The sequence below is a fragment of the Panthera pardus genome, unplaced genomic scaffold, assembly GCF_024362965.1.
Source record: "Panthera pardus isolate Hobbes unplaced genomic scaffold, ASM2436296v1 HiC_scaffold_27, whole genome shotgun sequence".
Lineage (NCBI taxonomy): Eukaryota > Metazoa > Chordata > Mammalia > Carnivora > Felidae > Panthera > Panthera pardus.
In genome coordinates, this window is record NW_026526843.1 from 33,381,926 (window position 1) to 33,909,178 (window position 527,253).

Here is a 527,253-nt window from a genome sequence, read left to right on the forward strand (position 1 = left end):
AATATCTCAAGTTGTTAGTTTTTATTGTACAAATCTGACAATGTTACAAATCAAGTGACCATAAAGAGCTACAGCAATCATTCATACTGCTTTCATAGTTCCCATGCGGTAGGATTCCTCTTCTCAATCAGTCTAGATGTTAATTATTTTACAGGTATTTTCCTGTTTCTCATTGAAATTATAGGCCATTTCCTTATTGCATTTCACTTACTTGTCAGTTATTGCTTTAAAGGGAAAATACACCAGAACCTCACTTACAGCATTCTTCGCCGCAAAGCAAAATTCCATTTAAGATGGGTCCATCTGAGGTTCACATCATGTCAGTCTATTTACTCTAGTGCCAAAAGGCAACACCACCTCTAAGTCAGTTTCTCAGCATAGTCCCCAAGGACACATTTTATCAAGGCTCTGATGTATTTCTTTTAGTAGTTTTTAAAATAAGTGTAAATTTTATTCTAAATGGTTTTCATGGTTATTTTATATTTACTTCATCACTTATTGAATTAAGAACGATTATAATTATTTGAATTGGATTTGTGATTTGAAGGGGTTAAATAAGTCAAGCAAATATTTTATTAGGCCCTAAAAAATGTAGTAGATAGCTACTTCTGCTAAATTTTATTACTGTATGGCACAAGAAAGAAGTGATGTTGGATATGTTAGAATTGAAATAAGGAGTAAAAATGCATTACCATTTGTTTAATAATTATCTTTACAGAATGCTAGTTTATCGACTTTTCTAAGTGAATTTTTTGAAGAATTCAGAAATCTTTGTATTGGTCACAGATCTATCATAATTGATTTTCTGATGCATTTAAAAATAAATGGAACACTAAATGTATATTACCGATGCAAACTGTGGATAAAGTTGAATGAAAAAATTAAAGTCTGAGATTTCTTTTCTCTCTCTTTACTTCTTCTCCCAACATCACAGCATCCATCTTTCCTAGGTATTTGATAGCTTGTGTCTATATTCTCTACTATGGAAAAATAGACTTCAAGAGGATATTTCATGTAAGTTGCTTAAGAGTTCAGATTCTCTTTACAGTTCCTAAGATACCGTCACAAAATAAATCACCTTTATATAAGTTAGACTCTTTAGATACATAAATGTCAGATAAACTTTTACGCAAAATAAAAGATAGGATATGTGGTTATTTATATTGTAGAATTTAGTGTGAGGTATATGATTGAATTACCCTTAAGCAATTTGATAAAAAAAAAATCTTTCATTTTCAAGTAATTCCAGTTTTTAAAAACTCCACCTGTTTCATTAAAATGACTGTCATTTATTCATAATTATTATTCATCCTACTAGTGGAAGCTTATTCAGGTAAATATTATTATTAAAGGTGATATTGCCCCTGTTTTATAGTTACCCTAAAGTCTGAGATTTAAAGATGTGCTTAAGAAGTAAGTAAACAGTGGGGTGCCTGAGTGGCTCAGTCGGTTAAGCGTCCGACTTCGGCTCGGGTCATGATCTCACAGTTTGTGAGTTCGAGCCCCTCGTCGGGCTCTGTGCTGACAGCTCAGAGCCTGAAGCCTGCTTTGGATTCTGTGTCTCCTCCTCTCTCTGCCCCTCCCCAACTTGTGCTTTGTCTCTCTCTATCAAAAACAAATAAGTGTAAAAAAAATTTTTTTTGAAAAGAAGTAAACATTTAGCAAAGGTTGTTAAAAAAGTATCCTAACTTTATCACAGAATTTTGAATTGTCTTTATTTGCTTTAATAAATATTGATGTTATACATAGAGTGCTTCTAAGGTTCTCAGGAGCCTGTCTCAGCATCCAGAGTGCTCTAACAGACTGGGTGCCCATTGATACATTAATGTATATTAAGTTAATTTGGAAATGCCTAGATGTCTTCTCTTCCTTAAGGCATAGTCTTTTTTATTTCTGCATTTTAAAACATGAAAAAAATCCCTGTGCTTATGGTGTTAAAATAGCTTAGATTTTCCACAGAAAGAGGTAGAGAGTGTGTGTGTGTGAGTGTGTGTGTGTGTGTGTGTGCACGCACGCACGCACGCACGCACGTGTTAAGCAAGGCTTCGTCTATTGTAGCCAAGGAGAGTCTTACTGCATTGGAAAATCAGAGTTTTTACAAGCTGTGAGAATTCTGACATCAGTAGTTTAGGATGGGAAGTTGCTGACTGAATCATTTGAAAGTTACCACAATTTGTAAAAGAAGATTCTTTAAAATTCTTTAAATTTTTTCTTTTAAAAAATTTTGAAGAAGCTATTGCAGCCTATTTTCTTTGATTCTTAAATACATAATATTATCCTGCCACTTGAAGATTAAGGAAAGTTAATCATTTTTACTGTATGCCATTAATATTCATCAAGGGTCTACCTAAATAAGCAAAAAATATATTAGGTATGTACATATGTAAATATATAAATAGAAATAGATTTTTCAGATAGCAAATTGAATTTTCTAGAACTTTGTTCAGCTACCTCAGTCACTTCTAATGCAAAGAAATAACAAGTAATGCTGTATAATTTATGAAGTAATAATATTATTCTATAGGACAGTGATTCTGAAACTTTAATATGCATGTGGAGCACCTAGTGACCTTATTAACCAAATACCAATTGATTCAACAGTTCAGGGGTGGGCTTTCAGATTCTCCATTTCTAACAAGCTCCCAAGTGATGCAGATCTTGCTGGTTGAGTGACCAGTTTTAGTAATAAGGCTTTGTGGTTGTTCAAGCTTTATGTCAGTATCAGTTTATTATACAATAGTTCGATATTTTAAGTGATGATTCAAGGTCTTGGTAACAGGTACTTAGCATTTTTTAATAGGTATCTATTCTGAAATGTGTTCTACTTTATTAAGAACTTTTGGATTTTCTTTTATAGTTTTATTTAATTATTTTCTTAAGTTTTTATATTAATTTCAGTTAGTTAACATACAGTGTTGTATTAGTTTCCGGTGAACAATATAGTGTTTGAACACTTCCATACATCACCTGGTACTCATCACGACAGGTGCGTTCCTTAGTCCCCATTGCCTATTTAACCCATTCCCCACCAACGCTTTCCCCTTCTTTTATGGTTTTAAAAGGTGTGCTTAGGGCGCCTTGGTGGCTCAGTGGATTAAGCCTCCAACTCTTGATCTCGGCTCAGGTCATGATCTCTCAGTTCATGAGACTGAGCTCTGTGCTGACAGTGCAGAGCCTCCTTGGGATTCTCTGTCTCCCTCTGTCTCTGTCTCTCTCAAAATAAATTTAAAAAACTTAAAAAAAAAAAAAAGAGATGTGCTTGATGCTCTGATTAATACTATTTTTTTAATTTTCTTTTAAAATCTATTTTAAGCACACATGACCATGTGATTTTAGTCACATGAAGAATAATATAAGTATTTATAAAACTCAAGTTCATACAATGTTAAATTAGCAAATATTAACACAAAGCATGTTCCTCTTTTGGAATGCTTAGGAAGAAAACTACACTTACTTTTCATGGTGTTCATGTTAGTCCATTCTCCTCTTGCTAGGCAGAAATTCTTGGTTTCAAGTTCAAAGCATACTTACTCTTTCAGGCTACCATGATGAATACAAAATTTGGGCCCCATACAAATACATACTTAATTTTAAATATTTATAATTTTTTAATGCTTATTTATTTTTGAGAGAGAGAGAGAGAGAGAGAGAGCGCGCGCTCAAGTTGGGGAGGGGGCAGAGAGAGAGGAAGACGCAGAATCTGAAGCAGGCTCCAGGCTCTGAGCTGTCAGCACAGAGCCCCATGCGGGGCTCAAACTCACAAACTGTGAACTCATGACCTGAGCTGAAATCAGACGCTTAACCGACTGAGCCACCCAGGCGCCCCAATTTACGGTTTTTTAATTAGAGTTCACACTTTCAGTTACAGATTACATCCCTTGTGAACAAATGGAAAAAGGTATTTATTTATTTCATTCCTTTTTTAAAGATGTTTATTTATTTATTTTTAGAGACAGAGAATGAGAGCATGAGCAGGAGAGGGGCAGAGAGAGGGAGGGAGAAATAATCCCAAGCAGGCTCCATGCTGTCAGTGTGGAGCCCATCGTGGTGCTTGATCTCACAACTGTGAGATCATGACCTGAGCTGAGATCAAGAGTTGGTGGCTTAACCGACTGAGCCATGCAGGTGCCTCTATTTCATTCCTTTTTTTTATGGTAAAGTAAGTTATATTGACTTAAAACATTTGGAATCATTTCACTTATTTTAGTGCCTCCCAAAGCATGTGGTAAATTGTCCATTAAAAATCAAATTAAAATACAAGTTAGCCTGAATTACCAAGGGCAGCTGAATGTCTTCTGGGGCAAGATGACTCATTTACTCTGATGAAAATATGGGAAGGTTAATAATTAAATATAAAAAGGGAGAGCAGAATCATGTGAAACATTGTACTAGATGCTTTTTTATTAATTGAATTACAAAAAATGAAATCTATATACTTTTACTGAAGTTTGTCTCTTATTCATAATCTTTAAAATTAAGATTGAGGGGCACCTGGGTGGCTCAGTCGGTTAAGCGGCCGACTTCAGCTCAGGTCATGATTTCGCGGTCCGTGAGTTCGAGCCCCGCGTCGGGCTCTGTGCTGACCGCTCGGAGCCTGGAGCCTGTTTCGGGTTCTGTGTCTCTCTCTCTCTCTGACCCTCCCCCATTCATGCTCTGTCTCTCTCTGTCTCAAAAATAAATAAACGTTAAAGAAAAAATTTTTTTGAATAATAAAATTAAGATTGATTTAGTGTTAGAAATTAGTGTTATGGTGTAACCTAAATTATAAAATCGTACTTAATTGCATATAATCATGCTTATTAGTGAAGAAACAACATCTATGCCGTATACATTTTTTTAAATAAGATGTACAAATATACCAAATGTACAAATGTACCGATATACAAAGTACTGGTATAATTTCTTGTTATTGTGTGCCACCAAAATTTCCAGGTGTTTTATGTAATAAGATAAGAAATAGTTCATGATACACTCCTAGGTATAATCATAAAAAATTTAATTCCATAAAGGCTTTTACAATTTGTGTACTGCTGCTGTTTCATTCTTTATACTAGGAAGCTGAGGCCCAGAATTATAAGACAGAGAGCCCCAAATAAACTCATACCTATATGGTTAATTAATCTATGATAAAAAAGGGAAGAAAGTACAATGGATGAAGGACAGTCTGTCTTCAACAAATGGTTTTGGGAAAAGTGGGCAGCAACATGTAGAAGAATGAAACTGGACCACTTTCTTACACCAAACACAAAAGGAAACTCCAAATGCATTAAAGACCTAAATGTGTTAGACATAAAACTATAAAACTACGAAATGAAGAAATAGACAATAGCTTCTTGGACACCGGCCTTAGCAACATATTTATGGATAGGTCTCTTCAGGCAAGGAAAACAAAAGCAAAACTAAACTATTGTGACAACACCAAAATAAAAGACTTTTCTACAGTGAAGGAAACCATAAAAATGTAACCTACTGACAAGAGAAGACACTTACAAATGTCCAATAAGGGGTTAATACCCGAAATCTGTGAAGAACTTACACAACACTAAAAAAAGCCCTGATAATCCAATTAAAAAATGAGTAGAGATTGATAAATTTTTTATAGATTATGATACTAACACTTTATCAGATATGTTATTTGCAAATATCCTCCCATTCCAATGTTTGCCTTCTAGTTTGTTGATGGTTTCCTTCGCTGTGCAGAAGCTTTTTATCTTGATGAGGTCCCAATAGTTCATTTTTGCTTTTGTTTCCCTTGCCTCAGGAGATGTGTCTAGTAAGAAGTTGCTATGACCAATGTCAAAGAGATTAGTCCCTGTGTTCTCCTCTAGGACTTTGGTGGTGTCCTGCCTCACATTTAGGTCTTTCATCCATTTTGAATTTATTTTTGTGTTTGGCATAAGAAAGCGGTCCAGTTTCATTCTTCTGCATGTTGCTGTCCAGTTTTCCCAACACCATTTGTTGAAGAGACTGTCTTTTTTCCATTGGATATTCTTTCCTCCTGCAAAATCTGTAAAGAACTTATCAAAGTTAGGATGCCTGGGTGGCTCAGTCAGTTAAGCATCCAACTTCGGCTCAGGTCATGATCTCGTGGTCCATGAGTGTGGGCCCCATGTCGGGCTCTATGCTGACAACTCGGAGCCTGGATCCTGCTTCAGATTCTGTGTCTCCCTCCCTCCCTCCCTCCCTCCCTCCCTCCCTCTCTCTCTCTCTCTCTCACTGCCCTTCCCCACTTGTGCTCTGTCTCTCTCTCTCGAAAATAAATAAACATTAAGAAAATTGTAAGAACTTATCAAAGTCAACACCCAAAATACAAATAATCCAGTTAAGAAGTGGGCAGAAGACGTGCATAGACATTTTTCCAAAGAAAACATACAGATGGCTAACAGATACATGAAAAGATGCTCAACAAGGGAAATACAAATCAAAACTACAATGAGGGACATCTGGGTGGCTCAGTCAGATAAGTGTCTGACTCTTGGTATCCGTTTGTGAGATAGAGCCCCGTGTTGGGCTGCACGCTGACAGCACAGAGCATGCTTGGGATTCTCTCTCTCCCTTTCTCTCTGCCCCTCCCCCATGCTCGCTCTCTCTTTCTCTCAAAATAAATAAATAAACTAAAAAAAAAAAACTGCAATGAGATATCCCCTCACACCTGTCAGAATGGCTAAAATTAACACAGGAAACAACAGATGTTGGCAAGGATGCAGTTAAAGGGGAATCTTCTTGCACTGCTGGTGGGAATGCAAACTGGTGCAGCCACTCTGGAAAATAGTATGGAGATTCCTCAAAAAGTTAAAACTAGAACTACCCTATGGCCCAGTAATTGCACTCCTAGGGATTTATCCAAAGGATATAAAAATGTTGATTTAAAGGGTCACATGCCCCCCAATGTTTATAGCAGCATTATCAACAGTAGCCAAATTATGGAAAGAGCCCAAAGGCTCATTGACTGATGAATGGATAAAGAAGTGGTATATAATATACAATGGAATTCGTACAAGAGGATCACTGTTTCCCTAGGTTTTGGAGATCATTCAGTGCTGCGTTCAGTGAATCTTAAGTGTAATAATTTGTTATGTATTGTGCACAGAGCATAAGGCAGACCCTTTAATCCAAAATTCCTTTACTAGCTATGGAACTTTGTGCTAACTTAACCTGTCTATATGGCTAGTACATGGAGTAGATGAAATGGGAATTGTGTAGATTGCCCAGCATAGCTCTTACGTGACGTAGGTTTCCTCCATTTGGATATTAAATGTGCAGATGGCCAAAGATATTTTGTTGAGAAAATTATATCATAATTCAGATGTAAGCTTTATATTGGTTGGCCACAGGATTGCCTGTAGGTAGGTACCAAACTTCCTTTATGGGTATCGTCTATTTAAAAGTCTAACAGGGGACGCCTGGGTGGCTCAGTCGGTTGAGTGTCTGACTTCGGCTCAAGTCATGATCTCACAGCTCGTGAGTTTGAGCCCCGTGTCGGGCTCTGTGCTGACAGCTCGGAGCCTGGAGCCTGCTTCAGATTCTGTGCCTCCCTCTCTCTTTGCCCCAACCCACTCGCATTCTGTCTCTGTCTCTCTCAAAAATATGTAAGCATTAAAAAAATTTTTGAAAAAGAAAAAAAAAAGTCTAACAGTTGCTCAGTTGAAATTCCAGGTTTGCACTATAATGCAGAAGAGATTGCTTTAAACCAGAAGGTCTGATTATCTCCTTAGCAACAAAGTAACTTTAATATGATTCCTGCCATATTAAATACTTCATTTTGGGGTGGAATGCTTTCTCAGTGGTCCAACTAGAGGTAATGTATACAAATTATAAGTTTTTCAGGAATTTAAGTTCATCCCCACATTTTCTTGGTTAATTTGCTTCACACTTCATTTCATAAGTAGAAATGATCAACTGAGAACTCCCTAATCTTTCCACTTGCAGATTGAACTACCCTTAAAACTATTGGATTATTCAGGACTCTTACAATGGAAGATGTGTCTTTCCACTTAATCAAAGGCCACGTATTATCTGAAGGAAAAAAAAAACTGTACTTTGCTTTTTTTGTTAGTTAATTTTCTTGCCTCCACCTTGATTGTTACTATCAAGATAAAAACACATGCTATTTGAAAACAATCACAAAATCTCCCACAGTACTCCCAGCAATTGGCTGCTGTTTCTGCTTGCCTACAAACCCAAATCTCTTAGAAGACTCCTTAAGCTGTCTCCACTTCCTCGCCTCCCATTCATCCTTCAGTCCCCTCTATTCTTCCCTACCTCCCCACCTCACTGACAAGGATTGCTCTTGCCAAAATCGCCATGATCTCAGTGTTTCCAGATATGGTCAGTTCTTTATTCTCATCATCTCTTTCGACCTCTCACCAGCTTTCCTCATTGTTGGCCTCTCCCTCCTTTCAACATTGCCTTCTCATATCTTCAGGACGCTGTATTCTCCCAGTTTGCCTCCGCATTCCCCTGGCTACTCCTACCCTACTTCTAAATGAGTGGTTCTCAAACTTTAGTATACACTACGATCACCCTGGAAGCTTGTTAAAATGCAGATTCTTGGGCATTCTCAGAAATTCTGATTTAAGAGCTCTGAATGAAGCCTAAGAACCTATCTTTGACCAGTACCCCCAAAGATTATGATACAGATGGGTCGTAAATCTCGATTTTGAAAACCTTTGCTCCTTAGGTCACATTCCTGTGCCTTCTTTCTGTCTACTCTTTCTCTTTTGGAGAACTCCTCCATTTCTAACTATATCAATGCTTCTCAGCCATAGCTACAATATAGAATCACCTAGGGAGCATTTAAAAACTTTCAGTGCCAATTACAGACCACATAGACAAATGCTGGGAATGTAGCTTAGACTGTAGTATTATTAAAAGCTTCCCAGGTTATACTCCTTTGCAGCCAGAGTTGAGAACCGCACTATTCTGTAGACTTAGAACTTTTATCTTTGGCTTAACTGTTTCCTGAGTTTCAAACGAATGTATCCAGTTGCCTACTTAACATCATATTGTAGTATCTCAGACATCTCAATCCTAAAATAGCCAATAACGAACTATTGATTTTGAGGGTTTCTGCGTGGCTCAGTTGGTTACGCGTTCAACTTTAGCCCAGGGTCATGATCTCACGGTGCATTAGTTCGAGCCCCGTGTTGGGCTCTGCACTGACCATGCAAAGCCTGCTTGAGATTCTCTCTCTCTGTCCCTTCCACACTCACTCTGTCTCAAAATAAATAAACATAAAAAAAGAACTTTTGATTCTGCACCCTGGCCTCAAACACATTCATACCCATAGGAATAAATATTAATATCATCCACTCAGGTGCTCATGATAGGAAACTGGGTGTCATCTTTTTTAACTTTATTTTTCATATTCAAATCATTTGTAAGACTTGTCACTTTTTTTGATAAACCAAATTGAAATTTCATTTGTTTATGGGGCACCTGGGTGGCTTAGTCGCTTAAGCCTCCGATTTCGGTTCAGGTCATGATCTCACAGTTCTTGGGTTCGAGCCCCACGCCGGGCTCTGTACTGACAGTTCAGAGCCTGGAGCCTCCTTCGGATTCTGTGTCTCCCTCTCTCTCTCTGCCCCTCCCCTGCTCACACTCTGTCTCTCTCAAAAATAAATAAAACACTTTTAAAATTTCATTTATTTATTAAAAATTATCTTAGGGGTGCCTGGGTAGCTCAGTCGGTTAAGCATCCGACTTCAGCTCAGGCCATGACTTCATAGGTTGTGGGTTTGAGCCCTGCATCGGGCTCTGTGCTGACAGCTCAGAGCCTGGAACCTGCTTCGGATTCTGTGTCCCCCTTTATCTCTGACCCTCCCCCGATCATGCTCTCTCTCTTTCTCTCTCTCTCAAAAATAAATAAACATTAAAAAATTTAAAAAATATATTTTAATTTGAATAATTGACACAATTGTGCAATAGTTGCAGATGTATGACATAGTGAGTAACGTTTTCCTATTTATTTATTTATTTATTTATTTATTTATTTATTTATTTTTTGGAATTGCTGTGGCCGAGGTCAAAGAGGTTGTGGCCTGTGCTCTCCTCTAGGATTCTGATGGTTTCCTGCCTCACATTTAGGTCTTTCATCCATTTTGAGTTTATTTTTGTGTGTGGTGTAAGAGGGTGGTCTAGTTTCATTCTTCTGCATTTTGCTGTCCAGTTCTCCCAGCACCATTTGTTGAAGAGACCGTCTTTTTTCCATTGGATACTCTTTCCTGCTTTGTCAAAGATTAGTTAGCCTATAATTATGTTTTTATAAGGACAGATTACTCAGAAAAGGAAGGATTATTTGTCAAGATGGAGTTTTCAGACCTGCTTGCTTTGGATCACAGGGACAAACTTGGGAGGCAGAGACTTTCTTATTGTAACACAGTGGCAATATTCATTTATATTCCTTCATACAGAGAGAGGGTTTTTTTCAACACCATGGACTAAGTAATCCATTATTTTTCCTTTGATTTGTGGTGCCATCTTTGTTATTTAAAAAAAATTTTTTTTAATGTTTATTTTTGAGACAGAGAGAGACAGCATGAACGGGGGAGGGTCAAAGAGAGAGGGAGACACAATCTGAAGCAGGCTCCAGGCTCTGAGCTGTCAGCACAGAGCCCGACGTGGGGCTCGAACCCACGGACCGTGAGATCATGACCTGAGCCGAAGTCGGACGCTCAACTGACTGAGCCACCCAGGCGCCCCATCTTTGTTATTTTAAATTGTCACATAAACACGTGTCTATCTCTGTGCTTCCTATTTTGTTATATAGGTGTATTTGACTGTTGCAATAGTATTACGGTTTTCTAAAAAGTAAAAAAAAAAAAAAATGTTATTATGGCACTTTCTTCACCCTTCTTAAGGTTGACATAACAATGCGTGGACCTTTATTATACTGTGTACATTTTTAGGACATTTATTTACTTTCTTAAAAAAATGAACTAGAATTTTAGTTGAGATTACATAGGATTTAAATATTAATTGGGGATAATTGATACATTTGTAACAAGTCATTCCAGCCAGGAGTATGGAATGTATGTCTATTTGGCTTTTCTGTGTCTGCTATTAGAATTTGTCATTTTCTCCATAGAGACCTTTGGCCTTCCTGATTAAGTTAATGCCTGGATATTTTATGATTTTGATGCAATTGCGAGTGGTACTTTTGAAATTATATTTTTACTTAGTTATTGCGGACATGGTAAAATGCTCTTTAGTTTGTGTTTGGAAATCTTGCTTAAGTCTTCTTAGTTTCAATGACTTGTTTATGATACTGGTTCTTTAATGTAAATGATCATATCATCTTCAAATAATGATAGCTTTCAGGTCTCCCTCTAAATCCTTAAACCTCTTATTTCTTTGTCACCTTGGCCAGGACCTGCAATGTATGTTTTATACTATGGTGATAGCTGGCTGTTTTGTCCTCATTTTAGTCTTGACAGAAATGAATTCATCTTCTTCCATTAAGGATAATGTTTTCTGTACGTTTTTGAACATGCTATCAAGTATTCTAGTTTTCTAGACTTTAAAAAATAACCATAAGTAGATGTTAGACTGTATTAAATATTGTTTGCATCAATTGTAATTTAGTCCCATAGTCTGTTTTATGGCAATTGACATTAATAGGTTTTCTGACGTTGACTCAACCTTGTGTTGATGGGATAAATCCTCCTTGATAATGATTGCTTTAATACCTCATATTTCATTTGGCCTGCCCTGATATTACCCCTGTGGTCGCATATACCTGCTCTCATTACTGTAGTACAATAATTGTTTCAAGGAGATGCAGAGTAGAGGCAAAACCAAAACATAAGCCTCTTTTTTTTTTTTTTTTTTTTTTTTTTACCAACTATTCCTTTCACTGCAGCATCTAGGTAACATTGGTACTCGACTTCAACTAGTTCAATTAGTTTTTTGGGTCTGTATTTTCCTCTCAAGTTTCTCTAGAGTTCATTTCATGGAAGAAGTTAGTAACTGTGCTAGTTTTCCATCATTGACAGAATTTTTAGAAGTCTTGCTTACTGGCTGAGCCACCCAGGTGCGGTGACCCTTAGGTATTTAAAAAAATGTCTTTTGTTTAATGTTTTATTTTTGAGAGAGAGAGAGAGAGAGACAGAGAGAGAGAGTGGGCAGGAGAGAGGCAGAGAGAGAGGGAAGCACAGAATCCGAAGCAGGCTTCAGGCTCCAAGCTGTCAGCCCAAAGCCCGACGCGGGGCTCGAACTCACAACCCGTGAGATCGTGACCTGAGCCGAAGTCAGGTTGGACCCTCAAACGGCTGAGCCACCCAGGTGCCCCAACCCCTTAGGTATTTTATATATAAACTGCTATTGAGCCAGATTCCCTTCTTCTGTATTTGTACAGTTTAGTTTTTGAACTTTTATAGTTTTTCTCCATTCATTTTATCTTGTTAGTTGTCAGACATTTCCAAATTGTTTTGGAGTCTTGATTCTGCATTCTAACATATTAGCGGTTACCCCTTCCCAGTTTGATAAGCATACATTTATATCTCCATCTAAATCTGTATAGATTGTGTTTTTCAGTGTTTTATTAATGTATTCTGGTTGAGACCTTCTTCACAATTGATAATAATCGACGCTATCAAAGTACTTTATCAACTAGATATAAAGCATTCCAAAATCATCTAGGCCAGTGCTTCCCAAAACTTTAATGTGCACACAAATTGCCTAGGAATCTTGTTAAAATGCAGATTTTTGGCTCAGTAGTTCTGGGGAAGAGCATGAGGTTTTGTATTTCTAACAAGCCTTTGTGTCAGGTTGATGCTGGTGGTCCGTGGAACACAGTGTAAATAGTGAGGACTCTAAGCACATCTATGAATAACTTTTTCAGGCATAAGATACATTATGAACAGGTTTTTCCCCCCCTGATTTCCTTACCTGTCAAGACCAGGGAAAATAAATTCTCCATAAACTGTCGCAAGAAGCTGCGTGCTAATCTCTACATGTTGCCGAGGCTCCTGAGGACACTGCTTTGAAGATGCCATTTTTGGTGACGATATTAGTAATGAGTCTTATTTTGGACCAGCAAGGTTTTTGCCAGGTTTTCAACCTAGCGACAAATGAGACCAGAATACTGTGAAACTCTCATTCACTTCTTTCCATCTACTCACCTGCATGTTTCTAGGCTCCTGGCTACGATTGAAATGTGGAGGAATGCTTGATATACAGAGAAGATTGATTAAAAATCATCTAGGTATGGAAACCAATTTGACAATACATTTCATATTAAAATAATAAACATTACAAATTTTTAAACAAATAAAGAATTTTAATAATTAATTAATGTGAAAAATGATCTGATAAGAGGATGAAAATATTTCACTGAGGAAAGTGTCTGACATGGTTAAATGCACTACCCACAAATACAGTTCTTCTTAATTTAAATGGTTACCATAAAAAAAATCATCTAGATAATGGTAAGTAGGTGCTTCTGAATTGTTTCAGGGTACTTATAAACAGTTTCCATTCAGGGCTACTTTTAGTTAGCTTAATTTATTTCAAGTATTTATGAAAAAATATTTGCCAAGAAAAAAATAGAACAAGCAAAATTTTGTCTGGCATGTTAGTAACAGTGCCATCCAAATATCTTACTGAGATGTAAATGTTTAGAATAGTACTTCAAGATAACTGTTTCCTGTGTTCTTATAAATGAAATGCCATGAGAACCACCCACCTCCTGAAAGTTCATTAAGAGTGCTGGGTTAAAATATTTATATATTGCTGAGCTGATAATTAGGAATCTATAGGTACTAACCAGTCTGAGGGTTTCTGACAAAATTTGTTTTGACAGTTGCATAGGACTTGGGGACAGGAGATGAAATATGAGATTTCTCAAAGTTGGTGTTCTAAAAGGATAGTGTAACACGAGGCCAGGACTTCAAAAAGTTTTGTGATGTACAAACAAGGACAAGGAAACATGCCTAGCTTGACTTTGACACTGAGTGAGAAGCCAAAAAAAGTAAAAAATACAAAGATCTCCCATAAGTATAACCTCAAATTAACCATCTCCAGCATGGGCTCAGGATTTATTACATGTTTTTGGGCATGTTTTACAAACCTCATGCATAGAATTTAATGAACGTGTACCCAGATTGGTAGTGTTTCCAGCTGACTGAACGGAGCAAAAGCATGTCTCCTGGAGGAGTACATCTTCGACCTCAAATTTCCACACGTAGTGTTCTGTAGAATATGAGCTCACAATAAAATTTCAAAACATCCCACAAAAAAAAAAACAAAAGCTCAGCAGAGATAACAGAAAACAGACTTAAGACACGAAAAGAGTTTAGACATAGGGTAAAAGACTTATGAAAATGTTTAAAAAATTAAAAATGGAAATGGACAGATTGGGTAAAGGGCAGAAGGCTATAAAAAGGATGAAGCATATTTTTTAAAATAAAATTACCTAGAAATTAAAGTTACAGTAACTAAATTAAAATTTTCTTTTAGCATTTATTCATTTTTGAAAGACAGAGGGAGACAGGGTGCAAACGGGGGAAGGCTAGACAGAGAGGGAGGCACAGAATCTGAAGCAGGCTCCAAGCTGTCAGCACAGAGCCCCACGTGGGGCTTGAACCCACGGACCATGAGATCATGGCCTGAGCCGAAGTGGGCTGCTCAACAGACAGAGCCACCCAGGTGCCCCTATTGTAACTAAATTTAAAGACTTAGTGATCAGATTTTGTAGCATATTGGAAGCAGCTGAAGAGAGAATTAATGAAGAAATTACCTGAAATTCATCCTAATGAGACAAAAGAGAAATTAAGACATGGAAGATAAAAGGGAGAAGGTCTGGGGCGCCTGGGTGGCGCAGTCGGTTGAGCGTCCGACTTCAGCCAGGTCACGATCTCGCGGTCCGTGAGTTCGAGCCCCGCGTCGGGCTCTGGGCTGATGGCTCGGAGCCTGGAGCCTGTTTCCGATTCTGTGTCTCCCTCTCTCTCTGCCCCTCCCCCGTTCGTGCTCTGTCTCTCTCTGTCCCAAAAATAAATAAAAAACGTTGAAAAAAAAAAAAAAGGGAGAAGGTCTGATCTTAGTGCAATGGTGTTTCCAGAAGGTGAGGTGAAAGAAAGTGGGTGAGAAGAAGAAACATTTGAATACATGAAATCTGAGATTTTGCAAAATGGAAGAAAGACAACAATTCTTAAAGAACACCCATCTCAATTAAAATAAAAAAGAGATCCACACTTACAAACCTTGTGGTAATACATAGAACACCAGAGGAAAAGCAAAAGACAAAACACCTAGAGTGAAAAGAGCTACAAAGCATCAGTGATTAGCTTAATTGCTTATTTCTCTAATACAGCAATGAAAGGTAGAAGGCAGTAGAATACTATCTTCAGTATCTGATAGAAAGTCATTATCAACTAAGAACTATATACTCAAATAAGACCATTTTTTAAAAATTCTTATTTTTGAGGGGTGCCTGGATGGCTCAGTCGGTTAAGTGTCCAAGTCTGTTTCGGCTCAGGTCGTTATCTCATGGTTTGTGAGTTCAAGCCCCACATCGGGTTCCATGCTGACAGTGTGGAGCCTGCTTGAGATTCTCTCTCCCCCTCTCTGCCTCTTTCTCTCTCTCTCTCTCTCTCTCTCTCTCTCTCTCTCTCTCTCTCTCTCAAAAATAAATAAACAAACTTAAAAGAAATTATAAAAATATTTATTTTTGAGACAGTGCAAGTGGGGGAGGGGCAGAGAGAGAGGGAAAGAGGATCTGAAGCAGGATCTGTGCTGACAGCAGCGAGCCAGATGATGGGGCTCAAACCCACGAACTGCGAGATCATGACCTGAGCTGAAGTCAGATGCTCAACCCACTGAGCCACCCAGGTGCCCCTGTGAGACCATTTTTTTAAAGGCTAGGACAAAATGATATTTATAGACACGTGACAAGATTATTTACCACCCATTGAGTCGTATTGATGAAAATTTTAAAGTAAGTACTTTTTTTTTTTGGAGAAGGAAAATGATCTGAGATCATCCGAGATTTGAGGATAAATGACTTTGACTGTATTAAGTGATAAGAACAATGGCTAATTTAAAGAAAATATAATAAAATTAAAATACGAGACTATATTCAAGTAACTTATGAGGAAGGTGTGATTTGAGTTAATGTTCTGTGTTGCTGGTCTTTTCAGGAGGAGGTAAGATGTTGTTTAACTTGAGACTTTAAACATGCATAATAAGATGTCTTAGGAAACCACTAAAAAAGAGTAAAGAAAAATATTCTAAAAAATGTTTTTAATGGTTATTTTTGAGAGGAAGAGAGACAGAGAGAGAGAGAGAATGAACAGGGGAGGGGCAGAGAGAGAGGGAGACACAGGATTCGAAGCAGGCTCCAGGCTCTGAGCTGTCAGCACAGAGCTTGACGCGGGGCTCAAACCCACGAATCGTGAGATCATGACTGAGCTGATGTTGGATGCTTAACCGATTGAGCCACCCAGGCGCCCCTAAAGAAAAATATTCTAAAATAAAAGGAGGAGATGGCATGAGAAAAAAAAGTCAATCAAAATGGAAGGATGATGAGGGAAGCATTTTCACATTGGTGGAGCAGGGACCTCTGAAAATCCATTCCTTCATACAGGAAATGAGAACACTAGCAAAAAAATGTCAGAATTAACTTTTTCACAACCTTCACTGTGCAGAAGCTTTTTATCCTGATGAAGTATCAATGGTTTATTTTTGCTTTTGTTTACCTTGCCCCAGAAGACATATCTAGTAAGAAGTTGCTATGGCCGATGTCAAAGAGGTTACTGCCAGTGTTCTCCTCTAGGATTTTGATGGTCTTCTATCTCACATTGAGATCTTTCATCCATTTTGAATTTATTTTTGTGTGTGGTGTAAGAAAGTGGTCCAGTTTTGTTCTTTTGCATGTTGCTCTCCAGTTTTCCCAACACCGCTTGTTGAAGAAACTGTCTTTTTTCCATTGTCCTGCTTTTTCAAAGATGAGTTGACCATATAGTTGTGCGTCTATTTCTGGGTTTTCTATTCTGTTCCATTGCTCTATCTGTCTGCTTTTGTGCCAGTACCATACTGTCTTGATGATTACAGCTTTGTAATATAGCTTGAAGTCCAGAATTATGGTGCCTCCAGCTTTCCTTTTCTTTTTCAAGATTGTTTTGGTTATTCAGGGTCTTTTGTGGTTCCATACGAATGTTAGGATTGTTTGTTCTAGCTCTGTGAAAATGCTGCTGGTATTTTGATAAGGATTGCATTAAATGTGTAGATTGTTTTGGGTAGTATAGACATTTTAATAATATTTGTTCTTCCAATCTATGAGCATGGAATATTTTTCCATTTCTTTGTGTGATCTTCAGTTTCTTGCATCAGTGTTTTATAGTTTTCAGAATACATATGTTTTGGCTCTTTGGTTAGGTTTATTCCTTAGGTATCTTATGGTTTTGGGTGCAGTAGTAAATGGGATCAATTCCTTGATTTCTCTTTCTGCTGCTTCGTTATTGGTGTATAGAAATGCAACAAATTTCTGTATGTTGATTCTGTATCCTGTGACCTTACTGAATTTGTGTATCAGTTCTAGCAATCTTTTTTTGGTTGAGACTTTTGAGTTTTCCCCATAGAGTATCACATCATCTGCAAATAGTGAAAATTGGACTTCTTCTTTGCCAATTTGGATGCCTTTTATTTCTGTTATCTGATTGCTGAGGCTAGGACTTCCAGTGCTGTGTAAAAAACAATGGTGAGAGTAGACATCCCTGTCTTGCCCCTGACCTTAAAGGAAAAGTTCTCAGTTATTACCCATTGAGGATAATCTTGGCTGTGGGTTTTTCATACATGGCCTTTTTGATGCTGAGGTATGTTCCACGTATCCTTAATTTATTGAGGGTTTTTACCATGAATGGATGTTGTACTTTGTTAAATGCTTTTCCTGCATCAGAATCGGCAAATCTATAGAGAGAGAACATAGATTAATAGTTTCTACGTTTGACAGGGTCGGGGCAGGGTTGTGGGTGGGTGGGCATGCTAGTGAATCTGAGATTTCTTTTTGGGCTGATAAAAATATTCTAAAATTGACAGTATTAATGTTTGCACAATTCTTTGTCTATACTAAAATCTGTTCAATGGTTCACTTTAAAAAGGTGGGTTGTACGATATGTGAATCATATCCCAAAGCCGTTATTTAAAAAAGATAATAAAATACAGAGAAACACAAGACAAAAAATATAAAATAACTTCAGGCAATAAATGTAAATAGAGCGAAATTTCCTGTTAAACACACAGATTGTCAGACTGAATCAATATATTAAAAAGAAAAATACATAAATATATGCTGTTAACAAGGTATGTTGAAAGGTTGAATGTAAAATCATGGTGAAGTTAGCAGCCAAATTATGACAATAAAGAGCTTATATATTATACTGAGACATAATGGGCAATAAGTATGATACATTGACATATTGTATTGACAGTTAACCTCAAAATAAAAGTTTCAACTCATTATGAAGATGTCATAATTCCAAACTTGCATGTACCCAGTATCTTAGCCTTAAAACACATAGAGCAAAATCTATAGATAGAATATGAACAGATAACAAATGTACCATCATAGATATTTTAACATGTCTTTCTCAGTGTTTGATTCATCAAGAAACCAAAAAATGAGTAAGGATAAAAATTATAACAGCACCATGAACATATTTGATTGAATACACTTTTTAGTAAAATCTAACTACATTGCCCCCAGCAAACCTTGGGCCACAAAACATGGGAGCTGATACTGACAACAGAGGGCTGAAGTGATAGAACATGAAATCTAAATTTGATAGGGAATAAAAGAAAAGATGATGGAGAGTTTATATGGATAAAGCAGATGAGTTTGTGAAATAGTGGTGCAAGAACTGACATCCTGAGATCGGGAGAGTGAGAATCACGAAAGCATTGTCAAATGGCATGGTGACCAAATTTAGTTCAGAGGTGATTAGTGCTGTGTGACTACAAGGTCCAGAGGGTTACCATGGAAATGTCTGCCCCAAATGGGGTGGAAGTCATGGGAGATGAAGATTAAGGTACTCCTGGTCCAGAATGATGGATAGATCATTAACGTAGATTTGAAACACCTTAGGATGTCCAGACATGAGTGGAAAAGAATACTGAACTGACCATGAGTCAAATCTAATGAATGGAGGAACATGAGCAGCGATTGGTAGTTCCACAACCAAAGAAGGTGTGTTTAGATGCCATAAAGCAACGTTTTCCCAGGCAATAAACCAAGGTTTTTACAGATGTGTCCAGCTCTAAAAGAAGTATGAAATGAAGCGGACACTGATCCCATTACTTGATCCAAGGGTCAATTTAATGTTAGAGAAATAGCAGCCTCCACTTGATGGTGTGGGAAGAGAAGTGTTATCAAGAGATTAACCTGTTTAAATTGAGGTTAGAGAAAGTTAAAGTTGGTGAAAGGAGCTTAAATTGTAATACAGTTTGTTGAAATGTAATGGAGGTTTAAAAGATAAAATGGAGAGGTAAGAGATAAAGAGATCAGTGGTAGATTTAGTCAGGGGAAAAGGAACAATAGTTAGAAGGAGAACAGACAGCCGAATGACCTTACATTCTGGGAGCTGATCAAGGATGTGTGGATTAAGCTGCTTGACAGTGATTAGAAATCCTGATGTTTCTCCAGTGGATGGCAGTGAACGGGTGTAGGTCCCTTACACTTCTGAGAGGATTTGAGTCTTTGCTGGATTCAAGGGAGGGAGTTATTATCTGGTTTGAATTCTTGGGGATCTGGCTTATAGCTCTAAAGATTCACAGAGTAGATATGAGATTCCCATTACCAACCTATTTTTCATTGCATTGAGTCTTTTGAAGAGTCCAGGCTCGAGGTTCTACAGGATGTCCCACATTCTGGATTTATTAGAATGTTTCCCTATGATTAGCTTCAGGTAAAACATCTAGGAAGAAGATCACATGAGTGGCGTGTATAATTCCCACAGTATCCAATGAGGAGTCACATCATATCAAGCCATTCCGTCGTTGTCCTCAAGCTTGACCACTTGGTTACCGTGGCAGCCACCAGATCTGTCCGTTGCAAAATAGTATTTCATCTTTGGTCCAATCAGCCATAGCTCGAGGGTGGACAGGGTCATACGGTATCGACCTTGGTGATACATACTCAGCAGAGATGTGAGACACAGATAATAAGTGAGGACTAGTATACACATATGATCCATGTATGGTATAAATCGATAAGAGCTGGAAGAGAAGGGCTTATAGGAACATAAATGAGGGAGCACTCCTTTCTGTGTTTCTAGAGTGGCAGTGGTGGTTGTGGAGGAAATGAAGGGAAAGCTGTGGAGCAAAGGTGATATTTCAGAGTTGGATCTTTGTTTATTGTTTTTTAATGTTTGTTTATTTATTTATTTATTTATTTATGAGAAAGAGAGAGCACGCAAGCGGGGGAGGGACAGAGAGAGAGGGAGAGAGAGAATCCCAAGCGGGCTCTGCATTGTCAGCGTAGACGCTTAGTCACATTGCAGGGTTCAAACCCATGAACTGTGAGATCACAACCTGAGCCGAAATCAAGAGTCAGATGCATAACTGACCGAGCCACCCAGGTGCCCAAGAACGTTGGATCTTTAAAGATGATTTAGAAGTTAGAGACGGAGGGAGGCAAACCATAAGAGACTCTTAAAAACTGAGAATAGACTGAAGGTTGATGGGGGGGTGGGAGGGAGGGGAAAGTGGGTGATGGGCATTGAGGAAGGCACCTGTTGGGATGAGCACTGGGTGTTGTATGGAAACCAATTTGACAATACATTTCATATTAAAAAAATAATAATTAAAGATGAGTTAGAGTTTTATTAGTGACTGAAGGGGGTGAGGGCATCCCAGGCAGTGAGAATAAGCACGAGAAAAACAAGCTGAAAATAGGGGCCTGAAATTCCATGGTTCATCTGGGAGAAAAGTAAACAAAATAAAAATATAAATACATACATTAAATAAATTACTTAAAAAATAAATATAAAAGTTCATAGTCACTAAAAGAAAAAATACACACATACATACACAAAATAAATCCATCCATCCATCCATCCAGAGTGTTAGCATGTAAGACATATGGAAATGAGTGGCTGGAGATGACGTTAGAAAGGTAGATTAGGGTTAGTTATGAAAGACCCTGAGCTCCATGGTAAGGAATTTAGCCATAGTTCTTTAAGTGGTGAATGTTAATGAAGGAAAGGAATATTCGGATTGACCTTTTAGAGGTATGTGTGGATGACTGTGGCAGATAAGAGGGAAGATTGGCAAGAAGTGTGAGAAAGGTTTTTGTGAGAAATGAGGACACAGACTAGGTCAGTGGTAGTGGAGTTAGAAGACGGAACTGATATGAAGGAGTTTCTAAGGGATGAAATCAACTGTACTTGATGAGTGCCTACATGTGGGCACTGGAGAAGCAAAGACTGTTCTAGGCTTTCCGACTTGAATCGTATTGATGGTGATGCCATTACCAACAGTATAAAGAAGGTAGTAGGAGAAACAGATTTAGAAGAGGAAAGAAATTCTACATGTATTGAATTTCAGTGACCTAAAATAAGTTACAATTTCTTATTGCAATTTCATTTTTCCTCTTTTTTATGAAGCTATTTTTTTTCCATTTTAATTCCGTATTCCTACCTGGATCATAGAGAGTAAACTGGTGTGATATGAACAACATACATTCCAGGTAGGCATGATAGAGAGCAAAGATAGAGACCTAAAGGTAACCAGGAAGGAATCGATCAGTTGTTCCCTGGGCTAGACATTGGCCGTCTGTCTTTGTGATATCTGAACCAATTCGGATTGAAAGTTAAGGGAAGAGCCGTTCTCAGAGGATTTGTGTACCTGCTCATTGATACGCTTTATGAAGTAACTTGAGCCATTTAATTTTCCAGTCGTGTGAGAAAAATCAACCCACAGAATGATGCTCAACTTTTGAAGATTTGCAAGGATTAATTAAAATATTTCTCTTTCCTTAGAAGCCAGGCATTTGTCGTACTGATCTTAAGTAAGATACATCAAGTATTTTCTTTTTCTTGAATTCCTTTGTTTTTCCGACAAAGCTGTTTTTATTTATGATAACCGATTCCACTGAACTCTTTAATTTCAATCGATGCTAAAAATAAACCCCCTAGAGGAGGGACAATACTGAACAAAGAGAGAAAATAGGCCAACGCTATGACACGGAGCTGCATGCACAGCTGGCTGTGTACTAATAAACAACATCCAAGAAGACTGGGTTCTTAAGAATTTTTCCCAAATGATGGTCATGATCTGTGCCTTCCAAGAATAATACGTGCAGTATTTTAATAAGGGTAGAGAAGGCGTGGGTAACAAGATCTCTATTTTCATCAGCGTTTTCAGGTCATGACACGTAAACAAAGATGTCTGCCTTATACATTCCTGGGAACGTGGAAGAAACCTTTAAGTCCTTTATCAAAAGGTTGATAATTTTGAAAATATTTTTAAACAAGAATAATCCATTTATGACACTTTAAATAAAACTCCAAGATTTCTAGGGTGCACAGGGGCTTCAAGGCGTGGGTGGTGTTGTCCCCTCTGATCCAAAGCAAGTTCTTTCTTTTGGAAATACCACTGCCAATTTCCTCTCTGTGTAATTTAGGTTATATTGTGTAATGGTCAGGGTTTAGAACTCAGTCTTTCCAGATGTATTTTGTTTCAGTGTTCTCTTCCTGAACTGTCTCATTTTTTTCTAGGGTAAAGAGTGTCTGATAGAATTTTGATTCTGAACATCAACTTGGGGTTGAGAAAACAGAGACTGAGGCACTGCGATGGGAAAAAGAGAAAACCATATACCTGTTTGCCTGTACGTCATGTTTTCTTGCTTTTTACTTGGCTTTCTACTCTTGAGTACTTCCTCTATTTTGTGTGAAATTCAAAAATTTCACACTGATTCTTTCTCTTCCAATCTGCTAGATCAACTCTGTCTGGATTAGGAATTAAAGAACAGAGAGTAAGAAATGAAGTATAAAACAGAATGAGGAATCTGCAGGAAAGGAAAAAATAGAGGGAACCAGATCTGGAAAGGGACGTCATACAATTTATGAAGCAAAAAAAAAAAAAAAAACAAAAAAAACCCACCACTTCCCTTCTATTACCCTTGTTCAGCCTTTCTCCCCACCTCCATCATCCTTCTTTTTGTTCTTCATCGTCTTCCTGCCTAGCCTGATTTTCCTTTCTTTCAGGCTTTGCCCTTTGCTACCTTGTTAGCTACTTCCTTGAAGATTAACGGACATACCTAAAAGTATTATTCTCACAGGCATTTGCCTTTTACGAAAAGGCTGTTACAAATGAGAATTAATTCTAGGCCTAAGAATGAATTCCTAATGGTTTGATGGAATTGGCTTCACCATTTGTAGAAGTGTGTTCTTCGTGCCCTACTTCCATACTTCTCCCTCTTTGCATCTGCTTCCCTCTCTAACCTCATTCTTCCAGCCACCCCAGGCTCCACCAGGCTTTCTACATGTTCAGTTCCCAGAAAATATTAGTACTTTCACCAGGATAGCGTGATGTATGTATGTATGAGGAGGAAAGTGGACAACACCTAAATGTACACACACGTACAAATGTATGTGGGGACAGGGTTGCAAACTTGACTGAGAGCTATAATTCCAGACTGTGAGGAATGAAGACTGTCAATCCAAGCAACAACATAAGAACTTCTCTCACAGGGGTCGCCTGCTTGTCCACTGCATTCAGGCAAAGAGGATTTTATCTATTTCAAGAAACTCTTCTATCTGTGATTTCTTACTTGCTAGCTGATTGGATTGTCTTCCAGTGAAATATGATTATTAGATCTGTGATACAGGCTTGAACATAAGCTTTGGTCTTTTTAGTTATTCAGAAACTATAGTAAATCTCTCTCTCTCTCTCTCCCTTCCTCTCTCTCTCTCTCTCTCTCTCTCTGTCTCTGTATTCCCTTTGAATTGGCTTTTTTCCTCTTTCAGGGTAGCAGTATGTGCAGGGGCAGATGCTTGACCCTTTATTGCTCTAGGGAACTGTAAGAGGCAACCAAGATGATCTTAGGGAATATGGGAGGAAAAAGGGAACACACAGAGGCTTAATTCTTTTCAAGACCACCCTGAACTTAGATATGGACTGGAAATAAAAGAGAAAAATAAAATATAAACCTTGCCAGTTCATGAGGAAATCATCTGTTTTGGATGATACTCTACGATCCTTTGGGAAAAGAACAGTTTGTATGAAAAGAAGATACAGATGGGACTATAATAAGTTGGAAGATGTGTAAACACAGTGATCTGGTTGTGAACTGTTTCTCCAAGAGCACACGTGTGGAGATGTTTCCCCAGCCTTCCTTAGTCTTGATTCCCTGTGCATTTGGATATTGTCGTCTTTCTTACGTCTCTTTAAAAATCAACGGCAGACTGATGGCTGTTTACCAATCTGTGTTCTCCCCTCCTTCCTGTGCACACAGCTAGACTCCATTTCCTAGCTTGTCTTGCAGTTAGGTTAGGCCTTCTAAGTTCTCTTCAATGCAATGGGAGCAGAAATTACAGATGTCAATTCCAGGACTTTTCCACAGAACCTCCACACATGTACTTGCGAGCTTTATTTGCCTCCCCGTAAGAAGGAATGATGGTGACCACAGCAACATTGGAATCCGTGTGTCTATGTGTTGAAAACAGAGAGGCCATCTGATGACCTGAATACCCGCTCTGGATTGTGACATGAATACGAATTAAGCCTTCGTTGCATTTGAACCATTACGTGTATGTGTTTACAGTTTAATCAACCCCATAACATTGTAGGAGGAGCACACTGTATCTCCCACAAAATCTGGCACAATGCTGCATAGGTACTCAAAGAAAAATGGTTGACTGCAAGAGCCCCTACACTAGCCCATTCATGAGAGAGCTCCCTGAGGGTATAATTACCATAGAACGCTACCTTGCAAAATTCCCACATCCGTACATAATTTCGTTATCTTTTTAAAATTTTATTTTAGACAGAAAGAGAGAGAGCACAAGTGGGGGAGAGGGGCAGAGGGAGAGAGAATCTTAAGCAGGCCCCATGCTCAGTGAAGGAGCCGGACGCGGGGCTCGATCCCACAACCCTGGGGTCATGACCTAAGCCGAAATCAAGAGTTGGATGCTCAACCAACTGAGCCACCCAGGCGCCCCGATAATTTCGTTTATTTTAAGTGATAATTGATATCCGGGTATTAAGCACGTACTGAATGCTGTGTTTTAACTCACAAAACATCCTGGTGAGGAGATGATATTACTTCCATTTAACATATGAGGAAACAAGTTCAGAGAATTAAGCCACTTTCCCAAGACCATTCAGCTTCTAAGTGGCTGAACTGGGATTCAAATTCAAGCCTCTCGGACTTCAAAACTCTTTCCATTATACCATGCTTCCTTAAATATGTGTTAGGTTTAATATACCATGTCGGTTGTTTAGATTTATAATCTTGAGAACATAATATGATTCAGAGCCAAGTATCATCACTTGGAATTTAGTAAGTCTCTCAATAAAATAATGACACATGAGCTATATAATCTTAGCCAATTAACAGAACCACTTAATTAGTCCGGTAATCAGCTTATGACCACCTTTTACACTCTTTCTCCCTCAGTGATCTTTAAAATTACAGAGTAAATATAGTAAAAGCTCAGCTAGAAGAAATGAAGAGCTGAAAGAGATTGAATCTGAGACAGTATGGCTAAATTATTTTCTGGTTAGGGATCAGAAAGCAACGGAACACATTTTTCTTTGTAGTCTTTTTTGAAAAAAATCTTTTAAAATTCAGAAATTGAGTCTGTTCAACAGACTGGTGGAGTGGTATCCCAAACTAGAGTTGTGCTCTAGGGATTGTTTCAGATGGATATCAGAGTTGAGTATACATATAAGAATGTTTACGCTTTAGGGGCGCCTGGGTGGCTCAGTCGGTTAAGCGTCTGACTTCAACTCAGGTCACTATCTCGCGGTCCGTGAGTTCGAGCCCCGTGTTGGGTTCTGGGCTGACGGCTCGGAGCCTGGAGCCCGCTTCCGATTCTGTGTCTCCCTCTCTCTCTCTGCCCCTCCCCCGTTCATGCTCTTTCTCTCTCTGTCTCAAAAACAAATAAACGTTAAAAAAATAAAATAAAATAAAAGAATGTTTACGCTTTATTAATCAAGAATGACGAGTCTGGTTTGTTATACAAAATAATTGTAAAATAATTAATTTATCAAATATGAAATGTATATAATTACACGCAAACACACACATATAAAAACAATGTTATCACTTGGTGTGTTTGACAACAGAGGGTCATATGTGATGTCATATTTATGAGTTGTCTGCAGCAAAAGTATGGAGGAGTGGACAGAAACTTCATTTATTAGTTTGACTTCACCACCTTGCAAGATGTCACAGTTTGCACGTTCCCAATTAAATTTCTCAATCACATTACCAAGTTTATTTTTAGTAAACTAACCATCATTTTGTGAGACTCCTGCAAAGATCATGGATGATATTACTAATAACGTATGCATAGATGAACAAGAAATTGACAGTATTCTTAGTCAGCCATGCTATTAGTTAATATATGAGACACAAAAATAAATACATACAAAACAGATTGAAAAACCATGATGATCTAATTATTTCTGCTAATTAGATCTGGCTTACAGGGGCATCTGGGTGGCTCAGTAGGTTAAGCATCCAACTCCAGCTCAGGTCATGATCTCACGGTTCACGAGTTTGAGCCCCACGTCGGGCCCTGTGCTGACGGCTCAGAGCCTGGAGCCTGCTTCGGATTCTGTGTCTCCCTCTCTCTCTGCCCCTCCCCCACTCGTGCTCTGTCTTTGTCTCTCTCAAAAGTAAACATTAAAAAAACCCTAAAATGTTGGCCTACACAGTTCAAAGTTAACAGGAAGACTTTGATATATCAATTTATATCCTGTATAGTAGCAGTAAGCGTCACCCTAAATATGTTCCATGCCTTACGACATTAGCTAATTATGACACTACACATGTATAATTTATAAACAAACACTTCTACTGAGAGGCTATGTTCAAAATAAGAAAATACCATAGAGTTTATTATCTACAAAGTTGGAATCGCTTCTTGGCCTTTTGGCTAAGATCAAGTGTACAAAGTTGGGAAACCAACATCTTCACACAATATCTTATCTTACTGTATTGGCAATATTTATTTACATATCTGTTTTCTATACTAAATATTAATTTCCTTGAGGGGAGAAGGGCTGTGTGTTATGTTTGTATCTAGAATATGTAGCTCTTGGTTTTAGAGTGGTAGGTACCTACTAAATGGAAATAGAAATTTGTCGCCAACATTAAATGACAGCAAGAACTAAAACAGCCTGAATTCTTTTACCACATATAGATAGGTTTTGGTCATCTGATGTTGAAATATGCACTTTTGTGTTTCTCCCCTAGAAAATGGGGGTGAATATTTCCTATTCTACCCCTGATACTTCCTATTCTACCTATTTCAGTGGTTTTTTTATGAAACTGCATGCAAAAATGAAGATAAATGTTAAAACCACGTACAGCTCCGGGCTGCCTGGGTGGCTCAGTCGGTTAAGCATCCAACTCTAGGTTCAGCTCAGGTCATGGTCTCACGGTTTGTGAGTTTGAGCCCTTGGACTCAGCACTGATGGTGCAGAGCCTGCTCGGGGTTCTCTCTCTCTCTCCCTCTCTCTCTCTGCCCCTCCTCTGCGTTCCCTCTCTCTCAAAAATAAGTAAAATGAGGGGCGCCTGGGTGGCGCAGTCGGTTAAGCGTCCGACTTCAGCCAGGTCACGATCTCGCGGTCCGTGAGTTTGAGCCCCGCGTCAGGCTCTGGGCTGATGGCTCGGAGCCTGGAGCCTGTTTCCGATTCTGTGTCTCCCTCTCTCTCTGCCCCTCCCCCGTTCATGCTCTGTCTCTCTCTCTGTCCCAAAAATAAATAAAAAATGTTGAAAAAAAAATTTAAAAAAAAAATAAGTAAAATGAACTTAGAAAACACAAAACATGTACAGCTCTGATGTGTTCACATTAGCTTTCAAATATAAATTACTTGGGAAGCTTAGTATTATGAAAAACTAAGAAAAGAAAATGGCAGAGGAGAAAAATGTTAACTATGTGTGGAAAATGAAAGCAAATGCCTTTAATGTGTTCGTGGTTCATAGGTTTGAGCCCCGGGTCGAGTTCTGCACTGACAGTGTGGAGCCTGCTTGGAATTCTCTCTCTCTCCTGCTCTCTCTCTCTCTCTCTTTCTCTGCCCCTCCCTGACTTGTGCTTTCTCTCTCAAAATAAATAAACTCAGAAAGACAGAGAGAGAGAGAGAGAGAGAGAGCGAGCAAAGAAATGGAAGTGGAGAGCCCAAAAGAGAAATCAGTGGAGCAGCCTCCCTGTTCTAAGAACTCATTTTCTGAGAATGTGAAGGTTTGCAGTCACGTGAGAAGGCAAGTCTAATACTTCACTTCCGTTTTGTTAGTTAAGGTAACCAAATACCTTTTTGTGCATGTGTGAGAAAAGGTTTGCTAAAGCAAGTTCATGAAACCAGGGCAGATGTAGCACCTTGGAAGAAAGGAGTTTGCTGTTAAAATCTCAGGTTTTTAATAGGTGGGGATCCCAGAAACAGGAATAAAAGGAGTGAGGCTTATTTATGTGGAGTGAGGCTGACTTACCCTATCTGATCAAAGTTAAGGTTCATGAGAGATCCAGCTGAGATATTTCCTGATTATGCTCTGATACCACCTTTCGGGTTTTTTTGTGAACGTTTTTATAGTGTCTTCAGTTCTGCACAGACCTCTTGTCCTACCAGCTCACAAATCAGTCCGTGGGGGTCTCTTGTATTTTCACGTTCATTCCGCTGTTCTCCTCACTCCTTTTGTTTCTTGAGTGTGTGCCCTTGTCTAAGTGTTTATAAACAACACACGTGATTGTGTATATGAATATATATATATATATATATATATATATATATATATATATATAAATGAGGAAAAAGTATACCTTCTAAGTGCTGAGTAAATGTTTTGAGATAAGTAAACCAAAACAACATCTAATAATAATTTGCAGTTGGATGAATTATACTGGCTGTTTTCAACTCAGTGATTTAGCTGATGATTGATGCCTTCATTATTTCATCAAAATAGCATGTCAGACTCCCAGTCTGTATACTAGCTATCCCTCCTATGGCTTGTTCAACACATTCATTCATTTACAATAATATATTTATTAAGCGCTTAATCTACATCAGGTACTGCTGCAGTTGCTTGGGAGTCATCAGGGAACAGAATAGGGGAAAAAATATCTGCTGCATAGAGCTTACAGTCTAGAGGAGAGAGACAAGCAATAAATGACAAAATGACCAACGATGTAACTAAACAAGTACGTAGTATTGTCTATTAGAAGGAAATTCACGGGGCGCCTGGGTGGCTCAGTCGGTTGAGCGTCCAGCTTTGGCTCAGGTCATGATCTCACGGCTCATGAGTTCGAGCCCCGCGTCAGGCTCTGTGCTGACAGCTCGGAGCCTGGAGCCTGCGTCAGATTCTGGGTCTCCCTCTCTCTCTGCCCCTCCCCCGCTCATGCTCTGTCTCTCTCTCTCTCTCTCTCTCTCTCTCAAAAATAAATAAACATTAAAAAATTTTTTTTTAAAAAGAAGGAAATTCGTGCTTTGTAAAATGCAGAAATAGTAGGTGTACTAAGGGGGGCTGTGGATTGGTACAGGTTCAAATTCTATATAGAGTGGCTACAGTGTAGGTCTTATTGAGGAGACATTTAAGAACCCAAAGGAGCAAGTCAGGTACTGAACCAGACTGATTTTTTAGGGCCCCTCAAATCTTATTACAAAGGGGATACGTATTCTGCCTCTGTGCAGGGTTGGTCCCAATCATCAGCCACCTCAGGGTTAAATTCAGAGGGCACCATTTCCTTCTCTTGTCGAGAGTCTGACTCAGTAAGAGAAGACAGAAACCTTAGAGAGGCATTAGTTCTCATGCTCTTGTGTAATATATGGGAAGACGACTTTTTATGTTGGCAATACCTTCCTACAGTCCAGGAGTTTTCACATATAAATCATATGGCAATCAGATCGTAAAAATGCACCTTGTGATGCACTGTGCAATTCTCCAAAGAATCTAACTTCACAAAATGAAGTGGTCTGGAAATGAGGATGAGTCTGTAGTGTCAGCCAAAATATTTTTCCAGTGACATAAGAATTGGGGAGCCAAGAACCGCATCACCCACTCCAGATTTCTGGCTTCCTCCCAGGAGTCTAAACATTTGTTTCCTGAGAAATACCACTTGAATAATTTCTTGGCTTCTGGACAGGAATACCAACAAAGCTAGAACTGCATTGCCCTTATTTCGTTTTGTGAGCTAGAGTCAGAACTTTTACATTTTTAAAAATGTGTCTTTGCTTGCACTGTGGTAATACAGCTATAATTTGGATAATCTGGGCAATATTGCTTAATATTATCCTGGGAGATAAAAATTTCAGGGAAGGAGTAGAGTCCATTGACCCCATGGGAATTCTGAATCCATTCTAAAGAGTTTCGGAGTACAAAACATAAAAAGAGAAACTCAAACCCAGGCAGACCTTACCAGAATCCTGAAGAAACAACTAGGTCACATGATATAAGAGATGTGCTCTGAGGGGATTGTTGAAGTAATAGTATTCATTAACCCAGCAGAAGAGGAGCCTTGTAGATAATTTAATAATTGTTTTAAAATGTCAGTGACTCAGACACAGAGGAAAGTCAATAAATATTCTCTTTATTCTTAGATGACTAAATAGACTTAAGTAAAGCCATTGGAGATTTGGGGTAGATTTAAGGAGGAATCTTGATTGTGAAACACTGGAAATGGTTCCTAAAGAAAGTGGTGGAATCATCGCTCTAGAGAAGTTTATAAATAGGAAAAAGTCTCATCTGTCTGTGATGGTTTTGACTGTAGCAGCAGACCTAGCCATCCTGAGGTTTCTTCTGTAATATTGCATTTGGTACATCAGCTTTGTTGGAATCATGTTGTCTTTATATAATGTGGGAGTACTGGCACGATTTGCATTTAAACTATTGGTTAAGTAATATTAAAAAAAAAATACGGATCTTCTGTAAACAAATTATAACCTTTGGTAGTTGCCTCTCGTTTCCAAACGTTATGTCATGACAGTCTGAGCACTATCTCAGTACGTTTCTTTCCTCTGTCAGTAATAATTATTTCATGGGTGATGGTTAGTATTAACATTAGCCATTCTTCTTGAAAAGAGGGAAAATAATGGGAACGATGCCAGTCCCCATACGTTCTGTTACCTTAAGCATTTTGTAAAAGAATACAGGATGTATTTGAATAGTTTCCTTTCCACAGATATCATCAGGAGGTTACCACATTGAATGTTCTTTTCCTATAACTTCATTTGCTTTTAACCCATATCACTCTCCTTACATAGGCCTTGTAGAGACAATTCACAAGAAGTGGCCGGATCTCCCGCACATTTGGAAGGGTAAGTTTTCATTTTCTTAAAACTTGCTTTAAAAAAGTGTGTAAGACAAATGGCTTTGTAATAAAACAACATTTGTTTTAAATGCTCTTTCGGACAAGTTAGAGTTGGATAGAACTTTGAAGGTCATCAAGCTTATTCTGTTGAGGAAACAGATCCTGAGAAAAGGAAGTTTGTAGCCAGTGGTAACAGTCATAGTCTCAGGACCCAAACTCAGGCCCCCTAACTCAAAGCTTAGTGCTTTTTACAATACACCTCCCTAAATCTTTCTCTGGGTAGTTATTTGTCTGCTGGTTATTTGGTGGAATGTGTATGTGCATGTCTGTTAGGGCTAACAATCTGTCGGTCCCTGGACGCGTGACAGCCATATGAAAGTGTAGGAGCAGAAGAATTTCCTCTTCTTCCCTTCTAGGTTCATTGGCTGGTCTAACAATCAAATTGACATAAGGCAGGTTAACAGGAGAATAATACATTTCATGTGTACGGGAGCCCCATAAAAATATGAAGCCCAGAAGGTAGTGAGGTTCTTGAGGCTTCTATAACACGCTGAGCTCAGGAAAGGGCCTGGGGTCCGCAGATCCAAAGGAAAGGCACGCTATTCACAGGAAGGCAGATGAGATATTTGCAAAATAAAGGTTGCCCTGTTATGCAGATTAAGTTTCTTGGTAGAAAGTTCTCTCTCTTAATAGCTTTCCTCTTGGTGTAGGCCCCCTTTCCAGTGTAAATTAAGACAGTTGATACGTGAAGTCAGTCAGGCAGAGAAAGACAGATACCATATGTTTTCACTCATAGGTGGATCCTGAGAAACTTAACAGAAGACCATGGGGGAGAGGAAGGGGAAAAAAAAAAGTAACAGGGAGGGAGGGAGGCAAACCATAAGAGACTCTTAAGGACTGAGAACAAGCTGAGGGTTGATGGGAGGTGGGGGAGAGGGGAAAGTGGGTGATGGGCATTGAGGAGGGCACCTGTTGGGATGAGCACCGAGTGTTGTATGGAAGCCAATTTGACAATAAATATATATATATATGACAGTTGAGTGAGGAGGTAAAGAGCTTCACCTGAACCTTCTGGGTTTTGATTGCCTTTTTTTTTCAAGTTTATGTATTTATTTTGAGAGAGAAAGAGAGAGCATGAGCAGGGGAGGGGCAGAGAGAGAGAGAGAGAGAATCCCAAACAGGCTCCGCACTGTCAGCGCAGAGCCCGATGCGGGGTTCAGTCCTACAAACCCTGAGATCAAGACCTGAGCCAAAATCAAGAGTCCGATGTTTAACCGACTGAGCCACCCAGGCACCCCTGCCTTTAGCTCAAAATGATCCTCATGCCAAAGTGACATATTTTGGGATGGTCAATTCTGCTCCCCTTCAGTCCAGTCTTTGAAACTTCAAGCAGGAAATTTCATAGTCCGGAAGTCAAGCTGATAGATTGTTATTTTATCTCATTATACAAATCTCAGTGTTGAGAATAGGTCAGTTCAGCTCAACAGTTTTGTCTCACTTCGGGAGGCAGTCTTGCACCTGGGCTCTCAAAGTTAGGCTTATATTGTGTCAGGTAATTAACAAGAGGAATTTCTATGGAAAGAAAAGATAAACAAAGGTAAATGGCTGGAGCAAATTATAAACCCAGTGTTTGAGTCCTGAAAGCTGCCAGTTAAGATTTCTAGATGTTAGGCTCAAAGCATCTTCCGAATGAGTGAGGGCAGGCAGTGGCAATCTGACAGATTTTCCTGGTTTGCAGTTTGAATGTCTTTGATGATGTCTTCGGGTGAGCTTTCTGAATGGTGCGCACAGCCACAGGTGCAAGGAAGACGGTGTAAACATGAGCTTTTGTGGCGATTTCTCTGAAGTTTATGTCCAGTCATCTAGCTTCTGTCTGAGGGCTTCGGGAAAAGGGGCAGTTTTAGTTCTCAATGATTCCAAGTCAAAAGGATGAATATAAATTGGAAATGTTGGGGCGCCTGGGTGGCTCAGTCGGTGAAGCGGCCGACTTCGGCTCAGGTCATGATCTCGCGGTCCGTGAGTTCGAGCCCCGCGTCAGGCTCTGTGCTGACAGCTCAGAGCCTGGAGCCTGTTTCAGGTTCTGTGTCTCCCTCTCTCTGACCCTCCCCCGTTCATGCTCTGTCTCTCTCTGTCTCAAAAATAAATAAACGTTAAAAAAAAAAAATTAAAAAAAAAATTGGAAATGTTAGTTTGGAGATTTGTAGCCAGATACTTAAAGAAACTAGAATTCGGGACCCAGTCCAGTTTAAAGGCAAATAATAAAACTTCAAAGAAAATGAACAGAACTAGAATCTTATTCACATGTGTGTATTATAGTTTCTACTGAAAGAAAACTTTTCTGTCTACAATCGCCTCCATTTCTACCCCAATATAATTATAGTATAACTAATTTGTTAAAATAAGTCTAGTCTTATTAAATTTGGCCTGATTATTTGTAGAAGTACAGCAAGAATAGTGATTTATCATTATAGGCTCTTTTAAATCTGCTTTGCTGGAACTTTCCATAAGGAATCTCAGATTGAACTTTTAGGAGCCTCTTGAGGCTAGAAAGCCAAGCCGAGAACTTGCCATCATACTCCACCTGCAAAACCTATAGACTTGGGTGAATTCCTCTCTTCTGAGGTCCCCAAAATACCCCGAGGTTCCTGCAGCTGCCAGGAAGTTGACTTTCTTTACTTACCTGGTCAGGCTGTGGGGAACCCTGTAAGCAAGTACCAGGCTGTTTTTCAAAGGGGTTTATTGGCTCCGTAAAGTCAACCTTGGTTCCTTCAAACTGTCTGGAATATCTGATTCTATGTATATTCTCAAATCTGGCATTCTGGGGCACCAAGGTGGCTTAGTCAGTTGAGCTACCGACTCTTGGTTTAGGTCGTGATCACACAAGTCTTGGATTGGAGCCCAGCATCTAGCTCTGGGAGCTAGGGAGAGCTAGCTCCCAGGAATGCTAGGGAGAGCACTCTCTCTCTCTCTCTCTCTCTCTCTCTCTGCCCCCGCCTCTCAAAATAAATAAACAAACTTAAAAAAAAATCTGACATTCCACTCATGGTATTGGTAATATAACCAATGTTTCCAGTTGTGTCCTGTTACAAAGCGAACAGATTCTTATTGAACTTTTGCAAATAAATATATTACGATGAAAAGTAAGGCTACTCACTGAGAGTTTGCGAATTCTGGAGGGATCAAGTAGGGAGAAAATCTGTTTTATTTTTGTTTATAAAGGTACACCTTACCAAGTTGCTCTAAGGCTTAGGTACCTTAGGAGAAAAAACATCCTTAAGTCTGGAAAAACAAAACACTAAAGAGCCAGCAGTGTTTCATATAAAAAGTCATAAAAATTATAATTATCATCAGTTCATTCAGATAATGTAATTAATTCTTGTTCTGCTTGAATCCAGTGTTTTCCATTAGTTTTGGAAAATGCTTACCCAGTTCAGTGTTATGATCTAAAAATGATCAGAAATACGTGCTTGCCAAAGACCTTTCCATTAGTTTCCTTGAAGATGAAGCACTTTTGCAGGAACACTTTTGCAAAACCATCAGAGTAAAACAATAACTGTAAATGACAAAAGACTTAAAAATGACCATGGCTAAACAGCCAATGAGAGTTCATTATAATGCAATTGACAAGGTAATTTGGTTATTTCTGTGACACACATTTTAAGATAATAGCTAGAATTATGACTGATTAACATTATACAGGGACATATCAGAATTTTAGAAATTTCATACAATTTCTGGAACATTTATATTAGTAACATCTATCCATACAAATAAAAGTTTAACATTACTTTTTAATTGACAGTGCTTCCCATGTAACTTAGCATATCAAATAAACCTAATTAGTTTAACACTTTCCATGTTTGTTTTTTATTTTTTATTTTTTTAATAAGGAGAGAGAATATATCTTTAGAGATATTCCAGAGACTGTCTGGAAAATTCCAAAATTACTTCCAGGTCCAAAGGACTTCATTTAGGATTTGATTTTGGAAACGTATCAAAAATATCAAAGGGTTTTAGACACTTGGCTAAATGAGATCACAGATTATCATGAAACAATACTTAGTTATCTATTTAACCAAAGTGACAATAAACGATTTCAAAGGCAAATATAGAAGGTCACATAGTTGCGAGCAAAGCCTAGTTCTTTTCATATAAAGAAGATTTTGTTTCCCTACGTATTCAAAGACCCAATGATACAGATAACATGAAGCACAAGAAATTATTTTGATAAAACACAGAATTTTGCTTTCTAGACAGATTACTTAAAAGGTAAAGAAAACCTTTCGCAATCGCTTATCAGGAGCAGACCAATAGTCCAAGAAAACTTTGTCCTTATAAACAGATCAAAGAAAATTAAGTTTTCCTTTTACGTACGTACACTACTGATGTTAAAGCGTAATTTTATAGCATTTATAATAAATTCATTCAAATTTAGACAATGTGACCACACAAGAGTTGTTTCCCTTATGGTTTCTAGTAGCTTTAATTACACATATTAATTAGAATTCTTAACACCTGGAAACCTTAATTTCTAGTGAAACAAAGAAGTAAACAGTTATGAACTGTCTGTTATACCAGCATTCCTTAGATTGGAAAATTTATGAATGCATTTCATGATTTCTAGAAATATGTACTTCCTTGTAGTACAGGCTTTCATTGTGGTGCAACTTATGTTTACTAAGAAACTCAAATTTATCTTTAGTTTCCCTGCAATAGGAAGCCAAATTAGGTAAAGTGTTCAGTAATTAGTGTTTCACTTTTTTTTTAATTTTTAAAATTAACTAGTTTGTTTGTTTGTTTGTTTATTTATTTATTTATTTATTTATTTATTTATTTATTCTTAAGTAAGCTCTAGACCCAACATGGGGCTTGAACTCATGACCCTGAGATTCAAGAGTCACATGCTCCACCAAGTTAGCCAGCCAGACACTCCAATGTTTCACTTTTTTATGTTCTTTGGAAATGATCTAGATATTCGATCAATTTCCATCATTTAACTTTGCAAAACTCTAAAGTTCCAAGTTACCAAAAAAGATTTTGGAAGCTTTCTTAAGCACATATTTCATAAAACATAATTATTAATAAAAAAAATCACCTAAAATCTCTTATCCCATTTACATCTATTTAAATTACTTGTTCTTTTCTTTCTTTTCTTTTCTTTTAATTAATTAATTTTTTTAATGTTTATTTTATTTATTTATTTATTTTTGTTTTTTGAGAGAGAGACAGAGCACGCGCTGGGGAGGGGCAGAGACAGAGAGGGAGACATAGAATCTGAAACAGGCTCCAGGCTCTGAATGTCAGCACAGAGCCCGATGTGGGGCTTGAACTCGGGAACTGTGAGATCATGACCTGAGCCAAAGTCGGATGCATAACCGACTGAGCTACCCAGGCACCCCTTGTTCTTTTATTTTTAAGAAGAGAGAGAGAGAGAGTGTGTGAGCAGGGGAGAGGGGTAGAGGGGGAGAGAGAGAGAGAGAGAGTGTCAGAGAGGGAGAGAGAGAGAGAAAGAGAATCTTAAGCAGGCTCCACATTCAGCAGGGAGCCTGAAGAGGGGCTTGATCTCTGGACCCTGAAATCACCACCTGAGCTGAAATCAAGAGTCACTCAACTGACTGAGCCACCCCGGTGCCCCTAAACCTCTTGTTCCTTTTAAGTTTACTTATTTATTTTGAGAGCGGGAGAGAGTGAGTGTGAGCACGCAAGTGAGGGAGGGGTAGAGAGAGAGGGGAGAGAGAATCCGAAGCATGCTCTGTGCTGTCAGCACAGATCCTGATAAGGGGCTCAATCTCACAAAGAGTGAGCTGAGATCAAGAGTGGGAGGCTTAACCAACTGAGTCACCCAGTTGCCCCTAAATCACTTGTTCTTTTTTTTTAAGTTTATTTATTTATTCTGAGAGAGAGAGAAAGAGAGCACAAACAGAAGAGGGGCAGAGAGAAGGAGAGACAGAATCCCAAGCAGGCTCCACGCCATCAATACAGAGTCCGATGCGGGGCTTGAACTTACAAATTGTGACATCATGACCTGAGCCGAGATCAGGAGTCAAGACACATAACCGACTGAGCCACCCCGGCACCCCAAATCACTTGTTCTTAATAATTATGTTTAGACTACTCATGAAAACTTCATGAGACATTAGATAGTCAGCCATCATCCCAAGCTAGTTTTCTTGCTGACAAATTTTGCAGCAGAGATAACATGAACTTATTTGACTTTTAGTAAACCTAGGTAGAATGCAGTATTATATTTAACACTGATAACTCTAAAGACATGCCTGTTTTAATCAAACCAAAAAACATAAACTCGCTTTTAATTACCAAAAATCACCCTAGATCACATGAACTTGAAAAACATTTGGGTTAGTTTCTGTTATATTTCTGAGAGTTTTGGGAATCCTTAATTCATATAAGTACTTGCTTTTTTTTTAATGTTTATTTATTTTTGAGAGAGAGAGAGAGAGAGAGAACGGAGGAGGGGCAGAGAGAGAAGGAGACACAGATTCCGAAACAGGCTCCAGGTTCTGAGCTGTCAACACAGAGCACGACCCGGGGCTCGAACTCACTAACCTTGATATCATGATCTGAGTTAAAGTTGGACGCTTAACTGACTGAGCCACCCAGGCTCCCTAGTACTTGTTTGTTTTTAAGTCAGTTGAATAGAGCTCTTTTACAAAGTAATTTTAGTAATACTATCCAGAAGTAGAAAAAAATCACACATCTACAATGTACATATATAGACACAAACATACAGATATATGCTAATGAAAGCTTATAGCATTTGTTTTAAAATTCTAGCCTTGGGACAGGTATGATAATGCAAAGCTCACTAGTTTGTAAAAGAGAAGTTGGATCCAAATTTTGTTTTTGCAATTGGAATAAGTTAAGTTCACCTGCTCAGACGGCTGAAGTTTTTTACTAATATTTGTGAAGAAGACATTTACGATTTTTTATTAGCCCAATTTCCAAATAGTTCCTTTTTTCTCCTTCTCTTGAGAAACTTCTCCCTCCCATTTGTATTTTAAAGGATGGCTTTTAGATCCTAGAGATTAGGGGGGGGCGGGGAGAAAATCTACATCACAAAGGTACAGGGAAAGTATCCAAGTTTTCTCCAAGAGTTTTGGGGGCATATTTGCCTATTATCAGGGGTATAGGGTAATTATTATTAAAGTTTTTCCTTCTTTCCTTAAGTGCAGGATACTTCTGTTTCTAGTGTCCTGATCCTTTACGATACCTGTAAATATTTCGAGAGGAATAGGTGAGGTTTTGGGACTGGTAAGGATGGATGGACTTTAAATTTTTCCTAGAGCTGCATTTCTGGTTTGTTGAGATTTACAAGACAAGGACAGTTGTTCTCAATTCCTTAGAGAATTGAGTTGTGTCCTGAATGGTACCCCAAACACTGATTTACCCTCCCAACGACAGTTTCCTTAATTTGCTTCTTTATATCAGGGATATTTCGAGCTACTATTATAAATCAAAAGATTTCTATGTTCTAGACTTTCAGGATTTGATGTAGCCTTTTAAAAAATCTGTGTAAAGCATTCAGCAAAGGCCTTTGTACGTTCTTCTTTCCAACTGCACATCCGACCCTTAGATCAACTCACCTTAGTTGGGGAGCCTCTACCATTGTTCCTATCAGCCCCCTGAATATCCGCCTTCAGCTGAACCAGTTCCTGGACATTTGAAGGAGGGTCTGGGAGAAATCCTGGCCATCTGTTTTCTCTTGGGGGAGGGGTTTCCCTAGGGGGCCACCTTGCTTGTCTCATAACTATACTATAATCCTAGGTAAGAAGAATAGCCCTTTACAGGCAATCTAGGTGTGAATCTATGTCCGTGGGGTTGTGAAAGGCCACTAGCCTTTCCAATCTCTCTCTAAATTTGGTATGATCTTCTGAAGGTGGAGGTAAAAGGGCTTTATAACTTACGGGATCTGCTGATGTCCGGGGAATGTGAATTCTTTGTGGTGGGTGTCTAGGATGCACTCATAAAGGACGTTGCATCGGAAGACCCGAAGCTGGCAGCACCTGATTACAGAGCCCCGGCAAGGAGGAGGAATTGTAAGGAGCAGCAAAGCCATGCCTTCCTCCTGCCTCCGGTGCTTCTCCACTCATTTCCTGGCTTTTAGTCTGTACGTGAGTAATCTGTATACTCTGGGCCTGGAGATCAGGCTGGAGTGCCCTCTGTAAATCTTACAGAGAGGGAAGTCAAACAGGCAGCTGGGAGTTTAAGGGATTTTCGGGGAGAAGCTGGAGGAATTTTGGGATTTCAGGGAATTTGCTGAGGCAATGGAGCTGGATTTTGAGAGGGGGGATTTTAGACCAGGGGCCCAGAGATCCCAAAGCGTCAGGGACAGGGAGTCGGGGATTTTAAAAGTGTAGCTAAGAGGGCAGAGAAGGAATTTACATTAGATGTGGACTTTAAGTTTTGTTCTAAGTCCAATTTCTATTCTTTCATCCTATTAAAGGAGTCTCTAAGGCTAGCTACTCCTTTGAATCCGCTTTTCAAATAGGTCTCTCCACAGGTCCCAATATGACAATTGTTTAGGATGAGAAGTCTCTATTTTTTCTTTTCTTTGCAATCTGGCCACTTCAAAGGATCCATCATCTGACAAGTATGATCTATTAATCTCAGTAGCAGGTCAAAACAATAAGTCTTTTTATGGTTGAACCGTGGGTGGAAGAGACATTTCCAAAGGAGAGTGAAAAAGATGCAGTCCTCACAATTCAAAAATTTTATTTCCCCCCCCCCGAAAAAGAAAGAAAGAAAGAAAGAAAGAAAGAAAGAAAGAAAGAAAAGAAAAGAGAGACAAAGACACACATTTAGCCATAAACAGGGTGCAACCCACATTTCTGTCCAGCCATATCTTTTTTTTTTTAATTTTTTTTTTTTTAATGTTTATTTATTTTTGAGACAGAGAGAGACAGAGCATGAACGGGGGAGGGTCAGAGAGCGGGAGACACAGAATCCGAAACAGGCTCCAGGCTCTGAGCTGTCAGCACAGAGCCCGACGCGGGGCTCGAACCCACGGACCGCGAGATCATGACCTGAGCCGAAGTCGGCCGCCTAACTGACTGAGCCACCCAGGCGCCCCCAGCCATATCTTTTTTAAAAAATTTTTTAATGTTTATTTACTTTTGAGAGACAGAGTGTGAGTGGGGGAGAAGCAGAGAGAAAGAGGGAAACACAGAATCTGAAACAGGCTCTAGGCTCTGAGCTGTCAGCACAGAGCCCGACGCGGGCCTCGAACTCAGGACCAGTGAGATCATGACCTAGGCTGAAACTGGATGCTTAAACCAACTGAGCCACCCAGGCGCCCCTATCCAGCCATATCTAATTGCAAGTGGGATATAACCCACATTTTCGTCCGGCCAAATTCTACAACAGAGAAAAAAGAAAACAGTGACTATCTCTGGGAAGAAAGGCATTAATAGAAAACAAATGTTCTCATAACAGACTTTTACAAAAGTTGCTATACTCAAGGAACTGGTTCACCCAGCTTTTTTCTTCTGCTAATCTAAATTTACAAAAAGAAAAGAACTCTCATTACTCTCACTTCCATCAGACATTGCAGTCAGAGATCTGGGCGACTGACATGATAATTCTTTTTTTTTTAAGTTAATATTTTTGGTTTTTTTTGTTTTTTGTTTTTAATTAATTTATGAGAGAGAGAGAGAGAGAGAGAGAGAGAGAGAGAGAGAGAGAGAAGCAGAGGAGGGTAGAGAGAGGGAGAGAGAGAATCCCAAACAGGCTCCACACATTCAGTGCAGAGCCCGACTTGGGGCTTGAACTCACAAACCGTGAGATCATGACCTGACCCAAAATCAAGAGTGGGTGGCTTAACGGCTGGAGCCACCTAGGCGCCCCTGACATGGTAAGAGTTCTTCCCTTCTGCTGACTTTTGTCACAGGTCCCAGGATCTCACAACTACAGGGGCCCTGGAAAGATTAAGTGTCCAGCCACTAAGGATTCCTTTGTGGTCACCAACTATAGGGGTGGAATAATTTTGCTTTCATCCCCTCTAGGTTCTTTGACTGGTCTAATAGTCAAATTGACAAAAGGTAGATTAACAGGAGAAAAACAAATTTCATATGTACGGGAGCCCCATAAAAATATAAGACCTAATGGGCAGCCTGGTAATTGAGGCTTATAAGACATCCTGAGCTGAGGAAAGAAATAGGGGTCCCAGAATACTAAATAAGGAAGGCCATTCACAAGGAAGTGAGAGAGTTTTGGAAAACAAAGGTTGCCATGTTATGCAGATAAGTCTCTTAGGTAAAAAGATATCTCTGTTAATAATTCTTTTCCTGGTTCAGGCTCCCTTTCAAGTGTAAATTTAGGCATCTGATGGGGAGATAAAAAAGGCTTTTCCTAAATCTGCTGTTTTGAAAAAAAAAAAAACAACTTAAAATAAATCCTTATACCAAAGAAGCCTATTTCAAAAATAAAATAAACATTAAAAAAATTTTTAAACCATTCCCCCAACCCCTCCCTTCTGGTAACCATCACTTGGTTCTCTACAGTTAAGAGTCTGTTTCCTGGTTTGCTTCTCTCTCCACTTTTTTTTCCCATTGCTCATTTGTTTTGTTTTAAATTCCACATAATACGTGACAGACATCATATGGTATTTGTCTTTCTTTGATTGACTTACTTTACCTAGCCTAATACCCTCTAGCTCCATCCATGTCATTGCAAATGGCAAAATTTCATTCTTTTTTTTTTTTTTAATGTTTATTTATTTTTTTTGAGAGAGAGACAGAGTACAAGCGGGAGAGGGGCAGAGAGAGAGGGAGACACAGAATCCAAAACAGGCTCCAGGCTCTGAGCTGTCAGCACAGAGCCCGACGCGGGGCTCCAACCCATGAATGGCGAGATCATGACCTGAGCTGAGGTTGGACACCCAACCGACTGAGCCACCCAGGTGCCCCAAAGATTTCATTCTTTTTGATGTCTGAGTAATATTCTGATATATATATATATATTATATATATATATAATATATATATATAATATATATATAATGGATATATATTATATATATATAATATATATATAATGGATATATAATATATATATATATAATGGATATATAATATATATATTTTGTGTATATATATATATATGTATATATATATCCATTCTTTATCCATTCATCAGTTGATGACACTTGGGCTGTTTCCATAATTTGTCTATTGTTGATGATACTGCTATAAACATTGGGATGCATGTATCCCTTTGAATTATTATTTTTGGATTCTCGGGGTAGATACCTAGTAGTGCAATTGCTGGATCCTGGGGTAGTTCTATTTTTAACTTTTTGAGGAACCTTTGTACCGTTTTCCAGAATGGCGTCTCCGGTTTGCATTCACACCAACAATGCAAGAGAGTTCCCCTTTCTCTACATCCTTACCGACACCTGTTGTTTCTTGTTCATTTTTAGCCATTCTGACAAGTGTGAGGTGATATCTCATTGTAGTTTTGATTTGCATTTCCCTGCTGATCAGTGATGTTGAGCATCTTTCCATGTCTGTTGGCCATCTGCATGTCTTCTTTGGAAAAATGTCTATTTGTGTCTTCTGCCCATTTTTAACTTGGATTATTTATTTTTTGAGTGTTGAGTTTGATAAGTTCTTTATGTATTTGGGATCCTAACCCTTTATCAGATATGTCATTTGCAAATATCTTCTCCCATTCTGTAGGTTGCCTTTTAGTTTTGTTTATTGTTTTGTTCACTGTGGCTGACCCATTTTTCCAACACCATTTGTTGAAGATACAGTCTTTTTCCCACTGGGTATTCCTTCCTGCTTGGTTAAAGATCAATAGGCCACATAATTTGGGGGTCATTTCTGGGTTTTCTGTTCTGTTCCCTTGATCAATGTGTCTATTTTTGTACCAGTACCATACTGTTTTAATTACTACAGCTTTGTAATATAACTTGAAGTCCAAAATTGTGATGCCTCCAACATTGCTTTTCTTTTTCAAGATTGCTTTGGCTATTTGGGGTCTTTAGTGGTTCCATACAAATTTTAGAATTGTTCTATCTCTGAAGAATGTCAGTGGTATTTTGGTGGGTATTGCATTAAATGTGTACTTTGCTTTGGGTAGCATAGACATGTTAACAATATTTGTTCTTCGAATCCATGAGCATGGAATATCTTTCCATTTCTTTGAGTCATCTTCATTTTTATAGTTTTCTGTGTATAGGTTTTTCACCTCTTTGATTAGGTTTATTCCTAGGTACCTTATTCTTTTTGGCGCAGTTGTAAACAGGATTGATTCCTTAATTTCTCCTTCTGCTGCTTCATTATTGGTATATAGAAATGCAACTGATTTCTGTATGTTGATTTTGTATCCTGTGACTTTACTGAATTTGTATATCAGTTCTAGTAGTTCCTTTTTGTTTTTTTTAACGTTTATTTATTTTTGAGAGAGAGAGAGGAGAGAGTGTGAGTGGGAGAGGGACAGAGAGGGAGGGAGACACAGAATCCAAAGCAGACTCCCGGCTCTGAGCTGTCAGCACAGAGTCCGATGCAGGGCTCGAACTCACAGACTGCAAGATTGTGACCTGGGCCAAAGTCAGATGCTCAACTGACTGAGCCACCCAGGCACCTCTGTTCTAATAGTTTTTGTGTTTTCTATATAGAGTATCGTGGCATCTGCAAATAAAGTTTTATTTCTTCCTTCCCAATTTGGATGCCTTTTATTTCTTTTTGTTGTCTGATTGCTGTGGCCAGACCTTCCAGTACTATGTTCAATAAATGTGGTGAAAGTGGACATCCCTGTCTTGTTCCTGACTGTAGAGGAAAAGCTCTTAGTTTTCCCCCATTGAGAATGATATTACCTGTGAGTTTTTCCTAGATGGCCTTTATTACGTTAAAGTATGTTCCCTCTAAACTTTGTTGAGGGTTTTTATCATGAATGGATGTTCTACTTTGTCAAATGCTTTTTCTGCATCTACTGAGATGATCATATGGTTCTTATCCTTTTTTTATTAATGTGATGCATGACACTGACTGATTTATGAGTATCAAACCATCCTTGTAAACCCGGAATTAATCGTACTTGAGCTTGGTGAATGATTTTTTAATGTATTATTAGATTTAGTTTGATAGTATTTTGTTGAAGATGTTTGCATCTAGATTCATCAGAGATATTGGCCTGTACTCTTTTTTTGTGTTGTTTTTATCTGGTTTTGGTATTAGGGTCATGCTGACCTCATAGAATGGACTTGGAGGTTTTCCTTCCATTTCTATTTTTTGGAATAGTTTGGGAAGTATTAACTCTTCTTTAAAAGTTTGGTAGAATTTACCCATGAAGCCATCTCCTCTGGTCTTCCGTTTGTTGAGAGTTTTTTGATTACTGATTCAATTTCTTTGCTGGTTATCAGTCTGTTCATGTTTTCTATTTTTCCCTGTTTCAGTTTTGGTAATTTATAGGTGTTTAGGAATTTATCCATTTCTTCCAGGTTGTCTAGTCTGTTGGCATATATTTTTTTCATAATATTCTCTTATAGCAGTTTGTATTTCTGTGGTGTTGGTTGTTATTTCTCCTCTCTCATTTGTGATTTTATTTATTTGGGTATTTTCCCTTTTTGATAAGTCTGGCTAGAGGTTTCTCAATTTTATTAATTCTTTCAAAGGACCAGCTCCTGGTTTCATTGATCTATTCTATTGTTTGTTCTTACTGTTTTTGTTTGTTTGTTTTGTTTTAGTTTCTATACCATTTGTTTCTGCTCTAATGTTTATTATTTCCCTCCTTTTGCTGGCTTTGGGCTCTGTTGGTTGTTCTTTTTTCTAGCTCCTGTAGGTGTAAGGTTAGGGTGTTTATTTGTGATTTCTCTTGCTTCTTGAGGTAGGCCTGTATTGCCTAATTGTGACCTACATACTTCCCTCTTGTGACCGTTTCGGCTGCATCCCAAAGGTTTTGGATGGTTGTGTTTTCATCTTCATTTGTTTCCATGTATTTTATAAATTTCTTCTTTGATTTCCTGGTTGACCCTTCATTGTGTAGTAGCATGTTATTTAACCTGCATGCATCTGTGGTCTTTCCAGATTTTTTTCTTGTGGTTGATTTCTAGTTTCATAGCTTTGTGGTTAGAAAAGTTGCATGATATGACTTCAATATTCTTGTATTTTTTTTTTTAAAGTAAGCTCTGCACCCTACCTGGGGCTTGAAGTCATGATATCAAGGTGACAAGTCACATGCTCTACTGATTGAGTCAATTAAGGTCTCCTTCTTGTATTTGTTGAGGCCTGCTTTGTGGCCTAATGTGTGATCTGTCCTGAAGAATGTTCCATGTGCACTTGAAAAGAATGTATATTCTCCTGTTTTTGGATGGAATGTTCTGAATGTATCTGTTAAGTCCATCTGGTCCAGTGTGTCATTTCAAGCCATTGTTTCCTTGTTGATTTTCTGTTTAGATGATCTGTCCTTTGATGTAAGTGGGGATGTTAAAGTCCAATACTATTATTGCATTATTATTAATTAATTCCTTTATGTTTGGTATTGCTTTAGTATTTGAGTGCCTTCATGTTGGGTGCATAAATATTTACAATTGTTATATCTTCTTGGTGGATTGTCCCCTTTTTTTATTATACAGTGCCCTTCTTTGTGTCTTGTTACAGTGTTTGTTTTAACATCTAGTTTGTCTGATGTAGGTATTGCTACTCCTGCTTTCTTTTGATATCCATTTGCATGATAAATGTTTTTCCATCCCCTCACTTTCAATCTGCAGATATCTGTAGTTCTAAAATGATTCTTTTTAGGCAGCATATAGATGGGTCTTGTTTTTTTTTTTTTTTTTTCCTAATCCATTCGGATGCCCTCTGTCTTTTGATTGGAGCATTTAGTCCATTTACATTCATAGTAGTTATTGATATGCATGTACTTATTGCCATTTTATTACTGGTCTTTTGGTTGTTTCTGGAACTTTAATCTTTTCTTGTCTTTCATGTTTTGCTGATATTCTTTAGTGATATATTTGGATTTCTTTCTCTTTATTCTTTGCATGTTTATTAGTGGTTTTTGATACATGGTTACCATTAGGTTTGTATGTAACCTGTTCTGCATATAGCAGTCTATATTAAGTTGATGGTCTTTACACTTGAACCATTCTTTACTCCTCTCCTCCCCACATTTTAGATATATGTTCTTATATTTTGTATCCTTTTCTGTGAGTTCCTTGACTGAAGTTTTTACAGAAACATTAATTTTTACTGCTTTTTTTGTTTCCTGCCTTTATACTTTTACTTTTGTTCTCTCTTTTCCACTCAGTGAGTCCCCTTGAATATTTCTTTCAGGGCTGGTTTAGTGGTGGAGAACTCCTTTAGTTTTTGTTTGTCCAGGAAACTATCTCTCCTTCTGAATGATAGCTTTGCTGGATAGAGTATTCTTGGCTGTAGATTTTTCCATTCAGCACTTTGAATATATCCTGCCACTCCCTTCTTGCTTGGAAAGTTTCTGGTAAGAAATGTGCTGCTAGCCTTATGGGTTTTGTCCTCCTGCCTTTTCTCTCTTTTCTTCTTCTGGGACTCCTATATATGAATGTTTTTATGTTTGATGGAGTCACTGAATTCCCTAAGTCTATTCTCATTTTGCACAATTCTTTTATTTTTCTCTTTTGTTCATCTTCATTGCTTTCCATTACTTTGTCATCTAGGTCATTAATTCATTCCTTTTCTTCTTCCAGCCTGCTCTTCATTGCATCAAGCCTGTTCTCATTTATTGTTCTCATTTATTGCACTCTTCGTCTCTGATTCTTTCTTTCTTTCTTTATTTGAGAGAGAGACAGAGAGAGAGAGAGAGAGAGAGAGCAAATGCAAGTGAGTGAGAGGCAGAGAGAGAAGAAGAGAGAGAGAATCCCACGAGGGGTATAGAGACAGAGAGACAGAATCCCACACAGGCTCTGCACTATCAGCACAGAGCCTGAAGCAGAGCCCCTGAAGTGGGGCTCGAACTTACCCAATGCAGGGCTCAAACTCACAAACCATGAGTTCATGACCTGAGCTGAAGTAATATGCTTAACTGAATGAGCCACCCAGGCACCCCTGATACATTTTTTAAAACTCTTTTATCTGTTGTGGTAAGGGTCTCACTGATGTCTTCTGTCCTCAAGTCCGGTGAGTATCCTTATGACCGTTGCTTTAAATTCTCCATCAGTCATGTTACTTATGTCTATTTCACTTAGGTCTGTGGCTGTGACCTTATTTTGTTCTTTTATTTGGGATAAATTTCTTGGTCTTCTCTTTTTGTCTAAGTCTCTGCCTGTTTCTCGGTGTTAGAAAATCCCTTTATGTCTCCTCTTCCTGAAAGCAATGGCCTTATGAAGAACAGGTCATGTAGTGCCCAGGGCCTGGTGCTTCAGGGATTGTCTCCCGTGTGTCTGTGTGAACTCTGCTGTTGTGTTCTGGCTGCTATACCCTTTAGGTCAGTTGTCTGAAGAGACTCTCCTTGCCTGGGTGGGCGGTGTTTGCTCCCTGGCCTGCATGTGATGAGTTTAACCTAGATATGATCTGGTCTGCTTTGGAAGAGACCTGTCACCACCTCCACTGGAACTGAGGCCCTGCAAATCTCTCTGGTGGGGAAATGCAGCGTGGGCTGGGGTTTGTGCTGGTCTTCTCAGTGAGGGGTCTGCCCTGCTGGGACTGAGGCAAGTGTGACTGAAAAAGGCAGTTCCCCCAGAGTGCAAGGGGGTGGGGCTTAGTGTAGGCAAGTTAGGCAGCGAGTGTCTGTGCTGTGCTCCTTCCCACAGGTGGTTCTGTGTTTATGTTTAGGGGTGGAGGAGGGAAACGGCACCGGCCAACTCCTCTGTTCCTGAAGTAGTGTCGTTGTGAATGCTGTCTGTCAGGGGTATGCTCAGAGAAGAGCAAATAATCTCCCCACTGTGTGCCCCAGACATTCCTCAGATCACTGTTTCCACACCGTATGCTTCCAGGTTGTTTGCCTGCCTTCTCTCCAAGAGCAGCCCAGTGCCTTCCGGGCTCTATCCTAGCCCACCCTGCTGACCTTTAAAACTGTAGGCTTGGGGCACCTGGGTGGCTCAGTCGGTTGAGCGTCCGACTTCGGCTCAGGTCATGATCTCATGGTCTGTGAGTTCGAGCCCCGCGTCGGGCTCTGGGCTGACGGCTCAGAGCCTGGAGCCTGCTTTGGTTTCTGTGTCTCCCTCTCTCCCTCTGCCCCTCCCCTGTTCATGCTCTGTCTCTGTCTCAAAAATAAATAAACATTACAAAAAAAATTTAAAAAAACAACCGTAGGCTTTATGCCTCACTGGTTGCAAGAACTCATGAAATTTAACCCCTCTCGTTTTTCAAGCCAATAGCTATGCAGAAACATTCTTCTTGAGCATCCCCTGTGTGCTCCTCTCTCTCTGTCTTTCTCTGTCTCTCACTCTTCTCTGCAACCAGGTTGATTTCTAGGGTATTTGGAATTATTTGATAGTTATCTAGCTGTATTCATGGGATGAGGTAAGCCCAGGGTCCTCCTGCTCCACTGTCATTTTCCTCCTCCCAAAAGAGTATGTTCTTTAAAGAGAAGGGACACAGGAAGCATACTCTGGTAGAGGGAGGCTCATACAGAAGAGACATGTTGTGATTTTAGAGATGATGTTTTTCTTTTGGGACTCTTCCAGAATAAAGGATGAGGAGAATGCAGAGGTACTAATTTACCATGTATGGAAATACAAATGGTTGTTATTATGGGAGTTTCCCTCATATTAAATATCAGAGACGATAGTTAAGAAATTAAACGTGGCTTGTTAAGAAATTAAGTGTGGCACGTATTGGTCACAACAAGTCCCACTAAACCTTATGTGATAATAGCATTTTCATAGCTATTGGATTTTTTTTTCTAAGGTGTCCACATTAAGTAGTATCTATGTAGCTTGGAATTAGAGTCTGTCTGTGTCATTAAGTATTTGCATGACACAGCCAGTATGAATTGTCAAGCAAGGTGGCAGCATAAAAAACTCATGGCAATGTGGGATCCCAATATCGTGATCCATTAAATGAAGGAAAAAGCAGCCCAAATGTGTACATAAGCCACTTTGTCCTAAAGGAAAGCCACGTTTGCTGGACCCATGTCAAGTTTTGCTTTCCCAGACAACTCAAGTCCTCCCTCATAGTTTTCCTCCCCCTGACCCATCTCTGGCCCCACCAGATAGGCACTGTGTGTTAGACTCCAAGGACTCAGAGGTAAAGAGTAGATTTCATTTCCTCAAGAAGCTAACTCTCTAGCTCAGGGAAGTAGAGAGATAAAGAGACAATCGTGATGCTTTCTACTTAATTCTATGATAGCAGCAAGAATTTTTCCATATGCGTCTGTGGAAACTCAGGCTATGTGTTTCAGTCACGGGATGATGTCTGAATGCAGTTTGGAATGATACATGGGAAGATCTCGTTATCTTCTCTTTGGATTATTGAAAGCATTCCCTAGCTGAATTTCTTGCCAACACGCTTGCCTTACTACATTTTGAGGGAGCTCCCAGTTCAAAGGCAACGAAGCATAAGAAATTAATGGTGTCATTGTGGAAATGCCAAATGCGTGGTATGGTTTTCCCGAGAGGTGAAAGGATCCAAGTTGAGAAGATAAGCAGAGGTTAAACCGTGAGGTGCCTTGCGTTGGATTGATTTGGCGTTGGATGAAATGAAGGGAGAGGACTAGGATTACCTTATCTGGCTTGAGCAACTGGATGGCAGTGCCGTTCTCTGAAGTCTGGAACAGAGGAAGAAGACCAGTTCTGGGTGGGCGAGGAAGATGATGAATTCAGACTTGGACATGTTGAGCTTGACTCACCTGTGAAATATCCAGGTGAACATTTCTAATATGAATTTGATATAATGGTATGGAGCTCAGGAGAGTAGTTTGTACTCAGCCTTTCTCTGCCTCTTCTGGATGCCCTTAGAATCCATCCTCAGTAATTTAGCCCTTGATTCCATACTGTGCCGGAGCTGTCCTTTATTTTCTCTCGTTTTCTTGTACTTCCCAGAGGCAGGTGTTATATACCCACCTGTACCCTTTGCAGTGCTTACCTGCCTCTTGGGCTTGAGTGAGGACTGTGTAAAGGCTTCTGAAGATTTGCATGGCTACCTCACCACTGAAGTTATTCAGGAAAAAAAAATGACACTTTAGTAAGTATTAAAAGGTGCAATGGCTATTGAAGTCTTTATAAATACCTACAGATATCACAAATGAAATTTACATATGTGACCAATTTTACTTGAAAGACTTGTTAGATATTTCCATGACCCCTTTCCCCTAATTTAAGTCTTCCAACCCTTAGGAAGAAGAGAAAAGAACAGCTTTTCTACGTTGGCTTCCTTACAACCCTTTATTCTATCATCTGAGTCCCTGAGATTTTATAACCCATTCTGGCGTACGGAATTGATAAAAAACGGGGAAGGGATCTGGTCATTGTTATTTCATGGTTGGGGATTTGCAATTATTTGTGGATATTGTATCCTGAGATGCTCTGTGCTTCATGCTTTCCGGGGGGGGTGGGGGGTGCTCTTTTGTATCAACAGTAGAACCTAAGGGATTTCTGTTAAGCTATACAGATAATGAATGGTTCCTCTTAAAAAAAAAAAAAACAAACAAACGCAGGAGACTTAGGAACAGTTGCCAGGTAGTGAATGAGATCTTTGGTGGTTTAGCAATTTTTCTTTCCCATTTCCTTCCTGTTTGAAACTTTTTCATTATGTTTACCCTCCCTCTTCTAGAATTTTTTGCTTCATTTATGCATGCATCCACATATTCACGTACTCATTCCTTATACATCATTAAAGTTTATCAGTCCTACTCTTTGTACTTTGCAAAATACTCAAGATAAGAATTAGTCATGCAGTACAATTGTGAAAGACTAACACTGCTTCTTTCCCACACAGACCTGTTGAATACTTTATGTAAATACCAATGGGTTTTTTACAGAAAACAATTCCTGCTTGGGGAGCTTGTCACAAAGGAGCGATGCTAATATTGGGACTTAATAAACCCAGTAGGTGGCAAGGGGAAATATTGGCAAGTAAATGGACAGGCGGAGCTTTAGTCTTCTGATCAACACTTGCCGTCACCTAATTCGTACATTGGCCTACTGTGTGCCAGGCACATAGTAAGTGCTTTATACCTATAAATTCGTTTAATTCTCTCACTACAATCCTATGATGTAATAAGCCCTATTACTATCCCCATTTTGAAGATGAGGAAACTAAGGCATAAAGATGTTTAGTACATTTTCCAGGGTCACACAGCTAGTAAATGATGCTGAGATTCAAACCCAGGCAATCTGACTCCAGATTTAATGCTCTTAGACACGATATCGAGATATGGAACTAGTATGATCAATTTAGTATGTATATGTGCATTTCTCATAGCTCCTCTTTATCTTCTAAATACGTGTCATATGTGTATGCTGGAAAGCAGCTCAGAACCAAGGAAAATGGTATGTAACTTGACTCTCCACATTTAAACACCGCACACAACAAGTAATGGGGAATGTACCAAAAAGATCAGCCAAAACTAGCAGTAACAGGAAATCAGTGCAACAATTTGGTGATACAAGAAAGAGGAAGGATTTAAAAAAATATTTAGTTATTCAAATTTCTTTTTTCTTTTCTTTTTTTTTTTTTTTCAAGTAATCTCTCTGTCCGACTCGGGGCTCGAACTCACAACTCTGAGAGCAAGAGGGGCATGCTCTACCAACTGAACCAGCCAGGTGTTCCAAATTTCTTTTTTATTTCAATACTGTCGACACACAATGTCACGTTAGTTTCGGGTGTACAACATAGTGACTCAACAACTTCATACTTTATGCTACGCTCACCACAAGTGTAGCTATCATCTGTCCCCGTACAACGCTATTGCAATGTCATTGACTATATTCCCTATGCTGTACCTTTTATTCCCATGACTTATTCATTCCATAACTGGAAGACAGTATCCCCCCTCTCCTTCAGCCACTTTGACCATTCTCTATTCCCCTTCCCTCTGGCAACCATCAGTTTCTTCTCTGTATTTAGAAGTCTGAGTCTACTTTTTGTTTGTTTATTCATTTGTTTTGTTTTTTAGATTCCACATATGAGTGACATCATATGGTATTTGTCTTTCTTAGTCTGACTTATTTTACTTAGCGGACTACCCTTAAGATCCATCCATGTTGCCGCAAATGGCAAGATCTCGCGTCTTCTTTATCCATTCATCTATCGAAAGACGCTTAGGTTGCTTCCGTATCTTGACTGTTGTAAATAATGTTGCAATGAACATAGGAGTGCATATATCTTTTTGAATTAATGTTTTTTTTTTCCTTTGGGTAAATACCAAGTAACAGAATTATTGGATGATAAGGTATTTCTATTTCTAATTTTGTGAAGAACCTCCGTACTGTTTTCCACAGTGGCACGAATTCACATTCCAACCAACAGTGCATGAGCATTCCTTTTCCTCCACATCCTTGCCAATTCTTGATATTTCCTGTCTTTTTGGTTTTGAGCATTCTTTCAAGTATGAGGTGATATCTCATTTGTGGTTTTGATTTGTGTTTCCTTAACGATGAGTGGTGTTGAGCATTTTTTCATGTGTGTGTCAGACCTCTGTATGTCCCCTTTGGAAAAGTGTCTATTCAGGTATTCTGCCCATTTTAATTGAATTATTTGTTTGGGGGTGGGTGTTGAGTTGTATAAGTTCTTTATATATTTTGGATATTAGCCCCTTGTCAGATATAAACGGTTGGGACTACAGCAAAATAAAAACCTTTTGCACAGCAAGGGAAACCATCGACAAAACAAAGAGCCTACTGAACAACAAACAAATATTTTCAATAGCTCAATGAGGTACCATTGATATACAAAGAACTGCGCACATGAAATGTGTACACTTTGCTGAGTTTGGGGGATTTTTTAAAGGTGTCATTTGAGTACTGAAATTATGCGTCTTTAAACAGCTTCGTCTTCAGAGAAGTATTCAGTTATTGTCTTCTAGTTGTCACGTGAGCACATTTTTAAATTGGTCTTCAAATGCCTTTGAAAAGGAATGAAGTGTGTTGTCTAGAAGTAAGAAAGTTTCATATTTTAACGTAGAGCCAGGCAATGAAACGTTCTAGAAAAGTAGAAGAGCTTTGGTAAGGATGAATTTTACAAAGTGAATAAAAGACTATGTGCTTTTCAGAATGTAGCGTTAGCCTTGCTGAAACTTTGACTATTGAAAACAGCCTAGAATTGGTTAAAAGAATGAGCCTCAATTAGTCCTGACAGGTTACCATGTAAGATAATGCGCTTTTGCAATTGAGGATGAAGGACAAAAAGGCGAAAACCAACAAACATGTGATTTAGTGATATTTGCTAATTGTCTCCATCAATGCATGTTCATTTTTCTTTAGTGGCGTGGTAATTCTCTAGAATTCCTAATTTTTGAGTGTGAGAACTACCTATGCCTTAACCCGTTACACAACTCAAACAACTGATCACCAGGCAATCTCATTCAGTCTCAGGGATTTAAATACCATGTGTATACCATTAACTCTCCAATTTTGTCTTTAGTACTAAACTCTCCCCTAAGTTCCAGACTCGGGTATCCAACTGTCTGTTCTGTGTCTCGATTTGGAAGTTGAATGAGCAGCTCAAGCTCGTCATGTCCAAAACTGAATTCTTTATTCCCATGCCATTCCTCCTTTCACAATATATTTAGAATATGGCACTTCTCACCGTCATAGCACATGCTGCCACCATCTCTTGGCTAATTAATTGCAAGAGCTTCCCAAGTCAGCTCCCTGCTACCTTTTTGTACTCATGCATTTGATTATTTACCCAGCCAGAGTTATCTTTAAAACATAACGAATTGCATACATTTCCCTGGTCAAAACCTTCCAGGGGCTCCCTGTCCCACTCAGATCAAAAGCCATAGTCTCAAGTGGCCTTCGAGGCACACAAACTGTCCCCTTTACCTCTCTGACCTCTCCTCCAACTTTCTTCCTTGCACACTGTGCTCCAGCAACACAGGGCTCCTAGCAACAACCCACCAGTCACAGCCCCTCTTCAGGGCCATTGCACGAGCTGTTCTGTCTGCCTGAAACGCTCTCAGTTGTGTTCATGACCCCCCCATCCTTTTCTTCAGGTTCTTCCTGTAGAGGACGTCCTAATCTTCCTGTCTAAAAGGGTGTCTTTCCCTCACTTTACCCATCACTATCTAGCATCCTACCCTGCTTGTTTAAACGGCTTCTATCATTATCTAACATATTTTGGCTTGTTTATTTGTCTGTGATCTCTCTCCATTACCGGGATGGCAGTTCAATGAGGGCAGGGATTTGTTCACTCATTGCTGTGTCCCCATTACTTAGCACAAACTCAATAACCATTTGTTGGATAAATAACTGGCTGACTGACTCCATGAGTAACCTAGGGAAAAAGTAGGTCATCGTCTGAGGAAAGAAAGAAAACGTTTTTTCGAAGATATCCTCCCAATCTATAAAATCACTCACAAAATCATCTCAGTATTAGTGTAGAAGATCCAGCTGTTCTGTTTTTAGGCAAGATGGCCCCTTTAAAGTCACATGTTAATATGCGGTGAATACGACCCATAAAATCTGTGGTTTTCTTCTTCATTAAATGTAAAGAATAATAGATGAGATGGCTTGGAAACCCTGTTTACTACTCTGCTTAAGCATTTTAAAACCCATCTGCCTGCCACTAACAGAGTGACAACTTGAGAAAATTAATACATGTTGTTGATCTTTATTTTTCCTGAAAGTATGATGTGCCCTGGCTGTTAGGAATTTTCTGCTGGTTGTCTGGTCTCCAGCTGGGACTTAACTTCCTAATTTTATTAAGCCTCAATCTGAGGACACACATGTGTACACCCTGGTTTCCTGCTAAAAGTTCATTAACAAGTTTATTATGTGTTTGTTCCCGTCTCAGCATTGTCAGGAGACAAGTTGGGAAAGATCATGATGTTACGGTAAAATTCTATATGATTGTTTCTCTGGATTCTTTTGATTGAAGAACTGTTTATTTTATTATACATTTGCATGTTAAAGGGGATAAATGGGGAGAGTTGTTTTGTAACTTGTATTCTTGGGAAAAAATTTAGGTAGAAAAGACTCCTATTTGGAGAATAGCCTAGTCTGTTCTAAGGGATTTATAGAAGAAAGGCTTTTATCATATTTCATTAATTGTTTTCAAAGGATTCAAGTAAATTGAAGAGTGTTTAACACTAAAGAACAATGTAGATGAGAAAACTGACTCTTATATAGGCTTATAAATGACCTTGATTAGATCATCTCTTCATTCAGGTCCTTGGTTTTCTTGGCTATAACAAGAGGGTGTTAGACTAGAGGTTTGTTTTTTTTTTTTTAATTTTTAATGATTATTTATTTATTAACACTTATTTATTTTGAGAGACACAGAGCACAAGCAGGTGAGGGGCAGAGAGAGAGAGAGAGAGAGACATACAGAATCCAAAGCAGGCTCCAAGCTCTGAACACAGAGCCCGATGCGGAGCTCGAACCCACGAACCGTGAGATCATGGCCTGAGCCGAAGTCGGACGTTTACCCGACTGAGCCACCCAGGTGCCCCTAATGATTATTTATTTTTGAGAGAGAAAGTGTGTGCACACTCGCGCATGAGCAGGGGAGGGGCAGAGAGAGAGAGGGGCAGAGGATCCAAAGCAGTTTCCTCTGTTGGATCCAAATTGGGCTCCGTGCTGACAACAGAGAGCCCGATGCGGGGCTCGAACTCACAAACCCTGAGATCATGACCTGAGCTAAAGTTGGTCATTTAACCAACTGAGTCACCCAGCTGCCTCTAGACTAGAGTTTTTAGATTTATTTCAGCATTACTAGTTTCAATTTCTGTGAACATATGGATCTCAGAGAACAGGAATATCCACTGTCATGATATGATCAATAAATATGTTAGTTTGATAGTTGTTGAATCTGCATAATGGGTACATTTTTATTTCATTTAACTATTTCTACTTTTATATAGGGTTTTTTTTTTAATGTTTACTTATTTATTTTGAGAGAAAGGGAGCGCAGGGGAGGGGCAGAGAGAGGATTGAAGAGACAGAGAGAATCCTAAGCAGGCTCTGCTCTGTCAGCACAGAGCCCCATGTGAGGCTCAAAACCACAAACCGTGGGATCATGACCTGAGCCTAAACCAAGCGTTGGACGCTTAACCGACTGAGCCGCCCAGGCGTCCCTATGTGGTTTTGCATATTCTTACACAATAGTAAACTTAGAGATATGATTGATTAACAAAATGTTTGATAACAGTTACTACATTCAAACGGGCCTTGTGAAGTCTATTTTCTGGCAGTGCCGTTTTCTTCCATTGTTCTCTGAAATATTTACACAAAATAGCAGACCCTCCTGTGATCATTCCAAGGCAGCTTTTTCAGTTTTTAGATAACTGTGCCAAGGTTCAGACCAGATCAAAAAATTTCCCCAGGAGCATATTTTCAAGGTAAGCGTTTTTTACAAGCATGATATAATTTATATTGATTTGGCTCTCATAACATGTAATTTAGATTAGCTTAATTATCTGTAACTCATTCTTGAAAAAACCCACGCTGATTTTTTCCCCTTGCCGCCCTACACATTACCAGGCCATTTCTGGAGGATCTGGTAGATCACTTTGTAGCTAAGAAAGTGTCTTTTTTTTTTTTTTTAATGTTTATTTATTTTTGAGACAGAGAGAGACAGAGCATGAACGGGGGAGGGTCAGAGAGAGAGGGAGACACAGAATCTGAAACGGGCTCCAGGCTCTGAGCTGTCAGCACAGAGCTCTACGCGGGGCTCGAACTCACAGACCGTGAGATCATGACCTGAGCCAAAGTCGGACACTTAACCAACTGAGCCACCCAGGCGCCCCGAAAGTGTCTTTTAATGTTAAGCGATCCTGGGTTAAAATCCCTATTTCAGCTGTTTCCTAAACGGGAGATCTTAAGAAAGGTTTTGTTTCTTTGTTTGTTTGTTTTTACTTTTTTGAACCTCAGCTATCATTTCTATAAAATGAGAATATCAGTGGTAGCATATACATAATGGGGTCATCGTGCTGACTAAAAAACATGGGTCATCATGAAACATACAGCCTGACAAATGTAAACCAACGGTATCAGCTTGTTCTGTCATTATCAGTTTGGTCATTTAGTTCTCTGCGTTATTAGAATAAAAGTTATATGTGGAGGAATTAAAAAAAAAACAAGGGAGGAAATATGGCTGTTTTGGTTACCTTTGCTAGTAGCATTCAATACGTGTTTATTGAATATATGCTGTATTCTAGGAACTAGCTTTATAGAGGCAAGTAAAGCACACTTCCTACTCTGAAGGAAATTACATCCTAAGGAGAGAAACAGACATGTGAGAGCTTAGAGTCAGGGCCAAACTTAAAGGCGTGACAGAGTGGACAAATACTAAGTATGCTGTGCTTAGATTCAGAGGGAAGTAAAAATAAACCAAAACCCAAACCCAAAACCTCTGGCCTGTCACGGGGTCTGAAACACCATTAGGATATTTTCCCTTTGGACTTTACACATTCTTGGGTTTTTGGATTCCATGTGCAAATGGCTTTGGGAAGAATAACACATTGATATCACTTGCACTTTTGTTTTTAAAATTTTTAAGTTTATTTATTTATTTCAAGAGAGATAGAGATAATGAGCAGGGGAGGGGCACACTGTCAGTGCGGAACCCGATGCTGGCCTTGAACTCACGAACCTTGAGATCATGACCTGAGCGGAAACCAAGAGTGGGAGGCTCGGCCGACCGGGCCACCCAGGCGCCCCTCACTTGCACTTTAATGAAGATTTATTTCTATATTATTTCAGATACAAGGTAAGTTGCTACAGGCAAGAGACCTCAAAATATTATGGCTCAAGCGACAGACCAAAGGAGGTCAGGCAGCACCGCTGCGGGTAATCGAAGGCTCAGGATCCTTCTACCTTGTTGCTTTGCCGTCTCCTAGTATGTTGACTTTGTGTGGTGACATACGGTTGAATGAAGGGAGAGAAGGAAGAGGGCAAGAGGTTTTCTTGTCAAACCATGAGCCACAGGTTGCACATATGACCGCTGCTTGCATATCATCGTCCACATTTCTGTCAGATCTTCCTACAAAACCGCAAAGGAGTCTGGGACATACAGTCTTTGATGGGGAGGCTGTGTCCACAGCTAAAACTCAGGAGTGTCAGTTACTAAAAGGAAGGGTAGGAGAATGGATAGTGAGAAAAATTTGCAATCTCGGCCACAGTGTATGACACGATTTTATCTTGATAAAGTTTCCTGAAATGCCCAGGCCTTTCCAAATAGGTGGGCTATTTGGTGCATAAAGAAACAGTTATAAAGAAGGTTGACTTGTCTGGGGTGTTTTCTGATATCAAGCAATTATCCAGTCTCAGATTCTCTGACACCAGCTGGTATCCTACCATTCAATTCACTTCTGACATTATACATGTAATTAGATTACACAACTATACTACATTATACACGGAGTTAGCAAAGACCCCATAGGATAAGGGCCCAGTCCCACAAGACTGTCCCCACCTCAGATGCCAATGGAAAGTCTTAGTGCTTCTGACTAAGCAGTTATAAGTTCAGGGGTTCTCGTGACCCCTCTCCCGTTTGATAATTCACGAGAGCAATTCACAGAACTCAGGAAAATACTCTACTTACTATTACAGGTTTATTATAAGGAATACAACTCAGGTGCAACCAAAAGGAAAAGATGCTTAGGGCAAGTGGTGTGTGTGTGTGTGTGTATGTGTGTGTGTGTGTGTGTGTGTGTGTAGGGGTGATGCATCTTGAGTAGCTTCCATTCTCTCTCCAGGCATGTCCCCTTCCTGGGACCTCCCTGTGTTGTTCAACCTGGAAGGCCTGTGCACCTGGTCGTTTAAGGGTTTTTACGGAAGCTTCGTAACTAAGGCATGGACTTGGGTGCCCGGTCTACCTAGATTTTATTTCTCTCGAAGTTTTGACTTCTGGAAAGTAACGTAAGCAATTGAAACTTGAATGATAGCCATTTGCAAAGCTGAAATGGTATCTTCTTAGCTACCTCAGGGGGATAAATGGATAAAATTAAATAATACGTATGTTGCTGCTCGAGAGGCAAGGGATAGCGCTTGCCTACCTTAGGTCCATCCTAGCTGATTACATTCATTTGCCATTGGTGATTGAACTCAACTTCCAGCTCCTCTCCCCTTCCAGAACGTTGGGAGGGGGGTGGGACTGAGAGTTCCAACCCTGTAGTCACATGGTTGATGCCTCTGGCAACTGACCCTCAAGCTGAAGCTATCTGGGGACTCAGCATAAACTCAGGTAGAGTGGAAAGGGGCTCATTATGAATCCAAAAGACACTTCTGTCACTCAGGAATTTCTAAGGGTTTTAGGAGCTCGGTGCCAGGAACTGGAGACAAAGACCAAATATTTTTTTTGTTATACCACAATTTGACATCAGGAGCAAGAGTGACCCCCCCCTCCCAAACCATTTCCACCTGACGATACCCTTTTCATCACAAAGCGGGTAGAATGAGTTGTTCTCTGAGCTCCGTTAGATGCCAGTGATTGTCGATTCTGTCATAGTATAGTGTTCTTATCACACTGTACTGTAATTATCCAGTAGTTTCTAGCTTCTCTAGCTCCAACTAGCGTTGAGCTACCTGTGACAGTGTCTGACTCACCTTTGTACCCCGAGCATCTAACACAGTGCTTGGCACATTGCTGTGCTGTGAACTGTAGCATGAATGTGAGTGAAGGGAAGGCAGTCTAACGCTGCTGACCTCTGTGTTGAAGCCTGTTTGGAGTTAATCCGGGGACTGGACCATGATGTTGTTAACTGTATTTCTCAGCTCACGTGGATTTCCTGAGAATCTTGGCTCTGGTATTCTGCCGTTCAATCTATTGTAGTCTGGAGGGGAATTCAGAATTCATCAATTAGTTGGTTTCAGAATAAAGAGCCTGGAATGCAGGGAAAGCAGGCCGTCTAGATTCCTTCTGTCTCACAGAAGGTGTTCTTTATAAGACACTGCTTTTCTGTATAATATGCCAAGTCTAACAAATAACTTTTCAGGTCAGTCTTCTGGGGGTGTTACGAGGAAAAAGAAAGCTCTCAGAACATTGTGAGTTTGACATTTGCCTGAACGTTTAAAAACTATTCTCAAATCCAGTAATTTTGTTAAGAACCCTGTGTGTGTGTGTGTGTGTGTGTGTGTGTGTACGTGTCCATACACACACAATAGTCAGTGGTTACTTTATTTTTATTGTGTGATATTTATTTTATTTGTTTTTGCTTATTTAATGTATTCTAAACTTCCAAAGGAAATAACACTTTGGGGCATTAAATACTGACTCTGCTGATTGCTTCGTTTGAACGGCAGGTCAGGAATACCCGTTTTCCTGTTTTGATGGCCAACAGAATAGGAGTTATTATAGCTTTGCACGGTGAAAGAGATATGATGATCCCGGCCAGCCAACTAGTTCGGCTACTGAGGAACCAGAGAGAATCCTAGCAGCCATATGACTGTGTGTATTTCTCTTGAATTTTTGACTTCTAGAAAGTAGCAACCTATTGCAACTTGGGTGGTGTTTGTAAAACTGAAATAGTATCTACTTGGCCATCTCAGAGGGACAATGGAGAAAATAAAGTAATACTCATGTTCTTGCTGGGAAGGCCGGGGAGAGCACTTTCGTACCCTAGGCCTGTCCTAGCTTCACTTCATGGTATCAGCCTAGGAAGCCTCAGTTCGGACACTAGCCTTGGCCCAGTGAAAACCATTCTTTTTTAGCAGGTAGAAGTCGGAAAATAGCCTAGTGGGTGCTATGCATCTGGAATTGATTTGGGCCCTTGGGAAACTGTAAGCATCAGGCTTTAGCTTTTGTTCCTTACCCCACCATCTGCTGTGGGCTGTTTAATTGGACTTTGGCTCCCATCTGGAAGCTTAATGCTCTGTGTCTCTGCTGAAATTCGAGCCCAGGCCTAAATCTTTTTGCCTGGTTTCTGTTGGCCCCCTTCCAGAACTGACTGGCCTGCATCACATGTTGGTTTATACTCTCTCTTGATTTTGGACTAACTTCCAGCTAGGGAGGGACTGCTCCAGTTAGACTTATCCAGCCTCCTTTCTCTGCACCGATGAGGTTTATTCCCCAGTTCTCTTGTTTAGCAGTTGCAACATGCCTTGCATCTGGGGTAGAGTAATGAGTGCTAAGATACAAGCACACAATCATCATTGGCAACTTCTATTGATGTCACTAGAGAGCCATCAAATAGGACTTTTAGTATATTAAAATAAATTGTCTTTGTAATGTCTTTCTCTTCACACCAAGAAGCAAAGTTTAGCCTAGGCTTTCACTGATTAAGCTATAAAATCAGAGTAGAAGTTCATATCTAATGAAATGTAACGGCTGAGGCATGGTGCATGATTGTTTCCGACTGTAGTTTATTTTATTTATTTATTTTTTAAATGTCCAACTGGGGCACCTGGGTGGCTCAATCGGTTGAGCGTCCGACTCTTGGGTTCAGCCCAGGTCATAATCTTGCGGCTCCTGGGTTCGAGCCCCCCAGCTCTATGCTGACAATGCAAAACCTGTTTGGCATTTTCTCTCTGCCTCTCTCTCTCTGCCCTCCCCAACTGGTGCTGTCTCTGTGTCTTTCAGAGTAAATAAACCTAAAAAAATTTTTTCCAACTGTATTTTGTTAACTATATTTAGCTTATGGTTTGCATGTCTATAAATAAATATACCGTATCATTCCAAGATATGATTATACTTGTATTTCTTGGAATTGTACCTCTCCATTAAAACTATATAGTATAATGAAATGTTTGCAAGGACCAGAAGATTTGGGGAAAACAGGAAGCTTGAGGAAAACTTCATGGAGAGTTTTTTGAATAGAAGATGATAAATAAGTTAATTGGAATTGCAATCACAGGAAAAGGAAAGAAGATTTTGAATCATGGTCTTTTTCCTACCATCGTGTCAGCAAATTCTGATTATAAGTTTCCTCATGTAGGCCTAATAAATAATTTCTAAAAATATGATTGTGAAAGAGACAAACTAGCTGTATTCTGAAACAAGGCTCAATTTCTTCCCACCTTCCAATTTCAATTTAGGGTGAAGCATTAACTATGCAGTGAAGAATAATTAAAAAAAAAAATCTTCGAGTAAAACATAAAGTTAGTAATGGAAGGAAGGCTGTATCCATGGTCTTAATTCAGACCCCTTGACTTTTATTTGTTTGTTCGCATATTTAGGGTAAAGTATATCTTTGGTAACAGAGAGACTGTATCAGGTCTGAACCTGTGTTCCAAACCAAGGAAGACACTTTTTTTTTTTTTTTTAACCAGTGTAATATCAGGTGATATATGAACTGGATTCAGTCTCAATTTACTTGTATTTTGGAATAAATGCCTGGTATCCTGTCATATGGTTTAGAAAAGAATCAAAACTGTTCCAGCTTCTTATGGCTTTGCATGGTTCCCGGACATGGAAATTACTCCGTGGAGACTTGAAGGTCGAGGGGCAATTTGGTGGCGATCTGAGTTTTTTTACTTAATTTTATCTGGGCTGAAAGAAAATCCTGTTTGGTTATGTAAGGAAATGTTTGATAAGCTTTCAATGGGAAACACCCATATACATGAGGATGACTGAATTTTAATGCCAGCACCAAGGATGTCAGACCTCATTTGCTCTAACTGCTGATTTTACATTTAAGGCAGTTTTTGCTTGCATTTGAAGGTTAGACTAGATGACTTCTGAGGTCCCATTTAATAAATTGTTTGAAATTGAGACCTAAGGAATTTAAGGAAGTTGCCCAGGGTCACCTAGCTGATTGTGGGAGGGAGAGAGCCTAGAGTAGGAAACAGGTTTCCAGATTCTTTGTCCGTTTATGACTCTTTTCATGCTTGAGGTATTTGAAACTCAAAACGGTGAAGTACTTTGGATAGTATACGCTGAGGAAACAGCATAGACCTGGCAGTCGCATAATTACCTTTGCATTATCTTTCAATTCCCAATGTGGTGAGTCACATAGTAAAATAACATTGGCATCCTGAAATGCCATAGCAGGAACTAATTAAAAAGGGGGAAAAATCACTCTGATGAATTTCGTGATTTCCTCTGAATCTTTTGACACATGTAACCTTGAATGCTGATCTGCTTTGAATGCAAATTTTCTCATGACAGTACGTTTGGTAGATAAACCAGAGCTCCTCCTACATAAAGACTTCAGTTCTAAGGTCATTTAAAATCCATTAAGCTAAGAAGCTATTCATTGAGACAGATTTCAGTGGTATTTCAGAAGAATGTGATTGTAACCGGACACATTATTCATTCACAGTAAGTCTGGAACTTAAGTTTGGGAGAGGGTGTGTGGGGATGAGAGGTAACTTATTTTAGCTAATTAGTTCTTTTTAAATAAATAAATAATTTTTAAATAAAAAAACTGGGCTCATAAATCTTTTCATGGCAAAAATAATTTGACTTGATATATATTAATTTGAGGAAATGCTGCATTTCTTCGCATGAAGCAAATAGGTGCCGGATAATCAGTATGAATAACATTTTTGCTTTTAATTAATTTGTAGTTATTTTCTTATTGTTCTTTATCTCCTATAAAAATCATATTGCCTGTAAGCAAACCTGGTCCTTTGGAAATGGTAAGGGTAATTGCATGTAGAGTTAAGAGGTTTTCTGAAATTATTATTTATGTGTTTTTTTTCCTTATAGATGAGAATTCACTACTTTGCAGCAACTTTTCTCTCTTGAGCTCAGAAATAACCACAGAGCTCCTCTAAAAGGAACGACTTAGTATATTTTTATGTGATGTTTTGATTTAATTTATGGAACATGTGTATCCTCTATATGTGATGTTTTCATTTATTTGGATATTATGGTTGCATACATACAGTTATGAAAATATAAATTCCAATTTTCACTGCTTTTGTTCTGAAATGAACTAACATCTTATACATTTGATCCTTGTTTTCTTCTGAAAAAATAGTTAACAAGTAAATCTGACCATCACTTTTGCACACTGCACTCTCTTTGGATATCTCCAGATTCGTGTTCTTTGTTTAATATGTAAGAAGGTATATCAAACCAGGACATGAATACAGGAAATTTACCAGTTGTTTTTGATACAAATTTTATTAAAATATGAAATGTTTTAGAGAGTTTAAGACTTAAGCAAGCTGCATAGAATTATTATTGTTATTATTATTATTATTATGAACAGAGAATAATAAACTAAGGACTAAGAGCTTTTCATCTTAGTTTCTTTATCTGTGAAATGAGCCAAGTGCTTTGACTATGGCTAATGTAATGAAAGGGAATAGAAATGTTAAAAATGATCATTTAAACAATAGGGTTCAACAAAAGGAGCGGGGGTGGGGTGGGTTTGCTTGTTCCTTTTTCATGTGTTTTTCAGGGTGTCTTCAAGGAATTGCTGGGAGGTGGCTCCTGGATGTGGAAGAAGGGGAAGGCAACTAGTAACAATTGAGTCATTATGCCCACTATGATGCAGACATTTGCATGTACTATCTCATTTAATCATTTCCTAAACCTTATGGTGGCAAGTATCATTGCCTTCATTTGATAAGATAAGAAAATTGGGGCATAGAGAGCTCTGAAGTGTCTTGCCCAGATCTGTGTGGCTGCAGTCCCTGCTGTTCCCATTATTCCATGCTGTTTCTAGCGTCACTGCTGAAGCAATGCCGAGAAGATACGCTCTTTGGAATTATGTCTTCCATTCTCGCTGTGTAATCAAGCCTTATGCTGGTGAGATGGATAGTGAACAGGGCTGTAGAATAGGTCAGCAAACGCCCATGGGGTATGATTTAGGAAACTGTCAACAGGTGCCAGCTCACAAATATTTTCCTCGTTGGCCTGTCTCCGTCCCTTCGCCTGAGATTTTACCGCCAAAGTCATTACTTTGGATGTGGAAGCGTTTTGTTTACTTGTTTTGGTTTTCTTTGCCAGTGGGGACGCTGGGGAGACTTTCAAATGCACATATCCCTAGGCAGGTTCACAGATTGAATCTTTTATCACTTAATACCTTAGCAGGCAGCATGGAATAGGAGAAAGAACTCAGATTTTGGAGCCAGGAAGACCTGCACCTGAATTCTGTTTCTGGCACATCCTCGCTGTTTAACTGGCACGTGATATTGCATCTTTCAGAGCCTCCCTTTCTTCTTGAGGAAAACAGAGATAATAATGCGTATGCATAGGCCTTTATTCCGGTAACCGTAACATATGGAACATCGGGGATGGGCTGCCGCAATAGAGTGGGAAGAGCACTGGAACGGAAGTCAGGAGCCTTGGTGTTCTGCCATATCCGTTTCGTTTATTCAGGTAGATATTTACTGAGCATCTACTATGTGCCATGCACTGTGCTAGGCACTGAGGATACAGCATAAACCGTTTGAAGTCCCTGCCTCCTTAGAGCTTAAGTTCTAGTTCGTTGCTCACCCAACTGTACCCGCATCCCGGTCACGTAGCGCAAAATACATGTGACCCCCGACCTCTCACTGAGTTTACGGTCTAACGGAGTAGAAGTGAATCCACTTATCCCACAAATTAGTCCAAGGTTAAGACCATTATAAATCTTTAAAGGAAATGCAGTGCCTGTAAAGCACGTCACAGGGGCTTCATTTCAACGCCTCTGAGCAAGTGACATCTGAGCTGAAACGCGAAGAAGGAAGAGGTACTAAGCAGGTCATCCTTCTACGTGGTTTTACTCAGAGCCTTCGGGATTTCCCTCAGTTCTCTTACACCCTCTTTGGTGGCTACTGCAAACTTTATCCTCTGTCATTGAGCCTCCTACTCAGCTACGACATATTTATCCTCAGCAGGTAGGCTTGGCTCCCATTTCACGCAGAAAATAAACGCCATCAAGTGTGCCTGAACCTCTGATGCACCCACCCCACTGCCTTTTATAAACACAATCGATTTTTGTCTTCATCCCTGCTTTTGTCCTGTCTCAGAGCCCTCCGTCGGTCCAAATTCTGTCCTTCCACTTTTGTTTTATTTCTTTACTTTTTAATGCTTATTTATTTTTGACAGAGAGAGAGAGAGAGAGAGAGAGAGAGAGAGAGAGCATGAACGGGGGAGGGTCAGAGAGAGAGAGAGAGAGGGAGCCACAGAAGCCGAAACAGGCTCCAGGCTCCGAGCTGACACCACACAGCCCGACGCGGGGCTCGAACTCACGGACCGCGAGATTGTGACCTGAGCCGAAGTCGAACGCTCAACCGACTTCGGGCCCCTCCGCTTTTGTTTTAGATTACATGCTGGCCTCTTGCTTTTTTCAAGGATTTCTTTATATAAGTATTCCCTTTCTCTTCTGTCTTTTAGTCTCTTCCTCTGTATGGGTTCTTTATTCAGTGAAGAAAGCAAGCTATCTTTTCTTAACCCTTCCCTGTATAACCAAGACCTATAGAACCTATACAACTAGGCTCCAATAAAAAGGGATTTACTAACCGCCCCCTCCCCCCCCCCCCACGCCATCCCTTTTGGCTTCGGAGCACTTGGCTTTTGAATACTTTTTTCCTTGAGATCTCCTACTTTACTGGTCTTCCTCGATGCCACTTGCTGTCAGTCCCCTTTATTACCACCAGTATTAACTCCAGACTCTTTTAACATGGCTCAGAAAACATGCCTGTGTACCTCTTACGCTGCAGCCCAAACAAACCGCTGGTACAGGTCTGGATTCCTTAGCTTTCTCACTTCCCTCCTTTGGCTTAATCAATTTCCGTTGAGGAGGAGTTCCTCCCTCATATTCCCTGCGCCGGCCAACACCTACTCCTTATCTATGAGATAGTTGAGGTACTACTTGCTGTAAGGACTCTTACTTGACCGCTACGGAGCAGATTAGGCACCTGTCTTCGGTGCTTCTAGGTGCTTGCCTCTCAGAATGTACCACACCTTATTATAATCGAAGTTACTGCGAAATTCGTCTGCAATTTCAGTATGGAAGAAATTTCACATTTCTTTTTTTTTTCAATATATGAAATTTATTGTCAATTTGGTTTCCATACAACACCCAGTGCTCATCCCAACAGGTGCCTTTCTCAATGCCCATCACCCACTTTCCCCTCCCTCCCACCCCCCATCAACCCTCAGTTTGTTCTCAGTTTTTAACAGTCTCTTATGCTTTGGCTCTCTTCCACTCTAACCTCTTTTTTTTTTTCTTTCCCCTCCCCCATGGGTTTCTGTTAAGTTTCTCAGGATCCACCTAAGAGTGAAACCATATGGTATCTGTCTTTCTCTGTATGGCTTATTTCACTTAGCATCGCACTCTCCAGTTCCATCCACGTTGCTACAAAGGGCCATATTTCATTCTTTCTCATTGCCACGTAGTACTCCATTGTGTACATAAACCACAATGTCTTTATCCATTCATCAGTTGATGGACATTTAGGTTCTTTCCAGAATTTGGCTATTGTTGAGAGTACTGCTATAAACATTGGGGTACAAGTGCCCCTATGCATCAGCACTCCTGTATCCCTTGAGTAAATTCCTAGCAGTGCTACTGCTGGGTCATAGGGTAGGTCTATTTTTAATTTTTTGAGGAAGCTCCACACTGTTTTCCAGAGCGGCTGCACCAGTTTGCATTCCCACCAACAGTGCAAGAGGGTTCCCGTTGCTCCACATCCTCGCCAGCATCTATAGTCTCCTGATTTGTTCATTTTAGCCACTCTGACCGGCATAAGGTGGCTATTGTTGAGAGTGCTGCTATTTCAAAGTGTTCTTTAGGCTGCCTTGTATTCAGCATTCTGCTGGGAAAGTAAGATATGCAATTTCAGTTAATATTTGAACATCCTACTGGGTGACACAAATATTCTGAGATCTTAGGCCACACTGAAGAGTAGGGAGGCCCTTTTGGTCGTTGATCTTTACTGCTCTGTCAACTCTCTGATATACCATTTTGTCTCCACCAGGGATGGCCCTTTTACGTTTGCTGCTGCTACTGCTTCTAGACAAAGCTTGGGGGACTGGGTCATTGCTGAGATTAGGTCCCCTGGGTCTAGGGCCCAGCCCACTCATTAAAATACCTCTGAACTTTTGCCCCTTCCTAGGCTGCTACCATCCAATGTTGAGCTGTTCCCCCTGCTACTTCTAACCCCTGCCACACCCCTGACTTACTTTTGTCTAAAGTATATGTCCCTTTCCCTCCTGAATGCCCTAAAAGGAAGTTCATCTGTCTTCTTGAGACCTGCATCCGTGCTCCTAAGCATAACCTCTCCCTTGAGCTTGGGTTTTGGCAATACAAAAGCTAGGAAGGTAAGTCTGTGCACAACTTCTGCTTTTAGTCTTGGCAATAGGGGAGGAGGGATCCCCTTAAGCAAGGGAAGAAGAGTAAAAAAGCCTGGTTATCTCCTTGAAATGGGAGGGAGAAGCAAAAAAAAAAAAAAAAACTTTGAGCAAAACACAGACAGTTACACTTGTCTGTTTCTTTTTCTTTTTCTTTTCTGTCTTTCCTTTTTTTAAAAAATATTTTTAAATATTTATTTATTTTTGAGAGAGAAAGACAGAGCACGAGCAGGGAGAGGCAGAGAGAGGGAGACAGGATCTGAAGCAGGCCCCAGGCTCAGAGCTGTCAGCACAGAGCCTGATGCGGGGCTTGAACTCACAGACCACAAGGTTATGACCTGAGCTGAAGTCAGACACTCAACCGGCTGAGCCACCCAGGCGCCCCTATTTTTATTTTTTAATTCTTTTAATGTTTACTTATTTATATTGGAGACAGAGAGAGTGCAAGAGAGCAAGAGAGCATGCACAAGCAGGGGAAGAGCAGAGAGACAGGGAGACACAGAATCCAAAGTAGGCTCCAGGCTCTGAGCCGTCAGCACAGAGCCCAACGCGGGGATTGAACTCATGAACCGTGAGATCCTGACCCGAGACCAAGTCAGACGCTTAAGCGGCTGAGCCACCCAGGCGTCCTTCTACTTGTCTGTTTATGAGTCTCTTCCCGTCATTAAATTGCAAGTGCCTTTGCAGAATTTCATTTCCTAATATTTCAGTAAAGAGTGTAGATGTAACTCACAGTCTAGTCTAGGAGAAGGAGTACTCAGAAAGCATACGGAGGGAAGTGCTGCTATCTGAGCTAAATCTCAGTGACGAGGAGGAATCCGTGAGTAGGCTGCATAAAGCAGTATTGGTATCAGGGGACCTACATGGACGAAAGTTTAGAGATAAGACAAGACCCTACTTTTTAAGATCTACATGCAGGAAATGACAAAGTGCTGGTAAGGTCCAGATAATGGAAAATGTTGATTGCCATGCTAAAGAATTGATACTTCGTTTTATGACAGGCAGTACAACATAGAGGTTGGGGCACAAATTCTGGAATGACTCTTGCCTGGCTTTGAATCTGGCTCCATCACTTATCAGCTATGAGATCCTGTGATCATCATTTACCTTCTCTGGACCTCGGTTGCCTTATTGTTTATTGATAAAAAGGGATGACATCAGGACCTATTTCATATTGCTGTGGTGAGGACTAAGTGAATTAATACAGTGAAAAGCTTTCAAAAGCACTGGCACACTGTGAGTCCGTTGAATTGTGAGCTATTATTATAAATTATTCTCTAGGACAACGGGAAGCTAGTGAAGGAGTATAAATGGACATATTTGTGTTCTGAAAAGGTCACACTGACTACTGCATGGAAAATGACACGAATCTGTCTTGTTAGAAGATGGAAATACATCAGGAGATGTTAAGGGCTAGGATGAGTCGTGGGAATGAAGATGAAGTGATACGGATGGACCCCCAAGGTATTTAGGGAATGGAATCTTTAGGATATTGTGTGTGTGCGTGTACGAAATGGTGGTTGACGATAAATGAGAAAAAGGAATCTGGAATGACTCCTATGTTTCTATTTAGGACACTGCTCGGGAAGTCATGCTACCATTTGGTACTAGAAATAGAGGAAAGGAAAGAGATGATAAGTTACATTAATGCTTTGAGTATTCCTAGTCCCCATGTGTATTCATGTTCTTTGAAACAGAGAAAAGTGAATTACGTTGTCCATCAGTGTTTTGAAATCATCTATGGAAGGATTATCTGGATATTTTAAGATAATCTGCATAAGTGGGATTCATCACTGTTCCAGGGAAGATATACTTTCTTCTGCTGTTCTTTGATAAGTGCTAGTTTGTTACTTACATAGCTCAAAAACATTATTTCTTTATTTTTTTTTTTTTAGAGAGAGGCGCGCATGTGCAAGTTGGGGAGGGGCAGAGGGGGGTAGAGAATGTTAAGTAGGCTTCACGCTCGGGGTGGAGCCCGACGTGGGGCCCGATCTCACAACCGTGAGATCATGACCTGAGCCGAAATCAAGAGTTGGACACTTAACCAACTGCCCCTCAAGAATATTATTGAGAAGAATCCTTTGGTGACCGAAGATGCTAAAGTATCAAGGTCCCATGATAGAGCACTGGTAAGTGTATTTTGGATCAGGAGTCTGTCAGCTTTCCCAAACAAAAGTCTTAAAGCCATAGCGGTCCATTCATTCATTCATTCACCAAACACTTGTTGCCTGCTCTGTGATAGGCCTTGTGTTAATATAAAAGCAGAAGCAGTTCCTCCCGTCATGGGCCTCACAGTTGACCATGAGTGATAGAGAGATGAATATTCCAGGCAGATATGGTGAGAGTGGTGAGAAGTAGTCAGATGCCACAGTATTTAGGACCTTGAGGACGAAGTAAACAATTTTTATCTTTATCCCAAGATAACGAGGAAGCCCTGAAGAATTTTTAGCAGGAGAGTTGCATAGTCAGATTTGCACTTAGAAAACAGAAGAAAGGGAGTGTGGAAATAGAGCAGGGCCTGAGTAAATTCGAGGAGATGTATTAAGAAGCCATTGTAGGGGCTCCTGGCTGACTTAGTCTGTAAAAGCATGAGACTCTTGGTCTTGGGGTCATGAGTTCAAGCCCCATGTTGGGCCTAGAAATTACTTTAAGAAATGTTTGTTAGTGTCCATAGGTGATAGTTAAAAGTTGAATATAGATTTTTTTTTAAGAAGCTATTGTAACAGTCCAGGCAAATTATGATGGTGATTTGGACTAGCCTGGGAGGGATATGGATGGGTATGAGGAGTTTCAAGGGAGGTTTGAAAAATGGATTGAATCCGATTGCAGATTGGACATAGGAGATACAGTATCAGGTGTTTAGGGGGACTGTTTCTTTGGTTTCTGGCTTGTACTGTTGAATGGACGTCACTGCCAACTAGCTAGTTCGGATGAGAGATAAAGGTCTGAAAGCCATTGTCGTATTGATGGTAATGGGAGATGTGGAAATAGATAGTAGATAAAATCACCCAGAGAGAACGCATTGTCAGAAGAAATGAGGGCCTCAAAGAACTCTGACGTGAAATATTAGGATAAGTGAAGGATAAGCCTAAAAAAGAACTGAAAAGTGTAGTCCGAGAGATGGAAGGGACACTAGAACGCTCTTGTCAGAAAAGCCAAGGGAGTAGTGTTTCAGGGATGGTGATAAACAGGTGAATGCCACCAAGAGAGAAAGAAGATTGGAATAAAAAGTATTGATTGGATTCAGTAACCAGGAAGTCATTAGTTATTCTAGCGGGACCTGTTTTAAGAGAGTCATGGATTGGTGGTGGGACGGAGGAAGAAACTAGAAGGAAACGGAAGGATAAAGAGTGAGTGGGGGTGTGGAGAAAGTACCAAGTATAGACGACTCTTTCTAGAAATTTGGCTGTGAGGAAGGATTGGAGCAGTAGTAGCTGGAGGCAAATATGTGGGCAAGGTAGTTTATGTTTTTTAAGTTTAGGGAGTAAAGAGCATGTTTGAATGCGAGTGGGATGTATGTGACTGAGATGTATATCTGTACCTACATCTTATGTACGTTGACGATATTAAAGAGAGAAGGAAAGCATTGAATTATAAGGTTCTGATAACGTGGGCAGGGTATGTGTTTTACCTTAGATGGGTAGGACATATACTTCGTTTATTATAGCAGGAGGGAAGGAAGAAAGGATGCGGGAAATGTGTGGAATCATGAAGATGACCGAGTTTGTGTCTGACAGCTTAATTTTGTTTTTAAAGAGACCAGGTCATATGCTGAGGTTGGAGGAGAAGGGATAAAAGAATGAAAGACAGGGGCGCCTGGGTGGCTCAGTCGGTTAAGCGTCCGACTTCGGCTCAGGTCATGATCTCGCGTTCCGTGAGTTTGAGCCCCGCGTCGGGCTCTGGGCTGATGGCTCGGAGCCTGGAGCCTGCTTCCGATTCTGTGTCTCCCTCTCCCTCTGACCCTCCCCCCTTTCATGCTGTCTCCCCCGTCTCAAAAATAAAAATAAACGTTAAAAAAAATTAAAAAAAAAAAAAAAAGAATGAAAGACATCAGAGGAAGGTTTTCATTGTTGTCAGTACTGGAGTAAAGTTGAACAGACACCCATAATGGTGTTTTTGAGCGGTACTGTGGATTTATTTAAAATGGAATGTTAGGAATTTATCATGAAACTAATCTACTGTGGGACTTTTTCCATCAGCACCCACCTGCGCAGTGACAGGCACAGAGGAAACCTGAGAGTTGAATTCATTCGGATTTGGGATTTTGTTAGGAAGTTACGATAAAAAAGGAGAGAGGCAAGTTTAGTTTTGGGTGTGGAAGCTAATCTAGATCGCATAAAGAAAGGGAAAAAAGGGGGCGCCTGGGTGGCTCGGTCCGTTGAGGGCTCAGGTCATGATCTCACGGTCCATGAGTTCGAGCCCCGTGTCGGGCTGTGTGTGGACAGCTCAGAGCCTGGAGCTGCTTCGGATTCTGTGTCTCCCTCTCTCTCTGCCCCTCCCCCGCTCGCACTCTGTCTGTCTGTCTGTCTCTCTCTCTCTCAAAGATAGAGAAATAAACATTAAAAAAATTTAAAAAAAAGAAAGGAGAAGAGGGAAAATCTGACGGATGAATTTGGAAAAAAGCAGTCAAGTCTTTGCAAAGCAGAAAAATGATCAGAGTGGCAGTACTTAAAAACATAAGCTCAAAAGAAATGGAATTATGGGAAAATCATTTTATTTCTCTGGCCTCTATTTTCTCATTTATATATAAGCCATGGTAGAAGCCAAGTGTGTGTGTGTGTGTGTGTGTGTGTATGCGTGTGTGTAAATTTGTACACATATCTCATTGCCTTTTGGTAGTAAGTGTCGATAGAATCAAGTGGGCGTCGTTGCTCCCAAAGAGCATCCCACCCACTTCTAAGGAATGAAGTGGAATTGGGGGGTCGGAGGTATTAGTCATTCTAACTTTCCCTTGGATGCTCAGGCAAAGGAAGACAAAGCCACGTTTTAAAAGGTGTGATTCTATTACAGGTACTTTTTCTTTTCCCTAGGCACGTTTGGCTTTGCTCACCCAGCAGTGATTAATCTCTGATTGTGGAATCAGCCTTGTGCTTCGTCTAGCACTTTTGCAGGAAGAACAGCGCACGCTGTTGATAGAGCTGGTACTGATTTCTCGACAGGCCGCTTGAACTCCAGGGCATCTTGATAACAACCAAAGCGTGTGGGATGAACTGTCAATATCTGGAAAAGGGGAAGTTACATGTGATTAAAACTATGTGAGTGCATCAGCAGAACCTCCAGAGGGCCTTGGAGAGTCCTCGACGACTTAGATCCTCTTGTGGATGACTGTGTGTGTGTGTGTGTGTGTGTGTGTGTGTGTGTGTGTGTTTTGGTGAAAAGTTTCTGCTGTGGCGTTTTGTGGCTGTAATATTTGCAAGTGGGGTGGTTCAGTATGTTCTCCCCTCCCCTGCCCAGAGTATCTGTTTGGAGGCTTCAAAGGAAGTGCGGCATAAGCTTAATTGTGACCCTTTACAGGAACGAGCTTCTGACTCAGGCTACGTAGAAAACGAGGGGTTGGACTGTAATAATGCAAACTTCTTTTATTTCTTGGAAATTTGTGCTTGAAGGGTTATGAACTTTTAAAGTATTTTAATACACAATGCTAAATACTTCTCTAGTTAGGTTATGGGTTTTGCTTAAATAAGAAAGTGGTTTATTTTGCTCTCACATGACTGTCTTGAGGTAGCTAATCCAAGGCTGCAGAAAGAATATGCAGCTTTACTGCATGAGGTCAAGAGCCCTGGGCTACTCTGAACTTGTTGTTCTGCCACACCTAGGGTGTTTCCCTCATCTACTTGTTCAAAGGTGGCTCACTGCCAAGACCATATTCTAAGCAGCAGAATGGGGAAAGGAGAAAAGGTCCGTTCTCGGGGCGGGGGGGGGGGGTGGTGCGGGGCGCCGGGTGGCTCAGTCGGTTGAGCGTCCGACTTCAGCTCGGGTCATGATCTCACTGTTTGTGAGTTCGAGCCCCGTATGGGGCTCTGTGCTGTCAGCTCAGAGCCTGGAGCCTGCTTTGGATTCTGTGTCTCCCTCTCTCTGTCCCTCCCCCACTCACGCTCTGTCTCTCAAAAAATGAATAAACGTTAAAAAAAATGTAATGAAAAGGTCCATTCTTTTTATTTTATTTTATTTTTTTATTTTATTTGTTTGCTATTTATTTGTTTGTTTGAGACAGAGAACGAGAGAGAGAGAGAGAGAGAGAGAACCTTAAGCAGGCTCCACACTCCACGCAGAGCCCGACACAGGGCTTGATCTCCCAACTATGACCTCAGATCCTGACCTAAACCAAAATCAAGAGTTAGACACTTAGCAGACTGAACCACCCAGGCGCTCCAAGGACCATCCTTTCTAAAGGCATGACCCAGAGATTGGAGATAACACTTCCGTTTATATCTTTTGGGTCAGAACTTAAGCACATGTCATGTAGCTGAAAAGATGTTCAGAAATGTTGGTCTTTGTTTTGTGTAGACACAAACTGCGTTAAAAATTCTCTGTGCTCTGCCTGTTCATCCCTCTCCCTCACTCCAACCCCTGGCAACCTTTGGTCATTTTATTATCTTCATGCTTTTGTCTTTTCCAGAATGTCATATAGCTGGAAGCATATAGTATGTAGCCTTTTCAGACTGGCTTCTTTCACTAGGTAATAGGTGTTTAAAGCTCCTCCATGTCTTTTTAAAAAAATTTTTTTTAATGTTTATTCATTTTTGAGAGAGAGAGAGAGACAGAGTGTTAGTGGGGGAGGGGCAGAAAGAGGAGGCAGGCTCCAGGTTCCTAGCTGTCAGCACAGAGCACGATGCGGGACTCGAACCCACGAACCACGAGATCATGACCCGAACTGAACTCAAGAGTCAGATACTTAACCAACTGAGCCACCCAAGAGCCCCCCCTCCATGTCTTTTCATGGCTTGATAACTCATTTCTTTTTAGCACTGAATAATATTCCATTGTCTGTCTGGATGTACTATAATTTATGTATCTATTCACCTCCTGAAAGACATCTTGGGTTGCTTCCAAGTGTTGGCAATCATGAGTGAAACTGCTAAACACATCCACGCTCGGATTTTTGTGTAGACGTAGCTTTTGACTTCTTTGGGTAAATACCAACAAGCACGATTGCTAGGTGGTATAGTAAGAATATATTTAGCTTTGAAGAATTCACCACACTGTCTTCCAAAGTGGCTGTACTCTTTCGCATTCCCACCAGCGATGAATGATCGTTCCTGTCGCTTCACATCCCCTTTATCATTTGTTGGTGGTGGTGTTCCAGATTTTGGCCACTCTACTCGGTGTGTAGTGAGTAACTGTGTTTCTGACTGCTCCTTGAGTAGGCTCGAGTGTAGGGAACAGTGCGTTTTGTTTGTTTTCGTATCTGTAGCCTTGAGTGCAAAATGGATGCTCAGGAAATGTCTGGGAAATGAAGATCTGGATGGATGCCTATGACCGTGTCAGCATCCATACAGCCATCAGACAGATTAGAAAAATAGAGACTCGGAGATTCCGTTTTGATGAGAAGACTCTAAAGTCACTTAGGAAACATGGTCTAACCCAGGTTCAAAAGCAGCTATCGAAAACAGTGAGAGGGGCGCCTGAGTGGGTCCGTCAGGTAAGCGTCTGACTCTTGATTTCGGCTCAAGTCATGATCTCATGGTTTGTGAGTTTGAGCCCCGTGTCCGGCTCGGCACTGACAGCGTGGAGCCTGCTTGAGATTCTCTCTCTCTGCCCCTCCTCCACTCACGCTCTCTCTATCTCAAAATGAAGAGCAAAGCAAAACAAAACAAAAAAACAGTGAGAAAGTGGGTAGGTAGGTAGATCTATCACTTAGGATTATGAAGTGGATTTAGTTAGAGCTTTTAAGCAGATGATTATAAAGAACCAGTTGTCTTAAAATAGGAAATTCATTTTTAGGAAGGGCAATAACTCCACTTGAAAACAATCTCTGCCTGCATACAAGTACAAAAATAACTCTTTTTGTCACATATGCAGTTAAAAAAATTTTTTAACGTTTTTTCATTTTTGAGAGAGAGAGAGAGAGAGAGAGAGAGAGGGAGACATGGAGCATGAGTGGGAGAGGGGCAGAGAGAGAGGGAAAAACAGAATCTGAAGCAGGCTCGAGGCTCTGAGCTGTCAGCACAGAGTCTGACCCGGGGCTCAAACTCACAGACCAAGAGATCATGACCTGAGCCACAGTCTGAAGCTTAACCAACTGAGCCACCCAGTTGCCCCTGTCATAAGCACTTTTAAAAAGTAAGCTTACAAGGTTCCAAAACTGGTTTAATCTTCAAGTGACCAGGGGAAGTATTATTCTGAAGCTGAAGAGCTAATGAAAGTGTATTAAGAAGAGAGAATGTTCCGGCGTTTTAAAAATGAAAGGCAGGAAAAATAAAAGAAGATAAAAACAGAGAGGGAGGCAAACCATAAGAGACTCTTAACTATAGAGAACAAACTGAGGGTTGATGGAGGGGAGGTGGGTGGGGGGATGGGCTAGATGGGGGATGGGCATTAAGGAGGGTACTTGTTGGGATGAGCACTGGGTGTCCTAGGTAAGTGACGAATCACTACAGTCTCCTGAAACCCAATATTACATTATATGTTAGCTACCTTGAATTTAAGTAAAAATTTGGGGAAAAAAATGGAGCACCTGTGTCCCTTTATAGCCAACTCCTCAGCAGAGTTATCTATACTCATGGTTTCCATTTGCCCATCTATCCTTTTGTGAACCCACTTTAATCTGAGATTTGCTCCAGATACTCCAATTTTTCCTTTATCCGGGTCCCCAGTTATTTCCCATTTTCCCAATCGATTAGACCATTCTCAGGCCTCCTCTTATTTGTCCTGTCAGCAGCTTTTGACATTGTCTATCACTCTCTCCTTGAACCCTTTTCTTTACATGGTTTCTGGGGCACCAAAAACTCTAGAGGTTTTCCTCTTACCTCCCTGGCCTCGCCTTAGTCTCCCTTGTTGGTATATCCTCATTGTTTGACCTCTGTGGATTAGAGTGTCCCAGATCTCAGGCCTTGGTTCTCTTTTCTTTATTTCATCTACTTTATAGTATACCCTAGAGGACTTCAATTGTTCATGTGGCTTTAATACTATCTATATACTGGTGACTGTCAAATATATATCTGTAGCTCTGGTCTTTCCCTGAGTTTCCAGAGTCAAATGTCCAACCGCCTATTCATCTTCTCCCCTTGGGTGTTGAGTTAGGCAGCTTAAACTGAACCATCCAAAGCTGAACTCTTGTCCATCATCCCCAGGCCCCATCAACGATGATCCCGTTGCCCATGACAAAAATAGAGGCATCGTCCTCCGATACTCTACACTCAGTCCATCGGTAGATCCCATCAGGGTCCCCACTGCTTTCAGCTTGATCCATGTCACCGTCAGCTCTAACCTGCATTATTGCTCCTACCTCTTCCTTCCGTACAGAGCAGCCTGTGAAAATGTAAGTTACATCACGTCACCATGCTCACGACTGTGCAACTGCCTCCCCCTTTCCTAAAATAAATGGGAAATGCGGTACCATGGTCTGCCTATCTTTATGAGATCATGTAACCTTTTCTCTTTTCTGTCCTACTGGGCTTGCTATTTCTAGAACTGCGAAGCTGATTCCCACCTCAGGGCTTTCGATTGTGCTATTCCTTCCGCCTGGAAGATTCTTCTCCTGTGTCTTTACCTGATTCATTTCCTCACTTCATGGAAGTCCTTCATGCCACTTTTTCAGAGAGGCATTCCCTGACCATCCTATTTAAAAGGAGTCCTCATTGGGGCGCCTGGGTGGCTCAGTCGGTTAAGCGTCCGACTTCAGCTCAGGTCATGACCTCACAGTCTGTGAGTTCGAGCCCCGCGTCGGGCTCCGCGCTGACAGCTCGGAGCCTGGAGCCTGCTTCCGATTCTGTGTCTCCCTCTCTCTCTGCCCCTCCCCTGCTCACATTCTGTCTCTCTCTCTCAAAAATAAATAAACATTAAAAAAAATAAAAGGAGTCCTCATTACTCTCTTTCAAATTATCCTGCTTTATTTTTCTTGATAGAAATTATAACGATCTGTTTATCGTCTGTCTCCCACACCAGAAAGTTAGTTCCAAAAGGGCAGGTGTTTTTGTCTTATTCCCTGTTGTATCCCTCATGCCTGGAAGATTGCCTGGCATGTGGTAGGCTTCCAAAACTAATTGGTAAATAATGAATACACAATAGAAATATTTATATGTTTTCGTTAACATTCTTTTCTATAATTAATATCGTATAATATCGTATTTTCATGTATTTACAATTGAAGCCTCATGAACATGAAGGAACATACTGGTAGAATAATCTTGAAGTCATATAAAACCTGCTATGGTTGTACAATTGTACATTTTGTATTCTGTTTTTACTTAATTCGAGGGGGTGGGGCACCCTCTATTATTTACTTTTGAAATTGTTACGCGAAGTGAGTGTTTTGAGTACACAGTGTTTGCTTGCTGACACGTATTTGGGAGCATCTGGGAACGAGAAGGGTGTTGAACAAAAGAGATTGTTTTCCTAGTTCCAGAGAAGTGGTGCCTTTCAAGATAACTGCATTGCTCTACAGTGTGACTTCACTTGAATAGCATGTAAGGTATATTTCATAATAGCAATTTGTCCAGTTCTAAAAAGTGGATGAAGTGGGGGGGGGGGGGGGTTTAAAGGGTTGCAAAAGCCTATTGGCGGTTTGTTGGGTGGGATTATGAACTAATAAAGCTCTGATCAGCTCAGATGAGGGACTAATTCTGAAATATGTAAACTGCTTCATGAATTAACACTGTGAACCTGGCAGTTGCCGTTGTAGCTCAAAACCGAATTCACTGGTTTTGAGAGTGCTTTAGGAAACTTGTTAGCTGGATGAACTCAGGACGTCTTATAGGAAACCATCCAAAAAAAGAACGGGGTGGGGGGGATCCCTGGGTGGCTCCGTTGATTAAGTGTCTGACTTTGGCTCGGGTCATGATCTCAAGGTCCGTGGGTTCGAGCCCCGCGTCGGGCTCTGTGCTGACAGCTCAGCCTGGAGCCTGCTTCCGATTCTGCGTCTCCCTCTGTCTCTGCCCCTCCCCCAACTCACGCTCAGTCTCTTTCTCTCTCTCTCTCTCTCTCTCTCTCTCTCTCAAAAATAAATAAACATTGAAAAAAATGTAAAAGAAAAATGAGGGAGTAAGATGACTGACCTATGTTTTACAAGATTCATTGAACATATTTCATAAATATCAATATGCAATGTCATGTTATACAGAACCAGTTGTTAAAGTGATATTTGTTGAAGAGAGATCCTACCTCTCCTTCCTTGGTCTACAGTGATTGTTGTCATTCAGCATGTGTCTAACGTTTCTGTGTGTTTCTGTGGGAAATGAATCACACTTGACGAGTGGCAAGAACGATGAGTCTGTCTGAAGAACAGATTATTTGCTAGTTATTATCTAAATCAGATTTGACTCACCACTCGTTCCTATGTGACTGTACTGTTACCGAGCCGTGTATTTGTATTGATCTCAGCGTGTTGTCAGGCCTCGGGGTCTGGCGGGTTCCAGAGGTGCTGATTATGATGCTGAGTCATGGCCATATGCCAGAAGCTATGAATAGACCTTTGTACATGTTGGATAGTCTCCTTGACACAAGATTCGTTATTCAGGAAGCTAGTGCTTTTGAGTCACATCCTGAAACCATGGATGGATACACAGCGGATTAACTGATATGAGAGGAAATTGGTCCCTCCACGTTTCCATTTTTCTCTCCTCAAGCTCTACTTCTCTAGAGATGTTGCCATTTTCTTTTTTCTCCCAGCCCTATTCTTACTGCCCTGGCTGTTTCTCTAGACACTTTAAATAACGTGAATGGAAGGTTTCAAGTTTTATAACGCTGATTTTTTTCAGTCTGACGGCAACATAAATAACACGGCCATACTTTTTTGTACGTGTTTTTTTTTTTTTAAAAAGTCATCTTAGGGACATTGTCAAACTCCATTCATTATTTTCTAATCAATAGGTATTTGTCTCTGTAACGTGGTTGCTGCCTTGACAAACAAAACGACCACCTGCGGTCATTTCATATGCTTTGGAATAATCTTTCTGTATTTCTTTGCCAAGGTAGGAAAGGAACTTTTCTACAAAGCCATATTATGCGAGTGACTACCTTCTCAGCCTTGCCACATTTTTCTGTCCCTTACTTCTTTTCCCTTGCCTTTCAACACAGACCCGTACCAGCCGGTGAGACCTTGTGCCCGTCACATCGCTTCTCTAAGCCCCAGTTTTACTGATTGTAAATATTTAATACCAACCTTATACACCTGCAGGGGTGTTGAAATAATTCAGTACATTCTTTGTAAGCTGTAAAAAGAGAGGCGAATGCCTGAAATTAATTATTATGAAGACACATATCAGTAAACGCAACTGACGTATGAACAAGGGTGGGGGAAGTTGGAGGTTAATAATAAGTGTCTACTTACCAACGGTGGACGGGTCAATTTTGCTGAATTAGTAGGGGCAAATGTGTAGGGTTGCAACAAGTTATTTTCAAATTTTTGACTAGTAGCCAGGTGCTCAGAAGCATACAGAGCATGCTCAGAGCATACCGTCACATACATTGTCTCATTTAATCTTCAGCCCAAGTCTTCCAGGCTGGCATCCTCACCTCCACTTTATAGATGGAAACTGAATTATAATTTCCCTCCAAGAACATCAGTGGTCGAGGCAGGGCTGAAACCCAGTTTGATACACCATTGTGCCTTTTAATATAACGAGTTCCTCAGCTATGTATGTATTTGTTTATCCAAAGATCAATTAGTCCTGCCAGCTTTTACATACAATGCTGTGATTCTGAATTTGCTTTAGTTGCTTTTTGCCCCGCCCCTAACCTCCCCCATCTTGTGACTTGTAGAATCTGTGTTCTGGCCTGCTGGCTATTTCAGGAGCACCTATCTATTTTTTTTTTTTTTTTCCAGTGTGCTTGATTATAAGACAGGAAGGGAAGTATTAGAGATTCTAATTAATGTCTCCAAAGTGGAGAAGAGAAAAAAAAGAAGACCTGTGATAATTGCCTCTGATAACTCATTTCTTGAGAAACCAGATAATTGGTAAGTACCTGGAGTTTCTCCAGTTATGCCAGGATTATCCCAGCCGGCTCCTAGAACAAGGGGAGTATGAAGCACGGCTTTGAAGAGATGGGAAGTGAGGCTGAAAACAGGAAATCGTTTAGGCGTGCCATTCCAAAGGAGATTCTCAGTGGGAAATAGTTTAGGCAGTAATGTGTGAAACTGAGTGGGTAGAAACAGGAAGCTGCCATCCACACTGATCTTAGGAACAGAAAATGCCTAGCATACTGGTTATCATCAAGGGCTTTTGGTACTAGACTGGATTCAGATCCAAGCTTCACCATGTACGGTCTCTGTGACTTGCAGGGAATTGTTTAATTTCTCTGTGTCTCAGCGTCTAGTCTTTAAAATGGGAAAGAGGGGCGCCTGGGTGGCGCAGTCGGTTAAGCGTCCGACTTCAGCCAGGTCACGATCTCGCGGTCCGTGAGTTCGAGCCCCGCGTCAGGCTCTGGGCTGATGGCTCGGAGCCTGGAGCCTGTTTCCGATTCTGTGTCTCCCTCTCTCTCTGCCCCTCCCCCGTTCATGCTCTGTCTTTCTCTGTCCCAAAAATAAATAAAAAAAAAAAAAATAAAAAAAATAAAATGGGAAAGAAAAGAGTACATCCATCCAATGCTGACTATGAGTATTATATGATATAATGTATGTAGAATGCTTAGCACAAGGCGGTGCCCGGGCTGCTCTGAATGCTGAATAAGTCGTAGCAGGATTGTTGCTCTCATAGATACTGCGACATGTCACTTGCGCCTTGTATCTTCGACAAGGTTTACCTGGAATAGTATGTGGCAGAACAAAGGTGCTCAGTGACAGCTTGTTGGATTATTACTCTGCCCAAAATGGTGTAATGGTAAAACTGTGTGGTGGGTTGATGGTTTGGGTGGTGAGAGTACATTGACCAAGGTTCAGGGGAGGCTTCCGGTAAGATGGGTAGGTGTAGGACAGCCTCCTTATAAAAAGAAAATTTATTTTCGAGTCAGTGAGAAGGGCTCATGAGAGCTGGTTTTCAGTCCTAGCTCTGCCACCAATAAGGTGTGTGAGTTTGGACAATTCACCTTTCTCCCGTGGTATTTCCTCCTTTTTAAAAAACAACGAGTTGAGACGAGATGCTTGGTTGCTAACTGTGGGCTGGGAGTGGAGAGTATATCAGAAACGATTTTTAAACTTTGTGTGTCTGCATTTTCATCCCCCATCTTCCCTTTGTCTTCAGGTCCCTTCCTCGCTTGTGAAAAATTCTGTCTTTCCTGGTAACCACATAGTATATAAAGTACCTCACTACACAAGCGGCCATCTTGTAACCCAGAAGCCAAGCAAAGAGTTGTCTTCATGTTCATTTGTGTGAGAAAGTCTGAGTGGGACCGTAACTGTAAATGCATTGGGCTGATCTAGGAAGTGCTATTTAATAGCCCGAGTCAAATTTCGGCAGCCTATAAAAAGGGTAGAAGCAAGGGATTTTTTAAAAAAAACGTTTATTTATTTATTTATGTATGTATGTATTTATTTATTTATTTATGGGGGGGGAGGGGCAAAGAGAGAAGGGACAGAGGATCTGAAGCCAGCTCTGCACTGACAGCAGAGAGCCTGATGCGAGGCTTGAACTCACGAACCATGAGATCGTGAGCCCAAATCAAGAGTCGTACACTTAACTGACTGAGCCACCCAGGCTCCCCCAAACGAGGGATTTTTAACTCTTGCCGTTTGTACTTCACATGACACGGGGCTATGAAATACGTAAGGACAGACTGATTCGGGGGAGAGAACTTTAAGACGTCTCTGGGAGCAGTTTAAGGGGGGGTCTGATCGTCGTAGTCCTTATTGGTAATATGAAAGGATTTCCCTTCGTCAGACCGATTGCTGCCTTGGATGCAAAAGTAACCAGTGTGTTCACCTCGATCCATGAGAGCAGCTCTGTGGAAGGTCTGTTGACCAGACCTACCTACTACGTACAGGTGCTTCAGAGGACAGCAGAGGGTTTGCACGTGGGGAAGGAGGAGTTGAAGAGAGAAGTTTATTGGACCCCAGGAAGAGAAATGCTGTTCTGTTATGCTTTTATGAGACCTAGAAAAAAATAGCATGGTATTGTGGTTCAGCCCCGCTAGCTAATTGAAGGAAGACTTAAATACTGGAGTCCCAGAGGAAAAGCGTTCATGATCGTCAAACTTGTGGGATCCAGCATAAGAGGGGTGGAAATACACTGGATTAGGAATCATAGTTCTGTCCTACTTCAGCCCTGCTAGTAACTTGCTCTGTAATCTTGAGCAAGTCTGAGTTTTACTTCCCAATATGTAAACATGACTGGGCTAATGTCTCCAATATACATGCTGGCTTTAATAGTTTGGTCCCAAGATTCTATGATGTAATAATGGAAACTTACCAACATTAGAACATTACAGATCGGCCAGGTAGGTTGAAGAGGGTGGTACAGGAGAGAGGGTCTCTCCTACTTGGTGAATTTATACCAGAGAAAAAAAAGGTAATCCCGGAATGTTGGAATAGTGATCTTTACTCCTTAACTTCCTGTGAAACTGTTGGTTCCAGGAATATAGACGCAAGGACAGGTACAGAGCTGGGAGTAGCGATTTTTCTTTGAAAGGAGAGTGGTTTTTGATCAAGTAGGTACGTGGAGACACAAATCCTTTAAATTCTGATCAATCAATATCCTTCAAGAAAGTAAAGATTGTTAGGTTGTATTCTATGACAGTGAAGTGTTGTTTTAAGAAAGGGGTGAAAAGTGAGATTTGCCTTTTAGAGAGGTCATTCTTGCTGTGCGTGGTATGGAGAATGGTTTGGAGGCAGGAAAGACTGGATGATGAGATCCTGACGATAAGATCCTCATCGAGGAAGGGGCAGTGATAATGGAGAGGCTATATGGGAGAGGGAGGAGTTGAGAAAAATGCCCAGGTTTCTGGTCGGGGCAACTGTGAAGATGTTTCCAGGAAAGAGTAGAGGACAGTGATTTAATATTTATGAAGAAATGGAGCAAAGAGGTATCCGAGGCTTTGGTGTAGTCTCTATGCTTTCTTAGCTGTCAGATAACTTTCAAATACTTTTTAAATCTCAAAAAAGAGTACATGTATCAGTGTATTTTCTTGTTGCTAGGAGAGAGGATTGCTATGGAGATCGATGATCTCATAATTCCCACTGTGAGCCAGTGACACTCTGGTGGGTCTGGCTCAGTCAGTCTTCAGGCTGAAGGCTGTTTGAAGTTACCTTATCCTGGCTCTAGCATGCCATGTACGGGAAGGTCTCCTTAGGTGGGGTGGGTATGAAGGGATATGGGGGGTTTGGGGTACATTTGTTTCGCTTTTTCATGCTCTTGTAGAAAAACGAGACTGGAATCCTCCCTTTCCAGTTTTTCGGTTCCAAACTTGATTTTTTTTTTTGGTTTCCACGTTCAAAGGGGCAGTTTTTCCAAATCCTGGAAGAAAGCGCACAGGAGTTTCCGAATGCATTTTTAATTACATTGAGTCATTTGGTTGTTTGAAGTAAGACAAAGTTAAAATGTTGTATTTTTCCTTCTCAGAGTGGCTATTTCAAGGTATTGAATCTTGGAGAAATGGCTTTCGTTCACTTGGATGTCCTATGCTTCTATAGCCTACTCATTTGCACAGCATTTAGTTCTGTGTCTTCAAATGCTGAGATAAAAGGTAAAGCAACAACGGAGTAGTTTTAAAATTTGGGGTATTAACTGTCTTTTCTTTTTTTTTTTTTCTTTTAAAAAAAAATTTTTTTTTTAATGTTTATTTTTGAGACACAGAGAGACAGAGTACGAACGGGGGAGGGGCAGAGAGAGAGGGAGACACAGAATCAGAAGCAGGCTCCAGGCTCAGCTGTCAGCCCAGAGCCCGACGCGGGGCTCGAACTCACGGACCGCGAGATCGTGACCTGAGCTGAAGTCGGACGCTTAACCGACTGAGCCACCCAGGCGCCCCTTAACCGTCTTTTCAACCTACCCTGTTAAAATGCGTAATAAGTAGATGGATTGTTACTGGAAATATTTCAGGAAGTCCATACACAAAAGATGTACCCGCTAGCCAGCCTCACATATGAGGTAACTAATGATAAGGAACACTTTGCAGAGTGAAAGCCAAGCTAAAACACACTTTCCATACCTTTTTGTATAGTCTTCTAAGAAATAAGTTGCTTATGTGACGCCTCATTGCCTGTTACTCAGCTAACTGGAAAACTTTCTTTGCTATCCTTAACTTTTAAGGCAATTAGATACATACAAAGAATATACAGAGATTCAAGTAAGAGTTAAAAATGACCACAGAATTGCTAAATCATGTCTACTGAATTTTTCTTATTGCAGAAGGTAATCAGAACAATGTATTTCACAAAGATTTCTACCCGTAAGAGTTGAAGCAGTGGGGTTGTCATTTCAACCTCAGTAGAAGACCTTCTTTATTGGTACACGGGCGTCCCAATATCAAAGTATAATTTGTGCCACAGTTTTTTTTTTTGTGGGTTCTTCACCTCAATAAGTATTAAGAAATCCAGCATTAAAATAAATGGGCCGAAATGAATTTATTAGCAGAAAGGCAACATGAGGGTGGTACTATTGTTTGTTTGCTTTTTATCTTTTAAATTAAAAAAAATTTTTTTTTACATTTATTCATCTTTGAGAGACAGAGAGAGACAGAGCGTGAGTGGGGGAGGAGCAGAGAGAGAGGGAGACACCGAATCCGAAAAAGTCTCCGGGCTCCGAGATGTCAGCACAGAGCCCGATGTGGGACCCGAACTCACTGACCGTGAGATCGTGACCTGAGCCGAACGGACTGAGCCACCCAGGAGCCCCTTAAAATTTTTTTTAATGTTTATTTTATTTTGAGAGAGAGAGAGAGAGAGCATGAGCGGGGGAGGAGGCGACAGAGAGAGGGAAACGCAGAATCCAGGCGCCTCTGTTTGTTTGCTTTTTAAGTCACCAGATGGCCTGGGTGGCTCAGTCAGTTAAGCGTCAGACTTCGCCTCAGGTCATGATCTGACGGTTTGTGAGTTCGAGCCCCATGTCTGGCTCTGTGCTGACAGCTTGGAACTTGGAACCTGGAGCCTGCTTCGGATTCTGTCTCCCTCTCTCTCTGCCCCTTCCCCACCGGCGCTCTGTCTCTGTCTCTCAAAAATGAATAAACACTAAAAAGCTTTTTTTTTTAAATCACTAGATGGAGGAGCTATTGCCTTGCACTGTTCCTTACCTCCCCCACCCCCAAATAAAACGGGCTTTTTCCTAATGCCACTCTGCTCAGCTGCCTGACAGTTTTTCTTAAGTCTGTCCAGAGAATGGCCCTGGTTGGCCATACTCTAGGAATAGCTCTGAACTTTAGTTAGCGAGAGGGTTCAGTTAACCAGAATTGAACAACAAGATCTGCTTGTTAATAATTCTTCAGGCATTTAGCCATAGTAGTCATATTTTACATTTTCTATCCCTTTTGCCAGGATGTTATATGTATATAATAAACACTGAATTAATACTGATTGGCTCTTGCTATTAGGTTTACATAATCAAGTGCTCCCATCCTAGGGCAAATTCTGGTCTACATAACCACAGAGATAACTCCACGTGGAATTTCTTGTATCTATGAAAACTTAGTACCGCGCTAGGCAAAGTCATGTTTGCATATAGCAGTAATCTAGACTTTTTAACAGCTTTATCGATATGATTTACATAACATAAAACCCAGCCTTTTAAAGAGTACTGTTCAGGGGCGCCTGGGTGCCTCAGTCGGTTGAGCATCCGACTTCCGCTCGGGTCGTGAACTCGCTGCTTCATGAGTTCGAGCCCCGCGTCGGGCTCTGCACTGACAGCTCAGAGCCTGGAGCCTGCTTCTGATTCTGTGTCTCCCTCTCTCTCTGTCTCTCCCCCGCTCATGCTCTGTCTCTCTCTGTCTCAAAAATAAAGATAAACATTAAAAAAAAAATTTAAAGTGTACCATTCAGCGGTCTGTAGCATATCCACAGAGTTGTGTAACAGCCCCAACTCCTCAGTTCCAGAATATTTCTATTTCTCCAAAAAAAAAAAATCAAATCTTTAATCAGCAGTCATCTGTTATTCTTCCCTTCCTCCAGCCCCTGGCAACCACGAATTGACTTTTGTCTCAATGGATTTGCCTATTCTGGGTATTTCATGTAAATTGGTCTCATGTGATCTTTTGTGACTGGCGTCTTTCATTTAGCTTAATGTTTTTGAGGTTCTTGCATGCTGTAGCTTGTATCACTACCTCACTCTTCCTTACGGCTGATGATGATGATATTGTATCGATGTACTACAGTTTAGTTCTCCATTCACCAGCTGATGGACATAGGGAAGTAATCTAGACTTAGCAATTGTTGCCGTAAGAGACAGGACAAAAAAGTAAAAATGTTTTATGGATTTTCTTTCAGTTAATCCTCCTCAGGATTTTGAGATAGTAGACCCAGGATACTTAGGTTATCTCTGTTTGCAATGGCAACCTCCACTGTTTCTGGATAAGTTTGAGGAATGCACAATAGAATATGAATTAAAATACCGAAACATCGATAGTGAAGACTGGAAGGTAAGTAAAGCACACGCTTGCGATATCTTGCAATAGCAGTGCGATTATTAGGAGCTTTCTTGTGATTTTTAATGTCCCTGTCCATTCTAATTCCTGTCTCTCCGTAGCTATTATTAGGAAATAAGAAGGTGCCGTGCCCGCTGCTATCTCCTGAGTCCTGCCACATCTATTTGCATCCTCTCCAGTATTAAGACTACCATTAGAAGTCCGGGGGAAACAAAATACGTGGTCCCACCCATGGAATATGGACTTGAATAATACACATTTTATTGTACTTTCCAGTTACTTATATGCTTCTATACGGGTCTTACGTATGCTACTGGACTGTGAGCTTTCTCTTTGTAAAAATTAAGCCTCATTTATCTTTGTACTGGCCCCATAGAACACAGCACAGTCCTTTGCATATATTATAGTAAGTGTTCAGTGAACATTTATTGACTTATTAACTACATAGTCAAGCATGCTCAAAGAGTTTTGTTTTGCGAAGCATACTGTTACCTTCCTAATTCAGCTAGGCAGTTTCAAGAGACCATTCAAATCAAACATTTATGGAGGATCTTTTTGTACCACGCACTTGGCTACGTATCGGGAACACAAGGATAAATGACATGATTGTAGTCCAGTTGCCTCCCAGGTTTCACTGTATATGATTCCCGAAGTGTTCATGTGATATTTGAAATGTGATAAGTCATCTGTCATGTAATATGCTTATGGTATCTGAAAATTCTCTTGATTTCAACTTCATCATAGGTCAGGTTCCTGCCATAGAGTCTCTTTTTCAGAATTTTTGGGGGTTATTTTGAATAATATATTAAGATTCAAATGATCTCACCGCATGATATAATATGCACAAATGAGCTCTGCCAGGATTGTATCTAGGGCTTTGTATCAGATAATCATGAGGAATTTCTTAGACACTCAGAACCCCCCCCCCCCCCCCGTGACTTCTTAGCCGTAATGATGTGGCTCACGATGCTGTCTCTGCTTATAAGCTTGACTTTGTCTCATCTTCTTATCAAACAGACCATCATTACCAAGAATCTACATTACAACGACGGGTTTGATCTTAACAAAGGCGTTGAAGCAAAGATACACACGCTTCTGCCCCCGCACTGCACAAATGGATCAGAAGTTCAAAGTTTATGGTCAGAAGCTACTTACTGGAAATCACCACAAGGTTAAAACAAAGCTCTCCTTTCGTATTGAATACTGCCAGAACAATCCATATGGGAACTAGGGCCCCTTAACTCTTATATATCAGACTCTATGTAGAACTGAATATGTGGCAACAAATAGAATTCTTTTTAGGAGTGGGTGACTGGCCTTTTTGAATCCTTTAAATCAGCAAACCCATCTTGTTAGGTTAATATAGTTCCCCGTTTGGGAGTCATATTAGTAAATATGCATGTGAGTGTTTACTCAACTGCTCAGAGCATCATAGAAATATTCATTTAGTGCTTTTGCATATGCTTACACTAGTATCATTAAATGAGCCCTCAAAGGGTTTTGATTTTGCATGCCCCACTTACAATGAAGTGATTTCTAACAACTTCCTTTTGGTATAGTTCTGATTATGTTGACTGCTAAATGAAAAGGAGGGGTCAAAAGAAATGAATTAAAATTGCATAGTGACTTCCCAAATGAGTCATCACGGTGCCTTTCAAGCATTGACAGTTCATTCATTCCTTAGGAAGTCAGGAAACCAAGATTCAGGAAATGGATTGTGTGTATTACAACTGGCAATATTTACTCTGCTCCTGGAAACCTGGTATGGGTGTCCATTTTCATATCAGTTATCAATTGTTTTACTGGTAAGTATTTTTATAATAAGAATCCCATATTAAGAAAATATCTATAAAAACGAATCTGCTGTATGAGTAGTATTTTCACTAAATGAAATACAGTATCCTTCAGAGTTGCATTTACGATGAAGGTTGTTTACAACTATTTGGAGTTTTCGACAGGAAGAAGTAGGTTTAGGCTGTAGCTACTGGAAAGGCACTCTCTGGGTGATAGAAAGATTCCAACGTTGTTCCCGTGCCGGATTAAATTTTGTGTTCTTCAGATACATACGATTATAGCCTCAAAACTTTCGGCATATTCTATACTCGCGCCTTTTAAAAAGCAGGCACCTGTTACAACTGGATCCTTTTTCTGACTTCTCTTTTTTAATGACCACTGAGGCTTGGAAACTTACAGCCATCTTGAATCTCCCATCTCCACCATTGCTTCATTGTTTCACGGTAACATTGAACCCTGTGTTCTGACACTCCTTTTTAAGGTCGCACATCTCTTCCTGTCCTATTCGTTCTGCACGCTGTAGCCAGATTTATCTTCCTATCTTCCTATTTTCATATGCCACTCTTTTGCTCCAAAACTTCGAGTGGCTACTCATTACCGCCCGGATAAAAATCTAAGGTGGCGTTCAAATTTCTGCCTCTCTGTATCACTGCTTTTCCAACATGACCTTTTCCTGTCACCAGTGTGAATGGTCCACCCCATTTAGACTCATCTCTACATTTTTTTTTCTCACCCGTGTTATGATCTTTTATGCCTCTGTGTGCATTGCTATCTGGAATGCCCTCTGGCTTTCTCACCAACTCTCATCTGTCTTTCAAAGCCCATCTGGTATTCAATTTCATTAACCCTTTATTGATCATATCAACTTCTGTTCAGTTTTTCTCTGAACTATTACATATTATAGCTCTCAATTACTTGTCTGGATGGCATTTAAATTTTTGTCACGTATTGTGCGCTTTGTCTCCTCCCTTAAATGAAAAAATACTTTTTTAATGTTTTATTTATGTTTGAGAGAGAGAGAGAGAGCACGAGCAGGGGAGGGGTGAGTGAGAGAGGGACACAGAATTGGAAGCAGGCTCCAGGCTCTGAGCTGTCAGCACAGAGCCTGATGCAGGGCTTGATCTCACAAACCATGAGACCGTGACCTGAGCTGAAGTCAGGTGCTTTACCGACAGAGCCATCCAGGCGCCCCTGCTCCCTTAAATTTTTAAGAGATTGGTGGGCAGGAACTGTTTCTTACATTTCTCTTAACTGTCTCAGCGGTGCTATGGCCCATAGTAGATTATCACAAAATATTCATTAAATGAATGAAACAAATGATGAGAGTATTCGTACACTGATAAGTATGTATTGGAATTTATGCATTTATTAAATAACAGTAAAAAGCAAGAGAAGACAAAGTGTAACTCTTTGTGAGTTTCAGGCCCAAGTTATATTGGCTTTTTTCTTTAGAAAAATGATAATGTATAAGTGATAGGTAGAAGCTATTAAGCATCCTGAGAACTGGGTTCTAATCCCTGCTCTGGCATCATTTAACTTAGTGGTCTTGGGCAAGCAGTCTTCCTTTTTTGGGGGTCTCAGTTTTTTCATCTGGAATCAGAGGGGTCAATTTCTATGTTCTAATTTATTTTTTCATTAATTCACAAATATAAAGAAGTTATTAAATGCCCGCATTGTTCTAGATAAAAAGGCTGAAAGTGTGAATAAGCAAAGTCCCTACCCTCTTCCACATTATCCTCATTTTACTAGTGAGGGAGAAATACTGACATCTTAGAAACTGGAAAATAAGGGTACCAGCAGGCTTCCCACTGGCACAACATAAATCTGGGTCAAGTCAAGCCTAGAACTCAAGTCTCCCAAACTCTAATCAGGTGAACTAATCAAGTAGTTCTGTGCAAAGTAAATACTTGGCTACTTGAAAAGGCAAGTTTTTAAGCTTATTATAGAATGCTCGTATTTTCTTTTCTTTCTCTACAGCCAGTATATCGCTGTCAGCTATTGTATTAAAAAATAAAGTATATTTTCACTATCATAAAACGTTCTCCCCCACCATGAAAATAAGTAACAACTTGGGGTAACAAACAAACAATAGCAACATACTAAATACTTGGCATAAAGTGAATTCAGTAGAGTCTGGATATTTGAAATCAGCACCTTATCAACTGCTAGATTGACTTAATTTCAAAAGGGATTTTGACTGCCTTTACAGATGTCACATTTTGCGTTGCAAGCTGTTCTTTAGGAAAATAAACCAGGCATTTGTTGCTTTGAAAATCAGTAGGGAAATCCTCCCTAATTCCTGTTAGCCTTATTACTGGAAAGAGGTTAACTTTCAATGATACGGCAACATTTCTTGGCTGAGAGGATGGGAAATTAGATATTTACTTGCCAGACAGCTCTTCTTTCTCTTTTTGTGATTAAAAACATTTGTAAACATATTTATTTATTTATTTTCGAGAGAAGGCTTAAGTAGAGGAGGGGCAGAGAGAGAGAGACACAATGTGAAGCAGGCCCCAGGCTCTGCACTTTCAGGGCAGAGCCCGACGCGGGGCTCAAACTCACGAACCATGAGATCATGACCTGAACTGAAGTCGGACGCTTAACCGACTGAGCCACCCAGGCGCCCCTCTTCTTTTTCATTTTGACCCCTCTGTTGACTTCTCTGAGGTTTATCTCTTGATGTGCATTGTCTCCTCAAGGGAATTTCATTCATTTTATTAAATATGACAGTATTTTGTAAGTCTGCTTTTAAATCTGCTTTCTTCTAATATAAGTTCTCCGGTACAATATAAAAAAGGCAGTATCGTCCAGGATTATGTATGTAAACTCCAGGTTTTTAAAATAGAAATCTTACTCTTTGATTCACAAATCCCATGGGCAAGTCAGCATAACCTAAGTGCATGAGTCAGAATCCCCGCCTTATCTTTGAGATTTTGTTCAAACCCCCACCAGATTGTAATCTCTGCGAAATTATGGACTATGCCTGCTTTCCTTACTATTGCATCCCTAGCATATGACATAGGATTTGTCATAGAGTTGGTGCTCGATCAATAGGCATGTCATTACATGACTTTTTTATTCGCTTGGTATCTTAAGATAATTGAAAATTGAATACCACAATACGGCAAGATACTGGAAAACACAGTTCTCAGCAATACTTCTTTTACAGGTATGACGGCTTGGACCATGCCACACAGTGTCCTGATTACATCAAGGTTGATGGACAAAATATTGGATGCAGGTTTCCCCATTTGGAGGCATCAGACTATAAAGATTTCTACATCTGTGTTAATGGATCATCAGACTCTCATTCTATCAGACCCAGCTATTTTATTTTTCAGCTTCAAAATATAGGTGAGCTAAACAACTTTAAAATGTTTCTAGCTTGGTCCATTTACAACCACATGGCAGAGAAAAGATGGAGACAGAGATATAGAGAAACTTAAGGAAATGCAAAGCCAGAAAAAGGAGGGCCAATCGAGCCTATGAAGAACCTCTTATGAAACACAGAAGTACAGGGATAAGGAATTGAATGAAGAATAATTTTTTTTAGAATTTTTATTTCAAATTTAGTGTATTCCCCGGCTTCCAAAAGTCGGTCTCCTGTACAGTATTTTTGTCTAGTGTTAATGATGGAGGATTTCACACGTCAGTAGGCGAATAGTTGTATATTCTGAGTCTGAATTCCTAGTTCTGACAGTTACGAGAATGACAGGTTCTAGAGTTAGTCATGCCTGGCTATGAATCTTGGATTTACCACTTTCTAGCTGTATGACTTTGGGCAAGTTACTTTTAGCATCTGTTTCAATCTCCTTATCAGTAAAATGAGGATAATAGAGGACACTTCATAGGTTTATTGTGAGACATGAGTGAGTTTACCCCTGGTTCGGTGACTGACACATCATACGCTCTAAATAAGAGCTAGCAATTAATGAAAACGGTAGCAGTAATGGTTGCGGTTGTTGTTTCTAATGCTACCAAATGGAAAAAATGACTGTGATGCTTTGGATCATCTAACTTTTCTCTTGGGCTTTAATATTTGGCAATATGCGACTTATCAAAAAATTAGTTTCCAAAATAGCCACGTTTCTCAATAAATTGGTCTTGGTTGGCAAGCAGGTTTGATATGAATTCACATTATAGAGATTAGTCTTGAGCCACTTGATTTATCTTAGAGGCTTCCGTCACTAGGTGTCCCTAGCTTTTGATAAGAGCGACCGCTCAACTTAGTAACCTCCGTGTTGAAACGGTTTCCTTTTGCTTTTCAGTTAAACCTTTGCCACCAGACTACCTTAGTCTTACTGTGAAGAACTCAGAGGAAGTGAACCTGAAATGGAGCATGCCTCAAGGGCCCATTCCGGCAAAATGCTTTATTTATGAAATTGAATTCACCGAAGATGATACAACTTGGGTGGTATGAACATTGCGTTTATTTACTTATTTACTTATTTATTTATTTAGAGGGAGCGAGAGCACGAGTTGGGGAGGGGCAGAAAGAGAAGGAGAGAGAGAATCCTAAGCAGGCTCCACCCCCCCCAGTGCAGAGCCCATCTCAGGGCTCATTCACAACTGTGAGATCATGACCTGAGCTGAAAGCAAGAGTCGGACGCTTAACTGACTGCGCCACGCGGTCACCCTGCCCTTTATTTTTTGGATTTTATTTTTATCAGCGTAGCCCTTTGCACAAAACAGCAAACATGTGAACCCATAGGAGGTTCACATAGGAGGTTGCTAGGCACACGAGGAATAGAGTATGACATGTGTCTTGATTTTCAGAAAACCGTATAATTTGGCGGACAAAAGAAAGATGCTTGCTTGCAGTCTGAAAGCATGATCGGTCATACCAATTTTATTTTATTTATTTATTTTTTTTCAATATATGAAATTTATTGTCAAATTGGTTTCCATACAACACCCAGGGCTCATCCCAACAGGTGCCCTCCTCAGTACCCATCACCCACCCTCCCCTCCCTCCCACCCCCCATCAACCCTCAGTTTGTTCTCAGTTTTTAAGAGTCTCTGATGCTTTGGCTCTCTCCCACTCTAACCTCTCTCTTTTTTTTTTTTTCCTTCCCCTCCCCCATGGGTTTCTGTTAAGTTTCTCAGGATCCACCTAAGAGTGAAAACATGGTATCTCTGTTTCTCTATAAGTCATACCAATTTTAAAGCTCTATTAGGGTTTCAGAGATAATCGAGTCACTTGTTTGCAATATCATGCCAATAAATCAAAATTGCCGAAGGCAGTTGTGGGGTGGGTTATGAGAAGGCCTTAGGTGAAATGAAAACAAAACAAAAAAACACGCACATAAAAACCACTTCTTGAGGAACAAGCATCAGGTCAGAAGTAGACCCCGGCAGGGCTGTCTGAATTGCTTGCTGTGCAGAAGAGGGGCTAACTGGGAAAACAGGCGATGGTTGCAAGACCAATTACCCCCGGCACCAACGAGGTGATGCTGCCTTCAGCCCCACGTGGTCATGTTAATTTTATTCATTGGTTTCCAACTCAGAGAGTGGTGGAGACCGAAAGGGAGTCATTAGTTCTAATCAGTTCGTTGCATATACAGATGAATTGATTTACGTGTCCCAAGGAAGCGGACTGACTTACAATCAAATCACGCAGCTCTTCCCGGTCGACTACATGATGCCGGGTTCCCAAGAAAAGTTACAACAAAAGACAAGCTCTTATGTTGGATGAGGAACACTGTTCAGCCCTTTGAAATGCCGAAACGGAAGTAATTTCCTCAGCGATTTGTTTCTTCCTTTGAGATCGTCCAGCCATGTGTATTCTCATATCGGAAGAAGTAATTTCACGCGAAGCCCTGAGCTCTGTCACACACGTTGTATGGCAGTTAACCAAAATAAGAGTAAGGAGGGGGAAAGAAAACTTGATGTGTATGAACTCTGCAGTTTCCATAGAGATAACATTCACATGATGGACTCTCTTTTTGCTAACTCAGTGTGTGTAGCATTTTCCAGTTGATGGAACCTGAGAAACTTGACACGAATCTGAATACTGGCTCTCAGAAACACCAATGCTATCTAGGCATTTTGCCCTGTCACACATGCCCTTCACTACAGGTGATTCATTATTCCTGTAGAAAAAATTTAAATTAGAGGTAAGGAAGGGGGGAAAATGAAAAAAGAAAAAAAAAACACCATAGGGAGAGGTAATCACTGTTAAGATTTTGGTATATACCCTTCCAGTCATTTGACGCGTATGTTTTACGTAACAAAATCCACGATGAAAGAGACAGATCGAACGGGATCTATCTAGCGGCAATCAGATCCAATGATGGCATCTTATTTTTACTTGGCTTTCAGACTACCACCGTCGAAAATGAGATACGCATCGCAAGAATATCAAATGAAAGCCAACAATTATGCTTTTTGGTAAGAAGCAAAGTGAACATCTATTGTTCGGATGATGGAATCTGGAGTGAGTGGAGTGACCAACAGTGCTGGAAAGGTAGGAGAATAAGAGCAGTGACTACATGACTGTAGCTCTTTGCTAGCGAGTTGATTTGCTTATGGTCTATTTTGTAATCGTGGAAATCAAAATGCTCTTGCATATAGCCCATAAACAGAGAAGATAAACGAGCAAGCACCTCAAACACAGGCTTACGGAAAAATCTCATATTCAGTTTTAACTAGGAGTAAACTAGTTTAAGAATCTTGTCATAGCTCTCTCAGCAATATTCTTGTGTTTCTGACTGTCACTAAAGAAAATATGCTAGTTCCTTCTGGGGGAAGCCTATTTTTAAAAAAAAAAAATTAATATTTATTTATTTTTGAGAGAGAGACAAAGTGTGAGCAGGGGAGGGGCAGAGAGAGAGAGGGAGACACAGAATCCGAAGCAGGCTCCAGGCTCCGAGCTGTCAGCGCAGAGCCCGACGAGGGGCTCGAACTCACGAACTGTGAGATCGTGACCTGAGTGGAAATCAAGAGTACACTTGTTTTTGAGTGTCTAGTGCCTGATGAGTATTTTTCCAATTAATATGTCATCATTAGTAAAAGCATATGTCATTCGCTTCCACTTCTGACTTAAAGTGACTTATGATAAAAAAGACATATTCAAATTAAATAACAATATAAGCTAAAAAGCCTTGAGAGTGGCGCAAGATGTTATTGTGTTTTACAGTATACTAGCTTTATCAACAGAAGTTACTAATAATTGTCGAAAGGTGAAGGAAATTAACTCAGCATTGCTCTTTCAGATATATAGATATGTAAATACATGTATAGATGTAGATACTGGCATCTATCAATCATTCATCTTTTTATATTGTGCCATTATAATAGAGTCCCTGTTAGACTATTATCTTCCCTATCATATTGATATCATTGTTCTCTTTCATTCATCACATCTTTATAAAGCACCTAATATGTGTCAGACTTTTTCAGGCTTTTGACATATAGCAGTCAAAATCCCTGTCCTTACAGAATTGATATTTTGTTCTCATATTGACTAGAGATAAGCAATGAAGCCAACTGTATCATATAATTACTAAGGGCTATGAAGAAAAAACAGGTAGAAAGGGAGAACTCAATTAACCGAGAGATGTGTGGAATCAGAAAGAACACATACGGGTTCCGTTACTCATTTTTGTCACTGGCATAAGAAATCTGGAGACCGTGGAACTGACATTGAGAAGATCATGTCCTGAATTATATCTTATCCTTAGTCAATGCATAGTTTAAAGTGGGTATGGTGAGTTTTTAGTCGCATCCTCAAAATAATACATCCTTTAATGTATATTCCATACAATCTTAACTGCAATATTGATGGCTCATCAACTCTGGGAGGGGTCCATACGGGAACCCTTCTTCAAGGATAGATGTAAGGGCATTTGAGTTGATGTTGAAGAAGTTGCACAGGGCCTTTGTAAAGTCTGTATAAAACTTTTAAGCAAAGGCCTTCTTTCTGAGTGTACAGTTTAACCTTGGACCGATTCACCTTTGTTGCCAGGGTGGCGGGGGGAGAAGCCTCTCCTGTGGCTTCTGTCAGCCCCTGAACATTGGCCTTCAGCTGATCATTTGTGGGAAGGCCTAAGAGAAATTCTGGCCATCTATTTCCTCTGGGGTGAGGGGTGTGGTTTTCTCAGGGAGCCATGTGATTTGTCTTTTAACTGCAAGATACCTATGGGTAGGAAGAACACCCCTTGGGATCTAATAAGGTCCTCGTGAGTGGGAGGGTGAATGGCCACGAATCTTTCCAGCTCCTCTCTAAAATGGTATGATCCTCATAAAGTGGAGGTGAAGAGGCTTTATAATTTCAAAGATGTGCTTCTGTTCATGGGACATGAATTCTTTGTGGCGGGGGTCCGGGATATACCTGAAAAGGACACCGTATAGGAATACCTGAAGCCCTGGAAAGTAGGAGGAGTTATAAGGGATAGCCACGTGAGCCCCACCACCCTTCTTGGGTGCTTCTGCTAAAATCACTTCCTAGCTTTCAGCATTTATACAGGTAACCTGTATACCCTGGGACTGGAGATCAGGCCAGAGTGCTCTCTGTAAATGTTATAGGAAAAGCGAAGCTAAGATAGGCAGACGGAGCTGGATTTTGCGAAGGGGAATTTACACTGGATGTTGATTTTAATGTTTGTTTTGATTTATGTTCCTTCATCTCGTTAAGGGAGTCTCTAAGGCTAGCCATTATATTCCTTTGTGTCCCATTTTTAGTTTAGTTTTTCCACAGGTATCAATAGGACGACTGGTCTCTTAAAAAAAAAAATTGTCAATCTAGGAGTCCGATTCAAAAGATCCATTGTCTGGCCATTGATAAGTAGGACCTATTAATCTGAATAGTGACTCAAACCAGTACGTTTCTCTAGGCTTAACCACAGACACAAGAGATATCCCAGAGGAGAGTGCAAAAGATGCAGCCCTCACAAGATCCAGCATAAGAAAACAAAGCTTTATCATCATAGTGAGACAATGAAGGTTGAGGTGACAAACGGCCCCTTATGGACTGGGACCCCTTCTGACAAAATTCCCCTGAGAGCTGGCAGGGTCAGACAAAGAAACCTCACTGTAGACCTAGTTGAGCCCAAGTTTTGGTTTGTAAGTTGGACCCAGTGCTGACTACCGTCAGCTCAGAGCCACAGCCTGCTTGTCTGTCTGCCGAATGCACACTGGTACATGCCCCCTTTGGTTAGCAGAACATTCTCACTGGTCATAAAGCCAAACTCTCGAGGCCTGGAAAATGACAAAGGGGAACAGGAAAAGGATCAACAAAAAACACAAGCACTAATACCAAATCTTTACCAAAGGTACCATACCCAAGGAGCTAGTTCCATAAATATTTTCTCCTGCCAATCTAAATTTAGAAAAAGAAAAGGACTCTCCCCACTCTTGCTCTCATCAGATCCTGCAGGCAGAGATCCAGGAGACTGACATGCTAAGTACTCTTACCGGCCAGTTAAAGATTAGCCTGCTGAATAAGCTAACTGTTGTGGAGGAAAAATGTTGCTTCTACTCTTCTAGGTTCTTTGGCCGCTCTAGTAATTAAATCGACATAAAACAGATTAACAATAAAACAAATCAATTTTTTTCTTTTTTTTTAAAGGTTTATTTATTTGGAGAGAGAGAGAAAGAGCATGAGCGGCGGCGGGGGAGGGGGGGTGGTGCAGAGAAAGATGGAGAGAGAGAATCCCAAGCAGGCTCCTTGCTGTCAGTGCAGAGCCTGACGTGAGGCTCGAACTCACAAACTGTGAGATCGTGACCTGAGCCGAAATCAAGAGTTGGACACTGAACCAACTGAGCTACCCAGGTGTCCCCCAAAAAACAAATTTACTTTCATAGGTATAGGAGCCCCATAGAAATGTGAGACCCAAGGGCAAGTAGAGCAGTTGAGGCTTATATGCCATCATGAGCTAAGCAATGGGATCAGGGCCTGGGACTTGAAAGGCAGAGGAGAGTAATTCACAGCATAACAAGAAGAGATGTTTGGTACAGTAGTACCCCCCTTACCCATAAGAGATACATTCTAAGACCCCCTGTGGATGCCTAAAACCGTGGAGCATACTGAACCCTATATGAACTGTTTTTTCCTATATAATCTATGATAAAGTTTATGAATTAGCCACAGTAAGAGATTAACAGCAATAACAAAATAGGACAGTTGTAACAATACACATACTATAATAATGGGGTATTTCAAAATACCTTATACTGTACTCACTCTTCTTCTTGGGATGGTGTGAAATGAATGCAAAAATGCCTAAGTGATGAGATGAACTGAGATAAATGATGTAGGCGTTATGGCATAGCATTAGGCTACTGTTGACCCGATGACACATCAGAAGGAGGATCATTTGTTTCTGGACTGCAGTTAACCACGGGTAAAAGCAAAACCATGGACAAGGACAGGGGGTTGAGGCACTACTGTAATTAGATGTTTTGCCCTTTCACAGAGATAGGTTATTCAAATAGAGGTTGTCTCTCGTAATAGCTCTCTCTCAGAGCCAGCCCCCCCCATCTAAATTCGTTTATGTAGTTAAGGGAGAGGTAAATGTTTTTCTTGAGTCTGGTGGGTCTTGATTGCCTTCAGCTCAAAATAATCCCAAATCCCAAAGTGGCATATTTTCTGGTGATGTAGTCCGCTTTCCGTCACCAGCTCTTGCTTGCTACGGCATTATATGATACAATATAAACCTTTGACGTAGTAAGAGTTAAGGGATAGGGGCGCCTGGGTGGCTCAGTCGGTTGGGCGTCCGACTTCGGCTCAGGTCATGATCTCGCGGTCCGTGAGTTCGAGCCCCGCGTCGGGCTCTGTGCTGAAAGCTCAGAGCCTGGAGCCTGTTTCAGATTCTGTGTCTCCCTCCCTCTCTGACCTGCCCCCATTCATGCTCTGTCTCTGTCTCAAAAATGAATAAACGCTAAAAAAAAAAAATTAAAAAAAAAAAGTGTTAAGGGATACACAAGACCTGTTTCTGTAATCACTTAGCTAATATGTTATCCTTTTTTGATGAAATTTTCTCAGGTCAAATTTTAAACAAAATCCTCTCAGAAAAGAATTGAGCTTTGGGGAGTTTTGCTGAGTGAAATGAAGGGATGTTACAGTATAGTGAAGTGATTGTTCTGTATAAAAAGTGCACAAATGAAAGGAATGCTATACGCAGATATAACCGTGGTATCTATCCGCCAGGAAATAAGGCAGAAGTTGCCAACTTTAAGGCATTTCTTCACTAGTTACTGGTTTATAAAATAATTAACCTTGAAAAATAACTGTAAACTCTAACTGAGCCTCTTTTCTTGTGATTTTTAATCCCAGATGACATATGGAAGGAAACCTTGGTATTTTTCTTGACACCATTTGCTTTTGTCTCATTGTTTGTTTTGTTAGTAACTTGTCTGCTTTTGTACAAGCAAAAAGCTGTACTGAAAACGGTAAGTTGTGTAACATAACGTTCAGCCTGAGATAGTAGATAGCCTTTCAGACTGATTGACAGTTGACTTCTGGGAGAGAATGTGGCAACCTAAGTGTAGACAGTGGCTTTAAAACTCAGGGAAGAGTGACCTGTAGCTGACAAGCAAGAGTCAAGCTTTTAGTTTGGACCCATTGCTATTTAATATCATTCAGCGTTTCTTCTCTGTGGTCCACAGACCGCATGGACATTTAGTCTGCATTTAGAACTGATGGACCTATATTTTATAATGTTTCCTGTACACCGTGGGTGTACAATTGATGTAGTATGGATTATGATGATTGTCTGCAGAAAATACAATAATTTAAAAACTCAACGCTATTAAGCTAAATTTGGCGGTAGGTTTCCTTTTGTTGAAATATAGCAACAATGGCTCAGAACATGAAACACTGTTTACTTCTAGATTAGGGAACAATACGAGGAAAGAGTTACAGGAGAAAAGCAGGATTGGGAGGAAGAAAAGAGTTACTTAAACTGGATGGAGACTGAAATAGATTACTAGTCTGTCACAGGCCGATTTCACAAAAATTGAAAAAAAGTTGCCCGCCCTCAAGGAGTTCATACTCTAGTTGGGGGAGAATAGACTCCATAAAAAATATAACCTGCACTGTGAGTTGTTTTTAGATGATTCCTGTTTGAGTTGTACAGAGACTGTTATAGAATTTCAGAAGATGAAGGTCACTATGGGTTGGTGGGCTTTAAGGAGAAATTGTGACTTGGAGATAATGCCAAGTCTTTTAAAAATAAAGGGAAATTTGAATGTGTATGAAATATTTCACTTTATTTCTCTGCTGAATGCTTTTTTTTAAATCTGTTTCTCTGAGGTACTAGTCTGAATTAAAATAGTTTATGTTATTAATGACTATTTGTTAGTAACGGAGTTCTTCCTTAATTTCAGATCTTTCAGAGGAAAAAAGAAGTCTTTTCTCATCAAGACACATTCTGTTGACTGAATAACTTTCAGTCTTATGGCCAAATGTTCAACGAGTCTTATTAAATGGAATGTTTTCTCCAAAAAATTTAATAAATCTACCTTAAAAGCATTGTTGTATTTAAGTAACTTTAGAATACTCAAATCCTGCAGTACATTTCCTGGATCCTATTAATAGGTTTTTTCCTTATTAATCCCTGGTCAGAGCAATACACATAGATAAGTCAAGGGTTGGGTCAGATCTACTCACTGATATATTAATAAAACAATGTGATTTTATAACTTGTACTAAGCCAGAGATATTATTAAATCTTGGAAGATGAGATTCTAATTTTAAAAAAAATTTAATTTTTTGATGTTTATTTATTTTTGAGAGATAGAGAGAGATAGCGCAAGCAGGGGAGGGGCAGAGAGAGGGAGACAAAGAATCTAAAGCAGGTTCCAGGCTCCGAACTGTTAGCACAGAGCCTGACGTGGGGCTCGAGCTCACAAAGCGTGAGACTATGACCTGAGCTGAAGTCAGACACTTAACCAACTGAGCCACCAGCACTCTTCTAATTTTTTTTTTAATTGTACTTGTGATGAATGTATTCACCATAAATAAGATTGTTTGGCTTTAAGAGTAGCCTGTGGAGGGGCACCTGGGTAGCTCAGCCGATTAAGCGTCCGACTTCGGCTCAGGTCATGATCTCGCGGTCCGTGAGTTCGAGCCCCGCGTCGGGCTCTGTGCTGAAAGCTCAGAGCCTGGAGCCTGTTTCAGATTCTGTGTCTCCCTCTCTCTCTGACCCTCCCTTGTTCATGCTCTGTCTCTCTCTGTCTCAAAAATAAATAAATGTTAAAAAAAGAAAGAGTAACCTGTGGAGTGGATTAATAAGAAGCAAGAAGTTTTCAACACATTCATAGTCTAAATGTGTGCTTTACATTTTGCGAAAAAGGTAGAAGGAATGCAATGCATAAAAGGCTGAAAATAATGAAACAAACAGAAAGATCAGATCTGAAAAGTTCAGATGTCACAAATATGCAGTAAAAGCTTCAGAGTTTCCTGTGCCAGTTGGCAGACAGCATTTCCTACTTTCTGACGGTGTGATTCTTTTCTTTTCTTTTTTTTTAAAGTTCAGGCACTGAAAGGCAGAAGCCTTTGAAATTCCTCAGAGGTTTTTTAAAAGTACATCCACCTTTCAGACTAATTGACAGTTGACTTCTGCGAGAGAATGTGGCAACCTAAGTGCAGACAGTGGCTTTAACACTTAGGGAATAATGACCTATAGTTGACGAGCAAGAGTCAAGCTTTTAGTATCATTCAGCGTTTCTTCTCTGTGGTCCACAGACCAATAGAGTGGGCATCTCCCGGGAGCTTACTAGAAATGCAGAATCTCAGACCTTAACCCAAATCTGCTCAACTGGCAATCTGCATTTTAAGAACATCTCCAGGTGGTTCATTTGCACATTCAATTTGAAAAGCACTGATATATAGGAGCATTTTAGAATGAAAGAGATTACAATAATGTAACGGAGAGGTAGGCCCATGAGCAGGGTAACCACACCTTGACTCTTATTGGTAGTGACCATTTCTCTCTAACTGCCTCTTGTCATCTCATGATAGGATACATCACCACTTCCCTAAGTAGACCTATCCTTGCTAAACATTAAAACCCCCATGGTAATAGGAATTCAGATGTAATATGATTAGCAAATTATTAAATTCTCAATGAGTTTTGAAGAGGGAGTCCCATATTTTATGTTTCACTGTGCCCTGTTAATTATATATCCACTCCTGATAGCCAGCATCAGTTCTGATTAGTCTGCTCGGGCTGTACCATAAACACATCCATATCCCAGTTCATGACTATGATTTCTCTCCAAGAGGGTTTGGCCACCAGCATTACTTATCCTTCCCAGTTCTGCGTTGCAGAAGCTCTGTTCCTGGCAAGGGACGTTTGAGGCTCCCTCCCTCCACCTAGCTCCCACTCCCAGGCACAGCAAGCTGAGATTACTGAAGATTCCAGTAATCTTCACCCCAGCTTCCATGTAAGGCAGAGGTCCTATGCTCGGAGGGACAAACCAAGAAGACAAGGGATACCCCTCCCCTTCCTACCCCCAAGTCTGGAGTTTTGCATGCAAGGGGTCGTACTGCAAGAGTAAAGGTTCCTGCCCCCATCTCTGGAGCAGTAGCAAAGAGGTTCACATAGGGGGAGGGTCAGGCCATAAGAACAGGGAGCTCAGTAGCTCTCCCTAAAGGGGCCGACTTTATTTGGAACAGAGACTGGAAAAGTCTGTTTAAGGATAGAGCTACATAGGAGTAGCATTTCTATCTCTCACTGTCATTAAGTTGGTATAAATTTGAAGTAGATCTGACCGGTTAAGATGTATACTGAAAGGTCTAGTGTAACCAGGAGAATAAATTTTAAAAATAGTGAACAGTCATTAAAGTCACTGAAATACTACACTGAAAATACTCACTTACGAATGAAGGCAATAAAGAAAAAATGAGTGGGGCGCCTGGGTGGCTCAGTCGGTTGACCGTCTGACTTCGGCTCAGGTCATGAGCTCGCGGTCCGTGAGTTCCAGCCCCGCGTCGGGCTCTGTGCTGACAGCTCGGAGCCTGGAGCCTGCTTCGGATTCCATGTCTCCCTCTCTCTCTGCCCCTCCCCTGCTCATGCGCTGTCTCTCTCTGTCAAAAATAAACATTAAAAAAAAAATTAAAAAAAAAAGAAAAAATGAGAAAATAACATGAGTCACAGGAAAAGCAAAAAGTAAAATGGCAGTGATAACAACTGTTGTAGCAACAACGTTGTGAATTAATTAATCAAAAAGCAGACATTTTGAGACTGGGTTTTAAAAAAAAGATCCAACAAGGGGCACCTGGGTGGCTCAGTCGGTTAAGCGTCCGACTTCGGCTCAGGTCATGATCTCGAGGTCTGTGAGTTCCAGCCCCGCGTCGGGCTCTGTGCTGACAGCTCAGAGCCTGGAGCCTGCTTCGGATTCTGTGTCTCCTTCTCTCTCTGCCCCTCCCCCTGCTCCTGCTCTGTCTCTCTGTCTCTCAAAAGTAAATAAACGTTAAAAAATGTTTTAAAAAAGATCCAACGATATGCTATTAACGGGAGACAGATTTTAGATTTAAAGATACGGACAGGGTTTTAAGTGAAATGACTGAAAAAGATATACCACAGAATTGGCTATACCAATATCAAACAGAAGGAATTTTCATTTTAAAATGTGACTAAGGGACAAAGACCTTTTATAATGATAAAAGAGTGACTCCATGAGGAATCCATAACAATTATATATGCACCTAAGAAGACTGTCCAAAATTACATGGAGAAAAACATGGATAGAATTGGAGAAATAAACAATTCAATAATAATAGTTAGACTTCAATAACTCACTTTCAGTAATAGAACAAGTGGGCAGCAGATCAACTAGGACACATAGAACTTGAACATCATATAGACGAGCTAGACCTAACGGATATCTAAAGAACAACTTATGCAACATTATCCAGGATATGACATAAACCAAAACTGAACAAAAGGAAGGAGGTGCTTGAGCTTCATTGGTGGATATTGCCAATCAAAGATAAAGGGAATTTCAGGTAGGGAACTTCTATGTGAATTATGGGGTATAGAGAAATAATTTACAAGTTGATAGTTTTTTCCCAGGAAGTTACCCAATAATTGCATCACAATTTATTGAACCAACTATTTTCTCCCAATGTGAAGTGACCCTTTCCACCTTTGCCATATATTTAATTTGTGTGTGTGTGTGTGTGTGTGTGTGTGTGTATCTTAGTCTGTTCAGGCTGCTCTAACTGTAGCAGGATTCTCACACAGAGTCGTGACACCGAGGCTTTTCTTTCCAGGAAGCAACTTTATTCGTGTCGGCACCGCTCAGTTGGGTTGGTACCTGAAGAACTGAGCCCCGACCGCCACGTGGCATAGTTTTCTTAAATACATTTCCTATTTCTTTGTCTCCCATATACGGTGACACACAAACGTGCAGTCTGATTCAGTGGTCTCATCTTACAAGGTCGCGAGGGATGTTGTCACATCCACACATAGCCAGGTTGCCTTGGCGTTTTGTTTTGTTTTATTTTGTTTTCTCTTCTTAGGGAAGGGGACCCTCCCACATAACAAAATACCACACAGTGGGTAGCTGGTAAATAACAGAAATGCATTTCTCATAGTTCTGCAAGCTAGAGGTCCAGGATTATGGCCACGTGAGGGCTCTCTTCCTGGTTGCAGACTTCACTTACGTGCTTACATGGTGAAAGGGACTAGCGACTTCCTTTGGATCTCTTTTACAAGGGCATTAATCCCAATCATGAGGGCTCCGCTCTTCTGACCTAAGCATCTCCCAAAGGTCCCACCTCATAGCATCGCACTGAGCATTAGGATTTCAACGTTAATTGGGGGGAGGGGAAAAAATATTCCCACAAAACTACTGTGTATGTGTGTGAATGTGTAGTTGAGTTTATTTTTGGACTTTCTTTTCTTTCCCAGTGAACTGAGTCTACTCATGTATACCAGTACTAATCATGCCCAGTACTTCTATTTAATTATGTAGCCTAATATTATGCGTTAATATCCACTAAGGACAATCGTCCTGTCTCATCAGTCTTCTTTTTCAGAAATTTCCTGACTCTCCTTACGTCTTTGTGTTTCACTATATATTTTGGAATTAGCTTGCTTTATTGTCCTCAATCATATTGGTGTTTTTATTGAGATCACATAATTACAAACTAATTAGGGGAGAATTGTTAACTTTACAAGATGGAATTTTCCTGTCCAAGAAAATGGATACCTTTCCGTTTTGTCAGTTAATATATTGTATTTTTCAGTAGCATTACAAAATTATCTTCTTTTTTTTTAAGTTTATTTATTTTGAGAGAGAGAGAGAGAGAGAGAGAGAGAGGGAGAGAACCAGTGGGGGAGGGGCAGAGAGGGGGGTTAAGAGATCTGAAGCAGGCTCTGTGCTGACAGCAAAGAGCCCGATGTGGGACTTGAAGTCATGAACCATGACGTCATGACCTGAGCCAAAGTTGGATGCTTAACCTACTGAGCCACCCGGGTGCCCCATCTTCTTTCTTTTTAAAATGTATTTATTTTGAGAGAGAGAGGAGAGAGACCAAGAGCAGGGGAGGAACAGAGAGAGAGGAAGAGAGAGAATCCCCAGTAGGTTTCACACTGTCAGCGCAGAGCCCGACGTGGGGCTCAAACTCACGAACCATGAAATCATCACCTGAGCCAAAATAGAGTCAGAGGCTTAACCGACTGAGCCACCCAGGTGCCCCCCAAATTGTCTTCAAATAGATGTTGCATGTTATTATTTTAATTCCAGTTAACGTACAGTTTTGTATTAGTTTTAGGTGTACAATATAGTGTTTCAACAGTTCCATACATCACTCTATGCACATCACAAGTGCACTCCTTAATCCCCGTCACCTATTTACCCATCTTCCCTCTGGTAATCATCAATTTGTTCTCTATAATTAAGAGTCTATTTCTTCATTTGTCTCTCTCTCTCTCTCTCTCTCTCTCTCTCTCTCTCTCTTTCTCTTTCTCATTGACCATTTGTTTTGTTTCTTATATTCCACATATGAGTGCAATCATATAGTATTTGTATTTCTCTGACTTACTTATTTCACTTAGCATTAATATTCTCTCGCTCCATCCACATCATTGCAAGTGGCAGGTGTCTTTCTTTTTCATGGCTGGATAATATTCCATCGTATATAAAGACCACCTTTTCTTTACCATTCATCTATTGATGGACACATGGGCTGCTTCCATATCCTGGCTCTTATAAATAATGTTGCTACAAATATAGAGGTGCTTGTATCCCTTTGAATTAGTGTTTTTTTATTATTTGGGTAAATACCTAGTCGTGCAATTGCTGGATTGTAGGGTAGTTCTCTTTTTAACTTTTTGAAGAACCTCCATACTGTTTTCCTGAGTGGCTGCACCAGTTTTCATTCCCACCAACAGTGCAAGAGGATTCTCCTTTGTCCACATCGTCACCAACATCTATTGTTTCTTGTGTTGTTGATTTTAGCCATTAAGGTAGGTGTGAGGTAATATGCCATTGTAGTTTTGATTTGTATTTCACTGATGATAAGTGAGGTTAAACATCTTTCCGTGTGTCTGTTGGCCATCTGGATGTCTTCCTGGGAGAAATGTCTGTTCATGTCTTCTGCCCATTTTTAACTGGATTATTTGCTTTGCGGGTGTTCAGTTGTATAATTCTTTATATATTTTGGATATGAACCTTTTATTAGATATGTCATTTGTAAATATCTTCTCCCACTCCGTAGGTTGCCTTTAGTTTTGTTGATTGTTTCCCTTGCTGTGCAGATGCTTTTCATTTTGATAAGGTCCCAATAGTTTATTTCCCAGCACCATTTGTTGAAGAGACTGTCCTTTTCCCATTGGATATTCCTTCCTACTTTGTTGGAGACTAATTGACCATATAATTTTGGGGTCATTTCTGGGTTTCTTGTTCTGTCCCGTTGATCCATGTGTCTATTTTTGTGCCAGTACCATACTGTTTTAATTACTACAGCTTTGTGATTTAACTTGAAGTCCAGACTTGGGATGCTTCCAGCTTTGCTATTCTTTTTCAAGATTGCTTTGGCTATTTGGGGTCTTTGTGGTTCCATACAAATTTTAGGATTTTTTCTTCCAGCTGTGTGAAGAATGCTGTTGGTAGTTTGAAAGGGATTGCATTCAATGAGTAGATTGCCTTGGGTGGTATAGACATGTTAGCAATATTTGTTCTTCGAATCCATGAGCATGGAATGTCTTTCAATTTCTTTGTGTCATCTTCAACTTCTTTCATCTTGTTTTATTGTCTTAAGAGTACAGGTCTTGGGGCGCCTGGGTGGCGCAGTCGGTTAAGCGTCCGACTTCAGCCAGGTCACGATCTCGCGGTCCGTGAGTTCGAGCCCCGCGTCAGGCTCTGGGCTGATGGCTCGGAGCCTGGAGCCTGTTTCCGATTCTGTGTCTCCCTCTCTCTCTGCCCCTCCCCCGTTCATGCTCTGTCTCTCTCTGTCCCAAAAATAAATAAAAAACGTTGAAAAAAAAAAAAAAAAAAAAAGAGTACAGGTCTTTCACCTTTTTGGTTAGGTTTTTCCTAGTTATCTTATTTTTAATGCAATTGCAAATGGGATTGTTTTATTAATTTCTCATTCTGCTGCTTCTTATTGGTGCATAGAAATGCAACAGATTTCTGTACATTGTTTTTGTATCCTGTGACTTTACTGAATTTGTTTCTCAGTTATAGCAGTTTTTTGGGGAAGTCTTTCAGGTTTTCTATATAGAGTATCATGTCTTCTGCCTTCCTTGCTAATTTGGATGCCTTTCATTTCTTTTTGTTGTCTCATTACTATGGCTAGGGGACTTCCAGTACTATGTTGAATAAAAGTGGTGAAAATGGATAGCCTTGTCCTTTTCTGGACCTTAGGAGAAATGTTCTCAGTGTTCCCCATTAAGGATCATGGTAGCTGTGGGTTTTTCACATATGGCCTTTATTATGTTGACGTGTGTTCCCTCTAAACCTGCTTTATTGAGGGTTTTTATCATGAATGGATGTTGCCCTTTGGCAAATGCTTTTTTTAAGTGTATTTTATTTATTTTGAGAGAGAGAGAGAGACAGGGAAAGAAAGAGAGAGAAAGAGAGAAAGTGGGGGAGGGAGAGAGAGAAGGAGACAGAGAATCACAAATACTCTGCGCTGACAGTGCGGAGCCTGATATGGGGCTTGGACTCATGAACCACAAGATCATGACCTGAGCCAAAATCAAGAGTTGAACACTTAACCGACTGAGCCACCCAGGCGCCCCCTGTCAAATGCTTTTTATGCATCTATTGAAATGATCATATGGTTTCTCTTATTGATGTGATGATCAGTTGATTGATTTGTGAATATTGAACCACCCTTGCGATGCAGGAATAAACCCTTGTTGATCGTGGTGGATTATTTTTTTTAATGTATCGTTGGATTAGGTTTGCTAGTATTTTGCTGAGGATGTTTTCATCTATGTTCATCAGGGATATTGGCCTGTAGTTCACTTTTTTAGTGAGATCTTTATCTGGTTTTGGTACCTGGGTCGTGCTGGCCCCCTAGAATGAATTTGGAAGTTTTCCTTCCTTTTCTATATTTTTGGAATAGTTTGAGAATGACAGGTATTAACTCTTCTTTAAATGCTTGGTAGAATTCGCCTGTGAAGCCATCCAGCCCTGGACTTTTGTTTTTGTGAGTTTTTTGATTGCTAATTCAATTTCTTTGCTGGTTATCAGTCTGTTCACATTTTCTATTTCTTCTTGTTTCAGTTTTGTCAGTTGATATGTTTCTAGGAATGTATCTGTTTCTTCCAGGCTCTCCAATTTGTTGCCATATAGTTTTTCATAATATTCTCTTATAATTGTTTATATCTCTGTGGTGTTGGTTGTTATTTCTCCTCTCTCATTTGTGATTTTATTTATATGCGTCAAATTTCTCTTTTCTTTTTGCTAAGTCTGACTAGAGGATTATCAATTTTATTATTTTTTTTCAGAGAATGAGCTTCTGGTTTCATCGATCTGTTCTATTGATTTTTGTTTTGTTTGTTAGTTTCTACATACTTTATTTCTGCTCTAATCTTTATTATTTCCTTCCTTCTGCTGGTTTGGGGTTTTGTTTGTTCTTTTTTCTAGCTCCTTTAGGTGTTAGTTTAGGTTGTTTATTTGAGATTATTCTCCCTTCATGAGGTAGGCCTGTGTTACTATAAACTTCTCTCTTAGAACCATTTTTGCCACTTCCCAAATGTTTTTGGACTGTTGTGTTTTCATTTTCATTTGTTTCCGTGTATTTTTTGTTTCTTCTTTGATTTCATGGTTGACCCATTTATTTTTTAGTAGCATGTTATTTAACCTCCATGTATTTGTGATCTTTCCAAAGTTTTTCTTGTGGTTGATTTAGTTTCATTGCATTGTCATCAGAAAAGATGAATGGCATCCATCTTCTTGAATTTGTTGAGACTTGTTTTGTGGGCTAATATGTGATCTATTCTGGACAATGTTCTGGGTGTACTTGAAAATAATGTGTGTTCTGCTGTTTTAGAATGGAATGTTCTGAATATATCTATTAAATCCATCTGTTCCAGTGTGTCATTCAAAGCCATTGTTTCCTTGTTGATTTTCTATTTAGATGATCTATCCGTTGATGTAAACGGGGTGTTAAAGTCCCCTACTATTATTTTGTTATTATCAATTATTTCCTTTATGTTTGTTATTAACTGTTTTGTGTATTGGGGTGCTTCGATGTTAGGTACATAAATATTTACAATGGTTGTATCTTCTTGTTGTGTTGTGTCCTTTGTTATCATATAGTGTCCTTTGTCTCTTGTTACAGTTTTGTTTAAAAGTCTATTTTTTCTGATATAAGCATTGGTACTCTGGCTTTCTTTTGACATCCATTGCATGATGGATGTTTCTCTATCCCCTCACTTTCAATCTGCAGGTGTCTTTAGGTCTTAAATGAGTCTCTTGTAGGCATCATATAAATGGGTCTTTTTTTTTTAATTTTTTTTTTTAACGTTTTTATTTATTTTTGAGACAGAGAGAGACAGAGCATGAACAGGGGAGGAGCAGAGAGAGAGGGAGACACAGAATCAGAAGCAGGCTCCAGGCTCCGAGCCATCAGCCCAGAGCCCGACGCGGGGCTCGAACTCACGGACTGTGAGATCGTGACCTGAGCTGAAGTCGGACGCTTAACCGACTGAGCCACCCAGGCGCCCCATGGGTCTTTTTTTTTTTTTTTTTCAATCCATTCTGACACCCTATGTCTTTTGATTGGAGAGTTTAGTCCATTTACATTCAAAGTAATTACTGATAGATATATATTTATTGCCATCTTATTATTTGTTTTGTAGTTGTTTCTGAAGATTCTGATCCTTTCTTGTCTTTCATGGTTTGCTGATTTTCTTTAGTGATGTATTTGGATTTCTTTCTCTTTATTCTTTGCATATTTATTAGTGGGTTTTGATATATGGTTACCATTAGGTTTGTGTATAACCTCTTCTGCATATAGCAGTCTATATTAAGTTGATGGTCATTTATGTTTGAACCCATTCTTTGCTCCTGTCCTCCCAACATTTTAGGTATGTGTTTTTACATTTTATATCCTTTTATTTTGTGAGTTCCTTGACTTATTTTTTTACAGAAATATTCATTTTAACTGCTTTTGTGTTTTCTGCCTTTATACTGTCACTTTCGGTGTCTCCTTTTGACTCAGAGTCCCCTTTAATATTCCTTGCCAAGTTTGTTTAGTGGTCACAAACTCCTTTAGTTTTTGTTTGTCTGGAAACTCTTTATCTCTCCTTTTATTCTGAAGGATAGCCTTGCTTTAGAGAGTATTCTTGGCTGCAGATTTTTCCCATTTATCACTTGGAATGTGTATAATGCCACTCCCTTCTGGCTTGGAAAGTTTTTGCTGAAAATCCTTTGCTGGCCTTATGAAATTTCCCCTGTAAGTTACCATCTTCTTTTGTCTTGCTGCTTTTAAATGTTTTTGTTTGGCACTGTATTTTCCCAATTTGATTACAATATCTTTGTGCGGATCTGTGTTTGTCAATTTTGATGGGAGTTCTCTGTGCCACCTGGATCTGGATATTTGTTTCCTTCCTCATATGAGGGAAATTTTCAGCTATGATTTCTTCAAAATAACTTTCTGCCCCCTTTTCTCTTGTTCCGGGACTCCTATAATACAAAAGTTATTACATTTGATGGAGTCATTGATTTTCCTAAACCAATTCTTGTTTTTTGCATCATTATTTTTTTAATGTTTATTTGAGAGAGATAGAGAGAGAGAGAGAGAGAGAGAGAGAGAGAGAGAAAGTGCATGTGCTCAAGTGGGGGAGGGGTAGAGGGGGGAGGATAGAGGATCTGAAGCAGGCTGTGCACTGACAGCAGAGAGCCAGATGTGGAGCTCGAAATCACAAACTGTGAGATCATGACCTAAGCCAAAGTCAGATGCTTAACTGACTGAGCCATCCAGGTGCCCCTGTATAATTCTTTTTGATCTCTTTTGTTCAGCTTGGTGACTTTCCATTACTCTGTCTTCTAGGTCATTAATTCATTCCTGCTGTTCATTCCATCAAGTATGTTTCTCATTTCATTTATTGGACCCTTTATCTCTGCTATGTTATTCCTTATTTCTGTGTTAAGAGTCTCATTCTTGTGTTCTACTCTTTTTTTCAAGTCCAGTGAGTACCTTTATGATCATTGCTTTAAATTCTTTATCAGGCATGTTATTTATCTGTTTCACTTAAATCTCTGGCCATGGCCTTTTCCTGTTCTTTCATTTGGAATAAATTTCTCTGTCTTCCCATTTTTTTGTGTCTCTGTGCCTGTGTCTGTGTGTCAGGAAAGTCAGCTATACATCCTGTTCTTGAAGGCAATGGCCTTATGAAGAAGTCTTGTAGTGCCCTGCCGTGTAGTATCCCTTATTCCCCAGGGCCTGGTGCTTCTAGAAAGTGTCTCTAATGTGCGTTGCATGTGCTCTGTTGTTGTTTTGGCTGCTTTATCCTTCAGGCCAGTTGTCTGCAGGGGTTCTCTTTGCTTATTTTGGGCAGTGTTTGGTCCCTGGGTTGAATGTGGTGGGATTTAACTAGGTGTGCTCTGGTCTGTGAAATAAGACCCGTCACCACTGCCACTAGAACCAAGGCTCTGCAGAACTCCCACACGGTATGACACGGTGTGAGCAGCGGTATGGGTAGTCTTCTAGGGGAGGGGGCCTGCTTCACTGGTACTGAGGGAAGCATGGCTGAGTGGGGTTGTTGCCCTGGAGCGTGAGTAGGTGGGGTTTGGTATAAGCAAATTAGGTAGTGAGTTTTGGTGCTGTGCTGCTTTCCCGCGGTGGCCCTGTGCTTACCCTGAAGGGCCGGGGAAGGAAATGGTGCTGGCCAGTTCTTTTTTTCCTGGAAGGGTCTCTCTGTGAATGCTGTCTCTCTGGGGCACGCTCTGAGATGAGCAAATAACCTCCCTACTGCGTACCTCAGGCACTCTTCAGTTCATTGTTTCCATGCTGTATGTCCCCGGGTTGTTTGCCTGCCTTCTCTCTAAGAGCAGCACAGTGCCCCCCCGCCCCAGCCTTGATTGTAACCAAGCCCACCGACCTTTAACATCCCAGTCTCTAAGCCCTGCTGATTGCAAGAACTCTCAAAATTTGGCCCATCTCGCTTTCCATGCCAATTGATATGGGGATTTGCTTTCCTGCGTGGTCCCCTCTGTGCTTGTCTGTCTCTGGCCGTTCTCTGCAACGGTGACTCGCCACTGCAGTGACCACAATCATTTGTCTCACAAACCTCATCTCCACACTTCTTGCCTTCTCCCATGTGTCTTCATCTCTAGCTTCTGCTGTGGAGTTCTGCCAGTTTTCAGGTCAATTTCTGGGGTACTTAAGATGATCCGATAGCTATCTAGTTATATTCATGGAACAAGGGAAGCCTAGGGTGTTCCCAACCCACCATCATCTTCTAACCCGTCCAGTGCAAAATGCACCAGGGCATCGTAGCAGAGCCGGGGGAGCACGGTGGGGTCTGCTGCTCGCTGCCCACCGCCCACATGTAGGCCCAACGTGCAGCCCATGACCAGCGGTGCTATGCTCAGCAGCAACCCTGGTAAATTTCTTTTCTTTTTTTTTTTAATTTTTGAAGTTTATTTATTAACCTTTTAATGTTTTATGTTTATTTTTGAGAGAGAGAGAGAGAGTGAGAGCATGAGAGGGGGAGGGGCAGAGAAAGAGGGAGACCCAGAATCCGAAGCAGGCTCCGGGCTCCGAGCTGTCGGCACAGAGCCCGACGCGGGGCTCGAACCTGCCGACCGGGAGATCATGAACGGAACCGAAGTCCGACTCCCAACTGATTGAGCCACCCAGGCACCCCTTAAGTGTGTTTATTAATTTTGAGAGAGAGAGAGAGACAACACAAGCAGGGGAGGGGAAGAGAGAAGGAGAGACAGAATACCAAGCAGGCCCCACACCATCAGCACAGAGCCCCGTGTGGGCCCCGAACACATGAACCGTGAGAGCCACCTAGGCCCCTGCTGTTTCATTTATTTCTAAGTAATTATTTTTATAACTATTGTAAATGGTGTCTTTATTTCATTACAAATGTAACTGGTTTTTAGTATATAGGAACGCTGTTTCCTTTATGTATTATTTTTCTCTAGCCATCTTTCTCGTATCTCGTAAAGTAGAATTTTCTCTGTGAGTCTCCAGATACATGACAATATCATCAACAAATAATGCTTATAGTACCTCCATCACTCTACTTTAAAAAAATAAACTTTTAGAATATTTGAAATAGTTTGATATTCACAAAACATGCAAAGATACTACGGAGAGTCCCCATTATTGTTAACTAAAGTCCATACTTCATTCAGATTTCCTTCGTTTTTACCTAGTGCCCTGTTTCTGTTCCAGGAACCCAACCAGGATACCACATGGCATTTAACAATCGTGTCTCCTCAGACTCCTCTTGGCTATGACAATTTACTTATTTGTGATGACCTTGGCAGTTTTGAGGAATACTAGTCAGGTATTTATAGACTTTCCCTCAACTAGGGATCGTTTTCTCATGATTAGATCGAGGCTATGTATGTTTGATGAAGACCACAGGAGTGAAGTGCCATTTTCATCACACTATGTTAAGGATGTGTCTTATCAACATAACTTGCGCCTGTTGTTCTTGACCTTGCCCCCTCGGCTGAGGTAGCGTTTCTCAAGTTTTTCTACTGTAAAATTACTCTTTTTCTCTCTTTCCATATTTTATTCTCTGGAAGGAAGGCACTATTTATAGCCCACACTTAAGGAATAGAGAGTTATACTCCACCTCCTTAAGAGCAGAGTCACCTACATAAATTATTTAGAGGTTCTTCTGCATGGGAGATTGATCTATTTTTTTCGTATTTATTGATTTATTTAATCACTTATTTATGTCTGTATGGACTTACGGGTACTTCTTTTATACTTTGGATTTCAATCCAATATCGTCATATTTATTTTGTTGCTCGTATTGTTACTGCTTTGGCGATTGGGAGCTCTTTCCTGCCTCCCTTTGACATACCCCCACATTGCGGGGTTTTATTTTTTAGCACTTCCTTACTTTTGGCATTGTAAGACCTTCTACGCCCTTGTTCTGTGTTTCTTCTCTGAGCCCTAGAACGAGTCATTTCTCCAAAGAGCCTGTTTTTTTTTTTTTTTTTATTGGAAATTGATATTAGAAACCAAGATCCAGGCACAAGATGTGCTTATTGCTAACCAAGTAGTTTCTTTTCGACTTCTGAGTTGTCATGTCTTTTGGGTCTTTTCAGCTAATAGAGCAAAGAAATATATGTGTGTATACTCATATCTTATCATCATATCATATACCCGTATTATATTAGCGTATATACACACATATATAAGTATTTCTATATGTAACCATCTGTATCTGTGAAAGTTAAATGCCAATTTATACCAACATATCCAGCAGTAATCCATTGCCACATAAAGGAATCGTTCTAGTCTTCTCCCCTTGCTTATCTGTAACCTCCCACTCCATCAGTGAGAAACCTGTCTTCTGCCATCTGCCATCGATTTAATTGTTGAATTTAAGTATACATGTATAGTGGTATCAGGGTTGGTAGCCTGTATCCCCATTGCAAAGAACATCATCGATGAGAGTAGAGTGCTTTTTTCCTTTTGCCTTTAGTCTTAGAGACTCTACTTGGTCCCACAGTTACTTAGGTCAGTGCTACTTTTCCCCCACCCCTTTCTTGCCATGTGATCCGGCAATCATGCGCCTACGTATTTAACCAACTGATTTAAAAGCTTATGCCTACATAAAAACCTGCACATAATTTTTTATAGCAGCCTTATTCGTAATCATACACACACACACCTGGAAGCAACTGAGGTGTTTTTCAATAGCTGACTAGAAAACAATTAAAATCAAATTAAAAAAAGATTTCGGGTTTATTTATCTTTGAGAGAGAGACAGAGTGCCACCGAGGGAGGGGCAGAGAGAGAGGGAGACACAGGATCCGAAGCAGGCTCCAGGCCCTGAGCTGTCAGCACAGAGCCCGACATGGGGCTTGAACTCACGAACCGAGAGATCATTGACCCGAGCTGAAGTCGGACGTTTAACCGACTGAGCCACCCAGGCGCCCCTAAAATCAAATTTTAAAAAAGCATACTGGAGTTAATTTATCTTAAAAAAAAAGGCCACAGAAGACTGTCGTATATCAACATAATGGAATATTATTCTGCAGGATAAAGAAATGAGCTATCAAACCATGAGAAGAGATGGATATGTAACTTGAGTGCATATCACTAAGTGAGATAAGCTCATCTGCAAAAAGCTATACCTGATGTCGTTATATGACATTCCGGAAAAGGTAAAACTATGCAGCAAAAATACCAGTGGTTGCTAGGGGTCCCGAGGGAAGGGGTAAGAGTTGAATAGCTGCCGCCTAGACGATATTTTAGGGCAGTGAACTGTTCCGTATGGTGTTGTTATGGTGTATACGTGGCACCGTGCATTTGTCAAAACCCACGGAGCTTCACAGCGCAAAGAGTGAACGTCGATGTACGCAACTGAAAGAAAATCATTGAGACATCAGGGATGGAATGCAGAATTTGACTAAGCAATCCAACGATATCACAAACGTGTGCAACAGCATGACTGAAGGAGGTTATACTCTGTAGTGATGCCCACGAAAATGAGAACGCTTTTAAGCGCAGATCGATTTCCCCAGTTGTAAATTGTATTTTGTGGTTAGTGTTAAAAAGGATTCTTTGGGGGACACCCGGGTGGCTCCGTCGGTTAAGCATCCGACTTGGGCTCAGGTCATGACGTCACAGTTCATGAGTTGGAGCCCCGCAGAGCCCGCTTCAGACCCTCTGTCTCCTCTTCTCTCTGCCCCTCCTCCATCTCAAAAATAAATAAGCATTAAAAAAAAAAAAAGGATCATTTGGATTAATAAAACACCTCCATGTGCTCTGTGGAACTTTCGCCCACTGGATGTTAGTAAGTGTTCCATGGAAAAAGGATTATGGGGTCAAACAGTGGGGGAAATTCTGGGTTAAGACTTGGCAGAGCCTCTATTTTACTATGTGTTGTGACTCTTAGATCATAGCATTCAGCAGTTTTCAGACTTGTTTGGTTGGGAAACCACTTTTTTTGATATCACAGCTATTTTTTCTAGCTTTATTAAGATATCATTGGCATGTGTGAGTTTGAGGCATACAACGTTGTTGATGTGATACAGTTATGCATTGCAAAATGATTACCACCATAACGTTACCATTCGCTTATCACCACCTCCGTCACGTCATATAGTCACCCCTCCTTTTTTTGTCGTTAATTATAACCACCATATCGTACATTAGGTTCCCAGAACCTACTCATCTTACAACGAAGTTTGCACCGTTGACCAGCATTCCCCCATTTCCCCCAGCTTCCAATCCCCAGCCCCTGGCAACCAGCATTCTACTCTGCATCCGTGAGTTGTGCTTTTTTAGATTCCGCGTATAAGTAGACAACTATTTACATCTCCCAGGAGAGTATCTCAGAGACAAAACAGTTTGGGCCATGTTGAAAATATCAGCGGTATCTTCTGCCTGCCTGAAGGGGGAGGTGATGCTAACTCCGAGGACTGGAATATCACTCAGGAGGAGGTGGGCGTTAAAGGAGGGCATCTGTGTATCTTGGGCTCACGGAGGTTTAGATTTGTTTACTGCTTACTGAACCAAAATCTGTGACTCAGTCTTATGCTGAATGAGTAACAAGTTGTCCTTCAGAGTCTTTAAAGATGGGAAAAAGATGTTTAGAAGATGACAGCTGGTACTTAAGACAATACTGATAGTGGAGTTCTTACACCTGCTTCAAGAGCTGCCCGGCCAATAACTGATGGGACTGTGGACCGAGTAAAGGGGATGTTCCCAGACAGAAGATGGGGTGGGTCAGTGCTAAGGACATGATCTGAGGGGGAGTGTGAAAGCAACCATCTCCAGTCCCCTTCTACATTCTGGTTTACACTTGATCGTAGCCAAAAGGCCGAGAAGCGATTACATTCTGGTTTAAAACCACAGGGGCGCCTGGGTGGCTCAGTCTGTTAAGCGTCTGACTTCTGCTCAGGTCATGATCTCACGGTTTGTGGGTTCGAGCTCCGCGTCGAACTCTGTGCTGACAGCTCAGAACCTGGAGCCTGCTTGGGATTCTGTGTCTCCCTCTTGCTCCCCCCTCGCCCACCCCCCCACTCGTGCTCTGTCTCTCTCTGGCTCTCAAAAATAAATAAATGTTAAAAAAAAAAAATGTAAAAAGAAGTGGAGAATTAGAAGTCCCTGAGCAGGGACAGCTCAGGATCAGAGATCCTGTGACTTCGTGTTGGAGAGAAAAAGGGGTGCAGGGTGAGAAATGTGGCCAAGATAAGGTGTAGTTTTTGGTAATAGATCTACAATCCTGGTAGGAAGGAACTCAGGCACTCAGCCCTTCTATTCTCTCTGGATGTAAAGAAACAAGGATTATGGGAGGCAAAGAGAAAAAACAAGAATGCTCTTTTATTTGCTTTTGAGAATCCAGTAGTTGTGACAGAGTGACTATGACAAAGTTATTGGCAAAGGAAAAAATCACTTTATAAAGTCTTTAGAGTTCAGAATATTTTGAAACACTGAGCACATACTGTAGAAAAGGTGTTTTGTTTTTTTTTTCCCTATAGATTACGAGATTTGGTTGTGATGGGGGAATTGTGCCTGAGATGGGTTTCTGGTATTCCATCCAAATCAAGGGCTAAAGTGAGGATTAATTAACATCTCGGACGCCCAAATTCCAAATGGGAATCTTTTACTTGTCTCAAAAGATGTAAAATTACATTCTTCCCCCCCGCCACCCCCAACACAGGTTGTAGATGGTGTCTGAGCCAATTTACTGCTTGAGGACTGTTGCTTTACGGATATTCAAAGAGAAAGGGGAACACATAGCTCTGTCTAGCGACAGAGATAACCTAACCTCCTAAGAATACAATAGAACGAGAAGAATGACGCTAGGAGGGAGAAACCAAAACTGGGAAGGTTAAGGGTAACCGAAGAGGGCGTAGAAGAGGAGCCCCACTGGCTGTGAGAAGTAAGACTTGGAAAGATTGAACAAGGGAGGATTTTTGAAGAAAACTATTTTGTTTGGTGAATCTACTCCTACTTGCCTCTGAAATCTTCAGTGTGATAGACATTTGATAACAAGGGCTTCTTTATGTAGGAGGCAAAGAATTTCTGAGCCCTGTTTCACAGTTGGCACAGGGCCAAAAATAGATGGTCTATGTGGATCCTGCCAGCACGTGGATTATACTGTTCCACAAATAAAGGTACCGATACCGAGGTTCAGAGAGGTTACGAAACTTGTTCAAGGTCAATAGCTAGGAAGTGAAGGAGCCAAGATTTGACCTCTGTTCCATAATGTCCCAATACCTATGATCTTAATCTTTAAAATAGACTCCCTCTCTTTTTATTTTAAGTGCTTTTATCACTTTATGATCTCAGACCCTAACCTTTATTTTTACTTTTTGTTTTAATTTTTTAATGTTTATTTATTTTTGAAAGAGAGGCGGAGTGCAAATGGGGAGGGGGCAGGGGGGGGACACAGAATTTGAAGTGGGCTCCAGGCTCTGAGCTGTCAGCACAGAGCCCGACGTGGGGCTCAGACCCACGAACCATGAGATCATGACCTGAGCGGAAGTCAGACGCTTAACTGATGAGCCACCCAGGCGCCCCTCAGACCCTACCCTCTTCAGACCCTCTGTCTCCTCTTCTCTCTGCCCTCCTTGGCCAGAGTGTAGGGGATTCCTTTGTTCTTTCTCCTTTCACAGCAGCTTTGCGGAAGGGAAACAGAGTGTGACCTTCTCTGGAATAAACTTCGGAGAGCTGCCTGTCAAATGTATGGCTTCTGACTTTCAACTGAAGAGCCGAACAGGGTAAAATGCTCACCGCGGATTGAATATCACAATTTAAAAGCATCTGGCAGGAGACTAACCTTCAAACACCGTTTCCTTGCTCAAAACACTTTTTAAATGGTTTCTTTTCCCTCCTGAACAGAATATGTGAAAACACTTCCTACATTTTCCTCTCAAGCTCCCCTCTTTGCCTTTGTCGCTCCCGCCTTTGCCTCCCTCTTCTTCCCTGAAATTTTCAAAGCAACGTTACGAGCCTTTGGTGCTTCAAAGACCCATTGAAACCGGGTGCCTTTCTGAGGATGTTTTCTGCGGAGTTAGTGAGCTAAGTTTAAACGCACAATTATCAAGAGCTACCTGAGAGCCCAGTCCTCAATTCAGTGGCAAGGGTCTCTGGTAGGGATTACCTGCTGGAGCTGGTAGTAAATAGTGTACCTGAAAATGCAGAATCTTCTGCCTTCCACAAGCTTCCACAACTGAGTGACTGGAATCATCTGTCGCTGGTCAATTAGCCAGGAAACTGTGAAGAGACCAAGTCTCCACCTTCTTTTAGAATTCCAGAACCAGCATCACTGTGCCCCTTTGACGTGCCAGAATCATTTGGGCACTGCCCCTCCTCAGAAATCTGAGGCCCCAACTGGGCATCGTGTTGCCTTAGTGCTCCATTTTTGTTTTTCCAATCTTCTACTTCCTGTTTACCCAATTCCTTGCATTAGACTCAGTGTTGAAATACCTAATACAGTTTCTATTTTTCTATGGAAGTATTTTTTTTTTTTTCTTCTCAGTGTTTGATGGATAGATTGAGTCAGTCAGGAGCTTTGTTGCATTTCCCATAATTTGCAAGAGTTTTGACATGGACCCAAATCCGAAGCAACAAAATAGGCCAAGGGGCCAAAAGGGCAAAAATTTTTTTGTAAGTCCTTCATTGCCTTCATGTAATGTAATCATCTGCAACTGGTCTTCAAGGAAGAGAAACACATGGAGGTCGGTTGCGGGTATGTTTTAGTCCATTCACAGCTTCATGACCTATATGCCAGATTTCTATATGTGTCAGGGGATTACAGGCATGCTGAGATAGTAATCCATTCAAATATCCCACTCCCCTGGCCAGTCTTTTCTGGCTACAAGGAACCTCATTCATTTCCTTTCCTTTTTTTCCTTAAGGTTATTTATTTATTTTGAGAGAGAGGATGAGAGAGAGCACGCGTGTGTGCTCAAGCAGGGGAGGGGCAGAGAGAGGGGGAGAGAGAGAGAATCCCAAGCGGGCTCTATGCCGTCAGCACAGAGCCCATCACGGGGCTCGAACCTACAAACCATGAGATGGTGACCTGAGCCAAGATCAAGAGTCAGATGCTCAACTGACTGAGCCACCCAGGTGCCCCCATTTACCTTTTTTTTTAATACTGCAAATATATTAACACTTCCTTCCTAGGTGAGCATGGACCAGAAATGATTGGGAAGAATCATGGTCTATTCTATTGGTCTATTGGTCTATTGCATTTCATGCAGACTTTCTTAAAACCTCTAAGTTTAGTGTTCCCCAAAGTACATGCTGTGGAATAATGGTTCCTTGTGAGGTTTGCAGGTGTCGCAAGGGGGGAAAGATGTTCTACGGCCAAACTAATTTGGAAAGTTCTGGGTTAAACTGCAGACTAACCATGGGTCTCAATTTACCCGGGATATACTTGCTGTCTTAGTGTAATTATTAACAACATCCCCTTGGGCACTCAGAAGTGGCCTGGTTTGGGTGATTAATTGCAGGTCTCCCTATCTTTGAGAGACAGAGCTTATGAAGCATTTCCAACATTTAATTGTCCATGGAACTTTTTTTTTTTTTTTTTTTTTTTTTAAGGAGTGTCTTACACGCTCCGTGGAATATATTTAGGACACATTGTATTTGGGTCTATTTGATCTTCATGACTAAGTATCTTGCAGCAGAGTAAAGGGTATTGAGTTTCATGAGGCCCATCCCCCGGCTTCTGAGCAGAACAGAGGAAATGTGACCTTGTAATCCACAAGCTTAGTCCCGGATGGGCTTCCATGGCTTGGTCTGAAGTCAACTGAGATGTTAGCAGGTAGGGAACTTGATGTTACGGCTGTTTTGTTTAGGGTAATTCCTCATTCTTTCTATGTTCTTGCAATTAAAGAATGGAACCGCCTCAGGAGGACGGAGGAAAAAAGATCCCCGTACTTCCCATATGATCTCTATTCCCTAGATTTCCCTCCTTCACCGTGGGGCTGACCCCAGTGTCATTCTGAAATTCCATTGCCTCAGCTCCCAGATGACCATCAACCCATCTCTGTGAAGGTGTTAGTGCATAAAAACTTGAAGCAATGAGCCTCATAGATATCATGAACAACTGTCTTCTTTTGAAGTCTCAGACCCATGGAGCTCCATGGGGAATGGGGAACTACGCGCTGGTTTACGTTATCACGTTCTAATGGCATAGACTGTGGTTAAACACACAGATTTAGAATCAAATCTAGATCCGTATCCTCTGCTTCATTTTACCTGCATAGCCATTGGCAATTAAATATTTTGAGCTTTAATTTCTTCATCTGTAAAACATGGGTAATGTTACCTTTTGGTAGATTTGTTTGAAGGTTAAATGATGTTATCATATACACTGTTGGGCACAGTTCCAAGTATATTTATAGTAAGTGCTATTTCACAGGTAACTAAAAGTATGAGAAAATACATAGGAAAGAGATTTTGCATTCATATAGACCTGGATTTGAAATCTGGTTTTGATCACAAACTGCCTCACCATGGGCAGTTTACTTAATCTCTATAAGGATTACTCATCTGTCAAAATGGGATATTAACAGTATCTTATGGGATTTTGTATTGTAGGAGGTAATGCATGTAGTTTATTTTTTTTTGAAGTTTTTAAATTTTTTTAAATCTTTATTTATTTTTGAGAGAGAGAGGGAAAGAGAGAGCAAGGGAGAGGCAGAGAAACAGGGAGACAAGGAATCCGAACCGGGCTCCGGGCTCTGAGCAGTTAGCACACAGCCCAAAGTGGGGCTCGAACTCACGAGCCATGAGATCATGACCTGAGCCGAAGTCAGACGCTTAACCGACTGAGCCACCCAGGCACCCCAATGGATGTGGTTTCTAGCACAGTGCCTGGGATATAGAAAGTACTACCTTATTAGTATCATTTTTGTTTCTATGACTATTTATGCTTCTAGTATGATTATAATTTTTTAAAATATTTTTTAATGTTTATTTATTTTTGAGAGAGAGAGACGAGAGAGAGAGACAGAGTGCAAGTGGGGGAGGGGCAGAGAAAGAAGGAGACACAGAATCTGAAGCAGGCTCCAGGCTCTGAGCTGTTAGCACAGAGCCCGATGCGGGGCTCGAACTCACAAGCCGTGAGATCATGACCTAGCCGAAGTCAGACACCTAACTGACTGAGCCACCCAAGCACCCCTATAATTTGTGCTTCTTTAGGAACTTCAAGATGACAAGGAATTTAAGGTACCAGAGAATAGTTGTATGACCCTGGAGTTATGTAGGTCCGATGGCAGTTAAATAGGACAAGGGCTCTAATACAGTGGGCCACTGTCCTTGAAATAATTCCTTGTAAAATGAACGCTGTTCAGGTAGACTGGTCATGAAAATCACTGCATTGCAGCCATTTCAGGATCTTCAAAGTTATAGCAAAGAGCTGCTTCTTTTTTTTTTTAATTTTTTTTTAATGTTTATTTATTTTTGAGACAGAGAGAGACAGAGCATGAACGGGGGAGGGGCAGAGAGAGAGGGAGACACAGAATCCGAAACGGGCTCCAGGCTCTGAGCTATCAGCACAGAGCCCAACTCGGGGCTCGAACCCACGGACCGTGAGATCATGACCCGAGCCAAAGTCGGACGCCCAACCGACTGAGCCACCCAGGCGCCCGCAAAGAGCTTCTTCAATATAAGTCCCGAGGTAAGGGTAATTGAGCCAATTTCTTGGTGGATAATTGATTCTAAAGCAATGGGTTAGAATAAATTACGAAGCAAAACTCAAACTTTTCATTTTGTCAATTAGAACACTATGAACTTAAACACAACTTAAAAATAAAGTGTTCTCATTGAATCTGCTCTCTTATGGAAATAGCAAGTGTGAATTTCCTCATCAGCTCTATTCTTGGTGGCCTCAACTGCAATACTCACTGACTTTGACAAGTTACATTACTGCGTCTGAGTCAATTGTACCCTTTTGGTGAGTGAATTGTTTCACCTCAATCTCTGGATGATTTCGTTGTCAGAATCTCTCTTTAGACCCTGGAGATTAACCACTCGACCCTCAGAACAAAGGCCACGCTGGTGAAGAAAGTGGAAATTAAACACCAGAACAATTTGAGCACAATATAAACTTCCTTCTGTGAGAAAGTGTGGACTTCTCCTCTGCATGATTTTCCTGCAATACGAATCTGATTCTACGGTTCTCCTGCTTGAACCTGTCAATGAGCTGCGATTGCTGTCATGATAAAGATGAATCCCGGAGCAGGGGATACAAGGCCCTTATCCCTTGCCCCTCATTCGTTCTTCAGTGTGTTGCTTATCTCTGAGCGCACACTCTCCCTCACCGCCCTTCTCCCTTGTTCCTCCTCCCCCCCCAAGTGCCTGTTCTCTCTTTCAGCCACGCTCAACCATGGCTGGTCCCTTAGCCACGGCCCCATCTCTCGTACCTCTAGTCCTTACAGTCTATTACCATCTCTGCCTGGAATACACTTCAATTACTCCTGCTTTGGCTCACCTGGCTGACCGCTATTTGTTCGTTGTTCTAAATGTGATTTCCCCCAAAAGCCTTATGTAAAAGGAGGCTGTGTTCCCTTTATGTATATTCTTATTGTCAGTGTTTTGCAAACTTTTAATTTTTTTTTTAACGTTTATTTATTTTTGGGACAGAGAGAGAGCATGAATGTGGGAGGGGCAGAGAGAGAGGGAGACCCAGAATCCGAAGCAGGCTCCAGGCTCCGAGCCGTCAGCCCAGAGCCCGACGCGGGGCTCGAACTCACGGACCGCGAGATGGTGACCTGAGCGGAAGTCGGACGCTTAACCGACGGAGCCACCCAGGCGCCCCGCAAACTTTTAAAATCCATATGTACTTTAGGTGAACAATCATGTCATATTCTCTTTGTGATTTAAAATATGAAACATTGTTAGGGATCTTTTCTTTCTAAATCAAAAAGTATACTTTAACATTTAATATGCTTTAAAAATATGCCTTTAGGGGCGCCCGGGTGGCTCCGTCCGTTAAGCGTCCGACTTCAGCTCAGGCCATGATCTCATGGTTCACGAGTTCGAGCCCCGCGTTGGGCTCTGTGCTGACAGCGGGGAACCTGGAGCCTGCTGCGGATTCTGTGTTTCCCTCTCTTTCTCTACCTCTCCCCCACTCACACTCTGTGTGTGTCTCTCTTTCAAAAATAAATAAACATTAAATAAATGTATAAAAATATGCCTTCCTGATCCCCTTCAACACCCTGCCAATCTGGTTAAAAATCTCTTCCATAAGTAGTGAAATCTGGTTAAAAATCACTTCTATAGGTAGTAAAATCTTCCTTAAAGAGTGTGTGAAGGAGAATGTCAAGAAATCAATTTGCGGTTATGTGTGCAACGTTATCCTTCCCCAGGGATTTGGAGACACTGAATGCAGAACAGAAGAATGGTCCAGACTTGTGAGCCGCTGTGATACCTGAGTTGTAGTCCTGAATCTGCAACTAAGTAGTTTCGTTGACTCGAGCATTTTGCAAACTTTTCTGGGTCTTTCTGTCCTTGTCTTCAAAATGGAAAGAATTAACTAGGTTAGTATCTCTTGTAGTATATTTGAGATGCACTCTTATTTTGCTAGGTGTTACTAAAAAGTTTAGTTGCTGTTAGATATATTTGAGACATAGTTAAGCAACGTTAAATAGGTATTTTTCAGTCCAGATCCTGTAACATGCTAATGCCTTCTAGAGTCCTCTAGAAGGGACTTTTGACTGAAGTTTTTATTTTGTGTTTGATTTTTACATACATTACCCATGAAATCCTCCTGATTCAGAATCTTTTGTAGAACTCGTATTCTGTGTAATGCAGCTGGAAAAATGATCTCTTGTGGCCTTTCCTATTCTGGACATATTTTGATCCTTTAATGAAACTGACATCCATGTCTGACTCATTGATAATATGAATTCTGACACATCCTATTGAGCAGCTGGTGTATAATTTTCATGGTTCAATTTTCTTCTGCTTTTTCAAATGACTCAACATTTCTGGAATGCAAAATATAGAAGAGGGTGACTAGCTTCAACTCGTTGCTTTTCTATATACAAGAGGCTTTGGGGCATTCTGTGTTTGTCTTTAGTTATGCAATCTCAGGGATCATGATGAGAAACATTCTGGAGAAAATATCTTGGGAAACCACCTACGAAATATGGAAACTTTGACAATGCACACAAGCTCTTATTGCCTAAGAAACACCGTGTGTTCCCTTTTCTAGACCAGCTAGGACAGAACAAAATGGAACAGACTTTCCTCTGAAACAGGGAGCTTCTTGTCACCAGAAGTGTACTGTTTGAAGGATTACAGCTGAGTTAGTTCATGAAATGCCAGCAACATGAAAGAAGAACCTCTCGCATTGGAGGCGGAATCAGACCAGATTACCCTTGGGAGGATCTCTTCCAGATCTAAGACTGGTCTGCCGTGGCACAGTCCTCTTGGTCAGAATTGTGGTTGCACCCTTAAAATCTCTTTTCTGATGGTTAGCCTCCAGAGATCCAATTTAGAAGCGAACAAACAGTATTCAGGAAAGGTGTCCCATGGATTTTTTTCTTTCAGTTATTAATAGGGCTTTATTCTTCCCTTAATCGTTCCCTTTGAAAGCCTAGACATTCAGAGCCTGAAGGAATGGATAGTGGACCAAAAATACACACATGGGTTGATGGTCAAGACTGGATAGTGGAAAACATGACTTGGATGAGGGGGCTGGTGTTATAGATAGATGTGTATCACTTCATGGACCTGACAGAGACAAAAAACAAAAACAAAAACAAAAAACCCTGGGCAATGGTTAGGGAAGGAAAACTACTGGTGTGCCAAATCGAGGGAAAAATAAAACATCTGCCCTGAAACTCTCTCCTCTCTTGTGTCCTAGAGATACAAGTAACACATACCAAGGTAAGGGGGGGAAGATAAAGTTAATAGGATATAGTCCCTGTCCTCAAGTAGTTATCTGCTCGGTGGAGTAGACAATAAAATAAGCAGTTATGATCCTATGTAAAATTAGACAATAGAATTTTGGAAATAAGGAATAGGTGCTATGGGAACGCTTCCCTTAAGAAATTAAGAAATTACTTAATCTCTTTTCTTTCTTTCTTTTTTTTTTTTAATGTTTATTTATCTTTGAGAGACAGAGAGAGGCAGAGCACGAGTCGGGGAGGGACAGGGAGAGAGGGAGACACAGAATCTGAAACGGGCTCCAGGCTCCGAGCTGTCAGCCCAGAGCCCTATGCGGGACTCGAACCCACGGACTGTGAGATCACGACCTGAGCCGAAGCCGGACGCTTAACCGACTGAGCCACCCGGGTGCCCCTACATGGCAAGTAATTTCCCAAGAAATTACTTCTTATTTCTTAAATTAAGAAATTACTTAATTTCTTAATTTAAGAAGTTAATAATTTCTTAATTTAAGAAATTATTTCCCATTCTAAGGTCCTGTAAATATTTTTTAATATTCCCTTTTCGAAGGGTTAATGTTTTCTCTTTCACATTTAAGGCTTTAATCCATCTTAAATTAAACGTGTATAATGTATAAATGTAATAAAGGCCCTCCATTTCATTTTTTCTAACTGGGTAGCCAATTTATCTTGGTACATCTTATTGAGGCATCTTTCCCTTCCCCACTGATTTACATTGAGCCGTGACAAGTATTATTTCCATAGGTGAATAAGTGTTTCTGATCTCCCTATTTTGTTCCATTTGATTGTTGTCTATTTCCGGGTCAAAACCACACCGCCTTTATTTCGATAGTGTTTGTAATCAGTCTTGAGATCTGCTAGGGCAAATTTTCATACCTTATCTCCCAGCCCCCTCCTCCTCTCCTTCCTCCTTTTTTCTCCTCCTCCTCCTTCTCCTCCTTCACTTCCTCTTTGCTGCTCTTTAGGAGTATCTTAGTTCTTCTTGTCTCTTTTCTGTTACATATACATTTTAGAATCAGTGTGCCAAGTTCCTTGAAAAATTCTCTTGGGATCTTTCGTAGAATATCATTGAATCTATATATGAATTTTGGCAGAACTAATATAGGTATAACGTCAAGACTTATATCCACAGATGTATTTCTTCATTTACTTGGATCTTCTTGATTATTTTTCAAAAACTTGTCTAGATAGATAGATAGATCTTTCACAACTTTATTAGCTTTATTCCTGTGTGCCTTAATATTTTGCTGTTGAAAGGAGTTTTAAAATTTAAATTTTCTGTTTGCTACTGGTATATAAAATTGATTTTTGTGTGTTGATTTTTACATTCACGGACTTTGCTAAATGATTGTTATTTCTATTAAGGTGTAGATTCTTTGCATTTTCTCTATAAATAATCATATCTTCTATGAATGTACTTGTTAAGGTAAAAGTTGATCTTCTGACAAATACAACCATAAATCTCAGTGTCTTAACTCAAGAGTAGTTTGTTGTTTACATAGAGTTCAACGTGCATTTTGGGGTCTTAGTCTTTCATTTGGTGACTCAAGGACACAAACATCTTTCCTGTTGATGCTTTACACAGTAGTTACCAGGACTATTATTTTTCCTTTCTTAACCTTTATGTTTCTTTCTCTTGCCTTTATGTTCCAACTAGTTAACTACAGCACACAGTTAAATGGAAACAATAAAAATGCCTATCATTGAAGTTGAATTACATTTATGGCTTTGGTAATGTTAAACAAGCCTTCTCTTCTTGGGATCAACCTAACATTAATAAAGTATTATTATTTTTACATGCTACTGGTTTCTGTTTGCTTTTTTTAAGGATCTTTGCATCTATGATTTATGGGTAAGACTTGTCTATAAATTCCCTTATTCATACTGCTATTTTAAAATAAAAAATAAAGGAAACCTGTGTGGTTTACCTTCTGGTCTCTGGAAGGTTTTAGATAATATTTGAATAATTGGTTCCTTGAAAAGGTGGTATAAGACACCTGTAAATCATCTAACTAGAGTTTACTTGTGAGAAGAATTTAAACTACTATTGTAAGTCTTTGGAAATTATGAATTATTCAGTCTTTCTGTATCATCATTAGTCAGTTTTAGTAGGTTATATTTTTCTAGGTAATACACCATTCAATCTACAATGTCAAGATTTTGGCATAAAGTTGTTCACACTCTTATGTTTTACGTCACTGCTGTTTGTATAGATATGCGCATCTTCAATTATTTTATTTTTTTTATTTTATTTTTTTTCATCTTCAATTATTTTAAAACAATTTTTAAATATCTCAAACCCTTAAGTTGTATTAAGATACATATTTTTTTAGGATTTACGCACACCCATTCAAAGTGTACAATTCAATGTTTCTTAGTATATTTACACAGTGTGTAACCATCATATAATCTAATTTTAGAACATTTTCATCACTCCAAAAATAACCTTGTACCTATTAGCAGTCACTCCCCATTCTCTCTCCAACTTTTCTTTCAGCCCCAGGCAACCATTAATCTATGTTCTGTCTCTATAGGTGTACCTATCACAGACATTTCATAGAAATGGAATCATCTAATAAGTGGCCTTCTGTATCTGGCTTCCTTCTCTTTGTATAATGTTTTCAAGGTTCATTTGTGTCACGGCATGAATCAGTATTTCAGTCCTGCAGGTTGGCAAGGTTTGGCAAGGATTGGCAAGGTTGGCAAGGATTCCATTGTATGAATATACCAGATTTTGTTTATTCATTCATCAGTAAATGGACATTTGCATTGTTTCCACTGTTTCTTTAGTATGAATAATGATGCTATGAACATTTATCAACGTTTTCATTTAAAAGTTTTTTAATGTTTATTTATTTTTGAGGGAGAGAGAGAGCAAGCACGGGAGGAGCTGCGAGAGAGGGAGACACAGAATCCGAAGCAGGCTCCAGGCCCTGAGCTGTCAGCACAGAGCCCCATGCGGGTCTCGAACCCACGAACCGTGAGATCATGACCTGAGCTGAAGTCACACGCTCAACCCGCTGAGCCACCCAGGCACCTCCGTCCTTTTGATTCTAGCCATCCTAGTGGTTGTGGAGAGCTATTTCATTGTAGTTTTGATTTGTTTTTCCCTAACAGCTAATGATTTTGAACATCTCTTCCAGCGCTTGCTGGCCATTTGTATTATCTTCTTTAGAGAAATGTCTATTTGAGTCTTTTGCTTATTTTAAAACTGAGATATTTATCATTTTATGATGGAGTTGTAAGTGCTCTTTACATATTCCAGTATACACACAGGAGAATTAAAAATAGGTGTTCAAACAAAAACTTACAAGGTGCATGATTTGTAAATTTTGGCCCATTATATGGGGTGTCTTTTCACTTTCTTGATAGTCTTTTGAAATGCAATTTTTATGTTGATGAAGTCAAAGCATCAATCACTTACCACTTGTAATTTCGGTGTCATATCTAAGGTCATGAAGATTCACTCCAGTGTTTTCTATTGCGATTTTTATAATTTTAGCTCTTACATTTAGATCCATGATTGATTCTGAGTTAATTTTTATACATGCTGGTTGAACTTCATCCTTTAAAAGAATTTTTTTTAACATTTATTTATTTTTTGAGAGACAGAAAGAGAATGTGAGTGAGGGAGGGGCAGAGAGAGAGGGAGAGCTAGCATCCAAAGCAGTCTCCAGGCTCCGAGCTGCCGGCACAGGGCCCTATGCGGGGCTTGAACTCACGAACCATGAGATCATGACCTGAGCCCAAGTCAGATGCTTAACTGATTGAGCCACCCAGGCGCCCCTGAACTTCATCCTTTTGTATGTTGACATCCATTTGTTCCGGCATCATTTGTTGACAAGAGTATTCTTTCCCCCATTGAATTATTTTGACTCCTATGTTGAAATTCAGTTGACCGGAAATATAAGGTTTATTTCTGTACTCCCAGTTCTGTTCCATGGATCTGTATGTCTATCCCTATGCCAGGACCACATTATTTGGATTTGTGCAGTCTTATCGCTAATTTCAAAATCAGGAAGTGTGAGTCCTCCTACTTTCTTTTTGAAGTTTGCCAATTCTTGCTTTGCCAGCTCAAATCTGCTGTTGAGCCCCTTTAAATAATTTGTCATTTAAGTTATTGTACTTTTCAACCCCTAAATTTCTTTCGATGCTTTTTTTTTTTAATAATCCCTATCTCATTATCGATAGTCTTTATTTGGTGAGACAATAGTCTCATACTTTTTTCTTTAGTTTTTCATTTTTTTTTAATGTTTATTTACCTTTGAGAGAGATAGAGAGACACAGTGCAAGCAAGGGAGGGGCAGAGAGAGAGGGAGACACAGAATCCGAAGCAGGCTCCAGGCTCTGAGTCATCAGCCCAGAGCCCGACGCGGGGTTTGAACCCACGAACCGAGGGATCATGATCTGAGCTGAAGTCGGATGCTTAACTGATGGAGCCACCCAGGCACCCCTCTTTAGTTTTTAAAACATGGTTTTCCTTAGTTCTTTGGTCACACTTAAAATAACTGAGTCAAAGTTTTTGTCTGGTAAGTTCAATGTTTAGCTTCCTCAGGGATAGTGTCTATGATTTCTTTTCTTCCTATGTATGTGGTATACTTTCCTGTTTCTTGATATGTCTCATAATTTTTTTTCAAAATTTGACATTTTAATTAATATAATGCATCGACTCTGGAAATCATATTCTTGCCGCTGCCTAGTGTTTGTTTTTGTCGTTACTTTATGTTATTGCTGATTGTTTCCCAGATATTTTACTGAATTACTTCTGTCAAGCCTTTGTTTTTTTGTTGCGCTTAGCCACCGGAAGGTCGGTGTGCTTAGCTAACTTGAAAGCTGATGAATCAATAGAAATTTCCTCAAACACCTAGAACCAAGCAGTCTCCTAATATTTGCTGAAGAGTTTGTGCGTGTGTGTGTGTGCGTGTGTGTGTGCGTGTGTGCGTGTGTGTGTGTGTGTGTGTGTGTGTGTGTGTGTTGGGGTATATCTCCAACGCTCAGCCTGGTAATTGACACCTCAGCCTGAGCCTTTACTTCTTGCTTGTGCAGAGCTTCCAGGTCAACCAGACAGAAGTTTAGGTCTCTGGATATGTGCATAGTCAGTCCTACACATGCTCGTGACATTCCGGATTCCCATGGTTGTGTCCGCTTTTCAAATCCCCTATGGTTACCTCATTCCCCAGCTTTTCATATTCAGGTTTTTGGTTAGACGATCATTTGCCCCACCTCTTAACCAACCTCTTCAGGAAGCTTCAAACAACTACCTCCAAATGATTTCAGCAAAATTCTCCTGGGGGAAAAGGTTTTTTTTTTTTTTTTTGCGTTAGGTAAGCTCTGAGTCAAGTCAAATGAAAATTGCCTGATATTGTGGTGTTCTGGGGAACTACCAGTTATGTAAAGCGATAACACATCTGTGAGAATGAGGTCATGAGGAACCTCCAATCCTGTTCTGCCCCTGTCTTGGCCGGAAAGCTGTAGATTTCCACCGATGATAGCTAGCTGTTAGTTTCCAAGGGTCTCACAGAGGTTGAGGAGGGGACTGGAACAGTGCCGGTCAACACACCCTAAAACTCATCGTTCTTATCAGGATTTCTTGAATAAATTCTCCCTGGATTGCTGCAAGCCTTTAGTTAATTTGCAGAGTTCTAAAAATATTGACTCTGACCATCTGTTGCCAGTTTTCTAACTGCTTTCACAGAGGGGAGAATTTTTTGTTAGGTCATCCCGCCGCTTTTTTTTTTTTTTTTTTTGCAACTATTTCCTCCCACATTGTGTCTCTGTCTTTTTCATGTTTAATTATGTCTTTGATGAACAGGTATGATTACACTTTTTCTCTTTCAAGACCCATTTTTATTCACTCAGAGGGAATACTTCATTGCTGATTAAATCGCATGTGATATCAGAATTTTATTATTTAGTTTTATGGTCTTTAGTACTTTTTGTTTGCTTAAAAATAAACTTGAAACATAAACTGGTTTTCACTGTTGGTGGGGATGCAAACTGGTGCAGCCACTGTGGAAAACAGTATGGAAGTTTCTCAAAAAGTTAAAAATAGAACTACCCTACGAACCAGTAATCACACCACTGGGTATTTACCCCCAAAATACAAAAACACTAATTCGGAGGAACACATGTACCCCTATGCTTATTGCAGCATTGTTTACAAGAGGCAAATTATGGAAGCAGCTTGTGTCCATCGATAGATGAATGGATAAAGAAGATATGGTATAATATATATATATAGCATGCATATTATGATATATATCGGCATAATATATGTATATACCATGTATATTATAATATATATAGAGATTACCATGCACATTATGGTATTTATATATGCATATATATATATACACACACATGGTATATTATATATATATATGTATATATATATGTATATATATGTATATATATATGTATATATATATATGACTATTATTCAGCCATAAAAAAGAATGAAATCTTGCCATCTGCAACAAAGTGGATGAAACCAGAGAGTATAATGATAAGTAAAATAAGTCAATTGGAGAAAGACAAATACCATATGATTTTATTCATATGTGGAATCTGAGAAACAAAACAATAAGCAAAGAAAGAGAAAGAGAGAGAGAGAGAGCGAAACCAAGATTCTTAACTATAGACGACAAACTCATGGTTACCAGAGGGGAGGTGGGTAGGGGGATGGGCAAAATAGGTGAAGAGTCACTTATCGTGATGAGCACTGAGTAATATATAGACTTGTTGAATTACTCTATTGTACACTTGAAACTTACATAATACTGTATGTTCACTACTGGAATTACAATGAAAAAACTTAATACAAAATAAAAATAAAAATAAACCAGCTTTATCTTCTTTAGCAATTTTTGTTTGTTTAAGAATAAACCTCATTGAAGTTTAATTCACATAAAATACAATGCATCCATTTACAACGTACATTTAGATAAGGCTTGAAAATATTTCCACCCATGTAAATACGATCACAATTATAGTATGGAATATTTTCATTATCCCAAGAATTTCCCTCATGACCATTTGTACTCCAACTCTTTTCTCCACCACTCGCCCTCGGCATCCACTCATTTTTTCCTGTCCCTCTAGTTTTACCTTTTCCTTAATGGCATTTTAATGGAGTCATTGAACAAGTTGTCTTCTAAGTCTGATCCATTTCACTTAACTTAATGGTTTTGAGATTCATCCATGTAGTTGCATGTATAAGTAGTTTGTCCCTTTTTATTTTTAAGTACTCTTCCATTGTCTCGATGTACAATATTTTCTGTATCCATTCATTGATTAATAGACATTTGTTTCCTGCATCAGGCTATTAGGGATAAAGTTGCAACGAACGTAAATTCATATGCAATTATTTGTGTGAAGGTAGGTTTTCTTTTCTCCTAAATAATTATCTGGGAGTAGATTTTTGGATCACATGGTAAATGTATGTTTAACTTTATGAAAACATGAAGTCTTTTTTCCAGTGTTTGTAACATTTAACATTCCCACCAGCAATATATGAATTCCAGTGAATCTGCATACACACCCAGGCTTGTAATTGTTAGTCTTTATCATTTTTCGTATTCTGATGTTTGTGTAATGGTAAGTCATTTTTTTTTTATTCTGTACTTCCATTATTAGTAATGAGGTTGAGGAGATTTTAATATTTTTTTCGTCTATAATTGTTTTGTAAAAAACTTCTTGAAGTCTCTGCCTAATATTATAATGGGTTGTCTGTCGTTTCTTCTTGATTTTTTTTGAATTCTTTATACCTTATGGATATGAATTGTTTCCAAGTTACGTGCTGCAAATTATCTTTTACCGCACTGTGACTTGCTTTTTTAGTCAGTTGTGATGCCAATGAATGGATGTCCTTAATTTTAATGTGGTTTATCAATCACTTCCTTTATGGGTAATCTTTATGTGTCCTTGTTTTAAAAAAAATTTTACTTTGATGTTTATTTGTTTTTGAGAGACAGAGAGACAGAGTGAGAGCGGGGGAGGGGCAAAGACAGAGGGAGACAGAATCTGAAGCTGGCTCTAGGCTCTGAGTTGTCAGCAGAGAGCCCGACATGGGGCTCCAACCCACAAACCATGAAATCATGACCTGAGCTGAAGTCTGACGCTTAACCGACTGAGTCACCCAGGCGCCCCTTTAAGTGTCCTTTTTAAGAAAGCTTTTCTTACCCAAACGTGACCAAGATATTTTCAATGTTAGCCCCTCTATAAACTTTATTTTTTTAATGTTTATATTTACATCTGCAGTCTACCCAGAATTGATTTGAGTGTCTAATGAAGCCAATTTTCTCTCTTTCTCATGTGGATATTCAATTTATCTAATGTCATTTGTTGAAAAACACAGTATTTTCCTCACTTTTCAGTAGTATCGTTGTTATAATCAAGTGTTTGAATTATCGTGAATCTATTTTGGACTCTTCTGTTCTGCTGGTCTAATTTGCGACCCTTGTGCAATAACACATTATCTTAATTACTGCAGTTTTGGGGCACCTGGGTGGCTCAGTCGGTTAAGCGGCCGACTTCGGCTCAGGTCATGATCTCGCCGTCCGTGAGTTCGAGCCCCGCGTCAGGCTCTGTGCAGACAGCTCAGAGCTTGGAGCCTGTTTCGGATTCTGTGTCTCCCTCTCTCTCTGCCCCTCCCCTGCTCATGCTCTGTCTCTGTCTCAGAAATAAATAAACGTTAAAAAAAATTAAAAAAAAATACTGTAGTTTTTTGAGTTTTGATATCTTGTTGTCTAAGTCCTCTGGCTTTGTACTGTTTCTTCCACAAAATTTTCCGTATAACATCCGACTTCGGTTCAGGTCATGATCTCGCCCTTCGTGGGTTCGAGCCCCGTGTCAGGCTCCGTGCTGACAGCTCAGAGCCTGGAGCCCGCTTTGGATTCTGTGTCTCCCTCTCTCTCTGCTCCTTCCTCACTCACACTCTGTCTCTCTCTCTCTCTCTCTCTCTCTTTCTCTCTCAAAAATAAATAAACATTAAAAAATATTTAAAACATTGATTTTTTTGGTATACATCTGTGATATAAGACCTCAAATTCAGCCCAAATATCATGTGCTGCCTTGACTTCTGGTAAAACTGGAAAGGTCTCTAACGGACTAACTGCCAAGTTCTCCTCCCCATTCTGCCTCTGCAGGTAAGTTCCTCTAGCTAAAATATCCTCCTCATCAAGGGGACCAGGCGTAGTTTCTGCTTATCCTGAAGGAATGAGCTTCAGTCCTCTGACAGCTCACAGAATTATTCAAACAAGCCAAATACATTCTCCCCGGACACCAAGGTCACCCCATCCTCTTAATACTACAAAGCCTCCCACAGATCTTGGTCGTTCACTCTGTTCCTGCGTGGTATGTAGTCCCTCCTCCCTTGGGATGTGAGTATATATGACTAATAAACTCTACTGATCTCTTCTGTGCACTGTCTTCGTGTGTCGCCGGCCCCATAAGCCTAGAGCAGGATTCCCTCCTCATCAACACGGTGAATAGGAGATGATTAAAACACCTCCATTTCTGTTAAACTCACTTGTATTTTACTTGAATATTCTTTGAATTTTCCGAAAACAAAATCATACGTTTGAAAGTAATGTCGGTTTTTATTTCTCCCTTTTAAGTTCTTGTACTTATTATTTATTTTTTCCTGCTTTATTGAACTGGCTAGGACTTCCAGTACAATGTTGAGTATAAGTAGAGATTGTGCACTTTTTTGGTCTTTCCCAAACTGAGAAGGAAAGTTTCTACATTTCATTCCTACATTTTTCATTTATGGTAGTTATTTTGCTTTGCTTTGTTTTGTTTTGTAGACACCATTTATCAGAATAAGAATGTTTTCTTCTATTTCTAGTTTTCTAAGAGTTTTCACCATAAATGTTAAGTGAATCTTCTCAGGTACTTTTTCTGCATCTATTGAGATGTTTTTTGTTTTTTTTTCTCCTTTGCTCTTTTAATATAGTGGATTACATTGATTTCTCATGTTCAACCAATCTTGTATTCCTGGATCAAACTTAACTTGGTTATTTATTTATTTTTCTAATTTAGAATTTTTGTTACTGTGTCAATGAGTGAGTTAAACTTTCTCATTATGAAATACAACTTTTATAACTAATGATGACTTTTACCTTAAAATCTACTTTTTGTGATATTAATTTATTTAATGGCAGCTTTCTTTTGATTAATATTTGCCTGCTATATCTTATTCCAACTTTTTACTTTTACCTTTACATTTATTTATTATTTTTAAATTTGTTTTAATGTTTATTTTTGAGAGGGGGGGAGAGACAGAACGTGACTGGGGGAGGGGCAGAGAGAGAGGGAGACACAGAATTGGAAGCAGGCTCCAGGCTCTGAGCTGTCTGCACAGAGCCCGACGCTGGGCTCGAACTCACGGACCGCAAGATCATGACCTGAGCCGAAGTCGGACGCTTAACTGACTGAGCCACCCAGGAGCTCCTTACCTTTATATTTAAAATGGGTTTTCAAAAAGCAACATGTAGTTGTTGGAAATAATTATATTTTAATTGTAGCATTTGGTCCATTTTTGTGAGATGTATTTACCAATATATTTTAGCTTAAGTTTAATACCTTGCTGTTTGCTTTCTCTTTGTGCCACTATTTTACGTCCTCCTTTCTCTTTTGCTGTCTTCTGTATTAATTATTTTTATTGTACGTCTTTATATTAGCTTTTTACTTAAAAATATTTTTTTTAGTCCTCCACATTCTCCTCTTTAATATCTTTAATTTTATATTTTGCACTATGTACAATAATGAAAATTTGTAACAAACAAAAAGAACTTTAGCCAAATTCCCCTTCCTCCTCCAGCTTTATTGGATAGTTTAAAATTACATTTCTATTTTCTAGGATATCAGTTGCTTTTTCCACATGACTTTTAATAACTGATTACAGCAAAGGAAACAGTTGTTTAAGTGATATAGTACATAAAAATAACATCTTGGTTTCTGTGAAAATGCATTTTTCTGCAATTCTTGAATAACTCCAAATTATGCTAGCTCTGAGAGTAGATGTGTTCTAAACCTTGGCCATCATGGGGTGCCTGGGTAGTTCAGTCGGTTAAGCATCTGACTTAGACTCAAGTCATGATCTCTGGGTTCGTGGGTTCGAGCCCCGCATCGGGCTCTGTGCTGACAGCTCAGAGCTTGGAGCCTGCTTCGGATCCTGTGTCTCCCTCTCTCTCTCTCTCTCTCTCTCTCTCTCTCTGCCCCTCCCCAGCTCACACTCTGTCTCTCTTTCTCTCTCAAAAATAAACATTAAAAAAAAGAATCTAAACCTTTGCCATCACCTTATGTATATCCAGCATCAACACTGTGATGAAGTTATTACTGTTTAGGAGTTCACCTCAATTTTTCTCGCACAGCCATTAACACACATTTGTCTTTTTCGTTGTTGTTCATTTCCCTTCAACTGTATGTTCTATGTAGGGCTTGATACAGATAGTGCTTGATTGTTATTTAATAGCTACTGAGGTCAGACAATCCAAGGCCATTATTAGGCTAAAATTTACGTTGGTTATGGAAACTTAAAGATACTTCCAGAATTGGTTTTATTTCCTACGTGGGAACATATCCAAGAGACCCAGGGCAGACTTACTGGTCTGATTCAACTCCTCCTATTCACCAACCCCTATTCACCAGTGTTCACTTACATCTCTACCAAACTAGACATGAACTTTATTATTATCATTGTTTTTTTTTAGTTACACGCAGAAAATCTATTTTTTTCCCACTCCTTTCCTCCTTTTACACAGCAAGGAAAGGTCACTGACCTGGGAGTAACCTCTATCTGCCAATCTTTGGCCAGGGAAGAGGTCTCAGAGAAAATAATGCAGCCGTTAATCAGAACAAGGAGGGGCAACAAAAGAAAAGAATTAAGCCAGGGCTTCAATTGCGCATTTCTCTACGAGATGTCTTGACTCACCCCAGCAGTAACAATTGACTTCACTTGCCTTGCGGCGATTGACAGTTACGTGACCGGTTTCACCAAAGGTGTAGTATTTCACTTCGGTGCCGTCTTTCTGACTGTGTTCCAATTCTCCACAAGAGTGGCACTTCTGCTCATCCGCATGGTCACAGTCATGAGCCAGATGGGCTGGTTGGCCACAGTTGTAGCAGCACTGTTCTCACTCTCTCTTGGGCTCTCTGCTATCCTTGGCCATGTGGCCACCTCTGCTTCAGTTAGGCAGATCAATGGCCAGATCTTCCACACTTTGAGTAGTTATTGCCTCTCAAGGCTGCAGTTAGATCTTTGGCCCATCTGAGTGGGCCTTCATTGGAAGCGACTCGGACGCAGGCCCAGGGAAAGTGGTTCACGAGGTAGTGGCTGTTTATTTTTAGGGTCCTTGCGGGTCTGCGCCTATACTTAAATATTCTTGTAATATTCATGGTAGCTACCATAAATATCTTCATGTGTATTCCGGATATCAAAGTCCTATAAATTAGTACTTTTCCCTCTTCCTGGAAAATTTAATGACCATCGAAATTTTATTTATTTAAAAAAAAAATTTTTTTTTAACATTTATTTATTTTTGAGACAGAGAGAGACAGAGCATGAGCAGGGGAAGGTCAGAGAGAGAGGGAGACACAGAATCCGAAGCAGGCTCCAGGCTCTGGGCTGTCAGCACAGAGCCCGATATGGGGCTCAAACTCACGGACCGCGAGGTCATGACCTGAGCCGAAGTTGGACGCCCAACCGACTGAGCCACCCAGGCGCCCCAAGACCATAGAAATTTTAAACTTCATTTGCTTTCTTTTTATTTTATATATTACCTTTGTCTCTGCGTTTTTAAACCACTCAATACATTATTATTAAGAATAATCAGTACTGGGGCGCCTGGGTGGCTCAGTCGGTTAAGCGTCTGACTTTGGCTCAGGTCATGATCTCCCAATTGGTGAGTTCAAGCCCCGCGTTGGATTCTGTTCTGACAGTGTGGAGCCTGCATGGGATTCTCTCTCCCTGTCTCTGCTTTTACCCCACTCATGCTCTCTGTCTCAAAAAAAATAAACTTAAGAAAATAACAATCAGTACTAGTTTTTGTGAAGTCACATATTTACCGTTTTGTTGCTCTTTGTTTTTTCCTCTATCTTCAAATCTGTTCTCATTTTCTTTCTCCTTGAATATCATCCTTTAGTAATTTTTCAACTGTGTGACTGCTGTTGGCAAATTTTCTCAGGTTTGTTTTTGTTTGTTTTTTTTTTTTTGGTCTAAAAATGTTTTTCCTGGGGCACCTGAGTGGCTCAGTAGGTTAAGCGTCTGACTCTTAATTTTAGCTCAGGTCATGAGCTCAGTGTTTGTGACATTGAGCCCCAGGTTGGACTCCACACTGAGAGTGGGGAGCCTGCTTGGGATTCTCTCTCTCTTCTCTGCCCCTCCTCCTGCTTGCACTTACTCTCTCTCTTTTCTCTCAAGATGAATAGATCAACCTTTTTTTAAAAAAATGTCTTTCCTTCTCAACTGGTATTTTGTTATGTAGAGAGCTATAGTCTGGTCATTTTCTTTCTTTTAGTAACTTAAAATTATGCCAGTGTTTTCTGGCTTCCATTTTTCATTTAAGAAATCAATTTTCATATAGCAATACAGGCTTACCCCAAGAAGCAAGAAAAATCTCAAGCAAGCAACCTAATCTTTCACTTGTTTGTTGTCGAATATTTCTTTCAGTCTGCGCCAGCTGTGTGACCTCAGGAATGTTACTTAAACTTTCTGTGCCTTGGTTTTCTCAGCTACAATATGGGGGTAGTATTAGTACCTATTCCATACGATTGTTGTGAGAATTTAATGAGATAATCAATGTAAATCACTTAAACAATTCTTGACAAAAGGTACTAAATATTTCTTTATTTGTATATCTCCTTGTAACTAGTGAAAAATTTTGTACATACATATATCAGAATCCCCATGGAATTCTAATCCTTTTCCCTAAAGTATACGCTTTTGTAGATAAAACAACGTCTTACATGGAAGCTGCATTTTCCAAACAGTGACAAAGAGCAAGACTTAATGTGTTCTCGAGGGTGGGTTTCTAATTACTGGCACTTGATCATTTCTTAACCACCAAATGTCATTTCGTAAGAAGGATTGCCCTTTAGATACAGATTTATTTCATTCCTACTTTTCTTCGGTGCAGTCTTTCTGACTGTGTTCCAATTCTCCACAAGAATGGCACTTCTGCTCATCCGCATGGTCACAGTCATGAGCCAGATGGGCTGGTTTGCACAGTTGCAGCAGCACTGGTACAAAGCCCCGTGTCGGGCTCTGCGCCGACAGCTCGGAGCCTGGAGTCTGTTTCCGATTCTGTGTCTCCCTCTCTCTCTGCCCCTCCCCTGCTTACTCTCTCCCTCTCTGTCTCTCTCAAGAATAATAAACATTAAAAAAAATTAAAATACCCTGTTCGAGGGAATAACATACCATGCCTTATGGTATTCTTTTTAATTCCCATACTCAAAAAAATTTTAATAACAAATTTATGTCAAAGCATGATACTAAGGCCTATGATCATATGAGATCAACTTAAAGCTAAAACATCAAAGTATAAGTTCTCCCTTCCTTTGGCCATCTACTAGTGCAAATACCCATTTCTTCCAGATGTTTTTCATTTATTAAAAAAAGATTTTTTAATGTTTATTTATTTGCGTGTGTATGTGAGAGAGAGAGAGACAGAGAGAGAGAGACAGAGTGTGAGTGGGGGAGGGGCAGAGAGAGAGGGAGACACGGAATTGGAAGCAGGCTCCAGGCTGTCAACACAGAGCCCGACGAAGGGCTCTAACCCATGAACCGTGAGATCGTGACCTGAGCTGAACCTGGACATTTAACCAACTGAGCCACCCAGGCACCCCTCTTTCAGATATTTGTGAATGTGGTTTTGTTTTTCAGTTGACAATTTCCAAGAACAGGTGCCATCTTGACATTAAACACAGCAATAGATTTTGTTCAAACCTTGGAAAAGAGGCAAGATGCATGATGATGGCGGCAGTGTGCTTTTATCATGAAGCAATTAAGACATGAGAATATTAGAGGGGACTATTAATTCTGCTAGTTAATGCTTTCACATTAGCTTTTTCAAAACAGAGGTAACTTCTTATCTTGCACTGAGATATTATACAGGGCATTTCAAATGCTTTGCAAAGATTAAAGCACTTAGAGAAATGCCAAACATTATTAGATGTCACCCTCTTGGAAACTACTTCCCTTGCTTTTTTATGTGCCTCCCTCATAGTTTTAATATTTCATGGATATGAGTTTTCATGCGATAGAGAAAAGACCCAGGCTGTGCCTTGTAAAACACTGGTGTTAAGCCTGCAATTTGGTTCAAAATTGCATTCAAAGGATAGAATTGTTGCCTTTTGATACGCTCATAGACAATATTCTTTGGAATTGCTTTACTTGTCAAATTTTCTTCAAATAAATATCATGTGCATAAAAAATAAAAGGTAAATGTAAAATAAAGATAGTAAAGTCATTCAGTGTAGTTGGAAATGAAAATCCTATAAACCGAGCTTGTTTTATATCTGACTACCACTGGGTGTCAGCAATGTATGATTTTCAATTGATGATCTCTAAATAAAGTATAATTGAGGTTTCTTTTTGTCTTAGTATTTGACTTCATCTTTGTTTTCATTTGAAGTTGTGTTAATTTATTTTTTTTTATTAGTGTTTTTAAAATTTGCACCCAAGTGAGTTAGCATAGAGTGCAATAATGATTTCAGGAGTAGAATCCTGTGATTCATCCCCTACATATAACCCTCAGTGCTCATCCCAACAAGTGTCCTCCTTAATGCCCCTTGCCCGTTTAGCCCACCCCCCCACCCAGTTTGTTCCAGCAACTCTCAGTTTGTTCTCTATATTTAAAAGTCTCTTATGCTTTGCCCCCCTCCCAGTTTTTCTATTATTTTTGCTTCCCTGCCCTTATGTTCATCTGTTTTCTATCTTAAAGTCCTCATATGAGTGAAGTCATGTGATATTTGTCTTTCTCTGGCTAATTTCGCTTAGCATAATATATTCCAGTTCCATCCACTTTGCAAATGGCAAGATTTCATTCTTTTTGACTGCCGAGTAATACTCCATTGTATGTATACACCACATCTTCTTTATCCGCTCATCCATCGATGGACATTTGGGCTCTTTCCATACTTTGGCTCTTGTTGATAGCGCTGCTATAAACACGGGGGTGCACGTGTCCCTATGTATCAGTATTCCTGTATCCTCCGGATAAATACCTAGTAGTGCAATTGCTGGGTTGTAGGGTAATTCTACTTTGAATTTTTTGAGGAACTTCCATACTGTTTTCCAGCATTCCTACTTCACCAGTTAGCTTTCCCACCAACAGTGAGAGTTCCCCTTTCTCTACATAGTCACCAACACCTGTTGTGTCTTGTGTTGATTATAGCCATTCTGACAGGTGTGGGGTGATATGTCATTGTAGTTTTGATTTGCATTTCCCTGCCGATCAGTGATGTTGAGCATCCTCTCATGTGTCTGTTGGCCATCTGGATGTCTTCTTTGGAGAAATGCCTCTTCATGCCTTCTGCCATAACCATTACTTAATTGGATTATTAAGTGTTTTTGGCGTTTAGTTTTATAAGTTCTTTTTATATTTTGGATACTGCCGGAGTCCAGCTCCAGCAGGTCCGGGGGTTCCCGAAGGATGAACGGCATCGGCAAAAAAGTGAAAAAAAAATGAAACAAAAATAAAAACGGACACAGACAACAGCAGTGTGTTGAACTGACCGCTTTATTGCGGCAAACGTGGCATTATATTTGTTAGCAATTTCCTTGTAGCATGCGACATCTATGTTTTCTAGCATTATCTAATTCTAAAAATGTTCCTATGTGTAATCACCCTTTAAGGAATAACATGGTTATTTTCTCATAACGTTCCCTCCTGCCCTTTGCTTATTGATTAATTTCTTACATTATTTTCATTATGGATCTACATTTATCTATAATCTATAAAGCATTTGCTTTGTTGTTTTCATGAAAAGGCATCTATCTCTCAACACCTCAAGTGGAACAGTTACAGGGACATGACTTCTTAGTTGTTTCCCTGAACCATTTGTGGTTTGAGGAACAAAAGTGTTCACCTCGGTCCGAGGTGCCAGGAGGGGGCCAAGAGGGCCTTAGGAACCCACGCCTTTTGCATTCTCAGAGAGACAATGCACCTAGGAACTAATGAACCATTCTGTGCCTTAACCAACTAGGTTCAATCATCATCTGGAATGCCTCCTGGGGGCCAAGTGGGTCTAGGGGTTGGAGTAACTTGTGCCCATAGATACACTCCTTTGTTGCCGGAGTGGGGCTTTCAAATCCATTTATTTCTCCTTTGCTGGCAAACGTATGAGGCTATCCTTCCTTTAGGTAGAGGGGTCTTTATAGGGGGTGGCAAGGGCTAGATGTAGGGCTGCACAATTTCCTTGTGGAACCTTATTTCCTTCTCCAATGGTTCTTTTCCCAGGGGACCTGTCGAGGGCAATTCCCCAACAGACAATTCCCCAGTTACTTTTATTAAGGCCAAATTACATAAAAGAGGGAGTATGAGAAGCTTCACTGTTGATGGGCTTCCCTGCAGTCCTGATCCATCCACCGCCCGGGCCCTGCCCTCAGGCTGGTTGGATTGCTTGGCTTCCTGCAGGATACTAACGCTTTATCAGATATGTCATTTGTAAGCATCTTCTCCCATTCCTTTGGTTGCCTTTTCATTTTGTGAACTGTTTCTTTTGCTTTTCATTTCATTATCAAGCTTTTCATTTTGATAAGGTCCCAATAGTTTACTTTTACTTTTGTTTCCATTGCCTCAGAGAGACGTTGCTATGACCAATGTCAAAGACATTACTGCCTGTGTTCTCGTCTAGGATTTAGATCGCTTCAGGTCTCCCATTTAGCTATTTCATCCATTTTGAATTTATTTCTGTGTATGGTGCAAGAAAGTGGTCCAGTTTCTTTCTTTTGCCTGTTGCTGTCTAGTTTTCCCAACCGCATTTGTTGAAAAGACTGTCTTTTTTTCCATTGGATAGTCTTTCCTGCTTTATCAAAGATTACTTGATCGTATAGTTGTGGGCTCATATCTGGGTTTTCTATTCTGTTCCATTGATCTCTGTGTCTATGTCTGTGCCAGTACGATACTGTTTTGATCACTATAGCTTTGTAATATCACTTGAAGTCTGGAATTGTGATGCCTCCTGCTTTGGTTTTATTTTTCAAGGTTCTTTGGTTATTTGGGATCTTTTGTGGTTCCACACAAATTTTAGGATTGTCTTTGTAGCTCTGTGAAAAGGGCTGTTGGTGTTTTGCTAAGGATTGCATTAAATGTGTAGATTGCTTTGAGTCGTATAGACATGTTAACAATATTTATTCTTCCAATCCATGAACATGGAATGTCTTTCCATTTCTTTGTGTCGTCTTTAATTTCTTTCATCAGTATTTTATAGTTTTCAAAGTACAAATCTTTTGCCTCTTTGGTTAGGCTTATTCCTAGGAATCTTAGCATTGAGAACTCCCCAGATTTGACTGAAATGCATTTATCTCACATCCAAGAGGCTCAATGAACTCAAAGAGAATAAAGTCAAAAAGTCATACCTCAACACATCATAATTAAATTGCTGAAAATCAAAGACAGTGAAACTTGAAAGTGGTAAGAGAAAACTGACTTATCACATGCAAGGGATCTTCAGTAAGATTAACAGTGGATTTCTCTTCAGAAACCATGGAGGCTTCGCTGGAAGTCAGATGACATAATCAGAGTGCTGAAAGAAGAAATTGTTGATTAAGAATCATAAATATGGCAAAACTGTGCTTCAAAAATGAAAGAGAAATTAAGGCATTCTTACATAAAAACTGAGAGGGTCCCTTGGACACCTTCCCTACAGGAAATAATAAATAGGTCCAGTATAGATAGGTTTGGCATCTTCTGAGGCCTTTCTTCTTGGCTTACAGATGGGCATCTTCAAACCATGTTCTCACATGGTTTCACATGGTCTCTCTGTGTGTGAGCAGGTTTGATGTTTCTCTGTGTGTCCAAATCTCCGCTACTTATAAGGACACCAGTCAGACTGAAATAGGGGCCACCCTAATGGCCTCATTTTAACTTCATCACCTCTTTAGAGGCCCTATTTTCAAATACTGCTCACATTCAGAGGAATGGGGGGATCAGAGCATCCACATATGAATTTTGGAGGGACCCGATTCGGTCCCTAACAGACAGGATTAACTAAAAGGTCATGTGCTATTTTAGATGGGATCCTGGAAAAGAACATTAGGTAAAAAAATAAGGAAATATGAACAAAGTATGCACTTTAGTTAATAACGATGTGTCAGTACTGATTCATTAATTGTAACAAAAGCACCATCCTGACTTAAGATGTTAATTGTAGCGGAAACTGGGTGGGAGTTTGGGAAATGCTGTAGTTTTTCGAATCCTTTGTTTTCTCGTTTGTAAAATGGGAATACTAACCGTGCCGTCTATGTTATAAGTTCTGTTGAATTGAAAACGGATAATGCAGGTTTAGGTGCTTCGTAGTGTGTACATCATGATACATGCAGATGTATTTTTTTAAGTGAACGTTTCATTTTACAACAGCTATAGATTTACAGAAAAATTGCAAAATAAAATCCGTAATTTATTTAGATCTCCCTGGTTTTTACCTAATAACCTTTTTTCTGTTCCAGGATCCCATCTAGAATGCCGCATTACATTTTGTTATCGTGTCTGCTTAAGCTCCTCTTGGCTGTGGTCATTTAAAAATAATTGTTTTTAAGGTTTATTCATTTCTCAGAGACACAGAAACAGAGCGTGAGTGGGGGAGGGACAGAGAGAAAGAGGGAGACACAGAATCTGAAACAGGCTCCAGGCTCCGAACTGTCAGCACAAAGCCCGATGCGGGGCTTGAACTCATGGACCAAGAGATCATGACCTGAGACCGAGTCGGATGCTTGACCAACTGAGCCAGCCAGGTACCCCGGCTGTGGTCTTTTTAATGTGGTGGTAAGAAATTTTCGGCCTATGTGCAGATATACCTTTCTTTTGACACTGATCACACCTTGGAACTAAAACAGCATATTCTGAGTACTTTTACAGACTGTCCGAGATACTCTGGAGCCTTATTTCTCAAGTCAGAAACCTGAGGAGACGTTTCTGAGTCATAAATCCCTGGACCTCAAATAGCCCTAGTAAATGAGTATCTCCTGTGCTGAGTGATTTGGGTGGGGCCCAGAAGGCCAGGTTTATTATCTACTCACTTCCTTACTTACACAAATTCCCCAAGGGATTATGAGACCATTGATCCAGCGCAAGTTTGTAAACAGACATTGGATAGTCACTGCTCTGGACCATTTCGTTTGTTTCTCTCTTTGTTAATACCTGAATGGCCCAGAGAGATCTGTTTGAGCATGTGGTTTGCCTCTATTGACATTAAGATTCTTGTGGGGTGGGCGGCTGGTGGGGCTCAGTTGGTTAAGCTTCTGACTCTTGATTTCGGCTCAGGTCGTGATCTCGGCTCAGGTCGTGATCTCGCGGTTCAAGAGATTGAGCCCTGCATAGGGCTCTGTGCTGACAGTGTGGAGTGAGCTTGGGATTCTCTCTCTCCTCTCTCTGGGCACCTCCCTTCACTCTTTCTCTCTCTCAAAATAAATAAACTTTGAAAAAAGACTCTTGTTAGATAAAAGATGAAACTAGGTAATTCATTCAGCATCTCTGAACTAAACCTCCATCAATGCTTACATAAGGGGGTATCTGTCCACATAACAAAGAAATAATTCAGTCTTCCAAATAACATCAAAAAGACACACGGGGGCGCTTGGGTGGCTCAGTCCATTAAGCGTCTGACTTCGGCTCAGGTCATGATCTCAGGGTTCGTGAGTTCAAGCCCCGCGTCGGGCTCTGTGCTGACAGCTCAGAGCCTGGAGCCTACTTCAGATTCTGTGTCTCCCTCTCTCTCTGTCCCTCCCATGTTTGCTCTCTCTCTCTCAGAAAGAATACACATTAAAAAAATTTTAAAGAAAGCACATGGGATTCAAATCCTGAATTTTGACCAGTGTTATCAGACAGAAAGGCTTTTTCATCATTCAACACTAGTAGATAAGGCTACAGGAAAGAACCGTCTTCTGTAGTGAGCAAGATGTTGTAGCATAGAGCCAAGAAAATAAAATAATGTTCAGGCAAGTTCCTAACCCACTGAATGCCAGACGATAAACACTGATGAGCTGTCTATCCAAATTATTCTCCAGACAAAATGAGATGTGTGTCAAATAGGCTTTGGCAAGTACAAACACATAAGACAAGCCTTTCTAAACCACAGGCCTCAGGGAACTTCATCCTCAGGTCCGTCACAATCATTTCTTTTTGGGAAGTCATGGGAGTTTGTATTTGGGATTATAGTAATTTGAGCACCAGTGTAATTCCCCCAAAGGATCTAGCCAAGAAAATAAGTTCTCCGACACATTATATTGCAATTCTTTCTTTTCTTTCTTTCTCTCTCTCCTCTCACATTCTGTTTTCACATTAAACATTCTAGTGGCAATTTATTAATACACAATTGTGAAGAGAACTTGTCAATGTTGGAATAATCTGAGAATGCTCCCGAGGCCACTGTCTTCCCCCTATCAAGCATCCTAGAAATCAAATCAATAAGTAGAATACCTTTAAGGGTGCCTGGGTGCCACAGTCGGTGAAGCGTCCGACTCTGGCTCAGGTCATGGTCTCACTGTTCACGGGTTCAAACCCCACGTCGGGCTCCGTGCTGACAACTGGGAGCCTGGAGCCTGCTCCGGATTCTGTGTCTCCCTCTCTCCTCTGCCCCTCCCTGTTTGCGCTCTGTCTCCCTCTCCCTCTCAAAAATAAACATTAAAAAAATTTTTTCTTTAAAGTAGACCACTGATCCGTAAACATGAACTGAGAACTAGCCAGGTTATGGAAAAGTTCGATGACTTCTCCACTTGCCATGTGGGAGTACAAGTACCCATTAATTGGAGTGTTTGCCTTGGTCTGTGTACTGATCTATTACTTATTTGCCCTGGAATCCATTTCCTTCCTCTCTTCTGTATCAGAACAGCCCTTCTTAGGCATCTTTGCCCTTTCCTTTCTTAGCAGGTTGGGCAAACGTGAGGCACTGGGATATTGGAGGGTGTGAGGAGGCAGGAAGGACAAGGTTATTTTCCCTCTTCTCGCTACTTCCCTTGGCATCTCTAACAATGGCTGATTCTCCTGCCTGGCTTCGATCCTTGTCTATGATCCCAGCTCTAGTCTTGTTTCTAGGTACTACAGTACTCACCCAGCTTCTGGGCTCTGTTAATAATTCCTATTCTTTGTCACCCCTCCATGGGGAGGCGTGACTTTCTGTCGTCTCTACTCCCTGAGTGGTCTCGCCTTTTTCTGTTTGGTTTCTCAGTGTGTCCATCTTCTAACAAAGGCCAGTATTAGATTCTCTCTTTTGGAAAGATCCAGAATGGTTTCTTTTTCCTGGTTGAACTGTACATGATATAGTCAGCCTGTGTCCTGGATGATGCTAGAAAGACAATAAAAAAGTATTTCTCCGCAGACAATTATTAATAATAATGAAAAGTTTGACTCAATAGTTGAAGAAGTCGTACGGAAATACCCACAAAAGTTAGGATAGATGCAGAAGTACGTACACTGAAGAATAATATTAGAAAATTTTAGTAAACAGCCTAACCATTTATCAATTGGGAAATGCTTAAATAAATTATGGCTTGTTCATACTCTGGAATACCATGAAGACGTTTAAAAAAATGCGATTGGGGCACCAGGGTGGTCAGGTGGTTGAGCATCCGACTCTTAGTTTCAGCTCAGGTCGTGATCTCACATTTCATGAGTTCAAGCCCCACAGCAGGCTCTAAGCTGACAGCATAGAGCCTGCTTGGGTTTCTCTCTCCCTCTCTCTTTGCCTCTCCTCCACTTGGGCTGTCTCTGTCTCTCTCAAAATAAGTAAATAAATTTTTTTTAAAAAATTGAAAAAAAAAGAATGGGATTTATTTATAGGTCCTGATGTGTAGAGCTCTCTAGAATTTTGTGAACAACAAAAGCAAGAGCAGAAATCTACCTATTTTTAAAAACGGGTGTATGCGTTTGTATATAAATATATGTGTATTTGCATATGTATATTTCATATATGCATATGTGTGTATATAGGTGTAACCATATGTATATGAAAAACATTCAAATAAAGTGCTTGATTCCCTCACCTCTAACCTGCTTCCCCTTAGTGTTCCTCACCTCAGTAAAATGCACCACTATTCAGTCAACAAATCAAACTTGGATTTCTTCTCCTCTCTTCTCTCTCTTACACCTGATATTCAATCTGGGGAAAAATCCTGTCGAAATTGCCTTTATTTAAAGCCTTTTAAAACTGTTTACTTATTTTGAGGGACAGAGAGAACAGGGGAGGGGCAGAGAGAGGATCCCATGCAGGCTCCATGCTGTCAGCACAGACCCTGATGCGGGGCTTGAACTCACAAACCATGAGATCATGACCTGAGCCGAAATCGAGTCAGATGCTTAACTGACTGAGCCACCCAGGGGCCCTTATTGCTGTGCTGACACAAACTGTGAGATCGTGACCTGAGCTGAAATCAAGAGTCAGAAGTTTAACCGACTGAGCCACCCAGGCACCCCAAAAGTAGTTATCCTCTTTTTAAATGTTTATTTATTTATTTTGAGAGAGAGAGAGAGAGAGAGAGCAAGCAGGGGAGAGGCAGAGGGAGAGGGAGAGAGAGAATCCCAAACAGGTTCCATGCTCAGTGCAGAGTCCTATGTGGGGCTTGATCTCAGGACCATGAGATGATGACCTGAGCTGAAATCAAGAGTTGGACACTCAACTGATTGATCCACCCATGTGTCCTGGATTTGTCTCTTCTTTTTTTATTGTATATTTATTTTTGAGAGAGAGATAGCAAGAGAGAGAGAGAGAGAGAGAGAGCGCACTTACAAGTGGGGGAGGGGCAGAGAGATAAGGGGACAGAGCCAGAGACAACTGGAAGCACTGAGCTGTCAGCACAGAGCCCAATGTAAAGCTCGAACCCATGAACCATGAGATCATGACCTGAGTTGAGGTTGGACACTCAACCAAGTGAGCCACCCAGGTGCCCCCTGGCTTTGCCTTTTAGAAGATATCCGGAATCCAACCACTTCTCACCATCATTGGACTATTATAAACCAGTTAACTGGCATCCCTGCTTCTACCTTTGCCCAGAAACCTTTGCCCCTTCACACCGAAACCAGAGTCATCCTTTAAAAACAAACAGTTCTGGTCATTTCCATGTTCAAAGACTTCAAATTCAAGTCCCTCCGTGGTCTTAAGAATGGCTACTTGTCCAAATTTTTCTTCTAACATGTCTCCTTATCCAATCTGCTCTAAGCACACTGACCTCTTGGTGGTCACCCAAATAAACCCCACATGCTCCCGCCTCAGGGCTTCTGTACTTCTTGTCCCCACTGGCCGAAATATGAATAGGATGCACTCCTTCACTTTGTTTTGGTCTCTGCTAAAATACTATCGTGCCAGAGAAAACATTCCTGACCCTTCCGTCTAAAATACATATCAGGACAGTCATTTGTTTTGTTCCTCTGCCTTCTCCACTAGAACGAAAGGTCTATGCAGGCAGGGGCTCTTTTGCTTTTCCATGTATAGCTTATGTATTTAATATAGTCATGGATCAGTACGAATGGATACCTAGACGTGCTTTGTATTCACACGCGTAACGTCCTGAAAGAAGACCTGCCATATTGTTATCCGTTTATCCTTAGAAAGTGGAGGTGGGGTAGGGATGGCTTGAGAATGATCATTTTAATTAATTAATGTATTTATTTCTTCATTCATTCATTTAAGTGTTTATTTATTCATTTTGAGAGGGAGAGAGAAAGAGGGGGAGGAAGGGAGCGGGAAACAGAGAGAGGAAGAGAGAGAATCCCAAGCAGGCTTCATGTTGTCATCACAGAGCCTGCCTCCAGGCTCGATCTCTGGACCACTGGACCATAAGATCACGACCTGAGCCAAAATCAACCTACTGAGCCGCCCAGGTGCCCTGACAATAAGTTTTACGCTTTAGTGATTAAGAGTGAGGGGACTAGACCACTTCAGTCAGAAGTTTATTTATCATCCTTTCTACGTTTTCTAGTAGCTTCTACCCTTCCTCTTTAATAAAGAGTAGTAGAATAACTAAATTCCATTTTTAGCCATGATACATGAAATATTTTTAAAGAAATATGAAGTTGGTTAACTCCCGTTAGTAATATTACCCTTATTGTGCCTAAAGATGTATCTGTCAGAGTAATGTTTCCATAATGAACATATAATACGCTATCTACTTGTTTTCTCTGTCTTTGTTTTATTTTCTGTTTTTTTTTAATTGTTGTTGCTGTTGTTTAATGCTTATTTATTTTGAGAGACAGAGCACACAAACAGGGGAAAGGCGGAGAGAGAGAGAGAGAGATCATGACCTGAGCCAAAATCAAGAGTCGGATGCTTAACCGACTGACCTACCCAGGTGCCCCGTCTTTGTTTTGCAAATACCTCTATTCAATATAGTTGACATACAATAAACTACACATAATTAAAGCGTACAATTTGATATATTTAGACATACGTCCACACCAGTGAAATCTCTACCCCAATCGAGATGGTGAACATGTCCATCACCCCCAAATTTTCTTTGTTTCCCCCACCACCACCCTCCTCCATATGCCAGGCAATCACTGATCTGTTTTCTGTCACTTTATCTTGGTCTTGTTTTCTGGAATTTTACATAAATGGAATCATACAGAATGGATGATTATTTTTCTGCCAGACTTTCACACAGCATAATTATTTTGAAACTCATTCATATCATGGCATGTATAAATAGTTCATTTTTGTTGTTGCCAGCTTTCATTCCACTGTATGGTTATACCATAATTTTTTTATCCACCCACCTGTTGATACACTTTAGGGTTGTTTTCAGGCTTTTGCTATTACAAATGAAGCTGCTATAAGAATTTGGGTACAAGGCTTTGTACGGACATATGCTTTCATTCCTTTTAGAGTAGAATCATATGGTTTTAACTTCTTGAGAAACTGTCAAATTGTCTTCCACAGTAGTCGTATCATTTTACATCCCCACCACGGATGTATGAGAGCTCCAAGTGTTCCACGGTTTTGTCAAAACTTGGTATGATTGGGGTGCCTGGATGGCTCAGCTGGTTGCGTGTCCAACTCTTGATTTCAGTTCAGGTCATGATTCCAGGGTTGTGGGATCGAACCCCACATCAGGCTCTGTGCTGAGTGGGGAGCCTGTTTAAGACTTTACACTCTCTCCGTCTGCCCCTCTCCCACTGCTCATGTGCACGCTCTCTTTCTAAAAAAACAAACCAAACAAAAAAACAACAACAAAAACTTGGTATGATTAGTTTTACCCTAAGAAGTGTCTGGGGTATATCCCGTTGTGGTTTTAATTTGCATTATACTAATGCCTATGTGTTATCTGTAGATCTTCTTTTAAATTAATTAATAATTTTTTAACATTATTTTTTTAGAATTAAAAAATGTTTATTTTGAGAGAAAGAGAAAGAGAGAGAGAGAGAGAGAGCAACAGCCTGCATGAGTGGGGGAGGGGCAGAGAGCGAGAGGAAGAGAGAGAATCCCAAGCCGATAGAGTGGAGCTCAATGCAGGGTTTGATGTCATGAACTGTGACATCGTGATCAAGAGTCAGACACTTAACCGACTGAGCCACCCAGGTGCCCCAAAACTTTATTTTTTTGAAGACCAGTTCTAGGGGCGCCTGGGTGGCTCAGTCGGTTAAGCGTCTGACTTCAGCTCAGGTCACGATCTCACGGTCCGTGAGTTCGAGCCCCGCGTCGCGCTCTGGGCTGATGGCTCAGAGCCTGGAGCCTGCTTCCGATCCTGTGTCTCCCTCTCTCTCTGCCCCTGCCCCATTCATGCTCTGTCTCTCTCTGTCTCAAAAATAAATAAACGTTAAAAAAAAAAAAAGACCTGTTCTAGATTCACTGCAAAACTAGGGGAAAGATACAGAGATTACCCATCGGTACCTGCTTCCCTCACACATTCACCAGAGTGGTACGTTTGTTACAATGATGAACTTACATTGATACATCCTTATCGCTCAAAGTCCGTAGTTAATATTGGGGTTCAATCTTGGTGTTGTACATTCTATAGGTTTGGACAAATGTAAACGACATACATACATTATTTGGTTTTGTACAGTATATCTTCACTGGCCTAAAAATCCTCTATGCTTAGCCTACTCGTCTCTCCACCGAAAACCCCTGACCTCCACTGATCTTTTGACTATCTCCATAGTTTTGCCTTTTCCAGAATGTCATATACTTGGAATCATACAGTATGTAGTCTTTGCAGACTGACTTCTTTCGGTTAGTAATATGCATATAAGTTTCCTCCATGTTATTTCCTTTTAGTGTTGAATAGTATTCCATTATCCGAATGTATCACAGTTTATCCATTCACCTGTTGGAGGACATCTGGTCGCTTACACGTTTTGGCAATCATGAATAAAACTGCTATAAAAATCCAGAGGCAGGTTTTTAGTGTAGACATGTTTTCATCTCCTTTGGGTAAATACCAGCAAGCATGATTGATGGATTGTATGGTAAGAGTATATTTAGTTTCGTAAGAAACCACGAAACCGTCTTCCAAAGTGGCTGTACTGTTTCGCATTCCCACCAGCGATGAATGATCGTTCCTGTTGCTTCACCAGCATTTGGTGTCGTCATTGTTCCACGTGTAGTATGTAGTGATATCACATTGTTGTCTTTTTTTCTTTAGGATTCTTTTTTTTTTTTGTGGAAACTTTATTTATTTATGGGGGGGGGGGAGGGGCAGAGAGAGACAGGGAGAGAGAGAATCCCAAGTGGGTTTCGTGCTGTCAGCGAGGAGCCTGATACAGGGCTCAATCTCAGGAACCATGAGTCGTGACCTGAGCCCACATCAAGAGTCAGATGCTTAACTGATCCACCTCCTGTTGTTGTCTTCATTTGCATTTACCTGACAACATGTGATATGGAGCATTTTTTCATATGCTTATTTTCCATCTGCATACCTTTTTTCTTTTTAATTTTTTTTAACGTTTTAATTTTATTTTTGAGACAGAGAGAGACAGAGCATGAACGGGGGAGGGTCAGAGAGAGGGAGACACAGAATCTGAAACAGGCTCCAGGCTCCGAGCTGTCAGCACAGAGCCCGACGCGGGGCTCGAACTCACGGACCGCGAGATCTTGACTTGAGCCGAAGTCGGCCGCTCAACCGACTGAGCCACCCAGGCGCCCCCATCTGCATACCTTTTGGGCGAGGCATCTCTTAAAATCTTCGGTCCATTTTTAAATTAGCTTGTTAGTTTTCTCAGTGTTGAGTTTTAAGCATTCTTTGTATATGTTGGGTTAACCATTCTTTATGAGATGTACCTTTTGCAAATATTTTCTCCGGGTCAGTGGCTTGTCTTCTTATTCTCTTGACATTGTATTTCTCAGAGCAGAAGTTTTTCATTGAAATGATGTCAAGCTTACCAATTACTTTTTTTTTTTCATGGATCATGCCTATGGTGTTGTGTCTACAGAATAAGTAATGGTGATAAAAGGTACAGCATAGCGAATGTAGCCGACGGCATTATATTGCATTATATGGTGATAGATGGTAGCTATACTTGAGGTGGGCATAGCAGAACATTGTCAAATCACTGTGTTACACACCTGAAACTAATGTAACACGGTGTGCCAACTCTATTTCAAAAGGTCATTGCCACACCCAAGGTCCCCTAGGTTTTCTCCTATGTTATCTTCTAGAAATTTTAAAGTTTTGCACTTTACCTTTCGATCCGTGATCCATTTTGAATTAATTTTTGCAAAGGATGTCTGTGTCTAGATTAATTTCTTTGCATGTCGATGTCCAGGTCTTCTAGCACCGTTGGTTGAAATGCCTACGTTTGCTCCATTGTATTGCCTTGGCTCCTTTGTCGAAGATCAGTTGGTTGTATTTATGTGGGACTATTTCTGGGCTCTCTATTTTGTTCCGTTGATCTATTTGTCTATCCTTCTGCCAATACCACATTATCTTGGTTACAGTAGCTTCATAATAAATCCGAACGTCAGGCAGCATGAGTCCTCTAACTTTGTCCATCTCCTTCAATATTGTGTTGGTGATTCTGGGCCTTTTGCTTTTCCATATAAACTTGAGAATTAGTTCGTCAATACCAAAAAAATAACTTGCTGGAATTTTGTTCAAGGTTGCATTGACTCCATAGAAAAAGTTGGGAAGAAAAGACATCTTGACAATATTGAGTCTTCTTATCCATAAACATGGATTATCTCCCCATTCCTTTTGTTTTTCTTTGAATTCTTTCATCAGAGTTTTGTAGTTTTCCTCATATAGGTCTTTTTTTAAAAGAGATCTTTATTTATTTGTTTTGAGAGAGCAGAGACAGCATGAGTGGGGAAGAGGCAGAAAGAACGGGAGAGAGAATCTTAAGCAGGCTCCGTGCTGCCAGCGCAGACCCCAATATGGGGCTTGAACTCACGAACTGTGAGCTCATGGCCTGAGCTGAAATCAAGAGTCAGATGCTTAACTGACTGAGCCACCCAGGCACCCCTCCTCATATAGATGTTATACATATTTTCTTAGATTTATACCTAAGTATTTCATTTTGGGGGATGCTAATGTAAATGGTATCGCTTTTTTAATTTCAAATTCCACTTGTTCATAGCTGATATATAGAAAAGCAGTTGATATCTCTATATTAACCTTGTGTTCTGTACCTTTCCTATACTTCCATTAGTTCCAGGAGATTTTTGTCAACTCTTAGGTTTTCTACATACACGGTCATGTCATCTGTGAACAGTATGTATCTTCTTTGGTTAAGGATCTGTTCAAACCTTTTGTCTTTTTAAAAATTGGGTTGTTTTTTGGATCGCCTGGGTTGCTCACTTGGTTAAGGTCCAACTTCGGTTCAGGTCATGATCTCGTGGCCCGTGGGTTCAAACCCCACGTCCGTCTCTTTGCTGACAGCTCAGAGCCTGGAGCCTGCTTCGGATTCTGTGTCTCCCTCTCTCTCTGCCCCTCTCCCACTCATGCTCCTCTCTATCTGTCACTCAACAATAAAATAAAATGTTAAAAAAAAAAAGAGTTGAATGCTCAACCGACTGAGCCACCCAGGAGCCCCTATATTTTTAGGTTTTACACTTTGGTTAATGATTTAACGTTTCTAGGCGGTGTACATTATGAATTGAGGTTAATTTTTTTCTATGTGAATATGCAATCGTTCCAGCACAATTTCTTGGAAAGACTGTAATTTCTTCACTAAATTGTGTTTGAGTCTGTGCCACAAATCAGTTGTCCACATGGATGTGTGTGTACTTCTATACTCTTAATTTTGTTCATTGATCTATTTGTTTATTTTCCCGACAGGACCACTGTCTTGATTACTGTAGGTTTATAATAAAGCCTTAAAAACTGGCAGTGTTAGCCTTCCAAATTTGTTATTTTTCAAAGTTGTTTTGGCAATTCTAGGTCTTTTTCATTTCCGTGTAAATTCTAGGGTCAGATTGTGACATTCCACAGAAAGGCTTTTGGGGTTTCATTTGGCATTGTATTGAATTTATAGATCAATTTGGAGAGAAATTACATCTTTACCATATTGTGTCTTCCTCAACCGTAAAGATAGTATCTCTTGGGGCATCTGGGCGGCTCGGTCTGTTAAGCATCCGACTCTTGATTTTAGCTCAGGTCATGATTTCACGATCATGAGATCAGCATTGAGCCTGCTTGGGATTCTCTCTCTGACTCTCTCTCTGCCCCTCCCTGGCTCGTGAGTGCATGTGCACACTTTCTCTCTCTCTCAAAATAAAAAAATAAACATTACAAAACATGTAATACATCTTTCCATCTTATTTAAGCCTTCTTTAATTCTTTCAGCACTGTTTTAATACAAGCGAAAACATACATACATTTGTATTTCCCCTTTCTTAGATAAAAGGTGACATATGATATACATTGTTTGGCAGTTTGTTGTTTTTACTTAAAAACGTGTCCTTGAGATGACCCCATTGAAATATATAGAGCTCTTCTTCTCTGCCCATTGTTTCGCTGCTGACTACTTTATTATGCGAATGTACCATACGTTATTCGAAAGGTCTTTTATTGATGGATTCTTGGGTTCTTTACTGGTTTCACCAGTTCATCTTTGGGATAGTTCGTTGGGACTAGTCGTTCCTGGGTTAAACAGTCAATGTATGTGGAATTTTCCTAAATACTGCCAATTCTTCTCCAGATGAATTGCATCGTTTTCCTTCCTCACTAGCAACATAGAAATGCCTTACCCTTACAGCCTTGCCAACAGAGTATGTTGTCAAATTCTTAGATTTTTGGCCAATCCAATAGGTGAGAAATGACTTCTCAATGTGTTTTGATTCAAATTTGTTACAGGTCAGGTCTCCAGGAAACAGACTCTGATTTGATCGAAGTGGTGTTGGGCAAAGGGAGAAGTTAAAATTTGATGTGCATGAACAAGGGCCCTCAGCAGATCCCAGAGAGAATTCCAGAGCTGAGGTTAACTAGAAGAGATGTCCCGATTTGAAGCAAAGGGTCAGGCCTTTGTATTTTCTCACTGACCACGATCGGATGCAGGCTGCCCTCAGAAAGGGGACATAATATTGAACACGGCTGCTTTCTTAAGCTGAGAACTGTTCCTGGAGAGGGACTCAGCTCACCGTTTTCAATCATCAACATTCCTGGAGAAATGTTTGTTTCAGTCCCCTGGAATTGGAGATGTGGTTTGATCTGGATGGCTTATTTACAGAATACACCGCTGCATTTCTATAACTTAGGAGGCTGAGCGATAGGTACATGGGGTTCACTGTATAATTCTATTTTAGTATGTTTGAAATTTTCCATACTCAAAATATAATTTGAATTTCTAATTTTTTTAAAGTTTATTTATTTTTGAGAGAGAAAGAGACAGAGCGTGAGCATGGGAAGGGCAGAGAGAGAGGGGGAGACACAGAATCTGAAGCAGGCTCCAGGCTCTGAGCTGTCAGCCCAGAGCCCGATATGGGGCTTGAACTCACAGACCGAGAGATCATGGCCTGAGCCGAAGTCTGATGCTTAACTGACTGAACCACCCAGGCGCCCCAGTATTTAAAAAAAAAATTTTTAATGCTTATTTATCTTTGAGAGAGAGAGGGACAGACCATGAGCAGGGAAGGGGCAGAGAGAGGGAGACACAGAATGTGAAAATTTGAATTTCTATATGAACAAATTTGAAGTTCTTTTCATATGGTTAAGGATCGTTTGTATTCTCTTTCTGTCAACTCTCTGTTCATATATCTTTTGCCCGTTTTTCTACAGAATTGTGTTTTTTCCCTCAATATTGGGAAGCTCTTTAGATAGGAGAGCTCGTCTTTCTTCATCATACAGATTGAAAATATTATTTTCAAGTTTACATTAGTCTTTTTAATTTGCTTAGGGTGTTTCTTTTCATGTAAATTTAAAAAATAATCAGAATTACTTATTGTCTATCATATAGCGTTTGGATTATGAGCCAGGATTGAAAATTTTTTCCTCATTCCAGGTGATAGTAAAATGCCTCCATGTTTTCTTATATACTTGCATGTATGTTGTGATAAATGGAAACAATTTTGTTTTCATTACGGAAATTGAGCTATTCCTCCTGCCACTTATTAAGAAATTCCATCTTTATCTTATACTGAATTTCCATGCGCAGTTGAGTCTATTTCTGAATTTTCTAAATTCCATTGTTTGTTTTTTTCTATGCCAGTTTACCACTCTCTTTTTTTTTTTTAATTTTTTTTAATGTTAATTTATTATTGAGAGACAGAGAGGCACAGAATGTGAGCAGGGGAGGGGACAGAGAGAGGGAGAGACACAGAATCCAAAGCAGGCTCCAGGCTCTGAGCTATCAGCACAGAACCTGATGCGGGGCTCGAACTCACAAACTGTGAGATCATGACCTGAGCCGAAGTCGGTCGCCTAACCAACTGAACCACCTTACCACTCTCTTAATTATAGAGACTATACATTTTATTATTTGGGAAGGCTACAATCTCCTACGGCTCTTTTGTCCCCATTGTGTTCCTGAATGATTTTCCTCATTTATTCCTCCAAATACATATTTTTTTCTCTTCTGAAAATGCACTTATCTTGATTGTTATTTTACAATATACGCCATCTTGATTGGGGTGGTGGTTGTTATTTGGTCCAAACCTGATTTTTCTCTCTCTCTTTTTTTAAGTTTACTTATTTATTTTGAGAGAGAGAGAAGGGGAGGAGCAGAGAGAGGGAGAGACAGAATCCCAAGAAGGCTCAGCGCTGTCAGCGAGGAGCCTGACGTCGGGCTTGAACTCACAAACTGTGAGATCGGGACGTGAGCCAAGATCAAGAGTCAGATGCTTAACCAGCTGAACGACCCAGGTGCCCCACCGGATTTGTCTTCTTATTGAGCCAACAAGTGTTAGATTTCTAGTAGTGTTTCTCCTTTCTAAGACCAATATTGACCCTAGGTCAATATTGGGTATTTTTTTGTCAATGTTTCCAAAATGTATCATTTGGGAGACCATCCCTTTGGACCATGACAAAGGTTTACCTGTTGGTTGCCTTCATAGCAGCACTTTTGGTGGAAATAGCAAGGTGGATTACTTTGGCCTCTGGGGAGTCAAGTCTGGCATGCCCAGGAATCTTAATAACCAGAGCAGCTGACAGAGTATGGGATCTAATAAATTTTGGACACAGGAGCCATGTTTAATTTCATTCCCATTGGAGGCTGTCTTCCTCTAAAGAGGTTTGAGAAGGGGAGCAGAGAAGCAGATCATCTATGTATTATAACAATGTAGAGCGTGTAGCGATGTTTATATTGTGCAAATCAGCTTCTAAGTTTTGTGAAAAGTAGGAAGGACTCTGTGAAACCCTGGGGAATTACTGTCCAGGTGTATTTCTGTTCTTCCCAAGTGAAAGCAAAAAGCTACTGGCTACCCTTCTCAACTGAAATACTCAAAAACGCACTGCATAGATAGATTTCAGTGAACAACTTGCTTTCAGTGCAAATGGATGTCAGGAGTGAATGGAGGTTGGGAACAACAGGGGGCTCAGGGACAACAGTGTCATTTATTGCTTGAAGTTTCTGGACAAACCTCTATCCTTCTTCTGCAAATCTATGTGTGTGTGTGGGGGGGGGGGGGGGACGGTCCTCAGTCACTTTAGAAAACCTTGTAACTATGGCTTACAATTTGGCCTCAGTCCAGGGAACGTAAGAGACTTGAGGTTAATTTAGATCCTCAAAAAGTTTAACTTTAAAGAGGTTTTTTTTTTTTTTTTTTTTTTTTTGGTGCCAAAAAGTGATTTTATTAAAGCACAGTGACAGGACCAGTGGGCAGAAAGGGCTGCACTGGGGTTGTGAAGAGTAACTTGTTATACACTATGGAGTTGGGGGAGATGGAGTTAAGAGGAAGTTTCTTAAAGGGATCTTCCCATGCTAAAGACTCACAGATTACCGGAGGCCAAGCTATTGTTAAACTAAGGTTGTTTTTCCCTCTAGCGAAGTATTAACATCAAGACAGTAGGGCTTCCTGGAGAAATGTTATACTCGGTATTTGCCTCAAATATTTGTCAATGGGCTGCAGGTTATAAGAAAATTTAATTTTATCTGCCATTTCTTTCTGCCTTTGTTCTCCACATCACTACCACTACGGAGGGGGGAGGGGGCGGGTGATATTATGGGATCCAGGAAACTGAGTCTATAGGTTTCTGGAGATTAGGCTATTGATAAGATTGCCTTTTTCTTATAATTTACTAAGATACTTGTCAACTGATGGGGGCTCATGTCTTGCATGAACTGATCTCTAGCAGTTAACCATTTTGTTTCCTTTCCTTTGTTCTTGGGCAGCCAGGAATGCCTGAGGAATGCCACACATATCCCACCTGGGGGGAGGGGCAGTGTGGCAGCTTGCACTTTTGCCCTCAGTTTGTCTTATGCTCCCTCATCATATCCCCCCTGAATAATTTTGACCCTTAAATCTTTAAAGTTGTTGAAGGAAGAAGTTCTCATCTTCAGTAGGGGCTGGGTAGGTGTATAGAGATGCTCCTACCTATGGGTCAATATTGGTCAGTCAGGGAAGGTACTGTTATGCCCAGAATTTGTGATCCCCAAAGACCACTAGAGAGCTGAGTCCGATGCAAAAGCAAAAGAGCCTTTATTCGAGCTAGCTCGACCTCAATCCCCTACCTGCACCGACGCAGCGGTGAGATACCAGGGAGAGAGACCGAGTTTCAAAAGGACAAAGGTTTTATTGGGGTCTAGGGGTAGTTGGTGAGGTAATGGCTGTGGCCTCAGCCGATTGGCAGGGGAAGGGTCGTGGCCTCTGCCGATTGGCTGGGGAGGGGTCGGAGTCGCTGGGCGTGTTTTGATCAAGAAGTTTGAACGGGTGAGCGGGAGGTTACTCAAGGGGAGGAGGCGTGGTCTAGGTGAAGGACACAGAACAAGATGGAGTCCGCCGGCGTAGGCCCGCCCTTTCAGTACAGGAGAGTTACAAAAGGCAGAGGGACCTGAATCCAACATGGACGACATATATGAACCTCCTTGAGTAGAAAGGATCATTTGTTGGCTTGAAGTTATTATAGAGATGGAGTCTTGGTACCAGGCAGACATGGGAGAAGATAGCAAAACATAATTAGAATAACAAGAAAGCGAAGTCTTTTGGTAGTTGACAAAAATCCTCCAGGGGTTTAACCAATCACTAAAGGAAAGACAGGGATTGTTTAAAGGGCCAATTTGAGTATTAATGTCAGTTAGAAATCCAGAAATGTTTCTGTGGCAATCTGGAATGTATACACAGCATTTTGTTTTTATGAGAGCACAAGTTCCACCTTGTGCAGCAGTTAAAACATCTAATGAAGAAGCAGTTTTTAATAGGTTCAGGAGAGGAGGAACAGAGGAGAGATTTGGAGAAAAAAGTAAGTTCTTCAGAAAGGATGTCCCAGAGGTGGGCCCTGAGCACAAGATGGCAGTCACGTATCAGCAAAGAAGACAGGGGAGAGGAAAAAGAGGCCTCTGAAGCCATTTTGACTTTTTTCAATTGTTTGCTTGCTTCACTTAATTTAGAAATAGTATTTTGTGGGGCGCCTGGGTGGCTCAGTCGGTTAAGCGGCCGACTTCAGCTCAGGTCACGATCTCGCGGTCCGTGAGTTCGAGCCCCGCGTCGGGCTCTGGGCTGATGGCCCGGACCCTGGAGCCTGCTTCCGATTCTGTGTCTCCCTCTCTCTCTGCTCCTCCCCCGTTCATGCTCTGTCTCTCTTTGTCTCAAAAATAAACAAAAAACGTTAAAAAAAATTAAAAAAAAAAAAAAGAAAGAAATAGTATTTTGCAAGGAAGTAAATTTAGAATCCTGAAAACATCTGGAATCCTCAAGGTACCATTTAAAATAAGCATCCTGTTTGGGTTTTTTTTTTTTCTTTTTTTTTTTAAGGAGGCATGGCCTTCAAATTTAATTTTGAGTGAAACAATTTTGAAGAGATGGAAAGTTCCCCACAATGGCCACTGAAGTTCTAAATAACTTCTGCTTAAGGCAGTCTATTTAGTTATAAGTGTGCATATGGAGAGACCATAATTTTTAAACCTAAAACCTGGCAGAGTCCCAGTAGGGAGGGGCACCCTGAATGCATTCTGATGACTGGGATCCCATTTGTTAGAGGTCTTACTTTAGAATAACTAGAAAATTCCTAAACATCCCAGTTTAGGTATTATTAAAATAGTCTGGTTCCAAAGGGATCAGACCACAGGCCAGCAGAATTTCAATAGAACAGTCCTGTTCCGAAAGGAGTCAGTCCTCAGGCTAGCACAATTCCAGTAAGGAGAATCTGGTCCCAAACAGGAGTCTAACTGAAGGCTGGACTAGTTCCAAAAGGCACAGTTCCAACTGGAACGGTCCAATCCCAAAAGGGAGTCAGAGCAAAGGCCTGTGTATTTCCAACCGGCACGCTTCCAATAGGAACCATCTGCTTCTGAAAAGGAGTCAAATCGAAGGCTTAATGAGCACTTTCTGCGATAAAACAAAACAAAAAAAAGGACAAAAAACATAAACAAGGCCTTAAAACAAGTCCCAAATCAAGCCTGGAGACCTCAAACACGAAGTATGTGGCTCAAAACCGAGGCAAAAACTCACCCTCAAACCCCAGGGTCAGCAAGAAAGCAGTGAGCCCAATTGGCTTTGTGGGTACCGTCCCCTGTTTGCCCACCAGTCTCAGAGCTGTTAGGAGTCTTCTGTGGATCCCACTTCTGATCACCAAGTAATGTTAACCTCAAAAAAAAAAAAAAATTGTCAGTTATTTACCAGCAAACAATGAGTTTAGTTGAGAATAGCAAAGAATTGTGATCTGGGACAAGCAAAGTCGTGCAAACCCAAAGGCAAGTAGACAACAAGGAAGGGGCGTGCTCTTTTGTAAAGGAAAGGGGGACATTAGGAAGGGCTGTTATAGACACAAAGTCCATTGGAGTAAACTGAGATTTTGAAGCATGGTAGCTTCTAGTCGGCTGAGTTGTGATGGTCTCTCATTGGCTGGGCTGTTGCTGGGCAAGGAGAAAAGCTTTCTTCCACCTGCTTGGGTGGTCAAATAGTATCCACATGCAAAGGTCTGTCTCCGATTGGATTTACACTTGATGATGAGTGACGGGGCACGAGAACCCTCCGTGCTGCATTTCGGTGAGGTTTCCCTTCATGAATTTTCACACTATTAATTTTTCCTACAAGTCACGTGGAAGGTGTTTGAACAACGCCAGAGGTTATTGTAGTTGACTCTTACCTACCAGTGAAAGCCTCGAAGTAGTTTGACGATAATTCAGACAAACGCTTCCAGGAATTCCAATGGTTGGTTTAATCAATAAGAGGAATAGCAAAGGTACGTGGTTAATCACGTCACATGTGTTTCAGCGATCCTATTTTGAATGGCCAGCTTTCTCTAAGAGATTAAGAAAAGATGAATTCATGACGGCCAACAAATTTATGACTGGGTAGGGGCCAAGGGCAGGCCACCCCAAGATGGACCACTTTGGCATAAATGTTGTTTTGAGTTAAAACCAATCAAAACCCGGCAGATTCAGGAAAAACTCTTTATCCCCCACCCAGCTGCCTGCCTGTACAAGGAAGAGAGCTATTAACAGGCTTCCTCTTAACCTAAGAAACTTATCTGGTTAACAGGGCAACCTTGGTTTTCCAAACATCTCTCCTCATCTTCCTCCTGATGGTCTCCCTCCCCTTTGGATCCCTAGATCCTTACCCCTCGCCTTAGCTCAGGAGGTTTTATAAGCCTCATGGTGCCTGTCCTTGGAAGTTCACACGTGTGCGGATTCCCAGTATGTACAAAACTAAATTTGATTTTCTCCCGTTAATCTGTCTCCTGTCAATTTGGTTCTTAGTCCAGCTAGAAGGACTTTCAAGGGCAGAAGAAATTCTTTCTCCCCAACAACTGTATAATTCTGTGCACATCTCTTTTTTTAGTTCATTTTTACAACACTCAATGTGGTTTATATTTACTATGCTTATCTAAAAAGGTATTAATACATTTCTTGTAACTTCTCTAATTATTTTCCTTATAATAATACAAAATATGATCAAATACATAATGTCTTGTGGTGAATTTTTTTTCTTAAAAAATGTTTTTTAACTTTTATCCGTTTTTGAGAGACACAGAGAGACAGAGCATGAATGGGCAAAGGGCAAAGAGAGAGGGAGACACAGAATCCGAAGCAGGATCCAGGCTCTGAGCTGTCAGTGCAGAGCCTGATGTGGGGCTCGAACTCACAAAGTGTGAGATCATGACCTGAGCTGAAGTTGGACGCTTAACCGACTGAGCCACCCAGGCGCCCCTACCCTTTTTCATCTGTCTGTGAACTACATTCCTTCTCTCTGACTCCAGGCCCCTACCCCCTTCTCCTTAGTTCAAAATGACATATTTACCTCATTTTGCCTGACTGGCTTTGGAGTTTCCATGTCTGTGTGGATTTCTATCTGTATGAAATTAAATTTGGTTTTCTCTTGTTAATCTGTCTCATGTCATTTTGATTCTTAGTACAGCAATAAGAACCTTGAAGGACAGAGGAACTTCTTCCTCCCTGATGGTAGAGAAGGTTGCCAACAAGAAGCTCAAATCTGTAAAAAGACACAGAAAAAATACACGGGTACCGCCACTACCTTCATATCCAAAGCCTGCAAAGGGAAAGTCTAAAAAGGAGGCAATTCTAGAAGGAAGGAAAAGAACAATAAAAGCTAATTTCTTGGGGAGGGTGGATAGCAAACCTATCAACATCAGCACACTGAGGAGTTGGCCACACCTTTCATCATAAGACATAACCTTTCAGAAGACCCTTAACTAATCCTACTTGCAGGCTAAATGGTTTCGGGAAGTTGGCCATGTAAAAGTCATTCCTTCTCTTAAGAAGATATGGGACTGATGAACTGTCATTAGTGTTCTAGAGTAGAATACTAAAAGTATCTGTCCATTCAATCTCAAGAGATGATTTATAGAGGTGCCTGGGTGGTTCAATCAGCTAATGTCCGACTCTTGATTTTGGCTCAGGTCATGATCTTACGGTTCATAAGTTCGAGCCCCACATTGGGTTCTGAGCTGACAGTGCATAGCCTGCTTGGGATTCTCTCTTTCCCTCTCACTCTGTGCTCCCCTGTCTCAAAAAAGCAAATAAACTAAAAGAGAGAGAGAGAGAGATGATTGTTGTAAATACCAGCAGTGAATGGATACATATATTAATCTGCAACATGTTTATATATCTCATTGCTCAGAAACTATGTATGCATGCAACTTTTTTTGGTACATACAACTTAAGAAGTTTTTTTTAGTGTTTATTTATTTTTGAGAGTGAGAGACGGAGCGTGAGCAGGGGACAGGCAGAAAGAGGGGGACACAGACTCTGAAATAGGCTCCAGGCTCTGAGCTGTCAGCACAGAGCCCGACATGGAGCTCGAACCCATGAACTAAGATTATGACCTGAGCCGGAGTTGGACGCTTAGCCGACTGAGCCACCCAAGTGCCCCGGTGCATACAACTTTTTAATGTTTGTATTATAGAATAGGAAAAGAAAATCTTTTAATGCCTTGAATGGAGATGAATTTCATTACTGTCAATTAGTATTGCCTCAGGAAAGGTAACAAAGGTAGAGGTTAGGACAATTTTCCCTTCCAAAGCAGTTACCATTATATGTCTGTGAAGCTTGACTTTGGGTTTGCCTTTTTTTTTTTTCCCTTCCATTTGGAAGAGATATAAAACTATTTTGACTTCCGGGAAAAAAAAAAAAAAAAACAACCTCACAAAGAAAGAGACTTCACTAACAGATATCTGAAAATCATTGCAAGTAATATTTGACCATTAATATTATATTAGGTAAAAAATAAAGGGAGCTATATAGAAACTCTTTGACAGCTGTTTCTTGGTGGTTTGAAATTTTTATCTCCTTCATTTTATAAATAGTGAATTAGATGGAGGGGAACATAGAGAAGAGAGGTATTTCAGATTTTGATGAGATATTCAACGATGGGAATGCATAATAACTAAAATGGGATCCAGAAGGGTTCCCAATGAGAACAAGCTTGACAATGAAACAGAAAGCATTGTGCCCGGGGGCTTGGGTGGTTCAGTCGGTTAAGTCCCCAACTCTTGATTTCAGCTCAGGTCGTAATCTCGCAATCTCACAGTTCGTGGGTTCAAGCCCCAGGTCGAAGCCTGCTTGGTATTCTCTCTCTCTCTCCCTCTTTCTCTGCCCCTCCTCCTGCTCATAATCTCTCTGTCTCAAAATAAATAAAGAAACATTCGGGGCGCCTGGGTGGCTCGGTCGGTTAAGCGTCCGACTTCGGCTCAGGTCATGATCTCACGGTCCCTGAGTTCGAGCCCCGCGTCGGGCTCTGTGCTGACCGCTCAGAGCCCGGAGGCTGTTTCGGATTCTGTGTCTCCCTCTCTCTCTGCCCCTCCCCTGTTCATGCTCTGTCTCTCTCTGTCTCAAAAATAAATAAACGTTAAAAAAATTAAAAAGAAAATAAAAAATAAAAAAAATGAACATTAACAAAAAAAGGAAGCATAGTGCCATGGCCATCATATATGACTGGCCAAATTTTGTAAGGTACTATATACACTTATACCACCAGAATTCTACAACTCAGTGGCTCTGGGTGATGTCCTAGCTACTTTAGGACCACCCCAGAAAAAGCAATAGAAAAACCATTGAGCACACTGGTGACTGTCACTGCGGGGTGAATTTTTAGGCTGACAGGTCTCTCTTTAATCCAAATTAAATGACAGGATACATACAGGTATGCATTCCAGAAAAAGAAATCTCAAATATCACAATATTTCACTAAAAATAACAAGGCTTATCAGAAAATAAAGGAGAAGCAGATGATTTGAAATGTATGCAACTTTGTAACCATTGCACTGACAAAAGCGATAACAATTCTGACCAAAACGGTAGCATAGTTAGAGCAGACAGGAGGACATCGCATCCGTCAAAGAAGAAAATGATTTGAGATCATAAACGACATTCAGGTAAACATTCGAATTAAAAAATATACTCAGTTAATAATATGTCGGGTATTTCAGAACATGAAATTCAGTTCACAAGCGTCCGTTTTTTTTTTAATGTTTTTATTGATTTATCTTAAGAGAGACAGTGCAAGTGGAGGAGGGCCAGAGAGAGGGAGAGAGAGAATTCCAAGCAGGCTCCATGTTGTTAGGTCGGAGCCTGAGAGGAGGCTCAATCTCTCGACCACGAGATCATGACCTGAGCTGATACTGAGTTGGGCCACTTGACTGACAGCATCCCTAGTGCCCCAATCAGAGTCCAGTTTAAGAAATTATGCCGGCACTTAGAAATAATTTACGAATAAAATAATAATTTACGAATAATAATTTACGAATAAGGCATAAAAAAATGATACGGCCCGTCTAACATGCATATCACAGGTTCCCCTAAAAGCATAAAACAGAGTACATGGCTCAAAAGAAACAAGAAATCATAGGAAAAAAAAAAATTCCCTTATCTACACAAAGGGTTTTCAGACTAGACCAAGTGGATGGATTTTAAAAATGAAGTAAAATTCTGCAAGCATTCATACAACCACGTCAGAAAATAACATCACTCACAAAAGAAAATATCAAAATAGTATCAGAATACCAAAAAGCCTGAGGACATTTGGGTAGCAGAACATAAGTTTGAGGGGGAAATAATCTGACTCAAGAATTCTGTGTCCGACTAAGCTATCCTTTATGTGCAAGAGTAACACAAGGGTATTCTTAGATTTGCAATAAATGTCAAAAACACCTCCTCGTAGAGCCCGAAGAATAGGCAAAATAAATAAATAATATGGATAAGAAAGTCCCTGCGATTGTTAGTGAAAACTGGTTAGAGGGAACATATAAACAAGAGCCTAAAAGTAAAATTCATATCTCATGCTACATTTGGGAAGGGAATAAATATTCTTACATTTGTGCTGGTAAGGAAATACAGACTCAAATGGTTTTTACAGAGTTAAAATAACTACTAGGAGATTAAGCCAATTCTTGTAAATACTGAAAAAGAGCAGGTGAAATGTAATCAGTACATCAAAGAAATGCAATTTGTAAAATATAAGAGTTGCAAGCTTGGGGCTCCTGGGTGGTTCAGTCGGTTAAGCGTCCGACTTCAGCTCAGGTCGTGATCTCTGATCTCTGTTCCGTGAGTTCGAGCCCCCCATCGGGCTCTGTGCTGACAGCTCAGAGCCTGGAGCCCTCTTTGGATTCTGTGTCTCCCTCTCTCTCTGCCCCTCCCCTGCTCATGCTCTGTCTCTCTCTGTCTCAAAAGTAAATAAAAACATTAAAAAAAATTTAAAAAAAAGAGTTGCAAGCTGTCTGAAATAATCGGGAAATTTATTTAGAAAGAATTAATACATTGAATTAGGACTAAGAATGGGGAAACAACCATAGGTAAAAATGAAAAGAAATAGAAGTATTTTACCACATTTATGCAAATATATTTACAAGTGAAAAGAAATTAGTAATTTGAAATCAAAACTGCTTCTAGAAGAGATAGAACATAAGAAGGGATAAATTACCATGGGAAGAAATTAAGAAGGTTGGCAATGAGATTTCCTTCTAACCCCAAAGAAAATCCCCGGGGCAAGATTTTATAACCCTTCGACCTTGTTTTCCAAGTGCAGACTTTCCAAGCTTCAAGGAAAGATCTACCTTTGTTATTCAAACTGTTCTGGAGATATGGTTCAGGAAGATGATTTCTAAACACATTTTATGAAACACTTAATCAAAAATTGAGAAATCAAATCAAATTTGATAATACTATCAAAAGCTGATTATATCATTTCTTTGTCTCTGACTTCTCTGACATGGCTGAAACACCCACTCTGTTATAGTCTCATAATAATACACATGTCATACATACATGTATACGTGTATATATATGTGTTATATAAAGATAAATTTTAAATTATTTATTTATATATATTATAAATTTTATTTATTTTATATATATATATATATATATAAAATTAGTTTATTTTATTTGTGTGTGAGAGAGAACCAGCAGGGGAAGGGCAGAGAGAGAGGGAATGAGAGAAAATCCCAAGCAGGTTCCGTGTCAGTGTGGAGCCCCATCTGGGGCTCCATCCCATGAAATGTGAGTTTACGACCTGGGCCCCATCAGAATCAAATTCTATTGTCTGCTTTTTGCGTGTGTGAACATGGGTCACACCATCTTGTGTCTTTGCATGTCTTATATTTTTCTATGGATAGCTGGATAGTTTAGATAATGTATGATGATATATTAGCAACTCTGGATTCTGATTACCCATTAGGGCTTGTTTTATTTATTTATTTATTTTTTATCTGTTTCGTAATGGCCTGTCTGGCCCAATTCTGAGAAACCTATTTCCTCCACAGTGTGCAGCCTCTGATGACACAATTTTGTTTCTTCCCCTTGTCTTTATGTTTAAGTCTGCCTTCCTAGGAGTTATCCGTGGGTTCGTGTAGCTTAGTGTTCTGCCGGTGATTCGTTATAGCTCGTGCTTAAGTCCGTTGAGGCAGTGGAACTTAACACCCTTCCCAGATAGATCTGTGTGTGGCTCGGGGGAAAGCTTTCAGTCCTGTCCCATGTGGAGCCACAGACTAGCAGCTCTTGAGTGGATGCAGCCAGCCGACAATCAACACACAGACTTCCAGACCTCCAGCAATGAGTATAATCTTACCAGAGCCCCTTTGGGTTGTTTGTTTCTGGTTCTCTCTCTGGTCTACCCTTTCTCTTGTTGCTACTCGTTTCATTGAGCTATCAAGCTTCTCTTAACTGCTGGTTAGTGAACAGAGGGAACACTTAGGCATAAACCCAGTGACTTCAGCTGGTAAGCCATCTGTAAGAAATATGTGATTTTCGAATCATTCTTTAGTTGCTTCCGGGAAAATGGTGTACATTCGGGGGTAGGAGGGCCATGGATTGCCTTGTAGCAGGGTAATGAGCAAACGTTTCCCCACATTGAACCACAGAGTGCTTTCTACAACAAAGTAAAGGAGCCGGTGCCTTTCTCTTGAAGCCACAGCTCCTTGAGACACCTTCTAGCCTGTGGGATCATCTTGGAACACCAGGAAGAGGGACTGAGAAGTCGCACAGATATGCGAGCGTGTGCTTCGCCGCTGCTTTCAGGAGAGGCATTTCCAGGGCACTTGGCCTCTACTCCCATTGCTAAAGAGGCCATATTCTGAACTGTCATTTCTGAATTGGGGCATCAGGACAAGGAGGCAGCTGAGTGATTTAGTTTATTCCAAAGCCCAGCAATGATAGGGTGAAAAACTCAAAGTGTCTTGGAAAAACCAATAGGATTGCCCAAACCCTTAGTTTCCATCTAGATACGAGGTCCAGTCTCTCATGAAGCTTCAGGGGCAACGTGGGTTGTAGTTTGCCCAGAGGTGGCCAAACTCAGTGTGGTGTCCTTGTTTTTGTTACCTGCTTGGATGCACTGTTCACAGAGCATCCATTCAAAATAATACGGGTACTTATTATAAGGGTATAACGCGATAATTTTTAGTGGATTGATAGAGATGTGTTATCATCACCACAATTCCGTTTTAGAACATTTCTCTCACCCCCAGACTTCCCTCCTGTCTGTTTGCAGTGAATCCGCACGCCTACTCCCAGCCCCAGATGTACAGATTATAGCGCTACAAAATGGCCGAAACATAATCCCAAGAAAATTTTACCATGTATTGCTTTCCGCAATACCGATTGCATGGTGGGGGCGGAGAAAAATTTTCCCTTCTTGCCTTCTGGGTTCTTTGGCTAGTCTAACAGTCCAATTGACATGGGACAGACTAAGAAATTCTGCACATACAGGAGCTCCATAAAAATGTGAGACCCAAGGACAAGCTGGACAGTTGTGCTTTCTATGCCATTCTGAGCTAAGGATTGGGATAGGGGTCTGTCGCTTCACAGGTGAGGAGAATAGTTCACAGGAAGATGAGCAAAGCAGATGTTTGGTAATCAGATACTTGCCCTGCCATGCAGGTAAGTCTTGCTCATTTAAAAAAATAAATAAATAAAAAATAAAGTGATCTCTGGGAACAGCACTCTTTCCAGTACAGGCCCCCTATCTAAATCCTTTTAGGTAGTGAAGGGACTGGTAAAGTTTGTCCTGAGTCTGCTGGGCCTTGGTTGCCTTCAGCTCAAAACGGTCCACGTGCCAAAGTGACACATTTGGAGGTGGCATATTCTGCTCCCCTTGAGTATTTATTGTTAAATAATAGTTGTAAAGCTAAAAAAAAAAAAAAAAGCCTCAGATCAGAAAGAGGAAGAAAGCGAGCAGGAGAGAGCAAGGATGGGGTCAGGAGACCGATCACTGGAGAAACTCCACATTCCAATGCTTGACCGAGAACACATATCCTTGACACTTAAAGCCCTGCAGAATTCTCCCCGGAAGCATCCAGGAGAGATGTTGAAATGTCGTAGCATTCAGGAGCAGATTCCATGTAAGTTCTTGCCAGTTCTGTAAGCAAGTGTCCTGGTAGGTCGTGGACTTGAATGTCTCTAGGCACCAAGGTCTAGTCCAAGCTAGGAGGGCACGAGATACCTCAAGTTAAGATCTGAATGCTTGTGGCAAAGCCTGATGGGGTGTTACGAGGTGGAGTCCCTGGGAAAACAAAGAGAGAGAAGAGGAAGACGTTGTGATTTGACAGTGAAACAGACAAAAAGCCTGGAGCCGTCCAACCTCTAATACAAAGGAAAGCAAAGTACCGGAACAGCAACTCCAGCCAGTGGGGCAGCCCCTGTTTCAGGAAATGTTCATGATGAGTGAAGGTGCTTCAGCTGAACGTATTGATGTCAAGTTCCAGCAAGAGGCCAGGGGAAGTATCTAGGTGTGGTTAGTACTATGGGGGCGATGGCATTTCTCTGACCAAGCAGGAGGCAGAGAGGATAAGCAACAACACATGCCCTGCCCTCCAGCTGGGGGTTCAAGGTACTCATTCTCTTATAGATTGGATCATTCTATCTTTCAGGGAGGCTTGGCCCAAAGAGGGGGATCTCCCTGGGAATGTGGGACCCTGAGCATCTATACAGAAGGTAAAGCAAATTCTTAGAGAGGTGGGAATGAGACAGGCATTCTATGCCCCTTTCTCCAAAGACCCTGATAGGGCCACATTCACTGCAGGAATGGAAGTCAAGGTTCTCCAGTCTACCCCCAGCGCGTGATACGGACTGCTGATAATCCATGCTGAGCTCAGTTGTGGGACAGGATATTTATGATGTTGGGCAATCCACTGCCGATCTGGGGGAAACTGACAGATTCTAGGAACAGATACGGGCTGTGGGAAAGGCCCCAAATAGAAGGAAAGCTCACAAAGTCAAGATGCTACCCTAGGTGGCTGGGAAGGTTTAGTAAGAATAACCAGGAAGCAAATGTGTTGTGATCTTATCGCTGCAGGTACCCCACCTGAACAGATTTACCAACAACCTAACAGTGTGTTGGTTGGTCGGTAGAAAGCCTTAAAATCTGAACAGCAGTTTAGACTTGCCCCAGCTGCCCTTACAATCAACAGCCTTCAGAGATACAGTCGTATTTGGGGCAAATGCCTTCCGCTCTCTGGGTATAGGACGCAGGCCAAAACTGCCTTTAGGTGAGGGTCATTGGAGGCGATCAGAGGCCTCATGTTGAGCTCACTGTTCATGGATCCTCCAGAAATAAACAAAACGTGATGGCTCTGGTGTATAACAGAGTTGAATGTACCCTAATACACAGTCGCCCCCGGAAGTTTTCTGGCCCCCTTAAGTGCCATGATGGTTATGGATGGCAAACAGTTATGGTCAGGAAGGTCTTTCTGACACTGTAGATTGGGCATTCTCCTGCCCAGGCCCAAGAATGCGAGGTTTTTATTTCCAATACCAGAGAACATGCTGGGTATTGTTACCCTACAAGGTCAAACCCTGCAAATGTCTGTTGGTGAATTCTGCCTCCAGGTTAGAGTAATCAAACCAGCGGGAAACACCAACTGGGAGCTGGTAAGCCTGCCACCCACACGAAGAATAGTAACTTTCCAACAACATAAACAGCTTGAGAAGCCTAAGGAAATAAGAGAAACTTTCTAAGAAGTACATCGAGCATTGTACACCCTGTCCACGGGGCTTTCCACTGTAATGCCTGAAGTTCCAAAACTTCCCACAAAAGACCACCAGAGTCGTAAGTCAAAGCCAAGCGGCAAGGGTGGTTTATTGCAGGTTCGAACCTGGTCCTCTGCGCACTCGTCGCCGGTGACGCAAGAGGCCACGATCAGCGTTGGTATAGTGTTTTTATAGACAGAGACAAATAGCACAGGGGAGGTTTTTACTTGTGGCGGGAGGAAGAAAGGGGGAAGGGGGTAGGTGAGGAATGTGCTAAGCAAGCAGGTTTACAGAAGCGAGAAATGCCGGTTAGTTTGTATACAATCACTCATTCCATTACATATCAGACTACATTTAGGAAGTTTTACAGCCCATTCTACTCCACAGCGGTTACAATCAGGAAAGGTCTCACAATGCTCATAGCAAACAGCAAGCAAAACAGACTTCTCAGCAATTATATTTCTTATCAAAGATCCATAATAAGCAGAAAAGAGAACTTAGCTTTAAACTAAGGCAGGGCTGTCATTTGGATTCAAAGCTGTTCCTTTCACCACAACCTGTTATGGCTCAGACGTGGGGCGCCTGGGTGGCTCAGTCGGTTGAGCGTCCGACTTTGGCTCAGGTCATGATCTCACAGTTTGTGGATTTGAGCCTCCTGTCAGGCTTTGCACTGCCCGTGCGGAGCCTGCTTCGGATTCTCTGTCTCCCTCTCTATCTGCCCCTCCCCTGCTCGTGCTCTCTCTTTCAAAAATAAGTAAACTTCAAAAAATTGTTTTAATTAAAAAAAGTAAAAAGCCAGATGGCTCATGGAAGATGGTGGTGGACTACCAAGAACTGAACAAGGTCGTGCCCGCCCCGCCCCAGGGCTGTGCCCAGTGTTGCCACTATCTTGGATACCTTGGCCATGGTCCTAGGAACGTCCCATGCTGTGCTGAATTTAACAAATGCTTTTTTTTTTTCCAGTATATCCCTGGCCAATGAGACAAAAGATCAACTTGCCTTCACATGAAAGGGGCAATAATGGATCTTTCAAAGTGCTTCCCCACAGTTATCTGCATCGCCCCACCACAGGTCATAGGATGTTGGCCCAAGACCTGTTCCTGTTCTCCTTCGTCACATCAGTAAAACGGGGCCCATTACGTTGTTGATAATCATGTTAACATGTACAGACAATCCAAGGCCCGGCCACTGTCACAAAGTTTTTGGGAGCCATCTGGTTGGGTGAGAAGCTGTGATTTATAAGGTGTAAGCCTATCCAACCCCCAAGGATGTGAATGAAAGAGGTGCAAGGCTTTGTAAGGATATGGGGGTTGGGGAGGACTTTTCTTCCCCACCCGACTCAGTGCCTCTGTCCCTCACACCACTTGTTGAAGAAAGGGCGTGTATGGGGCTGTAGATTATGGTCGGGAGCCATGTTTGCAAAGGCAAATACACTTGTAAAGCGGGTTAAAGTTCTGGCATCTCCCAAGCAGGCTGCCGTTTGAGAGAGGCGTGTCTGTGACTCCAGAAGGTATGAGTTGGGCACTGTGGCAGAAACAGCAGAAAAAGACAGCTTCCCCAGGATGTTGGTCTCAGCTCTGGAAGGGGGAAGGAGTTTGTTATCCCCCCACAGAGCAAGAGTTCGTAGCGGTGTCTACAACGCTCCTCTGGGTAGAGCCTCTCGCTAATAAACAGCACATTGTGGTGGGAACTTCCCTGCCCATCAAGGGGTGGGGTGGGAATGCGTTCCAGCAACCCACTTCTGTTGCGGTTCAAAACCCCACTCTGACTAGGTGGCATGCCTATTTGTAGCAGAGGACCATCTTGTCAACCACCCCACCGTCTCCAGACATGTAGGCACTCCTCGGTCCTGCGGAGGATGTAGGTCCTCCAGATACCCCTGCCCCTATTACTGTAGAGGCCCCTGCCGCCCGTAAAGAGGGGGCAAGGGAAATTCCCAAAGATAGACTCCATCCAGATGGGTTTAGCCGAAGCAATCCATCCACAAGGACTTGTGGTCGCTATTCAGTCCAACACTGACACCATCTGGACGGAAATAGGAACAAACCACAGCAACCAGCAGGCTGAACTCGGAGCTGTCTGGCTTTTCTGATCACTCATGACCGCTGGCTCTGAACCCTTTCTACGGACAGTTGGGCTGTTTTAAGGAGATTAACCCTATGGCTCAGACAATGAGAGGTAGATGATTACGAATGAGCCTTCGTGGGGTTAGGATATACGAAAAGACGTTTGGGTCCATCTGCTAGAGCCAAAGCAGTTCTCACTGTTTTCCATGTCCCCGATCAGAAGGCACTGACACCCCCTGGCAATCAGGAAGCTGGTGCCCTCGCTCCGGTACAAGTCCTGACAATGGATCCTTCAGCAGATACAACGGATTGGGTTCATAGAAGGAGTGGCCACAGTAGTACCTGAATGCGATGACATATTGCCAAAAATGCCAGATGGCTCTCAAAGTACAGTGACTGTTAATGCAGTGACAGCATGTCCCGTGTGTTCTCAAGAAAGCCAAGAAGTCTGGGGTCAGCCATCAGAGTTCCCAGCTAGTGAGGGACCGGCAAATTGATTATATTGGTCCCCTCCCTGTGAGTCGGGGTTCTAAATGTGCCTGGGTTTGTGTGGACTCTGCTTCCGGCCTAACCCAAGCTTTCCCCTGTCACCGTGCAAACCAGCCTGCCACCATTAGGGGATCAGAGAAGCTGAGTACCATGTACGGAAAGCTTCATTGAATAGACAGTGAACAGAGGTCACATTTCAAAGGTCATCACGTAGAAGATTGGGTGAAAGAATGTGACATTAGACGGAGGTTCTCTGTCCCCTCGAATCTGTAAGCCGCAGCGTGGCTAGAAAGGGGAGATGGAATATTACAACAGCAGATTCCATTCCTAGTAGGTAACACCACCTTGGCCAGGTAGACTAAAGGACTGCTCAGGCTTTAATACATTTGAGTGACCAATCAGTAGAGCCCATATGCCAGACGGAGGACCACTGCCCCGGCACCCGGTTCTGCAAAGGTATGGAACTGCAGGAGACAGCTATTGCCCTGACTCTCATCATAGATCAATGAGCCACGCTGTTGAGAACGCCAAGCGCCATCACGCCTGGGAGATGACGTTGGCAATGGGCCGTCTTGATGGCACGGGTGAGCTACTTGACGCCCGGGGTGAGCGGCAACTCCTCTGTGTCCACGGGGATCCTGTTACCCTGCTGTAAGCCGGACCCGTTGAAATGCACTTTACTTGGACTCCCCTACACAGAGGGGAGAAGACAGAGGTCCTGGTCGGGCACAACCCACCCCCGGTCCATGCTCCTCATGGGTGAGAGCAGTGCCTCGCAGGTACGGTACACACAACCTGGTCAGCTTCCTAAAGCTGCAGCCACATTAACTTCTCACGATCAGGCCGCAGGCGTAATTCTTATAGAAGAGGAAGACCTCCCCATACAATTTCCTATGCAATATCTGTCTTTTTGACCTCAGACTTCTGCTGTTCCTGTGGTGCCCAGCCACGGGATGGGTGCCTGATGGACATACATTTATACGGTAGCAAACTGGTAGGCCCGACAAAGAAATCAATTCAGTTGTCGGGTATGTGGACAGCAGCCCCTCTCTAGCTTGTCAGGATTGCCGTGATGGGTATCACCCCTCCAGGAAAGGGATTAAAAGGCCCCAAAGTGTTACGCTAAAGAACAAGCTAGGGCTAGCGCCCTTAGTTCACCTGATGTTACCAATACTGATCCAGAAACCGGGCCTAGGGCACACGTTGCCAATGATACTGGGCACGGGTATTCTTTTTCTGTCAAACAAGCTAAGGGGAGCCCATAAGGTTGCTGGGCGGGAAAGCCCTAGAAATACCACCGTCAGAACTGTGGATGGCCACGCTCAGACTTGGGATAGGTTTATGTGGCTTAATCTGGGTTATAGACATTTGAGCACCTGGGCACCCCTATGTTGGGAACAAAAAAATGACTCTAAGCAGAATCAAGCCAATTGTACTAGAAATATGGAATGGATACCACAAGAACAGCGTAGTCATTCTGTCATATTAAGGGATAGTGACTGGGTCGGCACTGATTGGTTGTGCTGCCTGGGTATTTATTGGATGGCACCAAATCAAACCCAGTGGTTGTGTGTCACACATCTTTGGCCACGGCTTCCACCTGGCTGGTTGGGCCATTGCACCCTGGGCTTTCCCTGAGGAAAGGGGACAATCTGCTTCATAGTAACAATAGCTGCTAACCTCTCTCCTTTTAAGGTGAGATGGGTACGTTCTTTCACTGGTATGTTCATTTGGCTGCCATTTTTGTTCCCTCCATTGGCTGGAGGATGCTGTAGCACACATAGAAAGAAGCCCTTAGTAAATTCGCTCAGCAAGCCCTGAATGACAGCCAACAAAGCCTATCCTTACTGAACACTGAAATGACTCTAATGAAAGAAAAAAAAAAAAAGCTGGGGGCCGCTGGGTGGCTCAATCGTTTAAGCATCGGACTTGGCTCAGATCATGGTCTGATCATGAGTTTGAGCCCCGCATTGGGCTCTCTGCTGTCAGCCCAGAGAACGCTTCAGGTCCTCTGCCCCCCTCTCTCGCTGCCCCTCCCCTGCACTCTCTCTCAAACAAAGAGCTGTCCTCCAAGATAGGATGGTCTTGGACATTATTACCGCCTCGCAAGAAGGTACCTGTGCCATCATCCAAACAAAATGTTGTGTGTTTATACCTGATGCGTCTGCTAGAGTATCATCTTTATTAAATCATGTGAAAACACAAGTAAACACCCTGAGTGAGGAAATCCTGAGCCTAGGGGATTTCATACATCAATGGTCTGGATCATGGGGCCCTTAGGAAACAAGTTGTCACTGATATTGGTGATCGGTGTGCTAATCTGTGCGTTCTCCTGCATGTGCCTGTATTGTTGCTGTGGCATCTGCCTCCAGTGCATTCAGATAGCCCCAAAGGAGCCACCTCCGTGCTGGTGAAATCCCTTGCTGACCGCTGAGGGCTCTTTGCAAAAGAGGGGGGAGCAAATGAGATTTATAAGCTGGTCATGACAGATGTAACCATTGGGGACGTCATTGAGAAGACACAGGCTCTGGTCGACCCGTGAGCAGGACCCCAGCAATAAGAGGCTCCCAGCTCCCTCCCATGTCCCTGGCATGAGTGTTCTCCTTTCTTTCCCTGCTCCCAGAGGCTGCTCCAAGGACACAGCCTTGAGATGGTGATGTGTTGAAAACACCTGCAGGGTATAGGTGACTGAATCCAGTTAAGGTGGCTATCTAAACGTTTAACCTGTGGCAGAAGGGTGTGGACATCTACTTGTCTTGTCGCCGCCCAAGACCAGCCTTGGGTGTAAGTTCCCTTTACTGACTAATTCCACCACTTAGCGACCTGAAGGGGCCTGCCTCTTTCTTTGGTCTCTCCCGCCTTCCAAGTACAGGGAGGGGCTGATTTCCTATTACACCTGGGAAGGTTCTGGGGAGATTACAAACCAACACTATGGGGCACTAACAAGGAGCCTTAGGGCATATTGGGGACAGCACAGGCTTAGAAACCAGACAGTGCACTCGGCTTTTTCCAGCAGTGTGACTTAGGTGAAGTCCCTTTACCCCTCTGATTTCTTGGTTTCGACAACAGCAAAGGAGAGATTGTAAATATACCAATGCATCCACATAAAAGAAAGCACGTTCGTGTTTGGCACATCGTTGGTGCTCCATACATGATCCTCATAATACAATGAATAATGTTAACCTTAAAAAAATAAAACTGCCAGTTACTTTGCGAGGAAAAATGGGTTTATTCAGAAATAGAGAATGGTAATTTGGGACAAGCAAGCTCTGGCAAAACCGCAGGCAAATCTGGAGAACAAAGGAGAGGAACGTTCTCTTGTAGAGGAAAGGGGGAAGTTGAGAGGGGCTGTTATACACCAAAAGTCCGCTGGAGTAAACTGAGAGTTGGAAGTGTGGTGGCTTTTCATCGGCAGAGTTGTGACTGTCTCCCCTTGGCTGGGCTGTTGCTGGGCTAAAAACAAACAAACAAACAAACAAACAACCTTTCTTCTTCCCACTGGGGTAGTGAAGTAGTATAAAGGCTTCTTCCTATTGGGGATACAAAGAGCTGAAGGTGGTGGTAGCGTGGGAGAGCGCCCCCTTCTGGCCACTCAACTCCATTTTAAATGAGGTTTCCTTTTTTAAAATTAAAAAAAAAAATTTTAATGTTTGTTTTTGAGAGAGAACGAGAGCGAGCGAGAGAGAGAGAGAGCGCGTGCATGAGCAGGGGAGGAGCAGAGAGAGAGGGAGACACAATATCTGAAGCAGGTTCCGGGCTCTGAGCTGTCAGCATGGAGCCTGACACAGGGCTCGAACCCACGGAGTGTGAGATCATGACCTGGACTGAAGTCGGATGCCGGACCAACCGAGCCACCCAGGCGCCCCATAAGGTTTCCTTTTATTAATTTTCACAGTCATATCAAATAGAAATAATTAGTGCTAAAGCTTGAGCTTGGGTGTAAGGTTAGAAGTTTAGAAGTTAGAGTTTAATCCTAAGGGAGGGTTAAAACCAGGGGAAGCACGGGAGTTAATAAGGGTAGGGTTAGAGATTTGAGCAATGTTAGGGTTTACAGAAAAGCAGGATCATAATTAGAGGTAATGTTCGGATTTAGAGTTAGGGTTAGGGTTAGTGTTAGAATTAATTATAATGTTAAGGGGAGGGATAGGATTACATATAGACATATTTAAAGTTAAGGATAGAAATAATGTTATAGGTAAAGTGTGAGAATATGGGTAGAGTCAGGATTAAATTGAAAATTAAATGTAAGGTTAACTTTTTTTAACGTTTATTGATTTTTGTCAGAGAGAGAGAGAGAGAGAGAGAGCATGAGCGGGGAAGGGGCAGAGAGAGAGAGAGGGAGACAGAATCTGAAGCAGGCTCCAGGCTCTGAGCTGTCAGCAGAGAGCCCGACACGGGGCTCGAACCCACAGACCGTGAGATCGTGACCTGAGCTGAAGTCGGATGCTCAACCCACTGAGCCACCCAGGCATCCCGGTAGGGTTAGCTTTAATGGAAGAAAGCGGTCCCCTAATTTCCCTTCCCTCTGCCACATGGAAGCACATGTAAAGATGTCGCATCTAACACAATTTTTTTCTTTTTTTCTGGAGTAACGATGATGAAAAGAGGTTTCCTGGCAACCCATATTGAACACGGAGTGTGAGCACAAAATGAGCATTTGCGTTGTTAAGCCGCTGAGACTTTGGGGTTGTTTCTTATTGCACCTTGGTTGAGGCTGTCCAGATGGAATCAGAAATCTAAGAATCTTAGTGAGCTGTTGATTGAGAATACCTTCAGTAAGAAGAGAAATCACATACAAAAACATTTACTGGCACGCCTTGTTTTATTGCATTTTACTGACTTGTGCAGACAGTGCATTTTTTTCCAAATTGGAAGCTCTGTGGTAACCCCGTGTCACGTAAGTCTATCAGTGCCTTTTTTTTTTTTTTTTTTTTTATTAACACCATTTTTCCAACAGCGTTTGCTCACTTCGTGTCTCGGTGTCACATTTTGGCAATTCTTGCAATATTTCAAGGTTTGCATAATGACTTTATTTGTTATGGCAATCTTTGATCGGTGATTATGACTCACTGAAAGCTCAGGTGATAGCATTTTTTTTTAGCAATAAAAATATTATTTATTTATTTATATTTTAAAAGATTTTTAAAAAATGTTTCTTTATTTTTGAGAGATAGAGAGAGACAGAATGGGAGTGGGGGAGGGGCAGAGAGAGAGGGAGACGCAGAACTCCAAGCAGGCTCCAGGCTCTGAGCTGTCAGCACAGAGCCCGATGCTGGGCTCCAGCCCACGAATGGTGAGATCATGACCTGAACGGAAGTCAGACGCTCAACCGACTGAGCCACCCAGGTGCCCCCCCCTCTTTATTTATTTTTGAGAGAGAGAGAGAGAGAGAGAGAGAGAGAGAGAAACAGAATGCAAGTGGGGGAGGGGCAGAGCGAGAGGGAGACCCAGAATCCGAAGCAGCCTCCAGGTTCTGAGTTGTCAGCACGGACGTGACGTATGGCTCGAACTCACAAACTGTGAGATCATGACTTGAGCCGAAGTCGGACGCTTAACTGACTGAGCCACCCAGGCGCTCCAGCAATAAAATATTTTTGAAATGAAGACATGTGCATTGTTTCTTTAGACATTATGTTATTGCACCTTAATAGACTACATTATCATGGAAACATAACTTTTATTGCACTAGGAAACTATACAATTCATTTGACTCACTTCATTGCAATATTCCCTTTATTGTGATGGTCTGGAAATGTACCCGCAATATCCCCAAGGTATGCTTGTGTTTCTTTTCACCTTCATTTGCCTGCATTTTGGCTCAAGTGAAAGCCAGGTCCTTTCGTGTTATTTGTATAGGTACTGAACCAGGTGACGAATCTTTTTCATCCCGTAAATATACTATTTGTGACGGATACTATGCTACCCTGCCAAGATCCCACTTGCGGGGCTGAAGGGTTCATTCCCCCAGTGTTAGGATGATTGTGGACTGACAGCTTTTAGCTATAGGCCTTCCTTGAGAGTTGCCTCTGTTGAAAAGAATGGCCTGGCATGTGTGTGGATCCCAAGATCATTTCCCAGCAAGCGTCTCACACACTCCTCTCCATTTCAGGGTGTGCATCCCAGGGGGCCCAACCTATCTCTTAGAGCTATTTATGTTCATAAGTATGCTATGGGTCACATAACATTTGAGAGCCACCCACTTCTGCTGACATTGCCTATAAAAATACCTCTTTTTAGCATATTCCGTTGTCTAGGTGATATGGTGGCCTATGTCTAGCAAGAATATACAGGGAGAAATGGGCCTCAACCTTGGAGAAGGCACTGGCCCAGTTGCGAGCTGAGAAACTGTGGAAACTGTGCGTTTCCTCAGCAAGGAGAAACATACTGGTAATTGATGGCAAGAGGCGTCTTTCTCTTCTCAGACCGTGAAACCTTCCAGTGCTATGGGACCAGGTGCTTCAGTCTTCCCCTGCCCACCCTCCATTCCACACAGTAGTAACAACTCCCGTTCTGTGCCATCAGAAATTCTAGCCTCTCCCCGTTGCCTCACTTTTGGGGAAGGGTAGTCCCCTAGCTTCCGGGTTAAAATGTATTTCTGGCCGTGGGCAGCAGTGACCCTGTTGTTTCAAGTGACGGTCCAACTTTTAGGTCTGGACGCACTCTTGGGCATCAACCTAGTCTTTGTTGCAAAGGAATGAGGTGTTCCTGCTTTTTTTCTCTGGGAACTGAAGTCAGGCCAGGATCATCTAGGCTCACTCATCATCAGGAAGGTATAAATGTTGAACGAAAAGGCCAATGTATGCTGTCATCCCTGGTTCCGAGTGTGAGGGAACAGAGTGGCTTAGCACAGTGACCCTGATTCGAGAGGCATCCAAAGCCACGTGGAATAGAGGGAAATTCAGGTGCTACATGACTAGAGACCCAAGAGTTGTGAGGCCCCTTTTGGCAACCGGAATAAATAACGCAGTGCCCACAAGTACTGATCATGCTCAAAAGTTAGCTGTTGAACGTAGAGTAGCTGGTAAGTATTGGGGATAAAACCATCAATGAGCTAGACATGGTCCTAAGGTGCCTGGGTGGCTCCGTCGGTTAAGCATCCGACTCTTGGTTTCGGCTCAGGCCATGATCCCACAGTTCATGGGGCTGGAGCCCCGTGTCGGGCTCTGTGCTGACGTGTGGCCTGCTTGGGATTCCCTCTCTCCCTCTCTGTTTCTCTGTCTCTGTCTCTCTCTCTCTCTCTCTGCCCCTCCCCCACTCATGCTCTCTCTCTTTCGCAAAATAAATACATAAACTTTACAAGAAAAGACAGACATGGTTCTTTCTGTTCTTGGGGAGCTTAGAGTCTGGTGGCAATAAGATAGTAATGAAACTTATTGCAAAGAGTATATGAGCCATCCCAGGCCACTCCTCGGGTCGAGGAAGGGAGGATAACTTGGGAGCACGGTTATTCCGCTCACGAAGCATCAGTGGTGTTTGTTAATATCGTTTTGTTGTTTGCACCTCTTTTTTAAAAAATGCTTTTTTAATGTTCATTTTTGAGAGAGAGACAGAGTGGGAGCAGAGGAAGGGCAGAGAGACAGAAGGAGACACAGAATCTGAAGCAGGTTCCAGGCTCTGAGCCCGACAGGGGGCTCAAAACCCACAAACTGCGAGATCGTGACCTGAGCCAAAGTCGGGCGCTTAACCGACTGAGCCACCCAGGCGCCCCTGTTGTTTACGCCGCTTAATTGTCTTTCCTCTGGTTTTGTCGTCTTTGGGTACATGCAGAATTAATCAGAAGAGTGATGTTTTCTGGTTCTGTTTGTCTTTTTGAACTTATTTTTATAGGACATGATTTAATTGTCAAACGACATGAAGCGTCGTTTCAGGTCTTCCTACCTTCCCCTTCAAAAGGCGCAGGGGGGGGAAAAAGACACGTGGCAAGCTAGCCAACATTTAATAAATTTAATAAATTAATAGGAAGTATCACAAAAACTTGGAATGGATAACATACAGGAGCCACGAGTAAGACAACACTTGGCAACCACTCACAAAAAGTACCATTTGACAAAGGAGGAGATTTACAGGAAATAATATAAGGCAGTCTGTTGCACGTGTCTTAAACAGATATACATATAGAATATAGTACATCAAAATGATTTGTTTGACAGCAAATTCACCACGTTTACATTTATCACATGGAGTGTTGGTTTTTTTTTTTTAAAACATTTACAAAAGTTTGTAGATTTAACACTGAACTGTAAGATTTATATCCAAATGAGCATATTTGTTTCATACCAAACTGCACAGAACTTACGAATAGCACACGATTTGAGAATAATGACTGTGTTGGGTACTATGAAGTACTACTACTCGATGACATAAGGATTACTAACAAATGTGCTATCAGCTATTATCTTTCAACTTATTGCTAGTGCTTTTGAAAATCTGTGGTTCGTATTTTTTTTTTCTTTGTAAAACATGTGCTACGAGCTTGCCCTGCTAGTTAAGAAATCAGATGTTTCCAATTTTCTCCAGTAGTCACAATACTTCAGATCTGAATGCGCAGTCATGTTAAGGACTGCTGAAGGATTTTCTCCAGTCCTGTTAAGATCGCCTACTCTGTCCCGCCTCAACACAAATCGATGGAATCATGCAACATACACAGCATACATGAGGGACACCATGTGTATGTGCAGAACTCGTGCTTCATGCATGCTGGGTGTCTTCAGACATTTTCGTGTCAGTAAGAATTAGATCGTCTCGTTCAGTGTCTTATAATTGTTTTAACATGCGGTTCGACAGAGCTAGAACAGGCAGGTAGACTTGACTTTCATGTCAGATTTGGGCATGCTCAAGCGATTGACGGATATTCGGCAGTGTTGCGCATCGAGTAGAGACTGTATGAGTTTCCTCGAATACAGCAGCTCGCCCACTGCCCTGGTGGCAGACGGTTGGATTTATCTATGCTGTGTGTTGAGAACATCGACCAGGGGTTTTTGAAATTCGGATTTTGCCTTCACCAACCGAGAAGCGCACGCTAAGGCGCGTAAGTAACTGTCAGGCGTCAGAGATGGCATCATGCATTCTTCGGGAAATTGATCCACGGTTGTGTGAAATGGACACACATGGAAAGATAGCCACTGGAAACGCTTGTATGCTCAGAACACAGCATAGACTTAATGGTCTGACTTTAGCAGTGCTTGAAAACCTCTCACGGTTAGCAAACAAGTTAAATGGCGCTGAATTCTTAGAGCAGCAGGCCCACGAATGGAAACGATGGCCGACGCTTATTGTGACACAACGCTATATTTTAACAAAGATTTAAACCTCTGCTACACAACTGCAGGACAATGAAGAGCTTTCCACTTTCACAAATTAGCTGCAGCCTCTTCCTGCACGAGAGCTTGGAAGGATCTGAAAATGAGATACATTTTGTTTAAAATCCGAATGGAAACTCTGTATTTCTGTTTTTCCCAGAGTTCAGTACAAGCTTGTTTTTTAATTACTTTTTTTTTTTTTTTTTTCACATTCTAAGGGCCTAATTCTGTAGTCCTTAATCAAGTAAAACTTCCAAGGTTTTGGTCACCTATGCTCTTCCTGCGCAAGTTTTACTCAAAAATGGACTGCTAAATTGGGTCCTATAGACAGAGGTACCATAATTATGAAAATACTTTAATAAGGCTCAAAATGCAAATTTCACTTTGTGTGTAGCACACGAATTTCCAGGATTCGGAGATCAAAACCCAATCGACGTTGAATCCTGGATTGGGAAATAACTCTGGGATCTCATTCCCCAGTTTCATCACAGAATTAGGTATTTACTAGGGACCAGAATGAAGACGCTAATTCCAGTTTGCTTGGCATTGTAATCAGAATTTGAACATTGTCCTTGAGAAGTGAAAAGCTATTGGTGTATATATCTCGTATCAGCCTTCCACTTCCGTAGTCCTGGTCATCCAGCTGCTATGTTAAAAGACCACTATGGGGACGGACATTGCAGTAAAATACCAACACGACATTCTGACAATGTCAAATTTTGCCCCTGTATGTGACAACGAGGCTAAGTTCTACCTTTGACGTCGCGAATAGGTGTGATAAGGTCATCAGAAGGCAGAACCTATCTTACTACGTTGATGTGTGTAGATGAGCAGAGCAAGAGTTTAAAGCGTATATTTACTGTTAACCCGGGAAAAGAGTCCAGCGAATTGTCAATTTTGGTGTGGCTGAAGTGTAACCACTGTCCCCGGTACATCATTCTGGTCTCACGCAAACGCCACCTGAGATGAACATCGACATTTCCTTATGCACAAAAGTAAGTGGGCGAGAGAGAGACAGAGAGAGGGGGGCGGGGGAAGGAGGGAAGGAAAGAGGGAGGGAAAGAAGAAACATCAACGTTTTACGCATCGAATAATCAAAATAAGTTATTCTCCATCTGTTATAAGCAGTAAATATAGAACCCTAAATCTCACTATTGTACGCATGATTGTAAAGTTGCAAAGCTATATACAAAAACGCTTTTTTTTTTTTTTTTTAAATCGGACGACGATATTTACATTAGGTATGACCGACAGAAGAATTAGAGAACCTTTTCCTACGTTGGCAGCTTTCCCGCAGGAAAGGCCTCTGCCGCTTCCGCACTGCTAATCACACACTGCTGATCCTTTCACTAATCACATTGGAGGAGTTAACCGGCAGCTCCAAGTTCTCTACCTGCATCTCTATACCGGGCTCCCGATCATCCGCTTTCTTAACCACCGGTTCGTTGGTGTGCCGGTAAATGTTAACGTTAAGCTCCCTCCCAGACAAAGCAGTGGCCGCGACCCTCGGGATCTGTCTGACCGGAGGCTTCTTCTCTGCCTTATAATTGCAGCGCAAATAGTTAGAGAAAGCCCTTCGGTAAATTTTGTTGAAAAGCGTGTACACCAGAGGATTAATGCCCGAACACACATAGCCAATCCAGACAAACACATTCAGAAGCTTCTCCATGAGCTTCTGATTACAGGCCTTCCCACACAGAACCGACAGAATATTGGTGATGAAGAACGGGCACCACATGACCAGAAACACAAAGAAAACAATGCCAAGGACTTTCGACGCTTTCCGTTCGTTGTTGATGGCTTGCATGGTGCCCCGGGGACGGCGCTCTTTCTTCTTCCTGCGGCGCGGGTTCGGGTCCTGGTTGGGGTTGGGAGCGCTCTCTTCCTCGGGGGGGTTCCTCTTGCAGCACTTGAGACAGTCCAGGCTTATTCCGGGCGGTTCCTCGACGTGGCCGTGCAGTAACATCAGGGCTTGGCGGCGGAGGACGTGGATCGTCAGGCAATACGTAATCACCATGATCGTCAACGGGATGAAGAAGGCGACGAAGGACCCGATAAGGACGAAGTTTGGGTCGTTCAGCACGCAGGTCGTGTTGTTGACGAACACTTTCTCTTCGTCTCTCAGTCCGATCACTGGGATAGGAACTGATACCCCTGGAGGAACAGAAGAAGAAGGGAAGGTCTTGTTACAGGGCACTGAAGAGCTGCGCGGGTTTGTACAGCCGCAGACATCCATCCAATCGCACTTTGCCGGAGAAAATTCCGAGCTGATTCTTTGTTGAAAGCTATTCATGGTCTGAGTTGATAGGCACGTGAAAGAGAAGCAGGCGGGCCTCAGGAAATGGCAGCTTCTCTCCTGTGGGGAATGCCTTCCCCCCACATTTCTGTGCGGGAGGCAAGGAATTACCATTGTTGCTTGTGTGTAAGAGTGCATCGTGTCTGCTTCCTTTCATTTCCAGCTCCCAGAACTGCGCTGGCGCACAGAGGGCACTCAACAATCGTTGAGTGGATGGATGCGTTACTTCTATACTCAATGTCATTGATAAATTCAGAGGTTCGTGTTGTTGGCATGTCATCTTCCGCATGCAATAAAAATGATGGGCATACCGCCTACGACACTCATCACAGCCTATCAGGGTTGGCCGGGCTGAGTTTGAGATGAGCTCTTTTTAAAAATGTTTACTTAGTTAGTTTTGAGAGAGAAAGCAGGGGAGGGGCCGAGGCAGAAAGACAGAGAGAATCTCAAGCAGGCTCCGTGCTGCCAGCGCAGAGCCCGATGAGGGGCTTGAACCCACCAACGGTGAGACCATGGCTTGAGCCAAAATGGAGAGTTGGATGCTTAACCGACGGAGCCAGCGAGGCCCCCCCTGTGTTTGAGATGAATTTTTAGCTCACTCCCGCCTTTCCTGAGGAAAGAGGGTAAGAAGAGGAAATTTTAGGTGTGAGTCCTGTGGAGCCAGAGCCTGGGGAGCTCTGGTTCATAGAGATGCAGAGAACAGGATAGCACTCAGCCGTGCTGCCGGGACGAGATCGGACCGCTATGCACGAATGATCTATATGCAGAAACTGAGAGGGCTCTCTTTTCAGCAAGAGTTTCTGTGAGTCGCTGGGCATAAGCAGCATCATTTCAAGGGCCAGAGGCAGAGTAAAATGCAGAATTGGGAGAGACGCAGTAGTCTCATTTCTGTCTAGAATTTCGAGCATTTTTTTTTGTTTGTTTTTTAAGAATACTGAGAGGTAGCCCTTGTAGGTAAGCAGCTCCATGAATAAACAGGCTCAGGGGTAGGAAACATCAACAAGGAGGTGGGAGTGGAAGGGGATCTTGTGCCTCCGTCTAAGGGAAAAGCTTGGAAATTTTCAGAAATCTCTCTGGTAGATCTTGAAGAGATCCTGCATCGATAAGTAGGGATAACTTGCACATGAAGTTCAAGGGTTTTTTGTTTTTTTAAATATTTATTTATTTCTGAGAAAGAGAGAGAGAGAGAGAGAGAGCAAGCAGGGTAGGGGCACAGGGAGACGGAGACACAGAATTCGAAGCAGGCTCCAGGCTCTGAGCTGTCAGCACAGAGCCCGATGCGGGGCTTGAACTCACCGACTGTGACATCATGACCTGAGCCTAAGTCGGAGGCTTAATCGACTGAGCCACCCAGGTGCCCCTGAAGTTCAAGTTTTAATGTTAATTTATTCTCTCTCGTGTCCCCCCAGGACATTGAAGCCTGGGAAAAGTCAGATTGCACTTTTAGGAACCTATCTGAGATTATTATTAGGCATCCCAGGCTGGTAGATATTCACATTATGAGCTGTGAGGGGAGACAGAAGTGCACTCCCGGAGATTGTTGCTGGCTTTACGGAACACATACAGAACTGTGACCGATCTGAAAACCGAAAATCCCTTGGTACAAGCTGTCCTAACAGCCTGCACCGGGTGGAGACTTTTGGCTGGATGACCAAAAGTGAAAAATGGTCAGCGGCTCTATGCTAGAGCCCCCCGAGGACGTTGACTGGTGTTCACTCTCTGGGAAGACACGAAGAAGAGAGAGCACTTGGAAAGTGATCTGTCTGCCCTCTTCCTGAGATGCAGAATTTCTGAAATGACTGGCCTTTTGTTTCCCCAGAGAAAGAGACCAAGTGATGGTGTGAGAAGCAGTAATAGATGTGACGAGGCTCTTTGTCACCAAGTTTGATGAAATGCATGGAGGAATTTCAACAGGCATTTGGGACTACAGACTCCACGAGAGAACCACACAGGTTACATTTCTGGAGTTACGGAAAGGCAGGTACGCAGGTTGCCAGCTCTTAACGTTGGAACCTTTATTCGGACACTCATAACTAAGAAGGGAGTCTTTAGAAAGAGGGTAGATCAAGTGTGCCCGAAGGAAGTCAGTAGTGGCTTATCTTCGATGAAATGTTTTAGCGAAGGGTTAGGTCGCAGGAAGTTTTCTGGAGTTAGAGAAGTGAATAGGGAAGTAAGAAAAAAAAGGGAAAGACTTCTTCAAAACATAATTTACAAGAGAAAAAACTAGAGGTTGAACCTGCAGATTAAGACAGTCTTAGAATACCTATCAAGCAATTACGATATGTGGCCCTTCTTGGAATCTCGATGCCAACAAACTTTGAAAAGCGTTCATGGCCCAGCTGGAAATTTTGAACCATGACTGGCCTTTCCATGATATGAAATCATTACTGTTCATTAATCTTTCAGAGAGATGTTGGTACGGTGGCTATGTCGAAAAAAAAGTTCTTGTATTTTTAGACATGCATACTGAAATATTTATGAAGTATTGGGATGTCTGGAGTTTATTTCAAAATAATATGGAAGGGAAATGGAGACAGGAGTGAAACCAGACAGTCCATAAATTGATAAATTTGGGAGCTGGATGATGAACACATGAGTCTTTCTTATATAATTCTACCTACTTTTGCAATCTTGAAAGCCTCCATGACAAAAGTTTAGTAATATTTTAAAAGTTAAGAAGAGAAAAAGAAGACATAAAGGCCCTTTCTGAAGCAGGCAGTGAAGTCGCCATTAGATCCCAGATCATAAAGTTCTCCAAGACTTACTGGCCACCGCTAGGCTTGGAAGTGATTACTTCTAGAGCAAAAGACTCGGGGTCCCGAGTACAAACACTCACCACTTTGATATAACTGTAAGAAAGAAGGCCCTTTTCTGACCAAGTGCTGGGAGGGGAAAACTCATATTTTCTTAGGATCCTATAGCAAGACCAGAGGGGGTTTGGGGAACTGCTCCCCTTCCAACCTCTCCCCTCTCACACCCCTTTCCCCCAGCATCTTGGGAACTACAGCTTGAGGCTAGAGACTTGATCTAGGGAATTCACATTCACTCTGGAGGAATCCTGATAAGGGCTGAGAAACCTACACTCAGGAAACAAATGCTGGAGTGGTGATTCAACTCCCTACAGGAAAGGCTGCACAATCTTCTAGAGACACGTGAAGTCTCTGGGGGAGGGCCTTACACACTGACCATGGGATCAGAGCCCAGCTCTGCAGCGGGATTAGTGTGGTTGTTAAAAGATTTATTCACTTTCACAAGGGACTCTGGGCTCTCAAAATAGGCCTGTGTCAAAGGATAGCAAAAGACGGATTCCAGATGAGCTGAAGCTGTGATTGGATATGTAAGTCCAGTTTTTTCCGTGGCATCTATTTGTGTAATGTCATGTACATGGAGTAAAGAATGATTCTAAAGCTGCCTTTTCTTGAGTCTGTCTTATGTTCCAGGCCCTGAGCCATGCAGATCACTGATATTATACATGTAAACTGTATTATCTCAATTTGGTGAAAGACTCTGTAATACAGATACTTTTTTGGTAAAGTAGCTTAACCGCTTTACCAAATTTATGCCATTATTAATTTTCTTTTTCTTTCTTTCTTTTTTTAAAGCAACCATGAATGCAGTCAACAAAACAAGAAGAAACTCAAGGTTTTTTTGATGATATCTGGAAATCATAAATAATAGCAACAAACGAAGCAGCATTAATAACAATACATATTGCACAGATTATCTTATTCCATACTTAAAAAAAAACCTAAAGATACGTGTCAGCGGTTCTCAAAGTGTGGTTCAAGGACCTTGGGGGCCTCTGAGATTCTTTAAGAGGGTTTGCTAGGTTTCCTTTTTCCAGCTCTTTGTCTTTAAAACTGCGTTTTCTTCATAAACTTTAATCCAAGCAAAGCATCACAAGTTGAATGCAGCTACGTGTATGAGAATTCAACTGTCTTTCCATAAAACTAAACACGGGAGAGATGTTCAAAACTGCAAAAGATAGTTTTCATCAAAATGTTACTTAACGTTAACATTACCAGGGTTCATTCTTGTTATTTAAAGGGAAATCGTTCATAAATAGTTTAAACATCTCTCAGGTTTAATTGCAAATACAGCAAGTATCAGTAGATATAATCCATATAAACAAAAGCTTTTTGGGATCTTCAATTATTCTAAAGAGTACAAAGTGGTCCTGATACCACTGAGTTGGAGAACTGCTGTTCTGTGTTAATAGCTGAAGTTACTTAAACCCTGGAGAGTTAAGTTCAGCAAATGTGTAAAGTCTTTCTCATACTTTAAATTTGTCCATCAGTAGAAATTCAGGGGATCGTATAATGTCAGGTAAATATAAACAATATCGATAATAGCAATGAACTTCATGCACTATCTTATTCATTCTTGCAAAAATTCTGAAAGGCACATGTTATTTGGTGAAGTTAACTTCAGAAAAATTAAGTGATTTTAGTAAGTATAATTGGAGCAGTCTCTGATATTTTTATTTCTAAAACCTTTCAGTTGGCCAAGGAGAGAGACTGCTTCCGATTTGTCACACACCAAGTCAAGTATTTTATGAGTATTGTATACTTTCATGTGTTACCTTACTCTGTGCAGGCAAAAACATAGAAAGAAGGAATTATTAACGAGAGGCAAGGAATCTTTCTGAAATTAACTTCAATGAATCTTTATCAATCTTCTTTAGAATTCTAGAAACAACAAAGATAAATTATCACGCATGTTCTGCTGAAAATGTCAAGTACTACTCCAACCAATCAGCTGGCAAATATTTTGCATGCATTATCTCATTTAGCTCTCAAGACACTCTGAAAAAATGATTATTATTTATTAAGCTTACTGAATCTCAGAGAGACAAGAATACTTTCCGTAAACATATAGGGTCTTAGCACTTTAAAAACGTTGAATTCGGAAACAGTTATAGTTCAAGTCTTTATTAAAAATATCATTACTGCTACTAACTACTCTTATCATTTACTGAGTACTCACTGACTCTCGTGTTTTAGCTGCATCACATACTTTTCATGCATTATCTCATTCCAACCTCATAAAAGCCATAAAATAACTTGGTAAGATCATTTACTTCAAATAAGGCAAGTAAATTCAGAAAATGTGTAAACATGTTCACACTGTTTTGCAAAGCCTCGAATTCAAGCAACACAGATCAATTCTCTTCGAACTATCAGGTAATAATACCATATGCCAATGATTCTTAGATGCACAATTTCTTTCAGATTTTAACGTGTTTGAAAGCATGATGCGTCTTACAACTGATAGTCTCTTACAATTACCGTCAGCCGGTCAGTCATCGCTATGTAGTCGTCAATGCAAGTACGTTCACATGTGTGAATCTGGTCTGAAAAACTTCTTTTAAGCTCTTCTGGTAAGATCAAAATTATCAGGAGCACAATTTGCAAAATGGGTATCAGCAGCATGGTGGTAATTTAGTGTGACTGAAGAATTATGTCAAAGCAGGCAAAGGGATGGAATGTTCTGAAGAAGGTATCAGCAGAGTCAAATGCCCCAGAGAAGTCTAGAACTTAAAACATTGCCTCTGTCTTTGAAAATGATTGTCAAACCTAAAAAGAGGGGCGCCCGAGTGGCTCAGTCCATGAAGCATTCGATTCTTGATTTCGGCTCAGGTGACGATCTCACAGTTCATGAGATCAAGCCCTGTGTCCCTGCGTCCGGCTCTGCACTGACAGCATGGAGCCTGCTTGGGAATCTCTCTCTCTGTCCCTCCCCTGCTCCCTTGCTCTCTCTCAAAATAGACATACATTTAAAAACAAAAACATGGGAATGCAAGCTGGTGCAGCCACTCTGGAAAACAGTATGGAGGTTCTTCAAAAAAACTAAAACTAGAACTACCCTACGACCCAGCAATTGCACTACTAGGCATTTATCCAAGGGATTCAGGTGTGCTGTTTCAAAGGGACACATGCACCCCCATGTTTATAGCAGCACTATCGACAACAGCCAAAGTATGGAAAGAGCCCAAATGCCCATCAATGGATGAATGGATAAAGAAGAGGTGGTGTATATACACAACAGAGTATTACTCGGCAATCAAAAAGAATGAAATCTTGCCATTTGCAACTACGTGGATGGAACTGGAGGGTATTATGCTAAGTGAAATTAGTCAGAGAAAGACAAAAATCATATGACTTCACTCATATGAGGACTTTAAGAGACAAAACAAATGAACATAAATAAGGGAAACAAAAATAATATAAAAACAGGGAGGGGGACAAAACAGAAGAGATTCTTAAATATGGAGAACATAGGGTTACTGGAAGGGTTGTGGGTGGGGGGGATGAGCTAAATGGGTAAGGGGCATTGAGGAATCTGCTCCTGAAATCACTGTTGCACTATATGCTAACTAACTTGGATGTAAATTGAAAAAAAATAAATTAAAGAAAAAAAAAAGAAAATGAGGAGGTCCCTGATGATTATAGAGACAACAATTATAGTGGAATAGTGAAAACAGATAAATAATGAATGGTGATACAAAAGAGGGGAGAGAGTTTATAGAATGAATTTCCTGGAACAAATTAGCCAACACCAAAATGAAAACATTCTTATAAACTGGAGGGCTATGGTCAGTAATTCAACTTCTTATTAAACTCAAAGGCAATCTCAGAGGCATCTATTTTCATGAGCTGTTCTTCATGGAAAGGAATTTTTTCGAGGACACTTGGGAGGATCACACAACGTCATGCTGACATGAGTGGTCCCTTGCCTTGTGGAGTAATGAGTCTCATGCACATGGGAGTTGATAGCGTGCTGTGGTACGTACATCACTATGAGGTCCGTGCAGTGAGAATGGTAAGAAATTCAGAGTCAGGTTCGGAGTCGATGTTGAACTTCAAGGGTTTTTTAGCTTTGAGAAGAGTAGGGACAGGGGCACGTGTGAATAAAGGTTAAGGATCGCAAAAGTAGGGGCAAGGAGAACGGGAATGACTTTGAGGGAAGTTTAACTAAAGGAGGAAGACTGTAGCAGGAAAGCAAGAGAAGACAGGCCAGGAGCCTGAGGAACGAGAGGAATGTTCAGGGCTTGTGAGATACACGTGGATGAGAACGTGTGGAGAGGTGGGTGAGGAAGGTCTTAGGATTTAACTGCAACATGGCTGAGGGCATGAGGAAGTGAAATCGAAGATAGCACTGAAATAGGACCGCATTACTACCAAGAGATAGCAGAATGTGCCATCACAAAATATGCCTCTTTGGCGTACGGATCATTTCGAGTTGATTATTTTGAGACGTCACAAACACAGAAGAAGCTCTGAAAAAGTAGAAGTTATCCGTGCTCATGGATTGGAAGAATAAATATTGTCAAAATGTCAATACTACCCAAAGCTATCTACACATTCAGTGCAATCCCAATCAAAATTGCACCAGCATTCTTCTCGAAACTAGAACAAGCAATTCTAAAATTCATATGGAACGACAAAAGGCTCCGAATAGCCAAAGTCATTTTGAAGAAGACCAAAGCAGGAGGCATCACAATCCCAGACTTTAGCCTCTACTACAAAGCTGTCATCATCAAGACAGCATGGTATTGGCACAAGAACAGACACATAGACCAATGGAATAGAATAGAAACGCCAGAACTAGACCCACAAACGTATGGCCAACTAATCTTTGACAAAGCAGGAAAGAACATCCAATGGAAAAAAGACAGTCTCTTTAACAAATGGTGCTGGGAGAACTGGACAGCAACATGCAGAAGGTTGAAACTAGACCACTTTCTCACACCATTCACAAAAATAAACTCAAAATGGATAAAGGACCTGAATGTGAGACAGGAAACCATCAAAACCCTAGCGGAGAAAGCAGGAAAAGATCTCTCTGACCTCAGCCATAGCAATCTCTTACTTGACACATCCCCAAAGGCAAGGGAATTAAAAGCAAAAGTGAACTACTGGGACCTTATGAAGATAAGCTTCTGTGCAGCAAAGGAAACAACCAACAAAACTAAAAGGCAGCCAACGGAATGGGAAAAGATATTTGCAAATGACATATCGGACAAAGGGCTAGTATCCAAAATCTGTAACGAGCTCACCAAACTCCACACCCCAAAAACAAATAACCCAGTGAAGAAATGGGCAGAAAACATGAATAGACACTTCTCTAAAGAAGACATCCAGATGGCCAACAGGCACATGAAAAGATGCTCAATGTCGCTCCTCATCAGGGAAATACAAATCAAAACCACACTCAGATATCACCTCACGCCAGTCAGAGTGGCCAAAATGAACAAATCAGGAGACTATAGATGCTGGCGAGGATGTGGAGAAACGGGAACCCTCTTGCACTGTTGGTGGGAATGCAAATTGGTGCAGCCACTCTGGAAAACAGTGTGGAGGTTCCTCAAAAAATTAAAAATAGACCTACCCTATGACCCAGCAATAGCACTGCTGGGAATTTACCCAAGGGATACAGGAGTACTGATGCATAGGGGCACTTGTACCCCAATGTTTCTAGCAGCACTCTCAACAATAGCTAAATAATGGAAAGAGCCTAAATGTCCATCAACTGATGAATGGATAAAGAAATTGTGGTTTATGTACACAATGGAGTACTACATGGCAATGAGAAAGAACGAAATATGGCCCTTTGTAGCAACATGGATGGAACTGGAGAGTGTGATGCTAAGTGAAATAAGCCATACAGAGAAAGACAGATACCATATGTTTTCACTCTTATGTGGGTGAAAGTCTCACTCTTATGTGGGACTTAACAGAAGTCCATGGGGGAGGGGAAGGAAAAAAAAAGGAGGTTAGAGTGGGAGAGAGCCAAAGCATAAGAGACTCTTAAAAACTGAGAACAAACTGAGGGTTGATGGGGGGTGAGAGGGAGGGGAGGGTGGGGGATGGGTATTGAGGAGGGCACCTTTTGGGATGAGCACTGGGTGTTGTATGGAAACCAATTTGACAATAAATTTCATATATTGAAAAAAAAAAAGAAAAATTAGAAGTTACCCTTTTGTTAGAGAAACTTGCATTCGTAAAGGAAATCTGCCCATCTAAGCTCCTTCCTCTGTGCACCAGGAAGAGCAGGATGACTAAATCATTTGAAAACACTAAGCCTATATTTCAAGTCCAATAATGTGCTTACATTGTTAGGGGTGAAAGCCAGCAAAGTGGAAGAACTTACGGATACGAAAAAGAAAAGTAACAGGTGATGGAGTAAGGTCCTTGAGGAGGCAGAGTCAGAAACAACTGGAAGAGTTACACTAGGAATTAAAAATGCCTGTTACTTTCTATTGGAAGAGATGATAGTATGAGTGGGTGGTAGAAACGATCAAGGCCTACCTGAAAAGGGGAAAGAGGAATAACTAGAAAGAAGAAATAACTGATCGATGGCAAAAGAGCCGAGTTGTTAACTTGATGTACAAAATGATTTAAGTGGATATTTGTTGATTCTGTGAAGCCATAAGACATAAGGAGCGTGAATGTAGTTAGATGAATGGAGATAGTAAGGTTTTCTTAACAAGACAATAAGTAAAACACTCTTCTGTGTTGCCGGGAAAATATTTAGGAGGGAGAGTTTGGAGACTCAGGAGAAAAAGACAATGGGCAATGGAACAAGGGTCTGAGAACCTGAGAATAAACGGACTGCCGGGTCCCGAGGCTGAAAGTGAACGCTTGGGTAGAAGGGGGCCTCAGGTCTCTTGTAACGGGTAAGAAAGTTATTATTATGCAAAGGAAAGAAGAGAGTCTAAACTAAGGGAGAAGTAGGAAGGATTAAGCGAAATAAACCAATTTTGTGATATTTAGGAAGTTCCATCAATAAGACATGGTGATTGATCGGATAGGGTATGTGAGGGAGAGGAAAGAGTCAACAAACAATGGCAGGTTTCTGGTTTGTGTCCTCAGGTGGGTGGGGTTGCCACTAAGCATAGGACCATAGGTGAAGGAGCAAGATTGTGGCAGGGAAGGTAGTGGACTCTGGATTGTGTCAGGTTCAAAGCCCGCATTGAGGATCAGTATGAAATTCTATGTGAATATAGGTGTTTAGAACTCAGGAGACAGGTGTGAGCTGGGGACAGGACTTTTCTTATACGGGGAAATTATAAGGTCGTGATCTTTTAAGAACTGTTGTGGAAAGAGAAGGAGGGTCAGAAAAGAATCTAGGGCAAGGGTTCTAAACCTTTTTGTAACTATAGACCTCCTCTCAGAATAATGTGTTTTTCAAAATATGACTTATTGTCAGAGTAATGTTTTTGAATGGATAAAACAACACAGGGGATTGCAAAGGAAACAAAATTCGTTGGACGTTCTGCTATCAAACATTAAAGCTAAACTTCAGAGACGGCAATATATGTGCTTTCTGATTAACACGTTAAATATCAAGGTGTAGTTATGGATCAAAGAGCTACTGAAATTTTGAGATAGGGACCAGTGTTTACCATATGTTCAGATATTTGCCAGAGGTGAATGTGATTTTCAATTATCTGTGAGTCCTATTGATGATAATAATATAGATACTGCAAATTACCCCTTCTGGTTTGTTGCCTACATTTGTAATTGGAGTAAGTCCCCAATTTCCGTTATAGGTTAGTCAAAATAAAGATGTTAACCTTTTGCGACATCAAAATTTACACATTCCCAGTCACAGTCATGATGTAGTAGCTGGTATCAGAATCAGATTTAACTTCTTGCTATAAGAAACTATAAAAAATGCTAGGAAAAAGACTCTCATTTTCTAATAATGGTGGGGTAGTTTATAGAAGACCAGCACTCGTGGTAATAACAATCATAAAGTGCGAACAAAATTTACAAAAACCCCAACATTTGAAGGTACATGAGAGTGAGCAAAACGCATGTAGAAATTACAGGGGAAGCAGCTATTGAATGAGGGAGACATATTGTTTGAGCTCCAAATTTGTATGTTTCTCCCCCTGAGGGCATTCTCCAGCCTGGAGGTTAGATCTCAGAGGGAAACTTGCAGTGGAATTGAACTGGGGAGTCAGAGAACAGGCCAAGATCTGCCAGAACAGCTGGGGTTTGAAAAGGGCAGTCAGAGAAAAGGACAAAGCCACGGGGAAGAGGGGGCTTACGATTTCAATACAATGTTCCCTCCCGTTGCTTTATGACACTTGAATCCTTTGTGTGTGAGATTCCAAGGAGCCTATGGAGCAAGCAACATTTGAAAGCATGAAAGTATTTAATAAGGATTTCTACGGTTGTCTATGGCAGAGAAAACAAAGTTGGGAGTTGGCATCACACCATTAGAAAAGCTTAGTAAAGACCTCGCCCTTTCTCTTATACTCAGGAGGAACATGCCTTAGGGGAAAAAGCATTTCATAGGACTAAAGGATTTGCCCGAGGAATAAAAATTAGAGCTTTTAAAACCCTGAGCCTACCATAAAAAACCAAAAACAGTGCTTCTGTAAGAGTATATTTATAACATGACTAGATATACAAAAGAGACAGAAAAATGGGACCCATAATAAAGAGGAATAAACAGAAAAATGCGACCCACTATATTGAGGAAACTGGGTACATAGAAACAGATCCCCACAGGATCCAGATATTGGAATTGACAGACAAAATCTTTCACAGATAAATATGGTAATAATTTATCAGAAAAGATAGACATGTGGTGGTAGAGATGGGAATTTCAGGATAGATGTGGAAACTAAAGAAAAGAAATCCTGCATTAAAAAAAAATCACTATTTAAAATTAAGAAAATTTGATGGATGGGATTTGTAGTAGAAACAAGGGTCAATGAACCTCAAGAAGGTCAATACGTATCATCTAAATTTAACCACGATGAAAAAAGATTTTTAATTTTTTTTAACGTTTATTTCTTTTCGAGACAGAGAGAGACAGAGCATGAACGGGGGAGGGTCAGAGAGAGGGAGACACAGAATCTGAAACAGGCTCCAGGCTCTGAGCTGTCAGCACAGAGCCTGACGCGGGGCTCGAACTCACGGACCGCGAGATCACGACCTGAGCAGAAGTCGGCCGCTTCACCGACTGAGCCACCCAGGCACCCCTGAAAAAAGATTTTTTTTAAAAATTGGACTTAGGTTTCCAGCCATGGCAGAGTTCTTGGTAGTACACAAACAACCATAAAACTGGACAGAAAATATATATGAGACTATTGTTTTTAGGCATTTAGAAATAATGTGTGTAGGACTGTGTTTTTTAAGATAAGAGAAACACATGAGGTAAGTCCTATATTCACCTTCTTTGTCTGGAGATAATTTCTTGACTGTGTCACAGGGAAGGGAACCCCAAGTAGGGATTGGCTGTCTTGTTTAACTAAGGAAGCAGAGATCAGAGTTCAGGACTGTCAAAACACCTGGAATTTCTCAGGCGAGGTATAAGAGAAGAGACATCTATGCAGAAGGGGAGACCAAGAAGTATTTGTAAGCATACGCTCCAGGTACACGGTTGAGAGCTAGGTCACACACACACAGGTGAAATTCCATGAGGCCCAGCAGTGAGTGGCAATGATGAGGACAAATATACTCGAGGTCACACAGTCTTAGAAATTGGAGTCCGGCCCAACTGCCGGAAGCCAAGCTATCCAACCAGCCTGATGACAGGGCCTGGGCGGTGGACAGATCGGGACTGCATGGGAGGCCCACCGAAAGTGAAGCTTCTTGTACTCCTGCTTTTATGTAATTTGGCCTTAGCGTTGGTCAGGGCAGCGCCCCCTACCAATGAAAGTACCTGGGGAATTTGTCGATTGGGGAGTTGCCCACGACAGCCCCCCCGGGGAAAGAACCACTGGGGAAAGAAATAAGATTCAGCAGGGAAATCATGCAGCCCTACATCCAGCCCTTGCCACCCCCTATAAAGACTCCTCTACCTAAGGGAAGGATAGCCCCATATATTTCCCAGCCAAGGAGGGGGATAAATGGGTTCGAAATCCCCACTCCGGCAACAAAAGAGTGTATCTATGGATACAAGTTACTCCAACCCCTAGGCCCACTTGGCCCCCAGGAGGCATTCCAGATGATAACTGGACCTCGTGGGTTAAGGTACAGAATGGTTCATTAGTTCCTGGGTATACATTGTCTCTCTGGGAACAAGTAAGGCGTGGGTTCCCAGGGCCCTCTTGGCTCCCTCCCGGGACGCCAGACCAAAGCGAATACTTTTGTTCCTTGTACCGCAAATGGTTCAAAGGAACAATTAAGAAGTCACGTCCCTGTAAACATTCCACTTGAGGTGTTGAGAGCTAGATGACCTTGAAAGGGCAGGAGGGAACGTTACAAGAAAATAACTATGTTGTCCCTTAATGGGTGACTACACAAAGGAACATTTTTAGAATTAGGTAATGCCCGAAAACATAGATGACGCACGCTATAAGGAATTTGCTAACAAATATAATGCCACGCCTGCCACAATAAAGCGGCCAGTCTAACACGCTGCTGTTGTCTGGGTCCATTTGTCATTTTTGCCGACGCCGTTCATCCTTCGGGAGCCCCTGGACCCACTGGGGCTGGACCCCGGCACCCAACCAGAATGAACAGACCCCATTACCTCATCACTAACATCTTGAGGATTCAACAGAAACAAAACAAAGAACATACTTAGGAGTAAGGGTCATGTCCTTAAAAGATGCCCCATAATAAAACCTAAAACCAAACCTCAGTAGGATCAGGAAGAACAGAAGGAAATTTATAGCATGCCAGCCTGACATTCAATACTCTTTTAGAAGAAAACAATGCCTTCTAGACTCTTTGTAATGCATCATCTACAGTGCCCTTCATAAAGTGAAATATAGATAAGAAGAAGTAGGAAATTACATTAATCACAAAAAAGGCAATCAATAAAAACAGACTTCCTATACCACCTACTGTTGGAATGATCAGATAAGAATTTGCAGCTACTGTTATGAAAAGAAGATGTTGAAGGACTTAAAGCCAAATATGGCCCTCATTAGTAAAGAGATGCTGAGTCTTGGCAGAGACGTGTCAATTATAAAAAAGAATGGAATGGCAGTTTGGGAACTATGAGGTAAAATATATGAATGAAAATTAAACTGGACAATTTTATAGATGATTGGAGATGGCAGAAGAAAGGAACTACAAACTTAAAGACACTCAAAAAAAATTAATTGGAAGAAGTCGGGTGGGGGGGCTAAGTAGTAGGAGAACCCTAGGCTGCCTCATCCCTCTAACACAGCTACATAACTACTAAGTCATTCTGAATACCCAAGAAACTGACAGAACAAACTGCACAACCACAAGGAGAGAAGAGACCACATCAAGGAAGGTAGGAAGTGTGGAGACGTGGTTTGGGGGAGAAACGGATCATGGATGCTGTGGAGGGGAGGGAGCCATGGTCGCAGAGAAAGGCAAGAGAGAGAGAAGTACATAGGGATATGCACAAAGAGAACACTTCCCAAAGCCATTGGCTGGGAAAATGGAGGGGCTGATTTTCATAAATTTTTACAGCCAATAGGATTCAGAGACTGGAGTTTTAGAGGTGATGGGGTTGGCCAGGATAGAGTGCTGAGGGCACTGCCCTGCTCCCGGAGAGAAGGCAGGCCGGCAACCCTGGGGTAGATGGTGTGATCTGAGGATTGCCTAAGGGGCACGGAGAGAGGCTGTTCACTCTTCTTGGAGAGCATCTGTGAGAGGTGGTGTTTGCAGAGATACCGCTCCAGGAATAAAGGAGCTGGTGGGAGCCATTTCCATCCTCTGCCCCTCAGCATAGGTGCGGGCACACTGGCTGAGGGCAGCTAGCCCGGATGCTGGTTGTTTAGCCAGCTTCCTCCAAACCCCATGCCCCTTGCACTCTGGTGTGACTACTCTTTTTAGTCACACCCGCATCCATCCCAGTGTGGCAAGACCCTCCCCTAGAAGACCAGCACATCCCTAAAGTTTGGAGTTTTAAAAGTCAGTCGGTTTGGCTGGGAGAGAGCCTAAAGAGCACAGTGCTGTTCCAGGCAGGCAAGCAACTCAGAGGCAGACCGCTTGAAAAAAGCCATCTGAAAAACACCTAGGATACATGGGGGGCAATTATTTGCTCTTCCGGGAGTAGTTTCCTAAGAGCAGCAGGCACAGAGACCCCTCTCTGGGGAGAAAGAAGCTGGCTGGTACCACCTCCCTCCCCTGCCTGTCAGCATAAACCAACTTCAGTAAATAGCACAGTGTCAACGCTGGCTGCCTAATCTGCTTGTGCCGAGTCCGCCCCACCCCCCATGCTCTGCATATACTCAGGCAAGTGTGCCTAAGGACCATCTAAGCAGGCCCCTTCCCCAGAAGATCAGCAGAAAGCCCCATACGCACCATGTCTTCTGACCATAGAGTTCTGCAAGGCTTCAGTTCTAGTGGAAGTAGCATCGGGTCTCATTTAACAAACAGATCAGATCACACCTGGTAAAAACTTGCCACACTCTGGCCAAGGTCCAAATACTGCCCACTGCAAGCAAGGAAAGCCTCTGCAGATGACTGACATGAGAGATAGAGCAGCCAAAACATAGCAGCAGAGTGCATGCAGTACACATCAGAGAACGTTCCTGAAGTGCCAGGCCCTGGACACTATATGATCTCTTCTTCATAAAACCATTACTCTCAGAAGCAGGAAACACGAGAGGCTTTTCTAACACAGAGAAGACAGAGACTTAGACAAAATACCAAGACTGAAGAATTCATTCCAAAAGAAAGAACAAAAAAACAGGTCATGGCTAGAGATCTAATCAAAACAGATATAAATAATATGCCTGATGGAGAATTTAAAGCAACAATCATAAGGATACTAGCTGGGCTTGAGAAAACCGTGGAAGACATCAGGGAGACTCTTGCCACAAAGATAAAAGAGTTAAAAAACAATCAGTCAGGAATGAAAAATACCATAACTGAGATTCAAAACCAACTGAATGTAATGACCACAAGGATGGAAGAACCAGAGGAACAAATAAGTGATATAAAAGATAGAATAATGGGAAATAACAAAGCTGAACAAAAGTGAGAAAGAAAAATTATGGATCATGAGAATACACTTAAGGAACTCATAGACTCCATTGAGCATAATAACATTCGTATCATGGGAGTCCCAGAAGAAGAAGAGAGAAAAGAGGGCAACAGGTTAATTTGAGGGAATAATAGCTGAACACTTTCTTAGTCTGCGGAAGGCAACAGATATCCAAACCCAAAAGGAACAGAGAACTCATATCAAGCTCAACAAAAATAGGCCAATACCAAGACATATTGTAGTTAAATTTGCAAAATATAGTGATGAAGAAAAAATCCTAAAGGCAGCAAGACAAAAGATGTCCCTAACTTACAAGGGAAGACCCATAAGGCTAGCTGAGGATCTCTCCACAGAAACTTGGCAATGCAGAAGGAAGTGGCATGATATATTCAGTGTGCAGAATGGGAAAAATTTACAGCCAAGAATACTCTATCCAGCAAGTCTATCAATCAGAATAGGAGAGATAAAAGGTTTCTCAGACAAACAAAAGCTAAAGGAGGTTGTGACCTCTAAACCACACTTGCAAGAAATATTAAAAAGGACTCTTTGAGTGGGAAAGAAAGACCAAAAGTGACAAAGACTAGAAAGGAACAGAGAAAATCTCCAGAAATAACCATGAAACAAGCAATAAAATGGCACTAAATACATATCTATCAATAATCACTCTGAATGTAAATGGACTAAACAATCCAATCAAAAGACATAGGGTGTCAGAACATATATAAACATAAGACCCATCTATGTGCTGCCTATGGGAGACTCATTTTGATGTAAAGGCATTTGAAGATAGAAAGTGGGGGGATGGAGAGACTTTTACGATGCAAATGGATGCCAAAAGAAAGTCAATACTTATATCAGAAAACCTGGATTTTAAACCAAAGACTGTAACAAGAGATAAAGAAGGGCACTATATCACAATAAAGTTGTCTATCCAACAACAAGATCTAACAATTGTAAATATTTATGCCTCCAACAGGAAAGCACCCAAATACATAAAGCAATAACAAACATAAAGAAGCGAATCGATAATAATACAATAATAGTAGGGAGCCACCTGAGTGGCTCAGTCAGTTGAGCCTCTGACTCTTAATTTTGACTCAGGTCATGATTTCATGGTTCATGAGATTGAGCCCAGTGTTGGGCTCTGCACTGACAGCATGGGGCCTATTTTGGAATTCTACCTCTCCCTCTCTCTCTGCCCTTCCCCAGCTCTTTCTCTGTTTCTCAAAATAAATAAATAGACACTTAAAAATAATAGTAGGGAACTTTAACACCCTACTTACAACAATGAACAGATCATCTAAGCAGAAAACCAATGAGGAAACAATGGCTTTCAATGACCCACTGGACCAGATGGATTTAACATATATATTCAGAGCATTTCATCCTAAAGCAGCATAATACACATTCTTTGCAAGTGCACAAGGAACATTCTTCAGAGTAGATCACATACTAGGTCAGAAATCAGACCTCAACAAGTACAAAAGATTGAGATCATACCATACATCTTTTCTGACCACAACACTATGAAACTTGAAGTCAATCACAAGAAAAAACTTGGAAAGACTGCAATACATGGAAGTTAAACAACATACTATTAAAGAATGAATAGGTTAACCAGGAAATCAAGGAAGAAATAAAAACATACATGGAAACAAATGAAAATAAAAATGTGACTGTCCAAACACCTTTGAGATGAGGCAAAAGTGGTCACAAGAGGAAAGTATATAGTAGTACAGGCCTACGTCAAGAAGTAAGAAAAATCTCAAATGAACAACCTAACTTTATACCTAAAGGAGGTAGAAAAAGAACAACAAATGAAGGCTAAAGCCAGCAGAAGGGAAATAATAAAGATTAGAGCAGAAATACATGATACAGAAACTAAAAGATACAGTAGAACGGATCCATGAAACCAGGAATGAGATTTTTAAAAAAAATTAATACAATTGATAAACCGCTTGATACACTTATCAAAAAGAAAAAAGAAAGGACTCAAATAAATAAAACCACAAAATAAAGAGAGATCACAACCAACATCACAGAAATACAGACAATTATGAGAGTATTTTAAAAAATTATATGCCAACAAATTGGACAATTTGCATAAATTCCTAAAAACATGAGAGAGTGAGTGCACACCGCCCCCCACCCGGTTGTCAGCAGGCTGGATCCCACTGTGAGATCATGACCTGAGCCAAAATCAAGAATTGGATGCTTAACTGACTGAGCCACCCAGGCACCCCAGCTGTAGCAACTTCTTACTAGATATGTCTCCTGAGGCAAGGGGAACTAAAGCAAAAATAAACTATTGGGACTTCATCAAAATAAGAAGCTTATCAACAAAACTAAAAGGCAACCTATGGAATGGGATAAGATATTTGCATATGACATATGTGATAAAAGGTTAGTATCCAAAATATATAAAAATTCATAAAACTCAACACCCAAAAATCAAATAATCCGGTTCAAAAATGGGCGGAAGACTTGAATATACAGTTTTCCAAGGAAGACATAGAGATGGCTAGCAGATACACGAAAAGATGCTACACATCACTCATCATCAGGGAAATACAAATCAAAACCACAGTTGAGATACCACGTCTCACCAGTCAGAATGGCTAAAATTAACAACACAGAAAACAACAGATGTTGGTCAAGATTGAGAGAAAGGGGAACCCTCTTACATTGTTGGTGAGCATGCAAATTGGTGCGTTCACTCTGGAAAACAGTATGGAGGTTCCTCAAAAGTTAAAAACAGAACGACCCTACTATCCAACAATTGCACTACTAGGTATTTACCCAAAGGATACAAAAATAATGATTCAAAGAGATACATGCACCTGATGCTTGTAGCAACATTATCGACAAAAGCCAAGTTATGGAAAGAGCACAAATGTCCATTGACTGATGAGTGGATAAAGAAGTTTTATATATATATATATATATATATATATATATATATATGGAATGGAATATTACTCAGCCATAAAAAATAAATAAAATCTTGTCTTTTTCAATGATGTGTATGGAGCCAGAGAGGAGGAGTATGCTAAGTGAAATAAGTCAGTCAGAGAAACACAAACACCATATGATTTCATTCATATGTGGAATTCAAGAAACAAAACAGAGAACATAGGGGGAAGAAAAGAGAGGCAAACCAGGAAACAGACTTAACTATAGAGAACAAACTGAGGGAGGTGGGCGGGGGAAGGGTTAAATAGATGATGGGTATTTAAGAGGGCACTTGTGATGAGCACTGGGTGTTGTATGTAAGTGATGAATTACTAAATCCTACATCTGAAATTGATATTACGGTATACGTTAACTAACTGGAATTTAAAAAGTTGAAAAATTAATTGGAAGAACAAAGAAAAAAGATTTTTAAAAAATTAAGAGTTTCAGGGATCTATGAAACAATATAAAGCGTCTTAACACATGTAATTAGAGTCTCAGAAGAAGAGGGGAAATAATGGGGCAGGAAAATATTTGAAAAGATAATGGTAAAAATTTTCCTAATTTGGTGACAAGTCTTAATCTATAGATCTGTGCAACTCAACAAGCTCTTAAGAGAATAAATTCAAAGGAAACAAATCATAACAATATTATAAACAAACTCATTATAAACAATATAAATAATTAAAGGCAAGAGAAAAATGACACATTTCATAAAGAGGATTAATACGGAAATGTCCAAGGACTTCACATCAGATATGATAGAGGACAGACGATAATAAAACTGTCCTTAAATAGAACAAAGTAAAAGCAAAATAAATCCACACGTGTCAACCCAGAATTTTATGAGGGTAAAATTAAGACGTCTTCAGATAAACTAAAGCTGAGAGAATTTAACAGTAGATCTTCACTAAAAGAAATGCTAAAGAAATGTCTTTAGGCTGATGGAAATGATACCAGGTGGAAATTCAGATGTACTAGAGCATAAACTAAATCTCAATAATTTCCAAAGACTGAAATATCCTATAATACGTTTTCCGACAACATCAGAATTAAATTAGAAATCAGTAACAATAAGATATTGAGAAAACACCTCAGCTAATTGGAAACCACACTATAAATGCCTAAATTGTTCAGAGGCCAAGAAAGAAATCACAAGGAAATATGGTAAAACATTTGGATGAATATGTTGCAAACACAGCATATAAAATCTGTGGATATTGCAAAAGCAATGTCAGAGGGAATTTTAGCCACAGTGTCTATATTAGAAAAAAATAAAGGGTTAAAATCAGTGATCTCAGTTTCCACAATAAGAAATTTTAAAAAAGAAGAAAGTACATCCTACATAGAAGGAAAGAAATCATAAAGACAAGAGCAAAAATCAATGAAAGAAAACACAAAAAGTAGAGAAAACTGGCAAAGTAAAAGTTGATTCTTTGCAAAGTTTCATAAAATTGATAAATCTCTAACAAGACGCATCAAGAAAAGGCAGATAGAAAGGAGAGAACACCAATTTCCAATATCAAGAATGAAAGAGAGGGTATCACTACATAACTTACAGACATTAAAAAATAGATACTATGACCAGTTATGATCGGCTTTATGATCTACTGTTTTATGTACAACGTAAGAATCAATAGTACAAGTCTATACTCACCAATATATGTGTAATTGTTTCCATATGGTTTATTTCTAAATATGGTATAACCCCACCACATATTGTGATCATTTTTCTTTTGAGTTATTACTTAAAATAATAAGACAATAAGAGAATGTATTTCCAGAGCCCCATAGGCTGTTGATGCTCTGTTGATTTTTTTTAATTTTAGATGGAGAGAGTGGGGGGAGAGAGGGGCAGAGAGAGAGAGAGAGAGAGAGAGAGAGAGAGAGAATATCTCAAGCAGGCTCCATGCTTAGCATGGAGCCCAACTCGGGGCTTGATCCCACCGCCCTGGGATCATGACCTGAGCCAAAATCAAAAGTTGAACGCTCAACTGACTGAGACTTCCAGGTGCCCTGATGCTTTGTTGATTTTTAACATAAATTTATGTATTGAGTATAATTTACTGGTGCACAAAAATAGACTTCAATTATACATTTACATGAGGTCTTACAAATGTTTGCATCAGTGTAATTATCACCCAATTAAAAAAATAGAACATTTTCAACATTGCAGATAGTTTTCTCATGTCCCTTTCTTTTAAAAAAAATTTTTTTTAACGTTTATTTGTTTCTGAGACAGAGAGAGACAGAGCATGAACGGGGGAGGGTCAGAGAGAGGGAGACACAGAATCTGAAACAGGCTCCAGGCTCTGAGCTGTCAGCACAGAGCCCGACGCGGGGCTCGAACTCACGGACCGTGAGATCATGACCTGAGCTAAAGTCGGCCGCTTAACTGACTGAGCCACCCAGGCACCCCTCTCATGTCCCTTTCTAGTCAATGTCTTTGAGCTCAGAAAATGACTCTTTGGTATCTATCAATATAGATGAGTTTTACTGTTCTAGAACTTCACAGAAAAGGAATTATATAAGATCTATGCTTGCATATTTGGCTGCTTTTTGGTCATTCTAGTGGCTATCAAGTCACCCTTATTTTTGGTTGTATCATTAGTTCTTATTGTAAATATCATTCCTTTGCAAGGATTTTTGCTTATACTTTCACATGATGATGGACATTTGGGTTATTTCCAGTATTGGACTATTATGAATGAAGTAGCTCTGATTATTTGAGCATAAATTTTTTGTGTGTGCATGGGCATATATTTTCATATCACATATAAATATAAACAACGGAATGATAAGGCAGATGTACGTTTCACTTTTAAAAGAAATTGCCAAAATACCATTTTACACTCCCATCAGCAAATTATGAAGTCTCAGTTGCTACTAATTCTGTTAGTATTTTCAATTTTGGTCATTCTAGTGGGTGAGAAGCTATTTCTCATTGTGGTTTTATTTATTTATTTATTTATTTTTTTAACGTTTTATTTATTTTTGAGACAGAGAGAGACAGAGCATGAACGGGGGAGGGGCAGAGAGAGAGGGAGACACAGAATCGGAAGCAGGCTCCAGGCTCTGAGCCATCATCCCAGAGCCCGACGCGGGGCTTGAACTCACAGACCGCGAGATCGTGACCTGAGCTGAAGTCGGACGCTTACCCAACTGAGCCACCCAGGTGCCCCTCATTGTGGTTTTAAAGTTGCATAGCCCTTATGGTACTGAGTATTGTTTCATGGACTTATTGCCACTTGGATACATTCTTATTCTTTTGTAAGTTTATTTATTTATTTTTGAGAGAGAGAGAGAATGGGAGAGAGAGAGAGAGTGCAAGCAGGGCAGAGAGAGAGAGAGAGAGAGAGAGAGAGAGAGAGAATCGCAAGCAGGCTCCACGCTGTTAGCATGGAGCCCCGTGTGTGGCTCGATCTCATGAACTGCGAGATCATGACCTGAGCCAAAATCAAGAGTTCAAACGGTTAACTGAATGTGCCACTCAGGTGCCCCTGGATACATTTTTCTATAAAATGTCCACGATTTTACCTAGTTTTAATTGAGTTGTTTGTCTTAGCACTAGTTAATGGCAAGAGCTCTTTATATATTTATGGTAAAAGTTTTTGTTTTTTGTTTTTTTGTTTTTTTTGTCAGAAATGTCTTGTCAATATTTGCTCTGAGACTGTGGCTTATTTCTTTTATTTCCTTAACAGTGTCATTCAAAGAGCAGTTTTTATTTATGAGCAACTTCACCTTGTCAACTTTTAAATTTCATTGTTAATGTAATTTGTTTTCTATTTTTAAAATATTGGCCTAGGTTGCCTGAGTGGCTCAGTCGGTGAAGCAACTGACTTCGACTCAGGTCATGATCTCACGGCTCGTGAGTTCGAGCCCCGCATCGGGCTCTGTGCTGGCAGCTCAGAGCCTGGAGCCTGCTTCGGATTCTGGGTCTCCCTCTCTCTGTGCCCTTCCTCTGCTCATGCTCTGACTCTCTCTTTCTGAAAAATAAACATCATTTAAAAATAAAAATAAAATAAATTAAAAATTAAATTACATTAAATTAAATATAGGCCGATGCCAAGGTTATGAAGATATTTTCCTACAATTTATCTGTAATAATTTTAACCTTAGATTTTACATTTAGGTCTATAATCCAATTTAAAGTAATTTTGTATATCATGTGAGGTAGATATCAAGGTTAGTATCTTTTCATATCAATATGCACATGACTCTCAGGACATTTGTTTGAAAAACTATTTTCCCTATTTAATTATCTTGACACATTTTTTGAAAATCATTTGATAGTATATGTGTGAGTATATGTATAAATTATTTTGTAATTGCATTGATTCATTTCCTATTTTTTTGCCAGTAACCACTCTCTTGATTACTTTAGCTTTATAGTAAGCCTTCAAATCAGATAGTGTAAGTGCTCCTACTTTACTTGTCTTTTTTGAAGTTATTTTGATTAGCCTAAGTGGTTTGCATTTCTATTTAAATTTTGGAATCAGCTTGCTGTTTGTGTAAATAATAGATGTGGTTATTTTGGGGGTTGCTATGAGTCCATAGATTAATCTGGGTTATATTTTAAGTTTCAAGAACATGCAATATTTCTCCATTTAATTAGCCAACTTTAATTTATCTATGCAATATTTTGAAGGTTGTAGTACAGAGGGTTTTCACATCTTTTAAGGGTACCATATTTTTGACAATATTATAGATGTAAACTATTAAATGTTTCAATTGTTTGTTTTTAGCATATGGAAATATAATTTATTTTTGTATGTTATATTGATCTGATATCCTGCTTCCTTGCTAAGTTACTTATTGATATTAGTAAAGTTTTCTTTTATAGATTCTTTGAGCGTTTCCACATAAATCGTTATCTTCAAGTAAAAGTGTTCACTATTTTTCATTCTTTTTACCTTTATTTATTTAAATTTGCCTTATTTAACTGGCTATGAACGAAAGTGAATCAAAATGGTAAGAAATAAAAAAATTGAAATTGCTCTTTATCTACCAAAGTAATTAAATTAATATTTTAAAACTTTTCCACAACTATATTGAGATCCAAATGGCTTCATCAGTGAATTCTGTCAAACAATTAAGAGGGAAACATCATGAAATTTACATGAATGGTTTCAGAAAATGGAAAAGGAAGGAATGCCCCTGACTGAGTTTTGGGGGCCAGCATAACCCCGATATGAAAATCTGATTAGGACTTTAGCAGATAGGACATTCAGTATATACATAGATGCGGAATTTCTCAAAAATATCTCAATCTGCATATAAACTCTGCCCTAATTCCTGACTGATTTTTAAACTACACAGGAACAGAAGAAATATTGGAGAAACACACTAAAAAGAAGTTGCTGGAAGCCAAGAAAACAGCAGAGACACGAGATGCTGCACAATGTGGGGGACACAGGTTTTGTAGTTTAAGTCCAGGAAGGTAACTGCTTACTAAAAGACAAAAAACACTGATCTTCACAAGAGAAAACAAACTCCAGAGTAACACAATGTATAACAATGTCCAGTTTTAAATTAAAAGTTATTAGCTATCCAAAGAAACAGACAAGATAGGAACCACGAACAGGAAAAAGAGAAGTAAATAGAAGTAGGTGTATTGGTCACGGATGTTGGATCTAAAAGACCAGATCTCAGATTTTAGGAGCCAATAGTGGCACACTACTGGCACACTAATTACTTTATTTAAAACAAAAGAAATATGCACAAAATAACAGAGTAAGAACTCCCAATAATTGTGCATTCATAAACTCTGCAGAAAATCTGTAACAATTAAAATTAACTAAAGGCTTGCAGCAACATAGGAAGCACTCATTTAATAAATACATTACAACATCAGTAAAAACTGATCTTATTTTCACTGCCTGATCTCCAGATCAGTGGTAGCCTTGAAAAATAATAGCTGATGTTTTAAGAAGGAAGATTATAGCACACAGGTCTATCTCAAGAAGCAAGAAAACCCCCAAGTAAACAACCTAACCTTATACGCATAGGAGGTAGAAAAAGAAGGACAAACAAAACCCCAAACCAGTAGAAGGAAGGAAATAAAAGAAATTAAAGCAGAAATAAGTGAAATAGAAACTCAAACATAATAGAACACATCAGTGAAACCAGGATTTAGTTATTTGAAAAGATCAACAAGACTGATAAGCCTTTAGCCAGACTCATAAAAAAAGACAGAGGACTCAAATAAATGAAGTCAGAAATGGAAGAAGAAATAACAACCAACATTACAGAAATAAAAAGCATTATAAGAGAATATTATAGCAATTGTATGCTAACAAATTGGACAACTTAGAAGAAATGGATAAATTCCTAGAAACATATAAACTACCAAAACTTAGTCAGAAAGAAATAGAAAATTTGAACAGACCAGTTGCTGGCAAGGAAATTTAATCAGTAATCAAAAAACTCCCAACAAACAAAAGACCAGGAACAGATGCCTTCACAGGTAAATTGTATCAAACATTTATTTTTTAGTTTTTTCTTAAAATTTTTAATGTTTTTATTTATTCTTGAGAGGGAGAGAGAGACAGAGCACGAGTGGGGGAAGGGCAGAGCAAGAGAGGTGTATCCAACATTGAAAGAAGAGTTAATACCTATCTTCTCAAACTATTCCAAAAAAAGAAAAACCGAAAAGGAAGGAAAGCTTCCAAATTCATTCTATGAGGCCAGCATTGCCCTGATACCAAACCAGATAAAGTCTACTGAAAAAGAAAACTATTGGTCAATATTATTGATGAACATAGATGCAAAAATCATCAGCAAAATATTAGCAAAGCAAATCCAAAAGTATGTTAAAAAAATCATTTACCATGATCAAGTGGTTCAAGGTGGTAATATTTGTATGCCGATCAGTGTGATATATCACATTAACAAGAGAAAGAATAAAAGCCATGTGACCATCTCAATAGATGCAGAAAAAGCATTTGACAAACTACAGCTCCTACTCACGATATCGTCACCTGAAACTAATGTAACACTGTAGGTTAGCCACACTGGAATTAAAAAAAAAAAACAACTTAAAATAACTAGAAAATAAAAAATAAATAAAAGTGTAAAAAATAAAAATAATTATAGCTGCTGTAATGTGTTAACAAATACACAATGTGAGAAAAGGTAAATAATGTCATCAAATTATAAGAAGGGGGAAATAAAAGGATGAAGCTTTTGTAGATCAAAATGATGATGCTATCAGTTTAAAATGTACTGTTTTAGGGGCGCCTGGATGGCTCGGTCGGTTAAGTGTCCGACTTCGGCTCAGGTCATGATCTCACGGTCCGTGAGTTCGAGCCCCGCGTCGGGCTCTGTGCTGACCGCTCAGAGCCTGGAGCCTGTTTCAGATTCTGTGTCTCCCTCTCTCTCTGCCCCTCCCCGGTTCATGCTCTGTCTCTCTCAGTCTCAAAAATAAATAAACGTTAAAAATTTTTTTTTAATGTACTGTTTTACTTACGAGATGTATTATGTAAGCCTCATGGTAACCACAAAGCAAAAATCTAGAGACAATGCACAAAACATAAAGAAAGGGGAAACAGACCCTACCACCATGGTGAATTACCAACTTACAAAGACAAGTAGAAATAGAGAGGAAAAGAAACAATAGAAATAGAAAACTACCAGAACACAGTTAATAAGATGGCATTAGTAAGTCCTCATATATCAACAATTACTCTGAATATAAATGAATTTGAGTTCACTAATTATAAGGCACAGAGTGGCTGAATGGAAAAGAAAAAACAAGACTCAACTATGTGTTGTCTACAAAGTCTCACTTCAGCTTTAAGAACACTCAAAGGTTCAAAGTGAAGGGATGGTAAAAAGATATTCCATGCGAGTGGAAACCAAAAGAAAGCCAGGATAGCTCTACTAATATCAGAAAAAAAAAAAAAAGACTTTAAGCCAAAGATGGTAACAAGAGACAAAGAAGGTCATTTTGTAATGATAGAGGGTTTAATTCATCAAGAAGATATAAACATTGTAAATGTGTATGCACCCGACATCGGATCACCTAAATATATTAAGCAAATACTAACATATGTGAAGGGAGAAATAGACAAGACTACAATAATGGTAAGGGACATTGATACTCTACAATGGATAGATCATCCAGACAGAAAATCAACACGGAAATGATGGACTCCAACTATACCTTAGACCAAATGAACTTAACAGATATTTATAGAACTTTCCATCCAACAGCAGCAGAATACATATTCTTTTCAATCACACATGGAACATTCTCCAGGATGTATAATAGGTCACAAAATAAGTCTTAGCAAATTTAAGAAGACTGAAGTCATGCCAAGCATTCTTTCTGACCACAATAATATGAAATGAGAAATCAACAAAGAAAAGGAAAGTTGGAAAATCTACAAATATGTGGAAATTGAACAACACACTCCAGAACAGCAGATAAGTCAAAGAACAAATCAAAAGGAAAATGGAAAAAATCTTAAATGAAAATGGAAAAAATAAACCAAAAACTATGAGATGCTGCAACAGGAGTTGAGAAGGAATTTTATAGTGACAAATGCATATTTTAAGAAAATGGAACGATCTCAAATAAACAACCTAAATTTACACCTCAAGAAACTAGAAAAAGAATACACTAAACCCAAAGTCAGTAGAGGAAAGGAAATAACAAAGATCACGCTGCAAATAAGTAAAACAGAGACCAGAAAAGCGATAGAAAAGATCAACCAAACTTAGAGCTGTTTTTTTGAAAGATAAACAAAATTGACAAACTGCTACCTAGACAAAGAAAAAAAAGGAAAGAAGACTCAAGTAAATAAAATCAGAAATGAAAGAGGAGACATTATAACTGATACCATAGAAATGCATAGGGTCATAAGAGACCACTGTGACAGTTATATGCCACCAAATTGGCTAATCCAGAAAAAATTGATAAATTCTTAGACACATACAACATGCCAAGACACAATCAGTAAGGTATGGAAAATCTGAACAGATCTAACAAGCAAAGAGATTGGATCATTAATAAAAAAAAAAAAAAAAAAAAAAACAAAAACCTGCCAACACAGAAAAGTGCAGAACCAGATGGAATCACAGTGAATTCTACCAAACATTTAAAGAAAAATTAATGCCAATCATTTTCACTCTCCTCCAAAAAATCAAAGAGGAAGGAACACTTCAAATGCATGTTACAAGGACAGCATTACCCTGATACCGAAGCCAGTTAATGAGACCACAAGAAAAGAAAATTATAGACCAATATTTCTGATAAATATAGACATAAAAATTCTCACTAAAACATTAGCAAGATGAATGAAAAACACATCAATAGGATTATATGCCATGATCAAGTGGGACATATTCCTGGGATGCAAAGATGACTCAACATATGCAACTCAATAAATGTGATATGTCATATTAATAAAATGAAAGATAAAAAAATCATATGATCATCTCAATAGATGCAAAAATAGCATTTGACAAAATACAACCTGTTTTCATAATGCAAACCCTCAACAAATTGGGTAAAAAAGAAACATACTTCAACATAATAAAGGCCATATATGACAACTCCACAACTGGCATTATACGCACTGGTGAAAAATTGAAAGCTCTTCCTTCTAAGAAATACAATGAAAGTCAATGCACATGGAAGCATAGGAATGAGACAATGTTGCCTGCTCTCACCACTCGTATTCACCGTAGTAGTGGAAGACCTATCAAGAGCACTTAGGCAATACAAAAAAATAAGTTATTTATTCCAGAAAGGAAGAAGTAAAGTTGTCATTATGTGCAAAGAATATGAGATACGATCTTCTATATAAAATGTCATAAATATTCCACCAAAAAACTGTTGGAACTAATCAATAGAATAAAGTTTCAGGACACAAAATCGACATACGGAAATCAGTTGCATTTCTATATGCAAACCACTAAAACATCTGAAAAAGGAATAAAATATTATTATCCAATTCATGATAGCTTCACAAACAATGAAATACTTAAGAATATACTTAAACAAGTAAGTGAATGATCTGTACAACATAAACTACAAGACCTTTGATGAAGGAAATTTAAGAAGACACAAGCAAATGGAAAGATATCTTGTTTTCATGAGCTGGACGAATTACTATTGTTAAAATGCCCATGCTACCCAAAGCCATCTATAGATTCAATGCATTCCCTGTCAAAACTCCAATGACATTTTTCACAATGATAGAAAACAACCCTAAAATTTATATGGGGCCACAAAAGACCTTAAAGAGCCAAAGAAATCATGAGAAGGAAGAACAGAGCTGGGGATATCACACTTTAAACTATACTACAAAACTATAGTAATTAAAACAGTAGGATACTGGCTTAAAAATAGACACATAGACAAATAGAAAGAACAGTTAATCCCAGATTTAACTCCCACAACTAACCAACTAATCTTTGACATGAAACCAAGAACACTCAGTGGGGAAAGTATAGTTTCTTCAACAGATGGTGCTGGGAAAGCTGGATGGTCACATGCAGAAAAATGAAACCTCATGCCTATCTTACTGATGTCACAAACTTAACTTAAAAATGGACTTAAGATCTAATACCATAAAAAAAAAACTTATAGAAGAAAAAATAGGGAATAAACTCCTTGACATTTGACTGGCCACTTTTTGGATATGACACCAAAAGCACAAGCAACAAAAACAAAAATCAACAAATTGGACCACATCAAAATAAAAAGAGCTTCTGAACAACAAAAGGAACAATAAAAATGTAAAGCCAACCTGTGGAAAGGGAGAAAATATTTACAAACCATATATCAGATAAAGGGTTAATATCCAAAGTATATAAAGAACTCATACAACTCAATAACATAAAAAGAAACAATCCAATTAAAAAATGGGCAGAAGGAAGACTTCTGGGGAATATGGTAGAATAGGTGGATCCTAGACTCACCTCATCCCACGGATACACCTAGATAACACCCACATCCGTGTAAATAATCCAAAAAACAACCCAAATACTGGCAGAACAGACTGTCTATGGCTAAACGTAGAGAAGAGGCCACATCAAAGAGGGTAGGAAGGGTGTAGATGCAGTCAGAAGCCAAGCAGATCTACAGAACTATCCACAAAAGGGAAGGATGGGCATGAAAAGGGGTGAAGAGCATACCCCTCACCAGGAACCTCAGGCACAGGGGACAAATGCCCATAACATTTGGCTGAAGACCAGAAAGGTTTAACTTCATGAGTTCTTACAATAGGTGGGTCTTAACACCTGGAACTTTAAAAATCAATGGGCTCAGCTCTGGGAGACCTGGAAGGCAATAGGAAACTGAGTGCCCACCCTTAAAGAGACAGGATAACAAACAGCTATATATAAGATATAGCATAGGGGCGCCTGAGTGGCTCAGTCGGTTGAGCGACCGACTTCAGCTCAGGTCATGATCTCACAGTTTGTGAGTTCGAGCCCCGCGTTGGGCTCTGTGCTGACAGCTCAGGGCCTGGAGCCTGCTTCTGATTCTGTGTCTCCCTTTCTCTCTGCCCCTCCCCCACTTATGCTCTGTCTCTCTCTGTCTCAGAAATAAATAAACATTAAAAAAAAAAAAAGATATATCATAGAAGCAGCAGTTGGAAAAAGGCCTGGGGTATACAGGAAGGAGATTTGTTTGCTAGTCTCAGAGCATGTGCTGCAGGAGCAAGGGTCTTTGGGAGACTTATCCAAGAACAAAAGAGCTACAGGGAACGAATAGTAGACTAGAGGAAGCAAAAGAATGGATCAGTGACTGGGGGACAGAGTAATGGAAAACAGTCAAGCTGAAGAGAGAGAAAAAAAATAATAAAAAAATAAAAATAGACGAAGGAAACTCAGCAACACCATCAAATGTATAACATTTACACTATAGGGATCCCACAAGAAAAAAAAAAAAGAAAAAAGGTGGCAGAAAATTTATTTGAAGAAAAAAATAGCTGAAAACTTCCCAAATGTGGGGAAAGAAACAGAAATCCAGATCCAGGAGGTATAGAAAGCCCCCAACAAAATCAACCCAAAGAGGTTCACACCATGACACATAGTAATTACAATGGCAAAAAGTTATGACAAATAGAGAATTTAAAAACAACAAGAAAAAGAAAAGTTATATACATACAAAGGAAACCCCATAAGGCTATTTGCTGTTCTTTCAAAGGAAACTTTGCATGCCCGGAGGAAGTGGCATGATATATTCAAAGTGCTGAAAGAAAAAAAACTCTGCAGCCAAGAATACTCTATCCAGCAAGACTGTCATTCAGAATAGAAGGAGGGATATAAAGAGTTTCCCAGACAAACAAAAGTTAAAGGAATTCATCACCGCTAAACCAGCCTTACAAGAAATTTTAAATGGGACTTTTTGACTGGAAAGGAGTGAGAAAAGTAGAAAGCACAAAAGCAGTAAAATTGAATAGATCTATAAAAATCAGTCAAGGGATTCACAAAATAAAAGGATGTAAAGTATGATACCATACACCTAAAACACGGTGGGAGAGGACTATAAATGTATTGCCTTGAGAGTAGGCTTAAACTTAAGGGACCATCAACCTAATATAGACTGCTCTATGCATAAGGTACCGGTAACCACAAATCAAAAAACAGTAGTAGTCATGCCAAAAATAAGGAGAAAGAATCCAAGTATATCACTACAGAAAGTCAGAAACTTGTGAGAGAAGAGAGCCAGAGAAGAAAGGGGCAACAAAACAACCATAAACATTTACCAGAATGGCAATAAGTAAGCATCTATCAGTAATCACTTTGAATGTGAAAGGACTAAATGCTCCAGTGAAAAGTCAAAGTGTGATGAAATGGATGAAAAAGCAAGACTCATCTATGTGATGCCTACAAGAGACATGTCGCAGACCTCAAGACACATGCAGGTCGAAAATGAAGGGATGGAAAAGCATTTGTCATGCAAATAGAAGTGAAAAGAAAGCTGGGGTAGCAATATTTATATTGGAAAAAAAATAGACATTAAATCAAATACTGTAACAAGAGACAAAGGATAGTACATATTCATAAAGGGAACAATCCAACAAGAAGATGTGACAATTGTAAATATTTATGCACCCAACATAGGAGAATACAAATACATAGAGCAGCTAATAATAAACATATAGGAAGTAATCAATGGTAATACAATAATTGTAGGAGAAGGAAGTAATTGATAGTAATACAATAATATTAGGGACTTTATCACCCACTTACATGAATAGGTAGATCATCCAAACAGAAAATTAACAAGGAAATAGTGGTTTTGGATGACACATTGGACGAAATTAACCCAACAGATATTTTTAGAGCATTCTAATCTACAACACCAAATGCACATTCTTTTCAAGTGCACATGGAACATTCTTCAGAATAGATCACATGTTAGGCCACAAAACAAGTCTCAACAAACTCTAAAAGACTGAAGTCATACTGTGCTTCTTTTCTGACTACAATGCTATGAAACTAGAAATCAACCACAAGAAAAAATCGGGAAAGAGCGCAAATACATGAGGCTTAAATAACATGTTATTAAACAATGAATGGGTCATCCAAGAAATGGAAGAGATAAAAAAATAGAGAGAGAAACAAATGAAAATGAAAACACAATGGTCCAAAATCTTTGGGATGCAGCAAAAGCAGTTCTAAGTGGGAAATTTATAGTAATACAGGTGTACCTTAAGAAGCAAGAAAAATCTCAAACCACCCCCCCTCTAACTTTACACCTAAAGAGGCTAGAAAAAGGAGAATAAACAAAACCCAAAACCAGTAGCAGAAAGGAAATAATAAAGATTGGAGCAGAAATAAGTGAAATAGAAACTAAAATAGAACTGATCAATGAAACCAAGAGGTGGTTCTTTGAATGTATCAACAAAAGTGACAAAATTTTAGTCACACTCTACAAAAAAAAAAAAAAAAAAAAAAAGAGGGAGGACTCATATAAACAAAATCTGAAATGAAAAAGGAGAAAAAACAACCAACACCACAGAAATCCAAACATTATATGAAAATATTATGACAAATTATATGCCAACAAATTGGGCAAACTAGAAGAAATGGATAAGTTCCTAGAAACATAAAGCCTCCCAAAATTGAATCAGGAAGAAATAGAAAATTTGATAGCCTGTTACTAGCAAGGAAATTGAATCAGTAATCAAAAAATTCCCAACACACGTAAGTCTGGGACGAGATGATTTCACAGGTGAATTCTACCAACCATTTAAAAAAGAGTAAATACTCAAACTATTCCAAAAAATAGAAGAGAAAGTAAAACTTCCAAATTTATTCTATGAGGCCAGCATTACCCTGATACCAAAACCAGATAAAGATGCTATAAAAAAAAGAAAACTAGAGGTCTGTATCACTGATGAATATAGATGCAAAAATCCTCAACAAAGTATTAACAAACCAAGTCCAACAACACATTAAAAAATCATTCATCACAATCAAATGGGATTTATTCCTGGGATGCAAGTTGTTTCAATATTTGCAAATCAATCAGTGTGATATATCACATTAGCAAGAGAAAAAAATATGATAATTTCAATAGATGCAGGAAAAGCATTTGACAAGGTACAATATCTAATTATGATAAGAAACCCTCAACAAAGTAGGTTTGGAGGGAATATACCTCAACATAATAAAGGCCATATATGAAAATCTATGGACAACATCATACTCAATGGGGAAAGACTCTTCCTCTAAGATCAGGAACAAGACAAAGAGGTACACTTTCACCATTTTTATTTAACATAGTACTTGAAATCCTAGCTACAGTAATCACACAAGAAAAAGAGATAGGATGCTTCCAAATTTATAAGAAATATAACTTTCACTATTTGCAGGTAGCATACTATATAGAGAAAACCCTAAAGACTCCACACCCACAAAGAAAATACCAGAGCTTATAAATGAATTTAGTGAGGTCGCAGGATACAAAATCAATATACAGAAATCCTTTGTATTTCTATACACTAATAATTAAGTAGCAGAAAGACAAATTAAAAAAACAATACTATTTAAAGTTGTACTAAAAATAATAAAATACCAAGGAATAAACTTAACCATGGAGTTGGAAGACCTGTATTCTGAAAAGTATAAAACATTGATGAATGAAATTGAATATGACACAAACCAATGAAAAGATATTCCATGCTTATGGATTCGGAGAACCCATATTGTTAAAACATCCATACTACCCAAAGAAATCTACAGATTTAATGCAATCCTTATCAAAATATCAACAGCATTTTTTTTACATAATTAGAACAAATACTCATAAGATTTTTATGGAAACACAAACTCCGAATAGCCAAAGCAATCTTGAAAAAGAAGAACAAAACTAAAGATATCACAATTCCAGATTTCATGATGTACTACCACGGTGTAGTCATCAAAACAGTATGGTACTGGCACAAAAACAGACACAGATGAATGGAATAGAAGAAAGAACCCCAAAATAAAACCACGATTATATGGTCAATGAATCTATGACAAAGGAGGCAAGAATATGTAATGGGCAAAAGACAGTCTCTTCAACAAATGGTGTCGGGAAAACTGGAAAGCTGCATGCAAAAGAATGAAACTGGACCACTTTCTTACATCGTACAGAAAAGTAACCTCAAAATGGATTAAGGACCTAAATGTGAGACCTGAAACCATAAAAATCCTAGAAGAGACCACAGACAGTAATTTCTAGGACATTGACCGTAGCAACAGTATTCTAGATATGTCTCCTGAGGCAAGGGAAACAAGAGCAAAAATAAACTATTGAGACTACATCAAAATAAAAAGCTTCTGCACAGCGAAGGACATAATCAACAAAACGAAAAGTCAACCTACCGAACGGAAGAAGATATTTCCATATGACATATCCGATAAAAGGTTAGTATCCAAAATATATAAAGGATTTATACAACTCGACTCCAAAACCACAAGTAACCCAGTGAAAAAATGGGCGGGAGACATAAAGAGACATTTCTTCAAAGAAGACATCCAGATGAGCAATAGACACGTGAAAGGATGCTCAACATCACTCATCATCAGGGAAATGCCAAATCAAAACCACAGTGAAATGTTACCCCACACCTATCAGAATGACTAAAAAGAAGCCACATGAGACAACTGTGTTGGTGAGGGGATGTAGAAAAAGGAAGCCTAGTGTGTTGCTGGTGGGTGCAGCCACTATGGGAAACAGTATGGAGTTTACTCAAAAAATTAAAAAGAAAACTACCAAATGATCCAGCAATTCCACTTTTGTGTACAGGCACACTTCATTTTTATTTATTTATTTATTTGTATTTTAGAGAGAGAGAGAGGCAGAGAGAGAGAGAGAGAGAGATAAAGAGAGAGAGACTCCCAAGCAAGCTCCACACTCAGCACAGAGTCTGATGTGATGTGGGGGCTTGATCCCACGACCCCCGGATCACGACCTGAGCTGAAATCGAGGGTCAGATGTTCGACCGGCTGGGCCACCCAGGCATCCCAAGCATACTTCATTGTATTGTGCTTCACAGATGATGCAGTTTTTACAAATTGAAGAATTGTGGCAGCCCCATGTCAAGCAAGTCTGTCGGCACCATTTTTTCCAACAGCATCTGTCCAGTTCATGTCTCTGGGTCACATTTTGTTAATTCACACAATATTTCAAGCTTTTTCACTTTCATTATATGCGTTATGGTGGTCAGTGATGAATAATCTTTTTCACCTCTTTTTTAAATTGAGTGTAGTTGATTTGATTAGTGATATTTGATGTTACTATTGTAATTGTTTTAGATGCCACAAACTGCATCCATATAAAATGGCAAACTCTTAATTGATAAATGTCCTGTGTGTCCTGTGTTCTCCACCAACTGGACATCCCCCCCATATCTCTCCCTCACCTCAAGCCTCCTATTCCTTGAGACAAAAAAAATATGGAAATTGGGCCAATGAATAACCCTACACTAGCCTCTAAGTGTTCAAGTGAAGAGGAGACTCTCATGCTTCTCACTTTAAATCAAAAACTAACAATAATTAAGGCTAGTGAGGAAATCGTGTCAAAAGCTGAGATAGGCTGAAAGCTAGGTCTCCTGTGCCCAACAGTGAGCCAAGTTGTGAATGCAAAGGAAAAGCTCTTGCGGAAAATTGAAAATGCTACTTGAAGGACGACACAAATGAGAAGAAAGAAAAACATCCTTCTTACTGGTACAGAGAAAGTTTGAGTGGTCTGGAGAGAAGACCACACCAGTTACAACATTCCCCGAGGCCAAAGCCTAATCCAGAGCAAGGCCCAAACTCTCTTTAGTTCTATTAGATTTGAGACAGATGAGGAAGCTAGAGAAGAAAAATTGGAAGCTAGCTGAGGTCAGTTCATGAGGTTTAAGGAAAGAAGCGATCTCCATCACATAAAAGTACAAGGTAAAACAGCAAGGGCTGATGTAGAAGCTGCAGCAGGTTACCCAGAAGATCTAGCTAAGATAATTTGTAAAGTTGGCTACACTAAATCTCGAATTTTCAAAGTAGAGAAAACAGACTTCTATTGGAAGAAGATGCCCTCTAGGACGTTCACGGCTAGATGAGAGAAGTCAGTGCCTCGTTTCAAAACTTCAAAGGATGGACTATCTTGTTAGGGGCTAATGTAGCTGGTGACTTTAAGATGAAGCCAGGGTGGATGGACAGTTTGCAAATCCCAGAGCCTTCAAGAGTGATGCTAAATCCAGTCTACGAATAGAACAACAAAGCCTGGATGACAGCACATCTGTTTGCGACATGGTTTACTGCATGTTTTAAGCCCATTGTTGAGACCTTCTGCTTAGAGAAAAGATTCCTTTCGAAATATCCCTCCTCAATGGCAATGCATCTGGTCACCCAAGTGCTCTGATGGAGATAGACAATGAGATTAATGTTGTTTTCACACCTGCTAACGCAATATCCATTCTGCAGCCCATGGATCAGGAAGTAATCTCAACTTTATTATTCAGGAAATAAATGTTGTAAGAATAGAGCTGCCATAGATAGTGATTCCTCTGAGGGATCTGAGCAATGTACATTTAAAACTTTCTGGAAAGGAGTCCCTCTTCTAGATGCCGTTAAGAGCATTTGTGATTCATGGGAAAAGGTCAAAATATCAACATTAACAGGAATTTGGGAGAAGTTGATTCCAACCCTCATGGACTTTGAGAAGATGAATTTAACAAAAGAAGTGCAAGACCAGGACACTGAAAACTGCAAAAAAAAATGTTAAAGAAATTAAAGAATATGAAGAATGCTAAATACATGAAAATGTATCTGGTGTTCATGGACCAGAAGACTTAATCTTGTCAAGATGACAATAGTCTACAAAATGATCTACAGATTCAACACAGTTCTTCTAAAAATCCTGGATGCCTTATTTTTCAGAAACTGGCAAAATGCTTATAAAATTCATATAAAGATGCAAGGGACCTAGAATATCCAAAACAATATTGAAAAAGAAGAATAAAACTGACATCCAGATCGAGGAGGCACAGAGAACTCCCGTCAAAATCAACAAAAGCAGGCCAACAGCAAGACATATTGTAATTATGTTTGCAAAATATAGTGATAAAGAAAACCTTAAAATCAGCAAGACACAAGGAGTCCTTAACTTACAAGGGAAAACTGATAAGGCTGGCTAGAGATTTATCAAAGAAACTTGGCAAGCCAGAAGAGAGTGGCATGATATATTCAAAGTGCTGAATGGGAAAAGTCTGCAGCCAAGAATCGTCGATCCAGCAAGGCTATCGTTTGGAATAGCAGGAGAGATAAAAAGTTTCCCAGACAAACAAAAACTAAAGGAGTTTGTGACCACTAAGCCGGCTCTGCAAGAAATATGAAAGGGGACTCTTTGAATGGAAAGGAGACACCAAAAGTGACAAAGACGAGAAAGGATCAGAAAAAATATCCAGAAACAATGACAAAACAAGAACTAAAATGGAAATAAACCTGTATCAATAATTACTCTGAATGGACTAAATGCTCCAATCAAAAGACATACGGCGTCAGAATGGGTAAAAATACCAGGACCCATCTATATGCTGCTTACAAGAGACTCATTTTAGACCTAAAGACACCTGCAGATTTAAAGTGAGTGGTAGAGAAACATTTATCACACAAATGGATGTTAAAAGAAAGTCAGAGCAGCAATACTTTGAACTAGACTTTTTTGTTCTTGTTTTTATCCTGCTTTGGTATCAGGGTAATACTGGCCTCATGGAATGATTTTGAATGTGTTCCCTCTCTTCCATTATTTGTAAAATTTTCATAAAGATTGTCATTAATTATTTTTTTTATTGTAAATATTTGGTAGAATTCACCAATGAAACCATGTGGTTTTGGGCTTTTCTCTGCTGGGAGATTTTTGATTCTTAATTCAACTTTCATTCTTATTATTGGTCTAAGATGGTTTCTTATTTCTTGGATTTAAGACTCATGATTCAAGCATGGTGACTTGTGCATTTTTAAGAATTATCTGTTTTTTCCCCCTAAGTTATCTGATTTGTTAGTATATAATTGTTTATAGTAATCTATTTTCACACTATGTATTTCTGTGGTTATTTGTTATATTGTCTTCTCTTCTATTTCTCAATTTGGCTTTTGAGTTTTGTTTTCCTAGTTAATGCAGTTAAAGCATTGCAAATTTTGTTTATTGTTTTGTAAAAATCGGTCATTACTTTCAATGTTATTGTTTATTCTGGTCTTTATTTTACTTTTTTTTTTCTGATTTTTCTTTGTTATTTCCTTCCTCTACTAAATTTCAACTAAGTTTCTTCTTTTTCTAATTTCTTGTGGCATAATGTGAAGTTGTTTATTTGAATTTTTTTAATACAAGCATTTCTAGCATAAATTTCGCTCTAACATCTGCTTTTGTTTCATCCTATAGGTTTTAGAATGTTGTGTTTTCTTTTTCTTTTGTTTTGAGATACGTTTTGATTTGCCATTTGATTTCTTATTTGGCCCATTGCTTGTGTAGGAGTATGTTGTTTGGTATTTACATATTAAATATTTAATATTTACATTGTAGATTTTCCAGCTTTATTTTATTATTGATCTTTAGTTTTGTACCGATTGTGGTTGGAAACTATACTTGATATGATTTCAGTCTACTTAAATTTGATAAATATTTGTTAAAAATTTGTTAAATAATTTCTTAAATATTTGTTCTCTTTTTATGCGATTTAACCAGGGGATTCTTCTGTGTGCACTTGATGAAAATGTGAAGTCTATTTTTTTTTTTGATGGAATGTTCTACATATATCTTTTAGAACCATGTATCCTGAAGTATACTTCAAGTAAAAAAAATATTCTTATTGAAAAAAATAACATTAACTGAGAGTACTCATTGAAAATAAAGCATATCAGGGGCACCTGGGTGGCTCAGTCAGTTGGGCGTCAGAGTTTGGCTCAGGTCATGATCTCGCGGTCAGTGAGTTCGAGCCCCGGGGTCGGGCTCTGTGCTGACAGCTCAGAGCCTGGAGCCTGCTTCGGGTTCTGTGTCTCTCTCTCTCTCTCCCTCTCTGCCCCTCCCCTGCTCGCTCTCTGTCTCAAAAATAAATAAACCTTAAAAAAATTTTTAAATAAAGCATATCAGAGAGGAGGTGGGTGAGGGGAGATGGGTGAAATAGATGAAGAAGATTAAGAGCACACTTATGATGAGCAGTGATTCATGATGTATAGAATTATTAAATCACTGTAATGTACACCAAAAGTAATATAACACTATATGTTAACTATACTAGAATTAAAATTAAAAAAACTTGGGGCTCCTGGGTGGCTCAGTTGGTTAAGTGACTGACTTCAGCTCAGGTCACGATCTCACAGTTTGTGAGTTCGAGCCCCACGTCAGGCTCTGTGCTGACAGCTCAGAGCCTGGAGCCTGCTTCAGGTTCTGTGTCTCCCTCTCTCTCTGCCCCTCCCCTGCTCACGCTTTGTGTCTCTCTGGCTCTCAATAATAAATAAATGCTAAAGAAAAAAAATTATGTTTTTAATTTTAAAAACTTAATAAAAAATAAAATAATAATGAAAAAGAATAGAGTTGGAGCACTCACATTTCCACATTTCAAAACATGCTGCAAAGCTACAGTCATTAAGACTGTGTGGTACTAAAATAAGGAGAGTTTTGTAGATCAATGGAATAGAATTGAGAGTCCAACAACAACCTGTTATGTTTTGCTAATTATTTTTTGACAAGGTGACTAGGTGGTTCAACGGGAAAGACGTAGTCTTTTTAGCAAAGGGTGCTGGGACAATTGTATATCTACTCACAGAGAATGCAACTAGACTCTTACCCCACAATATTTATAAAAATGAACTTAAAATGAATAAAAGATCTAAATGTAAGGGCTAAAACTATAAAAGCCTTAGATGAAAATATAGCAGTAAATCTTTATGGCTCCAGGCAAGAAAAAAACTCTTTAAATGTGATACTAAAGGCATAAATCATAAAGAAAGTGTCTTTTATTTAGGATATATAAAGAACTTCTGCAACTGCATAGTTAAAATAAAGCCCAATTAAAATTTAGTAAAATATCGAAATATACATTTGGCCAAAGGAAACATACATTTGGCCAATATAAATAGTAAAGTACATTCAATATCATTAGCCATTAGGAAGATACAAATTGAAACCACAATAAGATACCACTTAACATACACTAGGATGAGAATAATTACACATATAGACGATAACAAATGTTGGCGAGGATGCGAAGAAATTGAAAGTCTTCTACGCAGTTGGTGGGGATTTAAAATGATGCATTGGGAAATAGCTTGAGGGTTCCTAAATAAATTAAACGTAGAGTTACCATGTAATGTAGGAATTCTATTCCTAGTATATAGCTGTGAGAATTGGAAATATATGTATATACAAAAACTTTCATATGAGTGTTCAGAGGATGATCCATAATAATAAAAGGACTGGAAGCAGTCAAAATGCCCATCACCAGAAGAATGGATAAATTGTGGTAATTCCATACAATGGAAAATTACTCAGCCGTAAAAATAAAGGAAGTGCTATTACGTGCTAAAACATGGGTAATCTCTGACAATATGATGCTATTCGGAAGAAGTCATGCACAAAAGATCATAGTGTATGGTTTTCTTTATATGAAATGTTCAGAATATGCAAAATCATACAGACACAAAGTAAATTATTGTTTGCTTGGGGTCAAGGGGAGAAGGATTGAATTGTAACTTCAAATCAGTAAGTGGCTTATCCTTGGGTAACGAAAATATTCTGGAACAGGGCAGTGGTGATGCTTACACAACGTTGTGAATATATTAAAAACCTTCAACAAAATTATAAATGAAAGCAGAGAAATTACAACTAATACCGAGGAAATACAAAGGATCATTAAGAGACTACTATACGCAACTATGTGCCAACAAATTAGATAATCTAGAAGATATGGATAAATTCTTAGACACATACAACCTCCCAAGATGAATCATGAAGGAACAGAAAATTTTGAACAGTCCAATAATGAGTAAGGAGATTGAAGCAGGAAAGAAAGGAACAAACAAACAAATGAAAACCCAAACTTCCCAAAAAGGGGAAACCCAGGACCAGATGGTTTCACTGGTGAATTCTACAAAATGTTTAAAGAATTAAGGCCAATCTTTTTCAAATACTTCCAAAAACTTGAAAAAGAAGGAACATTCTCAAACTTACGTTATGAGGCTAGCATTACCCTGATACCAAAGCCAGATAAAGGCACTATAGAAAAAGAAAACTATAAGCCAATAGCCTTGATGAATATAGATGCAAAAATCTTCAATAAAATACCAGCAAACTAAATTCAACAGCACAATAAAAGGAACATGCACCTGATCATATGGGCTTTATCCTTAGGATGCAAAAATAGTTTGGCATATGCAAATTAGTATATTACACCACGTTAATAGGACGAAAGATAAAAATTATACAATTATCTCAAGAGATGCAGAAAAAGCCTTTCACAAAATTCAACATTCTTTCATGATAAAAACTCTCAACAACTTGTGCATAGAAGGAATGTGTCTTAACATAATAAAGACCGTACACAACAAGCCCACAACTAACATACTCAATGGTGAAAGACTGAAAGCTTTTCCTCTAAGAACAGAAACATGACACACTTTCACTACTCTTACTCAATATACTACGGAATGCCCTAGCCAGAGCATTTAGGCAGGAAAAATAAATAAAAGGAATCCAAATCTAAAAGGAAGAAGTAAAACTGACTCTGTTATAGCTGACGTGATTATATATACCAAAAATTCTAAAGATTACACCAAAAAACTATTAGAACTAATTAAACTGATGAAGTTTCAGGATACAAAAATCAACATACAGAAATCAATTGCATCTTTATACGTTACAAATTATTTGAAGAAGAAATAAAGAGAAAAAATCTCATTTACAGTAGTATCAAAAATGATAAAATACGAATAAATTTAACTAAGTTGGTGAAAGATTATGCACTGAAATCTATAAGACTCTGGTGAAAGAAATTGAAGAAGGCAGAAGCAAATGGAAAAAATATCTATGTTCATGGATTAGGAAGAATTAATACTGTTAAAATGCCCATGCGACCCCAAACCATCTTTAGATTCTATGCAAGTCTTATCAAAATCTGAATGGCACCTTTCACAAGAATAGAAAAGACAACCCTAAAATCTTTATGGCATCAGAAAAGACCCCAAATAGCCAAAGTAATCTTGAGAAAGAACAAAGCGGAAGGCATCATGCTTCCTGATTTTAAACCATACTACAAAGCTATTGTATTCAAACTATTATGGCACTGGCATAAAAACAGACAGATAGACCAATAGAACATAATCAAAAGCCCAGAAATAAACCCATGCCTATATGGCCAACTTATATTTGACATGGGAGTCAAGAATACTCAATGGGGGAAAGGATAGTCTCTTCAAGAAGTGGTACTGGGGCGCCTGGGTGGCGCAGTCGGTTAAGCGTCCGACTTCAGCCAGGTCACGATCTCGCGGTCCGTGAGTTCGAGCCCCGCGTCAGGCTCTGGGCTGATGGCTCGGAGCCTGGAGCCTGTTTCCAATTCTGTGTCTCCCTCTCTCTCTGTCCCTCCCCCGTTCATGCTCTGTCTCTCTCTGTCCCAAAAATAAATAAAAAACGTTGAAAAAAAAATTAAAAAAAAAAAAAAGAAGTGGTACTGAGAAAACTAGATATTCACATGCAGAAGAGTGAAATTGTACCCTAATCTTACACCATTCACAAAAATTAACTTGACATTTAATTTAAACTTAAATTTAAACTTAACATTTAAAGACTTAAATGTAAGACCTAAAAGCACCAGAGTCTTACAGAAAAAAGAAACTAACAAACAAGGAAATAGCCCCCTTGACTTCAGTCTTGGCCAAGATTTTTTTGGATGTGACACCAAAAGCATAAACGATAAAAGCAATAACAAGTAGGACAACGTCAAACTGAAAAGCTCTTTCACAGCAAAAGAAACAATCAAAGAGTGAAAGGGCAACCAAAGGAGTGGGAGGAAATATTTGTAAACCATGTATCTGCTATGGGGTTTAATGTCTCAAATATGTAAGGAATTCATATAGTTCAATAGCAAGGAAACAAGTAACCCAATTAAAAACTGGGTAAAGGAAGATGTTGCCATGCGGAAAATTTGAAAAAAAAAAAAAGTATACGGAAGAATCTGTCTTATTTCTTAGAACTGCATGTGAATCTACAATGATCTTAAAATAAAAAGTTTATTTAAAAAAATTTTCAAATGGCCAAAAAGCCTGAATAGGTATTTTCCCAAAGAAGACCTATAAATGGCCAACAAGTACATAAAAAGGTGATCGACATCACTAACCATCAGGGAAATGCACATCAAAACCGCAATGAGATATCACCTCGTACCTGTTAGAATGACTATTATAAAAAATAAAAAAGACAAGTGTTGCTGAAGATGTGGAGAAAAGGGGATCCTTGGTGCACTGTTGGTGATGAGGGAGCATAAGGCAGGCTGACGGGTTGCAAACACTCCCCCCACCCCCCAGGTGGCACTCCTGGCAGCCGAAGAACAAAGGGAAAGGGGAAAAACAAAGGGTTAACTGATAGGGATCATAGTCCTGCGGGACCTAAGTTTCCATCACCCCTCCATAGTGATGTGAGAAACAAAGGCAGAAGGAAATGGCAGATGAAACTAAATTTCCTTATAACCTGCAGCCTATTGACAAATACTTGAGGCTGGCAGAGTGAAACGTTTCTTCAGGAACTCCTTACAGTCTTAATGCTAATTAATGCTTTGCTAGAGGGAAAAACAACCTTAGCCTGACAATAGCTAGGCCTCCTGGATCCTGGGAGCCTTCTTTAGCATATGAAAATCTCACTGGAAACTTCCCCTGGACTTTACCTCCCTCCAACTCCATAGTATATAATCAGTCTTCCTGCCCTTGGGTCCTGTCCTCCTGCTTCAATAAAATCACCTTTTTGCACCAAAGACGTCTTCAAGACTTCTTTTTTGGTCCTTGCCTCCGGACCCCATGAACCCCACTCCCCACTGTCACCCAAAAAAAAACTTCATCATTGGTAGGAATGTAAATTGGTAAAGCCCTTATAGAAAACAGCATGGAGTTTTTAACAATGAAAAAAAAAAATAGAACCAACGTATGATTCAGCAATCCCACTTCTGGGTATATATTCAAAAGAATTAAGATCCTCTCTGGAAACACACACACACACACACACACACACACACGTGCGCAAGTACTATTCAACCACTAAAAGGACGGAAATCCTGCCATTCGCAATAACGTGTATGAATCTTGAGGGCATCATGCTAAGTAAAATAAGCCATACAGAGAAAGACAAATACTGTAGGATCTCACTTATATGCGGTATCTGAAACAGCCAAACACATAGAAACAAAAAGTACACTGGTGGTTGCCAGGGACCGGGGAGTGGAGGAAATGGGGAGATGCTGGTCAAAGGGTACAAACTTCCCGTTGTAAAATGAGTAAGTTCTGGGGATCTACTGTATACCGTGATGACTATAGTTCACAATATTTACTGTATACCTGAAAGCTACTAAGAAAGTAGATCTTAAATATTCTCAACACACACACGCGCACACACACAAGGTAATTGTGAGGTGATGGATGTGTTGACTAACTTCTTATGGTGATCATTTCAATATACATACATATATCAAATCATCACGTTGTACACATTAAACTTACACAATGGTATAAGGAAATTATATGCCAATAAACCTGGAAAAAATGATAACTTCTGAATTTTACACTTTGGAGGTGTAAATATATGTGCATTATATCTCAAGTACGGGAAAGTAAGGCATGGAAAAAGTTTTATCACGCTAACACTAAGAAAAGAAAGCTGATGAATTTATGTGAATGTTATACTATTTCAATTTGTCAAAAGTTCACATGCATTCTAACTGTGCACCTAAATGATATAGGGTAAAAATGAATTGAGTGAAACTGATAGAGCTGAAAGTAGAAATAGAAAAATCTACCAATATAGTCAGAGAATTCAACATCCCTCAATCAGTAACTCATGGAACAAACAGAAAAAAAAATAAAGAACACTTGAACACTTTCAACCAACATATGCTGTTGATACGTAGGTAATAATCCATCCCCAAATAGCAGAATACATTTTTTTTCCCAAGGGCACTTAAGACATTTAGCAATGTGGACCATATTCTTCACCTTAATAATGATCAATTATTTTTATGAATTAAATAGTATAAAATACATTTTGTGGTGATTTCATTAAATTAAAATTGATAAGAGGAGTATATAAAGAAAGTCCTCAAATATTTGGAAACTAAAGAGTACATTTCTGGGGCACCTGGGTGGCTCAGTCGGTTGAGCGTCCGACTCCGGCTCAGGTCATGATCTTGCAGTTAGTGAGTTCGAGCCCCGCATCGGGCTCTGTGGAGACAGCTCAGTGCCTGGAGCCTGCTTCAGATTCTGTGTCTCCCTCTCTCTCTGTCCCTTCCCCGCTCATGCTCTGTCTCTCTCTGTCTCTCAAAAATGAATAAACGTTATAAAAATCTTTTAAAAAAGAGTACATTTCTGAGAAACTCATGGTTTAAAAGAGAAAAGACATGCCATCTCAAATTGTATGGAATGAAGCTAAAGTGGTGCCTACAGGGAAATTCACTGCTTTAAATATTTATATCAGTAAAGAAAAGTCTTGGGGCACCTGTGTGGCTTAGTCGGTTGGGTGTCCAACTAAGGCTCAGGTCATGATCTCGTGGTCCCTGAGTTGGAGCCCTGCGTTGAGCTCTGTGCTGACAGCTCAGAGCCTGGAGCCTGTTTCAGATTCTGTGTCTTGCTCTCTCTTTGCCCCTCCCCTGCTCATGCTGTGTCTCTTTTGCTCTCAAAAATAAACAAAACTAGAAAACCTTAAAAACAAAAAAGAAGAAAAGTCTTGGGGCGCCTGGGTGGCTCAGTCGGTTAAGCGTCTGACTTCAGCTCAGGTCACGATCTCACGGTCCGTGAGTTCGAGCCCCGCGTCGGGCTCTGGGCTGATGGCTCAGAGCCTGGAGCCTGCTTCCGATTCTGTGTCTCCCTCTCTCTCTGCCCCTCCCCTGTTCATGCTCTGTCTCTCTCTGTCTCAAAAATAAATAAAAAAACGTTAAAAAAAAATTTAAAAAAAAAAGAAAAAGAAGAAGAAAAGTTTTAAATCAATGACCGGTGCTTTGGCCTCAAAAAACTAGACAGTGAATAGCAAATTAAACCCAAAGTAAAGCAAAAGAATGTAAATACTAAAGATGAAATACAAATCACTGAAATATATAGAAATAAATCGATGGCATAAAAAAATTTCTAGAGTAGATAAAAAAAAATCCGGTCTGTTTGATCAGGAAAAGCAGAGAAGATATAAACTACAAATATCAGAAATGAAATAGGGGAATGCACTGGAGATTCCATACATCTTAAGAGAGAATAATATGTGAAAAACTTACAGCCAACATATTTGACAACTTGGATGAAATGGACAAGATCTTTAAATGACAACCAACTTGCCAAGCTCACACTAGAAGTTATAGAAAACGTAAATAGCTATGTATCTTTTAAAGAAATTGATATCCCAATTCAAAGTCTCCCCTTAGTTAAAACTCCAGACCTAAATGATTTCAGTGTGAGTATTAGCATTCTACCTACCATTCTAATTCTAAATTCTTCCAAAAAATGAAAGAAGAAACAGTGCTTCCTAACCCATTTCAGGAGGCCAGCATTCCCTTGATTCTAAAATTTGATAAATACATAACACAAAAATTGTAGACCAAAGTCCTTCATGAACGTAGATGCATAAGTTTTAAACAGAAACCACCAATAAACAGTTAAGGAATCGTGATCAAATAGCACTATTCTAGGAATAAAAGATTCGTTTGCATTCAAAATGCAGATGATATAATTTTTCATGTCAAGAGCTTAAAGAAGAAAAATCATATGATCACCTCGTAAATAGAAAAGAAAATTTTAAAATTCACCATCTATTTATGATAACAACTCTCAACAAACTAGGAATGGATGGGAACTTCCTCAACCTGATAAAGTTCATCCACCCAAATAAACAAACAGCAAGCAAATAAACTAAAAACTATAGCTACCATTGTACTTAATTGTGAATAACTGAAGATCTTTTCCCCAGTAAAAGAAAGAAGCAAGTTTGTCTGCCTTTATCATTCATTCTATTTAACATCGTACTGGAAGTGCCAGTTCATGCAAAAATTCAACAAATAAATATACAAAAAACTGCTAGAAATATTAAACGAGTCATTTTGTAGTGTAAAATCAATTGTAGTTCTGTGTAATAAGAACAAAAAATTAGATACTGAAATTTTGAAAATAAGAGGGATAAGAATTTAAAGAAAATTAAAGATATGTGCAAGAATGTGAGCCACAAAACAATGTTAAGTGACATGAAATATGCCATGTTCAGGGATCAGATTACTCAACATTGATGACATGTCAATTGTCCTCAAATTGATTCGTAGATTTAACACAATCTCAACCCAAATTCCATTTGGACATTTTTGTAAAAATTTGCCAGGCAGTTCTATGGTTTATATGGAAATTCAAAGGACCCAGAATAGCCTGAACAGTTTTGAAAAAGAGCAAAATGAGAGAACTCAAACTATATAGTTTCAATATTTACTATAGCTGCATTACTAACACCCTGTGAAACTGACATAAATATAGACATATTGATCACTTGAGCAGAATAGCAATAGACCAAAACATATATGGCCAGTTGACTTTTGACATAGGTGATACAAGTGAAATGTTATAAAGATGATCTTTTCAATAAATTGTACCGGAAGTATTAATAATCGTGTGCATAAAAATGATCTTATCTCTTACTTCACACTGTATACAATTTTATTTATTTATTTTTTAAAAATATAATTTATCATCAAATTGGTTTCCTTACAATTTTAAATTTGAAATGAGAATAGATGCAAAAACCCTGACTAAAGTATTATCAAAAAGAATTCAATGATAATAGAAAAAAGAAAGACCCCATTACCAAGCAGGATTTATTCTAGAAATGCAAGATCAACTACAATTCAAAAGTTTATATAATTTACCATGCTAACAAGAGAAAGGAAGAATTTGTATAATGAAGCCAATAGGTACAGAAAAAGGAGTTCATGAAATTCACACCTGTTTAAGACGAAAGTCTCAGCAAATATAGAATAAAAGGGAATTTCCTTAACCTGATGAGAGGTGTTTCGCAAAATCTACAACTAACAAACATCATTCTTAATGTTGAAATATTGAACACTTTTCCACTATTCCACTAAAGAAAAAGGAAAAGGTGTCCATGGCCTCCTTTTCTGCTAGAAAACATTATTTTCTAAGTTTTATCAGTGCAATGAAGCAAGAACAATAAAAGAATATATTAAGAGAAGAAACGAATAAATATGTCATCATAAAATTACTGGATATGTACAAAATTCCAATGAATCTGTTAATAAACTCTTAGAAATGCTAAATAATTTGGGTAGCTATCTTGATGCAGAGTAAATACACGAAAAGTCAAAGGTATTGCTATATATGTACATACAGGGATAGGAAGCCAGAATATTTTTAAAACTTCCATTCTTGTCTGGTTAATAGATTCAATGTAATACTGACTTAACCAACAGTATGTTTTCTTTGGAAGATTGACAAAGTAATTTAAATTTTATATGAAAATGAAAAAGCCTTAGAATAGCCTGGACAGTTAGGACAAAGAGCACAGTTGAAGGACTTATCCACTAGATATCAAGGCTTATTATGAAGCTACAGTAATGAAGACATTATAATATTGGTACAAGGACAGACTACTGGACCAATAGAACAGAACAGATAGTCCAGTAGTGGATAAAGATGATGTAGTATATATATACATACAATAGAAGATTACTCAGTGATCAAAGAGAATGAAATCTTGCCATTTACAACAACATGGATGGAACCAGAGTGTATTAATGCTAAGCAAAATAAGTCAATTGGAGAAAGGCAAATATCATATGATTTCACTCATATGTGGAATTTACGAAACAAAACGGATGAACATGGAGAAAGGAAGGAAAACTAAAATAAGATAAAAACAGAGAGGGAGGCAAACCATAAGAGACTCTTAAATACAGAGAACAAACAGAGTTGACGGAGGGAGGGGATGGGCTAAATGAGTGATGGACATTAAAGAGGGCACTTGTTGGGATGGACACTGGGTATCATACGTAAGTGATGAATCACTAAATTCTACTCCTGAAACCAGTACTACACTGTATGTTAAGTAACTTGAAGCGAAATTAATAAAAAAAAAAAGAATTAAGTTGAGATGGCTATTGAATATTAATGTGAAAACTAATATCACCAAACTGTTAAAAAACAAAGATGGATCGTGTTGGGTATTATATGTAAATGATGAATCAGTGAATTCTACTACTCCTGAAATCAATATGGCACTGTATATTGACTAATTAAAATTTAAATTAAAAAAAAGAAAAAACAAAGGAAAACCAAAAACAGAGAGGTTTATCTTCTTGAACTTTGGATAGAAAGTTTTCTTAGCCTGGACATAAAAATCTCTGACCATTAAAGTAAACACTAACAAAGCAAACATCATTAAAAGAGTAAAAGGCTAGGGACAGATTGGGAGAAAATATTCTAAATATATATATTTGGCAAAAGACTCATCTAGAATGTAAAAAATACCTCTAGAAGTCAATTTTTAAAAGACAATTATATTGAAAATAGGCAAATGGGTAGAAAAGAGACATCACAAAGGATGTAAAGGAAGATATCCAAATGCATTAAGAAAGATAAGAAAACATATTCAACATTATAAGTCATTAGAGATATAAAAATAAATACTAAAACGAGATTATCACTACATACTTACCAGAACACATTTAATTATTAGGACCTGAGTTTGGCAAACTTTGACGCATGGGCCATTCTGGCCTACAGCTTATATTTATGTTGACCAAGAATTATTTTACATTTTTAAAAGGTTTTTAAATTTTTATGCAACAGAGATCATATATGGCCCACAAATTCTAAAATATTTACTACCTGGCCTAAATAGGAAATGTGTTTTGGCCCCCCAGTTAAGACTGACAATACTAATTTTTGACAAAAAAAAAAGTTATTCTTTTTCTTGCATTTCTTACATTACGTTTCTCTTGTCTCTTAGGTTATGGATGGTTTTGTGAATGGATACAACCAGTCTGGAAAAATCTTTGATTTCTCTTTTGGGTAAAAGAACAACAGAAAAGAATGTTTTTATCCACAAAAAAACACGGGCACTCAGGTGTTTTGCAACTTTATTTATAATAGCCGAACACTAGAAACACACCAAGTGTTCATCAACATTAACAAGGTAAATCCATTTTTTAAACATTTGTACAATGGAACACTGTGACAATGAAAAAGAACCAACTACTGATAAATGCACTAACATGGATGGATCATACAGACCCAATATGGATTGAAAGAAATCAGACTCAAAAGAGTACGTGATAGATTGCATATTATGTGTTTCCATTTATATGATGTTCCAAACAGGCAAAGCCAGTGTGTGGTTATAGAAGTCAGAATATTGGTTACCCACTGGAGATTACAAAAAGGGGGCAATAGGCAGTCCTCTGGATATTTGGAATTTTCTATATCTTTTCCTGTGTGTTCATTATAGTAGTGTATAGATCTGTAAAAATTCATCAAACTCTATACTGGAGATTTGTGTACTTCCCTGTATATGTCCCACTTAAAATTTTTAAAAAGGTTTAAAGTTTATAGATACCATGAATTTTATTCACAGACATAGGTTAATACCACTGCCCTAAGGTGAAAATGATATCTAAGCTGTTGAAAGATGAGATAGAGGAGATAGTCTGAGGGCATGGGCTGATTTGTGAACCATGGCTACTAAGTAGTCACGAAGATGGACAAAAATCATGAATGTGGTACTTTACTAGGTATCAAAGTAACCAAACCACTAATATGGTAGAGAATTTTGCGTAGCAATGGAAAATGGCCCTGGCCAAAGACGTCAACATGCAAGAACCAAGACGGTTTAAAACAAATCAAGGCAGCAAGGAAAGAAGGCACAGAGAAAAAGATTAAAAAGCAATGTTTGAAGGAATTCTCTGAGAAATTGAACATGGAGATTTGGAGAAGAATTTTGGTTCTTGTTGTCACGGGTGTACCTGGCTCACTTAAAGAAGTGAAGATGTGTCGTGGGTATGGTGAGAACCATTCCTTTCCCAGAGATAGGAGAGAAGGAGGTGTGGATGTGTAAATGATTAACAATGAAGGCTTAAATTAAGAAAGCAAATGAGGAAACGGAGAGACTGGAATGTGAAAATATTAAGGTGAAATATTTATTAAGGACAGGTTGTGTTGATTTGCTATGGGGAGAAAGAGAAGAATTCTAAAACGATTCCCAGGTTCCTTTTTGGGTAAATGGGAGATGCCGTTGGTGTTCACTCGAGAAACAACAATGTAGGAGGAAGACAAAACAGAAATGTGGGACGGTGATGAGTGCAACGTGGTGAAATGGCACGTGAGATATACGTACGACATTCATTTCTATATCCCTATACATCTTAAGCTAGAAAGCTGGATATAATCTGGATAGAATTAGAAATGTTTACTTGAGACTCATCAGTAGATAGATTTTAGCGTTTTTTTCTTGTGGATGAAGTAAACCAGGAAAACTGTATAAGCAACCAGAAAAAATAGAATCTTGGGGAAGACTGTAGTTTGTAAAGCAGAAAATGAAAAAAATAAATAAGAATAGACAGAAAGATAAGAGTGAAGAGAACCCAAGAAAAATGATATCATAGCACGCAGAAGAAGAGAGAATTATGAGGAAAGCATCCTCAACAGTTTCAAATGCCACAGAGGGAGCTAAAGTGGGAAACACAGTTCTTTTTAGATTTTTTTAAGTTTTATTTCTTTGGAAAGAGAGATCATGAGTCGGGGCTGGGCATGGAGAAGGAAAGTAAGAGAGGGAGAGAGAGAGAGAATTCCAAGCGGGCTCTGCATTGTCAGTGCAGAGTCTGATGTGGGGCTCAAACTCATGAACCATGAGATCATGACCTGAGCCCAAATCAGGAGTCAGATGCTTAATCAACTGAGCCACCCAGGCACCCCAAAAAACACAGCTTTAAATTGTGATCCATGGGTCCCTGGGTATCTCTAAGAGTCTTTCAATGGTATGGTGAAATCAAAACTATTTTTATAATCATCTTAACGTGTTATTTGCAGTTTTTATTGTGTTCACATTTTTTAAGTTGTTTTTTTTTTTTTTTTTTTTTTTTTTTTGAGAGAGAGAAAATCCCAAACAGGCACTGTGTTGTCAGTGCAGAGCCCCACATGGGGCTCGAACCCACGAATCATGATGTCATGACCTGAGCTGAAACCTGAGAGCTGGATGCTTAGCCGATTGAGCCACCCAGGCGCCCCTACTGTGTTTACATTTTTAATGATGGTTCAAAACAATAGTGGGTAAACTTGCTGGTGCCTTAGCATGACTCAGGCTAGTGACACCAAATTGCCCAAGTAGTCATTGTATTGTGCACCACCACGCACTTTCAAGGAAAAAAGGGCCAGTTTTACTTAAGAATGTCCTTCCTCGAGCTGTAAAAACAATATTAATTTTAGTAAATTTGGGCTCTTAATACTCTATGTGATGAAATGGAAGTATACATAGAACATTTGGTTTTTTTCCTAATGTTTATTTTTGAGAGAGAGAGATAGACAAAGTGTGAGCAGGGGAGGGGCAGAGAGAGGGGGAGACCAGAATCCGAAGCAGGCTCCAGGCTCCGAGCTGTCAGCACAGAGCCCGACACGGGGCTCGAACTCACGGACCAGGAGATCATGACCTGAACTGAAGTCGGATGCTTAACCAACTGAGCCACCCGGGTGCCCCTACATGGAGCATTTCTGCTGCATGCTGATACCAGGTGGTGACTTTGAGGAAAAGCATTCATTCAGTCGATAGACTTGGAGGATGAACTAGACACTTGTCTCATGAAAGAACATTTTTACTGGAAAAAATGAGTGCCAGACACACTAGCATTATTGATATTGGGTATTTGGCAGATATTTTCTCAAAAATGGAGGAGTCGAACTCCTCATGTCAAGGAAGAAGACAGATGGTGTTTACTGCTGATGATAAAATTTGAGCTTTCAAGTGAATATTGGAACTTTGGAAAACTTGTATCCACCCTGGGAGTTTGACATCTTTCCAATATTTAGAGACTTTGCTGATAGGATTGGTAAGGATTATTAACGCACGTGATTTTTTGATACTATAGTAACATTTGGGAAATCTGCATGCGTCAGGGAGCCAATATTTTCCAAATGACCTATGCTTGATATCACAGAAGAAAGCCAAAGCCGGACACCCAACAGACTGAGCCACCCAAGAACCCCATGATAAAGAGATTTTTAAATGTATAAGACAATAGGGGTGCCTGGGTGGCTCAGTCAGTTAAGCATCTGACTCGATTTCGGCTTAGGTCATGATCTCACAGTTTGTGAGTTCGAGCCCCGCATCAGGATCTGTGCTGACCGTGTGGAGCCTGCTTGGGATCCTCTCTCTCCCTTCCTCTCTGCCCTCCCCCTGCTTGCTCTCTATCTCTTTTTCAAAATAAATAAAAATAAGCTTCAATAAAAAATTAAAAAATAAAAGTATAAGACAATGTCACTCTTCACTAACTTCATTTTTTTAAACTAAAGCTATTTTTCATAGAGCTAGCTATGTTATTTGTGTGAGCATACAATACATTTGTGGCTTTTATTTATTTATTTATTTATTTATTATGAAATTTATTGTCAAATTGGTTTCCATACCATTTGTGGCTTTTAAACAAATAAATGCAATGATCTCAATTTAAATTCTAGGACAGTAAATATTGATATATATATATATAACTCATCTAAACCAAATGCTCATTGGGGTCGTCCATAATGTTTAAGTGTGTAAAGAGACCTTGAGAGCAGAATGTTGGAGAATTGATGGGTTAGTTCGCAAGTCACTAATGAACTTACAGAGAAGAGCTTCAGTAGAGTGACAGAGCTACAGAAGTAACTCTGACATGATGAACTATTAATGGTGACAGGGAAGACATGAAACTGACAATACCATAAGCTTGGCGGTAAAGTCTAAGGGACAGGACAGAACAGCCATAATTGAAATTCGTATATAGATGAGCGAAAGTATGTTTTTCCAATTCCTTTAATTTCCTCCTCCGTTAGTTTATGCAGTTAAAGAGACCCCTCTCAAAATACAAACAGGATTTTAAAATGGAACTAAGAAAGCTAATGTTAAAGCTCACATGGAAAATTAAACATTCCAGAATGTCTAGGCAAGCTCTAAAAGGTGAAGAGTCATGAGTGAAGATGAACCATTTCAGATGACAAAATGTATTATGAGATTTTCATAATTAAAACAGTGGGGAATTGGTACACGAATGGACACACTACTGGGGGCCAATGTAAAGTTCAGAAATAGGGCCAGATATGGAAGAAAATTTAATATACTATAAAGATGGAATTGCAAATTACAGACTACATAAGCTTTTTCAATAAACAGCATGAGACAACGGGATGATGATTGGGAAAAAAGATCAAATTGAATGCATATCTCAACATGTACAAAAATAAACCCCAAAAGGGTCAGAGATCTGAATGTTAAAAATGAGGAAAATAAGCGTGATTTACTATCTAACCTGAGCGAGGGGCAAGAATTTCTAACAATGACTCATAGAAATGTAGAAATAAAGTCTGACTAGCAAAATGAACTGGAAAAAAATCATTCTGCATTGCAGAAGCACCATACACTATAGCAAATAGTAAACACAGAAAAAACTTTTCATTTATAACATGCAAAATGTTTATCTGTGATGTCTAAAGAGCTATTGAAATTAAGAGATAAAAAGATCAAAAAAAAAGCAGGAAAATGAGCAAAAGATACACTTGGCAAAAAAATAATTTAGCAATGGCACTCAAACATATAACAAGCTCAATTTCATTCACCATAGAGTAGATACAAATTAAAACTACAAGGAGTTGGGGCACCTGGGTGGCTCAGTCGGTTAAGCATCTGACTTCAGCTCAGGTCATGATCTCACGGTTCATGAATTCGAGCCCAGTGTCGGGCTCTCTGCTGAAAGCTCGGAGCCTCTTTCAGATTCTGTGTCTCCCTCTCTCTCTCAACCCCTCCCCACTCACATTGCCTCTCTCTCAAAAATAAATAAACATTAAAATTTTTTTTAAAAATAAAACTACAAGGAGTTAACATGTCTCACCTATTGGATTGGCAAAATTTTTAAAGTTTGAAAATATAGTTTGTTAGCAAGGCTTTGGGGAAACGGGGTCTCTTACATGGCTGGTAAGGATGAAAAATGGTTCAATCCCTTACTAATTGTTATGTATACTTTTACCTTTTGATAGATCAACTCCCCTTCTAGGAATTTTTGTTGAAGTTAAATTTCCAAAAACATGAAACACATACAGGGTGAGAGGGAGTGAGTGGTATGCACATGATTGTTTTTGGCGGAATTATCGGTAATTACAAAACAGTAGAAACAACCTTAAATGCTCATACTACACAGGGCATTGGATAAATAAATTATGGCATATCTACCAGTGCAGTATTAAAAAAGAGAAGAAATGTGGCTTTTAAATGGAGTGTGTTGGCCATTTTCATATTTGGTTTTACATTTACCATCTTGCTATGAGTTGATATAGAGTGGTTCCGGGACCTACTACTGAGTGAAGGACATCGACGCGTTAACATGTATGTAGCATTTTGTCTTTTATATAAGAAAAGAGGGACAACAATATATGTGGGCTGGTTTCTGGAAAAAATAAACTCCAGAAATATACTCGACAAATGAGTGAATGGGTTAGCCAAGAGATAGAGGAGAGAGTGACATGTCTCTAAGTCACTATACTATTTGTGTAGTTTTGACTTTTGGAACATGATATATTTTTAAAATTTTTATTTTAATTCTAGTTAGGTAACATTCAACGTTATATGAGTTTCAGGTATACAATCTAGGAATTAAACAGTTCGATATGTCACCCTGTGCTCATCACACAACAAGTGCACTCCTTAATTTCTGTCCCCTATTCAACCTATACTTCCTACCCACGTACCCTTTGGTAACCATCAGATTGTTCTCTATAACTAGACATATATTTCTTGCTTTGACTCTCTCTCTCTCTTTAATTTTCTTCCTTCGCTTGTTTGTTTTGCTTCTTAAATTCCACATATGAGTGAAAGCATATGGTATGGAACCTGATATTAAGATTTTACCTGTTGAAAAACAAAGTCAAGGTAAATCAATATTGAGTGTATACAGAAACCGAAAACTCCCGAACTGTAAACAATTGGTAACAAAAGAACCACACAAAAGAAAAAAATTCAAATGAATCCAAGCATTCTGAACACAATGCTTTGACTACATACCCTTGGTGGGAAACATTCTGAAGAGAAAAAAAATAATTGTAGCAAAATTTTTTAATTTTGTTTTATTTATTGTACTGGTATGAGGCTAGAAATTCTGAAATGAATTTGTTGTATTGTAGGATTTAAAAAATATAAATAAATATGGGGTGCCTGGGTGGCTCAGTCGGTTAAGCATCTGACTTCAGCTCAGGTCATGATCTTGTGGTTCGTGAGTTCGGGCCCTGTGTTGGGCTCTGTGCTGACAGCTCAGAGCCTGGAGCCTGCTTCGGATTCTATGTCTCCCTCTCTCTCTGTCCCTTCCCCATTTGTGCTCTGTCTCACTCTCTCTCTCAAAAATAAGTAAACCTTAAAAATTTTTAAAAATATAATAAATAAATAAATAAATTGATGCTTTTGGGGACCACGTAGCCCACAGTGAGAAATATGCGGACTGATAAGTAATTAGGAAAGTACCAGAAGAATCCTGTGTTACTGGACGGGGATGAAAGGCATAGACATCTAAGAGCAATAATGTCCTCATAGTCATGACCATACCTGGGTTCCATATCTTGTTTTATAAAACAATTGACCACTAAAAAGACCAAGGGTTCCTTGTCTGAGAGGACTGATTTCAGAACTTGGGCATGGAAGGTAAAAGGTGAATCTGACATAATTCATGTCAGAAAGTAAGAACTGATGGTACATGTTAAAAGGAGTTCTCAAAAAAGAGTCCAGGACAATTTGAGGACCAAAAAAATTTAGTAATGACTTAAGCTATACTGGCTATAAAAGAAATCAAAAGTGTTTACCAGTATGAATAAATAAATACAAAGAGTGAGACGGAATCATAAGGAAAATTATCATTTTATAACCATATAATGACAAATGACTTAGGGAAGAATTATCAATGGATTCTAAGTCTATTGGGTCAACGTTTGTTGGAAAAGAATTTCTTAATTTCCAAATATATGGAGATTTTTCTGGTTATCTTTTGTTAAACATTTCTATCTCGTTTGAATTTCTGCCAAAGAATATACACTTTATGGTTCCAATACTTTGAACGTTATTGAGGGGCATCTGGGTGACTTAATTGGTTAAGTGTCCAACTCTCGGTTTTGGCTCAGGTCATGATCTCACGGTTTGTGCGTTCAAGCCCTGCGTCGGGCTCTGTGCTGAGAGCATGGAGCCTGCTTGGGATTTCTCTCTCCCTCTCTCTCTGCCCCTCCCCAGCTCGCTCTTTCTCTCTCTCTCTCTAAAAAAAAATAAATAAACCTTGAAAAAATTAAAAAAATATTTAGAATTGATTGACAGCAAAGTATACAGTCAAGTTTGATAAATATTTCTTGTTTAAATGATGGGAATACGTATTTTTCACTTTTCAATGAATTCAGCTTTGTTCATTGCTCTCATACAATTATTGAAAAGGGTTTGTTAAAATTTCACACCATGATGGTAGATGTGTCTACTGTTCTTATAGTTCTGTCCCTTTTTGATTTAGTAATATCGAGGCCATATTATTATACACATACAAGTTCATCATGCTATGTCTTTCAGATGAATTAAATCTTTTATCATTATGAAATAAACTTCTTTATTTAAAATATTTTATCTTAGTGAAAAGTGTATTCTGTCAGATTATTAATATAGCTCCACAGTCTTTCTGTTGGTGAGTGTTTGTGTGGAATACATTTTTCTATTTCTTACTTTCCTTATGATTTATATATGCCTCTTATAAACACATAGGTGGATTCTTTTTTCAAACCCTGTCTGACAATCTTAGCATATTTGGTTCCATTTACAATTAATATAATTACTGATATATTTGGTTTCAATCCTGCCATCTTGGTACGTGTTTTATATTTTTCCACCTGATGTGTGTTACTTTTTCTATCTTTTATTGCCCTGTATTGGATTTGCTTTATTACTCTATAATATTCCTCTGTAAATTTGGAAAACACTCCTTTTCTGTTAGTGAATACCCTTGAATGTACAAGTTATACTTTATTCATCAAAGCTTAATATTAAAAACCCTTTTTTTCCTTTCTCCTGGACAATGCAAACAGTTTACTTTCAACCTTTCTTACTTATGTGCTATTGTTTTGTGCATTTTAGTTCCATACATATTCTAAGCCTCAGAAGTCACAATTATTATTGTTTCATACAGTTAATGTTCCTCATATTTAACCACACATTTACCATTTGCTCTTTTCTTCAGGGATTCATTAAAAAAATTTTTTTTGAGGGGCGCCTGGGTGGCTCAGTCGGTTGAGCGGCCAACTTCGGCTCAGGTCATGATCTCGAGGTCCGTGAGTTCGAGCCCCGCGTCGGGCTCTGTGCTGACGGCTCAGAGCCTGGAGCCTGTTTCAGATTCTGTGTCTCCCTCTCTCTGACCCTCCCCTGTTCATGCTCTGTCGCTCTCTGTCTCAAAAATAAATAAACGTTAAAATTTAAAAAAAAATTTTTTTTTGAGTATAGTTGACACACAATGTAACATTCGTTTCAGGTGTATAACACAGTGATTCGACAGTTACCATTTTCATTGTCCTTGTTTCCTGATTCACTTTTTGTCAGCTCATCGACGTTGTCATTTTGACACCTAGCTTTCATTGTTGCTGTTGCCAAAGCATTCATCCATCTTCTCAGGGCTCCGTTGAAGTTGATCTCTTGATTTTTCTGTCTTTAAAATTGATTTTTTTCTTCTTTTTTTTCCTGCAATGGTGTTATGGTGGGTCTAAAGGTTGGTTTCTTTTTATTCATTCTTCTTGAGACCTGTTGAGCTCTTTCAGCGTGAGAATCAGTTTCTTTCTTCAATTCCAAGAGCCATTATTTCTCCAAATCTTGCTTTTCTGCCTTGCAAAATTCTTTTCTCGCCTTGTAAAACTCTTCTCACTGTGTACTGTATGTCTATTCTTAGTCTTTCTTCTCTCTTTTGTATCCTTCCAATTCTTTTTGCTTCATTTATCACAATTTCTTCCAATCAACCTTCAGTAATGCTCTTTTTTTTTAGTGTCTAAACTGCCTTTGAGTTGTTAGGTTTTTGTGTTATGCCTGGGCTCCAGATTTTCCGGTTGTTTCTCCAATCTTCAGTGTTCCTGTTTATGGTTTGTAGTTTCTTGCTGAACTATTTCATTTCAGCGTGTAATTTTCATATGCATAATACAAATAGTTCTTTAAAATCTATGTGTGGTAATTACCTTGAGTGTCTGTGAGTTCGTTTGTATCATCTTTTATTATGTTGTAGCTGATTCATGTTGCCTTCTCTCTTCATGTGTCTGTTTATCATTGTATTCCAGTCACTGGAACCGAAAAGTATTAAAAGAAATCATGTGAAGGGTAGAATGTTTTTTTTTTTTTTTTTTTTTTTTTGCTATACCAAAAAAATTTAGAAACATGAAAAAATATGAAAACATCTTAACCCCCTTTTCAGGATTCAGATTTCTATTGGTTACCCATGTCAAGGGTGATTTAAGCCTGGCCCATCCTTATTTCTAGAGTAGAGACCTTTGGCATCCTAAAAATAAGCTCCGGTGGGTTGACCTTGCCTGCTCTGTATTCCTGCTTTGGATGTTCTTTGCTTGTGAGACGGTGAAATTCGCTTCTCAACACATCTTCAGGTTTGGAAATACATCACTGGCAATGGTGACTCAAAAGCCATAGTTGTTCTTCTTGGATTTCTGTCTTTTTCTGGATCTCTCACTATCTTATTAGCTTCTCAATGCTAAGAGTATTTTTCCCATATTTTTTGTTCTCTTTAACACAACTATTATTGCAGATTATGCACGTGTCAGTAGACGCTGATGCCCCTAATCCTCTCAGTTAATTTAGCTGTACATTTCCTTTGTAAGCACCAGAAGAGTCGGCATCTTTTTAGATGAGCCCTTTGGAGTAGAGGAAGTAAAAATCTGCTAGCCTTTGAATATGTAGGTCAAATTGTGTAAACGGATTCACTTTTTATCTGGGAGAAGTTTTCTTGCTTTTTATCCAAGGGTATGCATGTGTGTGTTCACCTGCAATAGAACGATCTTAAAACTGAAATTTATTTTATCAATAAACCCAGAGTCAAAATCTTTAGAGGATATCCGTGAAGACCGTATGGATGTCTTGATCGTGTTATGAACTTTACCAGAATCTTTCATAGAAACATAACTTTGAGGAGGAATTATTTAATGAGACACTAAATGTAAGTTCCAGCTGGAAGAGGAGGGAAACAAAAGGGAAAAGTAAAAAAAGAAGATTGCAAAAGCCCTTACATTCTAATTGGTTAAGTTTTGTGACTTGAACATTAGCGTTGTTAAGGCATCTGTGAATATCTCAATCATAAGCCATAAGATGATCATTTCTCTCACTTCAACCTCCCCCAAATCCTTAGAAAAAAACAATGGATTTTTTTTTTTTGTATTGTATAACCAGAATCTAAGAAGATATTTAAAAACAGCGACATAGTGTATTTTAGGTCAATTAATGGCATAAATTTAGACATGTTTCCTTCATGAAGATTCATGGGACACTATTGATTTTGCCACTTAAGAAGATAGGAAAGAATAAAAATATTAAGGTTAATGTTCTGTGATAGACTGATCTTTTCCAAGATTTAAATGCTACATTTTAAAAATTTAGATGACCAAATATCTCTGTCATCTTCAAATCGTTTTAAATGTCTCAAAAGATTTTGCATCTGTGTTGCGGAATTCATTGGCATACGGGTGCATAAAATACTTGAGCGGCATAAATAGAAAGTTCACATTTACATAGTAGCATACATGACATTTCTTTCATTATTGTTAACCTAAATATCAGATAAATAGGTTAAGAATAATTCTTAAATAGAATCCCGATTAAACGCAAATGTTACCAGTCGACGTCTGTTCGTTGTTCACAGTACATAATCCGAAAGTATTGAGCATAGCCGCTGCAATTCTAATGGCCAAGAACGTTATTTACCTATAGAAATTGCCCAAACAATAGCAATCTTCATGATGGCCTTAGTCCGCGAATTGAAACGGCTATGCTCAATAGGATTACGTATTGCTACATACCGATCCAGCGAGATAGCACAGAGGTGCATGATGGACGCTGTTGAAAATAAAACATCCAAAGAAATCCAGACGGGGCACAAATACCTAGGTAGTGGCCAGACATAATCTGAAAGAGAAAAGAGAGAAGACAAGAACATATTATCCAAATCGAAATGTCTACAGTCTTACATTTTAGTCTATTTCTTTCCTCTCATAAGCTACGCTTTTTAAAGTAAAGTGGAATTTGGCTAACATTATTTTCCATAGGAATGATGATGATGACAGTGATTATGTCAATGCCTTCAGTGTTACATACATTATTACTTTTTAAATGTTGTTAATGCGTAGTTATTTTTGAGAGAGAGAGAGAGAGAGAGAGAGAGAGAGAGAGAGAGACAGACAGCATGAGTCGGGGAGGGGCAGAGAGAGAGACACCGAATCCGAAACAGGCTCCAGGCTCTGAGCTGTCAGCACAGAGCGCGACGCGGGGCTCGAACTCACGGACCGCGAGATCATGACCTGAGCTGAAGTTGGGCGCTTAACCGACTGAGCCACCCAGGCGCCCCCATACATTATTTTTTATTGTGATAAAATTTATAAAGTCTAAAGTTAATCATTTTAAAGTATACGTTCCCGTGGCATTGAGTATGTTTACAGTATTATACAAGCATCGCTTCTTTCTAGTTCCAAAACATTTCATCCCTCCAAAAGGAGACCATTATTCACTAAGCAGTCACTCTCCACTCTCCCCTCCCCCCACCCGTAACAATCTAATCTGCTTTCTGTCTCTATGGATTTGGCTAATCAGGATATTTTATATAAATGGAATCCTACAACAGGTGCCTGGGCTTCCTTCACTAACATACTGTTTTTGAGGTTCATCCATTTTGTAGCATGGATCAATACTTTATTCCTTTTCATGGCTAATGTTCTTGGTTGAGATGTTTTTGATGCTGTTGTAAATAGAATCGGTTTTTAATTTCCTTCATGCACGTTCATTGCTAGTATGTAGAACTATAACTGCTTTTCATGGGTTAAACTTGTATCCTGCAACTTTGCTGAATTTATTTATTAGATCTAGTTTTGTGCGTGAGGGTTCATTAGGATTTTCCATTTATAAGACTGTGTCATCTGTGAATGGAGATAATGTTAGATATGCTTTTCGAATTTTCCATTGCATTTTATTTTCTCTCTTGCTCAATTACTCTATATAGAATTTCCAGTACAGCGTTGAATGGAAGCAGTAAAAGCAGCCGTCTTGTCTTTTCTCTGCTCTTAAAAAAAAAAAAAAAATCTTTCATTCTTTCACTATTAAGTAGGATGTTAGCTGTGGGTTTTCATAAATGCCTTTGTTATGTTAAGGAAGTTTCCTTGTGTTTCTAGTTTATTGACTGTTTTTATCATAAAAGAGTGATGGATTTTGTCAAATGCTTTTTTTTTTTTTGCATCAATTGAGATGATCGTGTGGTTGTCTGACCTTAATTCTATACGTGATGCATGATTTTTATATGTTGAACTATCTTTGCATTCCCGTGATAAATCTCACTTCAGCATGGTGTATACTATGATGTTATATTTAGTTTGCTAGTATTTTGTTGAGGAGTTTTGCATCTATATTTATAAGTAATATGGGACTATGCTTGTCTTTTCTTATAATGTCATAATCTGGCTTTGATATCTGGATATTGCTGGTCTCATAGAATGAGTTACAAAGTGTTCCCTCAATGTTCTATTTTGTAGGAGCTTGATAAGAATTGGTGTTAATTCTTTAAATGTTCAGTAAACTTTGTCAGTGAAGCCATGTCGTCCTGGATTTCTTGTTCTTGTTTTTTTCTCTTCTCTATTTTGTTTATCTCCATTTTAATATTTACCATTTTCTTTCTTTTGATAGTTTGGGTTAAGTTTGTTATTCTTTTCTAGTTCCTTATAATCCAATTTCATTTGTAATTTCTTCTTTGATACATTGGATATTTAATAGTGACTGTGGTGTTTAATTTCCACATATTTATGAATTTGTCAGTTTTCTTCTGTTATTGATTTCAAGTTTCATTTCATTTTGGAGAAGATACTTCAAATAGTAATATTAAAAAATGTTTTAAATGTTTATTTTTGAGAGAGAGTGAGCAGGGCAGGGGCAGAGAGAGAAGGGGACAGAGGATCTGAAGCAGGCTCTGTGCTGATAACAGAGAGCCCAGTGCGGAACTTGAACTCATGAACCATGAGATCATGACCTGAGCTGAAGTCAGATGCTTAACGAACTGAGCCAGCCAGGTGCCCCAGTAATATTTAAAAATGTCAATGTTTGTTTTGAGACCTGATACATGATCTATCCCAGAGAATGTTCCTTGTGCACTTGAGAAAATTGCTGTTTCTGCTGTTGTTGGATGGGGTGTTCTATATATGCCTGTTGGGATTAGTTGCTTCATAGCATTGTTCAAGTCCTTTGTTTCCTTATTGATCCTCTGTCTAGTTCTTCTATTTATTCATTATTGAAAATGGGGTATTCACGTCTCCAAGTGTTATTTTAGATCTATCTTTATTTCCCTTAATTTTTGTCAGTTTTGCTTCCTATATTTTTTTGCATCTGTTGTTAGGTGCATATATATTTGTAATTATTATATCTTCTGGATGGTTTGAACTTTTTATCAATATATTATGTCCTTCTTTGTCTCTCAGAACAATTTTTGTCTTAAGTTCTATTTTGTTGGATACTAATATAGCCACCTTGCCTTTTTTTTTTTTTTAACGTTTATTTATTTTTGAGACAGAGAGAGACAGAGCATGAACAGGGGAGGGGCAGAGAGAGAGGGAGACACAGAATCTGAAACAGGCTCCAGGCTCTGAGCTGTCAGCACAGAGCCGGTCGCGGGGCTCGAACTCATGGACCATGAGATCATGACCTGAGCTGAAGTCAGACGCTTAACTGACCGAGCCACCCAGGCACCTCACCACCTTGCCTTTTTTTGGTTACTGTTTACATGGAATATCTTTTCCATCCTTTTACTTTAACCTATTTGTGATTTTGAGTCTAAAATGAGTCTCTTATTGACAGCATATAAAGAAAGGTTCTTTTTTTTAAATCCATTCTAGCATCATATGTTTTTAACAATTCTGCTAATCTTTGTCTTTTAACTAGACAGTTTCGTTCATTTACATTTAAAATAATTACAGCTACAGAAGGATTTATTTCCATTATTTGTTATTTGTTTTTATATGATACATACCGTTTCCCCATAAATTTTTCTGTTATTCACTTTATTTGTGATTAATTGATTTTTATAGGGTAACTTTTGATTTTTTCTTATTTCTTTTTCTGTATATTAGTTTAGTTTTTTTTTAACTTGGGAATTAAAATGAAAACCTTAACATTCTAACAACCAAGTTTTAATTAATACTAACTTAGTTTCAGTAGTATGCATTTTGCTCTTTTGTATCTCTTTCTGTCTTTGTTATTGTCACAGATTACATCTTTACACATTGTGTGGCCGTTAACGTACATTTATAACTATTTTTTTTACGTATTTGCTTTTTATAAAAAGACAATAAACCAAAGGAGTAATCCCAAAGCCAGAAAAGAAATAAGAAGGTAAGTGGTCTCATTAAATTAACATATATGAAAAGATGAAGGACCGTAGAAAAGTTTAAAAGTTACCACAGTTCACTTCATAAAACAATATAGTGTCAATATCAAAACCTACAAAACACTGAAAAAAATGAGACTAGAGACAAATAGCATTCGTTGATACAGATTCAAAGTTACAAATAAAAATTAACAAATAGAATACAGCAGAGTGTCAAAGCAATAATACATCATGGAAAGACAAAAATTATTTCAGGAATGCAAGAGCAATTCAATATCACAAATATCTGCCAATATAATACTTTATATTATTATTGTATAACATTTTATGATATTTTAATAGATATTGAAGAATAGTTTGATAAAATAAGGAAGCTATTCCTAATTAAAATTTTCATTATATTGTGATAAAAGCAATCCCCTTAAATTGTATAATTTACTCAAAACCAATAACAAATATTACAGATAATAATTCAGCAAATACATTTCAAGTACATTAAGTTCAGAAATCGGACAGGACAAAAATTTACAGATAAAGACCTTAAAGTAGCTATCATAACCATACTCAGTGACAGAAGCGTGGATGCTCTTGAAATAAACAGAAAGAGGACATCTCAAAAAAAAAAAAATAGAATTTATAAAAAGCACCAAATGAAAGGTTTAGAGTTGAAACAACATATAATACCTAAAAGAAGAAAATCACTGAATGGTCTTAACAGATGAAGGGAGATGATGGATGAAGAGTCATTAAAACTGAATATAGATCAACAGAAATTATCCAAACTTTAGAAGAGTGAGAAAAAATGGAAAATAAATGCATATAATAGGGACCTTTGGGACAATATGTATAGTGTAACGTTTGTGCCATTGGACTCTGAGGAAAGGAAAAAAATGATATGGAAAAATATTTGAAGAAATAATGGTCTAAAACATCCCATATTTATGAAAAAAACATTTACAGATTTAAGAGGTTCTACCAAACCTAAATGATTAAACTCAGATAATCATGCCTAGAAACATCATAATCTGGCGAAAATAAAGATAAAGCAAAACAGCTGAGGTAGCTGAGGAAAATGACTCTTTTCCATGTAGGGAGCAATGGCTTGAACAACTTCAGATTTTTCATCAGAAATCATGGAGGCCAGAAGGCAATGTAATCATAATCCAGAATTCCATAGCTGGTGAAAATATCTTCAAAAAAAATGAATGTGAAATAAAGACATTTTCATATGAGAGGAAACAAGGAACTGATTGCCAGGAGACTTGCTTTGAAAAGTGCTAAAAGTCATTCTTCAGAAAGAAAAAATTAGATGACAAGAAAATTTGTAAACTTCAATAATGAACGAAGAACAACAGAACTGGTAAATAATCTGGAAAATATAATAGAGTATTTTTCTTATTTTAGGTCTTTCGAATATATGTGACTGTTAAAAGCAAAAATTATAACATTGTCTGAGGAGGTTCTCAATGGATACAGACGTATCCCATATTACAATAAAAAAAGGGGGGGGGAAGATAAAGGGATTTATATAGCTATAAGGTTTTTATATTCACTTGAAATGATAAAATAGTAACTGTAGGGGAATTGTGAAACAGTAGGTATGTATATTTTAATCTGGAGAGTAATCACTAAAAAAAACTGTACAAAGAAATATAGTACAAAATCCAATAGATCAATAAAAATGGAATACTAATGTAAAATGCATAAATGCCAAAAATAATTCAGATATATGAAAAAAGGAATAAAAAAGAGATAAATAGAAAACAACAAAATAGTAGACATAATTTCCAACTAACCAGTAGTGACACTAAATGTAAATGGTATAAAGTATAAATTGTATCAATTTAAGGCACCAGCCACGTTGGATTAAAAAGAACAAAAATAAATAGGACCCAATTATATGATGTCTATAAGAAACCCTACAAGTTTGAATATGATGATATAAATAAATACACAGTAAAAGGATGGAAAAAGATACACAATGAAACAGTAATCAAAGGACTACTGGAGTTATTATATCAATATCAGAGTAAATTTCAGATCAAATAATATTACTAGGAATAACAGAAACCATTTTATAATGATAAAGTTGTCAACGCATTAATGGTATGTAACAATCCTAAACATTTATATACCTAATAAAAGAACTTCAAATTTCATGAAGCAAAAAAATGATAAAAAAGAAAAAACAAATCAAAAGTATAATCACATTTATACTTTGAGATTTCACCATCCTTTCTTCAGTAATTGACAAAAATAGGCAGAAAATTTAATGACGTAAAAAAACTGAATAGCACTAACAATGAACTTGACTAAATTGACAGTTATAAAACACTATACAACAATAGGAGAATACACATTCTTTTCAAGAGCTCATAACAAATTGACCAGAAAAGACCATATGATGGGCCATAAAATAAATCTTAACAAGTTAAAATGATCAATATGATGCAATGTAGATTCTCTGACCTTAACACAATTAACCTAAAAACCAATAACAAAAAGTTATCTTGAAAAAGTCCAAGTATTTGGAAATTAAACAACACAGTTCTGCAAAACTCATGTTTCAAAGAGGAAGACTCAAAGTCAATGAAAAAATAATTTGAAATAAATGAAAATTAAAAAAAAATAGGTCACAATTTGTGTGATGGTGCTAAAGCAGTTCTCAGAGGGAAATTTCTAACATTAATGGTTTATTTTAGAAAAGAAGAAAATCTGAAAACCATGATCTAAATTTCCATTTTGAAGTCCTAGACAAAGAAGGGCAAATTAAAGTCAAAGTATCAGAAGAAAGGAAGTCATAAACATAAAAGCAGATGTCATTGAAATTGTGGAAGGACAATAATAGAAAAAAATTCGATGAAACGAAATCTTGGTGTTTTGAAAAGATCAATACAATTGGTAAACTTCTAGACAGATTGAGGGAGAAATAAAATTAGGAGGCAGAAAGAGAATATTTCTGCAGCCTCCACACACAACATAAGGGAATTTTATAAACAGTAGTTTACCCATCGATTTGCACGGGCATTTTGGGTCCTCAGACATAAAGCCACAAATTTCTGAACCATGCCCTGAGTTCAGAATCCCAGCAGAGAATCTGTGCTGCTGAGGGAAAAAAAAAGGATGCAAATGTTTTGGATCTTCAGTCAGCCTTTTCCTTAGCCTAAGATTGGCCGATTTGCCACTGACTAAAGAGTGCCAAAGCCGGGAATGGTTGACGGGAGACTTAACCCAGATTTGAATGCATAGCAAATAACCCCTTTTTGGAACTTCAGAGTCTTTGGCGATGGCCTGGTTAACATGGCCTCTAACTTAAAGTCTGAAAAACTCAACAGCTTCCAGGCTGTCACTCAAGTTGGTACATGACAGAACCGTCTGCCAGCAAAGGCTCCTATAGATCAGTATTTCCCATCTACAGGTCCATAGTGAAATTTTCTGCAGCCTATAGTGAAAATTGGGGAAATAAGTATGACAGTAGGTTTTAAAAATAAAGCTGTATTTATTCCATTTAAATGACTTATTTTTATTCTGAGATTATATCCTCCCTATAGAATCCAGAAGTAGAAGACCCCAGCCCGTAGGATTGGTTGGATTTTGCTTTACCATTTTATTCCTGACCCCTTATTTTTGAGAACTCAGGTCTGCTCTTGGTTATTTCCTATCACCTTGCCTTTGACAGAGTTCCCTGGATATGACCGGATACTGCATCCGACATCAATTATATCTTATAAATGCTTTCGGAAACATGCCACTACCTTTCTCCCTTAGAATCACACCCGCCTCCTTGGAACTTGATCCTTCTGCTGGTTAGACTGTTTCCACCTACTTGAACTTGATTCAGAATTGCTGAATCTTCTCTGTACTACAGCTCCAAAATCTTTTGCCTGTGACGTTGAGACACTTCTTAAATTTACTGTGAACTTGACCTTGAGCTTACACGTCCACTTGACCTTGACCTCGAGCTTACAGATCCATTCCCATAACTCCTGCCTTTTATGAGCCCAGGCGATAGCACTCAGCGCCCTACCCTCTACTAAATACATTTGTCACAGAGCTTTTCTAGTGAGACAGCTCAGCACCTGTATCTCCTTGACACGTCGATTTTATGGTTCTTCGGTGAGGCAGCGGGGTTTCTGGCGCGTGTCTCGATGAAGTGGGCGGGGAGATGGGACATCCTACATATGCAACCAGCCCCCTTAGTATGAAATAGGGATTTCCTGGCAGCACTATGCAGGATGTTCAACCTCCCCGCCCATGTGAAGGTTAACTGCTGCTCCGTGAAGTTCCACTTTCTGTCAAAGAGCTTGTTGTTGTTGATGCTTCTCTGTGCAGACAATTTCATGAAGGCCTCTTCCAACCTGATCTTCGGTTCCTGACGAACTGGCTGTGGTTACTAACAGCCTAAATGATCTAGAAGCCTGGTAACTAATACACCACGTCTTATTCGAACTTAAACACCCTATTCTGACAATATAATTTTCCATCAACTTAAATAAAAAGGGAAAATTCTCCTGGCACCTGAAAAGTTCAGTATGATGTATACAATCTTTTGAAAAACACCCCGGGTTTGTTCCCCTGAGACAGTCCCACACTCCAGAGACCCTGGAGTTTTCCATATAATTTACAATTTTGTTCCTTGCAAGCTGACCTCAAGTCATAGGGTAAAGATTTCCATTTCTCTGCTGATATTTAAAAAAAAAATTTTTTTAACATTAAAAAGAGAGAGAGAGAGCGCACGTGCACAAGTGGGGGAGGGGCAGAGAGAGAGAGAGAGAGAGACACAGAATCCAAAGCAGGTTCCAGGCTCTGAGCTGTCAGCACAGAGCCCGACATGGTGCTTGAGCCCATGAACCGTGAGATCATGACCTGAGCTGAAGTCAGACACTTAGCCGACTGAGCCACCTGGGCGCCCCTGCTGATATTTTCTTTCAGTAGAAGACTCAACAATTGTATGGAGCGTGGGTGGTGGGAAAGAAAGAAGGACATGGAAGAAATCATGAATATTTTCTTGGTGGTCTTTGCCTAACCAAGTGTACATTAATGAGGACTTCTGCTATTTGTACTACCCGGCTCTGCCTTCTCAGTAGCAGGAGGAAGAGAAAGATATAATTGTGGCTTTTCCTCTATGCCTCTAGATTTTTTGGCTTGGGTTTTGGCTTCACTTTATTAAACACACCGTTAATCTGGTCCTTTATTTTCAAAAGAAAAAATATAGAAGCCAATTTGACCATGTCCTTTGATGTAAGGTGATTTATACTAGGAGAAAACAATATTTTTTTAAAGTAGATCTAGTCTTCATAATTTTCAAATCTGGACCACGCTCACAGGATTAGAATGAGCTAACTCTCCTAGGTACGTGGATGATAAGTGACACGACCCCTCCATCATTTTAATGTTCATTAAAGATCAAAGTAAAATGTAAAATGTTCTTTTGAATAATATTTCTACATTAATCCTTTAAATTTCTAATAACATAGTCAAACACTAAAAGCCACATTTTGTTAAAGATTAGTATTATAAATAATGAGAAACTTATTCCTGATGAACTAATTCATCGTTAGAAATTTTTTTAAGCTCTACACCCCACGTGGGGCTTGTATTCACGACCCCAAGGTCAAGGGTCGCATACTTTACTTAGTGAGCCAGACAGGTGCCCTGAACAGTAGCAATTTTTAGGTTAATGTTTCTAACTTCTTCGGTTGTTATTGATTCATTTACCATGGGATTTGGTGGGATACCTTTTTTTCTACATACATTTTAAGCTAAGATCCAGGATACAACCTATAAAATCAAGTTACTTTTATCTTAAATTTATATATTAATATTTGCCAACCAATCTACTCAAGTCCAAATTAATAGCTACGGACACTAGGGTCAACAATATGCATCAAATACCAGCATCAAGTAGCAATCACGCTTTTTTATAACTCAGAGTAGAGCTAGGTCAAAGAGTTACCAGCTATAACCAGTCAGATCACCTTAGTAACTGCTGTTAGTGAACTTGTAAACTGAACCTATACTTGCATTTGCCTTCCCTAATTATTGATCCTTTTGACTCCTTGCAGCAATCACCCAAGGCTCGGAAATACATCTCCACGCGAACTCCAGGTATCTGACCTTGAATGCCCTCATCATCTCTTTTCTTTTACATTGTCAGCTGAAACTAATATCTACTCACTACTTTCCATATACTCAATTTTCAAACATCCTCACATCCTAAGTTTTTCTAATGCTTTATGCTTTTTATTTATTCTCTATTTAAGCAGTTCAGTCTGGAGAATAATGAGTGGATTAAAAGCGACTGTGAAATTTTAATTACCAAAACAGAAACTCTAAACTTCTAAAGCTTCTACCGGGGACCGGAAAGTAATATTGACATATAATTTCATAGATAAAAACAAATTATACTATATATATTTTAATACATACATTGTGGTTTATAATTATTGCCATTTAAAAAGTATTTTCCTAGGGGCACCTGGTTGGCTTAGTTAAGTGACTGCCTCTTGATTTTGGCTCAGGTCATGATCTCAAGTTTTGCAAGATAGAGCCCCACGCTGGGCTCTGGGCTGACAGCGTGGAGCCTGCTTGGGATTCTCTCTCTCCTTCTCTCTCTGTCCCTCCCTGCTCTCTCTCTTTCTCTCTCAAAATAAATAAATAAACATTTACAAAAAATTTAAAAAATATTTTCCTAAAACTTCCACAAATTTGCTTTAAAAACCATGAAACCAGTGATGATGTGTTTTAGGAGCCAAGTATTGAAGTAACTACTAAATTGTATAACAGAACTGTCCTTTTCAGGACCTTGAAATTGAAAAACTTTCCAGTACATTATTCACCTTGTCAGTATGAACTCTTAGTGTGGTAGAAATGGTAGAAAAATATTGAAATGGGTTTTAGGAGAACTGGTGTCTTTTATTAATTTATGAAATTGTTCTTTTCCTTGTTCCAAAGACACTTAGAACATTTTAATTATGTGTTGTTAATTTATGTATTTGATAAATATTCAGTCTTCATACATCCTAGGCAGATAGAGATAATGACTCAGAAGGCAAACGTCATACTTGTTCTCATGATTTATTTTATTTTATTTTAATTTAATTTATTTTTGAGAGAGAGAGAGAGCACGATCAGGGGAGGGGCAGAGAAAGAGGGAGACACAGAATCCGAAGCAGGCTCCAGGCTCTGAGCTGTCAGCACAACAGCCCGACGTGGGGCTTGAACCCACAAACCATGAGATCACGACCTGAGCCGGAGTCGGACACTCAACCAACTGAGCCACCCAGGAGCCCCTCATGGTTTTATACAGAGTGAGAAGTATTATGTGGTAGAAAACCAATTAAATAAGTACTTTGGGCAAAAGAAAAGCACACACAGCGTAGAGGGGCATTTTTTTTTTTTTTCATGTGCAGCAGATAAAAGAGAGGAAAGCCAAAGGCAAAACAAAACAAAACCAAAAAAAGCCAAGGGACAAAAACTTGGGATTTTTGAACTGCATCTTACACCAGAGAATGGCAAACATTTTCGGCAGAAGGCCAAATACTATATATTTTAGTCTTCACAACTACTCAACTCTACTGTTGTAGGGTAAAAGCAGTCATAGGCAATCCTTTAAAGAATGAATGTGACTGTATTCCAATAAAACTTTACTTATCAAAATCGGTAGCCAGCAGGATCTGGCACATGAACTGTAGTTAGCCGACACTTGACTTCTGAGGGCTAGGCAGGGTGAAACCGAGATGTCGTTAAGGATTGATGGAGATGATTCAGTATTATCTCCAAGGCTTTTGCTTGGATGGAGCAAGTTCTATATATATTAGGGTGAGGTTGGGAACTGAAAAAAGAATCAAGGCACCCAAAAAGATTTCTGCTTTAGCTGTGTAAGATGAGCATATCGATTAGGTAGGGAAAGTCATTAGATTTCTTGGGGAACTTTATTATCCAAAAATGAAAGGAACTTAAGCATCATTTCACCCAAGCCACAAAGAAAATTTCATGCTTAACTTGAGCATTTAAAGATTAATTTCATTAGGTAATGAGATCTTCTGTTTTCAATAGGGATCAAAGGTCTCTCATTCAAATAAACACAACAAGCTCGTATATGTGTGTCCTTCCCAACACACAAAGCTTCGCTTTACACAAAGTTCTCAATTAGGTCGAGCAAGTTATTTTCTATTTCAGTTTGTTGCTTGTTTTTTTTTTTTTTTTTTTTAATCACGAAAGGGGTTTGGATTTTTCAAAGGCTTATTGGTGTCTATTGAGGTAATCAGGTAGTTTTTCCCCTTTATTCTATTAATAAGGGGTATTATATTGATTGAGTTTCAAATGTGGACCCAACTTTGCTTTTCTTGGACAGTATCCATTTTCGTGGTGTTCCACCCTTTTAATATATTGCTAGATTCAGTTTGCTGGATCTTGTTAAGGATGTTTACATCTATATTCAGAAGGGATACTGATCTGTAGTTTTAATTTTTCTCGTGTTGTCTTTGTCTGGTTTCAGCATCAGGATAAGATCAGGCTCATTAAAAAGACATGGGAAGAAGTCCTCTCGTTTTATCTTTTGGAAGAGTTTTTGAAGGATTGGATTTCATTCTTCCAGGGAACTACCAGAGAAGTCAAATAATGACAGTTCTCTGGAAACGAGGGTCTGGAGGAGCGCCAACCCTGTTCTGTTCCCCTTTGGTAGCTGTCAGGTGGCTGTTTTGTACCATGATTTGCACCATGATTGTAGACTGTTGGTGTTCAAGGTTCCCCTGAATCGTGAGAGAGGGAATGAGACCGGGACAAGTTAACATGACAAAGAGATTACTGTTCTTACCAAGATTCAGTCATTTTTCTGGAATTAACACTCTCCAATTGCTGCAAGCTTTTAGTTAATGTCCAGAGTCCTGATTCTGACTATTTTTGTAATTTTTCTTGTTGCTTTTAACTAAAAGAGCATTTTGGAAGTCCCCAGGCCACCATTTTTGTGGATGTCCACAGTGCAATTCTTGTGTTAAAAAAATACATATTCAAATTTTATAATATCACAGAATTTAGGAATTGTAGAAAATTCCTACAATTCTACAAATTTGTTAAAATTCTACAAATTCTAAATTGTAGGATTTAGGAATTTTGCACACTGAGACCATATTATTAGTACAGGGAATGGACATGGGGGTTTTGAATAGAAGTATGAATGAGAATATGGAAATATCATGTTCGGATTTATTTCCCAGTACCTAAAGGGTGCATTATATACATTGTTCTAAATAAACCTATAGGCGCATCATATAATGTAGTATTTTAACATTAATAATTGTCTCAAATATTTTATGCCAGTCATTTAGTTCTCTTGGAAGTTTTTATGTTTAGATTTCACTGCAATTATGTTATCCCAGTTTATTTTACATTATTTAAAAAAAATTTTTTTAAAGTTTTATTTATTTTTGAGACAGGGAGAGACAGAGCAAGAACAGGGGAGGGTCAGAGAGAGGGAGACACAGAATTTGAAACAGGCTCCAGGCTCTGAGCTGTCAGCACAGAGCCCGACGCGGGGCTCGAACTCACGGAGCGCGAGATCATGACCTGAGCCGAAGTCGGCCGCTTAACCGACTGAGCCACCCAGGCGCCCTGTTTTACATTATTTAAAAATGTTGCCACGGTCAAGTTATATATTTCTATGTAGCCAAACCTGTCAGTGTTCTTGTTGGAGTCAATCTATGGCTTTCTCATCTCAGATGTTAGGTAAATAGCCAATGGTTGAATAAATAATCCTATTCGTTTCTTCTTGTTTTTCTTTGGCTGGGTTTTAAAGAGTCGACTTTTAATCTTCCTGGCATTTCCTTTTGAGTGTGAAGAGAGTTGAGTTTCCAAATTGAACATGTTTTCTTTTATCTTTGATTTTGACCCCTCATTTCTCATAAATAGTAAGGTCCATTGCTGTACTTTTTTTCTCTTTTGTTTCTATCTGTTCACTCCTACAACCACACATTATCATTGTACTGACTGTTGGCTTAGAATATGTTAAAAAAAATAGTTGTTCTACTGCTGTCTTTGGAAGTGTTTATTAGGGATATGCGCTGAAGTTTATTTAAATGATTTTCAGCCTTGGGGCGCCTGGGTGGCTCAGTCGGTTAAGCGTCCGACTTCGGCTCAGGTCATGATCTCACGGTCCGTGAGTTCGAGCCCCGCGTCAGGCTCTGTGCTGACAGCCCAGAGCCTGGAGCCTGTTTCCGATTCTGTGTCTCCCTCTCTCTCTGCCCCTCCCCTGTTCACACTCTATCTCTCTCTGTCTCAAAAATAAATAAACGTTAAAAAAAAAAAATTTAAAAATAAATAAATAAATAAATAAATGATTTTCAGCCTCTTCCTGGATGACCTATAGTGTATTGTGTTTACCCTACTGTAATACCATATTATACATTTTATAATACAGTGAAAACCCTTGCATTCATTAGAAAAAAAAGAAACTAGCATTAGTTAAGTATACTTTTTTCTAGGAAACTTTACATGGATTATAATCATTGATGCCTCAAAATAGCATTATAGGGGCTCCTGGGTGGCTCAGTCTGTTAAACGTCGAACTCTTGATTTCCTCTCCGGTCATGATCTCATGGTTGTGAGATCAGCCCTGCGTCACACTTCACGATGGGCATGGAGTCTGCTTGAGATTCTGTCTCTTTCTTTCTCTCTCTCTCTCCCTCTGTTCCTCCCTCGATCTCTCTCTCTCTCACACACACAAAAACAAAAACACCAAAAAACCTCCACATTATAATGTAGTTACAGATTGAAACTAAAACCCCTAAGGTTTGGTGATATTAATGCTCAAGGTGATACTTTTGATAATTTGGACTTAATGTACACCTCAAAACCATGATTCCACCCTGCTTATTCAATTTATATTGTATTTCATTTAAAATTTTTATTTTATTTTTTATTAAAAATTTTTTTAATGTTTATTCATTTTTGAGAGACAGAGAGAGAGCGTGAGCAGAGGAGGGGCAGAGAGAGGGGGAGACACAAAATGTGAATCGGGCTCCAGGCTCTGAGTTGTCAGTACAGAGCCCGGTGTGGGGCTCCAACTCGTGAACCGCGTGATCATGACCTGAGCCGAAGTTGGACCCTTAATTGACCGAGCCACCCAGGTGCCCCTAAAATTTTTCTATATTAGTAACTAGGAGTTCACTGCATCATGAAGAGAATAACATGTAAACACAAATTTAAGTGCAATGAGTTAAGTACTATCACAGGTTAGTGCACATGATGTTCTGGAAATACTGAGTGTCATATACTTAACTCTCCCCAGGTTTATGAGATAAGGCTTCTCAGAAAAGGCTGGGGAGGGAGGAAAGTGAAGTTTGGAAGCAGTAAGTGATTTGGGCAACACATCAAGGAGGTCAGAACGATAATGATGTCGCAGAACATGATATTTGTGTATGAGGGAGTTAAAGAGCTGGAAGGAAGAACTTTATACAATGAGCCCCACTTACCCACAGGCGATACATTCTAAGACCACCAGTGGATTCCTGAAGCTGTGGATAGCACTGAACCCTGTATCTACTATGTTTTTCCTGTACTTACATACCCATCATAAAGTCTAACTTACAAATTGGGCGTTTTAAGAGATGCTCCACCATAACTGATAATAAAATAGAACAATAGAACAACATACCATAATAAAAGGTTTGTAAATGTGGTCTCTGTCTCTCAAAATATCTTATTGTACTGCACTCACCCTTCTTGTGATGATGTGTGATGATAAAATGCCTGGGTGAGGAGATGAAGGGAGGGGAATGACGTTAGGCTTGTGATGCAGCGTCAGAAGGAAGGACCATCTGCTTCCGGCCTGTGATTGATGGTGGGGAAGGAGGGGTAACTGAAAACAAAACCACAGACGAGGAGGACTACTGAATTGAGAAGTAGGACGTTGACTATAGAGGTAGAGCAGTTCTTCACTCTTGACAAATTAAAAGAATAGCAATAGCAATACAAAGCATGTGGCGCTTGGATTTCCAGAAAGGTTGCGCTTAAAAAAAAATCGTGTGCTGCTACATTTTTTGGCAATAACTCCCAACTATACAGTGTCCTACACTGCCAATTTTTAAAGTTGATACAGATTTTCTCATCCTCCAATTTCCCTTGTCCTCCTAATGAGTTAGAAACCATGACCGGGGATGAGTCAAGATTTCCTTTTCCCATTTCCCCGTTCTAACTGAGGAGAGGAAACCTTGGTTGAATTTTAGTATTGCTTTGAATTCTAGTCCCACCATTGTAGTTTGTATAAGCATTTTAAAATTCTGCCATGCGTCCAGCACTCCTTATTAATTTCCGGGAGGGTCTTACATTTCTTTTTGTTTGCTATTGCGGGACTGATACGAAACTTGAAAACTGGTCTCTAGCAAACCAAAAGGTATTCTTCTAGCTTTCGCACGGAGTTGAGGGAAAATATCAAGGAGAGAGCTGTGCCTTCTGGCCTGAAGTAGCATTACATTTTTCAAGACATCATCCAAACATCCCTTTGGTCCTTCTAAATATAATACATCGATTTTGAAAGGAAGTAGGATGACTTTATGGCCAAATTGATCAAACTAAAGCAGTGTCGAGTAGAAGCGGACAGAACTAAAAGTCTCACAGAGAAGGCCCTCTTCCAGTTAACATTTTCTGGAAAACCTGCCAAGGAGGAGTAAAGCTTTATTTTAGGGAGGGACAGAATTGCTAACAACGCAGAATGCCATTTATTGTGTAATTTGCTCTGTGGAACTTGATAGACGAACCCAGATTTTCTTTCAGCCAGGGGGAACAATGCAGGGCTCTAGTTTGGATCAGGAGAATTTATGTTTTGTTATGATCTGTCATTCTATTAATAACTGCATAACATTACAGATGTTGCTTACTTAATATTACTATATATTCTTACTGGTACTCAAGTCACATTTTCACTTTCTACTAATTAATTATATACGATGTCTGTTGTCCTGCCAATTCTGAACGCTGGTTAGGTGCACATGAGGTACAGTTTGGGGTTATACAATTTCACAGGAAAATCCCTAAGATGATTACAAGCATTAAGAACGTAAGTCTGTAGGAATTCGGTAAACAGCTAATGTTGCTTAACTTCCATGATGTATTATTGCTTTGACACTCTGCTGTATTCTATTTGTTAATTTTTATTTGTAACTTTGAATCTGTATCAACGAATGCTATTTGTCTCTAGTCTCATTTTTTCCAGTGGTTTGTAGGTTTTGATATTGACACTATATTGTTTTATGAAATGAACTGTGGTAACTTTTAAACTTTTCTACGTCCTTCATCTTTTCATATATGTTAATTTAATGAGACCACTTACCTTCTTATTTCTTTTCTAGCTTTGGGATTACTCCTTTGGTTTATTATCTTTTTATAAAAAGCAAATACGTAAAAAAATAGTTATAAATGTACGTTAATGGCCACACAATGTGTAAAGATGTAATCTGTGACAATAACAAAGACAGAAAGAGATACAAAAGAGCAAAATGCATACTACTGAAACTAAGTTGGTATTAATTAAAACTTGGTTGTTAGAATGTTAAGGTTATCATTTTAACTCCCAAGTTAAAAAAAAAAAACTAAACTAATGTACAGAAAAAGAAATAAGAAAAAATCAAAAGTTACCCTATAAAAATCAATTAATCACAAATAAAGTGAATAACAGAAAAATGTATGGGGGAAATGGTATGTATCATATAAAAACAAATAACAAATAATGGAAATAAATCCTTCTGTAGCTGTAATTATTATTTTAAATGTAAATGAACTTGAGTAATGAGATCATAACCATGTCATGAGGGATTGGGTTACTCTGTGATCTGATATCTGCTTTTTAAAAAAAAAATTAATAATGAATTATTTTTTGAGAGTCAGAGACAGAATGCAAGCAGGGGAGGGTCAGAGAGAGTGGGAGACCCAGAATCTAAAGCAGACACAGCTGTCAGCACGGAGCCTGATGCAGGGCTCGAACCCACGAACCGTGAGATCATCACCTGTAAAATATCCCTTCTTTAGACTCCTGAGACAGTACTTCATTCATCTGGGAAGCCCTTCCTAAAACTGCACATATGGAGTTAATTATTCCTTATATCTTCCTGTAGTGCCCTCAGTATATGTATCTCTATCCTGGCATATACATTTTACCATAATTTTCTCTTTATCTCTCTTTATCTTTCTCTTATAAACTTCTCGATATGACAGCCGGCCTCAGTGCTCTGTAATGTTTCACATAACCTGGTTAGTAACAGAGATGTGAGTCTGTACGTGTTCTGTGATGTCACAATTCCCCAGGTTACTGACTTACTCGGCCCCACTCAGACCCTGGAGCAGTGAGAAATAGACCCATTCGTGCCTTCGGAGCACCTCCCAGCCACCTCTTGCCCTCTGTGCCAGGCTGCTGACCAGCTACTCTCACTGCATACGTTCCTGGAACCTCGATTTTCCGGCATCCTTGCGGCAGAAGGAAAATATGTGATTGACTAGAGACATAATTTGTCATTCTGTTTGGAAGCAGGATATCTGCTTTTGGTCTTCCGTATCTCATTGCAGTTCTAGACTCCTCTGCATCAAAATCTTCTCCTGTGTTGTATCTCCTATAGAGAGCGAGTCTCGAGCCTATCGAAAGCACCTAACGTGACATCACCAACAGTTGCCTCAAACTGTCCGGATACTCTGTTTGAACTGTTGTTTGGTATCTTAGACTTGGAATTTTGGGTCAATCTGCCGCACCAGGCTCTAAGATGGGGATAGCGTTTTTCGCTCGTCTAGAGATTTTCATCTGTGGGGCGGGATGCCATTTTGTGAATGCAACTAATGTAACGAAATGAAGCTCTGAAGTCTTTTTTCATTTCATAAATCTGTAGTATATTTCAAAAGATGCATCACAAACTTAAATATTAAAGTACGTTGTGTCTGGTAAAAATATCCAAATACTTTTCATGCTAGTTGGTACTTTTACGTATATTTAACCAAATATCCACTATCTGCCATAATAATTAATTTATAAAATGGTATCACTTGGGAAGATTGGAAGTTAGTATCAGCTACTTCAATTCACTAAGCAGTTATTTGAGCCTAACAAGATGGTATTTTCCTCATTCTCTTTAAACATATTCTGGATTTGTCCATGTTACTAGAGAATGTCTTCATAGAATATAGCCTTGTTTTCATAATGTAGTTTTGTTAACTGTATAAACCATGTATGGGATGGGGGGAAATTGGGGTAACCAAGGAAGGAGTCACAGACCCTTGGGGGTAGCTACCACTCTAGATAATGTTTCCTTACTATAGAAATCAATTTAAGCGAGTAAATAACCATTCCCGGAATAGTAAGAGACGGAGAGAAGATAGTAGGACTAAAATTCATGGTTGCACGAAGTAGATGGTAAAAGTCATTAACACTAGGAAGAAATGAGTGTTTGACCACAAAGAACCTTGAATGTTTGGATCATGAACTGGTATTGTTAATGGATGACTAATGAAGGCGCATGCTGGAAACAACTTGCCAGGAAGCAAAAACTTTTCCATGAAGAAGCTTCCTGTAATAACTCCTCTCCTACCTTCTACTCAGACTATGCATTTAGAAATATACTGAAACAAAACATTTAGCCTTGATAAGTGAACTGCAGATTTAATATGCTAATATATTTCTCAGTGAATTAAATCTCCGTCATGAGTGCTTGCGAATGAGAACATATTACCAGGGCCCTTGACTTTTCCTTAAGGCAGATACTGCCATGATTAAAGGGAGGAGAAATGCCACATGACGGTAAAGAAGTGTGTAAGGGTTTCCCGGATATTATGAGTGCTCTATATGTTTTGTGATATGAGTGTTCCATTATGTTCTTTTTTTTAATGTTTATTTTTGAGAGAGAGAGAGAGAGAGAGAGAGAGAGAGAGAGTGGGGGAGGGGGAGAGAGAGAGGGAGACACAAAATCCAAAGCAGGCTCCAGGCTCTGAGCTGTCAGCCCAGAGCCCGACACGGGGCTCGAACCCACGAGCCATGAGATCATGACCCGAGCCAAAGTCGGATGCTTAACGGAGCCACCCATGGGCCCCTCTATATGTCCTCAGAACAGTTCATTATATTACCCTTGTCATTGTCCTGTTTACATCTCTTTTGTTACCCGAAGACTTTAAAGCATTCTAGAAACATCAGCATGTTAAACTTTCAAAAAACATGAAGAGGGTGTCTGGGGGAAATTACAAAAAGGCAAAATTGGTGTTTGGGCACTTTCTTTACTTTTAAACTGTTTCATTCATAACATCTATATTTTATTTTATTATTATTTTGAAAAGTGTATTTACTTTTGAAAGAGAGAAAGAGCTGGGAAGGGCAGAAAGAGGGAGGGAGAGAGAGAGAGAGAGAGAGAGAGAGAGAGAGAATATCCCAAGCAGGCTCCATGCTGCCAGCCCAGAGCCCAATGCAGGGCTTGAACTCATGAACTGTGAGATGGTGACCTGAGCCGAAATCTAGAGTCAGATGCTTAACCGACTGAGCCACCCAGGCGCCCCAGCATCTATATTCTAATTAGGCATTTTGAATTAAAATTAAACTCTTATTATTTGAATTGTGGGGAATGGCAAGCGATGGGGAAATATTTTGAGTGGTGGGGGAGGGCAAAACAACTTTCGCGGGGTCCCTCAACTCACACCGAGTCAGAGACCTACTCAGACTTTCAGGAATTCCAAGGCTTCCAGGAACACACATAGCCATTCTCTCCACATAAGCAGCTTTTTCGGCCCACTATGCCACATGTGGTCTATTTCACGACTTAGTATTCTCTATAATACACTGTAAAATATTTCTATAAGTAAGTTTTAAAATCAGAAACTAGAAATTTTAGCTGGACCACCATCATATAATCCTTTTGGGGCGAGGTCTAGAAACTTTTCTAGGGTTTTTTTTTTTTTTTTTTTTTTTTTTTTTTTTAATGTGATGAAAGGCTTGCCGTGGGCAGGGAGGCAACAAAGGCTAACCTGGGAATGAGGCTGTATGTCTACAGTTTGAAGACCACATGAATCACATGCCAAAAGTCTGAGAACCAGGCAGGCAGAGGACAAAAGAATAAAAGGCAAGAAGAAGTGACTAGGACGTAAAATGGAGCATTGTGGCACCCCTTGGGACACAGCAGGAGAAACACAACAGGGTGAAGCCTCATTTAACCCACGGGTACCTCTGATGAATCCAATTCTTATCTGCCTCTCTCCTTTAGATGAAATGAACTATTTGACCATATTCCTACTTTGTCCCCTGGATGCTGATTGACTTCTCTTTTCTTTGGCATAGCTTTTTCACAAACAGAAAAGCATGCCTCCTGGGATGAAAGCATTCATAAAATCTGAAGATCAAGGGTTTAAAGTGTAGGAAAAGCTTGCAGCCTGGATTTTAGAGTTGGATGTCATTAGTAGATGGCAGTTGAAAATATGAAAGTGGACGGATGTGTTTGCCTGGGGTAAAAATGTAGGGGGAGCAGACATGAGACAAAGGACTTTGATAGCTTTTTGAATTACTTTCTGCGAGAAATTTACGTTACTGCAGCAAATCCCTGGAAATACCAGTTGCAGGCTTTGAACACTGTTGGACAAAAGCCTAGACTACTTGTCATTTGAGACCACTTAAAATGGATCAGCATCCTATAGGCTTTTGGGGTAAGCAAGTGTTTAAAAAATCCAAAACTTTCAGCTTTCCTCCTACTAAAAAGGAGATTACGGAAGCTTATGCATCTCCTAAAGCCAAAGTGTTCTAAATTTTTATTTCATTTTTTGGGATCGCTTTAATGTCTTTTGGCTACTGCAAAAGTTTATAAAAACAGAGTAATTATCTACAATTTGAACATTATGTCATTTTAGAAGGGACTATTTCTTAATGATTTTCATTCTTTTTCATCTCTACGTTATATGAAACAGAACCATAATATTCTCAGATTGAGAGCCCACTTTTCTTTTTTTTTCTTTAGAGAGAGCTAGCAGGGGGGAGAGAGCTAGCTAGTGGGGGAGAGAGAATCTTAAGCAGGCTCGACACTCAGCGTGGAGCCCGAGTAGAGGCTTGATCTCACGACCTGGGCCAAAATCAAGAGTCAGAGATTTCAGTGGTGGAACAGCAACATGTATTTAATTGCTAGTTTAGCCTTGCACCTTCCTGGAGCCATTCCTAGAATGCTTCCTCCTCCATTAACTCCATTCCCTTTGTGTTCATAAGAAACCCTGGCCTAGATCTAACTTTGCAATTATGCCACGTTGGATTAAAATGATCAACGACTGTGTCACTTTCCTCCATTACAGTTCCTACAGGCAAAAGAGTATGTTTACTAAACAGAGAACCCGGCACACTTTAGGTGCTCCATTTAAGATTTTTTCCGATTCTGTGTCTCCCTCTCTCTCTGCCCCTCCCCCGTTCATGCTCTGTCTCTCTCTGTCTCAAAAATAAAAAAAATTTAAATAAAAAAATTTAAATTAAAAAAAAAATTAAAAAAAAAAAAAGGCGCCTGGGTGGCTCAGTCGGTTGAGCCTCCGACTTCAGCTCAGGTCACGATCTCACGGTCTGTGAGTTCGAGCCCCGCGTCGGGCTCTGGGCTGACGGCTCAGAGCCTGGAGCCTGCTTCAGATTCTGTGTCTCCCTTTCTCTCTGCCCCTCCCCTGTTCATGCTCTGTCTCTCTCTGTCTCAAAAATAAATAAACGTTAAAAAAAAAAATTAAAAAAAAAAAAGATTTTTAAACTGCTTTTTATTTCTTTTGAGAAAGAGAGAGAGTGCGGGGCGGGGGGTGGTGCAGAGAGAGGGAGAGAGAGAGGATCCTAAGCAGGCTCCATGCCTTCAGCACAGAGCCTGATGCGGGGGCCCGATCCCACCAACTGGGAGATCACGAACTGAGCCGAAATCCAGAGTTGGAGGCTCAACCGACCGAGCCCCTCGGGTGCCCCCAGGTGCTCCATTTAATGTTTGGAAAGACGAACGAACGCACAAGATTTAAGTGGTTTGATTGATCTTTTTCTTGAGGAATGAAAAAGAGGGATGATAACATTTTTTTTTTCAAATTTGTGGATGAAAAGAACCTAAGCCTAGTGGGCAGTAAAATAAGACCAGAAAGTGTGAGGCTAAAGGCCTCATCCTGAGCAAAACTTGAAGCGAGTAGACACCTTCACGGTGAAATGCTCTGATTTTCGTCATGTGCTGCATAACAGCTTGGGTTTCTCACAATTAGTTTGGCTCTTGGGAAATACTCAAATGTGTTTCTGAGGGGAAAAAAGTGGAGTTGTGAAGCTTTAGGCCACATTCTAAGATAACTGCCATTGTCTTTTTTTTTTTTTTTAATTTTTTGCCATTGTTTTTTATATTTAATTGGCTCGTATTTCTAATGGCAGGTGTCAAGGAAATAGCACAGAAGCTCCGTGTAAAAGCTCCTGATCTCACTCCGTGGTTTCCCATCACTGTATCCAATAGTATCATTAAATCGGACTTTGAAGTCAGCTTTCATAGAGATCCCTATTTGCTCAAATAAAAGGTGGATCAAAAAGCTCATTATCCTGTATGTGGAACTTCATGCAGCTAAAATCGCATGTGAATATATCCTAGTCAGTGCTAAGTATTCAGTAGAGAGCTCCCAAAATTCTATTGCAAAATCCCCATGGTTAATTCCAAAATTTGAATGCCTCAACTTAAAATAACTTAGTAGGCAGGTCTTTTAAGAACATAGTGCAAAAAGTTTCTTTTTAAATGGCCCTCTCTGGAATAGAGGGAGTTCTTTGTTACTCTTTTACCTCATTTACTTCTTCCATCAAAGACTTTGTGGCTTGGATGGGGCGCCTGGGTGGCGCAGTCGGTTAAGCGTCCGACTTCAGCCAGGTCACGATCTCGCGGTCCGTGAGTTCGAGCCCCGCGTCAGGCTCTGGGCTGATGGCTCGGAGCCTGGAGCCTGTTTCCGATTCTGTGTCTCCCTCTCTCTCTGCCCCTCCCCCGTTCATGCTCTGTCTCTCTCTGTCCCAAAAATAAATAAAAAAACATTGAAAAAAAAATTAAAAAAAAAAAAAAAAAAAGACTTTGTGGCTTGGAAAATGTCTCCTAATTTAAGGAAAACTGCGGTAGTCTTTTAAAATTATGATAATTAATTTGAATAAATATATATTACATACACACACACATTCAATCAGAGTTCCTGACAAAGTTCTTCATACAGCTAGAACTTGTCAAAGTGGGGGCGCCTGGGCAGCTCAGTCGCTTAAGCGTCCGACTTCGGCTCAGGCCGTGATCTCACGGTCCTCGAGTTCGAGCCCCGCGTCGGGCTCTGTGCCGACAGCTCGGAGCCCGGGGCCTGCTTCGGATTCCGTGTCTCCCTCTCTCTCTGTTCCTCCCCTGCTTGCACTCTGTCTCTCTCTGTCTCTCAAACATAAGTAAAGATTTTTTTTTTTTAATGAAAAAAAAAAACCTTTGTCTTTAAGAAAAAAGAACTTGTCGGAGTGGTTATAGTTGTCCTCAAACTTGAATAATTCCATCAGTGAGTCAATGCTTAGCTTGGTAGGAACTAACCCATAAAATCAGACAAATCTAAGTGAAGTATGCCTTGCTAGCCAGGAGCCAGATACATCACCCGAATTGTCAAAGGCAGTGTAGCAATCAATTCTCCTCCTGATTGGAACCCATTGTACTCCCTCTGGATATAACACCTTGCATTCTTTTCTATTCTTTGATTCCATGCAAACGAAAGCTTCCTTTTTCTTGGGTGCACTGATGATGAAAACTGGGGAAAAGGCAGATGATTCCGAGGGACATCTCGACTATGATCTAGACAGGTATCCTCAGAGGCTTGTTGGTTAATGCTGAATAGCCAGGCAACATCGAAAAGTCAGAGAAAAAAATATACCAGAAGTAACTCACTCGAGGAGAGGAAATGGGAAACTAGGCCTTGGTAGTTGTGTTAATATGCAGGTCTGCACTTCTCCGTTGCCTAATGAAGACTGCTGAATGCTCTCCGTTACCTAATATGGGCTTTCTCAGTCCTTCCACTGCTGCCTCACGTTTTCCACCGCTTGCCAGATCGCCTTGAGTCCCTCTGTGACTAATATGGGCTGCCACACACACACACACACACACACACACACACACACAGAAGGGACTATGGGGTCATATCGAACTATGAGATGTGAGTTAATTAGGTGATGAGAGCTAGATAAACTGCTATCAAAACTCGCTCCTGTGGGATGGGCCAATATGTAGTATATAATTGACAATATTCTGGATTAATTTCTAGCCAGGTTGGCCTCTGTCTATCACCAAGGCCATGACTGTACTGGAAAGTTCTGCTAGGAGCATCTAGTTTTATGTAAAGGTTGCACTAACACATAGAGTATCTTCACCTTCTTACCAGCTACCGATGTCCGGGATGCCTATTTGCCCTTTGGCATAATGCATCGGAAAAATAAGGAAATGTTAGGGGAAATTAGAAATGTAATTAGCCAAAAACACCAAAGAAGTCAATGCTAATGCTTATATTCCTCCATCAGTGTGAAGAGTGTTCAGGGGCACACAAAGTCCACCAGTTATGACGACTTGAGAAATCTTGAGAAAATGTGTAAAGAATGAGTGTATTTACAGTCATGAGAATAAAAGGCACAGCATGGGGGATGCAGTCAACAATGTCGTCAGAGTGTTGCAAGGTGGGCACGGTGTAAGGTTCAGAGATGCCGACTCACTAGGTTGTACACCTGAAATTAATGTAACATGGTAGATCAACTATACTCAGATGAAAAATTGTTGACAAAAGATTGGGTAGGTGTAGAAGATGGCTGCCAACAAAATCTTACTCTACTCGAATCCAGTAATCCTGCAAAACTTAATGTTTCTAACATCAAAATCAAAATCAGGATCTTTCACGGACTGCTTCAAAAGGTTTTTTTTTTTTTTCCTTTTTTAACATTTATTTATCATTCAGAGACAGAGAGAGGCAGAGCATGAGCATGGGAGGGGCAGAGAGAGAGAGGAAGACAGAAACCGTAGCAGGCTCCAGGCTCTAAGCTATCAGCACAGAGCCCGACGCGGGGCTCGAACTCACAAACTGCGAGATCGTGACCTGAGCCGAAGCCGGACGCTTAACTGATTGAGCCACCCAGGCGCCCCCAAAAGGTTTTAATGGGAAAAATATGGTATTCCATTGTCCAAACAATAAACTCCAAATTCACTTGGATTTTTAAATTCCAGGCGCGTTGTTGTCTGACATCTTCCTACCTGTTCTAACTTCCCCTAACACTGACCCACTCAATATTCTTTCCACTCAGGACGAGTTTCCCTGATCATAGCATGTATTCTTAAATTTCCGTTCGTTTTTATGTCATTCCCACTGCCTGGAATGTCAAACCCCACTCCTTCTCTGCCTGTCGAAATCCCAGTCATACTTTAAGAGCCCTCTTGAATGTCAACTCTCTTGGCAAGCATCTAGAATAGTGCTTTCACACAGTAGATCCAAAGTGAATATTATTCAAATGAATACATAAATGAATGAGTGAACGAGGCTTCTGAGCTGATATATTCCTCTCAGAATTTTGTGTATACTTCTCATTTAGCAACTCTCAAATATTATCATGGTGGAATGTATATAAGCATATAAATATATCTATAAATATAAATATTTATATATAAATAGAGCATATATGTATATATACTATACTATATTATACTCTACTATAATATATGTTTTATCATACAAAGTAAGTGTCCCACCTGATACTAGTTAGTATTAGGAATGAATGTACCTACTGCTGAAGTCAAGTCTATAATACTTACTTCTTTTCATTTAATGAGTTATTTGTAGTCTCTTTTAGATATTGAAAAGAGTTTATTTTTCCATCCATTAAGGTAGGAAAGATATGTACCTCCAAATTTCAAATATCCCTTAAGAAAAGAAGAATCTTTGTAATTAAAAGAATTATTTTTATTTTTCGAGGGAGGGGAGGGATTCTGAAAGACTACTGAACCTATGGCTCATGCCAACCATTTCTTTTTTTTTTTTTTTTTTTTTAATGTTTATTTATTTTTGAGACAGGGAGAGACAGAGCATGAATGGGGGAGGGTCAGAGAGAGAGGGAGACACAGAATCTGAAACAGGCTCCAGGCTCTGAGCGGTCAGCCCAGAGCCCGATGCGGGGCTCGAACTCACGGACCGCGAGATCATGACCTGAGCCGAAGTCGGACGCTCAACCGACTGAGCCACCCAGGCGCCCCCATGCCAACCATTTCTAACTCATGAGCGGTGATATAAACCATGCTAGTAAATGCCAAAAGGTTCATAAGGTGGTGATTTACCTCACTGTTTATCTAAAGAATGTCGTATTGATGGAGAACTTAGCACATTAAAACCAAAGTTTTGTGCCCTTGAAATTCATTAATAGCAACTTTGAGCTTCAAGAGAATGCCATTTGAGTTTGATATTGTCTCAATGAGTCCCTCCTTGACCATGAATCCTTAGTCACCCCTCTGTTTTGCCTCACTTGACATTTATTGTATATTTTTCACCTGGTCTAAACTGCTCTGCATTGTTTTTTGTTTTTGTTTTTATCTCTTTCTGTAAATATTGAGGGTAGGGTTTGCATCATATCTCTTTGTCACTTGTGCCTAGGCATCAGAACATTTGAAGGGGAGAAGAATAAGGATAGTACAACGCTTATGCTCCCTCTCTCATTCTGTTGTGTTTTTCATACGAACGTAATAGCGAGAAGCTGGCATGGTCAAAGTTTAAGTGTAATTTGGGGCACCTGGGTGGCTCAGTCGGTTGAGCATCCAACTTCAGCTCAGGTCATGATCTCGCAGCTTGTGACTTCGAGTCCCACGTCAGGCTCTGTGCTGACAGCTCAGAGCCTGGAGCCTGCTTCGGATTCTGTGTCTCCCTCTCTCTCTAACCCTCCCCTGCTCATGCTATCCCTCTCAAAAATACATAAACGTTAAAAAAAATTTTTTTAAGTTTAAGTACAATTTATGCTGTATACATAATACTATAACTTAGAACGGAGAGATAATTTTAAATATAATTGATTCAATGCTACACAGTACTAGGGATTTGAACAATGCTCTCCTCTTGTGGAGAGGAAATCTATATTATTTTGCTTGTTTCTTTTTAAAATTTTTTTGACATTTGTTTATTTTTGAGAGAGACAGAGCATGAATGGGGGAGGAGCAGAGAGACAGGGAGACACAGGATCCAAAGCAGGCTCCAGGCTCTGAGCTGTCAGCCCAGAGCCCGACGCGGGGCTCGAACCCATGAGCCTTGAGATCATGACCTGAGCCGAAGGGGGATGCCCAACCGACTGAGCCACCCAGGCGCCCCAAGGAAATTTACATTATTATAATAATACATGCTATGCATTGTTTAACTTTATAGAAATAACTATCAAAGTATTTGATTCAATCATTAACTACTTCACTTACAGCAGATGTTTCTTAATATTTTAGAAGTCAAGGGCTTAGAAATACAAGGTAGATTTGTGCAGAGTGAGAAAGTTGTTTTCAGTGCTGAGATAATATCACCTTTACTATGACCAACAACAGCATATTATACAAGCACCGTTCAAAATTTCTCTTTGGGTAGGCAACATACTACTGGCCTGACACGTCCATCAAAACCTTTATGTATCCTGTGTTCACATTCCAGTTTACAAATTATGAAATGGGGGCACCTGAATGGCTCGGTCTTGATTTCCACCCAGGTCATGATGTCACTGTTCATGAGATTGAGCCCCGCATGGGGCTCTGTGCTGCCAGCGTGAGCCTGCTTGGGATTCTCTCTCTCCCTCTGTCTCTGCCACTGCCTGGCTCTTTCTCTAAACAAACAAACAAATAAATACATAAATAAATAAATTTTTAAAAATTACTTAAATGGAACTGAAGACTCTAGTCAGCGAAGGTCCATGTTGAAATACACGCATCTTAGGAAAAGGAAAGAATTAGATCATTTCCTGACACTAAAACCCCCAACGCTGTGAATTTGTCAGATTAATCAGCTCCTGGCAACATCAGGACTTTGTTGTTGTTGTTTTTTAACATTTATTTATTTATTTGGAGAGACAGAGAGAAAGAGCACGAGCAGGGGAGGGTCAGAGAGACAGAGAGAGAGAGGGAATCCCAAGAAGGCTCTGTGTTGTCAACACAGAGCCTGACACGGAACTTGATCTCACGGTCCCTGAGATCATGGCCTGAGCTAAAATCAAGTGTCAGATGCTTGACCGATTGAACTACCTGCGCACCCCCCAGGGCCGTGGTTTTGAAAGAATGCAGTCTGGATCAATGGTCACACCCTGGATGTAGACTCCACTCCTGGCTCTCATACTGCTTACCTTTGTGTTTTGAAAGTAGTCAGTCAAGCTCACTGAGCCTTAGTTTCCAAGTCTGTAAAATGAGGGAGCTGAGCGATTTGAATTTTAAGGCCGTTTTTTTGATTCTCAGACCCTGGATGTACTCTGGATGTAGGCCTCCTAATTATCTGAGGAATCTAGAATTGTCCAAACCATTCTGTCAATCTCACTGAAATCGTATTCACAGGACAAAGCTAATACTAACATTATTAATCTGCAGCTAAAATAACTCTCAGACCCGCTCAAAATCGTATGAAGGAAACAAACGATCTGACCAAAATTTGGTTAACCGTTACAAATATGTGCTTTGCTAAGACTGCTATTTTAGTGGATGCATACCATAACGTTCGGTAGAGGCGACAAGAGCAAAGTTCATTTTACTATCGTGTCCCGATGGGACATTGCTTGCCCCTTCTCCCTAACGGTGGTTCAGTCCCCATATCCCAGGAATTATCCTTTTTCATATATACGGTTCGGTGTTGCTGCCAGGTGCACTATTCATGAGAACAACCTCATTCCGGTCTGACTGGGAGTATTTAGCTTGATGAATACGTATTGCCAACTTCTCAAGTGAGAACATTTAGGGAACAATGTGCTCTTCTGAAGCCACTAACCTCTATTTAATCCCAATAGCATGACAAGTAATTTATTCTTTAATTCACTTAAGGGCAAGAAGTAAAAATCTAGGGGCGCTTTTCACCCTTGGATGTTTAATTTATATACATGGTAACTTAGCTTAGAAACTCAGGGAAACTGAAGTCTTTATAATTAGGAAACTATATTAAAATTATAAGAACATTATATATATTTTTAAACACTTTTTTAAAATGTTTATTTTTGAGAGAGAGAGAGAAAGAGCACGAGTGGGGGAGAAACAGAGAGAGGGGAAGACACAGAATCCGAAGCAGGCTCCAGGCTCTGAGCTGTCAGCACGGAGCCCGATGTGGGGCTCGAATTCATAAACTGCAAGATCATGACCTGAGCCGAAGTCAGACGTTCAACTGACTGAGCCAGCCAGGCGCCCCTATAAGAACATTATATTAAATGGTCTTCACCAGAATTTACCTGAGGCCAACTACAGGTGCATTGGAGCAAAGAGGGTCACAATTCGACAAGAAAGATGGGATAGTGGAAAGAGAACAGGGTCAAGGGTGACACAGGATTTCTGGCTCCTGTGCTAACAATGATTAGTTTGACCATCCTAAGCGTATCACCCTCTCTGGTTGTCAACGGAAGGGAAAGAAAAAAGGAACACTTGCTTGCAGGAGTCGCACTCACGTTATCACCACTAGTTACTCGATCTACCTCTTTGTGTCACTGTGCGTATTTAATGGTATAAAGGGCTCAAGCTCTGGAGTCAGACAGAGCTAGGCTGTAATCTAAACTCTACCACTCTGCAGCTAGGACAGTTTTTCAATCTCTTCGGGCCTCATTTTCTTTATTTTAAAAATGAAGCTAGGGGGCGCTTGGGTGGCTCAGCCGGTTACACGTCTGACTTCAGCTCAGGTCATGATCTTGCAGTTCATGAGTTCAAGCCCCGCATCAGGTTGGCTGCTGTCAGTGCAGAGCCTGCTTTGGATCCTCTGTTCCACCACTCCCGCCGCCCCACGCCGCCCCCCTCCCAGCCCCCGGCCCTCCCCTGCTTGTGTTCTTTTTCTCAAAAATAAATAAACATTAAAAGAAAAAATAAAAGATAGGGCACCTGGGTGGCTCTGTTGGCTAAGCTTCCAGCTTTGGGTCAGGTCATGATCTCGTGGTTCATGGGTTCGAGCCCCGCATCGGGCTCTGTGCTGACAGCTCGGAGCCTGGAGCCTGCTTTGGATTCTGTCTCCCTCTCTCTGCCCCTCCCCCGTTCGTGCTCTGTTTCTCTCAAAAATAAACAATAAACATTAAAATAATATTTAAAAAATGAAGCTAATTATACTCAACTTGTCACAGCATTGGGTCACTGGTACAAATAATAATAATTAAGTGAGATGCCATATGCGAAAGTGCTTTTAAAATTTAAAGGTGTATTAATTTAAATTTATAATTTATATTATGGAATTTCCAGTTTTTTATCTGTGCTATTGTCACTGTCTTTAGAATTGTCAACGATTGGTTTTGCTGCTTTCCTATTTTTATTATCTTTTAAAATATTTGCTTCATATCTTCTTCTGAAACATTTAACAAAGAATGAAAAGACACGTAGAGGTAAGAGGAGTGTGTGTATTTGGATGCAGGGAAGAGGTGAGCAGCTAAGGCCTTCAGAATTCTTGGCCATAAGTGAAATAATACTATTCTTTTTTTTTTGAGTAAGACAGTTTTTTTTTTAAATTTTTTTTAACGTTTTATTTATTTTTGAGACAGAGAGAGACAGAGCATGAACAGGGGAGGGTGAGAGAGAGAGAGGGAGACACAGAATCTGAAACAGGTTCCAGGCTCTGAGCTGTCAGCACAGAGCCCGACGCGGGGCTCGAACTCACAGAGTGAGAGATCATGACCTGAGCCGAAGTGGGACGCTTAACCGACTGAGCCACCCAGGCGCCCCAATACTTTTCTATTTTTAATAAATCTGTGTAAGTAGTCCTTTGAGGCATCAAAGTTCAAGATATGGGGAGACAAACAAATTTATCAGTTGGATTTAAAGTGACGACATATTGGTCTGACCAAAACGGGATAGTTTTTTAAATAACTTATCTGATTGAAGTCTTATAAATTACAATAAGTCATACTCAGGAATAAGATAATAATGAAAGTAAGCTAAAGGAAACCAACTAATTTTGGCTTTTGCATCAATAATCTAGTCTTCCTTGGGGCACCTGGGTGGCTTAGTTGGTGAAGCGTCCGACCTCAGCTCAGGTCACGATCTCGAGGCTTGTGAGTTCGAGCCCCACTTCGGGCTCTGTGCTGACAGCTCAGAGCCTGGAGCCTGCTTCGGATTCTGTGTCTCTGTCTCTCTCTGCTCCGCTGCCCTGCCCTTTGCTGTCAGTTTACAGATCTACAAAGAAGTGAAGTTTAAGCCTCTCTGAAAGTAACATAATGACTCTGAAGCAGCAGGAATTAGCACTTGAATCTGGGGATGTCTGTCTGCAAGGGTCGTTTGTAAATAAGCTTTTTCAGCTACCTATGCTTGTCTAACAGTCTTAACTATTCAACAATGAACTTGCACCTGCCAGGTCTGTTGCACAGAGGATATACATGTACAATATCCAGTCCTGAATTGCTAGGTATTTATTTTTAGTGTTTCTTTGTTCTAAGTTGTTTGAGTCAGACTTCACGAATATATTTCTTCGACAAATCCAGGAAGTTTCCTGTGGCCTTTGTCTCTCTGACACTTAAGCTTTATGCAGATGAGAGTTTTTATAGTTGCAAAAATGAGCGAATCAGACCTCTAGCATTTATCGTGTATCTCCCAGGCGTTTATAGCTGCTTACTACTAGCCAAAATTCTCTTACGGTAAATAAACTTCTTAAGACCCTCGTGCGGAGGTAGCCAAATTGATCTTTATAAGCCAGAGAGTATTTTCATCATAGGAGGAAAATTCGAGGGTTCTTAACTGGGAAATGAGAGCTCTCGGTCAGCACCACAGAGAAGAAAGATCCCTCCAGTCTGGAGCATGGAGTGTTGATCCTTGGTGAGTTGGTCCGTTTGATATGAGGCCAGAATAGCCTCTTAACCTTTCAAAGAGGTGTGGCTAACCTAGACAATAAATTGAAAAAGGGCACGTCTTTAGAATATCACCCGATTAGATTCTGCTGCCTAAAAGAGACAGCCATAAACTAGTGCAAACGTGGCAGGGGTTTATTATTTGCGTCTCGCATAAGCAACAAAACACATATCTAGGAATAAGGGGTAGGCATCTTAGTTATGTAACTTTGGTGTTTGATACATTAGTGAGAATGCCTTAAGGTTTTGCTATTTTCATGTTGTTTTCTCATTTAAGGAGTAAAGCATAGAATGAAATTGTCACGAACAGAAACCAAATGCTAGGGGCACCTGGGTGGCTCAGTGGGTTAAGCGTCTGACTCTTGGTTTCGGCTCAGGTCACAATCTCACGGTTCATGAGTTCGAGCCCCACATCGGGCTCCGTGTTGACAGTGTGGAGCCTTCTTGGGATTTTCTCTCTCACTCTTTCTCTGCCCTTCCCCTGCTCACTCTCTATGTCTCTCAAAATAAATAAAGAACTTAAAAAAAAAAAGAAAGCAAATACTAAAATCGATCAATTGCCATCAAGTAATCTTGTACAGGCATCATTAACAAAGTACCATACGTGTGTATACACACACACACACACGCACACACGGATACTCTCAATTCCCTCTCACCATTTTATTTCACTTCACAGCACTTATTACCATCTCACTTTATATTTTACCCTTTTATTCATTATCTATCTCCTCCCATGAATATAAGCTTCATGCCTGTTATTTGAACTTTTCGAGCCACAGTGATTGGGAAAGCGCCTGATGCAAAGCAGGTACTTACTATGTATTGGTTGAATGAGTTCAAGCCCCACATCAGGCTCTGTGCTGACAGCACAGAGCCTAGAGCCTGCTTCTAATTCTGTGTCTCTCTCTCTCTCTTCTCCTCCCCGGCTTGTGTGCTCTCTCTCTTTCCCTCTCTCAAAAATAAACATTAAAACAATTTATCTATCAATTATCTATGTATCTATCTAATCTATCCATCTATTTTGTATCCTATTACACAATGAATTCTCATAAAATAGAAAATTAGTTTATCTATAATGAACTGGCTCAACTCAAATGTTGCCAAACCTAACTGGTTCATTGGCTGGAATTCGGAGAATTTTTTTCTATTTGTAAAACATCTCAATGTAATGCTACTTTTGGACTTTGTCTCCTTCACACATTTAATTCAGTACTTATGGAGATCCATATCACTAAACATATTCATATGGTATAAAAGCAACTCTGTTTCAAACCCACTATTAAGACAATAGAATGGGTTGAAGGAATAAGGCCTTGGAAAGACACAGAGGTAGATATTTACATTTAGAACTATTCTGAAATTTTTTTGAATACCCCAAGGTCTTTGATTACCCTGAAACAGGACAATGGGATCTTTGTTCCTAGATAATCTTGAAGAATGGGACAGACTAACTACATGTACTATATAGACTCCATAGATTATTTCTTAGGCTCTAACACAACTAAAGAACAAAAAAGTGTAGTAATGTCCCTCACAAACTTATAGTCACTCAATCCCTTGACTATCACTTATAGTCTATCAAGAATACTTCATCACTGATAGTATATTAAGAATAAACTTGGGGTGCCTGGATGGGCCAGCTGGTTAAGTGTCCAACTCTGGATTCTGGATCGGGTCACGATCTCACAGTTTGTGAGTTCAAGCCCCATGTCTGGCCCTGCGCTGACAGAGCCTCTCTCTCTGCCCCTCTCCTGCTCGTGCTCACTCTCTCTTTCAAAATAAATAAATAAACTTAGAACAAAGAATAAACTAAGCAACTTAATTTATGCAAAATGTAGCCAAAATATAAGTGCTTGGAGGGACAGACATAATTCAGCATTGTTCAAAAGACACTTTGGGGTGCCCAGGGGGCTCGGTCGGTTAAGTGTCCAACTCTTGGTTTCGGCCCAGATCGCAGTCTCACTGTTTTGTGAGTTCAAGCCCTGCGTTGGGCTCTGGGCCGCTAACATGGAACCTGCTTGGGATTCTCTGTCTCCCTCTCTCTCTCTACCCCCCCCCCCATTTGCCCTGTCTCTGTCTCTCTCAAAATAAATAAATAAACTTAAACAAGAAACCAGCAAAAGACACTTTAAGGGCCTGCAGATAAATGTAAAAACTTGATAGAAAGCAAAATCCCTAGAACATAAACATATTATTTTATAATAGCGGTAGGTAATACGTCTACCCGGCTTGCTGTGTGCCAGGCACTATTGTAGGTGGTTTATTTACTGTACTCTTTAGTTTTTAAATTATGTGAAGTACATACTATATCAACCATATCCTCATCCTCCAAACTCTTACCTACACACAAGAGAAGAGGCTCCTACTACTTTCTGTCTTATTAATATTGTCCTTGGTTGTGGGTGTGCCTAGCAATACTTATTTTTGTGGCCTCCATGTTCTATAATTTTTGTTGCAGTTTATTTGTTTTGAGAGACAGAACGAGAGAGTGCAAGGAGGGGAGAGGCAGAGGGGGGGGGGGGACAGATAACCCCAAGCAGGCTCCGCGCTGTCAGCACAGAGCCCCACGTGGAGCTCGATCCCGCGAACCGTGAGATCACGACCTCGGCCAAAATCAAGAGTCCAGCGCTTAATGGACTGAGCCACCCCGGCGCCCCCACGCTCTGTAATTTCTAAGCTAGAAGCTCACTGTTTAAATTCTGAGAGGTTCTTGGCATTTTTTAAATCTCATCGCTTGAGATAACTTCTAATTAAGATCACTAGTAATTATAATTACTGATCGTTATTTTCTTGCTGAGAAAAGCCTGCAACAGGTTGGCCTCTTTTTCAGTTGATTCCTGAAAAAGAATTAATGACATTTTTAAAGCCGTTAGTTTCCAATAAGAAGCTGCATTACGGGCAGGATCCGAGTTAATGCTGTGTGGGGTTAATGCAACACGGGGTGATGTTCGGTGCCTTGTAATTGTGAAAAACATGATGAAGCATGAATCATAAGTCTCTTGTTAGGTAACAAAATAACAACTACCCTAAAATATTTGGCATCCTGTGGCACAGTTAGAATCTTAAGTAGTTCTCCATTTTAATTACCACAAAAAGGATAATTAAGCGGTTTCAAAATCTTTCTTACCCAACTCTCCCTGGGCCAAAAGTCTGAAGAAAAGAATTTTCTTCTTGAGAACATGTCACTGAAGGGGAAGTCACAGTTTTCTTAAGAACTGTAATTTTTCTAATGTTCTTCTAAGAATAAACCATGGCAAATGTACTTGGAAAAGACTGACATTAATAAAGTCATTTCCTCCCCAGATGTAAGTTAAAGTAGCCACATGAAAACTTGAATTTAAGATACAACCACAACCTCCCCCCAAATGACCCTGATTTTGTCCTGTCTCTACCTCAGTTCATGTGAATTAGGAAGTATTTATATTGACAAAGCATAAGATGTCGTTAGAATCTAAAAACTAATAAAGATTTACAGGGCCCCTGGGCAGCTCAGTCGGTTAACCACCTGACTTCTGGTTTCAGCTCAGGTCTTCATTTCACAGTTCATGGGATCGAGCCCCGTGTCCAACTCTGCGTTGACAATGCAGAGCCTGCTTGGGATTCTCTCTTTTCCTCTCTCTCTGCCCATCTTGCGTGTGCACACTCTTGCTCTCTCTCTCTCTCTCTCTCTCTCTCTCTCAAAATAAATCAATAAGCATTTAAAAATAAATAAATGAAGATTTACAATTAGCCTGAAGGTGGGGACGAGGGAATGGAGGGTCAGGGATGGGGAGTTACTTGGTTTTCTCCTCCTTTTATTAATACTATTGGGCGAAAACTGCAAAACTGATCCCTGAACTGCAACGGAATTCTTTCATCCTCTAAACTCTCATTTAAACGCAAAACATGTAGAAGAATTAGTTTCCGCATTATGCCAGGGCATATTTGGCGTATTTAAAATTTGCTTTAAGAGGCAGTTTAAGATGGTGACACAAGAAGAGCCCGAATCCACCTTCTCCCGCGGATACAACGAATCTATAGCTACATATGGACAAATTCCCTCTGGAAAGGACCTGAAAACTACCGGAGCAAGCTGCTCCACAGCGAAGGATAAAGAGGTCACAACAAGATGGGTAAGAGAGGCAGAGACGCAGTCTCACCAAAGGCCCTACCCATGGCACTGCAGCCCAGAGCTGGGAGGGATCTCCCAAATATGGAACTTCTCCCCAAAGAGTGAGGGGTTTGTGCCCCACATCAGGCCCCCCCCCCACCAGCTCCAGCCATGTCTGGTTTTAAAAGCCATGGGGGGCGCCTGGGTGGCTCAGTCGGTTAAGCATCCGACTTCATCTGAGGTCATGATCTCGCGGTCCGTGAGTTCGAGCCCCGCGTTGGGCTCTGTGCTGACAGCTCAGAGCCTGGAGCCTGTTTCAGATTCTGTGTCTCCCTCTCTCTGACCCTCCCCCGTTCATGCTCTGTCTCTCTCTGTCTCAAAATTAAATAAACGTTAAAAAAAATTAAAAAAAAAATAAAAAAATAAAATAAAAGCCATAGGGCTATGGAAAACAGACGCTCCGCTCTTAAAGGACTCACACGCGAATGCGCTCGCCTTGGGGCCCAGCGCAGAAGCCCCAGTCGGAAAAGCACCGGAACCATATGTGAAGAAGATTCGTTTGCTGGTCTTAAAACGTCTGGTAGAAGGGCAGGAGCCTGTTGGAACTCTCTCCAGGAACAGAGATACTGGCAGAGCCCATTTTGTCACTCTTTTTTTTTGTTTGTTTGTTTTTTCACTGCTGGCCCCCGGTGGTGTTCCCTTCTACCTTGCCTCAGCCAGCCAGCAAGATACCCTCCCTCATGCATCACTCGAACAGCCTCCCCTCAAAAAAAAAAAAAAAAAAAAAAAAAAAAAAACGGCCAGGGGAGTGCCCCACCCGTGTACCACTCCACGTGGGACCTAGCGGATGCCCCTTGAATGACTAACTCCAGTGGCTAAGGGGAGTTGCACTTCTGGACCTTACGGTTCTGAAACAACTGGAGAGACAATTCTTTGCACACTACCACCCCAAGGGCACGGCACAGACTGCTGACGGAAGCACACCCCCCCCCGCCCCCCCCAGTCTTCGTGTGAAAAAACGCCTATCTAGTTGATCTGGAGCTCCAGCGTAAGGGGCAGGCTCCAGGCTTCCCACGCATCTGAAGGCTACAGAAGTGCTCCTAAGGAAGATAGGCTGGGGGTATGATGCCGTCTTCGAGCTTTCACCTGGCCTCGTGAAAACGCACTGGTACCCCTAAGAAAGGAGCTCATAGACTCACCTGGAGCCCCGAATTTTGCACCTGTCATGAAGGATCGCTCAGTCTGGGGGCCAGCAGGGTCTATGATTGCGGACCCCCAAGACCATATATATTTGCATACCTTAAAAGCTGCTGGAAGAGTCTAGCTTCCAGTCAGCCTGAAACGAGGTACTAACTGAGGTCCCTCCCTCTGGAGCACCCACAAGATTTGGCACACCCTCAACAGTTGGGAACTCGTGACAAAATCAGGCTACTCAGATAATTACAAAGGCTTCAAGACACAGCCAAGAACCAGGGCAAGGTTAAATGATAAGGCGCGTCTCCACGGGGCCACTCTTGCGAGACTGGGGGAGATTTTGCCTAATACATAGGAAAAAAAAAAACCTCAAGGAAACAAAGATAAGTAATTTACCTGATAAAAAGTTCAAAGTAACAGTCGTAAAGATGCTCACTGAACTCTGGAGAATGGATGGGCACCAAGAGAATTCCACCAAAGAGAAAACACAAGAAAGCACCACATGGAAGTCACAGAACAAAGAATACCATCAGCGAAATGAAAAATACAGAAGAGAGGTTCAACAGCAGACTAGAGGGAGGAGAAGGTAGAATCAGCAAGCTAAAACGCAGGGCAGTGGCAGTCAACACAGAAGAGAGGCAAAAAAAAAAAAGAATTTTACGAAGAGAAGATAGCTTAAGGGATCTATTTGCAGTGCCAAACAGAATAACATTCACATTATGGGGGTCCCAGGAGGAGGAGAGAGAAAGGGGCAGAAAACGTATCTGAAGAAATAATGGCTGAAAATTCTCTAACCTGAGGAAGGAAACAGACATCTAGGTTCAGGAAGCTCAGAGAGTTCCAAACAAGATGAACACAAAGAGACCCACACCAAGCCATGTCATAAGTAAAGTATTGAAAGTTAAGGATAAAGAGAGAATCTTTTTTTAGAAATCTGTAATGTTAATTAATTAATTACCTTATTTATTTATTTATGTAGAGTACAAGTGCACAAGTGGGGCGGGGGCAGAGAAAGAGGGAGAGAGAGAATCACGAGCGGGCTCCACCCTGTCAGCACAGATGCTCGATCGAGCCGTGAGATCATGACCTGACCTGAGATCGAGGGTTGAACGCCTAACCGACTGAGCCACCCAGGCACCCCAGAATAAAGAGAATCTTACAAGCAGCAAAAGAAAAACAAGGCCAGAAGGGAGCAGTGTGATATATTCAAAGTGCTGAAAGAAAAAAAAAACTTAGCACCAAGAATATTCTACCCGGTATGGTTATTATTCAGAACTGAAAAAGAAATAAAGAACTTTCCAGACAAACAGAATCTAAAGGAATTCATCAACACTCAACTGGCCTTACCAGAAATGTTCAAGGGGCTTCTTTAAGCTGAAAGGCAAGGGCACTTATTAGTAACAAGAAAATAGATGAAAGTGTAAATCTTTCCGAAAAAAAAAGGTAAATACACAGTTAAGGGCAGTGAATTAATGACTTATAAAGCTAGCAAATAGTTTAAAAGGCATAAGTAATAACAATAACTGTAGCTACAGTAATTCGTTAAGGGATACACATAAAGATGGAAAATGTGACTTTCAAAACAAAACACGTGGACAGAGTAAAAATGTGGAGTTCTGAGATGCATTCGTACTTAACCTGCTATCAACCAAAATAGATTGTTCAACACCTAGACGGTTATGTATGAGCCTTATGGTAACCACAAAGCAAAAACCCATAGTGGAGACACAAAAGAAAATGAGAAGGAATCTCAGCATAACACTACAGAAAGTCATCAAACCACAAGAAAAGAGAGCAAGAGAAGAAGAAAGGGGCAGAGAGGAACTACGGAAATGGCCAGAGAAGAACAGGATTACAATAAGTACATACCTATCGATAATTACTTGAAATATCAATGGATACAGTTCTCCAATCCGAAGACAGAGGGAGCGGATGAGTTGACCAAAAAACCCAGAAAACACAAGACTCATCTATATGCTGCCTGTAAGAGACTCACTTCAGATGTTAAGGACACACAGAGACTGAAAGTGAAGGGATGGAAAAAGAGGTTTCATGCAAATAGAACCCAAAGTAAATTAGGGGTGCCTATAACTGATATCAGACCAAATAGGCTTTAAAACAAAGACAACAAAAGACAAAGTTGGACACTATACATGATGATAGAGGGGTCAATCCACTAACAAGTTATGATATTTTAAAATATTTATACACCCAATGTGGAAGGACTTAAATACACAAAGCCGATACTAACAGACATTCGGGGAGAAATTGACAGTGATACAATAATGGTAGGGGACTTTAAAACCCCATTTATATCAATGGATAGATCAAGCAGACAGAAAATTAATGTGGAAACATAGACCTTAAATTATACATTAGACCAAACAAATAGATATATAGAGAACATTCCATTCAAAAGCAGTGGGATACATTCTTCTCAAGTGCACGTGGAACGTTCTTCAGGACGGATCACATGCTAGGCCACAAAACGAGCCTCAATGAATTTAAGAGTAAGATCATATCGAGCATCTTTTCTAACCACAATGGTATGAAACTAGAAGTCAATTACAAGAGAACTCGAAAAACTGCAAATACAACACGGACGAATCTGGAGACCATTATAACTGAAGGAAGCCAGACATAGAAAGCCAATGCCATATGGTATCACGGATAAAGATGTAATACATATATATTATGCATATTATATATTATACCCTGCACTGGAATATTACTAAGCCATAAAAAAAGAATAAAAATGTTCTGTTTGCACCAACACGGATGAGCCTAGAGGGTATTATGCTAAGTGAAATAAGTCAGACAGAGGAAGACAACTGTCATCTGATTTCCCTTATATGTGGAGTTAAAAAAAATAAATAAATGAGCAAACAAAACAAAAATACTGTGCGATTCCATTTACATGAAGCTCAAGAACAGATAATTTAGCGATTGTGAGAGAAGGCAAAACAGTGATTATCTCTTGGGGCATGGTGCTGGTTATTGATGGGGTTGTGGCATAAGAAACTTAGGTTGCTAGTAACGGTACATTTCAATCTGGACTGATGGGGGAAACAAAGGCAAGAAAAATGTTGAAATTAAATTTCCCTACAGCTTGCAGCCCACGGACAGACACCTGAAGCACGCAGAGTGTGACCTTCCTCAAGAAACTCATGACTGCCTTAGCGCCTGAACGTTTACGTTTTGTTAAAAACTAAAGGTAACCTTATCTTGACAGCAGCAGGCTAAGATCCTGAAAGCCTTGCTTTCAAATTCCTTAGAAACTTACTTTATCTCTACCCCCCACTCCCTCAACAAATCTAAAATAAATGATCAGCCCCCCTCACACGTGCCGGTGTAGCTCTTTCTGCCCACGGGCCCTGTCCCCGTGCTGCAACAAAATCCCCTTTTTGCACCAAAAAACTCAAGAATTCTTAGCCGTTTGCTCACAAACCCCACTTCACATTTCATCGTGGATGGTGGTTACAGTTGTGTGCATGTAAATGTGTGTTAAAAAGATTACTGATCGGGGCACCTGGGTGGCTCAGTTGGTTAAGTTTCTGACTCTTGTTCACAGCTCAGGTCACCGTCTCGGGGTTCGTGAATTCCAGCCCCCCATTGGGCTCTGTGCTGACAGTGCGGAGCCTGCTTGGGATTCTCTCTCTCTCTCCCTCTCTCTGCCTCTCCCCCGCTGGCGCAGTCTCCGTCTCAAAATAAATAAATAAACTTAAAACAAAAAGGTAACAGGGTGCCAGCGTGGCTCAGTCGGTTGAGAGTCTGACTTCAGCTCGGCTCATGATCTCAAGGTTCCTGGGTTTGAGCCCTGTGTCAGGCTCTGGGCTGACAGCTCAGAACCTGGAGCCTGCTTTGGATTCTGTGTCTCCCTCTCTCTGTGCTCCTCATTAGCTCATGCTCTCTCTCTGTCTCTCAAAAATAAATATATGTTAAGCATTTATTAAAAAGTAAAATATTAAAAAAATTACTGCTCTATACAATTAAGATTTTTGCACTCACTGTAGAAGTGTTATACCTCAAAAGAAAATAGTACTCCCCTAGAAATACAAATTATCTAGTGGAATATGATAAGAAGACATAGAAAAAAAGAATACACACCTAAAAAGATTTTAAAGAACTTTATTTTTGGAATAATTTCATATACGGAAAAGTTGCAACGATAATAGAGATTTCATATATTCCCATCCAGTTTTTCGCATTGTTCATATCATATCTTACCATAATACATTTGTCAAGTCCAGTAAACAAATATTTGCACATTAAAACAAATGGGGGAAAAATGAACTCAAAATGGATGAAAAATTTGAATGTAAGACCAGAAATCATAAAACTAGAAGAAAATATAGGTGAGAAGTTCCTTGACAATATCATTTTGTCATTTCCGACTATAGAAGTAATGGCAACAAAAGCAAAAATAAACAAATGGGACCACATTAAACCAAAAAGCTTGTGCACAGTTAGATAAGAAACCATCGAGCAAAATAAAAAAGGAAGCTACTGAATGGGAAAAGATACTTGCAAATCATATATCTATGAAGGGGTTATTATCAAAATAGTTAAAGAACTCCTATTACGCAACAACAACAACAAAAACCCAAGCAATGTGGTTCAAAAGCAAGCAGAACAGAATATTCTATTCTGTGGGAATAGATAGACCTTTTCCCACCGAAGCATACAGATGGCCAACAGGTGCGTGGAAAGATGCTCAGCATCACATATCATTAAGGACATATGCCTCAAAACTACAGTGAGCTGTCACCTCCCAATTGTCAAAATGGCTATTATCAAAAAGACAAAAATTAACAAGTGTTGGTTGGTAAGGATGTGAGATCATCATGTCATACGCACAAAACTAACGTTGTACCTCACGTTACACTGCAATTAAAAAAAATGAGCTTTGATGTGTTCATTTCTGCATGGAAAGAAAAAACTCTGGCTCTGAAACATTAGACAAAGGTAGCACCTTTTGGACCAAAATTGCACAGCCATTTTGTAACTTTCTTTTTCCAGATTTTGTAACTCAGTTCAATCGCTTATACTTGAGATGATTTCTCTCAGGCATTTGTAAATTTTGTATTCATTTTTTTTTTACCCCATACCAACAAGTAGATCTTTCTGACCTGGGAGATCACACAGAGATTTTTGTTCCCCGGTTTTTCATGACTTGCTTGTCATCCTTCCCTATTTTCTACTTTCTTAAAATCCGAAGATACAATTCTGAAGGAAATTTCTCTGCGCGTAGAAATTGATGCATTGTGTCTACGTATTTGTTTCCATGAACTTTTGGAAGGCTCTTTCAAAACGGATGGGTTTGTGTTGTATGGAATCCTCTGGGTGATCGGGCCTAGGATATATGGTTTACTCTCATTTGGGGTATAGGCCTGCTCAGCAAAAGATTTTTTTTTTTAAGATACCAAATAAATAATACTTTAATTTTGGAATACTCTCATTTTCCCCTGGAATATAACACTTGATCAAATAATTCAGTTATTATATCTTTTACAGTATACTGACATATTGCACTTAAAAACAAAACCAAACCAAACCTAACTGTAAACTCGAAGATACCGAATGAATCATGTTACCTATAAGTGCCAACAGTGTTATTCTGTCATGCTGATTTCAACTACATTTCTTTAAAAAAAGGGGGGGATGATATCAGCATTTATAACATAAAGGATTTCCGAATACACAAATGTAGGATTTCCATAACAATTCAAGAACTAAATGGGGCTCAACTCAAAGTACAAACGTTCACTTTCTATTCAAAACGACAGCATGCGTCTTGGACACATTTGTTGCCGCCAATAAATCCTACAGTCCATCCTCTAAAGTGTTTTTAAAAATCTAGGTTTGTCATAGTGTCTTTTGAGGGAAGAGGCAGGGTTAAGGGAAGCTAAGTGTTGTATGTGATTCCTCCAGTTCTCAAATTAGAGTGCTCGATTTCATCTAACGTTTTTGGATACCACTTGTGTGTTTCCATCATCTTGGAATTGCCTTTTAAAGTTTTATGTCTTCCTGTGATATTTTCATGGACTCAGTTTTAATTCTTGCAGAACATACATTTTAAGGATACACAGCATTTTAAGAAACCAAGATTATATCAAAACGTATTATAGAGCCACAGAATAAAGTGGTTTGGAACTAGAACAGTACAAGAAGAGAACAGCTCGAGGTACATAGATAAAACACAGTTAATAATTTGGGGGAAAAAGGCTTACTTTCTCTCCATTCTGCACATTTTCTCCCAATCTCCTTAAAGGCGCTTTGGGCAATATTTTTCACAAGTTTACCAAAACAAGAGCAAGACTAATTTCCTTTTTATACAAAAATAAGTAGCAGGCTGTTCTGACATAAGAATTTTTCAGTTTTTTTGTTTTTGTGTGTGTGTGTGTGGGGGGGGTGTTTTATTTTTGTTTGTTTTTTGGTGTTTTGTGGGGTTTTTTTGGAATTCTGTAAAAGTTCATTTGACAGTCTCTCTTTTTTTTTTTCAAACTCACAGTCCATTAAATTCTTTCCCTCCCTTCTTCTGGCAAACTTGTAACATCCCTTTTATATCCTTTAACGGTATTAAGCAAAGAAACCAGTCTACCTCTTTGCTCTCTCCGTTTCAGCCCCCTGCCCCATTCTTATTTTGACATTTTTTGAAGTGCCACGTACGGCTAGTTATTACTGCTGTAACTGTTACCTGACAGTAACATACCCCGGATGAGGGTTTTGATGGGGGTTTTACCTACCAGGTGGATGAAAAATAACTGCTCTATGACTGCGGAGGACACGGTGCGGAAGGAAGGGAGGCGAAGCAAAAGCTTTCCGAATCGCGTTGGTTGGTCCTTGTACTGGTTCCTAACGTATTGCTCCAGGGCGCACTGGGACTTCTCCTGCAAGCTTTCCACTTGCGCCGCATCGGAGAGACCGCTGGCATCTGAAGTGAACAGGACGATGGCCTTGAGGCAGCTGTACTCGGTGGGGTCGACTTGCAGAGCTTTGAGCTTCTCGGTTTGCTCTTGGAAGATCCGGACGTTGTCCATAAAGACGGCAACTTGGTCCGAAGACATGGGCGTGTTGTGTAAGCAGGTCGAGGCCAGGAACGAGACCACATGGAGTGGCATGGAGCACCGCGCCCAGTTCAGCGTGAACAGCTCGCACCAGGTAAGGCGAAGCATGGCCACCTGGTCGCTGAGCGGCAGGGCCAGGAAGAAGGGTATGTTCCGGGCCCATTCCACGGCGCCGAAGAGCATCCGCGCAGCCTGTTCGCAAATGTCCTCGAGGCTGAGGATGGTGTTGGGCGGTATGAACTGGCAGCTTGACCAAGGCAAGGGGTTGGGCTCCGCGCTGAGGAGCAGAGAAACATACCCAGACAGGTTCGGATAGCAGTCGGAGGGTTGCCGGGTGGTCAGCGCAGATGGCCCGTGGGCTGGCTGGGTGGGCGGTCTCCTGTTGCTTTGCACTGCTTCTGGTTTCATACCGACGTCGAGGCACTTTCTGAAGCGGCAGTACTGGCACCGGTTGCGACGGTGCTGATCGACGCGACAGTCTTGGTTGGCTTGGCATCTGAAGCTCAGGTTCTTCTTCACGCTGCGCTTGAAGAAGCTCTTGCAGCCCTCGCACGTGAACTGGCCGTAGTGCTTGCCGCTTGCCTTGTCCCCGCACACCATGCACTGGATTTGCTGTTGCGGCGGCTGCAGTGGCGGCGGCGGCTGCAGTGGCGGCGGCGGCTGCAGTGGCGGCGGCGGCTGCAGTGGCGGCGGCAACGGCGGCAGCAACGGCTGCAGTGGCGGCGGCGGTGGTGGCGGTGGCGGCGGCGGCGGCAGCGGCTGCAGTGGCGGCAGCAGCGGCTGCTGCTGGTTACCGCCGTAGCCGTCAAAGCCACCCTGGTCGTCAGCCGCCATTTCGGTCAGCATGCTGGCTGGGCTCCCTTGTCTGGGCATCTGCGGCATATACACGGCCCAGGGCAGTGGGTTTGGCAGAGGTGGTACCTGTAAGACTAGGCTGTCCTGAAAGCCAGACATCTCATCCTGGGGTTCGAACTTCACGGGGACTCCTGTCTCCATATCTGTGAGGGCCGCGTCCGTATTTCCCGCTCCCCCGTCTGTGGACGATGGCGGCTCCGGGTCTCTGGCACCGGCGCACTGCCTTTTGTGTGTATGATTGTGCGACAGGACGTAGGACGGCGCCCCCAGCAGGCAGGGCGCTGGTTGGTTGAGGTTGGTTAGTTTTTCCTTTTTTGTTTCTAGTTTTGCAAAGTTTTATCAGCCTCGCTGGGCCCGTGTATTTGTTTTATCTGTTTCCCTCGACGAAGTTCTACCGGTTTGGAGGGCTTCCCGCCAGAAAGGGCTGGGTAGGTACCGCGCGAGAGTGAGGGGAAGCCAAATATGGCGAGACAGAGGGAGGCTTAGGGAGAACCGCAAGTGGACTGTCTGGATTCAAGACAGAAATAGGAGCCGCTCCCCCCCGCCAAAAAAAATCTGTCCAAAGATCTCACTTGCGTTCACTCTCCCCCGCCCTCTCTGGTTCACTCCCAGAAAAAGATTATTACGGGTTTTTTCATTTGGGAAGCCTCTGTTGCCTGGGAAGTGGGTCACTAGTACAAATGCACGCAGAAGACTATCATTCTTGGTCTGTGTTAACATTTGTAATTGCTTTCATCATTTCCATTCCCTATGGCTCGTAAGACTTTTTTTTTTTTTTTTTTTTTTTTTTTTTTTTTTACCACAGTCACTTAATAAAATAAAAACCAGAATAAAGAAGCAACCCAGAGTCTTCAGCAATGATGGCATTCAGAGGAAACTTTTGTCACCAATAAAAGACCGTATAAAAACTCATTTTGAGGGCGAAGGCTAGGGAGAAATAAGCTGATACACTGTGCAAGGTGATCTCAGACCAACTAGGTGATTTCAGAACTTAAGAGAACTGTTGGGTTGAACCGTATGAATTTGCTAGTATTCAACTCTTTTGACTCACAAAACATGCCAATTTCATATAGCTTATCCTAATATCAATCACTTCTTAGGGAACAAATTTATGAGAAGCAGCACCATATAATACCTAAGGACTTTAGAATGTGATTGCTTGCAGGTAAATCCTACCTCTGTCGCTTAAAATATGTGTGATTTTGGGTGAACAATCGTATCACTCTGTGCCTCAGCTTTTTTATCTGCATGATATTTGGTTGTATTACTAAAGGCAGCAATTTAAGTATATGCTTTACTGTTTGTTGTATAATTTTATTTCTTCCAGTTTGGGGTATTTACAAGCAATAATGCTGCAAATAATTCTTCTACACGTATGTTGGTGCTCAGTTGTAAGGCATTCTCTAGACTGTATACTCAACAGTGGAAGTTCTGGATTAGAGGGCACAAACTTAAAAAAAAAAAAAAAAAGCTTACTTATTTTGAAAGAGAGGAGGGGGGAAGGGGCAGAAGGAGAGAGAAAGATCCCAAGCCGGCTCCACACTGTCAGTGCAGAGCCTGACACAGGGCTGGAACTCACAAACTGAGAGATCGTCAGCTGAGCGGAAATCGAGAGTCTGACATTTAACTGACTGAGCCGCCCAGGCGCCCCCCTATACTTTTCTAAGATTGCTATTAATGCTGTGCCATTTTTCAAGATAGTTTTATCAATTTACATTCATTCCCATCACAACTGTGTGAGTTCCTATTGCTCCACGTGTTTGCCAACACAAGTATACTCACAGTTTCAATTTTGCTCATCCAGTGACTATTTACTGGTGCTTAATTTTGGTTTTAATTTCCCTGATCACTACTAAGTTTGAGCAGCACATACAGAAAGGTACTCCGACTCATTTGGACTTCTTCTGTGAAGTACCTCTTCAACTTTAGTTGCTTTTTGTCAACTGCACTGTTTGCTGTTTTTTAACTGATGCATGGCGCACTATGTTCCAAGACTGTGATCCACTAAATGTATAGCTTGGGTTTGTTTGACCATTGCAAATCACTGTGTGCCCTGGCTTGTGGTTAGAATTGATCAAAAACAGGTTCCCTTCACCCCTCCGCTCCAAGGCACTTTTCCTTACAAACTGCAGGGGTGAGAGTGTGGTTCAGGTTTGGGTCTGGTTTACCCTTCTATCAGGGTATAGTTCTTTAGGAAGCCGACTTAAAATGAGGATGATCTGTTTGCATTCCTGTCCGCATACTTTCAAACTCCCTTGTTTAGCAAATTATCTGTAGGGCAAAAGGTGCTTCAATCCTATATCGGGGTTCCGCCCCCAACTAAAATTTTGCCCTCGTTATTCCTTACTATCTTGTCAGTTCTTTGATATGTGTACACACACACACACACACACACACACACACACATCCATATATCCAATATACTTATTTGGTAGTGTTGTTCCAAAAAGCCCACTTTGCCATATTTCAGAAAACAGAACTCATTGCTGAATAAACCCATAAAATCTTGTCCTGTGCCTAATGCCTCCAGTTCTCTTACGAATTAGTTGACATCTAACAAGGGGCAACCAGGCTCAGAACTGGAGAGATTTTCATTAAAGTGTAGAGTTATTTGAAATACTTGCTAGCCTTGGACTAAAACCATTCCCCAGTGGCCTTTCAGAGTAGCGGGAATGTGAGTCTGAACGAGCCCAGGGCCCCACTGTTCACGAGAAGCAGTTGTCGCCTTGAGTTTCGAGGATTATTACTTAGACTATGAGGCCGTTTTAGAGATTTTATGCGTAAAACATCGATACCGTTCACAGGTGCCTAACTCTGCTTCCGATATGCAGGGCACAGAAGAATCCATATTCTGTGGTTCTAATGAGTGTAGGGAAGGGAGGAGAAAGATTTGTTCTAGTATCTGCTCTGCCACATACCGTCTGTATGTGTGCACCCACCTTGGGATTTCGTTTCCCTTCCGAAAGCTTGAGAAAATTGCCTGTTTTATCTGCTTTACAAGGTTCTTCAGTGATAAATGGAAAGATTATGCACAAATGAGTTAAATATTTAGGATATCAACTACAGTCTCCCACCCAAGATAACACATCTCTACAATTTTGCTTCCACTGTTCTTACTAGTTATCCACTGATACGAACCAGATTCAGGTCTAGGCACCCTTTATTACCTTAAAGACCTGTGCAGACAACTGGAAAATGAGGCTGCAACCAGAGGCAATTTGTTCTTTTGCCAAAAGCCTTCTGAAATGGAGTCCCGGGGAGGTGGGTCAGTCCATGATTAAGGTTCAGGTGTAGGATTTATACACAAAACTTCTCATATTCTCTTTCGTCATTTGGCCCTATATATATTTTACTTTCCATTTCTTTTGTTTGTGCAGACTCCCAAGAGATAGTAACAGAAAGAGAATCAGGATGAGCACTGGAGTCTTTAGCCTGGAGCTTAAGGTTTTTTCCACCTCTGACCTGGGACAGCAAAGATTCCTTACTACACAGCACAACCCCCCATCTAATCCCTAGAGGGTCAGTCACTGCCTCTTACATAGGATGCTTAATGGTAGCTCATAGGTAGCTTTGTTTTCAAAATGACAGACACAAACTTTTTTCTTTTTTTTTCTTAATTTTTTTTTTTTTAATTTTGAGACAGAGGGAGACAGAGCGCGAGTGGGGGAGGGGCAGAGAGAGAGGGAGACACAGAACCTGAAACAGGCTCCAGGCTCCGAGCTGTCAGCACAGAGCCCGATGCGGGGCTCGAATCCATGAACCGTGAGATCATGACCTGAGCTGAAGTCGGACGCTTAACCAACTGAGCCACCCAGGCGCCCCAAACTTTTTTTCTTTAACATGGAAATGGCAACAAAAGCATATATGAATGGGAAAATGAAATATGTATGATTATTTCCCTCTCCATCTATATATATATATATATATATATGAAATATGCATGATTATTTCCCTCTCCATCTGTCTATCTATCTATACACACACACACAAAGACGCTAATCAAATACTATTCACAAGGGTAGACAGTCATCGCATTTGTAAGCTGGCTTACGAGATGTTGCATTCTTTTTTCTTGTTCTGTGATCTCATTCTACTATCCTATCTTTTTTGGGGACAGATGGTCAGAAGTTGGTGGCATGTGAAGTTAAACAGAATTTTCCTGGTCACTTCTTTTCAGGGCTTCCAAAATAACATTCTACTGCAATAAATTCCTCAGAGTAATTTCATTAATAATATTACAATATCACGCGCATACTAAATGCCAGGTGTTCCATACACGTGACCGCAGACCTTCAGTGCCATCTGTTAGATGCTCGTTTCTGTTTTATAGATGAAGAAATTGTGATTCAGAAGTAAAAAGTCATTTGTCCCAGGTGAGAAGAAGGTAACATAAGGATTTAAATCCATGTTCGTCCGATACCAAAACCCATTTCCTACAGCACTATGACACCTCGAGGAATACCACCGAGATTTAGTGGCATTTCATGCTTATTGACATCTGCATTGACAGATGGGCTGACGAAGCACCTCCGATACATTTCACTTGCAATGTTAAAAAGCCGCTTCGAAAAAGGAATGCGACTAATCCTTTCATCGACAGTACCACCCACAAATGGTGCAAACCTTTGTCGTCATGTAGACATAGGCATCCTCCCCTTCTGCATTTCATCTTATTTCCTGAAGAAGGATGTTACAAAACCACTATTTGCCTCAAGGATTTTAATTAGAAATGGGTATCTCAGGGGCACCTGGGTGGCTCAGTCAGTTGAGTGTCTGACTCTTGATTTAGGCTCTGGTCATGATCCCAGGGTCGTGGGGTTGAGCCCCACATCGGACTCCACTCTGAGCGTGGAGCCTGCTTAAGGTTCTCTCTCCCTCCCTCTGCCCCTCTCCCTGGCTTGCGCGCACGTGCTCTCTCTCTCTCTCTAAAATAAAATAAAAAGGAAACAACAAAAAAGAAATAGATATCTCAGATCTCCATGAGTTACCTTTAGTCAGAGTCACTGAATTTAGCCGCTGCTGATTTTGAAATTTCTCTAGGAACTGGACAATAATTTTTTTTTTTTTTAAAAATGAGAAAAAAGAAAAAACGCAGTAGCTTCAGATTCTGACTCTGACACTTTTGGTATGGTGTTGAATAATTATACTCCAAAGCCATTGCTTCCTTATCTGTAAAACAAGATCATACGATACACCCTGTAATGTTGTTATTGTGAGGCTCAGACGCCGTAATGTGTAAAGTGATTAGCAGAGTTCCTGGTACTATAGTAACAGTAAAGAAACCTGAAGCTGCTATTTAAAAAAAAAAAAAAAAAAAAAATTCCCTAGGAATTGTTCAAGGCTGATGCTGAAAATTAGAAGTTTTACCTAGTGACACTACAATAGAAAATGCTAGCCTATGTAACATTTATTTATTTGTTTGTTTGTGGGTTTTTTTTTGTTTTTTTAGACTATGTAACATTTAAGTTATTCGAGTATTTTGTAAAAAGTGAGTAGGTTCCTTTGGGGCTAGGGCCCTGTTTATTCACCTCTGTATTCGTAATGCCAAGCACAAGGCCTAATACAGGGTGAACTTTCTTTCCTTTTAAAAATTTTTTTTTAGAAGTTTATTTATTAATTTTGAAAGAGCGCGAGCACGAGCGGGGGAGGGGCAGAGAGAGACTCACAAGTAATGGTCATTTTATTTATGTATTAGTGCCGTTTTTTAACACAGCAGATGGTAATTGAGGTAAAATTTTTATTTATCTATCTAGACATCAATATATTAGTGTAATTATCAATATATATTTTGTCAATCTATTAGTAAAAATGTTATCAATATATTAGCTTTATCCGGATGTTTTTGCCATCATGTTTCTGTTCCATAGTATTTTGTCATGACATTTTACACTATATCTATTTTTCTTTCACAAGAACTAGCAAGAATTTAGATATCTCTGAAAGCTACAAAATATAAGCAGTTGTATTTTTAATAAACTATTAGTGAAAAGATGCGATCCTGAATGTGTGCGTGTAATTAAGTTGCATTTCTCTGTTTTTCCTCAATGTTGAGTTGGCTTTGAGTATATTTAGCAAGTATGAAGAAGACCATTTATGAAGCAGTTTGATAGCTGGGAAAATGTCACCTACTTTATCATAGTCATTTAAATATTGCTGCTGTAAGTTCTTTTTGCACTGGTTGACCATGCAGACATGTCCCTCCACTGTATTTCTGAACTATATATTATGTGTTCAATACATTGCATCATTAGCATGTAACCCCACGTTGTTCATTATCTTTATTTAAAATTTTCTTTTACTTTCTTTTATTTACTTTGAGAGAGAGAGAGAGAGAGAGAGAGAGAGAGAGAGAGAATCCCAAGCAGGCTCTGCACTGTCAGCTCAGAACCCGATGCAGGGCTCGAACTCACAAACCGTGAGATCACGACCTGAGCCAAAATCGGATGCTCAATTGATTGAGCCACCCAGGCGCCCCTGTTCATTATCTCTTTTTCCAAATTGTGCTTCCCACAGACACATACAAACACACACATGTATAAGTATATTATAAACTCCCTTGTCGGTAGGGATTGGGGTTAACACATTTGTATTTCCTGTGTTTTGTTTGTTCAGTGCTAAAAAACAGATATTGAATGTGTTTTATATTCACTGTGATTTAGCACTTGAGTTATAATAGTTTAATTATGACCTTTATTTTCTTTGATCATTGTTAGATCAAAGATTGTTGGAACATCTCCATCCTGGTGGCTAACTGGTTGTTTCTGGACCCACAAGAGTTTCTTAGAGTGTTAAAGATAGTAGAGTTTGGTCACAGGGTTGAATGGGATGGAGTGGCTTCTGGGTAAAATAAGGTTTTAATTTCATTTAGATAGATATTTTAGGAAGGATGCAGAAAGATATTTTAGAAAGGATGCAGAAACCAAATCTGATAGCTATAAAATTAAATGTACAAAGTGAAAGACATTTTGAGAATTATTTGATTTATTTAATTAGTTAATAAAGGAAAATGTTTAATTTCAATCCCTGGATGAATTCTGTGGTTTCAGTTATCTGACTTGGCTGACTAAAAAATGTAGTGAATATGTAATCGCAATTTTTGGAATGCACCTGCTGCTCAGCAGAAGTGATCTCTGACAGATCAGATCAATATCCCAAGATTGCATTGACAAACATAACCTTTATTGTTGAAAAAGAATATAATTCTGTTTGTTTCCATTTTGAGATGATTTAAGAACGTATGCTCCAATTTGACAAAGATTACTCCAGGATTTAACCTTTAGAAATTATATATGGCTATTTTCTTTTTAAAAAATGTTTATTTATTTTGAGAGAGAGAGAGACAGCACGAGCACAAGCAGGGGAGGGGCAGAGAGAGAGAGAGAGAGAGAAAGAGAATCCCAAGCAGGCTCCATGCTGCCAGCACAGAGCTGGATGCTGGGCTCGAACTCACGAACCGTGAGATCGCAACCCGAGCTGAAGTTGGACACTTAACTGACTGAGCCACCCAGGTGCCCAAGCATATTTTTTTCAAGTCAACACATATGCATTGTTTTTTTCCTGCCAGATTTGTTAGGTATGGATAATAATACCTATAATGAAGGCCTGCTCTGAGGTTGTTGGTTTTTTTTTAATTTTTTTTTAACGTTTATTTATTTTTGAGACAGAGAGAGAGACAGAGCATGAACGGGGGAGGAGCAGACAGACAGGGAGACACAGAATCGGAAGCAGGCTCCAGGCTCTGAGCCATCAGCCCAGAGCCCGACGCGGGGCTCGAACTCACGGACCGCGAGATCGTGACCTGAGCCGAAGTCGGACACTTAACCGACTGAGCCACCCAGGTGCCCCTGCTCTGAGGTTTTGATGAACGATTTAAGTAAAAATATTAAATTTGAGGAACTGCTATTATTTATATGACATAGCAAAGCAAACTGGAAAGAGTATAGACTTTGAGGTTAGATCCATACTTCCTTATTGTACAACCTGGACTTAGGTTTCCTTATCTATAAAAGGTAAATAATAGTACCTACCTCATGTAGTTTTATTAGGTTAAGTCATAAGTTTTGAGTAAAGTGTTTGGCATATAGCTGGGCCCCAATATATATCATAGCTATCACTATTAATCTTATTTTTGTTATTGTTATTGTGTTACAGCATAGAGGCATATAGTAATTTCCTTAAGCCATAAGTGAGTTGAGGTTTTCCTTTTGTGGTCCTACTATTTTTCCTTTCTATACTTTTATTTTTATTTTTTATTTTTTCTTCATTTTTAATGTTTATTTATTTTTGAGAGACAGAGACAGAGCACGAGTGGGGGAGGGGCAGAGAGACTGAGACACAGAATCCCAAGCAGGCTCCAGGCTCTGAGCTGTCAGCACAGAGTCCCCCGCGGGGCTGGAACTCGCATACAGGGAGATCTTGACCTGATCATGACCCAGTTCATGATCCGTGGAAGTCTGTCGCTTAACGGACTGAGCCACCCAGGCGCCCCCTCCCCCTTCTGTACTTTTATTTTTCCTATTAACTATCACCTGTGTGCTGTTAAATTGTCATTTTTTTTTTCAAGTAATCCTAACACGTCTGGAAAAAATGCAAGAGAACATGAGAGTTACAAGTGTCATATAATGGCATGAGCAATATCTTTTAAGATTCTTTGTTTATTTCACAGTAAAAACTAGACAGTTCTTAATCACACTGGCACAATAGTCTACATCAGAATTAAATACAGTCTTAGATTTCCTTACTGCCTCTTCCCTCTTTTATGTGGTTATTTACATAACTAATTAAAATGAAACTTAGGTGAATGAGTCACAGTAAAAATTCAGTAATTTATAATTATTTATGAAATGGTGGTCTTCAACAATTGCCTTTACGTTTTTAAATGAAATAACTTTTGGGGCGCCTGGGTGGCGCAGTCGGTTAAGCGTCCGACTTCAGCCAGGTCACGATCTCGCGGTCTGTGAGTTCGAGCCCCGCGTCAGGCTCTGGGCTGATGGCTCGGAGCCTGGGGCCTGTTTCCGATTCTGTGTCTCCCTCTCTCTCTGCCCCTCCCCTGTTCATGCTCTGTCTCTCTCTGTCCCAAAAATAAAAAAATAAAAAAAAAAAAAGTTGAAAAAAAAAGAAATAACTTTTGGAGAAGTATTCATTTAAGTTTCCTACTCTACTTAAACTATAAGACATTTACCTTACTTCATTATAATTAAACCGAACCAAAAAATATATATATATATTTATATGTAAACTATAAGACATTTACCTTACTTCATTATAATTAAACCGAGCCCATATATATGCACATATATATGTATAGGTATGTACATATATGTATGTATATATACATATATGTGCATACCTATACATATACATGTATAGGTATATACCTATACATGTATATGTACGTGTATACATGTATATGTATACATATATGTATATGTATAGCTATACACATATATGTATATATACATATACATATATGTACATACATACACATGTGCATGTATATATATGTATACATATGTATATATGTGTATATATAATACTAAAACCAAGAAAATACCTCCAGAATATTTGCTTTGGTAGAGGTAGAAATACACAGTGTACATTTTCATATGCATATCTTTAAAAAAATGTTTATGTATTTATTCTTTTGAAAGAGAGACAGAGTGCAAGTGGGGGAGGGGCAGAGAGAGAGAGAGACATAAAATCTGAGGCAGGCTCTCAGCTCCGAGCTGTCAGCACAGACCCGGATGTGGGGCTCGAACTCATGAACTGTGAGATCATGACCTGAGTCAAAGTAGGACACTCAACCGCCTTAGCACCCAGGCACCCCTTTATGCATATTTTTTTAATTATAGCTAGAGACTTGGTTCAATGTAATATAAAAAATAATATCTTAAAGTTGTGTCAAGATTTGCTTACTAAATTTTTTCAATTTCAGTCTTTAATATTTACAAATACCTATCAAGTAGATGCTAGGTGAGATCATGTAGATTAAAATACTTACCACGATAAGTACACAGTAAAAGCTAGTCATTAGTGAAGGAGAATCTAATTCTTAGATACATCCATTGATTTGCCCAAAGTCACAATATTAATACGGCATTATTTAAGAGTCATTTGATCAAAACAGATCTAGTTAAAAGACAGTAGTTTTTAGTTAGAATTGGAGCAAAGAATAGGAAACTACAAAATTCAAACATGTATATGATTAACGTTAATATTTAGCTTTAATATAACTTTTCTATTCAAAAATTTTCATTTTATTGGTAATTAAGCAAAATGTATTATAATGTTTAGTAGAAATCGCTTGCTGTCTTTATTCTTTACCCCTATATCCCTTTTAGAGAACATAAGGGTTGATTACGATGGTTTTTATGTCTCACCCACGGGTGACATTCATGCATATACAGAGATTGTAATCAAGTTTTTGAGGAATTGAAAATCAGACGTCAGTTTCTCCCATCACAAGAAAGACTTCAAAGAACGTAAGGAATTGGGGCGCCTGGGTGGCTCAGTCTGTTAAGGCTCCAGCTCTTGGTTTTGGCTCAGGTCATGATCTCACAGCTCGTGAGTTCGAGCCCCCGGTCAGGCTCTGTGCTAACAGCACAGAACCTGCTTGGGATTTCTCTCTCCCTCTCTTTTTGACCCTCCCCAGCTTGCTTTCTCTCTCTCAAAAAAATTAATAACTAAAAAAATTTTTTAAAAAGAACACAAGGAATTTACTTTTCATTATTTTTCTACACTCTATTTTGAATATGTTTTCCATTTCAAATGAAATATATGAAACTTAGCTTGGGCTATCAGTTCATTACCACATATTTAGCTTTTCTCCTCTGTACTTGTTACTAAAATAGGGAGCCCAGAAAAGTTCTTTCTCCCTATAAATACAAATATGGAGACGATATTAAGCCAAGAATATATGAGATGGAGTTAAAGCAAAATAGAAAAATAAATAAGTGCTTGGGAAATATTAAATGTCTTTCTTTTAGTTCTCCCTCAAGGTTTTTTCCTACATAATCGTGAGGCGAAAATACTGTATGGTTTTCATTAGCTAGTGTAATTCTTTGGCATTCTAAAAACTGAACTCTATCTAGAATAAGGAAAGCTTTTGCTCTGCAGAACATGGTCTGACCTAACTATCCTATGTGTACTGTAAGTACTGATTCAGAATACTTTCTTCCCTGCTGCTTTCTGAATCGGGTTAAAATCCACAGAGGCCGCGATCCTACAATTGCGTAGAAAATAGAAATAAGGATCTGCCATGGCTCGGGCTGCTTTGTGATTGTATATACACTTCCATAAAGACCCTCACATGTCTCTTAACATGTAATTAAATAATGAAGATAGAGATAAACCGGGGCATCTGGGCGGCTCAGTCAGTCAAGCGTCTAACTCTTGATTTTGATCCGATCATGATCTCACAGTTTGTGAGTTCGAGGCCCACTTTTGGGCTCTGCGTGGACAGCTTGGAGCCTGCTTGGGGTTCTTTCTCTCCTTCTCTCTCTCTACCCTTCCCCCACTTGTGTACGCGCTCTCTCTCTCAGAATAAACATTTTTTTAAAAAAGAAAAGAAAATAGAGATAAATAAACAGGTAGCTCAAATTCCATCTCTGCTACCTATTTTATTAACCATTTCTCAGTGAGAAAAATCCACAGTGTAGAAAAAAATCTCACTCAACCTGTTTGTCATGTTGATATTCTTATTTAAAAAAGAAACACTGTCCTGTCATTAAGTCATGGAAAAAACTCACAAAGCTTATTTTGGGGACTTAGTTTTATGAGAACAATGTGCAGAGCACCTGTCTTTGGTATATTTGGAATGCAAAGCAATTAGAGTGCAAAGATTTTAGATTTCTTTTTTTTCTCATTTTACTTTATCTTTTCTCTATATACTTTATTGTCCAATTGGTTTCCATACAACACCCAGGGCTCATCCCAACAGGTGCCGTCCTCAATGCCCATCACCCACCCTCCCCTCCCTCCCACCCCCATCATTCCTCAGTTTATTCTGTTTTTAAGAGTCTCTTATGGTTGGCCTCCTTCCCTCTCTGTAACTTCCCCCCCCTTCACCTCCCCCCTTGTCTTCTGTTAAGTTTCTCAGGATCCACATAGGAGTGAAAACATGTGGTAAGATTTTAGATTTCTGATCCTTTATTTAACACAAAACAAATTTCGGGACTCACAGAATATAGAAATTTGACTAAGGGGGAAGAGAAAGAAGTGAAAGGCAGTTTTCAAGATTGAATGACTGCCCTTTGAAATAGAGGCTAAGGAGGCTATCCTTAATCGTCTCATAATGTGTAAGAGTGAAGGTTATGGATACCCAGTCCATTCATTTCTAAGTAGATTTTCTTATATGTTCACTTGGATGGCAATAAGAGATAAAAATGTCTTCTGAGTTATTAAAATAATATCTAATTAGTGAGTAGTGTTTTCATCTAGGAACAGAAAGAATTTACTTTTTTTCCTTGGACTAATGACTGATTAGCTCCAGCAAATTGACTCTCACAACTATAGGCACATAACCCTGTTGTACGAAATAGTAATTCTTTTCATCTCCCTATCATACACAAAAGCTGTATACTTCGACCTCCATAATGATAATTTCAGGCTCCGAGTAGGTAACTTGTTCAAAGTGACAGCAGTAGGAAGTTTAATTACAGAATCTCAAAACATAGAAAAACACCTAGAAAATACCTAGTTCAAACTCGTACTCGAAGGAGAAATTCTTTGTACAAACTCCAGCAACGGAGTTTCCTTGAAAAGTAGAGCTTTTCATCAATAAAGACCATTTAATCGAACCCTAATGTGCTTCTTTATCTTCTCCCATTTATCTGGCTCTTATGTTTTGGAGCCATAGGAGCATGAAAATCCTTCAACTAATTGAAGACATATTCTGACCCTTCCCCACTTCTTCATTCTGTCTTGGAATCACATGATAATAAAGGCTTTGAAACCTGGGCTTTCAAACTTTGTGTCTAAGAGGGTGTTAAGAGTCTGAGATGCACTGAAATGCATTACAGATGCATTATAAATGCAAAATAATGAAATTATTGTGAAGAAAGCTATGGTTCTAAAAGAGTGTCTAGCAGCTAGGGCCATGTATAGCTCTAGTGAACGTACGATAAGCGTTAACTGTTATTATCACTCTAGGGTCCGGAGAAATGACTCCTGGACCTACCGGAGGTTATTTTTTCAGTTACGCTACTCTGTGTCTCTAGAGCCATATCGAGTCAGGAAGCAAGAACCAGCATTTGGCTTGAGTCTTCACATTTCCAGGGCTCAGTGGCAGAAATACAAGTCTGAACAGCTGGGGAATTGGGGCCCTTAATATCGGCCATCGAAAGGAGAATGGAGGTTAGCCTTTTACGGCCCTAAAATCCGGTAAAATTGTATGCTTCAGCTTTCCTTACCTTTATTGACTGTGAGCAGTAAATGAGGTAGTGGACACAGAGTTAAGTGCTGAAGGATGGGAGTATGCCACCCCAAAGTAGGCCATTTGGGCATACGAATTCTTTTGAGCTAAAGGCAACGGAGAAGTGATAGATGGAGAAAAAACGCTCTACTCCCCCTTTCAGTCCAACAGTGTAGTATAAATTTCCCTCTTTTAAAGTTTCTCTCTCCCATGCCAAGAAGAGAATTACTCTTTATATCTATATCTATCTATCTATCTCTCTATATAAAGATTTCTTTTCTTCTTTTCTTTTTTTATAGCTAATGATATTCTTTGAATTAATTATTTACTTATTATAATTTATTGTCACATTGGCTCACATACAGCATATACAGTGTGCTCTTGGTTTCGGGGGTAGGTTCCCGGGATTCATCGCTTCCATGCAATGCCCAGGGCTCATCCCATCAAGTGCCCTCCTCGATGCCCATCACCCACTACCCCCCCCCACCTCAACCTTCAGTTTGTTCTGCGTATTTAAGAGTCTCTTATGGTTTGCCTCCCTCTCTGAAACTATGTTTCATTTTATTCTTATTTATTTATTTATTTATTTCATTTCTGAGGGAGAGAGAGAGAGAGAGAGCGGAAGAGGGGCAGAAAAAGAGAAAGAGAGAGAATCCCAAGCAGACTCTGTACTGTTAGCACGGAGCCTGCCTGACGTGGGGCTGGATTCCCCCAAAATCATGAGATCGTGACTTCAGCCAAAATCAAGAGTTGGAGGCTTAACTGACTGAACCACCCAGGCACCTCTTTTTTATATATTTTTAAGTTTGTTTCTTTATCTCGAGAAACAGAGAGAGAGAAAGAAAGAGGGACCGAAAGAGAGAGAGAGAGAGAGAGAGAGAGAGAGAGAGAGAATCCTAAGCAGGCTCCCCAGGGTCAGCATGGAGCCTGAGGCAGGCCTCGAACTCACGAACCGTGAGATCATGACCTGAGCCGAAATCAAGAGTCGAAAGCTTAACCAACCGAGCCAGCCAAGCACCCTGAAGAGAATTGCTCTTAATCTCTGGAAACACACTTATCCTCCCCAGGATCGCAAGAAATTGAATCTGTATAGCAAACCTTAGTAAAATAACCTTTACCTTCTATTAGTTTTCTCCACATATTTACCTTCCACGATATACCACCCCTAGAAGCTCAAAGCCCTTTTCTTTTTTTTTTAATATGAAATTGTCAAATTGGTTTCCAAAAGCCTTTTTCTTTTGTCTTATCACTTCTCCCAATATATTGCTCTTTGTTACGATGGTCCATAAGCCCCAGATCCAGCTGCTTCTTTGGGTCTTGTTTTCTATGAAGGCGTTCATATGTATCATAATAAACTCTCTTGTTAATCTGCCTTTTGCCAATTTAATTTGCAGGGTCCCAGGAACGTTTTTCCTCCCATATAGTGCTCGGTTAAAGCCAGCTATTATAATTATCATCATCACCTTCCTTACCATCAGGGGGTGACACGAAGCAAGCATTCAGTTAGGTGCTAGATGCTATTACTTAGCTTAGACATTGCTGGCTATGTGCCTGTGGTCATACGACCCTTACAAGTAGCACTGGAATGTTCATTAAAATTACCTTTTGAATTTATTTTGTGAATTTATTGGAGGATGAAAGCCGTAATTAATCGGCCAAAGCTGCATACCTCTAAGGAAAAAAGAAGAGAAATAAAGTGCAAAGAATAACTAGAGAAAGCAGACTCTAGAGATACAAACCAGAACTTCTGTTCTAGAGAAACAAACCAGAACTTCTGGATTGTATTCTTTAATATAGGTCACCGCAATTTTTCATAAGTATATTGATTTTACACTTAAAATTGAAACTTACCTGGTAAAAATTTTTTTTTGCCATAGGATAAAGAGCTTGCAGCAAAATGATTATGTGTATCTGAAGAGGGAAGGGAGATATTAGAAGACGTTTGAACCAACAAGTTTGGTTGACCTGTGAAAGATTCATAGGTCTAGATGGGTGGGGGCAGGAAATCCCCAGTACCTAACCTCATGAGTCATTCATTTATTCATTTAAAAGATGCCAGATACAGGGATAAAGTCTAGGTATGTACAAGCACACAAGACTGGCAAGGTCACCGCTTAGTCTTTCAGAGGGCGGAGGACCGGATTGAAGGCATCTGTAAATAAACTCTAAATTAGCCCTACAGAATGTGTCAACCCTGGGGAGACGACAATAAGGAGAAAACGAAAAAGAAAACAAAAAGCCGTTTTGCGCAGGGATTCTGTGAAGGGGGCAGGGACGAGCATTGGTCTTTCAATGTTTGGGTAACAGAACATTCCACAAAGTATGGAGGGACATAGTCCTAACCTCTGCAAGGAACACTGAGTACAATAGAGACTGAAGCAAATGCGGTACCATGTGATATCTTGAGGGCAGCACCAGGTAACAGCACCCAAGCCAGGGAAGCAGCATTCTCATGGAAGGCGCTGGTGGTGAAATGGCAGAGCATCAACAGAGACCACAATGCCTGGTGGGAGATTGTGGATGCCCAACAGACATGGCGGTACTCAGTGGATGCCCAGCAAATGATGATGGATGCCCAGTGGCAGATGATGAATGACCAGCGGATACAGTAAATGGTGGCAGGTGATGGCAGATACATACGTGCTTGACGAAAGCCCAGAGCAGCTGCAGCAGCGCGTGATACGGATTGATTCATTCGTGATTACATGTGAGACAGCTCGTAGGGACTTGTAGAAATACTTGGACGGAACGTGTGTGTTTTTCTAGGGGACTGGAGTAACTTGTTAGGCTAATGGGGATGAACAAGCCAGTGGCTGTAGGGTATTGACATCGAGGTTGTCTCTCTTGTGCTCACACGCTGTGAGGCCTGTCTCCAACTTGAGTGCCTTTAGGGACAAGGTAGGCAATATGAGGAAGACACCTAGGTGTGAGAAAATGGGGACTAACAGAAAACACAGCAAAGATGAATCTACACGTTGTTGAAAGGTATCCAGTTTACAACGTTTTAAAATCGTTGGCTAGGCCCAAACAAAACTCACCTGCAGGCAGAAGTCAGATAAAGGGCTTGCCAGCTCGTGACCTCTGGTTTAGGTGAACACTGAGTATCGGTGTCATAGAACTTAATATATCATTTATCTAAGAATGTGTATCACCTTTACACAAATAAGAAAATGAGCTCTGGGTATACAAATTTTGGAGCTATTTTATGCACATGAGAAGACTGTCTTACTACTTGTTAACCAATTCAAAGAATTCGGAGAGATTCTGCTTATCACCTGTGTAATTGTATACACCATCGCTTTTCCAAAATATTGAGGACAACTTGGGCTCCACTGAAAGGGTTTTGATGGAATCCCTGAAAACCCCTGGGATGACGGTGAAAAATAAGAGGGTGGATCTATAATTCCTAGATAGATTTCCCAAGTCTCTTTTCTAAGTGTATTTCTGGAGTCTGGGTTGGACAATATCTATCCTTTACTAAAAGGTATAAATATCTAGAAAGAGAGAGTTAGACTTTAAGGAATTCTTCAAAAGAAATGAAGATAAAATTATCTAATGGAGCAACACTTAGCTTATAAGCATATGTCCCATTTTAATGGAATAAATCCCAAAGAACATTTACCATCTTTATGTGTGTGTGTGTGTGTGTGTGTGTGTATACATACATATATATATTTGTATATATACATGTATATATACATATATATATTTGTATATATACATGTATATATACAAATATATATATGTATATATACATGTATATATACAAATATATATATTTGTATATATACATGTATATATGCATATATATGTATATATACATATATATGCATATATACACATATATTTGTATATATACATATATATATTTGTATATTATACACACATATAGTAAATTTGTAGGAACATAGCTAAATATAAGTTTGGTTAAACATTAGTTTCTTCATGTTTAACCCGTGAAAAAAACAAATCATGGATATTATTTTGTGAGGATTAAATGAGCTGATATGTGCAAACTTTTTTTGTAGAATGCCTAGGAAATAGCATGTTCTCAATTAATGACATTTATTATAAAATGTGAAGATGAAATGTGATTGTAGTCTTGTGCTTTATGGGGTTACTAGTCAACGATTTTTTAAATTTTTTTAAATGTTTATTTATTTTTGAGAGAGAGAGAGACAGAGCATGAGCAGGGGAGGGGCAGAGAGAGAGAGGGAGACACATAATACAAAGCAGGCTCTAGGCTCTGAGCCGTCAGCGCAGAGCCTGACGTGGGGCTCAACCCCATGAACCCTAAGATTATGACCTGAGCCAAAGTCAAACACCCGACTGAGCCACCCAGGCGCCCCACTAGTCAACAGTTTTTGTTCTCTCTTCTTCTAGTCTTCAAATCTTTTCAAATTCCCATAACATACTTAAATAGTTCATTAATTTTCTTTGTATACAGACAATCCTCTGGTATATTTTGTTAACAACTAACCCTCTTAAAACTGACACAGGAATTTTAGCTACTAGACTTATTTCTGATCAACAGATTTCTTCACTCAAGTGAAGAGAGGACCAAATCCAATACACTTAGCCTTCTCAAATGGATACAAATGGAGTATTTAGGTAATTCTTACAACTGGCCCTACTTTGGAAAGATATTATAAGGAATTCTTTAAATCTTTAAAAAAAAAAACATAGAGAGGTTTCCTTGCTTTAGTCCATTAAAATGGTGCGTTTGTATTGTGGTGTTTTCAATTTCTAAAAGTATTATTCTCTGAATAAAAAGAAAAGCTAGTGAAATAGATCACGCGTTTCCTTAACAAATGGCCTGGAAGCTACTTTTGCGCACAGAGAGGTTTGACTGAATGAATTGCATGCCAGTGGTGAAGGGGTGAACCTCTGTCCCCCAAATCCTCTGGGTGATTAGTTTGGTTGAGGACTTGTAAATGAATGATAGATATGTTGTTGTCTGAAAAAAAATCACGGCTGTCACAAAGAGGTTTTGGGTTAGTATTGTTCCACCGTGGCAAATTAAATAATGGATGTCAAAGCATCATGAGCAGTAAGTGGTAGCTATTAGGTGATAATGTCTGGATAGAGAATCAGAAATTCAAGAATGGACTGCCTATATTTGCATAAATTAATCCAAAGGCTTTGCAAGAGAAATCGCTCTCATCTGGCATCCCCATACATTGGTGGGAGAAAATTACCTGAGAGAAAAGCTGTAAAAACTTGGCAGGAAGACTCTTGGAGGATGCCCATTACAAAACTATGTAGAATTTGTCATGATTAATAATGACGATAATACATTAAAGTTTAATCCTGCAAAGTTAATCAGACTGGCAAGTGTGTGGTATAAACAGTTACAGTTTTCTTTTTTGCCTATTCCTTTTTGCTTGTTACGGGGTCATTCGCCTCTGCTTCCTCCAAAAGTATCTGTGTTTTATGAATGACAATCAGTTTCTGAAATGAAGATGCTGTCTGCTACTCTTCTGTTTCTGCCTCACCAACTAGACTGTAAATTCCATAAACCTACATCTCTTTTCTTTTCCTCCTGTATCACTATACGTATAGCGAGTGGTCAAAACTAATGAATGAATGATGTTGAATGATTCCCACTGAATCTGAGTAAATGGTAATGGGGTGGGAGAACCCCACCGAGAAGAACTATGGGTGGGGAATAAGATGGCAATTTCCAAGGTGCAGTAGTGTGTGCTGAGAAGTTATTACTCCATGAGGCGTGAGAAAGACGGATCAGACCCTAGAGCAGGCAAGATGTCTGAGGGCATGGCTTTGTTTCACTTTGCAATGAGTTTTGTACAAACCACTCAAAGTCCAGAAACCATCCAAGGAGTCGCGATTGATAAATCGGGGACCTTTCGTCTGATGGGCCCTGTGTAAACTTAAATATGACTTAGATATTTGGGTAAACAAAAATCAAAAAGGAAATTTGAAACAGAAGACCGAGGGAAAGGATCAGTTCAAACTTGTAAGATCTATATTGAGATTGAGTTTTGAAGTCAGGTTTTTTCATTTAATAGTTTAAAAGATGTACTTTACCTGTCAAAGCAGTTAAATTTTAAACATACAATCTTAATATGTATGTGCATATGTTCATTTTAAATATACTCACAATAGTAGCACATCAGACCTATCAAATGGAACCAGCTGAAAGAGGGAGGGGTGAAATAAACATATGTATATATATTTATTTTTCAAGGGGAGAGAAGGTTAGGAATCAAGACAGTTCATCGGAAAGGCTTGGCATACAACCAGTTCAGCCCTGGATATATAAAACAAGAGGAGATTTAACTTGAACTGTAGTCATTAGGAAGTTGGGAACTGATTTCTTCAAATTTGGAAATGGTAAATACCTGTAAGCCTGGTCACGAGTATTTTTAATTCTTACGAAACTGGAGACTAAAATTTTGAGAAACGGCATTTTGTTTTATTTTTTAAGATTTTTTTTTAACTTGTTTTTGAGAGAGAGAGACAGAGAGAGTGTGAGTGGGGGAAGGGCAGAGAGAGAGAGAGAGACAGAGAGAGACAGAGAGAGGCAGAATCCAAAGCAGACTCCAGGCTCTGAGCTGTCAGCACAGAGCCCGATGTAGGGCTTGAACCCACGAACTGGACTGCAAGATCGTGACCTGAGGTGAAGTCAGACACTTAACTGACTGAGCCGCCGAGGGGCCCCAAGAAAAGAAATTCCTTTTGTTTGTGCAAGAACACGGGAGGAAATTGTCACTATTATGTAGATGTTAAAAATTATTCATCTTGGTTCTTTATTATAGCACTATACATCTAAGGTCAAAGTGTCCTTGTCAGAAAAAAACAAAAAAAGAAGAGGGGAGATAGTTCAAATGGAATATTCAATAAATATTTTGTGTCCTTCTGGGGAATTTTTAATATGAGTCAATCAATTCATGCATTTGTGTCTACATGCACTACTTACCTTTGTATTGGTATTGATTTTGATTGAATGTGCTCTTTTTTCTCCATTGTTAATTTACTTGTTATCTGAACATTAATCTGTTCAATAATCCAGTGTTTCCTCTGTTTGTTTGAGGATGGTTGTATATGATGGAGAAAGCTTCATGTACTTAAAAACCTCAGAAAAAGCATCTGCTTTTGAAAGACCTAATAGGGACTTCAAGGCAACTTGATAACGAAACACGCTTAGGCTGAACATTCATTATTATTGTTAGCTTTTATTTTCTTCTGGGGTTATTGAATACTGATTTTTAATTACTGAAATAAACTGGGATGTCATAACATCTTGAACAAAATAAATGTGATAATACTTTTATATATCGATTTGAGTAAATTGTTATCATTTCTATAAATAATAAATGTATATAAATAGATCATCAGTTTTCTTAAAACTGTGTAGTCTTAAGAAATTTATTTGCAAGACTGTCTGGGTGGCTCAGTCAGTTAAGCGTCCCACTGTTGATCTCCTCTCAGGTCATGATCTCGCAGTTTGTGGGTTTGAGCCCCGCATCGGGCCCTGTGCTGATGGCATGGAGCCTGCTTGGGGTTCTGTCTCTCCTTCTCTCTCTGCCCCTCCCCTGCTTGTGCTCCTGCTCTCTGTCTCTGTCTCTGTCTCTGTCTCTGTCTCTCTCTCAAAATAAATAAAGAAACATAAAAAAAAGAAATCTATTTGCAGGAAGAGAGGCATAAGATCACATAATACTTGGCTAGGCAAATGTTTATTATTCGTGTGTGTGTGTGTGTGTGTGTGTGCATGTTTTCTAAGGTTTTCTTCCTCCTAACTTTATAATGTTGGGAACACACACCTGCTTATTTGCAGGAATCTTGGAAGGCTGGCAAGAAATCCGGAGGACAAGAGCAACTGTTTTTCTAATACATGTTAATAGGAATGTTAGGGCTGGATATCGTTTTTTGAGAACTAATAAAATTTTGATACTAAATTGAAATTGTAGAATGTAAGGTAATTCTGGTAGCAAAATTCCAAGTAGCCACATCTCAACTATATGATACGAATTTATTAGTGACTTTAAACAGGTGAGGAAAAAGACATTTCTGCTGGTGACTATAAATACTGAGAGATTTAACCTTTTATTAGGTGGCTTTTTCTGAGTGTTATCACCACAGAAAGTCAAGCTGAGTTTGTAGGCACACAGTGTCTTATCCACCTGAACAATTTGGGCACTTGCACAGCAGCAGGAAATTTTACAAAGGAAAGGTAAAGACTTGACCTTATTCATTTTAGGGTTCTCATAGTTTCTTTTTTTTTTTGTTTCTGAAGATCATGAAACTATGGCTAAAATGGTGGCTAGGAAAAATTAAAATTGTACTGAAAATACCTGAGCTGTGATTGAAATATAGGTTTGGGGCTAATGGTGCTGTAGGATTCTAACGACCTGCCGAATATTATTTAGAGAAAACAGAGTTTTCAGTTTACGATTCAGTTGATACCTGGGTTAATTATCTATAGTAGAAGGACAACTTAGTCCACTAGATTTATTTTTATTTAAAAAAAAAATTTTTTTTAACATTTATTTTGAGACAGAGAAAGACAGAGCATGAATAGGGGAGGGTCAGAGAGAGAGGGAGACACAGAATCTGAAACAGGCTCCAGGCTCTGAGCTGTCAGCACAGAGCCCGACGCGGGGCTCGAACTCATGGACCGTGAGATCATGACCTGAGCCGAAGTCGGACGCTTAACCGACTGAGCCACCCAGGCGCCCCCCACTAGATTTATAAAAAAAATTTTATGACGTTGTTGGTCAACATGGTCCTTACTGAAGTCTGTAATTTCTGAAGATTATTTATTTGGGGGGAGAGCACAAGCGGGGGAGGGGCAGGGAGGGAGAGGGGACAGAGGATCCAAAGTGAGCCCTGCGCTGACAGGCTGACAGCAGCAAACCCGATGTGAGGCTCGAACTTGTGACCTGAGCCGAAGTCAGATGCCCAACTGACTGAGCCACCCAAGTGTCCCAAGTATGTAATTTCTGAAATAGCAGCAATTTGGTATAGAGACACCCGCTTTGCGAAGCCTATATTTAAACTTTATATTTTATTAATTTATACTTTTATTTTAAACATTTACATATATTATTATGCCTTTTTATATTTTATATATGTATATTATTTCTCACTAGAGGGATCAGGATCTCCTGAGAGATGAGAAGTTCCCAGTCTTAGTACAGACTGAGTCTAGAATGCTCCAAATCTTACTTATGCCTTACATATACATTTTTTTAATTAAACTTTTTATTTGGGGATAAGTGTAAATTCACATGCAGTTACATGTAAGAAATAATGCAGAGAGATTGCTAGTGTCCTTTATCCAGTTTCCTCCAATTATAACATCTTGCAAAACAATAGCAAACTATCACAACCAGGATTATTGACATTGACATAGTCAGGATATGGAACATTCCATCACTGCATGGATTCGTCTTGTTGGCCTTTCATAACCACATCCTTTTCCCTCCACCTTTGCCTCCTCTTTCCTCCTTTAAAGCCTGGAAACCTTTAATCTGTTCTCTATTTCTAAAATTTTACGTAAAGAATGCTATATAAATGGAAGATCAAATACAACATTTGATCTTTTGGGATTGGCATTTGTCACTCAGAATAATTCTCTGGAGAACCATCTATGTAATCATCAGTAATCATTCCTTTTTATTGCTGAGTAGTATTTCATGGTAGGAATATACACGGTTTTGTTTAACCATTCACGCACTAAATGTTTCCAGTTTGTGGCTATTATGAATAGAGCTCCTATAAACAGGTGTACAGGGTTGTTTTTTTTTTTTTTTTTTATAAACATATGTCTTCATTTCTCTGAGATAAATGTCCAGGAGAGCAACTGTTGGATAGTATAGATAGGTACCTGTTGAGGATTTCAAGACACGGCCAAACTATTTTCCAAAGTGTCTATACCATTTTGTATTTTCATCAACAACGTATGAGCAATCCAGTTTCTCTGAATCCTTGGTAGCATTCACTTTCGTCATTGTTTTTTTTATTTTTTGCCCTTCTGATAGGTGTGGAGCCGTATCTCATGGTGGTTTTAATGTGTGTTTCCCTAATGGCTACTAATGTTGAACTTCTCATGGGCTTATCTGTCATCTGTATATTCTTTACGGTAAAATGTCTCTTTGTGTCTTTTCTTGCCCGTTATTTAAATGGGTTTTTTTCTTTTTTCCTGTTGAGATTTGGGAATTCTTGGGATGTTCTAGATACTGAACTGAAAATGACCTCCTAAAGATATCCACATTCTAATCCCTGGAACCTGTGAATGCTATTTCGTATGGCAATAAAAAGGAGTCTTTGCAGATGTAATTCAATTGAGGATCTTGAGATGGAGAGATTATTCTGAATTCTCTGGGTGAGCCCTAAATTCAATCACATGCATCCTTATAAAAGGGAAGAAGAGAGAGGGGTACCTCAGAAGGTGACTGTGTCTAGAAATATGGTCTTTAAAAAGATAATTAAGTTCAAATGAGGTCATTAGGTTAGGGTGGGCCTTCATCCATTATGACTGGTGTCCTTAAGAAGAGGGAATTTCACAGGACGCCTGGGTGGCTCCATGGGTTGAGCGTCCCACTTTGGCTCAGGTCAAGGTCTCATGGTTTGTGAGTTCAAGCCCCGCAGAGCCTGCTTCCGATCCTCTGTCTCCCTCTCTCTCTGCCCCTCCTCCGCTCACACTCTCTCAAAAATAAATAAACGTTAAACAAACCAAAAAAAGAGGAGTGCAACACAGTGCAAGAAAAGACCAGGTGAGGACACAGCTACAAAGCCTCAGAAGAAACCGACACTGCTGACACCTTGATCTCTGACCTTTAGCCTCCGTAACTCTGAGGAAATACGTTTCTGTTGCGTTAGCCACCCAGTCTGTGGTGCGTTATGGTGGCCTTGGTGAACTAATGCAAGAATAAGCAGCGTCTTTACTATGTAGAATCTTCCAATCTATGAGCAGGGTATGGTTCCCGATTTATTGAGGTCTTTGAGGTCTTTTCATCAGCACTTTGTAATGTTAGGTGTACAAATTCAGCACGCGTTTTTGTTACAAGTGGACCTGTTTTACTTTCTGTTGAGCAATCGGACATGATGTTGAATTTTTTTTTTAATTTTATTTAAATCCAGGTTAGTTAACACATAGTGTCATAATGGTTTCAGAAGCAGAATTTGGGGATTCATCGTTTACATATAACACCCAGTGCTCATCCCGACAGGCGCCCTCCTTAATGCCCATCACCCATCTAGCCCGTCCCCCCACCCACCTCCCCTCCAGCAACGCTCAGTTTGTTCTCTGTTATTTAAGGGTCTCTTATGGTTTGCCTCCCTCTCTCTTTTTATCTTATTTTTCTTTCCCTTCCCGTATGTTCATCGGTTTTGTTTCTTAAGTTCAACGTGCGAGGGAAATCATATGATCATTATCTTTCTCTGACTGCCTTATTTCGGGTATTGAATTTTAATATCAGTTTCCACACGTTTATTGTGTTGTCTAAAAATGTGACTGAATTCTGTGTGCTGATCTTGTATTCTGCAACCTTGCTCAACTCATCTATTTATTAGTTCTAGGAGTTTTATTTGTAGACCCTTGAGGACTTTCTACAGCAGACAATCATGACATCTGCAAATGGGAACTGTTTTACTGCTCCCTTTCTAATCTAGATGCCTTCCTTTAAAAAAAATTTCTTAATATTTATTTTTAGAAAGAGAGAGAGAGAGAAACAGAGCACGAGCAAGGGAGGGGCAGAGAGACAGGGAGACAGAGGATCTAAAGCAGGGTCTAGGTTCTGAGTTGTCAACACAGTGCCCGGCGCGGGGCTTAAACCCATGAACCATGACATCATGGCCGGAGCTGAAGTTGGATGCTTAACCCACCGAGCCACCCAGGCGCGCCTAGATGCCTTCCTTTTACTGCCTTGTCATAGTGGCTAGAACTTTCAGTACCTTGTTGTGTAACTGTCTTGAGAGCAGACATCCTTTCCTTGTTCCTCATCTTAGGGGGAAAGCTTTAGACTTGCACCCAGCTTCCACTGTGTCCACTGCTGTGGGCAGACGAGCCTGCCCAGTCCCTGGGCTTGGGACTGCTTCGCTAAGTCCCTGTTTTCCTTCGTTCATTTGTCTGCGTCTGCTGAAATCCTGAGCTGCAGACTCTCTCCAGTGGCCACAAGTAGGATATATGAGAGATAAAAACAAACCCCAGGGAAGTCGCTGTAATGTCATTCTTCAAGTACTCTGTTTCCTCGTCGTCTACTTTGTGCTTTTAGAGTCCTTTTATAACTGTCCAGTTCTTTACAGGGTATGTAGTTGTATTTACAGGAGAGTAGCAGGGAAAAGTGAGCCTACTCCATCTGATCCCTGAACCACATATTTTCAAAATTGTTACCATATTATTAAATATGACATAATAATACAAGTGGCTTCTTAAGTTTATTTTTCTATTTATTTTGAGAGAGAGAGAGAGAGAGAGCAGGGGAGAGGCTGAGCGAGAGAGGAAGAGAGAGAATCCTAAGCAGGCTCAGCACTGTCAGCACAGAGCCCGACATGGGGCTTGAACCTGCAAACCATGAGATCACGACCTGAGCCAAAGTCAAGAGTGGGATGCTTAACCGACCCTCCCAGGCGCCCTGGAGTGGTTGTTTTGTTTTGTTTTGTTTTGTTTTGTTTTTAATAGAAGAACCTAGAATATCTCATTGCTATGATGGAACTTAGAGATGCTTTTCAATGAGTTCATTGTGTGCCACGGAGTCTAGCAATTCAACTGAGAGTGTCAAAAAAAGGAGGTCCTAGGCTGGTAACAGAGGACGGGGACACCTGGAGTTGGAGCCTGTCAGGTGAGGAACAGGATATGAGTGCTTGTGACTGTAGTTGTCATCTATTTAAACACAGCTAATGGCCGTCAGGCATTTTGCCAATCTGTATGCAGAAATAGTGCTTCACTCATACTCGTCAACTGTCGCGGGTTTACGGTGTTCTTAGGCATATCGCATCAGTCAGTCCGTTCTGTATCATGAGCCTGAAAATTCTGGTGCAGGAAACCAGAGGGCATGATTCATTCCTTCGAGAGAGTTAAAAGGTACCTAGAGAACCCTACTAGTTGGCTTGGGAGGGCATCTGGGGGTAGCCCAATAATGGAAAGATAAGGGCATTAAGGAATCTACTCCTGAAGTCATTGTGGCACTATATGCTAACTAACTTGGATGTAAATTTAAAAGTAAATAAATAAATAAAATAATAAATGAACAAAAATAATGTAAAGGTAAAAATAACCATCCTCTAAGTAAAACTGTAGCTTATAGCATAAGAGATTCTGAGACTTTCACAAGTTATATAACGAACTTTCAAGTACATTTGAATAGCTTCCCTCATTTATGAATGATTCTGCTGTACTAAAATCAAGATGTAGTGTCTAAGACACCCAATCTGAAAAGTTCTGCTTTAATTGCTGTATTTCATTCTCAATCATTCCTGACTTAAATATCTAAACCCTGAGAGTTTCTGTATCATTGCATTGAAATGTGACTGAAATTTTTTAAATTTAATCGCGTGTGCTCCCTTGCATTAGAAATTTGCAAATTCTGATACCTGTTCCCAGGTCTCCATTTAACATTTCTTAAGTTTAATGCTCTTAGTCCATTGATGAGTAGTTCCGTTTTTTAAATAAAAGTGGAGTTCAAGGGGTTCCTGGATGACTCAATTGGTTGAGCGTCTGACTCTTGGTTTCGGCTCAGGTCATGATCTCACAGTTCATGGGTTTGAGCCCTGCTGCTGGCTCTGTGCTAACAGAGCTTCGGATTCTCTCTCTCCCTCTCTCTTTGCCCCTCCCCCACTTGTACGCACGGGCACTCTCTCTTTCTCAAAACAAATAAACTTTAAAAAAATTTTTAAAAGGTAGAATTCAAGTGAGAAATGGATGAAAAAAAAAACAGTTGGAAAGAAATGGGAAATTGGGAACACGGGTGCCTGAACCTCTCAATGTGTCCATGCATGTTATTTAACTGCACCCTATTAATTGGATACATTATTTAATTATACCGTATTAATTACATCTCTTTTTATATCCAGACTAGAAGGACAGTATCCTACCTATTACCGTGGTAGAACTTTCCAGAGTTTTAGCGTGAGCAGAGGTTTCAAGAGAGGAAGAAATTTATAGCAGTAACATTTTTTTTTTTTAAACTAGAGACATGAAGTTATTGTAGAGGTTCACCAATGCAAAAAAAAACCAAAAAACCTTACATATTTATGGGAGCAAGAGTAATCATTTTGAAGCATATTGTGAACTAAATATCTCAATGACAACCAAAGGCCTTAAACACCAAATGAACATTTGAGGCACTGAACCAATTCACAAAACTGCCTTAATTTCTGCCAATACCTTGGTACACTTTAGAAACCAGAAGGTCAAATGTCTTGACACTCTTGGGAACAACCTGACTTCTGATTTTCCTCTAATGTACCTTATATGTCCCTCCAAACAAAATAAACCAAAACTGTCCTGATGTTTTAAAGTAATCTGCGAGTCTCAAAATGATATAATGAAATGTGAGATGAATATTAGAGTCTACTGGTCTGTCACATGACCTTGGGGAAATCAAAGCCTAAGAGAGGAGTATGTGAGTTTGCATGAGGTGACAAAGATTCTTTTCTTGACCAAACTTTTTAGTTAGGCTCCTGAGCCTTCAAGGCAGAATGTTTCTGTTACTGTTTTGTGCACGAAACGAGCCACAGAACTGAGATAGTTTGGCACTTAGCTGGTGTTCAAAAATTGACTGTCAGATGAATGATCTTCCATTTCTGTAGCTATAAAATTAGAGTTTTCTGATAATTTATTATTTTTTTAAAATTTAATGTTTGTTAATTGTTTTTGAGAGAGAGAGAGAGAAAGACAGAGTGGGAACAGGGGAGGGGCAGAGAAAGAGACAGAGACACAGAATCCGAAGCAGGCTCCATGCTTCGGACAATTTTGGTCTTGTAACATGATAAAGATTATATTCCTTTTGGTTCTATTCCTTAGGAGAGATTGTGTAGAATTCTTATTGTTCTCTTACTGAAATATTTGATAGAATTTTCCAGTGCAGCTATCTGGGTCTGGAGATATTTTTGGAAGCTTTTTAAATATTTTAATATCTAAATATTAGCTTTTTAAATATTTAAAAATAATGGTTAACCATTTTTAAGTGATCTTTGCTAGTTTATATGTTCAAGAGATTTAGTCTATTTCATATAAGTTGTTGAATTGATAAGCATAAAGTTTTTCCCTAATATTCTGTTACTATATTTCAATGTCTGTAAAGTCTGTAGTGATGCTCCTCTTTCATAACTGATACTGGTAATTTGAGTTGTTTCACTTTTCTTCTAGAGCAGTCTGGCTAGGGGCTTATCATTTTCATTAATCTTGTAAAAGAACCAGCTTTGGTTTTCACTGGTTTTTCTCTGTCACTTCCCAATTGTTAATCATTTCGATTTCTGCTCTGAACTTTGTCAATTCCTTCCTTCTGCTTGCATTGAATTTAATTTGCTCTTCATTTCTTAGTTTCTTACAATGGAAACTTAGAGGCCTGGTTTGAGACCATTCTTAGTTTTCTAAAATCAGTATTTAATGCCATAAATCTTCCTCTAAGCACTACTTCAGCTGTACCTTACAATGTTTTTAACAGCTTTGTTGAGATGCAATTGACTAATAAAAAACTACATATTTAAATGGACAATTTGATATGTTGTCACACACACGCATGCAGTGATCTATACTGCATCTATAGTGATCTAAATGGCATCATTATGCCCCCAATTTTCCTCATGCCATTTAATGATCATTTTCATCTGCTCACCCCACTCCCATTGGTCCCCAGCAACAGCTGGTCTTTCTTCTGCCACTGTAGATTGGTTCGCATTTTCTAGAATTTTATATAAATGGACTTAGCGGGTATGTATTCTTTGTTCTGTCTGACTCTTTTTACTCCATTTAATTATTTAGGGCTTATCCATGTTTTGTGTGTTATCTATCAGTAGTTCATTCTTTTTATTGCTGGTGTTTACCAATGTGATTATCATGTGTTGGTGTCATTTTTTTGAGGCTTGATGAATTTCTCAAATCTCTAAATTTGTGTCTTTCATAAAATGTAGAAAATAATTGCTTATTTTTTGTTTAATTTTTTCTGTACCAATCTTTTTCTCCTCTCCTAAGGCTCCAATGAAACATAGAGTCCCAGGTTCTTGAGGTCTTGTTCGTTTTTCTTCAGTCTTTCTCTCTATTCTTTACTTTGGATGATTTATATTAATTTATCTTCAAGTTCCCAGGCTCTTTCCTCTGTCATCTCTATTGTATTATTGAACCTATCCTGTGATAAAAAAAATTCAGATATTGTATTTTCTGTCATAAAATACTCAGATTTTTTAGTTTCTTCTTTTTCATAGTTTCTTTTTCTCTATGAAGAACTTCCATATTTCCATTCATTACGATGTGGAGTATTGTTATGGTAGTTGCTTGAAAGGCTTTGTCTGATCATCCCAACATGTAGGTAATTTGTGGGTTGACATCTGTTGATAGTCATTTCCCCTAAAAATTTTTAATATTTCCTGGACATTTTTCATGTCAAGTAATTTTGTATCGAATTATTTGCATTTTGAATATTTTGTAGACTCTGGGTCCTGTTAAAATTATCTCTAGCATGCTGGTTATGGTGACTTGTTTGGTTTACTGGGCAATCAAACCAATTATGTTCAGACTAAATAATGTTTATGTCCGTGGGCTATGGATTCAATATCTTTTGTTTTCAAAATCTTTACCAAATTCTGTAGCCTAATTATGGAAAGAGCCCAAATGTCCGTTGACTGATGAATGGAGAAAGATGTGATACACACACACACACACACACACACACACACACACAGAATGGAGTACTACTCAACCATCAAAAAGAATGAAATCTTGCCATTTGCAACAATGTGGATCGAGCTAGAGTGTATTATGCTAAGCAAAATAAGTCAGTCAGAGAAAGACAAATACCATAAGATTTCACTCATACGTGAAATTTAGGAAACAAAACAGAAGAACATATGGGAAGGGAGAAAAAAGAGAGGGAAATAAACCGTAAGAGACTCTTCACCATAGAGAACAAATTGAGGGTTGCTGGAGAGGAGGTGGGTGGGGGTTGGGCTAAATGGGTGATGGGCATTAAGGAGGGCACTTGTTATGATGAGCACTGGATGTTATATGTAAGTGATGAATCACTGAATTATGCTCCTGAAACCAATATTACACTATATGTTAAGTAACTAGAATTGAAATAAAAAATTGAAAACAGACAAACAAACAAAACCCTTTGCCTATGCTGCTTTGAGTCTGTCCCCCACACACATGCCACTCAGGGCATGGTCCTAGACTTGGATGATTGTTTAAATCCGTTCACTTCCCTGTAGATTTTTCTATGCTTCTTGAGGGTCCATCTTGTTCCTAGAGCTAAGGGTTGAGACTGGAACTTGTGCAGGTTCAAACAGAATTAGGGAAACCTATATTCTGCTCTCTCCTCCATGGGGTTTCCTTTCCATGCTCTCTAGCCTACAGAGGCCCCCTTTTTTTCTGATCCACTGGCCATAAAGGAAAGGATCTCTTCAAAATGTTAGTGCTCACACCATCAAAGCACAGCTATCTGACTAAAGCCATCCCTCTGGCAAAGCCAGGGCATAGAAAAGGGAGGGAAAAAAAAAGATATTTCAACTACATTTGACCTCAGGGACTTCTTTGGCCAATTACTCTGGCCAGAGAGACTGGTATCTAAAAGAATATTTTTTTAATGTTTATTTATTGTTGAGAGGGTGAGAGAGAGAGAGAGAGAGCAGGGGAGGGCAGAGAGAGAGGGAGACACAGAATCCAAAGCAGGCTCCAGGCTCTGAGCTGTCAGCACAGAGCTGGACGTGGGGCTCAAACCTACGAACTGTGAGATCATGACCTGAGCCAAAGTCAGATGCTTAACTGACTGAGCCACCCAGCTGCCCATCATGTTATAACGTTCTTGCTCTGGACCTCATTTCTCCAAGGAGAAATGTCTACTCCCATTTTTGTTTACTGCCACTCATGTGTTGTTGCTTTTAGGCCCTCTTCATGGGCAGAGGTAGAAAAGAATTCTAAGTATGCACGTGTATACGAATATTGATTTCTACATCCATTTATATTATTATTATTGTTACTATTATTAGTTATTTTCTCCATGACTTCATGCCGCTGTCATGAAAATTAATCCAACATCACAGGACTCATTACTTGCTTCCCCCTTCCAAGCTTTCAACTTCCTCACGCAACAGTGAGAAACTTGGTTTCTATGATCTTTGGTATTCTTCCGCCCTTATCCCATCCCAGAATACACAGGAAGTAGTTGCAGAATTGCCATCGTGTATTTCTGATAGCATAAAACCTCATACTACAATTCATTTCTTTATATTTTTCTTTTTCCATTGTGTAGACAGTACAAAAATAGTGCTTACAAGTTATATGGGTTAGGGTTATTTTTATACTCTCTACTCAGTGTCGTTATGTTATTGATTCCTAATAGAGTTAGGTTCATTTGATTCTGTACATAATCCATTTTAGAGTTTTCTCCCAATCCCTATGCTTTTAGTATATAAAACATTAGCACAGTTTCTGAAGTCAAAATTGTATAAGATGTATATTCAGAGAAGGATGATTCTCCCATCCCCAGCCCCTCTTTCCAGTTTCTACCTTCCCCCTGAAGGTAATAAATCTCACTGGTAGTTTCCCATTTAACTATTCTGTATTTCTCTTTTACAAAACTAAGATGACATGTGTATGTTTTTGTATTTGCCCGTTTTCTTACAGAAATAGTATACTTTATCTCCCCTTTTGCATTTTGCTTTTCTCACTTGATGATACATGGTGGAAATCGCTCCATATTAGTTCATAGAGAACTTTCTTCTTGTCGATAGTTTCATGGTACTCCATTATGTGGATATTCTATAGTACATTCAATTGATCTCTTTTGTCAGGGCACGTAGGTTGCTTCAAATATATTTGCAATGACAAACGATTCTCACACAAATAACCTTATTCATACATATATTTGTTTTATCAGAGGTTTATTATCCAGGGTAGATTTTGGGGGGGGGGGGGGGTTGCTGGGCTAAAATGTAAATTCATTTGCCATTTTGATCAGTATTGCCAAATTCCTCTCTATAACTACTGTACCAGCTGGCATGCCCACCACTCATATATGAGGATGCCTATGTCCCATAGCCTTGCCACAGTGCCATGTGAAGCTTTTAAAACTTTGCCAATCTCTGTTTGCAACAACATGGATGGATCTAGAGGGTGTCACGCTAAGTGAAATGAGTCACTTGCAGAAAGACGAATACCATATGATTTCGCTCATGTGTGGAATTTAAGAAACAAAACAAATGAACAAAGAAAAAAGGCAGACAGAAAAGGCAGATATTTCAGTAGAGAGAATAAACTGCTGCTTGCCAGAGGGGAGAGGGGAGGGGGGATGGGTGAAATCGATGAAAGGGATTAAGGGTACGCTTATGGCGATGAACTCTGAGTAATGTATAGAACTGTTGAATCATTATGTTGTGCACCGGAAATTCATATAAAACTGTATGCTAACTGTACTTGAATTAAATAAATAAATTAAAAAATAATAAAATAAATTTTGCCAATCTGATAAATAAAAAATGGTATCAGTGTCATTAATTTTGCCTTTCTCTTACAATGATTGAAATTAAGCACTGCCATATATTTAAGGACCGTATATATAAATGTGTATATATAATTCAAGTATTTACAAATGTTTGAAAATATAGTAAAAAAATTCACCAATGGCCTGCTCATATCTTTAGCTCAGTTTTGTTTTGTTTTGTTTTGTTTTTTTTTTTGCCCTGTTAAGTGTTGGATCTTTTTACCTCAGTTTTATTTATTTATTTTTTTAAAGCTTATTTATTTATTTTGAAAGAGAGAGAGAGCCAGAGGGAGAGTGGGCGGGGGAAGGGCAGAGAGAGAGGGAGAGAGAGAATCCCAAGCAGGCTCCGCACTGTCAGCACAGACCCCGATGTGGAGCTTGAACTCACGAACCATGAAATCATGACCTGAGCAGAAACCAGGAGCTGGACACCCAAACGACTGAGCTCCCCAGGTACCCCTTTTTACCTCAGTATTTAAAAAGTCGTTATATATTAGGAATATTAGCCCTTTATCTATGATATGCATTGCAAATATTTTGTCTGAGTTTGTTACCTGTTTGGAACCTTTCTACTGGTGTTTTTGCCATGTAGTATTGTAATTATTATTATGCAAAAATATCAATCTTCTGCTTTACTAGATCCGAATTTTGAGTCATAGTTAAAACTCCTTTCCATACCTAGGTTACAGATGAATTAACTTTTTCTTTTATTTCTTTTTAACGTTTATTCATTTTTGAGAGACAAAGACAGAGCGTGAGTGGGGGAGAGGTAGAGAGACAGAGAGGGAGACACAGAATCTGAAGCAGGCTCCAGGCTCTGAGCTGCCAGCACAGACTCTGACTGCGGCACAAGTGACGATTTCACGGTTTGTGAGTTCACACTTCGCTTCCGGCTCTCTGGAGCTGTTAGCGCAAAGCCTGCTTCAGATCCTCTGTCCTCTTCTCTCTGCTCCTCCCCCCCTCACAAGATAAATAAATAAACACGAAAACAAAGTTTCTTGTAAGATACGCATCCAAAAGACTCAAACATAAGACGTGAACCTGGAAAACCCCTGGAAGAAAGCGTAGGGGAAAATCTACCTGACATTGGTCTGGGCACTGCTTTTAGGGATATGACACCCAAAGCACGGGCAACGACAAAGTAAACAACACAAAGAAGCTTCTACACAGCAAAAGAAGCCATCGCAGAGTGAAAAGGCAAACTTTGAAAGGGGAGAGAATGTTTGCAACTTATATCTCTGATAAAGGGTTAATCTCCAAAATGCATAAAGAACTCTTACAACTCAAGTAAAAACAAAAAACAAACAAACAAACAAAAAACCCCATAATAATCCAATTAAAAAATGGACAAAGCGCTTGAGTAAACATTTCTCCAAACATGATATACAGATGGATAATCTGCACATGAAAACGGGCTCAACATCACTCATCATCAGAAAAATGCAGATCAAAACCACAGTGAGCTAGCACCCCACACCTGTCAGGACGGTTAATCAAAACGACAAGAAATAATAACAAGGCGAGGATGTGGAGAAAACGGAACCCTCACTCCTGATGGGTGGAAGCACAATACGGTGCAGCTGCTGTGGGAAACACTGTGAAGGATCCTCAAAAAATTAAAAACAGAACTATCACCTGATACAACCATCTCACTTCTGGGTATTGTCCAAAAGAACTGAAACCAGGATCTTGAAGAGATATCAACACTCCTGCGTTCACGGACGCACCGTTCACAGTACCCAGGATGCGGAAACAACCCGAATGTCCACCAACAGATGAACGAAAAAAGAAAATGTCATATATAGGTGCACAATGGAATACTGTTTAGCCTTAAAAAGGGGGAGATTCTGCAATATGAGACAGCACGGATAAACCTTGAGGACATTAGGCTAAGTGCAAGCAACCAGTCACAGAAAGACAAATACTGCCTGAGTCCATTTTATTTGAGGTATCTGAAATAGTCAAATTCATAGAATCAAAGAGTAGAGTGGGGGTGGTCGGGTGGCTCAGTCGGTTAAGCGTCCGACTTCGGCTCGGGTCATGATCTCACAGTTCGTGGGTTGGAGTCCCACGTCGGGCTCTGTGCTGACAGCTCGGAGCCTGGAGCCTGCTTCGGATTGTGTTTCTCCCGTTCTCTCTGCCTTTCCCTCACTCATGTTCTGTCTCTCTCTCTCTCTCTCTCAAAATTAAATAAGCATGAAAAAAAAAAAGTAGAAAGGTGGTGGCCGAGAGATTGAGGGAACGGAAAATGGGAACTTATCAACAGGGATAAAGTTTCAGTCAAACAAAATGAATAAGCTCTAGATATCTGCTGTACATCATCGAACCTGTAGTCAATAATAACGTATGTACACTTAAAAATTTGTTAAGAGGGTAGATCTTATGTTAAATGTTTTTATGACAACATACCATTTTTTTTAAAAAAAATAAAAATCTCGTCATTTTTATCGGAATAGAATTAATTGATAAATTACTTTAGGAAGAACAAATAGATAGGCTTCCATAGCTTGGCTATTGGAAATAACGCTGCAGTAAACATAGGGGTGCACATATCTTTAATTTAGTGGGTTTTTTTTCTTTTGGATAAAGGCCCAGTAGTGGAATTATTGGCTCCTATGGTATTTCTATTTTTGATGTTTTTAGGAACTTCCATACTATTTTACACAGTGGGTGTACCAGTTTACATTCCGACCAACAGTGCATGAAGGTTCTTTTTTTCCACGTCCTCACCAATACTTGTTATTTGTTGTCTTTTTGATTCCAGCCATTCTGACATTTGTAAGGTGATATCTCATTCTGGTTTTGCTTTGCGTTTTCTCTGATGATCAGTGATGTTGAGCATCTTTTCATGTACCTGCTGAGTATCTGTATGTCGTCTTTGAAAAAAAAAATGTGTATTCAGGTCCTCTGCCCATTGTAATTGGATTCTTCCACTTGGGAAATTACCTATTTTCTATTGTTCTAAATTGACTTGCATACAAACCTACAAAGTTATCTCATGATTTAAAAAGGCGTTTTGTTTCATTTGTTAATCACCTTATCATATCGTACTTTATAAATTTATGCTTTCTTCCCTTTTTAAAGTTAGATGATGATTTTCTATTTTGTTTAAAACATTTTTTCTAAACCAAGATTTTGAGTTATTAATTAGGTGTATTGTTTTCTATTCTCATTCAATTTCTGCTTTTCTCTTTAGTTTTTTTTCTTCTTTGTGCTTTCTTTTGGCTTACTTTATATATATATTTTTTAAGTTTATTTCTTTACTTTTGAGAGAGAGAATGAGAGAGAGGACCAGCAGAGGAGGGGCAGAGAGAGAGGGAGACAGGATTTGAAGTGGGCTCTGTGGTGACAGCACAGAGCCCGACGCGGGGCTTCAACTCATGGACCGCGAGATCATGACCTGAGCCGAAGTCGGACACTTAACCTACTGAGCCACCCAGGGGTACCTATAGTTTTTTTTTGTTTGTTTGTTTGTTTTTAAGGTTGCTTGCTGGGAATTTAATTCATTTGCATGCTTTTATTTTTACTGATAAATGTGATTAGGGCTATGAATTTTCCACTGATCACTGCTTTAAGTATATTGTATAGATTTTTATATGCATTATTTATGCTATCATATTGTATAGATTTTTACATGCAGTGTTTATGCTATCATATTTCTAGAGAAATCTGTAATTTCAGTTTGCATGCCTCCTTTTGATGAAGAGTTGTTTTGTTTTTTTTTTTAATATTTATTTATTTTTGAGAGAGGGAGAGACAGCATGAACGCGGGAGGGTCAGAGAGAGAGAGGGAGACACAGAATCTGAAACAGGCTCCAGGCTCCCAGCTGTCAGCACAGAGCCCGACGCGGGGCTCGAACTCACGGACCACAAGATCATGACCTGAGCCAAAGTCGGATGCTTATCCGACTGAGCCACCCAGGCGCCCCGATGAAGAGTTGTTTAAAAATTTGCTGTAACATCAACATGAGATGGTCTTTAAACTTTTGTTAATATTTTTTAATATTGCCTTCTTAGCAGAAAGTACTTTTTGTGATATTTTTACTGCTCTAATATTTTCTTTGTGGCCTAATATTTTATCGATTTTCGTGAGTGTTCCATGTGTATTTATGAAGAAAGTATACTCTCCTTCGATAAGGTTATGAAAATAGAACTTTAAGTTTCAAGTTCAACATACTTCCATAAGAGCTATATATGCTTTTTATTTTTTGGTCCGGTCTTTGTTATGCTGAATACGGTATGTTAAAATCTCCCATTAGCAGAATGTATTCATAAAGGTCTCCTTCCATGTTCTTTCATTTTGCCTTATAAAGAGTATTTCTGTGTCATTGGTGGTGTAGATATGCTTAACTGCTATATCTGTATTGTTAATTATGGTTTTTTTATAAATAAGCATCCTTTTCTACTTGTACTGCTTTTTTCATTTGAAATTTACTTTTTAGGCATCAAATCATGATTTCTGTTTTCATACTGCTTCCATTTGCTTGGTACACTTTTGCTCATTCCTTTATTTTTAACCATTATAAATCACTGGGTTTTATTTTTTTTGAATTTATTTTATTTTATTTTATTTTATTTAAAAAAAATTTTTTTTAACGTTTTATTTACTTTTGAGACAGAGAGAGACAGAGCATGAACAGGGGAGGGTCAGCGAGAGGGAGACACAGAATCTGAAACAGGCTCCAGGCTCTGAGCGGTCAGCACAGAGCCCGACGCTGGGCTTGAACCCACGGACCGCGAGATCATGACCTGAGCCGAAGTCGGCCGCTTAACTGACTGAGCCGCCCAGGCGCCCCTAAATCACTGGGTTTTAAGAGTTTCTCATGTATACAGAATATAGCTGGGTTTTCCTTTTTAAGCCAAAGTAAAAATTTTTCATTCTTAATTGTCTTTTAGGTTCATTCAAGTTTGTTGCTGTTACTGATATATTTGTTTTCCTGTCATAATGTTGAAAGCGTGATGTTATATTTTCTTGTGTTTCTTCCTCCAGTTGATTTTTTTTTTCTTTCTCACTAATTATATTTCTTTTGATGTTTTGGGAAGTTTTTGCTTGTTTGTTTTAGTGGTTAACTTTAATATCACATTTATTTATTTATTTATTTATTTATTTATTTGATGCTTATTTATTTTTGCCAGAGAGAGAGAGAAAGAGAGAGACTGAGTGTGAGTGGGGGAGGGGCAGAGACAGAGGGAGACACAGAATTCGAAGCAGGTTCCAGGCTCCGAGCTGTCCGCACAGAGCCCAATGGGGGGGTCGGACTCACAAACTGTGAGATCATGACCTGACCCGAAGTCAGTCGCTTAACCGACCCCTACCCAGGCACCCCTTTAATATCACATTTATATCATGGTTTCTTTGTATCATGTTCAATGCCCTTAAACCACTGTTTTCTTATTAAATCTGTTAATTTTTGGTTTGCCAATTTTTTTTTCAAATTTTTATTTAAATTCTAGTTAATCAACATATAGTGTAGTATTGACTTCAGGTATAGAATTTAGCAATTCATCACTTACGTATAACACCCAGTGCTCATGCCAACAAGTGCCCCCCTTAATGCCCATCACACCCACTTAACCCATCCCCCCCCACCTCCCCTCCAGCATCCCTTAGTTTGTTCTCTATAGTTAAGGGTCTGTTTTATGGTTTGCCTCTCCCTTTTCTTCCCCCATGTTGATCTTTTTTTTTTTTTTTTCTTAAATTCCACGTATGAGTGAAATCATACGGTATTTGTCTTTCTCTGACTGACTTATTTCACTTAGCATAATACACTGGAGCTCCACCCGCTGGTTTGCCAATTTTTCTTAAGAAAGAGAGACGGCACAAGTGAGCAAGAGGCAGACAGAGAAGAAGGGAGAGAGAGGGAGGGAGGGAAGGAGAGAAAGAGAAAGAGGAGGGGGGCTCACCCGGGACTCATGTTTTTACCCAAAGCGGGGCTCGAACTCACCCAAAGCAGGGCATGATTTCACTCGATGTGGGACTTACCAACTGCGAGAGCATGACCTGAGTCCAAGTCAGATGCTTAACCACGGAGCCACCAGGCGCCCTGCCAATTTTTTTATGGTATCATTTAACTCCCACCTTTTGTGTATAGAAAAATCAATAAAATTATTTTACTTTCCTCTTCCTCTTTCCCTTTCTATTCTCTTCCTAAATTTAATTGCATTTTTTTGATTTTTTAAGAATATATAACATATAATATGTATTGTGTAACCTATAACAGTGCTCTTCTGCCCTTATATCACGTTTATTCTTGTCTTTACTCTAAAATGACTCATATTAAATGCTCGTCATCAGTCTTTTGGATGAAATTTTCCCAGTCATTCCTTGGTTAGTTGAATGTCACCCACCATTTATTTTGTTTTTTTAATTTTTTAACTTTTATTTGTCTTTGAGAGAGAGAGACAGAGCATGAGCAGGGGAGGGGCAGAGAGAGGGGGAGACACAGAACCCGAAGCAGGCTCCAGGCTCTGAGTTGTCAGCACAGAGCCCGACGTGGGGCTCGAACCCACAAACTGTGAGATCATGACCTGAGCTGAAGTTGGACGCTTCACTGACTGAGCCACCTGGGTGTCCCCACCGTTTAATTTCTTAAGCATGGCTTATGGGTTCAGAACTCTCTGAGTTTAACATATTTTTGAACTTTTTATAGACTTGATGGCTAGCATGTCTGGATGTCAAACTCTTCATTTCAAACTTTGAGTATATTTTTTCTGTTTTTTAGTTTAAAGTATACTTTATATACAGTAAAATTCACCCTTTTAAAATTGCACACAAGGATTTATAGTTTTTCAAATTTTGAGTGTATATATATATTTACATATTATATTTATATTGTATAATAAAAATATATATTATAGATTATAGATGTGTATATGTAAAAATTTAAATTATATATGTATATGTAATTATATATGTGTGTATATATGTATATATGTATATAAATTATATGTGTATATACAATTATATATATGCATGTATGTATGTGTGTGTATATATATATATATGCATATATATATCTGTACAATACACACCACTACCAGACCAAGATATACCAAATAAATACTCCTTTTCAGTCATCCTCCCACTTTTAGTCCCTGGAAACTAGTGATCTGTTCTCTCTCTTTATAGATTTGCCTTTGAAAAAACGTCTTACAAATGGTTGACTTTTTGACAAATATTGCTTCACTATTCCTTTGCTTTGTTGTTTTTGTTACTTGTGAGGTCAGTCTCATTCTTTTGCTCCTATAAATCATTCCTTATTTTTACCTGGAATCCCTGAGGATTTTTTCTTTATGTTTAAAATTAAAAAAATAGAATAATCATATGATCCAGTCATTCCACTACTGGGTATGTAACCAGAGAAAATGAAAACACTAATTCAAAAACATATATGCATCCCTGTGCTTACTGCAGCATTATTTACAATAGCCAAGATATGGAAGCAACCCAAGTGCCCATCGATACATGAATGAAGAAAGAAAATGTGGCCTATGGATACTATGGAGTATTACTCAGCCATAAAAGAGAATGAAATCTTGTAATTTGCAACAGTACGGATGGACCTAGAAAGTATAATGCTAATTGACGTCAGTCAGAAAGTCAAATACCATATGATTGCACTCATATGTGGAATTTAAGAAACAAAACAAATTAAAAAAGACAAATAAAAAAAAAACAGACTCTTCAATACAGAGAACAAGCTGGTATTTGCCAGAGGGGAAGTGTGGGGGGGATGAGTGAAATAGATGAAGGGCAGGAAGAGTGCTATTATCTTGATGAGCTTTGAGGAACATAGAATTGTTCAATCATTATATTGTACACCTGAAACTCACGTAACTAATATAACACTAGTTACGCTGTATGCAACACTATAACATTAATCACTAATACACCTGAAACTAATATAACTGATATAACACGGTATGTTAATTACACTTGAATAAAAATGCAAAATATGAAATGCATAGGGTAAAGAGATGGCACAACATGAAAAGGAAACATTAAAAACCTCTCTAAAATCAATATCATGAAAACTTTAAATGCCTGGATTGTATTGTGATGATGTGACCTGGCACTTACGTAATTAGTCATTAATTTGTTAGCCCCTACCGCCTTGTAAAAACATAAATTATAGACTCCATGAAGACGAATGGCTGTTATTGAGTATTTAATATGTGCCAAGCACTTAGTTGGCCAACATTTAAAAAGATCACTTCCAATATATTTACGAAAGACGGTGAGTCTCTTTTTCCTTCTTTGTATAAGAGATGATACCAGGTCTGCGTACTGCCCAGAACATAGGGGGGAGAACAGGTTTCTGCCACTGTCCCATTCTGTACATTGCAAGGCAACTGTCATTGTTAACAACTGGAGACGGGGCAATAGAGCATCTCTGGATGATTTTAATATATCACAAAATGTCTGTTTTGCTTTGTGAAGGCTCTGCTACGGATTTATTTCATGAATATGGTGCACACATCCAATTCTTCTGTCATGCAGTTTGCTTTTGTCTTCATTTTCCAAATGATACGAGTAGAATCATTAACCGTATGGGTGTTTACCGTGATACCTGGCGCAGATTTACGATCTAATCTGAGGTTTTTCAAAACTAATAAAAGTGTACTTACCATAAAGGATTGCCAGCAGAGACAACGGCATGACAAGTAGTCCCACTAGCATATCAGCAATGGCTAGGGACATTAAGAAGTAATTGGTGGCATTGTGCAGTTTCTTTTCCAAGCTTACTGCCATGATAACGAGAATGTTGCCACCTATCGTCAAGATGATTATTATGACGATGGAAAGTGCTGGCCAGTTTTGTACCCCGTCTGGGAATTTGAAGCGTCCACCATCGGAGGTATTGAAAATGTCAGTTACTAGAGCTGCAACAGGGCTCACAGAAATATCAAATTGCCAAACCAGTAGGCCAATGAGGTGCACGCTGAAAATGAAGAAAAAAAAAATCGTCAGGTTCATATTGTATTGCTTATACGCAATAAATTGCTTATGCAAAACAACTACTTTGCCTTCAAGAATCATTACCATCATCAATATTTCTGGTCTCTTAATTAAATCTCAGTATTTCTTCTTTCTATCCAAGGATATTTTTATTGAGAGCTCATTATGAGTCAAGCACTTAACTTATGGACATATAAATATATAATCTCGTTGGGTCTCACACAACAACTTCGTGGGGTCAGTACTGGTTTGTATCCATCATGTAGCCGAGGAGACTGAGGTTCAGAGAGGTTAAGTGACTTTCTCCAGCCAATATGGGCCACTAGGTGGCAGGGGCAGGGTCCATATTCACGTGTCACTGATTTCAAACCCTGTGTTCTAAACATCTGCTCTATACAAGCAATATAAAGCCAAAGTATTGTTTGATTTCCTGTAGTGGTCTGTTTTTATATGTTTTAAATAGTAATTTCTTCTAGATGTTTTCTGAGACAAATGACAACAGAAGGAAAGGAGATTGTCCTTTAAGTATCCAGGACTGTGACAAGAAAATTGAACACTGCCTTTTTAAATGAAAAGCTAAGAAGGAATAAATTGTCCTCAGACAAACTTCAGGCAAGATGTTGGAAGAGGGAGAGTGGGTTTTGGCAACCCAAGAGAGTTCTTTCTAGAACTCTTCTTACCTTCTCACAGCTGCAGAGTGACTTTATGCGGGTCCATACATATTAATAAACTTTCCTTCTGTCTAACACTCTCCTCATTTCTGTCCTATGTTTTCTGGGCCCTGTTCCAGGCTAGAAAATGATTGATTTGTGGTGATGACCAGTTCCTACGGGTTCGCTGCTTTTCCTGTGCTCGATACAAAATCTCCTCGGTCATTTAAAATGTGCATTTCTCATGACCATGGTTTTGCAGATTCTGCTAGTAGGAATGTCAGGCTGGGTGGCAAACTAATGCAGTAGAGATGGACGTGGTTATGTTTCGCTCACCCCAATTTAACTTCCCCCAGGAGTGATATGAGATTTATGGAGGTTCCATACATCAAGTGCCCTCTCAAAGGGTACATCCCTAAAGGATCGAATAAAACTAACGTTTATTTTCATGAATAAAATAGACAAGAAAGACAAGCATATTCAGTATTTCTTGCTTAAAGGCAAGGACTGCCTGCGAATGTGCATTCTATGTTTTGATTGCGACTATCATAACGATCGCTAATTATTATACGCACGGAGTTGCACACACGCAATACTTTCTAAACTTAAACTGGAACACTTGGCCTGAACAGTTATTAGCATTTTAAAATTCAAGTAAAATGTTGTAGTAATTTTCTAGAGGATTTAAAAATCATTTCTCTTAATATCTTGCTAATGCATGTCTATGTCTTTTAAGATAACGCAGCAGTCATGAAAATATTTTGACTCTCTCATTCTACAGAGGATAGAAAACTACTATTTCAGACATTTTGCTTATCATAACTTCCTCATTAGTCAAAGTTACCCGGCATTCTAAGCAACATACAGAGGGTGACATAGATAATGATTTTTTTTTTTCAAATAATCTGTGAATTCTTTCAAATGCTGGCTGTATTCTTTTCCTGGAACATAAAAAAAAAATACCGAAAATGATAGATGACTCAAAAAATCTGTATCATGGGTAATCTGTGATTAGAGTGAGTAGAAAGTATTGAAATAAAGGACCAAATAAATAGAAGCAAGTTATTTGCTCTCAGCTTTAATTATTCTGTCACTGTAATTGCTGCTTTGGGCATGTGGTCAGTTTTCTAACCTCACGGCCTCAATGATTCTTTGACCAGTCACTTAACCTTTCAGAGCCTCAATTTCTTCATCTGTACAACAAGGATGTTCTCTATCATACGATTGTTGTGAAAATTCAATAATCCATGTAAAGTCCTGAAAATAGTACCTTTGTCATAATAGGCCCTCAGTAAATATTGGAGCTTTCTTTTTGTCTTCAAAGTTAAAACAAAAGTATTTTGTGGTAACTATGCCCAAACTCATGTATTTCATAACTGGTGATGAATTCAAATCCTGATCTTATTTTTTTAGTACGATACCTCTTTATGCAAAACTAAGCTCAGGCAGTAATTTTAAACTGGGTCTTTTCTGGCCTGCCTGATGAAAAACGTGTCCTTCTGGCATTAAAAAAAAAAAAATTCTAGTTTAGGGGTGCCTGGGGACTCTGTCGGTTAAGCATCCAACTCTTGGTTTTGGCTCAGGTCGTGATCTCAAGGTTCGTGAGTTCCAGCCCCACATTGGGCTCTGGGCTGACAGTGTGGAGCCTGCTTAGGATTCTTTCTCTTTCACTCTCTCTCTCTCTCTGCCCCTCCAGCATTCTCATTCTCTCTCTCTCTCCTCTCTCTCTCTCAAAATAAATAAATAAATAAACTTAAAAAAATTTCTAGTCTAGGGGCGCCTGGGTAGCTCAGTCGGTTAGGCATCCGACTTCAGCCCAGGTCATGATCCTGCACTTCGCCGTGGGTTCGAACCCCGCGTCGGGCTCTGTGCTGACAGCTTGGAGCTCCAAGCCCGGAGCCTGCTTCAGATTCTGTGTCTCCCTCTCACTCTGCCCCTCCCCCGCTTGCGCTCTGTCTCTCTGCCTCCCCAAAATGAAAACGTTAAATTTTTTTTTTTTAATTTCTAGTTTGCAATCGCTAACGATCATCTCCGGTAGTCCCACAAAAGTTTATGCTCACAGTAAAATGCTGCATCTTCAATGGTCAGTTGTGAAAACATCAAAGTTGCCTAGGGAATATGCGTCCAACTTCAGTTTTCTAAGTAAGTTGTGAAAACATCAAAGTCTTTCCATATTTCTCTAAGAATAATAGAGGAATGTAGGATACAATCATATATAAAAAATACATGAAATACTATTGGACAATTACCAATTTTATAATTTGAGTGTCTTATTGTGTGTAGAGAAACACTTGAAGTGGTGATCTTGCCTTCCTCTGCTGGTCAGATATATTTTTAATTTTCATGAAAGTGTCCAGAGACAAATACTGAATTGCTAAGGAAGCTTATAGAATCTAAATATATCTATTGACAATTATAAAATAGTCTTATTGGGAAGATCCTGAAAGGTATCTTCTTTAGTCTCCTGGGGTCAGCCCAATTAAATTTAATAAATTCTTATTGAGTACCACTGTGGGCAAAGCATTATAATTTTTATTAAAGTTCAAACCTATTTTCTATAGTTTTGTAATCAAGAATTGGCTATATTACAATTAAACCTAATTTCTAATATTTGCATACTCAGTGACATATATACAGTCCTTTTACAAAAAAAAAAGAAAAAAAAAAGAATGTAAGCCTTGCTCCTAAAGCTTAATTGTTATTAAGACCACAGAAGTCTCATAAAACATGCACACAAAAACCACAGTTTTTCTCTGAACAACGCAGCCGATTTATTCCGTGCTGCTGTTTAATGAGCATATGATTCTATATTCTTAGGAGAGGAACAGGATGATCATTTGATGTAAAAATGTATACATTTTACATCTACTGTGTTTTTGCATGGCCTATGCCAATGGACACCATGGGAAAAGATGGATGGTACCTTGTTTCTCTTAATAGAATGGACGAAATTCTGTATGGAGTCGTTAATTTCATACAGAATAATTTGGTGCCCTTAATGACAGTCCTACATTTTGGCATATGGACCAGTGGCTACCCGCTGAGTTGGCCCAGGGGCACGGAATAGAAACATCTGTCCTTTCATTTCCCATACTTGACTCTTCTTTATCTTTCTTTATCACTGTCCTTCACCCTTTCCTTTTCCTGTCTGTTATTGTTCTTTCAGAATCACACATCTCTGAGACGTCACCACCACATCACCACCACGTACAATGACATCCAAGATACGGCTCTTGGGGCATGTCTTGCAGAGGTTCCAGCGTTGATGTGGTTTTAACCGACACTACTCCATCAGCTTTTTCCTGGATGAGCTCTTTTACAGAAATCATAGAGGAGACTGTAGGAGCAAGGTGACTCCAGGCTTCCCAACTGTACTGATCAAAATTGACAGACCCCCGGATCTTTTTTTCCATGTCCCATTTCTCAAAGAGTGGGTTTAGAAGAAAGCAGCCCAACATTTTCTTAAGTTAAAAAGAAGATATATTTGGATTAGATTACATTTAGCATTGCCCAGTACTGGATCCAAATTCTTATTTCCTTTATGTGACATTCTACTGATCTTAACTTCTGGGTCATTGTGTCAAGACTTTGGAGGATGGCATTGTTTTCCTCTGGCTAGCTACACCCCCAGCCTCTACTCCCTGACTTCTGACCCATTCTTTTGCAACCTCAACTCTTCCTTTTTTTTAATGTTTATTTATTTATTTTGCAAAAGAGCGTGAGCAGGGGAGAGGCAGAGAGAGAAAATCCCAAGCAGGCTTTGCGCTGTTTGTGCTGTTCGCAAAGAGCCTGATGCAGGGCTCGAACTCTTGAACCGTGAGATCATGACCTGAGCCGAAATCAAGAGTCAGACACTCAATTGACTGAGCCAAGCAGGTGCCTCTCAACCATTCTTCATAAAAGCAGAAACTTGTGGAGACACTTTACCCTCTTGGTTGTTTAGTCCACGCAGGAAGGAAAAGGAAAGGACCTTTCCCGTTTCTACATTTGAACCATAGAGAAAGCAACCCGGAACACTGGAATTGTTTTTGAATTTAAGATCTTATTGCCATACTCTTTATTTGAATACATAAGCAGTTGTGTTTAATTGAAGCCCAAGTTATTGGGGCTTTTTCCATTTACTTTTGAACAGGAAACACCCAGAATATTAATCTACGGGGTGCAAGTCATTTATGCAATTTGAGGCAAATCTAGCTGAATGGTCGTATAAAAGCCCTTTTAACCTTTTTGAGCAAGCTACCGTTAAAAGTTATCCTTTAGAAAATAGTAAGTAATAACATCCTTACAGGAACGAATGCACCGCTTTCCTCAGGTTCACCATGATTGCTTCGGTGTAAAGTTTAAAGTTGAGAAGTGGGAATGTAACAGATTGAATTCATAATTCCATCCTTTCTGGGGAGAGAGAAAAAAAAAAAGAAAAAGAAAATTAGTGAAATGTCCAAATAACTTGCATTACAACCAGTTAAGTAAACTTAAATGTACTTATTAAGTGATAAGAAACATATAAGTGATAAAAAATGGCAGAGAATAAAGTTTGCGTTTATTTACATATACAACCGTCATAATGTTTCTTTCCTTTTTTTTTTGGTTTTCTTAAAAATTTCTTGCATGCACTCTATTTATATGGGACTTCTACTAAATCTCTTCTTAGAGTACACATAGCTTCCGATCGGTGTTTGGAGGAAGAAATTAAGAATATACGCTTCTTAATTTGCAAAGCATTGGGGGAAAGTTTGTGATGTCATAATTAAGTAGCAAGTATAACATGTATCAAAGGTTTCATTTTCTAGGAACATGGAAAACTAAAATAAGTGTTTTTTTTTAAAGTTTATTTATTTGAGGGGGGGGAGCAGAGAGACAGGGAGAGAGAGAGAATCCCAAGCACCTTCCACGCTCAGTGTGGAGCCCCACGAGGGGTTCAATCGAACGCACCGAGAGATCGTGACCTAAGCCGAAATCAAGAGTCGAAGTTTAACCGACTGAGCCCCCCGGGCACCCCTGATTCTAAATATTTTTATGGAGTGAACATATTTTGTGCAACATTCCTAATTTATTTGCTTCAACTGGAAGGAATCTGCATTTACGTAGCTTTATTTGTACTTTGCATCAACCAACAATATTCTCCAGAGAGCAGCACTGGGTTTATACCAAAATAAATGGGCTGCAGTGGGTGTCAGTGACAAAAAAATGTAGTTGTGGTGGGAGAAGGGGCAGAAAGAGGGACTTGAATAGCTTGAGAATGTGGGATAACGTTGAAAAATCCTCTGTTCTGTCTGATTTAGGAGTATTTCCAAGGAATGTGAGAAAAATTTGTTGATAGTCTTTTTTAGTGTTTTGTAGTTCCTTTTAGAAGTCTGGAAGTAAAATTTTACTGGAACAAATTGTACCTCCTTATATTTGCCATCTCATTTAGTAGCGCTATTATTCTAGTCACTCAAGCTACAAATTTAATTTATTCTTCCTTCTTATCCCTCACCTCTCACTTGTGAGTTCTATCAATGCCACCTACACAAAATCTTCCTCATAACCATCTCTTTCATTACAGCAATGCATAAAATATGGCCTCCAGTATTCAGAAACAAAATATTCTATGGGAGAGATCGAGTGACGTTCGCCAGATCATTAGTCAGACCATTTTTGTCCCATAAAATGCCACCAGGCAATGCATAAATCCCTTTTCCTGGGAGGTCTGGAAATAAGTGACAGAAAAAAAAAAAAAAAAAGGATACAGAAAGACAAAAAGGTCTTATTTTGCATCTTTGTCCTCAAGAGACATCAAAATCCTTCTCTTTTCCCAATATTAAAATATAAAAATTGTTCCTAATGCTTGCTTTTCAAGAACCTAAAAATTAATATAATTTAAAAGCTTCAAAGTAAAATACGCTTCATTCCGATATCATTCAATTGGTAACAAATCAATTGAAACTGTGTTTGCCATAACTCGAGATGATAACCATCTCATTCAACATTATATTATCCATATTCGCAGCCATGGTAGAGTCCTATTTATTGCCACTCAAAATGCCACATTTCTTTAAAAATTAATTGCTCTTGTCATCTTTTTTACATGTATATTTTCCCATGAAATATCAATGGAAAAATTAAAAAACAAGTATTTATTTTTCTAAGTTCCAAATCTCACAAGTAATAATCACAAAAGTATATTATGTATATAGATGTCCAGTTTATTAACTAAAATACCTTAAGGACAAAGTAGTATCTTTCTGTACTGTTAAAATTTGCATTTTTTGTTGTTCACTAAAACTGACTAAACCTGACACAAAGTGCTCCCGGATTGGTGGTAAAAGTTTAGAAATATTAATACGATGGACAGGAATAAATTATATAAATTATGTAAAGTAAGTAACTTTATGTAAAGTAAGTAAGAAACATTACATGTCTCCCCAAAGGGCTAAGTCACTGTGACAATATTTTGCAACGAGAAATGTTTTGTGAGTAATCCTACAAAAAGAGGAGGGAATACAAAACCTCTTAAAGCCTTGGATAAGATAACAAGAGAAACAAACCAAAAAAAAAAAAAAGAGAGAGAAAGAGAGAAACAAAAAACAAACCCATAACAAAACAACACTAACTGAACACTCTAATCTGCAAATCTCTCAGACCCCGCCCACCTTTCATAATGAGATTCTCATGGTTGTGTTGAACGGGGGAAAAAAAAGGATACCTGTGAACTCAGTGTTCAAGTTCGGGAAGACTTGTGTTTTCTAAAATTAAGAAAAAAGTCACTGGTGGGATAACTGATAGAGTGATTCATTTTAGATGAGAATCTATGTGGCTCTCATAGAAATTGTGTTTGGTCATGTGACAGTGTGAAAGTATTCTAAGAATATGTATACACATTTATATGGGTATGTGTGCATATATACATATACATAATTTTGTGCAGAGAAAAGGATGGTTGATCAACCTGTAATGAATTAACTATATCAAGCATGAAGGGAAAAATCACAGGCTAAATCACAGACATAAGTTCAAGATCAGTAAATACATATTTGGACTAATCTCTTATTTCTTTCTGCAACACTAGTCACAGATTTTTCATGTTCTCGCTAAAGCTTTGTAAGATCTTCCGACATCGATAACGGTAACTGCATTTGCTGGGTCAAAAAGGGGAACAAGTAGCAGTTTTCGTATAGTTCTCAAACAGTACAATTTTATACAAGATATTGCAGAATAACTTCAATTATTTTTTTAATTTTTTCAATTTTTTCTTTTTTATGCTGATTTTTGAGAGAGAAAGAGCGTGCACGCGTGTGAGCTGTGGAGGGGCACAGAGAATGGGGGTCTGAGGATGCGAAGCAGGCTCTGTACTGACAGCAGACCGACCGATGCGGGGCTGGAACTCGCAAACCATGAGATCATGACCTGCGCCGAAATCAGACGCTTAACCACCTGAGCCACGCATGTGCCCCTAATGTGGAATTTTAATTAAGCAAGACTCATACCCTGAGCATTACATGTAATTGATGCCTATGAAATCTGTCCTCATATGTCAACATATGTTATGTGTCAAATAGCATATATTATCAAAAATAGTGTGAATACTTGAGGACAACTGAGCCAAAATAAGGTCCCCAGTGTATATATTCAGAAATTAGTTTCAAACACTCAAAGTTTATCAGTATCACTAAAAAATACTTAAGAGCCATTATCAATAACCATCTTGGAAGTGAAATATGGAAAATAAAAACCCACTGTGGGCCTTCCCACATGGCCTCAGGCTAGACTTGGGAATGTGTTAATTTCAGAGCTAATTGGTGTGGTTCCTGTAACAGCTCTAAATAAAAGAATGACTGTCATGGGAACTAAGAGTTCTTCAGTACACAGCTCCTATTTTGACTCCTTGATGGCATTTTAAGGGTTTTGCACGGGCATGAATTTAGCGATGCTACACTTCCTGCTGAATTTAGTGATGCTTACACTTCCTGCATTCACTGAACAGTAACTTGATGGTTCACCGGGAAAACCAGCGTTGTGCTCTCTTTAAGGGATACCTAGTTTTCCATGCCAATTTGCCATCCAAGGGGTGAGAGATATATGTGCATCCTGTGGTCTGTAGAGTACTATATATTCAATTCATTTGCTAAAGACTACAAAGATGAGAAAGGGAAATCAAATTTGCATGTTGTATCAATTTTACACATATTAAATTTAGCTTATGAAAGAGCATCCACATGGCTCTGTATTGGGAGATAAAAACAACAAGGAAAACCCCACGATTTTGGATTCTAGTAAAGTCGTAGTTTAAGAGTCAAGTGTTAAAGCAGCAGAGAGTAGGCATTAAATTAGAGAAAAGGAAAAATCAAGGAGGGAAGAAAATAAAAATGGAAAGAATAGGCAAAAAGGAAAATGTCAATGGAGACTGTTTTGAGAAGGAACAGAGTTCGTGTTGTGCGATTTGTCTGAAAGAAGATTGCTGGTGACATTAGCGTCATTTCAATACAGTCGTGCAGGAAGGATCTAGAATATAGTTGGATGAAGGGGAAGAGAAGGGGACCATCCAGATGAGAGGAGGTGGTTGGTGAGGAAAAGGAAGATGTTCAAAGGGTTTTGCCGTGTACTAAATGGGTACTAAAGACAAATTTTTGAGAGGAAGAGCCATATAAATGTCCTTTCCATGTAGCTCCCACATTCCTTAGCCAAGTGCTGGGGATAAAGCACTTGACTGATCCAAGGGAAGGGAAAGGGAGAGACTTGAAGAGATTTAAGGTGTGAAGTGAAATGATCCTAAGAATAAGAGCTGTGGTTTTTTGTTTGTTTGTTTTTTCAAATTGTGCCTGGAGAGGACAGAAGTCTATGACCGTATCAAAAACCGTGGACATTTCCTTCTATCTTCTAAAGCTCACCATTTATAACTCATTTTTACTGTTACCTTTCCTATGCTTTGACACTGAAGAAAGAGTAATCATGTTTCAATCACATTTTCTGTCCTCAAACTGTTCCTTAGTCTTTCTTTTCCAGACCTGGCCACACATAATACTGATAAAAAGTAGTAAGAACCTGGGGCGCCTGGGTGGCTCAGTTGCTTGAGTGACCGACCTCAAGTCATGATCTCACAGTTTGTGAGTTCGAGCCTTGAGTCGGGCTCTGTGCTGACAGCTCGGAGCCTGGAGCCTGCTTCGGATTCTGTCTCCCCCTCTCTCCGCCCCTCCCTTGCTCATGCGTGCTCTCTCTCTCTCTCTCAATAATAAATAAACATTTTTAAAAAATAGTAAGAAACTGCCAGTGTTGGGGCACCTGGGTGGCTCAGTTGGTTAAGCATCTGACTCTTGGTTTTGTCTCAGGTCATGATCTCACGGTTCGTGAGTTTGAGCCCCGCATCGGCTCCGTGCTAAGGGCAAAGAGCCTGCTTGGGATTCTCTCTCTCCCTTTTCTCTCTGCCCCTCCCCAACTCATGCTCTTGCTCTGTCAAAAAATAAATAAATAAACTTAAAAAAAAATGCCAGAGTTTCTACCTGACGTTTTAACAAAATTTGGAAGTTAAAGATTATTCCATTAAAAAAGTTTACATTAGGTTTCTGGAAATTCCATGAGCTCATTATGGTGATGAAGCAGATTATTTTCTCTCACACTGAAGAGATTCAATCTGACACTGAATGTTTTAAAAACTATAGAATAGGCAGACATCTGAGATCATTCTTAGACATTTGACTTTTTATAATAAAGCATGCAAGAATTTTATAAGTAATAATAAATGCAGAGGTTTAATTTTTGTCAGTTTCCATTGTTCAGAAATTATAGACTCATAATTCAAAACTTATCCCTGTGGTTATCACAGCCTCTGAGCTTTCAGCAGATACTAGATCAAAAGTGAATTAGTCACAAATGTTCAGATTATTCTTCAGAAGATTATATTAATGTGGCACATATTTATAACATTTTGGGGGGAAATCCTTTAATTCAAAAACTATCCTTAAAACTAATGAATATTGTAGGAATTTTCCTCTCAACTTCAAATGTACTGTAGGGATTTTCTAATAAAACATATAATTGTCAGGGCGCCTGGGTGGCTCAGTTGGTTAAGCGTCCCACTTGGGCTCAGGTCATGATCTCCTGGTTCGCGAGTTCCAGCCCCGAATCGGGCTCTGTGCTGACAGCTCAGAGCCTGGAACCCGCTTCGGATTCTGTGTCTCCCTCTCTCTCTGCCCCTCTCCTGCTCACACCATCTCTCTCTGTCTCTCTCAAAAATAAATAAACGTTAAAAAACACTTAAAACATATAATTGCCATACTAAAAATTCACCTTTGCCAAGTATAATCAGATAACAGCTATTTATGATTTTAATAGAAAGTTAGTATATTATACAGTTATCATATCCAATGCAAGTAAAGACTACTCGTCCACCAGTCGACACAGGACATTCAAGCAAATTAAGCTAATTTAGAAACTTATTTTGTGAAGTTAAATGAATTCAAATCTTCTATCTTCAAGTGGAAGGTCTTAATTTAGTCTACAATTATGAATTCATACAACTCCTAAAGCTGAAAAATTATGAGTGATCAAATAACCCAGTCCTTTGCCTTCAAACAGACCTATATTTAAACCACTTGAAGAAATGTGATAATTGATGTTCTTTAGCACAACCTCCAGAAGAGGCAATTTCATAACCTTCCGATGTTTAGCAATTGGCTTCCCAGAAAATCATATTTTATATTAGGCAAAAAGCCTCAAGCTAAGAGACTTAAATGGGAATGATTACTTTCTTACTAAGTCGGGTACAGATCTATGTAACAGGATAAAGCGATACCATCAACTTGCTCCCTGCGTCTTTTTCTTTGACTTGTCCGAGAATACAGTGATTCAGACCCAGAACTGGAGACTTCTTCATGGTGTGCCATAGGGAAATCTAATGGTTCTGAACATGCAGTTACATATGTTAGGTGATATTAAAATTTCCTCTCCAAACTGAGACACTTCTGAAAGTGAAGGGCAAGGGGGCATTAACTGGACAAGACTCTGGGTCTCTCCTGGGTATGTCATTAGATCTGGTAATAAGGTGATTCTTCTATTCTGTTGTTTTTTTTTAAGTTTATTTATTTTGAGAGAGCAAAAGAGAGAGAGAGAGAGGGAGAATGAGCAGGGGAGGGGCAGAGAGAGTGAGAGAGAGAATCCCAAGCAGGCTCAGTACTGTCAGCCTGGAGCCCAATGTGGGGCTGGAACTCACGAACCCGTAAGATGGTAAGATCGTGACCTGAGCAGAAGCCAATAGTCAGAAGCTTAACGGACTGAGCCACCCAGGCGCCCTGGTGATTATTCTTTTTGAATGCAGGTCTGGTGTCATTTCCTGCCCTCACCCCCTGGATGTGATCTCAGAGGTTGTTTACACAAATTTAACCCTTCATCTTGTACTTGGCATTAAAATGAAACAGGAAATATTTTCTCCCTGTTTGTATTGACTCAATGCTTCTGCTTGTGCTTCCCATATTTTATGAGTGACAACTATTAAAGTTAGTGAGACTTACCAAGATAGTTAACTCCTAAAATCTACAGTGTGTAAGGTCCTAAGTGTTTCACACCGAGACCTATTCCATTTACCTAAAATAACACTTTAACAACAAAACGCCTTCCAAGTTGATAGAGTTAAAATAGCTACCCCAATTATTCCATGATAATCGTAACAGACCTCGAGAGAATCTGTCTGAGTGAACAGAGTGCCCAGTGTTTGAAATTACTTTCTCCATACGTGGTAGCAGAACTCTCCCTGAATTATCTGAGCGTTAGTATCGACGTAGCAGAGTAAAATGATGGCTTTAATTTTTATTTTTGTAAATAATCGAAAGCAGGCTCCAGGCTCCCAGCTGTCAGCAAAGAGCCCGATGCGGGGCTGGAACCCACAAGCCACGAGATCATGCCCTGAGCTGAAGTCGGTCGCTCAACCGACGGAGCCCCCCAGGCGCCCCGAAACTGATGGCATTTCAACAGCAGAGCTCACAGAGCAAACCATATGTGAAATCTGTTTGGGGGACCTGATTTACGGCACTGGGAGCTCTGCATAACAGCGCTTTCGTGTATTCAAATATTTCTTGCCTGCCTAGCTTATGCTAGGCACCCTGCCAGATGCTGGGCACATAGTGGCAAACAAGGTAGACAAGATCCCTGCTCTCACGGAGCTTACACTCTAGCGGGAGATAGTCAACGTTTAAGCAAAGAAGTAGGATAATTTCAGGTAGTAAGGACTGCTATGAATAAAATGAAATGAAATAGCACAATGGGATAAAGAGAGACTGGGGGAAATACTTTAGACGGACCACTATATGGAGCCATAACCTGAGGTTATATATATATATATAACCTCATCCACATATATACATATATATGTGTATATATATGTGTGTGTGTATACACATATATATGTGTATATATATGTATGTATATACACCAGAGTAATAATATTAGCCAGTATTTGCTGGTTATTCTCAATCACCATAAAAAATACAGTAAGTTAAGCACATAACAAGAGTCAACTGATGAAAACAGTTCAAAGTTTTACGTCGGTTTGATTTTAATTTTGCAAACCAGTCGGGGGAACACCTCTTCATCTTTTTTGGCTGAGATACTTAAAATTCAATTTACATGTGTCCCCGCTTACATTTACATTGGTGTCTCCTCCCCCCATAAGCAACTCCCACTTTCCATTTCGTTAGGTTAAGAGACGACAGACATTTGGCGGAAGAGCAGGCCCTTCTTTCTGGCTGTAGACGGTTCAGTCGAGTCGTGAAGAGCGAAAAGTTCAATCAGTTGCCCAGATGTATTTATTGCCAAATAACGGGGTACTTGGATACATCTGGACAGCCGAATGAACCCTTAACTCCTCATCTTTCCAACAGCTCTTTCTTTATTTCCCAGCTTTAGAATCACCTAGATAAAGGGAGAGAAACAAACAATCCACTTTGGAGCAGAAAGATCAGTCTCTTCACGGTTCTGCTGTCCCATTAAAAAAAAAAAAAAAAAAAAAAAAAAACACCAAAGCGACTCTAACCTGTGCATTTTATGGTATTATACAATGCGTGTAAGTCATCAAAATACAGCAAGGCTTATAAATAACAGAGCAACAACATGAAATTAAAATCTACCACAGATACAGAAAACTGAGGCGAAGTCAAAGTTAATTGTATTATTAATAATTTATATAATACATAATTTAGTATAGTATCATTTAGTACCTTAAATGTTAAGTACACATAGTATCGCATAGAAGAGTAGGCGAGAAGGTTGAGGACACAGGTTCCAGCCCTGACTTATTTGATGTGTGACTTAGGGTAAGTCACTGGACCAATTTGGGCCTCAGTTTTTTTCATCCATCCCATGAAGGGTTTGCGATAGGGGATCTCTATCTCTTCCGGCTCTGAAATGCTGTGATTCAGGTTTTTGTTTTTCGTAAAGGTTTGATATTGTTTTATGCCACTTTATAAATCAGATGCTTCTACATAGCTCAGTTTGGTTACAATTAGATGCTGCTTCTTGTCTTTGCCAATTCATTGTAAGAGATGACATTCACAGAGCCTTGGATTGAAGGGCATGTGACAGTGATTCTTAACTTGGGTATCTCAGAACGCCACCTCCAAATCCTAAACATTTATGCGCACGTGTTCTGTCCCATTTCCTGTTTCTACTTCCTTCAAGGAATTCTAAATGCCCGTCTCATCCACAAGAGTTAAGAGATTATGCAGACTCACCAAAAAATGAGCACAAACGTATTTAACTGTAATTTTCTGTTTAAAAAAAAAAAATCTTATGCCCAGAATTGAGAGAAGTGAAGTTTAAGAAGTAATGACCAGATTCATGGCTATGTAAAGCTTGACTTCTGCTTTAAAGGTTTAATGCTGAACTAATACCCATTTACTGTGTTGTGTGCTCATATTCCTTTTGATTTATTGATGGAGAAAAATAGTACTTCAGTTTGACAACTCTGAAAATACTGTTTCTTGCACGAGTTCTGTGAACTTTATACCAGATGGTGTCAATATTGGGAGAAACGGATCTATGTTATAACTCCTCTCAGTGCTCTTACAGCTAAAATAACAGACCACAAATGACATGTAATGTTTTTGCCTTTTTTTTTCCTAACTGGATGCGTGAAGAATTCTGCTAATTACCCTTCCAGAGCACCTCCTGTGCAACTCAACTTACAAAATAAAATCTGTCAGGAAGTTCAAGTCCACGTAAGTCTTCAAATCCTTTGGTTCATGATTTCAAAGTGTGTGTGTGTGTGTGTGTGTGTGTGTGTGTGTGTGTATTGGGGGTGTCCCAGAAATGGCGTGTAAATAATGCTTTACTTTTCCACACTGCATATGATGCTGTCTAAATCATGCATTTGTGTAACAAAAATACATTATCTACATCAACATGAACACTTGGTTGTCTTTAAGTAGTAAATGATAGGGGGTGCTGTTACGTCAATTGTTACATTTTAAAATCAGTCCCAAGAAGTCCTGATTTCTTATTTTATAGACAACTTTCTAGGTTGAAGTTGTAGGGCTTTATTTTTTTTTCAAAACGCGGGTGCAGTGCTAATAAAATAAAATCCACACACATTTAATGACCACTTACTATGTGCCAGGCACTATGATCAGTAGTTTCACCTAATTTAAGTTCCACAACTCATTTTAAGAAAAAAAATAAAAGAAGAAATTGTTAGGTTCAAAGAGGTTAAGCAGTTTTTCCTAGCATATTGCAAGGTCAAGATTCTAAAAGAATAATTGGGGGATATTTTAAAAAGCACGCATAGGAAGACAATGTAAGCAAAGAGTTTATGTGTTCATCAGGACATTGTTCATTTATTCAATGCCTACTATGTGCTTGGCGATATTCTAGACACTTGGCATTGATGGGATTCAGGGCAGGCAGGCCACCTCAGAATATGCCACTTTGGGGTGTGGATTATTTTGAGCTGAAGATAATCAAGGCCCAGGAGACTCAAGGAGAGCTTTTCATCTCCCACTTAACTGCCTAAAAATATGTAGATAGGGAGCCTGCACCAGGAAGACAGCTATTGCAAAAGGTAACTTTTTTGTGTACATTAGAACGGCTTTTGGGGCACCTGGGTGGCTCAGTTGGTGAAGTGTCAGACTTCGGCTCAGGTCATGATCTCGCAGTTAGTGAGTTCGAGCCCCGCCCTGGGCTCTTGTGCTGATGGCTCAGAGCCTGGAGCCTGCTTCAGACCCTGTGTCTCCCTCTCTCTCTCTGCCCTTCCCCCCACTCTCTCTCTTTCACTCTCAAAAATAAATAAACATTAAAAAAATTTTAAAAAACAAAAAGACTTTTCCCCATGGCAAGCAGACATTTTTTTCCCAAGCATTTGTTTCTCCCGTCTTATGAATTGTCTTTCTCTGCTTTGAAGTCCGAGCCCCTTACCCCCTTCTCCTTAGCTCAGAACTGCATATTAACCTCAACTGCCTGTCAGTGGGTCTCATATCTTTGGGGCACCCATGCATACAAAATTAAATTTGTTTATCCCTTGTCCATCTGGCTTCTGTTAAACTCATTATTAAAACAGCCAAAGAACCAAGAGGAGTAGAGAAGAAATTTCCCCTCCCCAACAGGATACACCATTAAATAAAGCAAAGACCCCTGCACATTGCATTCTTGTGCTTTCTATTGATTCTTAATTATTTCTCTTTTTAAAAAATACTTATTTATTTATTTTGAGACAGAGAGAGAGAGAGAGAGAGAGAGAGAGAGAAAGTGCAAGTGGGGGAGGGGCAGAGAGAGAGAGAGAGAGCATGAGACAGAATCCCAAGCAGGCTCCGTGCTGTCAGTGCAGAACCTGACACAGGGCTCGATCTCACCAACTGCTAGATCACGACCTGAGCCGAAACCAAGAGTTGGATGCCTTAGCGACGGGGCCACCCAGGCGCCCCTCATTCTCAATTGATTCTTAACTTGTGGTAAAGTAAATCCATACAGTGTTTTAATACTTTCAAGATTTTACTCATCTTTTCTATAGGTAAAGGAATAAAAGTCATGCAAGCTACTTTTGGCAAATTACCTCATTCCTTAAGCCTACGAACATATTTGTGATTATATATTCACTACTCTTCTCTATTGGAACTTCATTTTTTCCCACCAGCTGCTGGTATTGGGGTTCTGAAATAAGATCTGTTGTTACTGCACGACTTGTATTGCAAGAAAGATTCCTCAAATTTTAAAATCTTATTTGAACTTACTAAAATATTTTGGTCCAGATTAAAACCATCTGTATAGAGAGGCAGCTAAAAACAATGAAAGCCAAAGAAGAGTTGGCAATATAGTGTTTCCACAGCTAATCTTATGGCATATATATATATATATATATATTTGAAAAATTCTACAGATCACAAAACATCTGCTTCTCAGAGATAGCCAGAAATTATTCTAAATGGTCATTGCAATTAACTTGCCAAAAACTGAAAAATTACATTCATGAGACAAGGACCCAGCTCAGGCCAATATTTGTGGAAACTTATTCATCCGCGTCCCACATACCTTTTGGCCAGATGCTTTGTATGTGGCAATAGAGAAGCTGGGTTAGTGTAAGACTTTACAAAGTTCACTCCACTGAATCTGCTATTGTGGTATGCCCTGGGAAGTGTTTCTGTCTAAGTCGGCATCTGTCAACCAAAGAGAAGTAGAGAGAGGAATAAAGAATCGTCTTGATGGAGAAATCCCTGTAGTCATTTCTCAGTACGAAAAGAGTAGAAAAGGAGGACGGGTAACAATTGTCTTCATGGATTAATTTATTCTCATACGTCAAACGCTGTGGGAAATGCTTTATATGCTTTGTCTCCTTTAATCATTACCATGGCAACGGGGCAATCGCGGATTGAAAAAATAAATTGAGATGTTAAAATACCAAATGCAGACAGTAAGTGGTAGAGGTGGAGTCAAGTTCAGAATCGTTCACTCCAGTGTCTACGTTCATTCACCCTGTACCACGAATCCTTAACGGTAGTTCGACTTCTGCAAGAAACTGCGAAATTCTCTACATTGAAGGCTGTACTGGTCGGTCTCTAGGCCTAGTAAGTGCACTCGCAGGGAAGGTGTTGAAACGGACCACTCGAAGACCATCCAACTTCCTGTTTTGATAGTTTGAGGAAACCGATCTGAAAGGATAAATGCCCTGTCCAGTGCCATGTTGTTAACTGTTGTCAGTGCCAAGATTAGAAGCAAATTAATCTCTTTCCAGTCTTTTGATGCTGAGCCTTCCGGAGGGCAAAGGGCCTCCAAGAGTCACAGATGACTAAAGTCTCACTACTGTACGCACAACTTTTAGTACCGATGCCTCATACCCTCCCTTTAAGAGAAAGACACGAAGGAAATGTCACAGGCTACAAAGTTAGAGGCAGTAGAATGCCTTCCTCAACACGTGGCTCTTCAAATATTCCACAAAGGAAGTCAGGCTAAAGGTGGGAAGAAAAAGGGAACAAAAGGAGAGGAAGAAGAGAAGGAAAGAATAAAGGTGCGGAGGGAGGGAGGGAGAGAAGGACACACAAGGAAGAAAAGGAAAGAAAACTGTTGGTCTCAAATCTGTATTAATTCCTAGTCTGGAAGCCCCACATGGTTGTGTGATGCATACTGTTCCGGGGACCGAGTCTGGCAGAGATATGCTGGCGAGACGATTCCCAAACATAAGTTGTTGACGCAAAACTTTGTTAAATCTCACACTTGCTTTCTTGATCATTTGATTTACCCAAAACAATAGCAGGGGACCAAAGTGATTTTTAGATACAATTAACACTTCCGTGGCTAGAGCAAAAATGTAAAGAAGGCAATTTTTTTCTGTTGGGAAACATACCAGTTTATGTATTCAAACAAGTAGTATGGAGAGAATCCCACCAACAAATAGTCCTAGATTATTGTTGTGATGCAGTTTGTGAATTTAGCACAGTAGATGCGATTGTAGGCAAAGCAAAACTCTGCTAGCGGGATTTCCATTTTTTTTAGTGTTTATTTATTTTTGGGGGGGGGGACTGGGGGAAGGGCAGAGACAGGGGGACAAAGGATCCTAAGCGGGCTCTGTGCTGACCGCAGAGACCCCCGATGTGGGGCTCGAACTTACAAACTCTGAGATCATGACTTGAGCTGAAGTCATGAGCACTTAACTACTGAACCACCCAGGCACCCCCCCCCCCTCCTCCCCGCTGGGGAGATTTTAAAGAACAAGGGAACGTAGCTTGTAGTTTTGGCTAAAGAGATTCGCAACATGACACTGCCTTTGATCTTGTTAAAACTGTTTCACTGTGCCAGTGACTTTGAAAGCAGAGACTCCTTTGAAGCAATGAAGTATTCAATTATAGTTGAAGAGTTTGCCAAATAAGGCCCTCTCCCTCTAGGTCACATAGTTAAGTACGCATAGAAAGTCTTTGGTCCGTTATATATAGTGCTGAATAACACTAAAATTTTTGAGTCAGGCAACTGACTTTTTGAGAACGTTTTGTCTCTAAACCTTTAGGATCAACATGTATGAGGTATGGGGATAAACGGACTTTGTAATTTTTTTTTATTTTGCAGATTTTATTTTTCAATGTAGATACAAACAAAAGTTCAAAGTCACACTAGCATAAGAACAACAACTAATCTACAGCAAAGGGAATTTATATTTATTATCAAGGAGTCCATTAGATGTGCCATCAATATGTGAAAAAAGTTATCACAAAACATGCTAGGGTAATATTAACAACATTCTGTATTGATTTTGTCTTTCTTTCTTTCTTTCTTTCTTTCTTTCTTTCTTTCTTTCTTTCTATGTTTATTTATTGTTGAGAGACAGAGAGAGAGAGAGAGACAGAGCACGAGCAGGGGAGGGGCAGAGAGAGAGGGAGACACAGAATCCGAAGCAGGCTCCAGGTTCTGAGCTGTCAGCACAGAGGGCGACCCGGGGCTCGAACTTTAGAACTGCAAGATCATGACCTGAGCTGAAGTTGGATGCGTAACTGAGCCACCCAGGTGTCCCTGTTACTCTTTAAGTTTTAGTTACCATGCAGTGCAATATTGGTTTCAGGAGTAAAAATCAGTGATTGATCACTTACATACAACACCCGGTGCTCATCACAAGTGCCCTTCTTAATACCCATCACCCATCTAGCCCTTTGACTTTGTTATTAAAGGAAGACGGAAGTATGTCGTGTTTGAAAGAGCATAGATTTTGGGGATCCAAAGATGGAAAGTTAAGTCCAACTTTTTTACTTCTTAACTTCATAACTTTGGGCAACTCTTCAATCCTTCTCCGACTGTGTTTAATCTAGTGTATGGCCAAAAAGCTGATAAATGTGAAATTGCTCTGTAAAAAGCTAAATAATTGGCAGATATTAAAATGGAGAGGTATGTTGATTTCATGGGAAAGTGCATTTTCTCAAATTAGTCAACTGGAATTATCTATTTTAAAATTATGTTCAGAGCAACATGACTAACTCCCAAGCTGTTTTAGTTAACATGGATTACTTGCATAATATACAATTCTAATGTGATATATTCGTAATGAAATAACTCACAATAAAAATTTATTGTATCTCGATTTTTAAAGTTTGTCTTCAAAGATTGGGAGGCAAATCAGTCAGCAATGGTTATAATATATGTGTCTAAATAGTGTCACCTGGAAAAAAAAAGGGGAAAGTTGAAAGTAGACTGTTTTTGCATCAAACTAGAATTGAAATTTGTAGTTTCCATGGTATTCAAACACTCTGAGAATTTACAAGTGTGGAGAAAGAAAAGAAGTCACTCACTTAAGTTATGAACTGCAGTGTGGAAATAAATGGCTTGTCAGAGGAGAAATTATTTCTTGTAAATAGTTTTGTAGCAGCAGGTTCAGCATAAATACACTCTCCAGTCGGCTTTATTCTCCTTATAATTGGCTGGATTATACTACCATCCTGAGCTAAAATTGATAGTGTTCGGCAATCTGGTCCAGAGAAAAGGGGTATCTGGACAATCTCGTTTTACCATAGAAGCACCTGCATTCAGAATTGAATGCCTTTTCTTAGGTTTTTCACGTGATGTTTATGTCTTTAGGTGTTATAGTGCCATGGAAACAATGTGCTATTAACACATCTTTATAAATATGATACATTTTTTCCCCCATCTTAATGTCCATAATGACATTCTGAGTAAGAATTCCATTAAGAAGCATCTATCTCTTCGTCACTTTTTAGGCAGACACCTAGTAGGCGCTCAGAAATAGCTTTGAACTTTTTGAGTTGGAGCGTTGAGGATAAAGAGTTCTTAGAGGGTTTTGCTTTGTTTTTCGTTGTTGTTGTGTGGTTTTAGTTAAATTAGGCTAGTTGGTTGGTAGTCATTGATGATGGGGTTTTGGAATGGGGGGAGTCCAGAGCTGATGGCCAGAAATGAATTCTTGAGAAGTCTTTGGTGCCAAAAGGTGATTTTCTTGAAGCACGGGGACAGGACCGTGGGCAGAAATTGCTGCGCTGGGGTTGTGAAGAGTGGTTGGTTATATACTATGGAGTTGGGGGAGGGAAAGGCAAAACGGAGGCCTCCAGAAGGGCTTTCATATGCTAAAGAGGGCTAAGATACCTGAGGCCTTGCTATTGTCAACCGGCTTCCCTTTAGCAAGGCGCTAACATTCAGGGGGGTAGGGAGTGCCTGGAGAAATGTTATACTCTGCATTTGCCTCAAGTATTTGTCAATGGGCTGCGGTCATAACGAAATTTAATTTTACCTACTACTTCCTTCTTGTCTTTGTTCCCCACATCACTATGGAGTGGAGGGTGATGTTGGGGCTCCAGGAAGCTGAGTCTATAAGTTTCTGGAGATTAGGTTGTTGATAGGATTGCCTTTTTCTTGTAATTTACTAAAACATTTATAAACTGATGGAGACTCGGGTCCTGCATGACTGTGAGTTCTATCAGTTAACCATTGGTTTTTCCCTTTCCTTTGTTCTTGGGCAGCCAGGAGTGCCTGAGGAATATCACACCTATCCCACCTTGGGGGGGGGGGGGTTGGAGGGGGGGTGGTAGCTTGTGCTTGGTCTTTGGTCTTTATCTACAACAGTATTTAAAATATTTTTTCCTTTTGTTTAGTTGTTTTTAATAAACTCTAGAAAAAAAACAGCTTGGACAAATCTTAAAATCATAGCTTTCTAAAAGACTGATCGGAATGCAAACTGGTACAGCCACTCTGGAAAACAGAATGGAGGTTCGTCAAAGAATTAAAAGTGGAACTACCCTACGACCCAGCAATTGCAGTAGTAGGTATTTAGCCAAAGGATACAAAAATGCTGATTCGAAGGGGCGCATGCACCCCACTGTTTATAGCAGCGCTATCAGCATTAGCCAAATTATGGAAAGAGCCCAAGTGTCCATCAAATGATGAATGGATAAAGAAGATGTGGTATATATATATACAATGGAATACTACTCGGTGATCAAAGGGAACGAAATCTTGCCATTTGCAACAACGTGGATGGAACTAGAGGGTATTATGCTAAGCGAAATAAGTCAGGCAGAGAAAGACAAATATATTATTTCACACATGTGTAGAATTTGAGAAACTCAACAGATGAACGTAGGGGAAGGGAAGGAAAAATAAGATCAAAACAGAGAGGGAGGCAAACCGTGAGAGACTCGTAAATACAGAGAACAAACCGAGGGTGGCTGGTGGGGTGTTGGGTGGGGGGGATGGGCCAAATGGGTGACGGGCATTAAGGAGGGCACTTGTTGGGATGAGCACTGGGTGTCATATGTCAGTGATGGATCACTAAATTCTACTCCAGAAACCAATACTACACTGTATGTTAACTAACTTGGATTTGAATAAATAAATTAATTAAAAAATAAAAAATACCAGGCTGATCAATGACCTTTCAACTTAACCCCGTCTAATATTTTTATTTTGTAAAATTATATGTCCGTTATATGTGACTGCTCGGTTACTACCTTTTTCTTGACTGGGTTGCCAAAAGCTATAGGTTTCTGTTTAACATGGTGAAGTAACGCAACGTATTATAAAGAGGAGGAAGCCCCCTGGAGAGTACATTTATACAAATCAAACTTTATAAATCATATATATATATATATATATATATATATATTGCTCTTAACGCTTGCAATGAGTGTAAAAGAACCACCTCTGTGGGTTACTTTCATGTTTAAGCTCAAAGCAGGACCGGCAGGTGAGGAAAAAATGAGCATGTCCAGTCCATGTGGAGTCTTTATGTTGACTCAAAGCCCATCAGCAAACCATTCCTGAAGTTTCTATTTCCGTGGGGCGCTTGCTATTCAGATAAAACAACAAGGATAAAACAAAGAGCCGGTGAATTGGGGAAGGTATGTTGTGTCCATCAAACTGGAGAGCCTGATGGAATGTGTTTTTGTTGACTAGGGCAGGTGGAATTACAGGCTTTCACATCCATTCATAATGATTTGGAGTAGCATGTCAGTCCTGTTTACACTAAGGCATAATTCATGTTCCATTTCAAGGAGTAATTCGACGCTTCATTCTCTGAGCTATGCTGTTGTGAAAGAAACACAATATGAAGGAGTACAAAAGCCCCTGCCAGCGTAAACTGCTACAATAAAATGAAGAGATGCATTCATGATGCTTATATTTTATATTCTTTCAAGTCCGCAGACTCATGCTTCCTTTGCCAAGACATTCATCTGTGGCGGCAACCGTTGATGTTAATGAAGGAACTGGCAGTCCTGTAAAATCCGGTGAATCACGGGAAATGCAGTCTCGAGAAAGAAAACATTGGCCAGCAGCTTGATATTTCTTCCCTTCCTCTACGAAAATGACAGGTACGCCTTTTTTTTTTTTTTCAAAGTCATCATGTTCTTTAAAAAGTTGCAGAGGCAGGCTTTAAGACGACACCTAAAAGTGGTTGCCTTCTTTTTCGCAATGACAGTGAAGGCGGTTCACTTTGTCTCTAACAAAAAAAAAAAAAACACCCGAGGAGGATAAAAGAAAAGACTTGATGCTCGGCGTCATCATTAACTTATTGAATAAGCTTCAATTGAGGGCCTTCTGTATGTCAGGCACCGTGCTAGGTGCTGGTGGCAGGGTGAGAAGCAAAATAGATAGGATCCTTTTTTTGGATGGAGGAGAACGTCTGTTGCGTGTCGCAGACCTTGGATGAATGATCACACACGTCCCATATTGCTGGAGGTTGGCATTGGCGCTGAGAGAAAGGAGAGGGTGCCACCAGCGAGGTTAGTTTGGATTGGTCGATCAAATATGGCTTCTTTAAGAGGTAACAAGGGGTTGGGATCTGAAAGATTCACGCTGTGCCAATTTTGCATCGGGCAGAAGGTTACTGGCAGGAAACTGTATTTCAGTCTCAAGCCTAGCAGATCCAAAGCCACTTACAGTGTATGAGTGGAATGATGAACTGTATGATGAGTCGTATTAATAAGCCATAGCTTAAAGCAAAAAGAAAGAAAATGTATTATAGATGTTTCTAGGGGCGCCTGGGTGGCTCAGTCGGTTGAATGTCCGACTTCAGCTCAGGTCATGATCTCGCTGTCCGTGAGTTCGAGCCCCGCCTCGGGCTCTGTGCTGACAGCTCAGAGCTTGGAACCTGTTTTGGATTCTGTGTCTCCCTCTCTGTCTGCCCCTCCCCTACTCACCCTCTCTCGCGCGCTCTCTCTCTCTCTCTCTCAAAAATAAATAAACATTAAAAAAATTTTAAGTAAATAAATAAATATTTCTAAAAAAAAACTTGAGGACATTAAACTGTGCCACATGAACACTCACTTTATCGTGGAGCATTCTCAAGATCCCATAGAATGTCTCAGGTAGAATTCTAGTACTTAATAAGACTTCCTTCTGTGGACACCTTTCATTTTGGGCAACACACATTTTAGAGCTGCCATCTAGTGACTACCACAATAACTACAAGAAAAAGGTCATCTATATTGGTGGGCACTGTGGTGGTTTTGATAGAATAAAACGCTCTTACCCCCACGTGCAACAGTCTATGTGGGTACATATCGAATTCTGGAGCCTCTTTCTTTATATTAAAGGTATATCGATGTGCACATGGCAAGGACACTGATGTAAAAAAGAATAAGATAAGTTACTATTAAAAGTAACAGATAATTCTCTTCAAATGTTATCTCATCCCAATTTTGATGGACCAGTTTTGCAGACTGCGAAAATTACCAAGGGGTTTCCCAGAAAGGAAACAAAAGCGGCTGCCTTTCCCAATGTGGCAAAAAAAGAAAAAAAGGGAGGGGGTTCTAAATCGGGTAGGTTGAAGTAATTTTTATGACATAGAAGAGAATAGAAAATAACATCATTTATTGCACGCAGTAAGAATAAATACTTTTTGTGAAACACTTTGTGTGTGTGTGTGTGTGTGTGTGTGTGTGTTCTGAATTTCACACTACAGTGCACTTCAGTGCTGTCAATATTGGTCAAAAGTTTTTGAAACTTTAAAGCTTTTCATGATATTGGGTTAGTACGACAGGCAAAAACTCTAAGAATGATCCCAGTGACCCTCACCATTGCACAGTCCCCCGTCCAGTAGGTGTGACAGAGACATGTAAACATGAGATATTACTCCCATGAGCTTGTTGCTCCATATGGCAAAAGAGATTATCCAGGCAGAGCTAATCTCATCCCATTAGCCGTTTAAAAGTAGGAAACTTTCAGGGCGCCTGGGTGGCTCAGTGGGTTAAGCGTCGTCTGACTCTCAATCTAGGCTCAGGTCACGATCTCCCCGTTTCGAAAGATCGAGCCCTAGGATGGGCTCTGCGCTGACAGTGCGGAGCCGGCTTGGGATTCTCTGTCTCTCCCTCTCTCTCTGCCCCTTCCTCGCGCTTGTCCTTTCTCCCCGTCTCAAAAAATACAAACTTAAAAAAAAAAAAAAAAGATTTTAAAAGTAGGACGTTTTCTCTGGCTTGTAACTGGAGGAGGTGTCGGAGGGAATGGAAGCATTTTTAAAAAAGGATTCTAAATGCAGTTGTTGGCTTTGATGGTGGAGGCAGCCATGTGAGAAACAAAATGGGGGCTGCCTCTAGGAGCAGAAAGCAGTCCCCAGCTGACAGCTAGCCAGAAAATAGGGATGTCAGTCCTACAACCATAAGGAACTGGGTTCCAACAACAACCTAAAAGACCAGGAAGGCAGATTCTTCTCCAGAGCCTATACACAAGAGTTGGGCCCAACAGACACACTGACATCAGCCTTTTGAGACCTTAAACAGAGAACCCAGGTGACGACCCTGGGCTTCTGACCTACAGAACTGTGGGCTGATAAATGGGTGTTGTTTTGAGCCACAGTTCTGGGTGATTTGTTACCCAGCAGGAGAAAACGAATACAGTCAATACAGTTAATGCGAGGTATATGAAGACTCCTGAATTACTCTAGTGGCAGAGATGTGAGCAGAGAAGGATCAAAGTGTGGGAGTAGGAATGGACTGAAATATCAGGAAACTTAAAAAAGTGAAGGATGATGGCATGAACACCCCAGGACAGTGGCTTAGATGAGAACAGAGGCGAGGAGCCAACCTGCAGGATGTAGTGGAAAAGGCTTGTTCCCTTTGTGAGGTAAAACCATCTCTTCCCCGGGGCGCCTGGGTGGCTCAGTCGGTTGAGCATCTGACTTTGGCTCAGGTCATGATCTCTTGGTTTGTGAGTTTGAGCCCCACATCAGGCTCTGTGCTGACAGCTCAGAGCCGGCTTCGAACCTTCTGTCCCCCTCTCTCTCTCTGCCCCTCCCCCACTGGCACGTGTGTGTGTGTGTGTGTGTGTGTGTGTGTGTGTGTGTGCGCGCGCGTGTGCGTGCACGCTCTCTCAAAAATAAATGTTAAAAAAACCCAATTTCTTCCCTATCAGAGAAAATAGATTCAACCCATTTTAAATGTTTACATCCTAATTTACTGAATTTACTTTGTCTTGTATTCCTCGAGATAGAAATGGGAGAAGCAGGCTCAAGATCTCCTAAAGACACGTCCCGAAGGGTAAAGAATCTTGGGAACAAATTAGAAGTTGCGCATTGCCACATCCATCTTAATAGAAAAGCTTTACTGGATTCGAACAAGGCTGAATAGGAATTGAATTAAATTTATGCCAAAAAAAGCAGAAGACACTTTATTTGGATAGATGCAGACTAATAAGTCAAGTGACTGAGTCAGTACATTGCGAGATTTGGGGCACAAAAGAAAATGGAAAATCAGGTAAAACACTGATGGTTCCGCAGCAAGTAGATGGGAACTTGATCCCGTACAGCACACATTGAAATTCCTTGGAGATTTTGGGTAACAAATATAACCCACTTAAGGAAAGGTTTTCAGCAACTCAAACTCAGAGCTGTCAGATCTCGAAAAGAAAATGTCTGAATAGGCTGTAATTGTTATTGAAACAGTGAGGCAATTAAAATCTTAAATGTGACAAAAGGCAAAGAGACGATGGCTTCCCCGGAGAACGCCATAAAACTTTAAATATCTCTGTGCTCTAAACTGCTCAAAGAACTAGCAGATTATTAAGTTTTTAAATCCTTTCCCTGCAGTGAAACCTCACAGAGAACCATTAATAAGCAACTACAGGCACAAGGCATTATTTTCTTCTCTTTAAGGTTTATAATATAAGAGGGCAAATGCGCTTATAATACTCAAAGGAAATAGGACAAAGGCGAAGAAGTGTCATCAGCATTATATAGCTGCGTCAATAATCAACTCCTTTTCATCTTATGTTGGAAATCTTTTAACAGAGTCCCAAATGATGAAACCAAAACCATTTCAACTGGAACTGAAGATCAATGAGGAAAAACAAAATCAAAACCCGTTACCTGTGTACTTGCATTCAGTTTGCTCCTGTAACTTCTATTACTGTCCCTCTCTGTGGACCTGCTTGGCTGAAGAAAACGTGGTTTCCAGGGTTTCTAATATTATTTTCCGCACCCAAGTGGTACAAGTAAGCGCTATGTTTAATTTCGTGATTTTCAGTAGCATGCTTAAGACTTCTAAGACTCCCTCCCCCCACCCTTCTTAAGAAGAACTTCCCTCTTTCTTCTGCCAACACTTATTGGCTTCTCAGTAAATCTGGAACATCATCTTAGTAGGTGCTACTGATTAGATACAGATTTTATTTCCAACTAAAGGGGAAAAGTAAAAAGGTTAAGTGGATAGCCCAGAAATCACTGTAATGCAAGAGATCATGTTGTAGTTAGAAAATGGCACCAGTAAATGAAATTTCATCTCAGCCTTTGAGAACAGGTACGTTTTCAGTTTTTCCAGCGCTTAAGGCGTGGTCTTATTTAAAGCTGGGGAGGGAACTAGTGCCCATATAATCCTAATACTGTACAGCACATGATCCTTCATATGACTTTGAAGAACTGACTCATATATCGAAAGCATGCTACTTGAACAAAACTACTTCCTTAGTGACGCTCATTTGTTTCCTAGTGTGAATATGTGATTCCTGCTGCTGATGAAAAGAGGAAATTTTGCTAAATCAAATCTTGCGATATAATGAAATGGGAAGTATGACATTAAGCTTCAGTACAACTCATCATTTGTATTATTGTGGTGCATTTATATGGCACTTCATATTTGCAATGTTCAAAATAAATGACCTCATATTAACTCTCCCACTGAGTTTGGGGAGTCAGAGTGAGCACATAACTCTGTTGTTCAATTAACCAAGTGAAAAGCTTGCAAAAATCTCATAGGAATTATTTGTTTACCATAGCTACTATTTGCATAGCACTGGTGGTTTGCAGCTAGTGTTTACTACTGAATGGGAAAAGATTTAAACTAATGTTTATAATTCTGCTATTAAAAAATTCATAGCTCTTCAAAATATTTCAGTGACCAAAGATCATGGCACCAGGAATTATAATAATCCTATATTTATAATCCTATAATGATAATTATAATATTATGTTTATATTATTATTTATTATATAATTAATAATATAATTAATCTATAATTATATACAAATATAATATAATTAATTATATAAGTATGTTATGTTTATATATTATAATTAATAGGATTATATATTATAGGATTATATTATTATGTATTGTAATATAATTATAATAATTATAAATTACATAATTATAAAGTAATATAATATAAATATAAACAATATTAAATTACATAATTATAAATTAATATAATATAAATATAAATAATATTAATATAAATTAATATAATATAATTATATGTTTAAATATATTAATAAATATATAATAAATAATTATATAATTATATATAATTATATATATAACTTATATATAATTATATATTTATATATATTAAAATAATATATATTTACTATATATAAATATAAATATAATTTATATATAAATTATATAATAAATAAATATATATTAAATATAATATAATTATAAATTATGTAATTTTATAAATTACATAATTTATAATTATATTAAAATATAATATCTTAAAATTTGTGTTTAATACCATGAACTCGTGGAGGTAAAAGGAAACAAACATGATGAGAATTGCAGGTGATTTTGAGGAAAAGCAGATATTCAGCATTGGGAAAGTCAGGGAGCTTTCTTTCTGTTGCCTCTCGTCCCCACTCACACACAAGCGAACATGTTTTATGTTTTTTTAAGTTTGTATGTTTTTTTAAGTTTATTTATTTTGAGAGAGAGAGCATGAGTGGGAGAAGGGCAGAGAGGGAGGGAGGGAGGGAGGGAGAGAGAATCCCAAGCAGGCCCTGCGCTGTCAGCACAGAGCCCAATATGGGGCTCAAACTCATGAACCATGAGATCGTGACCTGAGCCAAAACCAAGAGTCAGACGCTTAACGGACTGAGCCACCCAGGTGCCCCAAAACGAACACATTTTAAAACTCCTGATCCTAATCTCACCTCAGGAGCCTGAATCTGTACTATCAAAACCCTCAACCAGAGGCCTTAAGGTCTTAGGTAAAGGAAAATTTTGTCCCTGCGTTGAGTTTATGCATCATTTAATAGGTTTATTACAAATATTATTAAATTATGTTGCCTTATTAGTTGACGGTTTTCAGTTTGGCTTGCTGGTGATCTGTGTGTCATATGGGAAGGCACCATGATCTTTAAAACCTTATTTTGGTTCTACCTGAACATAACTGCAGTGATGGAGGGACAGTGAGGTCTACTGTTGGTACCAGGAATTTGAAGATTCCTGCAAGTTATTTAACAGTGATTTTCTCACTGAACCTTTGTGGTTGTGCACACAAGGTCACTTCCCATATTGGATTTTATGGCTATCACATCAAGGAGAGTGAAAAGAAACAGGTTACGCTATGAACTTTGCTGATGATACGGGATAATATTTCAAAACTCAACTTTTATCTGATTTCCTTAGATTTGGGAAGCCTCTCTCTGCATTTTTGATGAGTTTTACCTTTGTTGTGCTTAGTGTCTTAATCTTCTATTTCAGCCAACTTTCATTGCAAAGATGGGGTCACATAATCAGAGAGGATAGATGATGCTGGTTTTAAACACACGGTGGGGACGAATACAGAATAATCTGACTCGTAGTAATAGTACTACCAGAACGTTCTTGAATATGAAGAATGCGATATGCTATCACACACTTTTATAACCATCCCATCTCTTTTCCTTCATATTAGACATGAATTTTTAATTAAAAATCATGATTATGACTTAGGAGAGAGAATCTGTCCGATCTCCTGCATTCTCACCAAATATATGGGCAATCTTTTAAGAAGATACTGTGTTGATTCCTTATTTTTATCTATCATATTGACGTAAAGAATTTGAAGTCCAAGTATTAACAACAAATGAGTTTCGGAAGCTGCATTGTTCTTATTTAGAACTCGTGATGATTGCGTTAATACATATCACCTTGATAAGAGTAAATTACCTGGTGTCATATTCAGTAATCTGAAGCACAAGGGAAATATTTGAACGACATTCTTATTCGAATACGGAATGTAACAGACACATGTTTGGTAAAGAACACCGACATTGTACTAGAATGCCAATCTTAGGTAGACTTAAGAAACTAAGTTTGTTCTAATATTACTCAGATAAATAAAATAGTACTCTCAAAAGCAAACAGATAACAATGTCTAATACTTTCTGCTCATGCTTTCCAGGGGCACTTGTCAAAGGCTAATTTTCAGAGATCATAATGTTACTAGAGGAAGTTTAGAAACTTAGAGAAGAAAACTGTTAGCATTCAACACGATGAAGGATTAACAGTGATCTTATCGTTCTACGAAGTATCATCTGACAAGTGCCTTGATTTGCCCAATATATAACATATGGATAATTCCTATTTTGCCCAAAACTAAAAAGCTGGAAAAAAACTTCATAAAGCCATTTCCAACGTTACAAATACCAATTCTTAAGATTGCAGGGAAGAATTAATATAACTTTGTACAGGAGACAAATTATTCACAAAAACATCCGTACAAACAAGCTCTCCACTATTGTGCCAAGCACATATGGCAGATTGCTGGGGACCAACATATAAACAAAGCACAGTCCTGATCCAGAAGGGGCTCACAATCTTGTACGAAAAATTCATCGCGAAGATCATAAGCCACTCCTGCCCTGAATTATTTTCTCCTTGAATTAAGAGCTTTTTGAGTGTCTTCAGAAAACACAGAGATCAGAAGAGTGGATGTTGAATATACTCAGGGAAAATAACCTGAGGGGAAGTCAGTGGAAAGCTGCCAAGAAAATGTGCTGAGTTCAAAGTATGTTATTTATCATGGCTAAGTGAATTAGAACGGGGCTGGGAAAGTAAGGAAATGAAATAATAGACAAGGCACCTGGTTCTCAAAATATTCCGTTTAAGGGGACAATTGTAGGAGAGCACGCTGTTGGATGAAACAACACAGGTCAAGAACACCCAGAGATTGTTCCTAAACTCCAATTGTGTCATCCATTGAGGCTTTGCAAACAATCTAAGGATTTGATATTCAGAGACAGCAAATTATTTCTTAGAAACCATCCAGTTAAAATGATGATTGTATGTTTTAATTTGTTCCTACAAAAGGTTAGTCCTTTGTAAAGAAAATTCTCTTAACAGCTTACAGTGAAACCTGCAGTCCAGTTTATCAGACAACAGGTAATAATGAACATAAATCACAGATGTCTTTTGAATGCATTACTCCCCAGGAAGCTGCTCACAGAAAAAAAAAAGTAATAAATGTGATTATTGCTGAATATTAGTTTCATAAAAAGCACATAAAACTTTTTAAAAATAACTTTTATGTGAAGAAAGACATGTTCTGCTCTGATAATGTTTATTTGTATGCTTATCAAAAAGCTTCCTATTACTTAATGCTGATATCAGAGCTAATATGAAATGTATGTTTGAATTATTCTGCAAAGCAGACACATTTTTGTAGGTCAAATGAGATTCTGGTATCCTTGTTTAGGGAAAGTGTTAGGGGTCAACCACTATTTTATCAGAAGGAGAGCTCTTTAATTACATCCTGGAGGAAAATCTAATCTAGATCTAAAGTTGAAATATTGAGCATTTTATTAACATCAAATATGCTCCTGATTTCATCATAAAAGCATTATAGCATTGTTTCCATGATCAATTAGAAGACACCAGCACTTATACATGAGACATTTTGGGGCATGCTTAGGATTTCATAAATATCGAGGTACTGCAAAAATATGAAAATATACATATATGTATATGTAAACATAGTTGGATAACTGAGAGAAATTTTGTTTATTCAGTGGACAAAATAAACACTCTAGCTATACAGAAGACATGTTTTTTAAGAGGAAAAATTTGCCAAAGTAGCATGTACAATCCCAATAACTGTGATTTTATTTTCTGATGGAAAAATTTAGACACTTGGTAAACACTGCAAGAGAGATATGTTGGATTGTATTAAAAGTGACAGAGAAAGAAAACGACACTTGTTGAGAAAATGAATTCTTTCAAGAAGTAGCAAATTATTACATCTACAAATTAATCATCTTGCTGACTACATTATTTCCAAGCTGTGTATTTCTTATAAATCATCTTGAGTTGGCTATGATTTCTAAAGTGACTAATTTGAGAGATAGCCCAGAAGGAATGAAAAAGGGATCAAAATAAATTAAAAACGACTGGGCTAGACTAGGTTTACGGAAAGCAGAATAGATAAAGTAGTTAAGCACGCAAGATTGTGTTCAGTACGAAAAAATGTCCCTCTGATTTCTCTGTATGTTTTTTGGTGGACATTTCTACCCTAAAACAGTGCAGTGAATATTTAGCTGTGCTGTGAAATGCACACATAAACAATTTCATTAATTATCTTATTTTTTTTTTCTTTAGATGAGCAACATGAGCTTGCCAAGGAAAAGGTAAATGGAACAATTTCAAAATCTGAGACAGAGAGCCAAAGAGACTCCTTGTTCAAACTTTCAGAAAAAAAACAGTAATAAAGTTTGATTGCTGATTACAATCATGTTTTCACACAAAATAACAATGTTCTTCTTTTCTAGCATTTTGCTTGGTCATACTAATATTTGCCTATTTTTTCGTGGGTAGAAAAAAATGACTAAGCTTCAGACAGAAGACATTGGAAACTGTACAAAAGAATAATGTGTCCTCATTATGGTTCTTTTTCTCCTTGTTTTTATTTCTAATGGTAACACCTTCTACCTTTACTGCCAACCTCAAAATTTCATCTTAATAGCTCATGGTGGGGAAAAATGGCTAATTGATAACAGTGAATAACTAAAGCGTTCCAAAATTTAAGTTCGCCAAATTATAACCGGGTATTTTTTTTTAACGTTTTTATTTTATTTTTGAGAGACAGGGGAAGGGCAGAGAAAGAGAGGGAGACACAGATTCTGAAGCAGGCTCCAGGCTCTGAGCTGTCAGCACAGAGCCTGACTCGGGGCTTGAACCTACACTGTGACATTATAACCTGAGCCAAAGTCAGACACTTAACCGACTGAGCCACCCAGGCGCCCCATATCATGATTGAGTATTTCGATGAACTTCTCCCAATTTCTTCCATCGCCTGCACCCTGACTAAAGTCAAGCTGGCATTAACAAGAGACTTAACTTGGGGCTAGAATGAATGGAAATTCACTGGCCTTGCTGGCTTTTGTTTTTCTTTATCACTCACAGACACCCAAAACAGCGATTTTCTTCAAGAAGGAGGATGAGGCAAGCCCAACAGAGATGTTTCATATAATCCATGGAAGCTGTCTTGAATATGGGAGAGTTGCACATCCAGAGCTATGCCTGGCCAGTGATTTAACCTTCCCTTTTCATTTATTTTTTTTTAATTATTATTTTTTTTTATTTTGAGAGAGAGAGAGCACGTGCGTGCCCACACACACACACACACACACACACACACACACACGAGTGGGGGAGGGGCTGAGAAAGTGGGAGAGAGAAAATCCCAAGCAGGCTCCGTGCCATCAACACAGAGCCCGAAGGGGGTCTCGATCTCCTGAAATGCAAGACCATGACCTGAGCTGAAATCAAGAGTCAGATGCTTAACCGACTGAGCCACCCAGGCACCCCAGAAGTCTACTAGTTTAATAATAACTTTTGTTTTATTTGTATTTTGCTCTGTGTGATATGCTTTACATTTTACCCTCACAAAGAACTCTTTGACATTGATACTCTATTTGTTTTAAGATGAAGAAATTGAGGCTCAGAGAGGTTACAAGTCCTACCCGAGGCCACACAGCCAATAATTGACAGAGAAAGGAATCAAATTGAGGTCACAACGTGCATCAGGTCCTCACTGTCTCTGTTAAAGCATGCTTTTTTTTTCCTTATTTGGTATATATGCCAAAGAATGTATATTCTTGTTTTTAATGTAAAAGTTGAGGGAATACTGTATTATTTATTATTTATTTATCTGTAAAAAAACAACGGGTTGCTACTTATGTAATCCTTGACAGCAAGAAATCATCTCTCCTACTTCTGAACTCCTTTTAGCCCATTCACATGGCTCCATTCACATGGTTCTTTAGTATTCTCCCTTGTGTTATGTTTATGTTCCAAAGTCCCAGTGCAGTGCTTTATACAGTGTAGGCACTCAAGAACTATTTACCGAGGGGCGCCTGAGTGACTCAGCTGGTTAAGTGCCTGACTCTTGGTTTCGGCTCAGGTCATGATCTCAAGGTTGGTGGGTTCGAGCCCCACGTCGGGCTCTGTGCTGATGGTGTGGAGCCTGCTTGAGAATTCTCTCTCTCGCCCTCTCTCTCTGCCCCTCCCCTGTTCGATCTCTGTCTCTCTCTCAAAATAAATAAACTTAAAACAAATTAAAAAAAAATATTTGTTGCATAAGTTTTCTGTAAGTCACTTGCTTTCAAAAAAGAAAAACAAAAACAGAACAAGCTGTATATTTTGCAATGGGAATGGGCTAACAATGTTTGGTTTGCTAATTGTTTTCATCTTGATCTTCTGTGCAGCATTTTCTGCTGATGATCTTTTGTCACAACACTTCTTATAATGACAATATTATTTAGTCATTAGAAAGCTATTTTAACATTGAAAGAAAAGTTTCCCTGGAGGTAGAGTATAGGAAAACACCCCATATAGTAACACGTGAAAAAAGCAGAGACTATTTAAAGATTATAATGATGCCCAAGCCACACACCTGTAGTTAATAACTGTAGATACCCAGAAAAGACCTTAGGGGCGCCTGGGTGGCTCAGTCGGTTGAGCGTCCAACTTCAGCTCAGGTCATGATCTCACAGTTCATGAGTTCGAGCCCCGCATCGGGCTCTGTGCTGACAGCTCAGAGCCTGGAGCCTGCTTCAGATTCTGTGTCTCCCTCTCTCTCTGCCCCTTCCCTACTCATGCTCTGTCTCTCTCTGTCTCAAAAATAAATAAACATTAAAAAAAAATTTAAAGGGGCGCCTGGGTGGCTCAGTCGGTTGAGCATCCGACTTCGGCTCAGGTCATGATCTCACGGTTCGTGGGTTCGAGCCCCGCGTCAGGCTCTGTGCTGACAGCTCAGAGCCTGGAGCCTGCTTCAGATTCTGTGTCTCCCTCTCTCTCTGCCCCTTCCCTACTCATGCTCTGTCTCTCTCTGTCTCAAAAATAAATAAGCATTAAAAAAAAATTTAAAGGGGCGCCTGGGTGGCTCAGTCGGTTGAGCATCCGACTTCGGCTCAGGTCATGATCTCACGGTTCGTGGGTTCGAGCCCCGCGTCAGGCTCTGTGCCGACAGCTCAGAGCCTGGAGCCTGCTTCGGATTCTGTGTCTCCCTCTCTCTGTGCCCCGTCCCCACTCATGCTCTATCTCTCTCTCCCTCAAGAATAAATAAAACATTAAAAAAAAAATTAAAAAAAAAAAAAGACCTTACGTTAAAATTTGAAATCTCTTTAACTCTATGTGATAAGGTGAAGCTACTTACTTTCTGAAAAGAAAAAAGCTAAGCGTGTTTATCCCCTGTGGAAATGTTCATAAGAACTGACATTTTCTATCTAGCTGACTATGGAACTCACTAATTGTTTTATAATTAGAGAGCAAATTACTTGAAGTCTTATAATGAAATGAGTAGGTAGACCTAAGTACTTCTAAAATGTTCTACTTTCTTCTTGGCTAAAAAACCATAGTGTTCAGTAATGGTAGCTGATGAATATTAAAATGATAATCTTGAAATAAAATATGTAACCCGTAACTTACCAAAATTTTAGAGAGGAGCAAAATGTTTTTCTTTCTGGAATTATGTAATACTCAAAGTAAATACTTCTGAAGTATAAAAAACATTATCATTTATGATATTTAAAAAATTTTTTAACATTTATTTATTATTGAGAGAGAGACAGACAGACAGAGCATAAGCAGGGGAAGAGCAGAGAGAGAGGGAGACACAGAATCCAAAGCAGTTCCAGGCTCTGAGCTGTCAGCACAGAGCCTGACGCAGGGCTGGAACCCACAAACCGCGAGATCATGACCTGAGCCGAAGTCGGATGCTCAACCGATTGAGCCACCCAGGCGCCCCCTTTTATATTTTTTAAAATGCATCTCCTCTTATGCATTAATAGAGTTCACATTATTCCGTCTCAAGAGATGAAGGCTCACGTATAAGTGAAATTACATATAATGGATACCACAATCTAAATCTTCAGTGGATATTTATTCAAAATATGGACTCATCCCAAAATTCCATAGGGCTATCCATTTAAATGAACTTGAAAGTAGCTAGTGCGATAGTCAAAGAATAGAAGGCAAACATATATAGTAAATGAAATGCAGCAGAAAAAAAAAACCTGTTATACTATAAAAGCACTCATCAGGATTACATATGTCAAATCTGTTGGAGGTTATAAACTCTAACTCCAAATATGACTAATTAAAATCTTCAATTCCATCCTATGGATCTTTACATTTGGATCAAATTTCTGTCACTTTTCCTTTGTTCTATTTGATCCGGAAAAAATGCTTCTGGGCTTCCCACTGCTACTCACTCCCAGTCTATTCTGCTTGTAATGAAAGTATCAATAACAACTTTAACTTTGCATTTTACAAATCTTCTTTCAAAGTGTGTTAATAACAGTGGCAGTTGAGTGTCTAGACTGAATATCCTTAATTAGGCAAATACACTGGCTCTAAACTTACACAGCAGAGAGCACAATATATGTTATTGTGCAGTTGTAAAAGGAACTGTCCGGGCCCAGAATCTTTATAAAATCACAACAGAGCGTTTACTTGCAAGGGTATCAGTACAAACATGGACCGGGGCGCCTGGGTGGCTCAGTCCGTTAAGCGTCCGACTTCGGCTCAGGTCATGATCTCACGGTCCGTGAGTTCGAGCCCCGCGTCGGGCTCTGTGCTGACAGCTCACAGCCCGGAGCCTGCTTCGGATTCTGTGTCTCCCTCTCCCTCTGCCCCTCCCCTGCTTGCACTCTGTCTCTTTCACTCTCTCTCAAAAATAAATAAGCATTAGAAAAAAATTTTAACGTGGACCAACATTGAGTTCATGGAAAACTTTTATCCAAGTGGTCATTTCAAATTCTTCAGCCAGGGTGACCACTGGCCCAGTTTACCCATGTTGCTCCTGTTTTTAGCGCTGCACGTCCTGTGTCTTGGGAAACCCTTTAGTCCGGGCGAGACTACTCAGTCTAGGGCAAATAGGGACAGATGGTTACCCTATGAAGACCCCTGCCCATGCCTTCTCTTGAATGTTGTGTTCAGTACATTCCTTTTGGTTCTATTTGTTATCTCTAAAAGCAAACATCTATATTATTGGGAACAATCATTGCCAGTCAATTCTTCCTCCAAGAGCAAATGTTATGGGGGAGCAATCTGGAAATGTATGTTGGTATTTTCTTTTGCTTTCTGTTGTACTAAAGTTGAGGCACGTGAGGCCAAACACCCGGCCAGATTACACTAAAAGGCAAAATCACAATCCAGTTATCTTAATTAATTCTTCTGTTTTAAAATCAGAATTGCTCACTTCTTTAACACTTCCTGGTTAACCTAAACGTCCTAAACTCCTGAAGAACCTTTTCACCCGAGAGATTCTAAACACTTTAACTCCTATAATCATTCCCATGAGCTAATTAGAGATGCTTAGGAAGTCAAATAAGAGATTTTTTCTTTTTTATTTTTTTAATATGAAATTTATTGTCCAATTGGTTTCCATACGACACCCAGTGCTCATCCCAACAGCTGCCCTCCTCAATAAGAGAGAGATTCTTTAAATGACGGCACAAACTCCTACTACCCATATAGTCCGTAATTAGTGTATACGCACAGTCTTCCAGTTTCTTCTGTCCAGCTAATTGCTAACTAACAAATTTGTCCACGCACCTGCAGCTCCAGGGATCTCTACCGTCAGCGGGAAAAGGGATCAGAAAGCAAACCATCAGGCTCACAGCCCTGTCTTCTTTTCCAAGCTGACATTCTGGGATCCTGGACCATTACTTCTGAGAATATTGGAGTCAGCTTGCTCCCATCCAACCCTCCTATTGTCGAATGGCCAAAAATCCGATTTGCTCCTGACCATCAATGCCTCGAATTCTTTAACTCCACCTGCTTTTTCTAGTTTGAAGACATTTGTACAGATTGGGACTACAGATGCCTTTGGTCCTTAGGGCTCAACTTTGACTTCTTGGTTCTCAAACACTTAAAAAGCTCTTGACCTCTGGCACTGTATGGGAAATAAAGTTCTGATTTGCCACTTCTGTCCAAGGCTTTCTCTTCCAGCTTCCTACTTGTCTAACTAGACCATATCACTGCTTGTGGAATCAGCACTGAAATCCCAAATTTCATAATTTCTGGTTCACACATAAAAGGGGCAAATACTGAAAAATTGATAGTCACTCCTCCCGAAGGATTTATTTTGCGTGAAAATAAAGATAATGATTTAGGAGAAATTTAATATTTCTCTTTTCGGGAAGGTTTAGAGTGTTCCCTGAAAAGGAAAATAAAGCCTCAACATGACTGTGTTGATGCACTTTCTCTCCTAAGGTTTCAAGAATTCTAAGCTAGCAGTGATTATATCACAAGATATATTAATGTTATTTTTCTTCTCACCAGCAGTAGCCATCTGAGAGAAACATATTTTGTGTTTAATTGTACCAATATATTTGGAAATAATTTGTTTTTGAACGTGCAAAAATACAAAATATAATGGATCAAGTGAATCCAAACCGTATCTCTGGCGATCACTGTAGATATTTTACATTAAATTCCTTAGGACACGACCTGAGAGATAGCAGGAATTCAGTAAATATCTGTTTGATGAAGAAAGTATAGTATAGTTGAGATTTTGTCAAGAATCTATACAGAATTAAGAAGGCATGTAAGAGAGAGAAAAGTATAAAAGAGAAAGACATTTCAAATCATTGTCTAAAAACTTGCCTTTCCAAAGACAGAGAGATAACAAAAAAGCAAAGGGTTATATGATAAGCAGTAAGCTTTGGCTTTATACAGAAATCCGTTCTAGATCTCATTTCTCGTGAGTTCGCGATGAAGCAAAATAAACTCCATTTCGATGTTGAGGAGGTTGTATCACCACCATTGTTCTGTCATTTCTAACGTGTAGTATCAGGCATTGGCTAGTGTGATTTCTATGTTACCACAGTCCTATACAGAAGACAAAGAGCATATGCTCATTTCTACCTCGCACACACTTGTTTGCCGTTGATTTCCACAACTTAGTATGTCACTACTAAGGAAAAATTTCCAAGGGAACCAAGGAGAGAATTGTTCTAATATTTCTTTTAAAGAACGTTCCTTTCTTTCTCACTGTGTGACTTTGCTCTACAAAGTACTTGATCATTTTTTCTGTTAGCTTCGATGTCCTCTTCCAGGATATGGAGTGAGTAATAGTGTCCATCTCATAGAGTTGTTAGAGAATTGGGAAAGAGAGGAATTAAGACTATTATTGTTACTAATATGACTGTGAAGATAAGATAAAAATAGTGATTCCCATTGAAGGGGATCCCACTGAATACCTGTTGAACTGGCCAACACCTGTCCATAAATAGGATGCAGGATAGTGTCAATGGGGGGGGTGGGTCTCAGTCTAGGGTGTAAGCCATACGATTTTCACAACACAATACACTTATTAAATCATTCTCAACATTTTTTCTACTATTATGTTAAGCATTAATGTTTTCATTACAGAGAATGAACAAGTAAAACATGGCATGCAAATTGTTTTTAATCTGTATTGACTGAGTTCTATTTTTATCATGTTCATCTCAAGCTTACCATGAAATAATATACAAGAGAGCACGCTTGCTCTATTATCCCAGAATCAATGATTGACTATTTAGTTGCTAATTTACTCGGTATGGAGTAAAGGAATCTTTTATGGTTCGTCCGTGGTTATTTGTGAGTTATTTCTTCTAATGTAGCCTTTTAGTTAAAGTTCTTTCATTATGTCCTATTTTTTATTGAGCTTTCTTTTTTTGGCGGGGGGGGGGGGGTTACATCCAAAGAAAATCATACGAAAAGAAGAAAACCATCTTGAAGGTATTTAAGCAGATGGAAAACAGTCACAATCAAAATTGTGTAGTGTGAATTTTAGTTTCATTTCAGTATATTCAGGAGGGGAGAAGAAAACAAGGAAAGGAAAGCTATCCTGTATTGAATACCAGGCTCTCTGCTAGGATCTTTCACTTGTTAAGATATTTAATCCTTGCTGGCAACTTGTACAGGAGGAGATGGCTGGGTTGCTAATTGGCAGTTCGTAACCGTATCTTCACCTGTGTCTCAGCAAAGTCAAGTATCATGATCGTATTTAGTGCTCTGAGGAAAAAGAAGCTGCCTTTCTGGGGCAACACATGCTAGGATGTGTTGACCAAAATAATTCCTCACCCAGGAAACAGACTTTTCAAAATAGTGATAGACACCACAGATGCTTTAGTTGGAAATTACGCAGAAAGTTGCAACGTCGCTGTTCCCATTATTTGAATTAAAAAAAAAAAGAAAATGAAGGGTGTCTCCAGAGCTGTCAAATTGATACCTTTTATAAATACTGAACTTTTTTTTTTAAATGAGAGATGAGTTATCTTATAAATGACAGGAAATGTTCCCAGAAATAACTGCAAACTTCGTTTTACTGAAAAAAATTACTGTGTTACAAACCAAACTTAATCTGCCGTTTTTGTAGTTCTATTCAAATTATTAAGTTACTGACTAATATCAGAACTAGTGCTGTAGCAAAATTATAAGTAAAAGTTCGTGGTCTCATGCCTTGTATTTTTTTAAATGTTTATTTTTGCGAGAGAGAGAGAGAGAGAGAGAAAGCAGGGGAGGAGCAGAAATAGGGGAGGACAGAGGATTTGAAGTCGACTCTGCACTGACAGCAGAGAGCCTGAGGTGGGGCTTGAACTCATGAGATCGTGACCTGAGCCGAAGTCGGATGCTTAATGGACTGAACCACCCAGGCGACCCTAATGTCTTGTATTTGTCATACATCTAGTGTATTGGTATATTACAAAGCCTATGCTTGTGCCCATTTGAGGGAAATGATGCTGTCTTTGCAGTCACACAGATATGGCCTTTGGGAACCCCACAGCCATGTAAGTGTTCCCAGTTTTTTTTTTTTTCCTTTATCCGTAAGGCCTGGCCAGACAAATTGTATTAACAAATTCCATTGAGCTTGATCTATCAAACAAAAAGCCGATTTATTTACTAATTTCAAGTGAAAAACAGGGAACCCCTGGCTGGCTCAGTCAGCAGAGCATGCGAGTCTTGATCTCAGGGTTGTGAGTTGGAGTCCCACGTTGGGGGTAGAGATTAGTCAAAAAAGAAAATCTTAAATTCCTAGTAGTGCAATTGCTGGATCATAGGTAGTTACCCAAAGGTTACAAAAATGCTAATTTGAAGGGGCACAGGCACCCCAATGTTAATAGCAGCACTATCAACAACAGCCAAATTATGGAAAGAGCCCAAATGTCCATCACCTGATGAATGGATTAAGAAGATGTGGTATACAGATATAACGGAATACTACTCGGGGATTAAAAAGAATGCAATCTTGCCATTTGCAACAACGTGGATGGAACTAGAGTGTATTATGCTAAGCAAAATAAGTCAGAGAAAGATATCATATGATTTCACTCATATGGAATTTGAGAAATTTGAGATGAAAACAGGGGAAGGGAGGGAAAAAGAAGATAAAAACAGAGAAGGAAGCAAGCCATAAGAGACTCTTAAATACAGAGGACAAACTGAGGGTTGCTGCAGGCGGGTGTGGGTCGGTGGGGGGGGGGGGTGTTAAATGGGTGACAGGCATTAAGGAGGGCACTTTTTCAGGATAAGCACTGGGTGTCACATGTAAGAGATGAATCACTGGGTTCTAGTCCTGAAGCCAAGACTACGCTGTACGTGAACTAACTTGACTATACATAAAATTTAAAAATTGTGACTTCCAGCACCTGTAAAAAAAATAATAATAAAACAATCCTAAAAAATATAAAAATAAATAATGTAAGAAGATGCACTCCTGTCTCCTTATTTCAAAGACCTGAGTTCATATCATTCTGGAAACCAAACTGATGTAGCATTAACTAAAACGTAACGAGAATGGCATGGTGTTATCCTCAAAGTGAACTTTCTCTCCAGATTAAGTAGACCCTTCTTCGATCACTCTCAGACCCTAGAGGATAAATCTGTATGCCGAGGTACTAGTGGGTAATGTGAAACATTTGCCACTGAAAATCTTTCTCTTTAAAAACTAAGGTAGGTTTTCAGAATACTGTTTTTCATCTGTAGTTTTGACTTGACCTCTTCTGATACATACCAAGTTACTACTCTACATGACATTTCCCAAAAGCAAGTTTTAGACCCTTACTGGAAGAAAATATAACTGGTGCAAATGAGAGGAATAATCTTCTTAACCCGCCAAATCTCTTCTGAACCTTCCTCAGCGTAATAATGTCAATGCTATGAATTCCACTATGGCTGCAATTTTCAAAATATGTCTGTCACTGACTTTACATTAAAATTTTATTTATACTAAGGAAAGCTTCAGCTATATAAGATGTATCAAATATTAAAATAATTAAAATTTTTTCTCACTCTTTTTTTTAAATGTTTATCTTAAGAGAGAGAGAGAGAGAGAGCACGAGCGGGAAGGGCCAGAGAGAAAGAGGGAGACACAGAATCTGAAGCAGGCTCCAAGCTCTGAGCTGTCAGCACAGAGCCTGACGTGGGGCTCAAACCCACAAACTTCGAGATCATGACCTGAGCCGAGGTCAAACATTCAACCAACTGAGCCACCCAGGTGCCCCCTCACTCTTCTTTCAGAAAGAAAACAAATGAAGATCATGAGGATTTTTAATTTCACTCCTTTTGTTCTGATCTGAAACATTACGTTATAAAAGTACTATTATTTGTATTTAAGGTAAACGTATAAATAATAAAACTGCACAATGTATATTTACTTATTTTACAGTTATGTTCTTTGGTATGTGTCATAATTCTGTGTTTATTATCTTTAGTTTCAAAATTAATAGTAATGAAAAAATGTAAATATACTTGACGGAAGTAATAGGAGTTAAATGAAATATTTTAAACTGTGAATACTTTCTTTTTTTTTAAAATTTTTTTTAACGTTTTATTTATTTTTGAGACAGGGAGAGACAGAGCATGAACAGGGGAGGGTCAGAGAGAGGGAGACACAGAATCGGAAACAGGCTCCAGGCTCTGAGCTGTCAGCACAGAGCCCGACGCGGGGCTCGAACTCACGGAGCGCGAGATCATGACCTGAGCCGAAGTCGGCCGCTTAACCGACTGAGCCACCCAGGCGCCCCTGTGAATACTTTCTTAAAAATTATATTGTAAAATAATTCACAAGACGTTAATTAGAAATAACCTCGCCCCTCCCCCTTTAGACCTAGGGCCTTCGCAGAAATAAGTCTCTAAAACCTTCTCATTGGAACTTCAGCCTCAACGGAAGATGGATATTCTGGCAATAAATCATCACGAGCTGCCCCTGGAAATACCTTTTCGGAGGAAGAGGACCAACTTAGTACTTTCTGATGGAGAAAAACTAGTTCCAAAATTCGTTTGCGCTCGGTAGCTCAAAGTGCCTACGTTCCTTATTTCTCATTCTATTTACTCACGGAGAAGAGCTCTGTGGAATGTGGAACCCATGGAGAATTATTTCTGGAACATGCTGTGAAGTACAGTAGCTAAAAATTCTTCCTTCTGCTAAAGGCTTCTCACACCCTAATATAGCCAAACGTTTGCGGTAACAAAATTACTTTCATGAAAGATGTGTTTTAATCATGTCTGAGGATAAGAAAATATTTTGATTAAGTGGCGAATGCTCGCGGAGAAGGGCAGTCCTGGGAGTTACCAGAATGACCTTAATCTGTATTGCTGGTTTTGAAAGAGTTGTTTTGTATCCAATGCCTTTTATTGAAGGCTTGATACTGTTGAACTTTTTGACTTGCATAGGAACATTTTGAATTGGAAAAAAGGAGGGGCTAGGCAGAAAGACTTCTTCAGATCCTGCTTTCTGCTTCTAGAATCAATAAAAATTTTAATTTATTTTTTAAAGTGTATTCATTTATTTTAAGAGAAAGAGAAAACTTGAGCAGGGGAGGGGGAGAGGGAGAGGGAGAGGGAGAGAGAGAGAATCCTAAGCTGGCTCCATGCTGCCATCTTAAAGCCCGACACGGGGCTCAGACTCTCGAACCCTGAGATCATGACCTGAGCCAAAATCAAGAGTCAGCCGCTTACCTCAGGCGCTCCTAGAAACTATTGATAAAAATGTAAATGCAAATCAATCTTATAGCTGTTGTTAACTGGTTCACTAATACATTATTAATGATACAAATTAATGGTATTTATAGTATAAATGGTATCATTAGTAAAACAATAATTTTAAGAACAATGTGAATATAGCCTTTAGAAAAAAATACCCATCAAATTTTAAGTTACCGAAATGTTTTGATTGCACTACACAAATTCCGTTCTTCTTCTTCTAATTTTCGTTTCCAGTGTCTCAAACTACATCTCATTGTTAGTTGAAAGATTTTAGTTTTGGGTTGTTTTTTTTCTTTTTTTCAACCGGTGAAGCACTCCAGTCTTGATATCGGGATCAGGAGTTCAAGCCCCATGCTGGGCACAGAGCTTTTTTTTGTTTTTTTCTTTTTGTTTTTTTAAAGAATAAAAGGTCTGATTTCATTAAGTTCAAAATAACATATCAACTTTAAAAAAAAGAAGTAGAGGTTTTTGATTTAAAAGAGCTATTTTACATTAAACTTTGTAAAGTTTGTAAATAGCAAATTTATTTATATCATGATTATTTTTAAGAAGGTATCTTGTTTTAGTCTTTTTCTTATGAAGATGTATTTTTAAAGTACCCTAGTGAGGAGAAATACAATCTTCCCAGTAACATTCCCTTTTGGTAAATTTGATACTTTATGAAAAATCTGCAATACTTGATATGCGAAAAATGCGTTTGTACTTAGTGTATATTAGTACTTAAAACATAGTCACATGAAAACAAATATTCTCTGTTTTTCTCTAGAAGCGTATCCTCTCCTTCAAAGAAATCACCAAGAGGACTTGTACTATGAACTAAAAGTAACAGTTTTAAGTAATAAAATTAAATTTTTACAAATTTCAAGACTGTGAAATAAAAGGTGATTTTGCTATTACACCCCTTGGCTTCAGAGAAAAACATGAAAGAACATTCCAAAGTATACTTTTTCTTTATAAAGCATATTTAATTTTAGTATACTAAAGGCTTCTTTTTAAATAAGTATAACCTTTGGACTCTTGTCCAACTACATTTAACGCTTGGCCAAAAGTTCCTAGAGCAAGATCTTTACTTAAGACCAGTGAATAATGTCATCTGACTACATTCTGCAGTCTTCGGTAAGCAGACCATTTTACAAAATGAGAGGCACAGTCATGATACAAAGTATCTTAGAATACTTCAGTGAAATTCTAGGGTAAAACTATGCAAAAATACTAAATTGGTGAATAGTTGCTAATAACCAATTAGCTTATTTAGGCTGCTGATGCACACTATCCTAATTTTTAATTTTTTTTTTAAAGACAGAATGAGAGCAGGGTAGAGGGGCAGAGGGAGAGAGAGAGAATCCCAAGCAGGCTCCATGCTTGGTGCAGAGCCAGGCATGGGGCTTGATCCTAAGACCCCAGGATCATGACCCAAGCTGAAATCAAGAGTCAGATGCTCAACATACTAAGCCACCCAGGTGCCCCTGACATATACTATCTTTTTTTTTTAATATTTTTTTTTTGATGTGTATTTATTTTTGAAGGAGAAAGAGCAGGAGGGAGGAGGGGCAGAGACAGAGAGGGAGACAGAATCCGAAGCAGGCTCCAGGCTCTGAGCTGTCAGTACAGAGCCCGATGCGGGCCTCAAAACCATAAACCACAAGATCATGACCTGAGCCAAAGTCGCAGGCTTAACCGACTGAGACACCCAGGCGCCCCGAGATATATACTATCTTGAAGGGTTCTTGTATAAAGCTGCTTGCTTGTGTCCTAAAAATATAATTTACATTAATTCAATATATTCATTGCTGTCATGGGGCAGGGAGGAATGCACCTTAGCAATTGGATCGATTTGTAAAGAGAATATTGTTATCTCAAAACATAACCCTCATAACAACTTTTTTAGTGTAAGAAAATGTAAAATCCTCAGAAGTCAACCATTCTGAATATAGTGATTCTTTTTTTTTTTTTTAATGTTGATTTATTTTTGAGACAGAGAGAGACAGAGCATGAACGGGGCAGGGTCAGAGAGAGAGGGAGACACAGAATCTGAAGCAGGCTCCAGGCCCTGAGCGGTCAGCACAGAGCCCGACGCGGGGCTCGAACTCACAGACTGTGAGATCATGACCTGAGCCGAAGTCGGCCGCTTAACCGACCGAGCCACCCAGGCGCCCCATATGGTGATTCTTTTACTAGGTCACCATTGTCTCAGATTCTTAAGGCTTATTCTTCTTGGCCAGTGTACAAGTTTGATAATTTCCCCTCGCCCCACCCACCCACGCATTCAATATTTCAATCAAACTTCGGGTTATATTTACTAGGAGTAAAAGATTTAAAGGTGCAAATATGCCATGCAGGGACATTTTGTGAATGAAACTGTCTGTTTTGTATGGCTAAATGATATCCTAACATAGATGAACAGCCCTCAGGATAAAATCCTCTCTAGCCTCAATCTGTTAGTCAGCATTTGAATTTCAACAAGACAATCACAGAGAGAGAACTTTTATCTGTTGGTATTTGACAACCACTGATGGATTACAGATAGTTACAAACTCAACCCCTGTTTCAAACACTGAAGGGTTTCAAAGCGTTACCGAGAGTGACAGGAAGTTGGGACATCTGTGTCGAGCTTGGTCTGTTTCTCTTATGACCATAATTACAACCTCATACGATGATTTACATCAGCAAGATAAGGAGTCAGTTCTGCTCCCAGGTGGTCTGTTTTCCAATTTGACAGACGGAGGAGTTTGTATTTATATTTAAATAGTGTTAAATTAATGGAAGCCTTTGAACAAGGTAAGGGCAAATGGCTCCTTTTCAAATTGTTCTTTGCAGTTGGCTGCTCCAACTTGTGTTCTTTTTTTTTTTTTTTTAAACTTTATTAAGCTTCCTACTTTTATTTTAAACAAAAAAGAAGTCATGCTCACGTAAGGGTTAGTTTTCTCTTGTCTAGATCAAAAGCTTATCGTTATTCTCTTTTTTTATGTTTCCAGTTTTTATTTAAATTCTAGTTAGTTTCAGGAGTAGAATTTAGTGACTCATTACTTATATTACTTATATTTAACACCCAGTGCTCTGTTCCACTTCTTAAAAAAAAAAAGAAGAAGAAGAAGCTTAAAGGGAAGTCTATTATAACTAGGTATATAAATAGGCTTCATCCTAGGTATTTTATAAGGTTTCAGAGCCTTGAGGAAAACGTAGTGGGAGGGTGTGAAGAAACCAAGAGGGAGGGAGAGAGACAGACAGATCTTATCTCCAAGTGAATTGTAGATTTCTAGTTTTTTGGTTTTTTTTTTTTCCTGGGCAGGCAAAAAAGAAAAGGTTTATTTCAATGAAGATGTCAGCAGCCCTTACTATAAAATGTAATAAGCAGCAGAAAGCTAATGAAATATTCTTTCAAGAGAATGAAAAAGAAATCTTACTTGTAAGGCACACTCATTTCTCTGAACTTTAAAATTCTAAAAAGAGCAGCATATTAAACAATATAAAAAGCACATTTACATACGGAACCGTCATCTAGAAATTTCAATATAAATGTGTTACCACCCACTAATTATAGATACTAAGTAGTCCAGTTTTATAAAAGATTCAGGTTCTACTTAAAATAGTCCTGCTGACTTTAAAAATGCATCTACAAGGTTATTGAGCGAAAAATGGCAAATTTCAATCTACACTAGTTCAACCTCAATTGCAGAGTGTTAAAGGTATTCATTTATCTTTCTTTCATTAATGCTTTTGACATACGTGTCTTCCTGGTTCTACATATTCATTTCTCGTTCTATTGGCGCCTGGGTGGCTCAGTCGGTTAAGCGTCTGACTTTTTTGATTTCGGCTCAGGTCATGATCTCATGGTTCATGAGTTTGAGCCCCACATCAGACTCTGCACGGACAGTGCGGAGCCTGCTTGGAATTCTCTTTCCTTTTGTCTCTGCCCCTACCCCCCCGCTCATGCTCACACTCTCTCTCAAAATAAATAAATAAACTTAAAGCAATTCTGTAATGCTAATGTTCTTTCAGATTGCCAAGGATCTGGCAGCCTTACACGTAGCAAAATATGGTAAACGTAACAACAGCACATGAAATATGGAATGGGAAAAATAGGGAAATAATCAAGCCCATGCCTACAGAAGGGACTCAATTTGTACTTGTTCACATAATCATTTCGCTAAGAGGGTAATGACGCGTTCCCCATGTGTGGTTTAGCAGATGCGTTTACCCAACATTTTATTTTTCTGCCTTTTTCAATTTTTAATTATTTTTTCTTTAGAAAACTCATGTGGAAGTCTAAGAAGATATCTCTTGGTGGGTGAAATTAAGCCCTTCTAATTGTCAGATTACTTAGGCAGCAAGAACATTCGATTAGCTCTGCTCGTAGCTCCTTCTAAGTAGTTACATAATACAAATGAAACATCTTAAGGCTAACATTTTCAAAGTGATGTGTGGGTAGCTGAGAAATGAAATCTGGGTAAGAGAGAGGAAAATTCCCTTATCTTTTGAAATGTTGTCACTGAGACTGAAATGTACAATGTTCCTAAAACCTGTGGTACTTTCCGGCTTACAAAGCACTTTCACATCGATCATCTCATTTGAACCTCTGAAGATGAGATCACTAGAGTTTGGTACAGGAGGGAAAAAAGCAAAGTAAATGGCATCTTTCCTATTTGGTAATTGGTACTGAGGATCTATTCATTCCCCCAGAATGAGCTGCCTGCTGATCTCCAATATCCCCGCAACACGAAAGCTTGGTTTTCTCCCTTGTTCTCTTTGTCACTACCAAATCAACAGTAACATTTTGTGCTTTTGTCTATTCCTTTTTTTTTTTTTTTTTTTTTTTACCAGTTTGAGTTGGGCACATGGAAGTAAGAATACAGGTGGGAATGGAGACAGGACTTGAAGAGGGTTAGCTTGATCCTTTATTATTTGTTTTTAATGTTTATTTAGTTTTGAGACAGAGAGAGAGAGAGAGACGGAATGCACAGCAAGCTCCAGGCTCTGAGCTGTCAGCACAGACACAGAACCTGACACGGGGCTCAAACCCATGAACCGTGAGATCATGACCTGAGCTGAAGTCCGCTGCTCAACTGACTGAGCCACCCAGGTGCCCCGGGTTATCTTGATCCTTTAAATTCAAGTCTGCTTTACATCAACACGACTCATGATATATTTCTTGAGTACGTCTTGAGTATTTCTTGAGTACGTCTGTGGGTGTGCGTGTGCACCCAAATATACAGTCTTCAAATATCTTCACATGCACATAGTGTCTGGTCAACCTCTCATATTTACTACGTGTTTAGGAGAAGAATTCCATGCATAATCTATTCACAGGGTCTATTTACCTCGATTTATGCTGGGGTCCCAAGATAATTCAAAGTATAGAAAGGACAGGACAGTGGCCAGAGTTTCTGATTCGGTCTCTGTCTCTCAAAAATAAATAAACATTAAAAAAAAGTTTTAAAGAAAATGTTAAGAAAATCATAAGGAAGAAAAAATACATTTACAACGCTAGACTGTTTTTTATATTTAAAAAAAAATCCACGAATAAGGGGATGCAGTTCAAGGGGCAGTTCAAGCCCATGCTCTTCAAGGGTCCTCGAAATAGTTCTGAACCTGTCTGCTCCTTTCCATACAGGAACCTCATCAACTTGTCAAGACCCTCGATCCAATCCCTGTCAACATGGCCACCAGAGCTTGCTTCCTATATGAGACATGGTCATGTTAGCCATCCGTTCAAGGAATCTGGACTGACCACAGACTAAGTCCAAAGTCTTTAGCCCCTCACAAAATTCCCACAGCTTATTTTTCATGTGCCCCTTCAACACGGGCCCTGCAAACACATACCAAATGCACACACATCCAACACGACTCACGATATATTTCTTGAGTACGTCAGGCACTTGCATGATTCTGTGCCTTTATTTCCACAGAGAGGGAAACAAATACAGTGGCTCAGGCTTTGAATTAAAGAAGTTCAAACGCTGAACTGGAGGAGGATTTCAAGTAAGCAAATCTCCCCACACTCACCCACTCAGGCCACCTGTTATCTGACTAGCTTGTAGCTCAAAGGCAGATAACACCAGAGCAGGCTCCTGATGGTTTTCTAAGGATTAAACAAACAAAAATGCTTTGTGTGGAGCATATTCATTCTGACCTTAAAATAGAAAAGCAAGCAAGCAAGCAAACAGACAAAAAAAAAAAAAGAAGAAAGAAAGGAAAACAGTATTGTAGGGCAGTAATAGATTATTAAGTCCCCCTCCCCTTTTTTTTTTTTGAAAAGTGATTGTCCACATTCCTATTTAAAACCTCTCATGAGGGGCACCTGAGTGGCTCGGTCAGTTAAGTGTCAGCTTCGGCTCAGGGCATGATCACGTGGTTCGTGGGTTCGAGCCCTGTGTCCGGCTCTGTGCTGACAGCTCAGAGCCCGGAGCCTGCTTCGGATTCTGTGTCTCCCTCTCTGTCTCTGCCCCTCCCCCACTCGCACTCTGTCTCTCTCTCAAAAGCAAATAAACGTTAAAAAAATTAAAAACTCTCGCGAGTCGTTCTTTCAGCAGTTAATACTTATGAAAGAAAAAAAAAATCCATATTGCAATTCAAAAGCTGTCATTCCAGCCGATTACAATGAATTCTTTCTTTCGAAATGCTTTCTTAACAACGAATTTTCCAGTGTGTAGAAAAATGGAAACATTCTGCAGCCTAAATGATTTTTTTTTAAATTTTCTTCTCCAAAAGTGGATCTTTTCTTATCTCAGGAAACTGAAATGGATTGCGTTCTATTTTCAGCATGGAATAATGACTATGGACAATGGAAGGTGATTCTATCAGAAGATTAAGGAGTATTCTGAATTTTGGAGAGGGAGCTTTTGGCTTTGTCATTTCGCTGTATTAGTTTCATTGATGTGTTTACCTCCCTATATGTGTTAGGCGCCTGTAGACAAAACTTATGATTGCAGCCATGTGATTCTCAGGGTTGATACTTACCTACTCAATATGAGATATGGTTATCAAACACCCTTAAAAACTTTACACATCTGTCAACAATTTACTGTTAATCTATTGGTAACTGCTATTTAGATTTTTCTTCAGGGAAATGATCAAGATGTGAGGCTTAAACTATTTCTGCGTCGGGCACCTTAAGAAGCTACAACACATTTTATGTGATGAGTCATAATTTCACTGTAGGACAGCAAGCCCCAGGGGTAGTGTAAATGCCAAAGGTCCCTAATTTGGAGCTGTCAAGGAGAGAACGTAAAATAACCTTTCAACAAGCATGTGTTGAACTAAGTGCAACACGCAAGGAAAAAAATTAGACTGTGTCATTCCACGGGTTCCTTTCAACTCTTGAACCTATGGATACAGATTCTTCCATTGGCATGAATGACAGATTAGGTCTTGGAATAAAAGTGGAACAGAAGATTCATGCATTCGAGAAGGCTGTACAATTGTTTAAAGGATGCACAAGCGTTTAAGTTAGAAAACAAAAAGTATTCAACCGTCTATTGCCACACTGCTCCAATGAACCCAAGTCGTGTTGGGGTTATTTTGTCTGATATGAATCGCAAGGAATATGTTTGTGCCAACAGCACATGCATGCAGCCTTAACCGGGCTAACCACAGATGTATTAAATGATGCAGAACATTTGCTGCTGAGTATGCAAGCTTTTCTCAGAATTATGTCACTAGATTAGAATACATCTATGTGGATAATGTTAATGTAATATTTACAAAGCCTCTACTTTGCTTGTTTTGTAGAATCAAAAGGCAGCAACAGGCAGAGTGCCTCCTATATTTAGCTCCAATCAAACTAACTACACTTCCGTATTCCTTTGAAGTTGAGACAAATGTGATTTCGCATTCAGGGTCCACTGTGCACAGAGTATGAAATTTTGAAATAGGATCTAAAATCCATCACCTTCTTAGGTCATACTAATACATACGGTATCACGAAGACTGGCAGACAGCACAGTTTAAAGTCAGGAACCATGGGGGCACCTGGGGGGCTCAGTCGGTTGGGTGGCCGACTCTCGATTTCGGCTTGGGTCATTATCCCAGGGTCATGGGATCGAGCCCTCCGTGCTGAGTGTGGAACCTGCTTAGGATTCTCTCTCTCTCTCTCTCTCTCTCTCCCCTTGCCCTCTACTCCCTTGCTTGCTCTCTCCCTCTAAAATAATAATTCAAAAAAAAGTCACAAAACATGGGTTCTAGAACCACCATTGCTTTTAATACACATTTGACTTTAGGCAAGATACTCCCTCATAACTTAAGTACCCGTCTATTGGTGAGCTGAGTATGATAACTGTCCTGTATACTTGGAGTAATTATTGAGAGGTTTAAATGAAATAATAGATGTTATTATTGTTTTATTTTTTTTTAACGTTTATTTATTTTTGAGACAGAGAGAGACAGAGCATGAACGGGGGAGGGGCAGAGAGAGGGAGACACAATCTGAAACAGGCTCCAGGCTCTGAGCTGTCAGCACAGGGCCTGACGCGGGGCTCGAACTCACAGACCGCGAGATCATGACCTGAGCCGAAGTCGGACGCTTCACCGACTGAGCCACCCAGGCGGCCCTGTTTTAAAGTTAAGGCACCATGCAAGAGAAAGTATTTCTTACTCTGCTGTACATTTTGACTTGAGGGCATTGATCAGCCTTTATTACATATCTCAAATATATTATTTCAAATTTTTAGATTTATGATTTGGGAAAATACTGGCAAATACAACGAGGAAACTCTCTGAAGTGGGGAAGCAGATAAGGAAAAGAGATGCCAGCACACACATTTTTCCTTTTCTTCCTGCTTACTGCAGATTTAGGAAAAAAAGAAATTCTTGAAAACGTCTCCCTCTTTAATTTAATCGTTTTCTTTAAATGTCTCACTCTTTTAAAGTCATTACTATGCGTTCGGTACTTTCCCGAAAAAAAGTTTGTTGTTTAACATGAGAAACGGTAGCCCTTGGAGTGTTTCAAATTCTAAATGTTGCCATAGAAACACAGCTTCAGACACTGGATAGAATGAACCATATGTCACTCATTTTCTTCCCTGTGATGATTTTCTTAGTATATTGGAAAGCTAGACTATGAAATAGGTGGAAAGATATATTATAAAGCTCTTTGCTTGGGCTGTGATTGTAGAGGCTTTTACACCTTTGTTCCTGCATTAAAAGGCGCCCCTGAACTACCCTGAGGCACTGTCTTTGGAAAAACACAATTGTTGGGAGCATAGCTATTTCCTCCACTGTTTGTAACAAGCTGAGAGGTCAAAGACTCACCAAACTTAGCCTTTAAGCAAACAGGGGCAAATGTGCTTTCATAACAAATGCCCAATGAGGAGTGTCTTTCTTCTTTTCTGAATATATTTGCATTAGCTCCATTGAGGGTGGAAATTCTAAGAAAGGGCAGTGACCAAGAGGCCTGGTTGAATTTATCCGAAGGAAAACTTGAATCTTAACAAACTTAGATTTCTCAATCTTATTTTCAAATTCTTGGTGTGTTTAGCTTAATATCATCACATGCGAAATTTCTCAATCCACAAATATTAAAACCATTGAAACAGTCATAGGAACATAAAAGGGCAAGACACAGATGATGTTTAAAATTAAAAAAAAAAATTCAATAATTTGGCGAAATCATTAGCTTCTTAATGCTTTTGTTTTCTGGGAATTGATTATTCAGTATAAGGTTCACCACAAACTGAAGTTAATTTCTAATTCATTCAGGTTACTAAAGTAAGATTCAGTGAGTTATTACTTTAGGCCCAAGTAAAATACTTTGGCCACCTTAAGAGTTAATACAGTTTTCAAGTTTGTGGACCTGACCTTTTCCATCAAAACCATTGAAAACAGTCATAGGAACATAAAAGGGCAAGACACAGATGATGTTTAAAATTAAAAAAAAAAATTCAATAATTTGGCGAAATCATTAGCTTCTTAATGCTTTTGTTTTCTGGGAATTGATTATTCAATATAAGGTTCACCACAAACTGAAGTTAATTTCTAATTCATTCAGGTTACTAAAGTAAGATTCAGTGAGTTATTACTTTAGGCCCAAGTAAAATACTTTGGCCACCTTAAGAGTTAATACAGTTTTCAAGTTTGTGGACCTGACCTTTTCCATCAAAACCATTGAAAACAGTCATAGGAACATAAAAGGGCAAGACACAGATGATGTTTAAAATTAAAAAAAAAAATTCAATAATTTGGCGAAATCATTAGCTTCTTAATGCTTTTGTTTTCTGGGAATTGATTATTCAATATAAGGTTCACCACAAACTGAAGTTAATTTCTAATTCATTCAGGTTACTAAAGTAAGATTCAGTGAGTTATTACTTTAGGCCCAAGTAAAATACTTTGGCCACCTTAAGAGTTAATACAGTTTTCAAGTTTGTGGACCTGACCTTTGGGAAACAGGTTTTGCCCTGAGAAAATCTGGCTCGCTAATTGAAGAAGCATAGAATTTTTAAGTCTAGTTATACATGGGAAACACTTTCACTTAATCCTGCTGATTTTAAGGATGCAATCAGATAAGCCTCCAGACCCATATATTAGTTTTATTTAATGGTGAAAAATTAAAGCAGGAAAGATTCACCAAACAATGTAGCCAAGAACAGCAAAATTGTGACCTACCCCAATGATCTCAATTTCTGCCTATTAACTTTATATATATGGGGTATTATGGCTGGTCTGTTTTCCAAACTCATATTTGAAAATCCACAAAATAAGTGTGCATGCCTTCATCTGAAGTCTTGGTTGTCTGTATGCATTTTTACATGTTGTGAATATTCTTTTTGTTTTTTTAATATCTTATTTCATTTTTTTAATGTTTATTTTTGAGAGAGAAAGAGAGACAGAGACAGAGCGTGAGCAGGGGACAGGCAGAGAGAGAGGGAGACACAGAATCCCAAGCAGGCTCCGCACCTCGAACCCACGAACTGCGAGATCATGACCTGAGCTGAAGTCGGACGCTCAACCAACAGAGCCACCCAGATGCCCCTATGTTGTGAATATTCTTAAGGTAGATGTTAGTTGTTTCCATTTTACACTACATAGGTCATTGCACTATCTCATTTAACTGTGCTATCAAACTGTTATCCCCATTTGATAGATGAAGAATATCCCATTTTACAGGAAAGATAAGTTAGTAAGAGACTAAGAGAAAAATTACCAGGTGTACTCACAACTGCAAAGAAAAGACCTCCTCCTCCCCCCCCCCCCCCCCCCCACCATTCCCGAAACCAGCCAGGGCGTGCTTGGTTGTGGTTTGAAATAAAGGCGGGAACCAATCAAGTTCTGCTGAGCGTTCAAATTTAAATGTCAACCAATAACAGCTCTGTAACCTCAAAAAAATCCCTAACTTGTTTGTGCCTGTCTATAAAAGAAGCTGTAAGATCCTCGCTCGGGGCCTCTTAGCGTCACCGGCAACGAGTGCGCGGAGGACCGGGTTCGAACCTGCAATAAACGACCCTTGTCGCTTGGCTTTGACTCTGGACTCTGGTGGTTTGTTTTCGGGGGGTCTTTCGAATCGGGGCATATCATTAGTTGCCCAAGGTCATATAGTTAGCATATTCCTTTGAAAAATTATTTTGCATGAGTGAATGCTTACGTATGAATTTAGTTAATCCAGGATATAAAATGGCACTAAAATTTTTATGTTATTTTATTCAAATGGTGTGAAATATTATTTTAAACCACATTTCAGATACACTTGAATTCTGTAGGCCAAGTCAGTCTACTTTGCCAAAGTAACACTTTTATAAAGGTAAAAGTTCCCTGGGGTGCCTGGGTGGCTCAGCCGGTTAAGCCTCTGATTTAGGCTCAGGTCATGAACTCGTGGTTCCAGCCTCGCAGCTCAGAGCCTGGAGCCTGCTTGGGATTCTGGGTCCCCCTCTTTCTCTCCGTTCCTTCCCCACTCATGCTCGCTGTCTCTCTCTCTCTCTCTCTGTCTCTCCAAAATAAACATTAAACAAATTAAAAAAAAAAAAAAAAAAGGTAAATGCTCTTGATGTGTTTTATTTTCCTTTCCTGTTTCTTGTTTGCCTATATCTAACAGAATCCTGACATTTTAGGTACGTATTTATGTAATTCATTAGGGAGCTTTTTCATTTTTGTAATTTACAAAGGAGAAGATAAATGTTTCGGTAATCTCGTCATTCAGCAGATTCAACTCATTCTGGAGTAAGTTGCAAGTGAATGCAACTATGGATATTTTTAAAGGAGACATTGTAATTATATCTGAATATTTTGTTTTCACTTTTCAGTGAACTGCCAGCTGTGAATAATGGTAGTGCCTCAGCCCATTACTGTAGTGCATGCCAACGTCTTAAAAATATGGTCCACATCAATAATGTCAATGACTACAGTATAATAAGTCTAATAATCGAAGAAATACTTTGAAAGCTTTATGGTATTTTAGAAGATTTACACATTTAGGAATATCACATATGTTTTAAAGCATCGTGGATCAACTTAACAATTGATACAAACACCATATTTTTATGCAATGTAAATCATGGTGGAAATGTAAAAATAACTGAATTAAAAGTTGAAGCAAATGTCAAATCCGAAGCAGTCTAAATGCTGCAAACCCAAATCTTCTGAATTTTCAGGCTATTGATTAAAAAGTGCAAGTCACAAGTAACATAGAAAAATGTTCATTTTAGTATTTCTCTTTTTATTAAAATTTTTTTAAATCTTTATTTATTTTTGAGAGACAGAGAGAGAGAGAGAGAGAGAGAGCAGGGGAGGAACAGAGAGAGAGGGAGACACAGAATCTGAGGCAAGCTCCAGGCTCTGAGCTGTTAGCACATAATCTGATGTGGGGCTAGAATTCACGAACCGCCAGTTCATGACCTGAGCTGAAGTCGGATGCTTAACTGACTGAGCCACCCAGGCGCCCCCATTTCAGTATTTCTTGTTGAGATTAATAATAACTATATAATTTAGAGATCAGGCATCTGGGATCTGAAAACAAAGTATATAACTATATTTACATGTAATTGCTTTTTTCATTTTAGGTAGACCTTCGATTTTCATAAATTTATGGAGGGGGGAGTACCTGGATGGTTCAGTCAGTTAAGTGTGTAGGACTTTGGCTCAGGACGTGATCTCACCGTTAATGCGTTTGAGTCCCGCATTGGACTCTGCTGTCCTCACGGAGTCCGCTTCTGATGCTCTGTCCCCCTCTCTCTCAGCCCCTCCCCCGCCCATGCTCTCTCTCAAAAATAAATACACATTAAAAAAATTATCCGAAATTGCTGAGATTCATTTGTCAAGAGTCATTCGTAGGTTTTAGTAACGTACACTCGTAAGTTTTAGTAACGTAAGCATTCCAGGATAGGTTCCTTCTGTGTATACCAGGGGGCATACATGAAAATTTAAATGTTAATGTCAGTTTGATTTCCCCTGCGGTGTGTTAAGAGCTCTACAGTAACCGTTCTGCAAAGTGAAAAGATATTAGGTACCTCCTAATTAAAATCATTGACCAAAATTGTTGTTTCGCAAGACCAAATAAATGACATATGTCTGATGATGAGGCCAGTCCACGGTTCAAATGGCACGCCACCACGCATATTTATAACATCGAGATTAGATGATTCACTGAATATATCCAGTAACCTTAAATAGGAATCAGTTTGAAGTCCATTCTTTATTCAGGCCCGTTCTCTAGTTAAAGTCACACATTAATTATAAAAACAGACTACTCTTGTGAAAGAGAAGAGTATTTTGCTCCTGAATATATTTCATTCAGGCCAATTGCCTAAGAGCAAACACATGGCCTACACGTAATAACCATCTGTTGCTTTGCTTGCGGTTGGGGGGGGGGGTATTTAATCATGAATCTGCCACAAATTAATATATTAATGAGAAATTTAGTATATTGCATACGTTTCAGTTTGGGTCAATCCAGAGTCATTCTCTGTGAGTGTTTCCTCACTTTTTCAATGGGGATATTAACAAAGCTTATCATATAGGTTTTTCGCAGGAGACAGGGAAAAGTGTAGGTTATACTCTTAGAATAATGTTGAGCACGTAGGGAAGTGTTCAATGAATGTGAGCTGTTATCAGGGCAAAACACTCTTGTCCTATTACGCAGCGGTGTTCTTTCAACTCAGGGCTTAAAAGATAGGAATGGGTGTATTCATCAAAAAGTTGTTAGTGTATCTTTTTTGGTACTATTCAAAAGTAAGTTCCTTTTTTTGTTTTGTTTTGTTTTTAACGTTTACTTATTTTTGAGGCAGAGAGAGACAGAGTGTGAGCGGGAAAGGGGCAGAGAGAGAGGGAGACCCAGAATCTGATGCAGGTTCCAGGCTCGGAGCTGTCCGCGCAGAGCCCGACGTGGGGCTCAAACTCATGAACGTGAGATCATGACCTGAGCCGACGTCAGACACTTAACTGACTGAGCCACCCAGGCAGCCCTCGACAGTAAGTTCTACCTACATGTCTCTCTAAAGCACTGTTCGCCAGGGCTCCCAGTACATAGGAAAGAAATGAAGGCCACGTGGAAAAATTCTGTAGCTGAGAGGTTCAACTGATTTACAGTTTTTAGGTTAGAATGGTCTAGAAACACCATTATTATTATGCCAGAGTCACATTTTATTTTATTTTTTTTCTCTCCAGAGAAGATTTGAAAGACGAAAAACCTAACTTTTTTGGCAAATATTGAATGGGAAGAGTTGAAACTGGTGTTCTTGATGGTAGTAGGTGTGATTCATTCAATGGCCTGATTCATACCTGCTTACCTGTGATGATTAGGAAGCTCAATTAAATGATTCACAACTCATCTGATGGTCAAAATTCTAGTTACTGCACAAAGAGGGCTTTCGTAATGGTTTGGGTACTATTACGTAAATCACCAGGGAATTAGGCCTTCCGCAGTTTTTCTATGCCAATAAAAGAGCTCTAATGTACCAACCTACTCATCAAATTAAAGTAAAACTTCGTATGCTAAGAAAACTCTAATTTATTACCAGCAAATTATTCATGTGTGAATATATTTCTTGGCTTAATTTGTACGAGTAATAACTGCCCTATGATTGCTATCATTTTTATCACATCCTACCTATTAAAATGTACTTCGTAAAGGAGACTGTTGACAGGAAGTGGAGTGAAAAAGGAAAATGAGTCCTATTCTCCTTTACGTATCAAAATTGACACAAATATAGAACATATATCACAGTGTTTTGTAACACATGTATCTTTACTTTTGACATCTGTAAGTCATTTGAAAGAAAATGTCTGTTCATGGTACACCAGCCATACCACGACCCTTCAAAAATCACTTCTTTTAAAAATGGCCTGACCTGTACCATATATACGGATATCATGTTTTAATTGAAGTAGAAGTTAATTTTTGGTCGGACGTACGTAATGTTAATTGAAGTAGCTAAATGATTCCAAGGAAATATTGTGGCTACATAATTTCTCTTCCATTTTTTTTTATAGCCTCCATGCAGAAGGGTTATATAAGAGGGTTATGTAATGTTTATGAAATACTATAGGCCGAGAAAATCATTCTTTGTATCCATTGTATGATTATATTACCTTTTTGGTGGTTATTATATGAAAATTGAAATGGCACAGGAGGATGATACCAGATTTATAGTATTTGCAAGAAGAAAATACAGTAACACCTTGGTTTGCAAGCGTAATTCATTCCAGAAACATGCCTGTAGTCCAATGCACTTGTATATCAAAGCGAATTTCAAGAACCACTGGCTCAGTTGTGACCATGTGACATTTGACATCACATACGACTGGTATTACAAGATATCGCTCGTTTATCAAATTAAAAATTATTAGAAATGTTTGCTCATCTTGCAGAACACTCGCAGAACAAGTTACTCACAGTCCAAGGTTTCACTGTAGACGGAACGGAATTTACTTATTGGGGCGTATACTGTAAAACCTATTTAAAAAAAAAAATTAATGTTTATTTAATTTTGAGAGAGAGAGAGAGCCGGAGCAGGGGAGGGGCAGACAGAGAGGGAGACACAGAAGCCGAAGCAGGCTCCACGCTCTGAGCTGTCAGCAGAGCCGGATGTGGGGCTCAAACCCACGAACCAGGAGATCATGACCTGAGCCGAGGTCCACCGTTTAACCAACTGAGCCACCCAGGCGCCCCTGTAAAACCTATTTTTACTCCCCCCTATGTCTTTTCAGGTTCTGCACCCACCTATCTTAAATTTAAATCTATCCGTAAATATGCATCATTTAAATAATTATAGAAGTTTGGTCCTTTAAAGGATGGCTTTCCTCACAGCATGTCTGAGAGCTAAATAAAAGTTTTAAAGCAAAAACGTGTGGGTGAGGTGTAAAAGTAGATTGGAGTACTCGTCATTGTGAATTAGGACTAGTCATTAATTTCAGGTATTCTTTTTTTTATTAAATTTTTTTTTAACGTTTATTTATTTTTGAGACAGAGAGAGACAGGATGATTGGGGAGGGGCAGAGAGAGGGAGACACAGAATCCGAAACAGGCTCCAGGCTCCGAGCTGTCAGCACAGGGCCCGACGCAGGGCTCGAACTCACGGACCGAGAGATCGTGACCTGAGCTGAAGTCAGATGCTTAACCGACTGAGCCACCCAGGCGCCCCATTTGCAGGTATTCTTAAGACGTGTTCAAAGTACCTATGAATCTATTATATAAAGCTCTTGCTGAAAGAATTTATTTTAATCTTAAAGGAGCACAGATCAGGCATTTAGGCGAGGAGGATAAACCCATTAAGAGTCTTTCACTGTAGAAACATAAGGCAATATCTTCTACAAAGGAAGAAATGCTGAGAAGGAAAAATCATAGGACTTGTCATTGAGAGTCTCTTATATCAAAAACCTTCTGTTACTTACTGTGCTTAGTGAATCTAAGCTATATTCACATTCTGGATATATTTGTACATTGCTCTTCAATATCAATGAAATAGGAGTTTCGGTATGTCCTCTATCTCCCAAGACATGGGCCGATATAGGTAATAATTTTTACCATGCTTAAAGGAAAGTAACTTTTGCCATACTTAAGAAGACAGCGAGTAAATAAAATTTTGCTAAAATTGTTTTCACGTAAGCATCAAAATATGTGTGGATTTCTAGAAACATTTAAATAGCCAATAACCATGTCATTGTCAGTAAAGGTCATGTGTCTGGCTCACGATTGGGACACACACTGACTTCTTCTACAGCTGCCTTGGGTTTGCAATACACATTTGGCAGATTGCACACAGTGCCATCTGTGGGCACAACACTGGGGAAAACTAATCGGGTCCAATTTAGTTCCTTGGCTTCCTAGAGATGAAGGTTGCATGTGATTTCAATATCTTCTTGTCCCACAGCTCCATTTCCAGCCTCAAGAGACTCGACATATAATAAATAACAACATTCTCACCAGCTTTCCAAAGCTTAACAAATTTAGCTCCTTTCTTCGTTTAGTTTAGACTCCTCAAAGTACAAGTCAATATAAATTTTCTTTTTTTTTTTTTTAAAGTTTATTTATGTATTTGGGGGCGGGGAGCGGCAGAGAGAGAGAGAGAGAGGCAGAAAGAGGGAGAGAGAGAGAATCCTAAGCAGGCCCCGCATTGTCAGCGCAGAGCCTGATGCAGGGCTGGATCTCACGAAGCGTGAGATCGTCACCTGAGCTGAGATCAAGAGTGAGTGGCACGTTTAACTGAGCCACCCAGGAGAAAGAGAATTACACACAGAGAGCAGAATTACAGCCATGTGTAAAGAATTAAATATCATTGGTGTTGTTCTCTAGGGCTTTCTTTGGCTGAAAAGCAACTTATTCTCTAAATGATCGTTTTATTTTCAGATTAACCCATCATCTAGTATTCAGATTGGTTGATTATAGGTTTGAATACCTTAAGCCTCCTCGAATGTGACATTATGTTTTCCTTTGTTTGGTAGAGCCCAGAGGTCACTTAGAATTCAAGAAACAAACAATCGATGAAGAGCTCAATGATTTAATGAATTATAAAAATTTAAAACCAGTAAATTCTTTTCATAATTCTATAGTGATAGCAAGTCATGGTTCAAGTACGTAGCAAAGGGCTCGCTATAACCCACTTGGGTAACAGATACCACTGTATACTGTAGAATGCTTCAAGTCATTGCTCAAGGTCAAAGTAATAGCCTGCTTCATCTCACTTGTCTGTGAGAGTCCTGAGAAGTCTTGCATGATGCAAAACAAAATGTTTTCAAGGGAAAAAAGCGGGAGCTGCAGGTTCGCAATATTATTTTTTCTGAAGGAATTTAGAGTACTTCCCCAGCCCCATAGCTTTCTTTTACTTTTTACTTAATTGTCTCCAATATAGGTCTACTCTAAATTACTCAAGTTTGCCTTAAAAAAAGAGTTAAGTGATTCTGATAACCTATTAACTATAGTTACTAAGGAATATTTTAAGTTAAAAAAAAAGGAAATATTCAGGAAAAGTATGGGGAGATTAATTTAGTTATAGCACATTTACTGAAATACAAAGCATGCTTTACAATAAAGCTTTATCATAAATAACTTAGCCACTGCATTTTAGTAGCCAATACAATATCATTACTTATTAAAGTTAAGATGTTTTCAAATTCTTTTCAAAACATCTTTTCATTTGACGGTACAACAGATTACACTTAAAAGAAAATAATGCTTCATTATGTGTATGCGTCTGATGTAAATGACCTTAAAAAACGAGTCCATTAGTTTCTTTTCATTTCAGTAAGCTCTACGCCCAACATGGGGCTTGACTTCATGACCCTAAGATCAAGAGTCAGCCAGCCAGGCACCCCACAAAGGTCATATCTTGACTCTTTTAAATGTTATTACAATCCTAACATGTAGTTTTGGCTTATAAGTGAAATTCTTTACTCATCATATATTATACGACACCTTGGCAACAGCCATATATTAAAATTAAATAATGATAAAGAGAAATAAGATTATTGTCTTTCTTTTTGAAAAATTTCTTTTGAAGTTTATTTTTGAGAGAAAGACAGAGCATGAGCGGGGAAGGGGCAGAGAGAGAGGGAGTCACAGAATTTGAAGCAGCTCCGGGCTCTGAGCTGTCAGCACAGAGCCCGACGCAGGGCTCGAACTCACAGACCGCGAGATCGTGACCTGAGTTGAAGTCAGATGCTTAACGGACTGAGCCACCCAGGCGCCCCAAGATTATGGTCTTTCCAATTGATGGTTGGAAAGAAAGGTGGTTCTCTGAATAAACTTGAAAATCTATGTCTTAGATACTCAGATTGACTTTCATTCGGTTCCTCTAGAAAATCATCTTTGTCGGGGCCCCTGGCTGCCTCAGTCAGTGGAGCATGCGACTCTCAATCTCTGGGTCGTGAGTTCAAGCCCCATGGTTGGTGTAGAGATTCGTTAAAAATAAAATCTTAAAAAAAAATATCTTTGTGGCTAATACATTTCATAATTTTTGGCAACATTCCTCCCAATGATCTCTGAAGCTGGTTAGCATTACTTATTCTATTTTATGCCGAAACAACTGAAGAAAGAGCGTAAGCTCACAACGGAATTAAGCTCAAAACTCACAACTGTAAATCGTGCTTTCAGGGTGCTGCTTAACCACTAGGCGATTGTACCTTCTTGTCTCTGGGATGTTTCTTCTGCCTCACTCTATTTTTTGACAACTGAACGTGTTGCTTTTTCGACTGTCACCAGGAATCTTTTGTCAGCAACAAGGGAACACATCTCTTTATGAACAGCTTTTAGCCCAAGAAATAATTAGATTGTAAAGGATAGGGATGGAAGAGAGGCAAGTGTTATATTGGAGAGGTAAAGGATACACTTTAAGAAGACAAATCTCTCTTAAGGAAAGGAGACAACAATGTGTCTACTAAGGTCCTAATACAATCCAAATAGAAAAATATATTTTACATATATACCATGACACATTTTCTCCTTTCCTTTAGTTTCCTATGAGGTATTTGTGCCCAGAAGAAAGGCTTATCAAAAAGTAACCAAATCTTTAAGTTATGCTTACGTGTTTACTGATATTTAAATATTTGACAAATATTTAAATAATATTGGTATATATGTAAAATATTTAAATACAATTTTTTAAAATGTTTTTCTTTATTTTTGAGACACAGAGAGACAGAGCATGAGCAGGGGAGGGGCAGAGAGAGAGAGGGAGACACAGAATCCGAAGCAGGCTCCAGGCTCCGAGCTGTCAGCACAGAGCCGGACGTGGGGCTCGAACTCACAGACTGTGTGAGATCGTGACCTGAGCTGAAGAGGGACGCTCAACCGACTGAGCCACCCAGGCGCCCCTAAATATAATTGAATTTTATGTTACATTTAAATGTTTATTGATATTCAAATATTCTACAAGTATCTAAATAATGTTTAAATTAACCGAATAAAGCTGCTTTCAAAATGATCCAAAAAACTATAAGAGAGCCAGGAGTGGAAAACTGAACCACTCTTCAGCCTTGTGGAAAACTCCAACTTAAAACGACAAAATAGCTTGAAGCACTTAGATAAAGTGAGGCCATTTTCACAGCCAGTGGTTATCACAGCCACAGTGATTGTGACTGGAGGATAAAAACTTTCTTGCCGAACCTCAAAAATTCATCTAGGTGTGTGTCAGGTGGGAATAACAATATCTAATCTAGTCTTCACTGATACCATGACTTGCCTAATTGCTGTGATTTCTACCTGCTGCAAAGGACTGGTCTTTTGAAATAAACTTTCTATGCCCCTGGCATTTCACTTCTGTCAATCTTCGTAACATGCCCAATCAGAGATGTTTCTATTGGATTGTATTAGGACCTTAGCAGATTGCCCACCTGGCCCCCTTCTGATCTCATCTGATACCACTTCCTAGAGAGTCCTACCTGCTGAGGCAAAAATCCAACTTATCCTTCTGACTCAATTGATCAAAACACATCTGAGGTAAGCTGATGTACTGTCTTTCCTACTTATCTTCTGGAGAAAGGCCAACCTAGTAAATAAATAACTGAAAAGAAACACAGGGCCATTAGAAACGCTTTTCCTTCACTCAGCGGTGGTTAAATTTGGAAGATCGTCCTGCTGTTCCTCTAAGAGGAAGATGGAAATGATTGTTTGGAAAATACGTGTTTGGTTTTCTCGCATTGTCTGAGAGCTTCGGATAAAAACCGTAAGCATAAATATCGGTTGTTTATGATTTCCCTTCTTGCCCCAGTTTCACTCAAAGCTTCAGAAGCGATGTGACTACATACATATCTGCTATGGTCTGAATGTGTCCTCCCCCACTAAATTCATATGTTGAATCCCAAGCCCCATTGTAATGGTATTAGTAGGTAGGGCTGTTGAGAAGAGATTAATTAGGTCATGAGGTTGGGAGCCCTCATGAATGGGATTAGTTCTCTTATAAAAGATGCTCCGGGGGCGCCTGGGTGGCGCAGTCGGTTAAGCGTCCGACTTCAGCCAGGTCACGATCTCACGGTCCGTGAGTTCGAGCCCCGCGTCAGGCTCTGGGCTGATGGCTCGGAGCCTGGAGCTTGTTTCCGATTCTGTGTCTCCCTCTCTCTCTGCCCCTCCCCCGTTCATGCTCTGTCTCTCTCTGTCCCAAAAATAAATAAAAAACGTTGAAAAAAAAAAAATTTTAAAAGATGCTCCAGAGAGCTCCCTAGTCCCTTTCTCCAAGTGAGGATATGAGAAGTCTGCAACCCAGAAGAGGGCCCTCTCCTGACCATGCTGGTGCCCTGATCCGAGATTTCCAACCTTCAGAACCGAGAAAAAAAAAAAAAAATTTGTTAGAAACAAGTGTTGGTAAAGATGTGAGAGAAAGGAATCCCCGTGCACTGTTGGCGGGAACGCCAACTGGTGCAGCCAACTGTGGAAAATAGTATGGAGGCTCCTCAAAAAGTTATAAATAGAACTACCCTATGATCCGGTAATCACACCACTGAGTATTTACCCAAAGAATATGAAAGCACTAATTCAGAAGGAAATATGCACCCTTATGTTTATTGCAGCGTTATTTACAGTAGCCAAATTATGGAAGCTACCCAAGTGTCTATCGACAGATGAATGGATAAAGGAGAGGTGCTACACAGCCACGCGCGTGCACACACACGCGCACACACACACACAGAGGCATATATACAATGGAGCGTTATTCAGCCCTAAAATATGAAATCTTGCCGTTTGCAACAACATGGATGGAGCTAGAGTGTATCAATGCTAAGTGGAATAAGTCAGTCCGAAAAGGACAAATACCATGTGATTTTACTCATGTGTGGAATTTAAGAAGCAAAACAAATGAACAAAGGGGAAAAAAAGAGACAAGCCAAAAAACAGACTCTTAACTGTGGAGAACAAACTGATGGTTACCAGAGGGGACAGGCATGGGGGGATTGGGTGAAATAGGCAATGGGGATTAAAGAGTACACTTATCATGACCAGCACCGAGTAATGTATAGAGTTGTTGAATCACCATATTGTACACCTGAAACTAATAGAACACTGTCTGTTAATTACATTGGAATTAAAACAAAACACTTAATAAAAAAATAAATTTCTGTCGTTTATAAGCCACCCCGACTATGCTATTTTGTTACAGCAGCCTGAACAGACTAAGACAGTATCCTACGTACCTTTTTTAATATTTAAGTTTTAGGATTTTACTTTCTTTCATTTAAAAATCCAAGTTAATATATATTTATTATTGTAACACCCTGTTTATTAGCTCCTCTCCTCAATGAAACAGTGGTAACCACATTGTTGGAACAAATACACTAAATATTTCATTAGGTTCTACAGGCAGTTCTTGACCACTGATTAAGTGCATGGGGCTCCTGGGTGGCTCAGCTGGTTAAGCGTCCGACTTCAGCTCAGGTCGTGATCTCTGTTCCGTGAGTTCGAGCCCCCCATCGGGCTCTGTGCTGACCGCTCAGAACCTGGAGCCTGCTTCGGATTCTGTGTCTCCCTCTCTCTGCCCCTCCCCTGCTCATGCTCTGTCTCTGTCTGTCTCAAAAATAAATAAAATCATTAAAAAAAAATTAAGAATGCAGTGCAGTCCTAGGTACTAGAGGAGATACAAACCAAAAAGAGTAAGAAGGGACCCCTGGTGATATAGGAGAGCTTATGATCTAATTGAGAAGGCAAGACACTTAAAGAACTAAGGTAAGGTGGTGGAATAGACTCAGTTGAGCACACCTGGGACTAGCACATTTTACAGGAATTGAATCATACACCTACTTCTTTGTTACAGAGAATTGAATACTTTCATGTGAGTAGCCACCCTGATTAGACTTGGGACATTTACGGGATGCCTGGGTGGCTCAGGTTGGTCATGATCTCAGTTTGTGAATTCGAGCCCTGCATCAGGCTCTGCGCTCTTGGTGTGGCGCCTGCTTGGGGTTCTCTTTCCTCTCTAACCCTCCTGCACACGCACGCTCTCTCTAAATAAATAAATCACTACTTAAAAAAAACCTTGGGGCATTTACATTAGGCATCAGGATTGCTTATTATGCAAATACTTTACTCAAGAGCAATACTATTATATGCATTCTATTTTAGGATGATTTTCTCCCTTACTTTCCGTGTTTCCTCACTTACTCTCAACACAGAACAGATACATGGTCTGCTTCATTGAAAATTTCAAAAAAATAAGAAGTGATCTGGCAAGATTAGCATTGTTTTTTAGACTATATGAGTTATTATCATAAGTTCAGGTTATTGGTCCTTTTCATGCATAACGTTTTCTGTGCATGTCTGCATAGTTGTTTGAAAAAACAAGTAGGTTTCATTGTATTTTGAAACCCCTGGGATATATTATGTGTGCAAAGATCTATAAAGTTATTTTAAAATAATTTATTAGTCTTAGGTCTCGATTTTATCTCATGTCCTGCATCAAGGGAACAATTACCTTTTTATACATGTGATCTACATCTTGGTGTGTGTATGAGTTGATAGGTAGATGGATAGATAGGTGGGTAGATGGATAGATATCGCCTCAAAATGATTCTAGGTTGTAAAAGTTATTTGCATACAAAAGCAAATTGAGTACACTTTACAGCTTCCTGAATTTGATTGTTTCCTCAAGTGAAAAGAACATGTCATTTTATAATAATGATACCCATGTGAACAAAATTAAGCAAAATATTCAATAACTCTATGCCTTTGTCAACATTCTCCATCACGGGTATGATAAATATGAAATTAGGACGTATCAGTTGAGGTATTAGAAGCTTCATTATTTCAAAATGGCAGTCTCTTCATTTTGGATTCCCAGAAAACATTGAAAAACTTTGCCACTATTGTGCTCCAGCATCCGTTTTTGCCCCAAAGAGGAAGACAATTACCAACAAAGAGAAATCAATATAGAATGGAACGACCTTACTGGCCAGGCAATACATAGAAATTCATTGCACATATTCAAGCATTTTAAAGTGGTTAACAAGTCTGCAGCAAGATACTATCTGAAAAGGCTAACAAGGAATAGTTATTTATGTCTAGATTTCCCGAAGAGTGCTGATCGCTGATTGGAGAAGCATGGAAAGTTTATGTTCAAGTTTTCTGTTGTTTCTGAGTCTCATGCTGGGTATCCTAGTGGATTTTAGGTGCCATGAGGCCATACTTTCTAAACTTGCTAGGTCTAAATGTACAAAACTTCGTTTTTTTAATTTAGCTTTTTTTTATTTTAAAGAGAGAGAGTGTGAGTGGGGGACAGGGGCAGACAGAGAGGGAGAGAGAGAGAGAGAGAAAGAGAGAGAGAGAGAGAGAGAATCCTAAGCAGGCCCCATGCTCAGTGCAGACCTCAACACGGGCTCAACGCGGGGCTTGGTCTCACAACTCTGAGATCATAACCTGGGCTGAAACCAAGAGCTGGACACTCAACCGAATGAGTCACCCAGGTGTCCCTAAAATCTCTATTTTTTTGAATCTCTAATCTTGGCATTGGGTCATTGAAATATGCATAGAAAAACTGTGCACCGAATGTATTATGTTCACATTATTGAAACCTCTTTGGTAACCAAATAAAGGAAACATTGAGCATAAAAATAAGACGATGAAGAGCACACATTATGCCTTCTAGACTCCATATTAACCAGAAAGGAAACAGGTGCAGAAGAGCAAGATATTATCCACAAATTAAGAAGTTAGGCGACAAATATAATTCATGAGTCAATTTCAAATGAAAACCTATCTCAAAGTTTAAGAAACGGGTATATTCTGCAGGCTGAAGAACGGAAGACTGTCTCCAATATTGATTCGCTCTTTTTAACCAATTATTTCATGCAAGTTTATTTTCATGCAAGTTTTGTTTTCATCATTACTAACTGACATTCTAGAGTGAAAATAAATTTTACTTCATAATACGTATAAATGATCATTTCTCTTAAAATATGCATTCATTTTGGGAGTGGTTTGTTGAATGCTATAAGGCAATGGGGTAACATTTTTTTCATGTTCAATCATACTGTTCAAATTAACCAACAAAATATACACTTTGTGTTTATATGCTGGCTTTAGGAAAGGTACAAATGAAATGAGTGAACTGATTCCTGCCTGCAAGGAACATATAATTTAATTCAGTTGATAAGCTAGATATGAATAAAACAAAATCCTAAACTGTTTTGTGAAATAATCATAAAACAAGGTATGTACTAAAATAGTAGTCAAAAGGTACAAACAGGAAGTGTAGCACGAGCTCAGAGACAGAAGACAATAGCAGATGCCCTATAAATGCCTGCTGAAAGGAACTAATTAATTCATTCAGTAAATATTTAATGAGACCTACTATATACTAAGCTACACATTGGGAATTCAAAGATGAATAAATCAAGGGCCTTGCCAGTAACCAAAAGATATTAAGCCAGGGAACCTTGGTATTTACTCTCGATGGATTAGGTTTTCATGGCATGATTGCCTCCCAAGCCATCAACTAATTGTCAAGGGTCAATTGGTGCCTTCCAGAAGGCACCAAAAGAAAAAGAACAAACTGTTGGATAGTTCTTTGAGAGTTCTAAACTAGAGCTACCAACAGTCTGTTTCTTTTTTTTTTTTTTAATTTTTTTTTTTTATTTGACGTTTATTTATTTTTGAGACATAGAGAGACAGAGCATGAATGGGGGAGGGTCAGAGAGAGAGGGAGACACAGAATCTGAAACAGGATCCAGTCTCTGAGCTGTCAGCACAGAGCCCGATGCGGGGCTTGAACTCACGGACTGTGAGATCATGACCCGAGCCGAAGTCGGTCGCCCAACCGACTGAGCCACCCAGGCGCCCCCCAACAGTCTGTTTCTAATCATGGAAATTACGAACTCTAAAAATAGGAAAATAAGAGAAAATAATTAACTTCTCTGAAGAATTTGATCAGGTGGGCCATGACATATAGAAACATATATTGGTGCCTACTCTAGACAAGCTGTATTCTGAACGAAGTTGACTTACCACATTAAAACAGACTTCTTTTGTTCATTAAAATTGGTTACTTCTTAATATCATTAAATGCTTTCTATATTACATACAGGTTATAAAAATGCAGCTTGGGGGTGCATTGCTGAATTTGCATGAATTATTTATGAAGTGGAAACGTTTTGCTCATGTTCTAACTATTATGGGTTGTAGGCTATTTATTACCAACAAATAGGAAAATAATCACCCTCTCCAGATAACATTCAAACAATTAAAAATAAAAGGTAATTTAGATAAATACCCTAGAACATCAACAATCTTTAAAAACATAAAATACCACACGAATGGATACTTTTTGGGCCGTGATTTTTTTTTTTTTTTTCTGGTTCCATTTGATCATTATTTTAGAATGAAAGAGTAACCCGGTTATGGGAAAGGTATGAAAATATTTTTTTTTATTTTTTAAAGTTTATTTATTTTGAGAGAGACAGAGACAGTGTGAATGGGGGAGGCAAAGAGAGAAAGAGAGAGAGAGAGAGAGACAGACAGAGAGAGAGAGAGAGAGACAGAGAGAGAGAGAGAATCCAAAGCAGGCTCCGTACTGCCAGCACAGAGCCCAATGCGGGGGCCGAAATCACAAACAGTGAGATCATGACCTGAACCAAAACTAGGAGTCAGATGGTTAACCAACTGAGTCACCCAGGGACAATATTTTTATTTTAAATTAATATCTTGAAAATCAAGAAGTGAGACAAAAGACATGAGAACTAATTGGAATATGTTTAAGATACATGCCTCTAAATTTCATTGATCTGCAGCTATTTATTCATAAGATTATTTCATCATTACATCTTGAGAATTCAGTTTTGGAGGTAAGACTACCTACTCTCACTGTAAACATTATTTATTATTTTATTATTATGTAATATTTATTTCTTGAGATAAGGTAGACCTTTTCCCTACCAAGTCAAACAGGATACAAGCATACTTAATTTTTCTTTTCCTGATGCTTTCTTCTACATCAAGATGTCTTTTGACCAAAATTGAAATTAAAGGAAATTATCAGTATGTTAACTATCAAGCTATGTGTGAGCGGATTAATTTGGCTGCATTTAAAAAGGACTTCAGGGGCGCCTGGGTGGCTCAGTCGGTTAAGTGATTAAACGTCTGACTTCAGCTCAGGTCATGATCTCGTGGTTCGTGAGTTCGAGCCCTGCGTCGAGCTCTGTGCTGACAGCTGGAGCTTGGAGCCTGCTTTGGATTCTTGTCTCCCTCTCTCTCTGCCCCTCCCCTGCTCATGCTCTCGCAGATAAATAGACATTAAAAAAAATAGACATTAAAAAAATTTTTTTTTTAAAAAGGACTTCAGAAACATTTATCTATCTTCCATGAAAAGGTTTCTGTGTAAGGTCTGTGATAATAGATGGTGATTTAAAACACAGAATTTTCTTTTGCTAGATCACCAGTTTATTATAAAAAGATATAACCAGGGACAGCCAGACGGAGGAGGAGCATAGGGCAAGGTGTGGGGAAAAGGCATGGAGCTTCCATGTTCCCTCAGAGTACACAACTCTCTCCAAATGTCTAAACATAGAATGTCTTGGGGTGCCTGGGTGACTCAGTCAGTTAAGCGTCCAACTTTGGCTGAGGTCATGATCTCACGGTTTGTGAGTTCGAGCCCCCTGTCGGGCTCTGTGCTGACAGCTCGGAGCCTGGAGCCAGCTTCGGATTCTGTGTCTCCCTCTCTCTCTGCCCCTCTCCAACTTGTGCTCTGTCCCTCTATGTCTCTCAAAAAATAAATAAGTGTAAAAAAAAGAAATTAAAAAAATAAGCAGAAAAGGTTTTTATATAATTTGTGCTCAAAATAAAACATATTCCGGAAAGAAAATTACCTGTCATTATCTGACACTTGAGTCTACGTTAGCAAACCCTTCCTAAGCAATATTGGTTATGGATTCTCTCTCTCTCTTTCTCTCCCCCTTTTTAGACTATAGGGAATTAAAGCAAAAGAGAACTTGACTTGGTGGAAATAGGAATTTTTTTTTTAATTTTTTTTCAATGTTTTTATTTATTTTTGAGAGAGAGAGAGAGACAGAGCATGAGCAGGGGAGGGGCAGAGAGAGGGGGAGACACAGAATCGGAAGCAGACTCAAGGCTCTGAGCGGTCAGCACAGAGCCCAACGTGGGGCTCGAACTCACAGAGCGTGAGATCATGACCTGCACCGAAGTCGGATGCTCAACCAACTGAGCCACCCAGGTGCCCCTGGAAATAGGAATTTTTATTGCATTAAGAAACTAATGGATATATCCATTTATGTGCAACCAACTGAGTGTGAAATGTTGTGTTAATGATAGTTACAAAATAAATGGATAAATGCATAGATGGGTGATGAAATGAACATTCTTTTTTTCACGCTGAGCGACACTCTAAGAAGTCTACTATGTAGAGGCAAAGGAGGACAGGAAAAGTTGGGAGATTAAATTGACCTAATCTTTTCATCTCGATTCCCATCTTTAACTTCCCTAGTTAAATCATAAGCAGTGACTGGGATGCCTGGGTCGCTCAGTCGGTTAAGCGTCAGACTTCGGCTCAGGTCATGATCTCACGGTTCCTGAGTTCGAGCCCTGCATCGGGCTCTGTGCTGACAGCTCAGAGCCTGGCGCCTGCTTTGAATTCTGTCTCCCTCTCTCTCTGCCCCTCCCTCAGTTGCATGCACTCTCTCTCTCTCTCTGTCTGTCTAAATAAACATTAAAAAAAATTTTAAAAATCTTTAAATAATAAGCAGTGAGACAATAAATGATCTAAAAGCAAGAAAGTGAGCATATAAAAAGATGATACTGTGATAAAAAGAAGTTCAGAAAAGATAATAAAGAATCTCGGAACCGATCTGGGACAATTCAAGAGTGCAGATGCCGTAGCAGAAATCCATCAAATGGATGAAACAATGAGATAATTCATTTTCTGTACAAAGTGACCTAAATGAAGGTATGTTGGCTGAAATTGCCATGCAAACAAAAATTAAATGCATATTTGGAACGATAATGAAAATAAGAGGAAAGCCAGAATGCGAATAATCAAAATAAATGTGCCATGATTCAGCAAGTTATTTTCGCAACTTTAATTAACAGGTCAATTCAAATGGGTAGAGTTTTAGCACAATTACAACTTGAGACGGTACAGTATCTTCCAACAGAATCCAGTCGAGTCAAAAGAATTTGAGAGGTAGAAATCTACCTCCCCGGTTCTCTAAAATGGCACGTATAGATCTATTTTCTTCGCGATGTGTAGTAAGCCAAGTCATTTACTAACATCTTTTGGGTTGGTACCTGAGGTAGTTGTAAAATTATTTATAAAAATATAGTAAAAGAGCATGTAGGTGATGTGTGCCAGAAAGACGTAAGAACTTGAGGGACGATAAAAAAAGTAACTGATAACAATGGAATGGGTGCATCTCGCAAAAGAATATTAACGTAACTCGTTAGCAATACTCTAATATGGGTTGAGAACACATTGAAGGAGTGTAATTAAGAACAGGTATTAAAGTACCTATTAGGACACGTCAACACATTTTGGCTAACGTGTTGGACAGCTGGTCTGCCAGATCATTTAACACATCTAAAGAAGTATTGCATTGGCAGCTTGCCCTGAAAGCAATGTTCAGTTCCACAAACAACCTAATGCACAGAAATCAAAATGTGTGCCTTGTTTGTTCCCTAAAAAAATCTGACTACATCACGCTCTAAGAAAAATCCTAAGTATTGTCACCTATCAGATTGCATTCAACCTCCCAATTCTTAACGTCACTAGGAATTCTCCTAGTGAACATCTAGTTTCTAATCCTATCTTATTCCTCCCCGGCTCACGCTCTGTATCTCTCCTTCTCAAAAATAAATAAACGTTAAAAAATTGTATCTTTGTCTCTTAGGGTTTTTTTTTTTTTTTTTTTCTTTTCACTTCTACCTCTAGTCCCTGAAATGTTTTTTAGTTCAGTGTGGTGCAAAACTCAAAGGAATCAAACAATAAACTCTTGCTATATTCCTTACTTAGATATTACATACCTAAATAATGTGCATCTCAACCGCCCCTGGAAAGGCCGAGCAAGGGAAACACGGACACTACCTCTTCTAGGAAGGGCTCCTTGATTGGCATTTTTGCTAGGGGGTAGATTGGGAGAGCCTGAGCTCTCTCCTGCTGTAGCATTTGCAATATAATATTTTAATTGTCTGCTTGATTGTATTCTACAACTGCTGCAAGTAAGCGGCGATTAATAATAATTCTCAGGACGCCTGGGTGGCTCTGTTGGTTAAGCGTTTGCCTTCGGCTCAGGTCATGATCTCACAGTTCCTGAGTTCAAGCCCTGCATTGGGTTCTGTGCTGAACACTCAGAGCCCGGAGCCTCCTTCGTATTCTGTGTCTCCCTATCTCTGCCCCTACCCTGTTCATGCTCTCTCTCTCTCTCTCAAAACTAAATAAACATTAAGTAATTCTTTTAAAGTATACTTCTCTAACTTTTAATCCTTCAAGCTATGTCAGTAAACATCTAGCGATACGATCACGTATAAAAAAGCTTTCTATCTTAATTTGCGTTTAGAAACGTCATGAATTACATACCTCTAAATGATAGTATTAATCAGCATTACTAAGGAGGTGTCATGAGTTCTCTTATTAAATATATATATATATATATATATTATTTTTAATTTAGTGGATTTTGGAATTTCATGTGCAATTACTTACAGAAACTTATTAGTTTTAACTGATAAGCAAAGAGCAAAAAACTCCACGTGCATGTTTCCACGTAAATTTTTAAAAATTGTATTCACTTTTTCATCTATTATACATTCAATCAATAGATGTTCTCATTCAGTGCACTGTCTTCAGATAGATATTATCAGTCACATTCTATAACGAGAAAACCTGAAGCTAAGGAATGTTTTTTTAAACACCTTTCTCTTCTAATGTTTATTTCTGAGCCCGACGTGGGACTCAAACCCACAGACTGTGAGGTCATGACATGAGCCGCCATTGGAGACTTAACCGACTGAGCCACCCAGGTGCCCCAAGTGAAGGAATGTTAATTCACTGGCTCAGGGTTACACAGCTAGGAAGTGTGGAAAGAGTGTGGGGGCAGTTAGGCCCTAAGTCTTCTGTCCTCTTAGGTAGAGCCGGGTAGAGTAATTGGAGTAGAAATATTTCAAGAGTTAATCAAGTAAAAAGCCATTGGCATTTGATCTTAGTATGCACTGTGTATATTCAGGAGTCACACATTGATCTCCTTATACTGTGTTTCTTAGGTTGCTCTATTTAAATGCATTTACTTTTCCAGAGCAGATGGTTATCAATTTATTCAACAAGAGGTTACACGGATGCCATTCAAGTCCACGTGTTAGTGGTTGCATATAGAGTGACTAACAACATCTGCAGGATCCCTGTACATTTATGATTCTGATAAATGGGAAAGTGAGTTAGAAGCAACACGCATGAAAGGGGCCAGCAAACCAGTTTCGAATCAAAGCGATGTTCGGGGGCGCCCGGGTGGCTCGGTCGGTTGAGCGTCCGACTTCGGCTCAGGTCCTGATCTCACTGTTCGGGAGTTCAAGCCCCGCGTCAGGCTCTGTGCTGACAGCTCGGAGCCTGGAGCCTGCTTCGGATTCGGTGTCTCTCCCTCTCTCTCTGCCCCTCCCCCGTTCATGCTCTGTCTCTCTCTGTCTCAAAAATAAATAAAAACATTAAAAAAAAGAAAAGAATCAAAGCGACCTTCCTATCATTCAAAGATAGGCGAACATCTCCTGAGTGAGGCCATCGGCGTGCCTTAGTCCCAACACCTCTCCCTACCCTGACGATTCAAGGTTTCCTAGTACCCGCTGCTTCTCGCAAATTTGACCTAAGAGGAAACTAAAAAATAATGCAAGTCTTTTCCCTCCTCAAGAGGAAAAATAGTTACCAGTTTTGATACTAGAAACTAATGCTAAATTAATTGCTAATAACTGAGGCTAGAAGTTTAACCTGAAGACATAAAGGATTGACAGTGTAATTACTAAAATATTTTGGATACGCTAGAGTTGATGTACGTAACATATTCAGGGGAAAAAAACCAAGCTAAGAGACAGAGGCTTGGAGAAACCTAGGCTCTGTCATATTCTATTACTGTAAAAGGCAAATGGAATTTTTAACAACAGATGATCATACAAAATCACTTGGTAATCCAATATTGGTTGTTTTTAATTTATTAAATGTCTTATCATAGTATTGATTTAGGAACCTTTATGTATTTTGTTAACTTTCTACGAGAAATAATTTTGCTCTCCTAATGTTTACCAATTCTGAAGCTCACGTCCCTTTTTCTCCCTAAAACCTTCTCAGGTGGGAAATGATCTGGCCTCCCTCTGATGCCTTTTAGGATATGTTCATTCTTATCACACACTTTCGTAAATGGGGGTCATTTGTGCGTCCGCCTTATATTTCTTCTCTCCCATATTAGATCATAAACTCTGTCTGGGTCGTAGTTTTTTATCCTCCACATAACAGGTGCTCAAATAAGACTTGTTGGTTCTTTGATTCTTTCAACAAATACTTATTGAGGACCTGCTATATGCCAGGCATGAAGAAACACAATGTGTTGAATATATTCTGACATTAAAAAAGAAACTATTACACCATCCAGTTTGATAATATTACAGAAAATGCCCCAGTATTTCTAGTGAGCACGTATTAAAATTCCTCTTTCCCTATACACCTGTTTTTCATCTCAATTCTATTTATAGGTTCGCTCAAATGCACTGATGTTATTTTTCTTTGGCCTATACCATTTTTAAGTTTATATTTGGATTAGGTCTCTTAATGAGTAATTCTAAATATTCATTTTGCTGCTAAATGTCTAAGTTCAGCTTTGGTTTCTAATAGAAGCAAGGAGAGGCCAAAAGAAGAATAATGAAACAACTTTCGTTTTTTTTTTTTCCTTTACAATTTTCTAATTATAAGGAATATAGCCACGGCTGGAGCAAGCATAATTTATATTTGGAATCGTAGCGCAAAGATCACACAGTTTTCAAATCAAGCTAATTTATTCTACTACTCGAAAACAATGTTTTCCATTTCAACTGAAGGACATATGATCCATTTATAATTATTGAAGGAATAGATGCTCACTGTAAAAATATTGACAATTATCAAACATTCTAAATAAGTGGGTTAAAGAAATATCCAGTTAGCTGAACACAAGATGACACATTGACCAATGTTATCATGGGGTAAACTGATACTAGGGAGATTTCAATTATCAACTGTAAATAGACAGCATCTGATGTGTCAGCAGACAATTTTAATAAAATGATGCAAGATCGTAACACTTAATGTTCTTCCAAACATGTCTTTATCGTTCTATTGAAAGAATACTTCCGTTACGGCAAGCTGACTTTGACTATCCGTGTGAAATTTTAACGAACGTTGGATCTAAGTCAAAGAGGAATAACAGACCGACCACAAGAACAGAAGCAACGTGACATTCCCGTTATGAGTTTGGGATCCAGGTTGTGGAACTGAGAGTTCAGAAGCAGATTTAGTTAAAACAACCACACAACCCCCCCCCCCCCAAAAAACAAAAACAAAAACAAAAACAGGAACAAAACGCAAAAAGGTTAGAATAGAAAGGGTAACAAATCTATACGAAGCACAAGGTTACTCCCTCTTTAAGAATTTGTATTTTCCCCTCCCGGATGTCTTTCAATCTCTATTATGTTCACACTGCACGCTCTGGGTATTGAATAAAAATATACACAGCCCATGCAATGAGCACATCCTAGAGCCAAGTACACTTGTGATGCTAAAGCTCAAAAGGCAGGAGCATTTGGTCCAATTTTAAATGTAAAATAAATTTGAAAGGATTCATCTCGAAAGTTGAAAACTTGGCCGAAAGACTATAGAAGCTAAGATTGAAGAGCTTGAAGAGACCACACCTAAGTCATCTCTACCCTCTAGCCATACCCTCTACTGGCTTCCAAACCTCACAAAATAGGTGCATATCTTTCCCGAAGGAATTCTAAAGGTATCTGGGAATAACGTGGGACAACGCTTATCAGAATTTATAGACCCCGATAAGAAAATGTCTTTGTTTGTTACAACCAAATGAAATTCTTTGCTCTGGGGACTAAATCAGAGGTGATGTCGAGGACAAAAAATTTTGGACACAAGACTAAGAAAATGTGAATCATTCATGGTTCATGAGTCCCGGCCCCGCGTTGGGCTCACCGCTATGGGCGCAGAGCCCGCTTTGAATTCCCTCTTTCCCCCTCTCTCTGCCCCTCCCCAGCTCATGCTCTCTCTCTCTCTCTCTCTCTCTTAAGGTAAATAAATAAATAAATAAATAAGCATTAAAAAAATGAGAACATGTGAATTGTGACTTATAATTATGTGACTTTGGACAAGTCAGTTAAGTTTTCCATACCCAAGTTTCCGTAATACAGGGATAGTAATAACAAATTTACATATTTATTATGTAAAAGGGTAAGGGAGTTGATACATCCAAAGGAGCTGTGTAAATACACTATAAAACAACAAGCAACACTAATGGATTCTTACTCTGGAGTAGCGATATTCCAACTCATATCATCATTTTCTCCTCCTCAGTGAAGAGGGAGCATAAAGCAAGGTGACAGGCTGCGACCCCCCACCCCCCCCAGGTGGGATCCGGGTGATGTTCCTTTCCTGGTGGCCCAAGAACAAAGGAAAGGCGAAAAAACAAAGGGTTAGCTGATAAGGATCAAAGTCCTGCGGGACCTGAGTCTCCATCACCCCTCCACAGCGATGTGGGAAACAAAGGCAGAAGGAAATGGCAGATGGAACTCAATTACCTGCAGCCCACTGACTAACACTTGACGCTGGCAGAGTAACATGTTTCTCCGGGAACTTACTGTCTTAATGCTAATTAATGCTTTGCTAGAGGGAAAAACAACCTTCGCTTGACAATAGCTAGGCCTCCTCCACCCTGGGAGTCTTCTTTAGCATATGGAAATCTCTCTGGAAACTTCCCCTGGACTTTACCTCCCCCCAGCCTCATAGTATACCACCAGTGTCTCCTCCTGGTTCCCGGGCAGCTCTTCCTGCCCACGGGTCCTGTCCCGGTGCTTCATTAAAATCACCTTTTTGCACCAAAGACGACTTCAAGAACTCTTTCTTGGTCGTCGGCTCCCGACCCCACGAACCCACTGTCACCCCCCGAAAACCTCATCAATAGGTCTTGTTTTCTAAGCCTTTTATCATTTTTGTATCTGTTCTCTGAAATCCTTTCAACAGTTCGTACGTCATTATCCAATGCGTGAACTAGACCCAAGACTTAATTGGTGAGCTGGCCGAGGTCTATTTTTATTGGTTATCATTCCTATTTCAATAAACATACAATCTGGTTGCTTGGGATACAGTTGTGAAGAAGACAGACAAGGTTCTGGCAATGATGGAGTTTATAATATGGGCCCAGGGAGAAAGTTAGTGAGGAACTGAACAAATACGATCATTTATATAGTAGTAATTCTGTAAAAAATAATACAGACCAGCATGAGAAGTCGGGGTGATTAGTTTGGATGGGGTGGTCAGGGAAGAACTGTTTCAGGCAGTAACCTATAATCTCAGACTTGAAGGAGAAGGATTAGTCATTTGAGATTCTAGGAGAATAGTGTTCACATGAGAGGCTAAGAGAAAAATTACCAGGTGTACTCACAACTGCATAGAAAAGATCTTTCCCCTCCCCCGCCGTTCCCGAAACCAGCCAGGGCGCGCCCGGTCGTAGTCTGACATAAAGGCGGGAACCAATCAAGTTCTGCTGAATGGTTTGAAATAAAGGCGGGAACCAATCAAGTTCTGCTGAGCGTTCAAATTTAAATGTCAACCAATAACAGCTCTGTAACCTCAAAAAAATCCCTAACTTGTTTGTGCCTGTCTATAAAAGAAGCTGTAAGATCCTTGCTCGGGGCCTCTTAGCGTCACCGGCGACGAGTGCGCGGAGGACCGGGTTCGAACCTGCAATAAACGACCCTTGCCGCTTGGCTTTGACTCTGGACTCTGGTGGTTTGTTTTCGGGGGAGTCTCTCGAATCGGGGCATATCACACAGAGAATGTCGAGTGCAAATGGCTTAAGGTGGGTGTGAGCCACTGTAACTGGGGAATAGTATAAGAGGGCAGAGAGAAAAGCCTGGAACCCTATCATTCTTTTTACAATTATTTATTTTTGGGAGACAGAGCACAAGTGGGGGGAGAGGCAGAGAGAGACGGAGACCCAGAATCCGAAGCAGGCTCCAGGCTCCGAGCTGTCGGCACAGAGCCCGACACGGGGCTCGAACTCCCAAACTGTGAGATCATGACCTGAGCTGAAGTCGGGGACGCTTAACGGACTGAGCCACCCAGGGGCCCCAGCCTGGAACCCTATCACGAAGGTATTGTAAGTCATGGTAAGGAGTTGAGACAAGGAGTGTCACCATGGACTAAAAAACCGACCCTCACAGCTACCCAGTGATTTCTCAATCCTCTCAATACATTCAACTGAGTTGGGGTCTCCTCTACCTTGTAAATGATCTGCAAATTGGGCTTTCATACCTGTATGGTAAGCATTTCATTACTTGTTTATATGGTACCGTGCAATAGAGTAATGACCAACATTGAATGTAGTCAACTTAGAGACCTACACCATCCATGTTGTCCCCATTCTCCAGATCTGCGTAAATAGGCTGACATGTCAGGCCTGGGCTATCTCCATTTCATAGGAACTCCATGCAAAATTACAGAGCCACTCTGCCTGTGGATAAAATCCTATTTCCCACTTCTCACATGCCGTTCCGTGAGGAAGTGACTGAACGGGGACATTGTATGGATTTTCTTTAAAACCCAGAGAGGAAGGGCTAAAGACTACTTTTCGCTTTACTCAGCTTCCTACAGCTATAGCACAAAGCCTTGCTGATGCCCTCTTCTCCCACCACCCCCCCTCCGTTCCCCCCCAACTAGCCCCCAGCTCCACCTACAAAAAACAAAACATTCTTTCAGAGCAAACTGTAATTAAGAGTAAGACAAATACTGACCGTGTTTCTCTGTACTAGAAGACATATTGCTGTATCATATTGTATCAGGGATTATCAAAATAAATTAATCTTCAATTGTGGCATATATATATATATAGGGAAAAATATATATATATTATGAATTATATATATATATATATATTACTCAGCCATCAGAAAGAATGAAATCTTGCCATTTGCAACAACAACATGGATGGAACTAGAGGGTATGATGCTAAAAGAAACAAGTCAGTCAGAGAAAAGACAGATACGATATGATTTCACTCATATATGCGATTTAAGAAGCACAACACATGAATACAGGGGAAGGGAGGGAAAAATAAAATAACATAAAAACGGAGAGGGAGGCAAACCATAAGAGACTCTTAAGTACAGAGAACAAACTAAGGGTTGCTGGAGGGGAGGTGGGGGGATGGGCTAGATGCGTGATGGGCATTAAGGAGGGCACTTGTTGGGATGAGCCCTGGGTGTTATAGGTACGTGAGGAATCACCGAAGCCAATACTACACTATATGTTAACTAACTTGAATGTAAATAAAAGCCTGAAAGGATAAAAAGAATCTTCAAGAAACAACCCACAAGAATAAAAACTACCATTTGTGTTGCTGGCCAATAGTCCACGATGACATAATATGCTCCCAATTGTTATTGTTTGTGTACTATTTAATCGGTATTGAAACAAACCTGAATTTGATAAGTGAAAATAAAATATCCCTCGGGGTGCTTGAACCTATTCGGCACTATGGATTGCTAAAAAAGAGACAATGGGATCTAAATGGAGTCACTTGGGCTAAGCCCATGTCACTACACTGAGACTTAATACCTAACCTGCTTGAAGTTTCAGCTTCTCTCAGGAGTGTAACCTTTAACCAGTCAATCTGGGGAATTACCTGGTCAGCACTAGGGAAGTAATCTCCCATAGACCCCTTCCGTCCCCAAAGAAAGGTGACCTTACCTGAAACCATCCAGTCTTTGCTGGAAACGTCCTTCCCCCTGCCCCCCCCACTTCTGCCTACAAAAGCCTTTCATTTTGTAAAGCTCCTCTGAGTTCCTTTCTATTTGCTAGATGGAATGCTGTACGATTCATGAATTTTTGAATAAAGTCAATTAGATCTTCAAATTTACTGCTTTGTTTTTTAACACTTCCTTAATGATTTGAAGATGAACCGCATTTAATCTGAAAACATAAACAACATACATCAATACTTTTATGTTTCCGAGATTTCTTTTATATATAAAAATCCTTATAACTTTTGATTGTCCGTAGAAAAGAGACAATCTCGTTTTTTTATTTTTATTTTTTAAATTTTTTTTAACGTTTATTTATTTTTGAGACAGAGAGAGACAGAGCGTGAGCGGGGGAGGGGCAGAGAGAGAGGGAGACACAGAATCGGAAGCAGGCTCCAGGCTCTGAGCCATCAGCCCAGAGCCCGACGCGGGGCTCGAACTCAGGACCGCGAGATCGTGACCTGAGCTGAAGTCGGACGCTTAACCGACTGAGCCACCCAGGCGCCCCAACAATCTCATTTTTTGTGGTGCATAATATTCACAAACCTTTCCTCTTTTTCTGTTTTCTATCACATCCACAATAATCCATCACTCTTTCTAGATTTCCCATCTTTTTTTGAGGAGAGAGAGAGAGAGAGAGAGAGAGAGAGAGAGAGAGAGAATAAGTGGGTGGAGGGGTAAAGGGAGAGGGAGAAAGAGAATCTTAACCAGGCTCCATAGCCAGGACACAGCCACATGCAGGGCTCGATCCCATGACCGTGGGATCATGACCTGAGCCGAAATCAAGAGTTGGATGCTTAACCGACTGAGCCGCCCAGGTGCCCCTAGATTTCCTATCTTTTTAATAACTCCTCTATGTTTGTTTTGGTAACTATATCTAGTGACTGATACAGGTCATTCAGAAATGGTCCCTATTCTCTTCCTTTTCATAAAAATGTTTTCTTTGCTATGAAATCTGATTTATTGCCCTGAACTTGCATAAATCACCATAATCTTTTGCATTTTTACAATCCCGTCTTTTGTATTCTTATACTACACATAGTTTATGTACATGCCTTCAACTGTGTTACGCTTGGCTGTCTTGATTTGAGTTAGTTCTTCAAGATGCCCCTAGAACTCTCTTCAGTTCCCCCTTTGACTCTATCTGCCCTTGATGCTTTCTGGTCAGCTTCTGAGGCAGCTTGCTTCCCTACGTGAGCCTTAATGTATCTATTTTCTTTCCTATTTTCCATTCCTCTCACCACCAGGTGGTTATATTTCTTTTCCTCTATTTCTTCCCGAGCCTCCAGTACTCCCTTCCTTCTCTTTTGTAACTGTTATGGGGCTGGTCAGCATTCAGTAGAACAGGGACTATTGTCACCAGACAACAGAGGAAACACTGCCTTTTCTTACCCCTTTCGTGTGTGCTGTTTTTCACGTGCATTTCCCCTTCAGTTACTCCTAGTCCCTTCCTGAAAAATGCTGTATCCAGGTTTTTTCCTCTGGAAACGTGTTCCATAAACAATCCACATTAGGGATTATGTGAGCCACCATTTTCTTTCTCTTTCTTTCTTTCTTTCTTTCTTTCTTTCTTAGCTTAGTCATTTATTTTGAGAGAGAAACAGAAAGAGCGTGAGGGACAGACAGAGAGGGAGAGAGAGAATCCCAAGCAGGTTTTGCACTATCGGCGTGGAGCCCGACGTGGGGTTCGATCTCATGAACCATAAGATCATGACCTGAACCTAAATCAAGAGTCAGATGCTGAACCGAACAAGCCACCCAGGTGCCCCCAAGCCACCTTTTTTTATATATATATGTTTTAATGTTTATTCATTTTGGAGAGACAGAGACAGAGTGTGAGTGGGGAAGGGGCAGAGAGAGAGGGAGACACAGAATCCAAAGCAGGCTCCAGGCTCTGAGCTGTCAGCACAGAGCCCGATAGGGGGCTCAAGCTCACAAACAATGAGATCATGACCTGAGGCAAAATCAAAATCAGATGCTTAACCGACTGAGCCACCCAGGTGCCCCAATTATATAAATTTCTACCTTAAAAAGCTAGGCAAAGAAGAGAGCACTAAACCCAAAGTAGCAGAAGAGTAAAAATTAAAACGATGAAAACAGAAATAAGTGAACTTGAAAACAGGACAGCAGTAGAGAAAATCAAAGAATTATAAGCTGGGTCTTTAAAAAGATCAATAAGATTGATGACCCTAAGTCTTGAACTGTCCGATATAGTTTCCGCTGATCACATGGGGCTATCGAGCAATTAAAATGTGGTTAATATAAAATAAAATGTCATTAAGTGTAAAGCACATACAGGAGTTTCAAGACTTTAGAAAAATAAAATAGGAGAAAAATTTTCTTTAATGTTTATTTTTGAGAGAGAGAGCACGCGAGTGTGTGACAGAGTGTGAGCAGGGGAGGGGCAGAGACAGAGGGAGACGCAGAATCCAAAGCAGGCTCCAGGCTCTGAGCTGTCAGCACAGAGCCCGATGCGGGGCTCGAACTCACGAAGTGTGAGATCATGACCTGAGCTGAAGTCAGCCGCCCAACTGACTGAACCACCCAGGCTCCCCGCAAGCCACCGTTTTCTGATGACTGATCTCTTCCTTGCACATGTAGCCCATAGCCTGAGGCCCTCAGCCACTTACATCACGACTATGGACTAAGTACAATTAAGAAATTCAGCATTGAGAACTAAGACCTTATTTAATATGCTCTCACTTTTCATTTAGTTCCACAGTATGTTGCCACCAAGTTTGAATACTCTCGATTCTAAGAAAACAATTACCTCAAAGCTTCTAGCGGTGCTTATTTTATTAGCAGAGGCATGCAACTCTTATCAACGGAGGCTCAAGTACCAAAACCTTCAGATCCCATAAACAGGTGACATGCCAACTTAATAAACCATTAAATAGGAGTGACCTATCTAATTGGCAACAATAAGATGCTAATCTGATTAAAGTGTGAGGTGAGAAAAAATTAAAAGGGAAGGAAGGGCTCATGAGGTTCTTTGAACAGTTTCATCGCACTTAAAAAAACATGACTCACTTGGGAAAAGTTGGGTTTTAGACAGCTTCTTAGAATTGTATCTATTGCCGAAAACATGACAGACTCACACTTATCTCCACTCGCTGCACCGGTATTTGAACAATCACCTATTCGCTTGAGCAGGCACAGAAACTCCCAGCCTGTTCCACTAACTCTAATTGGAGTTTGAAACAGATAGCAAAGGGAATAAGCTTCCGAAAACACCCGCCCAAAAGCTTAACTCTAAAATCTGCTCTCTTTACACCTTATCGAGCAATTATTTCTCCGTTTGTGCTTTGAGGGATTTTTTTTTTTTTTTTTTTTTTTTTTTTTTTTTTTTTTTGCAAGACTAAAAACTATCGGGAACTTTTTTTGTTTGGTGTAGCAGCAAATTGCCTGAAATTGAGCCAGCTGAGAACATGTAATTAATGACTGTCAGCCCAAGTGAGTAGCTCTGTATTCTAATTAACTTGTACTTTCATAATTTCTTAGTTCTTTCACACTGAGAGAATTATCCTGTTAAACCGGATTTATTTTGGTTTTGCAGAGAGGATAGAAACTCAAAGCTCAAAGGCTCTCACCCTGTACTTACCTTGTACTAACTAGGTTCAATCATCTAACTTATCTGTGGTTCATAATTTCATTAAAAAAAAATTGAGATAGTGGGGTGCCTGGGTGGCTCAGTTGGTTAAGTGTCCGACTTTATCCGGAGCATGATCTCGAGGTTCGTGAGTTTGAGCCCCGCGTCGGGCTCTGTGCCGACAGGTCAGAGCCTGGAGCCTGCTTCGGATTCTGTGCCTCCCTCTCTCTCTGCCCCTCCCCCACTCACTCTCTGTTTCTCTCTCTCAAAAATGAATAAATGTTAAAAAAATATATATTTAAAACATCGAGATGTTAATGAATAGTATAGGAAGGTCAAAAAACATTATGGCAGTGTGAAGTTTGCATAAAAACACCAGCCCATACATTCCGGAGAAAATAGGGACTACAAAGTAATCAATCCATTTCTAAGACATAAATCAGGAACCTAGCTTCTAAGGCTCTTGTAAACGCTGAAGAAGGTATTTTTCTTAGATGCTCTGTAAACTGCAAAAACTCATTTATCCAGAAACCTCACTTACATAGAACAAAACTATGACCCAGAAAGGAAGCGAAAGTAATGTCACAAACATCCCATCCACTTCATTAATCATGAAATTGTTTCTCTTTTAAAAAAAAAAAAAATCATGTCTTCTAGTTTTGTTTTTTTTTTTTAATGCTTATTTACTTATTTTTGAGAAAGAGAGAGAAAGCGGGAGAGGGGCAGAGAGAGAGGGAAAGAGAGAATGCCAAACAGGCTCAACACTGTCAGCACAGAGCCCGACACAGGGCTCGAACCCACAAACCATGAGATCACGACCTGAGCTGAAATCTAGAGTCAGAGGCTTAACCAACTGAGCCACCCAGGCACCCCATGTCTTCTAGTTTCTAATTATTTTCTTAGAAAATGGGTTCTGTTTTGCGAATTGTTATTGAATTTTTTCCTGATTTACTCATCAAGAACACCAATATGCAAAAGTTGGGAGGCAATGGCCAAGTCATTGTTGTGGGCAAAAATTGGTAACAAAAAAGCAAATGCGTGTGTCAGTAGTAAACTGAAAATTCATGAGCAATCCAAGAAGTCTTTCTAGAAAAAACGAATTTGCAATTATACCTCAGTTTAAAAGAAAACAGAAAAAAAAATTTTTTTTAACATTTATTCATTTTTGAGAGCCAGAGAGAGCATGAGTGTGGGGGTGGGGGGCGGGCAGAGAGAGAGGGAGACACAGAATCCGAAGCAGGCTCCGGGCTCTGAGCTGTCAGCACAGAGCCTGATGCAGGGCTGGAACCCACAAACTGTGAGATCATGACCTGAGCTGAAGTCGTATCCTCAACCGACTGACTAACCCAGGCTCCCTATTATTATTATTATTATTATTATTATTATTATTATTATTTTTAAGTAAGCTCCAAGCCCAACGTGGAGCTCAGATTCAAAAGCCCAAGATCGAGTCACAAGCTCTACCTACTGAGTCAGCCAGGAAGCCCCTTGGGGGAACTCTTCTTTCCCCACTCTCTATGGTTCTGTTGAAGCTCCCTCCCCAAATGAGAAGGGGTGGCCTTTATCAGTCTGGGTCTACAATAGCACCCTAGCCTCTTGGTCATGCTAATGACCCTAGGACCATCATTTGATCCAAATAAGTCAATTATAGTCCTTCACAATTTTTCCAAGGTGGAAATTAAGGGGAAGCATTCACGATGCCCTTGGAAGATCATCCGTAAGGACGGGTGTCTAGAGATAATAGCCACATTTCTTGACACGTGAGGCAGCCTAAGGGAATGAGGATAGCAGGTGGACAAAAGCTGAAATCAGAAATGTAGAAATGGGGGAGAGAGAGCTTCTGAGGCTTTGTAAGTACCAGTACAACTCCCTACTGTGAAAATAAATACAGGAAACCTCATTTGAAAAGGAGTTAGAAAGCCCTGAAGGGAACTCTCATGCATGTAGCCTGCCTATGGAGCTGAAGGAAGGAAAGTAAGAGGTATCTTGATGAGGGAGCAGATTTTTACATAGGAGTTTCATTTCCTGCTTTAAGAAAAAGAAGGAAGATCCCGCCCTGCCCCAGCAACAACGCAGTAACCACAGCTTGAGCCAATGAGAAACGACTACAACCTCAAAGATTGGCTATATGAGCCACTACGTCTACCATATTTGTTAAGATGGTTGGAATTTTTTTTTAATGCATAAAACTAATATGGCCCAATACCCTACATTATAATACCATACCCTTTTGTAAAGAAACTCAGAAGCTAGAAAAATGTTACCATTGTGGTACTGTAATCCTACACACAACACAAAAATCAAGTAACAACAATTAAAAACATAAATATATAGAATATAAACAAAAATATACATAAAATATGCATCCCAGCCATTATTCTGAATGGCATCTACCCATGTTGTGCATAAAATACTAACTTTTATATTCCCAGAAGAATTTCAAAAGAAGACATCTGCTCAGGTTTTTAAAAGTTTTGATATAGATAATGCACAGTATTAGTAATAATAATAATAATAATAATAATAAACTTCAGTTATAATATTGCAACTCCCAGGGTGCCTGAGTGGCTCAGTTGGTTAAAGCATCTGATTTCGGCTCAGGTCATGAGCTCACAGTTTGTGAGTTCGAGCCCCCTATTGGGCTTTGTGCTGACAGCTCAGAGCCTGGAGCCTGCTTTGGATTCTGTGTCTCCCTCTCTCTCTGCCCCTCCCCTGCTTGTGCTCTGTCTCTCTCTTTGTCTCAAAAATAAATTAACGTTAAAAAAATTAAAAAAAAAACATATAGCAACTTCCTCTTTTCTGCTTTAATTGCATCTTTTTTCATGTAAGGTACAGTAATGAGAACTAAACTGAAAATGCAGACTGGATACTTCCAAAGATGTACAGAAATTAACACAGTTTATTTTATCACCGCCTGCATGAGGACCACATCCTGATGGAAGGGCATAATATCCTTTCTCAATGACCTTTTTGCGTCATCATCTTCTGGGAACTATAGTCATACTTCCCTGCTCTTGAGAGCAATTTGAACTTTATTGAGGGGGAAAAAAAGCAAAATGTTGAAAGTAATTATGGAAAGAAAATTAACGTTTTTGGAAATCGAAAAAAAACGTTTCCCTTGTTGATCTTGTATGAAAACGATTTTGTTTTGTTTGTTTGTTTGTTTTTTTAATTTCCAAAGCTAATCAATCAGGGAAAAATCCCTTCAGTGCAGGAGCTAGTTAGAAAATTACTGTCGGCATTCCACAGAATTAGCTCTTCACCTTTAAATGAGAATATGCTAATCAAGATCTCCACATCAAAGGGGCCTTCTGCAGAGTCCAAGGGCCCTGATTTCGTGTTCTTAAATGTAAGGACTCAGCAAAAACGGAAAACAGTTTTATGTTGAGAGAAACTATCTTAGTCCATTTGTAAATTTTATATGCCAATGTAGTCAGGTAGTATCTGCTCAAATAGAAAATCTACTGCCAAGGAACACTTAATCCTCTGAGTTGAAGAATCAAGAGGAAACAAGAAGTAAAACCCAAACCAAAGATGATGTAAATTCAAATGCATGAGATAGAAGGTCGTACTTAAAAAAAATTTTTTTAAGTGTTTATTTTTGAAGGTGAGAGAGAGAGAGAGACAGAACGTGAGTGGGGGAGGGACAGAGAGAGAGAGAGAGAGAGAGAGAGAGACAGAATCGGAAGCAGACTCCAGGCTCCAAGCTGTTACCACAGAGCCTGACGCAGGGCTTGAACTCACGAGCCATGAGAAGTCAGATGCTTAACCCACTGAGCCACCCAGGTGCCCCAAGGAGAGTTGGGCTTTTGCAAAGGGGTCAGGAGATCACTGTCCCCAGCCTGTAAAGCGCTTGAATGTTGAGGCTATGCTTTGGAGTCCAATGCATTTAGCATGGAGACAGGGATCCCATTAAGTCTCCAATAGCTGTTTGTGTGATTGCACTGAATATTAAATTCAAAATGAGTTCCAATAATTTTTAAAATGGGCACCGTTTGTTACCCAAACGGCAGCTGTTGCACATTTGCTCTCAAGCTTCATTTGTGACCCGGCGCAGCCTGGGAATGCCATAACGCTCACCTTCTGTGCAGAATGAGATTAGAGTATTTGGAGAGTCATAAGATCCAAATGTGGATGAAATTCTTTAATGAAGTCTTTAATGTTCCGCTTCCTCATGGCCCGCCTGTGCACCTCACTCCAGTCAGGGGTCCATGTCATGTAGGAAACATCCCTTGATTATTCCCACTCAATGATCATTCCTAAAAATATCTGTGTTTTACCTTCTCGTTCAAAGCAGGTGTAAAATACACTTAAGCAGAAAGGTAGAGTAATGACATCCAAGCCTACTTTCCATGGTCCGGGGACGCATGAGATGATTTTCATTAAGAGTTAGAACGGAAAATACCTTGCCCCATTAGCTGTTACGTTAAGTATTTGTTGAACGAAGAGATGAATGACAGATTTATGTTTTATTTCTAATTACAGCTCCTTTCTAGTTACTACCGTTTTACTATTGTGGGCCACCACAGTCACTTCACATTCCGATTTTGAGTGCCATGGAGTTCTATAAAACAACCTTTTCCCTGGCTTGAGCTTAACTGGTACACACTTCAAGGACAGGAAGATTATAAACTATGCTGATCATAGACGACTCTGCTTACATCTACTTATTTTTTTAAATTTTTTTTTAGCGTTTATTTATTTTTGAGACAGAGAGAGACAGAGCATGAACGGGGGAGGGTGAGAGAGAGAGAGGGAGACACAGAATCTGAAACAGGCTCCGGGCTCTGAACTGTCAGCACAGAGCCTGACACGGGGCTCGAACCCACGGACTGCGAGATCATGACCCGAGCCGAAGTCGGACGCCCAACCGGCTGAGCCACCCAGGCGCCCCACATCTACTTATAATTCTACCAGTGGCATTTAGACAAGGTTCAGTACAAAATTAAAATAGAGAATCGCAGTCATTATCACTGTTTTCATCGGGTACGTTTACATCCATCATTGCAACGTGGTGGTCTGTGAACAACACGTGGCTGAAACATTGTGAGAAAAGTAACTTGCGTTTCACAACCTTTAAACCTTAAAACCTCACTGCTTTGTTCTACCTTGCAGAGTTTCAATGTGACAGTGTCACTGTGGTGCGAGAGTCCTCAGTGCATGGGTTACAATCAGCTGGTCAATCTTCTGTCCCAACGAGATCAATCACGGTGACAGTTGCCACTATGGCCTCCTCCCTGTATTTTCTAAGCATGGAGGAGGACAAGTGAGCACCTGTCTCCTAGATTTTAGATTGAAAACGTTACTTGAGCAAAGCAGGATTCTTTACCCTCTGGCAGAATATGACCTTCTGAAAAAGGCTGGGAGTCCCCTAATGAACACGTCCACATTGCGATCGTGGTTTTCCTTTAAAAATGAAATCCCTCAAAGAAGTGGAGAATGGAATATAACATTTACAATCTAATCACCAGCAAATGGCATTTAAGATGTTTGTTTCACCTTGTTTTAGCACATTAATAGAAGTCAGTAGAAATTTGATCAAAATATTTATAGAAATATTTTTGTAACAAGAGAAGCCATGCAGGTTTCTTTTCCTAATATAGGTAACATACCAAATAAATATCCATTTATGGAGCTGCTCAAGTAAAAGCAAAACCAGGAATATTAACAATCAGTACGGATATTCATTCTTCCCTTAGAATATGATTGAAACAGTTGACATATTACATAATGTGATAAGATAGTACTACATACTGGTCAAAAACATATTACAAATGATCACTTTCAATGTTGTACAAGGATTCCGTTGACCGCATATTTGGCCTCTATGTTTACTAATCTAAAGGCCCTGGGAATTCTCAACTTGCTTTCAATAAATAGTTCAGGGAATGAGCAGGTTCACATGAGCTCATCTGAGAAGGCACTGTCTGTGTCTGAAACCCTAGAGATTGGTTTGTTCAGGAAGATCAGTGAAACATTCCATTCAATCAGTCATTTCGTTCTACAGTAGAAGACAAAGTAATCTATAACTCTGTTATAGAGCCCAGTGAATTGTCCTGAAACACCAGGGGTACAGATCTATCTTCTTACACTTCTTTCCGTCCCAGAAAATTTTCGTATTTCGTCTGGAAGAAAGGGAATAGCCATCACCCTATTGGTCTCAGTTCAGCCTGCTTTTTCTTTTTTGTTCTTACATACACTCTCCCTTAGCCACTCCTGGCTTTGTTCAAGTGCAAAAAATGAAGCCTGTCTGCTGCCTTTTTCAAAACAAGTTTGCCTTGCTCTAAGCCTGGCTTTTTGTGTTTCCTCTGGCTGGTTAGCCCTCCGGATATCACTGTGAGTTAGGGTCTGCATTTGCCTTCTCTGGTCTTATGCCTGGCCCCTTGCAACACCTTGTAAGGTGTCTCCAATCCCTAGAAGTTTTGGAATAAGGCCTAGAATTTGGATCATGCTCTTATTTTGCCAGAACAATGATTAAGCGCGCGCGCGCGTGCACGCACACGCACACACACGCACACACACACACACACACATTACAGAAAATGATTACAGGTTTGAATTGTGTTTGCTTCTACACCCTGAAATAATTGAGCCCCTTTTCAAAAGAAATAATCTAGTTTCAAATTCGGCCTTTATTTCAAACATACACTTAGCAATATCTGCAAGTGAATATTTCAGCGCATTGTCAATTGATTCCATATGATCTTCACTTTTCCTCTTTCTATTCCCTCCCTTTTGGTCTGAAGTTTTCAAGGATTAGGTGCTTTATAAATTGAGGGGGTAGAATAGTCTAATATGACTGACAGGATAAAACAGATTGATTTAACATTCACACGCAGTATATGTGAAGACAGATTCTCAATGATTTACTTGCAACTCTATTTTCAGCTCTTTTCAGTTAGTTTTCAGCTGTCCGATCTCTAATTTAATGCTTTATATAGTTGCCTCAGTACATTTACAGATTTAAATGTACAGGGCTATGTAATTCTGAAAAAGAAATACACTGTAAGTTTAAAAATTTCCAAGAGGCTATGTGGAAAGCCAGTAGAAATTTCTTAACACTTGGAATTCACTTTTTTTTTTTAATTAATGAAAGGTGCTGGGAATACTTTCCTGAAAGGACTTCAGTTTCCCTTCTCGTGCCTAACTACACGAAAAGTTTTATCATGTGACAAAGGTAAATGAGCTAAGTATCGACTTAAATATTATTTATATTCCATCTCGTATTTTGTGTCTCCTATAGTAAGTAGGCACAGACTTATTTATTGATAAGCATAACGACTTTTTTTAGCATGCCACAAGTTTAAAGTGCAGAATAAATATTAGACCAGTGAAATTAATTTTTTCTTGCTCCTCGGATCCCTTTTCGATTAGATTTAGCTCCAACTTCTCCAGTTAATGGAGTAGAGCACCCGTGTGCCTTATCAAATGTGATATACACGCCACTCTGATGGCTTAGGGTCACTTTCCCTGCTCCCTGCAAATAGGAAAACCCACTAAGGGAAGTGAGCCTATAGCCTTGAACCAGCTGGATTCACAGAGGAAATCTCAGCTTCTTTGGCAGCCTCTGTCACCTGCAGCCTAATGGCAGCTTTCATGCTCCAAAAATATGCCCTACCAGCTTCTCCCCAAAAGGGTTTCCTGCCATTCTGGGGTTGCATCATTATCACGGGGGATGAAAATACGGTCCTAATCCAAGGAGGACCTAAAGGGCACTTGCGAGGAGAAGCTGCAAGTCAACTTAACATAACAAATATATGCTGGGTGGGGTTCACTTACCTGCAAGAAATGTTCTTTTTTGACAAAGAAGTGAATGATCCCGAGCTGACTAGACCTATCTCACTGGAAACACTGGTGATGGAAGTGATTGCCACAGACGTTAGAAAGGAACTTCAGTGATCATTGCCATAGTCCTGAGCGGAGCGCCTGGCACAAAGTAGTCTCACAAGTAGTAACAGCTCAGTGAATCCGGTTTACTCTCTTTTTACAGATGAAAGAACCAAAGCCAACGGGAAGAAGTACTTTACCCAACGACATAAAGGTGGCCAGTGGCAACGCCAGGGCGAGAGACGGGAATTTCGAAGTCCTTATTGATTATTTTTTCTACCATACCCTTCTCTGTATTCATTCAGTCATTTCCAGTGTTGACTGAGAGGCTGTGAACTTGAATTATCACCATCCCGAGGACTTTGTTCATGTGACCTCAGGCCTGCGAGGCCCTGGAGGAAGACAACTGCTTAAATCGGCCTTAACTACTCTAGTCTACATCCATGTATCTCTTCCCTAATGTCCCACAGAGCTTCCCGCTTGCCTCGCAAATTTTGATTTTAATTCAAAGGTTGGTGGATTTTTTTTGCAGTGATTTCACATGTATTTCTTGTGTCATTAATAAGTTTGCATGCTCCTCTTGGTGAAGGGATGTTTGCTTATAGTGCTTTTATATGTGTCAGCCTGTAACTTCTTAGGTTTATGTGGGCGCATGAGAGTTAAGAATTAGCATCTAACTTAATAGCCAAATCGGGACATCTCTGAGTCTCAAAGAAAGTATTATTGACATTTATTCAGTAAGTACAAGCCGTAACCTTCTTGGGCACCCTGGACTGGATGGTCATCCGAACGATAATGGACTTGATCAACATGGGATCAACTAATTAGACTCATTTCACTGGTGATTATACAAATGTCCAACTATGGGGTACCCCATTTTACCCCATTTACCCCATTACACTGAGTGGAATTATTTCTAAAGTAGTAAGCATGGAAAAAATTTTGACAGGCTGTGGAATTCTATTTACTGAATACTTACCTGCATGCATTATTTGTTCAAAAGTTATTACAAATATTTCCATAGAAGATTTATTTGTTGCCTTAGTTTTTAAGCTGCAAGGCTAAAATTGATTGCAAGACTTTTGTTGGTCTTATTTTAATCATTCCAATATTGAAAATGTGGCGGGGCGTGAAAAAAATGGCATTTTCCCTTGATTCTTTCCTGAAGGTAAATTACGAAATCTGATGGCTTTCTATGTGGGGTAGGTGAAGCGGGGTGCTATTAGGAGCTATGGACAAAAAGGTACAAATCTGAAGTTTAAAAATAGATTTAAATTTAAACACTCTATTCAAAAAGTATCAAGACACCTATTATAATTTTAAATTTCCATTGCCATAAATTATGGAGATATTGGTAAAGGAAACAAACAAAATCCATGATCAACTCTTATACAACTAATGACTAACATTTTATAGCATTTACCCACCGTCAATAATCAATAATGACACTGATTATGAAGAAATAATCAAATATATACTTCGATCCAATTTTCATGATATAAATATATATATTTTGTTCAGATATCTAATAAAGGCCAGACAACCCAGAGAAAACAGTCCATAGCTTCAATTTGTTAATATTGCTAAATTAGAGGTTTCATGATAAAAAATTTCCTGCAGCAGAATGAATTTTAAGCACTAGAACAATGGCAGTTACACCATCTGTTCCAGAGAGAAATTTGCTGTCTTGACAGTAATAAAGGACAAATAAGCAATATAGATACACCAAGCCGGCAAGACGGTAAATGCAACAAGGAAAGAAGTATTTCTTTGATAAATTGCACTTTTCGCTGAATACCACTTTCTGTACTAAACAACCCCTCATTCAACTATAAGCAGATGTTTATCAAAGATAATTCATAGTCTTTATCACAAACACTGTTTTGTATTATGAGAGAATCTAAACAGCCACACTTGTCCATCTTCAAAGTTCTAAGAGAAATTAAAGGACATAAGCAGAAAAAGACAAGTAAAAATAATTACACGGGAAAACAAAATAGCATGTTGCCCTTAGGAAAAATGCTGAGAACAGACATTATGTTGACAGATTCTCACCTACCCACGCGGACCTCTAAGAGAAGCCCCTCAACTATGTTAAGAAATTAAGTTTTAAGAGTCTATTTAAAAAACTGTCTGCCCACATCTTGTTATCAGTGTAATAAGGCTGGTGAGGGATAGGGGAATTGTTCAGATGGCATTTATTCTGCATTGAAATAATAAGGGGAAAATAATAAAACCCTGTATTATTATAACACATTCATTCAGATGGGTAGTGGGTCATATGAACACTATCTTGCCATACTTCTAAAGAAATAACTGAAAAATATATACTGTGTAAAAAAGTCTTTCTAATGTATCCTTGCCAACTGTCGGGAAAAGCGTGTCATTTTTTAAAACTGGGTTTTGTATTTCAGTCGACAAGGATTTATGTAGTTTGATATGTATTTTTCACTGATATATTTCATGTCAATTGCCTGAAAATAGTAATATATGAGCTGGGAGTTGTGTGCATTCTTTTATAATGTTGGCCTAATTATCAGAACATAGCTATGACCTGTGAGCCCAGTGTCCTTTCTGGCAGAGGACCCTAGGGACATTTCCTAGGAAGGCGAGTTTATCATCTATAATGTCAGCACACACAAAAAAGTGTGAGGTCTTCCTTCAAAATAATTATTAAATAACTTTTCGTGAATTTATGTCTCACAAACTAATCTTTACTGGATTTTATTTATTATTTTTTTAAGCAGGTTCCACGCCCAATGTGAGTCTTGAGCCCATGACCCCGAGATCAAGAGTTGCACGCTCTACTGACTAAGCCAGCCCTAGGTGTCCCCCTTTTCTGGATTTTAAATGAGTGTCAGTGTATATTTATTTACCACCTAAAACAGAGCCAAATTTTTATGGTTCTAAAAGCATGAGATTCAATTTTCTAGAGCTTTCTTTCACTTCTGGTTCCAAGAATTCATGAGGGACTTCATAGCAAAATTACATAAATTTATCCCTCAATAATTATTTATTGAACTTCTGCTTTATGCAAGGCACTGGGCTGGGTGCTTCTGTAAGTACTAAGATGTATGAAAGGACAGGGTCTTTTCTTTCAAAGAGTTTACAACTTGGCTTATAAGATAACTTTCATGAATACAAAAAAATGGGAAAGTGGTCATTGCCAAGCTGGTAGAGGGAGAGACTGGGGGGGGACTTGAGTGTCCAAAGGCATTATGAAGGAAAGAAGGGGCCAGGAATGGATCTTGCACATAGATCTAAATTATAAGAAATAATTGAAAAGGAATTCTATCGGCATGAGTTTAAACAGACTGTTATATATGGGGAACGAAGAGGTTGGGAAGGCAAGTGTGTCAGGAGGCTTGTAGGAATGTGGACAAATACATTTTTCAAGTTTTATTTTAAGGTTTTGTTTATTTTAAAAATTTAAATTAAAAAGTAATTTTTTGGGGGGGGATGAGATATTAAATGTATTTGAATCTGAGTTTTTCTGTACTTAATAGTTTTTCTTTTGTAAAAAAAAATGTTTAAAAACATCAAGAGCCAGAACATGCTGCCAGGACTGAAATAATCAGAAATGTCTTCGGTCACAGACGCTGGGCACCCCAGTCTTGTTTGGAATTTTCCAAAGCGTGAAGCCTCTCCAGTGGTGGAGAATGAGAATAATGCCACCTTGAAAGGAGCCAGTCCGACACAGGGGATCCCAAGTTATCTTTGTTCAGTTTGATGAAAGTGGAATAGAAGTTTTTAGCTTTCCCAAGTTCCTTGGCAAACGCATCAGCTTGGACAGGGGCCAATGTCTGCAAGATTCTTCTAATCTCAATCTCACTTTTATCACATCAAAGGGAAAAGTGAACTTATCTCTCCTGTCTGAAGAACACTTAAAGGGCAATGTGCCAGCGGAGTAAAATGAGTTTCTCTTGTCATGTAATCATCATGGCAATCTTGGATCCTTGCAGCATTGTCGACCTTATTTGACGGACTTGGGAAACTGAGTCCAAGAGGGGTTCATGTGAATCGCCAAGAGCTACACAGCTAATAATAACGGTGGTGATAATGTAATGACAGTAACATTTTTGGGTTCTTGGTAACTGGAATATGGACACAGTCGCCTTTATTTAGTAGTACCAGGTACTGAGCTGTTTGATTTGTCTCTCCGCCCCCTCACTTGTCTTAGGCAGGGTCCCAGGACCCAGTAGATATGTACCCACCCGCATGCAGGAGTAGCCCACAGAATGACTCTCCCAGCTTTGTGGAGGGATTTGCTCTTGCACTGCTCGATGCCCAGTTGGTCAGGGAGAAGCCCAATGGGTCACTTGCCAGTGCTTGTAGACGGTAGAGCTGGGGCCGGGAGCCCATGCTCTGTGCAGAAGAACCAGCTTGGAAGAGGGGTGGATATGAGACCTGAAACATGTCAGGATCCATGCTTCATTGGCTCAGTACGGCTACAAAATACAAGGGTCAGCTTTAGGGGAAGGAAATGTGAGTTTAGAATCAGGCAGATCTGGGTTCAGAATCCCAGCTCTGTCACTCACGAGCTGTGGAACCTTAGAAACTCACTTGAGCCCTCTTGGCCTGTGTTTCCTTATATGGTAATGGGAGCGATAATGACTTGGTTATTGACAGTTGACTGTCGGGACAATTAGAAGAAATAACTTGCAGAGTCCAGTCTCGTACCTGACATCCGTAGATGTTCAATAAGTAACAGCCATTGTTACCACCAAACATCTCCCGCCTCGCCAAAGGCGATTCTCTTTCTCTTTCAAATTACCATTTGTGAGGAACGTGGTTAAAAATGTGTGGAATTTTTTAAAATTCATACTTTTACATGTTTTTCTGCTTGTCTTATGATTTCCCCTTACAAAAGCCAAGTTGCTTTGTGCCTAATTATTTATGTTGGCTTAAGTGTTGGATAGGACTATTCAAAATTGCTTAGGGACACCTGGGTGGCTCAGTCGGTGAAGCATCAGACTCTTGGTTTCAGCTCAGGTCATGATCTCACGGTTTGTGGGTTCGAACCCCACATCGGGCTCTCTGTTGTTAGCACAGATCCTGCTTCAGATCCTCTGTCTCCCTCTCTCTCTGTCCTTTCCCACTCGTGCTCTCTCTCTCTCTCTCCCTCTCTCAAAAATAAATGCACGCGCGCGCGTGCGCACACACACACACACACACACACACACACACACACACAATTAAAATTGCTTAAATGTTCCTGACCAGAACTTGTAGATCATTATCCTTGAATTATGTGACAAAGACACATGTTTCCCGTGAGTCTGGAAGAAACTCACATTCTCCCAAATGTGCAAAACGGAAAAGCATCCATTTGATATGCCTCCCATTTTTTTCTGGGTTATGACTAAAAACCTGCACATCAAGCAGCGACTGTCAAATGATCATCATTCCATCTTTCTTCTTGTTTTCCTTCATGAAGTCATTGTTGAAATGCTACGAACCATGCACTACTCTAAATGTATAGCCTTCTTGTCAAAACAAGTCTTTCTCTATCACCCTTCTAGTTTTGCCCTAGCCTGGTATGCTGCCTTACCAAATGATGCCCACTGGGATACTTGGCCATCTTGGAATTCTAAGAATAGTCTGGCCTCAGGTGCATAGAACAGAAATAATTACAACCCTTGGTAGGTGAGTCACCATCATCTTACCAAACATGGTGACATTGATACAATTAATTCATTAAGCAATTAAAAATTAAAACAACATGTCCTATACGCATTGTGTATACTCAATTTTAGAAGACAATGCCAACTTTTTTCCCCAAGTGGTTGTACCAATACATACTTCGGCCAGTAATGCATAAAACATCTAGATGGCCCACGTTCCTTCAAATGCTTGGCTCTTCCAAGTTTTTAAAGTTTTACCAATATAGTTGCTATAAAATGTTTCATTTCTTTCTTGCCTGCCCCTCCCCCAGATGAAGAAGTCCCATTACCAAAGTTGGGGTTTAGAGCTTTCCCTGGACACTCGAAAGAGAATGGAATCAAAAAGCAGAATTTTCCCAGCGAAATGAAAACTACAGGTGATATTCTAGACTCTTCTAGGCCAAAGGTTTTAAAAAATGAGGAGGAAGAAAACAATTCAAATGAACGGAACTCACTTAAAGAGTAGGAAAAAACAGTGCACTTCAAAAATTAAAGTGCATATATAGGTTTATCTGTGATGTATAAAAGACCATATTTTCCTGCCTAAAATTCTAGAATAATGGCCACTTGAAGGAGGAAATATGCATTAACCTTTGTTTCTGCTCTTCCAATGAAGAAGACCTACCTATTTACCAAGTGTTGGTTAACAAGTTACCATATTGACACTCTCTTGAATGTGCAGAATACTTGATAGACATAAGTACGAAAAGAGGGAAAATAACGTGTGACAAACTGGTTATTAATTATGGGTTTTAATAGTTTACATTTCCTTTGGAGACCATCCATTTAGGAAGTTGTGGTCCATTTAGTTCAGCATTCAGAAAAATACATGTTCATTATCCCACAGTTTTGAAAAAGAGTGGTTACTCAGAGTCATTGTTTTGTATGTAATTATGATGACAACAGCCTTAATCCTAAATTATAAGATCACTTTCAGAATGTTGTAGTAGAGGCAAGAAATTCAGTCAAGGTTTTTACCTTATTAATGGCTGTCAATCTATCTCTATCTTTGGCGACGTGACACTATTCTAATTACGTCTAATCACGTCCCATTAAAATTATGTACTTGCCTAACATTAGTTGCAACTATATCATTCAATGCCATTTGCTTTCATGGAAGACTGAAATTTGAGAGGAGCATGTCTAACAAATAAAAATTCCTTAATATAAAGACAAACACCAGGGGCGCCTGGGAGGCTCAGTCAGTTAAGCGTCCGACTTCGGCTCAGGTCATGATCTCACAGTTCGCGAGTTTGAACCCCGTTTCTGGCTCTGTGCAGACAGCTCGGAGCCTGGAGCCTGCTTCGGAATCTGTGTCTCCCTGTCTTTCTGCCCCTCCCCCACTCTGTCTGTCTGTCCCTCTCACTCTCTCTCAAAAATAAATAGTAAATATTAAAAAAGAATTGAAAAGAAGCACCTCTATAAACTTTGCTTTCAGATTGGCACTATGATCCAATGAATAGGTCCTCTACCCATGGCCATTACAGACTTTTCACAAGATAACTATATATTTGACAGAAAAACCAAATGTCTCTCTTTTGCTTGCTGTTACCATATCCTTCTAAAAAAATTAGTGGTGACCACACTGTGACGAGCCCTGAGTAATGCATAGAATTGCTGAATCATTATGTTGTACACCTGAAACTAATGTAGCACCGTATGTTAATTATACTTCAATTTTCTTTTTTAAACATTTTTGAAAATTTATTTTTGAGAGCGCGCAAGCGAGGGGAGGGGCCGACAGAGGGGGACAGAGGATCGGAAGGGGGCTCTGTGCCGACGGCAGCGAGTCGACTGTGGGGCTTAAACTCACAAACCGCGAGATCATGACCCGAGCTTAAGTCGGACGCTCAACAGACTGAGCCACTCAGTTGCCCCTTCCATTTTTTTAGATCAACCAGCAAATGTCAATGGAGTCCCTACCATGTCAGAAGGACTTCTGTGAATGTCTGGAGAGGGTGTAAAAAGACAAATAGACTGCTTAATGAGATGGAAAAGAAGGATGGCAGCTATGGATACAATTCATCCCATCTTATGAGCTCACTTTCCGATGGCTCTCCCTCTGAAACGCAGGCTTCGTTGATTTCTCCCCTCTTTGTACCTGTATGATCCTTATTGCTTAGGGCACGCTATTTAGCTCTTTGTAACATTCTGCTTTTGTTTGGTTTCATGTTAATCTCATCTCACTGGTAACATCATGAGCAAGCTGGGAGGTCAGAGATCATGGCCAGTACAACTCCTGAAATTTTGGGGTCAGCACTATGCCAACTCCTGGAACCCCTGGCATAGTGCTGATCCCATAATAGTTCTCCATAATTACTTTGGCTAATTAATCTAATATTCACTCTTTATTCGAACCTCCAAAGACACAAAGGGAAGGAAAAATGATGAAGTTCAGTGTATCACCGTCAGCTACTAGTTCTAGACTGTTCTATTACTCAAATGTTTACAGCAAATTGTGTCAAAACCTCTGAATAATTTAGAGTAATAAACAGCATGCTTTTCCTGTGACAGGGGTATTTTGATATGTTCATTGTAGTGTTTTGCTTTTTAAAAACGAGGTTACGTCATTTTTTGTTCTAATGCAAACTTAATGCACTACCTATTAACACGAAGAGTCAAACAATACTGATCTTGGCTTTATGTAATTTTCCCCAAAAATAAACTGAGAACTTGATGTTCTCTGGGGCATGATATCATAATGTATAATGAAGGAAAAGCTGCCGGAGCCACGTTCTGCCAACTCCTACTATCCAAATTGCCACTGACCTTCCCCTGAAGGCTTTAGAGAGCCTCACTATCCAGTCCTCTTCCTCTAATTCAGTAACCATCTATCACTTCTCACAGCTATAACTCTGCCATAGGGAATGGCAACCAGTCAATTGTGGGAGAGAAATAAACAAATTCTATTTCAAGGACAGAGCTCGATGGTGGCTAGCAGTAACACTAAAGGCATTGATCTGGGAGCAAGTCACGGATTATAAAGTAGGGTGCATAGAAACTTGAAACAAATCGTGTTGGTTCCTTCTCTTTCGTTTGCTTTGGCGCCTGCCTTGGGAATCTAACATACAGACCCATTCCCTGAGCTTAGGAATCGTGAGAAGCAATGAGCTCCATTCGACTTTTTCGATAAGGTTGTCTAGATAGGAGATAGGACACTAAGTAGCTGATCAGATTTTTGAAGCTGTGACTTGGAAAAACCTTCAACCGCATCAGAGTCCCAAACACTGGGCAACTCCCCCAGCATGACTTGACTTTGTAGCCACCTGGTGGAAGGGCATGCTTGTTACAGGTGTAATCACTGGAAAGCCCACTACCAAAGCGTCGCAACTGTGAGACAGAGGTGACAGATCCACCAGTTTATCTGAGCACTTACAGGCGTTTCTCTTCGGAAGAACAGCTATAAATATTATCAAAACCCTTTATCCAGCATCTTCTTTTTTAAATATCTTCTCCATGTTGCCCTCGCCTTATCTATTCTGCCTTATCCCGTTACTGGCTATAACCCAATCAGGTCACAGGCCCCATCGGCTCCCACTCATTCCTTGCTAATTGGTTTCCCAGCTTTTTGTGGAGCCCCTGCCCCTCAACACACACTCCTGAAGTGCCCTTCTTCCCGCCCGATCTACATTCTAAACTCAACTGTCTTCAGTGTTGAGCTCCCAGGCCACTTCTCTACGGTATCACGATCCCAGCTAATCTGACCCTTTCTTCATTTGTGTCTTTTTCTTGGCCTTTATCGCTTTGTTTCCCTGAGCTATCTTTTCAATGATAGGTTCTCTGGCAAACATTTTTCCCCAGAGCATCCCTCTCTGAAAAGGTACGTTCTAGGCCGGCTTTTAGGTAACAATTTAGAGAAGACACTGAAATATCAGGTTTCTCTAGGATACTGGAGTTACTTGGTCGTCTTCTCTCCTTTTAGAATCCGAGGTTACTGGTAGTCAATACACCAAGATCTGTTTGTCAACTGAAAATCTGGCTTACTCTTTAAAAGCATGAGGACTGCCAAAGCTCATCAAAATGAATATTAATTGAAGAAAAGCACCAAGGAGCAAACAATGTAAGGCAGGTGTGCTGTACTTAAATGTTAGCACATCAAGTACCCAAACCAATTTTTAAATATAATTAAAAAAAAAATAAAGTGTAATAAGGCCTAATTCATTTGTATTTTTATATCCAGGGGAACATGATGTGTTTTGTTTAAATGAATTTACAGAGCTAAGTATATATCCAATTTAAAGGGAGCTTTCTTTATGGAAATCTAAAGATATAAAAATAATAAATAATAATGGAAATGAGTCATTAATTCACTCTTTCGTCCAACATGTATTGAACACATTTACCAAACACTTTCATACTATCAATAAACATTGCCTCAACTATTAAAAGATAACTGTCGGGGGCACCTGGGTGGCTCAGTCGGTTAAGCGTCTGACTTCGGTGCAGGTCATGTTCTCAGGGTTCGTGAGTTCAAGCCCCACATCGGGCTCTGGGCTGACAGCTCAGAGCCTGGAGCCTGCTTCGGATTCTGTGTCTCCCTCTCTCTGCCCCTCCCTTCCTCATGCTCTGTCTCTCTCTCTCTCTCTCTCAAGAATAAACATTAAAAAAAAATTTCTAAAATAAATAAAAGACAACTCTTGAACTGGGGCAAAAAAATGAATGAATTATACTATTTTAATAGGATTATAACTACTATTCTTTTGTTACATACACAGATATGTAAGAAATATCTAAGTCCTTAGTGATATAAACTACAGGAAATAGTAGGTGGGGCAGAAAATCAACCCAGAAACTTTGAAGCATGTTCTGAGTATTTCAGCCCTAAACTCAACCTTCTCATTCCAGACACTTAAACTAAAGTCATTTTTTTAGTCAGACATTGTTTTCTGAAGATACACGGTCAACTTCATTACCCAGGGGCCTACCGCTAAATAACTGGAAGCATTATTGGGTCTTATTGACTGCCTTATTGGGTCGTATGTAAGAATAAAGAGCATCCTTCAAGAGAAAATTTATGTAGTTTTGACATTTACCAAGTGGCCTCCATATGCTAGAGACTTTAAGTGGGTTGTTTCATGTAATCCTTTGACCTACTTGTATTATATTGACTTTCACATTATGGTTGAGGTAAAAAAAAAAAAGGCTTAGAGGCATCAGGTAAATAGCAGTGATACTATTGACCATAATAGCAAGAACACAACGATGAAGTTCTGTTTGGCATCTGGTATGTGCTATGTATTTAATATTTTCAGATTTACACACTAGCGGTTTTTCTTTTTTTTAATGTTTATTTTTGAGAGACACAGAGAGACAGCGCCTGAACTGGGGAGGGGCAGAGAGAGAGGGAGACGCAGAATTCGAAGCAGGCTTCAGGCTCCAAAGTGTCGGGACAGAGCCCGACGCGGGGCTCGAACCCATGAACTGTGAGATTGTGACCTGAGCCAAAGTCAGACACCCCACAATAGCAATTTTTCTTAGGCAAGTCCAAAGGAGTCAGGGAACCTTGAATAACTCACTTAAGGCCTCTTGGACTCATATGTTAAGTTTTCATAATAACAACCACTTTTACTAAAATGTGAAAATTAAATGGAATAACTTGTATAATTTTCACTATATTGCCTGGCGTTGAGTAGATGTTCAATAAACAATAATTTATATTATAACTAAATGCAACATCTCTCCTTATTTGATGGAAACCTGGTCCCCGGTCTTTTGAATGTTAAAAAAAGTTTAAAATTTCCTGTGTGTACATTTGCTATTCTTCCTAACTTCCATTAATAAGTTGCCTTTCCTGTCATGGTTAGTCAGTATTTGAAAGTCACGTATAATTTTCTGACCAAAATGTTGGCTTCCCCTCCATTGTGGAACAGTGAAAACTTTCCTTCTGCCTTCTATTTTTTTCTTTACCTTTGGGGATTATGACTGAGTCATAGCTTCTGGTAGATGCATTCCCTATCTTGGAGAAAATCTAAGTAAATAAGTGGTCATTTCCCTATTTATTAGATTGTTATAAGAATTAAAAAAAAATCCTTAAGTTCCTTGTATATAATAAGTTCCCAGCAAATCATGTTTTAAGTGTAATTACTTATGAGAGGGAGAGAGAGAGAAAGAGAGTACGGGGGATGGGCAGAGAGAGAGAGGGAGAGAGAGAATCCCAGATAGGCTCCGAGCTGTCCGTGCAGAGCCCGATGTGGGGCTTGAACTCACTAACCTTGAGATCATGACCTGAGCCGAAGTCGGATGCTTAACTGACTGAGCCACCCAGGTGCTCCCCAAGCGAGTCTTAATTCACTTCTAGCATTCCAATGAAACACAACTGCAAAGCAACTGGACAAAGTCCTTTTGGGATGGATGATGTGAGAAATGGACAGCGACCTAGAGGAAGAGCTTTCTCCAAAGTATTGGGATTGAGTTACTTTTGTACTTGACATCCCATCATTCACCATTTCCAGCTCTGGTGTTGGGTCACGTTCCATTGCCTCACTCTACCGCCGCTTCCAGAGAAATAACAGACACATGCTCATTTCACCTCTCGGCGTGTATGCCTACTCTCCAGCTCATCAGCAATGTGAGTCAGCCGCTGAGGCGTTTGGAGAGGCCATCTTTTTAATCTTCATTCATCAGTTCTTGGCTTCCCTTTGTAGTCGGCTGTGTGCTTTGTGATAATGGACAAAATGGCTTGACTGGCCTGCCCTGCCTGGCTTTGTGATCTTCATTTCACTTTTCCTCAATGAATTTGCAAACCTCGATTCTATAAATGCTTCCCTAGAACCTCTCATCTGAGAACAGTCTGCTGTCACTTGCAGAGAGTCCTGACCTTTCCAGTGTAGCTTTGCCTGGTTTCCTCAATCATCGCTACCCTCTTCCTCCCTCTCGGCAGACCAGGCTTCTCTGAACATTCCAAAATGTGGAACTTAATCACATCCTCCACTTCTCATTCTGCACGCTCGCTTGACACAACTCCTCATGAAAATCTGCAACGCCTTGTGTCTTCGAGTCACAGCAATCTTCTCCACAGAGCCTCTCTCGCCGGACACGGCCGGCCTACCCACTGGCACTTTATCCCCTCGCGGGGCGATCGGCAAAGTACACACTGTCTTTGTATATGGCCCACGAACTAAGAAAGGCACTTGCATTTTTTAGATGGTTTTAAAAAACAAATAAAAAGATGATTGATATACCATACTCTGTGAAAACTGTAGACATTTGAATTTCAGTGTTCATAAAGTTTTATGAGCAACCATTCCTCTCGATGTTGCCCGTGGCCGACTGTATGCTAGAGCAGCAAAGCTGAGTTGTTGCAAGAGACTATGTGGAACACAGCACCACAAATAATTACTACCTGGCCCTTTACAGAAGAAGGTTGTTGACCCCTGCGGTTTTACCGTGCTCCCGCAAGTATAGTTCACGGACCGACGATATCGTCACCCGGGAGCTTGTTAGAAACGCAAACTCTCTGGCTCCTTTCCGGACCTACTTAAGCAGAATCTGCAGCTTAACAGGATCCCCAGATGATTACGTCCACAACAAGGCTTGAGAAACATTGCTCCGGCACTCATCGTGCTGTCTTAAAATTGTTTGTCAATATTTCAACAGACGAAAAAATGGAAACATGACTAGGGTAGGAAAATGTATGAGTTACGGGAGATCTATGCAATCGAAGACAAATTTGGTTCACTGCATAATAGCTAAGTGTAATTTAGTGGGATAAAAATAAAATACAATGTGAAATTAAAGCAGGAATAAGAAATCTTAGGTGGCCAGGAGGAAATGTAAACTCAGAATCATATCATTTATCAATGTGTTCATCTAGTAACATCACATTTCAATCATATTCATATATATTCATATATTGAATGATACCTTCATACTACATTCAATATATATATATATATATATATATATATTCCATTTTTTAACGTGAAAGGTGAGCCCCATTAGCACTAGTTCTTAATACTTTATAGGCTATGCAGAATTAATTTGTCACAAATTTGAACTTGCTTATTTAACGCTTATTTATTTTTGAGACAGAGAGAGACAGAGCATGAACAGGGGAGGATCAGAGAGAGGGAGACACAGAATCCGAAACAGGCTCCAGGCTCTGAGCTGTCAGCACAGAGCCCGACGCGGGGCTCGAACTCACGGACCGCGAGACCATGACCTGAGCCGAAGTCGGCCGCTTAACCGACTGAGCCACCCAGGCGCCCCTGAACTTGCTTATTTAATAATGCATAGCAGTGATAGGATTGGGCTATCTGATGTCTTTTTATATGTCAATTGCTTGTAGAGTTAATGTCACATTTGCAGACACGGTGATACGTTTACTGCTGTCACAGTTAATTGATAGCTCCCATCTGCAACCCTATGTTAAGGTCTTAGTACCTGAGGCCTCTACAATTTTTCACCAGGCTGCAATATATATAGCTACCAGTAGGGGGCGGCGCGTAGAAAAATAGCCTGCACAATTAAGCAACCACAGATCAACTACTTCCAAAAAGTTACATGAATGACTTTTTAACAAATACCTATGTGTTCATTGAGTTATTCAGTCAATGACTATTTACTGAATCATATGCTAGGCACCGTGCCGGATGCTAAAAATGACAGCCTTCAGCCAAAGCAAATCCTGCCCTTCATCTCCTGACGTTCACATCTAGTGGAGGAGATAGGGATCTCTAAGCACAAGCATAAATGGACAAACTTAATATAATGTATAAACTGCAGTAAGTGATGTGATGGTGATGTGAGCGTTAAGAGAGGTGGGAAATGCAAGGAACGATTCACAACAGAGGCGAGAGCATGATGTGTTCAAGGAACTGAAAGTAGACAGTTGTAGCCGAAGCATTCATGAGGGAGGTGAGGGAAGATGGTAAACTCTGGCACTGAAGAGGTCGACAGGGGTCAGATTAGGTTCTCTTATAACCCATAAGAAAGATTTTGGTATTTATTCTAAGAGCACTAAGAATAGGGAGGATGGGATTTGGGAGTGCAAATGTGTAATTGGGGCAATTATTTCGAAGGGTGTTCCTGTACTCAGACAAGAAGTGATGGACAAACCAAACCCAGTATAACGATGCTAGAAATGGAGTGAAGATATTCAGAAGCTAAAGTTGCCAGGAGTTGGTGATGAAATTGGTTATGGGGCATAAGGGATAGGAAGATGTTCAAGGATGACTGACAGTTTCTTGCCTAATCCAACCGTCTAAATGACAGTGTCATTGGCAATGATGTTAAGAAACTTGCAACACGTGGAGAGTATATTCTCATATAATCAAAACCCTATGAAGTCAATACGAATACTCCATGGAATGACGATTAATTGCATAGAGATTTTAATTGATATAATATAGTTTTAACGAACATACCACAAATATGTGATTCGATTTTCACATTTTATTAGTATCTTTTTATAAGCTTACCATCAGTTTTTATTTGTCTCTAAAGATACAAATAAAGATACTTAGTTTTGAGAAAGCTAAAGGAACAATGATGCCTAGATGTACGAAGAGAGAATATTTCAGAAAGCGATTGTTAGCAAGCTCTCATATACCATGTGTTATTTGTCTGGGTCATAGGTTTAATTTTGGCAGGGGAAAAAATAATTTCTAAACGAGAGTAAAATGTGATAGAAACATGATGCCAGTATGCAAATATGCATTTCATACAATGTGTAACAACTTCTGCCTCATTAAAATATCTGTATCTTTTGGGAAGGTAATATGTGCCATTTCTAAAATGATAGCAATATGTACTTAAGACTAATAAATACAAAATCAACATTCTCTACGTCATTAACTCCTTGATCCTGACGGCCTCTTATACCACATGTATTAATTTAATTGTTGCAGTTACTTAAGTTACTCCCATGTTTAAAAGAAAGTTACACCCATATTTGATATTTCGGGAGATATGAATGTTTTGAAAATGCAAAATTTAGAAGTACAAGCATAGCTTTGAAAGGTGTATGTTCAAAATCGGAAAATGCACGTATAAAATTATTTCGCTGCTATGATCTAGTGTGAATGGCCATGCAACTCTACCCTGAAACTGCTTAGCTGCTGACCTTTCCAAAGTAAAGTGATTTTTGCTTATTTTGAAAAGTTGGAACATTCTAGCACGGGCACATTCTGAACCACGTTGCCAGCCTTGTTGGTTTCGGGTGCAGACTAGTCAGAGTGAAAAATATGTGTGGTATGTAGTTTTTCAAGTTATCAGTTGGCTCAATTGGCTTATTGAAATCAATAAATATTTCTTCACTCAGTTAAAGCCATGTTTTTTAGTTCTATTGATTATTATAAAAGACTACTTCAATTTTTGGAATATTAGTACAAGTAAAAATTGTGAGGAATGTGGAATTATCTTATAAAGGTTTAGGTTTTCTTATGCTCTAAATATGTTATATATATTCACTACTGAAAGGCATGCCTGACTGAGTATCTATTCCCAAGGTGCTATTATTTTATCACTACTAGTTCAATAGTTATTACTGCACTAATTATTGAATATATTATTAAATGCATATTATGTACACGACACCATGTTGGTTCCTGTAGGTGGTATAAAAGGCATATTCTACTCATGGAACACACAACATTTTAATACTCAATTCTGTACCCTTTCATGAGTTTTGATTATGTTTCATTTACTTTAACCAAATGAAGAGCTGAAGAACAATAAGATGTACGTAGGTAATAGCTGATTTTTGTTAGCGTCTACTTATGTCTTCCTTTAAGTCATTTGGTAACCAAAACAACTTTATAATAATACTCATTTAAATATCAGAGAACTTACACTGCAAAAAAAAAAAAAAATCCTTCCGTTAAATGAACTTGTATTTATTTATCACAACACAGAGTCACCTAGTCAAAAGTTTAAAAGATAAAATTCTTAAATATAGGTGTTCATGTAGGTGTGAATTTAATTCTCAAGTATAGGTGTTAATATAGATGTCAAGAAAGGGACAAGTATAAATCCGTCGTGACATTGTAGAAGGAATGTATGTACATCATTTCTTCACTTTCTGTGAAGAAACTTTAAATGGTGATATGGTTTTACAGAAAAAAAGATAATATTTACCTTTAATACTTACTAATATTACAAACCTTATCCAGCTCAGGAAGGAGCACAGTGTCCAACTGATTATTTTTCGCAGGAGACATTGAACACATTTCCTAAATTATTATCTTCACTGTGATATATATCTGATATATATATCTGATACATATGTCATATATATATGACATGACATATGTATCAGATATATATATCTGATACATATTACCTTCACTGTGATATATATGATATATAATAACTATATATGATATATATATATAATAACTATATATATATACCTCATAGTAGCCCATAGGTAGCATTAAGTAAGGCTTCAGAGTAGGTGTTACTAAGTTTGAGTGATAGCTGGAGACCAATCAGGTCAATTGCCTTTTATTTTTAAAATCGGTGGAATCTCATATAGCTTAAAATAGCTAGAAATCACCAGGCACCCCCATTTCAAATCCTCAAAGAATATCAAGTTGTGGATGTATGTACATTATCACAAAACTTTTAGTACTCTTCTACATACAGTGAGAATGAACATATTTAGTGACAATAACAAAATTCTTTACCATAAATAACCAGAGTCTAAGGTTTTATACTAAGTATGTTGCATATCTATTTTTTGTGTCACTAATATGCCCTGAGGAGGCCAGCCTTTTGGAGAAGCGAAGTAGGCAACAGGCTTATCTACCAACGTGATGACATTTGGGGCATACTTTCTCTTTTAGCCAATCAAGGGATTTGTTGGAGTCCCATTTTCGATGTTAAAATGTGCCCCTCTCTGGATGGGGTAGGACTTGTTAGATATTGCCACTCTAGCATGAATTTGTATATCAAATCTCTCTTCCAATTAACATCTGGGTAAGAACAAGATGTCAACAGGCGTGTGTCCAAAGGGGCGTACTGCAGATGAAACCGGCTTACGTCACATTCTACTAAGGCTGACCTTGGTCTTTACCACCCCGTAGGGCTTCTCTTGCCATTGATACAGACGAGGTGGCCTTGTGTGAGTGAACACGGTTTGAAGCTTGAGAGTGTAAACTTACCTGCCTGTCCACGTCAGCCTGTTTCACCAACGTAGTGAAAACATCTGTGGGAAAACTTGGATTTTCACAAAAGTACACTGAGTGACTTCTTGCGTGCACTCTCAGGACAGCTGCTGGGGCTCTTTAAGATTTTACGTTTTACGCTTTTTGAATTTCATGTTTCTTTTATGGAAACCTGGCCATATGGCACCAAGAATTTCTTCAATACATATTAAACAAAGGAAGTGGAACCTTTGTCATCATGTTAAATGGTGAGTCATCAAATCACAAAGCAGGGCAATTTGATATTGACCATTCTGACTATGATACATTTTAATGCAGCCATTTTGATGCAACTACTTTGACGTAAAATCACTGTTTTCTTCTTTTATTTTTTGATCAATCATAATATGTTCAGCAGACATTCCCCACCCTTATTCCACCCTAACTTCTCTCCAATTTGGATAGACTTCCACTTTCCACTTTAGGTTGTATTATTTAATTTTTATGTAATGGGTATATATTAATTTTATACTGAAAGAGTCTGTTAACATTTTACTGTAAAAGCAAGTTAACCCCAGAACAATCAGAAATTTAATTGAGGATTCCCTGAGGATTTAAGTCTAGAGCTTAAAATAAGGGATCTAATTCTGACCTACTTTGCCTAAATTGTAATAACATGCTTAAGAAACCTAGAGAATACCGACTGAGCCACCCAGGAACCCCCTGATACTCCTTTTTAAGAAACAAAATTCTCAGGGGTGCCTGGGAGGCTCAGTCGGTTAAGCGTCTAACTTTGGCTCAGGTCATGATCTTACAGTTCATAGGTTCGAGCCCCGCGTCGGGCTCTGTGCTGACAGCTCAGAGCCTGGAGTCTGCTTCGGATTCTGTCTTCCTCTCTCGCTGCCCCTCCCCCACTCCCGTTCTCTCTCTCAAAAATACATAAACTTTAAAAAAATTAAAAAAAAAAGAAACAAAATTCTCAGTCTCCCCTCATACTCCTCCTGAGATTTTTAGGTCCATCCATCAAGAATATCTTCAAAAGTTTATCATAGGAAAATAATAGCTGTATTTTCTATGGCCTAATCTCGGATATGAGTTTGTTTCTGAAGGAGAAAAATTAAAGTTCACAGTTTGTCTTGACTAGCCTAGTTGTTCTTATTTATGTTATCTTATTTGATATTTATTTAGTATAAAGTCAGGGTGCTGATTAAACATTTTGGTAAGGGTGTCTGTTTAACACATTATTTGGTAATTAAATAGGCTGAGTTTTTTTTTTTTTTAAAGCTGCATTAAAATGTTATTTACCAATGAAATAATATTCTTTTTCAAATATGGTAAACCATCAGTGGAAAATGTTTACTAGTTCAGAGGTAGGTGTACATTACCAAAATAATCAGAATCTCCTAACTATAATGGTTGAATATTACTGCAAAAGGAGAGTGCTGTAGCATGGTTATGGGTATACTTACAATTATTTTTGAAGGATGGCGATGGTTGGCCTATAGATGCTCATGGATATTGGTTGATATCCCTGAAAACAAACATTTAGAAAAATGCAATGAGAACTCTGTAAGTAAAGTGTTATTTACAATAGCTATTTATACTATCCATGTATAAAGCATAACTGAAAAGTAAAGAGGCTGATATCCATAAGGCACCAGAAGACTGTTTCATTTATATAAAGTTAATTTTAAAAAGCCCCAACCATTAGTGTAGCAGATAACAGAGAAACTTAAATATCAGCGAAGTATTATACATGAACCAGCAAAATCATGATTCAAATATTAAGTTAAAACATTATTTCCCAGGAAGTAATTACAGACCAGGATTAATTACATGGTATTTTACCCATAGGTATGAAAAACGATACTAGAAGCTGGAAGGGGAAATGATATTTGAAAAATCGCCATTTCAGTATCAATTATTTTAAACCTATCGGTTGACAGTGTTTATTTCGAGATATGAAAACAAAATTAATACAAATATTAGCCAGCTACATTTTTGCAGGACAAATAAATTTGCTGTAACCGTATTGCAGGAAAAAGAAAAAAAAGCCTCCTGTGTTTCCTTTATCTGACTAAAAGCTGTAATGTCTGGGTGAATGAGGCTACCATGAATACCCTTTCCGAAAAATTGTATAGCTCTGTGGTAGATGGAAAGACCACTGGTACCTGTATCGACAAACATTATCACAAACTTCTCTCCCATCTGTTCTCCTAAAAAAACCCACTTGTTTTTACTAAAGAAACCTATTTGCTTTTCCTAGAGAAGTTGTTCTTCTTTTTCCTACCAAGTTAAGTATATAAGTCCTTAACTTTACTGTTAAACAAGCCAGTTGCTTTTTTTGTTGGCTTCATATGTATATGAAACAAAACTTTTTCTCCTGTTATTCCCTCACTTGTCATTTTAGTTTGCAGGTCTCAGTGACAGAACCCAACAGGGTAGAGGAAAAGTTTTTCCTCCCCTACAAAACTAATTCTTCCATTCATTCAAGTAAATAAAATCAAATAATGAAAAGACGACTAGAGTTATAAAAAATACATAAGCAATATTAATTATTGTATTATTTGAAGACATTAAAATAATTTATTAGCTCATAAACTTATCAATATAAAGTAACAGATTTGAAGCATAGTATAAATTATTAATGCAATAAATTTAAAGCTACAATTTAAATAATTTAAGGTGACTACCCTCTTAATCATTCAAGAGACAATGGACTATGCCAACAAATTGTTACATTTTTCATTCCTTATGACAGTAAATAAAGAGTAGTTCTGACTTCAAATTAATGAAAAGCAACATGGGTAAAAGCTTTGCTATCTTAAACTAAATGTCAGGAAAATACATTTAAAATTACAAATTTGCACTAGAATGTTCTTGTCTGTTTTACAGCTCTAAATAATACAAAGATTTATGAAATAAATATGTGAGAACACATGAGCACCTTAAAACATCTGTTTTCGTGAAATGGTAGGGGATCTACAGTAAATAAAAATAATTTCTTCATGAAAAGGGATGTAAACCTGGTTCTGCCTAGCACATTTCCAGACCCAGAAGTAGAAAATTAGTAATTTTTGAGCCATGATGAGACTCCTTGCATGCTGAAGAAGTCGATTGCCAAGTTATTAGCCTGTACGGTAAAAATGAAACATAGAATTGCGGCAAAGCCTGAAATCATTTCAGTGCATAGTAATGACCTGTTCTACTGCTGTAGCTCCCACTTAATTTTACCTATTCACACAGGATTTATTTATTGCGGGTTTCCACACTCCCTTGGGGGGAGAAATGAGATATAATGAAGCATTTCTGCTCCTCCGTAAAAACAATCGATCTTACAGTTTAAAAAATTACTTCCAGACCTATCAACTGAAAAAAATACTTTTTCTGGTGTTTGCAACATCTTCGTGTACATTTCTAAAATTTTAATTAATTTAGAAAAAGTCTGGAATACCCTAGGCAAAATTAACTTTTTTTTCCCCCCATTTCTGTCTCTCTCTTTAATCCCACTTGATTTGCCTCTGCTCCACACTGATGGCATTCTTTACATTCAGATTTTATATCTGTCACACACTCTTCAGTCTTTTTCTTTCGGTTATTTATACATAAATCTGAGATATATTTTGTCATCAGCATTCTGTCATTTCAAGTTTCTTTTTATCTTACTCAACTGTTGTCTTTAAAATTCCCACATGACGTGTAGAGCAGCACTATCAACAATAGCCAAATTATGGAAAGAACCCAAATGTCCATCGATGGACAAATGGGTAAAAACAATGTGGCATATATACACAACGGAATACTACTCAGCAATGAAAAAGAATGAAATCTTGCCATTTGCAGCAACATGGATGGAACTAGACAGTACTATACTAAGCGAAATAAGTCGGTCAGAGAAAGGCAGATATGCGATTTCACTCATATGTGGAATTTAAGAAACAAAACAGATGAAGGTAGGGGGAGGGAAGGAAAAATAAGATCAAAACAGAGAGCGAGGCCAACCGGAAGAGACTCTTAAAGACAGAGAACAAAGCGAGGGTTGCTGGAGGGGTGGTGGGTGGGCTGTTGGGTTAAATGGCTGATGGACATCAAGGAGGACACTTTTTGGGATGAGCAGTGGGTGTCATCTACAAGGGATGAATCACTGGGTTCTACTCCTGAAGCCATGACAGCACTGTATGTGAACTTAACTTGAATTTAAATAAAAAATAAAGATAAAAATAAAATTCCCACATGACTTTGATAAAGTTTTCTCCTTTGTAGGCTGCCGACTCCAGAGAAAAAGGAAAGACGCCCCTAGCCCCAACCTAGCTCTACATACTGATCCAAACACGACACAATGGCTCCTCCAAAAATAGTGCATGCGCTATCTTTCAATTTCTCATGTGCAACCCTATTACTTCTGATGCTATTTATAACTGACTTATAAAGTGGTATGAAGGGGAATTTTGTGATTGTTCAAGGCAGATTTTATCTTCCTTTTCCTACGAAAATTAATGTTATTTTGCTTTCGGCCTACCCGCAGAAAGAGTATTATGAAACAGTCGTTTCGATTCAAAATCGCGCTTTCAAAGTCCTACGAATCCTGCGAAGATTTAATGGATAAGTTTGCTGCTTTATTTCTCCTCGGTTGAAATCACAGGGAAAAAAACAGGCATTTAAAGTAGAATGTCTATTAAAGAAATGCCTATCTTACTGTGCCTAAGCGTCATCATTAAAATGGCAGTCCTCAATCCTGAGAAGCAGGAATACATTACAAAAGAGTGTAATGTACCTCTTTGGAATGACGCAGATATTTCGTATTTAAAAAGAAGGAGGTCATCTTTCATTCGGGATTAAAATCTGATCCCATTCAAACACAATGGTTACCCTTTACTGAGTGCTTTGACTTCTACACAGTTTACTCTAATGAAGTATAAATTACATATAATAACATGTACATATGTTACATATGGAGTTTGACCAGTTTTGAGGAAGAAAATACACACCTGCGCAATCCCCGTGCCAATGAAGATATCGAATGGTTCTATCTTCCTGTTCCTTTGTAGTCACCCCCCACTGACTCAGAGTGACCATTTCCCTACTTCTATCACTTTAGATCATTTTTGCCCATTCTAGAAGTTCCTATCAATGGAACCATAAGGTATGCTCTTCTCCTTTTCTATTTCTTCTGTCCTTTGTTCAAAACATTCTTTTTCTTTCACCGAGTCTTGTTTATAGACTATTTAAAGCATATCCCCTTGCCTTATCCTGTAGATTTATTCACTCACATTTTCTTAACTTTCTCTTCAAGTTCACTGGATATTCTAATACCACCATCTTTATCTAACGTAATGCTGCCTTTAAAGCTTTCTGTGTGGTGTCCAAGAGAGCACTGGAGTGGACCACTGGTGATACTCGCAACAGTGAATCACAAGTTCAAGTGAACATGGCAAACCAAAGGAGCAATTTCAAAAGACAAAACCACTGGACAAAGCTTTCCAATACAAAATAGGACATTATCAATCGCATCCTCATATTTAGCACAAGTAACAATAACAAATTATTTTCTATTGTGTATAGAGCATATATGCTTCAGAAAAAGAAGATTACAACACGAATTTGGGCATGTTAATAGGATCTATTTATATATGTTACTAGACATTATGAGACTGATCGCTGTAAATGGGAAGTATATTAAATAATAGATAGCATATTTTGGGTAGAAGGCGGCAGGTTTTATGTGATTAAAGTGGCTTTTTGAGGTTGGCAGCTAACGTGTATACGAATTGAAAGTTCCTAGTGATGTGTTATGCTACACGGCTATTATAAAATACTATATTATTATATATTATATATATTATATATTATATATTATATTATATATTATATTATATATATTATATATATAATATATATAATATATTATATTATAAAATAATGCGAAGCCTAGCAGAATGAAAGGCAGTTTTAGTTCACAAAAATGCTCTGAATAGGTGTAATTTTAAGGAGGTGTGTTCCATATTAGAGATTGAGAGGGGAAAAAAAAAACCCAAAACCACCAAACAACCAGAGGCCGAGGCATTCAACTACAAATAGCACATACTCAAAAGTTTTCTGATGTAAATGCCTCTTTTCCGTAAAGGATAGTCAGGTTTGGCCGGTGTTGATTGGGTAGAAAAATGAAAGAAAGGGAGAAATGGAATATTCCTGAGTGTGAAACTAAGGTTTTTCCGAAATCAATTAATTTTGAACAGAAGTACTTTAAGGATGCCTCCCTTTTTATTGATTTTGGGGTACTAACATACAACTTGAGACAAAAATAAAGGTGATAGAATCCCAGACGCAAAATTTTATTACATTCAGAAATGTAAAAAAGTTAAGGATTGAGCCGGATAAATCAAGAGTGTATTGCCTGAATCTAACCACAAATTTTCTTTTGTTTTATTTGCCAACTCTTCTTTTTTTTTTTTTTTAATTTTTGTTTAACGTTTTATTTATTTTTGAGACAGAGAGAGACAGAGCATGAACGGGGCAGGGGCAGAGAGAGAAGGAGACACAGAATCGGAAGCAGGCTCCAGGCTCTGACCCATCAGCCCAGAGCCCGACGCGGGGCTCGAACTCACGGACCGTGAGATTGTGACCTGAGCTGAAGTCGGTCGCTTTAACTGATTGAGCCCCCCAGGCGCCCCTGCCAACTCTTCTTAATATAAAACAACCTGTCCGCCATTCCCAGCAAGTACATATGTCAAAAGTTTGTGGGTTCCAGAATAAGCAAGTCTATACACAAAGAAAGGATTTCTGGTTGGCTGGGGCCAGGCTGGACATGGGGAGGTGTTGGGGTGGGGGGGAAAGGTAAGGTCGTCAGGAGTGACACATAGTCATGTACATGTATACAGCTTTCTTTTGAGGACCATGAAAAAGTTCTCAACCTAGAAACCATCGAACTGTATACTTTAAAGTGGGTGAATTGCATCGTATCCGAATTTTATCTCAATAAAACTGTTAAAAAAGATTTGGGATTGAATCCATTACTACCAATAAAAACATCAGATCTTAAAATAACTTTGAAAGATTGATAGTATTGTTAAAAATACATGGGGAACTGCATTAACTTCACATGATAATTGTGTAAACACATATACATCAAGAATCAGGAAAGGCCAGGTTTTAATTAAAACATAATAATGCAGGGCGCCTGGGTGGCGCAGTCAGTTAAGCGACTGACTCTTGGTTTCAGCTCAGGTCATGATCTCACGGTTCCTGAGGTCGAGCCCTGCGTTGGCCTCTGTGCTAACGGCATGGAGTCGACTTGGGATTCTCTCTCTCTCTCTCTGTCTCTGCCCCTCCCCCTGCTCACGCTCTATATAAATAAAAATTAAAAAGTAACAATAATGTCAATACCCGAAGCTCTGCAAGTGTACATATTTTGTAGTGATGCCGAAGCTGGGGCAGAACATTAAAAAAAAAAAAAAAACAAACCCAAAAACCTATGACAAATATAGCCAGACAGCTGAAGCATTATGAAATCTTTTTTAATTGAATAAGATACACCCAAAGGTCAATTTTTATATGGCCTCTATCTCGCATCAGCAAATATTAAGTGTTTATGTATGATCAGAATGATGCAAACTTTTCTATTTGAGATGAGTCTTTTCAGTCATTGATCTTAATACGAAACCATACATTCCAGTGACTTCTCTGGTGAGGAACGTGCCAAGTCCGTAAGCATCCAAAAAAGGACCAAGTAGAAGAAACTCTATGCCTTCTTTATTATGGGCAAAAGCTGTGTTTGAAACTTTATTTTAACTCCTCTTTTCACAGTTGATATTCATTACGGGTTATTTTGGGGAGGGGTTGGTTTTGCAGTTTGTTGTGCAAGTTTATATCTTCCTCACAGCCCCCTTTTTGTTTAACTTGTCGTGGCATATATACAGCCAGCGATTTTCTTTCCAGTTTCCTTAAAGCTAACAAATTCAGAGTTTAGCTAAAAACTAATGACAGGTTCTGAATACTCTATAGGCTTTTGCTCTGAATAATATTGAAAACTCGTTCTTAAAATATTCTCAGATCACTGGTGGATTTGTTTGGTATGCTTTGTTTTTATTCAAAACCGTTTAGTCACAATATTTACTCAACTTGGCACGATCAGCTTCACTGTAAAAGTTGCAGGAAAAACTCAGTACAAAACATATTATCAATATACCAAAAGAAAACACTGTTGGTGGGAATGCAAGCTGGTGCAGCCACTCTGGGAAACAGTATGGAGGTTCCTCAAAAAACTACAAAGAGAACTACCCTATGACCCAGCAATTGCACTATGAGGCATTTATCCGCGGCATACAGGGGTGCTGTTTCGAAGGGGCACATGTACCCCCATGTTTATAGCAGCACTATCAACAACAGCCAAAGTATGGAAGGAGCCCACATGCCCATCGATGGATGAATGGATAAAGAAGATGTAGTATATATATATACAATGGAGTATTACTCGGCAATCAAAAAGAATGAAATCTTGCCATTTGCAACTATGTGGATGGAACTGGAGGGTATTATGCTAAGCGAAATTAGTCAGAGAAAGACAAATATCATATGACTTCACTCTTATGAGGACTTTAAGAGACAAAACAGATGAACATAAGGTAAGGGAAACAAAAATAATACAAAAACAGGGAGGGGGACAAAACAGAAGAGACTCCTAAATATGGAGAACAAACTGAGGGTTACTGGAGGGGCTATGGGAGAGGGGATGGGCTAAATGGGTAAGGAGCATTTAGGAATCTACCCCTGAAATCATTGTTGCACTATATGCTAACTAATTTGGGTGTAAATGTAAAAAAAAAAATAAAAAAAAAATAAAATAAATAAGTAAAATGCAGATGCCATGTTTAAAGTTGAGCTTGTTGGGACACCTGGGTGGCTCAGTCGGCTAAGCGTCTGACTTCAGCTCAGGTCATGATCTCACAGTCTATGAGTTCGAGCCCCGCATCAGGCTTTGTGCTGACAGCACAGAGCGTGCTTCAGATTCTGTCTCCCTCTCTCTCTGCCCCTCCCCTGCTCACGCTCTGTCTCTCTCTCTCTCTCTCTAAAAAATAAATAAACATTTAAAAAAATAAAAAAAAATAAAGTTGAGCTTGTTAAATGATGAGAAAATATAACTATCATATACGAAATTAGATTAAAATAGAAGCATTTATTATGTTATGAAGCTATAAGAGCAGAATGGAATTTCACGGCATATGTACTCAAAATGTTTCCTGTGTTATTATGACTGCCTTTTTCCCCCTAGTAAATGTGATTTGGGGGAACTTAAGGTAAATCTGTCTGGTCTTTTTTTTTTTTTCTTGTTTATTGAGAGTTTATCATGTGCTAGCTTCTGTGTATACGTTATGCATCACACCCTTAGAACAATCTTGCAAGGGACAAATTGTTATCCTCATAAGATGAGAACACTCAGACTCTAAAATTTATTTAAATTGCTCTTTAGGGGCGCTTTGGGTGGTGGCTCAGTCGGTTAAGCGTCCGACTCTTGCTTTTGGCTCAGGTCACAATTTCACAGTTTGTGAGTTCGAGCCCTGCATCGGGCCCCATGCTGGCAGTGCAGAGCCTGCTTGGGATTCTCTGTCTCCCTCCCTCTCTCTCTGCCACTCCCCTGCTCAAGCTCTCTCTGAAAATAAGTAAATAAACATTGAAAAAAATAAAATAAAACTCCTCATCTAATCTTAAACACCATCTTCAAAACAATTTTTTTTTTTTTTACTTTTACATACTCTAAATGCTCTTAATCACAAAGACCTCTGATTAAATAAACTGTGTCAGGTATTTTAAAAACAAATATTATGATTCATTTCTACCATTTTTCTATTTCATTGCCAATTACTATTATTAGATAACGTTTTGCACGCTTTTTCCACCTTTAATCCTATTAGTAAATAATAATTCCCTCACCTTTAAAAATGAACTGACATCTTTGAGAATACACGCATACTTGATTTGTAGAAGCTTCCATATGACTGATGTCTCCTGACTTGTTTTCCGTTTATGTAGTCCTTTGAGGACATTGCCAGTGACTAAGTAAATGTTATAGTGACAGTACATTTTGGGCATGAACATTTGGCGTATTTTAAAAACTTCAGGCTGCTAATCAGGGTGCCATGGAAAAAGTATCCATAACCTCTGTAGTGAGACAGGCTTGGCTTGATGCCTGGCTCTACGTAGATGGGCTATGCGCTTGGGCATGTGACTTAAATTCTCTGTGTCTCCATTTCCTGTTTATTACGGTTGTCGTGCAAATTACATGAGGGAATGTATGTACTTTGTCAAATGCATTGACTAGGATAGAGTGGGGCTCAATATTTAATTCCTTTCCCTTTCCCCCTTTTTACGAGAGGTATCCGTGACTTCCCTGAACCACCTCCTGCCTCAGAGATTTTGTACTGTATTTACTAGATGGAATGGTACGTATAAATAACAATTTCAGTAACCCTATAGTTGTAAAGTTCCGATGAATCAATAGAAAATTGAAACCACTCCACAAAACCTACATTGCAGATTTGCTTGGGCTGTGCATTTTCTTTCTGGGTACCGTTTCTGCCCATGCACATCTAACTGAAAGTTAACTATTTGACATTTGCTTCCAAGGTATGTGAATGTTTCAGTTTGCCTTCAAAATGTACTTTATTTTTTTTTCCCTTTTAGATCATAGCATCGAACTCATTTGATTGTTCGTGTTATGATCACATCTTTCCCATAGTCTGTAATTCACAGATTCATTGTCCTTAACACCACGTGAAGGTCACCGGTTTGTTTCCTTATAAAAATGACATAATGGATTAAAGCTGGAATTCTGTAGCTAGTGACTCATGCTTGCATTTGTACATTTCAAGAGACGTAATTTATAGAAAGGAATCATCCAGCCTTGAGCTGTTTCAGACTTCAGTTGCTTTAACAAATTAAAAAATAAAAATGCTACCATAAATAAATGCACACGGCCTGTCAACTGGTCAGTTATCTAATTTAAACTGCAGAAAATACTCTTGTCTTTTCCATGATTCTCTTCCTCTCATTCTGAATATATATATATATATATATATATATATATATATATATATACACACATCACACACGGGATCTCTTATCTATGTCTGTAAGAATGAAAATCACAACCTTGAAAATATTCACACACTTGTACTACTAACTTTCTGGTTATTGAAACCAACAGTGTGAATTCACTTTCTGTTTATTCTAGATTTACTAAGCATGATGTGATTCTCAAGGACAGTATGATGTCAAATTTTTAAAGGCTTTCATTTCATGTGCCACATAGCCTTCAAGAAGAGGTAGACCGTGGTGGAAAAGAACCTCATTTGAGGTTTAAGAGATTTGGGTTCTCCTTGTAAGCTTTGCCAATAATTAGCTGAGTGACCTGGAACCAGTTAGGGGCCCCTTTTTAAGCCTGTATTCATTTATCTTCGAAACACAAGCAATAGTAAGTCTGTTACAAATGCTATCAATATACTTTAGTTCCATTGCTTTATTAAAATTCTTAGTACCCAACTTGTTAATGTTCTCATAATGTCATCCTTGTATTTTGAAATTGTGAATTACTTTGCTAATATTCCTAAAAATATTAAGTTCTGTAAATTATCTAATAAAAAATGTATGACTCTTTTGGTATTGAGAATCAGTAGTCACTTGATAGACAACTGATTTTATCTGAGAGTTTAATCCACAGCGAATCATTTACTTACTAGTACTATAAGTCAATGTATAATTCAGATATCTACTTACTTACTAGTAACAAGATTGAGCATGAAGGACGCCAGACTCGGGGAGATGTTTTTGGTTTTGTTTCTGTTTTCTACAAAAATGCTATCCATCTGGAAATTTCTGAGTCAGCAAAAAAGAGATTTGGTCACTCTAAGTTCAGGTGATAGTGAACGAGGCGCCTGAGAGAATTGATCTAAATCCATATTCCTTCTTTGAGCTTCGGGGCAAAAACGTTTCTATATCTATTCCTGGAAATTTCTCTAAGTTTAATTTAACAGAAACCTTTTTTTGGGGTGGGGGGGAGACCAAATCCTTTATGTGGCACCCATATATTGGCTCCCCAACTGGACTCCAGCTTCCTGGAGATCACAAGTTATATATTGTTTCCTCTTCTGGGAGACCTTGGACTATTCAGTCAAATGTCTTGCACAGAGCAGAACCTTAACAATAATTGAATGTGATAACGTATACGGTTGGGAGAGAAAGCCTGGGTGTTTCATTTTGAAGATTCTGAGAAAAATAAAATGCTGAGATATTCCCCAAAGCTTTGCATAATCAATGCTTACTGTTTGGACCTCTGTTCTTCCCTCTCTACAACCTTCTTCCCCTTGGAAAGTTCTGAAATTCAGCTACGCCAGAAGAGTATGGATTGGTCCAAATTCTTTTACCTCCAAGCTTCACCTATCTCCAGAGATCCATATCCTATTTTCAGCTATCCAAAGAACATCTGATGGTGCGCGTATCTATTTTATCTTGCTGAAAGAAATGTAAGTTCCTCTATGGTAGGAACCACGTCACACAAAAAATGTTCATTAAATACTGGCTTGCCAGTTCTGTGACTCTAAGAATAACTGCTATATTCTCTGCCATGTTTTTACAACGTCACGTGTAGTTAAGTTTCAAAAAAATATCCTTAAAGTGATGATGGTGATAGAGATCTACACGATTATTCAGCTAGATCTAGAGTAGGCTTGAGTGCCACAGGTTAAAATCCGGCTGAGGACCCAAGTTTGAATAGTTCCTTTGAAATTATTTTATGCCAACACAAAGGGTATAACTTTAGATTCATTGAAGATGGTGATAAAGGAGCTTGATATCGTTTTCAAGAGAAAGTAATTAGAAATCAAAATAGAACACAGAAAGAAGTCATGAACAAGCTATAAATGGCCTTTCCTTTGCTCGGTCCAGCCATCTGCGGTCACTCTCAAAGACTCAAAGAGTTCTGAATACAAATACAGTAAATTGAATACGCCTCATAAAAGAAAGGTTCTGATACAAGGGGAAAAAGATAATATGAAATGTAATTAAAGGCCTTGAGATGAATATCTGCCCACAAATTTCCTTTTCTTTTGAAGTCCTCTATAAAGTAATAGCTTACATATCCAATTCAGTCTAGGAATATATTAAAGGAAAAGACAATTTCTAATCACGAAGCTCAATCATCAGCTAAGCAATGACAGCCCTGATATTCACCGAGATATTAATTAATTCTTGTGGAGGGACTGTGGCTGCAGATGGTTTAATTTAAACCACCTAAAAATGGTTATATTTAATTTGTTATTGGTAGCCAATGATGTCCTAAATTTGCTGTAAAAAAAAAGACATAAAGAAGAGAAATTTCCACTCGTTTAGTAACCTTTAAATAATGAATCATTTCCTATTTAGGCCCTGGAGTGAAAAAGGAAAGGACAAGATCAAGATCCTAAGTGAGGTTTCATTTTAGATTGTTTAAGGAGTTCTTAAGTAGTTGGAGAAGAGTTACAATTATCTTCTTGGCTATAAAACTCAACTACTTGAGCATTATTATTGAAGCGAATTTTCAGAACTGCAAACCTGCTGGCATTTTCATATATTGTAACATTTGAAATGCCCTTAGTAAACCATTCAGTCTGGCTTACTTAAACAGGGGAGGACATCGAGGCTCAGAAAAGACGAGAACGCAAGTCATTAAACTATAAATTTGTACTATAAAAACCTTTCTCCACAGTGCTCATGTGCTCTTATGTATTAATTATTAAGCAAATATATATTGAGAGAGCCCACAATGTGTAATGATGTATGCAGAGGGTAGTTGTGGGGGAAGTGAATAATACGTAATTTCGTCCTATGCGAGTGCATAAGCCAGTAGGAAAGATAAGACTCAAATTCAAAAGGAAGATGATGCATATAGAACCTTAAACACCATGCCAGGCACATTGGAGACAGACCTCGAGGCCTAAAAAACAAAAAGCAAACAAACAAAACCAAACACAATACAACGTGTGCGGGGGTCAACCTAGATAATCCTTTATATGACCAGCAGTCCCTCTCCACTGCACATACAAAATCATAGCACATTTGAATTTTAGGTATTGTTCCTTGGCTTTACAATCTGCATCGTCCTCCCAGCCCCACCTTCATAAAACGTCTCGACATTTGACAGCTACCTTAGCATCTGGTTGCTATTAACCACACGTCTGCTTGGCCCAGACGTTGGGCAGCCCGATTTTGTGGCATTGTGATATGTGTGGGAGACGTGTAGACTTCAAGCGCGGAATTGGGGAGTTGTCGGAAGTGAGCCTTAAGGCGCTAATCCTCAGATTCTATAATCACAATGGGAATGAAAAGGGGGAAAGTTTTGAGCAGCATTTTGTCAAAATTACTGAGAAGCTTGAGAATTGAGGGAGAGAGGTGATCCAAGAATGACTCCCAGGCGGAAAGAATAAGCATTATTTCAATTTGCATGAAAAAGTAAAGAAATGTGGGAGGAGGGATAGAATACTTTTTAAATTCTAACAATGTGAGTGTTTTCATACATGCATTCTGTATTAGGCTACAGATAAATGTCTTTTTATTTGCTCTAGTTGCTTCACTCTGAATCAAGAGACTCAGCATACCATAGATAGGAACAAATTTGGCTGCTCTTCTGAAAATTGTACTTATCCACAGCAAAGTACAACACTAAGGTTAAAAAGGTAGCAAATTACTTTATAGCAATGGATTATCGTCTCAAGTTGTCAGTGGTTTTTAACTATTAACATTAGATTCTAGGTGTAATGATGTATTAAATTATTAAATTCTATTAAATTCTCACTACTTTTATTTTAGTGGTAAAATTTGTGAGAGGTTTCTTCATATTCCTTTCTCCATTTTATACATTCATATAATTTATGTTTCCAGATTTGTAACCTTAGGGATGTAAGGCATTTAACCTCAGTGGTTTCTGTATCCTTGTGTTTTTTTCTTTTTTAATTTTATTTTAAAAATTCTTTTTTTTTAATGTTTATTTATTTTTGAGACAGAGAGAGACAGAGCATGAGCAGGGAAGGGGCAGAGAGAGAGGGAGACACAGAATGTGAAGCAGGCTCCAGGCTCTGAGCTGTCAGCACAGAGCCCGACGCGGGGCTCGAACTCACGAACTGTGAGATCATGACCTGAGCCAAAGTCGGACGCTTAACCGACTGAGCCACCCAGGCGCCCCTCTGCATCCTTGTTTGTAACAAAAAGGTTAGTTTGATCCAGAAAGATCAGAAAGATCACTTGGTACAATCCTCTTATTCTATAGTTGTAGAAACTGAGGCTCTTGAGGGTAGGAAGGAAAGAAAGTCACTGTCGTCTGTACTATAAGCTGCAGGACTATATTATTATATGGAATTGCCTTTCGGTCTAACAGGACTATTAACTTCTTCAAGGAAGTACTGTGTAATATGTGTGTCACTTCTCTAACATCCGAAGAAATGTTAGGCATACAGTAGGCCCTCAACAAACACTTGCTGAAATTCCATGATTGTTACAAGCCTTGGATTCGCCTTCATCATGCAGTTGACTAATTTGACAGAGAAACATGGATCATGAATTTGGTCAATCTACTTACCAAACATTTAGATGATTGGCTGAGGTTTGGCAGTAGAAGGAGGAAAAAAGTTAAGGTAGACCATAATTCAGTGAGAGGGTGGTAATGAACCTTCAAACTAATGAATGAGTGAGTGTGTGCTAACTTAAGATTTTGTACAGCAAGAGGCAATGTATCAGGCAGAAAGTGTAACCAAGGATTGGGGTGGAGGGGAACTTGTTTAATGGGTATAGAGTTTCAGTTTTACAAGATGAAAAGAGTTACAAAGATCGATGGCGGCGATGGTCCCAAAACTGTGTGAATGTATGTAACTTTAATGTTACCTGTATGTAAAGTTAAGGTGGTAACTTTAACGGTATGTGTATTTTATGACAATAAAAATATATTTTTCAAAAAGATAAGTAACCATCCTAATAAAGAATACCTTCCAAAGTGGGGAAGAGGGTCATCGTATACACGAGTAGTTTTCGGGCTTATAATTCTACCATATGTCATCAATTTTATCCATTTGTTTGCAGTGATTTTAAAAATAGGTATAGAAGCATAATGAAAGGACTAGGGAAATAAGTCTGTTGAGAAACCAACTCATTTCTGCTTTTTAAAAACTTGCCTTAAAAAAAAATTTGTTGGAGAGATACCAGATCCTTTTTCTTTTACTTCCACCAAGAATAGTCATCAATTTCTCTCTGCATCTATTGTAGACTGACATTACACATAATAATATAAGATATGGGGCTATTAGCCCTTTGGGAATCAGTGACTAACCAAACCCCCAAAGAGTGCTAGAACAATCTACCTACAGAAGCATTACATTCATTTTAACTGTTTTTCTAAGATTAAAAAAAAAAAACTAACAGGTTCACAATTTTATCACTCAAGGAATTCATTAATAGTAGCCTCTGATTTCCTATTACAGTATAAAAATGAAGCAATAAAACTTGTTTATAAATTTATTTGCTGTAAAGGCATTCGGGAATTATTACCTAAAAAAGAAAAAGTTCTGCTCCACTCTGAACCATCAACTCACACTACAAAATGAGTGTAGACCCTTGGGTTACTAATTAAAAGCTAAAAAACAAGGGAATTCTACAGCCAGAATATGGAACTGATCCTAATCATTGATCATTACCCACCTTCACCAAACATGTATGTGGCCAATAGAATCGGGTGTCTCTTTCTCTCTTTTATATCTATCTATCTATCTATCTATCTATCTATCTATCATCTATCTATTAATTATCTATTTAGTTTATTTAAATAAAATAAATAAAAATATATATTTATAGTTATATATTATTCCACTGTGAACTGAAAAAATAAACTGTGTATGATAGGGCTAAACTTTAGCTATAAACCAGTTTAAGAAGATTTATAATTTCTTGGGGGGCCTGGGTGGCTCAGTCGGTTGAGCGTCCGACTTCGGCTCAGGTCATGATCTCGCGGTCTGTGGGTTCCAGCCCCGTGTCGGGCTCTGTGCTGACAGCTCAGAGCCTGGAGCCTGCTTCCGATTCTGTGTCTCCCTCTCTCTGCCCCTCCCTGCTCATGCTCTGTCTCTCTCTTTGTCAAAAATAAATAAACATCAAAAAAAACTTTATTAAGAAGACTTATAATTTCTTAATCGCTCTAAAGTATGTTGAGAGAGATTACATGACATCATTTCAGAGAATTCCTTTGTTCTGCCGATGCTTTGAGTTTTTAAAAGTTTTTGTGAAGGTGTGCGAGAAATTCTACTCTATTTCTTCCTGTGTCTTCTTTCACTTTTAACCATTGGAACCATTGGAACCATCCTCTATCCATTCCTAAGAGGATGGATGGATAGATCGATAGAGAGAGAGAGAGATAGATAGATAGATAGATAGATAGATATGGATTGATCATATATACGACAATACAATTAATCAAGATCTATTAATTGATTACTTACTATGAGCAAGAAGTTTGCCATGTATGTGGGTTAGTCAGAAAAACCTTTATGCAAGGTAGGGGTGGTTGTTTAAACCAGACCTTGAAAACCAAGTAGAATTTAGATAGGTTTGGGAAGGGAAGCTAAAAGCACAGAACTAAGTTTTCCCACTTGACTCCCCATTTCTAAGCAATAAATTATTGTGGAATCACAAGTCCCAGTTTTTATGTCATTAAAATGGAAGTAGTTTTTTTTCATCAATCACAAAATAAAGCCTTTAAGCATACAGATTGTTTGGTATGTTCTTTTAAACCCTTCATTAATTTTAAGTACTCAACTGGAATACAGTCTTCCTACCTGAGCTCAGATCAGTAAACTAAAAAGTTGACAATTACTTTTTACAGTACCAATTTTCCAGGTCATGGCTATTAAATTGTTTCTCCTGATGCCAGTGTGAAAAGGTAATACATGGCAAATAGGATCAGACAACCCCTCACTCCTCTCTGATACACGATAAATAATTTTATTTAATTTTTAAATTTTAGAGAGCACCTGAGAAGGGAAGGGCAGACGGAGGGGGGGAAGGGGGGGAAGGGGAGAGAAGATCTTAAGCAGGTTCCATGCTCAGCACAGAGCCCTATGTGGGGCTCGGTCTCATGACCCTGGGATCATGACCTGAGCCACAATCAAGAGTCAGACCCTCAACAGATCGAGGTACCCAGGCGCCCCATGATAAAGAATTTTTAACACCCTCTGCTTCTTCCAGTCTCGGACCTCCAGGATTTCAATTTTCCTGTTTGAATTCCAAGTAGGCAACTGTATATAAAGGACTAAATTGGAATGGCCTGTGTTGTGGTGTCACATATAGGACAAACCACACACCCTTATGTGTCCAACTCACTGTAATGACACCTGAGTCTTTCCAGTCAGCCTCTGTGCAGAACAGCATTATATCCATGATTTTAATTCAGCTTTTAAATGATCTAAGTCCCCTGAGCCTCGCTCAGGCTTCCTGTCCCTCAGTCCCTCAGCATTAACAGTACTTTCACATTTGCTTTACTTTTGTTTTTTTTTTTTATTGATAGGTGAATCCCCAGATGAAATGTTACACGCCTATCTTATTACTTTGTCAAACAGCGTATTAATGATTAATGGACACTGTCAGTAATAATAGCCTAATGTTCACATGCAAATCTGTTCCATCCAAAGACTAGGGGCTACAGTATGTAGCCCATTCTGTAACGAAGACAGGAGAGTTTACCGTTGGACAGCATAGTCTCTGGAATCAGAACTGCAAGGTTTCAAGCTTGGTTTCAGTTAATTAGCGTAAGTGGATTATTTAACCCCTTTGTGGTGCCTCAGTTTCCCCATCTGCAAATGGCGGGTATTAGTTGTACCTTCGCATGGGGTAAATATGCCTTCTCATGGGGTAAATGTGAGGCTTACATGAGTAAAATACATGTAACCCTCTTAAAATGGGCGAGTCTTCCTACTTTGATCATAGGAAGCTGTACCTGAAAGTATTAAGTCTTTGACTACTGAGATAAACTCAGAGACATGTGGATTTAAAACGTACTTATGGGGCAGCTGGGTGGCTCAGTCGGTGAAGCCTCTGACTCTCGATCTTGGCTCAGGTCATGATCTCGTGGTTCGTGAAAGGTTCGTGAGATCAAGCCCTATGTCGGGCTCTGCGTCGACAGCGTGCAACCTGCTTGAGACTCTCTGCCCCTCTCTATCTGCCCCTCCTTCCCTCCCTCATGCTTCTCTTTCTCAAAAATAAATGGACAAACATTAAAAAAACGCACTATGACTTCAAAGACACTAACGACTTTAAAGGCAACGGTAATTTTTTTTTTTAGAAAAATGAAAAAAGATAAAGAGAACCCCAGTTCAGTGTGTTCATTGCTATTCTTTTCGAGAGATTAGTTGATATGGTCTTTGGTTTCAGTAGTAATTTTTATTTTTTAAAAAAATTTTATATTGCGCCTACCCCCTACATCCCGTATTATAAGGCTGATTCCACTCTGAACGCTCACTCTCCCTTCCTCCCTCCAATCAAGCTGCTTCATTTTCCTTGGAAGGCGGCACTCACTCCTCACCCCCATTCTTCCCAGGCTTGGCTAACCACCTTGTACAGTAAGTAGTTCAGGTTGCACCTAGGTGCGTTGAACTAACTCTCCATTTCCTGATTTCTTTATTGCTCACTCCTTTTATCAGAAATCTAAGCCCTAGAAAGAAGGAAGGAAAGAAAGAAAAAAAGAAAGAAAGAAAGAAAGAAAAGAAGAAAGAAGGAGGAAAAGAAGGACAAAAAGGAAAGGAAGGAAAAAAGAAAAAGATTGGAAGGAAGGAAGAAATCTATTCCTTTTATTGTCCACCAGAGGATACTTCATTCTTATAGTGACCTGAACCGAATTAACTAAAGCCGTGTTTAGGAATTTAGGGCAGGTGAAATGGCCTTCGCTGACCACCTATATACTCTCAATGTTTTTCCATGGGCCAAAAGAAACTGATAGAGAAATAAGGCTGGGGATGGGATGGAGAACAGGTTCAGGAGAGCACTTCCTTAAAAATGGGTCAGAAGGAAAGCGTGGTCATTTTAATAACTAACTTGAAACGTATTAATAACACTAGCCTGTCACAAAGGATCCATTTTTTCAATATAAGGAAGATGAAGTTTGTATGTGGAGGGCAAGGAACCAAAAGGGACAATGTAAGATACTGCAGAAAGAGACCACTGTATCATGGATGAGACCTTCAGGACATAGAAGGAAACAGGATCCAGTGCACAGAAGGAGAAGTTAACTTGGGAAAGGAGCAGGGGCATTTATGTTTGCAAGGCAAAGCAAAAGACGTAAGGACAGAAGTAAATAAATGTCTAGAAGAAGAGGACGGAGAAGATAGTAGCTTCTGTTTTCTCTGTGTGGTGTGAAAGAATTGCTGAAATCGGGGGGCACCGGAGTAGACTAGAGAAGTTGGCAGGACTTGCAAAAGTTTGGAACACGTGTCTCGGAACATAGGAAAGGGAGTCAACATGTAAATTTGGCAAAGGGATTGTTGAGCCGTGCTGAGGGCCCAGCTGAGACTGGAGACGGTGAATGTGTAGTTTTGTGAGTTTTCTCCAGGAATGCTCAGCGATCCGAGTAGAAAATAGGACAGATTATCTTGAAATAGGGGAGGTAAAAGATGGGGGGGGGGCAGTGGAAGGGCAGTGAGGACCGTCGTGTGTATCGGGTGATGGTGAGAAATGTGATGAGTGGCATAGGGCTCAGACTATCAGATTAGGAAGAAAACGAAGTAGAGATTCCAAGTTTTCTGAACTTCCTAGCATTTCTGAACTGTAAAATTTTAGAAACTGATGTATTTCAGGTGTGTCCTTGGGCCCGAGGACAATAGAAAACAAGAGGCCAAGGAACGAGGAGGCCGACTGTTATTCAGCCATCAGCAAAAATAATGAAGTCTCTAGAAACCGGCAAGATTAGAACCGGACAACAGGAAAGGGCCAGGTGCCGAAAATTTCAACGAAGGTGTAGGCATTAAGAGACCAGAAAATGTTGAAAAGGGGTATGCATCAGTGAAAACTTCTTTAAATAAAAGCAGAAGAGACATGTTCTAGTGTGCTGGAAATTCATGCCCAAAAGAACTTTCTGCAGCGACGAGGACAGTCTATACCTGCACTGTCCAACAGGGGGTCACGAGGCACCGGTGGTTGTCCAGCAGCTAAAATACGGTCTGTGACACTGAAGGACTGAATTTATAATTTTATTCACTGTCGACCAGTTTGCATGTAAATAGCCACACGTGGCTGGGGCTGTCATCCTGTGCCGTCCTGAAGGCTGTTCGATAACTGTCAACAAATTTAGGCTTAGTTATTAACAGGCAGTGACAAAAACAAGTCGCCCCTCTTAGAGGATGTTTGTATTTAAAGGAGACGAGAACTAACATTAGAGAAGGAAATTCCTCAATGTAGAATCTCAAGTGCTGCAGAAAACCACGAAGGCGACTCGTTTGGGGGCCCAGAGGCCTTTCTAGTGCTTCTCAAATTAGATCATGCAAGTGGTCATCTATGAATAAAGTTTACCCTAATTAATAAGATTGGCTTTATTAAATGCCCACTGTAGATGCGTTATCGTAAACCTTTTATTGATTTTTGAGAGAGCGCAAGCAGGGGAAGGGCACAGAGGGAGGGAGACAGGGGATCTAAATCTAAATCAGCTCTGTGCTGACAGCAACAAGCCTGATGTGGGGCTCGAACTTAGCCACGGTTGGAGGCTCAACCCACTGAGCCACCCAGGCGCCCCCAGATGGCATAGTCTTAAACACAGTTGAAACGAAGAAGAATTAGGATGAAGTAGAGATACTGGGCACAGGGAGAAAAAAAAAAAACAACAACATAATTAAGATTCTAGCTCACGTGCTTCGTGTTTGAACTCCTGCTTTTACTCTATCATTTGTGTATGACAATGTCAGAAATAACTGCCAAGGGGTCGTTGTGTGTGAGCATTAGGTGAAATCGGCTAGCGACTGGCCAAATGATGGTGCGGCTTAACCTCTTGGTTGGTTTCAGTGTTCCTTGTTGAAAATGGAGATTACTAGGCTGTTTTGCAGCAATGTTCTCAGCATATGGGGTTTCTGAGATTCAAGAGTGTACAAGTTGTAGATTAAATGACATAAGTATCCTGGAACAGGGACAAATAAACAATAATAAGAAACAAAAACAGCTTTGGGCAAAAATTTAAAATGCTTAATATCCATGTGCTTCACAATAATCAAATAGGATTAACAGATCATTACCTTAATGCGTAACGTTAATGTACGTTATTATATTACGATGGTATATCTTATTACTGTATCTTATTAACTCCAACTTCCGGTCAACTTTTCCTCATTTGCTCATGGCTATCTAGGCCCCTAGTGGTACCAATTCACTATTTCTTCCACTAGACAACACTGATCTTCAGCAGATGTTCTACCAAAAAAGTCTCAATACAAGCGTTGTACACCCCCATTTTGGGAGGGGTTCCGCTGCTATAAGAGTAGGGTGGTAAGAGGTTCTTTAATGATGCTGGCCAAATGGTCTGAAGCTTCTGGAGCCATTATAGCTTGGGACCTATTTGCCTGCAGGCTCAGAAAGCAGCCACTTTCTTCGGTCTCAGGCCTTGAGCAATTTAATAAGAGTAGCTGAAGACATTTAATGTTGGTTTCGGATAATCTCTCTCTCAAATTTCGTTTTGATTGTTGTGTTTCCCTTCAGCGGAGAGAAATACCGTTTACTTGAAGGCAATAAATGGACTAGTAAAATAACTGAGGATTCATGGAGGCTTCAGATTCTTATTTAGATTTAGGTACTGACCAGCTACATGCAGAAATATTCTCAAATAATTCAATTCCAAATGGTAGGGCCCATCTAACACGGTTTTAGAATTTACTTGCCAGAGGAGAAATCTACTACCTGTAAACCTCGGTGGGGGAGATCCCCACAGTGCTTAAACCTTTAATGGATCAGTCCAGCGTCATATCAGAGATGTTAGGTTTTTAAGGTTTTACTTGTACTGTTGAAGAAATAAACATCTTTTTTTCCCAGGTAGCCTTGAAAGCACAAAGAAATATTTCTTACTCCATTGCCTTAAATTAATCTAGAAAAATGTCAGTTTCTCCTCTCTCCTCGCATGAATTCATACAGCACCAAAGCCTGTCATGTTATTATCTGAAAATGTCATCATCATCAACCGTGACAGCTCCAGATATAGATCCCTCAGGAAAGCAGAGGAAGGGTTAATAACCTTTTCTAGATCATGCAGAGAGAAAAACACTGTCAGTGCTGGCTTAAGCACCCCAGATCCTACCTTGACATTGCAATCATAAGCCTTATCCACCTTCGGAATTTCAGGACTTACCTTGGGCTTGTTGCTGTAGATGATAATAGCTAGTAGGAAAGAAATTGTGTGGATGAAATAAACAAATATTTTATTACCTCCCCAGGAGGATTAGAAGAACATATTTAAGGAATAAAATGTTTAATTAAATATTCTATAACCCACCTCCCGACAACATAGAAAAAACTATTTAATTCTCCCCCCTCACCCCCTGGAGCGGGGGTGAGGTGTGTGTGTGTGTGCGCGCGCGTGTGATTGTCAGAATGGTTGATATGTGGATACACCTCTCCATCAAAATTTAAACTCTAGAACCCAGATGTCCTTCTGCACCCCTGTGGGTGAGGTCACCAGGGTCTGCAAGCTGGGAAGCTCAGAGGTTGCTCACTGCGCAGTGTCTCTCCCCCAACCCCAATCATTTCAGCTAAGTGCTACTTCGCCCTACAGCGAGGTTCCCTCGGTTAGCCTGCCTGAAAGGTATGTGGTGAGGGGCATAGGCCCTTAGTGGCTCAGCAGTCAGAGGTTCCTTGGGTAGGGCTCGTGATGGTAAACATTAATGAAGAAGCTGCACGGTACTGGCTCCGATTGTTGACCAAATTAGATACCAAGTATCAAATGTCGCCCGCTGAATCTGAGTGGAGGAGTGCTGTCGCTTCAAATAAAGGGGTCTTGAACACAATACAAAATGTTGGTCACCTCCGGTCGCGTACTACCCAACAAGAAGCCAAAGGCAGAGGGCACGGCGCAAAAAAAAAAAAAAAAGAAAGAAAGAAAAAGAAAAGAAAAGAAAAGAAAAGAAACAGACACACAGACACGTTTTGCAATGACGAACTTTATGTGGCTTCAGGAACGGCAACCTGTTCTTACGTTTAGCAATCCCGCGGTACACTGTTAAGACTGCGTGTGGCAGGTTAAACTGAGTAAAGGAACCGGAATAGGAGGCAGCACTGGAGACTTTTCCGCGATCCTCTTCAAAATATAGTGACTTAGGTAAACTCATAAAAAGGCTCGCCGAATGCCCTTATGCTCTCCTCTTAAACTTACGTGACCATCAGCAGCTCTGTTCAAATTCAGCCCACAGCTGTTAGACCCAGACACAGATCCGCAGTGTTCCTGTCCCCAGAGTTACCGGTGTTCCCTGAGACCCTCCGAGAATCAGGGTCGGTTTTCAATGAGCACGTCAGAGAGGATCCTTCGCCCCACGCTGCTCCCACTGTCCCAAGCCCTGTGCCCCCCTCCCACTTTCCTGAAATCGGCTTTCTTAAAAACGGAGCCCGTATCCCCAATTCAGTTGCACCTTCCGCAGCCCGAACCTCTGCCCAGAGACACCCACGTTCCCTCTCCCCCCCGCCCCTCCACTTCTTGAGACCCCACGCCCGCCTCCCGTTTCTCTCTCAGCAACCCGGGCGCTGGATTCTCGAGACCACCCTCCCCCCCTCCGCCCAAAGCCTCCATCTCAAGTCCTCCCCCCCTCCCCCCCCCCCCCCCCCCCCCCCCGGCTTCCCAACCTCCTTTGAGGCTTCAGTGCCCCTCCTGTGGAGCTAAGACACCCCCCCCCCCCGCCTCCTCCCAGAGACCCCCAGGCTCTCCGCGAGCTGCGCGTTCAGAGTCCCTCCCTACCCCCCGCCCCCCCCCCCCCCCCCACCTCCGGCTCGGGCCAGCGCAGTTCTGCAAGCTGCAACCATCCGGGACCTGTCCCCGCTCCCCACCCCATCCCCCCCGCCTGAACCGTTAGGGTCTCGGCTAGCAATGCCGCCCGGGGCTCCAACTTACCACAAGCGTCCGGGAGGAAGACGAGGCAACGGTCGCCGCGGCGGCAGCTAGACGAGAAACGGACTCGGCTGCAATCGCCCAGCGGAGCCCGCGGCAGTCGATGCGCTGCGCTGCGCTGCGCGCCGCAATCTCGCGCCTCGGCGGAGGGAGGGACGGAGGGAGCTCGGCGCGATAGTGAGCACCGGCGAGTCGACCTCCTCTGGGCGACCGTGCGCCCCCGGACAGGTTTGGCTGGTCTTGCTCCACTATCTTACTCTAGCTTAGTAACTGACCACCTCCAGCATCTCTGCACTATTCGCGTCTTCTTTCTTCTTCGGTGGCCCCTAACTAACTACACTACTCTAAACGGACGAAGGCCATCACGCGAGCGCCACGCCGATCTCGACGACTCCGACGACTGCGGTGTCCAAGAGGGAGGAAAAGTTCGTATGCAATCGCAGGTAAGGGGCGGCAGGCCGATGGAGCAGCCAAGGTTGGCGATCTAGCTGCTCCAAAGGCAAGATCGGAAAGATCGGTGCGCCCGAGGCTGCGAGCTTCCTCGGTGAGCACCAGAGCGCCTACCCCGCGCTGGCGGTGCTGCACCGCTCTCTTGGGCCAAAACCGGAGGAGGGGTGGAGCCAAAAGCGGCCAATCAGCGCTCAGCATTGCACTGCCCCCGGCCTGTTTGGACCGTGTCTTAGTGCATCTGGAACCTGCTGGCAGGGGGCGCGAGACCCCGTGGTGGTGGTGGTGGTGGTGGCGGCGGTGGTGATTAACTTGATTTATGAGGCCTGGAGTCTGGGGGGAACCGAGGTCCGTCATGGGGTGGGGGTGTCTCAAGAATGCACCTTTAAAGATTCACAGAACGCCTTCCCAAACACACACACACACACACACACACACACACACACACACACACACACAAACACACACACACACACACACCTTAACATTTCAGAAGTCTTAGAAGTTCCACCAAGCTTTGAAACTCCCTCTGACGTTCTGTCTCCAACTCCTAACCCCTTTCCACAACAGGAACAAGCGAGACATTCACAAGGTCAAACATATTTAGTGAGCAAAGGCCGTGGCTCTAAGGCCCTTTACCACAGCATCCCCCCCCCCCCCCACGCCTTGTCCCTAGCCCCAAATGCTGACAAAGGAGAAAGGAAACCTCTTGGCCTTCATGCCCCAAGAGGGCACAATTTGGTTTCCTTCTTGACCCCACAGGCTCCCCTAGGTGCTTAGAAAGACACCCCGGGGGCAGCTCTTTTGCTAGGTGGGGCTGTACCTATTTCTCTGGGACAGAGCCTGAGGCCCACGGCCAGTTGGCGCCCCAGCCGCCGTGAGGGCTGCCTTGACATGGTCAAGACAGCAGGGTAAGAACTGAACCACAAATCTCCCTTTTGGCAACTAACGGGATGCCGAGCTGCAGCCCTGTAAGCAGAGCTCTCCCCCCCCCCCCCCCCCGCCGGGCTCCCCGGCGCCCGGCAGGTGCCTGCGGTGTCCTGGCCACCCCGCAGAGAACGGTGGTCGGAGCCACCTGGGCCAAGACGCCTCGGAGGCAGCAAGACCAAACTTAGTAGTGGAGAAGATCCCACCGGGAAGGGGGCCAAAGCAGATTCCTTCTAAGGAGGAATGGGAATTGAGGGGTGTGTGTGTCTCCGGTCCTGGTCGAGGCTCCATCGCAATGAACCGAGGGCCGCGGGAGAAGTGGGGATTGGCTCCTTGCCGGTCCCAGGAGCTGCACCGAAGAAAGAGATCGAGACTCCGGTTCGGCTACTTGGGACCCGACCGCAGAGAGGCGATTATACGAACAGGCTACATACACCGGCGGCCGTAGGGCAGCTGGGGGGGATCGGACCCCAGGGAGCGCAGAGGGAAGGGAGCGGCTGGCCTCCCTGGGGACCGTTTGCCTCAGTAGCACCAAAACTTCGGGTTGGGGAAGGAGGTGGGAGCAATGATAAGAAGTGGGTTCTTTCCTTCTTTCGGGTCACTTCCGTCTGTGCCTCAGTTTGCCGATTCACAAAGGGAACTCTTTGGTCTATTCCAACAGGGGCTTGCGGGAATCCTAGGATTTCCCCCGTCTTCACTGAATTCAGACAGTTTGCAGGGTTCTGACATTTCATTTGGCAGCGAGCATACTGTCCACACCCAAGTTCTCCTTCGCAAAGCAAAAACCCATCGCAGTTTTCTTGGAGCATCTGTTGAATGCTACTGCATGGTACCGCACAGGTGGCGGCGACCGCGCTGCGAAGTCCGCGGGCAGCACAACGTTCGCGTGTTTAGCAAGGCTTTGTTCGCGAACGGTAATTTGTAAATATCGAAGAGCAAACGTATGTCTTCCTTCTAACTTAATGAAGCACCCGTCTTTCAAAATTCCCCAAGTGTCCTCTTTCTCTGACCCCGCGGGCACAGAATGCTTGGTCCCGGCTTCTCTGGCGGGACTGACTGATTTTGTGGGAGGCCGAGACGTGAGTTCTACTTTAAAAAATGTAAATATAAATGCCTGTGATACACTCGCTAAGGGCAAGATGGACTCTGCCGCGCCGAGAGCCCTGAGCGAGCGTCCGCCGATGCCTAAGCGAAGCCGGGGACCTTTTGGAGCTGCCCGGCTCCCTGGGGGAACCAGGCTGAGAGCCGCTGACCACGGTCAGGACAATGATGAGGCTGGGGGTGAGGATGCATCGGTTATTATTACTATTATTACGATTATTACTATTACTACTACTCCTACCCATCTCGCTCTCTAGGCTGTTCTCTCCTTCTCCCCGAGACCGGCACCAGTGCCGAGAAGGACCCGGGGTGAAGCCCGTTCGGGGATGGGGAAGGTTCCCGGTGCCGCACAGAGTTAGCTCACCAGGCGGCGGGCTGAAGCGCGCCTTGGGCTTCCAAATTCGAGTGCGCACAGGCAGGCAAATTTGCCCTTGAGCGGCGCTCGCCGGGTGGCCGCGAGCGGGGAAGGCCGAGCCCGAGCCGGGGACGCAGCCGGGCTCGGGGCGCGGGGTTCAGCCAGGAGCGCCAGCCCCGCTTTCCCGGCACAGGAGGCGCGTACCGCCCCTTTGGCTTCTCTAAGCGGCGACCTGGCCCAGCGCTAGCGGGTCCGACGGGTTTTGGTGGGTTTGGCAACCCTAGCCCGGAGAGTAGAGTGCAAAAAGTAATTTAGGGCTCACTTTAAGATCGGGGGCGGGGGGGGGGGGGGAGCGAACTCCAAACCAGTACCCGCTGGCGCGCACTGCCGTCGCCGGAGAGGTTTTCTCCCAACTCCTGCCTAAAATCGTCCTGGGGAATCGGCCCGAGGATTTTCACGGCGTTCCCTTCCCTTCCTTAGGTCTATGGAAGTTGTCCCGGAAAAGAGGAGTCATGTACTGTGAAATTCTCGGCTTTGATGCAAATCCCCAGCTGTCCCCGGAACAGTTTCCAAAAACTTGCCCCCTTTTCTAAGGACATAGACTTGCCTTTGTAACTTTCACACTAGGGGGATTCCCCCCACCTCAACTATCTACCTTTGCAAAACTCCAGACTTAAAAATCCAGGAAAGATTTAAAGAAGATTGTTACCAACTAGGTAAAAATCGCTCATTTAAGACTTGGGGAACGTTCTTATAAACAATAGTAACCGACTGGAATAATTTACTTCCTTCCTCATTACGGTTTTTCCTCTTGACCAGAGAACCCTATTATAACAAAACTAAAAGATTATAGACACATATGGCTGTGATTGATTTAATAATGAGTGACCGGTTTCCTGAAAAATACTCCAAGGCAGATATTTTTGCAGAGCAAAAGAAGCTACACAAAAATTCTACCTTGAGATTTTTACCACAGGACACAAATACAAGACATATTGATATTCCTTCCATCCATCCATATATATATATATATATATATATATATATATATATATATTTAGGTTTAAAGGAAATCTTGATAGTTAGAAGGATTTTGGGGGGTAATTAAACAATTGTATCAAATAATACTTTCAGCATTTCATATTTTTGCTTAACTGGGAAAACCCAGGATGATATTCATAATGTCCATCCTTGAGGCACGATATCCAAAGAGATAAACTTTCATAGTCTGTTACACAGTAAATTTCTCTTTTACTGTTCCTCAAGCAGGGTCATCGAATAAGAAAAAAAAAAAATCTTAGATACAGATGGCTCATTATACACAAAATCTTTTCAAAGTTGGTAGGATTATTTTTAATGAAGACGAAGGCAGTTGAACTCTATGTGCTGTGTACGAAGGCAGGGGGCAGTCTCTGATCATGTCAGTCTTTCTCTGAGTGCAACTTGTTTTTGGAAAGATCCCCGTTTGAGCGAAAAACAACAGTCAACTCTGCTTCTCTGATCCTCTCATCGATGGTTGGAGGAAGAGACTAAAAACCTTTGGGGGAGGATTTGGAAGGTCCCGTCTACATATTTTTGCCACTTCTCAGAATAAAAAGGTATATCAAGATTAGGAATCTGTCCTTCTGATTATTTTTTAAACAAATGTCACCGAATTCATTTAATTGTATCTGACATTCTTGTAGTTGTGACTTCTAGTAATCAAGTATCTAATGAAAAAAAAAAAAAAAACCAACCAATATACACAGAAGTTTGAGGAGAGAGGGGCATATAATCTAGTAGCCTCACCAAGGAGGAGAGAGAGCAAGCTACTTAGACGTCAGTTCTTTAGAGAAACATTCAGGCTACGATGAATGCATTTTATAATATGGGCATGCGTTTTGCTCTTCCCGCACAGAATGAGAAAGATGATGATTAGGACCTTTTGTTTAAATTAAGCCAAGATTGAAAGGCCAGGGCAACAATGGGTTTTCTTTCATTCCTAGCCCTGAGCTAGCAGTCTTGTTCTGTCTACCTCTTATTCTGCCTCTTTCAGACCCCTCTGATCTCTACTGTGCATTCCTGCGGTAATGAGGGCTTTCACCAGGCATCAGAATATTTGCTTGTTTGAGAGTCATCTCCGGCAGTTCACGGGCCTGGTTTCCCTGGTCTGTAAGTCAACATTATTGCATTATTTCCACTATTTTCTTCTTTTCTTTTTGTAGGAACCATCTCTTCCACCAAATTAGAAGTACCTCGGGGACAACGGTTTAGTCCTATTCTTTTCTTCCTCTACTTTGTTCCGACTTATCCTAATACGGGGCACCAAGAATGTAAATAACACTGATAATTCATTGTTGGCACAAAAGGGGTTAAGATGAAAGGCCAAGAAGGGCGGGACTGGTAAAACCTGAATTTTTCAAGGACCTGAATATAAATATAGAAAGCATGTTACTAAGTTGGCCCATGACACAAAGAGATCATGGCAGTTTGAGCTGACCAAGATAGCCCTTGCTAGGGGTAAATAAACGGGAGATGCTGAACTTTGGGTACCAAATTTCTGCAATTTGCAAATTCTGGTCACGGGAGAAGAAAACTCGTGGTGGATTTTAGTTGGCATCAAGATCACCAAGTCCTCACAGTGACACGATTGCCAAAAAACCCAATTTTCTCTTGGCCTTTTACAACTTTCGTAGAAAGAGTCAAGATACAACTGGGCCCTGTTTGGTGAAATCAGCAGATTGGAGTTCATCCACAGGAATGTTTCGGTTAGAAGGGGGCTGGAATCATGTTATATGATGAACTTTCATTTGTATCCTCCGGAAGACAAGACTCTCAGGATACATGCTAGCTGGCTTCAGCTATGTGAGGGATTTTCTTCTGGAAAAGGGGTTTGCTTTGATTCCCAAGGTCAGCATCCATATCTTATTTGTATTTTTTTTTTTTCTGTCGGCGCCTGGAACAAGCCTGACACCAAGTAGGCATTCTAGAAATATTTGCAGACTGAAGGAACGACAAGCACAAGAGAATTAAACTGGAATCGGTTGTGGGCCCTGTAGATTCTGGCTCCGTAGGAGAATTTTACAGCGTTCAGAACGGGCCAGGGGTGGAATCAGCTGTTTCTGAAGGTAGTGACCTCTCCAGTATTGGGGTGTTCGACCCTATAAAGGGTAATCCTTCGGTGGGAGTGTTACAAAGGCGAGTCAGGTGTGAGGAAAGGAGAGAAACACGTAGCAAACGAATGATATTGAAAGCTCTTTGCAATCCTAAATCTTGCAGGATCCATAAATGCTGTCTCTGCTTTTAGGGGATAGAAAAGAATATTGAGTTTTGGAAACACACTGAGTAAGTTACGCACTGAAGACTTGCCGTAGATTCAGCTTTGCTGCAGGATACCAAGGCCACAGGACAGTTTTGTTGAGTCTAGTGCACTTACTAGCTACGGACTTCCACGGACAGTAAGCCGAAGGAAGCTTATTATCATGAAAAAAAAAGGATTATGTTGGGATCCCGGCATCCTTTATAATTCTAGAATACTATGAAAATGATCCAATTAAAAATATTGGGGTATGAGGAAAGGATGTAAATTAAGTTGAGTGTTACAATGGGAATTTCACGAACACAAACTGAATGTTAGCGGTAACAAAAGGAGAATTTGTTTTCCATTAACCTGTAGAATATGTGCGCGTGGACTTCAATATTCTTCACTCGCATCTTTGCCTAAGACTCTTGAGATTTGCACAAAGAAAATGTTCACTAAGAACTGGCACGGAGAGCAAATTGAAGCACAATTGGACATAATGTTTGGGGCAGCTTTTGGTTTGTCTCCCTACTAATTATTTTATGTGACTGTACAAATTGGCAAGGATTTCAGGCTCACAGGTATACCAAAGAAGCCTTGGAACTAATTCCTGATTATATAACTATTTTATGTCAGAAGTGATACAATTCATCAAGATATGATAAATGGGAGCAAAAGATAAGGTACAGAACATGCTCAGATCAAGCTTAGAGACTAGAGTTAAGGATTTTCAAAAATACGTACCTTACCGTGCAGTCTTTGCATGACTGAGTGATCTACTCTGGTTTATTTGACTCTATTCTTTTATTCTTGTCCCAAGAGCTATTATTCGTTATTAGTTCAGTGCTGCCAGATTTTTTTTTTTAAAGATAGAATTTAAATTAACATTCAAAAATATTTCCTGGAACTCAAGAAATCATTCTATCATCACGTAAAGTTGTGTTACAAGTGAGGCCATTTGTTCGGTATGATGTTCAAGTTAAGCTTAGTTCAGAGAGCTGTTGTTTCGTGATTTCCTTAAGGCTGCAGTGAACACACTGCACATTAAATAGACACATACATGGGGCGCCTGGGTGGCTCAGTCGGTCAAGTGACCGACTTCGGCTCAGCTCATGATCTCACGGTCCGTGAGTTCGAGCCCCGCGTCGGGCTGTGTGCCGATAGCTCAGAGACTGGAGCCTGCTTCCGATTCTGTGTCTCCCTCTGTCTCTGACCCTCCCTCGTTCATGCTCTGTCTCTCTCTGTCTCAAAAATAAATAAACATTAAAAAAAATTAAAAAAAAATAGACATATACCATAACTCGAATATACACATGAGCCAAGCACACATCTCAAAGGTGGTAAAGAGCTCTTTAAACTAGAATGTGTAATGCAAAAGGGGAAAAATGGTTGAGTTTATAATCCCCTTTGTTATCAACTGTTGCTTTCCAGATGGGGTAACAAAGATAAAAAGGAATTCACTTATCAGTAATGTTTGAAATGTGGCACTTTTTCCTCCCCAAAGATCTTCTGCTGAAAAGTTGCAGTAGTTTTGAAAAAGGTAAATTTCTTCTCTTTATGCATACTTATTAAACAAGAATATGAATAATGGCCTATATTTCACCGTTAGATGCTGCCTACTTAACAGAAAAATCTTGTACATAAAATTTTAAGCGATGATCAATTTCACTACAGAACTCATACAGCTATGTTATTTTGCTTTGCCTGATATCCATATCCTCCCCAGGAAACGACAGAATCAACTAACCTCAACTTATTCATTTGGATAACATGGTGTATAAACTCCACATCCCCTGTTGTAATTCATCAGTGGTGTCAAATATGTCACAGGGGTTTTGGCAAACCCTTAACATCTGCCAGTTCCGAAAAATAATGTATATTGGAAGCCACCAGATTTAGCATAGCAGAACCAAGCCAAGTATCAAAAACACACTATCGCTCCCACGACTACTGCCACCACCACCAAGGTCAGCGTCTTTTCCATCATCATCATTGGGAAGCTGGCCAACAAGAATTATTTAGTTGATTAGTAAGCACCAGTCATTCGTTTTGTTAATAGGTACTTTCTCCTCTTTATCAGACTTTGCTTCTCTCTCTTTTCATCAAGACATATTTACACAGAATTAAGACCCACATCATCCCCTTATCCAAGTGACACCCCCTTCTCTCAAAATACCTTCTCTCAAAATAGCTTCACTTGTTCGTTTATCAACTTTTGGTGCATTCATGGAAATAGAGCAGACTGGAGGATATTTTCCTACCCACCCTCCTATGGATAACATATTAACTCTGCTCCTTTATTTAAAAAAAAATTTTTTTTTAAAGTTTATTTTTGAGACAGAGAGAGACAGAGCACGAACGGGGGAGGGGCAGAGAGAGAGGGAGACACAGAATCGGAAGCAGGCTCCAGGCTCTGAGCCATCAGCCCAGAGCCCGACGCGGGGCTCGCACTCACGGACCGTGAGATCGGGACCCGAGCTGAAGTCCGGACGCTTAACCGACTGAGCCACCCAGGCGCCCCTTAACTCTGCTCCTTTAATAAAATGTTTCAACCAGGCAGCATTGGTAAATATAAAGAAGTCTTTGACACAGATTGCGACATTACACCAAAGAAATGAGGATTTTTCTTACTCCTCACCAACAAATTTGCAGGACTAAGTCTCCACACATTTCAAAGGCTAGAACGACACGAGTTTACTCAAGATGATGCATTGAAAGCAAGTGAGAGCACAGGCTCTGTCTTTCAAGACTGAATAAAAAATGTTCAATAAAATCTTTTCCCACCACCAAAAAAAAAATTATACACGTTTTAGTTTATGGACAAGTACAGAAATCCTTTATTGTCTCGAAGTGGAGTTTAACTTGAAGCAAAAGCCAATACAGCAGTGATTAGATGCCTACCAGAGTCAGCATTAATTCTCTGGCCTTTTTGATTTGTGAAGTGACATCTTTTTACTCTGTGCGTCTTCTGATCATTAGTAGGAAAATGGTAGAAACAATCCTTTACTAGGTGATCTTTCGGTGGAGAGTACCGAATGCTTCCACCGCTGATAGAGTCAAAGCTAGGGGCAAGATTTGCTAGAGAATTAAACTTTGTTAGCTTTCCATTTGGCCAGACCTTCATCTGCTAAAATATGATACAAAAATAAACCTTTATCTTTTAAAGTGCTGGACCCAGTAACCAAGAAGAATAGCCTGCTAAGTTAGGAACTAGATGGATTGATCTGCCATTGTTAACTTTGTCTATGCATTTCCGACTTCATGATGACTTCAGTCTTTTTGTCGATATAACTTGGCTGAAGTGACACAGTGGAAGAATCATCTCTACTGTCTAGTTTGGTTACAAAGTATTGTGGCTAGAATATATCAGTGGTCCTGGCTTGTTGAGAGTTGTTTTTTTTTTTTTTTTTAAGTTTGTAGATCAAGTAATATGGCATTAAAAAAATCCCAACAGGATTGTTTGCAACTCCACCCTTCTGAGAAAAAAACCGATCCCGACAAGACATACACAACTAAGAAGGTGGTTTGCCTTTCTAACACTAGACGCTTATTTCAGTGATGTTGTAATTCATTAAAAAATTTTGTAACATTTCTTCTGACATTGCATTAAGAATCGATGTTGCATTTTTTTGAATTTTGGGAAATATTACAAAGTCTGGTAATTAGTGCTTTATGATCCTGATATTTTGTCAAATCAAGTGAAAGCACAAACACACTGGTAGAACAAAAACAAGTGCCTTATGTTATGTTATGTTATTTACTTATCTATTTATATATAGAGAGAATGCATGGGGAGAGGGACAGAAAAGGGGGGGAGATACAGAGAGGAGGAGAGAGGGAGAGAAAGAGAGAGAGAGGGAGAATCTTAAGCAGACTCCACGCTCAGCATGGAGCCTGAGGCAGGGCTTGATCTCACGACTCTGGGATCATGACCTGAGCAGAAGTCAAGAGTCAGATACTCAACTAACTGAGCCACCCAGGCGTCCCGCTTATGTCATTTATTGAGTGACAGTTTATCTCAGAGTAGGCAAGAGTTTCCTTGCATTCGTTTTACCTTCCATATGTCTGCTCCGGTAGAAACACAAAGACGTTACATTTTCCTGGAAGCTTACAGTCAACAAAGATGACATTTAGGGCAATATTTCAAAAATTAAAGTGAAATAATATTTCTAAGGAAACGCATATCACTAATCTGGTTATTAACGGGATTAGTAGAATAAAACTGGAACAATATATCTCCTCTCACTGCCCCCTCCCCCTCCCCGTTCAGGAGAATAGTTGGATTGATAGTATAAATTAGAACTGCTGAGCCCTACTCAGCATTCACTTACATGCTGTGCAATCTGAAATATTTATAACTTCACAGTGTAACCATGGCTAGAAATCCTTTAAATTTGAAGGTTTAAAAAATTATGTTGTTGCATATGGTTTGCAAATGTGTGGAACTAGCAATAGTATGTATATAAGCTCTCACGAAGCTAATTAATAAAGTTAATTAAGAAAGCTTTACTTGAGGAAAAAATGAGCACTAGGTGATTTAATGACCAAATCCAAAATTAATACCCAAACTGACCTACAGTTTTAATCTTGACTATGCTGGTTGACTATTGGTTGTGTTTGGAATGGAAAAGAGGTTTCTAGAGTGCAAGTACAATATTGGATTTATTAAAGAGGCCTTTGCTCTGAGAAAGTCACCTCTGTGTTATTGCAGATAGTGAGCTGCAATTCAATCATGTCTGCTCTTAAATTTTAAGAGCTTGACTTCTTTGTTGCAAAGTCTGAGTTCTGACGGCTTATCTAAGGAAGCTAAAATACACACCATGTGGCACAAAAAAAAAAACGATTACAGAGAGACAGTTTGATCAGGTACCAGATTAAAATGCAAATCAAAGTAGACCTAACCTTATTACAGATGAAATGCAATCGACTATTTTTTTTTTTTTTTTTTTTTTTTTTTTTTAAAGAATCACGAGGGCGGGCGCCTGAGTGGCTCAGTCGGTTAAACGTCCCACTTCAGCTCCGGTCATGGTCTCATGGCTCCTGAGTTCGAGCCCCACTTCGGGCTCCGTGCTGACAAGCTCCGAAGGAGCCTGGAGCCTATTTCGTATTGTGTCTCTCTCTCTCTGTCCTTCCCCGCCCCTCAAAATAAACGGTAAAAGAATCATGAACTTTAACAGTTGATAAAGTGAACAATGCTAAATTATTGAAGAACTTTTCCTTTTCTGTTGTTCTGACAGTTGTACTAATGACTGCTGGTGTAGACCTTGGCTTTACCGGCTTCATAATGTTTCTTACTACGCTGGGAATTGGATTGTGAAGTATTTCATAAGTGCAATAATTCTTTGCAATAGAAGACCTTGCTGGAGTCTTCTCATCATCTGAAAAGCAGAAGTTTTATTTATTTATTTATTTATTCATTTTTGAAGATCGTTTTCTTTTTCTTTTTTTTTAAATTTTTTTTTTTAACGTTTATTTATTTTTGAGACAGAGAGAGACAGAGCATGGACAGGGGAGGGTCAGAGAGAGGGAGACACAGAATCCGAAACAGGCTCCAGGCTCTGAGCTGTCAGCACAGAGCCCGAAGCTGGGCTCAAACTCACGGACTGCGAGATCATGACCTGAGCCAAAGTCGGCTGCTTAACCGCCTGAGCCACCCAGGCGCCCCTTGAAGATCGTTTTCAAGCTAGGGTTGTTAGACTTGACAGCATTCTCCTGAGCGGAATCAATTAGTTGCTATAAGTGATTTGTTTGCTCTTCATTTACAGCTAATTATGTACAGTTATATGTCCCTTTGTCTCTTGAAGTCAACACTACACAAAAAATAGCAGCGAGGTCTCATTTATGTTGTATTCACAAGTGCATGAAAAATACAATTAATTTTGCGAATCTAATGTTGGAAGTTATTGGAAAAAAAGTATTTTTAGGACACTGCAATCATCTCATATGAGAACCTAACCTTACATCAACATTAGATTTCCATACAAAAAGGCTAATGAAGTATGATACAGTTAAAAGTTTGTATTTTACATAAAGCCTTTCTCAGAAGAATCAGACATTCGTTAAGGTTTTTTTTTTTTTGCCTTAATATGAGCAAGACCCATAAGCTTTAATGAAAATTCTCAGCTATAGAATATCATCCAGAAAATAACTACAGAAAAAAAAAAAAAAACATATGGCAGTTTTCCCAACCAAAAGCTCTAGCATTCCTGATAATCCAAGATCAACTCTCCATCCAGTAACCAGGGCAGAAGTCAAAGTTGACCACATTTGATGGCCAATCAATTGGATGTTAAACATAAGAAACTTCAGATGTATCACTTTGGTGATTTAAGGGAAGGGGAGGGTCCATTTCTATGTCCACGTAGATAGTGCCAATTACATTTAAGCACCTCTAAGGAGGAGTAGCAAAACTCCAATATCTTTGCTATATTTTCAAGTTTTTGAAAGTGGGTGGCTATTCACATCGTCTTAATTTGCGATTGGTTTCAGGAAGTGGAAATTCCAGCTTGAATTTAAATTGTTTCTGTGGACACGGTCTTCCATTTATCATTCCATTCACCGTTCCCTTTCTGAAACTTCATGGCCTCTTTATTTCTACGTTGTCTTTTGAGGGTGATTTATGTATTTTTTGTCTTTTTTCCCCCTAGCTTCAGATTTAAACTTAGAAAGAAGGTAAGAAATAAGAGCTCTGGAGACCACCTGGGGCAATGTTAATTTGTTCTTCGTTAATAAAAGTTTGACTCACTGTTTTCTCTTGCTTGTTCTCTCCTTTGCACTCCTCTTGCCCTCCAAATGATGACAGGGAAGGAAAATGAAGCAGCTGGCTTTTCTATTTCATATAATTTTACAGATACAGACCGCTCGTAATTCAAGATTTTACCTAGGAAAAATGCCTACCTGTAAAATGTCTTTAATGAGCTTGAAAAGTTTGTTGAAATGATCCTTATCTCTAAATTTATAGAACATAGCCGACAATTTTAATTTTTTTTTGAAACCAGTGCCCCCTTTTTGCCCTTTGGGGATATTCAACTGGAATTTTTTTCCATTATTCTCAAACACGGTTCCTAAATCTTTAGTGACAGCTTTATCGAGATTCAACTCACAAATAGTAAAATTCACCTCTCTAGAGTATATGATCCAGGTTTAAAAAAAAAAGACCCTCACAGTTTTGTAAACCATCACCACTCTCCAATTTTTGTTTCTAAATTTCAAAATGTCACTGATAGGTGACATGAATTTTAGAGGTTTTCGTAAAGATTGTAGTTTATTTCAGTAATCATTTCTTCTTTGTTATGCTGATAGTCACCTTAAAACATTGAGCTATAATTAGCAACATCATATTCCCTAAGCTATAGAGTAGTCTATTAAATCTGGAGAGACACTTTGGACTTTTAGGGTAGGACAGTCTTTAAGAATATTCAAGGGGTGCCTGGGTGGTTTGGTTAAGCGTCCAACTTCGGCTCAGGTCATGATCTCCTCCCGATTTGTGGGTTCAAACCCTGCGTTGGGCTCTGTACTGACAGCTCAGAGCCTGGAGCCTGCTAAGGATTCTGTGTCCTCCTCTCTCTCTGCCCCTCCCTTGCTCATGCTCTGTCTCCCTCTGTCTCAAAAATAAATAAAACATTAAAAAAAAAGAATATTCAATATTGCAGAGTTGTCCTTTTTTATATCTTATTAAAGTTTTATTTAAATTCCAGTTAGTTAACATACAGTGTAATATTACCTTCAGGTGTACAATATAGTGATTCAACACCTCCCAACAACACCCAGTGCTCATCACAACTAGTGCACTCCTTAATCCTCATCACCCATTTCATCCCTCACTTACCTCCCCTCTGGTAACTATCAGTTTGTTCTCTATGGTTAAGAGTCAGTATTTTGGTTTGCCTCTCTTTTGTCCCCCCATATTCACTCGTTTTGTTTTGTAAATTCCACATATGCGTGAAATCATATGGTATTTGTCTTTCTCTGACTTGTTTTGCTGAGCATAATACTCTCTAACTGCATCCATGTCGTTGCAAATGGCAAGATTTCATTCTTTCTCCGTGGATGAGTAATATTCCATTGCACGAATATATATGCAGGACTTGTCCCTTGGTGCAAAGGAATATAGAGTGTATTGGGTGATGAACAGGAATTAGGTGCGCTCAACAGCCTTAATGCTTTATGAAATGTAGTATGTGGTGACCCGTTGCTTTCATCAATAATTTGTATCTCGTCCCCAATGCGATGTGTTGTCTCTGTCTGTTTCCTCTGGGATGACACTGAACTAATTTCATCAAAACCAGCTTGACAGACTGAATAGAAGCAGTGGACTTAAGCTGTCAATCTTTAACAAGTATCACCGATTTGTAGGGCAGTTCAGAAAAGGGTTCAAAGATGCAGTTAATCATTATTCCTTTCGTAATAGTAAATGCTGTGAGCTGTGGTGGTTTGGTCACTGCTAAGTGTGAAATGGAATTCAGAAGTGTTTTTCTTAGTTTACGCTGGGCAACATTCTCTGAAGAGACAAATATTGGCAGATACATATGGATGTGCTACTAAAATATTATTTTATAAGATAGGTATTTATGCATGGGTTAATGTGGGAGTACATCAGATGTGTGACCAGTGTAGTCAAAGAAAATTCAGTCAAAAGGAAACAGTGGAAAATGTACTAAATAAGCAACAACACTAAGCTAATCTGTATAATTGATAAAATAACAAGGAAGTCATTATAATAACTATAGTAATTCAGCGTTATGTGCTAGGCATTTTCACATGCAATGGAACATTTAGATATAACATGGCCCTACAAGGTAAGCATTCATCTCCTTCTAGGGATGAGGAAGCCAGAGATTACAATTTGTGACGTGGGGCACCTTGGTGGCTCAGTCGGTTAAGCATGTAACTTTGGCTCAGGTCATGATCTCACGGCTCATGAGTTCAAGCCCCACGTCGGGCTCTGTGCTGACAGCTCAGAGCCTGGAGCCTGCTTCGGATTCTGTGTCTCCATTTCTCTCTGCCCCTCCCCCATTCGTACTTTGTCTCTGTATCTCTCAAAAATAAATAAATGGCAAACAAATTTATAAAATTTGTGACGTGATTAAGATCACCCAGGGAATACATTGTAGAACCAGGATTATAAACGCAGGGTTCTTAAACACTACTAAAGCAACGAACTTGATAGAGGTCATTTGGTGAGTCTTAGAAATGTGGAGTCATGTAAAGATTTAGGTGTGCTTGCTATGGTCATGTGTTTCTTTGATAAGTTTTTCTGGTTTTGTTTATGACTCTTTTGTCTCCACAGCCGTAGGAAATAATAAGTTCATATAACAAATAAATTCATCCCACATGTTTTGTTTTTGATATTGGTTGGGGTATGTGTTTGACTTCCATGTGGCCTTTTGGTTCATGGGGCATTTTCAAGAGAATCATTTTTCCTTTATTCACCATCTGTATTATAGTTCAGCCTGTTTACAGCACTATAAAATCAATTAAATTTGAGAATAAACAAAGCCACTAACTTTGACATAGATCATCCATAAGATTTACGCTCCCCTGTATAATTTTCTCCTTTGGAGTTTAAATAGGTAAGAGGTTGGAAGTGTCCACCTTTAGCTAACGATGACCAAACAGCTCTGCTTTCTTAAGAAGCACACCGCTAGATAGGTGCAGAAGATGGGGAATGTTTTGACTCAGACTCAGTTAGTCATGGGTAACAACGGGGACTGAATTATATTTAAGTCAAGAATCATTTTTCTCTCGTATTTCTATTTCCTTTTATTACCCATCCTTGAAATCAGTGGATGTCAGGATGAGCAAGCTCATATCAATATGGCTTTTAGGATGGCAAAAAATGATTATGTTCACTCTTTGGAATTACATGAAAATGATTACAACTTATTAATATTTCATTTAACACACATATAAACCTCTAGTCCCAAGAAATTTTATAGATGGATGCAATATTGGAGGTTCTAAAGACGGTACAAACGAGGAATGCAAATAGTGATTTATTTTCATTTTTTAGTACTACTCATTTCGTGTGAGATCCGTATGGATTAAAAATACTTTCAGATACTTTATCCAAAAATATTTACTCACTTTAGGATTCACAGAACATCGTTTCAAGGGCAGTGCTTTGAGCTTGTAATGTTGAGAATTCTGAACACTGTTTTATCACACCATGCAGTTGGAAAAATATCGTGATGAATCTAGTTTATATTTTCATGCTTTAAATTCATAAATATTGCCAAGTTCATAATTCAGTTAAAATCTAAAGTGTGCATTCAACAATTTTAAATTTGCTGATTTTTCCATTAGCATTAGACAGCTGCTCTCCATTTCCACTAAGGATAAGACCCGAAAGAACGACACTTACTGCATGAAGGATATAGACTAGCATTAGCAAAACCCTCCTATCAGCTTAGTGAGATGTTAGACAACGTTATCAAGGGAGTTGTTAGTCATCTATGCCAGAGATTTTAAAGAAGTCAACGGTGTTTCGGGGAATGCATTAGGTACGGTTTTCAATGCAAAACAAAAAGAAGAGTGTAATAAATTCTGAAGTTCTTTTCAGCCCTGTAATTCTGTGCACATTTTATTATAACAAAATATCTTGCTTTAATTACAGTGTGTCTTCATCAGAAATTGGAAATGTATATCAGGACAGCAAGTGCCTTAACCTATACAGCTATTTGAATACACCAACACTAGGTAATTAAGAAGTCATTTTGAGGAAGGAATGTCCAACTCCAGATCTATAATCCCAAATCCTACTGGACACTTTCCCCAAAACACATGCATGTCTTACAGGCACCTCAAAACCCCAAAAGGCTACTCAAAACCAAAATTATTTATAATATTCTCAAATCAGTTGTTCATCTTGAGTTGATGTTTTTTTCCACCAACCCAACAGCCTCAGAGAGAAAGGAGAGTCATACATGATGTTGTCCCATTGTCCTTTCCCTTATCCCAAATTTGAATCGTTTCATTAACCCTGATATACTTTCAGAAACATATCAAATCAGTCCCTTCTTCTTCATCTCCAGGGCCACTGCTTCCCTTTAGCAACATGGTATATTTCACCCAGAATATTACTGCATGAGTTTCCGAGAACCTTTTCTGCTTCCACTCTTTCTTACCTCTTCAGGGTAATTCTCCCCACTGCTTCTAAAATCTGACAGTGGCTGCCTGTTGCATGCATAGGGTAAAGTTAAAACTCTTAATTATGAGTTAAAAATAATCCCTTCTTGGTCTAGCCCTTGACTATATCTCTGGCCTCATCTCCCAGCCTTCTCCAAATAAAATTCACTCACCTAGTAAGAACAACTCATTTTCTTTCAAGGGATCCGCTTGTTTATATCCTCTTCCTTCTGCCTGGATCTTCTTCTTTGCGTCTCCACCTGACCACGTTCAAATACAATCTCTAGAGTAACCAACCTGCCTCTATTATGGTGCACACTGCATTCTATTGCCATTACCACTTGTCTGTCTCTCTTCCCTAGACTGAACTGCAGGGGGCATAGTGACAGCCAATATGTAGGTCATGTTTGCATCCCAGGAACTCAATAGATCTAGCACATAGTTGAGGTTTAATAAACTTATTAATATTATCCGTCAAGCAGAATTTGCCCAAGAGTTGGAGGGAGCTAAAACAAGACCTCCCCCGGGGTCATGTAGTTTCACAGCTTTCTTTAAGTTGTATGTTAATAGTTACCCTTGGGCAAATGGTCAACTTGAAGAAAAAATTGGCCCAATGGTAGCAAAACTTTTAGAGGTAAAGCTCTAAATCAAGTTAGTTTCTCCCATGCAGTGCTTGGCTCTGTTTTTAGACATGACTCACTAAAGCTAGTCTATGTCCAGCAAGCTAAGCAATGAACTTTTCTGGAAGAATTTGTCAAAAATTCTAAGTTGAAAACATTTTAGAATGTTTGAAGACAAATGGAGAATTAAAATTCTTGAATACTCTATAGATGAGTACATACTTTTCTTTAGAACTCAGTTTTGAATTATATTGCATTATATTATGTTTTTCAGCTTTATTGAGATATGACTGACAAATACAGTTGTAATATAAAGTGTACAACACGATGATTGATATATGTATGCCTAGTGAGAGGTTCCCCACCATTGAGTTACTTAACCCATCCGTAACCTCTCATATTTACCTTTTTTTGTGGTGAAAAACATAAGTTATCCTTTCTTGGCAAATTTCAATACAGTGTTATCAACTATAGTCACAATTTTATACATTATATTCTCAGACCTATTCATCTTTAAAAAATTTTTTTTAACGTTTATTTATTTATGTGTGTGAGAGAGACATAGAGCGTGGGGGAGAGGCAGAGAGAGAGGGAGGCAAAGAATCCTAAGCAGGCTCCAGGCTCTGAGGTGTCAGCACAGAGCCTGATGTGGGCCTCGAACTCATGGAGCGCGAGATGGTGACCTGAGCCGAAGTCGGACGCTGAACTGACTGAGCCACCCAAGCGTCTCTTAAGATTTTATTTTTGAATAATCTCTACACCCAACATGGGGTTCAAACTTACAACCCTCAAGACCAAGAGTCTCATGTTCCACCGACTGAGCCCGCCAGGACCACCCCCCCCACCGACGCCTTTTAAGTTTTTAATACATTTTTAATTGATTTTTTGTGAATGGTATAAGACAGGGGTCGAGTTTCATTCTTTTGCATGTGGCTGTCCAGTTTTCCCAACACCACTCATTGAAGAGACTTTCTTTTCCCCACTGTATAATCTTAATCATTAATAACTCTCTTGATATAAAGCTAATATAACTAAATTATATAGTTAATTCATGCCCCAATGGCCTGTGGCCTAAAAAGAGATTAATCCGTAAAAAGTCAGATTTTACCAAAAATAAGAATTATAATAAAATTTGGGAAAAAATAATTCATGAAGTCACTTTGCAAATTACTTACGCTCATTTTCATAAAATGCATTTGTTACTCTGATAATAGGAAGGGATTTTGAAATTTCGATAGGTTGAGAAACCGTATAAGATCATTTGGACTTTTTTTGTTTGCGATCTTATAGCTAACCCTATGTATTTTCCTTACTTGAAACAACAACCGAGTAATTAATCTCACGGTAGTAACGCATCTCTGATGAACTGTCCCCTAGTCTGCTAGATCATGGCCAGTGGTGAGTTGCTGGCCACCTCTGGAGGCAGCCCGTTCCTTTTGACTTTCGTAAGATGTTTCCTCGCACTGAGTTGTCATTTCTCTCAGATTTACCCAATGGAGCTTCTTAAGTGTGTTCGTTCCCTTATATGGTAGTCAAGTTATTTGAAAGCGGGCCCCAAGCGTCCCCCGTGTTTCTTTTCCTCACACTACATATAGTGGAATTTCAGGCTTACTCACAGTGTTGGTTGCCTGCTTCTGGAAACACTTGTTTTTAAAATGTGGTGCAGAGAATTGCATTTGATAACTGCAGACGAGATCTACCTTGCGGTGGGACTTTGCAACTCACGATCTGGGTACTGTAGCTGCGTAACCGAAGCCGAATTTTGGATGAATATAGCTGGTAATTGTGTGAATATTTCAAAATAAATATCTGAATGCAACTCGATTTATGTATGGAAATGTTGGTCGCTTTAACTCAGTTCCTATTTGAAGTGCTTCCACACTGTCTTACAGAATTTTTCCTTAAATCTGAAACTAATTAATTTCCACTGTTGCAGGTTCTGACTGTTTTAATCTGCTTCATAAGCTCGCTTTAACACTCCATACCCTCTTTTGATAAACCTTCCCTCCCCACTTTACCAGTGTTCGAGATGTTTTAGAACAGTTTTTGAGGTATTCCTGCTGAGCTAGCACCTTGCAAAAACTTTCCCCTTATGGTATCAACAATCTGTAAAGGAGTAAATAAGAGGCTTAAGCGAAAAAGAATTTAAATGTCCAATAACAGTAAGCAAATAGCTGCCATATAAAGGAGTATTACTAGGAGAAGAGAATTTTGCCTTCTAATTAAAAATAGAGTGTAAAGTAGCTTCCTAGGTTGAGAAAAAATTGTCATGAGGCACTTTAATTCTTTTTGTTGGAGATATATTTTTATTGAAATATACATGGCATTCAATGTTATATTCGTTGCAGGTGCACAACCGGAGTGGCTGGAGACTTACATACATGAAGAAATGCTCACCGTGGGTGTAGTTACCATCAGTGACAATACATTATTACAATATCATTAACTGTATTTCCTACGCTATACTTTTTTTTTTTTCCTTCTCGTTATTTATTTATTTATTTTTGTGGTCCTGGGACAGGGAAGGCAGGCAGCCCCTGCCTCCTGCTGGGGGTGCCACAAGCCCTCCCTGTTTCCCATTGCCACTGATGGGGAGGTTCATGTGTTTGGAGGAAGCCAGGGAGGCCTTGAGCTTGGGCCAGTTGCTGAGGCGGACCAGGTAGGCGGAGAGCAGGGGAAAGGAGTCCGGGCAGCTGAGGGCCAGCACCTGGCGAATCAGCTACAAGTCCAGCAGGTTGCAGTTCTTAAAGGAGATCCTGTTGCCCAGGAAGAAGGTCTGCCCCGCCCCTCTACCCCCTCCCCCCCCTCCATTCAGGTTCTGGGACGGCAGGGTCTCAAAAGGCTTCATGTGCCCCAGGAGTGCCTTCACATACTCCTTGCCCGACTCATAGTTGGTGTAGATGAGGATGGCATATTTTCAGCGGAGACCCTCCATGCCGTCACGCTGTATGCCCACCAGGGTCATCATCCCCTGCTGCTCCTTCCCATACAGCCCGGGGGAGTGGCCCGGGTGTCGCATTGGACTGGTACAGGGTAAGGTCTCCATCTTGGAACTTGGGAAATTGCCCATACAGACCAGAGGCCTCCTTGGTCACCACCTCCTCCTCCCAGGTCTGCCCTTGGTCAGCCAGTAGGATGCCCATGGCCTTGAACAGGGAAACAGACGATGGAGTAGGGCAGCACAGTCACTGTGTGGTCAGAGGTGGTTGTGGTGGCGGCAGAGATCCTATGCTATACTTTTTATCCCCATGACTTATTTATTTTATAACTGGAAGTTTGTGTCTTTTAATCGCCTTCACCTACTTCATCCATCACCCCCACCCTCCTTCCCTCTGGCAGCCATCGGTTGAGGTAGTGCAATTCTTAAGTAGAAACGTGTTGCTGATTTAACAAGTAGTTTAAAAAGTATAATGCCTTGTGTTTGCATCCTTCCCAGAAAATATTCTATGAATTTCCGTATTTCCTACGTGATTTCAGTTTTCGTGCTAAAGTTACTGGCAAGTTTCCATCCATGGAGCACCTCCTGTTTGCGAAGGGATAATGTTCTATATGAAAATCTGAACTGACTAGGAAGAAAAAAAGTATCTCAATGTGATTATTTGCCTTACTAAACAACTTACAATTTACATACTTTCTCTTGCTTTTTTATTTTGATTGATTTATTTTTCTTTCAAGTTTTTATTCAAATTCCATTTACTTATTTTTAAAAAGATTTTATTTCTTTTAAAGAAATTTTTAACATTTATTTTGAGAGAAGAGAGAGCTAGCACAAGCAAGGAAGGGAGGGGCAGAGAGAGAAGGAGAGAGAGAGAATCCCAAGCAAGCTCCATGCTGTCAGCATGGAGCCCAACTCGGGGCTTGATCCCATGAACCGTGAGATCATGATCTGAGCAGAAACCAAAAGCCAGAAGCTCAACCAACTGAGTCACCCAGGTGCCCCTAAAAGATTTTTTTTTTAAATGATCTCTACACTCGACATGGGGCTGGAACTCACAACCCAGAGGTCAAGAGTTGCATGCTATACTGTCTTAGCCATTCAGGTACCTCTGAAAAGCAATAAAGCTTTTTTAAAGTGAGAAATAATGAAAAAAAAAACCTGCTATGCTTTTAGTTGCACGTTTATCACACAAAGCAAGGAACACCTACATGAGACTTCTATTCAAACAGGAAAAGCCTGTTGGTATTGATTACTGTTATCGCTACTGAGTCTCTGGGTAAATTTTTCTAAATTCTAAGAATATAATGGACAGAAAAAAACCCAGATTGGCTGTTAATTGAAAATGTCTTTGTAAAAATTTCAGTAATGAAAATATTAAGAGTAACGTCTACTTTTATTGAAGTATACTATTAAAAACGTCTTGCCCTATTTGTAACTTGCCTTGTGCTTTTTCTATTATACTTTGATATTTTTCAAGTTCATTAACACGTCAGTGGGAAATTGAATTTAAAGACCATGTTTTTCACATAGCACTTTTTATTATTTTCCTGGCAGTTCCAAAATGAAATGTGAACTTTAGTAATGCTAAAATATCAAAACATGTTATTTTTTCCAGCATATTATTGGAGGGCTTTTATCTTTAGTTTTCCTTAATTGACATATGACAAATCTGTTTATCAAGCAGGCATTTTCTACTGCATGGGAAAATTGTTAACCTGTGGGAGTGACAGATGATTTTGAGAATGTAACTTTAATCATTATCTCTTTTGTCACCAGGTATGAAGACTGCAGTAGATAATGGTACTGCTTTTTGTGACATTTCATTTTTCTGTCAATTTTTCCATGCTAACCTCTTACATAAAACAATTCAAGTTTCTTAACCACATATGTTTCCTGTAAGTTAAAGCTTCTCCTAAAAGAGATCTTTGGCAATTACATTTCAACTTTTCACGGAAAATGGGGTTTCACTATACTGATCTTTCTCCCATATGTTTATCAGGGTTACTTAGCTTATTCCCGGGATCAGAACATTTTCTGCCCTGATTTCTGTATTGTTGATTACAAGCCAGTCTTATAAATTTGTGGATACTTTGCTTATAATTGGATGAAGATTGATAAATTCTGACTACATATGCAAGCCAAATAGACAATCCTTGTATATGCACAGGTTGGAAATGAATGTTGATTATATATATATATATATATATATATATATATATATGTATTTATATATACATATACATATATACATATACATATGTATATATGTATACATATATACATATATATGTATTTATATATACATATGTATATATGTATACATATATACATATATATGTATTTATATATATATATGTATTTATATATGTATTTTAATGACCCCATCTTTCATCTTGTGATTCCCCATTTCTCTCCAAAACACACTCATTGAAATATCCATGACTATGGTCATTCTCTAATTTGAAAGTGTTCATACTTCCAGATTCTACTCTTTTTAGGGCTTTTTCATAGCACACAGAGAATTTACTGCTAATAATTTAAAAGTGTTTAAAAAGACCAATTAAACTTTTTTTTTAATGTGTTTAATTTTTTTAAGGTTTATTTATTTTTGAGAGAGACAGAACACGAACAGGGGAGGGGCAGAGAGAGACGGAGACACAGAATCCAAAGCAGACTCCAGGCTCTGAGCTGTCAGCACAGAGCCCGACGCGGGGCTCGAGCTCACGAACCATGAGATCATGACGAGCTGAAGTCAGCCACTTAACCAACTGAGCCACCCAGGCGCCCCCCAATTAAACTTTTAAAGGATACTGTGAAACATGAAAAGTTTCTAGAACTAAATAATTTTTATGCAGTGGAGAAGTGGACTTTGGCTGGGCAGAATAGTAATCCTTCTTTTAACAAGACTCAAATAACTTAATGGTAAATTAACCTGAATTTTCTGTTCTCTTCCAGAAAAATGAATTTAGGTAAAAGAAAAATTTTTGCTAAGTGTTTTGGGGCCAATTAATATTCAATTAAACATTGTCTAAACCTACTACTGCAGAACTCTACCATCAATTCGAAGTTCAGCTTTTACCTACAACGTGAAAGTAGAGAGCTAGATCTTAAGTTGAATGGCTGCCAAATGCTTTTTTTTTTTAAGTTTTTAAAATTTATTTTGGGAGAGAGACAGTGTGTATGTGCTTCGTGCGTGAGTGAGGGCGGGGCCGAGAGAGGGAGAGAGGGAATCTCAAGCAGGCTCCACATTGTCGGCTCAGAGCCTGCCGAGGGGCTCAGACCCATGAACTGTGAGATCATGGCTTGAGCTGAAATCAAGAGTTGGATGCTTTACCTACTGAGCCACCCCGGCACCCCAGCCAAATGTTTGGTGTAGGTAATGAGATAGGTGCTGTAGGCTGATATTCTTTATGGAGATTGGGGAAGCCTTAGAATGTGACCTGAAATATGGGTATTGGTTTCCATTAGGTAGGTAGAGAAGAGGAAGGAATTCCAATTGAATGTAATGGTACAAATGGGCTGCCTGACCAAAATGCAAGGATGGAATTAGGATAGGTTTGGCTAGACCAAAGGATTCTTATATTAGAGCAAGAAACAGGTGTATAGACACATAAATCAGGTTGTGTTCCAAAACGATTAATCTCGTAACATTGTATATAATAAACTACAGCGAAGAGTGAAGACAGATGGGTCAGTGAATCAGAATACTCTGTGTTCGTTCTCGAAACACATGAAAATGTCCAAGCATTGGTTGGTCAGAGGCAATGACAATTTAAAGGATGGTATGGGACTGATGATGGCATGGAAACTGGTTCTGAAAACCAAGGAAGAACAAAGACGTGCAATATTTAGCATCTAAGTGATTGGATACTGTGCTTTTGGGGCAGCATGACATAATGGTTAAGAATGCGGACTCTACGTTTAAAGTACGTTGGTTCTAACGCCCCTTACCAGAGTGTCCTCATCTGTAAAATACGGTTTTACGGGAAGGCCTACCTTATGTAAAGTCTTAAGTGAATTAATATGCATTATGTTCGTAGAAGAGAGTCTTGGGATAAAAAGGGTCCCGCACGACCGTTCACCGTGTGCCCGCAAGGAGAGCTATAAGGCCTACATAAAACAAACTGTATTCAATTGCCTCTCAATCGGAAATTAATTCAGAGCACCCTATTTTCTTAGCCTCCCACTATAATTAAGCTACTTGACTTGATCCATAAATCATGCTTCCTGTTACATCATTGTCTGTGTGCCAAAGGTAGCTGCAACAGCTCACCTTTATGAGTGAAGTGCAGCTAATCTTTATGAGTGAAGGACAACCTAGACAAAAACAATTCCAAGGCGATGTGCCATGTTCTGAATCAGGCTTGGCATATATGACTCTACGAAGGCAATTTTCTTCAGTTTATGTGAGGCTTGTTGATATTATTGCAGTTTATTTGCCTGTAGAGTAAATTTACTCTGCCAACAGATAAGTCTGACACTTTCATTTGTACCGACACAGCCAACGAATATACAATTTGTTGTTGTTGTTGTTGTTGTTCTGCATCACCTAGTCTCCTTGAAGCAAAGTCGCTCGGTAAAGGAGATTTTTTCTTCTCTATCAATTTTCTCTCTGCAAGCAAACACCCACCCAGCCAGTGGGATTTCTCCGGCCCTCACCGCAGATTTATGCCCACTGGGTTTTCACAATGTGGCACGCTTTGCAAGGAAGTTGGAATAAATTAAGGAAAAAAAAAGTAAGTGCTGCCCAAATAGCCATGTTTTCCAGTCTGGGTACCAGACTGACTGCTGCTGAACGTTTTTCCCTTGCCACATCGGTAATTCATTTCACACCTAAACACACAAAGTTCGTAGGAGAACTTTTTCGAGAGACTTGGGTTGAGGACACTTTTTCATATTGGTGCTCCAATTCTAAATTTTTGCTGGGACGCCTGGGTGGCTCAGTCAGTTAAGCCTCCGACTCGGACCATGATCTCATGGTTTGTTACATAGGGCCCCGTGTTGGGCTCCACACTGACAATGCTGAGCCGGCTTGGGATTCTCTCCCTCTCTCTCTGCCCTCCCCCACTCGCTCGCGTGCGCGCGCTCTCTCTGTCTTTCAAAATTAAGTACATAAACTGTAAATTTTTGCTTACTCCTCTTATGCTTCCATACATTAAAGCAAGATTGGGGAAACACTAAGACAAATGCTGGCTTTCAAAATCTGAATCTTTCATTTATAAAATCGCAGAGCTACATGTGACTGTAAACTATGCAAAAGGATATATATATATATATATATACACACACATATACATATATGTGTATACACACACACACATATATCTTTTATATATAAGAGAAACCAACTGTACTTTCTGAATGACATAATCCTCAAGACTCCAGCCATTTTCATGGAATGGTTTGTCCTATATACATTTTCCTTTCTTATCACATCAGGTGGTCTTCCTCGGCGTTTCATGATGGATAAAGGTTAGTGAAAAATGTCTTAGGAAATTCACATCCATCTAGAAACATACATACATCACTTGTCAAGTTTTGAGTATTGACTAGTGACAACAATTGTAGTGAATTAAGTTGATTCTAGGAGACTGCTATTCAGGATAGGGTCCTCTCTGAGAGGCTGAGATAATGCTGGTGTTTCCATTTCAGTCCACATCCGTTGTCAACTTTGCTTTATCTATGAAAGCAATTATGTAGGCTAGTGCATTAGGTAAAACCCAATGTGTTCTTGGGGATATATAGCAATTTCACCTTGGAGTTCTTTGCTGTTAACATAGGGAATATTCTACTGAAAATGTTAATTTATAAGACTTTTACAGGAAAAGCCATTCAAACAATGGGAGGGCTTTAGCAGTGCTGTATTAGATACTATTGGTTTGCTAAAATCACTTAAAAGGAACTTCTAGTAAGGCATTCCCAGAACTTCCATTATGACAACCATACTTTGGTAGAGATGGAAGGCTTAATTATGGAACAGATCTATGTTATTATTTAGCTATGCAAATGGAACTTTCTATCAGTAAAAAAGATATTGGTTGATCAAGCCATGAAGTTGAGTATGTAGGGCCACTGTCAAGTTGGTCACAAATAATTTGCCCAAGCCCGCTGCTTACATTCCAGTGGCACTTACTGCTCCTGGCTGCTGATTCCTACGGCCTCACGAGGAGATCACCATGATCATTTGGCTCAGGAGAAGAAAACTCATGTTTGACTTATAGAAGGTTCTGCTGTCAGACAGCATGCTATCACAAGGTAGAGGTGGATTACGGTCACATTACAAGCCTCCTTGGGAGTATCCCTAATGAGTAATAAGAGAGGACAATCTTCCATGTGGACATAGCTCCAAGCTCCAGTGTTTCTCTGGAGGCCCAGTTGGCCTGAAGAATAACACGGTCTAAAGAATGGATGTACACTAATTCATGGACAATAGATATTAGAACGAACAGATGGTTAGGGGCTTGATGGGAGCAGGATTAAAGGATTGATGGCAAGAAGTTTGGGAAAGAGGAATTTGGATGGACCTCTTAAGATGGTCTCCAATTGTAGATATTTGTGTCTTGTGTAAATTCTCCCTAAATGCACTTACGGCAAAGGTGGGCTTTCGATAATCAGGTTGACAAGATGACCTATGCAGTGGATGTCTGTCAACTTCTAGCCTCAGCTACTCCAGAGGTTATTGAAAATAACTCATGAAGGAAAAAATGGTCTCGGTGGCAGGGATGGGGATTATGCGTGCATGTGCTCAATTTTATAGACGTTCCCTCTCCAAGACATTTCTGCCTAGCATCGCTGTTGTGTCCACAGTCGATCAATAGCAGTGACCAATTCTGAGTCCCCTCCATGTATCAGAGGATCTGTCAATTACCTGCCACCATGGTTGTGAGGGGCTATGGACAGAGTTGTCTTCATGGGAACAGAAACTTATTGGGGATATGGATTTTCCTTCTTTGTTTGCCATATTCCTGCCAGCTCCACTGTCCGTGAACTTACTGCATACCCTAGCCACCCACTTGATTTGCCATACAGCACTGCTGCTGAATGAGTCATGAATTTATGGAGAGAGAGTATGTGTGCCAATGAGCTGACATTCCCAGGTCTCCCGTCTTGTAACTTATCAGTCAGAATACCATTCCCGAATCTCTATCTCTAGTTTTTACTTCTGTTTTTCACACCCACTTTTCAGTTTCCTGTCTTTATGTTTGGCACAGGCTGTTCCATCTGCCTTCACTGTCGTTATGCATTAAAATGTCTATATCTTTTGAGAACCACCCCAAACATCGCGCTTGCTCCCTTGATTCCTTTTCGAACTTTGTCCCTACCTTTCGATTGACACTTGATCTAATCAATAGTTTTTGGGTAGTCATTTGCCTATTGGTCTTATTTCTTTGCAGGCTTGGAAGTATCACATGGGCAGGAACTGTATCTTACCCTTCCTTACATTACCTGTAGATCCTTGTGCCCAGTAGGTCCTCAATAAATATTTATTGAATAGTATCAATAACACATAGCTTTGTAATACTGAATGCATAAATGAGTAAGAAGAGAAACAAGGCAACAAAATAGTACCTTAGTGTAATATTTCTTTTAACCAGTGTTTCTTATATGGATGTACATAGAAATTGACCTGGAAAAGAGATAGTCACCCTTTCTTGATTTCACCCACTGAAAGTTGCGAGGAAGCATGACAAATGTGGGAATAGAAGCCTTTCCTTATCAAAGTGACTAAAATTCTCTATATGAAGGAGAAAATATGTGCAGAAGGCATTTGAGAGCAATTTTTTCCAAACTATAAAAAGTGCTGTGGAGTTGAAAAGACAACCTTTATTGCAAAATTTGAGTCAAAAGATCTCATGGTTGATTATTCAGAAAAAAAAATATTTCTTTTCCCCTGGTCGTATAAGAGGTTTGTCATTGTAGTTGAATAGACAATATACTGGGTCTCTATTCCACCCAAGTTCGAGCAAGGAGGATTTTTGCTCGTGTTTCTATTATCTAAGGTTGGAAGTTGAGTATGTGATACAGGACAAATGGACTTTCTTGCTGCCATTGATTTCAGATATCTTAGTCACTTCTTTCGTTTGTGAACCACCAGGGTTTATGTGAACATATATCATTTTAAATGCGTTGGTTCTTGAACCGGATGCAAGTGTAAAGAAGAAAGCTTTGAACATCAGAACTTAATCAAAAATAAAAACAACTTAAGCTGTCTATAGAAGATGCCATAGATTTATGAGTAGTATGAATTACTGTGACAGTTTTCTTTAAATATGTCAAAACTCACTCCAGATGCTCTCTTTGCTTTATTGAGTATCTGAAAGCAAATTGATTCAGTCGCATGAACTCTGCCCAAGCAATATATAGCTTCTGCTTAGCAGAAGGTACCTCCCTTATAAAAATATAAGCATGAATACTGGATCTTATGTGATGAATGATGTTCAAGTACATCATTCATGCATTTCAGCTTAAATGGTCTTTGGAAAGAATATGCATAAAGTTAGGAATTTCAAGGTACTGATGCAGCATTAGACTGAGTAAGTGACATCCGGTTTCCATGGGAATTATATAAGAGAAAACCATGATCTAAGGGTAATCGCTCCATATTTATGACTCATATTTTTTTTTTCTAACGGAAGAATTTTATTTAGCAAGAAGGGCAGAAAAATAATGACATAATGTACATTTGCTACTTAGCTACGAGGAGATGCACAGTCTCAAAACAGGAATTCAAACAAAGTTGATTGGTGGGCGATTTGCCCTGTTCTTATTATTCAGAGCTTCAGTGACACAAACGCACATTTAATTAGCTGGGATTGCCCCTTGACATCATTTGCATTAGCTGGTAAAAAAAAAAAAAATTCTGCTGTTTATAGGTTCGAGTAAAGGTGTTCCGGGGACAGTTTATTTTTATTTTATTTTCCTGTTGTAGCCATCAAATCAGGAAGTGTAACTCTGAATCAGATACTCGTTTGAAAGGTAGTGTCGAGCAAGCTGAGATTCAAATCACTGCCCTAAAACTTATCTTGGATTTGCTCTTAATTTTGTTGTTATTGAGGCTTACGTTTGGCCCTAATGCTTCACCTTTATCATATACACCTAGGATGAATTTTTCTTGTGCATAGGGTGCAACGAGAAATGAAATCCAGATTTAAGGCAATTACTTGGGTACTTCAGTACCATACAATGGGCTTCAAGGGAAAACAGGGTGTGCAGATATTTACTAACCGTAGTGCCGGTCTAGACAACCTAAATTTCCTGAGATAGTGGCTTGGGCTTTCACATGGCCAATCGTAACCTTACCTGTGGCTGTTCAGTTCATTGTTTAGATCATAGGACTGATGAAATGTCATCTCACCGTGGTTCTCATTTCTCCACGGTCTCTCTCATTATACCTCTTCACCGTCACCAAATGTCGATTCAGGCCTTCCAACTAGCTCTTGAAGATACTGGATAAAATGCGCGGTCTCTGTCCTTCAGCGGCATAGTTAGGGAGACAAGCTGTATGCATAAAAATATAAGCCATTAGCACTATAAAACTTGCCAATCAAGTGGTGTGAGGGTAAGAGCTGTAGTTGCATTGGACTCCAGGTTGAATTGAAACTGGCCAGCTCCCTTAAATGGAGATAACAAGGGCGACTGAGCAAAAGATTTTAATGAGATAAGTAGAAATAACTCACTGCTCTTCGCAAACAGGTCAGAGGGCATGCCCACCCGAGCACGGGTCGCTAGCGTTTTCTTTGTCTTAGTAGGAGAAAGAAATCCTATTAGGTGACACCGTAGAACGCTCAACTTCTCTTTATCAGATTCTCTGACTTTACAAATAGACTGCGCTTTGCCACTTTTTCTTCATTCCGATCTTTAAGGGAGTACATTGACTTCCCTTCATCTCTTTCCCTCCCTCGGCGGTGTTTATGCTTCTGGTCCTTAATGCGGTTTCTTGGGTAAGTTTGGCACAGAACCTTGCGATTTGCTCCCACTGGTTTCCCTCGTTTTCTTGCAATTGCCAGACGCTTAAAATGCCGTTGGGGCTCCTCCGTTATGTACTCGGTCATCTTAGGTTTCAAAAACGTCTCAAGTTTTTAGGAAGCGTAATCCACATTCTCTGGGAAGGACGAGAGGCCTCATCGTGGGAGCAGTCTGGGGAAGTGGAACCTGACCCCCCTTTGTCACGGGATCCTCCGTACAGGACCGAGGTCCCTATCTACTCCAAGGCTAATTCAGTTCTCCCCAGTTGTCTTTGTCCTTCCTCCACCTTCCTAGCTTGGAACTTAAATTGGGTTCTTTCCCGCATCTGCAAACTTAATTCAGTCCCCGCCTGTCTCTCCCTCTGTCAAAGATTCCCAGATACATATTTGAGATTTACTGAAACCTTTGTGATGGCTTCTGTGAGAATTTAATGACTTTCCATGCCCTAACTGACTGCTAGATTATTTTTCCCTCAGGGCTTGATGTCTCTGACGAAGAAACACGCTTTTGGAACACAGCGAATGTAGACAAAATGTTATGGGAGTAAAATCAAAAGAAGTTAAGAATCCACGGTGACTTCTCACCTCCCCAATTAGTTTTCATGTGTCACCACACATGGCATATTTACTCCTAATCAGAGAATGGATTTGCATTTTGGGTTGTTACAGTTCGACAAATGTTTGTGTGTGTGTCAAAAAGTCACCGATTTAAGAGAAAACAGCCACGCACTGTCAGCTCCCTAGATGCACGGAGCCAATTAAAATGACTTTTACAAGTGCCTGCAAAATGTGTACCTGTTATTGGAGAGTCAGAATTAAAACTTAGAATTAAATGCCACTTACGTATATTTGAAGTATTCCGTCATTGTCTCAGACAAAAGGAGTGAGGCGTTGGGTGGCTTATAAACATTTTTATTAGAACTTGCTAAAGAATGATATGATGCTGGCAGGAGCAGCAGCAGGTATTTTGTGACCTGAACATTCACACTGTGTCCTGAGGCTCTTGCTGTAAACATTAGCTACAATTTGGGCCTAGACTGCCCTTGATAACACTAATGACAATGGCATTGTTTTAAAGGGAAGGCCGCTTTAACACTTCTGAGATGATAGATGTAAAATAATCCCTGAATTTAATATTCTTAAATATTATTATAACTATCTCTGCTTATTTATCGTGTACCAAATATGAAGGAATAAAGTTGACGTGATGAGGGAAAATGAGATGATCTAAGCAAAAATGGGGACAAATAAACCACAGGGGCGCCTGGGTGGCTCCGTCGGTTGAGCCTCCCACTTCGGCTCAGGTCATGATCTCACGGTCCGTGGGTTCGAGCCCCGCGTCGGGCTCTGTGCTGACAGCTCGGAGCCTGGAGCCTGCTTCGGCTTCTGGGTCTCCCTCTCTCTCTGCCCCTCCCCTGCTAATGCTCCCTGTCTCAAAAATACATCAACACTGAAAAATGTTTGCAAATAAACAACAAATTTTATAAATGCTGGAGAAGAAACACATTACCAGTCATATACCTTGGAAGTCATGTCTACATTTTTAGGGCATGTAACCATAGTTAAGTTCTTCCACGGTTTGTAAATGATAGAGCTCAGAACGATCTGAAGGATTTTAATGTCATTTTTTCACCGAGCTGGTGGTTATTTAGTAGGGTGTTGCTTAATTTACACACATTTTGTTAATTTCCAAATTTTCTTTGTTACTGATTTCTAATTTCACTCCACTGTGATTGCAGAACATATTTTGTACCATTTCTAACTTTTTTAATTTTAAAAATTTGAGGCTTGTTTTATGGCCTAACACGATCTATCCTGGAGAATGTTTCATGTACAGTTGGGAAGTGTTTTTATTCTGCTGTTACTGATAAGTGGTTGTTGTTTTGTGATCTCTCTTTTCTTTTTTTTTTTAAATACACATTTTCATTTTTAAAAGTTAGATTTTGGATCTTTCTTTTTTTATAGTGTCGGCAATTACTGCAATAGATTACCTTCAAAGAACTGCTTTATGTATGTTAGTGATTCATCACTAAGTGAGTTAGTGATTCATCACTCGCACCAGAAACTAATATTACGCTGTATATTAACTAACAGGGATTTAAACAAAAACTTGAAGAAAAAAGAAACTTGTTTTAGCAGGACTCCATGAAGCTTAGTATGTTTTATTTTCATTTTCATTCACCTTGTAGTTGTTTTCGATTTTCATTTATCTCAAAGTTTAGAAAAAGTTTGGATGGTTGAAGCATTATGTTCCTCAATTTCCAGTTCTCCTTCTGTTATTAATCTTTAGTTTCATTCCCCTGTGGTCAGACATGACACATTTTATGATTGTAATTCTCTAAAACTTATTGAGGTTTGTTTTCTGGCCTAGCATGTGGACTGTTTTGGAGAATGTTCCCTGCCAGCTTGAGAAGAACGTATATTAGGTTGTTGTTGGGTGGAGTATTCTGTAGATGCCTGTTAGATCTAGTTGGGTAATAGCATTAACTTTTCCAATGATCTGCCTCATTGTCCTATTATTGGAATTGGGGTATTGGAGTTCTACACTGTTATTGCCAGATTGTCGATTTCTCCTTTCACATCTATTAGTGTTTGCTTTATGTATTTGGGGGCTGTATTTTTAGATGCATACATGTTTATAATTGCTATATATTCTAGCTGTATTAATGTTTGTATTATTATGAGGCATCCCTTTTATCCCTAATAATATTTTATCTTATTTTATTTTTATTTGTTTATGTTTTTTACAGTCAGAGAGAAGACCTTTTTACTGCTTTATTATTGCATAATGTCCTGGATATATTTGATACCGCTTACAGCTCCAATACACCTGTCACTGCACCTCACTGCTACGTCAATGACAGTATTAATGTTTTTATTATTAGGAGGCATCCCTTTCATCCCTAATAATATTTTAAATGACGATTCTGCCTGATATTAGTATAGCTACTATATGGGGTGCTTGGGTGGCTCTGTCGGTTAAGCATCCAACTCTTGATTTTGGTTCAGATCATGATCTCATGGTCGTGAGATCGAACCCCGTGTCTGGTTCCACACTGGGCATGGAGCCTGCTTAAGATTCTCTGTCCCGCTGCCCCACACGCGCTCGCTCTCACTTTTGAAAAAATAAAATAAATTAGTATGGCTACTGTAGCTTTCTTACTATCATTTTTAAAATGGTATTTCTTTCTCTGTCCTCATTTTCAATCTACTAGCATCTTTGAATAAAGTATATCTTCTGCAGACAGGATATAGTTGCATCTCTTTTAAAAATTGTTTTAATGTTTATTTATTTTTGACAGAGATACAGCATGAGTTGGGGAGGGGCAGAGAGAGAGGGAGACACAGAATGTGAAGCAGGCTCCAGGCTCTGAGTTGTCAGCACGGAGCCCGACACGGGGCTCGAACTCATGGGCTGGGAGATCGTGACCTGAGCTGAAGTCGGACGCTCAACCCACTGAGCCACCCAGGCGCCCCTAGTTGCATCTCTTTTTAATCCAATCTGGCTATTTTTGTCTTTTGATTGAATTGTTTAAAATATTCACATTCAGTATTATTAATGATATAGTTGGGTGTATGTCTGCCATTTTACCTTTAGTTTTCTATGTGTCCATTTCTTTCTTTCTTTCTTCCTTTATTGCTATATTTGCATTTAGTGAATATTTTCTAGTGTAATATTTTAATTCCTTTAATGACCTTTTCACTATATTTTTCAATGAATTTCTTAGTAGTTTATCCAGTGCTCACGATATACATCTTAATTTAAAAGAATCTACTTCAGGTCTATACTAACTTAATTCTAATGAGATATAGAAATTTTATTACTATTTAGCTTCCTTCCTTTTTTTGTACTATTATTGTTATATATATTGTATCTGTATATGTTCCAAGCCAAATTACCTTGTTGTCATTATCTCTTAAGCTCATGAAAGAAAGGGGAATAACTATGTATTTATAGTTCGTTACATTAAACTTTTTATTATAAATATAGTTTTGATGCCCTGGAGCCCAAAATACACATATATACATATGGTTTAATACAATTGCTTTTTATATCAGTTGAGGGAAGAAAGAACAAGAAGTATGCAATTAGAATATCTTTTATAATTACCTACATGATTACTTTAACTAGTACTCTCTGCTTTCTCGTGTGGATTCAAATTACTCTCTGGTCACGTGCTTTCAGCCTAAGTAACTTCCTTTAGTATTTCTTATAAGATGGGCCTGATAGGAACGTATTCTATCTTTTTGCTTATTTGATAATATCTTTGTTTTTTTTTCTTTAAGTTTGAAAGATGCTTTTTATTGGTTACTATAGTTCTGGTTGACAGGTTTTTTTTTTTTTATTTTAGCACTTAAATTTTTTTTAATGTTTATATTTATTTTTGAGACAGAGAGAGACAGAGCACGAGTGGGGGAGGGGCAGAGAGAGAGGGAGACACAGAATCGGAAGCAGGCTCCAGGCTTTGAGCTGTCAGCACAGAGCCTGACGCAGGGATTGAACTCAACCGCGACATCATGACCTGAGCTGAAGTCGGACGCTCGACTGACTGAGCCGCCCAGGCACCCTTCTTTTAGCACTTTAAATAAATCACCGTCAGTTGATTCTGATGAGAAGTTAGATTATTAATCATATTGGGGTTCCTTTTACATGAGGAGTCATTTTTTATGACACTGATTTCAAGCTTTTTTCTTTGTTTCTGGCTTTCAGAATTTTTATTATGATGTATCTTGGTATGGATCTCTTTTCATTTATACTCCCAGAGTTTGTTCAGTTTCATGGATGTGTAGAATAATGGTTTTTTATATATCAAATTTGGGAAGTTTTTAGCCTTTAATTCTTTGAACATTTCTGCTTTCTCCATGTTTTCTTTTTCTTTTTAAAGTTTATTTTTTTTATTTTGAGAGAGAGAGAGAGAGAGAGAGAGAGAGAGAGAGATTCCCAAGCAGGCTCCACACCACCAATGCAGAGACCAAGGCAGGGCTTGAACTCAGGAACCATGAGATCATGACCTGAGCAGAGTTGGACACTAAACCGACTGAGCCACCCAGGTACCTTCTCCATGTTTCTGAGACTTCTATTACGTATATGGGTTTAATGGTATCCCACATGTCTCTGCTGCTGCAGTCAGTTGTTTTTTCATTCTGATGTCTCTCTGTTCTTTGAATTGCACAATCTGTATTGATCGATCTTCAAGTTTCCTAATTCTTTCTTCCGTCAGTTAAAATCCACTAGTGAATGTTTTGAGCCCCTCTAGTGAATGTTTCATTTCACCAAAAATTTTAATCACCAAAATTTCCTTTTTTAAAAAATATAATTTGTTTTCTTCCCCAGGTTAGGTAAGTTGTTTTCAGCCATTATTTCTTCAAATATGTTTTCTGTCCCTTGCTTTCTTCTCCTTCTAGGACCCCATTACACTTGATGTTGGCCCCAAAGTCCCTTAAGCTACCTTCAATATTTTTCATTCTTTTTATCCTTTATCTTTATTGATTGTCTCTAATTGATGGAACATTGCCATAGTGGCTTCCTTTATTTCCTTAAGTATGGGTTTTTTTTTTAGTTTTTTTTTTTTTTAAATACATTTATAATGGCTGCATTTAAGCATTTATTTGTTAAATCCTACATCCAGACCCTTACAGAAAAAGTTTATGTTCCCTGCTTTTTTTTCCCTTGTTCATGGTTCACACGTCCTTGATTCTTTACATATCTTGCAATTTTTGTTGAAAACTAGTCATCTGAGGCAGTGTAGCAAATATGGATTTTGATTCCCTTCCCTGTTCTCAGGGGAATATTTTTGCTGTTGTTTGCTTTTGTTTGTTTTAGTTACTTGGAGAGACTAGTTGGTTGAAGTTTATTTCCTTTGCTTATGAAACCTTTGATGTCACCTCTCAGAGGGTACAACCTTGGGCATACACACAATCACCATGGGATGAGAATGGTTTCACCCCATCTCTCTCTCTTTTTTTTTTAATTTAAAAATTTTAATGTTTATTTAATTTTGAGCGCATGCGCGAGAGAGCGCACAATCAGGGGAGGGGCAGAAAGACAGGGGGGCAGAGGATTCAAGCAGATTCTGTGCTGACAGCAGAGAGCCCAACGCAGGGCTCGAGCTCACAAACCATGAGATCATGACCTGAGTCAAAGCTGAACGCTTCACCGACTGAGCCACCCAGGTGCTCCAGCCCTGTCTCTTTTACCGATCTCTATTTTCAGCTGTCTGCCTCATTTCGTATCGCGTGCAATCATTAGGCTCCACTAATTCCCAGCTGATTGCTCTATTGTTGTTGACAAGGTCTTGGGGCATAAATTGCTCTATAATTGCATCCATTTAAACTTGTGCAGGAGTAGCATTTGAGTTTTGTTCTGACTCAGGAAAGGCACTTCTTAGTTGTCTCTTTCCATAGCTCTCTGGTGAGCTGGCTGACATATTGATTTTCAGAGTGCCCTTAGGCCTGAACTTCCTCAAACTCTGAAGTTCAAATAAAGTCAGTTCCTTTGGAGGATGTTTGGAGTCCTCTTTTCTTATGGACTGCCTCTCCCCCTGCACAAACTCTCTGAGCCACTAGTCTGGTTGCTGGCCAGGATTGATGGTCTCTGATCATTTTCAATTGTTTCATTCTGTGTAAAACCCCTGTCTTACCAGCAAGTTGTGATGCACCAGTATTTCTTGGTCTGTTGTGCTTGGGAGCTGGGTGAAGGGAGGGAGCTCCGGATCTCTTGGCTTTGCTCTCTAGGAATTTGGTCCCTGGAAATTAATTTTAGACAGGCTGAGACACGTTGCCATCCAGGTCCTCTTGATGAGGTGCCCCATCCTTTACTATTTTTAAGTTTATTTATCTATTTTGAGACAGACAGAGAGAGAGAGGGGGTGTGCACAAGCAGAGGAGGGGCAGAGAGAGAAGGAGAGGAAATCCCAAGCAGGCTCCATCCTGTCAGCATGGAGCCCAATGTGTAGGGTTTGATCTCACCACCACAAGATCGTGACCCGAGCTGATATCAAGATTTGGGCGCTTAACCCACTGAGCCACCCAGGTGCCCCAGTACCCTATCCCTTAAATGAGAGCTGAGGGAGAAGATAGTTCCATTCCCTTGGCCACACATGTTCATATTGGACTTTCTATTAAGCTGAGGTAGGGGCAGGTGGAGGGAGCATATCCCTACTCAAGGGCGACAGACTTCTGTTATCATTACCAAGGTTTAGTGGGTTTTCCTGAATAAATGATCGTTCATTTGCTGTAGACCCTTATGACAATTTCCAGAGACCTTCAATTTTTTTTTTAAATAGCTTTTAGCCATTATGCTTGTTTTCTTTGGTAGTGAATCTGCCATACCAGAAGTGAAACCTAAAATTTCTTCTTTATTTTTCTTCTTAAGAGTCTTGTCATCTGGTTGCTATATATCTGAAACTGCACACCTATATATGTAATATTTATCACTAGGAAAACATAAGCAGATATAGAAAGAGCCAATTATAACTGCTTTCTTTTATATGGTAGGCATTTTACCTTTGGTATTAGCAACATGATCATATTTTTTTCTTCACCGAACTTACGTTATTTAGCATTGTTCTTTGTCTTTTAACTTTTAAAATATTATGGTGCTTTCTTTTGATTTCCTGATCACTGTCAGCAGTTAGGTAGAAATTTACACAGAACCATAGGAAATCAATATGTCAGCAATTACCTCAAGGGAAGAGGTTGAAATAATATGCGTGCTTCTAAGGCATGGCACACATAATGTTCTAAATTATTAATATGATTGAATTCATTATTTAGGTAGTAAAACTGGGAAAAAAAATTCCTACATTTTTTTTTAAACTAGTAAACCAGCAACTGGGCTAAGGGCATGTCCACAAAACTTTTTTTTTTGTTTGTTTTAATCTTTAAACATCTGTAATCTACCATCATGACTTCTGTTTCTGGCTCAGTTCCAAGGAGTACGCATTAAATTTCAACTCTTTTACTTATCAAATAATCTTGGGTTTCATAACCTCTCTGAGCCACGCCTTTGCTCAGCTGGTAATGAGAATAAATGATAATTGTCCTTCCTTATAGGGTTGCCATGGGGACTTGATGAAGAAATGCAGGTAGAAGCTATTATAAAGTGACAGACGAATGCTAGAAACCACTGCGATATTTCTGGGTGGAATATCACAGTGCCTTAGACTGCAGACTTACAAGTACTTGATTATATAAACCTTGCACAGGACAAAATACATTGCGTTATATTTCAATAAACAATAAGCCCTTACAATAGAACTCTAGCTTGGATGTTTTTAACATTTGCAAAAACTTCTCAATGTCAGTAGCCTCAAGGCACAACAAAAGGCAGGTTTCTTTAATTAATGCAGTGACTAGTTACAGACTGCCTGAGAGAGAGAAGCAAATTAAAATATTTAATATGTCAGGTCCGTGATAGATTTTTTTTAATCTTTTGCTCTTTTTTAAAAAAATGAATTCTAAAGAAAAGAGGACTATTATTTCCACTAGTCTTATTTTCTCTTTCTTGCTTTGGGATTCTAAGGTTTGTGACTAGCCATAGGGCATGATGCCCAATATTTAAAATCTACATTTAGTCAAAGGTTACATTAATTTCCCGGGAACGAATTTCTCATTTTTGTTAGCGTGTGCACGCACACACACACAATAAAAAAGGATTTGCTACAGCCAATAACAAAAAATGTCATTTTGTGTAATTATTATAAAACTATGGGTAAATTATAATAATGGCAATGCTTTGTGCACTATTCTAGGACAATACTATTGAGAGGCAAAGTCCTTTGCTTGCCATTTAAACTAGAACACATCAAAAATGAACCCTAAACAGTATTCTGTGTTAGATAAAATAAAGTAAAATACCATATCGAGGTCATATGCAGACAGACACAAGTTAACTATTAAATGAGCTGTGGATATCAGGAAGGTTTTTATATGAGATTCATCTCTGTTCTTTGGCCACTTTTTAAGAGTACTTTTTTAATATTATTGAAATAATCATGTAATAGTAACGTCCAGAGAGGACTATGACAGAGACTTACTGCTTTTGATTTTATGAGTGTTAGAAAGAAACTCTTTGTAGGGAAAAAAAAGAATAAGCTTCAGGTAAGTTATATATGAATTAATGCCAGTAGCAATGATAAGCCTCTCTACTTAATAAGCCCAGTTGGAGCTTGGAATATTAGACTTAGTACTTCAGATGTCAATAGAAACAAAACTGAGAAATTTATTTTTCAAGTATTAAGTATTTTTGCAGGGGGAGTTGTTTTTTTTATTTTCTTAAAATTTTTTTTAACGTTTATTTATTTTTCAGACAGAGAGAGACCGAGTACGAGCAAGGTAAGGGCAGAGAGAGAGGGATACACAGAAACTGAAGCAGCTCCAGGCTCTGAGCTGTCAGCACAGAGCCCAACACGGGGCTCGAACCCACAAATGGCAAACCCACGAACCGCGAGATCATGACTTGAGCCCAAGTCAGACGCTTAACCGACTGAGCCACCCAGGTGCCCCTGTGGGGGGAGTTGCTTAAAAGAGATTTAAAAATGTGTATTAAGATTTTATGAAAGAAGGCCAATACATAGGTAATTCGCTTACATCCTATAAAATTTAATCTTGGAAGGATCTTCATTTAGTTAGAAAAGTAGAAAGGCAAAACTAAAGACCAGAAAGGCGAGACACTTGCTCGTGGCCACATGGCTACTTTGTGCCAGATCTGGGAGTAGGACCCAGGCATTTTCCTTCTGGTCCACTGCCCTTTTCATTACATTATGGTGCCTTATTTATCTGGATGAAATAAAAGAAAAGAAGTATAAATGTGTCAGTTATTGTGTCTGTAATGTATATAGGCCCTTTCAAATATCTTATTAGAAAATAGAGATCTTTTTTTAATTTAAATTTTAGTTAACATACAGTGCAACATCAGGTTCAGGAGTACAATTCAGTGATTAATCACTTACATGCAACACCCAGTGCTCATCACAAGCGCCTTCTTTCACACCCATCACCCATCCAGCCCATCCCCCAACCGCCTCCCTCCATCAACCCTCAGTTTGTTCTCTGTCGTTAAGAGTCTCCTGTGGCTTGTTTCCCTCTCTCCTGTCCCCCCACCAAAAAAAAAGTTGAGTTATCTTATCCATGTGTTTCTGAAATAATGAATCCATAGACTATAGTGCTGTGTTATCCAATATGGTAGCCACTAGCTACATGTGGCTGTTGAAATTAAAATTGAAATTAACTAAAATTTGTAAATTCCTCAGTGGCACTGGTTATATTTCAAGTGCTTGGTAGTCACATGTGGCTAATGGTCACTGTATTGGACTGCACACATATGGAACATTTTAACTATTGGAGAAAGTTCTATTGGACAGTGCTGCCCCTAGGTCCTTTAGCAGGGAAGAGGGAAGAGACTAGTAGGGCTAGCCCTTATGCAATTGACTACTATTGTTATTGTCCTACTCGATGTCTTTAGATCCAGTTCTTCCAAAAACCGTGCAAGGCTGGTGTGGCTAAATCTATCGTAAAGTTGAGAAGGGCGAACATTGGGCAGCTGTCGCGAAGCTGAAACCCACCAAATACAGGTCTCTATCTGACCAGATGTTTCAGAGCCTCAATTTCTTCATGTTGAAATGGCAATAATCGCCGTGATCTCACGCACTTTTCCCAGGATTTCAGACTTTGGGAGTTAAAATGTCTTAATCCTAAAGAATACTGAACATGTAGCCTCAGGTTTTTGTTGCAGTCTGTGCTTGGCAAAAACTTATTACACGTAATCTCCTCCCTTGATTCTCAGAGCAGATAAAGAGATTTCACCTTTAGAGAGATTAAATACCTTGCATGCAATTCATAAGCTGTAAATAGGAACCTAAATCCAATTCTTCTGAAGCCTAGGTACATTTCCCCAATACTGAACTGATACTCATGGTAGGATTTGAGGCACTATCCTCAGCAAATCGTGACTGTTTTTGATCAAACGGTTTAAAGCCAGACCTAGAACCACCACCGTTTGCTCACTTAGATGGAATATTATTCAGCCTTAAAAAAGAAGAAAATCCTGTCATTTGCAGCAACATGAATGAACGTAGAAGGCATTATGTTAAATTAAATAAGACAGAGAAAAACAAATGCTGCATGGTATCATGTATATATGGAATCTTAGAAAGAAGGAAGGGAGGAAGGGAGAAAAAAAAACAAAGGAAGGAAGGAAGGAAGGAAGGAAGGAAGGAAGGAAGGAAGGAATCTGTCAAATTAAGAACTCCTCATTCTTGGGGCGCCTGGGTGGCTCAGTCGGCTCAGCGGCCAACTTCGGCTCAGGCCATGCTCTTGTGGTTCGTGAGTTCGAGCCCTGCCTCGGGCTCTGTGCTGACAGCTCGGAGACTGGAGCCTGTTTCAGATTCTGTGTCTCCCTCTCTCTGACCCTCCCCCGTTCATGCTCTGTCTCTGTCTCAAAAATAAATAAATGTTAAAAAAAATTTTAAAAGAACTCCTCATTCTTTTTTTCTGATTCCCAATGGGTTCTTAAATTTAAATTTTAGTTACTTCTTAACGGCAGTGGAAATAGAGGATTCAAATTATTTTCTAATAAATAGGAAAGGAGGAAGGGAAGGAAGAAAAGAAGGAAGGAAGGACAGAATCTGTCAAATTAAGAACTCCTCATTCTTTTTTTTTTTCTGATTCCCAATGGGTTTTTAAATTTAAATTTTAGTTACTTCTTAACGGCAGTGGAAATAGAGGCTTCAAATTATTTTCTAATAAATTTCCAATTTTCACTTTTTTCCAACAAAATGAATTCTTTCCATCAATACCTTTTCTCTAAAAGAGAAATAGTTTATTCACCATTATTTTTCCAATAGTCGTTTTAGACATGCAAATTCTCAAATTTTCTTTACACCTGACACATCTTCATTCTCCATGGATTTTTCTCTGTCTTCATTTACTACATTCAAAATGTCATCAAAGAGAATTAACACATGCTTGTTTGTAGCCGCAAATGCGGTCATATCAACTTAACTTTGAAGGATAATTTCTTTTTTTAATTTTTAAAAGTTTATTTATTTATGTTGAGAGAGACAGAGACAGCACAAGTAGGGGAGGGGCAGAGACAGAGGGAGAGAGAAAATTCCAAGCAGGCTCTGCACTGCCAGCCCAGAGCCAGATGTGGCGCTCGAACTCACAAACCATGAGGTCATGACCTGAGCTGAAACCAACTTAGACACCCAGGCATTCCTGCAGGGTAATTTCTGATCAAGGACCTAAAAGAGGGTATTTAACATCACAGTTCAACATATCAAGCAAAAACCAGGAGATACAGCTTTGTTAAAAGCCTTTATTCAGGTCTATTCTTTCACAAACTATTGAGGAGTACAGACGGAACTCTTTTCAGAAACATTATGCCCACTCCCCGACTCACATACCGCAATTGGCACAAGTGCCCGGCCCAATATTTGCCTTTTTTGTGTGTGAGTCATGAAACACTGATGAGAGTTACTCCCAGTATTGCTGTCACATGCAAGAAGATCCTGATAATTTTAACCTTATAAAAGATTGAACTTCTTTTGAACTTTCGTATTCATGAATAGCATGAAGTAACTGCAGATTGATGATTTTGAAAACCATGTGAAAGTGTTCGAAAGTTCTAGTAAGCTAGAACATACATTAAGGCTAGTTGTTCATGGGTTTGAGCCCTGCCTCGGGCTCTGTGCTGACAGCTCAGAGCCTGGAGCCTGTTTCGGATTCTGTGTCTCCCTCTCTCTCTCTCTGCCCCTCCCCTGCTTGTGCTCCCACTCTCTCTGTTTCTCAAAAATACATAAAATATTAATTTTTTTTAAAGAAACAAATGTAGTTGACAGGGTTTCACTGAAAGATAATTTGGCTTTGTGGCTGCCGACCCACACTGAGTGGTTCTGGAGGCAAAACAACACATGCACACACACACACACACACACACACACACACACACAGATAGATACCTAGACCATAGACCATAGATACCTCATCATAAACAGTTTTAACCATGTTACTCAAATGTGGATCTTGAGAAACTGAACAGAAGACCATGGGGGAAGGGAAGGGGAAAAACTAGTTGCAAACAGAGAGGGAGGGAGGCAAACCATAAGAGACTCTTAACCTACGGAGAACAAACTGCAGGTGGATGATGGGGGTGGGGGAGAGGGGAAAATGGGTGATGGGCATTGAGGAGGGCACTTGTTGGGATGAGCACTGGATGTTGTACGTAAGCAATGAACCACGGCAATCTACCCCTCAAAACCAAGAGCACACTTTACACACTGTATGTGAGCCAATTTGACAATAAATTATATTAAAAAAAAAAAAAGAAATGGTGTTAACCATGTTAGTCTTATTGATCCAGACACTGTTGTAAACATATGGAAACAATTCTTGGGAAAAACGGAAACTTTATTTAGAAAACTAGAGGGTTTATTTTGTAATGTATCCAAAATTGTCCGTGAGCTAATTTTTAAAGAGAACAGTAGGAATTCCTAGATCCATATTGACTTTGTGGCAGTCTATATTAATTATTCAGAAGATAGCTAGAGATAAACAGGAAGACCCGGTGGTTGATTTCTGTTTCTATTCCTCCCTCCTGCCTATAGCTCTGGCTTGAGTCCCTATGACATCTTCTTGGGGTGATCATTTGGCCTTTACCTGTATAGCCAATGTTCTTCTCTTTGAACCAGGCTAAACATGTCAAAAAATTAATGACAAGTTCAAAGAGAAAGCCCTGACTGATTTTCTCTCCTCAAGACATATCTGATCTTTACCCGTGTTAGCCATTAGTGTAATAATCCCAAATACAATTTAAAAAATCAAAATCGTCTGAGTCCAGTTGGTAAAATTTCAACAGGAGCTAGTCTACAGACCAAGTGTCGGATTCTGAATTTATATGAGTTAGCTTTTCCACGTGAAGTCGGCATATTCTAACAAAATTGTTTGATCTGGCTAATCCAGTTTTCTCTTCCGTTATTGTTTCTTCACCTGGAACAAACCCAAAGTACATCAGAATGGGGACATGACGTTGGCCTACTAATAACCATACCAAGTAAAATTTTTGAGACATTTTTCTTAATACAGCAGAAGAGTTGTGAAACGATTTCCACATTTGAATTTTGATTATCAAAATCTGTTTAAAAACTATTAATATCATTCCCAGATATTTCTTTGCCATCGTAAAGTCCTACTGATTTTGAAATTATAAATAGGGTGCCATATAAAATAATTATGACACACTAGAAAATTTAGATATAGAAGAATTTGGATTTTCTTTGCAGTGGGAACAGATTTAGATTATATACTGCATCCAGATAAAGGAAAGCATTAGGCAGTATGGTTTAAGAGCACATAGTTATTCTTGTCCATTAGAGGGGAAACTGCGACCTGCCGTGAGCACTCATTCATTCATTCATTCATTCATCCAGTGTGAGCCACCGTAAGTAAGCAATTCCATAGCCATCGCAAGATATTTAGACAATATATTTTGAAAGTGTGGCATACAGGATACCAGAGTCCTGTGGGATAAAATTTACCTACATCTGGAATATTAATGAAGACTATGATTACCTTGATGATAAAAATAAATTAAAATTAATTTTCTTATTTTTGTGTATTGATGTGTTCTATAGCAATATGCACTATGTAATATGATCTATTCTAAGTTTCTAAACCAATTTAAAAAAAACAATAATTTTGGCTTAGTTTTCCACTACCAAAAAAGAGCACAATGAAATAATAATCTCCCATAAATATCATAAACATAAAATCCATTCTTATAAATTATTAGTCCACTAAAGTGATCACGGTGATGAGTGTGTGTATGTGTGCTTTGTGTGCTTGTGTAGGGGGGAAGGATGTGAGAAAGAGACAGAGAGATAGAGAAAAGAGACCCAGAGACTGGTGCTATTCTTTAACAGTGAATTTGTGAACTAGGGCTATTTTATGTAACTAACTTTTCCACATATATGAAAAAAAATTGGAAATTTGTTCAGGTCTTGAGACCAATTATCACCAGACCTTTGAATTTTCGTTCTAACTTTTGCTTCTGTTGATAACTATCTATAAACTGGAGAAGGCAATGAGGGGTAAGGCCTTGAAATTAAAAAAAAAATCTTAAATATACCATTCATCCAAATAAGTAACTGTTTAAAAATAATAGATGATGACTTTGGCAGTATCCATACCTGTTTTCTGTTGCATTTTCCAAAATAAAGCCATGGGTAACTCAGATTCCATATTTTACAAAGTGTACTTTATTTTTTTATGTTTTTTTTTTTTTTTTTTGAGAAAGAGAGAGAGAGAGAGACAATGAATGGGGTAGGGATCAGAGAGAGAGGGAGACACAGAATCTGAAGCAGGCTCCAGGCTCTGAGCTGTCAGCACAGAGCCCGACGCGGGGCTGGAACCCACAAACCGCAAGATCGTGACCTGAGCTGAAGTCGGACGCTCAACCGACTGAGCCACCCAGGCGCCCCAGCCCTCCTCCCCTTTGAAGCCCCAGAACCCAACCCTCTTCTCCTTACTTTAGGGTGACTTGTAAGCCTCAGTTGCCTCTCTTTGGGTCTCATATTCTTATGGAGGTCCTGCATGTATGTAATTAAACTTATTTTTCTCCTGTTAACCTGTCTCATGTCAATTTAATTCATAGACCAGACCAAAAAACCTAGAAGGGTAGAGGAAAAATTCTTCCACCCCTACACTTGGGGCGAATGAACATTTCCTCATTATCCAAAGGGTGTTTCCAACTGCAAGGTTGCATCTGTTCAGTTACACTAGCTAAGAATCTTCTGAGAATCACTGGTCCATATAGCAGTTTTGTGTACACATCAGTTCAACTTTCCTCCTTGTCCGATTGTAGCGTTCTGTCAGAGATTACCATCAGCATCTTTCACAAGACTGGTGGTTATGGGGACCTATGCCCCCAGTGAGGAGATCCAGGAGGAAGCCATTTTACTGTTAACCACGAGTCATAGGCTGCCATTCCCCATCCAAGCAAAATAATACCCAATTTTAAAAGGCTGCAATTAAGAACACCGTGGGAATATTGAATTCTCTGTACTTTTTTGCTTAGCACTACATGGTGGTGCTCTCAGCCAATTCATATAATTATTTTTCAAAATTGGCATTACCTTCTTCTTCCTTAGCCAGCGACCCTATTAAATGCATTCCATTTGAATAATTTTGGCTTTCTCACAGCTAGTCAACTTTGCTGCCCGCGTTTCCTGTGAGTGGTAATTTTAATTGGCTTTCTTAGCTTTCTATGTACTCAAAATAAAATGAAGGACAGACCGGTCAACATTTCAACACTCAGCATGGGTGGTACACAGGCTTTCCTGGGGAAGCACTTGTGGTCCTGCCAATGAGTCAACATACCCTCATGGTCCAATCTCCCAAAGGGCTCAAAGCAGAGACGAAGTGGACTTCAACAACAGATTTGCACACATTCTCCACCATTAATTTCTATGGATTACTTTCTCATGCTTTCTGACGAATCATATTCCAACTTTATCCAATAAACTGATCAATAAGTATGCCTTGAATTTTTGTAGTCAATGATATATACGACTTCTTGAAAGAAGTAGTTGTATCTGTGGAAAATAGTGTTTCATTATTCTTCCACTGCCAGGCAATGTACAGCTACCATTAATGACAAATACTCAAATGAATAAGCTATTTTTGAAAGTCTTTTACAGCAGAGTAAGAACGAAATATTTTTAATTTTTTTTTTCAACGTTTTTTATTTATTTTTGGGACAGAGAGAGACAGACAGAGCATGAACGGGGGAGGGGCAGAGAGAGGGAGACACAGAATCGGAAACAGGCTCCAGGCTCTGAGCCATCAGCCCAGAGCCCGACGCAGGGCTCGAACTCACGGACCGCGAGATCGTGACCTGGCTGAAGTCGGACGCTTAACCGACTGCGCCACCCAGGCGCCCCCGAAATATTTTTAAATAACAGAAAAAGAAGGAAACTAGGAATCAGAATGTCTAACTCATCAGCCACATGATTTTGATACATACATTGATGTCAATGACCTCCAGTTCCCCCAAGTGTCTAACTCAGAGAGTAACCGTTACCCGATTTTATGTTTACTTTTTAAAACATTTCTTTATGGATACACAAAAGGGTCCTTCATTGAGTACCATGCGGGAGACTATGATTTCACCTTTCTCTATGGGGAGCATTGTATGGGATGATAAAGAGAAATATAAACGAAGAAAGCTAAGCCCTACCTACTTGTGTGTTCATCAGTTGGGTGTGGAACTGCCTTGTGATATGATCTTGTTTGTTCTGTCTTGCTTTTGCCAAACCTCTTTTTGTATCTTGACTTGCCTCATTGGAATCTTACTGGAAGAATTCCTGAGTGGATGGAGCATAGAGTTTTAATAGATATATGTGAGTTCCTATTATGATTCATTCAGGACTGGGAAATTCATTAGCTACATAAGGCATACAAATCCAAAAGTTCTGAGAATCATCCAAAGGTGAATTATTCCCAATGGACCTGAAGTGGTTACCTCAATCAAAACTCAGCTCCAATTTCTTATTTACTACTCTGATACAGGCTCATCTTGTCTAGAGCATTTCCAAATGATCATTTCCTACTGGACAATGTGATATATTGTCAAGAATTAAGGATCTTGGAGATTGGAATAAATGAACAACAATAAGGTCAATGAAATACAGATTATCTCAAACCATTACGGCCAAATCAAATGAATTGAGATTTGAGTGGAAAAGAGGGAGAATATTCTTTAATTTTATATTTTCAGGAAATGAATTTATCAGAACTAACCATGTTTGGGGTTTAGCATATTAAAACCATTCTAATAAACTAGAGTTTTCAATTAAACACAATGGAGATTCTGAGATATAAACTCCACTTAGCCCAGCCAAAAGTATTTTAAGCATCTCTTGGGAAGTAATAATCCTCTTTTGCATGTTGCAATAACAAGATGCTTTTGCAGATTATCTGCTACAATCTTGAAGGCATAAATTCAGAGTGACTCAGGTGAATTACTTGAAATGCTCTCTGCTTAAGAAAATGATTACTTTTTGTCACATTTTCTGTGGATGTGCTGGTCCCAATGTTCTTGTTCTCTCTTGTGGGGAGAAGTCTTGGAATTGTGTGCCTTCTCCCAATCCCACAACATCAGGCGAGGAGTCGAGAGCCTCTGAGCTCCTTTTCCCAAGGTAGTGCCCTGACGTGTTGCGTGCCTTCTCCTGATCTCGAAGAGTTTAATTGACTGTTGATGTCAATGTGCTTTCTCTGGGAGTTTCAGCTCCCCCTCTGCGGAGCTCTCTCTCACCATCTGTAAAGGCTTGTGCACACCATCTGTGAAGGCTTGTGCACACTGAATACGGGGGCTCACAGGTGCTGTCTCAGGGGCACGCACAGGGTGCTGGGGGCACTTGTCAGCCCGTTACGGGGGGGCTGCAGGTAAGGTGTCCCATGCGGCTACTGGGAGAGCCTCTTGGTGGAGTTTGTGAATCAGTTCGAAGGATTTGTGGTTGGAGCGCCTGGTTGGCTCAGTTGGTTAGGCATCCGACTTGGGTCATGATCTGCGGGTTAGTGCGTTCGAGCTCACATCGGGCTCGGTGCTGACGGCTCAGAGCCTGGAGCCTGCTTCGGATTCTGTGTCTCCCTCTCTCTCTCTGTCCCTCTCCCGCTCACACTGTGTCTCTCTCTTTCTCAAAAGTAAATGAACATTAAGAAGGATTTGTGGTTGGTTTTTCAGATGCATGTTGTGGTTGTTGTGAGCCCCTGTCCCCTTTCCCTGATGAGATAGTGTTACAGTTTGTCCTTCGATAATTAAATATATCTTAGAAAACTCAAGTGGAGAAGGCAAGTCTATTCTATTCTATTTAACCCATATTTTTGCATACCATGTTCTTTTTTTTTTTCCTGTACGTTCCAAGT

The 527,253-nt window shown here is 39.6% G+C and overlaps 3 protein-coding genes, 1 non-coding gene and 1 pseudogene across 9 annotated transcripts; 1 reads left to right on the forward strand and 4 right to left on the reverse strand.

Annotated features, from left to right (window-relative positions):
- Positions 1-55,317: 55,317 nt before the first annotated feature.
- IL13RA2 (interleukin 13 receptor subunit alpha 2) lies at positions 55,318-102,665 on the forward strand. 5 transcript variants are annotated; one of them, XM_019426894.2, is made up of 11 exons: positions 63,645-63,763; positions 81,720-81,851; positions 85,387-85,510; positions 88,242-88,393; positions 89,417-89,570; positions 90,084-90,204; positions 93,363-93,547; positions 94,462-94,607; positions 96,515-96,659; positions 101,469-101,584; positions 102,521-102,665. In XM_019426894.2, exons 3-11 carry the CDS (start codon positions 85,420-85,422, stop codon positions 102,569-102,571), a joined length of 1,161 nt encoding a protein of 386 aa, XP_019282439.2. In that variant the 5' UTR covers positions 63,645-63,763; positions 81,720-81,851; positions 85,387-85,419; the 3' UTR covers positions 102,572-102,665. The 5 variants fall into 5 exon arrangements, with proteins under 5 accessions (XP_019282442.2, XP_019282439.2, XP_019282443.2 ...); XM_053892141.1 differs by lacking the exon at positions 63,645-63,763 and adding an exon at positions 80,844-80,865; XM_019426897.2 differs by lacking the exons at positions 63,645-63,763; positions 81,720-81,851 and adding an exon at positions 55,318-55,397.
- Positions 102,666-188,747: 86,082 nt separating this feature from the next.
- On the reverse strand, positions 188,748-477,679 carry HTR2C (5-hydroxytryptamine receptor 2C). 2 transcript variants are annotated; one of them, XM_019426891.2, is made up of 6 exons: positions 477,573-477,679; positions 453,916-453,977; positions 345,083-345,188; positions 339,816-340,129; positions 252,259-252,459; positions 188,748-190,345 (listed from the first exon to the last, which is right to left on the reverse strand). In XM_019426891.2, the coding sequence occupies exons 3-6, from the start codon at positions 345,115-345,117 to the stop codon at positions 189,519-189,521; spliced, it is 1,377 nt and encodes a 458-aa protein (XP_019282436.1). In that variant the 5' UTR covers positions 345,118-345,188; positions 453,916-453,977; positions 477,573-477,679; the 3' UTR covers positions 188,748-189,518. The 2 variants fall into 2 exon arrangements, with proteins under 2 accessions (XP_019282436.1, XP_019282437.2); XM_019426892.2 differs by having other exon boundaries at positions 189,757-190,345; positions 252,354-252,459.
- Positions 296,829-298,296, reverse strand: LOC109253687 (COUP transcription factor 2-like). The gene is given in 2 exon segments (XM_019426893.2): positions 296,829-297,879; positions 298,039-298,296. Coding segments are annotated over 2 exon segments (1,266 nt in total). The 5' UTR covers positions 298,254-298,296.
- LOC128774009 (small nucleolar RNA SNORA35) lies at positions 438,900-439,028 on the reverse strand. The gene has a single exon (XR_008418489.1). It is a non-coding gene; the product is annotated as a small nucleolar RNA SNORA35 (small nucleolar RNA).
- Positions 477,680-497,920: 20,241 nt separating the features above from the next.
- Positions 497,921-508,416, reverse strand: LOC128773770 (glutathione S-transferase P-like; annotated as a pseudogene).
- Positions 508,417-527,253: the final 18,837 nt, after the last annotated feature.

Coding starts and splice junctions, on each gene's coding strand:
- HTR2C (XM_019426891.2), bottom strand. CDS start 345,117: ATGGTGAACCTGAGGAAAGCGGTGCATTCGTTCCT. Junction 340,130..345,082: donor AAAGCGGTGCATTCGTTCCT/GTAAGGATGTTA, acceptor CTTCATTTTCAG/CGTGCACCTCATTGGCCTAC. Junction 190,346..252,258: donor TGTTTGGGCAATTTCTATAG/GTAAATAACGTT, acceptor CTGTTCCTCCAG/GGGTATCAGTTCCTATCCCA.
- IL13RA2 (XM_019426897.2), top strand. CDS start 85,420: ATGGCTTTCGTTCACTTGGATGTCCTATGCTTCTATAGCCTACTCATT. Junction 89,571..90,083: donor TTACTGGAAATCACCACAAG/GTTAAAACAAAG, acceptor TTCATTCCTTAG/GAAGTCAGGAAACCAAGATT. Junction 101,585..102,520: donor AAAAAGCTGTACTGAAAACG/GTAAGTTGTGTA, acceptor CCTTAATTTCAG/ATCTTTCAGAGGAAAAAAGA.